This window comes from Anabrus simplex, chromosome 1 (genome assembly GCF_040414725.1).
Source record: "Anabrus simplex isolate iqAnaSimp1 chromosome 1, ASM4041472v1, whole genome shotgun sequence".
Classification (NCBI taxonomy): Eukaryota; Metazoa; Arthropoda; class Insecta; order Orthoptera; family Tettigoniidae; genus Anabrus; species Anabrus simplex.
This window is the reverse complement of record NC_090265.1, coordinates 1,223,206,558-1,223,783,273: the sequence shown is the minus strand read 5'-3', so window position 1 is coordinate 1,223,783,273 and position 576,716 is coordinate 1,223,206,558. Positions and strand designations below refer to the sequence as shown.

Below are 576,716 nucleotides of genomic sequence, written 5' to 3'. Positions count from 1 at the left end.
TGAGCCAATTGAGCTGAAATCTGGCACAGATATACCTCAGATATTCAGTTCAAACACAAGTCTATCCTAATTTTTCAATAGTTAACCTTTACAAATGACAGCGATAATTATATAGGTATTTACTTGATTTGCACATGTTTTTTCCACTTAAAACCAAAATAAGGGGCAAATAGTATTGTTTAATTATAAATCCCAGCATATGAACTTAAAATTCAGTTTTATACAAAAATAGGCATATGAAGTTTCTCTGTAACTGTAATAATTCTCCAGGAAAAAACGCTTTTACGCGGTAATCCCTTATAGGATAGTGGCTAAATGTGTAGCCACCGCTTTTCTCTCAGTACGCTCAATTTCATTTTTCTCCCTATTCTGGAAGATATTGTGTTAATACAGTTTGTATGTGTGTAATTTCGATCAGACCAGTTTGTTTTGACTTCTTATTATCACAGTTGTTCCGGTATTGGGTGGCTAAATATTGAGCTACTATTCATCCAGGTTCATAAAGGGAAAGAGGTCGAATATTTTTAGACTAAGTGTCGACATATGTAGTCACCAACCATCTACGCAAAAAGGGCTTGAAGAACTTTGAGCGTTAAGGAGTTTATAGCACTGGAGTACTCGGCCGATTCTGGGTAGGGCGTACTAATTCATACTGGACACATCTCTTTCTTGGCACAGGCTAGAGCAAAGTGTAGCTTCCAACGTAATACCAGTCTCATCGCTGGCTATGACAATATGGAAGCTGCTGAGGTATGTGTGGTGTGAGTGTTAGGAAAGATGTTACCCATAGGATTGGTCTGCTGCAATAACAATTTCTCCTGACCACTATTACGCCTCCTCCTCTCGTAGCGGATCAGTTCTTGCGGTTTCTCTATAGCCTATTGGCTTTGGGGGGTGCTACTTGTTGATCCAACCAGCACCCGGGCTGATGTCCTTACAAACAAGAGTGTGTGAAGGTTGCTGCATAAAGTTACGCGTCACGTAGGAGTACATACAGAAGTAATTGATATAGTCAAATCTCAGTCAGTGCATGGGGGAACTTTGAATTGAGAAGTCACGTTCCTGTGGCTGGGATTTCACGTGAAATAAAATATTTCGTAGTTATGCGCATGAGATCAACTCTCGCGCGTAAAACTAGAAGATTAATTGCATGAAAACATAATGAACTAGTTAGGCTATAAAACTCTGCTATAAAGATGTAAACATGTGTTTCTATACGACAAATACATAACAGTGCAACAATTAATAGGGATGACCAGTATAATGCAAATAAAAACGTAGTAAACACAATAATAAAACTCAATGTGCTGATGCAAGTTAGATTTGCTTGGAAATAGAGTATCGTTTTGGAAAAGATCATTGCCGTCCCTTCCTCGCATACACTCCGTTTACTTATTGCAGCGACCTTAAGAAATCTTATTTTGGACAAAAATGTTGTTAAAATGGATATTAGAGCACTGTTATGGTATAATCAAATCTCAATTTGTTTAAATTTTCAAATTTGAAAGTAGGCCTAGTCTTGAACTGTCACTTTGATTCTTATAGCTGCTGTCTGAAGAGGTACCTGCCAGTTTTTACATAAAATCAATGTGACGACGGGCAAAGCCGTACCCACGAAGTGTACAACATTTCAGGGAGGGGGATTCCTAAAAGCATATTATAGGAGCAAATACAAATGCTATACTTTTAGCTGTTAAATACGTTTTATCGAATACAGTAGTTTTCAAACATTTTGAGCAGTACCTTTCACAACTAAACGGGTTAAGTGGAAAGGGTGGCGCACGTTATACCGCTTGCTTGGAGTGCGGGACAAGTTCCATAACTTGTTTAAAAATGGAGGTATTGAATTATTTTCACTAAAATTATTAAAAATATTTTAGAGGTTTTACATTTTTTAACATCTTCCAGTGGCTCTATAATATGAAAATATTTCTGTATGCTTATTAACGCTGAATAATTAAATTAAAAAATGCCGTCTGATTGCAATATTTAACCGTTTGTTTGTGTTTATATATTATACATAAATTGCATTACTTTACAGCGAACATTTATAGAATTACGGCTTTTTTAAACACTGCACAAAAGTCCATTTGTTTATAAAATGTGTACAATTTTTAATTTTTTGCCGGACCGAGTGGCTCAAACGGTTGAGGCGCTGGCCTTCTGTCTCCAACTTGGCAGGCTCCATCCTGCCTCAGTCCGGTGGTATTTGAAGGACCTCAGATACGTCAGCCTCGTGTCAGTAGATTTACTGGCACGTAAAAGAACTCCTGCGGGACTAAATTCCAGCACCTCGGCGTCTCCGAAAACCGTAACAGTTGTTAGTGGGATGTAAAAACATACAATATTACTATTATGACATTTTGGAAGTTGCCTATAGCCAAAATATCTTCCATTTAGTACTATTCACGTATAATCTATTTTTTGCAGTTGAGTAATTTCGACTCATCTATATTATAATTTTCGCTTCATTCCTCAAGCCTATCTGTTACGAATTCGTTTTTTTCAAAAATGTTTCGACGAGGAAAATCGGGTGAGGGGGGTGTAATTAATTCAGTGGCTTAGCTGCTGGATTCCCACGCGAGAGGCTGAGGTTAGAATTCCCGTCGATCCTTGTCGAAATGTTCATCTCAAGAATCAAGTGGTGTCAGAAAATGCATCTGGTCTTAAACCCCCGGCGTAACCCAAAATGAGCCTGTGTGGCTCCAGCGACCCCAGAAATAACTGGTAAATTCTGAAGAAATTAAGGAATTTTGACGAGAAAAATCCTTTCTTTCTTTCTCTCTCTCTTTTTTTTGGTCGTAAGTACCAAAAGTAACGTTTTGATATAATTTTGTAAGCAATAATTTGTGCATATCGTTTCTGAGATGACTGTATAAATATATTACAAGTGATAAGCTTTAACAACTTCATTTCAAGTAATACTAATCCCGTATTGACTATAATCAATCAATGAATATTCAAGATAAACTTAAATATTATAATTAATATGAGATGTGCCACTTACCTCGGTAGAAGTGAGTCCTTCTCCGCACATCGGGGCCAATAATAAGGAATAAAATTATATCCATTACCACACAGAACTTTACCATCACGGACCCGATCTGACATTCAATTGTGAAGCATTTACATTTTATTATACCGTCTAAGGAATGCTTATTAAGTTTCAACAAATCTTCTACCAAGAGATACACATCAAGTGTGCTATTTACAAGAAATGATATTTTAAGATTTTATAAGCAAAACTGGCATTTTCCAAAAACATCAACAAGAGAAATATGGACAATTTAACTGTTTTATCCGTCTTATGATTTGCAATTTTAACAAAATTTCGAAGATCTTCTTTTAAATGTCTAAAAATTTTAATGTGTCTTTCCAATTTTAATAATATTTATATCTGATATATTAATGTTAATTTATTATTAGCTGATGATGTCCCTTAGGGGACGAAACATGTACTAGATGTAATAACTTGGAACCTTATCGCCGTTTTTACTTCGTCGTTTGAACACTGACTTGTTGAATTTTTAACCAACATGAATGAACTTTATTTCATCATCATAATTATATGTTTTAATCTTCGTGCCATTTTATCATATCTTTTAGCTTTTGTATCATCATAACATCAATGTGCTTTAATTGTCTTGCCATTTTGTCAAATTTTAGCTGAAGATGTTCCATAATCGGAACGAAACATGTACTAGAGATTATATGGTTTATATTATGTAATTAATAAACCTATTATATAGAAATTGATAAGTATTGGAAGGTGGGAACCTACTCATAACTTAACCTTAGTTGTGTTGAGCCAATACGGAATAAATATGAGATTTATAAGCTGTTATCTTGAATGTTCATTGATTGTATAAATATATTCACTATTAAGTACTTTCTTAAACAATTTAAATAAATTAATACATATTTTTAATCCTACGGAAGAAAACTATGGTAAGAGTGTGTTTAATATAATTCTCCAATCGTAATGTACAAATATTACTAGTGGACCCGCGATGCTCCACAGCATTTGTTATGAAGAGATCAGATAACGCGTCTTGATATACCTATCGTTGTCATCTTGCTTTTACCTGCACTTTTCAGTAGTATTATAAACATTTAATTCCAGCACATAAAAATTGATTCATTCGCAATGTAGTTTATAACACTTCTCTCCATACAATTTGCACTCTGCTTCGGACATTCGGGCGTGTCTGGATCTTAACCCATCTTCGAACGATCTTGCCGAAGATAGTACAACATACAGTTGACTGTGACTGAATACTGGTTTTCAAGAGTTTGTCCTGCGCTTAATTAATGGTCATACAGAAGGCTAGTATACTTGACACTTTCCAGTTGTGAGTACGTCGACTGTTTTCTCAGAAGCATGTAAGTTATTAGGAACGTTCTGCCATCTTCTGAGTATATTTTGAAGCTGAGGAAGGTCAGAGAATCAAAGAGTATCTCGCAGAGAATAGTATTCTTCCATGATCAGAGGAAGTGTATACTCTCTAGTTTGACAGGTAGTAATCAAACATGGCTGCATGCAATCACAGTTCTAAGGATGAAAATCACTTAAATCAGAATATAAATGAAAGTGTTGATCGTTTAACAACCGGTAAGTACAGAATGTATTACGGGCTAGGGTGAGCCTTCGTCAGCAATTATTGGAGTGGTCACTTAGTGATACGTTTTTAGGATTACTTAAAGTTGACTGAACTTAGAGAACTGTCATTGTCTGATGATTCACCGGCAGGTCATTCTGGAGGGAATAAAAATTGAATGAAGCAGATCGGTCCAGTAGAACGGTTTGACGGAATGGACAAAGCTGTTTTTAGTAAACTATGTAATATATAGAGAGGACAACGTCGGAACAGTCAAGAACTGCATGAACTCTACCATTGCCAGTTATCATCAGGGAACGGATTTCTATGTAAATACATATCTACAGTATTTGGAAAAACTAAAATGAATAATATTATAGCATAATTATTATGTAATCTTTACTTCCCTTTCAGGACACCCTGAAGTCGACCCAGGTTAAGAATCCCTACTTTAAATTAACCATTGTATTTGTAAAGGTACTCTGTGAAAAATTAGTTTCAATTAATAACAAGTGCTAGGTATCTCGCCAAGGCGACGGCCAATCGAATTGTAGGCAGTATATGTGGGATTCTCTGAACCGAAACGTCATATTCCTGCCGTTCGCCTTTCACGTGAAACCCATACAAACGTATTAGTAAAAGCTAGCTTGAAGAATCACAAACATCAATACATTGGAAAGGAAATATTTTAGTTTATGTTTCCAAGGAAACTTTTGTAATTATTTGAATTATTATTAATATCGTGTTTATTTTTTTAGATGGAAATATTGAACTAATTTTATTTACGTAGCCTTACGTGGAGCCAAATGAAAGGCAACAACTTGATACAGGGTGATTATATGATAATATTCTGGGAATTATTCTTAAGAAAGAGGATACTTCAAGTGAAAGACAAAAATATGCTGAATAGATCTACACTCAGTTTCAATGAAAATCCGTCATATTCCGTGTTATACATTTATACTGGCATTAATTTGTCTAGGTTTAATCTTTAAAATAAAATTACTGCTAAAATAGTTATTTTGTGGGAACACTCAACATCCAAAGTAAATAATAAACTTTCTATTGCCGTGTGGGGCTGTTCTCTGTACGGTCCGCAAAATGGCTACATAACGAGAGCGATCCCTAACAAGAGCATGCCTTTAACGTCGTACGAACTAACATACCAACAGTGAGTGCTTTAGGTCGTATGCTAACACTTTTCCTACACCCCATGTCGGAAGTTAGTATTCTAAGAAGATTCACGTCAGGGACGTGGTTACTTTCCTATAACAAACCTCTTTCGGTAGTAGGACTGCTGTATCCCTCCGAATGTGTTAGCAAGATAGACATCACGATGACTGAGGAGGGACATCATCAGAAGATTTTGAGTTACCAGCTGAAAATCAGAAGATTTTAGAGTCATCATCTCATGATCAGAAGATTTTGTAATCACCAACTCATCATCAGAAGATGTTGTAGTCACCAACTCATTATTATCATCATGTTTTTTAGCCACCAGCTATCATCGGAAGGTTTTGGAGTAAACAGCTATCATCAAAAGATTGTGTAGTCACCAGGCAGTCATCAGAAGATTTTGGAGTGACCAGCTGATCATCAGAAGATTTCGGAGCCACTAGTTCATTATCAGATAATGCTTGAGTCACTAGCTGATCAACAGAAGATTTTGTACGCAGTAGCTCATCAACGGGATATTTTGGAGTCTCTAGCTTATCAGAGGATTTTGAAGTCACTAGGTCATCACCAGAAGATTGTAAAATTACCAGCTTATCGTCAGAGGATTTTGGAGTTACCTACTCATCATCAGTGGATTTTGAAGTCACCATCTGATCACCAGAAGATTTTGGAGTCACCAGCTGCATCATCAAAGAGAAAAATACTCCTGAAGTTGGGGGGAAACTGTTGAAAGAAAATTCTCTAGTAAGGTAAAATACGTACCTCAGATGACTGGGTCAAAAAGGAAATGTAGAGATGGATAGTATTAATAATTACAATAATTTCGCAGTGGAAGCGAATGGGGAAACGAACGGTGGGAAATAAGTTTAAGGTCAGTGTAGTATTAAATGGCAATTGGGATGTCGTAAGGAATATAGTTGTCAAAACCCATTCAAGTACAATTATCGAGAAATCAGGAAGGGAAACATGACGTTTGTACCTACTACGTTTAATGAAGTTATGCGGGAAGCCTCTCTGGACAGTAATAAACAATCTTAGGAAGGGAGGGATAAAGGAAATGGATAGTGTTCTGGGTAAATCAGGCGAATCCATAATAGATCTTATGGTGTCACTAGACAGATGGAAGGAATATCTTCAAAATCTTCCCAAAGTAAAAGGACATCTTTCTCGTGACGTCGCGAACAACCGAGCGCGTGGGAAGGAGGACAATAACATTGGTGAAGTAAACTCCATTGTCATAAATCAGCAGATATAGATAATATTAGAAATAAAATGGTGAGAGATAGTGGGAAGGCAGAGATCAAATGGCTTCATGGAGTAATAAGATCAGCATGGAATGTTAGTAAGGTACCTTCCGATTGGACGAAAGCTGTAAATTGCTCCTATCTATAAAAACAAGTAACAGGAAGGATTGCAACTATTATCGAGGTATCTCGCGGATCAATATACCAGCTAAGGTTTTTTACTGGGATTTTGGAAGGGAAGGTGCGATCGGTGGTCGAGAGGAAGTTGGATGAAGACCAGTGTGGTTTCAGACCGCAGGGGGGCTGTCAGGATCAGAGTTTCAGTGTGCGTCAGGCAATTGCAAGATGATACGAGAGGAATAGGCAGTTTTGTATTTCGTAGATCTAGACAAAATATATGATAGAATACCGAGGGTAAAAGTGTTCACCGAACTGCGGAACTACCGGTATAGGATTAAGGACAGGTTATTAAAACCAATCAAAGACATTTTATGTGACAATTGGACTGAGGTGAGAACTAATGACAGAATGATTTCTTGGCTCAAAGTACTCACAAGACTGTAATCTTTCACCATTTTAGGTCATAGTTTACACGGATCATCTACGGAAAAGTATAAATTGGCAGGAAGGGATTCAGCTAAGTGAAAATGCAGTAAGCAGTTTGGTTTTAGCTGACGAGTTGGTCTTAACGGCCGATTGTATTGACGGCCTGCAGTACAACGCGAAAATAGGTTCAATGTGTATGGTATGAAAATTAGCCTTTCGAAGACCAAAGCGATATCAATAGGTAAGGAACCTAAGAGAAATGAACGTCAGGTTGGGAATATAAAGCTGGAACAGATAGATAATTTCAAATATTTAGGACGTGTGTTCCCCCAGGATGGTAGTATAGTAGGTAAGACTGAATCAAGGTGCAGTAAAGCTAATGCAGTGAGCTCGCAGTTGTGATCAACAGTATTCTGTACTCTAAGAATGAAGTCCGCTCGCAGACGAAACTATCTTTACATTGGTGTATTTTTGACCAAATTAGCTTTACGGGACTGAAAGCTGCGCGGACTCAGGATATCTTATTAGTAAGTTAGAAGTGGCAGACATGAAAGTAGCGAGGAATGATCTCTGGTGCAAGCAAGTGGGAACAATGGCAGGAGGTTACTCGGAACGAGGAGATAAATAATTTAGGAGTGAACTCTATTAATGAAGCTGTACGCGTAAACCGGCTTCGGTGTTGGGGTCATGTGAGGCAAATTGAGGAGGATAGGTTACCTAGGAGAATAATGAACTCGGTCATGGTGGGTAAGAGAGGTAGAGGGAGATCAAGACGACGATGGTTAGACTCAGCTTATAATTATTAAATGAGAAGAAGTGTAGACCAGAGAGCTAGTTACAAATAGAGAATTGCTGCGGGGTTTAGTAGATTCACAGAGGCTTGCGGACGGAACAATGGAAGGCAAAACTGTCTATAATGAAGTTGTACGTATGAATACGGGTAAGAAATTCGTTGGTTTAAGTACGAACTTCATAGTGCAGGACAGACAGAATTTACACAAATTTTTCGCCAAAAAATCATCGGTTAGAGTATCTGGCTGTTATATCGCAGGTAGTGAGTTCGATTACGAGCCCTTTATAGGGTTCTTCCTCGGCCAAAATCAGTGCCTGCTGAGCAGGACTCACGGTGGTGGGGTTGTGATTATTGTTTTAAGAGGAGGTACAACTGGGCAACCATCCTAAATTAACACTAACAAAGTGGGGAAAATGAAAGAAATGAACAATAATTGAAAAATGTAGTGGAATGGAACACTCCCTAGGCTTCTTAAAACTTATACTGTCGGGGTTAGAAAACAAAAAGAGTTGACCAGGAGAGGTCAGGTAAGAGCCCCGGCAGGACTCACAGTCTTGGAATTAAATATTCGAGGTAGTATAAGTTAGAAACAGTACAGAATTCGAAGGTCGAATAGAGAAGGATGATTTAGCAGTAATGGGGGGCGATTAGACTGAGTTTTAATTGTGAATTGTTTCCAGTTTCCATTATCTTTGAATTTTGTGTTTGGACTTAAAAAGTTTAACAAAATGAACCCCATCCTCTCTCCAAAACTTATTCTTGTAATGTTTCGTCGTATGATATTACGGGCAGGCGGACGTGACATACAATAATACACTGGTTGGTTGCCACGCTTTCTGGGAGAGCGGGGTGGGGCTCCCTCAACCACAGAACACCTCAAAGCTTCTCTCTCTGTCAGTTTGTAGTGGAAAAATACTTGCTGCTACCTTCGACAAAACCTTGAGGAGACACGAAGAAAATCGAGATCTCCAAAAACATAAACCGAATGGATCACTGTGGATAGACCTAATGAAGGTTGTAGATATCTTCAATATTCTGATAGTAAAGTTCACTTTGTAGCCTTAAAAAACTGTCTTTTAATTTTGTGCATCTCATTTTAGTGTATATTGAGCTCTCATGTAGAATATATTTCCAGTTTCAAGAAAACTGGTGCTAACCAATGAATATAAGTACATAATGTGATACGATGAATGAACAAGTTCAACATAATATTACTGAAGTATTAAATCTGAACATTAGGTACTTAGGTACATCTATGAGTGAGTTGATAAATATCCTATTTGGTTGCTTGATAAAAGGTATCGCCGGAGTAAATGTATTAGGTAAAACTGCTTAAAAGGGAACCAAAACATTCTTAGAGAATAGAATCAAGCACCACATACTTCCAAAATGTTTCATTCTACAATATGTTTAATGTAAAGAAAATCAATTACTAGGCTGAATCTGTTGAAATTCAATGGAATACGAAGTCTTCGGTTCGGTAAAGTGTATTTATCTGGCACTTACAAAATTTTGAGTTACAGCATTTACTGCATGTAGTTTGCAGTGGCTAAATACAGACCCCAGGAATTACATTTTCTTTTTTTGCTAGTGGCTTTACGTCGCACCGACTCAGATAGGTCTTATGGCGACTGTTGTAACCAAGGTTGAAGTTTACAGAACACAACTTTATTTGCTTCACTTTATGATATTTACACAAATAACTGAAATTTATTTTGAAGCAAAAAGGAATATTGAATCTTGAGAAAAGTCTGTCTTTATACAATATGTACAGGTTTGCAGTCTTTATATACACTTCTATCTTGAAAAGATAGTCTTTGTGAATTGACACGTTGATAGTCGAGAACTATCTGGCACACTAACATAAATGTTCATGAGAGTCCTTGTTTGTTGAAGTGCCTGAATTCCTAAAAAGCAAGTTCAATTGATTGAAGAAATTCCACCTAGCGAAACTAAGGGAGCTTGCATAAGTTAGGGAATGAAAATGGCTTGTAAAAGAATTACGGAACATAGGCAGCGGAAACAGGTAAGGGAGCGGTGACCAGAGGTGAAACCTCGTACTGCCAGAAATTCAGTCCACCTGGTCGAAGCACATTTTCAAGAGGAGTAGCCTCCGTGCTCGACGTAGGGTGTATTCTGGAGCTGGACACCGGGGCAAGTGGGCCAGTGAGCAGGCAGGGAGCTCCTATTTATAGTACACTCGATGGTCAGGCACGCGCACTGAGGGCTGCGCGTCGAAGCTAGCAGAATGATACACAGGCGCGCGTGCAGCTGGCTGGCGGAGCGAGAAGGGAGCGCCGGACCTACAACACCCTCCCCTCCTAAATGCGCCGGTACGGCGTGAAACGGCGGCGGCGCTGGCGGCGACTGCGATGCTGGGGCGGAGCTGCTGATGTCTCTGTTGTATTGTCCGGAGCTGGAACTGGGCGGAGTGGCGCTGTCTCGTCCTGAAAGGAACCCATTGTTATTAAATGATCTAAAGCGCGTTCAGCAATAGATTTATCTGGTTTAGCAATAGCATCAATAGCTGGACAGGGGCGGTAGCGCAGACGTATCTGATCTTGATGGCGGCAGATACGTTTCTCCGTAGTCTGTATCTCGTAGAGACGATGACCCAAAGATCTGCAGATGACTCCAGGTATCCAGAGTGGGTTGGATTTGAATGTCCTGGTGTAGACCTTGTCGTTGAGGGAGAACTTCGTTGGTGAGGTCTTATGCTGGGCCGGAAGAGGCTGTAACAGAGAAAGTAAAGTTCTGTGAGGCCGTCCATGGAGCTTCTGTGCAGGAGTGATATTATCAGCGCCGGGTAGAGTTCTGTAGTTGTTTAAGAGTTGGAGCAAGGCTTGGTCTTTAGTTAAGCCTGAAGAGACAGCTTTCTTCATACTTCTTTTAAATGTTTGTACGAAGCGTTCAGCTTCACCATTAGATTGAGGGTGAAAAGGTGGTGCTAGGATATGACGAATGCCATTATGTGTACAAAAGTTCTGAAAAGCAGTAGCTGTAAATTGAGGTCCGTTGTCCGAAATGAGTACTTGTGGTAAACCTTCTGTAGTAAAGATTTTCTGGAGAGCACGAATGGTAGCTTCGGTTGTAGTAGTCGAATGCATATCCACGACATATGGAAAGTTTGACAGTGAATCGATGACTATTAACCACATGGAATTGAGGAAAGGACCTGCGAAATCGATGTGAACTCGTTCCCATGGAGTAGTAGCAGGAGGCCATGAAGCAAGATCAGAAGACGGGGCGTTCTGATTCGTTTGACATTGCTCACAATGACGTATTAGCTTTTCGATGGCGGCATCAATACCGGGCCAGTAGCAGTGTTGACGGGCGAGTTGCTTTGTTCTGGAGATACCCCAATGGCTTTGGTGTAATAACTCGAGAACTTGTTTCTGTAGGCTAAGTGGGATAACCACTCGGAAGATGGTGCCTGCTTCTAGTAGTACAACTCCGGCACGAGTCGTGAGACGATGCTGCATACGATGATAAGGTGCCAGGTGGGCAGGAAGTGTGCTCTGAAGAGGCCAACCGTTGCGGATGTAAGTACGTACAGTAGCAAGTGTACTGTCCTTATCCGTAGCTTTAGCTATGCAGGTAGCATCAATAGGAAAACTGGATACAGTATCTTCAAGTTCTATGTCCAACTGAAGACATTCAGATTCTTGAGAATCGAAGGCAGTGTCAGGACCAACGGGTAAGCGGGAGAGGGCATCAGCATTACAATGCTGGGATGTGGCTCGATATACAATCTGATAGGAATAATCAGAAAGGAACATGGACCATCTTTGAAGCTTTCTGAGGGAATTCTCTGGGATCTTATTACCAGGATGGAATAAGTGTACGAGAGGCTTATGATCGGTAATGATCAGGAAATGGTTGCCATAAAGATATTCATTGAAACGGCGAATACCAAAGATGATGGCTAAAGCTTCTTTCTCTATCTGTGAGTATCGACGTTGATGGTCATTAAGTGTTTTCGAAGCGAAGGCGATGGGGCGTTCTTGTCCATGACGATCCTTCTGGGAGAGAACGGCACCGACACCATAGTCTGAAGCGTCAGTAGCTAGCGTGATGATCTTGTCGGGCTGAAAATGAGTGAGTTGTATAGCTTGAATTAAGGCGTTGTTGATTGTTTTCCATGCCTGTTGGCATTGCGGAGTCCACTGAAACTTAACACCTTTTTTACGTAGAGCGTTTAATGGAGCTGCCACTGTAGCGAAGCGTGGAATGAACTTATTATAATAGTTCGCTTTGCCTATGAAGGACTGGAGCTGCTTGAGGTTCTGAGGTGCTGGCATGTTTACTATCGCGGAGACATTCTGCATACTAGGACGAATTCCATTCTTATCAAGTATATGTCCGAGGTAGTGAACTTGAGGCTGAAAGAAGGTACATTTAGCGAGATTCGCTCGTAGTCCATTGTCTTTCAATTTCTGAAGAAGAAGGCGGAGATTGGTTAGATGTTCCTGATGATCTTTTCCAGTAACAATAATATCATCCATGTAGTTAGCACAACCGGGAATTGAGGCGGTGAGTTGAGCCAAATAGCGCTGAAAAATAGCCGCTGAGGATGAAACACCGAATGGGAGCCGCTGGAGCTGGAGCAGTCCGAGAGGAGTGTTGAGTGTGAGAAATTTCTTAGATTCTTCGTCTAAAAGTAGCTGGAGATATGCTTCTTTAAGATCAACTCGAGAGAAGAATTGCCCACCAGAGAGACGACGGAATAAGTCTTCTGGACGTGGAATAGGAAAGATATCGGTTTCGAGTTGTGCGTTGACTGTAGATCGAAAATCGCCACAAAGTCGAACATTACCATCAGGTTTCGTGATTACCACGAGTGGAGTAGCCCATTGACTAGAAGTAACTGGTACTACAATTCCAGTTTGTATCCATCTTTCTAATTCTTTCGTGACCTGGTCTTGAAGTGCTAGGGGTACTGGACGTGCTTTGAGGAAGCGAGGCTTAGCTCCGGATTTCAGCTGTATGTGAGCTGTATAGTCTTTTGCTGTTCCGAGCTGAGAATCGAAGACTTCAGGAAACTGCGCTAGGAGAGCGGTAACGTCAGAAGTAGGATGCAATGTAGATACGACGTTAATGTTGTCATGTATCTGGAAACCAAATAAGTTAAATAGATCCATGCCCATAATGTTTGATGCAGTGTAGTTGTTAACTACGAGAAGAGGAATGGCCTTCTGAATTCCTTTATAACGAGCCTGAAGCTTAATTTGACCTTTGATGTCAATTTTCTTCTTGTTAAATGTCACGAGCTGGATGTCAGCTGGAGAGCATGAAGGTGAACCTAAGTCGTGGTAGGTAGTCAGGTTAATAATAGAGACAGGTGATCCAGTGTCTAATTGAAAATCGACAGATCTATCAGAGAATGAGAGAGGAATGATGATTTTGTGAGAATCCTTTGTGGGAAGAATAAGATTGATCTGATCAACTTCCATGTCTTGGCGGGGCTGTATATGCTTCCGGCGCGCTGCAGTAGTCTTAGCAGGGCGTAGCGAACTTTGACAGACAGTCTGAATGTGTCCAAGTTTATTACATCGTTCACAAGTAGCTTTGAAAAAACGACAGTCACGACGTTCATGATGCTTGAAACAACCTCGGCAGGAAGGCAGGAGTTTCGAGGTGCGTTTAGAAGTGGGCTTCCGTGTAGCATTACGAGAGGGAACCTGGCGAGAATGCTTGGTGGAGAGCGCCTTATCCGTACGGTTCACTGTAGCAGAGGACTTGCGGGCCTGAGGCGAGACTTGTGCAACTTCGTGTGGAGAAGCTATGGCTGCGGCAGTCTTGGTAGTAAGCTCATAAACCGTAGCAATACGCTGGACGTCTTCTAAAGAAGGGTTGCTCTGCTTGACAGCGTCAAAACGTATTTTGTCTTCAGGAGTATGTAAAATTAGCATGTCCCGAATGAGAGAATCAGTGTAGGATGAACCACAACCGTCCTTGGAGCAGATGAACTGGCAGGGTTTAGCTAGACCACGCAATTCAGTTATCCATTCAGTATGTGTCTGATGGGGTTGCTTTCTGCTCTGAAAAAATTTATAGCGAGCAGCCACTATGTGAGGAGCTTTGGCATAGTGTTCCGTGAGACGGGCCAAGAGCTGCGTGAAGGGTACCTCAGATAAGTGTTCTTCTGGACTTAATTTACGTAGTAAGTCACACGTAGCATTGCCAACCGAACTAAGAAATAGTGCGCGGCGGCGTTGATCATCTGTGACAAAATGGCAGATGAAATGCTGTTGCAAGCGGGCTAAATAAACTGACCATTCTTCCTTAGCCGGATCAAAAGCAGAGAACGGAGGAATAGCTGATGGCTGTGTAGAGACAGAAATAGCTTGAATAGCCTGAATTAATGCTGCCTGTTGTTGTTGCATAAACTGTTGTTGTTGCTGCTGTAAGGCTTGGAAGACCGTAGCTAGTTGTTCCGCAGTAGCCATTGCGAGATGCGTGCAAGAAAGAGTAAGGTAAGCTGTGTGTCAGAACTGGTTGGAGTGTCGTTGTTGTTTAGCACGTCGCCGTAGAGTTGACAACTGGGCCCGTTGAATTGTAGTGTTGGTTTCGTGTGTACCTCGTCGCTATAGAGTTGGCAACTGGGACCGAAGAATTGTAGTTTGTTGCTTTTTTACCTCGTCGCCATAGAGTTGGCGACTGGGGCCGATGAATTGTAGTGTCGCTTTTTTACCTCGTCGCCATAGAGTTGTGTTGTAACCAAGGTTGAAGTTTACAGAACACAACTTTATTTGCTTCACTTTATGATATTTACACAAATAACTGAAATTTATTTTGAAGCAAAAAGGAATATTGAATCTTGAGAAAAGTCTGTCTTTATACAATATGTACAGGTTTGCAGTCTTTATATACACTTCTATCTTGAAAAGATAGTCTTTGTGAATTGACACGTTGATAGTCGAGAACTATCTGGCACACTAACATAAATGTTCATGAGAGTCCTTGTTTGTTGAAGTGCCTGAATTCCTAAAAAGCAAGTTCAATTGATTGAAGAAATTCCACCTAGCGAAACTAAGGGAGCTTGCATAAGTTAGGGAATGAAAATGGCTTGTAAAAGAATTACGGAACATAGGCAGCGGAAACAGGTAAGGGAGCGGTGACCAGAGGTGAAACCTCGTACTGCCAGAAATTCAGTCCACCTGGTCGAAGCACATTTTCAAGAGGAGTAGCCTCCGTGCTCGACGTAGGGTGTATTCTGGAGCTGGACACCGGGGCAAGTGGGCCAGTGAGCAGGCAGGGAGCTCCTATTTATAGTACACTCGATGGTCAGGCACGCGCACTGAGGGCTGCGCGTCGAAGCTAGCAGAATGATACACAGGCGCGCGTGCAGCTGGCTGGCGGAGCGAGAAGGGAGCGCCGGACCTACAACAGCGACGATGGTATAGGAAAGGGCGAGGAGTTGGAAGGAAGCGGCTGTGGCCTTAATTAAGATACATCCCCAGCATTTGCCTGGTGTGAAAGTGGGAAACCACGGAAAACAATCTTCAGGGCTGCCGACAGTGGGATTCGAACCCACTATCTCCTGGATGTAAACCGCACGGCCAACTCGCCCGATAGGAATTAAATTATAGACTGAAGTGCGTAGTACTCAATTGCAGAGAATTTTAGGTCCAATGTCGCTGAAATGTAGTACTGTTAGAGCACCTCCTTAAACACTACCTTTATTGTTCTTTGGCTCACTCTTACTACTGTAGTTGTATTTACGAACTGTCAAATGATCGAATTCGACACATTGTTACCTACAGCTGGCCATGAGTAAATACAGGTTGGGATAAATGTAGGCTACACCAACACGTTCTAAAGTCTGTCCTTAGGCTTTGTTAAACGTCATACTGAATCCAAGGCGGTAAACTGGCTTCTTTAAAATTAAATGGAAGAGTAGTCTCGATAGTGTTAAATCAATTCTAGGAATCAAAACTCTCTGTCCAACTCTTGAACTCGTAATGAATTCGAGGTCCAGGCAACTGTCATGCATTTCTCGTACAATAAATATTGTTCCGTTTAGAAGTCCCTGTGAAGCATTTACGTTTCTTAATAACATTACAGTTGCTCCTGGTTTTAATTTAACTTCATGAGGAAGCATGCCACTTAATTCTAAGCGGTTCAGAAACACTATGGGAAATTGAAGGTTTTATTTTCATCTTCAGTAATGAGGTTATTTACACTTATATATGTTCTGGTCGCTCCGGGTAGAAAATCTAAAACTTTAGAATTGATTTGATCACAGTGATCGTTTGTATGAGCAAAAATGGCAATTTTCGAGAACGATATAGCATCTTCTGGTGACTCAAATTTATTCCCCTAAATTTCAGAGACGATGACTTGCTTCGCGATGGTAGAGGGTGGTCAGTCGATAACAGATTACTCTGGCAATTCATTATTCATCATCATCATCATCATCTGTTTACCCTCCAGGGTCGGCTTTTCCCTCGGACACAGCGAGGGATCCCACCTCTACCGCCTCAACGGCAGTGTCCTGGAGCTTCAGACTCTTGGTCGCGTATTCAACTGGGGAGAATGACCAGTACCTCGCCCAGGCGGCCTGACCTGCTATGCTGAACAGGGGCCTTGTGGAGGGATGGGAAGATTGGAAGGGATAGGCAAGGAAGAGGGAAGGAAGCAGCCGTGACCTTATGTTAGGTACCATCCCGGCATTCGCCTGGAGGAGAAGTGGGGAAACCACGGAAAACCACTTCCAGGATGGCTGAGGTGGGAATCGAACCCACCTCTACTCAGTTGACCTCCCGAGGCTGAGTGGACCCCGTTCCAGCCTTCATACCACTTTTCAAATTTCGTGGCAGAGCCGGGAATCGAACCCGGGCCTCCGAGGGTGGCAGCTAATCACCCTAACTACTACACCACAGAGGCGGACCAATTCATTATTCACTGAAGGATAATCTCCATACCAATTTTCAGCAAAAATATAAGTATAATTCTTCTGGTCTTGCTGGCATATTTGTAAACAGATGAAATATTTTAAAATCTGACCAAAAAGGAGAAAATTTAATTCAGTTCTGAGTAACAGTTTGTTTGGAAGCATGCGGAACAGCAGGCAAAACCTGTCTAAAATCTCCATTTACAATAATAACTTTCCCTCCAAAAGTGATGGAAGTGTCTTGAAAAGTCTGCTAACGCACATCAGGGCATGCACATAATGGAGTTTAGCCTACGGAGAGACCTGGTGCAGGTCCTTCGATTTGACTCCTTGTAGGCTACCTGCATGTCTGTGAAGGTGTGGCCCTACTTACGATGAATTCTAATGAGGACGGCACACACACTGGGCCGCCGAGCCATCGGAATTAACCAATGAAGGTTAAAATCCGTTACTCGAACCTGGGACTCGTGGACCGAAGGCCAACACGCGAACCAATTAGCCATGGAGCCGGACAAAACTCATGTTCCCGTCCCGAGGTTGTGCAGCTGCATGAGCTGCGTGAATCATTTTTTTATCACAACAGCCAATCAGAGTTCCGATTTCGTGACCTATTCGTGTGTCACTATATGATGATTCTCTTGATCCCTTTCAAACTACCCCACAATCATCTGATCGTGATGATCTCGCGCCGCAACATGGAAAAGTGGCGCTATTCGCACTCTGCGATTATTAATGCTCTAAGTTTCCGGCTAGCGGTCTTTAATTTTACCCCAGTTGTTTTATGATGTGTATTTTCAAAAATTTTTCGTCATCCAAGCGTATGCCTCCGTGCTTATATGACCAATGAAAATATGGCAGACGTTCATTCAATTAGCTTCAGCCAGGCAGCGCTTCCGGCCCACCTTGCTAGAATATAACTGTGGTAGTGCCATCTGTTGAATTCAGAATGGACTGTGGTATTGCCATCTCTTGTCACTTTTTGGAACTGATTGAAACTGCATTTTGAAGCCGAGAGGTAGATTCGTCCGAATAGTGAAGAATGCGTATTAAGCTGATAACTATCAACAAAACACGCAGTGATGGGGAATGTACAGATATGTATCTTTAATTTAAAGCCAAAAAAAGAAACTTGAAAATCCTCCAAGTTGAAATCGTTGACGGATTGTAGACAGAAAGCATACTTGCCGTATATGGGAGAATAGCATTACGTGTATGTTAATTTCCTAAAATACTAATAAAAATAACGTCGGTGGATGCAGAGTGGGTTTCAGCCCTTGGGTTTCGTCCCTTAAGAGGCCACGGCTTGCCCGTGGTCCAACAGCTCTGTACTCTGACCGACCAAACGAGCAGAGGAAAGTTGGCCACGGCTCTACCGTGGCTCTACGCCTCTGCATTCGGGATACGGGCCTGAGGCACAGTGCCGGACTTCACGCCTGGCCCCACCCCTCGGCTGTCCTGAGAAGGGTTTTCCGTGGTATTCCATTCTCCGCACTAAGGCGAATGCCGGGCAGTTCGTAGTATAGGCCACGGCCGCCCACCCCCTCACCTTCTCCGCACATCTCCCTCACCGTAACAAATCTCCCGGTCTGAGGGACGGCGTCACCGTCTAAGAGGCCCGCCTCCCCCTTCAGGGGAGGAATGAAAACATTTAGTAGTAGTAATAATAACTCGGTGATGTAGACTGAATTGCGGCCCATAAGTGGCCACGGCTTTACCGTGGCTCTACGCCTCTGCATTCAGGAGACGGGACAGGGCTGGGCTCACGGATGGCCCCAACCGTCGGCTGACCTGAGAATGGTTTTCCGTGGTTTTCCATTCTCCTGCACTAAGGCGAATGCCGGGACAGTTCCTAGTATAGGCCACGGTCGCCAAGCCCTCCACCTTCTCCGTGCATCTCCTTCACCCGGACCGAGAGACGGCGTTACTGTCTAAGAGGTCCGCCTACCCCTTCAGGGGAGGAATGAAAACGTTTTAGTATTACTAATAGTTGAAATTAAGACAACAACAGTGTTGGCACATATATGAATCGCATTTAATAAAAATCGGTCCAGTAGAAAGTTGTTAGCAGATATCAAAAATAACGCCGTGCCTTCTAAATATGTAGATTATGCAGCAAATTCAACTATGTGATTACGTCTACTTGACATAAGCACATTACTGAATAAAATCGTTCAAACCGTTCAATAATCATATCATCACATAAATTTAGTACACAAACTGCTCAAATCAAGAATCTTTGTTTTGTCCCATAGCAGTTGGCTAGGGGGCCTACTACAAATACAGTATGTAGTAAAACATTAATCTGGATTACTTGGGGATCATCGTTGATTGGACCAATAAATGACAGGATAAGTTAAAATAAACTACAGTAAGTACTTGGTTCAAAGTACACTGAAGCCACAAATCACGTGTATTACCACTTAAAACAAGATAAATAAACCTAAGGAAAAAGTCATGTATATATATTAGCAAAAGTATTTCGGTCACCTTTAATTTGAAAAACGCTAGAGACTGGTTCGTGTCGTCCCCGCGGTGCAGGGGTAGCGTACCTGCCGCTTAACCGGAGACATTGGAATCGATTCCTGGCCGGGTTACCTGGATCTGAGGACTGTTTCGAGGTCCATTCATTCTAAGTGAATACAATTGAGGAGCTATCTGATGGTGAGATGGCGGCCCGCGTCTAGAAAGCCAAGAATAACGGCAGAGAGGATTCGTCGTGCTGACCAAACGATACCTCGTAAACTGCAGGGCTTAGGGCTGAGCAGCGATCGCTTCGCAGGCCATGGACCTTTGGGTTTGTTGCACCATGGGGTTTGGCTTTCCTAGACTGATTCGCCTGTTTAACATTATTATTATTATTATTATTATTATTATTATTATTATTATTATTATTATTATTATTGTGTTGTTGTTGTTGTTTTGAACGTAAATCACTCACTCGGTTAAATAACAACATTTACTGCACTTACGACACGTATATAACACATTATAAATACAGAATACTGGCTAATGGTGGGCAGATGCCCTCGATAACTGTCAGTCACATCCTCCTATCTCTTGTAGCTCAAGGCACCCAAGCATGACCGTCCTTTATCCTCCTCTTCCATCCTCACCACTTGCGGCTGGGGGCCTTCAAAATAAATACACAATGAATGCCATAGCTAGACCGGACCAATTATTATTATTATTATTATTATTATTATTATTATTATTATTATTATTATTATTATTATTATTATTATTATTGTACCGGTTGGTACACCCCGACCCCGCAAATTTAAATTGTGCGCCTACAAGTAATCCCCTACAGGGGAAACCCTGAACTTTAATAACTGAAGCAACTCTACAGTTGCCCAGAAGATGTCACCACTGTAAATTTTGTAATTTTGAAGTGTTCTGAACGGTGTCTATTTCGATTTGTGTTTGTTTTGCCCTGTATCAGGAAGTGTGGACATTCTCTTCTAGATGTCTCTACAGAGAAAAGACTACGATTGTGCACTCTGGTGCGTAGTGAAGGGACTGTTTTTGAAGAAACTTTGTATCCATAAGTTTGTTCTTTGTTAAATTTCTTTCTTTCATTTTTTGGGTTGGCAATATTGATCTCTGTTTCCGCCAGTTTTGAATTCAGCCAATCCCGAATTTTCTAAATTAATTTTCCTCCAATCCTAGGTTTCTTGTTCATGTTGTGTGTAAATTTGATGTTAGCCAATAAAGGGAGGGGGTGTGGCGCTTTTATTTCATGAAAGGTCTCGAAGCTTCCTTGTGGGTATAAAACTGCTGAGGTTCATGGCTCGTGGCCACTCCATCGACATCTTGCTTAGTGTGTGAATATGTAGCAAGGAGCGGGAAGCGCCTCTTTCTTCGGGCAGCAGTTCATCAACAAGGTAATGGCCGTTTAATAACTTTATTTCTTGCTAGCTCAGCAGTTTAACCCACGGCGCAGGTTCGAAACTTTTCTCATGTAACCTACCTTTAAAATGTAAAGACATTTGGTAAAAATTCCGTCTCTTTAACTACAAATTGGGATAGAGAGTGCCTAACCCTCTCGAGCTCCCACTCATATTGTTTTGAGGTGACTACGTTTTCATAACCGATTTTCTTCTTTCTTAATGTAATAAAGTTTTCTTATACGAGTCACCTCCCTAGTATGGGATTAGCCCTTGTGTAAGCGGCCTAGAGCCGAGTAGGTTTTAATAGTGTAATGTAGGAGTGCAAGTTACGCCTCCAGTCATTTTGTATTTTGGGTCATTTAATTATCCTGTTATTTTTCGGCCGAGGCCCAGTAGATTGGGTACTACTACCCCTGTTTCATTTGGTGCGGTAGCGGCAATTGATTTGTAAGGTCGGGTATGCCTTTAATACGCTTGACAGATAGACAGCTCTTTATAGTGTTGTGGTAAAAGGGCCTTAGAGAGGCTTGAGATGTAAGGTTGGGAGCTAATGCTCCATGTAATTAAGGGTGTTCTGCCCTTTAGTATTTTTGTTGTTGTGAGCTGAGAGCTCAGAAATTATACTTGGGGCTCGAAGCCCAGATCTTGTAATAACCCCCGAAATCTTGTGATTTCTTTGTACCTGATTTTGGCTTGTTGTTGACTTGTTAAGTTTTCAAATTCTATGTCACCACTGTTAAGTTTTGAAATTTTAATTCATTTTTCGAACTTGTAGTTAGACCCATTCCAGCCCGTACCTTCTTTCACCTCTGCTGAACCACCAAAATCCCGTATCAACTATTATTATTATTATTATTATTATTATTATTATTATTATTATTGTATCACACGGTCCATTCCATTGGCAACATACACCTATCGTTAACTCTTATCTTAAAATTCATTGTAATTTGTTCTCCTGGGTACTGCTAGTATCCCGTAAGTAGTCGGTAATCTCTACAAGTTGCTTTACGTCGCACCGACACAGATACGTCTTATGGCGACGATGGGATAGGAACTGGCTAGGAGTGGGAAGGAATCAGCCATGGCCTTAATTATGGTACAACCCCAGCATTTGCCTAGTCTGAAAATAGGAAACAATGGGAAAACATCTTCAGGGCTGTCGACAGTGGGGTTCGAACCCACTATCACCCGAATGCAAGTTCACAACTGCGCGGCCAACTCGCTCGGTAAGTTGAAATCTGTCCGGCTCCATGGCTAAATGGTCAGCATGCTGACGTTTGGTCCAAGGGAACGCGGGTTTGATTCCCGGCCAGATCCGACGTTTTAATCTTAATTGGTAAATTCCTTTGGCTCTGGGCTGGGTATTTGTGCCATCAATAACATCAGAATTCATCTGAGCCTCATCCTTACAGATGCATAGGTCGAAAGGCCACACGTGACTATCATCAGTAATCTTATCTTACAAGAAAGAAAGAAATAAATAAAGAAAGAAAGAAAGATAGAAAGAAACGAAGACTTTCAATGAAATAACAAGTTCATAAGATCTTTTGACCGAGGTTAATCAGGCATTAATTAGTTTTCAATCCACATATATCACATAACGTAAGAATGTTCCTGAGATTTTGAAGTATCAGTAGTGGTGATGTTTACTGTTTTAAGAGGAAGTACAGCTGACCAACCACCCTTTCTTGAAACTAATCAAAGGATGAAAGGGAAAAGGTCCAGTACTTCGATGAATGAGGGTACTGCGAAAGGAAATGTATATGCCATGAAGGACGTGAAAATGAACAACTCCCTAGGCCTCTCAGAACTAATATCGATGGGATCGGAAGGGAACAAGAGTTGGCCAAGGAAGGTCGGATAGGAAAGGTGGATATGAAAAATGTGACATGAGTGGAAGCAGACCAGCTGAGGGCAATGTGGACACCAATCTATGCTCCTAAGATTACAACCCAGGAGGATTCCCTTTCAGTCGTCTCTTACTACAGACAGGGGATGCCATGAATATATTCTACCGCCTTCACACACAGGGATTTCCTGGCGTATCGGAAAGAAACTCTAAGACGCGCACGAAATGGTACTGGAAATAAACATTTCTGGACTACCTTGATTAGCAAACAGGACTTGTACAACCTAGGACAAACAGATTCTGTCATAGGAAAGAAAAGCAACTGGCAGGTTAACCAATGAAGGTCAACACACTTGACCTATACACAACAAGGACCAGTAGTGTGTAAGTAACAATTAGCGGAGACCTCGGACGGCCCATTACACTAGGAATAGGTCGAGTGCTTCTGAGGTGTTACTCACTACTCTTGTCTTACTTCATTCGAGTGTATTTGTCGATTAGTATTTGCACTAATCGAGAATGTCCATCGCAGTAGTATACGCAGTTTCACATCCCAAAATCAAGTGTGTGTTGTTGGCTTAAAGTTATGTGTAACCAATGAGAGAGAGACTGAGAAGTTTAATCCTTGCCGAAAATTGCTCAAAGATCAACCGTACCAGTGTATGTGTTAGGTCATTAGCCCAGAGGCTGGTTGGATCCTCAAATAGCACCACCGAAGGTTATGCGGTTATGAGGAAACCCCAAAATCCAATGGCAGCACCAAAATGAGGCGTACTAGGCAAGATGAGGAGTGAGGTAGTTTGCCATTGCTTTCCTCACTGGGTCAGAAAGTACTATTGCAGCACGACTGACCCTATGAGCAGCACCTGTCATAACACTCAGATGCACTAGTCATGCTCTGAATGTCATTACTCAGCACTACCCATACCCCAGCAACTTCCATATTGTCACAGCCATGGATGTTAACTGGGACTTCGGTGGAAGCTACACTTTACTCTGGCCTGTGCCAAGAGATGGATACAAAAGTACTGTATCCATCAAGAAATGACAGCAGGCAGACCGTACCAGTACTTGGTAATATCTTATGACTCAGCTATACAGAGTGTACGAACATCGGTGCATCAGGACAATGGAGGAGAATCGGTGTATTTAGCAAAAGAACATTACTGAAATTTTGTAAAATAAACAAGATGTCAGAGAATAAAAAACAAAGGAAAGAAAGAATAAATAATGTTATTGGCTTAACTTCCCACTAACTATTTTACGTTTTTCGGAGACGCCGAGGTGCCGGAATTTAGTCCCGTAAGAGTTCTTTTACGTGCCAGTAAATCTACCGACTCGAGGCTGTCGTATTTGAACACCTTCAAATACCACCAGACTGAGCCAGGATTGAACCTGTCAAGTTAGGGTCAGAAAGCCAGTGTCTCAACAGTCTGAGCCATTCAGCCCGGCAAGAAAAGAAGAAGGAAGAATAACTTCTAAATGGGGAGGTAAGAGTTATGGTATGGTGGTTAATCCGTAAGTCCACAAATTTTCCACCGTTCCACCACGAGTTAACTCGGATTTCATATGTCACACTTCTTCCCAGACCGGGCGAGGTGGCTGTGCGGTTACGAACGGGCAGCTGTGAGGTCGCATCCGGGAGATAGTGGGTTCGAACCCCACTGTCGGCAGCCCTGAAGATGGTTTTCCGTGGTTTCCCATTCTCACACCAGGCAAATGCTGGGGCTGTACCTTAATTAAGGCCACGGCCACTTCCTTCCCATTCCTAGGCCTTTCCTGTCCCATCGTCGCCATAAGACCTATCTGTGTCGGTGTGACGTAAAACAATTAGCAAAAAAAGAAAAACCTTCTTCCCAGTCCCGAGTTTAGTCTGATGCTGCGGGTCCATTGCTTAACACGAGGTGATATCATCTGACATTGCCTTGTGAAGACGATAGTCGATTCGATTTATCATTTTATAGTATTCTTACAATAATTGTGTTCAATGACGACAGCTGTATTCTTGTTCCTCCATGCTTGCACTCAGGTGTAATGAAAGCATTATGAAAGATTATATTTTAGATATTGTCAGGAATGGTCATAAGTCTAACTTTTATATAGTGAAGACAAGCTTGCAGTGAATGAATCTGTCGAAACAAATCACTTATTTGTTCAGCTCCGGTGACAGAGGTGAGAGACAACTTTTGTTAATTTTTCATTCCATGACTTTTCAGTGACTTCGTATTTTATTATACGTAGCCTATTCCATCTTGAACGGTGATGTCCGCGGAGCAGAGAGAGAAAGAAGCGTGAGGGATGAATAGCTGGACAAAGCAAAACTTAAAGCTCGAGAAAACCTATAAATTTTCTTACTTTTCACATCAATATAACAAAAGCAATAGGAAGCTCAGGCAGCAGCAAGTAGAGACCAAGGCTCAGAAATATTACAAAATTGGGATATTTAAACACCAAAGGCGTGCGCGTACGCTCTCTCTAATACCGGAAGCCCGAAAACTCAGAGAACACTTACAAGAAAGAGCTCTACAGCTCAGAATAATTACACTACATGACCACAGAAGCTCACACACTTTACAAAATTACATTAAGAGTATTTCATTCTTCCACGTCAATACATTATGCTTTTGCTGGCAGGACCTAGTGTAATAGTGCACTATGTCTTCTGGTATAGGCTAGGGCAATTTTGTTACTTTCATAGATCTGTCTCTGTCTTATCCTTGGCTTTGACAATATGAAAGTGACTGAGGTATGAGCGATGCTAGTAATGCCAATCTTTATGCAGCCAGTCCCTGCTATGAATGGCGTGAAAATGTTGCTCATAGGGTCGATTGGTGTATGCATTTCAGTGGGCTTGGCAGAATGATATGTAATAGCAACTCTGGCTCGGTGAGGAAAGCAACGGGAAACTACCTTACTCCTCATTTCCCTAGTACGCCTCTTCAGTGATGCCTAGGCCATCTATGACAGCTGATGGCAGAGCTGCTGAGGATCCCACCAGCGGCATCGCTGACGGACTGAACATACATACGTCAATACATTAGTGGTTAGGCTAACCTGCACAGTTTATCAAATGTTAAATACCACCCCAAAAAGAAGCCGTAGCTTCTGATACAATTTTGCAAATCGGGTCGCTTGCTACATCAAGGCTGAGTGGAAGACTGACCTTTGCAGAGGTCCTCATTTCCAACACACCATATTCCGACAAAATAGAAGACTGTTGAAATTGCTTGTGTGACAGTTATATAGTATAAGATGCAATCTTTCTGCCATTTATATGGGTAAAAAGGTGCTTCCGTGAAATAAACTACCAACACATGTGAAACATTTCATTTGAGTATGAATAATGTTTTTATGCAGCACATCTGATATTTATGCTTTTGTAGATGTCTTAAATAAAATACAGGTTGATACAAACATAAAAATAAATTCTGTTATGAAGAAAACTGCAATACTTAACTAGAACTATTACGAAAATCAATAAACTTCAGTCCCTCATTAATGGCTTCGATAGAGGCGAAGTATATCAAGGCTGTCGCTTTTTGCAATACACCAAGTACCTACTTTTTCAAAGCTGAATGTTATGGAAACGTATTACATTTTAAGCAAGAGCGACGCAATTTTTAAGCACACCATGTACAAATTGATAATAATAATGTTATTTGCTTTACGTCCCACTAACTACTTTTACGGTCTTCGGAGACGCCGAGGTGCCGGAATTTAGTCCCGCAGGAATTCTTTTACGTGCCAGTAAATCTACCGACACGAGGCTGTCGGATTTGAGCACCTTCAAATACCACCAGACTGAGCCAGGATAGAACCTGCCAAGTTGAGGTTAGAAGGCCAGCGCCTTAACCGTCTGAGCCACTCAGCCCGGCTACAAATTGATACGAACAATATTAATTTGTATTCAAATCAGTTCACAGTCTGTAAGTGGGACGGAATAAAGTATTCCAATTTGCGGAGGTGACCGGACTACCAATTATCAGGTATTGCAGCTCTATAGGGAGGGAACTGGACTAAGAATTTCAAATTTAAGTTTCCCCGTGGAAAGGGACAGGGCTATCCGTTTATGGGGGGGGGGGGGAGAACTGGATTTACTACTGGGTTCACCTGGATGGAATCTCCTGGCTCTTGGCTAGTTACACAAATATGTTGTTCTACTTCAAATATGGGCAAGAGATATGAATTCATTTTCACTGTGTTCTATTGATGATATACAGTATAATGCCACTCGTTACCAAATAGCAGACTATATCATCATCATCATCATCATCATCATCATCATCATATGTTTACCCTCCAGGTTCGGATTTTCCCTCGGACTCAGCGAGGGATCCCACCTCTACCGCCTCAAGGGCAGTGTCCTGGAGCTTCAGACTCTTGGTCGGGGGATACAACTGGGGAGTATGACCAGTACCTCGCCCAGGCGGCCTCACCTGCTATGGTGAACAGGGGCCTTGTAGGGGGATGGGAAGATTGGAAGGGATAGGCAAGGATGAGGGAAGGAAGCGGCCGTGGCCTTAAGTTAGGTACCATCCCGGCATTCGCCTGGAGGTGAAGTGGGAAACCACGGAAAACCACTTCGAGGATGGCTGAGGTGGGAATCGAACCCACCTCTACTCAGTTGACCTCCCGAGGCTGAGTGGACCGCGTTCCAGCCCTCGTACCACTTTTCAAATTTCGTGGCAGAGCCGGGAATCGAACCCGGACCTCCAGGGGTGGCAGCTAATCACGCTAACCACTACACCACAGAGGCGGACAGCAGACTCTATGCGGAGAGAATTATTTTTCCCCCAGACTTACACGAAGTGTTATGTTTCGTCAGCAGTGCGTTCGATAAATCTGTGGCTTGGTTCTAAAAGGGCCAATGTCATTTTTTATCTAAATTGAGATATTAACTGGTACAGACGCGTTTTATCCTGGCTTGCAACATGTTAAAAGGGCCAATGTCTCAGTTAAGTACTAAACGAACAGTTAACGTTTAATTAAATAAGCCCTTGCCAGTAAAGTTAGATTACCAATAAAGATTAGAGACCTGGCAAATTTAAAGAATACGATAGAAAAAATTAGCGTTTAATAACGTGAATTCCACAAAGAAAGTATAAAGTTATTTAAAGTTAGGTGTTAAAAACAATAATTGGAAAACTATAAGCAAAACTTCAAATGCTCATAGCTCAAAAACAGTTTTTTTTTTTTTTTTGACATTGGCCCTTTTAGAACCAAGCCACAGAAATTAGGAGTCATAAACTGATAAAGAAAGGGAAGTGAGTAACTGTTAATATTCTCTGAAGAGACGAAGTTGTACCAAAAATGTCACCCTTATATAAGGCACAGTTCTCTCAGATTGAGGCACTATTAAATGACAGGCGAATGAGCTGGGACACTATGCAGTAATCTTGAGTATAGGAAGCGAGCTTATAACAAACAAAGGTTAGTTTACACCTGAAGAATACTCGGCCGAGACACTCATTGCAGTACTCGATCGAACACTCATCTTAAACGAGTGGATATTTACATGTATAGCACATTTTGAGCGATACAGTTCACTTTCTAGTTCTCTCAGTCAAGAACGATAGCAAAATGAGCTGCCGTCTTAGATCTACGACAATGAAGAAAATTTGAAAACTTTACGTCAAGCATTTAACGTCCTACATTGACTGCGCTACCTGAAGATGAACTGGAGAATGGACGGAAGCAGATGGGGACTAGAGAATGTATATGCAATGTCACGCATTGCGTTGTTTTAACTTTAAGTTTGTAACTGTTCCACCTTGCCATAAACACTTGGGGAGATGAAAGTTATTATCTTGGGTCACATGAATATTAAATAAACTATTTGTGGCTTGCCCGCAAATTGCCACGCAAATAGAAACAATTAACATTCCATGGTTTCCCATTTCTCTATAATGTTTGGGCGCCATGGTTAAACCAAAATTTATATTTACTAGCATAGAGACTTAAACTTAGATCACAGGGGTAGGATTTTAAATAATTAACCATTAAGTATCGCTTAAGAAAGAAAATTAACGCAATATAAAATACAAATGAATTTATTATACAAAAAAAATTAGATGAATCGGAAAAGTTTCCTTAAAGCGTGGAGGAATTTATAATTTAATTTACTGAATTTACTTATTGCTCGCTTTATCTAATTGAAGCTCACCAATTGCAGCTTTTGTTGACGTCATCTGGTTTCCGTGGTTACTCGTTCTCTCCTTTTCGATGTAGACTTTGCTCCATGGACATCCTTCCTTCCTTCTCTGATATGGTAATGGCTATCTGGACTAACACTCCCTACTTACCTAGTCTTTAAATTAGACATTGGCCCTATACTTGTAAAAACTGATCAGCGTTGATCGTATGAGGAGAAAATTCAGAGATATGAATTTTTCCATATTAGTAGAAATCTCAATCCAACTGATCTATTCTATTTATACGGTACAGACTTGTACCAAAATTCCGTAGACTTGAACTAAACATAGTTCTTCGTCCACAATATTTACTGAATATCACACAAGCCATAAGCTTGTTTCGTCTCACGCAGATCCTATAACATTACCGCACGTAAGTACTGTATCGAAGTGATAACACATTGTACAAAAATAACTATGTCGCGGAGCGACCACACACCGTATCAAAAATCAAATCATGTCGTTCAAAGTAGATGTTCACAGTAGAAGTAGTAGTGATGGAGTTTCCCTAAGTATCTCGCTGTAAGCTTGTAAAGTCGTAAGGTCCTAAGGTAAGGTTCCGTTCTCGTGTAAAGAAACAGTATATATCCGGGCTCACCCCCACTCTTGGTAACAGTTCAATCTCAAAACTCATATACAACGAAGTATCTGATTCGATAGATCGAAGCATCAACTCCCCTTCTCTTCCTCGACAAGTCCAGAAGGCGTGGCGATGATATAGCTGACCAGCTTTGCAAGCCTCGCGCACGGGTCGCTGTTTACTAGCCTTGGTCATAAAATAAACCCATGACTAACGCAAAATCCCAAGCTTCAAGAATAACCCTCCGTATACACAAACATGAGATGAAATGAAAACAACTATGTCTCAACATATTGACCGTATTTCCAACATAATGAATTCTTATCCTACATAATATAATAATTTAAATAATAAAACGATGTTATCATATATACAATATGCTTCCAAAAAGTCTTGATTACAAATGATTGACGCTGAATAAATATGTTATTAAAAATAATTGCCGATGGCGGATAAACTTGATATCAAATGATATCGCGTAAAATGACATTATATTAAATTAGTAGGGCTGGAGAAGCCTGGACGGTTACAGGTTGCACGAGCACTCAGTTGCTCTTGTACTTGTTGAGACCATCTTACCTGCACACCTAACCAAGCTTTGCAGGAAACACACAACAACTTTTGTAAACAGACTCGCATTTGTCAACAACCAGTTGTTCATACAGGCCGAATATACTGCTAAGAGTTTCTAAGAAAGTAGAAACTATTGATGTTCATTCGGTCAGTTTACAGGCGAGTCGAATGATGCACTTTGCGTTCACTCAGGTCTAGTTCCTGTCTCGACAAAGTACTCGTCAGGTGAAAACTAGCCTTTACACTACGCTCTCGATCTTTAAATTCTATGGGTTTGTAATAAACATTCGATTAATAGAATTGAATCGATCATATTAGGTCAGTTTTTGACGAAAATGGTGCCTTCGTTGATACACATTTTATGAAAATAGATACATCTGGTCGTATTACAAGGAACAATATCCTTTCTTTAAGGGTAAAAAAAGCTGAATTTAACATTCAGTACTAAGGAAAACTGCGGTATTACCCTGATATTGCCTTCCACGTTATATGCTCATTGCTGAAATGCCCTGCATTTAATGTACAGCAACGCACTCGTGGAAAATATAAATGTCTTAGTTTCTCATAAAAAGTAAAACTTGTGATTCATGTTAAAAAGTGTCAGAAATGTCTTTAATTTTCTTTTCAGATTCAGGAATAATAAATTGTTCCAAATGTATTTTTAGAATAGCATTTACTTACAGAAAACAGCAAAAAATCTTTCAACTGTACGAGAAACATGTTTTTCTCAATTATCTCCATACAGCATAGTTGATTTAGTGTTTTAGCAATAACATATTCAGTTACATGAAGTTTTCTCCGTCGTTCACCTACCAATGTTGATCCCCGGTCATTTTCGTGATAGCATTTCCCCGACTGGTAAATTTCCAGAAATTCAACTTCACTAATACCATATCACGAAAACATTTTTTCACTTTTATATATCACAAAATGAATTAACCCCAAAGGAAATAAATAAAATATGTAATTTAGTTACCAGTGTGTATTTTTATACTTATAAATTGAAATTTGACGTGACGCAACAGACACCCTGAGAAATAAATATTGGGGTTCTAATTGTTTCATGATTCAGAAGACATCTTTCAGAATGAAGTCATAGCTACGCAGTGAAGTTGTGACGGATTGTTTGCATGAATTCTGATAGGCCGTAATCATCCCAATATTCACCGTAATTTTTTACAATAATAGGGGACCCGTGCGAGAAATCTCGCATCTTAATAATGTATGTGGTGGAGTAGTCCCCTGGTGAACCACTGGTGAACTTAGGGATACATAAATCAGTACAATATTAGACAGACTTACTTACCACTTAATTTAATGTTAGATATTTTAACATTTATGGTATTCACTTGAACGAAAGCAAATGCAAGTGCATTATTTTACTGACAAATGTTCCGGAAGTAATGTTTGGTTTTACTATCATTCTTTTCTTAACTGATAATTATATAATATTATAATGGCATAAAAGAGGCGTCCCAGTGGCCAAAATGTGAAGTGGACAGCAATGATGGCGCGTATTTTCCTACAGCATCAGTATTTGCAAATCGCACACTTCGTACAATTCTTTAAAACTATTTTTTAAAGAAATTATTGATATTTATGAAATGAGAGTGCAATTCATCGCTGCTAATGTCTATTCTCTTTCTTTTTAATGCTCATTTGTCACGATCGGTTACTTGTGAGCGCCGCAAACGGAATCTATACTACTGAAATAATATACATGATTCTTTGTTCATGTTTGAACCGTTAGCCACTTTTTCTTGGTATTGGTGAGACAAATCTCCCCATTTGAAATTTTTCCAACATCTTATCTTCGTGTTATTTCTATAATTCTTGTAAGAAGTAATAAAAAATTACGACGATACATACCTACCTGACTGACAATGTGGTTGAGGCGCGGGCTTTCTGACCCCAACGTGGCAAGTTCGAACCTGGCTCAGTCCAGGTGGTATTTTAAGGTGTTCATATACGTCAGCCTCATGTCGGTAGATTTACTGGCACGTGAAAGAACAACTGCGGGACTAAATTCTGGCACTTCGGCGTCTCCAAAAAGCATGAAAGTAGTTTTGTGGGACGTAGAAACCAAATACATTATTTACAAGTGACTATTCTCATTTTGTTTCATACTGAAGATGACGTATATCACAAATATTACAACAATATTTATTAAACCACCTATTCAATACATTCCACTATTTTATGTGGTTAATTTTTTACATAATATTAAAAAGTCTTAAGGTACATGTTTCACCCTTTTTATGGGCATCTTCAGCCTACTAAATCTTAAAGTTACTGTTTGTGGAACCTATCTAATCTTCGTTCAACATTTTTATTTTACATTTCCAATATCTTTAATTTTAAAGAATTTAACCACATAAAATAGTGGAATGTATTGAATATATGATTTAATAAATATTGTTGTAATATTTGTGAAATACATTCTTGTCAAATTATTGTTTCAATTTGTAGGCATGATATTAGCCAGAGAAATAAAATAACTGAAGTATTGATGTGAGTATACCTTCAAATTTAACATATTTGAGAAATTTTCGATTTTGAAATTCAGTTCGGTTAACTAAAAATTTTTGAGAATTGTCATTTGTGAAATTCAATTCCCAAAATTGGTTTCGAGAATATGGGTGGGAACGGCCAATTTTTATCTTCTAAACATCGAACCTCTTTTTGGACCTTCTGGACATTTACCGTTCACTCTGCAGCAGATATAGAGGTCAGGAGCTCATCAAGTGCAGGAATTTTAAAGGCGAACAAGAAACATTATGTGTGTAAGTCAAGGTAGGCCGGAAGTTTGGCCGCTGCCAGAGGAGAGAGTGGATAGGGAAGGTTACAGCCTCTAGGGTAATCCAGTGGTCTCCCCATGTTGTAATTAAACAGCAAAGTGGGAGCTCTATATCACTAACCAAACAGCCCTGTCAGCATAGCTCAAGGTCGAGAAACTGACTTAGAAACTGGGTTCCACCAGTGGTTACCGGTTCTGTTCATCGCACTTTCTTTTTTTAACATGGTTGGATCATTCTATTAATTAATCTCAAATGAAAACATTGTATCAGTGAACCAATGATCATGCCCTTGAACACACAGAAAGACTGCGGACCTCAAATCGTGCCCCGTAATTCGTCGACAGCGCTAACGCAGTGGAAGAATTGACAACTAAGTTAATTCCGAGAGTTCATCCGGCAAGCATTTGAAATGTGAATACTGCTTTGCTGTTGTTAAATCGTCTATTGGGCATTTTATAAATGGATATCAGTTAAAGAGGCACTCATGGCCTTCTAAAATAGATTATATACGACAGAGTTTCCTATGTAAAGGGTCCTTTGATTCAGTTTTCTTTTTTATTATTATTATTATTATTATTGTTCCGAGTAATACAGTATATTGCACTGCATCGAATTAAAAGTTTGGTTCAGTTATTGAATAGCTTATCTTTGAACATACCGTTGTCACTCTATGGGCAATATGTAATTCACCGAGCGAGTTTGCCACGCGGTTAGGTCCTAGTAGCTGAGAGCTTGCATTCGGTGAATGGTACGTTCGAATCTCACCGTCGACAACCGTGAAGATGGATTTCCGTGGTTTCCCATTTCCACACCAGGTAAATGTTGAGTCTGTACCTTACTTTAAGACCACGACCTCCGTCGTCCCAATCCTAGTCCTTTCCCATCCTTAAGTTACCGAAAACCTTCAATATGTTTGTACGACGTTAAACCACTAGTAAATAAATAAATAAATAAATAAATAAATAAATAAATAAATAAATAAATAAATAAATAAATAAATAAATAAATAAATAAATAAATAAATAAATAAATGCTGTGAATTAATAAATTAAGTACGTATAAATAAATAAACATGTCATTCATGCAAAATCTACGAGATTTCTTGGATTAATTACGGCTGAAACACTCTCTTGAGACAGCCATGCTAAAGCCACTCGGTAGCGGCGAGTAAGGGGGGCGAGGGGGCAGTCGCACAACCCCCCCCCCCGCACTTTGTGAATAAAATATTACATTTTGATTCCATTTTAGCCGGCTGAGAATAGGAATTATTGGAAATATTAAAAAAGGTTGTACAGGCCTCGTTATCTTATCAGCTAGCTCTTTAGTTTATTTTCTTTAATTATTAGCGGAAATGCGTACAAAATGTCGTTCGTCGCGGCTAACCGATTTGCATAGCGCCTCATTAAGTAGTGAAGACGTTCCATGTGGTATGAAAAGGGGTAGCAGGAGTGTGTCTTTTTACCGAGATCAAGGACACTGAGGTATGATTCACTGATTGTCGCGCGCATTCGTCAGTCTGGCAGTCTCTTCATTGTATGTTAGTTTCTTTGTATGTAGTCAGATACTAAATGATTTTTAATTATATAATTACCCCGTACTTCTATTTAATTGTAATACATGTGTATACTGTTCCTTTGGTGAAAGTTTTATTCTGTAGACTAGCATTGAATCAACATCTCAAAAACTGTTATTACCGCACTTAAATTGGTAAAACCTTTACCTATCTGTGAAAATTTGCCCAGAGAGCATAAAAAATGTACCACTTTGTAGCTTTTCTTCCAGACTTAAGTAATTGTAGGATATGAGGTCTTGTACGCCAATGACATCTCGAAGTTTAACGGTGTGAAAATGTGACACGACTCGTCGAACTTACACGTCCCTTGAGTGGAGTTTCTTGCATCTCCGTATGACACCAACCACGGCATAGTTTGATTACTTGAACCCTAAATCAGAATTCGTGTAGGGTCACATTAATAATAATAATAATAATAATAATAATAATAATAATAATAATAATAATTTACCGAGCTCGATAGCTGCAGTAGCTTAAGTGCGGCCAGTATCCAGTATTCGGGAGATAGTAGGTTCGAACCCCACTGTCGGCAGCCCTGAAAATGGTTTTCCGTGGTTTCCCATTTTCACACCAGGCAAATGCTGGGGCTGTACCTTAATTAAGGCCACGGCCGCTTCCTTCCAACTCCTAGCCCTTCCCTGTCCCATCGTCGCCATAAGACCTATCTGTGTCGGTGCGACGTAAAGCAACTAGCAAAAAAATAATAATAATAATAATAATATATTGTATTTTTACGCCCCACTAACTGTTTTGACGGTATTCTAAGACGCCGAGTTGCCGGATTCTTTTCACGCAGTTCTTTTACGTGCCAGTAAATCTACAAACACGAGGCTGACCTATTTGAGCACCTTCAAATACTACCGGAATGAACCAGGATCGAACCTGCTACTCAACCTGGCAGGTAAAAATAATAACTATCGGTAATAATTACCCCTCAAAATCACCTAACATGTAAAGTGGTAATTTATTCTGGAAGACGTGTCAAACTCCATTGTCTTTTACGATATGTTGTTCACAGGCAACAATCTCAAAAGTGTTAAGGTCAGTCCAAACCAAACCAAACCCGATGGCACTACAGCCCTTGAAGGGCCTTGGCCTACCAAGCGACCGCTGCTCAGCCCGAAGGCCTGCAGATTACGAGGTGCCGTGTGGTCAGCACAACGAATCCTCTCGGCCGTTATTATTGGCTTTCTAGACCGGGGCCGCCATCTCACCGTCAGATAGCTCCTCAATTCTAATCACGTAGGCTGAGTGGACCTCGAACCAGCCCTCAGGTCCAGGTAAAAATCCCTGACGTGGCCGGGAATCGAACCCGGGGCCTCCGGGTAAGAGGCAGGCACGCTACCCCTGCACCACGGGGCCGGCGTTAAGTTCAGTCACTTCTTCCTATTAGATCATTTTAAGGAGTAAAAATAAAAGTTAACTTAAAAAAGACATAACTTGAAGTTGATGGTCATTATTGGATTAAATAAATCCAAACAATAAAAACGTAAGTTGAGTTATGCAGTTAATTGTTCACACATCTCCAATGAAGAACATCGTAACTTCATCAGATGTTCTTCATTGGATAATTCCAGTTCATCGTATCTACATGTAAATGGGTTATTTAATAAATTAAAACACCCTACTTGAGGCAAAATGGCCCCGTGGTGTAGGGGTAGCGTGTCTGCCTCTTACCCGGAGGCCCCGGGTTCGATTCCCGGCCAGGTCATGGATTTTTACCTGGACCTGAGGGCTAGTTTGAGGTCCACTCAGCCTACGTCATTAGAATTGAGGAGCTATCTGACGGTGAGGTAGCGGCCCCGGTCTAGGAAGCCAAGAATAACGGCCGAGAGGATTCGTGTTGCTGACCACACGACACCTCGTAATCTGCATGTCTTCGGGCTGAGCAGCGGTCGCTCGGTAGGCCAAGGCCCTTCAAGGGCTGTAGTGCCATGGGGTCAGGTTTTTACTTGAGGCAAAATAAACTAGGCAGTACATGCATTCCACAGAACCCATAACCGTAAACATTTAAAAACTCTCTGATTTGTTGGTAATTTTCAAAACTTTAAACTGCTCTCCTCAACAATTTACTTTACGCAGATATGTTGTTCTTAGCTGGAGGGGTCGATATGCAGATCATCATTAATACACCCGAAACGGATTTCTCCAAAATAGTCAATGTACACACACACGGTCGTTACGATTTTATTTATATATAGACTAAAAATTATTTTGAAGAAATATTAGGCCTACATAATTGAACTAGAAGAGTGAAGGACATTAATACCGATTTGTTGATGTCACTTCTATGTCCTACGTGTAAACATTTTTTCGTATAAAATGTACGTTCCTAGAATTACTTATTGTACTAGAAAATATAGTCAGTCATCCGACAATGGATATCATACAATCCGAATTTATTTAAAACAAGAATAGTTATAATGTATTTTATGACTAAATGATGAGGTTAAAAGAACTATTTATGGAAAATAATGAAAGATTCTGTGTGGATGATGGACACGGAATGTGTCAACCAGCGCAGTGTGAATGGCACTCGCTGTACGATAAACTCATCAAAACCGAACACAGAATTCTACAACGTACAGGGTAAGCCGTAAGTCCCTCCGAGTTTCCAGAAATCGGAAGGGCATTAAATAAAGGAAGAGAGTGGATATCAAGCGGGGAATATGTTCAAGTTTCTGTCGCATTAGGCTCCATGATGTAGTTGTGTATTTTCCCGCTAGTAGTGTGCCAAATTGGCGTTTTTCAGGAGAACAGAAAGAGTTTCTGAGTTGCAATTTGATAAAAGTGAGTCTGTTGTAACGGATCAGCGTGCATTTCATACAGAAGATAATCGCGGTCATGACTGGCTGTTTGTGTGACACTAAAAGACCAGGCTGCCCAGGCCCATGCCTGGGACTGTGGAACGCGAGGGTAACTGTTTCTACAGCAATCCTCAAAATCCAAAATCAACATATCGTGCAAGCCGGAAACTGAAAATGTCTCAGAAAATGATCTGGCGTATCTATGCCCCTCATTTGCCACAGAATTTACCAGCGCTTCGACAAGGAATCCTTGAAGCAGTGGCTACTGTCGACCTCGGTATATTACAAGGTGTGTGGCAGGAATTCTATAATGGGACTGACATCTGTCGAAGCACCAGCGGTTTCACATGTCGAGATTGAAATAAGACATCAACATAAACATTTAGATATCATCAAAGGAAGAGTAACAAACTGCCAACAAGAAGGTCTCAGCTCCCAACTGAGCAATCAAGAAATTTACGAAGTCATCCAAAAAAGCTTACCCAACAAATCATCCGACTCTGATGGCCTTGGTAGAGGATTCTATCTCACTTTCTGCTCAGTTATACAAGAACTCGTCCGTGCTCTAAATGATGCGCTTGAATCGGAGTCAGACATAAAACACCTAAATGATGGACTGGTTGTATTGATACCAAAGATAGAAGATTTTAGACCCATCGCCTTGCTAAACTTTGATTACAAAATACTTGCCAGATGCCTGAAAAGAATGTTAACTACCATTATGGAAGGCGCTGTATGACAACACCAATCATGTGGGGTTCCCAGTAGATCAACCATAACACAGTGTGAGCTATTCGAGAAAGAGTGAGCGACTCCTAGATTAAAAGGAAAAGGGAACTTCTAATCACTCTAGACTTTAAACATGTTTTTGATCGAGTCAATCATGCCTACCTGATTGGAGTACAGCCCCAACATTTGTAGAGAAATTCATCACAGTCATAAGGAATGTCCTGTAAGGAGCAACTTCACGAATCTCCTTCAACGGTTATCTTACCAGACCTATAAAGGTATACGACAAGGATGCTTCTGTTTGTTCTGTCTCTTGAGCCACTACTTGTCAGTGCTCTCACTGCTACAGGCAACCCAAGCGCCCTAGAGGATTACGCCTATGCCGATGACGTAACAATTATTGCTGACTGTAGGCAGGATTCCGAGTGGTTACTTAACACAATCAATTAATATAGTAGACATTCTCATGCCAGAATGAACACAAAAATATCACACATGCTAATATTAGATTAACGCAAACGTAGGACATTCACACCACCAAATTGGCCTAACCTTGATAAAGAAGTGAGACTCTTAGGGATCATATTTTTCAGCCGTATTCAGAAAATGATACAATAGAACTGGACACAAAAGCTAAACTCACTCAAAGGTCTATTACAAAGAGAGAAATGTAGATCGTTGTCACTCCATCAGAGAATACAATATCTTAATATGTTCGTCGTGAGCAATGAGCCAAATCCTTCCTATGCCCCGCATGATAAGTAGGCCCTGTACTAAGGTCAAATCAACCGGGGTAGGACGGGCCTATCCCAATCGAAGGAGTAGAGTGACTACAATGCAACAAAGAAAGAAGAAAGGGAGTTTGGCACATGGGGAGCGGGATTTCCGCTTACGTGTGCCTTGCAGAAGTTAGGGAATGGTGAGAAATTAGTGTCTGACAGCCATTAGATCAGGTGGGGGTCTTCGTTTGGGCCTCAAGAGAAAGGGCCGGGGGCGTTATCCCTGGGAAGGTGGCTCCTTTTCTCACCAGGGGTGGATAACACGACCGGACAGTAGTTATGCCTAAACCCATCCATGCATTTATTCAGCGAATCGAAAGCTCTCTCCTCAGTTGGTGGCTATTCGTGACTGGGAGAGAAGTGTTCATTCATTTATTCATGCATGCATAACAATTCAATTCAGTCATGGAATCATTCATTATCAACCCATTCAGACATTTATATACCCATATGTACAGTGTCTGTGAATATGGAGGAGAACTCTGTACAGACTCATGACAAATAAATAAATAAATACTAAGGTCAAATCAGCAATAGGTTGGTTTCTCTGGCAAGGCTCAATTTTAAGATTGGCACATAACTCTTTCACTCTTCCGAAGTCTCTTGGTGGTCTCGGTGTCTCATTAACGTGGATACACATGCAAAATCCCTTTTCCTAAATAGCAACCTAATGGCACTGAAAGGCCTAGGCCATTCCAGCTCTCAAGTGTTCTTACAACAATGGTACAACCTGCAAGAATACTGCAACCCTCCAACATATTAAGACGCACATCATCTACCTTCCCATTTACGCATTCTAAAACTTGAACTTAGCTATCTCCCCTCTGATAAACTAAATAATAGGACATCTTCCAAAGATACAGTATATACACTTAAGGAAATGGAAATTGCAACACCATGAAGGCATTGGTCGTTTGTGTTCATTTTCAAGATATGGAACGATGCCATGTAGGTATGTAAACGATCAAAGTTTCAGACCCATTGGATTGTTGCTACAAGTCTCCCCACGTGATTGGTAGCGGAGGAATCAACTCCAGTATACGGACTCTGGTGTAGCGTAGTTGACTTGCAGTCTGTGCAGTGAAGTGTTCCCCGTCAAACATACCTCGACGACAGAGAAGAGAACGCTATCAACAACTGTCGCTGTTTGAGAGGGCTCGGATAATTGGGCTGTGTGAGGTTGGATTATCGCTAAGGACTGTCGCTGCCCATGTTGGCCGATAGGCATCTACGGTACAACGTATATGGCAGCAGTGGTCAAATGAAGGTACCCACACTCGTAGAACTGGCACAGGCCCAGCGCGACAAACAACTGTGAGAGAGGATCGCCGCATCATTCGGATGGCCCCGATGGAACCCCATGCAACAACAGCGCGAATTCGAGCAGCTTTGGCACCCCACGTTACACAGGTACACAACAAACAGTTGGTAATCGCCTGCGTGCAGCTGGCTTACGAGCCCGTGTCCCTGCAGAAGGTGTTCCATTGATCCCACAACAGCGACGTGTAAGGCTGGTCTGCTGTTGAGAAAGATCGACGTGGGTCGACGAATGGCATAGGTCATCTTTAGTGATGAATCGCGCTTCTGTCTTGCCCGCAGTGATCGCCGGAATCGTGTGCGCCAACGTACCGGGGAGAGGGGCCGCCAAGATCTTATTGTCGAGAGGCACACAGGGCCAACACCAAGCATTATGGTCTGGGGAGCTATTGGCTTTAATGTGAAATCCCAATTAGTGCTTGTTGAGGGCACTATGACTGCTCGACAGTACGTTGATAGGGTACTCAATCCAGTGGTTGTCCGTATGATGGCGAACATTGCTAATGGGATGTTTCAGCAGGACAATGCCCAGGTTCACACTGCACGCATCTCCAGAGAAGCTCTCCAAGACATCACAACCTTAGAATGGCCCACCAGATCCCCGGACCTCAGTCCTATTGAGCATGTGTGGGACATGATGGGTCGACAACTGGCCAACCGTCCTCAGCCACCCACAACTCTGGAACAACTGACCCGTGCAGTGCAGCAAGCATGGGCCACAATTCCTCAGGAACCGATCCAGGTCCTTATTGACTCCATGCCTCGACGATTTCATCAATGTATTGCAGCTCGTGGTGGGCACAACCTGTATTGATTGTTGTCCAAACTTGTGGTCAGAGGGACCTGAAAGTGTAATCATCGAATCACAACCAAACACTCGTCTTGCATATTAAATTGCAGCAATGTAGCACCACTCCTTCTGGGTGTTGCAATTTCCATTTTCTTCAGTGTATATCTTCATACAACGTTAGAATGACATGGCACTAAGAATCATGAAGACTGCTCTTGTGGTGAACTGGAATCGAGTCTGGAGGAACATTAATCATAAAGTTCTTCCAAACATAGTACGCGAACACTGGTTTATGGTAGTGTATGAACTGATTCCAACTAACAAGTAGTTAAATCATATTCGTTTGATAGACAATCCAAGCTGCACTGTATTCAAGAAAGCTATTTGCTTTATGTCTTACGGCGACGATGGGATAGGCCTAGGAATTGGAAGGAAGCGGCCGTGGCCTTAATTAAGGTACAGCCCAGGCATTTGCCTGGTGTGAAAATGGGAAACCACAATATTCAAGAAAGAAGAGGACATCATCATGCACCGTTTAACACGCTGCACACAAGTTCAAGCAGTGTGGAGGATGGCGAAGAACTTAATAAGACAGTTAATAGGCCAACATATTAGTCAAATATTTCCCGAATGGATCATAAGACCCAATTTAAACCTCCAGCCAGCACGACTCCAGGCTGCAGTAGTGTTATTTATTGGTGTACTCTATACGCGTATAGTGTTTCAAGTGTAACCCAATCACATTGTGCCAACATTGTAAGCCTCCAACTAGATGTGTGCGACTATCTGGTTAACTGCACAAAAAATCCAAATAAGAAACGATTTTTAGGTATTCATGGTGACAAAGTATGCCAGCTTGCAAACGAACAGTTGGAACAGTGAAATAAATCAATAGGGATTCGCCAAGTTTTCATTGTAATTATTTGCATCAAACCATCCTTTGTTTTCATCATTGTCAATATTGTCTTTGCTACTATTAATCTTAATATTTTACTTTTGTTATTACTGCAATATAAATTGATAATAATAATAATAATGTTATTTGCTTTACGTCCCACTAACTACTCTTTACGGTTTTCGGAGACGCCGAGGTGCCGTAATTTGGTATCGCAGGAGTTCTTTTACTTGCCAGTAACACATGAATTGATGTACAAAGAGATAATAAAAGAAAATATATACGTTTTTAAAAACGCGCTACACGGACCCACTTCCAAAAGTCCTTGACGGTTCCACAACTAGTTAGTCTGTGAATCCGTGTATCAACTACCAAAAAAACCTCATACGGTGAATACGATATATATGGTAGGTAGATAATGTAACGGAAAATTTATGCCAATCATACTCTGTGGTCTACAATCAACACAAAATAAAAACATTATAGATTTTAGGAAACTTAAAAAAGTATACTGACCAGTGCAGAATGTAAAAGTTAATGCTCCATACATTCGGAACGTACAGTGCAGGAGATAATGCAAAAGTGAATAGCATTGCACCTCGACACACACGCACAGACATACACACAAAATAATGACCCAGGAGATAATTACAACCCAGTACTAGTGTGAACAGCTGGCCGGGTAGACCGGAAATTTTCCGAGAAAAACAGAATAGAATAATGGGCACGTTTTCGGCCTTAGAAGACGAGAGACCGAGCACATAATCTTTAGTTATTCCCCGTTTAGTAGCCTCTTATAACATGCAGAGGGTATAGATCAGATGTCACCACGTAGTTGCTCTAGGGAGCTGGTGTTACTTGCTCCGCTCGGGACGGCTGTCAATCACGTGACAAGAGAGCAGCGGACAGGCGGGTTGCATACCGTGGCCGTACTTTACTTGCCGCTCGAAAATGTTACCATATGAACAACAGCAATGAAATACGTACCGGTACATAAATAAATCATATCTGAGGAATTATAAAACATTATAATATACATATAGTTGAGTAGGGTAATATAAAATGTACATACATCCTCAAATATGTTGTTTTTAAGTTTTTCTAGTAACGCTATCCTTTCCCGACATTCATATTTATCATACTTGTTGGCATGACATAAGGAACAACGGCGCTGATGATTAAATTTTTGAATGTGTTTCAATATTTTATTACATATTAAACGAATACTCTTCTTCCCAAGAAGGTTTGAAACTTCTTGGCGCCGATGACTTACGCTGTGCTGAACTCTCTTCCATAGTAAATGCAGCATTTACCAACTAGGCTTTAAAGTCGTGTGGTGTGAGGAAAAAGGCGGGAACACACTACTGACACCTCACGTGAGTTCAGGCGTATCGTGTCGAAATCTAAGCTGTCCAGAAAGATGTGCTGTACCTTTGCCGCACTGGCCTTCAGTGCGAACTACATCATGCAGTTCCCCTACTTGCTCGCTAAGCTGCTCTCGTTTCTCAAGAGCGGGGAGCAAACTGGCTCTGAAGGCATTTCGCTCTCGATTGACGATGTCTGCATCCTTTCACTCCACCCACAGGGGAGATAAAGAGGTCCGATAAATCAAAAGGAATATGCAGCATAATGATCTATGTCCAACAATCTAGCACACAGCATTCTCATGCCATGTCACAAGTTAACTCCCCCTACCAAGATTCACATCCAACAAAATGGCCACTCATTTAGCCCACAAATATCATGAGAAAAATGTTGCTGCCTTCGGTGCTATGACCTAAACGAAACGCCAGTCAAAGATAGCGGAAACTCGTTTAAAACGCGGCGCCATTTCTACCTACTGGATATTAAAGCCAGAGTTCTGGCACGCAGTAATATCGTATAGATAGAGGACTAACACTGGTTGCTTGGTAATCATGGTGGTGGTGGTAGTGATTACTGTTTTAAGAGAAAGTAGGTACAACTTCGGAACCATTCTCTATTAACACTAATCAGAGGGAAAAAAATAGAAAAGACCCGACACTTCGAGAAATGAAGTTACCGGCCAAGGAAAACAATAGCCACGAAGGGCGTAAAAATGAAAGACTCCCTAGGCCTCCAACGCTCCAATACCTTCGGGTCGGAAAAGAACAAGAGTTGACCAATGGAGGTCGGATAGGATAGATGGAAGTGAGGAGCTTGGCACAAGTAACTGGAAGCAATGCCAGGACTCAGGTGTGTCATTGTCGCCAACCCACGCTCCCAAGTTAAGAGATTTTGGGGGAGTTTTTAGTCGCCTTTTACGACAGGTAGGAGATACCGTGGATGTATTTTACCGGCCCCACCCACAAGTAGAGATAACGACGGTGTCAGGTTTCAGTCCACGCAAAATTATCTACACCAAATTGATGACGCTAATTCCAGATAGATCTCAGCCCCAAAACAATAGGACCATGCTCATTATAAAAACCTTCGACTGAACGAACACCTAACATCATTAGAAGGAACCAGAATTACAGTTTTACGTGACAATTTTACGAGGAATCCGAACCACAGAGTCGTGATATTTCTTTTCAAAGACCCCGCATGATTTGCGGGAATTCGAACCTTCGCCACCTTGATGAATATCTATGACAGTGCCACTCAGCTATCACGCCCTCGCATCATGAATTCTTCCACAGTGAGGTCTACATCTTGTTAGAAGAGAGATAATAATAATAATAATAATAATAATAATAATAATTTCATGTTTCTTTTTATCCTCGTGCAGGACTTGTAAGACAGACCCCCTAATGGGGGTAGACATCGTCTAGAGTTTGATACTGTGTGAAAGTTTGGTAAAGGATAGTGAAATCAGCAGGTGTAAAAGTGACAGCACACACAGGGACTGACCTGCCACGACTTGGAATCTGAAACCAAAAGCAAGCCGCACTAACCTCTCCGCTATTGGGAGGACAGAAGTGCAGTGGTCAAGAGATCTATGATGAAGTTTCTTTCTCTCGTCTTTCCTGTCTGACATCTCTCCTTGACCCGATGAAATTAGGTTGCGAGGTCCAAAGTATTTTAGCCCTTTCTTTCTTTCTTTCTTTCTTTCTTTCTTTCTTTCTTTCTTTCTTTACCCTGCATCCTTGCTATTCGAAGAACGAGACTTTTCGCTCTTACTTTTACAATTAATTCCTAGAAATAGAGGGACGTGATAGTAGAGTGGCATGGTCACCGGCTTCTTACCGTGGCGCCCGTGGTTCCAGTCCCGGCAAATGCATGTGAGGTTTTTTAAGTGACGTCCATCACGTTCGGATTCCACTTTGTAGCTCCTGTGGCTATGATCGTGATCTCAGTAGTCGCTTAAACTTACAAGCTTGCCTGTTGATAACAAAAGACAGGTATTTCCGTAGTTTTGTCTCTTAAAACAACAAACACTACCATCGCAACCTCCGTGTTAGCACTTAGGCAGTAAACTCCTTGTCGGTCACGTCACCGATTCACTTCCATTAATGTGTAGAACTATAAAAATTAATGTTGAAATGTCTAAGAGTTTATTTATCATTCAAATCTTTCAACCCCAAAGTTTCATCGGTGCCTCAAGCATGTGTCCTAGAAGAGGCAGAACGTCCACCACGCCTGGGAAGTGGCTACAACTGTATTTAGCGACCGTAAGTGCCCATTCCAGACAGGATATCCTAAGCGAACCGTAACGAGGAACCTCCACTTTCCCAGGCACTGCAGAAACGTTTACCTTGACCTGTCATTATGAAGCCTGAAAGTCAGAGCTGAGGCAAGCATTGCTTATACTTATTTGTGCCAGCCTCCTAGTTTTCATCTTTTCTATTTGACCGGCTTTGGTCTTGTTCTCTTCTGAATTTTTTCTCTCTCTTTTACGTCGCAATGACTAAGTGAGGTATTATTGGGACGATGGGATAGGACAAGGAAAGGAATAGGAAGCAAGCGACCGTGGCCTTATTTAAGGTAATTTGACTGGTATGAAAATGGGAAACCAAGTAAAACCATTTGCAGGGCTGATGGCAATACGATTCCAACCCATCAAAGCGTACAGCCAACTCGTTCGGTGTTCTCTTATGACTACGATGGTCTGTGAAGACTTTCTTCTATGTAACATTAAAGCTTTCCAGTATGTCGAAAACACTAATTAAAACACAAATTACACTATAAATATTCCTGTAAAAATACACATTATTAAGCATAGAATGACATGTATTTTCTGCAGGAACATTCTCAGATTATATCAAATCACTTTAAATCATGCGCATAAATGTGCAATATTGTTTACATTGCGTAAACTTCTCAATGATTGTGAATTGGTGATGTTATGAACAAGTAAAGACAAATCAATTCCTCCACTGTCACCTTCATAAGGTTTAGAAAGTTCTTTTGTACTTGTGTAACTGTTAACAGTCCGTTACCATCAGTAACCAGGTTTGAACTGAAGCCGGTTTCCTTGCTCTGGTATTGGTAGCTAAGTAGGGGAGCAAGGGGAAATTTTGTAGTAACAACTCTGTTCATTGTAGAGAGGTGAGGGGAATGTTGTGGTCATTCCCTCTATTCAATGGAGAGGGGCGGGAAGTGCTGCTTCTTCATGTTATAATGTATTTTATTATGTATTAGGGGGATAATCTAAGTTGACGGCTTTGATTAATTATAAGCATGGAATTTAATTGAATTAAAGAGTATCTTGTAGGGATTTATTTTACTGATAAACAATAACCTACCAAAACGTTTCGATGGCGAAGGCGCTGCGTCAATTCCGAGAATTTACTACAGATAATAATATCCTTACCCACATTCCAGACATTTAGGTCAGAGTAGCCTCCGGTGACATCCCTTAAGCACTAAGGCAAAAACTGTGAAATTTTTTTCAAACATTAATTAAATAAGGCGAAGAGGGGGTTGGGCAATCCTTTAAATGCATGTGATCATTGAGGTTTTTTGGATAGCTTCTTTTGATATATAAATTTCGATAGCATCTTTAAGGATCAAAGATTTCCTTATGTTTCCCATGTGTAAAATTTTTAGATCTGTGTTGATGTCTGAGAAATGTTGTGTGTTGCCGTATACGTGATCGCCTAAGGCTGAATATTAATTGTATCAAATCCCATTTTTGTGTTCTATGTATCTGGTGCGGAAATTACATTTTGTTTGGCGTATATATTTGTGTGGCTTTGCAGTTTGATTCTTGACATTTGAGCTCATATCAATCAATCACCACTGATCTGCATTTAGGGCAGTCGCTCAGATGGTAGATACTCTATCTACTGCTTGCCTAGTCTTTTCTTAAATAATTGCAAAGAATTTGGAAATTTATCAAACATTTCCCTTGGTAAATTATTCCAATCCCTAACTCCCCTTCCTATAAACGAATATTTGCTCCAATTTGTCCTCTTGAATTCCAAATTTATCTTCATATTGTGATCTTTCCGACACACCACTCAAGCTTATTCGTATACTAATATTATTCCACGCCATCTCTCCACTAACATCTCAGAACATACCACTTAGTCGAGGACCTTGTCACATTTCCTCCAAGTTTTCCACAGCCCAAATTTTGCAATATTTTAAACGCTATTCTTTTGTCCAAAATCACCCAGAACAAATCGGGTTGTTCTCTTTCGAGTTTTTACAGTTCTGGAAACAATTAATCTTGACGAGAGTCCCGTACACTGCAACCATTCTCTAGTTGGGGTCTTACCAGAAGTTTATACGCCCTCTCCTTTACTTCCTTTCTATAACCCCTAAATACCCTCATAACCATGTGCAGAGATCTGTTCCCTATATTTACAATCCCAAGGAAAATCTTTCCTTACAATATCACCTAGGTACTTACAGTGATCTCCGTGAGGAACTTTCAGCCTATCAACCCAGTAATTAAAACTGAGGTTACTTTTCCCATTAGTGAAAATCACAACGTGAGTTTTAACTCCGTTTATCATCATAGTATTGTCTGCTGTCCATCTCAAAATATTATCAAGGTCTCTTTGTAGTTTCTTATTTATTACTCTATACAGAATAATATCATCCTCAGAAAGCCTTATCCCTGATTTCAGTTCTTTAATCATATAATTTATACAAAGGGCACTAGGAAAGTTTTGCAATACGCAAAAACGGTTGGCTGGACACCCCTGTTACGGTGAGGGATGAAAAGAGGGGTGAAAACCGGTCTAGAAGACAGCAAGGTGCGACCTTCACACCAGTTGTTACCAAGCAGTGGGATGGAAAGCAAGTTAAAATGTCAGTGTGGTCTAAAGGTGAATATCGCGCTATTATCCGCTACAATTTTGCTCGTGGATTAACTGTTGATTAGTACCTGGAGGAAATGACTCCTGTGCTAGGGGAAAGACTGTCCATATCGGACAACAATTTTCCGCTGGTACAAAGAGTTCCAGAGGGGAAATTTTGGCGTTGAAGACGATCCCCGTTCTGGGCCACCGTCTGAATCAGTGACTGAGGAAAACATTGAAGCTGTGAGGAAAATGTTGCAGCGAGAGAGACAGTTGACATATCGGCAGGTAGAAGAGACCCTCCACATCCCTGCACCAGCTATTCATTCAATTCTACGCGACCATCTTCATGATAGAAAGGTTTGTTCCCTTTGGATGCCCCATTCACTTTCAGAGGAACAAAGGCGACATCCAGTGAAATGGTGCCGAAAAATGCTAAAACAGTTTGAAAATGGGACTTCGCATAACGTCAATAGCATCGTTACAGGTGGCGAAACTTGGCTTTATTATTACGATGTCCCAACAAAATCCCAGAGCAAGGTGTGGCTGTTTGAAGATGAGGGTACTCCTTTGAGTGTGCGAAAGTAAAGGTCAGTGAAGAAAAGAATTATTACAGTATTTTCACTAAACAGGGCATCCTGACTTGGGTTGTGCAAGAAACACAAAGGACAGTTACTGCGAAGTGATACAGTGAGACTTGTCTGCCCCAGGTCATCCAGGCTCTCAAACAGCTCCGTCCAAAGTCACGGCTCAACACTTGGCTCTTGCATCACGACAATGCTCCAGCACATCGTGCTAATGTAACAGTGGATTTTCTTGCCAGATCAGAGTTGACTGTGCTTGATCACCCTCCATACAGTCCTGATCTTGCCTCATGTGACTTCGCACTCTTCCCAGAAATGAAGATGAAGCTGAAAGGGTGGCGTTTTGCATCCGACGAGGAGCTTCTGGCAGCATGGCATCAAGAGGGTGAAAAATTAACCGAAGAAAAGTGGCAGAGTTGGTTCAGTGACTGGTTTTGGCGTATGGAGAAGTGTATTGAGTGTGGTGGAAATTATTTTGAATAAGTCTATAACGTTCACTCGCATTGCAAAACTTCCCTAGTGCCCTTTGTATAAGAAGAAAATGAAGGTCGGTCAGCTAATGCTTCACCTACTTTCAATATCCTAGTTCTATTTTCTACAAATATAGCCACCCATTCAGTCACTCAATTGTCCAGTCAATAGTCAGTAGCCTCTCATGATCTACCCTATCATATACGCTATATAAGTCAATCGTCATACAGTCATTTTGACCTCCTGAATCCAATACACAGTATCTGCTAGATCTTGCTAGAATTCTACAAGTTGAGCTTCAGTCGAATAACCTTTCCTAAACCCGAACTTCCTTCTATCGATCCAGTTATTGATTTCTCAAACATGTCTAATATAATCAGAAATAATGCTTTCCCAAAGCTCACAAGCAACTTATGTCAAACTCACTGGCCTGTAATTTTCAGCTTTATGTTTATCACCCTTCGCTTGTTTGCCTCCGTAGGGTAACGGTTAGCTCTATTAACTGCCGTCCTCGGTGGCTGGGGTTCGAATCCCGATACTGCCAGAAATTTAAGAATGACAGGAGGGCTGGTATGTGATTGAAATGGTGCATGCACCTCAATCACCATTGGGGGTGTGCCTGAAAAGTGCTACACCACCTCAGGATGAGAGCACGAGTTTATTTTGCTTTACCTTTCCCTTTATATAACGACCGTAGCCGTGTTGAAACACCGAATCCCGTGAGATCTCCGAAGTTAAGCAACAGTGGACGTGGTCAAGACTTGGATGGGTCGCCACGGCTGTTGGGGGGGGGGAGGGTAAGAGAATGGAGGAGCGGAAAGGAACTGGCCACCCTACCGTAAGTAAACTGCGGCTCAGGCACACTTCTGCGGAGGTTCAGATCTGCTTTCGGGCGGAATACACCCCCCCCCCCGTTCTCTTTATACACAGGTGCCACTCTAGCAACTCTCCATTCATTTAGTATAGCTCCTTCAGGCAAGCAGTAATGAAAGAAGTAGCCTACTTCAGATACGGTACTATATCTCAACCAATTGTCTTTAGTATATCCCCAGTAATCTTATCAATTCCAGCTGTTTTTCTAGTTTTCAACTTTGGTATCTCGTTGCAAATGTCTTTGTTATTGTAGGTAAACTTCAATATTTCGTTAGTATTAGTCATCTTCTCTATCTGGACATTATATTTGTAAAGAACAATCTTTATTACAATTTGCTTTAAGTCGTACCGACACAAATAGGTCTTATGGCGACGATGGTATAGGAAAGGCCTAGGAGTGGGAAGGAATCGTCAGTGGCCTTAATTAAGGTTCTGCCCCTTTATTTGCCTGGTGAAAATGGGAAACCACGGATATTCATATTCAGGGCTGTCGACAGTCGAGTTCGAACCCGCTATCTCCCGGATGTAAGCTCACAGCAGCGCGCCCGTAACCGCACGGCGAACTCGCCCGGGAAACAATCTTTGCATACTACCGACTGAATACTTCTGCCTTCCGTAGATCGTCGCATCCACACTGCCCTTGTCCATTACTTCCAAAACCATTTGTAACTCTATTTCTTTCCAACCTTTCTTTCTAAGACTCTTTACTTCTCCTTTCTGTTGTAATATAGGCTAGTGGGTCTTTACCATTCCTTACCATCGAGCTCGTTAGCTGCAGTCGCGTAAGTGTGGCTAGTGTCCAGTTTTCGGGAGACAGTTGGTTCGAAGCCGTGAAGACGGTTTTCCGTGGTTTCCCATTTTCACACTAGACAAATGCTGGGGAGCTTACCTTAATTAAGGCCACGGCCGCTTCCTTACCACTCCTAGCCATTTCCTATCCCATCTTCGCCATAAGACTTATCTGAGTCGGTGCGACGTAAAGCAACTTGTAAAAAAATCCTTACCACCTTCAAAGGTACATACCGGTTTTCACATTCCTCAACAATTGCCTTAAACCCATCCCACAGTTCGTTTATTTTTTTCTATTTACCGTTTTCCACCGAACACAATTACGTTTTCTAAATCTCTCTCATGCCTGTCTTATCAGCCATATGTGCTGCCAAATACTTCTAATTTTACTACCTTTCTTTCTACCACATTTATTTTTAACTACGATTAAAGCAGCTTCGTGATTACTAATACCATCTGTTACTTCAGTTTCTCTATAGAGATCAACTTGTTTTACCAACTTGACAAGAAATCATATTTTGTTCAGAGGATCTTAAAAATGACTAGCAGAGCTAATAATATGTTGTTTAAACTGTCAAAATCAAAATAAGAGAGATGCCATCTCAGTGCGGGCCATGAAGATCCCTGGAAAGTGGATGGGAAAGGTTTCTGCAATTCATGAATGAGATACAGTGATTAATTATATGCCTGGCTCTCTTTCTTTCCAGAGATGGAATTGGTGATAATTTATAACGCACATTGAGTGAACCTCAGGGCCATGCGCCTCTTCAGAAGTCAATCTTCGACAGTGGAAATCTCGTTTCTTGAATGTTTCGATTTTCTGATAGGGATTCACACCTATTACACGTTTACTGATATGAATGGCAATCCCTTATGTTGGCTACGGAGAGAAAATTATATGGATGTATACATTCATGTGCATAATATGCACGAAATTACTTCTCCGGGGTGAAAATGACGTGCTCCGTTCACCTGATAGGATGTAGGACCCTCAGATCCACGAAGAGTGTCAAGTAGTGAGGGGTAGCTCGTGAATGAGTCATTCAAAATGGACGCTTCACTCCTATTAAGTGTGAACTAACCACTCAATTTCAATGAACTGGTAGTTCAAACACTTCATAGTTCTCACACTTTATAACATTCACAACACTCGATTCGTTTGTTGCTCGCTCACTCGCTCTTTTCTTCCCCCCACTATCTGCAACATTCATTACCCATTCACTCCCAGGTCCATCCGACCTGTCAACTGTGTTCTTACATGCATTTCCTCTTTTATATGAGAAAGTCTTCTCTATGTATATTTTCCTTGTACCTATCAACTTACCGAGCTCAATAGCTGCAGTCGCTTAAGTGCGGCCAGTATCCAGTATTCGGGAGATAGTGGGTTCGAACCCCACTGCCGACAGCTCTGAAGATGGTTTTCCATGGTTTCCCATTTTCACCCAGGAAAATGCTGGGGCTGTACCTTAATTAAGGCCACGGCCACTTCCTTCCAACTCCTAGGCCTTTCCTATCCCATCGTCGCGACATAAAGCCACTAGCGGGGACCTATCAACCATCATCTATAAATGCTGCATGCGAGTAAGCCATTAAAAAAGCCTAACCCCATGGCACTATAGCCCTGAAAGACCTTGATCTTCCAAGCGACTGCTACTCAGCCCATAGGCCTGCAGATTACGAGGTGCCGTGTGGTCAGCACGATGAATCCTCTCGGCCGTTATTCTTTAATTTAAGGACCCCGGCCGCTATCTCACCGTCAGATAGCTCCTCTGTTCTAATCACGTAGGCTGAGTGGACCCCGAACCAGCCCTCAGATCCAGGTAAAAATCCCTGACCTGGAAGGGAATCGAATCCGGGGACTCAGGGTAAGGAGCACGCACGCTACCTCTACACCACGGGGCCAGCACGAGTAAGCCATTGGGTGTCCATAATTACAGTGACTCTGTATGTACAGTGTGGCCAAGTCCAATCCAGCCGCCACGTTTTAGCCAAGTACTCAATCAGCTGATAGATGAAAGAGAGTGATATTATTATTGTTTCATTAAATAATATTCATTTTGCTTGTACTCTGTGTATATAGGCCCACCAGTATTTTTTATACGCCGAGCCTGACTATCTGATGTAAGACAACAAAATTTAGATTTATATGTGGTATACAAGTCACAATTATTTAAGAGGTTAGAAATTATGTGTTGTTAGCTAGTCCTATAATAACATTTATGCTCGACGATGTCGAAATATAAATATATATGCCAGACAACTGAAACTTTTTTTTGCTAGTTGCTTTAGGTCGCACCGACACCGATAGGTCTTATGGCGACGATAAACTGAATCTTAATGAGGCCCATTATAGTTCAAGTTTAATTATGTTACAGGTTCTCCACCAATCAGATTTCAGATTTTCACTATGATACAGGTTCTCCACCAATCAGATTTCAGATTTTCATTATGATACAGGTTCTCCACCAATCAGAGTTCAGATTTTCGTTATGATACAGCTGTTTGACGAATTATGTAAGGATAGCACCGCACCTGCGCTCAACGCACTAGCTTCGCACTTGTTTTCAATATCAAACATGTCGGACACGCACGTCAACAACTGTACAATAAACAATTCGTATTTGAAATAAAGCTAGGTTATGATAAATTTCTGTCAAAGCTTTGAAAACATAATTACATTGTCAAGGTCTCTGATCCACTCACGGAAAATCAATAACCCAGCGCGTGCTCTCTGCGCTCTGTTCAGTAAACTCAACTGTAAAGCGACATCTCGACAGAAATTTATGAATATTTAAGAAATAGAGTTATAATTAATCGTCGAGCATAAACAGTCGTATGGAACTCGCTTCGCTCGTTTTATAAAGATGCTCGTATCTTAATTATTGCCATTATAGGCGTGTTACATAATGTACTAATATATTATAATACATGTAACATAGAACAGTATAGTCATTGTCTTGAATAACGTATCTGATGACTACATTAGCCTACATTTACATTAAAAAAATGAACATTACCATATTCCAGGTTACATCGTTTTACATATCAGAATATACAACGCACTATCATCAGACTATATATAGAAATGTACTTTTTATTTATGACTTATCGGTATGCATATAATCTTAACACACGCGGAAGATAGAAAATAATATTAGTTAACCGATGGGTAGACAAAATTGTATTACGTAGCTCCATATGTATGCTAACATTATATTATACTGTACCATTCTATTCGTGGTACTAATATAAATAACAACGAAAACCTGCTACTGTTTAGCGGTATAATAATAATAATAATAATTTCGTGTGTCTATTTCTAGCCGAGTGCAGCCCTTGTAAGACGGACCCTCCGATGAGGGTGGGCGGCATCTGCCATGTGTAGGTAACTGCGTGTTATTGTGGCGGAGGATAGTGTTATGTGTGGTGTATGAGTTGCAGGAATGTTGGGGACAACAAAAACACCCAGCCCCCGGGCCATTGGAATTAACCAATGAAGGTTAAAATCCCCGACCCGGCCGGGAATCAAACCCGGGACCCTCTGAACCGACGGCCAGTACGGTGACCATTCAGCCAACGAGTCGGACAGTTTAGCGGTGAAAACTAGCAACTGTCATGGTCCCGGGGTAGTTGTGTATTGTGCTCTGTCATTGACGGCTACGATTTGATCCCTGCAATGAGCAATTAAATATTGGTTTCAGTATACACTAGACTATAGTTTGAGAAAATACTACTTGTTGCTCGGTGGAAACAAGCAGTTATCCTGGCCCCGGAGTACTTGAATTCAGGACTCGGTTACCGACTACCCGCGGTTCGATCCCCGTGATATGCGACTAATTCTGTGCCCCGGTTCGATTGGTAGGCCTACTGGTAGATATCCGCTGTATTTTATACATTATATTTGCTACTATCGGTTTTGCTAATACGTTGTTATTACTGTTATTATTCTTTTTATATTGCTCTTCTCACAACTGTAGGGTTGGGGATGTGAACTGCGTCACAAATGTGAATTTGCCCCGGTTTAACGGCCGAATGCCCTTCCTGACGCCAGTCCTAAGTTATATGGGGGATATGATCACTATCGCATGTTTCTGCGGTGATTTGTAGTGTGGTTGTTGTCTGAATTTGAAGAGGAGAGTATTGGGACAAGCACATGCACCCAGTCCCCAAGCACGAGCTATTAAAATACCCCTCCTGGCCGCGAATCGAACCCGGGACCCTCTTAGCCGAATGGCAGTACGCTGACCATTCTGCCACGGAGTCGGGCTATTATTGTTATGATGATAATGTATGGGGACACTCAACTTGATGCTACACGGCACTTACAACCAAGTCCTTTGAGATAAATATCCGTAAAAGTTTGAATTCAAGAATATCATTATATCTCATACGGCGTAAATGAGTGAGACATAAATGATTGGGAATGACCTTTCCTGTAACTTTTGTTGCGTATAGGTTTTAAATAAAACACATATTTTCGGGGATCCTTGGGAATTTGTGAAAAATAATATGATCGCAAAAACTGATATTTTTCCTTACACGGTAAAATCACACAAAATGTAAAAAATAGGAAATTATATTCTAAACAACTTTCGTTATGTAGAGGTATTTGATAAGGCGAATCAACGGAGAAATCTGACATTTACTGTCTTGAACTCCATTAGTACTACGAATACAATGGTACCGTACAGTATATTATGTTAGACTAAATATGGAGCTAGGTAATAGCCTACCATTTTCTTATTATTGTTACTGTTATAATGTATGAGACAACTCTACTCGTTGCTGGCAGCGTCTTTTAACGTGCTACTTTCAGAGCTGAAAAAAAAAAAAAAAAAAAAGCAATAATCCAATTTCATTTTAAAACCCTTTCCGGATCCGTTTCTGCATCCATAAGCACAACAGCTTGGCGTAATTTTCTTTAAAACTCAGACCTCAGAAATACGTAAAACTGATAATACTAAATAATCCCTCGTGTTTAATAGAAACATGTTTTCGGTAGTATTAAAGTTAAAAACAGGTAGCCTGTACTTCACTGAAATTGCATAAGGAGGGATCTTATCCTGTGGGGAACACATAGGTTTAAATCAGCTGACGGGGCATTTGCCTAAAACAAGGCGGAGCCAATCAAAATGAAGCACTCGTTGGCCACACTGTACATATAGAGTCACTGTATCCATAATTATATAGCGCTGCCATCTGTTGGTAATATTATTAAGTACAGTACTGAAAATGAAAATGAAAACCTACAACCTGTTTTCTAGTCATTGACCGGGTCAGGGATGTAATGAATGAAGCATATATAGGCTGTTAGTACGATGGGGTCGCCACTCCCAAAGTGATATATTAATGACTGATAGATGCAATGAAATGGGAATGGAGAGCGTTGCTGGAATGAATGATGACAGGGACAACCGGAGTACCCGGAGAAAAACCTGTCCCACCTCAGCTTTGTCCAGCACAAATCTCACATGGAGTGACCGGGATTTGAACCACGGTATCCAGCGGTGAGAGGCTGACGCGCTGCCGTCTGAGCCACGGAGGCTCCTTAAGTACAGTACTATGAAGCTTTATTGAGTGAGAGACACTTTGAACGAAGTCGCTGCTGAATGACATTATAGTGAGCAGCTCCGTAAGGCTTTACAGAACGAACTACTTCATTTGAACGATTCACGGTAAAGAGTGTGAATGAGTGAAGCAGTTCATATGAATGAATTGGTTCGACCCATGGCTAGTGTCAAGGTTACGAAGAGTGGAAGCCTTTATTTTCCGCCTCTTCAGAACCCTTCGTGGCCTGTACTGAGATGACTTCGATCTGCTTGATTATTCTTATGAACTTCTCTTTCTATATAGGAGGTGCTTGGCCGAAGCGTAAAGCTAACCATTCTGCCCCACCAAGTGCCGACGTCAAAGATAGTGGTAGCCCTTACGTTTCACCCCCTCCAAGAGCCTTCATGCACTGTATGGAGATTAATCTTTTTCTATATGTTCTATCATGTGCGCCATGGAGTCTGATAAGTTGCCCGAACCCATATGATCATGGCAGTGATAAACACATTATTCCAATTATCTACGGTGAAGACTCGCCTATGTCTGTGACCTTGCAAGTAAACTAGACGAGCACACGTGCTGCAATGTCGATTGCCCTTTTGTTGTTCTTCCTGAGTAGTTGAAGTTCTCCAGCGTCTCATGTACTCAGATTAACAAAACAGAACGTTAGACTGGCATGTCCAACATGTAGCCTATGACAGGGCCAAAGCAGACAAGGACACATTTATTGTAATTAGGGCAAGTCTATAGCTGCTGATGCTACTAGCCATGCATTAAGCTCTGTCGATGCGCACTTCTTTAATACACAGCACTCTTGTATCGCAATTCTACAGTGAGAACGAAGACTACGTTATACGTTTCGTTTCGGAGGTGGATGTCACCACCGCAGAGGAACAATCATTCGGAAATTAATTCATCTGTACGGTTTCCAGGAGGATAATGTGGAATATCTTTGGACGATCGTTTTTAATCACGTGTTTCGAAATTAACCAGCAACCAAACGCAAAGCTATCTCCAATACGGATATTGGAAACACTTGGAGGAGCCAATGAAACTGCTCTTCACCCTGTTGTACTCGGTTCGATTTCCGACTCTAGCCCGATTTAAATATATATATATATATATATATAGTTTTTTTGCTATTTGTTTTACGTCGCACCGACACAGATATGTCTTACGGCGACGATGGGATAGGAAAGACCTAGAAATTGGAAGAAAGCGACCGTGGCCTTAATTAAGGTACAGCCCCGGTATTTGCCTGGTGTGAAAATGGGAAACCAGAACACCTCACGCACTAATTGGGAGGTCGCATACACGTATACTTCCCAGGATATACGTCTTCTTGGAGTGTGTGATTGTTTTGGGTCATTATCACTGCTGACAGCGACCAATTTTTCATTTTATTTTCACTTCTCTTATGGACTTCAGCATAATTTTGTCGATAATTTTCGAAGCGGTAGGTCCTTTTTATTTCTCTTCCGATCAGTTTGTTTTATATTACGGTTCAGTTTATGTTCTTTTATATTACGATTCATTTTTGACGATGAAACACACCAGCGTGAATTGGTAAAGAATAAAGCTAGTTATTTCATAGTCAAGTGTGGATAAGTTATTTTTTCAGGTAGATAACCTAGGTGCATTTCCTACCCTTCTAGTAATTTTCAGGGGGTTAGATAAGGCCTAAAGCAGATGTAGCAAAACACATATATTCATCATGCTTTATTGCTTATTTAAATTTGAAGAATCCACATTGGTGAACTCTGCCACCCATCTTCGGATGTTTTTATATTATTATTATTATTATTATTATTATTATTATTATTATTATTATTATTATTATTATTATTATTATGTTGAAGAAATAGCATGCGGAATTGCAGCAGAGCTGGATGTTCCTTTGAATAAAACTGAAATAAATGCAGCCCACAGAGTTCCAAACAGGAAAAAGGAGTACCAAAACCCATCATCATAATTCAGCTATCAAGGAAGAAGAGAGACCCGATGCTCGCAAGAAGGAAAACAACACCATCCTTAACTTCAAAATTATTGAACCAAGTGAAGAAGGGAAGATGCTTGTCACGGAGCAACTGTCCCCTTACATGGCTAATCTTCGCTGGGAGGCATGGAGACAGACGGATATCAAAGGATGGAAATACGAGTGGATGAAGCAGGGAAAGCTGTTCGCAAAAAAAGAAGAGAAAACAACTCTAGTAAGATTTCTTTCAAAGAAAAAATTCAGTAACTGACTAAATATATCAACATTTAGTCTTACTCTAGTGAATATTAAATTTAGTTATGGATGTTGGTTACATTGATAGTTGTAGTTTATTACTGGACTCAAAGTTCTACAATAATTGTGACGAATTGCTACAGATGACAAAGAAACAAGAAAGTGAAATGTCTCTACTTCATATGGATATAAGATCAATTAGAAAATATTGGGATCAGATGGGCATAATATTAAGACACAGCTGGTCACTGATAGATGTGCCAATATTCAGTGAAGCAAATGTAAAACATAAAATGGAAATTGAGCAGTATGAGTTAGAAGGATATAGTATGCATTATTCAGTAAGAAATGTTTCTAGGGGTAGAGGAATGGTCATTTTTGTGAAGGAAGGTTTCACATTGAAAGGAAAGAAATTTATAACAAATCTGTTTGAAAATTTATCAGGGGAAGTTTGGATTAATAGAACACTATATGGGATCATTATGGCAGTACACTGACCACCTGACTATAATCGAAAATATTTTGTTGAGGAGTTAGATTTTCATTTACAAAGTATGAAAGCCAGAAACGTAATAATTATTGGAGACATGAATATAGATATTCTGAAAGACAGATCTTTGTACAATAATGTGGAAGCGGATCATTAGTTAGTTCATTGCATTAACAAGTTCAAAAGGGAAGGGTATGTATGGAAGACTAACACAGTCCTTTATCGACCGTGTATTGATTAGGAATGGGAAAAATGTAAGAGATTCTGCTGTAATTCAGACAAAAGTTTCTGATCATTATATAATTACTGTACAGATATCACATGATACTAGGTGTAATAAAGGTATTCCAAGTGGGAAAGTTATACATACCATACAGGAAAGTGTGAGTAAATCCATGTTCAGAACAGAAATTGAAATTATAGGAAAATAAATAAATGAGAATATTATTTCAGATGATATATACGTGAAGATTTACAATGCAGCTAACAAGGCACCTAACAAGACAAAAGATACAAAATTCAAGTAGCAAAGGAAAGACACTCAATCGTGGCTGACGGGTAATATAATAGAAAAAAATAACGAGAGGGACAGACTTTTCAAAAGATGGAAAAATGCTTCAAATTTAAATACAGAAAATAAAGAAAATGTAAGTTCTTATAAAAGGATAAGGAATGATATAATAGCTGATACTAATAAAGAAAAAAAGAAAGGATTACAGATTAAATGATGTGCTAAAGACTAAAAAGAAATTGACAATAGAAGATACGGTCACTGGTAGATGATAAAGAGGGACACCACTAAAAGTCTTCGGAAGTTACTTGACTGACCGAACGTATAGGGTAAAAATTTATAAGATATGTGGTGAAATAACTTCTATTAAAAGAGGTGTTTCCACAAGGAACTATCCTAGGACCCATTTTTATATTATTTTTGTCAGTGATATAAGGTCATGTTTTAAAAACTGTTAATATTTCATGTATGCAGATGATAAACTAATTCAGTGAAGTAAATGTAGATAATGAAATGGAAGGCGAGACTCACTAGAAAATACAGTTGATAACTTTTCAAAAACATTTTCAGAGGAGCTAGAAAAGGTAGCACATGAATGTAGGGTACAACGAAGACCATTACCTAATACAGAGAGACTTTCATCATTTTATCTTCCACTAGCAAGTACAGAAGATATAGCAAACATAATTGAAGGAATGGACAAAAATTAATCACCAGGCATGGATAAATTAACAGTTAAACACCTCAAATACATTATAGGCATAATAACATCAATAATACAGATGTTAATCAATAAGATAATAGAGACAGATATTTTCCCAAAGGATCTGCAAACTGCCATACTGAGACATATTTACAAGCAAGATTCACATCTACAGTATGAAAACAATAGATAGATATCTATTCTTCAAACTATAGGTAAATTAATTGAAAGATATATTGCTAATCACCTAAATCTCGTATCTAGAAAAATTTAAAATTATTGATGAAGAGCAATTTGCTTATCAAAAACACAAGGGTACAAGTAATCTTCTCGAGGAATTCCCACATCTTATCAATGAGGATGTCCGACTCGTTGGCTGAATGATCAGCGTACTGGCCTTCGGTTCAGGGGGTCCCGGGTTCGGTTCCCAGCCGGGTCGGGGATTTTAACCTTAATTGGTTAATTCCAGTGGCACGGGGGCTGGGTGTATGTGTTGTCTTCATCATCATTTCATCCTCATCACGACGCGCAGGTCACCTACGGGTGTCAAATAGAAAGACCTGCACCTGGCGAGCCGAACCCGTCCTGGGATATCCCGGCACTAAAAGCCATACGACATTTCACATTTCATCAATGAGGATCTAAATCAAGGTATGCATATATTAGCTATGTTTATTGATTTCTCAAAGGCATTTGATTCAATTTCCGATGATAAAATAATAGCGGCCTTAAGCAAAAGTTTTTGGAACTTACTTGACTGACCGATCGTATAGGGTAAAAATTGGTTATATATATGGAGAAATAACTTCTATTCAAAGAGGTGTTCCACAAGGAAGTATCCTAGGACCCATTTTTATATTATTTTTGTCATTGATATAAGGCCATGTTTTAAAAACGGTTTATCATATGCTGAAAGGTATAAAATGGCAGGGAGGGATTCAGTTAGGTGGAAATGTAGTAAGCAGCCTGGCCTATGCTGACGACTTGGTCTTAATGGCAGACTGTGCCGAAAGCCTGCAGTCTAACATCTTGGAACTTGAAAATAGGTGCAATGAGTATGGTATGAAAATTAGCCTCTCGAAGACTAAATTGATGTCAGTAGGTAAGAAATCCAATAGAATTGAATGTCAGATTGGTGATACAAAGCTAGAACAGGTCGATAATTTCAAGTATTTAGGTTGTGTGTTTTCCCAGGATGGTAATATAGTAAGTGAGATTGAATCAAGGTGTCGTAAAGCTAATGCAGTGAGCTCGCAGTTGCGATCAGCAGTATTCTGTAAGAAGGAAGTCAGCTCCCAGACGAAACTATCTTTACATCGGTCTGTTTTCAGACCAACTTTGCTTTATGGGAGCGAAAGCTGGGTGGACTCAGGATATCTTATTCATAAGTTAGAAGTAACAGACATGAAAGTAGCAAGAATGATTGCTGGTACAAACAGGTGGGAACAATGGCAGGAGGGAACTCGGAATGAGGAGATAAAGGCTAATTTAGGAATGAACTCGATGGATGAAGCTGTACGCATAAACCGGCTTCGGTGGTGGGGTCATGTGAGGCGAATGGAGGAGGATAGGTTACCTAGGAGAATAATGGACTCTGTTATGGAGGGTAAGAGAAGTAGAGGGAGACCAAGACGACGATGGTTAGACTCTGTTTCTAACGATTTAAAGATAAGAGGTATAGAACTAAATGAGGCCACAACACTAGTTGGAAATCGAGGATTGTGGCGACGTTTAGTAAATTCTCAGAGGCTTGCAGACTGAACGCTGAAAGGCATAACAGTCTATAATGATAATGAATGAATGAATGAATTTAAAAACGGTTAATATTTCATGTATGCAGATGATAAACTAATTGTACATAACAATCAAAACATGGCGGAGAAGCATTTACAAGTGGAGTACAACTATTTTCAAGAATGGTGCCATGATAAGGGTCTAATAATTCTGTGGCTTAGTTCTAAAAGGGTCAATATCAAAAAACCTGTTTTTGAGCTATGAGCATTTGAAGTTTTGCTTATAGTTTTCCAATTATTTTTTTCAACAACTAACTTTAAATAACTTTATACTTAGTTTGTGGAAGTCACCTTATTAAACGCTAATTTTTTCTATCGTATTCTTTAAAAATTGCCAGGTCTCTAATCTTTATTGGTAATCTAACATTATTGGTAAGGGCTTATTTAATTAAACGTTAACTGTTTGTTTAGTAGTTAACAGAGACATTGGCCATTTTAACATGTTTCGAGTCATGATAAAACGCATTTGTATGTTAATATCTCAATTTCGACAAAAAATGACATTAGCCCTTTTAGAACCAAGCCACAGAATTAACACTTCGAAAACAAAATTATTGTACATTACTACCCTAAAAATGCAGAGAGAAAGTAAGGATAACAGGCCATTCAGTTTAGTGTATTCATGATGGTGAACAAAAACCATGCAATTGTGAGTATATAACACAGGAAGTTGATAACATGAAATATCTAGGTATAATAATAGATTGACTTTTTTATGAAAGCAATATATTAGAATTTAAGCTCTTTAAGCCAGGCTTTTTCAATCGTGAAATTACCAGCGTTTCACCCCAGTGTAGCAGTAGGCTCACCAGTAGGAATGCTTCACCTTTCCAGGACGCTGGCGCTATTGCGCCGTTGAGATACCACTGCAAGCCCCTTATGTAGGACAATGCAGTGACAGTGCGCTAGGGGAAGGATGTGCCTCCACTTGAATAAATGCCTGCCTTTAACATATTAGTAAATTGTGTGAAAGACTGAGGTTGAGCTTGTTCAAAATACAAATAATTAAGTATATAATACGTTATGATAGCTTAAAAATGGTTTATCATTCACTTGTTGAGTCATTTATATCATATGGTGTAAGTTTATGGGGATTGAATTCTGTTACAGACATAAACATGGTACAAATGTTACAAAATCGTATTGTCAAGGCATTCTTCTGGTACAAAAACAGAGGAATGCTTAGCTTAAATGCGGATATGTTAACGGGGATGTGCCAAAAGGAAAGGTTCTTGAGAGTTAAACAGCTTTATATGTACAACATAATTAAATAAAATTACTGGAAGCCACAATATAGAATTGTAAGTGAACATACACACGAAAGAAGACTGAGGCATAGACGTTATTTTCAGATCATCAGGTACTACAACGAACATAGATCCAGAACACTTCAGGTTGTAGTTCCTAAATTTTTGAACAAGTTGCTCTCAGAATTGACACATTTGAAAACAAAATATCAACTAAAGAACATGTGAAACTATAGATCATAGAAAATAAAATTACAGTTTAAATATATGCTCATGTATGAAAAATGTACCACAGACTTATATATTTTGAACGATACTTTCAGTGATTGAGAAAAACCCACACCACAGGACAAAATGACCAGGATAATTATGCCAATGTAAAAGTACTGTTGTAAACAGTAAGGATTGCAACAATGTATAAAAATATGTAACAATTTCACCGGCAGATAAGCACATTAAGTGCTCTGCAGGTGTAAATAATTGCAAAGATAAAGTATAATATCCTACTACACATTTGCAAATGTATTTTAGGTAACTTATAAATAAAATAAATTAAAACTTTTTGTACATAATCAGTTGTTGTGGATCTGGTATTACTGTTGACTGTAAGCATTTCCTTTGTATTGGATAAATCATTATTATAATCATTATTATAAGATCGGAACCCGATTCACTCACTGAGAACTTTCAATAGTGGCGGAACTAAAGCTTCTACACTAGAAGTGACAATCTATGTAATCTGGTAGCTGTTTCTGGACGATGCATCCTTATAATTTTAATTTGTGTAATATACCCAGTAGGTGTTCACGGGCAGACCACTTGCTCAACACGAAGCACTTCATTGGCCAATATCGGTTCATATTTTGATGTTTTTCTTCGGAACAGCGCAGGGTGATAGGTTATGTATTATCTGTCGACACATTATCGTACCTCCTCCCGTCACAAACAGTGCTGCATGATATTGCGCCGTTGATGATAATTTAATGCACAGATTACTGCTGTGTTTATTTGTTCACTCTTATAGCTAGCAATAAACAAGCTGCAAGTAAGGTTGTGGTTTTCATACTGTGATCATAGCCAAGAGACCTTGAGTTCTACGTGGACTCCAAACCATAGAGACGTGGATTTTATTTCCAAAATCCTATACGCATCGGGGTTATTTTAATATTTACTGATGCGCACAGTTTGTTACTTTTAAATCGATGTCATATACAACCCAAATGAAATAAGAAATGTTATAAAATTAATTAACTAAACTGTAATTTACTTGTGTACAGAGTGAGTCCTTAAGAACGTCCAACAGCAGCAAGTCGTGGAGGGTAGGTGTAAGTCACGGCACATTCATAAGCATGTAGTGTGTTCTGTCGAGCTGGGGTTTATTTTTTAGTTTTATTTTTTATTTATACTTTTAAACTGAATAACAACAAATGAGTGATTGAACAATAACTAGTAAAAAGCAAAATCATCTCCGTACAGAACATGAAGGCCCTTGGAGGAGGGAAGGTGAAGGCTTCCGCCATTGTTAACCTCGGCACGTGATGGGGTAGAGTGGTTAGCTCTACGCCCGACCGCCTTTGCCCCCAGGAATTAACCTGTACTCATTTTTGGTGTAGGCTGAGTGACCCTCGGGGCCATATGCACCTCCGGAAGTGGAAATACCGTTTCTTAAATTTTTATGATTTCCTGACGGGGATTCGAACCCACGTCCTTCCGGGCGAACCGAGCACGCCTTTATCGCGTCGGTCAGGCAGCCCCCTGAGCAATAACTAGTACAAGCAGAAATAATCAAAACTTTTTAAAAGGTTCAGATAAATTAAGCACATTCAGTAAAGTCACTGTTCCTTTCCTCCATTTCCTATTTACGTTCACACTGTAAGACTGGAGCACTCATTTTGTGAAACCGCACTTGCACATGGTTAACATAGTCCAGCGAGTTTACTGGCATATTTCCCGAGGCAGTTCCTTTTCTTCGGACAAGTAAGAGCTTTCCTTATCCAGACACTTACATCCCAGAAGATATCCTCTGCACTTCCAGGACTTTTAGTGTGTAACACGCTTTGCACATATCACCCTAGTAGCAGCACTCCTGCACTGTTCAATACAAATGGCCTCAAACTGAAAGTCGGATGGATTAACCAGTCAGATGCAATGTAGATGTCTGACTAATTTATAACGGTTTGTAATAGCCCTTTAAATTTTCTCCATATCTGCTGGATGATTTTACACTGAGCAAGTCTGTGAGATTGTGAGATGGACAGCAGGCAATGGTATGTTGATAAATGGGGCTAAAAGGCAGGTTGTGAGTTTTACAAATAGGAAAAGTCCTCTCAGTTTTAATTACTGCGTTGATGGGGTGAAAGTTCCTTTTGGGGATCATTGTAAGTATCTAGGTGTTAATATAAGGAAAGATCTTCACTGGGGTAATCACATAAATGGGATTGTAAATAAAGGGTACCGATCTCTGCACATGGTTATGAGGGTGTTTAGGGGTTGTAGTAAGGATGTAAAGGAGAGTGCATATAAGTCTCTGGTAAGACCCCAACTAGAGTATGGTTCCAGTGTATGGGACCCTCACCAGGATTACCTGATTCAAGAACTGGAAAAAATCCAAAGAAAAGCAGCTCGATTTGTTCTGGGTGATTTCCGACAAAAGAGTAGCGTTACAAAAATGTTGCAATGTTTGGGTTGGGAAGAATTGAGAGAAAGAAGAAGAGCTGCTCGACTAAGTGGTATGTTCCGAGCTGTCAGCGGAGAGATGGCGTGGAATGACATTAGTAGACGAATAGGTTTGAATGGCGTCTATAAAAGTAGGAAAGATCACAATATGAAGATAAAGTTGGAATTCAAGAGGACAAACTGGGGCAAATATTCATTTATAGGAAGGGGAGTTAGGGATTGGAATAACTTACCAAGGGAGATGTTCAATAAATTTCCAATTTCTTTGAAATCATTTCGGAAAAGGCTAGGAAAGCAACAGATAGGGAATCTGCCACCTGGGCGACTGCCCTAAATGCAGATCAGTATTGATTGATTGATTGATTGATGTGATGTATGGTATCACTACGGTTCCGACATAACGTGCACACATCGTTTTCTTTCATATGGATACGGTGTAGATTATTATTTGTGGGTATTTTATCGTGTTTTACCCTATGCAAGGTGTCCCGAAGTGTGTCGGGAAGTGCACGATTCGATGCATTCCTCCAAACACGTAACCAGGTAACAATCAGCGCCGTCTTCACGATATTAGGTGCTTGATATTGTTGTCGAAGCATATTGTTGTACAACATCTTCGTTGTTATTTCTGTAGATGTAAGTAGGTCCCGGGGAAGATACCTCAGTTCACATCTTAAGTATCGAGCATGCGGTGATTGATATCTTGCACCATCGCTTTAGGAATATGTTTGATGTGGGATGTCCAGGTGATTACATCAATTTCAAATTTCGTTAAGGAAGAGCGTTTTGGTTTTTTCATGCGCGTCAACAAGCGCGAGTCCTCCTTCAGATTTAGCTAGTGAAAGTGTAGCTCTACTGATCCGGAATATTGCACCCTACCATATGCACCATCCTATTGCTGAAGCTATCCGAATGCCTATCAGTAGTGACATAGGCAAGATTTGGCGTATATACCATATTTTGCTGAGCGCATATCTACACAGTTCAAAAAAATTAGGGGAACATTTTTTTGAACGTATGCCATGCTCCGCAAAACAATACCTCACACCCAGGTATATTACCAATTAAACATTTATTCTTTAGCGTTGAAGTATACAAAATAACATCGATGGATTTGCGTTCATTTTCAGAACACAAATGGAAATGTCCAAACAGGGGCGAAAACAAAGTGATAACAGCCCTCCAGGGTGGATTTTTATCACAGTTGGAAAGCATCAGTATAGTGTATGTCCTCCGGGAGCATTTATCACAGCTTGGCTCCTACGTGGCATGCTCCGTGTAAGTCGACGAGGTCACGTTGCGGTATCAGGTCCCATTCTTCAATGAGAGCCTGTTCGAGATCTTAGGGAGTCTCTCTGGAACAGGACGCCCACGAACACTTCTGTAAAGTCTATCCCACACATGCTCGATGGGATTGAGGTCGGGACGCACTGCTGGACATTCCATCTCTTGATGTCCAGTTCTCACAAGACAGCTACATGAGCCCAGGAATTGTCGTGCATGAGTACGAATTCAGAGCCAACACCGTATGCAGCAACTAACACATGCTGTAGCATTATCTGCTCGATGTACCCCGCAGCAGTAAGGTTACCACGGACGACGACAAGATCCGTACGGCCATCAATAGTGATGCCACCCCACACCATCGCAGAACCGTGTCCAAATCGGTCGCCTTCCTGGACAATGTTTGGCATGTACTGTTCACCATGGCGTCTCCATACACGTTGACGTCCATCACACTGTGTCAGGTGAAATCTGTACTCGTCTGTGCACAACACAGGCGAAGTTGCCAGTTGACGTGGATGCGGGCAAACAGAAGGCGAGCTGAGCGATTTTTCTGCGTTAAACGGGGCACTCGAACAAAACGTCTGAGTCGTAAGGACACTTCTCTTAACCTGTTCCTTACTGTCTGGTCAGACACCGTGATTCCATTTACCTTCCTGAGATCTTGTTGCAGTTCTCTGGCAGCTGCTGAACGACGCCGCAACGCACAGATGGTCCGATACTGGTCATCCTGTGGGGTTGTCATGCGTCCATGACCTTGTTCAACCCTCCTTGTGAACTGCCTGTCTCATTGTAGCAAATCCACAAAAGGTGAATAACTGACGGAGAGACATTGAGATCCACAACAATACGACGAAAAGTCTATCGTTCCTGGATCAAATTGACGGATCTTGCGACTTGAACTTCATTAAGATGTCTCATGGGATGTGCTTGTTGACGTACTTTACAACGTGCTCAAGTGACCGCAGTAGTCTGCGTACCTTACAACGACACACGGACGCACCTCTATTCACTTTGTTTCGAGGAGTCACTTGACAGTTTAATGCATGGCTACGTCTACAGATGGAGTATAACTTCGATTTGATATATACTGAGTAGCTAAGGTCTCAAGGTATGCTGTACGACCATTGGAACCGCATCTACCAAATTAAGGTTCACATATCAGACGCTACAAAACATGTTCCCCTAATTTTTTTTGAACTGTGTATTTGCATACTGTGTTCTTTGCTGCAGGAGTTGTAATTTATATTTAGCTCGTTGTGGAACGCCTTTCATAGTGGTGAGGGCATGAGGCCAGTTCTTCTGAATCATCTTCTGCACGCTATTGAAAAATGTCACCCCTAATATCTTAATTTCCTCTTTTACACTCACCCATGGGGGTGATTGTAGTGCAGAGGAAGGCAGTTTCAGGTGGAGTGACGTGTCGGAGCAAAGAGCAAGCTTGTCAGTTCGTGGGAAGTCAGGCGAGAGCTGAGTAATGCAATGTTGCCTAGACAAACAACGGAGCTGTGAGTATGGTGGAACTGGAGGGGTCAGTCAGTTGTAGCGCTCTCGATGAGAATAACGTGCGTCTTCCTGATATTAGTCTCTCTCAAGGATATGTGCGCATTCTAAAAAAAAGTCTTAATCATCTGTTTGAGTCCAGGTTTCAAGATGCAGAAATATTTTCTACTATTTTTCCCGCTTTTTGCAAACCCGTATTCATTTAATGTCAACTCCAGTCACTTACGCATTCATTCATTCATTCATTCATTCATTCATTCATTCATTCATTCATTAACGAATGCTCTCCCCCCAGTTTGTGGCTATACGTGACTGAGAGAAAGTGTTCTTCCACTCACGAAACACAATCCAATCAGGCAATTCATTCATTCATAATGTCTATTGTAAGCTAAGGATAACATTGTTCAGACTAGTGACTCAAATAAATACAAGGTATTTCATATAAACTAAGACCGAACGCACGGTGTTTGTACTACGGCAGCTACTTCACTCAAACTTATGTCGAGCGCGGCCGCCCTGCTTTAATCTTATATGAAATCTTACCTTATAAAAGATACTGGAAGTGTCGTCCTTCCTGAGTTATACAGGCATTGTATCTGGTAACCACATTCTGGCTGATGCTTGTGAGTTCTGCCACTGTAATGTTCCTTATCTTATTCCTAATGCTTCTATCCGTTCCTCCAATGTGTTAGGATCAGTTCGACACACTTTTTCTTTCAGTTTACCCCACATGTAAAAATCACACACTGTTAGATCTGGGGAGCGAAGGGGAAACAGATCAGCAGGGATCACTCTGTCTGCAAACACTTCCGACGTTGTGAGAAGGGCATCTTCTGCTGAATGAGCAGGGGCTGAATCTTGTTGAAACTATCCACGCGGTTTTTGTTCTTCCGTTAACAGACGGAAGAACGGCATCAAAATGCCATCTTTGTTCCTCTCTGCATTTACTGACGTCTCGAAAAAAGATAGGCCAAATTATTCGTCTTGCACTAACAGCATTACTAACACCAATCGTCCTACCATAATAAAAAACTTCATATACACCATCAGGATTTTCTCCACACCAATAGCGAGAGTTATGACTGTTCACAAGACCATTAAGATGAAACCAGATCTTTTACATACGAAAATACGGTGTTACAATGAACTGTCTCATCGTGTTAACAGCTGAGATTGATACTGGCGACTGATGCTTACCAGGTCGAACACGTGCAGGCTGCTTTGAAGGTCAAGAACTATACGCGCGCCTCCCATACTGCTGCTTATGTATCGGAAAGTAAAAATGCCGTTTCGACGGTCTTAGTTTAGATGAGAGACCCTGTACTTGCACTAACACGAATTAATACGGGTAAGATACATGTTGTCCTAGACTATATAACAGAGTTAACGTCTAGGACAAAAATAGGTAGGTAAGGGTTATTTTGCCCGAAGGCAGGTCCTAACCTCCGCAGAGGTGTTCCTGAGCCGCAGTTTACGTGCGGTAGGGTGGCCAGTTACTTTCCGCTCCTCCATTCCCTTACCCCCCACTAACAGCGCGTGGCAACCCATCCAACTCCCGACCACGCCCAATGTTGCTTCACTTCGGAGTTCTCACGGGTTACGGTGTTTCAACACGGCTACGACCGTTGGCAGGAGAAAAATACAAAATAAAAATTTTAGAAACTACAATTTTAGAGATCGGGTGTAATTAGCGAAGAGGTGTAATTGTAATATTAAAGGAAGTAGTCGTAACAAAATTATGCATGCTTCAAATGATTTGGATTGCAATAAATGATTACTCTCTCCCCAGTTCCTGACAATTCGGAACTATAAGATAGGAGTATTCTACTCTATTCTGTTATATTCTATTATATTCTATTCACTGGATGTCAACAATGATCCTAACAAGTACCAAATACAGCTGTTAAATCCACAATGTGACGATTTGTTAAAATATAAACACCAGAAGGACCTACAAGAACGTATGTTCGGTTCGATATATGTGCGTGAAATTATTTTCTATTATGAAACTTTGAAGTCCAAATCCCGAAATGCCTTGTCAGATCACAACAAATTACGCAGTAATCGATTTAAAAAGAATACCCAGATATTACCTACTTCTTAACAGTGATAAACTAAAAGAAGAACGAAACAGAAAATTTAGAAAAAATGTCCACGAAATAGTTTTGTATGGCTCTCTTCCACATTTTAGAGAAAATTTTGTTATGTTCTGTTCTCTTTACGTTATAACATGGCTGTCCTTCGCATAAACTAGATTTCTTACATATTGTATCATAACACAGCGCCGAAATTTAATTGTTTATAATATGTAAATTTCAAGCAGTCAGCATTAACATTACAATGTCCAAGACGTCACTTGTGTTATTGACGCCAGATCTGTTTCCTCTTTCTCCTACATCGATGAATCATGTATGTCAGGGCCTCTCAGGGTGCATGCGCGTGGTGCATGCACTGTGCACGGTGCAAGAGACGACTTGACTTGGTCGAACAGAGTGCAGACCCCCCACTCCTCGATTTGGAGCAATAGCGCTTACTCTCTCTTTACTCACGCCTGTCTCGCTCGCTCCACCCGTCTCCCTCTGCCCCACTTGCGCCGTAGCGCTCCAAATCCAGGCTGACTTGAGCCGAGCAGAGGCGAGTTGAGCCGAGCGTAGCCGAGTAGCCCAGAGACGAAGCGTTGATCCGAGCCATGCCGAGCGGCAACGATGCACAGTGCACGGAGCTCTTGCGCCTCTATCTGCACGCGTGAGATTTTGGGCGTTTGAGAGGCCTTGATGTATGTTCAAATTTGTGTCATTGAATTGTAATGGATAACAAATGTATCTTGTAATATCCAGATTACTGTTTGGTCTGTCAAGGATCTAAAGCCAAATAAAAATTCTAACGAAGAGTGATGTACTTATAAAAAGTGTACGATATTAGTTTGCTCAGAACACGAAAACAAACAAGAGCGTAATTAATTTTATTGTTCAATTTTGACGTAAGCAGTGGCGTATACTGACGGCTACAAAGGCTATTAACGAAGCCCAAACCTCAGTTGATAATGATAGAAGTCTAAAGCACATTATAATGTAAGCATATCAAACATTGTTCCATTTACAAAACTTGAACGCAGTGAGAAAAAACGTCGCACGTATTTCTGAGAGCAAGGCATCGGAGACTGATATTGCAGCCCAGTCTCTCGCCCCTCGCCCCCACGCCGCTTGCTGCTGTATATGGGATAGGAGCGGGAACCGGCGGAGAATAGATGTACTAGACTTCGCTCCGTCAGATCGCCACTGCTAACTATCAACCATGCGTTACTCATCGCATATACTTCTGACTTAATGATATAGATAAGAGAGTGCGGGTATTTCACTCCCGTTTACTTCTACATCCCTGTAGGAAGAGACCGTAGGGCTGCTGTGATATGGTAGATCTGCTAAAATGAAATGCCATCTTTCAGGTTTAGTGTTTTCTTTTGTTGGTTGGAATGTAACCCGTTATCATGGGTCGGACACCACCACTGATCTCCCGAGAAAGCTTATTAACCAGTGAACGATGGGTACGACCGCTGTAAAATAATAATAATAATAATAATAATAATAATAATAATAATAATAATAATAATAATAAATAATAATAATAATAATAATAAGGAAGGTAAGGGTTATTCTGCCCACAGGCAGGCCCGAACCTCCGCAGAGGTGTTCCTGAGCCGGAGTTTACGTGCGGTAGGGTGGCCAGTTCCTTTCCGCTCCTCCATTCCCTTACCCCCACCAACAGCGCGTGGCAACCCATCCAACTTCTGACCACGCCCAATGTTGCTTAACTTCGGAGATCTCACGGGATCCGGTGTTTCAACACGGCTACGGCCGTTGGCATAATAATAATAATAATAATAATAATAATAATAATAATAATAATAATAATAATAATAATAATAATAATAATAATAATAATAATAATAATAATAATAATAGGGCATGGCACCTGTATAGGCTTGGTGTTGACCTAACGGGGATAAAATGAATGGCGAAGACGTCATAAACACCCACTCCCCCGGCCAGAGGAATTAACAGTATGTGGGGTTGATTCTGAAAACTGAACCGGGGCCATCGGACCAAAGGCAAACGCTCTAACCACTTAGCCACAGAGCCGGACTTTCATTTACTAAACCTTAGGTTACCATCTCGACTGATCAGGGGTTGAGCATTGTCAGTAGCAGAGGCCAGGGCAGTAGCTTGTGAAGCAGCTTAGCAGCCTTGACAACACAGCAGGCTTCTCCGTTGGCTTACTGGCTACAGCTCAAAACGCTGAAGGCTTGACGTTCACCAAAACCAACCATCGCAAAGAGGTAACCCTATTTGTAGCCCATATCTTAATCCCAGCATACGCCACTGGACGTAAGGGAGAAATGGAGTATGGAAACTGCGTATTTTTTCGACGTTAAAGGGGGCACTGCATGTGAGTAAAATCCGACATGCGTACCAAGTTTGAAAGAATACGTACGATTTGCTCTTACTAAAATGACCTTACATTGAAAGTAAGCACACCGCTAAATTTTCGTAACTGAGCATTAAAACGAATTAATCCACATCTCAGCTTAGTTATGTTAGGCCTACCTGAGACTATGTTAGTAAAACCTGATGTCTACCCTCCTCTAACAATTCAGTCGTAATTTCTCGATAGAGGCAGTCATTCAATTTGGACGAACGTAGATACTAACCTAACCTAAGCTGCATATTTCCACTTAGTAAGTCTTAGTTGGTATCGATATCTCGTTGACTGTGTACCCAGAACAGGATATTCGTTCACGAAACCTTTTATATACTGTACTGGTAATAATTCGAAAACAATGCCTATATCGCTAACGGATGTGAAGATGTGAAGTAAATTATGGTTTAATTGTTTTTCTATAATATTTCCCGTTTTATTTGATTTTTTGATAATGATTAGAAAATTACTAATAGCCTTTTCTTTCTAAATCCTTCCTTTGCGACCATCCCCTTCGGACGGCCGATATTTTCCATCTGGAAGCGTTGTTACCTTTTAATCTTCCGATTGGAGTTAAGATGGAATAGTTGTTTAGCTGTAATTTTCATTAAAATAATAATTACCACCATCATTGGCATTTACCTGCATTTTAAGTAGAAAATACATACATACATACATACATACATACATACATACATACATACATACATTATCATTATAGACTGTTATGCCTTTCAGCGTTCAGTCTGCAAGCCTCTGAGAATTTACTAAACGTCGCCACAATCCTCGATTTGCAACTAGTGTTGTGGCCTGAAGTAGAAAATCAAGGAAAAATTATTTTTGATGGCTAAGAAAGATTTTAACACACTACTCAGTTCAATTATGTTACCTAAGACTTTGTTAGCGACACCTGATGACTACCCTCCTCTAACAATCCAGACTTAATTTCGCTGAAGAGTGAGGAATTCAGCTTGGACGGAGGAGTAGATACTAAACTAACCCACAGACGAATGTGGCGGAATATCGACAGCTGGTGGCTAAATAACCCCTCAGCTATTCTGTCACTGACACGGAGGTTAAACTAAAAATTCTGCAATTACATATGTAGCTATTACAAGCTGGTTTTAAGCTTTGATAACATAAACATCACGTAGTAATGAATTTTGCTCAACAATTTGTTCAATTAGCCCGAGAAAGTTACAAATACGTACTCTAAGATATAATTGGACCACAAAATGCCCTCAAGTCCATCGATACAGTGGGAAATTGCATAAATAATACCATCAGTATCTAGTATGCCCTGCTGGTGATCTCAAGTAAGCGACTTTGATCTCGTACGAGGTAGTTGCTGTAAGCATTTTAATGACCTCTAATGACATAAGTTCCGAATTTTTTCTTCGATTTCATCGTTTGTAGACCTTTGAATACACAATTTATTATTTCTTTCAAATATGACGACTTTTCATTTCAGAATTAATACATATTGTCAGAAATATACTCAAAAAATACTTGTCAAAATAAATATATTTTTATTTCTTTGGATCGGTCAAAATGTTAAGAATTTAATATTTTATGTACCGGTTTATGTAAAGCCGTATGATTACTGTAGCTACTGCCACACTTAAACCTTAGGATGTCTTTGCTCACGAATTCTCTGAGGTAAACAAAATTTTATTTGTTTTACCTTATCTGTTTAAAGTTTACACTTCACTCCAGCTGATTAGTAAGAAAAAATGATAAAATAACGGATTATTTCAATTTTAATATAACAGCGACACCTAGTTAGTTCGTTTGCAAGGTAGAAAGTAGAAGTAAACGCACACTTGTAAAATCGTAAAGCAGACATAACAAGCAAGTAAATTCTCCTGTGCACATATGTAATACTGTGCATATAACGGTTAACATTAAACATTCATTTTAACTTTATTGTACATCGACGAGAGAAGTTATGCGTAGGTTACATGGTTCCATGCAATTAAGTTACTGCCAATTCATCTACATCAGGAAAATCAAGGAAACCTTTGGAGAAAGGAAATCTCGGTGTATGAATATTAAGAGCTCAGACGTAAAGCCACTTCTAAGGAAAGAATGCAAAGCAGAAATATGGCAGGAACATATCCAGCAGTTGTATCAAGGTGAAGATGTAGATAATTTGGTTCTGGAACAAGAAGAGGCTGTTGATGCTGATGAAATGGGAGACCCAATTTTGAGGTCAGAGTTTGACAGAGCTGTGAGCGACCTAAATAGGAACAAGGTACCTGGAATTGATGACATTCCCTCTGAATTACTGACTGCCTTAGAAGAAACCAGCATGGCAAGGTTATTCCATTTAGTGTGAAAGATGTATGAGACAGGAGAAGTGCCATCCGTTTTTCGGCAGAATGTTATTGTACCCCTATTCCAAGAAAGCCGATGCTGACAAGTGTGAAAACTACCGCACCATTAGTTTAGTATCTCATGCCTGCAAAATTGTAAAACGTATTATTTACAGAAAAATGGAAATACAAGTTGAAGCTGAGTTGGGAGAAGATCAATTTGGCTTCAGAAGAAATGTAGGAACACGTGAAGCAATCCTGACTTTACATCTGATTTTAGAGGGTCAAATCAAGGACAAGCCCACGTACATGGCATTCATAGATACAGAAAAGGCATTCGATAATGTTGATTGGACCAAGCTGTTTAAGATTCTGAAGGTGATTGGGATCACATACCGAGAACGAAGAATTATCTACAATCTGTATAAAAATCAGTCTGCAGTGATAAGAATCGAGGGATTTGAAAAAGAAGCAGAAATCCAGAAAGGAGTGAGGCAAGGCCCCCATCCTTTTCAATGTTTTCATAGAATAGGCAATAAAGGAAATCAAACAGGAATTTGGAAAGGGAATCAAAATCCAAGGAGAGGAAAGCAAAACCTTGAGATTTTCCGATGGCATTGTTATTTTATCTGAGACTGCAGAAGATCTCGATAAGCTGCTGAATGGTATGGACGAAGTCTTGGGTAAAGAGTACAAGAGGAAAATAAATAAGCCCAAAACAAAAGTAATTGAGTGCAGTCGAACGAAGGCAGATGATGCAGGAAATATTAGATTAGGAAATGAAGTCTTAAAGGAAGTAGATGAATATTGTTACTTGGGTAGTAAAATAACTAACTATGGCAGAAGTAAGGAGAACATAAAATGCAGACTAGCACAAGCAAGGAAGAGCTTTCTTAAGAAATTTGCTCACTTCAAACATTGATATCGGAATTAGAAAGATGTTTTTGAAGACTTTCGTGTGGAGCGTGGCATTGTATGGAAGTGAAACATGGACGATAACCAGTTCAGAAAGAAAAAGAATAGAAGCTTTTGAAACGTGGTGTTACAGAAGATGCTGAAGGTGAGATGGATAGATCGAATCACGAATGAAGAGATACTGAATCGAATTGGTGAGAGGAGATCGATTCGGCTAAATTTGACGAGAAGAAGAGATAGAATGATAGGTCACATCTTAAGACACCCAGGACTTGTTCAGTTAGTTTTTGAAGGAAGTGTAGGTGGTAAGAATGGTAGGGGTAGACCAAGGTATGAATATGACAAGCAGATTAGAGCAGATGTAGGATGCAATAGTTACGTAGAAATAGTTACGTAGTTACGTGGCATGGAGAGCTGCATCAAACCAGTCTGTGGACTGATGACTCAAACAACAGAATTAATAATATCTAGCCTCTTCATTTACATAATACTAATATTTTACTGTCCTGAAAGGTCCAGAGGTCCGATAAATTCGTAACGTTATTGCCACTATCATCAATATATATTGTCTACAGCATTGAAACATTCACAGAGAAATAAGAAATCAGAAAACCGTAGATTCGGGATTAGGATATTAACGGGAATACCAGTCGAGTACAACATTAATAAAGATGTGAATTTAAAATAAAAGAAGAGGTCTCAGAAGAAGATGGGTTCTGGACTTTTGTAAGCCAAACCTGTTTCAGAAGTAAATAAAAAACTGATTATTGTGCCATGTGCTCCTACCATTACACTATGAATGGTACTTCCTCCTGTAAAATTCGATTGTAAGTGTAGAAATGTTCCTGTTTCCAATGACACCTTCATCAGGCTGGCTGGTGTGATGCCCCATTCTGACTGTGGGATCGAATATATAACATGTTTTACTGTCGTGTTAAGGGCTATCGTGTTGAATCTTCTTGTACTGTCGTTCATTGACACGCCATGAACCTCTTCGGCAATGAAAAATCTTATTTTGTGATGGCGAGCGTTTTCTCATTTTATTACAATAACAGCAGTTTCCCAAGACGTAGTATGTCTGTTTGGTGGTCTAGCGGTTATACTTCTAACCGAAGAATGGCTGTCGTCAGTAGGCTGCTGGTACGCGGAATAACGTGTAGGGTGCCACTAAGTTGTTATGAGCATCCGTCGATACAATCAGCTTGTGATGTAAACGATACTTGTTATTGTTGCCTAATAGATGTCTTCCTAGTCCCGTGACCTGGTTTACTTGTAGCCGGGTGTTGTAACAGAATACTTTCGACGGCTTCTGTGGACATACCGCTCTAGTGATAACAACTCTAGGCCAGGGGATGGCTCACCGACACAGAAAGTGTAACTTCAGTTGGACACCGCCGGTTTAAATAGTGCAATGTGCCATCTGCAGCGAGGAGAGACACGATTAACCAAGCGCTTGTCGTCGCGTGAGCTTCGTTTCTCTTTTGGCATAAATATATATATTATGGCTCGGGGTCACAGGAAAATATGCGTCACGAAATTAGCGATATAACATAGGCGACGCGATGTTACCTAGCAACCGTGCAGGCTGTCCTATGGAGTATTGAGGGATGGCCATGACTGAGAGACATGGTGATGATGTTTGTTGTTTAAAGGGGCCTAACAGCTAGGTCATCGGCCCCTCATAATAGTACTAATCACAAGTAACGTACAATCATGGTGTTCCTCACATGGTGGTAATAATCACACGCAATGTAGACCGATGGTACACCACACATGTTATATGTTATATTTTAACTATTTATTCGGGGGGTCAACCTAAGAAGATCTTTTGCCCCTACTTTGCACCATATGTTATGAAGCTGCGTGTATTTGGAATTTGCGGAAGTGTAAAGTGTTGAATGTGAGGAAAGGAACATTAAGGACGACACAAACATCCAGTCCCCAGACCAGGGATATTAATCATGTACAATTAAAAAATCCTGACCCGATCGGGAATTGAACTCGGGGTCGCCGGGTGTTAGGCGGACGCGTTGCCCCCTACACCGCGCGACCGGACTACATCACACATAACGGTTCTACTCATAGGCATACACAGATCAATGGTGTTCCTCACATAAGGGTACTACTCACAAGCAACGCAAACCCATGGTGTTTCTCACTTAGAGGGACTAATCACAGGCTACCTATATGCATGGTATTGCCCACATAGTGATACTAATCATAGGCAATGTAGAACCACGGCTTATCAAATATTATGGTACCACCCACAGGGAACACAGACCCATGGTGTTCCTCATGTAGCGGTAATAATCAGAAGTATTGTCGACTCACGAACTTCCTCACACAGTGGTACTAATCACAGGTAATGTACTACTCACAGGTAACGCCGACCTATGATGTTCCTCACATAACGGCACCACCTATAGGTGAGGCAGTCCCATGGTGTTCCTCACACAGTGGTACTAATCACAGGTAATGTACTACTCACAGGTAACGCCGACCTATGATGTTCCTCACATAACGGCACCACCTATAGGTAAGGCAGTCCCATGGTGTTCCTCACACAGTGGTACTAATCACAGGTAATGTACTACTCACAGGTAACGCCGACCTATGATGTTCCTCACATAACGGCACCACCTATAGGTAAGGCAGTCCCATGGTGTTCCTCACACAGTGGTACTAATCACAGGTAATGTACTACTCACAGGTAACGCCGACCTATGATGTTCCTCACATAACGGCACCACCTATAGGTAAGGCAGACCCATGGTGTTCCTCACACAGTGGTACTAATCACAGGTAATGTACTACTCACAGGTAACGCCGACCTATGATGTTCCTCACATAACGGCACCACCTGTAGGTAAGGCAGTCCCATGGTGTTCCTCACACAGTGGTACTAATCACAGGTAATGTACTACTCACAGGTAACGCCGACCTATGATGTTCCTCACATAACGGCACCACCTATAGGTAAGGCAGACCCATGGTGTTCCTCACACAGTGGTACTAATCACAGGTAATGTACTACTCACAGGTAACGCCGACCTATGATGTTCCTCACATAACGGCACCACCTATAGGTAAGGCAGTCCCATGGTGTTCCTCACATAGTGGTACTAATCACAGGTAACGCCGACCTATGATGTTCCTCACATAACGGCACCACCTATAGGTAAGGCAGACCCATGGTGTTCCTCACATAGTGGTACTAATCACAGACAACGTAAACGCATGGTGTTCCGTATATAGTGGTACTAATCACGGGTACTATAAATCCATAGTGACCCACCCACGATAATACTTTGTACTAATCACAGACGTACGGTCTTCGTCACATAGCGGTAGCAATCGCAAGTAAAGTCGACCCATGGTGTACCTCGCGTGATGGTACTAATCACAGGTAGTTCTAGGTCCATCAACCCTTGGTCACCCCTTTTAGTCACCTCTTACGACAGGCATCCCCCACCCACACGGGGTTGAGAGACATAGAGAAGGCGCTTTTATCAAAGGTTCCTTATCTCATTAAACTCTAGAGAAGTAATTATTTCATTCATGGTAGTTTCAAAGACCTTGAGTCCTTTCGCCCTTCCGACACACTGAATGCTACACTTGTAGACTCCAAATTCCATAGCGATGTGTCTCGAAAACGATTCCTTAGATACAAATAAACTAATCGTTATCAATTTGAATTAAATTTATTGAAAGACATATTTATGATCATTTCCTTTAGCCAAACGGAAATTTGATACCATTCTTTTTTTTTTTTTTTTTTTTTTTTTTGCTAGTTGTTTTACGTCGCACCGACACAGATAGGTCTTACGGCGACGATGGGACATGAAAGGGCTAAGAGTGGGAAGGAAGCGGCCGTGGTCTTAATTAAGATACAGCCCCAGCATTTGCCTGGTGTGAAAATGGGAAACCACGGAAAACCATTTTCAGGGCTGCCGACAGTGGGGTTCGAACCTATATCTCCCGAATACTGGATACTGGCCGCACTTAAGCGACTGCAGCTATCGAGCTCGGTGATACCATTCTTTAAGACACGTTGTGCAATGACGTGGTGTGATGACTGTCCAAAGAACGATTTTCATTTCAGTTCTTAATTCTTGCAAAGAAGAACAGTTGTTATCATTGCGTATCTCTCTCTCTTCCGCTCCCTCTTCGCTCTTTTTTCCTTTTTTTCTGCAAGTGGTTTAACGTTAAGAATAGGAAAGGAGTTAGGATTGAGAGGCTAGTTATTGTGGTCTTTATAAAGGCACAGCCCCCCTCCCCCAGCATTTTGTCTGGCATGAAAATGGGAAACCACGACAAATCAACTTCAGGGCTGCCGGCGGTGAGATTCGAATCCACCATCTCCCGAATGCAAAGTCACGGCTTTACGACTGTAACCGTGCGGCCAACTCGCTCGATCCGTGAGCTTCACATTCACTTATACTTTTAGATATCTATAGGATGAAAAAAGTTGATGGACTATTGCTAATGTGCAGATGGCCTATTGCACCCTTATTGGCAAGATTCCAAGAAATGGTGTTGAGGCCATCGATCAGCTGTTTCCATCCTTTTCAGTCCTTTGCCTATAGAGGCTTCACATATAAACCTATATTTTTCTGGGTCCAATCCACTCACCAACCACACTGAGAAACGAATTTTCTTCTAATTACTTTCACTGTGTTTTAGTCCCCCTTCGTAGCGTAACGTTTAGTGTTATTAGCTGCCGTCCACGAGAGTGCGGGTTCGATTCCCGTTTACTGCCAGAAATTTAAGAATAGCAAGAGGGCTGGTACATGGTTTATATGGTACATGCAGCTCACCTCCATTGGGGGCGTGCCTGAAAAGAGCTATACCACCTCGGTATGAGGACACGAGTTTACTTACTTTGTTCATATGTGGAACTTCTGTCATCTCGTAAGTGTTTTTGGCAGTTCGTAAACAAGTTGAGAAGATATTTTATACAGCCAGTGAAGAATTCAAAATCTAATGGGGAAAATAGAATATGATTTCTGGATCAAGAGAGACTGGCAAGAAACAAAATTTCCACGGTGAACAAAAGAAAGTATTAATCTGAAAGTAAATAATATGTTAATGAAATATAAACCTCCCCAAATTTGCAGGTACGGTCCTGGTTCAGGTGAGAGGTGTTTGAAAATGTTCCAGCACATCCGCCTAGCGTTAGTAGGTACGCCACACGTAAAAGAATTCCTGCGGATCAACAACATTTCGGCATATCACCGTTTCCGAAAACCGTAAAAAGTGGGACTTAAAACATATTATTTATATTATTATATGGTTCGTGGTGTGGGTTACTGTAGTCACGTACTAATTCGTGAACCATGGTCAACAGCTGAGTGGCCTAGAATTGGTACTGAGCGTCGGGATACAAGTTGCTATGAAGAAGTGGGCATCTTGGACATATTCTGAGCCATGGCCCTTTTTGTGCTTAGTCTTTTAGGACTATATAATCCACCAGTGGTCCCTAACCTGTTAGAGGAGAGATTCTTTTTTATTTTGCTAGTGGCTTTACGTCGCACCGACAGACATAGGTCTTATGGCGACGATGGGATAGGAAAGGCCTAGGAGTTGGAAGGAAGCAGCCGTGGCCTTCATCAAGGTACATCCCAGCATTTGCCTGGTGTGAAAATGGGAAACCACGGAAAACCATCTGCAGGGCTGCCGACAGTGGGATTTGAACCCACTATCTCCCGGATGCAAGATCACAGTCGTTTGCCCCTAACCGCACGGCCAACTCGTCCGGTTGAGGAATTCTCACTGGAACAGTGTGTAAGTAGGATAACATTATACTTCACAGAATTTACCGAGCTCAGACCTATAGGAGTAACAGTGTTCCACTTCCATTAAACAGGCGACGGACTCATTGGAAACAATTTTGCAAACGAAATGAAATTCGATGGGGAGGTACCAATATTAATGGGGACTTATGGAGAAAATAAAGTAGAACTGGCTGAGTCTACAAAGTGGATGCGTCTGGATGTGTCAGGAGGGCAGAGTGAGGGGTAGGACTGTTCGTCAGGAATACTATTACACCCAACATAATTTCTGTTAGGCGCGTAAATGAGAGAATGGTGGGGATAGATTTAGCTGTTGGAGGAATTTGGACGAGAATTGTCTAAACACTACGTGAGGATGCAGATATTATTATTATTATTATTATTATTATTATTATTATTATTATTATTATTATTATTATTATTATTATTATTATTATTATTATTATTATTATTATTATTATTAAGCGATTACACCCCCAACCCTGATGGGGTATGCGGGCCTCCTAGAGGTTGAAACCCTCTCTCAAACCAGGTGTTTGGAGTTGCGTACAAGGGTGAGAGGGCAGTGACCGTGGCCTATAAATGAACTGTCCCGGCATTCGACTTAGTGAGGAGAATGAAACCATGGAAAATCATTCTCGGGACAACCGACGGAGGGACGAGTTCAAGTGGTGGTACACAAGTTCTTGGAAAGTGGTCATTCATACATGGAGGTAGACTCTATGCATAGTGTCATAGAAGATGCTAAGAAATATGTGCTTGTGTCTGCATAGCATGCAGGAGTGGCTTGCAATATTTCAAATTGCTCGATAAAATAGGCTTCGCAATAAGAAAAGTGGTTCTTACAAAGTAAAGGAATTGAAGTATTCTGATTTATTTCACTTTCACCAAACGACAAAACAGCTAATTAAGAATATGTCCAAAGATGATAATGGTGATGTTGTCAACTGGCTGAAATTGAACAAATTAATCAAGTATACAAAGTAGAATCCATGGGTTCTGATATACAAGACTCAAGCGTTCAAAAGTCAAGCTAGAGTTGGGCTGGAGGCCATAACATTTAAGATATTGGCGACACTGAGCTACAACAGCGCCTCAATAGGGTGTCTTGAACTAACAATAATCTGTTCACGCTGGCCTGCACGATTAATTTTGCCGACGGCAAAATTAGTAATACATTATACGGTATTTCAGATCGATTACCCATATGGACTTCATCAGATCTGTTACTAATCTTGAATTTATAATATATATTATTCAGTAACTTTAAAACGGGACAAGCAGGCAGGAATTAAATCGTGGACATGTGCAGTGAGTAAGTAAAGATCGAAACAACTTGTGAGGCTACTGAAATCTTACGTGAAGTGGGCGAACATATACATTTGGAAGTATAAAATGTTGCTTTCCTGCTTTAACTCTAAAATGTAATTTTCACCTCGGACAATCTTGGTTCTTAAAAGTATTTGAAAAATTACTGAAGAAGTGTAAGTTATGTAGATAAATATTCGGTCGTGGGAAAATGGTTGTTAGTTTTTCGGTTTATCATATTAATCTCCAGAATAGGTGTCTAATGAATTTGTAGAATTTCACAACATTGCCCCCGATTCCTTGCCTAGCTAATATATTCTCGTATTAACTGTGAAAGAAAAGCATGTATTGAAATAGCATTCTCTATTTCCTAGCCTTTACCCCGACGTACGGGGTGCGTTGTTTTGTTATATCTTCTCCATTTCGGTCTGTTGCTGAGATCTTCAGGTTTTAATCCAACGTCACGCATGTCGGTCTGGATGTTTTCATGTGCTGAATTAACATTTCCACCCAATAAATTGTCTCTCAATCATTGTCAAATGGTTCTTTTACTAGTATTTCGTCTCAACAAACAGATGACTTTGAGAATATTTCTTTAGCAGTGTACGGAGCTAAACCAATAGCACCGCGATCAACACAAGAGGCGTTAAAACATCGCTAATGCATCGCTACAATTAAATGAATGCGAACAATATTATCACGTACACTTCGATTCAGGTACCTGCCGGTTTAAATGAAAAACTAATTTACAGTGCCTATGTTCAAAGAGTTCAATTGTTTTAGCAAATGGGACGTTCTATACGTATGCGAAACATTGTATGCAACTGTCTGCGATAGTGTGTTCTCCAAGGTGGGTTGTATTCAAGTTGTTTACTGTTTACTTCAGAGCAAAATTATTACGTATTACGAAATCCCGTGGAGACTAGTATGCACATTATGAAATGGACGCTTTAATCCGTCGCTGTATATCGTCGCTGCCGGGACAAAACCTCCCATGTGAAAATATTTTTGGAGATATACTGACCCGCAGCACATACATTATGAAGAGCGGGAATGCCTTGACAGTTCGCACACAATATTGCACCTTAGATGACCGAACCTTACCGGCCAAAGTTCTAAGCTAAAATATTTCACATAGGAGGTTTTGTCCCGGCAGCGACGATGTTTTGAAATTGTAATGCAAATGACTATTAAAAGTTGCTTTCCTCTTTCAACTCTAAAATGCAATTTTCAGCTCGGACAATGATGGTTCCGAAAAGCATGTGAAATATGACTGAAGAAGAGTATGTAGATAAATATTCGGACGTGGGAAAATGGTTGACAGTGTTTCGGGTTATCGCATTTATCTTCAGAATAGGTGTCTGATGTATTTGTAGAATTTCACAACATTGCTCAAGATACTTACCTAATTAGTGTATTTCTATATTACGCCTTGGAGAACTACGTAAGCGATGAGCACAACCTCCAAATGAAAACCGCATCGAATGGCGCAGTCATTTAACCGACATTTCTAAAGGTAATTTTAATTTGCACATCCATCGATTCAAACATACATATCAGTCAGATCGCATCCATCTGAGGAGCAAAGGAAAAATGTCTCATATAAACCAATATTGTGCCATTAAAAACTGGAACGATTATATTTCAGGGAAGATAATTAGCATCCTACAATATAAACGAATTACAGTATGTCATGCTAATGGGATATAGGCATAAACTACACATTTCTTAATTTCCATGCTACCGGGCGAGTTGACCGTGCGGTTAGAGACGCGCGGCTGTGAGCTTGAATCCGGGAGAAGGTGGATTCGAATCCCACGGTCGGCAGCCCTGAAGATGGTTTACCGTGGTTTCCCATCTTCACACCAGGAAAGTGCTGCGGCTGTACCTTAATTAAGGGCACAGCCGCTTCCATCCAACTCCTAGACCTTTCCTATCCCATTGTCGCCATAAGACCTATCTGCGTCGGTGCGACGTAAAGCCACTAGCAAAAAAAATTCCATGCTGTCTTCAGGAAGTGCCCATAAAACTGTAGTGAACATGAGATTTTAAATAAGAAAGAAGCAATTTATGGAAAGTGAAGGATCAAGAACACATCGACCGACACAGTGTTGCCACATCTCGCTTAAAGAAAACGTGTAAGCAGAACCTTTCTACACTTCTTTCATTTGCTCAATTGCTATGGTCATTTGCTCAAATGTTAAGCAACCAGTGAAACCAAATTCAGTTCTTCTCTGTGATTTATGATCTGCTCATCAATATTCTGCCTAAATATTGTTTGTAAAAAAAGACAGGACCTACGAAATACGCGCAACCTCTAGACGTTTATTATTATTATTATTATTATTATTATTATTATTATTATTATTATTATTATTATTATTATTATTATTATTATTATTATTATTATTATTATTAAGCTTGCATCCCGAACCCTGATGGGGTATGGCGGGCCTCCTACAGGTTGAAACCCTCTCTCAAACCAGGAGATGTGTTGTGGTGGTTGGAGTTGCGTACAAGGGTGAGAGGGTAGCGACCGTGGCCTATAAAATGAACTGTCCCGGCATTCACCTTAGTGAGGAGAATGAAACCATGGAAAACTAATCTCGGGACAGCCGACGGAGGGACGAGCCCACCGCCTCCCGAATACAGAGCTGTAGAGTCGAAGCCATCATTATCCGAATCCAGTGTGTTCGTTCCTTTATCATTTTTAACAGTATATGTGCGACGGACTGAAGATGAATGTCCTCACGATGTCCGAGGATCGAAACTGACTGACAGAATTTGTATATGAAGTTGAAATTCGGTGGTATACAATCAACTATCTTCAGAACGTTATAGGGACGTTTCGTTATGCATGGAAGAAATGTGGACACAAAGAAAAAGATGCTCGTTTTTCAAAGAACACAATTGAGACCTTTTATTTTTTTTACAATTTGCTTCGCGTCGCACCGACACAGATATGTCTTATGGCGACGATGGGACAGGAAATGACTAGGAGTGGGAAGGAAGCGGCCGTGGCCTTAATTAAGGAACAGACCAAGCATTTGCCTGGTGTGAAAATGGGAAACCACGGAAAACCATCTTCAGGGCTGCCAACCGTGGGATTCGAACCCACTATCTCCCGGATGCTGTGCGACCCTAACCGCACGGCCAACTCGCCTGGTAATTGAGACTTTACTTTGTCACCTTGTGCTTCAGATGTCAGCTATGATATGGTAATAATTGTTCGGTGTTCTTGGAGTTCTCAATCCCTATGATACGATCACTTCACGGAAATTCCTCATTAACATTTCCATCATCAAGTTTGAAATAGAACTTGTGTTAAAATATTTTAAGTTTTCCTTTTTGTATTTTCAATTATTACAGATTAACAGTCCTTTCTTCATCAATCGTTCAACAAGTGTGTTAGGCTTTGTCGGAACCCGCAAACTTGTAATTACGGGGGGGGGGGGGATAAATAAATAAAAATTATACATTTTATTCAATAAATTTATTTATTTGAATATTTTTTCTGTTCTGTGTTTTAAGTGTTATATGTAAAGATAATATATGTTTATTTACATTCACTGAATTCACGTAAAAGGCTTTATGTCGAAAAAGATTTTCACAACTTAAAAAATTGGCGTAATATGGTTTGTCTGTAAATCCACAATATAAAATGTTGACACCTCGATTAATGATTTGGGCGTACCTTTCAAATATCAACACTCTCCAGATCAAAGGTTAAGGAAAGAAATAGGAGGGAAATTAAGCAAGAGCCATGAATAAGTAAAGACAGCAGGAGGTATAACAGAATGTAGCGGATTATAATAGACTGACATTTACCTAAATACTTCAAGCTGCGACTTTTTCACTGCAAGCAGGCTACAATCAAAGGCACACAGTCAGTGCAGTGTGTCATAACACTGTTAAAGTATCACGTCATGCCAGATGCCCTGAACAAACACAGCTCGGAACGAATAATTAGCACACCCTACTGACCAACTTCAGGACATATCTCTGACTCATGGACTGTCTTACGAAAGTTTATGCAAACAAATAAATTTTGTGTCATAGTTGCCTTCAGGGTGTCTTAATCTTGTCGCAGAAATCTTGCACCGTGCAGAAACTTTATATATTTTAAAACCTCAAGCATGGGTGCTTTAAACTGAGATATACCGAATATGTTGGCTGCGGTGTATCTGTAAGTTTCCATTCGAGAGAGGTGGATTTGAACCTCACCATCGGCAGCTCAGAAGATGGGATTCCAAGGTTTCCTATTTCCACACCGAGAAAATTCTGGGGCTGTACTTTAAATAAGGCTTCGGCCACTTCCTTCCCATTTCTACCCCTTAGTCACCGAAAAGCTCTTTGATTTAGTGCAGCTTTAAACAACGTGCAAAGAAAAAATGCAATACGAGGAGAAGTGATGATTAGGAGGTTTGCTATTTGCTTTACGTCGCACCGACACAGATAGGTCTTATGGCGACGATGGGACAGGGAAGGGCTAGGAATGGTAAGGAAGCGGCTGTGGCCTTAATTAAGGTACAGCCCCATCATTTGCCTAGTGTGAAAATGGGAAACCACGTAAAACCATCTTCAGGGCTGTCGACAGTGGGGTTCGAACCTACTATCTCCCGAATACTGGATACTGGGCGCACTTAAGCGACTGCAGCTATCGAGCTCGGTGATTAGGAGGTTTAAACAATCGATATTTGAAAATCAAGTCAAAGAAATCTGGCGTCTGACACAAGAGAATTTACAAGATTATTTTTAATATATTATATGTTATTCTTCCAGTTGCTGTAGTTACTAAGAGCGCTGAAGTACCAGAATTTTGTCCTAGGATTTCTTTAAATTGTGGCAAGCCAAAGACAGAATTTTCGCGTTGTAACAATCCCATAAGCCACCAACCTATGCCCAGATCAAGCGGCTGATTATACGAGGTAGTAGTGGCGAGCTCGATTCATCCAGAAGTCATGAATTCGATGCCTCTGAGTTTCACTCAAGTCAACACTAAAAGCTGAGTAAAATATCGTTTCCTGGGAGCAAAGTTGGCGAGGCATAGAATTAACTACTTTACTACTATATCTTCAAGTGAAGTATTGTGAAAATGACGAAAATGACGGCCGAAAGTTCAGTGGGGCTGGCAAGGCTACGTTTCCAATGAGAAGCCACAATACCGGCGCAACAGCGACGATGTGTGAGAACCAGCAGCGAGCAAATTATAACAGCGCCGGTTGATTGTTGAGGTTCGCGATAAGTAACCTCCTAGACGAAACTGGAAGCTGATGAACAATGGAGCAGATATCCAGAATGATCTGGTTGTAGAAACTTGGACCTATATAAAGAGCGCAACTACGGAGGAGCGGAGGCAGTCACCCTTGAGTAAGTCTCGGGTGAGTCAATCACGAGAAGGTTGCGAGTCCGTAACGAGTCGTACATCGGAAGTGAGTCCGTCAGACGGCTACCCGAAGTTCAAACAGGTTGTTAGTTGTGAAATGAACTGTTATGGAATTAGGCTGCACTATAAGAAGCCGTATTGGAGAACAGGAATTCGACACGCCACAGGGCTCTGTGTTCGAGTGTTTATGAGTAAAAGAATATAATAACAAAAAGCTGTATCGAGTGAAGAAATCAAACGCGAGTGATCTTGACAATAACTGTAAATAGTAGTTTAATAAATTTGGACCATAGTAACGCAAGCTACCTCCCTATTTAATTTTCGTGACCCTGAAAACCTGCCACAGTATGGTAGAGGCCTTCATGGCCTGTATCGAGATGCCTTTGTTTTGGTTCACTTTGCTGTGCATTGACATATTAACAATTGTAAGGAATTTACATACTTAATCCATACTTCCTTCAATGTCAACAGCCGGAATTTCGGAGAAAATCTCTAGTAACACTGAAACCCAGAATTCGAACCACTTTATATCCCTTCTGAGACTTCTCGTGGTCCGAGAGTCAACAGACAATCTTACGAAATTAGAGCGTAAAGAACCTTAGAAGTGGTATGGGTCAAGAGGGCGTACAGTACATCCGTATCTAAAGCAATATTATGTGAAACTTATGTTCCTTTAAACACTTACATTATTGACTTACCGGATAGTTTAATGGACTGTTAAATCCCGTAATGACCCCCTGTTTCATGCCTTAACTGGAAAATATGTATAATTATATATTCATTCCATGCAATGACGGATTGAAAGGGCAACGCATAAATACTGCATGTACATTTTAATACCTGACATTGCTCTGGAAATATTATTTAGTGTAAATTGCAACAAGTTTGACAAATGTGAAGTGTTAAGACGTAAAGACATGAAGTTAAAAGATAAACAGAATGGCATGATTCGTTCAATAAAGTGGATATTTTTAAATTCATCAAATAACAGCAATCAAAGATAAAATCACTTTGGAAACGAATATAGTATGCGACTGAATAGTTTTTGAGGCATCTAAAGATGTCCACATAATTGGACGAAACATGTTGTTTGATATTAAATTATGTGTCTATTTCATTTTTGTCTTACATTTTTTTTTTTGAATTCGCTTTACGTCGCACCGACACAGATAAGTCTTATGGCGACGATGGTATAGGCAAGGCCTAGGAGTGGAAAGGAAGCGGCCATCACCTTAAATAATTTACAGCCCCAGCATTTGCCTGGTGTGAAAATGGGAAACTACGGAAAGCCATATTCAGGGCTGCCGACAGTGGGGTTCGAACCCACTATTTCCCGGATGCAAGGTCACAGCTGCGTACCCCTAACCGCAAGGCCAACTCGCCCGGTTTATGTCTTATTAAATATATATATATATATATATGTGTGTGTGTGCGTGTGTGTGTGTGTGTGTGTGTGTGTGTGTGTTTGTCTGAATATGAGCCGAGGCCTCTAAAGATGTCCATATGACTGGATGAAGCGTGACGTTTTATGGTAAATCACGCACTTGATTAATTTTTATATCTTAGTAATATAATGCAAATGCAGTGTCTGTACGTGCATTCATTTTACGTGACGAATTTGAGAGGGTTGGTGGTATCCACGACACGGAGACGATATCCATCATGTTCGGAAGTTTTCATGTCTATTGTTGTGTCTGAATTGAATAAACCGGAAGACAGATGAAATGAAATGGCGTATGGCTTTTAGTGCCGGGAGTGTCCGAGGACAAGTTCGGCTCGCCAGGTGTAGGTATTTTTATTTGACTCCTGTAGGTGACCTGCGCGTCGTGATGAGGATGAAATGATGATGAAGACGACACGTACACCCAGCCCCCGTGCCAGCAAAATTAACCAATGATGGTTAAAATTCCCGACCCTGCCGGGAATTGAACCCAGGACCCCTGTGACCAAAGGCCAGCACACTAACCATTTAGCCATGAAGCCGGACAGTGGAAGAAACTAATTTGCTTTAGAAACTTACAAATATTAAATTAGAGGCATCCAGAATTTTCCTGCACTTTTTTTCTATGTGAGACCGTTAATTAGGAGCTCAGAAAATGACAATTTTTACCTCGAAAATACAGCGTTTTAGCCAGAGGGAGGCAAATAATGAGCTTAGTGACTTCCCTCGTGGGCCATTTTTACCACGCCCAGGCCAACAAAAAAAAAAACAAAAAAAACAAACAGGTGTCAAATTTCCCTTTCGGAAAGACAAATATGCCTTTCATTAAATTGAATGTACGAGTCGTTGGCTGAATGGCCAGCGTACTGGCCTTCGGATTAGAGGGTCCCGGGTTCGATTCCCGGCCGGGTCGGAGATTTTAACCTTCATTGGTTAATTCCGGTGGCCCGGGGGCTGGGTGTTTGTGCCGTCTCCAACATCCCTGCAACTCACACACCACACATAACACTATCCTCCACCACAATAACACGCTGTTACTTACACATGGCAGATGTCGCCCACCCTCATCGGAGGGTATGCCTAACAAGGGCTGTACTCGGCTAGAAATAGCCACACGAAATTAAATTTTTAAAAAAATTAATTTAATTCAAATTGATAACGTTTAATATATTTGCATCTAACGAATATTTTTTCGAGAGACATCTGTAGGGAATTTGGAGTGACAATTGTAGGGTTCAGTGCATCGAAAGGGGGAAACTGTTTCAGGGCCTGTGAAACTATCATGAATGAAATAATCAGTTCTCTAGATTATGATGAGATGAGGAACCTTTGATAAAAGAGCCTTTTATACGTCTCTCAGTCATAGCCATCTATCAATACTTCACGTCACAGTCTGCATGGTTGTTAGGTAAGATTGCGTCACACATTTTGTATTGCTAATTTTCATATGACTGAGCTCGATAGCTGCAGTCGCTTAAGTGCGGCCAGTATCCAGTATTCGCGGAGAGTGGGTTCGAACCCCACTGTCGGCAGCCCTGAAGATGGTTTTCCGTGGTTTCCCATTTTCACACCAAGCAAATGCTGGGGCTGTACCTTAATTAAGGCCACGGACGCTTCCTTCCCACTCCTAGCTCTTTCCTCTCCCATCATCGCCGTAAGACCTATCGGTATCGGTGCGACATAAAACAACTTGCAAAAAAAAATATCATATGACCCCCAGCCATGACAAAATCACAGCAATAGAACCAGTTATTTTTCGGCTGTTAAGGCCGTGGTCGCGTGCAGCGTTTCGCCCAGAACGTGCCATTTGAGCTCGTCTGTTGGATGTCATGCAAAGTAAGAACTACTAATCTCCCAAAGGAGAAGTGATTTCTTCGTTACCAAAAAGCGGTTGTATTTAGTACTTACTAGCAAATGTACCCGTGCTTCGCTACGGTATTCTACATTGTATACGGATATCGACGTAAATACTGTGCGTGCAGCAAATGAGATTGTTTTAAAATTGCATGTCTCTTGGCCTTATCCGAGAAATAGCATGGGGAGGTCCACATACGTTGTTTCCAGTGTAAAGTGAGGGTTGCGGAGTTGTGATGATAACGCCAGGCTCACTTGCCTACTGCCATTCACAATCGAGTTGGCAAGTTTACATTATAATTGCAGGCCCCAATGCCTACAGCGCGGTCACAATCGATTTGGGGAGTTTTAGTTACAATGGCAGACCCATTTCCTACTTTCAGACAGGTTACAGTTGAGGAGTTTTTATTATAATACCAGGCAACTTCCCTACCACCAGTCAAAATTGAGTTGTGCAGTTATCATTATAATGACAGTCCCTTTTTACTGCTGCTAGCCAGCTTACTGCCAGTCACACAGAATTAGTGAGTTTCCATAAAAATAGCAGGCCACTATGCCTAATGCTAGTCAAATTTTAGATTGGAACATTTGTTTAAATGGCGGGCACCCTGGCCTAGAGCCAAACATAATAGAGTAGGGGACTTTCGAACAAAACTGCATGATCCCTTGCCTTCTGCAAGACAAATCGAAAAGTGAATTATTCATTAAAATGGTAGGCCCTCCTTACTAATGCCAGTTACACAGGAGTTGGAGAAGGACCCCATTCCTACTGCCAGCAGTCAAAGTCGGTGTAGGGAGTACTGCTTACAATAGCAGACACATCCTTTCTCGATCGCTACAAATCGACATCAATGAATATATACAGATGGACATACGAAAGTATATGAATGTTTACAATATTGCAGACCTTCATTTACAGATTAACTGCTGCTAAACGGTACGTCATATCGACAAAGGATTGTACCGTAAGGCGCAGTATTTAGCGATCTAAATGGCTGGTCCTATGATATTTTCTCGCATCTAATCTATTCATGGGTCAGATTGAATCAGAAACGTTGAATAGGTTGAAATTTGTGTAAGATTATCTTACATTGCATTACTTTTCGGATAATTATGTGACATAGCATTTGGCTCACATATGGGTACTGGGTGGGCCAATGTTCGTGTAGAGTTTGATCACACTATCTTTCCTGTAAGTGATTGAAATGATGCACATGAGAAGAAAAGGTTTAGAAATTAATTTCCATTAAGGCAGGTAGATTTCCATTAAGTTTGGTTGTGTGTATTTTGAGGGAGTGCAAAATCACGGTTTCGGTTTCGTATAAACCCCCAATTAGTTCAGGGATTTAGAAACAATATTTGCCCTAAAACCTCCATAAAGGATAGGTGGATTCTAAATATGAAGTTTGGTGGAAATATATCCAGTAGTTTTCAAGTTAGAGAAAGACAAACAGACCAAACAAACAAACAAACAAAGAAACAAACAAACAAACTAACTAACTAACAGACACCAAGGAAACCTACCCTTGGACAGATGGATACTATATATAAAATTTGGTTCAAATATCTTGTTAGTTTTCAAGTTGTAAGAAGTACGCTTTACACGTACCCGCTCTTGCGTTAAGTCCGCTGGGATTTGTACCGAAAAACGGCCCGTTAATGATATCTCCCTTACTAAATCCTGTTATCGAAATGATGCACATGAGAAAAAAAGGTTTAGAAAATTTTCATTAAGGCAGGTTGATTTCCATTAAGTTCGGTTGTGTATACTTTGAGGGAGTGCAAAATCACGGTTTCGGTTTCGTAAAAATCCCCACTCAGTTCAGGGATTTAGAAACGATATTTGCGCTAAAACCTATCCAAGGAGAGGTGGATTCTAAATACGAAGTTTGGTGGAAATATATATTTAGTAGTTTTCAAGTTATAGAAGGACAGACAAACAGACAAACAGACACCAAAGCTAAAAATGATGCAGATGGTCATTATTACACCTGAAACGGATAACTGTACGGAAATTTCGCCAAAATAATCAATGTACGGACACACAGTCGTTACGATTTTATTTTTTGCGCTAAAACCTACCCAAGGACAGGTGGATTCTAAATATGAAGTTTGGTGGAAATATATCCAGTAGTTTTCAAGTTATAGAAGGACAGACAAACAGACAAACAGACAAACAAACAGACAAACAGACACCAAAGCTAAAAATGATGCAGGTGGTCATTATTACACCTGAAACGGATACCTGTACGGAAATTTCGCCAAAATAATCAATGTACAGACACACGGTCGTTACGATTTTATTTATATAGATGACGGATAAGCATGAGCACGTTGAAAAGTGCAGACTTCCACTTCGAGATTCATATCTCCTAAACGGTTTATGATATTAAGAAACGGTTTGCGCCATCAGACGCCTCATTTATCGCTCTACATGTTTGTTTCTAAACCATATCCTCGTATCTCCCATATTAAGGGGATAAATTGAGTTCAAATTTTGAATAGGGTGAAATTTGGGTGCATTTTTAACATTTTACATTACGTTTTGCCTACTTATGTATAAGCTATAATCATGAAATTTGGTACACATATGTCCCTTAATCGTGCCAATGTGCGCACCTAACGCGATGATCCTATCATTCTTATAAGTGTGTCAAACAATGAAATATCCTTGTAAAAATCACCAAATTTACGAACAATCCAGAAATACGGCCAAATTTAACGTATAAGGGAGAGAGATACGACAAAATGTCACAGGACCAAAGTTGTAGATCACTCCGAATTGAAGGGACGCTGTGCCATCCATTTTGTGATACGACTTACCGTTTAGCCAAAAAATAGCTCAAAAGGAATGTCTGCACAGTCATTAAAATTGCCTTCATATTTCGATATCTTTGGGGGTAAAAAGTGAAAAATTTGAACATCTTGGAATTTTCCCGTCGGTTAGGGACCAAAAGCTATAATTTCACCAAATTTCAATTGTCTACCTCGTCTGGCAGGTTGTGCCGCCATCTTGATTTGGGGGGATAGGGGATAAAAATGAGGAAATTCCCGAAAATTTTTAAGCCCACGAAACCTATAGGTTATCGTTTTGGATATACTATACGACTGTGTTCTTATGCTGAGTCCAAAATTCGAGCCCCCCAGCGTGCCCCCTTCAGGGAATTTTGAGAATTTCCGATTTTTCTAGGGATCCTGGGGTCATCAGTTTCCCTCGTACCAAGTTTCAAATTTCTGAGATTTCTGGAAGTGCCTCATTAATTCACGTCTTTTTTCATTTTTAAATATTTATATATACATCGCTCCAGCCCGACTTGCTTTTATATATATAGATGACGGATAAGCATGAGCACGTTGAAAAGTGCAGACTTCCACTTCGAGATTCATATCTCCTAAACGGTTTATGATATTAAGAAACGGTTTGCGCCATCAGACGCCTCATTTATCGCTCTACATGTTTGTTTCTAAACCATATCCTCGTATCTCCCATATTAAGGGGGTAAATTGAGATCAAATTTTGAATAGGGTGAAATTTGGGTGCATTTTTAACATTTTACATTACGTTTTGCCTACGTATGTATAAGCTAGAATCATGAAATTTGGTACACATATGTCCCTTAATCGTGCCAATGTGCGCACCTAACGCGATGATCCTATCATTCTTATAAGTGTGTCAAACAATGAAATATACTTGTAAAAATCACCAAATTTACGAACAATCCAGAAATACGGCCAAATTTAACGTATAAGGGAGAGAGATACGACAAAATGTCACAGGACCAAAGTTGTAGATCACTCCGAATTGAAGCGACATTGTGCCATCCGTTTTGTGATACGACTTACCGTTTAGCCAAAAAATAGCTCAAAAGGAATGTCTGCACAGTCATTAAAATTGCCTTCATATTTCGATATCTTTGGGGGTAAAAAGTGAAAAATTTGAACATCTTGGAATTTTCCCGTCGGTTAGGGACCAAAAGCTATAATTTCACCAAATTTCAATTGTCTACCTCGTCTGGCAGGTTGTGCCGCCATCTTGATTTGGGGGGATAGGGGATAAAAATGAGGAAATTCCCGAAAATTTTTAAGCCCACGAAACCTATAGGTTATCGTTTTGGATATACTATACGACTGTGTTCTTATGCTGAGCCCAAAATTTGAGCCCCCCCAGCGTGCCCCCTTCAGGGAATTTTGAGAATTTCCGATTTTTCTAGGGATCCTGGGGTCATCAGTTTCCCTCGTACCAAGTTTCAAATTTCTGAGATTTCTGGAAGTGCCTCATTAATTCACGTCTTTTTTTCATTTTTAAATATTTATATATACATCGCTCCAGCCCGACTTGCTTTTATATATATAGATTGCCTTCTACTCACTGCTCAGGATTCAAAGGTATTCAAAATAAACTCGTGAACATCCTTCGCGTGCGTACTGACTGCCTGATTTTCTCTCTTCTGGCTGTTTTTTCATTTCCTTACACTCATTCCTATGATAACTTTAGCGCCACACGCGTTAATGTGAGACCAGTTTTCTCAGCGTGCCACTTGGAGGTGCCATCAGCAGAATTTCACGTTAAAGAACAGGCATTCTCACTTTCATATGTAGCTCTCGGCATGCAATCTAAAATATCAGAAGTGCGTACAACAAACATCACGCATGTTGTGAAACCTTAGTTTTAGTGATGCACTACTTGCAGCATTTCTTTCCGATTATGGTGTTGTGTGTTCAGCCTCTGCGATTTTCTTTGTGTTGATTTTATTTGTTTGTTAGCTACCACTGTGGATCAGTGGTAGAGTGTCGGCCTCCAGATCCCAAGATACTTGCTTCAAATCCGGCAGAGGTAGTTGGATCTTTGAAAGGCAGAAAATGTCCATTCAAGACTCCATATCGTACGATGTCTGCATGTAAAAGATCTCTGGTGACACATTTCGTGTTCACCAGACAAAATTAATTAAATCTCAGTCGTAGACACCCAAGAGTGATTCGATATACTCCGCCATCTAGTAGACTTAGAGTAAAACGAAACGTCGAAATTGACGAACGGGCAGGCAAATGGCGTCAAATTAAAAATATCTGCGCACGGTAGCACAGGTCAGACGATTATTATTATTATTATTATTATTATTATTATTATTATTATTATTATTATTATTATTATTATTATTATTATTATTATTTGTTTGTTTGTTTGTTTGTTTGTTTGTTTTGAATTATGGTAGACAGTCGTATAACCTAACCTCACCCCATGGAACTACAGCCTTGAAAGGTCTTGGCCTACCAAGCGACCGCTGCTCAGTCCGAAGGCCTGCAGATTACGAGGTGTGGTGTGGTCAGCACAATGAATCCTCTCGGTCGTTATTCTAGGCTTTCTGGACCGGGGCCGTTATCTCACCGCCAATAGCTCCTCAATTGTAATCACTTAGGCCGAGTGGACCTCGAACCAGCCCTCAGATCCAGGTAAAAATCCCTGACCTGGCCGGAAATCGAACCCGGGGCCTCCTGGTAAGAGGCAGGCACGCTACCCGTACACCACGGGGCCGGCGTAGTCACTCGTATGGAGTCACCATACCAATTCCTTTACCTTTCAACTTCTAGCCAATGGAGAGCTGTCATATAATTTGCAACATGACAAACTCATTAGCGGAATGCATTGTCAAGTGAATGTTTCTTAAAAGTTCTAAACTAGCCGTGACACATCTTTTTTTGCAATAAAAATAATATTTATTTAATGTTAATGAACTAGACCTACTAGTTTCTGTGGGCTAATTGCCAACGCGTGTGACAAGTCAGTGTTTTTAAATAAGTCATGTTAATTTTGTGGTATTAGCCTCTGTTTCCCTTTTTTTTTAAGATCACCGACATCGCTAGTGCTGAGAATTATATGAACTAAAGATAATTTTAAAACATGGAAATATGCACGGTAAAATACGCAAATATCTACCGTAATATACAACAAGCAGCCTATACAACAGCAAAGAGTTTTGGTACATTTCATGTATCAGTGATGTAGCAGAATCTGTAGATCAAGAATTGGTTTCTTTAGCCTCCTATGCAACCATAATACACAATATTTTTGTACTCCGAAAACAATTGTTATATTCGCTATCGAGTGAAATCTGTTATGATGATGATGATATCCTTTCACATTGCTTTCGTCAAGTGGTAACTACTCCCATTCTTAAGAGTTCCGTAGGTGCACTGAGTGTTTTCAGTAATAACGTAGCATAAGATTGTAAACAAGATCGAGAAGAGAACGACACCCCCAATACGTGAACCACTACATATATCTGTTTCCATCCTGAGTTGAAAATGAGATCCGTGATTGTTACCGTTATGTGGAAATACCACTACGTTCGTCTCGAAAAACCGATAAGATCGCCGTTCAAGTTCCAAGGATGTCCAAAATCTCAATTCATTATATTTTACAAACGGATGTTTAAATTGCACAAAGCAAGATCTAGACTGTCATTAAATTCCTCTCTCTATTTCCAAGCGCTTACCATCATGGATGAGAAGCTGAACACTGTAAAACGCAAGACACACATGAGAATAAAATAGGATAAGTAAGTACATGAGCTAATGTTTACCCTTTCGACATTAAAATACTTGCTACTAAACATATGTATCTCTTTCATCTAAAAGGAAGGCTATATTGCTTGTTTTCATGGTGAAAATAGGAGTGTTATACGTAAGTGCTATCCTCAGTAACATTCACAATGTACGATAATAATGTGCCCATGTGTAACCGAGTTCCAAGGCTACAGAACCTGGTTAAAAACTAGCTCTATTAAATATTTCCATGTAGGTGGTACCTCAAGCAGGCTAGTGGGTGGCTTACGTGTACCGTTCTTCAGGCAACAAACCTTTGCCTCAGAAAAAGATGGATTCCTCAATATCGCCAACTTAAAAATCACAAGGACATTCAATGGAAAAATGGTCTGAAAAGTTAGAGGTAAGTTTTAGATTTTGCTATGCTAATTTCAGTAAAAATAAGTTTAAAATCCCTTAACCACTGTTCATTTAGCAAGCTAATGTATTCCGCAGAATATTATTAACGAAGAAAACAATATTTCCTATTTAAAACGTTTTATGCTAATTGGATATTGTTCTTTATTCATTAATCATACTGTAAGTTAATATATTAATGAAATTGGTGCAGGAGAATTCGGATATATATCTTGATATTTTTTGTAGAATATTTAATTCAATTATGAGGATTTTGCAGGCATATCCTAGAAATTCAATTTATTTTCTCATACAGGTGGCAGCCATATACGTTCTGCCTTCCCAACAACTAAAGAATTGTGACTCAGTATTCTGCATTCTTGCTTTATATCTACAACTTGAATTCCAATATCTTCATATTTTTATATTTTCTACCTTTAAAATCTCCATTCTAGCTTATTCGCTTAATACTGTTATTCCACACCATCTCTCCACTGACAGATTGAAACATATCGCTCAGTCGAGCAGCTCATCTCCTTACTCCCAAATCTTCCCAACCCGAAGTTTGCAACATTTTCGTAACATTACTCTTTTGTCAGAAAATACATCGTGCTGCTTTCCTTTGAATCATTTCCGGTTCTCCAATCAAATAATCCCGGTGTGGGTCTATACACTGGAACCATACTCTAGTTGGTGTCTTACCAGAGACTTATACGCCCTCTCCTTTACATCCGCACTACAACCCCTAAATACCCTCATAACCGTATGAAGATATTCGTAACCTTCTTTTACAACCTCGTTAATTCGATTATCCCAATGAATATCTTTCGTTACATTAACACCTAAGTACTTTACAGTAATCCCCGTTAGGTACTTGCACCCCCATCAACGTAGTAATTAAAATTGAGTGGACTTTGGCTCTTGTTTAAACATAGGCTGCAACTAGTTTTTCATCCCATTTGCCATCATGCCAATGTCTGCTGTCCGTCTCACAACACTTCGCAGTCGCTCATAATAATGTAACTTATTTATTAAAGTATAATATCACCTATAAAAGGCTTGATCTGTGATTCCACTTCTTTATTCATATCATTTATATACATAATAAAACAAAGGCCCAATAATACTGCCCTGCGGGACGCCTCATCCCTCTTAATCGTTACAGTATCAGATAATGCTTCACCTACTCTACAATTTTATTTCTGTTTTCTAGAAATGTAGCCATCCATTCAAACACCATTTTGTCTAGTCCCTGAAACTAAAATATCTGCTTTATCTTGCTGGAATATTAAAATTTGAGTCTCTCTGGAATAACCTTTCCTAAACATGAACTTCTTTATATCAAACCTGTTAGTAATTTCACAAACGCATCTAATATAATCAGAAAGAATGCTGATATTATGATATTTATATTTTTCACCCGTTCCCCTGTAAACTGGGGCTACTGTAGGAACTCTTCGTTTGTTTGGTGTCCCTCCTTCACGAAAATAGTAATAAATATTTCAGATACGCCACTTTAATACAATCCATTGTTTTTCGCATATCCATTCCATTTCCCCTAAGATGTATGCGACTGCCAATTATGTTTGCCATCTCGTTATTCTTATCTGACTTTTTTTCTGTGCTAAATTCAATTTCTTAGTAAGTTCCTTCAATCTCTCCTTCCTTCCACAAACATTCTTAACTCTATGCCCTTCTAACCTGCACGGAAATTCGAGTTTTCAGAACAAAATTCTTTGCCTTCTAGTTAAATAACTATCACTATACATCAAATGGTACTCTTTAAGATGTATTTTAAGGTTTTAAAAATATATGGTAAAAAGACGGTTATAGCTGTATATAATCTGAAAACACATGTACAAAATCTATATATCATATCATTTAAAATGAACACTTGTAAAAGAATTAGGAGCCCGCTTGGTGGCCATGATCGTTATGGCGTTGAAGTCTAAACGGTCTGATACCGTGGTTAGCCGGTTCGAGTTCCGTTGGTCGAGACAATTTCACAATCAGAATGTTGGCCAGCAGAGTAGGGGAGGTGGTGGTATACAATTTCTAATTACTAGATTGCATGCAACAAACCTGGATTAAATTCCAAGCCTCTCTGCAGTGCTCATATAGAATGAGGGCATATGACGATGTTGATGGTGATTCGTCCGTCGGATGGGGACGTTAAGCCTTGAGCAGACACTTTGGTGCTATTCGACAGGAGAAAGTTATACGTTGGCACCGGATGTCACCCTCTCTCTTCTTACTATCATATATCCCGCCATTCATTTCATCTCATTAACTCCTCTGATTGAGGTTGACGTCAGGAAGGGCATCCGTTCATAAAAACCCACCACGACATATTTATCTGACCTCGTACCCGACTCCGTACAGAAACAGCACAGGGATTGGACAAATAAACAAACACACAAACAAACAAATAAACTTGTAAAATAACACTGTACAACAATGAAAATGTTTCGGGCCGAAAAATAGCCCATTCTTACGTATTTCCACCTGGTGAATTCAAAAACCAGATTGAAAATTACCGATTAGCTCTTGCTTCGGAGATACAGTGACATATACTTTTTTTTTTTTTTTTGAGTCTACATTTTCAGTTTCGGGGAAAATTTGTTTTGGAAGTTGGCGCACCTGTCAACTGACAAAAAACAACATTCTAAAGCTGTTTGTAGGTTATAAATGTAAGTACTATTGCTGTGACTGTGAGTTTCTGTTTTAATTAGTGCATAATTTCTGGTTTTGGAGTGCTTTTAACGTGTAAAAACATGCCACGGAAATGTGTAAATTCCGTGAACATTTTTTGTTACATTTGTAGTGAAATAACATTTTCGTCACAGAAACGCAATCTGATGCCTCTTGTGAAGACTGCCTATCATCATTATTTTGGATCAGTCATGAGATTCGCATATATATTGCAACTCGTGTTCACTTCTACTACGAGAATGGATGAAAAATTAAAAAAGATCTATGGGTTTTGCTGTGCCTATGGTTTGGCGGGAGCCTACAAACCATACAGATGACTGCTATTTCTGCTTGACTCCACCAATTAAGTCAAGATTGTCAATGAAGTAAAGAGGAACCATTGAACATCCAAATTTTCGATCTGCTATTCGACCTATTCTACATTCAGATACTTCACCAGTTCCTACTCCACCTCAAAATTATGAAATGGAAATAGAAAATGAAGACAGTGTAAAAGTAGAAGAACCCAACAAGTATTACTCATCCCATGACCCTGATTTTGAGGAAAAATATGATAAACCACACAGACTGAGTCAAGCGGAATTGAGTGATCTCATTCGAGACCTTCACTTAACACAGCATAAGGCAGAACTTCTAGCGTCTAGACTACAGCAATGGAATCTTCTCCAATGTGATGTCAGGGTCTCACAGTACAGATGACGTCAGAGGGAACTGCTTCCTTTTTTTTCAGAAGAAAATCAATCTTGTTTTTGCTGCGACGTTAATGGTTTGATGAAAAGTTTGAATTTGAACCATGATCAACCTGAATGGAGGCTATTCATAGTTGTCTCCCAGCTTAGTTTGAAAGATGTATTACTTCACAACGGCAACCACCTTCCATCTATTTCTGTTTGTCATGCAGTTCACATGAAGTAGATTTATGCAACCATGACAGCCATCCTTGGCGCAATCAAATACACTGAACACAAGTGGAAAATCTGTGACGATCTAAAAGTCATAGCTGTACTCTTAGGAATAAAACTGGGGTACACTAAATACCGCTCCTTTTTTATATATGTGGAACAGTAGCGATAGAAAATCACATTATGTTAAAGCAGACTGACCTACAAGAAATCTTAACTCAAGCGAGAAAAATGTTGTTACTGAGCCTCTTGTGGACCCAAAAGATGTTCTTCTTCCACCCCTACATATAAAGTTCGGTTTGATGAAAAATGTTGTCAAAGGTATGAACCAAGAAAGACAGGCCTTTAAGTACTTTAGAGACAATTTTCCTACATTAAGTGATGCAAAAATTAAGGAAGGTATTTTTGTTGGGCCACAAATTCGTCGACTTATAAAGGATCCTGCATTTGAACGAGTTTTGGAGGGGAGAGAAGAGGAAGCTTGGGAAGCCTTCAAGGGAGTTATTCATGGATTTTTAGGCAACAAAAGAGATGGTAACTACAATCAGTTGGTGATAGTGCTTCTGCAAATATACGACCAACTCGATGCAACATATCTCTTAACATCCATTTTCTCCACTCCCACCTAGACGTTTTTCTTCCTTGTTGTGGAGCTGGCAGTGATGAACAAGAAGAAAGGTTCCATCAGGATATTTCTGTAATGGAACAAAGATATCAAGGCCGCTGGAATGAAGCAATGCTTGCGGATTACTGCTGGTTTCTGTATAGGGAAGTTCCGGAATTCGCTTATAAGAGGCAAGCAAAAAGACAACGATCTCACGAAGCCACCACATGCTTCTCTTCAGACCCAACCACCTGCTAGGTATTCTTCCATCAGTTCACAACTCTTAGAATGTCACTGTCATTTTAAAAGTTTCAAATAGACTTTCAATGTTGTTGGCACGTGTAATTAAAATGTATCGTTTTCTCTCGATCCGTTAAAATAAAATACTTCCAAGCATTAAATATCACATAAACTAGAGCTAATAAAAAGTTTTATTTGTGATATTCGTTTTTATCAACCTTAATTAGTAGGGATTGACTCACAAAGTGAAGGAAACATTCAACCTTTTTTGTTGTTACACAATGTAATTAGTCCAGTCTGTTGTACTGATGATCTCTGCGTGTACTGTCAGAGTAAGCAGCGAACAAGCACTGAACGAGAGAAGTCATATAAGTAAGTAAAATGACAGGAGCCTAGCACCAGTATGTGGAAGAAACGCCATACTCACAAGTATAAGACTTACTGAAGTCATTTCACAAAACAGGGTACTAAATCTCAAGAATATATTTGAAATAATATTAATTTTAATTTGATAATAAAATCTTGAATGGAGGAGGATAGGTTACCTAGGAGAATAAAAGACTCTGTCATGGAAGGTAAGAGAAGTAGAGGGAGACCAAAATACGATGGTTAGACTCAGTCTCTAATGGTTTAAAGATAAGAGGTATAGAACTAAACGAGGCCTGAGAACTAGTTACAAATAGAAAATTGTTGACGTGTTTATTAAATGCACGACTAGACATCGCGGACAAACAGACCTTAGTGACACAGTCCATAATTTCCTGTTTCTCATACAGAGAGTTCTTTCCCGTCTGACAGCCCAGCGGAATCCACGATATTTCCTGCCCGTCCTAAGAGGTACGAGACACCTCAGGGAGAGTTGGTTGGCTACTACGGAACCTCCATTCGAGTCTGGCATTACTTCCACTATCGATGCCAGACACCTTACTTTCCATAATCCTACATGAGAAAATAGTCAGATGCCCGGCTATGTCGAAAAACCACCAAACGTTTCCGTGAAGCAGTGTTTAATACTATAACAGGGTATGAAATGTCGGTCCTTTCTGTCTGTATCAAACCTGTCCCTTCGGGTATTTCATTTGTTTACTGTAGAATGATTCCACTACCAGCAGCACAGTCGTCTGATATATTGTTTTTTAATATTTTTATTGTTGTTATGAGTTAGAATGTTTTCAAATTATGATACATCAGTCACCAATTAATGTAATTATACTTATTAACACAGCGAGAATGCAAGAAGTGCATTTTTAAAAATACTTAGAACAGGAATAGATCTCACGGTTATAACGTTAATTTTGGAGTGATAAGTTAGGAATAGCAATTTCTTAAAGATACTATCTATATCGCCGCTTAACAACCTAAGGACAAAATTCTAATTTTGCATCAGAAGGAAAGAAAAATATAAAATTATCTACGCATTTAAAAGACCAGGCTTATTTATACTACATCGATTTTGAGAGAACGGCTGAATCGATTGACATCGTAAAGCATTCTGACGGAAGCTCTTGGCCTGTAGATTTGCAGAGTATCTTTAAAAGCATAAGCATTTCTTGCCGTATATTTTTAAATTGTTAAAGAAAAATGTAGCATTCTGATTGGCTATTGCGCTCGCCAGTACTTCAAGCTCGCCGAAACCATGAGAGCGCAATGCGGCAGGCACGATAGGGCAGGTGGAAGGGAAGTAGGCAGTGTTTTACTGGCCAGCTGTATTTAGTGCTGGGCAAAGCAGTTGCTATGAAACAACGGTTCTCGGCAAGATAGTTGCGCGCTGACAACCGTATTATAAAACTGTTGCAAAATAACGTACTCCTACCGATATGGATAGAAATGAGGTAGTGCGTCAACCTTGGTGAACCGCGGCAACGTCTCACAACTTTCCCCGTACCGGCCAGTCAGCGATCCATATCATCCTATCCACTACAAACTGACATAAAAGAAGTGAATTAATTTACTTCACAGTCATACAGCATAACCATAGCATATATAAAAATTACCACGTAATCACTAACACAATTTTCCAACCACCCTGAGCCAAATAAATTGTCGTACAAAATTGATAACACCTTTTTCCCGTGGAAAAAAAATAACATTATGAAATTTATAAACGACGTATAAAACATTCCATTGCATATTGTGATAAAATTTGTATTCGATCATATAACGTGTTTTAGGAGAGGCAGAGGTGCCGGAATGGTGTCCGGCAGTAGTTCTTTAATGTGCCAGTAAATCCACCGACACGACGATGACATATTTAAGCGACTTCAAATACCACCAAATTGAGCCCGGATCGAATCTGCTAAGTTGGACTCAGAAGGCCAGCGTTCTAACGTTCAAGTTGTTGTGAGAGTTTTAAAGTCGCATGTTTCAAACGATAAGTATTACAACGTCCTTCTTTCATAAGTGAAGTGTAATCAGAATAACAAACAAGATTAACTCAAAATATAGTCAGCTAACTGCACCTTACAACACTCAAGCCATTGAATCTAGCGTTCTCGCAGGCGCATCGGTCATCAGCAGCGCAGGAAAATGTATCATAAACGACATTCCATTCCTTTTGGTGGGAAAATTATTGTTCTTAGGAGAGATTTAGGAAAGGTTGTGTCTGTTTTGCCACATGCCTATCGCCAAACAAATATTTATCTGTAATTGTATTGAACCGTATCATATCACGGTCCAATTGGAATGATTTAAAACTGTGGAACATTTTGAATTTAGCGCTAAGGAACGAGCTTAGGAACGCTGGGTGACCGTATGTATAAATGTGTCGAACCCGTAGCAGGCAGGGTGCGAAGCTTTTCCTCAAACGAACTAAGACACTGGTGTAAACCCCGTCGATGGCTTGGGTACACGAGGAGAAGAGAGAGTCAGCAAACAGCATGCAAGAGACAGAGCGAGATATTTAGAAGCCGGGACTGCCGAACAACGCCAGGGTGTCCCCTAACACAAAATATCCAGGTCTGGAATAATTTGAATTCGATCCCGTATATAAGTCACATAGCCATATCCTACAGATCCAAGATGATATTTTCGAAGTTGAATCAGCCATTAAAACGATGTAACCGTGCCTGCTGTGTTTATTTCCAACTTGTTTGAAACATCCGTTGCGAGGTAGCTAGTCAAACACAAAGGAAACCTCTTGTATCCCCGGGATGGATGTCTTTTTTGGCACGTCAATCTACTCAGACTATAAAAAAAGAAAGTGTCAGTATAACAGCCCCCAGTAGCTAAGTGACATTCGAGGAGTGCGTACTTTCCGCGAGGACATGATGAACAAAGCCTATTGGATTGATACGATGAGACTGAGTAACTATTTGTTTAAACTCACCCGAGCAACATTTGCTCAGTTAATAGATGTTTTAATACGAGTTCGCGCTGTGTAGTAATTCCGCGTGCGGCTAATGATGGCTAACCACTGTGAAGGACTAGATAGGAACGGGGAAAATATCCCTTAATTTGGTAACTATCGTTTGACCGGATTAATGTCTCGATAGGGGATATTATCAATTGTATCCTTACCAGAGTTACGACAGTGTATTCGTGCACGAACGAAGCGGTGAAGAGAATTGGGATTGACAAATGTTACCAGATTACAGGGACACATCTGCAGTACGTGACCGAAGGCAGCACACCATGGGACCAGAAGGATCCAATCAGCAGATTCCTAAATTCGTCGAGAGGAACGTTGTCATGAGCTAAATTATACCCATGGAGCAGTTCCGAGGGCACCGCTGATGACAGACATGGAGATTAAACTAAGTTGAACCGTTTAAAAGTATGAAATGTAGTGATAAGATTCACATGTGGCCCTTTTGTTAAGTGTCAATAGTAATTGTAATGTAAGCCAGAGTGGCACTGGTTTACTTTAATTTACTTTGCAAATAATGTTTGGGACTGGATGCACGCTATACCCCAGTCTTATTTCGGTGTTATTTGGATACGAGGGCTATGCCAGGAGTTAGTGTAGTGTTTTGTTTTGTTTGTTCTAAAGCATTTTCACTCGTGTCATGGAGACAGTAAGGTATAAGCGATGTCATATTCATCTATGCAGATTGGAAGGCACTGAAGGTCCTGAAGATCGAACGGGAACTTACAGATGAGTAGAACTAATCTATAGGCAGGCTATGCATGAAGTAGTATTATTGCATGTTTTTTAGCTGATGACGTGTGCAGAGGGCTATCCTCTTCGTTGAGTTTAGTGAGGGTCATTTACAGAAAGTGGCAGACAAACCCTAACTGTGTTCCAGAATTGAACTGGGGACTATTGAATACGAGGCCTTGATAAGCCATGATTACTGTGTTGAGGCCTAGAAATGGAGATAATGGAGATCGGAGTGTGGCTGAGGTAATGAGTTGTACCTGGTTTGTGAGAGTGTGTACCCCAGACCTGATGTTATAATGAATTATATATCTCAGGGCTTATAATCTGAGACTTCTTTCCACTCGGCAAATTTGCTTCCCAGTTAAAGAGCAAAATATTTGTGTGTCCCGCTGAAGGCCTTGAGTGAAAGTTTACGCATAGTCCCGTTATTTGGGAGGATTGTAGTGGACCAGAGGCGGTTGCTTGAGCCACACAGGTAAATATTGTAAATTTTCCCTCGCCGGCCAGCTGATCACCTGCTTTGAAAACATGTAGCCAAGAATAGCCCAGTGTATTGTGACACAGACTGTCACGAGAACTACGTAGATCCTCAGAGCGATTCCCGCTCAATCCGATGCTGCAAGAGTACCATTTATCTCTTTTATCAGATGTGGTTTATTGTTTATATGTGTCTTATTTACGTGAGAGTGTTGTCGATTAGTTGTGTTGGTTATTATTTCACAGACCGTTGGCTGTAGTTGGATTGCGAGGTTTTCAAACCTCTGTCTTATGCCCACGATCGATATATCGTGTATTATAATCAGTGCTTTTTGGTGGGATTATTTTAGGGTCAGCCCCAAACGAAGTATTCTTTTTGATATGTTAATATCCGACAATTTCGGAATTACTATAATTAGGCCAATATTGAATCGATCATTATATATTCATGTAAGAGACGGGTTTCATTCGCAGACCACGGGCTAATCACAGTCGAATTATCTCGATCTCCGTTACAAATAGGTAGATTTCATGTTTCCGAAGTTATTGAACGTTTTGTGCTCGGGTTTTCGACCCGTGTGCTTTGAACGCCCTTTAGTATTGAATTTTATATTGTAAATTTATTTGCAATGTATAATTTGGAGTTTTCATTGGGATACAGTTCCTTTTGAATTTGTACTTTATGTTTTTTACGAAATTAATTATGTTTTTACCTGCTTTTTCTTGCTGAGTTCCCATTCACGAATATGCATTCTAGAACCTGTCGCGAACTTGTATGATAATTTTGTTAGACATATTTTTTTCTGGACGCACGACGCAACGTCTCCGCTGAGCTAGGCCATCAGGAACAGGGGAAAGGTGCAGTATTAAATAATCTCCCCCTTGAACCCTTTTCCAAAATACGCCCCTTATCTTACATACAAACATGCGGGCAAAACCATAAAATAAATGGAATTCGATGGTCTGTTTTGCAAAAGAGAGTTACATCGGTTACAGTGACTGTCCCTCTGTAGATGGTGTCGGATCAGCCGGAATTTTATGCTTGTTGTTTAAAGGGGAAGACATTCGCTTCTGCGGAAGATATCATTTTCTCGAATGTTGCCATTCTTAATTAATTAACTTGAAAGTCATTGGGCTTATACCCGGTACTTCAAAACCACATTATCGCCAACAAATAAATACTGAAGATGACAGCTAGCTATTTCATTTACCTACATAATTCTTAAATTCCTTGTAATTGGTCAATGGAACCATGAGATAAATAATCAACATAATGTGTACCACTATCCGCCAAAACTACAGAATACTACAGTTCAAAAAATCTTAAAAACAAAATTACAAAAGTTCACAGAATCAAAATAATAAAATATTTCTCATTGTTTGAATTAGAGAGATTCATATCATATTTGTACTGTTCAAAAATGGCTCCGATTGAAAGAAATAAATTTATTCAAATCTTCAGAATCACTTAATTCATGTAGATAACAGCGAATACACCAGCGATACTAAAGCAGTCACACAAGGTTCCATTTCATATTTTCATGCGAAATATGAGGAGAATTATAACATTAAATAAGTAATGATAATAAAAGTGCATAAATATCAAAGAAAACAAATAATGTCAAAATCAAATTTTGTTAACACAGTGAGAATACAAGTGTGTTTTATTTAAATCATTTAGAACAGGAATAGATCCCCGGTTATAACATTTATCTTAGAGTAACGAGTTCATTTGTTCATTTTGTATCAGTCGTGTGCTTCTCTTATAACACCTCTCCAGGTCTCACGGCAATGGGCCTTCTCTTTTAATTCCAAAAAGTGCGAACTCACACTTCTTTTATCAGTTGGTCAGTGAAAGCGTCCCGTGGCCCTCGTCTTTGTTTCTTGCCCTCCAGTCTTCCTTCAATTATACCTTGTACTAAATCACCGTGTCGCAGCGTGTGCCCAATCCAGGTGAGTCGTCTTTCAAAAATTTGCCCAAGTAGTACTCTTCCTTCACCAGCTCGATTCAGTACCTACCTGGTCTGCATTTTATGGTATTTGTAGAACACTGTTCTTGCCATTCCAAGCCGCGAAATTTCCAGTTTCTTTGAAATCATTTAAGAAAAGGCTAGTAAAACCACAGATAGGGAATCTGCCACCTGGGCAACTGCTCTAAATGCAGATCAGTATTGATTGATATTGATACTGATATTGATATATCGCCACTTAACATCATAACATAAATGAAAAGGAGTAGAAGGAGATCATTTTATTATCATGGATGACAGAAGAAGTTGCTTCTAGCTGCAGAGGTTTCAGAGATACAGGGTCATAAACTTGGCATATTAACATAGATGAGGTAAGACATTTCAACTTCCATTAACAAGTACACGTTGTTGGTTTACAACATGTCATAAAACTCCCGCGGTGCAAAATTCTGATACTCCCATGAAGACTTGGAGCAGTTGGAAACGGCCACCAATAAAAGCATTTACATTCTGGTATTAAAATATGAATGAAGATGTAAATGTACAGAGTGAGTTGGCCGGGCGGTTGGGTCACTCAACTGTGAGTTTGCATCGAGAGATGGTGGGTTTGTATCCCAGCGTCGGCAGCCTTGAAGTTAGTTTTCCGTGGATCTCCTTTTTCACACCAGACAAATGCTGATCGCTGCTACATTTCCAATCCTAGCCCTTCCCCATCCTTGCATCGCCGAAAACATTCGATGTGTGGAATGTTAAGAGTGTCCAGGTCAGATCATTGTAAGAATTTGCCAGTTTTAAAACTACTTCAGATATAACTTAAATAGAATTCAGCACTGTTTTGGACAGTTCATACTGCAAGAAAAGAGCACATACAACCGGATAATGGAAGGTCGCCAAGGAATATGATCTCTTCGACGTGTATGGTAAGACACCTTAAAACAAAAGGGCTCCTTTCGAGGAACCACAGCAAAGGCTTTGGATGGATAATCATGACATGGCAAAACTTAGTCCATCACTATGATCTCTTATGAATCCTCAATCATAATCATGAAGTACAACGGACAGAGTCAATCCAACTGAATATTAACTGAATATAAATTCAAGCTCATTTCACTCGCTACATTTGTTGGTACAAAGGAATGCAAAGTCAAAATTAGCCAACCGAAGATAAACTATATTAATTTAATGAATAAGTCATGCACAGAAACATGAATAGAAACATACAATAGGACAAACCAGTGACACATCAGCATCGGAAGCGAGAGACAAGGGCAAACATTTTCTTTTGAAAGTCGTTTAACGCCACACTAACTCAGAGAAGTCTTATAGCGACCATGGGATATGAAAGGGCTAGGATTGGAAAGAAAACGACCATGACCTTAATTGAGGTACACTGATGGCAGCACTGAAGATAGTTTTCCTTTTTTCCCATTTTCACATTAGGCAAATGCTGGGACTGTTCAGTATTTAAGGCCACGGCCGCTTCCTTCCCACTCCTACCCCTTTCCTGTCCCATCGTCATCACTGTGTCGGTGTGACGTAAAGTTAAAGCAATTTCCTAATGTTCAAAAGGAAAGAAAGCCACCTTCAGAGCTACAGATAACAGGATTCTAATTAGAATTCTGCATGACTGAATATAAAGACTATGGGTTATCTAAAATATTCTGGCGACCGGCCACATCGGCAAACCACCAAACGTTCCTGTGAAGCAGTGTTGTATAACACAACCGAGTATGAAAGATTCGGGGATGTCTGTTCATGATTTACCTTTTCTGTCGGTGTTAAACATGTCCCTTTAGGAAATTCCTCTGTTTGTCATAGAGGGGCTGCCTGGCCGAGGCGGTAAAGGCGTGCTCGGAGAGACGTGGGTTCGGATCCCCGTCAGGAAGTCATAACATTTAAGAAACGAGATTTCCACTTCCGGAGGTGCATATGGCCCTGAGGTTCACTCAGCCTACATCACGGGCCGCGGTTAATAATGGTAGAAGCCTTTACCTTCCACTCCTCCATGGGCCTTCATGGCCTGTACGGAGGTGTCTTGTCTTTGTCTGTTTGTCATAGAATCGTAGACTACCGCCACCACTACCACCGACAAAAACAATAACAACATATTGTATGGGTTTCATTTTTGAATACTTATTGGCCCGCTGTTGTAGGGGTAGCGTGCCTGCCTCTTTCTTAGACTCCTCGGGCTCAATTTCCGGTCAGGCCAGGGATTTTTACCGAGATCTGAGAGCTGATTCCAGGTCCATTCGCCCTACGTGATCACAACTGAGGAGCTGTCTGGCGGTGAGATAGTGACCCCGGTCTAGGAAACCAAGGATAACAGCCGAAAGGATTCGTCGTGTCAACCACACGACATCTCGTAATCTGCAGGCATTTGGACTGAGCAGCGATCGCCTAGTAGGCCAAGGCCCCTCGGGACTGCTGCACCAAAGGTTCTTTAATTCCTATTTTGAGTGAGCAGGTTTTTGCTATATGTTTTGCGTCGCCGATTCCGGAGTTCAGTCACTATAGAGAATTTAGGAACGTGTTTAATCATAAAGAATTGGATAATATATATTTCATAATATAATAACTTAATAGTTCACCATTATATTCAACGAAACTAAAAAATACTGAAAGTTAGGCCTGTCATACGCAGCATGCTACAATAATGTGTACGTAATTACAATTGAGAAATATTATGTGATACAAGGTCACGGACAGTTGAATTCCATCACAATTATATCAGCAGAATATTGCATTGTCAACTCTGAAAATAAAAATGAAGATAATTGGCTATTCATTCTGATACATTTACAGTTTACGTTCCATTTCATCATCATCATCCTTTCTAAGAATTCCCCTCACCAGTATGAGGTTAAGGTTCACAGCATTATATTCCTTAGACAGGTGTTCCTGTGTTTAGTATTGTCTTATTAATAACGCACGTCACAACCATTTGCTTCACTTCGTACAATAAGTCCGGCTCCATGGCGTGCTGGCCTTTGGTCACAAGGGTCCCGGGTTCGATTCCCGGCAGGGTCTGGAAATTTAACCATCATTGGTTAATTCCGCTGGCATGGGTCTGAGTGTATGTGTCGTCTTCATCATCATTTCATCCTCATCACGACGCGCAGGTCGCCTACGGGAATCAAATCAAAAGACCTGAACCTGGCGAGCCGAACATGTCCTCGGACACTCCCGGCATTAAAAGCCATACGCCATATCATTTCATTTCACTTTGTACAATAAAGGATCAAATGTTTCGTGAAGAAATTTAATGTGTTATAATGTTATGTCACCTCGTGGTCCAGTGGTAGGGAGGCTCTCTCTTACTTGGAGACCCCGTAATTAAATTCCGGATAGGCAGGGATTTCCTTTATCAGGCTTAGTCTAGATGAGAAATATCGCCTCTTAACTGAAGTCCAGTAACAAGTACTCACTGCTAACTACCATTTCTCCTTTGCATGACCGTGCACTTACATCTGAGAGATCGAGATATATTACCGGGCGAGTTGGCCGTGAGGTTAGAGGCGCGCGACTGTGAGCTTGCATCCGGGAAATAGTGGGTTCGAATCCCACTGTCGGCAGCCCTAAAGATGGTTTTCCGTGGTTTCCCATTTTCACACTAGGCAAATTCTGGGGCTGTACCTTAAATAAGACCACGGCCGCTTCCTTCCAACTCCTAGGCCTTTCCTATCCCATCGTCGCCATAATACCTATCTGTGTCGGTGCGACGTAAAACCACTAGCAAAAACAAATCTAGATATTTATGAAAATAATTCAAGGAGCTATCTGACGGTGAAATAGCGACCACAGTCTGGAAACAGTGAATAACGTGTCACGTTGCAATCTGCCGGCCATTGGTCTGAGTAGCGGTCACTTGGTGCCATCAGGGGTGTGGTGCCGTTGTGTTTGTTTTGTTTCTTTGTTTGTTATATTTTATTCTATGTATTGAACCCACCTCTACTCAGTTGACCTCCCGAGGCTGAGTGGACCCCTTTCGTGCCCTCATACAGCTTTTTCAAATTTCGTGGCAGAGCCAGAAAACGAACCCGGACCTCCAGGGGTGGCAGCTAATCGTGCTAACCACTACACGACGGAGGCGGTCTATTTATTTATTTATGTATTTATTTATTTATTTATCTTTTTATTTATTTATTTATTTATTTAATTTATTTATTTATTCACTAACGTATTATTTTACTATTTCGTTAATTTCATTAATTATATGTACGTAATCTCAATGAAAAAAGTAATGCGGGTGAGTTGGCTGTGCGGTTAGGGGCGCGCGGCTGTGAGCTTGCATGCGGGGGATAGTGGTTTCGAACCCCACTGTCGGTAGCCCCGAATATGGTTTTCTGCAGTTTCCAATTTTCAGACTTGGTAAATGCTGGGACTGTGCCTTAAGTAAGGCTACGGCCGCTTCCTTCCCATTCCTAGGCCTTTCTTATCCCATCGTCACCATAAGATCTATTTGTGTCGGTGCGACGTAAAGCGAATTGTAAAAAAAAAACAAAAAAAACTGCGAAACAGTTATATGTATTTCTTCTTCTCATGACATTCGTCCCAAAGCTATCGCTGAGGTAATTTAAGAAGGTGTTTCCGAGAATTGGGCTGCTTATTGAGTTCTAAGGCCGGATTCATCTCTCCTCAGACCCTTGCATCAAGTGAGTTGGCTATGTTGTACGATTCGTGTAGCTATAAGCTTGAATTCGGTAGGCAGTGAATATATTGTGTAACGTAATATTGTCATGTCTTGGTGACTTCTCAGACTAGACATCACTATAGTCGACTATCATCCGTACCAGAAAGCCTAGGTACAGCTGGAAAGGCAAAATGATGAATGAGGTTGCTTTCCGTTGCTTTCCTTATTGAGCCATGAGAAAATATAACATAATAATCTATTCATTATGCGAACTGACTGCTTTAGGAATTATGTGACTGGCTTCACTCACACGACAGTGACTTGCACGTTGTTAAAGCCAAAGATGAGACAGAGGTAGATTAATAAACTTGTTCTCGCTCGTACTAGAAGGCATGTTACACTAGGACAGCTGTCCGGCTCGGTGCCTTAGTTGTCGTTGCCTTGGCCATCGAGTCTCATGGCCACGAGTTCAGTTCTCAGGTAGGTTGGTTGTGGGATTTTAATCGTAAATGGTTCACTCCCTTGGTTCTCAAATAGCGTGCCCGTGAAATCCTTAGTATTCTTGTAACTCACACACGACACTATTATCGCCCACAATAACAGGAAGACTGAGCGTGCTGGCTGAGTGATTCGTATCATGTACCTGTTAGCTTGCATTCGGGTGACGATGAGTTCGAACCCTACTATTGGTAACCCTGAAAATGGCTTCCCGTGGTTTTCCATTTTCATAGCTGGTAAATCTACCTCGATTAACGCGACGGTGATTTTCCATTCCTCTCCCATCGTCGCTAGAAAATCTGTTTGTAATGGCGGTACGTTATACCCATACTTTGTGGACACTACTCAAACTGATTCGTTTGTCTGTGTTAATGAATTATACGAGGCTCTAAATGCCTTAGAATTCTGTTCTTATTGAAACAAGATGTCACACGTAATAAAACATGGAGTCCGAATTATCGGTGGGGAATTTATAATAATAATGCTATTTGCTTTTCGTCTCACTAACTACTTTTGCGGTTTTCGGAGAGGCCGGGGTGCTAGAATTTAGTCCCGCAGGAATGCCAGTAAATCTACCGACACGAGGCTGACGTACTTTTGCACCTTCAAATACCACCGGACTGAGCTAGGATGAAACCTGCCAAGTTAGAGTCAGAAGGCCAGCGCCACAATCGTCTGAGCCACTCACCTCGGCTTAATTTCTTTATCAGGTTTAGTGTAGATGAGAAATGTCTGCTATGAACTGAATTAATGTAACAAGTACCCACTGCTAATTATCATTCTCCCTTTTGAGAAACTGTTAACTTACAAGTGACAGATCTAGATATTTATTTCATGCACTTAGTGTTCATATGCCTTTGCTGGCGAGATGAAAAGTCAGTTTTACCAAGAGGAAAATTCCTCTCAGTTTTAATTATTGTCTTTATGGGGTGAAAATACCTCAAGGGTATCACTGTGAGTACCAATGTTTGAGAAAGAAAAAAATTTTCATTGGAGTATTCACATTAACGCGGATGAAAATAAAGGGTACAGATCTCTTGTGTGATTGTGAGGGTATTTATGGATTGTAGTAAGGATATAAAGGAGATGGGGAATAAGTTTCTCGTAAGACTCCAATCAGAGCATGGTTCACGTGTATGGGACCTTCACTAGCACTGCCTGATAAGAGAATTCGAAAAAAAATCGAAGGAAGGCTGCACGATTTCTTCTGGGTGATCTCCAGAAAAAGAGTAGGGCTACGATAATGTTGAAAACTTTGGCGTGGGAAGACTCAAGAGTAAAGGGACGAGCTGCTAGACTTAATGGTATATTTCGAGCTGTCAGTGGAGATGATACGGGATCTCATGGGCAATATATCGCCACGTAGACGACGACCATACTACCTGTCGGCGATGTCATCTGGTATTTCTTGATAATGAACTTTGGAACGTATTAGTAGTAGTAGCAGCAGTAGTAGTAGTCGTACACCGAGCAGTGCGGCTTGGGAGAAAGAGAGTCGAGCTCTGTATTCGGGAAACGAGTGGGCTGGCCCCACAGTCGGCTTTCCTAAGAATGGTTTTCTGTGGTTTCCCCATTCTCACTTTCAGGCACATTCCGGAACAGTTCCCTTTACAAATAACAGACGATCACCTCCCATCCTCCACCGCAGCTTAAATCACCGTCACTCATCTCCTGGCCAGAGAGAGGGCACCGCCCTCCAAGTGGTACCACTTCAGGGTACGGAATGAAAGTTTTAAAAATAAAACATTAGTAGTAGTATAGCCTCAGCTGCTTGGTGCAGACATTCTGAAATGGTGCCGTTTAAAAGGCCTGCATACCGATTTCGACATTCCAGTTGAACTGAATTGAAGTGGACTGAGCTGACTAGATTCAAGTCTGAGTTAGTCTTGTCGGCCGGGTGCAAAGTGCGCCGTCGGAGGTACATGCCAATAAATACGACTTAGAGCACTAAGATTTATATTCCGCCCTTCCGAAACCGATTACCTTTGCCGGTATAAACCATAAACTTAGGATTGTGAATGGAACTTCTGGTCTACCATAGGCATTTTAAAGTATGCTGCCTAAATGTGTTTATTTCATGACGGATAATTAGTATCGAGCTAAGTAATACCTTGAGCAACATAGGAGAATTTCTTCTTGTTGTTCTTTTTCCTTTTCTTCTTAATCAGTTTACCCTCCAGGGTCGGTTGTTCCCTCGGACTCAGCGAGGGATCCCACCTCTACCCCCTCAAGGGCAGTGTCCTGAAGCTTCAGACTTTGGGTCGGGGATACAACTGGGGAGAATGACCAGTACCTCGCCCAGGCAGCCTCACCTGCTTTGCTGAACATGGGCCTTGTGGAGGGATGGGAAGACTGGATGGAACAGACAAGGAAGAGGGAAGGAAGCAGCCGTGGGATTAAGTTTGGTACCATACCAGCATTTACCTGGAGAAGAAGTGCGGAAACCACGGAAAACCACTTCGAGGATTACTGAGGTGGGAATCGAACCCACCTCTAATCAGTCGACCTCCCGAGGCTGAGTGGACCCCGTTCCAGCCCTCGTACCACTTTTCAAATTTCGTGGCAGAGCCGGGAATCGAACCCTGACCTCCGGGGGTGGCAGCTAATCACGCTAACCACTACACCACAGAGGGGTACAGGAGAAATTAGATTGCCTTATGCATAGTTTTTTTACTTCTATCATTAACCTTAGGCCTAATTAATATTAAATAAAAAACCTTAAATGCAGATCTGTTGTCGGCCTTAATTATCAATGTGGCTCTAAGTTGTGTAGGGAGAGAGAAAATAAGGTGGCCTGCAAACAGAATACCACAAGTTTGTGTCGAGCTCTTGTTTCTGGAGATAAATGTCACACTTTTATGACATTACTTATGACATTAATATTATCCAACATGACAGGTTGTAGTCGCTGTTCTTATTTTTCAGGTCATGTGAGGAGCGTAGAAGGCAAAGAATATGTTTAATAGTTAGCTCTGTGTTAATGAACCTGAACGTTTGTCTGTCGACGTATATCATATAGTGATCTGTTGTATCTTAAACTATGAGCATTCTCTATTCTGTGGTTTGGTGGTAGTTTGTCGGCCTTCGAATTCCAACATCACGAGTTCAAATCCGTCGAGGGAAGTCAGACTTCAGACGCGCGGAATAAAGTCAATTCAACACCCCATGTCCGTACGATGTCAGCACGTAAAATATCACTGGTAACACATTTGGTGCTTGCCTTACATAAAATAAGTTAAACTAATTCCTGAGCTAAACTCCTCTGCACTCCGGTGCCCCAGCGTTGCATAATGGATGGGGCCAGGCAATGCCCCATCGGCAGGCGGGTCCAACGATACTGCCGCCCCCAGTAGAGAATACCGTAGGGGTGACGAATATGTTGGGAAATGGGTATCTGGTAGGAACCAGAACACAAGTAAAGCTTGCAAGCGGGATGATGCGCTGGAATAGACGCTAAGGCCTGCGCTAGGCCACGGAGAGAGAATAACGAATGAACGATGTAGGGGGTCCAGGCGCTAAAATTGTAAATGACCCGCGCCGCCCCTGATTCCTTGCGAACGAGGAACGGGGTAAAGGCCGACGAACATTCAGCCCGCCCGTTGACCTGGTGCTGAAAAAGGTCGGGGATGACCTGGTCCATCAGGGCGGAAGGTCTGGTCGGCCGGAAGATCACTGGTGCATCAGGCGACTTCGGCAGTTAACACCCTTGTCCATAATGCGGGTGGCGTAGCGGCCCGGTGCAGTGTCCAGGTAGGGGACGGGGTGCGGGAGATCAACAGCTACGGAGACATAAGCAGTTGGCACCGGGAGGTGACGAGTCTCAGGTAGGCGATGCGGTCGCAGATGTCTTAGTGGTGGCTCAGCTGGCGGGCGAGGCCGTAACTACGGTCCGATAAAGTCATCCTGCTCGTCGTAGTCATGATCATCAGCGGAATGGTGACTGGTGGTGTCCGGAGTGCCGGATCGTGCGAGGTTGCCCGCTTAAGGACCTGTCATAAAGATGTGTTTACGTGAGTAGTAATAGACCTCGCCGGTTCAATAACGTGGCATTTGACACATATTATGGTTCCCCAGCCGATACTGGACCATCCGGTTTGAAAACAGTGATCCGGACCAGTCTACCTTGACTCTACGAGGAAGCAAGCGGTTTACAGAGAGTTTGAGGAATATTGTAATGCTAAATTCCTCCGTCAGTAAGGATCCCGGAAGTTCGAGGTATATGTCATTCCTTTCGGATCGAGCAGAGCATTTTGGAGTTGTCTTTATTTATGTGGAAGAGCAACAATTGGCGACCATTATTTGAGGTGTACTGGTGGATTTCATCAAAATTATCAACCAGTATATTTATGGCAAATGATATATTTATTCAAACAAACATGCTATGTTACCTTTCGAACTAAATTTAATACAACAGGTAAGTTATTGTTATATTTTAAAACTGATCAGTGCACTGTGTACTACTGCACCTGCTGCATGGATCAACTTCACTTAATTTGCTTATATTGTAAAGATAGTTTCTCTCTCTCTACAATAAACATTTTAATTATCCCTGCAGCTCTGCAAGGGTATGAAAAAATGCATATGCTAAAAATTGTTCGTAGAAATTCCTTCACAATGGCTCTTCCATTGTTCTGCTGCGTTCTTATAAGAACATCTGATGATGGTGGTTATTTCTTTCAGGGGAAGTACAACTTAATGACCAACCCATCATGACTCTAATGAGAAGTGTAAAAGGAATAGATCTGACGCTTCAAAGAATGCAGGTATTCGTAAACGAAAGGAAAGGTCTACGAAGGGCGTGAAAATGAAACATACTGTAGACCTCACAAGTCTAATACAGTCAGTGTTGAAAGAAAAGAAGAGTAAATAAGTGCAAGTAATGTTGTACTCAAAGAGAGGTCCCGCGGTCACCCGTCCTCTCTCCTATGTTGAGTACTCCTTTTAGTTGCCTCTCACAACAGACAGGAAATACCATGCACGTATCCCATGCTCTCATCCACACATCAATCTGCATTAAACTGAGACTTAAACTGACCTCTCTCCCAACTATCTGAATTGTAACGAATGTGAATTGATCTAGTTTTACGGCCGGATGCCCTTCCTAACGCCAACCCTATAAGGAGGGATTAAATTATTATGCATTTCTGTAGTACAGTAGTTTGTAGTGTGTTTTGTGTAAATGAAGAGGTGTGCATTAAGACAAACACAAACGTTCAGTCCCCGAACCGAAGATCAACCCAGTTAAATTCCCTGACTCAGCCAGGAATCGAATCCGGGGCCCTCTGAACTGAAGGCAGTGTGCCGACCATTCAGCCAAGGAGCTGGACTAATTAGAACTATATCATTGAGAGTTTTTCGGTTTGTACAATTTTCTTTGAGTCGCACCGACACAGATAGGTTTTATGGTGACGATAGGATAGGAAAGGGCTAGGAGTGGGAATGAAGCGGTCGTGGCCTTATTTAACGCGCAGCCCCAGCATTTGCCTGGTGTGAAAATGGGAAACTATGGAAAAGCATTTTCAGGGCTGCCGACAGTGGAGTTCGAACCCACTATCTCTCGATTGCAAGCTCACAGCTGCGCGTCCCTATCCGCATGGCAAACTCGCTCAGTAAATTCAATTTCAATTTTAAATCATTACTCAAACCCCGCTTACATCTAATTAAAACAGCAGATAAAAGTAATAAGACATTGCTCGTGGCAAATGATTAGGAGGCCGTTATTGCTATTTCTTAATAGGAACGGCTATCAGTTTGATTATCTCTCTTAGTTAAATATAGCTGTGGCGTGTGCACATATTGATGGAGTAGCAGTTTCTCGCTATGCAGTTTCTATCAGGTGTGACGTTACTTGTCATTTCTGCTTACCTTCTTATTTAATATACTCGTACATTGTAAAGCACAGACAAGAGGTCAGGGTGAGGTAGTAAACCGTGTATCCTCCAGATGAAGTCGTATTCTGCAACACTGACAAGTGATCACTATGAGAGCAAGGCCTAGCACTTGGTTGACATAGCAAGTGGGAGTGTGAAGCAAAAGAAACCCCAAGAAGAGAATGAAATCAAGGTGAGCTTATCAAGGTTTCCTTTCGACGTCTTAAGTAGCAAATATTTTTATCTTAAATTCAAAATAAGTAAGATAAAAGAAAAGTGTTAATAATAAAATATCCGTGCAAAGAAGGGGTAATTTATTACATAAACGTCTCATATAATTGTTTAAACTGCTTGAATGACGTCGGAAACGACAATCACGATCGTCATCGACTTGAACAGGTATTTAAAGACAGTCTCTATCAAATTGCCGGCCCCGTGGTGTAGGGGTAGCGTACCTGCCTCTTACCCGGAGGCCCCGGGTTCGATTTCCGTCCAGGTCAGGGATTTTTACCTGGACCTGAGGGCTGGTTCGAGATCCACTCAGCCTACGTGATAATAATTGAGGAGCTATCTGACGGTGAGATAGCGGCCCCGGTCTAGAAAGCCAAGAATAACGGCTGAGAGGATTCGTTGTGCTGACCACACGACACCTCGTAATCTGCAGGCCTTCGGGCTGAGCAGCGGTCGCTTGGTAGGCCAAGGCCCTTCAAGGGTTGTAGTGCCATGGGGTTTGGGTTTGGTTTGGCTCTATCAAATTATTTTCAAAATGTTTGGAAGCCAAGTACATTGAGGAGTTCCCATTAACACACAAAAACATCTCAGTCTCTTTCACTGATATTTCAGGGAATTCTATACAGAGTTAGGCTACTGACAGATGTAGCTGAACATTCTGGTTTATAATTATTCCCATAATAGGGACCGTAAAACGTTTCTTGACATTGACACTCACTTTTCACCAGAGCTGTTGAGGTTCAAAACATGCAATGTAAAATTGAGAAAAAATATTTAACTGTTAAGGCAACGTTATTGTATGTAACAGATATTTCTGGCGTAGAGAACAGAATTGTTGCTTTCCTCAAATAATTTACTAAAATACCGGTATTATAACTTAAGGATTTCAATTCGTGCTACAAGTAGTGAAGTGGGAGTGATTGGAGAGATATACGGGTAGCTATTGTTAAGTGAGTAATTAAGCACTGGTCGGGGTTAAAACGGGAGCCGGAGGTGGAGTGAACTACTAGACGGCATAGCAATGGTGTAATATTGGGAACAATATTTATCCTGACAAACAAAATATATTGTGTAAGTAGGTTGTCCAAAGAGTAAAGGATACCGAAAAGCAAACACTGAAGGAAACTTTTTACAGCGAAGGAACACCAGCAGACCCATTAGGATCGGCGTGTTAAAACTAAAGGGAAAATGAGAAAGATATTTTTGGTGACTGAAGAGGATATTTACGATAACGAAACTGTAACAAAATAAAATCGGGGTAGCCAATGAACTTTTGTGATATGGAAATTACACATCTGTGAGGAGAACCGAAAAATAAGAGGAAAACATATGACTGAGAGAGATTTAAACAGACTTAGAAAAAACTTCAACATTACACTCCTGTTAACTTAATATAGAGAGAAAGGGACAAACGAGAGATAACAGCATAACTGTGTAAAATCATTTTACTAATACATGAAAGTGAAGGAAGATATAATAGGCAGAAACAATATGTATGAAGGAATATCCAAGACCTTATAGCTCAGTTAAATTCTAGGAAATAGTCAATAATATGTACGTATAATTAATGAGTGATTGCACTTTCAGGGATTATTCGTGGGATGTAAATAAAAGAAATATTTTTAATTATTTGATTATTTGAATTGCATGTATGTACAATGGTTGAAATAAATTAATATTCTCCCCCCAGTTGCTGGTTAACTGTAACTGGGACAAAAGAGTTCTACTCATTAATTCATTGATTGATTCATTCATTCATTCATTCATTCATTCATTCGAATCTTTAAAATCTTTCCTATAATTTGGATCCAACGTAAGGCTGTCGGTTTACATTAATGAAACCAAAATTAAGAGTTTCGCTGGCTCTATTCTCTGATGTGCTATTTTTATATTAATATTTAATCGTTACTGGAAACCTTCGGTTAATTAATCGAATTAAAAAATCAATGTTAGTTCTAAAAACGGAGATTGCTTTGAATGTAAAAAATATTGCTATATAATGAGTGAGCATAGACTACATGTATCATTTTACCTTCTTCTCAAATTAGCATTTTAAAATGCAAGAAGAACCATAATTGAGAAGTTGATATCGGTCTTGATACTGGAAATATCCATTCTATGAACTAAACAAACATAACATTGGATGAAAATTCAAGGAAACAAACAGAAACTACGTTTAAGAACAGAACTTCGAACTGGATAAATAAAATTATACTACAATATAGCGCAGTCGTAACTAATTTAACATACTGTATTTTTACGAACATATTCGTTGATGAATTCTGCATAATTTTAACTCAACATACCTTAGTACATTATATAATAGTTCATGAGAAAAAAGATTATGTACGATTCTGTACAAAAACTATTCTGCACTAATGAGAATTAAGGTCTATGAAAATGGAGCAAGAATCCAGAAAGAAGTGAGGCTGGACTGCAGTTTACCCCTCTCTTTTTGAATCGTTCTGCTCCCCTTAGCGAATTTTTGACGTAACTCAAGGGGCACAGTCGCCTGAATTCGCATTTCCTGGTGACAAGGGTGGAGCGGCAGGTAAAAGCTATTACATCCGGGACGCATATAGCAAATAAGCGACTACCGATCGAAACTGTCTTTACGCCGATTTGTTTTCAGATCGCCTTTCTTGACGTGAGTGTACTCAGGTTATTCTATTCGTAAGTTAGAAGAAACGGACATGAAGTTAGCGAGAACGATTGCTAATTCATGGAGGTGGACATAAGGCAGGAGGGTACTCGACATTAGGAGATAATGGCTGAGTTGGAAATAAACTCGATGGATGAAGCTGTACGTAACTATCGGTTTCGGCTGTGGGAAACGACGCTCTGTGGGTGTGGCCAGAAGAATACGTCCGCGGTATCCCGTGCCTGTCGTCTTCTTTTTTTTACAATTGGCTTTACGTCGCACCGACACAGATAGGTCTTATGGCGACGATGGGATAGGAAAGGGCTGACAGTGGTAATGAAGCGGCCCTGGCCTTAATTAAGGTACAGCCCCCAGGATTTCTTGGTGTGAAAATTTGAAACCAGGGAAAACTATCTTCAGGGCTGCCGACAGTGGGGTTCTAACCCACTATCTCCCGGATGCAACCTCACAGCCGCGCGCCCCTATACGCACGGCCAACTCGCCCGGTCCTGTCGTAAAAATCGAATAAAAGGGGACAAAGGGGCTTCCGGCTTTCATCTTGAGAGCGTCGGTTAACGAGCACGGGCCCCTAGCTGAGTCTTGTCAAGCTACTCGCCTTCACCTACCTATCATACCTCCCTTGGTAAACTTTTGTTCTTTTCTGACCCCGATGGTATTACATTTGCGAGGCCTGGGGAGTCTCATTACCATGCCGTTCGTGGTCCTTCTATTTCTTTTTCCGGCACCTTAATTCTTGGAAGTGTCGTACCTCTTTCATTTTCCTTCTGATTAGCGTCAATATAAGATCCTTGTCCAGATGTACTTCCTCTTAAATCAATGATCACCACCACCAACACCTTTGGAATCACGCGACGCGAATGGAAGAGAGTAGGAGTCTTAGAATGTGAGAGAAGTAGAAGAAGAAGATGATGATGATGATGATGCTTGTTGTTTAAAGGGGCCTAACATCGAAGGTCATCGGCCCTAGAAGAAGATCAAGGTGACGATCGTTAGACTCAGTTTTAATGATTTAATGGTAAGAGGGATGGAACTAGACGGCAATATGTGTTTGAAAGTACTGAGCTTAAAATATGATATTTGCAAAATCATTTTAACAAATTGCGTGATAGTTTAGAATGAGATGGTGCCCCTTCAGTTCTTACACAATCACGCCTGAAATACTGCACCAACTTAGCTGATATTCAGTACGGATATCCTTCAGATGTTCAGTTGAAATACAAGTCCATTCTAATTATTCAGTAATTAATCTTTCCGTCCGCCTCTGTGGTGTAGTGGTTAGTGTGATTAGCTGCCACCCCCGGAGGCCCGGGTACGAGGGCTGGAACGGGGTCCGCTCAGCCTCGGGAGGTCAACTGAGTAGAGGTGGGTTCGATTCCCACCTCAGCCATTCTCAAAGTGGTTTTCTGTGGTTTTCCACTTCTCCTCCAGGCAAATGCCGGGATGGTACCTAACTTAAGGTCACGGCCGCTTCCTTCCCTCTTCCTTGTTTAACCCTTCCAATCTTCCCATCCCCCGCCAAGGCCCTTGTTCAGCATAGCAGGTGAGGCCGCCTGGGCGAGGTAATAGTCATCCTCCCCAGTTGTATCCCCCGACCCAGAGTCTGAAGCTCCAGGACACTGCCCTTGAGGCGGTAGAGGTGGGATCCCTCTCTGAGTCCGAGGGAAAATCCGACCCTGGAGGGTAAGCAGATTAGGAAGGTAGGTAAGGGTTATTCTGCCCGAAGGCAGGTCCGAACCTCCGCAGAAGTGTTCCTGAGCCGGAGTTTACGTGCGGTAGGGTGGCCAGTTCCTTTCCGCTCCTCCATTCCCTTACCTCCAACCAACAGCGCGTGACAACCCATCCAACTCCTGACCACGCCCAATGTTGCTTAACTTCGGAGATCTCACGGGATCCGGTGTTTCAACACGGCTACGGCCGTTGGCGATTAAGAAGGAGAAGAAGAATTAACTTTTCCTCAATGGCAATCTTTAATATGTAGGTTTTTACTGAACATATTTCATCCACTAAGAAAACCAACAAAACAATTGGGCGAACGGTTAGGCTATCTCCCAACAAGAGGGCATACAACTGACCCTTCTACAAAAAACCATGTGCATTTTCCTTTTAACTCGCAAGTTCTTTAGCAAATTCGGCTTATATGCGCTAATGCACGCATTCCAAAACATCCAACGGCCGAACCCTGTTCGGCTGGATATTTATCCGGTCTTTGGTAGATTCAGCATATTCAGATTGGACACTAAAGTGTACGAAAGTTGCTGTTTAATACGTATACATCAACGAAGAGCACAAGCAGAAGTCAGTGACATAACCAAAGCGAAATATCGGCCCATCAGTGTCAGGTAGGCTACGTTTTGCTAGTATATATATGAGCTAATAACTGGCATTATACAATGAATGTGTAGATGGAAACTTGGCCGGTACATTCCAGAATCAAGTGTGAGCATAGGCCTATTGGAATAGCATGTCTTCTCTGCATGGCTTCAGTAAAGGGTTGCTGTACATGGTGGAAAACATCAAGGTAAAAACAGTTATAACTTGGAAAGCATTTAGCTGTGACGATGTCGTCAGACCTGTTCTCTATTGTGGTTCCCAGTGATGCAGCCTACTCATCGCCCCGCCTTCACTAACAAAACACGCTAAGCCATGGGAATTCCGCTCAGTCTTAAGGTGAACTTGTTCCCCCCCACCAGGAATTGTTTTCATAAACTTCCTTGCCCTTTTTTTCTTGTTCTTTGTTTGTGTTCTTTTTTTTTTTACAAAAGTCAACCAAGAGAACGTACCGAATATCAGAGACTACTGATCATTTGGAGCCTGGAGTTCAAATCCAGTCACTCCTTACACAGTCCTCCTGTTGACCACGATCGTTACGGCGGTAAGTCTATATGGTTTGGCAGCATGGTTATCCGGTTCGAGTGCCATTAGTGGACAACATTTACCATCAGAATGTTGGCTGGCACGGTAGGAGAGGTGGTGGTACACAACTTCTACGCCGTAGATTTTTTTTTTAATTTTTTTTTTTTTTTTTTTTTTTTTTTTTGCGTCGCACCGACACAGATAGGTCTTATGGCGACGATGGGGTAGGGAAGGCCTAGGAATTGGAAGGAAGCGGCCGTTGCCTTAATTAAGGTACAGCCCCGGCATTTGCCTGGTGTGAAAATGGGAAACCACGGAAAACCATCTTCAGGGCTGCCGACAGTGGGGCTCGAACCCACTATCTCCCGATTACTGGATACTGGCCGCTCTTAAGTGACTGCAGCTATCGAGCTCGGTAACGCCCTAGATTGCGAGCCGATAATATACTCAGACACTCGTGACAGTCAATGTCATACGCTAAATAAATACAAATTCCTAACACAGAGATTATATACCATTTTGGGCACAGTCGTCTAGTTGCAATTCACCTGAGATATAAACACTTGTTTTTGTTTTGTTTCTGGCTTTGGCCATCTGTGAACTGTGTAGACTTTAAGGCTTTCTGGATAATGATTCCTTAAAATTAAAATAAATTAATATTAAACGCTATTGACTAATTAATCTTAATAATTAATTTTAACATTCAATAAAGCTGTCAATCCTAATTATGGCGCATGTTCATTATGTATGCATGTTTCGCCCTGTTTTAAAGGACCTCTTCAGTACGTTGGATTATTTGAATCAACCCTACATAAATAAAATTATAATTATGCCTGTATAATTCATATGTTTGTCTCATACTTCGTATTTTTTGTGTATATAAAAGTCGAAAGTGGCTTCAGTCAAATTTTGCTTGTCTGTCTGTCTGTTTGTTTCTGTGAACGTCACGCGGAAGATGGCTGGAGAGAAGTTCTTCAAACACGGTACTTAAGTTCAGGAACATCTGGATAATGTACTAGGTTTGTATATTACTTGATTATTATCCAGTAACGTAGCCATCTTGAGAGACCATAATAGGAAACGTCAAATCTCGCCCTAATATTTATTTACGCTGGTCGAAACGAGTAAGGTTAACTTACCACTTTCTATGGCTTTGAGCACGAAATTGTATTCCACACTATGAATAATTACCCTTGCTTATTTATGTTATTTATTTTATTTTAATTTTTTTTTTTTTTGCAAGTTGCTTTACGTCGCATCGACACAGATAGGTCTTATGGCGACGATGGGACAGGAAAGAGCTAGAAGTTGGAAGGAAGCGACCGTGGCCTTAATTAAGGTACAGCCCCAGCATTTGCCTGGTGTGAAAATGGGAAACCACAGAATACCATCTTCAGAGCTGCCGACAGTGGGGTTCGAACCCACTATCTCCCGAATACTGGATACTAGCAGCACTTAAGCGACTACAGCTATCGAGCTCGGTATTTTAATAATTAATGTATAATAATTTTGTTAATGCCGTGCCAGGTTAGCTTGTGCGGCGGTTTGGCTCTGAATTGAGTAAATGCTAAATGTAATCCTACATAAGACACTAGGGTGGGGGACCTCAACCCCGACCCCAACACGGCGCGTCCCACAGGGCTGATAGGGGAAGTTTCTGTACATATGCAGGACAGGTGTGAATAATGCAATGCCAAATAAGCACCGATTGATCAAGAGAAATACGGTCAACGGTCTCAAGGGCGGAAGAAGAATATCATTTCTCAACGACTGAGAGGGTGCAAGAACCTATTGGAGTCAACCACGAGAAAAAAAAAGAACATTTCAGACTAACAATCTGATCTTAATTTGGAATGCTATTCCTACCCTTGAAACACACAATTTCCATTGCAGAATGGAAAAGCCGCTGAAGGAAAGCACTACCCCATGTGGCAGTTCGGAAGAGAAATCCACCATTGCGTTACGCAATGTATCGGGATCTATGGTTCTGGGGAGTCCCAGCCTCTGCAATAAGGACGAGTCGGAGCATCCTTGAAATCCATCCAGACCAGTTTAAACTGAAGTTTTTTGAAGGCACTTTGAATGTAAATTCTTTGTTGAAGGTTGGTAAACAGAAGGAATTAGAACTACTTCTATTGTAGACAGAAATTAAATTTAAATTTTTGCAGTACAAGAAACGAGATTTTTGGATGAGAATGTGACAGAAACGAAAGATTATCAAATCTTTAAAGTTAAACCTGCGATTAAAATTATGAAAGGAATACCACTCTTGGGAACAGCCTTGTGTGGCATAAAGAATTATTAGACAACGTAACTGAGTTCAGATCCCGCTCAGAAAATATATTTTAACAATGTGAACTTTCTTCAAGAAATTGCCAAGAAAAGCTAAAACGTAGATTTCTCCAAATCCATTACTAGGTGAATTTCAACTCGATCATGTTGCTATATCCATAAGAAACATGAAAAAAATTATGAATATCAAGGTAGTAAGAAGCAGAGTATTTGACTCCTATCACTACTTGTCTAAAATCAAACTAAAATTCCTACCCAACAGAAATCACAGAAGAGCGGAAAGAGTAAACAAATATAACACAAATAGACTTCGAATTACACAAGAAACATTGGAAGCATTTCAAGAAGAAATAAAAGTATCTCATCATGGGAAGTGGCAAGATTTACCTAAGGAAATAACCAATGCAGCCCGAAAAACATTTGGGCTTGTCAAACCGAAAAATAAACCTTGTGGAATCAAATATGTGAAGATGCGTTACAAGAGGAAATTAAACAATGGAAAAAGTGGAAATCCTCTGGAAAGACTGAGCACTATGACCAATTCAAACAACAAAGGATAGACACTGCTAGAATAATAAGGGGGAAAATCACAACTTATTGACCTGCAAGAGAGCTTTGTTAAAAATAACCCTCGAAACTACTACCAGACTTTTTAAGAGTCAAATAAAAGGGTATCAAGCACCTAGTATATGCTTCAAAGATGAAAATGATAGACTTGGCCTAAGCAAATGCTGAGAATTGTGAAACATTTGCGAAGCACTTTGATAACATTTTAAACTGCCCTAAGCCCGACCATAAGTTGGAATTCTCTCAAACAACTGAAAATCTGGAAGATATACCACCCACCGCTGAATAAATTAAACAATCTGTAAACTAATAAAGCTAGTGGAGAAGACTCTATAACAGCTGAACTTTTGGAGAACAGAGAGGATTCCAGAAGAATGACAAGTGGCTCTAATACACCCAATGCATAAAAAGGGGGTCAAACAAAAGGTTGATAACTATAGAAGCATCTCTCTTCTGCTATTTTCATACAAGGTATTCTCAAAAATATTGCGTGAATAGAGTAGAAACATCACTTGACAAGCAACTGGGTGAGTATCAAGCTGGATTTCGAATAGGTAAATCTTGTTCAGAACAAATATTTAAATTAAATCTATAATTCGCCATTGAATATTGAATTCAAAGGACATTGTTGTGACTTTTGTAGATTTTAAAAAGGCCCTTGACTCGGTTGATAGAGAAACCATAGACAAAACAATTCGTGAAATTGGAGTGAAAACTAAATTGGCAAACCTAATACGTGAAACACTTACTGACACAATTTCAAAGGTGAAATTTATGGGTGAGATATAAAAACCTGTTAAGATAAATACAGAGATACGGCAAGATGTCGGTTTGTCACCCCTTCTATTCAACTGTTTTCTAGAGAAAATTGTAAGAATTTGCAATGTAAAGCTCAATGAACATAACATTTTGCCGGTAACTTTGGGGAGAAAAAGCAAAGGCGTTGAAATAAATTGTCTAGAATTTGCAGACAATTTTGCTATATTGTCCGAAAACCTAACAAGTGCAATAGCACAAATCAATATCTTCAAATAAATAGCCAACAAGATCAAAAACGCTCCAAAATTTTTGGCAACAGATATTGGTTCAGTGGAAAGAGTAACGAAATTCAAATATCTGGGAGAAATAGTTCAAGAAAATGGTTTAGACAAATCTGCAGTAGAAGAAAGTGTATACAAGATGGAAAGAGCATATGGTATCACAAAAAAAATTAACAAAAGTGTCAATCTATAAATCGTAAAATAAGGCACTACACTACAGTGGTGAAACCGGAATGCCTATATGCAAGTTAATGCCTGGTACTAAATTATAGATTAGATAAACTTGAGATACTAAAAAGGAGATTCATGAGAAAAATCGTAGGCCCTGTGAAAACAACAGAAGTATGGAAATTAAGATCTAATGATGAAATATACAGGAACATAGAAAACATAACAGAAACCATAAGAAAAAGAAGATTGCAATTTCTTGGATATGTTAACAGAATGGATGATTCCAGATTAACAAAAAGGATTTTCAAATACCTTTGGGACAAAAAGGCAACAACTAGCTGTATTCTAGAAGTAAAGAAAGATTTAGAAAGAAATAATATAAGAGAAGAAGAAACTATGGACAGAGAGATTTTTAGAAAGAGGGTAGTAAGTATGGAAGGATTCCAAGGAAGATTGAACGAGAAACCTGGTGCGAAGTGGTCCGAGGACAGAAGGAAACAACATTCTTAAAGGATGAAAGAATATTGGAAGGAACGGAAGAGAAAACAACAAATTATGAAGAATTGAATTGAAATTGGCACGTGGTCCATAGCAGGCCTCATCGGGAAGAAGAAGAATTTTGTTAATGATTAATATTCTCTATCTTCATTGCCTACCAACAGCTCTACATTATACTTGTTCTCATTCACTCTAACACTCATGCAAGCTGTTGACGTATTTCAAAGGAAATCTCGACAAGACCACTTAAATGAGGCTACTGAAGTACTATTTCGTATACAGATAGGGAGAGAATTCCATAGCCTTGACGCAGACACCTGGATTATTTCATTTACCGTATACTTTCAAATATCTCAGGATATATTTGTTCCATCTAAAAACCTGTACATAACAAAAGTTATAGAAAAATATAATTTTCCATCATTTACGTTCCATAAATTTTACCACACGGCCTGTGATAAGAGAAATAATTCACGAATTTCGATTTTTAGTGCGAAGTCCATCAACCCGGAACATCGCTGACGTGGAAATATTGCTCAATGGTCATGGTAATGAGTTAAATGGCTGTTGTCACGATCATTTGCCCACATAGACCAGGATTAATATAGCAATAAAATTGAGGAGGAAAACATGAAGAAAAATAAAAGCCAGGTGGAAATGGAAGACTGCCCTCCAATGTCCTGATATCTCCAAGCCTAAATAAAACTATGGGCTACAATGTCCTAAGCCCATAAAACTCATCAAGAATAACACTATACTGACTGTTGTTGAATGAGTAGTGCTCTCTCTCTCTCTCCCATCAGATACCAGTCGTTTCCTCTCCTCTAGACAGCATTAACGCTCCAATTGTATCAAATCTAACACGTCAGCATCGGGTTCAACAGCTTGTTAAAAACTTTATTCATTGATAACTGTTACCGTGTTTTTGCGGTAGGTAGAGGTGAAAGAAGGTGCGGGCTTGAACGGGTCTCAAACTACGAAATCAAAATTAATGTAAAATTTAACAAGGTTATATTTTCTTTTCAAAATTAAGAAATAACAAGTACGGCAGGTACAGAGTAGCAAAGCAACAAAAGGTGCAATTACAGTATTTACAGTATTTGGGCTTCGAGCCCCGAATTCACACTTCTAGGGCAATTAGCCCAACTTTACTCCAAAATAAGTTTTACCAGAGGGGCAGAAAACCCCATTCATGATCAGGAGCACTTGCTCCTAATTACACAGAAAAGCCTCCTCGAGGCATACAACACTCAATTTTCAAGAAAGAGCTACTCGCTCTCAAACTATAAGCCTCTCAAAGGCCACACCAAACTCCACCTTCAAGTTGTCCTCTCAGGACATAGACACAGGGGTAAAATACCCAACCTACTGAGGTCTATTAAGTGAAAAAGGTTAATTACATGACCTCTAAAATAACAATTTGAGAGGAGACGATCTGCACTCCTAATGTATTTGTTTCAAAACCTAATTTGGCTCTAGGCCACTGATGCAAGGGCTAATCCCATACTACAGAGGTGACTTTAGAAAAGAACAATTTACATTACATTAAGGAAGAATCGGTTGTGAGAAACAAGTTCACCTCAAAGCAATATGAGTGGGAGCTCGAGAGGGTTAAGCACTCTCTATCCCGATATGCAGTTTAAAAGATAGAATAGATACTAAGTTTCTTTACATTTTAAGGAAGGTTACATTATGGAAAAACTTCGGACCCGCCCCGAGAGTTAAACTGCTGAGCTAGCAAGGAAAGGAGTTATTAATCGGCCATTACCTTGTTGTTGACCGCTGCCGAAGAAAGAGGCGCTACCCGCCCCCTGCTATGTACTTTACACACAAAAGATGGAACAGAAGTGGCACCGAGACCCTAAAATCAGCAGTTTATATACTCTCGCGGAAAGTTCGAGGCGTTTCAGGGAAGAAAACACCCGCCCACAAACACTTTATTGGTTCGGGATAAGCAGCATATTCAAGTTGGGGGAAGATACATCAGATTGGTCAGAAATTAATTAAAGAAATTCGGGATTGGCTAAATACAAAACAAGGGGAAAGAGAGGGGTATACAGCCAACTTAAACAATAACAGAAAGAAATTTAACAAGAAACAAACTTTTGAAATAAAAATTTCTCCAAAAGGCAGTTCTTTCACATCGCACTAACGTGCACCATTGTAGTTTTTCAGTAGTGTCCTCTAGAAGAGAAAGTTCACACTTCTTACTACCAGCAAAACAAAAATACGTCGAAAATGACACAGTTCAAAAAATCCAAAATTTCCAGGTAGTGACATCTTCTGAGAAAGTAGAAAATTAATACCGTAGATAAAGTTCAGACTTCCTCCAGCAGAGGAGTTAAAACTGGCGCAAATTTTAAATTAGCGGTGGAGGTGTACCGCCCGGTACAGACCTCCCCCCCCCCCAAAAAGTTCCTCCAGGAGTGACACATGAAATTTGTTTAAAAACAAGGTCCAAGTTTTGATGTTGAAATGGAGATTAATTGCAGAAGTATTTGTAAGATTTTCTTAATTTGGTTTGATTCAGTTTCAAAATTTTGTTGTATCTGGTGAAGTAAAGTCATTATGTTTGTAGAAGTTGAATTCAGAAGGAAAACTTTAGTTTTTAAATTTGAGGAAAATTTTTCTAAGTCCACCAGATATTGTTGTTGAATTCTCAGGTATAGTAATTGCTGATAGTAACTGTCCATGTAGTTGATGTTGATTAAGTTGGATGGCCAGACCGGCCGTTGCGGCTTACGTCCAAAGGCGGCCGCTCGGACCCCACAAGTACCCTGAGATACCGCTCGCCCGCACTATGAGGGGAGGAGTGGTGTTGAAGCACGCCGCGCCCGCGGTGAACATATACAGGCTGCGGGCAAGTAGTAGGTCGTGCGCCGCACATCAGCCTTGGCCGGGAGGAGAGCTCCGGCTCGCCGTGCACATGTCGTCCTCGCTGGGGTCAAGGGGGCCCTTCCTCTATCCCAGTCGCGGCACGGTGCCGCGCGGCTGCGGGGGCACTGAAACATTAAAACTAGGCGGCAGAATTTGTTGGACCATCATCCTTTTTGAGGGCACAGGCTTGTGGAGAGGTTGAGGGGCCAGCGGCGTGCAGATATCCATGGCATTAATTAAGCCACTGTGTAGAGTGGAGCAGGAGACGGGAGCGTGGTAATGGCCGTGGCAAGGACAGGATGGCAGTTTAACGGTACGGGGCAGGTTTCACAAAAAGCTTACATATAAAACAAAATACTATAGAAGGGGCAGAAAGCCTTAAAAGTGAAACTCAAAAAATATATATATATATATATATATATAACCTTCATATTCCTTTCAAGATAATATGAGGCAAGTTAGCACAGAAATTATACAGGTTTCACCTGCGACAAGTGAACCCTAAATATCCTCTCGGTGGCTGGATTGCTTAATAACAACGTAACCGGCGTAAGAAAATCGAGAATGACACACGGCCCATGGAATCTGGGGGCAAGCTTGCCCGCGGGAACAAAATTCTTGACCATTACTTGGTCACCTACCTTCAAAGGGGTGGGTCTCCGTCCACGATCATACCTTTCCCTAACCTTTTCATGAGACACTGTAAGATTGGCTTTAGCCTTCTTCCAAAGATCTTTAATGTTGTCCGGATCTATTGTCTCAGGTAGAATGTCACTCAGGGACCAGAGGTTAGAGAGCGGCGTGTTGGGAACAAACTTGAACATCAAAGAGGCTGGAGTAAATTTATGTGATTCTTGAACCGCCGAATTCAAAGCAAAAGCTAACCAATGCAGGGACGTGTCCCACCTGGAATGATCTTCACGATGATAGGCAATAAGCGCGGACCTGAGATTACGGTTAACCCGTTCAGCCAGAGATGGTTGAGGGTAATAAGCAGAAGTAGTTACATGAGAGATGGACAAGTCAAAACAGAATTTACGAAAAAGATTTGATGTGAACGCCTTAGCATTATCAGACACAATATATTGGCACGGACGAAAAGAGGCAAAAATAGAATTTAAGCAAGTAATGGTGGACTGAGCGGTAGCCAGCTTAGTCGGAAATAACCAGGAAAATCTTGTGAAACCATCTACGCATACAAAGATGAACTTGTTGGCATTTCCCTTTGACTGGGGGAAGGGTCCTACATAATCAATATACAGGCGTTCCATGGGGCGCGACGCTTGATGCGAAGACAGAAGGCCTACCTTGGTGGACATGGTTGGTTTACTGAGCAAACAAGATTTACAAGCTTTTACTAGTTCACGGATTTCACCGTCCATACCCTTCCAGATGAACCTTTCACGAATCTTTTCACGAGTTTTAAAGATACCAAGATGCCCTCTGTTGTAACCAAGGTTGAAGTTTACAGAACACAACTTTTATTGCTTCACTTTATAATATTTACACAAATAACTGAAATTTATTTTGAAGCAAAAAGGAATATTGAATCTTGAGAAAAGTCTGTCTTTATACAATATGTACAGGTTTGCAGTCTTTATATACACTTCTATCTTGAAAAGATAGTCTTTGTGAATTGACACTTTGATAGTCGAGAACTATCTGGCACACTAACATAAATGTTCATGAGAGTCCTTGTTTGTTGAAGTGCCTGAATTCCTAAAAAGCAAGTTCAATTGATTGAAGAAATTCCACCTAGCGAAACTAAGGGAGCTTGCATAAGTTAGGGAATGAAAATGGCTTGTAAAAGAATTACAGAACATAGGCAGCGGAAACAGGTAAGGGAGCGGTGACCAGAGGTGAAACCTCGTACTGCCAGAAATTCAGTCCACCTGGTCGAAGCACATTTTCAAGAGGAGTAGCCTCCGTGCTCGACGTAGGGTGTATTCTGGAGCTGGACACCGGGGCAAGTGGGCAAGTGAGCAGGCCGGGAGCTCCTATTTATAGTACACTCGATGGTCAGGCACGCGCACTGAGGGCTGCGCGTCGAAGCTAGCAGAATGATACACAGGCGCGCGTGCAGCTGGCTGGCGGAGTGAGAAGGGAGCGCCGGACATACAACACCCTCCCCTCCTAAATGCGCCGGTACGGCGTGAAACGGCGGCGGCGCTGGCGACGACTGCGATGCTGGGGCGGAGCTGCTGATATCTCTGTTGTATTGTCCGGAGCTGGAACTGGGCGGAGTGGCGCTGTCTCGTCCTGAAAGGAACCCATTGTTATTAAATGATCTAAAGCGCGTTCAGCAATAGATTTATCTGGTTTAGCAATAGCATCAATAGCTGGATAGGGGCGGTAGCGTAGACGTATCTGATCTCGATGGCGGCAGATACGTTTCTCCGTAGTCTGTATCTCGTAGAGACGATGACCCAAAGATCTGCAGATGACTCCAGGTATCCAGAGTGGGTTGGATTTGAATGTCCTGGTGTAGACCTTGGCGTTGAGGGAGAACTTCGTTGGTGAGGTCTTATGCTGGGCCGGAAGAGGCTGTAACAGAGGAAGTAAAGTTCTGTGAGGTCGTCCATGGAGCTTCTGTGCAGGAGTGATATTATCAGCGCCGGGGAGAGTTCTGTAGTTGTTTAAGAGTTGGAGCAAGGCTTGGTCTTTAGTTAAGCCTGAAGAGACAGCTTTCTTCATACTTCTTTTAAATGTTTGTACGAAGCGTTCAGCTTCACCATTAGATTGAGGGTGAAAAGGTGGTGCTAGGATATGACGAATGCCATTATGTGTACAAAAGTTCTGAAAAGCAGTAGCTGTAAATTGAGGTCCGTTGTCCGAAATGAGTACTTGCGGTAAACCTTCTGTAGTAAAGATTTTCTGGAGAGCACGAATGGTAGCTTCGGTTGTAGTAGTCGAATGCATATCCACGACATATGGAAAGTTTGACAGCGAATCGATGACTACTAACCACATGGAATTGAGGAAAGGACCTGCGAAATCGATGTGAACTCGTTCCCATGGAGTAGTAGCAGGAGGCCATGAAGCAAGATCAGAAGACGGGGCGTTCTGATTCGTTTGACATTGCTCACAATGACGTATTATCTTTTCGATGGCGGCATCAATACCGGGCCAGTAGCAGTGTTGACGGGCGAGTTGCTTTGTTCTGGAAATACCCCAATGGCTTTGGTGTAATAATTCGAGAACTTGTTTCTGTAGGCTAAGTGGGATAACCACTCGGAAGATGGTGCCTGCTTCTAGTAGTACAACTCCGGCACGAGTCGTGAGACGATGCTGCATACGACGATAAGGTGCCAGGTGGGCAGGAAGTGTGCTCTGAAGAGGCCAACCGTTGCGGATGTAAGTACGTACAGTAGCAAGTGTACTGTCCTTATCCGTAGCTTTAGCTATGCAGGTAGCATCAATAGGAAAACTGGATACAGTATCTTCAAGTTCTATGTCCAACTGAAGACATTCAGATTCTTGAGAATCGAAGGCAGTATCAGGACCAACGGGTAAGCGGGAGAGGGCATCAGCATTACAATGCTGGGATGTGGCTCGATATATAATCTGATAGGAATAATCAGAAAGGAACATGGACCATCTTTGAAGCTTTCTGAGGGAATTCTCTGGGATCTTATTACCAGGATGGAATAAGTGTACGAGAGGCTTATGATCGGTAATGATCAGGAAATGGTTGCCATAAAGATATTCATTGAAACGGCGAATACCAAAGATGATGGCTAAAGCTTCTTTCTCTATCTGTGAGTATCGACGTTGATGGTCATTAAGTGTTTTCGAAGCGAAGGCGATGGGGCGTTCTTGTCCATGACGATCCTTCTGGGAGAGAACTGCACCGACACCGTAGTCTGAAGCGTCAGTAGCTAGCGTGATGATCTTGTCAGGCTGAAAATGAGTGAGTTGTATAGCTTGAATTAAGGCGTTGTTGATTGTTTTCCATGCCTGTTGGCATTGCGGAGTCCACTGAAACTTAACACCTTTTTTACGTAGAGCGTTTAATGGAGCTGCCACTGTAGCGAAGCGTGGAATGAACTTATTATAATAGTTCGCTTTGCCTATGAAGGACTGAAGCTGCTTGAGGTTCTGAGGTGCTGGCATGTTTACTATCGCGGAGACATTCTGCATACTAGGACGAATTCCATTCTTATCAAGTATATGTCCGAGGTAGTGAACTTGAGGCTGAAAGAAGGTACATTTAGCGAGATTCGCTCGTAGGCCATTGTCTTTCAATTTCTGGAGAAGAAGGCGGAGATTGGTTAGATGTTCCTGATGATCTTTGCCAGTAACAATAATATCATCCAGGTAGTTAGCACAACCTGGAATTGAGGCGGTGAGTTGAGCCAAATAGCGCTGAAAAATAGCCGCTGAGGATGAAATACCGAATGGGAGCCGCTGGAGCTGGAGCAGTCCGAGAGGAGTGTTGAGTGTGAGAAATTTCTTAGATTCTTCGTCTAAAAGTAGCTGGAGATATGCTTCTTTAAGATCAACTCGAGAGAAGAATTGTCCACCAGAGAGACGACGGAATAAGTCTTCTGGACGTGGAATAGGAAAGATATCGGTTTCGAGTTGTGCGTTGACTGTAGATCGAAAATTGCCACAAAGTCGAACATTACCATCAGGTTTCTTGATTACCACGAGTGGAGTAGCCCATTGACTAGAAGTAACTGGTACTACAATTCCAGTTTGTATCCATCTTTCTAATTCTTTCGTGACCTGGTCTTGAAGTGCTAGGGGTACTGGACGTGCTTTGAGGAAGCGAGGCTTAGCTCCGGATTTCAGCTGTATGTGAGCTGTATAGTCTTTTGCTGTTCCGAGCTGAGAGTCGAAGACTTCAGGAAACTGCGCTAGGAGAGCGGTAACGTCAGAAGTAGGATGCAATGTAGATACGACGTTAATGTTGTCATGTATCTGGAAACCAAAGAAGTTAAATAGATCCATGCCCATAATGTTTGATGCAGTGTAGTTGTTAACTACGAGAAGAGGAATGGCCTTCTGAATTCCTTTATAACTAGCCTGAAGCGTAATTTGACCTTTGATGTCAATTTTCTTCTTGTTAAATGTCACGAGCTGGATGTCAGCTGGAGAGCATGAAGGTGAACCTAAGTCGTGGTAGGTAGTCAGGTTAATAATAGAGACAGGTGATCCAGTGTCTAATTGAAAATCGACAGATCGATCAGAGAATGAGAGAGGAATGATGATTTTGTGAGAATCCTTTGTGGGAAGAATAAGATTGATCTGATCAACTTCCATGTCTTGGCGGGGCTGTATATGCTTCCGGCGCGCTGCAGTAGTCTTAGCAGGGCGGAGCGAACTTTGACAGACAGTCTGAATGTGTCCAAGTTTATTACATCGTTCACAAGTAGCTTTGAAAAAACGACAGTCACGACGTTCATGATGCTTGAAACAACCTCGGCAGGAAGGCAGGAGTTTCGAGGTGCTTTTAGAATTGGGCTTCCGTGTAGCATTACGAGAGGGAACCTGGCGAGAATGCTTGGTGGAGAGCGCCTTATCCGTACGGTTCACTGTAGCAGAGGACTTGCGGGCCTGAGGCGAGACGTGTGCAACTTCGTGTGGAGAAGCTATGGCTGCGGCAGTCTTGGTAGTAAGCTCATAAACCGTAGCAATACGCTGGACGTCCTCTAAAGAAGGGTTACTCTGCTTGACAGCGTCAAAACGTATTTTGTCTTCAGGAGTATGTAAAATTATCATGTCCCGAATGAGAGAATCAGTGTAGGATGAACCACAACCGTCCTTGGAGCAGATGAACTGGCAGGGTTTAGCTAGACCACGCAATTCAGTTATCCATTCAGTATGTGTCTGATGGGGTTGCTTTCTGCTCTGAAAAAATTTATAGCGAGCAGCCACTATGTGAGGAGCTTTGGCATAGTGTTCCGTGAGACGGGCTAAGAGCTGCGTGAAGGGTACCTCAGATAAGTGTTCTTCTGGACTTAATTTACGTAGTAATTCACACGTAGCATTGCCAACCGAACTAAGAAATAGTGCGCGGCGGCGTTGATCATCTGTGACAGAATGGCAGATGAAATGCTGTTGCAAGCGGGCTACATAAACTGACCATTCTTCCTTAGCCGGATCAAAAGCAGAGAACGGAGGAATAGCTGATGGCTGTGTAGAGACAGAAATAGCTTGAATAGCCTGAATTAATGCTGCCTGTTGTTGTTGCATAAACTGTTGTTGTTGCTGCTGTAAGGCTTGGAAGATCGTAGCTAGTTGTTCCGCAGTAGCCATTGCGAGATGCGTGCAAGAAATAGTAAGGTAAGCTGTGTGTCAGAACTGGTTGGAGTGTCGTTGTTGTTTAGCACGTCGCCGTAGAGTTGACAACTGGGCCCGTTGAATTGTAGTGTTGGTTTCGTGTGTACCTCGTCGCTATAGAGTTGGCAACTGGGGCCGAAGAATTGTAGTTGGTAGCTTTTTTACCTCGTCGCCATAGAGTTGGCGACTGGGGCCGATGAAGTGTAGTGTCGCTTGTTTACCTCGTCGCCATAGAGTTGGCAACTGAGGCTGAAGACTTGTAGTTGGTGCTGTTTTACCTCGTCGCCATAGAGTTGTGTTGTAACCAAGGTTGAAGTTTACAGAACACAACTTTTATTGCTTCACTTTATAATATTTACACAAATAACTGAAATTTATTTTGAAGCAAAAAGGAATATTGAATCTTGAGAAAAGTCTGTCTTTATACAATATGTACAGGTTTGCAGTCTTTATATACACTTCTATCTTGAAAAGATAGTCTTTGTGAATTGACACTTTGATAGTCGAGAACTATCTGGCACACTAACATAAATGTTCATGAGAGTCCTTGTTTGTTGAAGTGCCTGAATTCCTAAAAAGCAAGTTCAATTGATTGAAGAAATTCCACCTAGCGAAACTAAGGGAGCTTGCATAAGTTAGGGAATGAAAATGGCTTGTAAAAGAATTACAGAACATAGGCAGCGGAAACAGGTAAGGGAGCGGTGACCAGAGGTGAAACCTCGTACTGCCAGAAATTCAGTCCACCTGGTCGAAGCACATTTTCAAGAGGAGTAGCCTCCGTGCTCGACGTAGGGTGTATTCTGGAGCTGGACACCGGGGCAAGTGGGCAAGTGAGCAGGCCGGGAGCTCCTATTTATAGTACACTCGATGGTCAGGCACGCGCACTGAGGGCTGCGCGTCGAAGCTAGCAGAATGATACACAGGCGCGCGTGCAGCTGGCTGGCGGAGTGAGAAGGGAGCGCCGGACATACAACACCCTCCTAATGGGGTCTCATGATAATACTTGAAGATCATAGGTACAAGAACAGCTGGAACGACAACTTTCATCATCTTATCATGCCTCGATGGGCAACATAAAACACCATTCCTCAGAACATAAGGGACAACATGTTCCCCAGAAGAAAGGGTTTCCATTATCGGAGCCAGCCTCGGATCTTCACGTTGGTATTTCTCGATATCCCTAAAGAGCATGGGAGCATCTGTTAAGATGGCATTAACATCAGATAGCATGGACTCGGAAGGAGATGAACTATCGCCCGGTTCATGGTTCTCAACGTCGTTGGAAAACATACGGCTGAGTCCATCAGCAACAACATTTTCGGTACCTCTGATATGCCGGACATCGAATTGGAAGGCAGAAATACGGATGGCCCAACGGGCTATACGACCAGTACGATGCGGCCTACCTAAGACCCAGCTTAAGGCTTGATTATCTGTCTCCAGGTCGAATTTGACATGTTCCAGATAGAGACGGAACTTTTCTAAGGCAAATAAGACTGCCAAACCTTCGAGCTCATAGATGGAATACTTGGCTTCTTGAGCCGACAAGGTCCTAGATGCATAGGCGATGGGTCGCCTCCCTAGTTCAGTCTCTTGAAGAAGGACTGCAGCCACTGCTGACGACGACGCGTCGGTTTGGACGATGAATTTCTTTGAGAAATCAGGCATAGTAAGTACAGGGGCATTACAGAGAGCTAATTTAAGATCTTCAAAAGCGGCTTGTTGAGAAGTTCCCCACTCGAATTTGATGCCTTTCCTACGAAGAAGGTTCAAGGGCGCCGCTCTATTAGCGAAGTTAGGAATAAACTTCCTGAAGAAATTGACCATACCAATGAATCTGGCGATACCTTTAACGTCCTTGGGAGATTTAAAATCACGGATGGCCTGTGTTCTGGAATGATCGACGGCAACACCATCAGGTGACACAATATGCCCTAGGAATGACATAGAGGGCTTAGCAAAGGCCACCTTGGACAACTTGACAGTTAACCCAGCCTTACGAAGGCGATTGAGAACTTCTCGCAGATGATCTAGATGTTCTTCAAAGGTCTCCGAAAATACGACGACATCATCCAAGTAGTGATACAAGTACTCAAATTTGATGTCGGAGAAGACCCTATCTAGCAGCCTAGTGAGTACAGCTGCTCCCGTGGGGAGCCCGAAAGGCACGCGGTTGTATTCGTATAAGTTCCAGTCCGTGGCAAACGCTGTAAGATGTTTAGACTCTTCGGCAAGGGGAATTTGATTATAGGCCTGATTCAAGTCCAAGATAGTAAAGAACTTGGCCTTACGAAACCATGAAAAACAAGAATGAAGGTCAGGAAGGGGCACGGATTGCAACACCACCTTCCGATTGAGAGCCCTATAATCAATGACAGGCCTGAAGCCTCCTTGGGGTTTCGGGACTAGAAAAATAGGCGCAGAATACGCCGACTTAGAGGGCCTAATAATACCATCCTTCAACATTTGATCGATGATTTATTTCAATGCCTTCATTTTAGGTGGAGATAGCCTATATAGTGGAAAACGGACAGGAATCGAATCCGTGACCTCAATTTTGTATTCAATAAGGTCAGTAACACCAAGAGTATCAGAGAACACCTCTGGAAATGACTGACATAATTTACGAATACTATCAGCCTGCTCCTCAGGTAGATGTCTAAGGTCTAACAACATCTCATCCTGGGTAGGCGAAATAGATGAACATGATACAGAATTACACTTTAACAAGGGAATTTTACAATTGGACGCAAATTTGAATGTGCACGACCTACTCTGGAGATCGAGCACAAGACCAGTGTAAGAAATGAAGTCAGCTCCCAATATAATGGGGCAAGACAAGTGCTTAGCCACAAACAATTTGATTTTCCATGTAAATTTAAAAATACGAATTTTGACATTTACAGAACCTAGGATTTCCAATGGAGATGAATTAGCCGAAACATATTGAACAGGAGAAGAGACATAGTCAGGGAGTTTACAAACAGATTGCAATTTTGAATACCATTGGTCCGAAATAATTGAACAAACACTGCCTGAATCTAATAGAGCTGTTATAGGCTCGTTATTTAACTCATTCTTAAGGAAAGGAACAGGTGCGGGGGTATCCGCCGCAATCCGAAGACATTCTTTGGGGCATTCAAAAGATAGGTTTGCAGATTGAACATTCCCTGAATTTACGACCTGTTTACCAGGGGCTGAGCCTCGGGAAGAGGGATTAGTCGACTCAGCCGAAGCCACTAGTCATTTTTTATTATTGGCATTGGTGGAGTTTGCACCAGAAGTTGAGCAGGAGGGGGTGCTATTTGAATTTGGGCAATTTTTGGCGGTATGTGAGAAAGCCCCACATTTAAAACATCCTTGTGAAGAACCGGCCCCATTCCTTGTCCCACTCGGCTTGATCAGTGGACACTTATTGCGCAGATGGTCGGGCGACCCGCAAGCATAACATTTACCGGGTGTGACTGGTCGGCGAGGTGGAGGCCGAAGATTACTAAAAGAGGGAGGGGGTTCTTTCGCGACACGCAAGGTGTCGGCGTATCTAACTCCTTCCGCTGAGACGGCCAATGCTTCAAGTTCAGAGAAGGTTTGCGGGCACGCCGCGAAACACAAATATGACCTATAGGATGGTGAAATTCCTTCCACAATAGCTTGTACAATCTGATCCTCAGGGAAGTGAAGAGCAAACACCCTAGTATAGAACTTAATATCTTGGATGAAATCTGCCAAGTTTTCATCCAAGCGCTGTACCCGATAATAGTACTTCTGAATAAGGGAGGACCTTGCCCTGGCCGGGATGAAGTTAGCTAGCAAGTGGGCGTGGAAGTCTTCAATCGATGATTGCTCGGCAATGGCTCCAACTATTTTGTCTGAGAGAATACATATTGCATAGGGATAGATAATTTGAAAAAATTTGACATGGAGAAAGAGAAAACATAAGAGCATGATCCTGAAATTCAACTAAAAATCTTAAAAATGAAATTACGTCACTGGTGGTATTAACGGAAAACTTAGAGATACCTCTGAGCAACATTGCCAATGGATGAGGCAAGCTGCTAAACCCGGGTGACATAGTAGGTAAAAGTTTCAATGGCAAGGAAGTTAATTCAGAACGTATATTACTCAACGAAGCACGGCGTTCAGACTCGTTGTCCAATGGGGCAGAGATAGTTTGAGCGGCAACGGTTATCCTATTGGCTTCTCCCTTATGAGGCTCTTCCTCGCTACCTACATTCATCGTGGTGGGTTGATCAATTTTGGGAGGAACTTCCCCAGTTAACAATTGAGTGACCTTGCTAGATAATTCAGAAATACTTTCAAGCAACGTACTAGCTTCCTTCCTCTGAACGTCATTCAACTTCAGAGACAACAGATCGTTAACTCTATTTGAAAAATGATATAGCCTGGCTTGCACACGCTTAATTTGATTAGGAGAAGGATCATTTTCGTCAAAAAAACTAACTACCGATGCTAGCCCAGTAGTATTCTCGGTGATCGTGGAAAGAGAGTCGTCAATTTCTTTCTCTCCCATATTGGGGATGGAAATGGGCAAATCAAGGGACTCTCTAAGCTTGTTGGTGTCTATCGCAACCGTGCCTCCAGATTGCACATTTCTGATAGTTAACTCATAGATCAACTCCTCTTTGCGCAAATAGTTAAGATGGAGAACATCGCGAGGGCCGGGCATGATGACAGAACAATTTTGAAAAACTCAAAAAATTCCAGCAACTGTGAAAATGGTTAGAGTTCAGAACAAAACAATGTTTACCCGTCAAAAGGGGCTAAATTGAGACCCACTCAACCACGCTCTGCTACCACTTGTTACCGTGTTTTTGCAGTAGGTAGAGGTGAAAGAAGGTGCGGGCTTGAACGGGTCTCAAACTACGAAATCAAAATTAATGTAAAATTTAACAAGGTTATATTTTCTTTTCAAAATTAAGAAATAACAAGTACGGCAGGTACAGAGTAGCAAAGCAACAAAAGGTGCAATTACAGTATTTACAGTATTTGGGCTTCGAGCCCCGAATTCACACTTCTAGGGCAATTAGCCCAACTTTACTCCAAAATAAGTTTTACCAGAGGGGCAGAAAACCCCATTCATGATCAGGAGCACTTGCTCCTAATTACACAGAAAAGCCTCCTCGAGGCATACAACACTCAATTTTCAAGAAAGAGCTACTCGCTCTCAAACTATAAGCCTCTCAAAGGCCACACCAAACTCCACCTTCAAGTTGTCCTCTCAGGACATAGACACAGGGGTAAAATACCCAACCTACTGAGGTCTATTAAGTGAAAAAGGTTAATTACATGACCTCTAAAATAACAATTTGAGAGGAGACGATCTGCACTCCTAATGTATTTGTTTCAAAACCTAATTTGGCTCTAGGCCACTGATGCAAGGGCTAATCCCATACTACAGAGGTGACTTTAGAAAAGAACAATTTACATTACATTAAGGAAGAATCGGTTGTGAGAAATAAGTTCACCTCAAAGCAATATGAGTGGGAGCTCGAGAGGGTTAAGCACTCTCTATCCCGATATGCAGTTTAAAAGATAGAATAGATACTAAGTTTCTTTACATTTTAAGGAAGGTTACATTATGGAAAAACTTCGGACCCGCCCCGAGAGTTAAACTGCTGAGCTAGCAAGGAAAGAAGTTATTAATCGGCCATTACCTTGTTGTTGACCGCTGCCGAAGAAAGAGGCGCTACCCGCCCCCTGCTATGTACTTTACACACAAAAGATGGAACAGAAGTGGCACCGAGACCCTAAAATCAGCAGTTTATATACTCTCGCGGAAAGTTCGAGGCGTTTCAGGGAAGAAAACACCCGCCCACAAACACTTTATTGGTTCGGGATAAGCAGCATATTCAAGTTGGGGGAAGATACATCAGATTGGTCAGAAATTAATTAAAGAAATTCGGGATTGGCCAAATACAAAACAAGGGGAAAGAGAGGGGTATACAGCCAACTTAAACAATAACAGAAAGAAATTTAACAAGAAACAAACTTTTGAAATAAAAATTTCTCCAAAAGGCAGTTCTTTCACATCGCACTAGCGTGCACCATTGTAGTTTTTCAGTAGTGTCCTCTAGAAGAGAAAGTTCACACTTCTTACTACCAGCAAAACAAAAATACGTCGAAAATGACACAGTTCAAAAACTCCAAAATTTCCAGGTAGTGACATCTTCTGAGAAAGTAGAAAATTAATACCGTAGATAAAGTTCAGACTTCCTCCAGCAGAGGAGTTAAAACTGGCGCAAATTTTAAATTAGCGGCTTGGAGGTGTACCGCCCGGTACAGACCTCCCCCCCCCCCCAAAAGTTCCTCCAGGGGTGACACATGAAATTTGTTTAAAAACAAGGTCCAAGTTTTGATGTTGAAATGGAGATTAATTGCAGAAGTATTTGTAAGATTTTCTTAATTTGGTTTGATTCAGTTTCAAAATTTTGTTGTATCTGGCGAAGTAAAGTCTTTATGTTTGTAGAAGTTGAATTCAGAAGGAAAACTTCAGTTTTTAAAGTTGAGGAAAATTTTTCTAAGTCCACCAGATATTGTTGTTGAATTCTCAGGTATAGTAATTGCTGATAGTAACTGTCCATGTAGTTGATGTTGATTAAGTTGGATGGCCAGACCGGCCGTTGCGGCTTACGTCCAAAGGCGGCCGCTCGGACCCCACAAGTACCCTGAGATACCGCTCGCCCGCACTATGAGGGGAGGAGTGGTGTTGAAGCACGCCGCGCCCGCGGTGAACATATACAGGCTGCGGGCAAGTAGTAGGTCGTGCGCCGCACATCAGCCTTGGCCGGGAGGAGAGCTCCGGCTCGCCGTGCACATGTCGTCCTCGCTGGGGTCAAGGGGGCCCTTCCTCTATCCCAGTCGCGGCACGGTGCCGCGCGGCTGCGGGGGCACTGAAACATTAAAACTAGGCGGCAGAATTTGTTGGACCATCATCCTTTTTGAGGGCACAGGCTTGTGGAGAGGTTGAGGGGCCAGCGGCGTGCAGATATCCATGGCATTAATTAAGCCACTGTGTAGAGTGGAGCAGGAGACGGGAGCGTGGTAATGGCCGTGGCAAGGACAGGATGGCAGTTTAACGGTACGGGGCAGGTTTCACAAAAAGCTTACATATAAAACAAAATACTATAGAAGGGGCAGAAAGCCTTAAAAGTGAAACTCAAAAAATATATATATATATATATATATAACCTTCATATTCCTTTCAAGATAATATGAGGCAAGTTAGCACAGAAATTATACAGGTTTCACCTGCGACAAGTGAACCCTAAATATCCTCTCGGTGGCTGGATTGCTTAATAACAACGTAACCGGCGTAAGAAAATCGAGAATGACACACGGCCCATGGAATCTGGGGGCAAGCTTGCCCGCGGGAACAAAATTCTTGACCATTACTTGGTCACCTACCTTCAAAGGGGTGGGTCTCCGTCCACGATCATACCTTTCCCTAACCTTTTCATGAGACACTGTAAGATTGGCTTTAGCCTTCTTCCAAAGATCTTTAATGTTGTCCGGATCTATTGTCTCAGGTAGAATGTCACTCAGGGACCAGAGGTTAGAGAGCGGCGTGTTGGGAACAAACTTGAACATCAAAGAGGCTGGAGTAAATTTATGTGATTCTTGAACCGCCGAATTCAAAGCAAAAGCTAACCAATGCAGGGACGTGTCCCACCTGGAATGATCTTCATGATGATAGGCAATAAGCGCGGACCTGAGATTACGGTTAACCCGTTCAGCCAGAGATGGTTGAGGGTAATAAGCAGAAGTAGTTACATGAGAGATGGACAAGTCAAAACAGAATTTACGAAAAAGATTTGATGTGAACGCCTTAGCATTATCAGACACAATATATTGGCACGGACGAAAAGAGGCAAAAATAGAATTTAAGCAAGTAATGGTGGACTGAGCGGTAGCCAGCTTAGTCGGAAATAACCAGGAAAATCTTGTGAAACCATCTACGCATACAAAGATGAACTTGTTGGCATTTCCCTTTGACTGGGGGAAGGGTCCTACATAATCAATATACAGGCGTTCCATGGGGCGCGACGCTTGATGCGAAGACAGAAGGCCTACCTTGGTGGACATGGTTGGTTTACTGAGCAAACAAGATTTACAAGCTTTTACTAGTTCACGGATTTCACCGTCCATACCCTTCCAGATGAACCTTTCACGAATCTTTTCACGAGTTTTAAAGATACCAAGATGCCCTCCTAATGGGGTCTCATGATAATACTTGAAGATCATAGGTACAAGAACAGCTGGAACGACAACTTTCATCATCTTATCATGCCTCGATGGGCAACATAAAACACCATTCCTCAGAACATAAGGGACAACATGTTCCCCAGAAGAAAGGGTTTCCATTATCGGAGCCAGCCTCGATCTTCACGTTGGTATTTCTCGATATCCCTAAAGAGCATGGGAGCATCTGTTAAGATGGCATTAACATCAGATAGCATGGACTCGGAAGGAGATGAACTATCGCCCGGTTCATGGTTCTCAACGTCGTTGGAAAACATACGGCTGAGTCCATCAGCAACAACATTTTCGGTACCTCTGATATGCCGGACATCGAATTGGAAGGCAGAAATACGGATGGCCCAACGGGCTATACGACCAGTACGATGCGGCCTACCTAAGACCCAGCTTAAGGCTTGATTATCTGTCTCCAGGTCGAATTTGACATGTTCCAGATAGAGACGGAACTTTTCTAAGGCAAATAAGACTGCCAAACCTTCGAGCTCATAGATGGAATACTTGGCTTCTTGAGCCGACAAGGTCCTAGATGCATAGGCGATGGGTCGCCTCCCTAGTTCAGTCTCTTGAAGAAGGACTGCAGCCACTGCTGACGACGACGCGTCGGTTTGGACGATGAATTTCTTTGAGAAATCAGGCATAGTAAGTACAGGGGCATTACAGAGAGCTAACTTAAGATCTTCAAAAGCGGCTTGTTGAGAAGTTCCCCACTCGAATTTGATGCCTTTCCTACGAAGAAGGTTCAAGGGCGCCGCTCTATTAGCGAAGTTAGGAATAAACTTCCTAAAGAAATTGACCATACCAATGAATCTGGCGATACCTTTAACGTCCTTGGGAGGTTTAAAATCACGGATGGCCTGTGTTCTGGAATGATCGACGGCAACACCATCAGGTGACACAATATGCCCTAGGAATGACATAGAGGGCTTAGCAAAGGCCACCTTGGACAACTTGACAGTTAACCCAGCCTTACGAAGGCGATTGAGAACTTCTCGCAGATGATCTAGATGTTCTTCAAAGGTCTCCGAAAATACGACGACATCATCCAAGTAGTGATACAAGTACTCAAATTTGATGTCGGAGAAGACCCTATCTAGCAGCCTAGTGAGTACAGCTGCTCCCGTGGGGAGCCCGAAAGGCACGCGGTTGTATTCGTATAAGTTCCAGTCCGTGGCAAACGCTGTAAGATGTTTAGACTCTTCGGCAAGGGGAATTTGATTATAGGCCTGATTCAAGTCCAAGATAGTAAAGAACTTGGCCTTACGAAACCATGAAAAACAAGAATGAAGGTCAGGAAGGGGCACGGATTGCAACACCACCTTCCGATTGAGAGCCCTATAATCAATGACAGGCCTGAAGCCTCCTTGGGGTTTCGGGACTAGAAAAATAGGCGCAGAATACGCCGACTTAGAGGGCCTAATAATACCATCCTTCAACATTTGATCGATGATTTCTTTCAATGCCTTCATTTTAGGTGGAGATAGCCTATATAGTGGAAAACGGACAGGAATCGAATCCGTGACCTCAATTTTGTATTCAATAAGGTCAGTAACACCAAGAGTATCAGAGAACACCTCTGGAAATGACTGACATAATTTACGAATACTATCAGCCTGCTCCTCAGGTAGATGTCTAAGGTCTAACAACATCTCATCCTGGGTAGGCGAAATAGATGAACATGATACAGAATTACACTTTAACAAGGGAATTTTACAATTGGACGCAAATTTGAATGTGCACGACCTACTCTGGAGATCGAGCACAAGACCAGTGTAAGAAATGAAGTCAGCTCCCAATATAATGGGGCAAGACAAGTGCTTAGCCACAAACAATTTGATTTTCCATGTAAATTTAAAAATACGAATTTTGACATTTACAGAACCTAGGATTTCCAATGGAGATGAATTAGCCGAAACATATTGAACAGGAGAAGAGACATAGTCAGGTAGTTTACAAACAGATTGCAATTTTGAATACCATTGGTCCGAAATAATTGAACAAACACTGCCTGAATCTAATAGAGCTGTTATAGGCTCGTTATTTAACTCAATCCTAAGGAAAGGAACAGGTGCGGGGGTATCCGCCGCAATCCGAAGACATTCTTTGGGGCATTCAAAAGATAGGTTTGCAGATTGAACATTCCCTGAATTTACGACCTGTTTACCAGGGGCTGAGCCTCGGGAAGAGGGATTAGTCGACTCAGCCGAAGCCACTAGTCATTTTTTATTATTGGCATTGGTGGAGTTTGCACCAGAAGTTGAGCAGGAAGGGGTGCTATTTGAATTTGGGCAATTTTTGGCGATATGTGAGAAAGCCCCACATTTAAAACATCCTTGTGAAGAACCGGCCCCATTCCTTGTCCCACTCGGCTTGATCAGTGGACACTTATTGCGCAGATGGTCGGGCGACCCGCAAGCATAACATTTACGGGGTGTGACTGGTCGGCGAGGTGGAGGCCGAAGATTACTAAAAGAGGGAGGGGGTTCTTTCGCGACACGCAAGGAGTCGGCGTATCTAACTCCTTCCGCTGAGACGGCCAATGCTTCAAGTTCAGAGAAGGTTTGCGGGCACGCCGCGAAACACAAATATGACCTATAGGATGGTGAAATTCCTTCCACAATAGCTTGTACAAACTGATCCTCAGGGAAGTGAAGAGCAAACACCCTAGTATAGAACTTAATATCTTGGATGAAATCTGCCAAGTTTTCATCCAAGCGCTGTACCCGATAATAGTACTTCTGAATAAGGGAGGACCTTGCCCTGGCCGGGATGAAGTTAGCTAGCAAGTGGGCGTGGAAGTCTTCAATCGATGATTGCTCGGCAATGGCTCTAACTATTTTGTCTGAGAGAATACCTATTGCATAGGGATAGATAATTTGAAAAAATTTGACATGGAGAAAGAGAAAACACAAGAGCATGATCCTGAAATTCAACTAAAAATCTTAAAAATGAAATTACGTCACTGGTGGTATTAACGGAAAACTTAGAGATACCTCTGAGCAACATTGCCAATGGATGAGGCAAGCTGCTAAACCCGGGTGACATAGTAGGTAAAAGTTTCAATGGCAAGGAAGTTAATTCAGAACGTATATTACTCAACGAAGCACGGCGTTCAGACTCGTTGTCCAATGGGGCAGAGATAGTTTGAGCGGCAACGGTTATCCTATTGGCTTCTCCCTTATGAGGCTCTTCCTCGCTACCTACATTCATCGTGGTGGGTTGATCAATTTTGGGAGGAACTTCCCCAGTTAACAATTGAGTGACCTTGCTAGATAATTCAGAAATACTTTCAAGCAACGTACTAGCTTCCTTCCTCTGAACGTCATTCAACTTCAGAGACAACAGATCGTTAACTCTATTTGAAAAATGATATAGCCTGGCTTGCACACGCTTAATTTGATTAGGAGAAGGATCATTTTCGTCAAAAAAACTAACTACCGATGCTAGCCCAGTAGTATTCTCGGTGATCGTGGAAAGAGAGTCGTCAATTTCTTTCTCTCCCATATTGGGGATGGAAATGGGCAAATCAAGGGACTCTCTAAGCTTGTTGGTGTCTATCGCAACCGTGCCTCCAGATTGCACATTTCTGATAGTTAACTCATAGATCAACTCCTCTTTGCGCAAATAGTTAAGATGGAGAACATCGCGAGGGCCGGGCATGATGACAGAACAATTTTGAAAAACTCAAAAAATTCCAGCAACTGAGAAAATGGTTAGAGTTCAGAACAAAACAATGTTTAGCCGTCAAAAGGGGCTAAATTGAGACCCATTCAACCACGCTCTGCTACCACTTGTTACCGTGTTTTTGCAGTAGGTAGAGGTGAAAGAAGGTGCGGGCTTGAACGGGTCTCAAACTACGAAATCAAAATTAATGTAAAATTTAACAAGGTTATATTTTCTTTTCAAAATTAAGAAATAACAAGTACGGCAGGTACAGAGTAGCAAAGCAACAAAAGGTGCAATTACAGTATTTACAGTATTTGGGCTTCGAGCCCCGAATTCACACTTCTAGGGCAATTAGCCCAACTTTACTCCAAAATAAGTTTTACCAGAGGGGCAGAAAACCCCATTCATGATCAGGAGCACTTGCTCCTAATTACACAGAAAAGCCTCCTCGAGGCATACAACACTCAATTTTCAAGAAAGAGCTACTCGCTCTCAAACTATAAGCCTCTCAAAGGCCACACCAAACTCCACCTTCAAGTTGTCCTCTCAGGACATAGACACAGGGGTAAAATACCCAACCTACTGAGGTCTATTAAGTGAAAAAGGTTAATTACATGACCTCTAAAATAACAATTTGAGAGGAGACGATCTGCACTCCTAATGTATTTGTTTCAAAACCTAATTTGGCTCTAGGCCACTGATGCAAGGGCTAATCCCATACTACAGAGGTGACTTTAGAAAAGAACAATTTACATTACATTAAGGAAGAATCGGTTGTGAGAAATAAGTTCACCTCAAAGCAATATGAGTGGGAGCTCGAGAGGGTTAAGCACTCTCTATCCCGATATGCAGTTTAAAAGATAGAATAGATACTAAGTTTCTTTACATTTTAAGGAAGGTTACATTATGGAAAAACTTCGGACCCGCCCCGAGAGTTAAACTGCTGAGCTAGCAAGGAAAGAAGTTATTAATCGGCCATTACCTTGTTGTTGACCGCTGCCGAAGAAAGAGGCGCTACCCGCCCCCTGCTATGTACTTTACACACAAAAGATGGAACAGAAGTGGCACCGAGACCCTAAAATCAGCAGTTTATATACTCTCGCGGAAAGTTCGAGGCGTTTCAGGGAAGAAAACACCCGCCCACAAACACTTTATTGGTTCGGGATAAGCAGCATATTCAAGTTGGGGGAAGATACATCAGATTGGTCAGAAATTAATTAAAGAAATTCGGGATTGGCTAAATACAAAACAAGGGGAAAGAGAGGGGTATACAACCAACTTAAACAATAACAGAAAGAAATTTAACAAGAAACAAACTTTTGAAATAAAAATTTCTCCAAAAGGCAGTTCTTTCACATCGCACTAACGTGCACCATTGTAGTTTTTCAGTAGTGTCCTCTAGAAGAGAAAGTTCACACTTCTTACTACCAGCAAAACAAAAATACGTCGAAAATGACACAGTTCAAAAACTCCAAAATTTCCAGGTAGTGACATCTTCTGAGAAAGTAGAAAATTAATACCGTAGATAAAGTTCAGACTTCCTCCAGCAGAGGAGTTTCAACTGGCGCAAATTTTAAATTAGCGGCGTGGAGGTGTACCGCCCGGTACAATAACAAAGTACAATAACGTAATATAAAGGCTATGCATTTATAAACTTCAACCATCATATATAAAACACTGTATAATGAGAAATTATTAAAATTAAAAACTTTAATCTAACAACGAAATGGGAAGTTGAAGGGCTATTACATGTTTTTACGTCCTTTAGTATCTTATAGTTAAACCTAGTTTATATTTGCTTAAAGTTCTAATCCGAAGTCTGATTTACCTACACATGTGTAGAATTTATCAACAACTAAATGTCATAGAGTATGAGGCTGAAATGTTAATCAAATGGATGTCATTTCAGTGACACAAATTTTCCAAACATGATAGAGAATTATTTTATGTGGTTACTACTAAAAATGTATTACTGAAGCCTGTTCACTCCTCCTCCATGACACTACAGCCCTATCGGCACTTGGCCTACCAAGCGACCACTGCTCAGCCCGAAGGCCTGCAGATTATGAGGTTACGCTTGGTCAGTGGGAGAAATCCTTTCGGCCATTATTCTTGGTTTCTAGACCGGGCTCTCCATCTCACTGTCAGATAGCTCCTCAGTTGTTATCACGTAGGCTGAGTGAACCTCGAACCACTCCTCAGGTCCAGGTAAACATCCCTGTCCTGACCGGGAATCGAGCCCGGGGCACGCTGCCCGTAGACCGCGGGGTCAGCACTGAAGACTCAAATCCATTAACTGTTAAGTATACAGGATTAGAGTTTATTATGTGAACTAAATCAGTTGGTAGACGTGGTAGAGATGGTTCTGCGTTACATTCTTGGAGCTTACATCCTCCTCAAAGCTGCGACAGCGGGAAGACTTCCAGACAATGTGACCTATCACCTTCAAGTGCCCACGTAGTGCCTTCATGAGACGGTTGATGACCTTCTGGCGGCATCAGTGGCTGCAACAAGTGGACATTCTAGTTTACTTCATGTCCTCATGTCCCGTTATTGACGGGTTCAAAAGGATCAAGGCACAGCTACTTAATGTTGTATTAACAAACTCGTAACTCACTCAAATGACAGCCGAACACTTCCTGGTAGACAACAATTTTTGTAGTACCCTGTGGTGCGGTAATAAAAACTGCAGATCTGCTGCTGATCCTCAAACAGGTGACATACAGTAGAGCTGTCCATGGGAGAAGCAGCTCGAGCGCACCTCAACCCCTACAACCTAAAGCGTCTGTACGTAAGATTTGTTGATAATCATTGCGAAGCTGACGCTTAATGGAAAGTAGAAAATTCAGGTGTTCAGAACGAAAACTGTGAATGCAGCTGGGCTGATCACTGGTGGACAGTCGGGAAGAGGAATAGACTGGCCGGATTAGTTGAGCGTCTCTCTCCACTACAGTATCGTATTTCTTCAGCTACCTTCGGAATAGAGAACGAAGTCTGAACTCACAGAACACATATAAATATGGACACCGAGCTCGATAGCTGCAGTCGCTTAAGTGCGGCCAGTATCCAGTATTCGGGAGATAGTGGGTTCGAACCCCACTTTCGGCAGCCCTGAAGATGGTTTCGCGTATTTTCCCATCTTCACGCCAGGCAAATGTTGGGGCTGTACCTTAAATTAAGCCCACGGCCACTTCCTTCCAATTCCTAGGCCTTTCCTGTCCCATCGTCGCCATAAGACCTATCTGTGTCAGTGCGACGTAAAGCAACTAGCAAAAACAAAAACAAAACAAAAAAAAAGAAATGATTCGTCTGCATTCTACATGTACCGACGTGGAACGTAAAACAAACACTGAGGACAACTGGAGTTTGTAGTTTTCAGAAATACGTCACCTCCCTGTATGTCTTCGTCTTACTCTCTCCGAATTCTGCAAGAATACATTTTCTTTTTTTGTGGTGAGATAGCGACGTACGGCTGCATTATGCAAAGTGTAAAAGTTGAGTTAGATTGAGCTCGAAGTGAGCTTATGCTAGGTGAGATTAAACGTAGTATTTTTAGAAAAACTTTTTTTTTTCTTCAAACATTTCCACCACTCTGCCTCGCAACTCATACGGTAACTTTACTTGAAATCGCCGTGAGTAGCCTCATACCACCAGAAGCATATCCATGGATGCTAACTATGCTGTTTTGGTTGTTAGCACACGATCTTCTTACTCGTTTTCAATACTCCTCGCTGAAAAATAAAAATAAATATTCACAAAGCCTCCTTCCACGATTTGCGCTACGACGCACTGTTTTCAAGATATTTGAGTTTGATTTTTTTTATTCACACCGTGCCTCATTTTCCAGGTGATGGTCAGATTTACGGTGATGTTAATCTGGCGTGGATTAGGATTTCACCCCGGAGCGTTCTATTTAAACTACAAAGATGCTGATGGCCCTGTAGTTACCTAAGGTTAAGCTCCAGTATATACGTCTGTACTCTAAGAACTGGTAGGAAGATGAAATATCAGTAGGATGATGAACATATTTGAATGGTATTCGAATCATTTGAATGGCATATTTTCTATCTGCTTGGCCCATTATACTCTGTGAATGACAATCAGACTCCGCTCATTACGATCATAGGACCGTGATTGCGTATCGTTGTGTGGTACTTTTCTTGGTAGACGATTTTCGATTTTACTAGCCTGGTGCAATTGCTAGGAAATAGGAAAAGACATATTGTAGTTCTACGACAGAAAGCTTATAACTAAGATTGGCTTGAGAAAATTTACTCATAAACAGCATCGTTAAAAGTGTCGCACGAAACAGATATGAAAATCAAAAATTACATTTTCTACTATTTTTGTTATTTACAAATTTTCGATAGAAATAATATGGCTTATATTGCTGCGTTAACCGATTCGCTGCAAAAGCAACCGTATTGGACCCAACATTCCACTTTGACTGAACCGAGTTCAGTTGTCCGAAGAGAATATTTTAAAAAATCCACGGACATTATTTGCCTAACCTATTTGACAGCAACCTCATACACTTATTTAACAGATTACTCTTTCTTATCGGATTACTGTTGTACCAAAAAAACAAACAAACAGAGAATGCCTAAAGTTCCTTGAAATAGCCTTCAATTGTTGAAATCTGGATGAAAACCTAGAGTTTAGAGTGTTGGTTCATATCCTGTCCCTTTTGCCCTTTGTCACGGCCTGTGATTATTTCGAAATTGCTGAAGTACCGAGGGATTGACTACGCGGTTTGAGTCATATAGCTCTCAACTTGCATTCTAACCCTACTGTCGGCAGCCTGAAGATGGCTTTCCGTGGTTTCCCAATTTCACACCAGGCAAATGCTAGGGCTCTACCTTAATTAAGGCCACGGCCGCTTCCTTTCCACTACTAACACTTTCCTATCCTATCTGTGTCGGAGCGACGTAAAGCAAATTGTAAAAATAAATCATGAAAGCTCTGTCTAACTAAATTTATTATTGAGAATGACACTACAAAGCAGACACTGTCCAAGACTATTGAATGTATCGGCCCTTGGCACTTGTTGGGTTAAGAAGGAATCCAAGAATTAACGTTCGTGGAACCCACAGCGTACCTAAAGTTACCATACAATTTATTATGGTGTATCCACTCTGCCTTCCAATCACGCACACTTTGGTTGGCAAGTTGATATGAAAACTTTGTTATAAACTGGTTCCACAAGTGATGAAACTCGTATCTGACCGCGGAAGACTCTTAAGAATAGGGAATAACGTAACAGCGAAAGAACTCGCTTAGCGGTTGCTCAGAGAACACGTCTCGACGCGTATACTGGTAATCAAGGATGTTCAAGATCACTACACAACATATACGATGGACCGATCTCTTTCATCCGTACAAAATACATACGAATACATCAAGCTCGACCCTGCTAGGTACGCAATAAAATGATCATCCATTGGTAATAAAATATGTATGCAATCACTGTCGAAAATAAGAAGAAAAGAAAGAAGTGGTGGGAATGAAATGACACTACACACGTTGAGAGATCGCGTGACTATGCCGAAATTCTCACAATAACTGATCAGATAACCAATGAAGTTAGCAGAGTGGTCATAAGGTTGGTTACATGTCAGTGGCACCATCTGGGCCCTGGATGCATGCACCGATTCGGTTTGAAAGCGCGTCATACTGCCGTTGCATCCTCTACTGAGGCAAATAATTCAAAATCTGTTGTAACTAGCCCTCGATATCCTTCAGTTCGACACTAGGTCGGAGTTCTCGCCCGAGCTCATCTCCACACGTGCATTATCAGGGACAGATGAAAGGACCTTGCAGACCGCGCAGTTAACTCAGCATGACTTAGGCAGTCCAGAGACACGCGTGCCTTTTATGAACAGCCTGTTCTTGATGAAGGACTCTACAAGGATCTTCACGTTTTCTCAAAGCCGGGCGAAGAGGCTAAGCGTCACATTATAATTTAAATGCCTGTTTTATGTGTATTTAATCATTATTTGTTATAACATTTCATTTGCTGTTAACATAACATAACATAACGGCCGTGATAGCCGAAAAGCATTGTGACTGGCTTCTTTTCAAGGCGGCCGTGTTTCAAAACCCAGCTTGTTTGTTTTCTTTGTGGTTTTTAGAACTTGTGGCTTTTCTAGGTATATTCCGTACAGGCTGTTGGGGTTTCGAATACAATAAAGTATCCTTTATCAAGATAACAGATTTGCCTCTACACAGTGCGACGTAATTAGTCTCTCCAAGCAGACGAGCTGAATGGTTCAGAGGGTAGAGCGTTGGCTTTCTGAATCCAGACTGACCGGTTCAATCCGGTAGTATTTGAAAATGCTCAAGTACCAGCCTTGTGCCGGTAGATTTACAAACTCCTGCGGGGAAATATAACTGACACATGGAAGGCCCCCGAAAACCTTCAAAGTAGATAGTCGGACGTGGAATTATTATTATTATTATTATTATTATTATTATTATTATTATTATTATTATTATTATTATTATATACTCAGAAAAATAAAATTTGCTTCAAAGATTCAAAGATGGTGTTTACTCCTTAAACAACTTGACTCCCACGTTCACGGCAATCCCGAGGACATCTTCGGAGCATTTGGAATATGACTCTTGCCCGGGCATCAGAGCCTGTTCTGCAACTCTGTGTCCTGTACTTTCATATTCTGTTCTGATAATCTATATAAATAAATTTTGGGGGGGTCCGATGTCTGCAATTTTGTTTGATTTGCCAATTTTTCAGATTTCTATCCGTTTTAGGTCAACTCAAGACCGTATCAGTGGTTCTTAGCTTTCGTGTCTCTCTGTCTGTTTGTTTGTCTGTCCATGTGTTCCACCATCACGGCTAGATAGATCTCGACGGAACTTCATGTTTACAGTATACTCATCCAGGAGCAGGTTTAGATGTGCACATAATTTAAAAATCACTGAATAGACTGGGGGTTTATACGAAAACCAGCACAGGAACTTTTTCAATTTTCTCTTATGCTATAGATTTTTTGTGAAATCCGTAGACCGTATGTGAAACTTCTCTTCATTTTAAACAACTTTTGTTATGTACATAATTTCGATTTCTTTTCAAATGACAGAGAAAATTGCTATTTTTTGCGGGTTTCATGCTCTGAATTGAGTAACCGACAACGAACCTACCGATTACCGTGGCAACGTCTCTGGCTGCTTGCCAGCAGGGAAGTAACTTAATGCCATTTTCGTCAGCATTCCTGTAAATTCGTGCTTGTTCGTTGGGAAGAAGGTGAGAGAGGCGTCAAACTGACATTCTGCGAGATATTTGCGGAATACCGTTGGAGATTACAATTGTCTTCGAATAGCACTAAGGGTGGCTGTTAATATTTCAACAGTACCGCGGAGTGTAGCCCATTATTTCGTACCGTAAGTCGTTTTCTGGCATATGCTAATATGTTTACTGTATTTCTCTTCTACTTCCCTTTTCTACTTTAATTTCTTGCCTCTGCCTTGCCTCCTTACGCTTATCTACGAATCCCTGCGCCTAAATGTTTCCTCTGTTACCGCTTCTTTTTAAAATCCGTAACTCATATCATTTCAATTTAGTCAGGGGACATTTCATTCTTCCAACACGTCCACTTGGTATTTACATATTTGTTCTATACGGCGTTCTAAGTTATTGTCCTATTTTCAATTAATGTCGCCATTCTTAACTGCATTATTTTATTCCTCAATTTCTCCGTATGTGCGCGAGTGCTAATACCGAAACCTGGATACTCCTTCTTTTGAGAAAAATTTCCAAGATGTTCAATTACTGTGTAACTGTTTGGCCCCGAAAACTAAGCCTGTCTTTATAATGAAAACTTCCCAATTCTCACCTTATATCTGAAGCAACGTATGCGGTCCTCCCCGTGGTGTTTCTCGGATAACGCTAATAGACATGAAATTTAATATAATCTTTCTCACTGCGTGTACAGTATTTTACGTAGAATTCCGTATACAGTGTAGAAATACCGTAGTAAAGCACGGGTACGTTTGCTAGTATGTGAATAACAGGCATTTGGCAAGTTCCACCTAAATTCATATTGTTCAGGTTTAACTTTATTTTAATATAATTTCGGGCATTTCATTAGAGACTTCGGGGAGCTGCAAAAATCTTCAGATATTTTAAAAATACATTTTGTGATTTGTGTCGAAGAAATGCTTACCAACAGCAGAAATATCCGCGTTATGGTTCTTGGTGTGATTAACTAACCGCTTCAACAATCCTACATACCACTCACAAGATGTTCTGATGTTCTATATTCATTTCATTTCGAGCTTTACTGTTTAAAAATGCACAGTCGCTGGAAGAAAATGGCGTGTTATTGTACAGTTTCCTCGTAAGTACACTTTTCTCAGAAACAGTTGAATGCATAGATGTAATATTTGTTGTGTGTATCAACAGGATTTGTATCTACACGTGAGGTGAATTATACTTTTATAATAATTAAGTTTCATGAAATGTTAGATGGGAGGAACATACAATACTACGCCCAAGTCCTGTTTTTTTATATTATTGACTGCACATGTATACAAAAGATACATGTTTATTCCATTACGTACAAGCTAAACATCACCAAAGAAAACATAACCATTTCAGTGCGTATTGCCTTAGAGGCCCGACAGTTATACAAAGGAACTTATAAGGGAACCACGCGGAACAAAGAAACTGCTACTGATCCCTCTTCAGTAGCTTGTAATGCACCTCTGGCGCGGATCACAGTAGCATAAACTCGTGGAATACATATGATAAGCCTTCGGATGCTGTTTTGTGAGATGGCTGCCTATTCCTGCAATATGTGGGATGGTTACGTCGCTTCTGAGCACGCCTGTTCGATACTATTCAGGTCTGGAATGCCTGGGGGCAATCCATGACCTGTACTTAAGCATCTTGGAAAAAGCGTTTGGTGATCCCAGCGCAGTGTGGGGGGTCTCCATCACGCAGTAACATTAAATCTGGCCTGGTATCACGAGCAATGGGAAGGACGTGGTTCTTCACAGTAACGGTTGGCGGCAAAGCCACCCAGGATAACGACGAGAATAGGTTGTGTAAATAAATTCCACCCCAAAACCATCACTGATCCTTGGCTGTAAGCTACAGTTTCCTACATGATTGGAGGAAGATTTCTCTCTCCTTGTCATCGCCACACCCTGACACGATTGTCTGTCCCAAACAGCTTGAATTTCCATTCATCTGTGAACAGTACGGGAGTCCACTGTCACAGTTACGAACCGACATGCTCTTTTGCAAACCATAAGCGCTCTCGGCGATACTGTGGCCTAAGCTGTGGCACTTGAAGAGATACTGGAATCGTAGCTTAACCTCTCGCAGCCGGTAGCGATTGTCCGCGTACTTCATGTGTTCCATGGGCATTAACACATTCACCTTGAAGGTCATGAGCGCAACGGCGGCGGTTCCGGAGAGTCTGGAGGCGACGAAATCCTCCTCAGCGGATGCTTCTGTTCACTTCCTCCCTGATCATGGTCGACGTTCATTGGTTCCAAGCTCTCAAAATCTGTTCCACAGACGACAGATCACTGACTGTAACACTCCAAGCCGCCTTGCTATGTAACGATGACTGAGGCCATCCTACAGGGCGTTCAAATCCAGAATTACTTGTTCAGGTGGTGGATATCTGCGCATGCATCCTAGTCTAACGCGTCTTGGATACAACACTTAACACGCCAATGACACAACAGGCACATCGTCATTCCCACTTTGGTATTGGCTGTCTCGGCAAGGATCACCACCCGAATTCGACGTTTTTGGTTTTGCGGTGAATGCTCCACCACAGCGCAGTGTCGTTCGAGGACAGTTTACAGTAGCAAGCCTCGTTGAACTCTGCGCAGCCACTTGATGTACCCATTCCTGATAACGACTCGTCGTGGACTCATGTCCATCCCGTAATGCTCACTTTCACTCGTGATTGACGCGCACTAGACAGACCCCAGTCTAAATGGGGGTTACAGGTGCGCTCTTTATAAAGGCTCCAAAGATTCTAGTAGTTTCCAATTTTGGATCATTTGGTGCCTTGTCCACGGCTAATTAGTTCCAGCTTCTTCTAGAAGCTTCCTTATATATGGCCTCAACAGTTCGCCGGCGTTATTGGTTTGCTCTCTGATGGCCTCGTCCACATTGTCGCAGCTCACGGCAATTATCACCTCTCGTTAACATGATTGTCTGTCACCCGGCACTCAGCCTTTTTTGTCACAATATTATAGCAACTGGAATTTAAGAATGGTAATCGTATTATTAATTACATTTGGGCAGATACACCGGATGGATTCCAGGACAATTACGTTAAATTTTACAGATGGTTTTGTACAATTTGGAGAGAATCTTTCAAAATTGCAATTGACGTATGTTGAAAAATATTCATATGGAGACGAACCCATTCGAAAATATTTATGGAGAAATGTATGATTGTTCCATGCGCACCAAACGACAAACCAATAACTTCCTAGATATTACATACTTGTGTCTCAAATCCTGAAAGCAAAACTCATACTGTCTCTTCTTTTCTGCATCAACCTATTGGGGCTGCTTTTCATCTCACTGAAATCTTACTGTTGGACAGGTAGTGAAGCCTTTGTTAGATTTCTTATCGATGACTACAATGCCCGTTCGCTTAATATAACCCTCAGTTGACGAAGAGGTTACTTCTTCCTGCACTTCAAAACGTTTTGTTTTTCTAAAGCAATCAGCTATCCTTCTTCTAAGACTAGATATCTGTTGTTTCCTAAGAGCTTCCCTTCGTGACAGAAAGCAACAACGTGAAGGTTTCAATCTTGTGGCACTCGCGGCAACGGATATCTTGCCTGTGGCAACATTGAAGTTCATATTTATGGCGTTCGTCCATTGGGAAGAAGACAGACCATTCTTTATTGATATCCAGCTGTTAGATTTCTTCCACTCCGAGAAAAAAAGACATACCTTCACCAAGATGGGGTAAGCTTCTCCAAGCTTTCCCATTACAAGCAGTGTAGCACTATACTGTGCATTCACATAGAAATTCCTAGGTAACTAAAATATTTCCAATCACCTTAACACCACAATATTTGAATTATATTGATAGATACGATGGCCCTCTACTAATTAACATATTTACAATGGATTGTACAAGATGGTGGAGTTTTTTTAAGCACCCAACCAAACAGAAAAGTCTGCTGAACGTAAAGTGTTGTAATTACAGCGTCAATTCCCGGAATTACAAAATAATATTTACCATGGCTCTTTTTCTGCAGTCTTCTATTTTTATTTTACGTGAATTACCGATCCATCTTATTTAGCAAGCTTATAATGAACAAATAAGTGGCATAAGTCAAATATTAATCACTTGAAATATTATTAACATGATGTCACGGGGATTGATTTATAAGGTAAAATATTCCAATCCAATCAGGATAGCATTCACAGGAATCTTAAGGGCTTCCAATACCTCAACACTAAAATTAATATACGGGAGAAATGTATTTAAAAAATTACAATAGAGGAGTCTTTTATTGAAGCATGTGACAGTTTCGGGGAAAATATATAGCTGAGACGGGCCACGCGTACCCAGCGGCATTCAAAGAGTTCGGCAAACGTTTGATCTCCCTGGCCACTTACTTGCCTAGTACGGGGTGATTTATGATGGCAGTGGGCTTTAAAACGGAAGTTCGCATTCCCCTTCAGAAATCCTCACAGCTCTGTTGCCAATGAACCTCTTGTTAAATAGATGTCAGTCTCTCTTTTCAGCTCAGACAATTCACACTTGCTTTGTTCGCTGTTTGAAAGTTTTGGATTATTTCTTTGCTTCGATAATTAATATTTGTGAAGTGTGTTGTTTTTCACTTCGCTTCACACAGTAATGTAGAGGCCGTGGGAATCACACCTGGAAATTATCGCATCAGAAAATCCTGAAGTATATCTGCCAGTGCAGGCAAACGATCCTCAAGCGAGCACCGGTAACAGTGATATTCGACCGAGTAGTACTGGTTCCGTGTCTGCAAGTGATACTCAGCCGAGCAGCAGTGGTTCCGCGCCCGCGAGTGATATTCAGCCGAGCAGCAGTGGTTCCGTGTCCGCGAGTGATACTCAGCCGAGCAGCAGTGGTTCCGCGCCCGCGAGTGATACCCAGCCGAGCAGCAGTGGTTCCGCGCCCGCGAGTGATATTCAGCCGAGCAGCAGTGGTTCCGTGTCCGCGAGTGATACTCAGCCGGGTAGTTGTGGTTCCGTGCCCACGATTGATATTCAGCCGAGTCAGTGGTTCCGCGCCCGCGAGTGATACTCAGCCGGGTAGTAGTCGTTCCGCGGAGAAAAGAAAGGCGACTAAAACTTTAAGTAAGCAAAGTCAACGGCTGGTATGTAACGAATACGAATACGTTCTGAAGAACAACGTTCGCAAGGGTTATATTTCTAAGACAGCTAAAATGTTGAAACTTAACAGGAAAACTGTAAGTAAAATAGCAAAGAGGGGACCTACAACTCCGAAAAAGTGTGGTAATAATAGGGTTATCTTTAATAAAATTGATGATTTTTGCTGTGACTTGGTGTGACGCGAGGTATATGCATTCTTTACTAAAGGTAAGTCACCAACCGTACAGGAACTGTTAAAACATTTGAAAAATGTGTGTGGCTCTCCTTATGAAAAAAATACTCTACGACAGCTGTTGAAAAAAAATTGGGTTTTGTTTCCGTATTCTGAAGAAAAAACATATTGTAATGGAATCTGCTAGAATAGTAGCTTGGCGATATAAATTCATAGCCCGTCTCCGGAATTTGCGTTCCGAGGGATGCAGAGTTGTCTATCTAGATGAAACTTGGTACAATACTCATGACATTGTGAAGAAAGTGTGGGATGATGGAACTTGTAATTGCATACTGAAAGCACCAACATCGCGAGAGAAGCGTATTATGGTATTGCATGCTGGAGGCAGTGAAGGCTGGGTTGAGAATTGCCTTTATTTATCGGCTAAAAACATTGGAGACTGCAAAGCTGATAGTCATGATGAAATGACAGCTCAAGTTTTCGAAAACTGGTTTAGGTCTCATCTTCTAGAGAACCTACCACGTGACCGAAAATGTGTAATCGTGATGGACAACGCAAGCTATCATTCGCGGCAGCTGATTAGGTTTCCTTCCATGAACACTAATATTAAGGACATTATTAAGTTTATGGAGTACAATAACATTCCCGTGCCAAAACCTGTACCCATCAAGGCAGTTATGTTGCAGGAAATCAAATCAGCCAATATCAGTAAAAGAAATGATCTGGTTTCAGCTGAAGACGTATGTTAAGAAATATACTGTTACGCCAACTTTGAGTGCTAGTGTGTGTCAACTTCTTCGTGAAGGAGCTGGAACGATCGGTCCTGAGAGGTGGTCTGCTTGTGTTCGAAGCACCATTAAGACAGAAGAGAAGTACATGAAACACGACACGGATAGCAACCAAGATAGATTTGTAATTCACCTAGCAGACAATGACGAGGACGACGAATAGAGGTAAGTTAAATACTGCATTTGCTTTAAAAGTAGCTAAGTTTGCTGGCTATATTTTGTCCGAACTACATACTCCGATATTTATTATTATTATTATTATTATTATTATTATTATTATTATTATTATTATTATTATTATTATTATTATTATTATTATTATTATTATTATTAATCTGCTTACCCTCCAAGGTTGGTTTCTCCCTCTGACTCAGAGGGATCCTACCTTACCGCCTCAAGGGCAGTGTCCTGGAGCGTGAGACATTTGGTCGGGGGATACTACCGGGGAGAATGACCAGTACCTCGCCCAGGCGGTCTCACCTGCTATGCTGAACAGGGGCCTTGGTGGAGGATGGGAAGATTGGCCTTAAGTTAGGTACCATCCCGGCATTTGCCTGGAAGAGAAGAGAACACGGAAAACCACTTCCAGGATGCTGAAGTGGGAATCGAACCCACCTCTACTCAGTTGACCTCCTGAGGCTGAGTGGACCCCGTTTCAGCCTTCGTACCACTTTTCAAATTTCGTGGCAGAGCCGCGAATCGAACCCGGGCCTCCGGGGGTGGCAGCTAATCACACTAACCACTACACCACAGAGGCGGACTATTATTATTATTATTATTATTATTATTATTATTATTATTATTATTATTATTATTATTATTATTATTATTATTATTTTATTTTTATTATTATTATTATCCCAGTCCCTACTTCGTGATTTTACTTTTCCTTTGCCAGGCGAGTTGGCCGTGCAGTTCGGGGCGCGTAGCTGTGAGCTTGTATCGGGGAGATAATGGGTTCAAGCTCCACTGTCGGCAGCTATGAAGATGGTTCACCGTGGTTTCCCATTTTCACACCAGGCAAATGCTGGGGAAGTACCTTAATTAAGGCCACGGGCACTTCCTTCCCACTCCTAGACCTTTCCTAGCCCATAGTCGCCATAACACCTATCTGTGTCGGTGCGACATAAAACAAATTGTAAAAAATTGTTGCACTTTTCATTTCTTTACTGAAAGCGAGACACTGATATTAGCAGCATAAAATTAATATTTTAATGAGCCTACTTTGGTATCAATTTAAGTTTAGCCTTTGTCGAGTTTATTTGCCAATACCTTCTTCCTGTTTTTCTTTCTTTCTTTCTTTCTTTCTTTCTTTCTTTCTTTCAACATCTGCAACCACCGCACGGGTTAAGCACGAAACAAATTATTCTGCGATATTGGTTTGTGCTGTGGTTCATTATCAACTTTTTATACACTGACTGACAGAGCAAATGCAACACCAAGAAGGAGTGGTCAGAACTTTATGCCAATTGCAGGGTAGACTGACGTCACTGAGGTATACTCATGATGTGAAATGCGCCGCTGTGCTGCGCACGTAGCAAACGATAAATGGGACACGGCGTTGGCGAATGGCCCACTTCGTACCGTGATTTCTCAGCCGACAGTCATTGTAGAACGTGTTGTCGTGTGCCACAGGACACGTGTATAGCTAAGAATGCCAGGCCGCCGTCAACGGAGGCATTTCCAGCAGACAGACGACTTTACGAGGGGTATGGTGATCGGGCTGAGAAGGGCAGGTTGGTCGCTTCGTTAAATCGCAGCCGATACCCATAGGAATGTGTCCACGGTGCAGCGCCTGTGGCGAAGATGGTTGGCGCAGGGACATGTGGCACGTGCGAGGGGCCCAGGCGCAGCCCGAGTGACGTCAGCACGCGAGGATCGGCGCATCCGCCGCCAAGCGGTGGCAGCCCCGCACGCCACGTCAACCGCCATTCTTCAGCATGTGCAAGACACCCTGGCTGTTTCAATATCGACCAGAACACTTTCCCGTCGATTGGATGAAGGAGGCCTGCACTCCCGGCGTCCGCTCAGAAGACTACCATTGACTCCACAGCATAGATGTGCACGCCTGGCATGGTGCCGGGCTAGAGCGACTTGGATGAGGGAATGGCGGAACGTCGTGTTCTCCGATGAGTCACGCTTCTGTTCTGTCAGTGATAGTCACCGCAGACGAGTGTGGCGTCGGCGTGGAGAAAGGTCAGATCCGGCAGTAACTGTGGAGCGCCCTACCGCTAGACAACGCGGCATCATGGTTTGGGGCGCTATTGCGTATGATTCCACGTCACCTCTAGTGCGTATTCAAGGCACGTTAAATGCCCACCGCTACGTGCAGCATGTGCTGCGGCCGGTGGCACTCCCGTACCTTCAGGGGCTGCCCAATGCTCTGTTTCAGCAGGATAATGCCCGCCCACACACTGCTCGCATCTCCCAACAGGCTCTACGAGGTGTACAGATGCTTCCGTGGCCAGCGTACTCTCCGGATCTCTCACCAATCGAACACGTGTGGGATCTCATTGGACGCCGTTTGCAAACTCTGCCCCAGCCTCGTACGGACGACCAACTGTGGCAAATGGTTGACAGAGAATGGAGAACCATCCCTCAGGACACCATCCGCACTCTTATTGACTCTGTACCTCGACGTGTTTCTGCGTGCATCGCCGCTCGCGGTGGTCCTACATCCTACTGAGTCGATGCCGTGCGCATTGTGTAACCTGCATATCGGTTTGAAATAAACATCAATTATTCTTCCGTGCCGACTCTGTTTTTTCCCCCAACTTTCATCCCTTTCGAACCACTCCTCCTTGGTGTTGCATTTGCTCTGTCAGTCAGTGTATTTAGATTTTGACTTTAGAATAAATTAAATGTTAACATGTTTAAATAATCGACGCAAAATATGCAACCTTGCTTTTGACAGAGCTCACTTGCCTTTTAAACGACACGCGCCTCTTGTGTCCAGAGGAAAGGAGCCGACTCTCAACCCTCATTATCACTAGGGCGGGCAGACTGACAACCCTCATTATTACCAGGGTGGGCCAAATTTTGAGATCAGAAGATACCGCTTGGGTATGCGTTGAGCGTCAGGACTATGCATGAACAATGGAGTTAATGCTAATACTGCCCAATTATTAATTTCACGATTTATACACTTGTATTTACCATGGATTGTTTTCAAGGGTATACCCCTTACCTTACCTGAATTATCGGCTGCTTATGTAAGAGAATAAACAAATACTTCTTACCTCTCTGACTAATGACTTGGAGGATCATTAATTTGTTTGGCAGGCAACATTTTACAAGGTGAAATACCAGGTACTCCTTTTTATACAGTACTTGCACTTGGCGGTCAAAAGAAATATGTAGCATCATTCTCAGACGTAGTTTAGTGAGAATATGTGAAGTCATTCCTTCATAAATAGTGTAGGTCAAATTCATAGTTCTTGTATAACTATTGACGTCTCAGTCTACCTTTACACTCAGCCAATTAGTCTACACGTGAGGTCTGCAAACGTGATGTGTTCTAAACTTAGTAAAACCTGCCAAGGGAAAAAGAGCAGTGAGAATTCAATGACAGCTTTGTCTGCTTTGTAATGGAGATTTAATGATCGATAGAAGCTGTAGCATCACGTCTGGCTTATATATCAAGTGCCACACAAGACTGAACTCTATAAACCAGGCATAATCTAATCTGAAACATTGTTTCTTTGCAGAAAAATATCATTTTGTTATGATAGTCATCAGACATTGCAGACGGCATTCCTGTTTCCGCAGTGATCGGCTATTCCGATGATAACCCTCCTCTGCAAAACACCTTAGAACCTGACTGCTACCGGATGAGAAAAAACCCAAGCCTAATAATAATAATAATAATAATAATAATAATCTATATAAATAAATTTGTAGGGGTCCGCTGTCTGCAATTTCGTTTATTCTGCCAATCTTTCAGATATTTATCCGCTTTAAATCAACTCAAGAAAGTATTAGTGGTTTTTAACTTTCGTGTCTGTCCGTCTATCCGTTTGCCCCACCATCGGGCCGAAACGGCTGGATAGATCTCGACCAATCTTCATATTTAGAGTATTCTCATCCAGGAGGAGGTTTAAATATGCATATAATTCAAAAATCACTGATTAGATGGGGTGTTATAGGAAGACCAAAATAGTATTTTTAAATTTTCGCTTATACTATTGATTTTCTGTAAAATCCATAGATTATATATGATACGTAACTTCAATTTAAACAAGTATTTTTACGGACACAGTTTCGCTTACTCGTGAAATGTCGGGAAAAAATACTATTTTCTGCGGGTTTCATGCTCTGCATTTAGTGACCGACGACGAACCTACCGGTTACCATGGCAACGTCTCTGGCTGCTTGCCAGCAGGGAAATAATGTATTGCCCTTTTCGTCGTCATTCCTGTAAACTTGTGGTTGTTCTTTGTGTAGAAGGCAAGAGAGACGCCAAAGTGCCATTCTGCGGCGTATTTCTCTCTTTACAATAAAAACTCGCCATCTCCATTGCGAATGGCTTTAGGCAAGTCAGCCTGCAGTTATAGTAGGAATTCCAGAACTGGATTATGAATAGCAGTAGGAAACCTTCCCAACGCGCACCGCACATCGGAAGCAACGTATCCGGTCCTCCCCGTGGTGAATCTCGGATAACGTTAAGACACATGCAATTTAATATAATCTCTCTCACTCTGTGTACAGTAATTTACGTAGAAATCCGTATATAATGTAGAATACCGTAGCGAAGCACGGGTACGTTTACTAGTAAAAAAATAATAATATAAGGACACAAATTCCGAACTAAAATTCATGGGGAAAACCTGAGAACACTTTAAAATCAACACAGAAGTAAGAGGAGACAACTCTTAACAATTCTCTTCAATTTTGTCCTCGAAATAGTAATAGGACAACAAGAATGGCACACATGTCCACTTATTCCTCAACTAATCAATCACATTAGGCAGAGATTAGAGAGAGATTTTTCTAGCATTTGCAGACGATCTAGCAAATTTCACTCATGATATTCCGGTATCTACGAAGGAAAACTAAGAAGCAGATCGAACTCGTGAAAGAAACACCGTAGAATCTTGGTCCCCAGGTATCATTCGAGAAAGCAGACTACATACATTACATGCAATAAGTAAACATAAAAATACACGGAAACAAAATACGACAAAATCAAATGAGTGTGACAATTTAACCACCTTGATAACAAAAGTCCAGGAAAAGCCAACGAAATTACATGTCAGAAAAATTTAAACAGCATACACAAGTGACTCACCCAAAAAATTACATGTACAAAACACTACAATACGGTCAGTAATTGAGAACGTCTCTGTGGATCGGAAACAGTAATTATAAACCGGAAAGTAGATATCGAAAAGATATAGAGAGAATAAAATAGAAGATATAATCACAAGGGAAATTCTAGTTCCAAAACTCATAGGTGAACAGTACAGACCAAGAAACCAATACGAACCCATAAAACACGGAGACATTCACAGTGATATTCGAAATTTTCAGTTTAAAATATTTCGGTAACCTGCAGTTTGTTCCTTCTCCTTCACATTAAACAGGCTGTAAAGGAGTTTGGAAAAGGAATAACAATCCAACGTGAGGAAATCAGAACTGAGATTTTGTAACTGTAAGAAAGGTTTTCGACCACATGAAAGCAAATTATGATACTTATTTGTACAAGGGCTCAGAAACATCATTAAGAAGAATTTTGAAGGCTGTGGGATTTGTCTGGAGTAAAGGGGATTTCTATGCGTATGTTACAGAAAATGAAGACATTTGTTTTAAGAGATCCTGTTTTCTGAGGGAATAAGGAGGGTGAGAAACCAAAACCTGTTATTTTCTTGGATGATACTTGGAGTTTTATGAATCGTGAATATGTTACATATTCTATTTTATATCAAATCATAGAATAATTTATCTTCATCAGGTGTTTTTGGTTTCAAATATGCATTTCTCCTTCAGGGTCACCCACATACTTCTGGACTAAACCACACAAATCTGGACATGATTTTCAAGGAGTAATTCGTCGACCTGTGTCTGAGGGAGGAAGACTGGTTATTGTTCATGCTGGAACGAAGGATGGCTTTGTACCTGGTACGTTCTTACTCTTTGTTATGGTGAACTGAACTCTCTTTACACAGTTATGAGGGTATTTAGGGGTTGTAGTATAGATGATATTATTTTATCTGAGTCTCTAGAAGATCTTGAAAAATTGCTGAATGGTTGTCTCTGAACACAGCCTTGGAGAAGAAGTACAATATGGGAATAAACAAATCCACGATAAAAGTAATGGAGTTCAGTGAGGTGATGCAGGAAATATTAAAGTAGAAAATGAAGTCTTAAAGGAAGTAGATAAATTAATATTGTTACTTGGATAGTAGAGTAATTAATGATGGCAGAATTAAGTAAGAAGTAAGTAGGACTAGCAAAAGCAGGGAAGGCCTTTCTTAAATAAAATACATTTGCTCACTTCAAACATTGACATAGAAGTTGTAAAGGCCTTTTCGAATACTTTAATCTGGTGTGTTCCGTGGTATGGAAGTAAAGCATGGAGGATAAATAGCTCAGAAAGAAAGAGAATATAAGCTGTTGCAATGTGGTGTTACAGAAAAATTCTGAAGATGTGATAGGTAGATCGGATCACGAATTAAGAGATACTGAATGGAATTTAGAGCGCGAATTGGCGAAATTTGAGCAGAAGAAGTGAAAGAACGATAGAACATACACATCTTAAGACACCCAGGACTTGTTCGATTCGATTTTGAGGGAAGTGTAGGCAGTAAAAGTGGCACGGGTAGACCAAGATATGAGTATGACAAGCAGATTAGAGTAGATGTCGGATATAGTACTTATGTAGAAATAATTAGCACAGTATAGGGTGGCTTGTAGAGCTGCTTCGAACCAGTCTATGGACTGGAGACTCAAACAGTAAAAACAACATCAAAACAATGGACCCTGACAGAATCACAAAGCAAATAGTAGAATTCCACGTAAACAGGAGTGTAGCCAAAACAACCACTATGAAATGAATCGGCAGTAATCACACAAAATCCGAAAGTAGGAGATCATTAGATCCAACCGAAGAAAACTACCGAAACAAGTTGGATAATGGAGAGACTATACATAATTGAAGATTCTAAGAAAAGTTAGATAATTACATATCTCTTTACCCAACAAAAGATTATTTAATCCTCCTCCTACAACGGTTGTTGTGTAGTAGATTCTGAACTTCCGTCAAATTCATTCCATACGTTTCAAACGTAGGTTGTAGCATTAGGTGGGTTTTGTACAGAATTTATGTAAAAAGAAAAGTGCTAATGTGAGTGTATATGGTATATTTTATTTTATTTTATTTTATTCGAAATTTTGTTTGAAATATCTACGAAATCTGGGTAGGGGGTCGTATTATCATCCTCTTAGATATATCGATATTAGCGACCAAGCGGTCACTTTAAAAATTATTCGTAATTTCATTTACAACCCACTTTAAAACTACTGTTTATGGTTATTATTTAACACTGTTGATATGGTAGATTTCGTCGTCTTCGGCAATCCATAAAATGGGAAATAAATACATAAATTAAATAAATAAACGGAAAATATTGACTGTTCTTTATATTTTTCGCATTGTCAAATCCATTTAACACCACTGTCTTATCACGAAAACTCAGTGCTAGAGGGTGGTTTAACTCCCAACTATTTTCCCAACAACAGCTTCACGTCCTGGACTTTGGTTTTTAAGAAACAGTCCTTCCAATGAGGGTTTTCTCAAGTGGTTCGACCATAAGTTATATGCTTTTCTTTTACTTCAAAAATGTTTGAGCCACGTTTAATTCCGCATAAATAAATATTTAACTCCTTCAGGGGCCTTCATATCTTGAAGAGAGACACCCTTGCTCTTGTTTTACTATCAAATGAAAGAAACTGGAAATGTTTCATGTACTTCCAGGTAAGAATGTTGAATCCACCCCAAAATATTCTTATTACTATGGTCGATGAATTCGATGTATGGACCCTTAAAACAATAATAATAATAATAATAATAAAATAATAATAATAATAATAATAATAATAATAATAATAATAATAATAATAATAATAACTCGTAATAGACAGGTGCGACATCTCCATACTAGTGAGCCGTGCAGTCAATTACATTTTGTATGTTGTAAGCCAAGTACAAACAGCTTGATTAATGAATATTGTGAATTTCCGATCTGATTTCCTGGAAAGATGAGATGAAGACTTAACATGGAGAGTGGAATGAGTACTACGACCTCGCGAGTGAGGTATGTCGTAAACAGCGACGTTCCTGAGCCAGACAACAAGGTCATCCTATTATTATATAAAAACTAACCTAGGAAAAGTACAGGAAAGGATAAAAACATTGGAACGTCAATTCATAATTTCTTTTGTGACGCATGACACAAAATGATTAAGCCAGTTACAGTAATATGTAATTTCGGGTAGTCTATTATGTTACTTTGCCAGTAAATACGTCATCCGCAAAGAGAAAATTGAACCTATAGCAGCTCCAGGCATTACAGAGTACATTCATAAACATTATTTTCGAATAACAATACTTTCCATAGCGTATACTGCACGTTTCACTAAACACAGTGACAGCGCGTATTACCTATTATTATTATTATTAATCCAGTTTGAACATAAAGGCTGAAAGTACAGTACGTAGCTGTAAAAAGATATATTAAACAAGTTTATTCCGTTTATATTATTATTGACATTGGTTTCTGCAATCGTGTCCTATTTCAAGAGCCATGGTCATTGGGGAACGGCTGTGGAGCCCAGCTCTGCATTCTGGACACGACTCAGTTCGAATTCCACCGTCGACCGTCCTGACAATGTTTTTTCGTGATTTGCCACTTTCGCTTCCAGACAAATGCCAGGACAGTTCCTGCTCATAGGCCACATTCGATTCCTTCCACTTCCTTACCCAATGTCATTCACTGTAACTAATTTTATCTTCATTAGCTCCTCAACCGAGGTTAGCGTTGGGAAGGACATCCAGCCGTAAAAACATGCCATAGAATTTCATCTCACATCATTCCCTTCCAGTTTCAGGAAACTGGACTGTATCTACAAATACTTTCGAAGTGAGTAACAATCGTATTTTAGATATTACTCTGTGGATCAGAGGTTGAGTGCCGGCGTCTGGATTCCAGTAAGATGGGCTTAAAGTCGGCGGAAGTAATTGGGTTACTGAAGGACAGAATGGAATCCATTGAACGATGATAACATGTAAATGATCCTTGGTAACACAATCAGTGTTTACCCGACAAAATTAATTAAAAATCAGCTAATAGATTGCCCAATAGAGTTCCAGCTTCTCTGTTATCTGGTAGAGTAAAACAGAATCCTTAAATCGACAGACATGGAGCTTAAATGGCATCGTATCAAGATGGCTACACGTAAACCATACGTTTATTATTATTATTATTATTATTATTATTATTATTATTATTATTATTATTATTATTATTATTATTATTATTATTATTATTAAGTTCGTTACGACCCCTGAGGATCACGAGTGACTTGTTCGGTACGTCTTCTTTCTTCCCAATACCTCTTCATTCTCTCACTCCTCCTCTTTCTCTCGGCTTCCGTGATCTGAATCTGGATCCTGGTGTCTGTCCATCTGTGACCTTCCACGAGCTTTTTGTATTTGGACCTATCCTGTACTGTCATCAGTGGATATTTTTCCTTTATGCCAATAGTCTCCCAATCTTCTCTGACTTCCTTATTATTATTATTATTATTATTATTATTATTATTATTATTATTATTATTATTATTATTATTATTATTATTATTATTATTATTATTATTGTTGTAGGGAGACGGCTACCTTTTATTTCGTTAATTTCGTCATTTTTTCAGATATTTATCCGGTTTTAGGTCAACTCAAACCGTATCAGTGGTTTTTAGCTTTCGTGTCTGTCTGTCTATCCGTCTGTTTGTCTGTCCGGCTGTTTCACCATCACGGCGAAGCGGCTGGGAAGATCTGGACCAAACTTCATATTTAGAGTACACTCATCCAGGAGGAGGTTTAGATATGCATATAATTTCAAAACCACTGAATAGACTGAGGTTTTATAGGGAGACCAGAACAGATATTTCCAATTTTCTCATATACTACTGATTTTTTGTCAAATCCGTAGACTGTGTGTGAAACGCCCCTTCATTTTAAACAACTTTTGTTGTGTACATAATTTCAGTTACTCTTCAAACGATGGAGAAAATTCGTATTTTCTGCGGGCATTGAGTTGCGGACACACGCGCAGACCGACAACGAACCTACCTGTTACCATGGCAACGTCTCTGGCGGCTTGCCAGCAGGGAGGTAGTGTAATGCCATTTTCGTCATTATTCCTGTAAACTCGTGGTTGTTCGTTGGGTAGAAAGAGAGAGAGACGTCAAGCTGCCATTCTGCGGGATATGGCGGAATAACGTTGGAGGTTACAATCGTCTTCGAATACCTCTAAAGATGGTTGTTAATATTTCAACAGTACTTGGAGTGTAGCACAGTAGTTCACACTGTAAGGTGTTTTATGGGATTATTTATAATTTCTACTGTATTTTTCTTCTACTTCCGTTTTCTGTTTTATTTTATTGCCTCTGCCTTGCCTCTTTAGGCTTAAGTAAAAGCACCGTTAGTCATCTTCTTATCTAAGAATCCCAGAGCCTAAATTTCTCCTCTGTTACCGCTTTCTTAAATCCGTAACTCATATCACCACAATTTAGTGAGGGACATTTCATTTTTTGCAATACATCCACATCGTTTTTAGTTTTAGATTGAGCTGCATTTCTCGATTATAATAAAAAACCCAACTCGATTCTGACTGGCATTAGGAAAAGGGGCTTGTCTTTATAATGAAAATTCCACATCTCCATTGTGAATGGCAGTAGGCAAGTGAACCTGCCGATATAGTGAAATCTCCCCAACTCGTCTGTGAATTGCCGTAGAAAACGTGGGCTGCCATTTTCATCAAAACTTGCCAACACGCACCTTACATCGTAAACAACGCATGGGGTCCTCCAAGTGCTATTTCTAGAATAACGCTAAAAGACGTGTAATTTAATGTAATCGTACTCACTGCGTGTACGGCAATTTACACAGAAATCCGTATACAACGTGGAATGCCGTAGTGAAACACGGGTACATTTGCTAGTCGATATATTAAAAGAGTTTACTAAAAGAGTTTTGGCCAATCCGTCCGTCCCTTCCACTGGACTGATTCGCTTCATGTTTGTTTTATTTTCTTCGGAATTACCTTCCGGTGAATTATGAAATATTGATAGGTCTCTAAGTTCAGTCAAGTTGAGTAAGGCTAAAATGAAGTCAGTAAATGACCACTCCAGTAATTGCAGGCGAAGGCTTACCCTAACCTGCAATACTTTCTGTACTTACCGATTAACACTTTCATTAATATTTTGATATATGTGATTTGCGTCCTTAGTAATGCCATTGTATGAATCCATGTTTGATCATTATCTGTCAATCCAGAGAATATACACTTCCTCTGATCACAGGAGAATACTATTCCGTGCTAGATACTCTTTGATTCTCTGACCTTCCCCAGCTTCTGAATATACTCAACAGATGGCAGAACGTTCCTAATAATTTACATGCTGCTAAGAAAAAACAGTCGACGTTCATATAGGCGGGAAGATATGAAGTCAACTAGCCTTCTGTATGACCATTAATAAAGCGCAGGGTGTCTACTTACCCGAAACAGTATTCGGTCACGGCCAATTTTTTGTTGCGCTATCTCGGGCAAGTTCGTTTGAAAATGTTAAGATCCAGATATGCCCGAATGGTCCAAGGACAATGAATATTGCATGGAAAGAAGAGTTAGAAACTACATTACGAATGAATCAATTATTATGTACCGGTATGAAATGTCGTATGGCTTTTAGTGCCGGGATATCCCAGAACGGGTTCGGTTCGCCAGGTGCAGGTCTTTCTATTTGACTCCCGTAGGCGACCTGCGCGTCAGGATGAGGATGAAATGATGATGAAGACAACACAAACACCCATCCCCCGTGCCATTGGAATTAACCAATTAAGGTTAAAATCCCCGACCCGGCCGGGAATCGAACCCGGGACCTTCTGAACCGAAGGCCAGTACGCTGACTATGTACCGGTATTAAATGTTCATAAAACTATTGAAAAGTGCAGGCAAAACAATATGACTACAACAGACATATCATCCCCAAGACTTACGGAGTGATAACTACCACTTCCAAGGAACAGACCAGAGTGAATCGGTGAATGAAATTAAATGTTGTGAAAATTAATTGGGTTTTTTGAAATAAAGACAGTAGAACTGTCTGATTCAGGTAACTTACCGAGATTCTGATTCTATCTGAATTTCTGTGTCGCATTAAAAATAACTTATTCATTCTTCAAGCATAGTTATTGGTACAAGATGTATAATAATCTCGGATTTTGATGCAGATATGAATGTAAACTTATTTGTCGAGCAGCGACATGTCTTCTAGCTCACTCTTCGGTAATATGTTGGGAAAGTTACATATTAAGTTACAGGAGTTCGTATAGAGCGGACTCCTATTATTTATTCTAATATTACAGCAGAACCATTGAAAGGACTAGAACACATTTGCTACTTGAGAAAGTTATTTTCTATTCTAACATTTAACTGTATCCAAATCAGAGTTTAGCTCATAATAGACTATATCCGCGGCACACATGGCTCAATTTGACCCTTGACTTGCCAAGGTGACTGCTACCCAGCCAGATGGCCTGCAGATATTGGAGTGTTACATGGTCACCATGATGACATCTTCAGTAGTCATTCTTGCCTTCATAACCGAGTGTGCTGTCTTACGTAGCGGACAACTCTTCATTTGGTGTCACGAGCCTGAGCGAACCCCACTCCATCCCTCGGACCGGAATTAAAATCCTGAGTGTGCCAGAACTCGAATCCTAAGCTTCCAGGTAACAAACAGGCACGCTACCTTTACAAGGAAATGCCAAAGATACATATCATAGCTAACGTTGAATTCAGAAAATCTGTTAGGATTGTGTTATGAAGATTTTTCAACGATACGCACCACTTCTTGATCTGCAGTCAACAGTCTTCGAAGGCTGTACACCATACAACATACGAATAAATAACCTTGCTATATCTACTTCGCAATGTCTTGAAGTTTCTCATAGTTTTCTTCTTGAAACTTACAAGATAATATTCACCTACGTCCAACTCACTGCTCTGAGCCATATCACATTCATCTATTTGGTCCATGCCTTAGGCCTGGTTTGACTGTTCGATACTGTCTTTCGAGTAGACACCTTACGAGGATGGGACCTTACCTAAGATAAAATTCTAATGTTCAATACAGCACAAAAACCCAGCCACCGATCGAGAGGATTAAGGTTAAAATTCCTTACCCAACCGGGGATCAAACCCGGGATCCCTTTGGACCAAAGGCCATCATGCTAACCATTTAGCCATAGAACCGGACAAATTCGTGTCCTTGTCCCGAGATGGTGCAGCTCTATTCTGCCATACGAGGTCTCCTGTCATTCTTAAATCTCTGATCCCTGGCAGTATCGGGAATCGAACCCGGGCCTACTACGACAGCAATTAATAGTGTTAACCATTACGCTACGGAGGCGGACAACGCTAGATGATACGTTCAATAGTGTGCTCCTCTACACCATTGTCGCATGGATCCACTTTATCCATCTGCACTCGTAATTGTAGCAGTCGTACTCATTTCTACGTCTATTTGGGCGGCATCACGTCTTCCTTGCGAGGTCAGACCTAGTCACCATCCCTGTAGAATCTAAGGTGTGGGCAGCATGTACCAGATGTTTCCATAAACCATTCCTCCTGCCAGAACTTGTTTTTTTAGTCAAAGCAATCTCCAATGAGTTTGCCTCCAGTAAAGCATGTTGGTGTCCTTGATCTATGATAATATCCAGGAACAACTCTGTGCAAGGATGGGAAATTGGTGTACGTTGTAATAGAACGTTGAAATCTGGAAAGTTTGTACAGTTAATAACAAGAAATGCTGTGAATAGAGAACGATATGTACATATAGGAGTGATATTGACAAAGTATAGGATAAGCATTAATAAACTACAGTAGAAAAGAGAAATCCTTGGGCATATCCTTTCCTTGTCGTATCATTTTCTCAACCCGTTTACCCTCTAAGGTTGGTTTTTCCCTCGCACTCAACGAGGGATCGCACCTCTACCGCCTCAAGGGCAGTGTCCTGAAGCGTGAGACTTCGGGTCGGGGGATACAACTGAGAAGCAGGTCCAGCACCTCGCCCAGGCGGCGTCACCTGCTATGCTGAACAGGGGTCTTGTAGGGGGATGGAAAGGTTGTAAGGGATAGACTAGGAAGAGGGAAGTAAGCGGTCATGGCCTCAAGTTAGGTACCATCCCGGAATTTGCCTGGAGGAGAAGTGGGAAACCACGGAAAACCACTTCGAGGATGGTTGAGGTAGGAATAGAACCACATTCTACTCATTTGAGTAGAGAAGTCGCTCCAGCCCTCGTGCCACTTGTCAAATTTCGTGGCAGAGCTGGGAATCGAACTCAGGCCACCAGCGATGGCAGCTAATCACGCTAACCACTACACACAGAGGCGCACAAGGACTTTTATAAAGGGTGAAAAATGGGAAGCGAAGAACGTTACAGCGTTTTGGATAAACTCATTATATATCCTATGGAATCACCAGACAGATAGAAGGAGTAATTTGGTGAAAGTCGTTTGAATGCATAAGTGAAATTTTCTGATAACATTTCCAAAATTTTAACACATTGGAATGAGGACGATAATGGTAGGAAAATCACACTTTAATATGTCGAAAGAATGTTAAGTATTGAACCCTTTTGGTCCATATTTAAGGATACCTACCTTCTTTACCTATCAGCAAAGTTCATGAGATCTGTCTCTTGGGTCGTATCGGGTTCTTCGTCACTTGCTGAGGTAAAGGTAGGGTTCAGTATTTCTCATCTATCTACTTGAATGAAAGGTCTGTTTAAAAGATTTCTATTTATTCAGGAAAATTTGAAGCATTCTGATATGTCAATGGCATCATTGAAGTCAATTGTGTCCACTGGACACCACAATCATTTTACATAAAGGGTCAGAACACTGGTGTGAGCCTTTGACGTAACTGCCTGATGGGCATTCTTACTAGAAACCATTGTCTCAATGATTAATTATTTAAGAAAGGAAAGTCTGTAAATACTTAAATTCGGCTTCCATGTGAGACCACATGTACCATCATAGTGATTCGTTATGGTCCAGCCCTCGTAACACGAACTCTGGACTCTGGGTATAATTAAGGCCGTCCAATCGGTGTGTGCCAAACAGGGGTTATACAACATGGACCCTTAATTGAATAGATGTGACCTGCGTCTATGTCATGGACCGACATTTAAATTTCTAAGTTACTTTAAAGTCATTGTGGATGATGACCGCAAGGAAAATGATGCTACAGTGGCATATGGCCCTAATCTAAGTCACTGAGGTTGATGACCCCTTGACCATCCAAGCTTCTAAGCTGAAGGCTAAACACAATTAAGTTACATCGGTTGATGACCAAAGTTTCCACTTTACTATCCCCAGCACATTCACTGCTCAATCAATCAAAGTTGAATAATACAACAATAGCAATGCTCACAAACTTTGTGGCAGTAAAATCCATTACCTTCGGATATGTCCCATTAATCGTTACGTTAATATTTACACACCCCCCAGAAAAGAAACTAAGATTTCCAGAATGCATCTCCAAGTTATTCGCTTGATTTAAAGTTATTTCAAAATGCGGTTTCACTGAATTTAATAATTAAATACATTTAAATGATTTAATGAAATCTTAAAAGACAACAAATTCTATCTCCGCGGACTCTGGTTTCTTCACAAATTCCTACGCAGCTGTGATGTAAATTCAATCATGTGATGTTTATCTGGCTGGAAAAGAATTGTTACATAATTCATGTCCAATTATATATCTTGTCTCATGATCTCACGCTTTAAATCTAATCTAATCCTAGCCATTATTAACACTTGGGTATCCTAATAATCTATGTACAAACCAAAGCAACTCGCCATATAATTACGATGTCATATCTCGTCATACCATTTATAAATTTTGCGCACCCCTCACAGACAAACCATAATCTCAACCATCGCTCTATATTTTGGACAACCCTGAATTTGGTTACTCTTGTTCCTTATACTCGAAGTTCGTGATTTCAAATGTTCATTACGTCCCCAATTAAACAAATTTACAGTATTCCACATTACTCAGGTTATTACCGGATATGAATTTCAACTAAATTCAACTTTTAAAGTTCTCCCCGGCCGAGAATACGATCTCAATTCCACGTGTGTCCCGTTATCTTACGGTGAAACCCTCTCAGCTGAGGCCTCTCGTCCCCAAGTTCGCTTGGCAGTAACATGCAACACCTGGTTTGTTCTACTTCACTGGCTTTCAAAATGCTCCCTTTTAAACTCTGCCGACATAATTAAACAAATACGATATTCTAAACAACAAAATGCACAGATTATGCTTCAAGATGCCCACAATAAATATACGCGTCGCAAATTAATACCGCCATGGATTTCTATATATTTCTTTCCATTCCCAACATTATACTGTAAAATATTCCTCGGGCTTCCATGTTCCGGCTTCAATAACAGGACTCTAACCTGATTCGCACATCTCATTTCAACTCATACGACAAAACTAACCTCTGTTTCCCAACTCCACAACTATCACCGACAAAGAACTGGAATAAAATCCTTACTAGAATTTATGACGTCTAATACGCAAATGCATTAATGATGAACAGCTTCGCATAACATGATCTCGTATTTTTAATAACTTGATTTTTACGAAAAAAGACTGAAAATTTCTACTAGATCTTTTTATTGTCAGACAGACACAGTTTAAAATGGGCCTAGAAAAACGTTTCTCTCCGTGACCAAATTCATCATACTAGACTCTCACCCGACAGCGCGCTTCCACTCGATTGAAAACGAGTAACCATGGATTTCTAAATTATTTACGTCAAAATTTCAGACAGAAAAATTTTACGTCGAATGAACATCTTAATTTGACATCACAAAATATAGGCAGCACACACACACACGGGAATGGCGATCTACATTGGACGTGATATCACTTCGAAACCCTATTCAATAACCTTTTACAACATTATACGGCACTCGCAAGACTTCAAAATTTTATCCAAGTGAAAAATAAACAAATAACTCTTTTAGTCGTATTCTCACATTTACAAAACTTTATACGGGTGACCTCTGCGTCGTATATCCCCATTCAAATAAACTTTTAGAGATCATGAAACAAGATATAATAGGTAGTAAGATGGAAAGTCACATTACCTTATGTAGTCACACCATTGTTCGTCATAAGGCTCACCTGCGACCCTGGCATTTTATTTAGCCATTTTTACATTCACGGCTTTACAGATCATTATTATATTTCTTCAGGTTTCCTGGAATAAAGCATAAAAAGCAGAAATGCCCTTCATTTTTTTGATCGCACACGATGGACTGTAATTACTTCCGCACATGAGTTACTTTCTTTACAAATTTTTTCGGTACCTTAACCGTCCTATCTGATACAATTTTTTCACTCAAGAAAACTATCTCTTCATGGAGTCAAGACCCCAGCCACAATGGCTAAAATCTGCAGTTGAACTCAGTCTACTTTTGTTGTTTGATTTCGCAGAGCAGCTCAACAGTTTTTCGTCCGCTTTGTATCACAAATGCCGGAGAAGGAGACTTCGTCATGGCGTCCCTTCATATTTATAGCAGTTACCCGCTCTCTTCGGGTATCTCCCTTTGCCGCCAAGAAAATTTCTATAAATTTTCTGACTTAACTAAACTGTAATTACAAGAGTTTTGAAAGTGACTACATACATGCTACATTTCTGGCGGTGGTGTTCATGGACATTTAAAATGTATACGGGTCCGATTTGTGAGATAATTACCTCCTTTGATAGGCACTATATTTCTTGACTTGGCTTGGGTCACGCCATGTACAAGCGCTTTGAAATAGTTCGCAAAACTGACTTAAGATTCTTCCGCCGTTAACACGTGCGGTTGACGTCACGTATCCCAAAGCGTGGGACCGAAGGTAATCACCCCCTCGTCACGTGTCAAATCCATGCCATCAAGAATCGAACTTCTGAATGATTTGTCAATTTATGCATAATGTTCTTAGGGCACAAAGGTCATGGGTTCATATTTCCCCCAAGACACGAATTTCTTTCGCACAGTGGCAAGGAATTTCCTTTAAAACACTCCAGATGGTGAAATTTCTAATTTCGACGTCTGATGAAACATGACCTTTGACCATAAATTCCTTTCTTCTCTCTTATGCAGTTGCTCATCTCCTGGTGTACGGATGTTGGTTGATGCCTTCAGCTTCCGGGTAGTTCTTGGTTGCTTGGAGAGTTTGGGGTTGCGGAGTAGATCTCCAGTGAATTTTAGTTGACTTATTGGAAGTTAGGTGGTTTGTCCTTCCAACTTCTCGACGAGCTTGCATTCACATCAAAATGCGACACTTCTGGGTTCAAATCCCTGTCCTCATTACTGTCGTTGTCACTGCCTTTCTTCATTTTTGCAGGTGGTTTACCGTTCTTCTTCTTCATCATTCTCCTCATCTTCATTTTAACAGCTGGCTGACCCTTCTTCTTCATCATCCTCCTCATCTTCATTTTAGCAGCTGGCTTACACTTCTTCTTCATCATCCTCATCTTCGTTTTAGCAGCTGGCTTACTCTTCTTCTCCATCATCATCCTCATCTTCTTCATTTTAGCAGCTGGCTTACGCTTCTTCGCATTTGCTTTAGCCTTTCTCGACGGACCTTAATCGTCATCGCTGGCATCCTCGTCTGAATTTTCGTCCCTCTCATCACTGCTGCTTTTCTTAGGCCTCTTCTTCTTATTGGCACCAGATCGTTTAGGTTTTACTTTTTCCTCTTCAGACCCATGCCATAGATCAGAACGTCTGGATTTGTAATTATTCCATCTTCTATCGGCTTCATTTCCACGATAGTGTCTGCGTCTTTGGTAAGAATTTTCCCGACATCGACCCTGGTTCCTCCTACATGGATCACGGCGTCTATTCCACTTTCCGTACAGGTAGCTAGGTTGTTCCCAGTTCTTACTATCCTGGTTTGGTATGGTTTCAAACCGTTGCCCATTATTCTCTTGTATGACTGCCTGCGAAACATCCCTTTCCGGTCTATTCTCTTGGATGTGGTTTACGACATTCACTTGGTTTTACACATGCTTAGTTACTTGTGACGCTGATTTGAGAGACTTCATGTTACCTAGATATTCAAGTATACGAGCCAGTATAACATCCACTGTTTCTAATTTCTTATTCAAGACTTTCGCCTCCGCCTTTATATTTTCACTTGGTTCCTTCAAGTCTGCCTGTACCTCCTCAATATTCCTAGGCGTTTCTTCCTGAGTCGTACCTAATTTTCTTATATCCTCATTCATCTGGATTAATTTCAAGTCAATGGCTTCAATACGCTGGTCTACAGTTACCTTGACGTCTTCGGCTACCTGGTCTACTTTGGCATTTACGACGCTATCTTTTTACACAACATCTCCTTTTGTTCATTCATCGCTGTGAAGACCTTTGACTTATCGTCTTCATGCATGATGTTGAACTTCTCTACCTCTGTCTTCAGATCGGCCCTAAGCTCAGCTTGATCTGACATCAACTGCTCATGTAGTTCCCTACTCTCGTTGACGTGCCTATCGAGGTCCCCTTTAATTATGTCCTGATTTTCACTAAGAACACGATGTAGCTCGCGAGTTTCTACGAACTGCTGATTAATTTCATGTTTAAAGTCACCAATGTCCTTCCTAATATCAACGCTAGCTTCCTTACAACTATCCTGAGTGTCCTGCACGACCTCCTCCATGCTTTTTAATTCTACATCCGCACGATCTAATTTATTGTCCACTGCCTCTAGCTTATTATCCAACCATACACCCATAGATTTAACATTCTCACTTAAGTCCTTGATCATTTGGTACAACTGCCCTTGGGCCAATTCTCCCTCCTGCATAAACATACTGTATTTAACAGAAAGCGATAGGTCATCGGTGAGCCCGAGACTTCCACGGCGTATAATAGGACTACAACTATAAACAACACAACATCCTCCTATCTAACACATCACGCTGTTAATGCAACATTCTCTAAAAATGTATTTAATAAAAATGTGAAATTCAATGTTCACTCGATCAAAGTGATCGGTCAAAACACTCAAACCAGTATTCAAAATTTTGGGAAAATACTCTAACACATACTTAAATTATATCTTTCATTCAGTAGATAAATTATTCTCATATTGGTATCTCCTAGTCTTACTCATCGGGCGTTTGTCTATTTCTTCAAGTTCACTCTCAAATCTTGCGCACGATTTTATCATCCATAATGTGGCATAGCCTCAACATTATTTCTCATTTCCTCTAGTACACGATTTTTCCAAAATATCCTTATCGTTATCGTGACTTAAGTTTCCTCTTCGTTATTGTGACTTAGGCCCTTACGTTTGGCGCCATATTAATGGTCGACCAACGTATAACAATCCTACAATTGGTCATCATTTCACTGATGTCAACCAACCTAACTTGTAGTTCTTCTCTCGATGTACTTAGGCCCTCTCTTAAGTGACTGAAGCCACCACGTTGGGCAACATTTTAATAAACCATTTTGGTCCATATTTAGGGATACCTACCTTCCTTACCTATCAGCAAAGTTCATGAGATCTGTCTCTTGGGTCGTATCGGGTTCTTCGTCACTTGCTGAGGTAAAGGTAGGGTTCAGTATTTCTCATCTATGTACATGAATGAAAGGTCTGTTTAAAAGATTTCTATTTATTCAGGAAAATTTGAAGCATTCTGATATGTCAACGGCATCACTGAAGTCAATTGTGTCCACTGGACACCGCAATCATTTTACATAAAGGGTCAGAACACTGGTGTGAGCCTTTGACGTAACTGCCTGATGGGCATTCTTACTAGAAACCATTGTCTCAATGATTAATTATTTAAGAAAGCAACAAAAGCGAAGTCACCTCCGTAAAGGCCATGAAGGCCCTTGGAGGAGTGGAAGGTAAAGGCTTCCACCATTGTTAACCTCGGCACGTGATGGGGTAGAGTGGTTAGCTCTACGCCCGGTCGCATTTGCCCCCAGGAATTAACCTGGTACTCATTTTTGGTGTAGGCTGAGTGCACCTCAGGGCCATATGCACCTCCGGAAGTGGAAATCTCGTTTCTTAAATTTTACGACTTCCTGACGGGGATTCGAACCCACGTCCTTCCGGGCGAACTGAGCACGCCTTTGCCGCCTCGGCCAGGCAGCCCCTTATTTAAGAAAGGAAAGTCTGGAAATTCTTAAATTCGGCTTCCATGTGAGACCACATGTACCATCATAGTGATTCGTTACGGTCCAGCCCCCGTAACACGAACTCTGGACACTGGGTATAATTAAGGCCGTCCAATCGGTGTGTGCCACACAGTGGTTATGCAACATGGACCCTTAATTGAATCGATGTGACCTGCGTCTATGTCATGGACCGACATCTAAACTTCTAAGTTACTTTAAAGTCATTGTGCATGATGACCGCAAGGAAAATGATGCTAAAGTGGCATATGGCCCTAATCTAAGTCACTGAGGTTGATGACCCCCTGACCATCCAAGTTTCTAGGCTGAAGGCTAAACATAATTAAGTTATATCGGTTGATGACCAAAGTTTCCACTTTACTATCCCCAGCACATTCACTGCTCAATCAATCAAAGTTAAATAATTACAACAATAGCAATGCCCACAAACTCTGTGGCAGTAAAATCCATTACCTTCGGATATGTCCCATTAATCGTTACGTTAATATTTACACACCCCCCAGAAAAGAAACTAAGATTTCCAGAATGCATCTCCAAGTTGTTCGCTTGATTTAAAGTTATTTCAAAATGCGGTTTCACTGAATTTAATAATTAAATAAATTTAAATGATATAATGAAATGTTAAAGAACAACAAATTCTATCTCCGCGGACTCTGGTTTCTTCACAAATTCCTACGCAGCTGTGATGTAAATTGAATCATGTGATGTTTATCTGGCTGGAAAAGAATTGTTACATAATTCATGTCCAGTTATATATCTTGTCTCATGATCTCACACTTTAAACCTAATCTAATCCTAGCCATTATTAACACTTGGGTATCCTAATAATCTATGTACAAACCAAAGCAACTCGCCATATAATTACTATGTCATATCTCGTCAAACCATTTATAAATTTTGCGCACCCCTCACAGACACACCATAATCACAACCATCACTCTATATTTTGGACAACCCTGAATTTGGTTACTCTTGTTCCTTATACTCGAAGTTCGTGATTTCAAATGTTCATTACGTCCCCAATTAAACAAATTTACAGTATTCCACATTACTCAGGTTATTACCGGATATGAATTTCAACTAAATTCAACTTTTAAAGTTCTCCCCGGCCGAGAATACAATCTCATTTCCACGTGTGTCCCGTTATCTTACGGTGAAACCTTCTCAGCTGAGGCCTCTCGTCACCAAGTTCGCTTGGCAGTAACATGAAACACCTGGTTTGTTCTACTTGACTGGCTTCTCAAAATGCTCCCTTTTAAACTCTGCCGACATAACTAAACAAATACGATATTCTAACCAACAAAATGCACAGATTATGCTTCAAGATGCCCACAATAAATATACGCGTCGCAAATTAATACCGCCATGGATTTCTATATATTTCTTTCCATTCCCAACATTAAACTGTAAAATATTCCTCGGGCTTCCATGTTCCGGCTTCAATAACAGGACTCTAACCTGATTCGCACATCTCATCTCAACTCATACGACAAAACTAACCTCTGTTTCCCAACTCCACAACTATCACCGACAAGGAACTGGAATAAAATCCTTACTAGAATTCATGACGTCTAATACGCAAATGCATTAATGATGAACAGCTTCGCATAACATGATCTCGTATTTTTAATAACTTGGTTTTTACGAAATAGACTGAAAATTTCTACTAGATCTTTTTATTGTCAGACAGACACAGTTTCAAATGGGCCTAGAAAAACGTTTCTCTCCGTGACCAAATTCATCATACTAGACTCTCACCCGACAGCGCGCTTCCACTCGATTGAAAATGAGTAACCATGGATTTCTAAATTATTTACGTCAAAATTTCAGACAGAAAAATTTTACGTCGAATGAACATCTTAATTTGACATCACAAAATATAGACAGTACACACACACGGGAATGGCGATCTACATTGGACGTGATATCACTTCGAAACCCTATTCAATAACCTTTTACAACATTATACGGCACTCGCAAGACTTCAAAATTTTATCCAAGTGAAAAATAAACAAATGACTCTTTTAGTCGTATTCTCACATTTACAAAACTTTATACGGGTGACCTCTGCGTCGTATATCCCCATTCAAATAAACTTTTAGAGATCATGAAACAAGATATAATAGGTAGTAAGATGGAAAGTCACATTACCTTATGTAGTCACACCATTGTTCGTCATAAGGCTCACCTGCGACTCTGGCATTTTATTTAGCCATTTTTACATTCACGGCTTTACAGATCATTATTATATTTCTTCAGGTTTCCTGGAATAAAGCATAAAAAGCAGAAATGCCCTTCACTTTTTTTTTGATCGCACAAGATGGACTGTAATTACTTCCGCACATGAGTTACTTTCTTTACAGATTTATTCGGTACCTTAACCGTCCTATCTGATACAATTATTTCACTCAAGAAAACTATCTCCTCATGGAGTCAAGACCCCAGCCACAATGGCTAAAATCTGCAGTTGAACTCAGTCTACTTTTGTTGTTTGATTTCGCAGAGCAGCTCAACAGTTTTTCGTCCGCTTTGTGTCACAAATGCCGGAGAAGGAGACTTCGTCATGGCGTCCCTTCATATTTATAGCAGTTACCCGCTCTCTTCGGATATCTCCCTTTGCCGCCAAGAAAATTTCTATAAATTTTCTGACTTAACTAAACTGTAATTACAAGAATTTTGAAAGTGACTACATACTTGCTACATTTCTGGCGGTAGTGTTCATGGACATTTAAAATTTATACGGGTTCGATTTGTGGGATAATTGACCTCCTTTGATAGGCACTATATTTTTTTGACTTGGCTTGGGTCACGCCATGTACAAGCGCTTTGAAATAGTTCGCAAAACTGACTTAAGATTCTTCCGCCGTTAACACGTGCGGCTGACGTCACGTATCCCAGAGCGTGGGACCGAAGGTAATCACCCCCTCGTCACGTGTCAAATCCATGCCATCAAGAATCGAACTTCTAAATGATTTGTCAATTTATGCATGATGTTCTTAGGGCACAAAGGTCATGGGTTCAGTATGTGTAATGATACAGTATGAATGGCGGATATTCGAAACGAAATAGTGTCATATTGTTCCAAGGTAGAAGAGAATAGCTCCTCTGAGTGGTAGAATTATCATCAGATTCGTGTAACATACTGTCCAACTGGACGGAAGGTAAAACTGTACCATTCTACAAGAAATATACAGGAAGGTTTGCAGTAAATATCTTTGCTTACACCAGGGAAAGGAATCACTGGATTTTTGGAAAAGAGAGTGTTGTAATTAGTGCAGGATACGATGGATGAAGAAGAGTGCGGTTTCAGACATCGCAGTGGGTGGCAAGATCAGATTTTCAATGTACGCCAAATAACTGAAGAATGCTATGAGAATAATTGACAGCTGTGTTTATATTTCTTATATAAATAGAAGATGTATATCAGTGCCAAGAGAAATCGTGGTGTCAGTATGAAGGGATTATGGGATTAAGTTTTGGTTATTACAGACACTTAACATAATTTCTGATGACAATCATGATACGGTAAGAGCTGACCACAGAATGAGTTTTTGGCTCACAGTTGTTAAAAGAGCTAAACTTGTTTGTAATGTAATGATGTAGACTTTCGTGCCCAGCGGTTAATTGGATGTCTTTTCTTCCGGGTTATTAAACCATGATCGCTGTTTTGACGAGTTCCGACGTTTAACCTGGAGTGAAGTTTTGTCCAAACTGTGTAGTGGCCAGACATAACTTATCTCATTTAAGGTGAAGGAGCCACCATTCACTGACCAATCTGGCTCCCAGCACTCAAAAAATAGTAGACTGGCATAGGAAAAATTTCTCCAGAAATATGGACTATGAAGTGTACACTCGCTCTTTCATAAATATGCCCCTCTGTGAGTATGGGTAGTAAAATAACACCCACAGTATCCCTTGTCTGTCGTAAAAGGTGATTAAAAGGTGCCCTAAGTACTCTTAACTTTGTAGCGTGGATTGGCATTGCTTCCACATACTTGTGCCAGGCTCCTCACTTTCATCTATCCTATCCGACCTCCCTTGGTCAACTCTAGTTCTCTTCCGACCCCGACGGCATTATATGTTTGCGAATCGTAGGGGGTCATTAATTTTCATGCCTTCCTTGGCCCTTCTCTTTCTTTGGTCGATCTTCATTTTTAGAAGTTTGACACCTTCCATTTTTTCCCCTCTGGTTAGCGTTAATAGAGGATGGTTGCCCAGTTGTAGTCCCTCTAAAAACAATGATCACCACCACCACCTTTCATATATATCAGACGAGGTCTATTTCTTCTAGTTGAGGAGTGGACGTGGCTGTGTGTGCATTTCTTTATAAGTAGCTTTACGTCGTCCCAACACAGATACGTCTTATGGCGACGATGGGACAGGAAAATGCTAGGATTGGAAAGGAAGCAGCCGTGGCTTTAATTAAGGTATAGCACCAGAGCATTTGCCTGGTGTGAAAATGGGAAACCAAAGAAAACTATATTCAGGGCTGCTGACTGCGGAGTTCGAACCCACTACCTCCCGAATACTGGATACTGGCCGCACTTAAGCGACTGCAGCTATTGAGCTAGGTGTGTATGCGTGTGCTTTGTTTCCGTAATTATGCTTTATTTCATGTTGGACCGTTTTCAGCGTTGTCACAAAATGATCGAAGCCCTCCCTCAATACTTCGGTCATTCCATTCTGCCCATGAATTTCAAAGATTCTGGCATGGTCGTCCCCGACGGAGAACAAGTTAAAGTCTGAGTGGACTCGGGACATTTAAGTTGGAAGCTGGAGGTGAAAGGTATGTAAACTGCGAGAATGATAGTTGATAGAAACAAACGCGGACTATAAGAAGGATACTCGCAATAGAAAGATAAGGACTGTTAGAAATATGGTATAATTTTTAGTTGTTTAATATTTTTCGCTGGTTACATAACTCTACTCGCCTCTATTTTGTCTGACCCTTTAGTTTGAAAATAGAGGACTCTAAACCGAGTATTTTGAGATAGGTAGCTAATGGCCGGAAAATGCATATTCCAGGTGCCGCGAGTTCTTGAATGAATAATAGGTGTGAAGAAACTGATTTAGTTTTCATAACAAACAACTGCCTGTCGTCTCGAAGATTGGTGGTTGCACTTTGATGTTGACGTTCGCGAGCGCTTGGACAAAAGATTCCCTAATCGTTGAAATTGAAGCGAACGTCCTGTCCTGTAGTCAACACTGGACTTCTTCCTACGGGGGTTCAGCAAGTCGTTGGTGTATGTAAACTCAAGTAGAAACTTATGAGGAACTGGTTGGTAGAGTCTTAGCTGGCTCTCTCGTACAACATATACTAGGGATATTTGAGAAAAACTGCAAATTTCCATACGCAGTTTTAATGCATGCACTGGCCGGCGCATGGAACAATTGCTTTGAGCTGTAAATTGTTGCAGTATTATTGCCATGAGCCGTGAGTTGTTGCTATGTTGCTGCTGTGAGCCGTAAGCTGTTACTATCTTATTCCTATGAGCTGTGAGCTGTTGCAGTACTATTGCTATGAGGCGTAAGTTGTCGCTATCTTTTTACTATGAGTTGCAAGTTGTTATCAACTTGTGGTTATGAGCTGCACGTTGTTGCTATCTTATTGCTCTGAGCTGTAAGTCGCTGCTACTTTGTTTCGATGAGCTGTTCGTTGTTGCTGTTTGTTTTCTATGAGCAGTAAGTTGATGTTATACTGTTGCTAAGAGCAGGAAGTCGTAGCTATCTTGTTGTTATGGGGTGTAGCTTGTTTCTTGTTTCTATGACCTGCATGTTGTTGTTGTTATCTTGCTGCTATGAGCTGTAACTTGTAGCTATCATTTTGTTATGAACTGCAATTTGTTGCAATTTTGTTGCTATGAGCTGTGCGTTTTTTCTGTCTCGTTGTTATGAGCTGTAAGTTGTTACCGTATTATTGCTATGAGCTCTAAGTTATTGCTATATTGTTGCTATGAGTCGTAAGTGGTTGCTATCTTCATGCTTTGAGCTGTAAGTTATCACTGTGTTGTTTCTATGAGGTGAAAGTTGATGCTATGAGGTGTAAGTTGTTCTGTAAATAAAATATTAAACATTTATTTCCAACTTTTCGTTCCCTTTCTCAAGATAATCATTTTTGAGTCCTCTACGATCTTTATAATGTTGACCCTTAAGGCTGGAGATGCACATATCTATTCTTAAGGCTATACAAAATTGTATTAATCTCATATTGAAATTAAACACTTTACATGATTACACAAACTGGACATAGGGAACTTTTTAATTATATTTCTGCCATTTACTTTTACTCTCTATGTAGCGCATCCCGAAACAATGTGATGAAGATCTAATTTCACTGGATAGGTATAGGTGAAAGAGATAGTTCTTATTTTTCCTTGTTCTTCCTGTTAATACAGTCACTGCAATCCCTTGTACTCTACTGACTATTCAGCAATATGAATTGTTGCTTTCTGTTCAGTGGCTCCTTGTCTTGACTGAAAAAATCCATTCCAGTGACCATGAAAATCATAAACATTATATTTCCCAAGAGCTGCTAAATGTCTAAATCCTCCCTTCCTAGTGTCGCAGATTGTGAGTCCGCACTCGACATCATGAAAATATATTAAAGCAATGGAAATGTTCTTGTAAACATATTTATTTCATATTTGTGGAAATGATTAAAATCAAAACATCTAACTGAACTGTGTCGGAGTCACGGCCGCAAGTTCTGATATAGAATACAAACCACATGATAGGCATTATCGAAATAAAATATCTAGTCAGTATAGGTTTCAAATTATGTTCTTAACATCTTATTTCTTATATTTAGCTTGATGCTTTCACAGCCCGTAATAATAGACATGAAAATAATCTTTTGGCTTTTGCCGTGTCAAAAAAAGTTGAAATTCTTTACTGTCCGCCTCTGTGTTATAGTGGTTAGTGTGATTAGTTGCCACCCCCGGAGGCCCGGGTTCGATTCCCGGCTCTGCCACGAAATTTGAAAAGTGGTATGAGGGCAGGAACGAGGACTACTCAGCCTCAGGAGGTCAACTGAGTAGAGGTGGGTTCGATTCCCACCTCAGCCATCCTGGAAGTGGTTTTTCGTGGTTTCTCACTTCTCCAGGCAAATGCCGGTATGGTACCTAAATTAAGGCCACGGCCGATTCCTTCCTTCTTCCTTGTCTATCCGTTCCACTCTTCCCAACCCCCACCATGGCCCCTGTTCAGCATAGCAGGTGTGGCCGCTTGGGCGAGGTACTGGTACTGGCCATCCTCTCCAGTTGTATCCCCCGACCCAATGTCTCACGCTCCAGGACATTGCCCTTGAGGCGGTAGAGGTGGGATCCCTCGCTGAGTCCGAGGGAAAAACCAACCCAGGAGGGTAAGCAGATTAAGACATGAAGAAAGAAAGAAATTCTATACGTTTCGCAGAGAACTTCGCTCCGCATCTACGGAAGAAAATATCCTCTCTTCACGAGAAAGACATTTCTAATAATTACGGTTTGAATTCAAGAATACTTCATCGTTGGTTTGTTGTAAGCGGTGCTCTCACTCATCACCAGATGGCTCACTGTGCGCTAGCCTTCCGACTGGGAAGTGATTGCAGCAAAGATGGCGCCGTCACCTCCCACTCAGAAGTCTAGTGCACAGTGAGCCATCTGGTGACGAACGATAGCACCACTTACAACAGACCAACGATGAAGTATTCTTGAATTCAAACCGTCATTATCAGAAAAGTCTTCCTTGTTTACAGACGATATTTTCTTCTGACGAGTGAAGTAACGTAAAGAATTTCACCTTGTTCTCTTGACATGTCAATTGTCATGTCTATTGCATTTCTTAATTCTAAAACAATGTTGGGGCAGCAGATGCACTGGGGATCCAGTCGCGCGGAGCTCGTCTCACGATGTTCGATTGCTTTGAAATTTTCCGATAAGCCTTTTACATCTCAGCATTGGCGGTTTTGAACTTTTTGGAATTCTGATAAGCCGCTCTATCCTCTTAAATATATTGTCGATAATTTTGAAGCCATTTATTTTTTTACTTATTTATTCCATTACGGGCACATTTCAAAGAGAATTAAGATAGACATTTCCGCAGCATCCTAAGAAAATCAATGTTTTACAAGGAAATAAATAATTGCCCATACAGTAGTTTGCTACATTTTGCTAAATACTTTTCTCACTTCCTCGCGCTGCAATTTTCTCAGACGTTCACAATTTAATATTTCATCCCCCCATACACTGTACAGTAGAACTTAATGAGACGAACAAAACGTTACCTTACACCACGTGTTACCACACCAGAGTCCAGAAGTTCACCAATCGTTAGCCGCGCACGGCAGTGATTTTAGTATCCTAAGTTGGTGGCATTATGATTTGATCCGAATACGTCCTGCCGAGATCAGTCTCTTGTTGCTAAATACACATGTATTTCTTCTTTACATCAAATACTGTCATCACACGTCTTCTCTGGAAATGACTTGGATTTTAAAACTCTCACTGACCCAAGCACAGTTCCAAAACTATAGCCTAGACGTATTCCATGTTAATAAAGTAATTACTAGACCCCATATTTTTAGGCAGTAATAGGTTGGAATGCAAATTAATTTGGTTAATAGGAAGTGTTGTCCACCGTCCCACTCCTTGGCTGAATGGTCAGCGTACTGACCTTCGGTTCAGAGGGTCCTGGGTTCGATTCCCGGCTGGGTCGGGGATTTTAATCGCTTCTGATTAATTCTTCAGGCTCGGGGACTGGGTGCTTTTGTCCGTCCCAACACTATTCTCTTCATATTCACACAGCACACTACACTACCAACCACCACAGAAACACGCAATAGTAATTACATCCCTCCATATAGGGTTGGCGTCAGGAAGGGCATCCGGCTGTAAAACAGGGCCAAATCCACATGTGCAACGCAGATGCTTTTAATTTCCTTACATTCTAACATATTACTCCTCAAAAATCCAGGCTCTAGTATACTGTATAAGGTAACCTGACAAAAAGACAAGGGATAAATGACAGGAAATGAAGCTTGCGAACAATTTCAGACTGTCATTTCGCACGCGTGACCAGGTATTCCAATAGAACGGGTGTGATACAGTGTTAACACACGCTATTCTGAGAATAACCTCATGGCGGACAATATCCGACATACCAGCACAAGAATTTAGCTGGTATATGAACTAACTGCAGTGGTAGGGGTCATGGCAGGTGGATGGTGGAGAATGTGTTATTCATGAGAATAATGAGCTCGAATTGTAACATAGGAAAAGCATACTGAAGGAAGTAAATCGAATAAATATTGAGAGTCATGCTACAGGGAATTGAAGATTGAAGAGTAAAAATGGTTTCAGTGTCACTAATCAATTTTTGGAGGATACTATCGGGATGAGTTACATGAACTGTAAATCCAGAACACTGCTGCGGCTTCGGAGGAACAACAGTAGTGAATGTAAGAGGCATAGAAGAAGGGAAATCAATAATTCCCGTTGCATGTCGGGGATTATGGAGGTGATTAGTACTTCATGGTGGGCTTAGTAGTTCGGACGATAGTGCGTACGATTCCTGAGTCCAAGTTGGCGGTTGAAAGTATTAAAATACACCAGCTTCATGTCGGCGGATTTGCCGGCATGTTGAAGAAAACTCCTGTGCAACAAATTTCTGGCTCCGAAGCCTTCTACCTGTACGAGAACCGCAAAAGTGATTAATGTGAAGCGAAACCAGTCACAAAATTATCGCTCTTCTTACACTAAATAAAATATGCCTCAAAAGCACACAGTGAAGGCAACAATAAATTCGATGAGGATGTACCTTCGTAATCAACATTTTATTTTATATTAAGTAGACGAATATAATTTAAGGAGAGCATCAAAATTCCCTGGTGATGAAGCCTGCAGATGAGGCTTGATCATTATGAACGTCTGGCCAGTTCTGGTTACGATCAGTTAATCTCATTAAATTTCATAGCATACTATAATACCGGAGGACAGGAAGGAATCAGAACTAGTCGTCGACCGATCAGTGGAACGTGTCATCTTCCCCTAAAGGCAGAACAATATTGAAACTCTCGGAACACTTTACCTGATACAACGACAAGACAATTCACTACAGAATAACCTTTCAAATTATTATTTCGACAAACGCCCATATTCTTGTTAAATGTTGAAAAATTAAAATGCCTTATGTGTTATGAATTCATTCTGATGAGGCGATCATCTGACGAGGAAAGTCTTACAAACAATTTGGAGGTCAGGAAAGTACAATGTTGTTTTGCAATGTTGTTGATATCGCTCAAAGCGCCGCATGTCTAGTTTGTATGACGATGTTAGCTGCTAATGGAAAATATTGCCCACGGGAAAACTATGAAATGTTTAGCTTTGGTTTACTTTCTTCTGCTTATATCAGTTACTTCTGGGGTCGCTGGAACCATCCAGGCTCATTGTGGCTTTAACAGGTGATTTAAGGCCGGAAGCCCTTCCTGCCGCCCCGTGTTTTTGAGATTAAAATCTCAACCAGGGTCCAGCAGGATTCGAACCTGAGGTTTTCCGGTGGGAAGCCAGCAACAGTGCTAATCACGTACCTGGAAAAGCTGTGCAGAAACAATTTAACCTAGAATAGGAAAGTGAACCACGGTAGATACGAATTACATTTCAGAAAATAGAGATCGAGAGACGGGAGACTTTTAACTTGCAACATGAGTAGCGAACGAGGAAAATGTCATTTCAGTGATCACAAAAGTTCACTTCATCTACAGTAAATGGAAAACAATCTTCACCGGTGGGATATACAATTCAGGATTATCATATTTCGCCGGCCCCGTGGTATAGGAGTAGCGTGCCTGCCTCTCACCCGGAGGCCCCGGGTTCGATTCCCGGCCAGGTCTGGGATTTTTACCTGGACCTGAGGGCTGGTTCGAGGTCCACTCAGCCTACGTGATTATAATTGAGGAGCTATTGACGGTGAGATAGCGGCCCCGGTCTAGAAAGCCAATAATAACGGCCGAGAGGATTCTTCGTGCTGACCACACGACACCTCGTAATCTGCAGGCCTTCGAGCTGAGTAGCGGCCGCTTGGTAGGCCAAGGCCCTTCAATGGCTGTAGTGCCATGGGGTTTGGTTTTTTATTATCATATTTGTAAGAAAGAACTTAGAAGGTTGTGCCTAGGGTCGTTGTTAAGGACCACCACTAGCATTTTTCTGGTTTGAAAATGCGGACACCACATTCAGGGTTGCCGTCATGACGTTGCCATTCGAATCCACCATCTCCCGAATAAAAGCTTGCAGGTGTGTAATAAAACTTCACCGAGAATTAAGACAAGAGTAGAGAAGTGGATTTATATCTCAGTCATTTAACAAATGGTTGTCATGTAGCGAAGGAAGAATAAGTCACTTCCAGGTACCCATGAAATTTTAAATTTGGCATCAATAAACCTTATATTCCCAAGTTCTCTAAACAATCAAAAGAACCAAAAACTTAGTAATTGGCCGAGCTGCTGGTTGGAGATACGAAGTTGAGGCTCAGCAGCGTAACCAATTGGTTCAGAGCACAATGTCTAACAAATAGAAACTCCAGTATAAAATGTATAATCGAATAAGGTCGTAAGTAAAACTATTCGGTACACAGATATGTCATCAAGTCAAAAATACTAAACATATAATTTCATTCTTGTATTTTTGGTTTATGTTTTATGGACGTGACAGGAAATGGAACATAAGTGTGTCGGAGAACTGCATGGCCACAATACCAACCTCTTTTATGACTTCTCTATGAAATAACATTGCACGGTGGTGACAGAAGAATAATGCAGCTGAAAGTTTGTCACTCTAAATTTTAGGAAATGGGTTCTGAACACTATGTGAGTATTTATAGATTTACAGAAAACATAACACAAGAGCAGAATGAGGCACAGAATACCATAATCCAAATTCAAAACGGCTACATAACCGTAAGGCACCCAATAAATATACTAGAGTTACCCGCGGGCTCCGCCCGCATGTATAATGTTGTTCATGTTGTAAAGTTGCAATGTTTCGAGGTAATGGAATAATATGCATGAACTGTTTGATAATAGAGTGTAATACTGTATCAACAAACACTTTAAAATATATCAAGAATGAAAATGGAATTACCTTTGTTTCTCCGCAGTTTGGTAACTTTTTGAACTTATCGCAAATTATTGATATCGATTCGTAGTTTTATACATTTTTCTAACTGTGAAGTCATTAATCATTGTCATAGGATAAAGAACATCACGTATCACTCTATTGGGAGCGTGTATGTATAAATTCCTCGGAGGTGCTTTTAAGTTCCAAGCTATTCGTTATAATCAATTCTATTTTCTTAAATCTTTGACGATATAACTACCTCTACGATTCGTTTGTGTGGTTTATGAGCCTTGGTGGCAGTGGCGTATCCTGGAATCTCCACTGAGGCATGCAACTAGTAACCATGCAGTTAACACAATGTATTAAGTAAATTTCAATTCTACTCACCCTAATTACATGTAGGTGAACTCGAGCCAAACAGTTTCACTGTAAGTTTCTGGATTGAACGTGCGTACACAATTCTTGTTTTCTCTTTTTAAATTTACGAGGGTCCGCCTCTGTGGTGTAGTAGTTAATGTAATTAGCTGCCACCCCCGGAGGCCCGGGTTCGCTTCCCGGCTCTGCCACGAAATTTGAAAAGTGGTACGAGGGCTGGAACGGGGTCCACTCAGCCTCGGGAGGTCAACTAAGTAGAGGAGGGTTCGATTCCCACCTCAGCCATCCTCGAAGTGGTTTTCCGTGGTTTCCCACTTCTCCTCCAGGCAAATGCCGGGATGGTACCTAACTTCAGGCCATGGCCGCTTCCTTCCCTCTTCCTTGTCTATCCCTTCCAATCTTCCCATCCCCCGCAAGGCCCCTGTTCAGCATAGCAGGTGAGGCAGCCTGGGCGAGGTACTGGTCATCCTCCCCAGTTTTATCCCCCGACCCAGAGTCTGAAGCTCCAGGACACTGCCCTTGAGGCGGTAGAGGAGGGATCCCTCGCTGAGTCCGAGGGAAAAGCCAACCCTGGAGGGTAAGCAGATTAAGAAGAAGAAGAAGAAGAAGAAGAAGAAGAAGAAGAAGAAGAAGAAGAACTTTACGAGGGAAGGTAGAGGTCTCGCGGCTTTAACTATTTGCATCTTTTCATCAAACGAACGGCCAGTAAATGGCTTTTCAAACTGATTTACAATTATATCCGTTTTAGACTCATCCATCGTTAATACCACATTGCGCAAAATATAATAAAACTCCGAAAACGACGAATAGCACAGAAACAGCACACACAGAATGAACTCACTAATCAGCAAAACACACAATGAATTAACTCACTAGTTAGCCACAACACAAGCACTGGAGATAAGTCACCCCAGTGGCATTGGTCAGTTTCCTCACGTTGGGTTCTCGCTAGGGGGTAATCTGTGTGTCCCGTTCGCTGTAAACATGTCGACTTTCTCCAAGTTGCTAACAGATGGCAGAGGGTAGCACGGGTATGGGGTGACAAATTCTGACCAAGTTTCAATTGCAGCGACATCGTTCGGAGGGTTTCAGAACTACGTCTGCCACTGAATGCAATTTTAAGATTGAATGCCTTACGTCGTTAACTCCTCCATTTGCTGTCTCTTTCTTCCGAGAGTGGAGTAGACGGCGAGACTACACCAGCACCACACGTAATCAAGCAACGGAACTAGTACAGTTGCGCGGACCTTTTGAACTTCTGAGATATGAAATCGTTAATATTTGACCTGAAAAACCTAAAATCGTAAATCAGACAGTTCTTTGTGTTACCATAACGCATGCAATGAATGCCTTGCATTCAAGGAGAATACGCCCCTGCTTGGTGGAAATGTTGACACTGTTCAGTGGACGCGTGTAGACTTGTATAAGAAACAAACTAACTTTTAATTTTATAGATATAGATTACAAAGCGAAGGTTAATTGAAGAGTTTGCACGCCGAAACAATGAATATAAGGACAAAAATGTCCGGCTGCATGGCTAAATGGTTAGCGTGCTGGCCTTTGGTCACAGGGGTCCCGGGTTCGATTCCCGGCAGGGTCGGGAATTGTAACCTTAATTTGTTAATTTCGCTGGCACGGGGGCTGGGTGTATGTGTCGTCTTCATTATCATTTCATCCTCATCACGACGCGCAGGTTGCCTACGGGAGTCAAATCATAAGACCTGCATCTGGCGAGCCAAACTTGTCCTCGGACACTCCCGGCACTAAAAGCCACACGCCATTTCTTTTTCAGTACAAAAATAATCTGCAGCTATATCGGCGGGTTACCTCTTTATCATATGAAGATGCATGGTGATCCCGGTATATAAGAAAATTAGAAAATAAAATTCAACTTATGTTGCACAATGTTGTAAATGTAGCTTATATTTCATTCTTAAATTTTTATAAGTTCATATTTTATGAACATTTCTGGATATTTACGACCTTCTCATCGGGTAGCCGGCCGCATGGTGTTGCGGTAGCGTGCCTGTCCTTACCCGGACGACCCGGGTTCGATTTCCGGGCAGGTCAGGGATTTTTACCTGGATCTGAAGGATGTTTCGTGGTCCACTCAGCCTACGTGATTACAATCGAGGAGCTGTCTGACGGTGAGATAGCGGGCCTGGTCCAGGAAGCTAAGAATAACGGCCGAGAAGATTCGTCGTGCTGACCATATGACACCTCGTAATCTGCAGGCCTTCCGGCTGAGCTCCACTCGCTTTGTAGGCCATGGCCCTTCTGGGCTCTTGTGCCATGGGGTTTGTGGGAGGGGAGTATCATCGTGTACATAAATATATAGGTTATGCCCTCTCGACGCTCACGAGCACGCCACGTAAAGATGGCCGAGGCTGAAAAACTGGTTCATTATATAATGACGCAAATAAAATTCGATTTATAAATCCACTTATTATTAATCTTAAACCTTAACAATATTAAAAAGATATGAACACGGAGTATACATATAATGCGATGATGATAGTGAAAATGGTTGTGTTTGGGAAAATTTGTATTTATCGACCTTGTAATAACACAAATATTACATTAACCTACAGAGAAGAAATAATAGTGTTACGTCCTCATGCGACTGTCAGCCTTCTGGAAGTTCCTTTGGTATATCCTGGAATGGATGAGGGAGTCAGGCTGAAGACTAGTTCTTGTTGTATTGTGTTTATAGTCTGGTGTTTCCGTGGATTTTCTGCAAGGCGAAACTAGAATGTAGCTATCAGCTTGCATTCGGGACATATTGGGTTCGGACCCCCCTGTCAGCAGCCCTGAAGATGGTTTTCCATGGTTTCCCATCTTCACACCAGTTAAATGCTGGGGCTGTACCGTAATTAAGGTCACGGTCACTTCTTTCCCATTCCTAGCCCTCTCTTATCCCATCGTCGCCCATCTATGTCAAATTGTTAAAAACATTACATTAATAAAACTGTCAGTGTTTTGTCCGTAACAATATTATTATATAGTCTACATATATTAGCCAACGGCCGTAGCCGTGTTGGAACACCGGATCCCGTGAGATCTCCAAAGTTAAGCAACACTGGGCGTGGTCAAGATTTCGTTGGGTTGGCACGCGATGTAGGTGTGGGGTAAGGGAATGGAGGCGCGTAAAGGAACTGGCCACCCTACCGTACGTAAACTCCGGCTCAGGCACACCTCTGAGGAGGTTCGGACCTGCCTTCGGGCAGAATACACCCCCCTTACATATCTTACTGAGTGTTCTTGTCCTTTAATTTTAAAATGCTATGGCCCTGTGTATTAATATTATTATTCAACGTAGTCCATTCGATTGTTAATATACAGTTATCGTCAATTTGTATTCTTAAAACTCTTTGCGATTTGTTCGAGCAGCAAAGCGCACAGGTATCACTGGTTAGTTCGAAATATACAGGCACCTCAACTACAAACATTGCCAAACAAACTTCACACTCAAGTTGTGGATCTTATGGTCTTCCTAGCAATATCCATGAAAGAAAAACAAAATTGTCAGAAAATGTTTATTCATTAATGGTTTGCCTTTTCCTCAACCGAGGAGTGGTGGCCAGGGAAACCCACAGAGTTTGAAAATGCTCTCACTTTTACCAGGATTTCATCTTTCCTTCCTATGGTTGGAATTGCACATAAAACTTATTCTTCTTTATCTGCTTATCCTCCAGGATCGGCTTTTCCCTCGGACTGAGCGAGGGATCACACCTCTATCGCCTCAAGGGCAGTGTACTGGAGCTTCAGACTCTGGGTCGGGGGATACAACTGGGGAGGATGAACAGTACCTCGCCCAGGAGGCCTCACCTGCCATGCTGAACAGGGGCCTTGTGGCGGGATGGTAAGATTGGAAGGGATAGACAAAGAAGAGGGAAGGAAGCGGCCATGACCTTAAGTTAGGTACCATCCCGGCATTCACCTGGAGGAGAAGTGGGAAACCACGGAAAACCACTTCCAGGATTGCTGTGGTGGAATCGAACCCACCTCTACTCAGTTGACCTCCCGAGGCTGAGCGGACCCGGTTCCAGCCCTCGTACTACTTTTCGTTGCAGAGCCGGGAATCGAACACCACAGAGGCGGACACGCATAAAACTAATCATTGAAATTAACCAAGCTGTTTGGCTTCATATGACAATTGATATCATGATCGCGAAACCTCCATGTTAGTGTAGATTCTGAAATTTAAATATCCCACGAGTATTGGACGGAATTCGAACCTCAGTCGCTTGTTTAATGAGCCAGTGACGATATCACCGGACTATCACGTCCACCGCACGTAAATGTCAAACTTCAGTTCTCCTCTTCGACCTCCCAGTACTGGTCTCCCCCTCCATCGACGGTATAACGTTAGCGAGACCTTCCCTTCCTTTAACCAAATTTCGTCTTCCTCTTTCACCCACGAAGAATCTTTAAGAGGGTTGATATTCCCATCTTTTTGCGCATGAAAGCAATAATCACCACTTCCACAATATCCATTCAAGATTGATGATCACGGTCATCATTTATGTATCAGAAAGATTTTGAAACACAATTCTAACCGTGTGCATTTTGAAGGAAACTTCCGAGCTGACTGAAATCCAAAGTGATTATTTGAGGTCTTGTCGCAGTACAGTTCATGTGGTAACTGTAATTGCTTTCTGGAATGCATATTTCACCGTCCATTTTTAATTCTTCGTATGAGTGATACGTAGATACTGGACATGAACTGATAATTATTGGCCTCAACACGTGAGTTGCTGTGGACTTCCCAGGCCGCCTACGGCTAACAGCCCAAGACATGTTCTCACAGTCGTGTGCAAGTACAAGCACGTGAGAATTAAAACTGCGACATAAAATAACATGAACTCGGAACCCATCCCACTTCGAGGTCAGGAAACGTAATGTTGTTGTTATCATTGAAAGCGCGACACAACTCCAAGTTCACATGCACAATACTATATGCTGTTGGAGAACTTGGTCCAGGAAAGATCGATAGGTAATGTACCTTCAGGTAGTACGAAAGCATCAATCTCTCATCAGGAAGAATTATAGAAGATAATAGTTTCGTTTCAGTATGTAGCCTTCATCACAGTTCATGGAATGATCAGAGTAGTCCTTGAACTCCCACCATCAGAAACGAATGAAGAACGAGTTCCTGAACTGTTTCCAAACGTTCATTCCATCTTAACAAACAGCTAACACCTTCGGTATAATAAACCACTTAAGACGATTATAATATTGTATAACGTGGTAATTCGATATATGTTCATATTTTTCTTTTTACAATTTGCCTTACGCCACACCAAAACAAATAGATATTATGCCGACGATGGGATAGGAAAGGTCTACGAGTGGAAAGGAAACTATACCGCTTTTCACGAGAGTTTAATCCTGATGTAAACAAATAGGCGGAGCACTTAACCTTTCCACGTGGACACAGACGTAGTTGATTGGAGAAGCAACCGTCGCACTTACTCGACTGTACGGGAGCTCGAAGAAAAGTAGTACGTCACATTAATTTTATTTTATTTTATTTTATTACATTCAGAGAGTTTGGAAGAGTACGTAGGCCTAATCAAATTAAAATACGGTTATCATATATACCGATATATATGTGCGTTCTTTTTTTTTTTTACCGAGCTCGATACCTGCAGTCACTTAAGTGCGGCCAGTATCCAGTATTCGGGAGATAGTGGGTTCCAACCCCACTGTCGGCAGCCCTGAAGATGGTTTTCCGTGATTTCCCATGTTCATACCAGGCAAATGCTGGAGCTGTACCTTAATTAAGGCCATGGACGCTTCCTTCCCACTCCTAGTCCTTTCCTATCCCATCTTTGCCATTAAGAGCTATCTGTGTCGGTGCGACGTAAAGCAACTTGCAAAATATGTTTTCTTTTTATAAAGTGATTAAATAACGAGAAATGAAAGCACAAGGCGTAGTGTAATACAGAAAGTCTTCTCGTACTGAGGGAAAGTTGCAAGCTGTACAGCGTGGAGATAAGGTGTTGCATCTTGCAGCAGCAGTCAGTGTCAGTATTCATAGTGAGAGAAATGGAGCAAGAGGTAAGACCATCGCGTGTAGCGAAGCACAAAAGAGGAAAAACGCTCAGAAGTGACCATAGGCAGTGCATTGTGAATGTGTGCAATGAACTAAGTGAACAGAATCCAGGTTTAGTCGTTTATTCAGAAGTTCAGATCTTCGCACTGTTGTCGTATGCGATGCTCAGCCCTGTACGTCCGAACACGAGACTTTGACGGGGTGGAGGTCGATACTACACGCTCAGCGAATCGCAACTCTTTCTTTGACGGAGGTGTGGACATACCATGTTTATATCAGGATTAAACTCTCGTAAAAAGACATATAGAGGTCTGCAAACAACCCAGGTCGTTCGCTCGCGCTCATTCGAACCTCATACGGTCAAGCGGGTTGGCTAGCAGCATGTTAGCCAATGCGCTTACGGACAGTATCAACGAAGTTACGTCGAACGAACTCAAAAAGAGCGATGAAAGGAGAGTGGCTGATTATAAAATATTGGATACAATGCAAGTATATTAACGAAATATGCATTGAAGTAATGTAATTACAAACTTACACTGTGAGATAAACTTGTCACGTTAATAGACACGGAACATTAACTTGTACTGCATTTTCCAGCGTCACAAACATTCATCATTATTGTGTTGTATGTTTTAGTACAGAATGAATTAAGAGAGCGTCATTACTATGCCTTGGTTAAGCGAGCTCCTTTTGTCACTAGTTAAGTTACCAGTTGAACTGAAAGCTTTCTCTTGCCTATTGGAGGCTGGAATAGACAATATTTTCTTCGCTAGCAGAGCAAGTTTTGGATATTCTGTGCTGTCATTTCTCCGCTATGCAGTCCGGCTCCATGGCTAAATGGTTAGCGTGCTGGCCTTTGGTCACAGGGGCCTGGGTTTGATTCCCGGCAGGGTCAGGAATTTTAACCTTCATCGGTTAATTTCGCTGGCATGGGGTCTGGGGTGTATGTGTTGTCCTCATCATAATTTCATCCTCATCACGACGCGCAGGTCGCCTACCGGAATCAGATCGAAAGACCTGCACTTGGCGAGCCGAACATGTCCTCGGACACTCCCGGCACTAAAAGCCATACGCCATTTCATTTCTTTCCTCTATGCAAGGGATTGTCATCAGAAAGGAAATCTTTCAAAAAATAAAATATTGTATTAAGAATATCGCCAACGTTTATTCGTCCATTGTCTGCGCCAACATTAACACATTCTTGACATAGATCTAGGAACCTATTCCCAAAACAACCGTAAAGGGGCAGAGATATGTTGCACACATTTTGACACACTTCTGTGTAATGTTTTGTTTGATATCATGTGATACTGTATTCGGCCTCACACGTGTACTTTAATATGTGAGGTAGTAGACTGCTGTGCAAAACTTAAGGACGAGATAGATAAAGCAACATAACATATCAACTTCTCGGTGGAAATGAACGAAATTAAATGACATAGCTTTTAGTGCTGGGAGTGTCCGAGGACATGGTCGGCTCGCCAAGTGCAGGTCTTTCGATCTGATTCCCGTAGGCGACCTGCGCGTCGTGATGAGGATGAAATTATGATGAGGACAACACATACACCCAGACCCCATGCCAGCGAAATTAACCAATGATGGTTAAAATTCCCGACCCTGCCGGGAATCGAAACCCGGACCCCTGTGACCAAAGGCCAGCACGCTAACCATTTAGCCATGGAGCCGGACGGTGGAAATGAACGAAATTGCGCTAACATGTTACCAGAGATCTCCCACACGTGCATAGAAACCTGGCGTGAGGTCAGCGCGACTATAGCGCCAAATGGGTCTGGCCCCACAAAACAAGGCAATTGAATGGACGGGTCAAGACAGTGTGAGTCAATCAGCGAGCTGTTACGGTGCACTTTGGTGGTGTTATTCATTGCAATATGGTCCGGAGACAACATTTGGATGACTTCACACAGGGAAGAATCATCGGGAAACTGGAAGAAGGACGAAGTGTGAGGAGTGTAGCCCAGGAGTATGGTATTGCTCACAGCAGTGTTTCACGTGCATGGAGAGCATTCTGAACCACAGGTACTGCTGCCCGAAGGAAAGGAGGGAGTCGACCACGGTCACCTACACCAGCGGATGAACACTACATTGTGCAACAGGCAAGAAGACAGTCACATCAAACAGCGGTTGCAATTGCAATCATATTTAACAGGACTGCAAGGCACCCAATCTCATACTACACAGTGGCACGGCGACTGGAGACGACCATTGCGTTGTGTTCCGCTGACGTCCGCACATCGTCGGCACCGTTTGCACTCGTGTCAAGAGCATCAGGTCTGGACCGACAAGGAGTGGGGTCGAGTGTTCTTCTCAGATCAGAGCAGATTCAGTCTAAGTAGCGATTCTAGACATACCCTAATCTGGCGAGAGGTGGGAACACGTAATACAGCCAGGAACATTGCCGAACATGATAATTTTGGTGGTCCAAGTGTTATGGTGTGGGGAGGCATAATGTTGTGATGAGCGTGCCGACCTCCAAATATTTGAACGGGGTACAACTCACCGGTCAACGTTATTGTGACAGTGTACTCATTCCCAGTGTACGTCTCTTCAGGGATGCACTCATTTTTATGGATGACAATGCACGACCGCATTGAACAGCACAGGTGGAGGAGCTCTTGAAACGAGAGCGTATTCGGCAAATGGACTGGCCTGCCCGTTCTCCTGACTTAAATTCCATCGAACACGTGCGGGACATGTTGGCAGACGTCTGCAGCACGTCCACATACACAAACAACTATCCACCAGTTGTCAACCGCGCTGGTGGAGGAATGGAACGACCTAACACAAGAACTCTTTACCAATCTTGTGGCCAACATGGGAACATATTTCAGAGCATGCGACGCTGTCCGTGGAGATCACACATCCTTTTAATAACCATGTCCTTTCTTTTGTGATGTCCAGGGGACCATCATGAGTCGCAGCGTTTTACGCGTAATTTATTGTCTCTTTATTAAAGTGTCATTTCTGTTCGTCTCATCGCATATTCCTCTCAGTTGCCTACCGTACTACACTGTAGAAGTTTTTCCAATGTACGGTTCAAGTTCCATCGAACTATGTTGCTTGGCAGTGACACAACATGCGAACGTTACTTTCGTCCTTAAGTTTTGCATCCCCCTGTGGGTGGGGGCGGTGGAATAACACCCACGGTATCCTCTGCCTGTCGTAAGAGGCGACTAAAAGGGGCCTCAGAGGCTCTGAACTTTGGAGCGTGGGTTGGCGACCACGAGGCCCTCAACTGAGTCCTGGCATTGCTTCCACTTACTTGTGCCAGGCTCCCCACTTTCATCTATCCTATCCGACCTCTCTTGGTCAATACTTGTTCTTTTCCGACCCCGACGCTATTAGGTTTGCGAGGGCTAGGGAGTCTTTCATGTTCACGCCCTTCGTGGCCCTTGTCTTTCTTTGACCGATATCTTTATTTTTCGAAGTGTCGGATCCCTTCCATTTTCCCCTCTGATTAGTGTTATACACAGGATGGTTGCCTAGTTGTACTTCCTTTTAAAACAATAATCACCACCACCACCAACTTAAGTTTTGCACAACAGTGTAGATGCAAACGTCAACAATGGAGCACAACATTTACATGGCACATATCTTGCACGTTGACCATTCGCAGTTGTTACTAGCGCGAAGTATTCCCACATTTTGCTTTTCATCCTTTCTGACTTTAGTAATCGATATTGCTTCCTCTCAGGATTTACTTTCGTCCTGTTTTTGGAATCCCGTTCCACGTTCACAACGAATATTATAGTGACTGCGAATGTGAATCAGTCGGACCGCATGTGGTGCGTTCGCTCAGACTGTCGAACTCCAAGCGGTCGGACATGTCACGCTCACTAGCAGAGCAGGACTTCACTACTCGACTACCTACGCTCGACCGACCGTAAACGTGGAATGCAGACTTTTAAAGGAAGCGACCGTAGCCTTAATTAAGGTACAGCCCCGGCATTTGCCTGATGTAAAAATGGGAAACAATAGAAAACCATTTTCAGGGCTGTCGACAGTAGGGTTCGAACCCACTATCTCGCGGATGCAAACTGATACTACGTGAACCAAACCGCGCAGCTACTTGCTCGGCCATTCTTCATGAATAATTACGCACTCTTCGAGCAGGTGGTATAATATGTGTTGGCTTCACATCGACTAACTACTTTTACTGTTTCGGACAGGCCGAGGTGCTGGAATTTTGTCTCACAGGAAACTCTTGCTTGTCAGTAAATCTGCCAAAACGATTCTGGCGAATTTGAGCATCTGATCAAAATAACCAAAATACTCTGAACATTTTCGAAAGATTTCGACTCCCTACTACTGTTCTACAAGAAATGTCAACTTCAAATTTGAGGGATCAATCATTTGTATAATTTAAAAGTAATTTGAATAAATAGAATCCACCGGGTGGGAGGTAGCTGCCCGAAATAATGGATATTACAACATTTAAAAAATCTATGAAAATTAATTAAATGTATTTTAATTTCTTATTGTCCTTACGGCTTAATAAGTAAGCTGAACCATTGTGCTGCCTGGCCGAAGTGGTAAAGGCGTGCTCGGAAGGACGTCTGTTCGAATCCCGATCAAAAAGTCGAAACATTTAAGAAACGAGATTCCCACTTCCAGAGGTGCACATGGTCCGAAGGTTCACTCAGCCTTCGCCAAAAATGCGTACTATGTTAATTCCTGGAGACAAAGGCGGCTGGGCGTGGAGCTAACCACCCTACCCCCAACAAGTGCCAAATTTACGAATAGTGGAAGCCTTTACCTTCCACCCCTCCAAGAGCCTTCGTGGCTTTTCTTTGCATTGTCTTGCTTCGTGGTTTCCCTAGTATTAGGGCAGCTATCCTTAGTGGATTCTCTCTCTCTCTCTCTCTCTCTCTCTCTCTCTCTCTCTCTCTCTCTCTCTCTACGTCAAGTTACTGTCCTGTTACATCCCTTTGGCAGCATCTTCGAGAATCCAAAGGAGCATTCGCTATTATTGCATAAACCTGGTTTATTACAAACTAACCATTTTCATTCTAATAATATTAAATCTCATTATTGAGCTGCAATATTGTCCTAGTAGCTCATTAGTTAATTTCATTCAGTGAGTAGTGTATGTCCGCCTCTGTGGTGTAGTGGTTAGCATGATTAGCTGCCACCCGCGGAGGCCCGGGTTCGATTCCCAGCTCTGCCACGAAATTTGAAAAGTGGTATGAGGGCTGGAACGGGGTCCACTCACCCTGTGGAGGTCAACTGAGTAGAGGTGGGTTCGATTCCCACCTCAGCCATCCTGGAAGTGGTTTTCCGTGGTTTCCCACTTCTCCTCCAGGCGAATGCCGGGATGGTACCTAACATAATGCCACGGCCGCTTCCTTCCCTCTTCTTTGCCTATCCCTTCCAATCTTCCCATTCCTCTACAAGGCCCCTGTTCAGCATAGCAGGTGAGGCCGCCTGGGCGAGGTACTGGACATTCTCCCCACTTGTATCGCCGACCAAGAGTCTGAAGCTCCAGGACACTGCCCTTGAGGCGGTAGAGATGGGATCCCTCGCTAAGTCCGAGGGAAAAGCCGACCCTGGAGGGTAAACAGATGATGATGATGATGATGATGATGATGAGTAGTGCATAATTTTCACATTATATTTTGTATAATTTACGGGCTACACAAGTCATTCATGTCGTTTATATTGTACCCTGGGTTCAAACAATGGAGACAAGATGTGATAATTAATTCGATTTTTCTATCTTCCCAAGTATTTATGCAGACGTAGATGAGATAGGATCTGTCATCGGAATAAGATGTTTGAAGAATCGAACTCCATATTGAGATAATCATCTTTGTGTATTAATTTCACTTTTGAACCTACATCTAATTTGAAGATCCGTCTTCCTGTCGTTTTTCTTCTTTAGCAGATCCCAGCTATTTCTGGGGTCGCTCGAGCCACCCACGTTTATCATAGTTTTGTATGCCCTTCCGGAAACCACGTGACGTTTGAGATGCAAATCTCAATCCAAAATCGAGCGAGATTCGAACTTAAGCCTTCCGGTCGGGAAGCCAGCAGCAAAGCCACCGAGCTAATTACGCTACCATGAAGTTTTGGATGGCCTATAGTTATTGTCCATATTTGTACAGTCACAACAAGAAGCAGTGAGCATATATCTTCTAACAATGAGTAATAAATACGAAATATTTCCAAGTATGCTGAGAATTCAAAGAGTAACATATCAGTCCTACATAGGAGAGTGTGTATAAATAGCTCCCTCTGTGGATAAGTAATACACTGACTGACAGAGCAAATGCAACACCAAGAAGGAGTGGTCAGAACTTTATGCCAATTGCAGGGTAGACTGACGTCACTGAGGTATGCTCATGATGTGAAATGCGCCGCTGTGCTGCGCACGTAGCGAACGATAAATGGGACACGGCGTTGGCGAATGGCCCACTTCGTACCGTGATTTCTCAGCCGACAGTCATTGTAGAACGTGTTGTCGTGTGCCACAGGACACATGTATAGCTAAGAATGCCAGGCCGCCGTCAACGGAGGCATTTCCAGCAGACAGACGACTTTACGAGGGGTATGGTGATCAGGCTGAGAAGGGCAGGTTGGTCGCTTCGTCAAATAGCAGCCGATACCCATAGGGATGTGTCCACGGTGCAGCGCCTGTGGCGAAGATGGTTGGCGCAGGGACATGTGGCACGTGCGAGGGGTCCAGGCGCAGCCCGAGTGACGTCAGCACGCGAGGATCGGCGCATCCGCCGCCAAGCGGTGGCAGCCCCGCACGCCACGTCAACCGCCATTCTTCAGCATGTGCAAGACACCCTGGCTGTTCCAATATCGACTAGAACAATTTCCCGTCGATTGGTTGAAGGAGGCCCGCACTCCCGGCGTCCGCTCAGAAGACTACCATTGACTCCACAGCATAGACGTGCACGCCTGGCATGGTGCCGGCTAGAGCGACTTGGATGAGGGAATGGCGGAACGTCGTGTTCTCCGATGAGTCACGCTTCTGTTCTGTCAGTGATAGTCACCGCAGACGAGTGTGGCGTCGGCGTGGAGAAAGGTCAAATCCGGCAGTAACTGTGGAGCGCCCTACCGCTAGACAACGCGGCATCATGGTTTGGGGCGCTATTGTGTATGATTCCACGTCACCTCTAGTGCGTATTCAAGGCACGTTAAATGCCCACCGCTACGTGCAGCATGTGCTGCGGCCGGTGGCACTCCCGTACCTTCAGGGGCTGCCCAATGCTCTGTTTCAGCAGGATAATGCCCGCCCACACACTGCTCGCATCTCCCAACAGGCTCTACGAGGTGTACAGATGCTTCCGTGGCCAGCGTACTCTCCGGATCTCGCACCAATCGAACACGTGTGGGATCTCATTGGACGTCGTTTGCAAACTCTGCCCCAGCCTCGTACGGACGACCAACTGTGGCAAATGGTTGACAGAGAATGGAGAACCATCCCTCAGGACACCATCCGCACTCTTATTGACTCTGTACCTCGACGTGTTTCTGCGTGCATCGCCGCTCGCGGTGGTCCTACATCCTACTGAGTCGATGCCGTGCGCATTGTGTAACCTGCATATTGGTTTGAAATAAACATCAATTATTCTTCCGTGCCGTCTCTGTTTTTTCCCCAACTTTCATCCCTTTCGAACCACTCCTTCTTGGTGTTGCATTTGCTCTGTCAGTCAGTGTATATCCAATGCAATGTTGTTGATATCCTCGAAAGTGCCACACAACCCCAAGTTCACATGCACAATATTATATGTTGTTGGAGAAATTTGTTCAAAAAAAGAACGATGGGTAATGCACCTTCAGATGGTACGAAAGCATAAGACAGGCTAATTATAGAAATCACGGGTTCAAATCCATCAGACGTAGTTGGGTTTCTGACTTTCTTCCGACACACCGTCTCACATGTAAAAGATTTGCTATGACACATTCGCTGCTCATCCGACAGAATTAATTAAAACTGGGCCATAAATTGCCCGACAGAGATCTCTTCCCCTGCCATCTAGTAGAGTAAATCAGAATATCGAAATTGACAACCGGGCAGCCTATATAGCGTCAAATCAAAATTTCTGCACATGATAACTGGAGCCATATTATTATTATTATTATTATTATTATTATTATTATTAGAGTGATTGTAGTAAATGAGGTACACGTAGTCAGTATGTCAAAAATGTATGAGCGCAATGTTCTTCGTCGCGGATAATTATGATACTGAACGAGTTGGTACGTAGTTTTCGTCACGTAACTGTGAACTTAAATTCGAAGATAGTGAGTTTGAACCCCACTGTCGCCAGCCCTGAAGATGGTTTCCCTTGGTTTTCCATTTTCACACCATACAAATGCTGGAGCGGTACCTTAGGTAAGATCAAGATTGCTTCCTTCCTATCTGTACACTTGTCCTAGCGCATCGTCGCCCAAAGACCTGTCTGCGTCGGTGGGATTTACAGCAAATATTAAAAACAAGCAGATAATGATGACAAACTATCGAAGAGAAAAGTATTATTCACTTATTTAAAGATATCAAACCTCAGAAAACAAGATGCTAAAGTGCAAAGCAGGATGTTCAAAACGATAGGTCAAAATACGCAGATCCCAGTCTGAATACTGCTCAATTGCCAATTACCCTAACTGCGTACTCCAACTGCAGTGGTATTGTTCGGTTTCCTTCTATGGAATTCTTACCGCACGAGACCGTGCTACCCATATTGTCCATCCATTGCAATGTTTTCAGTGTAAGAGAAAATACTATATCTGACAACCAACCCTTCCTTATCGAAATCCCAGATATCGACATGAGACGGTTTACTAGTATGTTCCATGCAAAATTTCACCTGCGTCTGATGAATGGTTTTGAAGCACTGAAGGAAAGTACAACTTGATTACAGTAGGTTAAGGACGTAAACGTACAGCGCAATTTATTGTTTGTGACTTTCGAGCGTGTTGAATAAGTGTGGAGTAACAAAATGTAGCCTGATCTTAATAAAGTAAATTCGTGTCCACATCTCGAGTTAGTGCAGCTTATTTCAGGCACATTTCCAATGGAGGTGAGCTGCATGCTCAGCCCTCATGGCAAACTAAATTTCTGGCAGTACTGGGAAATGAATCCGAGCCTCCGAGGACGTCAGCTAATAACGGAGATGAGCAGTATTTGGATAATAACAATGTTCAGTGTTATGTTACACTACTGTATTTACCCCTTCTTCGAACGACAGTTTGAACTGGACTTTAAGTCTTCTCCACGAATTTATGCGGAGTTCCCTGGCTCAATTCACGCGTTCAAATTAAAATTATATTTTTCTCCAGAAGCATGATGCAGAAATATGAAGTACGATAAAGCTTGAACCAAACTGAGACAATATGAAGACGGCTTCCGATTTTATGGTACGGTATAGTGTACCCTTTTGATGTCGCCTCATAGGTGAAATAATTCTTTGCCCAAAGTTGTACGAAACTGCCCCTGATTTTCAGTTAAATACTGTAGTTGGCGTTGGCGTGGCGCTGATATCCAAGACTCATGACACCCGTTGCTGATGGCATCTCCCTTATTATCTGCTCTATCGGAAACATAAAATGACTCCTGTTTTCTTTTAAACCAACAATGAAGTGACCCTCAATGAAGTGTCTCGCGGGAATTCGACTAAAAGCCGAATTTTCGTAAATATCTCCCTTATTATTCGTCGAGTGATAAAGGTGTATACAGCACAAACGATCGTAAATTGTAATCGCTGCATCTTTTGTAATATATCATTTCTCAATAGATCTCAAATCAACGGATTAAGTTTAAGAATAACCTCAAATACGGAGTTTGGTTCGTGCTATACAGAGTGTAAAAATAATGTAAGGCCAAACTTTCAGGACACATTCCTCACAAGTAGAAGAAGAAAATGTGTTATATGAACTTGGGTACGAAAACGCTTTATTTTCCTGTTAGAACCCATTTTCTAAAACTGTACATAGTACATTTATCATGAGAAATACACAGGAACAGAACGCAATAGCATAACACAAAAAACCTCTTTCTTACATGAAATGTTCAAAATGCCCTCCTTTAGCATTGATACATGTATACGCAATACTCCAGGGATACGTAAGCTCATCCTTGACGGCGGCTTGATGCATGCACTATGTATCAATGTTAAAAGACGGCATCTTGAACATTTCAAGATGTGCAGGTACGTTCCTTCTCTTTGTGTTTCCCACGATCAAAGTACTGTGCATAGTTGTATAAAATTGAAATAAAACGTCTCCGGACCCATGTCCATATAACATATTTTCTTCTTCTACGTGTTAGGAATGCGTCCTGGAAGTTTGCCGTACCTTACCCCAGGATATGTCAAGCCGTTTTCGAGTTTTAGGAACCTAAACAGAAATTAATTTCTAAGTCAATATGATTTAAAGTCTTCCCCATCCAACTGTCTCATCTTACAGGAAATTCTTCAGTTTTCTCAACTCAGTATCATCTCCTTCTGCAGATCAATGGTAGATTGTCGGACTCCAGATCCCTAGAATACAGATTCAACCTCAGAAGTGCTAGTCGGATTTTTGAAGGGCAGAAAAAATTGCATTCGGCACTCCATGGCGTACAATTTTCTGGTGACACATTTGGTGTTTACGCGACAAGATTAATTAAAACTCAGTCATCGATCGCCCAACACAGATCCTGTTTACTCTGCCACCTCATTAAGTAAAACGGAACGTCAAAATTGGAAGGCAGACAGCGTAGATGACATCAAATGTAAATGTCTGCACATGGAAGCTGAGGTTATATGAGTATTAACTCAGTGTTTCTTAATCTCTACACTTATCACTTTAGGCATTGTTCTAAGATTCCTATCAATAACAAGTATTCTGTTCTTTTTTTTTACACCAGTCTACACTTTCCACTTCCACATGCGAAATGCCGCCTAGCTTTATAAAGATTTTATTTCACGTCAAGGGCGCCCATGCCCGGGGGCAAGTGGGGAGGCGCCCACCCCCCTTACCTCTCAGGGAAAGGCAAAAATCTAATGTAGTCAGGTGTTTTTCTTTCAAGATAATGATTTAAAAGTCGGTATTACGTAGAACTGCTAGTACCTCCCACCCCACCCCCACCCCACCCCCAACCAACAGGCAGAGGATACCGTGGGTGTTATTCTACCGCGGACTACAAGTCGCCATTCATCTTTCAAAATATTTAAAATACTACATAACCCCAGGTCTAGCCCCCCCCCCCTTACAAACTGTCATATGGGCGCCCATGTTTCACGTTATCTATGTTGGATGGAGAGTTTAGCTTCTTGGCTTACTTTCTCGTGCTTTAATCCATTATTTTACTACCGAGGAGGAAAAGAATTCAGTTCTTAGATTTCATGCCTCAAATTGTTTTCATTCAGTGGAAGGTACATTGTACGATTTCATACAATTAATATACTGTACTCACATACACCGCCGTTGAGCTCATAGAATGTGGTGCGACTCTAGTACTCACCTGAAAACAAAAACGGGTTTATGATGTTAGTTATTGAACATGAACAGAACAAGACAGATCCAATTATACAAGATAATGAAACTATCTGAAGAACAATGGCATTATTCCCCTTTACTTTTAACAATTTTCTTTTGCGTTGCACAGATACAGATAGATCTTATGGCCACGATGGATAGGAAAGGCTAGGAGTAGGAAGTAAGCGTCCTTGGCTTTGTTTAAGGCACAGGCCCAGCATTTGCCTGTTGTGAAAATGGTAAACGACGAAAACCATCTTCACGGCTACCGACAGTGCAGTTCGAGACCCACTATCTCCCGAATCCAAGCTGACACCTACGTGACCCAAACCGCACTCTATTCGTTTCCCTTCGTATGCCCTTCCTGACGCCTGCCCAATGTGGAGGTTTCTGTGGTGGTTGGTAGTGCAGTGTGCTGTCTGAATATGAAGAGGAGAGTGTTGGGGCAAATACAAACAACCAGTCCCCGAGACAGAAGAATTAATCACACGCGATTAAAGTCCACGACCCGGCTGGGAATCGAACCCGGGACCCTCTGAATCGAAGGCCTCAACGCTGACCATTCAGCCAAGGAATTAAATAATAATAGTAGTCATTATCATCATCATTTGAATAGTTGGTATAACTTGTACTAAAACAAGCTACCAGCCCCCACCTTCGCACGGGAGCAGTTATGAATTTAGGGCGATAGGCTATTTCGAACCGAGGACTTATAAGATTTCCTTGTAAACAAATTTATTCGTTTTTCTTCCTGTAGGGAATACGAAAAAATTTCGTTTTGAAGTAACACGCGGAAGAGACATGAAAAGCTGTCCATGAGCAAAGCATTCTCAACCGAGATCAACTACGCTAAGTGTCTGGCTCTATACTTTGTTTATGCCATACCAAAGCAAACTTTTACCGGGAACTGGACTCGTTTGAAATCGAAAGGCAAGTCTGAAGGAAGCACAGAGATTCTCGGCATTAAGAGCCTTTCTCCTGCGCCCCAGCAAAAAAAATAAAAAAATAGTAGCTTCAATCAAACAATTTTTCAAAGTTTTCGCTACCAATCGCGACCCATTGCAAAACTTTGGCGGGTGTAGATTACGTATTTCGAACGCAATGTACTACGACCTGTATTTGATATAGATAACGAATAATAATTGGAAAACTATTATGCTTGTTGCTCACGGTAAAATTTTCTGTCATATTTGTTGTACAATAATTTAATTTTATAAATTTCTGTTGCTCACGGTCAAATTCAAGTTTTATAAAACATTTGATAAAACTTTTTATAAAATAGGACATGTTCTATTCCGTAAAATTAATTTTACGAAACGAACCAATCAGCGAAGCTGACATCATGATGATGGTGGCGCTACGTCGTGAGAAGATTGTGAAGCTCAGTTGTAAACAAACACTTCTTTCTAAAATGGCAGGATCTGGGTGGATTAAGGAAGCTGTTAGTGTTTTACTGGATGAATATCAGAAATATCCTTGTTTGTACGAAGTTAAAACGCTACTTTACCACAACAGAAATGCAAGAAGAGAGGCAGAAAATACAATCGCCGAATTCCTACATGAATGCTGGCCTTCTAACCTCAACTAATTTTCAACCAAGGACAGCAGTCCTCTACCTTCTTCTCTTCTTTTGATCCAGTCCCAGGTCCAGAATTTCTTGGCATTTCTTTTCTTCCTTTTTACCATTATACAGCATATAATTGCAGCTAAAGCAGCAAGGTTTGCTTTGTTTGTTGGAGCCATACTCTCAAACACACTGTAAGTTGAACAGCTAATCCTTGGTTTAAAAGTTTATCAATAGATGGCAGCACATGCACATCATAGTTCAGAAGTGAGCTCATAGATGGCCATCCTGATGCTTCCACGGATTTTATAAAATAATTTTACCGTGAGCAACACAACTTGTTTTCAACAATTTTTATAAAATTAATTGTACAACAAATTTTACAAAACATTTTACCGTGAGCAATAGGCATTATTGTATCGTAGCATGTGCAACGAAGTGTTTACAGACGGAATTTTTAAAAGCCGAGGTGCATGAAATGAACAGAGAAACTCCAAACACATCTCCCTCACCCATATTTTCAATTCGACTAAGGTTATGTAGCCTGTGCAAGGGAATGTTCATAGGTGGAATTTAAAAAAATACTAAGTGCATCAAGTTATCCCGAAAACTCCCTCTCCCCCCAACCTCAACTCCACCGTATAACCGATGGTACGAAATGTTCAGAGATAGTTTTAAAAGGGCCGAAGTACACCAAATTACCAGGAAAACTCCAAACACATCCCCCCCTTCCCCCAGTCTCAACTCGACTGTGTAGTCTGTGGAACGAAATTTTCACATCTCGAATGAAGAAAAATCGAGGTGCATCAAACAGACTGTGGAATGAAATGTTCACAGACGGAAAAGAGAAAAGGCGCGGATAATCGAATGAACAGCGACACTCGCAACACATCCACTCTTCTCTGCAGTCTTAACTCGACCGTTAGCTGCTGGTCGAAGGCGTTGATAGCTTGGTTCAGAGGCTAACGCGCTGACTCGCAATCTATGTACTCGTAAGTTATTTTCTCGCTCTGAAGCTGGTCATTTACATATTTAGGAATGGAGACTGCGCGATATAATAAAAACTACGATATTTACGAAAGTACAGAATATATGAAAGTTAAATACTGTAAATTTTGCACATATTGATTTGGGCCTGTTTTACGACCGGATGCCCTTCCTGACGCACACCCTATACGGAGGGATGTGATCGCTATTGCGCGATTCTGTGGTGGTTAGTAGTGTAGTGTATCGGAATATGAAGAGGAAAGTGTTGAGACAAACACAAACACCCAGTCCCCGAGCTAGAATAATTAATCAGACATTACTTAGTTACTTAGGGTTTTGATAAGGATTAACTGATTAATTTAGAAAACCATGTTTTGAAATTAGACAGATATACTGGGCTATGTATTAAGGACAAACATATGCTGAACAGTTCCTATCCTCATAGTTTAGATGTGTCTTTAACAGTTTTGCCAGCTAAAAAAACGCATGGACGACATTTTTTTCTTCGACTTGCTTCACTTAAATCGCTCAGTTTCAAATTTCAGAATGGATTTTGCGCGGGAAATGAAAACGACCACATCTCCTAAGGTATAGATAAAAATTGCATACTGTACATGATATTTTCATCTACATTAGATACTTGAGGTGAATAAATAATTTATGTTGATAAGGGTTAAGTGTTTCATTTAAAAAGTTGTTTCTAAATTTGACGTTGTTCCTTTGTGCCTTCGGTTCAGAAGGTCCCAGGTTCGATTCCTGGCTGGGTTAGGGATTTTAATCGCGTCTGATTAAACCCTTATAGTGGATGAGCTATGTCTGAAAAACAAATACATGCTGTCGCGAACTTTTTTTGTAGAACGATTTATGCCGAACAGTTTTTACCCTCATAGTATAGATAGACTATATATGGGCCCGACTCATTGGCTGAATGGTCAATGTTGAGGCCTTATGTTCAGAGGGTCCCGGGTTCGATTTTCGGCCGGGTCGGGGATTTTAATCGCGTCTGATTAATTATTCTAGCTCGGGGACTGGGCGTTTGTGTTTCTCTCAACATTTTCCTTTTCATTTTTCGATACATACACTACTAACCACCAAAGAATCACGCAATAGCGATCTCATACCTCCATATAGGGTTGGTGTCAGGAAGGGCATCCGGTCGTAAAAGAGGGCTAAATCCATATGTGCGACAAAGTTTGCACCGGCGACCCCACATATGTGGGAAAAGCGCTAGTAGTATCAAAAGTATAGATATATGTGAACCTCCGTGGCTCAGGTGGCAGCGCGCCGGCCTCTCACTGCTTGGTTCGGTGGTTCAAATTGCGGTCGCTCCATGTGAGATTTGTGCTGAAAATAGCGGAGGTGAGACAGGCTTTTGTCCGGGTACTCCGAACGTCGTAGCCTGCCGTCAACACAGACTTACTTAGCTCCGTTGGTTGGTTGGTCACCCATCATGGGCTGACGCCCGAACGATAGGCCTACGAACACGGGCTCTACTACCCAGCCGGCGGTCATTCCGGAGGGAATGGGTCCCTTCAACATCCATCATCGTCACATCTCTCGCTGCTGCGGCCGGCAGAACCGTACGAAAGACTGACGACATAACATTCTGACGCCCAAGTAACTGCGAACGGCTACTACCGTCCCTAGTACTGAGCGTTGCAACTGATCATGAACTGGATGTGTGCTGCTTCTCACCGGGAGGCGTATATCTCAGGGTACTAGAGGTGTCCGACCGTTCGCAGAATGGCCTCCGCAAGGCCAGCGTCGGTGGCCGTCTCCAGCGCGCTCCGTAGCCCATGTGCAGGTGGGGGTTATGTAGCGATGTAAAAATCAGGAATTAACAAAAACATTTCAGGAGCACGTAACTCACACGGGTGCACTATACTGAAAACCTGGGAGCATGAATTGGCGAGTCTGGCATTGCTTCCACTTACTCGTATCAGGTTCCTCATTGTCAGTTTTCCTACCTGACCTTCCTTGGTCAAAACAAAGCCTGAGGTGATTGTCGTTTACATGACTTTCATTTACTTGCCCTCCTTTTTGACGGCGCACTTATTCTTCGAAGGGCAGAATATCCTCCACTTTTTCCTTTGTGTAGTGTTAAGAAAGGATGCTTCCCTTGTTGCATTTCCACCGAAATTAATAATCACTACCACTATCTGGCTCGGCACAGCAACGGAGTCTGTGCCAGAGCATTCGGAAACCTGCGCTAAACAGCCCACGTTTTCGTCCTACTTCGTGCCTTGCAATCGCTAATCCCACCAGAGGATTCTCAGCTTACGAGCTCTAAATGATGACCATGAATCTCCTATTTGAATAATGTTATTACAACCATGCAATTGTGCAAGACCTCTCATTTCTATCTTCCATATTCGACCTCATTTGGCCAATGCAATCGATTCATTTTCATACTCTTCGTGGTCCGTCGTTTCCCGTCCTCAGAACTGTTTAATTTTCTCCTCTCTTTAGTTTTACGAAAAAAATGATTGCAACATTGTACTTTCCACTTAAACAATATTCACAGTGACTACAATCGCGAATCCCTTGCGAGACAATGGGCAGTAAACTTTCTTGGATTTCTTCACAATCGGCATTTTAGTCTTGGAAACGTTGGTTTACATCTAGCTCTTATGACGTTCATTATCATCATTATTAACAAATATATGGCACTTGGTAGTTATTCCGCTTGCTTAGAGTAGTATAGCAAAGTAATAAAATTAAAACTTAAATTACATCAAAACCAATTATTCTTCTTTCCAGACTTTTCCCAGCTACATAGGTTCGGCATTAAAGTGGGTTAAGCTCGGTTTTACGGCTGGTTGCCTTGTCTTTCCTCACGAAAACCCTCTTTTTGGAAAGTATTCACTACTGTGTGCTTTTGTGGTGATTTTTAGTGTGATGTGTTGCATACAAACGAAGGTGTTTATTAAGGCGAACAGGTACACCCAGACCCGGAGATGAAAAAATTAACCAAACACGGCTGAAATCCATGCCACGGGCGGGAATTGAATTCCGAGCCCTCTGAACCGAGGGTCAGTGTGCGGACCATTCAACCATGGAGCTGGACTACATTAAAACAAAATATTACCAGCAAATATAATAAACCAGCAGTTTAATTTTAATGGAATAAGGATAAAAGCGGTAATATTAAAACAAGAAAATATACATGATAGTGAAAAGTTACTTACGAATAGTTGAACGTACCGTACTGACCGTATCGGTCATACATATAATTAATTGGCAATTGGTTAAGGGAATAGAGACCTTTGTCGAGCTTCTTGGCCCATGTCGAAATAAAGTTGCATAAGATTGCACAACACTTCCGACTTGGTGGTGCCGACACAAGTCCTTCATAGCTTGAAAAGATCCCCAGAGAGAGAACGCAAGCTAAGAAAAGGACAAGAAAGGAAGACACATTTTGATAACTCCACGCACTAGAAATGGCCGAAACTCGGTAATGATTAAGTGCGAGCTTGATTTGAGACGTGATATTTTTAGAAAAGCGCACTAATTAGTTAGGGAAACCTTGGCATGCCCTATGTTCAAATAGTAGACCTCTGTCAAAATTATAATTGATTATAGAATTTCAACGTTTGTAAATTTACGCCACAAGAAGATTATATAACCATCAGTAGCGTATCCACGCTAGCAGTGAACTCGGACTCCGGACGGGGAATCCCTGATAAGACATCGTATTTGATTGTAAATATCAGATAAATCGTCGATCGATTTGTTTTCCGAGCATAACCAAATCACTTAGAATTCTGAGCTACACGTTTGACTGCATCGCCGATGTCGGAGGACGCATAGAACAGGTGATATACAACATGTGGTGGGGACCACTCGCCATCCGTTCTCCGAGTCGGGGTGAAATTGTATAAGAGGCCGCCATGTTGAGGAAGAGAGGACTTGTCGTGGAGTATTGGAGGCAGACACACGGTCCGGTGGTGTCTCAGCCTTTTCTTTGTGCGGAAGTGCAAGTGTGTATTCGGTCGTTACGCGGTAGTAAAGAATATTTTCGAGTATAAAGGTAATGCAAGATTACTGAAAATATGATAAAGTCGACTAACAGGCGATCGTTTCGATGTAAAGACGACCGCGGGACTGTATCGCCTTCATAAACAGTGTGGGTGAAAGGTGATTTAGATTTCACTACGTGGAGCTTCATAAACTGTGTCGGTGAAATTGTAAGTAGAATCCACCGTAATTGGAGTTTCACAAACTGTATCGGTGAATTTACAAATATAATCCACCGTAATTGGAGTTTCATAAACTGTGTCGCTGAAATTATAAGTAGAATCAACCGTAATTGGAGTTTCATAAACTGTGTCGGTGAATTTGTAAGTATTGTGACGTACCCACTCTTGCCCACAGCTGTGTGACAAATTTGTGACGTGGCGGGTCACCTTCATTTTAATATAAATAAATAATATATCATTGTTTCTCCATAAACAATATCCCCTGGGCGCCAGCCTTCAATCTTATGGCTTGAAAACGATAGTTGGTAATTAATAATGATAAAAATAATAAGTAATGAGACTCTAAAAACTCCCAGGGGTGGGGTGACGGAACACTAACCATTAAGTACACTAACTTGGAAGTTAAGGATCATTAATAAGAATTTCAGAAAATACAAATTAAAACAACTTTTTATTAGGATGAGAAACGTGACGTAACGGCGTATTAACGGAATCTGAACTTACGGAAGCAAAAGAAAAAATGAATAAAATAAACTCTAAGAACATGAATTGTTACGCGTAGACTTGCAGTAATTTATGCCATTAGCTCACCATTTGTAGACTCTCTTATCTGGAAACAATCTATGTAGTAGCTGATATTGATGGATCTCTCGTACAGGCGGCGTCAGCTCTTGTTTTGTATTCCAGTCCTTCTTCTGCTTTGTGCATAGTACACTAGCTGTACTACGACATTTTCTGACTTTAACACTTCCTACTGTACTCCTTACATAAAGTCGTAATGAGTCCCAATTTTAATAGCAAAACCACCATGGGTTACGTTCATGCAGAGAATACACTTGTATTCTTCCGTATTACAGAAATGTAGCGTAACTAAATTCATAACAAAATCTCTCCTGCCCTATACCAGTCAAAACCGGTCTCCCGTTGACATTAACTCTCGTCATTGAGGTAACAGGTCTCAATGAGAATATATTTTGAAGTACACTACTCAGATGCGAAGTGAACTAAGTTAAGATCTTCTCCGATGTTAAAACGTACAGCCCTCCTCCGATGATAGATTAGAATTGTAGAATCGTCCTCTCCAGCTCTTGTCGTCGACTTATATAGGCTCCAAAGTCTCCCTCGATCAACCGTATCACATGGTCCAGTAAGATTTGAGCTCTTGTCCCTTCTCCTATGTATTACTTTGTATCCATCATGTTGCTTCATTACGTCCTTTCACATAGGTTGAACTTTTCCGCGGAAACAAAGCGTCAGGTAGCAAACTTCGAAAAGTAGGCGTTAACAAGGTTTTAACTGTTTCCTCAGAGTATGGAAGGGGTACGGTCTCTCGTAAAGCCTGATGACGTACATTTCCTGGTAATGGGCTGAAATTAGCCTGCTGACTCCGGTCACCTCACTACGGCTATTGGAAAATTTACTGCAAGCTATTAATACGAATGATGTTGAAATACTTTACACAATAAGTCGTTCGTTCAAAATACGTTATAGCTGCGATACAAAGAAATGAAATGATGATGTAAAATGGATGATTAAAACCATATATATAATAATTTAAAAATGGCCTACCAGTGATTAAATATATACGTCATTTCAATTAATTACACGGTTTGATAATTTAGTACATGCTGTAACGTTCCAAACATCACAGTATAATCCACCATAATTGGAGTTTCATAAACTGTGTCGGTGAAATTATAAGTAGAATCCACCGTAACTGGAGTTTCATAAACTGTGTCGGTGGATTTATAAGTAGAATATTTGGACGGACACGTTCCTGAAGGAATATGAAACGTAAATTATTATGTCTTCTGGAAAAGGCAACAGAATTAGGATTTAGTGTCTGCAGAAAATTCCAGATCACTAAGTATGTTTCAGATCAACTGCAATGAAGAGAACGTTGAATGGAAGCAGAGTGTCGAAACTGCAGGATCTAAAAAAACTATTTGTAGTAGGATGAGAAAGGCAAATGCAGATTTCGTCCAACTGTATCGTCTCTGAAATAACAATGACAGAAGCGTGTAAGCAAACTAATGATAATTTACATAAATGAAGAATCAGTATGAGACCTGGAAGGTAACTATGTCAGCAGTAAACTTCAGGCCATCACCACCTGATGCTTACGAAGAATTTTAAAGGGATTTGGCCATATCCTATCAAGTGAAGAATTATGGAATCGCACACATGGGAAGACTGCGGATGTAAAACGGTACCAAAATGGAAATGGATCAGGCACAGGCTCCACAAGACTAAGACAGCGGCAGATTGACAAGCCTTAAATTCAGAGACAGCACAGGAGAGGTACTCTAAAGATAACATGGAGAAAGAGAATGAAGGAGGAGGTAAGAGGAACTGGAAATATGTGGGAGATGGTGTAGACGATGGCTCCAAACGAAGTTCCAAGGCGATGCTTCGTTGGAACCCTGTATTCAAAACCTAAGAACAACAGGACGAACGTCATAAGTCAAGCCGAGCTTGACACTTCAGTGACACCTTCACTAGCTTATCGCTAGGAACATGGTTTGGATCTCGGCCAATGCAAGTACGGTCTCACACATAAGAGTCACAGTTCAGTTTCAAAGTAAAATTGTAGGTCTCGTGGTTTATGATTTAAAATTAAAAGTCAACAAAAACCTTTCAATGTTTCTTCATGTAGAAAATTAGTTAATATTATTTAGTATTATTGGCATATTCTTCAAGTGTATTCGTTGTTTAAATGAGTTTTGTTGAATATTATTATTTCTTATTCCTACTGGAGTCCACTTTTGGTGGATATGTTTGTACCTCCATCATAATATCCTCCACGTGTAAAATTAAACTATAAACTTGTATGACTACATTTTGCGAGTAAATTGCAGTAATGCAAAAATAAGGAGTTTTTCGTCTGATCTTAATTAGTGCATATCCCTGTAATTACGCCAAATTAAAGAGTAAGGAACAAGTTCGAGTGAAAATTTCCACTACATAAACGGGAAGCAAAACTTAACAATTCTGAGAGGGTTTGCTAATTAACCAAATGACGTCATTTTACGTTTGTGTGCGTCATTCAGCATCACATAACTAACGCAGATTCCTTCTCGTTACCTCCAAGGTTAAGTAAACAATAACTGGATACCAGTTACCTCAGGGTCTATTTATGAGTCAAGTTAATATGAACTTCAAGATTTCTTCCCATTTTTTATCGTTCATGTTCGGAAGAGCCGTTTTTAAACATGACGAATATGCATTCTCCCGTATTTATATTAGTCATTTGCTAAACATTACACGTCAATCTCTGGCTCAAAGCAGCTTTGTACTCTTGTTCTGTGTCACAAAATATGCTATAGCCTACAGGGTGAAATATTAATTTGCGAGAGTCCAACCTGAATGACTTATTGAAGCACAAACCTTACATAATGTGAAACAATCCAGCACAAATGACTTACTGATGCACAAACCATTGTCCTTTGGAACAGTTCACTGTGTCATGATCGTTAAGGCGTCTAGTCTATGTGATCTGACACCGTGGTTAGACGGTTCGAGTCCCAATGGTGGAAAAAATTCGCCGTCAGAATGTGTTGTCTGGCAGGGTAGGAGAGGTGGTGGTACACAATTTATAATCACTAGATTGCGTGCCAAAAGCCTGAATTCATTTCCAAACCACTTCGCAGTGTTCATATGTAAAGAAGCCATATGACGCTCTTGAAGGTGATTCGTCCGTCTGGGGGCACTGTTGACGGTGATTCGTCCGTCGGATTGAAACGTTAAACCTTCAGCAGACCCGTTGGTGTTATTCAACAGAGGTAGGCTATGTGCCGACACCGGGTTTCACCCTTTCCCTACCTGATTATCACCATCATCCCACATCCACACTCGTAGGTCGTCCATGGGTGTCAAACAGAAAGACCTGCACCAGTCGAGCTAAACATTGTCCTAGGACACTCCCGGCAGTAAAAGCCATACAATACATAAATAATAATAATAATAATAATAATAATAATAATAATAATAATAATAATAATAATAATAATAATAATATGTACGCGTTCAAAAATCCAGCCACCGACTTCAATACACGTTCAACTCTCTTAGCAATAGTACGTGTAGCTCGACGAAGATCATCTTGGCGTTTTTTTTTTCTTTTTATGTCACACCGACGACGCAGATAGGTTTTATGCCGACGACGGGATGGGAAAGGGCTGTCGACAGTGGGATTCAACCCAACTACCTGCCGAATGCCGAGCGAGTTGGCCTGCGATTAGGAGTGAGCAGCTGTGAGCTTGCATCCCGAAGACAGTGGATTCGAACCCCACTGTCAACAGCCCTGAGGATGATTTTCCGTGGTTTCCCATTTTCACATCATTCAATGCTGGGGCTGAACCTTCTTTCTGCTTCCCTTGCTGTCCTATCGTCACCATATACCTATCTGTGTTGGTGCGACGTAAGGCGAATTGTAAAAATAAGAGTTTTGCCGAATGCGTTCTCTCACGAGGGCAGAACTGTGCATAATGTGAGTGATCCAAAGGAAATTATGTTTCTGTTATGTTTCTTCGTTCTTCATTACGAGGTTAGTAAATAAACGGCAATTGTCACTGATCTATATCCTTCCTCATCTTATGATGCAAATTATTAGATACCTCTGCGTACGGTAGTGGAGTACTGGTCCTTAAATTCGGTCTGTTTCTTCGTCCTAGTCGGGTGGGACTTCAATAATACAACACAATAATATAACTTGTCCGCCTCTATGGTGTAGTGGTTAGCGTGATTAGCTGCCACCCCCGGAGGTCCGGGTTCGATTCCCGGGTCTGCCACGAAAATTTGAAAAGTGGTACGAGGGCTGGAACGGGGTCCACTCAGCCTCGGGAGGTCAACTGAGTAGAGGTGGGTTCGATTCCCACCTCAGCCATCCTCGAAGTGGTTTTCCGTGGTTTCCCACTTCTCCTCCAGGCGAATGCCGGGATGGTACCTAACTTAAGGCCACGGCCGCTTCCTTCCCTCTTCCTTGTCTATCCCATCCAATCTTCCCATCCTTCCACAAGGCCCCTGTTCAGCATAGCAGGTGAGGCCGCCTGGGCGAGGTACTGGTCATTCTCCCCAGTTGTATCCCCCGATCAAGAGTCTGAAGCTCCAGGACACTGCCCTTGAGGAGGTAGAGGTGGGATCCCTCGCTGAGTCCGAGGGAAAAGCCGAACCTGGAGGGTAAACAGATGATGATGATGAATAATATAACTTTCTTGAAATAGCTGTGCGTTTTAGTGTTTTGTCATTATAATTGTGTATCATGAGACCAAGTAGGCGTACTGTTAACACGGATAAAAGTGCAGTTATGTAGTCATTTTAAATAAATTTTCGTATGCACATTTTTCCAAGAAGTACGGAACTCGATTTCTTCAAGTCGAATACTCACGCGCGGAGTGAATAAATCCACCGTACAAGAGGCTCAGAAATCGACCTTGCCAGGTAGTTCCATTGGATGAAATTGTTAAGTTATGTTCATATTGTATGTTGATGACTGTAGTTTCTAATTTTTAATGTGATTGTGGTGCTATATTATCTTAAAGTATAATTAGAAATTGATGACGTGAATTGTATGAATATATAATAACAGTGGGTGAAATTGAAGCAGAACTTCGGTTATTTCGAGGCATAAAATATCGAATATGGTTGCGTACAACAACGCTAACATATGTCTTACCTCAGATGATTATATCTATAAAATCAAAAGTAAGTTTCTTTGTTTCTGATACAAATCCCCACGCCTTCACTGATCAGTACAAAAATTTGTACCAAAGCTCATGTGGCACTCCGACGAGTCGTAGAGGCACTTATATCGTCAAAGATTTCATAAAATAAAATTGGTCATAATATGTGATATACAAGTAGAAGGTTTTGTGTTGACGTCAGGTTTATACCAAAGCTCTTAAGGAATAGAATGGACTTACGAAAAGCATGGAACTTCGAATAGCAAGGAATATCGTCAAACCTCATGAATACGTACAAGAGTAAACTCTTCACTGATACTGCCCTGCTCTATGATGCAATCCAGCGATTTATTCTATGGAAAATTGACCTCAATTCCATAAATATCAAATGATTGGTTACAGGTGGCGGATTTTGCTCTATAATACAACATAGCAATTTATTGTCTAGAATGTGTATTGAATTATTGCTTTCAGACGTATTTTTTAAGTCTGTTTATTCCAACCTATACGGATTTCGTATTAGTCGTAGACTGGATTAGCTTGAATCGTATGTACCATAGTTTTGCATTTCTCTACATTTCCTAACCTCAGTTCCATAAATGAGTATCAAATGATTGCCTACAGGTGGTGGATTTTTCTCTGTGGTACAACACAGCGGGGAGACTCCGTGGCTCAGGCGGCAGCGCGCCGGCCTCTCACCGCTGGATACCGTGGTTCAAATCCCGGTCACTCCATGTGAGATTTGTGTTGAACAAGGCGGAGGCGGACAGGTTTTTCTCCGGGTACTCCGGCTTTCCTTGTCACCTTTCATTCCAGAAACACTCTCCATTAACATTCCATCTGTCAGTCATTTATCATTGCCTCAGAGGAGTGCGACAGGCTTCGGCAGCCGGCACATTTCCTATCCTCGCCGCTAGATGGGGGTTTCATCCATTCCATTCCTGACTTGGTCGAATGACTGGAAACAGGCTGTGGATTTTCATTTCATACAACATAGCAATTTATTACCTGGAACGAATATTGAGTAACTGATTTCAGGTGTGTATTACTTGCTTTACTCGTATGAGCCATAGATCTGCGTACGTCTTCGTTTCTTCCTTCTAAAAACTTTGCCTTTTAATACGTATTTATGGTGCCATCGAGGCTGCGATATTGACTGGTGCTATGATAACAAAAGACATACGCATCCCTCTAACATGCCGATTGAATACAAACGACTGCAATTTCCAATACGTCTAACTTTTGGATGACTGTAAACAAGGCTCAGGGACAATCACGGGAAATAGCAGGGATTAATTTAGAAACTCCATGTTTCTCTCATTGTCAATTATATTTAGCTTGCCCCCAGGGTTAGAATTCCAAGGACCGGGCGAGTTGGCCGTGCGCGTAGAGGCGCGCGGCTGTGAGCTTGCATCCGGGAGATAGTAGGTTCGAATCCCACTATCGGCAGCCCTGAATATCGTTTTTCGTGGTTTCCCATTTTCACACCAGGCAAATGCTGGGGCGGTACCTTAAATAAGGCCACGGCCATTTCCTTATAACTCCTAGGCCTTTCCTGTCCCATCGTCGCCATAAGACCTATCTGTGTCGGTGCGACGTAAGCCCCTAGCAAAAAAAAAAAAAAGAATTCCAAGGATTACACGTAATGTTGTTTATCCTACTTCACTAGATTAATGACTTCACAGTTAGAAAAGCGTATAAAATTACAAATAGATATCAATAATTTGCAGGAGGTTCAAAGGGTTACCAACTGCAGAAAAACAAATGTAATTCCATTTCCATTTGTGATGTACTTTCAACTGTCTTTGATACAATATTACAATATAATACAGTACAATATAATAAAATAGCAAAAGTCATCTTCGTACAGGCCAAGAAGGCCCTGAAGGATTGGTGGAAGATAAAGGCTTCCACTATTCGTAACCGCGGCACGTGATGGGGTAGAGTGGTTAGCTCTACGCCTGACCTCCTTTGCTCCCCGGGAATTGACCTGGTACTCATTTTGGTGCAGGCTGAGTGAACCTCAGGACCATATGCACCTCCGGAAGTGGAAATCTAATTTCTTAAGTGTTACGACTTCCCGACGGGGATTCGAACCCACGTCCTTCCGCGCGGACCGAGTAAGCCTTTACCGCCTCGGCCAGGCAGCCCCTAATATAATGCAATACAATATATTATAACAACAGTTCATGTGCATTTTTCCATTACGTCGAAACTCTGCAGCTTTGCAACATGACCAACGTGATACAATGCGGGCAGGGCTCGTGGATAACTGCAAGTGGTTTAGCAATAAATCGTTCATGAGTCATTACTTTTTAATTTTATTTTTGTATTTATACTGCCCTTGAAGAAGAAAATTTTCACGACCGTACAGATTCAAATCATACGCCATTATACATCACGCTTGACGTTTTATATCTGATTAGAGTACATCGTAAAGTGCTGTGTCCCACAAGTCCACACTTGAATCTCGCACAGTAAGTAGCCGAAAACTTCGTTTGACAACGCAGTACCCTGCTCGAGTACCGTTGCTCAAAATACTTGGGGCTTAACACCAAAAGGAGTTTCTCTTCTCCTTCAAAAAATAAATCAATACCAGCAGCACCTTGGTGGATAAAATGTAGATATCAAATTTTAAATGTCTGGTTCACTCCCGTTTCGCTCTAATATTCTACACCATTCTTTAACGATGCGCAGACCGCATATCACATTACCACTTTAATGCATATCATGCAGTGGCGGCTCGTGGATATCAGCAGTGGGGGGGCACCTTAGTTTCATAATTGCACAATTATCTCAAGTTCTTCAAACCATGTTATCAAGATACACACTTCGAACACTATACGGTGCAATGCATATGCAATTGTTTTGATGATGATGATGATGATGATGGTGATGATGATTATTATTATTATTATTATTATTAAGTTATTATTATTATTATTATTATTATTATTATTATTATTATTATTATTATTATTATTAAGTTATTATTATTATTATTATTATTATTATTATTATTATTATTATTATTATTATTATTATTATTATTATTATTATTATTATTATTATTATTATTATTATTATTATTATATGCCTTTACTGGCAGGACCTAGTGTTTACAGTGCACTATGTCTTCTGGTATGGGCTAGAGCAATTTTATTACTTTCATTGATCTGTCTCTGTCTTATCCTTGGCTTTGACAATATGAAAGTGACTGAGGTATGAGCGATGCTAGTAATGCCATTCCTTCTGCAGCCAGTCCCTGCTATGAATGGTGTGAAAATGTTGCTCATACGGTCGGTTGGTGCGTGCATTTCAGTGGACTTGGCAGACTGATATGTAACAGCAACTTCTGACTCAGTGAGGAAAGCAACGGGAAACTACCTCACTCCTCATTTCCCTAGTATGCCTCTTCAGTGATGCGTAGGCCATCTATGACAGCTGATGGCAGAGCTGTTGAGGATCCAACCAGCCTTAGGGCTGAAGACTGAACATACATCCCCCTGTGGGTGGGGGCGGTAGAATAACACGCACGGTATCCCCTGCCTGTCGTAAGAGGCGACTAAAAGGGGCCCCAAGGGCTCTGAACTTTGGAGCGTGGGTTGGCGACCACGGGGTCCTCAGCTGAGTCCTGGCATTGCTTCCACTTACTTGTGCCAGGCTCCTCACTTTCATCTATCCTGTCTGAACTCTCTTGATCAACTCTTGTTCTTTTCCTACCCCGACGCTATTAGGTTTGCGAGGGCTAGGGAGTCTTTCATTTTCACGCCCTTCGTGGCCCTTGTCTTTCTTTGACCGATATCTTCATTTTTCGAAGTGTCGGATCCCTTCCATTTCTCCCTCTGATTAGTGTTATATAGAGGATGGTTGCCTAGTCGTACTTCCTCTTAAAACAATAATCACCACCACCACTGAACATACATACACATACATTATTATTATTATTATTATTGAATAATAATTATATAATATAATACATAATAATAATTATAATGATAATTATTATTATTATTATTGAATAATAATAATAATAATAATAATAATAATAATAATAATAATAATAATAATAATAATAATAATAATAATATTTGCCTGTTCTTGTCCACGATCGAGTTATGTTTACGAATTAGTTTCACTGTAGTGATCACTTAAACAAGACACGACATTGACTTCACCAAGCATTTCAAAGTCCATGGTACTATTGATACCACCCCTGCGGTGACCCATTTATCTCCTTTCCTAGAACGGGAGAATAGCAGGCAAGGAAAGCAGTAAAAGGTTTCTGAGATATCACTTCCACATATCCGCGAGTTCTTATTATATACGTCAGGAGAATTAATTTGTCTTTGGAAAGCCCTATTTTCATTTTTCTTGGTCTCCGGTTTTTTCAACAAGAAGTCTCGTGTCGGCCTAAAACACTCCTTCAGTTCGACTTTCTTCTCGATAGAAAGAGAAGGAAACGTTAGTACTTTAATATGTTCGACGGTAATCATACCGTACGAAGTGCAAACATAACACTACGCCTACATATAAATCACAACCTTTCTCCTAATTTCACCTTGTCATAGTCACCTCACGAGATCATTCATCAACACGAAGTTAAACATCGCGCTCTCCAAGTGAGTATGGCCAACATGAGTCAAGTGCGAGTAGACAGTAGTTACAGTCGTTACTCGTTTCGTTAGTTAATAATCCTAAAAATTACAAGACTATTTTAAATATATACCGGCACATTTAACACAGGTAAGTGCCTCAGTAAAATAGTCCCTAGTTTTAGGAGAGAAATGGCATAAACTGACCCCTATTAAATAGAAATCAGATCACCAGTGTTTCGGGTAGGTTGGCTGCAACAATTGGCCGCGGCAGAAACGCGCCGGAATCTCCGTAGATCAGCACATCTCTACTGCGCCTCTGATTGGCTCCCTCAAGGCCAGTCAAGCGAGACTCGGAGTATTTGGTCCGCTATGAGAGAGCGCCCTGCTGCGCGGGGCCAGCAGCGCATCGTGCCGCAGTACAGTACCACTCGCGCCCTTGATAATAATCTTATAGTACGTAAAATATTTCCATTGTTAACATTTAAGATTAAAATTCCCGAATTTAATGGAACCCCGTGGGGGGCGCGCGCCTTAGCGCCTCCCAAACGAGCCGCCACTGATATCATGACAAAGTAGAGAGCTCTGATACTAACGGACTGCTAAGTGCTGCCTCTACACAGGACATTAGCTAAACTAGTCGCTCGTTAGGGATATTACTGTACATATTTCATTCCTTTACTTCTAGAACACTGAAAATGGAAAATGTCGACTAATTGTGGTTCTGATATGGTTCTGCTTGGGTTTCATTTTACATATATTTGGATATTCTTAGTAATATTACACATTAAGTGAAGAATGTAACATTTTTTAACATAATGTTAACATTATTTACTAACGCGTATTTATTTCATTTTCAGGGGTTGAGGGTAACAGGGTCCGCCTCTGTGGTGTAGTGGTTAGTGTGATTAGCTGCCACATCCGGAGGCCCGGGTTCGATTTCCGATTCTGCCACGAAATTTGAAAAGTGGTACGAGGGCTGGAACGGCGTCCACTCAGCCTCGGGAGGTCAAGTGAGTAGAGGTGGGTTCGATACCCACCTCAGCCATCGTCGAAGTTGTTTCCCGTGGTTTCCCACTTCTCCTCCAGGCAAATGCCAGGATGGTACCTAACTTAAATCCACGGCCGCTTCCTTCTCTCTTCCTTGTCTATCGCTTCCAATCCCCCCCCTCCCCCTCAAGGCCTGTTCAGCATAACAGGTGAGGCCGCCTGGGCGATGTGCTGGTTCTCCTCCCAGTTGTATTCCCCGATCCAGAGTCTGAAGCTCCAGGACACTGCCCTTGATTCGGTAGAGATGGGATCCCTTGCTGAGTCCGAGGGAAAAACCAACCTTGGAGGGTAAACAGATAAAGAAGAAGACGAAGGTAACAGGAAATTATCTACGACAATACAGTAAATTGTGTAAAATACTTCGCGATTTATAGAGCAGCCCGCCTGGTGGTCATGATCGTTAAGGCGTCAAGTCTATATGGTCTGACACTGTGGTTAGCCGGTTCGAGTCCCGTTGCTCGAGAAACGTTTCACCATCAGAATGTAGGCCGGCAGGATAGGACTGGTCTAGGTATGCTATTTCTATCCACTACATTCCGTGCCAAAAGCCTGGATTAAATTCCAAACCTCTCCACAGTGTTCGCGTGGAGTGAAAAAACTCGATTCGAAGATTCATCTCTCTTCACACCGGCCACGTAGAAAAACGGACAAGGGTTGTGTTCCCCGACCCAGAGTCTGAAGCTCTAGGACACTGCCCTTGGGGCGGTAGAGGAGGGATCCCACGCTGAGCCTGAGGGAAAAACCAATTGTGGATGGTAAGCTGATTAAGAAAGAAAGAAATTACTGGACTGTTACCTAGTTGTATGCATTGATTCCCCTCTTCGTCATACCCGGTCATGAGGCACTACACATTAATATAGTTATATGGTAAAAGGGCGTTGCTGCGTTATTTCAAAGAGTCATGCTTTGCGAATGGATGATATTAGATTTCGTAGGGTTCAGAATCGTGTGCAAAATGTGCTCACTGGACATGAGTACAATAAAGTTCGCCTGCATGGGAACAGCACCCCTATAAGCATGAGCACATTAGTTGGGCCGCAGCAAACGATATTGGAAGGGGCTGCTGAATCACACTTTATTAACCATGTGTCGAAAACAACCTGCATCTGTACTAACTGTGTGTCAAAAACAATCTGCATCTGTAATAACCATGTGTCAGTAACGGTCTGCATCTGCCTTAACCACGTGTCGAGAATAACCTGCATCTGTACTAACCATATGCTGAAAACTGCCTCCAGTAACTATGAAAATCATCGACTGTACTGGTCACGTGCCGGAAACAACCTACAGCTGTTTTAATCATGTGTCGAAAACAACCTGCATCTGTAATAAACAGTGTGTCTTATCCACGTGTCGAGAACAACCTGCAGTAACCGCGAAAATAATCGACTGTACTAATCATGTGCCGGAAACAACCTGCTGCCGGGCTGAGTGGCTCACACGGTTGGGGCGCTGGTCTCCTGACCCCGACTTGGCGCATTCGATCCTGGCTCAGTCCGGTGGTATTCGAAGGTACTCAAATAGGTCAGCCTCGTGTCCGTAGATTTATTGGCACGTAAAAGAACTCCTGAGGAACTAAATTCCGGCATCCCGACATCTCCAAATTATTATTATTATTATTATTATTATTATTATTATTATTATTATTATTATTATTATTATTATTATTATTATTATTATCGTATCGTAAGCTGTTTACCCTCCAGGGTCGGTTTTTCCCTCGGACTCTGCGAGGGATCCCACCTCTACCGCCTCAAGGGCAGTGTCCTGGAGCTTCAGACTCTGGGTCGGGCGATACAACTGGGGAGAATGACCAGTAACTCGCCCAGGCGGCCTCACCTGCTAATCTGAACAGGGGCCTTGGTGGGGGATGGGAAGATGGAAAGGGATAGACAAGGAAGAGGGAAGGAAGCGGCCGTGGCCTTAAGTCAGGTACTATCCCGGCATTTGCCTGGAGGAAAAGTGGGAAACCACGGAAAACCACTTCCAGGATGGCAGAGGTGGGAATCGAACCCACCTCTACTCAGTTGACCTCCCGAGGCTGAGTGGACCCCGTTCCAGCCCTCATACCACTTTTAAAATTTCGTGGCAGAGCTGGGAATCGAACCCGGGCCTCCGGGGATGGCAGCTAATCACACTAACCACTACACCACAGAGGCGGACATTATTATTATTATTATTATTATTATTATTATTATTATTATTATTATTATTATTATTATTATTATTATTATTATTATTATAAACAACCTGCTGTAACAACGAAAACGATCCTCTGTACATGGGCTTCAAGGAAGCCCATGTACGTATTAACACATATGACGCAGAGAGTTTGTTGTTTGAGCCACTAACTACCTGCTCTAGGCGGTGAATATTGCAGTTTCTTGTTGACCACAACCTTCAGACCTGGTTTCCTGCTCGGTAAAAAACACCCTCCGAGTAGCCTAACCTTCCCGACTGGAACCGACTTCAGCGAATTCCCCAGGGTCTCACAACTTAGGAGGGTGAGTGTGGGGTTGTGACCACGGATATCTAGCAGAGTCTGGAATTGTTCCTACTTGTGTCAGGCTCTTCAGTTTAATCCTACTTGTCGGGCCTCCCTTGACCGACACAGATGGCTCTTATAGCGACAATGGGACAGGAAAGAGCTAGGAGTAGAAAGGATGCGGTCATGGCCTTAATTAAGGTACGTCCCAAGCATTTTACTGGTGTGAAAATGGAAAACCACGGAAAAACATCTTCAGGGCTACCGAAGTGGGGTTCGAACACACTATCTACCGAATGCAAGCTGATAGCTACGTGACTTGCTCGATTTGTTCTCTTCCGATCTCGACGATATTAGGTTTACAAGACCTAGGTAGCCTTATCGTTTTCATGTCCTTCGTGGCGTTGCTCCACCCCACCCCCCCCCCACCCCACTCCTCGCCCACTCCCCCTGTGGTGGGAGCAGTAGAATACATAGATTGTATCTCCGGTCTGTTGTAAGAGGCGACTAAAACGGTAATAATCAATAATTGTTAACTTGGGAGTGTGGGTTGGTGACTTTAGATCCCCTAGCTGAGTCTGGCATTGTTTCAACTTAAGTTCCCTGGTTCCTCTTTTGCAACATTCCTATCCGACATCCCATAGTCATTTATTATTCTCTCATTCTTTTCTTTCTTTTTATTTTGCTAGTGGCTTTACGTCGCACCGACACACATAGGTCTTATGGCGACGATGGGATAGGAAAGGTCTAGGAGTTGGAAAGAAGCGGCCGTGGTCTTAATTAAGGTACAACCCCAGCGTTTGCCTGGTGTGCAAATGTGAAACCACGGAAAATCATCTTCAGGGCTGCCGTCAGTGGGATTCGAACCCGCTATCTCCCGGATGCAAGCTCACAGCCGCGCACCCCTAACCGCACGGCCAACTCGCCCGGTTCTTCTCTCTTTGTCCCTCAAGAGTTAATTTAGCTGCAGTAAAACCACCAACACCAGGCTGACGTATTTAAGCACCGGACTGAGCCAGGATCGAACCTGCCAAGTTGGGCTCAGAAGGCCAGCGCTATTCCTCTCGAGATATGTCAGCCCGACAAGAGTGGGAGGTAAAGACGTCCACGAAGAGTAACCACTTAGCGGGATAGAGTGGCTAGCTTTATTGCCAGTTGCCCTCGGAATGAACTTGGAACTTATATTTGTTTCAGGCTTAGTAAACCTCAGAGTTATGTGTGTCTCTAGAAGTAGAAGAAATGTCTCAAACATTTTCGACTTTTTAACAGGGAATCGAACCCACTTTTGAGCCTCGACAATGCAACGCTTTATCTCACTATAAGCCTACTGCACCTTAAAAAAATAACAGTCACAACCATTGCCACTCAAAAACTAGACGGAAGCACCCTCAAGGGAGCGTGCTTGGCGATCACTTTCTATCCGAACTGCCAAGATCAACTCTTGTTCTCTTTTGCTCCGACAGTATCAGTTTTGCGAGTCCTAGGGAGTTCTTAATTTTCGTGCCCTTTACGCTCTTTCCGTCTTACATATATTTTCTTTCTTTGAAGAGAAGAACGCCTTGCGTTTCCTTATCGATTTACTGTTAAGAGATTATTATTATTATTATTATTATTATTATTATTATTATTATTATTATTATTATTATTATTATTATTATTATTATTATTACTATGTTGTGTTTTCTATCCAGATGGTAATAATTGCCATCATCAAGGCCCTACTACATTGTTCACACTTTCGCTTCCAAAAGAGCATGAATATAGATCAAGTCTGCTATTGATCAGTCAATCAATCACTACTGATCTGCATTTAGGGCAGTCGCCCAGGTTGTGACGTACCCACTTGGCCCACAGATGTATGACAAAATTATAACGTGGCGGGTCACTTTAATATTAAAATAAATAAATGATATGTCATTGTTTCTCCGTAAACAGTATCCCAAGGGCGCCAGTCTTCAAGCTTATGGCTTGAAAACAAAAGTAGATAATTAATAATAATAATAATACGTAATGAGACTCAAAAAACTCCCAGGGGTGAGGTGAACGGAACACAAATCATTAAGTACACTAACTTGGAATTTAAGGATCATTAATAATAATTTCATAAAATACAAATTAAAACAGCTATTTATTAAGATGAAAAACGTGACGTAACGGCGTTTTAACGACATCTGAACTTACGGAAGCAAAAGAAAAATTGAATGAAATTAATTTTAAAAATGAACTGTTGCGCGAAGACTTGCAGTAACTTATGTCATAAGCTCACCATATGTAGACTCTGTTGTCTTGAAGCTGATGATGTGTGGATGTCGTACCGGCTGCCTTCTCTGTTGTTGGATTCCAGTCCTACTTCTACATTTCCTGTCCTTAACACTTCCTACTGCACTCCTTACATAAAGTCGTAATGAGTCCTAATTTTAAATGCAAAACCACCATGGGTTATGTTCATGGAGAGAATACACTCGTATTCTTCCGTATTACGGAACAGTAGCGTAGCTAAATTCATAATGAAAGCTCTCCTCCCCTAACTACTCAAAACCGGTCTCCCGTTGACTACCTCTCGTCATTGAGATAACAAGTCCCAATGAGAGTAACTTTTGAGTAGAATATACTCAGATGCGAAGTGAACTAAGTTAAAATCTTCTCCGACGTGCAGACGTAGAATCGTAGTAAGAGTGTCTTCCAAGAGTGAGAATCAGAATCAGAATGTCCGAATACAAGTGGCAATCTGCTCACGAGTAAGAATAAGAGTATGAATGTGAAAACGACTGCTAATGCTAATAAGAATGCCCTCTCCAGCTCTTGTCGGTGGTATATATCGGTTCAAAAGTCTCCTTCCATCAGCCATATCACATGGTCCAGTAAGATTCGAGGTCTCATCCCTTCTCCGATGTATTGCTGTGAATCCATCACGTTGCTTCATTACGTTCATTCACATAGGCTGAACTTTCCCGCTGAAATAAAGCGTTCCTAAGTGGAGTTTGAAAAGTGGGTGTTAATAATGCATCAACTGTCTCTTCATGAGGTAGAGAGGGTAAGGTCTCTCGTAACCTAGATGACGTACTTTTCCTGGAATTGGGCTAAAATTAGCCTGCTGGCTCTGGTCACCTCACAACGGCTATTGGAAAATTTACTGCAAGTTATAAATATCCATGATGTTGAAATACTTTACCCAATAATTTGTTCGTTCAGAATACGTTATAGCCGCGATACAAAGAAATGAAATGATGATTGGAATGGATGATAAAAACCCTATATATATATATATATATTAATTTGAACATGACCTATTAGTGATTAAATATAGACATCTTATCAATTAATTACATAGTTCAATAATTAAAATATGCAGTGATGTCCCAAACATCACAAGGGGGCAGATTCCCTATCTTTTCTTAAATGATTGCAAAGAAATTGGAAATTTATTGAACATCTCCCTTGGTAAGTTATTCCAATCCCTAACTCCCCTTCCAATAAACGAATATTTGCCCCAATTTGTCCTCTTGAATTCCAACGTTATCTTCATATTGTGATCTTGCCTACTTTTAAAGACACCATCCAAACTTATTCGTCTACTGATGTCCTCCCACGCTATCTCTCCACTGACAGCTCGGAACATACCACTTAGTCGAGCATCTCGTCTCCTTTCTACCAAGTCTTCCCAGCCCAAACTTTGCAACATTTTTGTAACGCTACTCTTTTGTCGGAAATCGCCCAGAAAAAATCGAGCTGCTTTTCTTTGGATTTTTTCTAGTTCCTGAATCAAGTAATCCTGGTGAGGGTCCCATACACTGGAACCATACTCAAGTTGAGGTCTCACCAGAGACAAATGCTCTCTCCTTTACATCCTTACTACAACCCCTAAATACTCTCATAACCATGTGCAGAGATATGTACCCTTTATTTACAATCATATTTATGTGATTACCCCAATGATGATCTTTCCTTATATTTATACCTAGGTATTTACAATGATCCCCGAAGGGAACTTTCACCCCATTAACGCAGTAATTAAAACTAAGAGGACTTTTCCTATTTGTGAAACTCACAACCTGACTTTTATCCCCATTTATCATCATACCATTGCCTACTGTCCATCTCACAACATTATCGAGGTCATGTTGCAGTTGCTCACAATCTTGTAACTTATTTATTACTCTGTACAGAATAACATCATCTGCGAAAAGCCTTATCTCTGATTCCACTTCTTTACACATATCATTGATATATATAAGAAAACATAAAGGTCCAATAATACTGCCTTGAGGAATTCCCCTCTTAATTTTTACAGGGACAGATAAAACTTCACCTACTCTAGTTCTCTGAGTTCTATTTTCTAGAAACAGAGCCACCCATTCAGTCACTCTTTTCTCAAGTCCAATTGCACTCATTTTGGCCAGTAGTTTCCTTGAATATCGAATTGAATGAACATTAGACAGGAATTATGGAATATGTGATGTTTAGTCATCATCACCAATATCATTTCTCCTCATTCAGATGTATCTGGGTCGTATAAAATATCACATCTGTCTCTTTCCACCATTCTTCCCTCATCCATGGCTATGTCCCAGTCCAGATTGCATTGTTCTATGTTGTTCTTGGACACCGGGAAGTGTTTACCGATAAAAATGATATGAAAATATGTTGACATTTAAATTCCATTTACTCCTCCCCATTACAAGATATCGAAATGAAATTCCACATTTATAATTGGAATACCTTAGTTAACAATATTATATAAATAATATACCACATACCTCAAACACCTGGCGAGTTGGCCGTGCGGTTAGGGACGCGCAGCTGTGAGCTTGCATCCGAGAGATAGTGGGTTCGAACACCCCTGTCAGCAGCCATGAAGATGGTTTTCCGTGGTTTTCCATTTTCAAACCAGGAAAATGCTGGGGCTGTACCTTAGTGAAGGCCACGGCCGCTTCCTTCCCATTCCTAGGCCTTTCCTATCCCATCGTCGCCATAACCTATCTGTGTCGGTGCGACGTAAAGCAAATAACAAAAAAATAACATACCTCAAACATTTTCACGGAAAAAAATATTTTCACTTGCTTACAAACCATCTAACTAAGCATTTTTCTACCCATTAGGATTACTTTTCTCAGAGACTGGTGATCAGATTCTAACAATATTTTTATGGAATATTCCTAAGATCTAGTTTGACATATTCGGTGAAATATAAGATGACATTCTCCCTTCTTTCATTTTGAAAATGAATGTCATCAAGCAAAAACTTTTGACCAAATTTTTAGTATTTTTTTTCTGGACTTAATTTTGGATATTACTCTCACATCCTTCAGCGGCTGTATTGTACACAATCGTGTTAAAAACCAGAGGAAATCAGACTTGCATCAATAATAGGGTTTAAGAAAAGCGTACCTAAATTAAGAAAAAATCAATTTCTTGGAAACACAAAAACTAAAACCATGTCAATTTTGCACATACTAATGGAGTTAAAACTCCCCAGGACCTTAATCATTATCATTTATAGTCTCCTCATCTTCCTTTTTTCAGCCTCCTTCTCTTCAACGTAGCTTCCTTGGTCATCTCCTGAACAGGTTTCTCTGCTTCCATAACTCGCTGTAAATCTATATTCTGAAGAACCTTCTCCATGTTCTTCCGTGGCGTGATGCCAAGGTTTTCCCATAACCTACAGTCTTTTAACACTGGCGTTGTTGAAACAAACAGCAGCATGAATTCTGCTATTTTTTAAGTTTTAATGCCTACAAAACCAGTTTTAGGTACCCCTTCCCATGTGTAATGATTGAAAATTTCATTCGGATTCTGATTATGGCCATGCAAACATTTAGCCAGCAGCTCTGGATCACAGAGTTCTCTATGCACCGATTTTAATTCTAACAGAACTGCCTCAGATAGAAAATCGTCGTTGCCAGGACAAAACCTCTTATGTGATAATATTTTTGGAGATATACTGACCCGCAGCACATACATTATGAAGAGCCAGAATGCCTTGACAATATTCACACAATATTGCACCTTAGATGACAGAACCTTACCGTCCAAAGTTCTAAGCTAAAATATTTCACATAGGAGTTTTTGTCCCGGCAGCGACGAAATGTTTATGTGTATAAGTATCTCCTGTTGCCTGTGTCTTTTAAAACCACGCCACGAGTCAACACCTTTTGTGCAAAGTCCATATACAAGGACGAGGCTATGCAGACAAGATGCTTAAATGACCAATTAGGGACTTTAAACGGTCAAAATGTGGGGGTAAACCTTATCAGCATATAAAGGACACCAAAATTATAATATTGATTTTTTGACCACAGAACACTTCACAGTGTGCTTAGTTCATGCATTGCACTCTTGATCTTCCTCGCCTTCTCTTTCCTTTGATTTGCAGTTTCACATTGTATTTCTGGGTTCTTCATCTACCCGTTTAATGAATCCAAACTAACGAAATCTTTGTTGTTTTTTAATAATAACTACACTACTTTCCAACTTTTCCATAGACTTCAATTTCTCCCTCTATATCTCCGTGTAGTCAGAAAACTAATTCCCCGAAGTTCCATTGCTGTTATCAGTATTATCGGGCGAGTTGGTCGTGCGGTTAGGGGCGCGCGGCTGGGAGCTTGCATCCTGGAGATAGTGGGTTCGAATCCCACTGTCGGCAGTCCTGAAAATGGTTTTCCATCGTTTCCAATATTCACACCAGGCTAATGCTGGGGCTGTACCTTAATTAAGGCCACGGCCGCTTCCTTCCAACTCATAGCCTTCCCTATCCCATCGTCGCCATAAGACCTATCTGCGTCGGTGCGACGTAAAGACACTAGCAAAAAAAGTAGTTATCAGTATTCGATGTTCCACCCTTATCAATGACCAGGCCTGATAATATAATCTATTTAGCTCTCATCCGTATAGCATAGTAAATTTCGCATACTGTGATAGAAAACAAAAGGGCAAGCTTGTAGTTTTACGCCACTCCTGATATTGTGTCATAGCCAAGGGACATTCAGTTTTATGTAAAATCCGAACGATGATACACGACTCTTCATTTCAAATATCTCACATGCACATTTTTTTGTTTATTTATTTTTGCAAGTGGTTTAACATCGTACTAACAAATCGAAGGTTTTCGATGATGGAAGGAAGGGAAAGATCTAAGAATGGGAAGGTAGCAGCCGTGGCCTGAAATAAGGTATAGCCTCAGCATTTGCCTGGTATGAAAATAGGAAACCACGGAAAACCATCTTTAGGGATGCAAACAGTTCGTTTCGAACCCACCATATCTCGAATGCAATCCCACAGCTACGCGATCCTAATAACTCAGTTAACCCGCTTGATGAACATACATTCATCGTGATTCGAATTACGTACTGCTTGGCTAGAATCTAGCGAACTTATCACTTAGATATCATGCTGCGGTGGTGTTTATTTCATCTGAATTCCATATCTACTCCTGAATTCTACATTAAATCACTTTCTATACATTTGAAGTTCTCCATAACTTCAGAATTACTTCTGACTGATTATTATTGCTCCTTTTTTCTCTTTCCAGCGTGCAGCTGTGAACTCATATTCGGGAGGTAGTGGGTTCGAACCCCACTGTTGGCAGCCTTGAAGATGGTTTACCGTGGTTTCCCACTTTCACACCAGGCAAATGCTGGGATTTCATCTTAATTGGCTTTCCTACTCCTAGCCATTTTCTACCCCATGATCGCCACAAGACCTATCTGTATCGGTGCGACGTAAACCAGATTGCAAAAAAAGAAAAAGAAATCGTCTTCGGCGTGTCATCTCCTTTCTCTTTAACTTCTATGTATTTGCCCCTGAGTTTAATTATCCTTCTCTCCCTCCTCTTGTCAGCTCCCTTCTCCATAACTTCAACATAGTTGTTTTCTAATTTTATTGCTCCTTTTCCTTTTCCTTCTCTATACTCTCATCAGCTCCTGTGCCTTGTTTATCTTATTGATTCTCATTCTCCATGCTTTAAACTTTCCATTAGTTTAGTCTCAATAAATGATATTCTTCCTTCGACACATCCATTCCAGGAAGACGCAGGGACGTTGCTTCTTCCCAACTAGGGCCAAATCAATTAAGAATAAGAGGCCTTGTTTGAATCCCACCGTCGGCAGCCCTGAAGATGGTTTTCTGTATTTTCTCATTTTCACACCAGGCAAATGCTCTGGGGCTGTACTTTTATTAAGGTCATGGCCGCTACCTTCCCATTCTTCCATCGCCAAAAGCCGTCGATGTGTTAGTGCAATGTTAAACAAATAGCAAAAATAAAAGGTAAGAGACCACTACCTTATGACTATCAAAAGTCCGTCTACATGACTTGATGTTATCTGGGTCATGTTAACATGTGGCCAGTACTGTTTGTATAACCGGCTTTTTTTTTTTCGCGGAGAAATCACGGGCCAAGGAAGTATCACTGTATTCATGAGCAGGAGCAGCAGCATAAAACTCACTCTTGTTGAGGTTAATATTTCACTTCACAGCATCGCAGTTAGAACTACTCGTCTTCACTAGTATACTGGAACCATGCCACCGCGCCGACAAATGACCCACATTGGGTTACAGCCATATGGGATCATACGCCAAGTTGCTAGATGGTATGGGACATTTTTTGGTCAAGAGTCAAATAACGCCTCATCCGGAAAAGCAAAAAAAAAAAAAAAAAAGAAGAAGAAGAAAAAGAATCAAACCTGATGGGTGTACAAATGCCCTCCGACCGAGCTCGATAGCTGCAGTCGCTTAAGTGCGGCCAGTATCCGGTATTCGGTAGATAGTAGGTTCGAACCCCACTGTCGGCAGCCCTGAAAATGGTTTTCAGTGGTTTCCCATTTTTTTTGCTAGGGGCTTTACGTCGCACCGACACAGATAGGTCTTATGGCGACGATGGGATAGGAAAGGCTTGGGAGTTGGAAGGAAGCGGCCATGGCCTTAATTAAGGTACAGCCCCAGCATTTGCCTGGTGTGAAAATGGGAAACCACGGAAAACCATTTTCAGGGCTGCCGATAGTGGGATTCGAACCTACTATCTCCCGGATGCAAGCTCACAGCCGCGCGCCTCTACGCGCACGGCCAACTCGCCCGGTGGTTTCCCATTTCCATACCAGGCAAATACTGGGGCTGTGCCTTAATTAAGGCCACGGCCGCTTCCTTCCCACTCCTAGCCCTTCCCTGTCCCATCGTCACCATAAGACCTATCTGTGTCGGTGCGACGTAAAGCAACTAGCAAAAAAAATGCCCTCCGTACCATGCGAGGATCGACAGCACATTCCTCCGTTCTTATAACACAACATCCGGCCTCCCAGGGCCATGCTGCTTTCGCGACATGGTAACAAAATAAAATTCTAAAAACTAACTTATAGGCATAATAGAACGGAGGAAACTAAGATGCATTCAACTACAGCAAATGATAATAGCAGAAATATCATTTTTAACAAATGAGATGTTGTTATGTCAGTTATAACCTACTGTAAAACATACAGTAGTTGGAGAGGTACCTCGTTCTTCTGCCGAAAGTTGGTGAATCGAATCTCGGCAAGAGTTAGCTTTTCTGGGGTGCTTAAATATGAAGGGAACGTCGTTCAGTACACTTCTTAGCATGCCACAAAACAATTTTCAGGGCAAAATTCCGGCATCCTGGTACCGGAATTTTCAGGGCAAAATACCGGCATCCTGGAAGTCTATATGTTACATTGTTGTTGTTGTTGTTGTTGTTGTTGTTGTTTGAGTCATCAGTCCATAGACTGGTTTGATGCAGCCCTCCATGCCACCCTATCCTGTGCTAACCTTTTCATTTCTACGTAACTACTGCATCCTACATCTGCTCTAATCTGCTTGTCATATTCATGCCTTGGTCTACCCCTACCGTTCTTACCACCTACACTTCCTTCAAAAACCAACTGAACAAGTCCTGGGTGTCTTAAGATGTGTCTTATCATTATATCTCTTCTACTCGTCAAATTTAGCCAAATCGAGCTCCTCTCGCCAATTCGATTCAGTATCTCTACATTTGTGATTCGATCTATCCATCTCACCTTCAGCATTCTTCTGTAACACCACATTTCAAAAGCTTCTATTCTCTTTCTTTCTGAGCTAGTTATCGTCCAGGTTTCACTTCCATACAATGCCACGCTCCAGATTAAAGTCTTCAGAAACATCTTTCTATGCCTACCTCAATGTTTGAAGTGAGCAAATTTCTTTTCTTAAGAAAGCTCTTCCTTGCTTGTGCTAGTCTGCATTTTATGTCCTCCTTACTTCTGCCATTGTTAGTTATTTTACTACCCAAGTAACAATATTCATCTACTTCCTTTAAGACTTCAATTCCTAATTTAATATTTCCTGCGTCACCTGCCTTCGTTCGACTGCACTCCATTACTTTTGTTTTGGACTTATTTATTTTCTTCTTGTACTCCTTACCCAAGACTTAGTCCATGCCATTCAGCAGCTTCTCGCGATCTTCTGCAGTATCGGATAAAATAATAATATCATCGGCAAATCTCAAGGTTTTGATTTCCTGTCCTTGGATTGTGATTCCCGTTCCAAATTCCTCTTTGATTTCCTTTACTGTCTGTTCTATGTAAACATTTAGTCCATGCCATTCAGCAGCTTCTCGCGATCTTCTGCAGTCTCGGATAAAATAATAATATCATAGGCAAATCTCAAGGTTTTGATTTCCTGTCCTTGGATTGTGATTCCCTTTCCAAATTCCTCTTTGATTTCCTTTACTGTCTGTTCTATGTAAATATTGAAAAGGAGGGGGACAAACTGCAGCCTTGCCTCACTCCTTTCTGGATTGCTGCTTGTTTTTCAAAGCCCTCGATTCTTATCACTGCAAACTGATTTTTATACAGATTGTAGACAATTCTTCGTTCTCGGTATCTGATCCCAATCACCTTCAGAATCTTAAATAGCTTGGTCCAATCAACATTATCGAATGCCTTTTCTAGGTCTACGAATGCCATGTACGTGGGCTTGTCCTTCTTGATTCGATCCTCTAAGATCAGACGTAGAGTCAGGATTGCTTCACGTGTTCCTAAATTTCTTCTGAAGCCAAATTGATCTTCTCCCAACTCAGCTTTCACTTGTTTTTCCATTCTTCTGTAAACAATACGTGTTAAAATTTTGCAGGCATGAGATACAGAGGGTCCGACTCGTTGGCTGAATGGTCACCGTACTGGCCTTCGGTTCAGACGGTCCCGAGTTCGATTCCCGGCCGGGTCGGGGATTTTAATCGCTTCTGATTAATTCTTCTGGCTCGGGGAATGGATGTTTGTGTCCGTCCCAACACTCTCCTCTTCATATTCACACAAAACACTACACTACCAATCACCACAAGAAACACGCAATAGTGATTACATCCCTCCATATAGGGTTGTGTCAGGAAGGGAATCCGGCCGTAAAACAGGGCCAAATCCACATGTGCAATGCAGTTCGCACCCGCGACCCCACAGGTTGTCGGGAAAAGCGGTAGGAAAAGAAGAATGATAAGGTACACAGGCTGAGCCCAATTACGTTCCTTCACGACTTTAAACTTTAAATGCATCAAACAAAATAATAATAATAATAATAATAATAATAATAATAATAACAATAATAGCAACAAGAAGGAAAAGAAGAAACTAACATGCAGAACACAATTTAAAATTATTACTACAATTGGAAAACATAATAATATAGACTATACATCAGCCATAGAAAATTACTGAACAAATTAGAAAAACCAGCAGAAACAAGAAAAAACTTATGAGTACCTACCATTCCAGCAAAAAGGAATTTAATAATGATTACGATTTAGTATAGCCTCTATTTGTTTATTGAACAACCTAGCGCCAGCAAATGAATCAACTTTTGTACTAATTGAATTATGAACTGATAATGTTTTAACTAGTGGTGAATTAGAGTGATGAACGCTTCTAGATCTTGGGATGTGAAATAATACTTGTTGTCGTGAAGTTACGTGTGATACAAGAAATGGGATGAAGGTAAGTAATTCTTGACAGTCAATTTTTCCATTCAAAATTTTCCTGTTTTAAATCGAGGCCATCGAACTGCCTTCCATTCCGATGTTCACAATTTTGATCACTCATGTTAAAGAATTCTTTTACTGCAAAGTTACTCAGTTCTCTTCTGAAATAGAATAAGTGTAGAAGAAGAATAAGAGGTTGTTTTTTTTTTTTGCATGTTGCTTTACGTCGTACCAACACGGGTATATATTATGGTAACGATGGGAAAGGAAAGGGCTAGGAGTGGTTAGGAGGAAGCCGTGGCCTTAATTAAGGTACGACCTGCATACTTGAATAATAATAATAATAATAATAATAATAATAATAATAATAATAATAATAATCGGGTTCTTTGGCTGAATGAAAACGGGAAACCATCCTCAGGGCTGCCGACAGTGGGGTTCGAACTCACTATCTCCCGAATACCGGATACTGACCGTTATTAAGCGACTGCAGCTATCGAGCTCTGTAAGAATAAGAAAGATGTACGGAACGTATTGTACTAGAGCCTTTAAGAGACGCCGGTGTGTCGCCTCACAGGAGTTATTTAACCTGTTTAAAGCCAACGACACGAAGTTGTTGCATGTACCATCTTAAAAATGACATGACCCCAGCAGGGATTGACCCCCGTACCTCAAGAACAGAATGACAAGAATTAACCGACGGCACAATTGAGGTCGGATGCAAGTTTTCATTCGGGAGGTCGTGGGTTCAAATTCCACTGTCGGCAAATTTGAAGATGACTTCTTATGATTTCCCAGTCTCGCAACAGGTAAGCCACGCGAACTACCTCACTTGTCGTTTCCCTAGCAGTGACTCCAAGGCATTCAATGACAGCTGATGGTCGACATGATGGGGATTCAACCTGCATACTTGAATAATAATAATAATAATAATAATAATAATAATAATAATAATAATAATAATAATAATAATAATAATAATAATAATAATAATAATAATAATAATCCGGTTCTTTGGCTGAATGAACAACGTACTGGTTTCAGATTCTAAGACAGGGCCTCTCAAACGCCCAAAATCCCACGCGTGCAAACTGAGGCGCAGAGTTCCTGTGCACAGTGCATCGGTCCCACTCGGCTCGGCTCGGACCAACGCTTCGTCACTGGGCTACTCGGCTAAGCTCTGCTCAACTCAGCTCGGATTTAGAGCGCTACGGAGCAAGTGAGGAAGATGGAGACAGGCGGAGCGAGCGAGACAGGCGTGAGGAAAGAGAGAGACAGCGCTATTGCTCCAAATCGAGGAGTGGGGTTCTGGCCAACCAAGCGAAGTCGTCTTTTGCACCGTGTACAGTGCAATGCACTGGTGCATGAACTCTGAGAGGCCCTGTTCTAAGAGCTTGGCGTTCGATTCCCAACTGGTCCTGAAATTAGAACTGCGAATGATACAATCCTACAGCTGGGGGGGACTGGATGTTCGTGTTCATCTGAGTATATTTCTCTTAATCTACGTACAATATTATACACCACTCTACAAAGCACCACAGACAGTTGCAATAGTGAATAAATCAGAAAGGGCATCCGGTCGTAAAACTGGGTCAAGCTTACATCATATGCAGATCCCAATGAATTCCTTCAATTGCCATTGATTTCTGAAGACATCAAACTGCCGGAACTTTGGTCTGAAAGGGTGATATGTAACGTGACAGCAAACACTCTTCAATGGGAATCGACTGCACCGGGTCTGGTTCACAGACTCTTGAGCAGAGAAAGCAAGAATAACCAAGAACGCTCCCTTCTTAATCTGCTTACCCTCCAAGGTTGGCTTTTCCCTCGGACTCAGTGAGGGATCCCACCTCTACCGCCTCAAGGGCAGTGTCCTGGAGCGTGAGACATTGGGTCGGGGATACAACTTCGGAGGATGACCAGTACTTCGCCCAGGCGGCCTCACCTGCTATGCTGAACAGGGGCCTTGGTGGGGATGGGATGATTGTAAGGGACAGACAAGGAAGAGGGAAGGAAGCGGCCGTGGCCTTAAGGTAGGTACCAGCCCGGCATTTGCCTGGAGGAGAAGTGGGAAACCATGGAAAACCACTTCCAGGATGGCTGAGGTGGGAATCGAACCCACCTCTACTCAGTTGACTTCCCGAGGCTGAGTGGACCCCGTTCCTGCCCTCATACCACTTTTCAAATTTCGTGGCAGACCCCGGAATCGAAACCAGGCCTCCGGGGGTGGCAGCTAATCACACTAACCACTACACCACAGAGGCGGACTAAGAACGCTCCCACGATTTCAAATTAAATACCACTCACACTTCGTCCAGTAAGAGAACTTTGTAAGTAGTGATGGAAGCCTACCAGCTTACGGGAATCCATGTGATACTCTGTACTGTTGTGGTATGTCTTCCAGGGTTTGCAGTCTACTTGTTCTGAGAGTTACGAATGGGAGATAGGTTGTAGCTTTCAGGACGGTGCCTGCACAGAATCGGTAAAAATGCACCTTAATCTGATTATGAACTAGGCAATTTCCAGATACTCATGACTTCTCTCCTCATTTAATGTCATGTTTCTACCGAAGTAATTGCACTCCTGTAGTCAAAAGTTTGGAGAACGCTTATTCCGACATCCTCAGCACGACTAGAGTAAAAATAAAGACCAATACTGGATTTTCTGCCCCCTGCAGAAGTTTTGCTTGTAAGTTGGATCTCCTCCATTGGAATATGCTTTCATGTTATCTGGTGCGGATGTTGGTGGTGTGGATTCCAACTTGAAGGTGTGATTAATCAGTCCACCTATAATCCATCAGCTTCATTGTCCGTATTGATAATTTAAGCACACAAGTAAGAAGGATGAGTTTTCCACCTAATCAATACTTTATTTTTCTTTCTCAGATTTTTGAATTTACCTGAGCATAAATGCAAGTATGAAGAGGGGAGCTCTATCAACCTACTTTCTTTAATTTCAAAATTTCATACATAGCATGATATGGCTCAACAAGGATCCTGAAAACTAGCATGTAACAGCAACAACATACACTAAGAATGAACACAGTACCTGTTAAACAAGCTACAGAACCGCAATCTACTTAATGCAACGTTCCCCCCAAAATTGCGGCCCAACAATGCACCTTGATTGTATCTATACAACAGTTGGACATAATACTGCATAGATATTTGAACTGGACACCAAAACCTCAGTGATTCTTTATTCTTTCAACCCCAACTATACAATTTTTGGAATATGTGACATTAAAGGGACTCCAGCATGCCAAAGTCCTTCTTTGTACCATATGTATTTATGTATCTTGCATGACGTAATGTTGGCAACAGTATAGATTTTTGAATGGGGCTCCAACAAGTCAAAGCCCTATGATTGTACCATATGTATATATCTTAACAGTAGTATTATATTAGAATAAGGCATTATTGTTTAATTAGTTTTTAGTAATGTTTTATGTACAATCGCCATTAAGCAGGTTCACCAACAGCTGATGATGACCTATTTACAGGTCGAAACCGGTACTGTTTTAATGTAAATAATTCTAAACATTTTGTAAATTGAAGTGATGATTAGGTGGAAAACTCATCCTTCATACTTGTAAGTCCACCAATGTAGTCCTTGGCAATCGTATGACTGCTGTTACTTCATTATAATCAAACTCCATAAATATTGGCACAGAAAATGCTACCTTCTGGTCACGTTCAATATTACGACCTTGTAACCACAAGGAGATAGACATTCTCTTACAAAACTTTGACCACTAACAACCAAAGTCAAGAATGTAAGTTGTTTCTATCACTTTTACTTTCAACTTGCCTGCTCCACTTGACTTAACAGCACATTCAATATACTCTTTAATACAACCTATCCATCTTTCAAATATTTCGCTTTACAAGTCCAAAATTCTTGATGGCTCCTCATAGGAGAGTAATGAGTGACAAATCTCACAACTGTGGTGTCCTTGTTTTATCTACTGCACTCATTTGAGAAACAGTATTACACGCAGAAAGCGGGCATCTCGCTGTGACACCTGACTTCTGCACAAAGTATAAAACATTCCACCGTAATACAGAGGCTCAGCAAAAGTTGAAGAAGTACGGTTTTTGTCTAAAACTTTTTAAGATAATACACGTATATTTAAAACCTCAGGAAAGTGGAGAAATCATGCATCTGAAAAAACTGATGTAATTGAGGAGCTATCTGATGATGAGATAGTTGCCTCGATCTAGAAAGTCAATAATGACGGTGGGAACGATTCATCGCACTGAACACGCGTCACCACGTAATCTGCAGGCCTTCGGGCTGAGCAACAGTCGCTTGTTTGGCCAGAGCCGACCAAGGAAGGGGGGGGGGGGGGGGCAAGAATGAAGATTTCGGAAAAATACAGGGAACAGGAACCGTGAGTTGATTCTACGGAAAATTCCTTCAAACTTATGTGTTGGATGTACGATCTAATTCACCATCCAATTCCAGGAGTGCTCATCCAGCCAGGGAGCCATGTAACGGGTAACCTATCCTGAACTGCGCATTCTCTGTCAACAGTGAATCAAAATAACGATGTACTTGGGAATGCGCCGCGGAAAGCATGAAAATATTCCTTCCCACTTTTAAAAACTGAGGACTGTCTTCTAATAACAACAGGCGAAAGAATGTAAAATTGTGGTTCATAACATTTTAGAATAGGCTATTCAAGGATTTCACTTTCTGCCTTGTTCTGACCTGTTTTCTGCTGAGACCTTGTATTTACAGTATGTTCTAGCTTGAGGTTTTAATAGTACGTCAGTGCCTACGTGGACTGATGAATTAGACGCATAAAATCTGTCACTGAAATGCTTATAGAATTATTTGACTCCGTAGGTAGTGCGAGGAGTTTGTAAACTCTTATCAGCGTAGAGTACAGGAAGGAGAGAACTATCTTCCACGACGTAGTTTTAAATAATTTAGTGGAGAAAAAAAACTGCTAACGTTGTCCATTTGCGGTGACACGCTGATCAGGTCCACAAATGCTTGTTCTTCTATATCTGTCGAAGTCCAAGAAAGCAACCCAGAAAATCCAGAAAAATAAAACAACCGTTTCCATGAACGAACTCACTTCTGACCAACTGACAGCGTCATGTAGCAAGATTATGATGTGTACATTTTGCACGTCTCTCGAGGATGGATTAGCTGAGGTTTTTTGAGCTTCTCTTTGCTATGTTTTGTTGCTCTTTATAAAAGTCGATCTTGGTGAACTTGTTGCGCGTTCAATGTGTTGTCCTTTCCTGGTCGATGAGAATTATTTGCAAGCTCAATTGTGAAGTTCTCTCAGTGAACAACAAGTGAGAGGGATGTAACTCCCGATGGCTCCGAAACTGAGAGAGTGCATTGGCTACAATTGCGGCTGTAGGTGCATTTGGTATTGTTTCCACTTCCTTATGTTAATATCCACATTTTTTATCTTTCCTATCCAATCTCCTATGATCATCTCTTGCTCTCGTTCGATCCTCATAGTATTAGATTTAGGACGCCCAGGACGTCTTTGCACGCTATTCGATGATAAGGTGTTTCGTCTTGCGGAAGCTCTTCACCAGCGCGTGCCGGCCGACCCCCAAGGCCGTGATCAACATGAAGGCAACGCTCTTCTTTGGGCCCTGTCCGCTTGGCCGTCCTCTGACCGCGGACAACGGCAGTTCTTATACACCCGAGCTTCCTTAGTGTATGTAGCTCTTACACGGGGCTGGACCTACGCAGTTCAACTAGATTCGGCTACGGGAGACGACATCCTGAATCTCCCGCCGGGGTTCCAGTTCCAGACTCCCACCAGGGCACCCACGGTCCGTCGCGGCACGTCCCGTCGTGGCAGGGGCCGCGGCACTCGTGGAGCCCAGGTGGCGCCTGCAGGAGGAACAACTTGACGGCTTCGACCGGCGCTTCCCTGCCGCACCGGATTCGGAGCAGCAATCATATTTATCTTTGTGTGTTATAGTGTTTATTACTGTTCTCTTGGTGATTGCTATTTTGTTTATATTCTCTCTGTTGTTTTGATACTTGTGAGCCCCCTTTTCGGGCTGGAAAGAGGGGACAGTTCCTCAATATTTGTATAAATTGAATTAATAAAGAGCATTGAGAGTGGACCTCGCTTCCTTCGGCCCTTGTCCGGGAGGGGGGGAGAGTTCCATTTCCTCGCCGGCTCCCTCGGCCGCTGCGGCTCTCGCCAGTGCTTCCAATACACGCAGCGCCCGGATTCCTATATAAGGAACCCGGGTGCGGGAGCCTGCGGGAGCCTGCGGGAACCAGAGAACGCCATCTCGATGGACTCGGGGTGCGTGGCCCTGCTAGCGATTCTGGCGGGGCATCTTCTTCGTCTTCATCCTCGTCTTGCAGGTCATGGGAATCCTGGTCGGCGGGACGCTGTGGCGGTTGTAGCAGGTGCTGTTCAAGGCGACGCACCGTTTGGAGGAGTGCCTCCCAATCAATGTTAGTTGGAGCTCCCGGGTTGCCGGCGGTGTCGTCGTTGTCAGTATCAGACATACTGTGCTGCTGGGATCGGATCAAGTCTTCTAATTTGAGCTATTTAGACGTATATTGTTGAATACCTCAATATTCAATTATGTGGAGAAATCCGTTTTCTGAAGTAATGCATTCAATTGTTGTCGCGTGCGCTGAGTGGACCTCGAACCAGCCCTCAGATCCACGTAAAATCCCAGACCTGGCTGGGAATCGAGCCTGGTGCCTCCAAATAAGATGCAGGCTTGCTATTCCTAGATTTCAAGGCCAGCCATTCTTCGAAGGGTCCGTGTTATTTATGTTTCCATTCCCATTAGAGCTAAAAGTTAGAATTAGAGTTCAGTTAAAGCAAATATACCAGCAACAATCACCAGGGAATATAGCACTGATGTGCGCATGTTGACTCCAGTTGAACTTCCTGTCATAGCGAGGGAATCAGCGAACCTTGAACAACCGTTCCTAATCTCCCAGGAATGATCCCTGCGAGAGAAGCGGAAGAATAAGAATTGCTAATTAGGAGGTACTCGACAACTTCCGCCTCATGTCCGATCAGTGGCACTGCTGTAACTCTTTCTTTACGCAATATGGTAACCACGTGTATTCTTAACCATAAAAGAACCAAGCAGCCATAGTTGAATGACTTTATCACTGAATAGGAGATTCTTCATTTACTATTCTAGGAGTTATTGAGGTATAATTGCATGGAGTGAAGGATTCCCTAATATTCTTCCCCGTAGAACAATGACCATCACTACCACCACAAGTAAAATAATTTACAAACTGTAATGAACCATGTACTTCACTGCACTACGGTTATATCGATCACAGCTACACCAACCAAACCAAACCCCATGGCGTAACAGCCCCAAAGGGCCATGGCCTACGAAGCGACCGCTGCTCAGCCCGAAGGCCTGCAGATTACGAGGTGTCGTGTGGTCAGTACGACTGATACTCTCGGCCGTTATTTTTGGCTTTCTAGACCGGGGCCACCATCTCACCTTCAGATAGCTCATCAATTGTAATAATGTAGGCTAAGTGGACCTCGAACCAGCCCTCAGATCCAGGTAAAAATTCCTGATCTGGACGGGAATCGAACCCGGGGCCTCCGGGTAAGAGGCAGGCGGGCTACCCCTACACCGAAGGGCCGGCCACAGCTCCACACTGAGACTTATTTTGGAGGATAGCCGGAAAAATTGAGAAATAATGTTCAGGGATATTCTTATAAAGACGTCTGATAGTGTCTCATAAAGATTACTGTTGTGATTACTAAAACCAGCTGGCATAAATTATAATGTGATAGATTTTGAATTCAGTATACTAATAAATGGTTCTCGTCCTTCGATCAAATTATTTTTTAAAAGAAATGCCTTCAAGAATGCTGTTCAAAGTACCGATGTATACCTAAGTATGTATAGGGCCTATCTAAGCTTAAGAACTGGATATAAAGTTCAACATTATGAATCCTCTTAGGAAACATTATTATTTTCACAATTTACATTTTTCAGGGTAGCCTCCATGGCACAGGCAGCAACGCGCCGGCCTCTCATCGCTGGGTTCTGTGGTTCAAATCACGGTCACACCATGTGAGATTTGTGCTGAACAAAGCGGAGGTGGAACAGGATTTCTCGGGGTACTCCGGCATCTCTTGTCATCCCATTCCAGCAACACACTCCAGTATCATTTCATTTCATCTGTAAGTCATTAATCATTGCCCCAGAGGAGTGTGACAGGCTTCGGCAGCCGGCACGATTCCCATTCTCGCCGCTAGATGGTGGCTTGATTCATTCCATTCCTGACTCGGTCGAATAGCTGGGAACAGGCTGTGGAGTTTCATTTTACCGGGCGAGTTGGTCGTAGGGTTAGGGGCGCGCAGCTGCGAGTTTGCATCCGGGATATAGTTGGTTCGAACCCCACTGTCAGCAGACCTGAAGATGGTTTTCCGTGGTTTCCCATTTTCACACCAGACAAATGCTGGGGTTGTACCGTAATTAAGGCCACGACTGCTTCCTTCCCACTCCTAGGCCTTTCCTGCCCCATCGTCGCCATAAGATCTATCTGTGTCGGTGCGACGTTAAGCAAACCGTAAATAAAAACGTTCTTCGTTTATATTTTGTGAACAAATAAATTTTAATGCTCAGCACCCTGATGAATAAAATAATGCCCTTCGCAGAACTATTATCTATTCTGCTTACTATACAGAGATGGTGGTGGTTGGCGGTTAGTGTTGCTTTAAGAGGAAGCGCAACTGGGCAACAATCCTCTATTAACACTAAGCAGATGTCCGACTCGTTGGCTGAATGGTCAGCGTACTGGCCTTCGGTTCAGAGGGTCCCGGGTTCGATTCCCGGCCGGGTCGGGGATTTTAACCTTCATTGGTTAATTCCAATGGCCCGGGGTACGGGTGTTTGTGCTGTCCCCAACATCCCTGCAACTCACACACCACACATAACACTACCCTCCACCACAATAACACGCAGTTCTCTACACATGGCAGATGCCGCCCACCCTCATCGGAGGGTCTGCCTTACAAGGGCTGCACACGGCTAGAAATAGCCACACGAAAAAAAAACTAAACAGATGCAGAATGGAAGTGGTCTAACACTTCGAAGAATGAAGGTATCGAGAAAAGAAAGTGAAGGGCCACGAAGGGCGTGAACATGAAAGATTCCCTAGGCCTCGCGAACCTAATACCGTGGGGGGGGGGGTCGGAAAAGAACAAGAGTTGAAGAACGAAGAAGGTGAGGAGACTGACACAGGTAAGTGGCAGCAATGCCAGACTCAGCGAAGGGACCCATGCTCACCAACCCAATCTCCCATGATGAAAGACCCTCGCCAAGTATACAAATTTGGCTTCACGCGGTAAGCAAACAAAGGAGCCTGTAGTTTTATATTACTGTAGAACCACGGGACACTAGCTTTATGTGGAATCTGATCAACTGCGACAAGACTTTTCATCTCAACAATCCCATAAAGCATTGGTCGGTATTCAAACTTCAGTCTCGAGTAAGTAAAAATGTTATTGGCTTTTACGCCCCCATTAACTACATTTGCGGTTTTCGGAGACGCAGAAGTGTCGGAATTTAGTCCCGCAGGAGTTCTTTTACGTGCCAGTAAATCTATCGACACGAGGCTGACGTATTTGAGCACCTTCAAATACCACCGGACTGAGGCAGGATCGAACCTGCCGTCAGAAGGCCAGCACCTCAACCGTCTGAGCCATTCCGCTCACTTCTCGAGTAAGTGTTCTGGTACGCACAGCTATGAAAGTAGGTTGGTAAATCATTTGGCATGATAAACTTAGATGGAGAATGAGGACCCAGAAGAAGAAGAAGGTGAATTCCCGCTTCAGTAAACAAACACACGCTGAGGAAGAGAAAATCCCCCGGCCGCTGTCAGCTTTCAAGGTCACTGCGTCTCGCATTGCCGAAAGGAAGGTCCGGCGAGCGACTCTCTCCTCCCACTCGCTCCACTTCGCCCCACCACCTGAGCCGCAATTCTCCCACCAGCCACTTCTCGAGTCTATATATATTGGAAGAAACACGCTCACTAGGGTAAAAGTATCTTTTGTGAAAATACTTGGTGGCAATCCGCGTACTGGAAGACAAGGAAGTACAAGACAGCTTCAGAGTCGTCGGATTCCACTATAGTAGTTCACGGAAAAGATATCTAGTGTCATTTTCCAAACAATAATATTTCGTGTTTCTATTTTTGAAATTATTATTGTGCGATCAAAGTTGACCATTCTCTGTGAATTAAACATCTGTGTAGGACGTGCTCTAAAATAAACGATCTTATATCCAGTGAGAAAATAAAGACACGTTTAAAAACTTTCATATACAGAAGACATTATCTTAAAACTATAACTGAAATATTTAAGTGCTTTTTGTGTTTCATCAAGTGTCATTGTGAGAAAAGTTTGGAATAAGGATTCTCCTATTTGGTGTGTTGATAGTTTGCACCAGAAGATCAGCTGCGGTAAGTAGGAAAAGTTCGTACACAAAACAATGGAAATGGACTGAAACATTTGTTCAGCCCAGGCTTCCGAGTTTCATTAAATTAATCCTTGATAGTAATGTTTGGGCGGGTATATAGAAATAATAGTCGAGAGGTATTAGTCAGGAAGTAATAAAGCCTAAATTTCAAATGAAAACGTTGTGTGAATCTGTGCCTTTGTACCGGCCCCGGTGATAGGATCGTGTGAGTTAAACAGAGGTACGTACTGTAGGTTACGTAAGAAACTAAAGGCCCTGGTCATGGAAGGAAAGAGAAGCAGAGGGTAAATAATACTAGTTATTGTTATTAATTATGTTTTGACTGAGTAAATTATAGATATATGTATTCCTCCAGAAAATATAGTCGTGTACCTTTAGCATGTTTTTCGACGTCCACAGGGGGGTTCAAACATACGTCCTTCCGGGATAACAAATAGGCGTTTTTACCACCACAAGGAGGTATTCTCAATAATAATAATAATAATAATAATAATAATAATAATAATAATAATAATAATAATAATAATAATAATAATCTGAATGATAAAGAACCCCTTTACAGGGCAACTTTCCAGAACTATGGCATCTCCCAGAATAGGTATCCACTGAGAGGAATGTTAAAAACATATTATTATTATTATTATTATTATTATTATTATTATTATTATTATTATTATTATTATTATTATTATTATTATTATACCCGATATCTTGGCTGAATGGTCAGCGTACGGGCCTTTGGTTCAGAGGGCCCCGCCTTCGATTTCGGGGCGTGTCAGGGATTTTAATTGGTTAATTCCTCTAGCTCAGGTACTGGGCATGTGTGCCGTCTTCATCATAAGTTTTCTTTCTAGGTGGGGCCCCATCCTCACAGGAGCGAAGGATGCCCACGGGTGTCAGCTCGAATAACCTGCACCAGGTCCCACCGGAGGTCACACGCCACTAAATTTAATTTAATTATTTTAATTTTATTATTATTATTATTATTATTATTATTATTATTATTATTATTATTATTATTATTATTATTATTATTATTATTAATCAGCTAGTTTGCTGAATAGTCATTGTCGTGGTCGTTCATTGGTTCAGTGGTTCATGCTTTCAATTCCAGGACGGATCGTGGAGTTTAGTCGCGTCTGGCTTGGGGATTGGGGATTTGTGTTATCTCAGTGCACACCTCTTCGCACAAACACAAGATACACACACTACAATACTAACCACTACAGGAACGCGAAGTATGAAATGAGTAGCCCATTTGCAAAACCAGCTATGTGCATAAAATTACGAAAATGAGATAATGATATTCCATGTTGCTTTATGACACTGGCTTCTAATTATCTAAGTTTCAGGTTCCAAAACAAGCTATAATAGGTTTAAGTTTGACATCAAAAATGGCAAACGGTTCCAAAACCTACTACATGCATGGCATATACCGATGCAAAGACTGATAAATTTACAGGCCAATATTTACGTTTACAAAACCTGCTATTTTTCTTTCCATAAGAAGAGTATTGCACTCCTCTTTGTCAAAGAAAATTATAAAATGCATATTTCTATAGTAGATAGTTAAGTGAGTTGTACTGCATAGTGTAGAGATTAAGCTGTGAAATTCTGCTTGGAATTGTTTCCCTTGCTCGCCAATTTCTGCGAGTTCATTGTTGTGGCTGCAGCCTACAAGCTGACGGAATCGTAACACGTCTAGGATAAGATGCTCCTGCTGAGGATTGGAAAGCATATTCAGATGACATTCTTTAAAACCATGGACAATGGCATTTCCAATTTCAGGAAGCAAGGAGATTAACAGTTACGAGAAACGAAAGAAATAAATCTCTAATAGTTCGCGGAGAAGCCTTCTACAGTTCTGACATTGGTGCAGTAAAACGTTTGTGCGGGAAAGGGAAGAATTTTAAGATTGCTCACATCCCTGATATCCCAAGGGGTGTTGTTGTGAATTCGGCTAAGATCAGGGATATTAAGAGACCTTGTTCTTCACTTTGGGAAAGCATGAGGCAGTGATCCAGATTTGGAATTCTTAGTCGATGTCTTTGCAGAACAGGATCATGATACTCAAAGTCTGAATGAAGATGCAGATGATGATCAATGTGATGACACTTTGAACTTTGAACTAATGGAAGCTGATGAAACAGACATAGCCTAAACCCCTTATTTGGTTGTACTTTGATAGTATATTAACACACACAGAACTATTCTAAACTGTGAATGTCCTTTACCGTCATATATTTTTCATTCTACTCAATATGTTCTTCCATTACGTGAGTATGCATTGTAACGTACTCAGTACATAATTCCATGCATCAAAAGTGTGAGATTAAACTCCACCACTGCAATAATTGTAGCTGATTTTGCAAACTAAGGCACAATCAATATGGCTGCTACTGGAGTTACAATGCCTGCTATGTGAACAACACAGTTGCAAAACCTAATATACAGTATGCAAACAAAATAGATTAATAAATTGTTTTGTAATCATCAGATATTTCAGAACTTTGGTACACATATTACAATCATATTTACCTATAGTTTATAAAAAACAATCAGCCCTCTATCACATTTCTGCTTCGTTTTATTAGTTTTCCTGATTTCTCACAAATTTCTTATCATACACATAGGTGGTTTTGCAAATGAACTACTCACATAACCCTTCAATATAGGGTTGTCATCAGGAAACCGTAGAATAGGGACCAAGTCCATATATGCGAGACAGTTCTCACCCACGACTCGAATAGGGCGTGAGAAGAAGTGGCAGAAATATTTTTTATTACTATTGTTATAGTTATTGTAATTATTATTATTATTATTAGTAGTAGTAGTAGTAGTAGTAGTAGTATCATATCCGAGGATAAATTGATTATACAAGAGATAAGGATACAATTCTTCTGCTTGCCCTACAAGTACCTTCGCGTAGACTACAGTTACTTAACGATCAACGGGATGGTAAGAACATGAAATGGAAATTCGTAGCTCATAGAAACTCTAAATGACTCATATAATTAATCATATATTCTATTAAAACGTCGATAAATTAATGTCTGGTTTTTGTGATAAATTATCTTATAAATGTCGCAGTTTTTAGTGTATTTTTCAGAAAGAAATTTCGAGTGGCATTTAAACATATAGATCCTTATACTGTAAGTTATCTACAATAAGCCTATACCTGTACTTCAGTGTATTATTGCAACGACAATGCCCGAGAATATAATTAAATATTGGTATCATTACAGAAATGCATAAGGATTAAGTGAATGTTGAGTTTCCTAAAATAATTATTCTTATAAAAGTATTATACATGTACACTTTTCTCTTAAATCGATCATTCAAATAATAGTTCATGGCTAGTTTTTGTTTTCTCCGGGACCTTTCAACGTATTTTCAAACTAACTGAGGTACAAAGTTTAAAAGCTGTTCTCACAAAGGCATACAAGATCTAAAGTTCAGTTACTTCAGAGATACAGGATAAAGATGCACAATGGCTAAGAGGTATTCAATTAGGTGGAAGTTTAGTAAGCAGTTTAATTTATGTATGTATGTATGACCGAGCTCGATAGATGCAGTAGCTTAAATGCGGCCAGTAATCAGGAGATAGTGGTTCGAACCCCACTGTCGGCAGCCCTGAAAATGGTTTTCCGTGATTTCCCATTTTCACACCAGACAAATGCTGGGGCTTTATCTTACTTAAGACTACGGTCGCTTCCTTCCCACTCCTAGCCCTTTCCTATCCCATCGTCACCATAAAACCTATCTGTGTTGGAGCGACGTAAAGCTACTTGTAAAAAATAGTATTTATGTATGAACCTCAAGAACTACACGAACATTTTAAACAAGACGTAAACTGTAGTTTGGAATTTCTGGGATTACTACAGCAAGAACAGAAAACTTGTGATGAACCTGTCAATAGATGAATACGTTAAAAGTTGCAACTTTTCTAGATGAATATTGATTCATTTCACGTATAATTGACTTGTAATATGATCTTTGCAATATCCCACATTAAGTTTGTTAGAACACTGAAGTATTTTATTCATCTCTAAACATGCCAACTACTGAAATATGCAACAATTTTGGTAACATTTATTAGTGTCAAATATATTAGAGAGTTATCTTAGTTTTAATTAAAACAAACAAATGCGTAGTCATACGATTACTGCCCAGCGAGGTGCCCTGTAGATATCGTACCGGGCGAGTTGGCCGTGCGGTCAGGGGCGCGCAGCTGTGAGCTTGCACACGGGAGATAGTGGGTTCGAACCCCACTGTCGGCAGCCCTGAAAATTGTTTTCCGTGGTTTCCCATTTTCACACCAGGCAAATGCCGGGGCTGTACCTTAATTAAGGCCACGGCCGCATCCTTCCCTTGCTAGACCTTTCCTATCCCACCGTCGCCATGAGACCTATCTGTGTCGGTGCGACATAAAGCAAATAGCATCTTTTTAAAAGTAGATATTGTAGTGTACGTGGTGACGAAATTCCTTTGCTATATTCACCGTTGTACTCACGGGTCTTAAACGGTTAAACCCTTCAGGAAACCGTTCCACATAACGTAAGGGAAACGGAACTGCTCCATCAAAGGTGTCGACGAACACTGCTCTACACCACGGCTACTGAAGTCTCTTAAAAGTTGGCATAAGATATCGTAATAAGGTGGCTAAGTGTGCGCTGAGGCTAAGTGACATAGCATGTTAGATCAATCCTCAGATGTGTGTTACGAAGTGTGCTGCACTTATGTTAGGATTATGCCATTATCTCTCAAATGCGACTGTTGTTCTATTCGATACCTCCGAGTATTAAGAACTGCACTTTAGGAGATGACAGAAGTAACACGGCACGTGAAAAGAATGTTTGAAGCATCCGTCTGCAGAATTTCCTAAATAAAAATTTCAAAAACCCTTTCGAAAATATATAACTACTTAGAAATGGCTTTAGAAGATAACTTCACTTCAAACGGTCATCATGTTGAAATCCCGGCTTTTTTTTTTTTTTTTTTTTTTTTACAAGTTGCTTTACGTCGCACCGACACAGATAGGTCTTATGGCGACGATGGCATAGGAAAGGCCTAGGAGTTAGAAAGAAACGGCCGTGGCCTTAATTAAGGTACAGTCCCAGCATTTGCCTGGTGTGAAAATGGGAAACAACGGAAAACCATCTTCAGGGCTGCCGACAGTGGCATTCGAACCCACTATCTCCCGGATGAAAGCTCACAGCCGCGCGCCCCTCACCGCACGGCCAACTCGCCCAGTTATTTAATTGTTAGCTGTTAACTTTTGATTTCTACTGTTTTCAATCTATAACTAAAGCATTGGGCATTTCTGACATTTACCTCCCTCCCCCCAACAAGAAACCGGAAGGATGATGAGAATATTACACAAATTCGAACCAGTCAAAGAGTCTTAGGGGGATAATCTGCTAAGGAACATGATAATTATTTCCTCCGGTAGACGACCTTGTTAAATCAACTTGTAGACTAAGAGACAGCAAACATGAAAACTGCAAACAAATGTCCCACATTGGATGTTGTTACTTCTTAATCACAACTACATTCTGGTTCCTAGCGACTTCATGCCACTTTCGTGAGCTTTCCACGTAACGAGATGACACCGAAACATGACAGGCTATCTCTTTTTAGCTTCCTAACAGTGAAATGAACATTGTCCCCAAGCCGCCTGAAACGACAAATCAATTCGCTCTCTTGAAAGGTAGCAAAAGTTACCAAGTGAATACTGATTTACCTAATAACTCATGCATGCTAAGTTTTCTTCTTATTCTTTTCCTGGCCTTTTCCTCGGTTATTTGAGGTCGGCACTAATGTGAATTAAGCATATTTTCACACCCGGATGCCCTTCCTGGCACAACCCTATGTGGAGAAATGTATTTACTATTGCCTGTTTCTGGTGGTGGTTGGCAGCGTTATGTTTTATTTGCAAATGAAAATCTGCAATAAGACGATCACAAACACGCAGCCTCCGAGCTAGAGGAATTAACCAAACATGATTAAAATCCCGGGGCTCAATGAACCGAAGGCCACTACGCTGAATTTAGCGAAGGAGCCACAGTAACTCAAGGATGCCAGCTAAACAATTTAATTAACCTGGCGTTGGAGCTTGACAGTTGAGTGACATATTAATTTCTGGAGGCAAAGGCTGCCGGACGTAGACTATTCGCCTTGGTCTCAAGGTTACGATAGGCTAGTGGAAGTTGGGCCGTAGTGTAGGGATAGCGTGGCTACCTCTTACCGGAGGCATCCAAATTCAATTCCCTGCGAGTCCAACGATTTTAAATGTGGACTCAGGGCTTACTCGGCTTGCACTTAGCCTCGTGAAACCACCTCTTAGCTCTCTGATATAAGAGGCAGCGAACCCGGTCAAGGAAGCTAAACGATACACCTAGGGATGTTAACACGCTGACCAAGTGCAACTGCAGGCCATCTGACTGGGCAGCAATCTATTGGCAGGCTCAGGCCTCCAATGGGCTATATGTGCCACTGGTCTGTTTTGTTTCGTGGAATCATTTACCTTCCACTCCTCCAGATGTGTTCATGTCTTGCTTTCTTACTCACTTCTATTGTATAGTGAGTGAAATAAGATCATTTGTCTCCCCAGAAGAGAATGATACATTTCTAAATGTATCGAGTGCCAAATGCGTATCCTCTGAGTGAACCGACCTTGCCCTTCTGTCTCAGAAGATTATAACACTTTAATTTCATTTTTATGAAGCTAATAATTGCGTGCGCTGAAACTACACCGTACTCTTTGGTGATAACCATGCATAACTCGAAATATGTATTTCATGTTGCAGTTACAATGCAATGTAGGCTAACAATATTGAGAATTGTCCAGGCAAAACCAAAAATGTTCAAAAAATCAAACTTTGAACTAAGTATCGGTTCTGATAAAATATTATCGCTTGATTCCTTTCCTTAAATGAAATCTGATCAAAACCGATCACATCTTCCATACTGAATATATAAATATTCAGGTTTGAACTATATCAGACATGTTCTAGTGGTAGGCCCAAGAAATTGAGAGCACATCCTGAACCACCAGTTACAGGACGATTGTTTGTCACGTGACTTCCCACCTCCTCACAGCTCTTCCCCTACCCTAAACAGTCTGAGAAAAAAAGAACAGGTCCTGACAGCGTCTGAGCAAAAACATTACAGGTCCTGGTAGCGTCTGAGCAAAAGAAAACAAGCCATACGAGGTTTGAGTAAAACCAAATGTGTCCATTTTAAAACACGGATTTATTTAATTGTTACTGCTTTTTGGTCTGTTCTGGTTTTACAGAGAGCTTTCCTATGTCAATAACAATAATTTGAAAAGTGCCGCATACTAAAGTAGCTAACCAGTTGCTAATTTACGTTTTTCTTATCTGCTGAAAGTCTAGACCTAACGGATATGTTTAGTTTTGCCTGGACGATTCTCAATTAATATTGAATTACCTTATGTGATACTAGTTCCGGTGATCCTGAACTTTGAGAATGGGCCGAAAAACCACTCTAAAAACAGATTCAGATCAGGAATTCCATACTGAGTCCTTGCTGAAGAAATTAATATATCGTGTACATTTGTGATCGCACAGCTACAGTACTCACTCCATTGGCCATCCTTTACTATAGGAATGAGACACTTGAGAGTAGTAAAACACTCGATCACTCAGTTTACAAGGGTAACTAGGAGAATGTAGGGTATCAGACAGGAAAACGGGAAGAAACGGAATCCTAGCACAAATAAGTGGAAACAACACAACATCCAGCTCAGAAATACACGTTTAGAACTCCTTAGTTGTTCTCTCAGAAGTGTATATTCCAAGATATTGTCAGTTGAAGGCTCTAGAGGTTCCCCAAGGTGCTCTTGTCTTGGAGCGTGAGGTAGTGGAGATGAAACGCCTAAATGAGCCTAACATTGTCACCATTACTCGTGGCATGCTCCTCACTTTCATCTTTTCTTCACAGACTTGGTCGTCAAAGCGTCAAGTATGTATGATGTAACACCGTGGTTAGCTAGTTCAAGTCCCATTGGTGGAAAAAAGATTTTACAACCGGAATGTTGGCTGACAGGGTGATGGTGAACAATTTCTAATCTCTAGATTGCGTGTCAAAAGCCTGTACTGAATTCCAAATATCTCCGTAGTGTTCATTCGGAGTGAGAGAATATGACGCTGTTGATGGAGATTCGTCCGTCGGAAGGCGACGTTAAGCCACGAGCAGACCCCTTGGTGTTATTCGACGGGAAGAGGCTATATGCCGTCATCAGAGTCACCCTCTCCCTACCTCATTATCATCACCATTTCGCACCCAGACATGCAGGTCGCCCAGGGACATCAAATAAAAATAGCTGCACCGCGCGAGCCGAACATGTCCACGGACACTTCCGTCACTAAAAGTCATACGCTAAATAAGTATTTATTCCTTGACCAACCTTTTATTTCTAGTTTTTCTTTTCCTACTACACTGATGACGAGGTTGATGAGGCCCAGACAGTCTTCCATTTCCATGCTCTTCCCATCCTTTCCCTTCCATTTCCTTACACAGTCTTACTCCGATGTGCAGAACGTTTTCCGTTTCTTGCTTTTTTTTCTGATCGGAGATAAGAGGGGATTGATATCGACTTTTAGTTTTCCTTAAACAATAATCAACACCGCTTTCTATCCATCGAACACCCATATCACACACCGCACATCTACACCAGCATTTTCACATAGAATCCTTGGTAGTTTTGTCTAGATCATCTAGCTTGGTTGCACTCTGTGACGTACAGTATCTCCAAATTAAAATGTCCACTACTGCCACAGTGGATCCATTGTACTTATTTTTGAAAAGGCTCATTCGCTATAAAATTTGCCCGTCCATCTTACATGCTTCACTTGCTTTACCTACAAGGGATAAATATGTTTCAACTATAAAAGCTACTGAACAAAGTGATAATGCGGTACGAGTTGTGAATTAATAAACTTGCATTCGGGAGACGGTGAGTTCAAGTCCCATCGTCTAAAATCCTGACGATGGCGTCGTGTGGTTTCCTATTTTTACATCGGGGCTGTACCTTTATTATAGCCATTTCAGCTACTTTCCCAGACATAGAACTTTACCACCCCACCATCGCAGGAAACCTGGATGTGTTTTTTACAATTTGCTTCAAGTCGCACCGACACAGATAGGTATTAAGGCGATGATGGGATAGGGAAGGCCTAGGAGTGGGAAGGAAGCGGCCGTGGCTTTAATTAAGAAACATCCCCAACATTTTCTTGGTGTGAAAATAGGAAACTACGGAAAACCACCTTCAGAGCTGCCGACAGTGGGGTTCGAACCCACTATCTCCCGGATGCAACCTCGCAGCTGCGCGCCCCTAGCCGCACGGCCAACTCGTCCAATCCTGGGTGCGTTAATGTGACGTCAAGTAGACTACATAAAACAAAGTAATAGCCGATCGTATTAAGACATAACAGTTAATCCTCTAGTCAGCCTCGTTCATCTGAATGCACGGGCCTCCGTTAGGCTACAAACAAGTCCTTGATCCTGTTTTACAAGTTTGACTTTCAAAATAATGTTGTTCTCCATGAGAATAGTAATTATGCAGACCATACTGAAGGTTCTAATATACTGAGACAACATTCTGCCAGCAATTAAACGATCTTGATATTTTACTACAGAGAGCCCTGGACATGAGACAGAGCGTTGTAGTTGTCTGAGTTGTCAGTGACAACCAAATTTCCCGTATAACCTGAAACGCTGTTATTTCGTTCTCTTAAGAGCAATTCAAGTAAACTCTTGGGTTTGATTCCCGATGGCAATCACCGTTTTCGCGCTTCTGGCTTGGAATCACGAGTGCTTCAAAGAAAGTTATCGGTATTCCTTACAGCCATTGCTTGGTCAATTATTCATTAGTAGCGCCCGGATGTTTATGCTGTAATAGGTTAGAATGCAAACTTACTGAAGCCAGTAACAAGTATAGTCTACTTGCACGACAGTAATGCTATGAGGCTTGCATAAGTATTAGGGGTACGGCCCATTAGAAACCCTAATGTTTCTGACATGACTGAGAGAGCACTTCGGGTATCATTAGTAATGTCTAGTTATGTAAATTCATGTTCTCGTCCCGAGATACTCCGGCTCTTTTCCCGCTCACCCCCAATGAAAGTGAGGCGCATGTACATTTTAAACCATACTGGTGACCTGTCGCAGCACTAGCTGCGAAAAGAGACTAAAAATGAAATTGATGATAAAAGAAGAGTGAGGAAAGTAACGGAAAATATATTGAACTCCGGAAGACCATATATTTGCCTTTAAACTTACACTTTCGTTGTGGCTATATACGAAGGTCGAGTCATAAGTCATGGCAAATTTTTTTCTCGCGTACAGGAGACAACACGGAAAATCTAAGATATGCATTTGGAAATATAGGGCATGAACTTATGCATAGTGTCTGAAGACAAATTCGGGCTTCAGGAGATTCTCGTAGGTAAGTGACAGAACACAGACCATTGGTAAACATTGTTTTATTATGGTATAGACAGCAAATACAGAAGACTAAGTACAAAGGACAGGTCTCCACTGGTTAGGGACCTTCGTAATAATCACCCAAGGTTTCCACTGTGCGTTGCCAGCGGTGGGGCAGGCGCTGAATACCATTCGCTGCATGTGTATCGCTAACGTGGGGATACCTCTCTCCGAAATGCTGTTACGATGTTCTCTTTCTTAGCAGACCGTTGTCCACGTAATGGCTTCTTGACCTTGGGGATTAAATCATAGTCACATGGACTGAGATCAGGCGAATAAGGCAGGTGTGGCGTGCATTTCTGCCGCGGAGAACTGCTATTTTAATATACGATCGTTGCTCCTGCTTGTTGACTTCCATTTTGTGACGCTCTCACTCACACACTGAACTCGGGGGCATGCTTACCTGTAGACCCACACTGTTGTTTACATACACCATCTAGTGGCATCATACGCAAGTACATACCGTAAGTTTCCAAATGTATATCTTAGATTTTCTCTGCTGTCTCCCGTTCGCGAGAAAAACAAATAGTTGCCATGACTTATGACTCGACCTCCGTACATGGAATTGTTGAACCTTGGCAATTTATAGTATTTTCACAACGAATTCTGTTCGCAAGGCTTAGATCTATCACAAAGCTGACAGTAGGCAGTGAATCTGAAATGTATCTGTGAATCATCCACTGAATCGTAAAACATTAAGGGCCTAATTCTGGAATGTGACTACGGTTATCAGAAAAGGATTCAAAGGACATTGCACTACTATTATTTTGCCTTATATGGTTCATGAAATCATTATCATGTAGCATCATACCTTTAAGTATGTCGTTTCCTTTGGAAAACCAAACCATTGCGGCAACGCGAATTAAATGTCCATTTACCATTTCCACAGTTAAATGACGTGCTTGGTAGTGCATACAGATTTCATTTAATAAACCTACACTGAATAATTCAATGTAATATCCTGAGATGGATTTATTTCTGTTTCTCGCTTGTTAGAACCAATATTGAGCAACAACTAACATTCTGTCATTCTATCGATAACTTGTTTTCATAGAGCCATCTATCGGACTAACACAGAAAGATCTGCATAGATAATTTTCACAGAGACTGCTATGAGGCCGACATAGAAAGATCAGCGGAGACAACTTTCATAGACCTAAGCATCGTATTATTCGAATAAATGACTACCTTACTCAAACAGCCAACGCCCGTAGCCATGTTGAAACACCGGATCCCGTGAGATCTCCGAAGTTAAGCAACATTGGGTTTGGTCAAGATTTGGATGGGTTGCCACGCCCTGTTGGTGGGGGTAAGGGAATGGAGGAGCGGAAAGGGACTGGCCACCCTACCGTACGTAAACTCCGGCTCAGGCACACCTCTGCGGAGGTTCGGACCTGCCTTGGGGCAGAATGCACCCTTACCTTACCTTACCTTACACAAATAAAGGACTTAATTTTAAAAAATTATAGTAATCCTGAAATGGAAACCTTTCGTTCGGTGTATAACACATAGCAGTTTTCTCACAATATTGCGTTACACGTTCAAACTTATGTATATATAAAGCAGTCACGATCGAGGAGAGCGTTGGGAACGTGAACTCTGAGTGGCAGGCAATAGACTCAACCCATGCTCTTACTACCAGAGCTACGACTTATGCATATCTCTTCTCAGATTGTCTGATGACACGACCGCAGGCAGCCCAGCTGACTGGGTCTGGTACAGAGCTCTGAGTAATCACGTACTTCTTTTCTTAAAGACGTAGATTTAGAAAATTTCGAACTCTATCTGTGTAAATTCCCAGCAGTCAAATGCTAGTTGGTTTGTGTGACAGTACAATAGTTCCTAACAAAGAAGCCATAAAGCAATTCAAGGAGAAATAATTGCGTATTAGTCGTAACTATATTTATTAACATAATAAACAAAAACCGAGAAGACCGGGCGAGTTGTCTGTGCGGTTAGAGGCTTGCGGCTGTGAGCTTGCATCCGGATGATAGTGGGTTCGAATCCCACTGTCGGCAGCCCTGAAAATGGTTTTCCGTGGTTTCCCATTTTCACACCAGGCAAATGCTGGGGCTGCACCTTAATTAAGGTCATGGCCGCTTCCTTACCACTCCTAGGCCTTTCTATCCCATCGTCGCCATAAGACCTATCTGTGTCGGTGCGACGTAAAGCCACTAGCATAAAAAATAATAAAACCGAGAAGCATTGTAGGAAACAGTAAAATTGTATAACATGAAGTAAGGTCATGAGGATGAGTTATCTTTCATACAGACTGAGACTTATTGTACGCTCAAGGCCAGCTTGTTCTTCCCAAGCCCAAACAGAACACTAAAATATAGCCAAGGAACCAGGCAATAAAAGGAGCATGTCTGCCAAACAGAAACACCTGCATATATGTGGTTCTAAACATATGTGCTGTTAAGAACAGGATTTCTAACATCATGAAGAAATAGTCTTATGGTGTATATCGCAAAAAGCGGTCTGGTTGCTCTTCACACATTGCGCATGCTGTACATTACATTCAACATACAAATACGGATTTAATATACATTGCAAGTTCAGTAAGTTACATAGTCTACTAAAACCTTCCACTCCCGTAAAGATTATATTCCTTTTTTTTTACGTCGCACTGACACAGATAGGTCTGGCGACGATGGGATACGAAAGGCCTAGGAATGGGAAGGAAGCGGCGGTGGCCTTAATTGTTACAACCCCAGCATTTGCCTGGTGTGAAAATGGGAAACTACGGAAAATCATCTTCAGGGCTGCCGATAGTGGGGTTCGAACCCACTATCTTCCGGATGCAAGCTCACAGCTACGCGCTCCTAACAACACGGCCAACTCGCCCGGTGATTCTATTCCTATGGGCCGAATAGCTCAGACGGTATTTTTTTAATTCTGATCCTAACTTGGTGGTTTCGTTCCCTTTTCAGTTCAGTAAAAGCAAAAACAAAAAAAGCAAAGTCATCTCCGTACAGGCCATGAAGGCCCTTGGAAGGGTGGAAGGTAAAGGCTTCCACCATTCGTAACCTCGGCACGTGATGGTGTAAAGTGGTTAGCTCTACGCCCGGCCGCCTTTGCCGCCAAGGAATTAACCTGGTACTCATGTTTTGGTGTAGGCTGAGTGAATCTCAGGGCCATACGCACCTCCGGAAGTAGAAATCTCGTTTCTTAAATTTTATGACATCCTGACGGGGATTCGAGCACGCCTTTTCAGTTCCGAAATACATGAAAATGCTCAAATACATAAACTTGTAGATTTACTGCCACGTAAAAGACCTTGCGGGACAAATATCCTACACGTCGACGTCTTCGGAATCCGTAAAAGTAGTTAGTTATTCGTGAAACTAATTATTATTTATTTATTTATTTATTTATTTATTTATTTATTTATTTAATTTATTTATTTATTTATTTCATCATCATCATCACCATCATCATCTGTTTACCCTCCAGGTTCGGTTCTTCCCTCGGACTGCGCGAGGGATCCCACCTCTACCGCCTCAAGGGCAGTGTCCTGGAGCTTCAGACTCTTGGTCGGGGATACAACTGGGGAGAATGACCAGTACCTCGCCCAGGCGGCCTCACCTGCTATGCTGAACAGGGGCCTTGTGGAGGGATGGGAAGATTGGAAGGGATAGGCAAGGAAGAGGGAAGGAAGCGGCCGTGGCCTTATGTTAGGTACCATCCCGGCATTCGCCTGGAGGAGAAGTGGGAAACCACGGAAAACCACTTCCAGGATGGCTGAGGTGGGAATCGAACCCACCTCTACTCAGTTGACCTCCCGAGGCTGAGTGGACCCCGTTCCAGCCCTCGTACCACTTTTCAAATTTCGTGGCAGTGCTGGGAATCGAGCCCCGGCACTTCCCTGATGTGGAAATGGGGAAACCACGGAAAACCATCTTCAGAACCCACTATCTCCCGGATGCAAGCTCACAGTTGCGTAACCCTAACGGCACGGCCAACTCGCTCTGTATTCATTATTATTATTATTATTATTATTATTATTATTATTATTATTATTATTATTATTATTATTATTTCATCGAGCTGTATGGCTCAGATGCTAGAGCGCTGGCTTGCCGAGTACATGTTGGCATGTTGAGACCCGGCTCAGTCCGGCGGTATTTTAAGGTGCTCAAATACGCAGATTTACTGGCACGTAAAATAATTCTCATCAAGTGAGTTGGCTACAGTGTTATAGTCGTACAGCAGAGAGCTTGCGTTCGGGAGATGGTGAGTTCCAACCACGCCATCGGCAGCACTGAGAGATGGTTTTCCATAGGTTTCCATCTTCACTTAGGGAAACCAGTAACCTTGGCTGAATTGTCAGTGTAGTTGGTTTCAGCTCAGAGGGCTCTGAGTTCGATTCCCGGACAAGTTGGTGATTTTAAGTGAGTATGTTTAATTCCTCTAGCTCGAGAACTTGTTTTTGCGCTCATCTTAATACACATATCTTCGTCCACACAACACACTCTACACTACCGACCAACACAGAAACACGCAATAGTGAATACATCCTTCCACATGGAGCTGGCGTCAGGAAGGGCATCCGCTCGTAAAACTGGGCTAAATTCACATGACGTACCGGCCCCAAGGAATTAGCTTAAAGCCTTGGAGAAAAGGAAATACTGAAGCTGTACTTTAATTAGGGTCTTCCTCAACTCTCTTGTATCACATCGTCGCCGAAAAATCTATCTGAGTTAGTCCGACGTTACATCACTAAAAACATTGAAAATAAATACTAGAGAACAAAATTCCTCACCTCAGCGTCTCAGAAGACTGTAAACGTTAATTAATTCCTTCCTGTTTCCTTCTAATTTTGCACCAGATGTCCTAACATGATATTGTATGAAGATGGAATGGCTAAACAAAGTCAAACATTCAAGTGCGAAGTGCGATCCGATTTCTGAATCCGAGAGCAATATCACCGACCAGAAAACGTGCAAAATAACTTCGGATGATGCGAATAACTGCCGTAGTCCTTTTGTTGCACGTTAATGACAGTCTACTCTAAATCAAGCACACTTGTTAGCTGCTCTACCATTTGGATGTACAAGATCCTTCTTCCTAAAGCCTTGAACGAGTCTGTGGATCATTGATGAAGCACGTTGGAAAACGGTGATTCGCAACCCACGGTGAAGTTCATCAGGTTGTCATGTTCTGGGTTCAGACACTTGGCATTGATTCATTCCATGTCGGGATAAACGCCTTGACCTACAGATGTAATAAATGCTTATTCACGTATGAAGAATTTCAGAAAAATACAAAAAATTAGGAGCTTGGGCTGGTAATCACAAGGCCACTAAAAAAATGTGGCATTGTTTCCATTTACCTGTACCAGAATCCACCCTTTCATCGTCCCATCTAGTCTCCTTTGTCCAGCTTAGTTCTCTTCCGACTCCGCTGGTATCAGGCAGTGAACCCTAAGAAGTACATCTTCACGATCTTCATGACCTGTCTCTTTCTTTTAACAATTCATTATTCGAAGAGTCAACAGTTTGAGTCACGTGGCCAACAGCTTGCATTCGGGAGATAATTGGTTCGAATCCCGCTCTGAAGACGGGTTTTTGAGTGGTTTTTAATGTTCACACCAGGCAAATGCTGGGGCTGTATCTTAATTAAGGCTACGGTCGCTTCCTTCCCATTCCTAGCCCTTTCTTACCCCATCGTTGCCATTGGGCCTATCTGTGTCGGTGTGACGTAAATCAGATTGTAAGAAACCTTCCCCTTCTTCCTTCTTGGTTGGTAAACAATCAGTCCATAGATAGTTCGTTGCTACTCTCTACTTAACCCACTCCTATGCTAAATTTAATTTCTACGTAATTACAGGTCATGTTCACATCTATCCTAATCTGTTAATCATCCCAGCCATTCTCACTCCATTTGACTCAGAAACTAACTAAACATCATTGATGCTTTAAGATGTGTTCTATAAAACTACCTTTTCCTCGAGTCAAACTTAGCCAAATCTTCCTCCTCTCAACAATAGTTAGTATATCTCCATTTACGACCCGCTGTACGCATATCACCTTCAGCACTTTTCTACAACAGCAAAAGCTCCTATTTCTTTCTGAACTAGTTATTGTTCAAGTTTCACTTCCATCAGTGCCACGCTCGCTCCACACAAAATTCTTCAGAAACATATATAAACTATGTATAGTCCGTCAATATTTGAAGTGAGCAAATTTATTTCTTCCTTTTTTGTATTAATATGCATTTTATATCTTCCTTACTTCTGTCATTATCATTATTATTCAACAACACAAATAATACTAACCATCCTCCTTCAAGATTTCCTTTTATAAAGTAACATTCTTTGCATCATCTGACTTTGACTTAATTCCAGTACTTTTGTTTTGGATAATCCTTCTTTCTTGGTATTTGATCCCGCTCCATTAATAATCTGGGATGTATTTGTTCTGCGCTACCCTTTAAAACCCCAGTCTAGAAAGCCAAGAATAAAGGCCGAGAGGATTCGTCGTGCTGACCATACGACACCTCGTTATATGCATCCCTTCGTGTTGAGCAGCCGTCGCTTGGTAGCCCAAGGCCCTTCAAGGGCTGTAGTGCATTGGGTTTGGTTTTGGTTTACCCTTTAAGACATTTTATTTATGTACTTTTATAACTTGTTGTCATTCGCACCGACACAGATAGGTATTATGGCGACAATAGGATAGGAAAGGCCTAGGAGTAGGAAGGAAGCGGCCGTAGCCTTAATTAAGGTACAGCCCCAGCATTTGCCTGGTGTGAAAATGGGAAACCACGGAAAAGCATCTTCAGGGCTGCCGACAGTGGGGTTCAAACCCACTATCTCCCGGATGCAAGCTCACAGCTGCGCGCCCGTAACCACAAGGCCAACTCGCCCGGTATCCTTTAAAACAAAACCATCAGCATTTCCTACTCAAATAGTCCACTTTCGTTTTCTGGTCCGTTCCAGGATTTTCAAGGCAAGCTGTTTATACATCGCACCGACACAGATATGTCTTACGGCGACGATGTGATAGGGAAGGGCTAGAAGTGGGAAGAAAATGGCCGTGGCCTTAATTAAGGGACAGCCTCAGAAATTGCCGGGTTTGAAATTTGGAAACCACCGGAAACCCTCTTCAAGGCCGCCGACAATGGGGTTCGAATCCACTATATCCCGAATACTGGATGCTAGCCGCACTTAGCGACTGCAGCAACCGATCTCGGTTTTTCACGGATTTTAATTTTGGATTGGGGGCTGTAAAGTGGTGCACTTTGACTCATGAAGTCAACTGAGTATCTACCTGTTACAAAATTCAGAAAAACTAATCATCGAAGTAAGCAATACGGCTGACCAGGTGATACTCCCATAACTGCAAGCCATCAGACTGGATAGCAGTCTTCTTAGCATACCAAGTCCTAAATTAGGTGTATGTGAAACGAGTTTATTTGTTGATCCCTAAAAGTTATATGAGCTTCTTCTGTGGATCAGCAGTTGAGTGTTGGCCCCTAGAACCCGAAATCGCGGGTTCAGACTCGACGGAGGTTGTCAGCTTTATGAACGATAGGAAGACGAAGTCCATTCGGTTCACCATATCCTACGGGGTTGGCATATAAACGACCTCTAATGACTGTTTGGAGTTTTCTCTGCCATAGGTTGCCAGATAAAGTTACAGTTCGCTCTTCTCTTAATTTACTTAGATGTCTATGCCAGTAATCATATCTACTACGTCTAAACTATGAGTAAGAAATATTTAATGCTCCCACCTTTCACTCTCATTAAACAAAGCCGGCCTGAAAACAAAATCATGAAATGATAAGGTCTGAAAACTCACTTCTTTCTTTAATACACACCGGCGATCACAATCGCGAGTGTACTGAGTTACCGGGCGAGTTGGCCGGGCGCGGAGAGGCGCGAGAATGTGAGCTTGCATCCGGGAGGTGGTGGGTTCGAATCCCACTGTCGGCAGCCCTGAAGATAGTTTTCCGTGGTTTCCCATTTTCACACCAGGCAAATGCTGGGGTTGTACCTGAATTAAAGCCACGACCGCGTCCTTCCCATTCCTAGGCCTATCCTATCCAATCGTCGCCACAATACCTATCTCTGTCGCTGCGATGTAAAGCCCCCTAGCAAAAAAATTTACTGAGTTAGCTTTGCAACATTTTGACTCGAATTACCTCATTGTACTATCATCCTTCCAACCAGCTCAATTTCTTGTGAGGTATAGTGTTTACCTTGCACTATGCCTTCTGACATGGGCTGGAACAAGTCTGTTACTTTCATTGAATTGTCTTAGTCGTATCCTTGGCTTTGATAGTATGAAAGTAACAGATGTTACCGATGCTAGTAACCCCATTCCTTTTGCTCTCAGTTCCCGTGGCGAATACTGTAAAAGTGTCTTCTGAGGTCGGTTGGTGTGCACATTTTATTTAACATGGTAGACTGATGTGTAATAGAAGAATTCTGGGTCAGTGAGGAAAGCAATGGGAAACTATATCACTTATCCTTTTCTTAGTATACTACTCGTAGTGACGCCTAGGCTATCTGTGGCAACTGATGGCGAATTTATTGAGGATTCAACTAGTCTGCGGAATTAGGACTCACCATACATAACCATAAACTCCTATAGGGCCTATACCTTCGTCGGTGCCATCCATTCCTTTCTCTCACAGAAGCTTGCTTTTTTTTGGTGGGGCGGGGGGGGGGGGAGTGTCCAACGTTCTGGTCAGTCATTATCAGAATCTGCTTCCTTTTGACCCCATGGATTTTCGGTCTTGGTTTCGTGATTCTCTTCACCGCGCTTATTTTCGATGCTAGTTTTGTGTTTTATAAGATCGCAAGTAGATTTGACAATTTCTACTACTTTAGCGTTCCTTATTTTGCTCATTGACATAAAGTAACTACTTGTGCGACTCATTTTGAACAATAATTGCACTTATTTAACTTACAGTAGATTAATTTAAAATTCACGTGTGAACATCTGCATGTTGCAGAGCGGATATAGAACTGATTATCTGGCATTGGAAGTAATCGGAAGTGAACACAACTCATGAAGCCTGTGAAACATGTAAGTATGATACCAACTTGTGAGAATCAAAACTGAAAATTCATGAACACAGTGCTATCTGTTGAAATATTTATGATAAATTTACCTTCCAAAAATCGCAGTTTTCAAAAACTTGAGAAAAGGTGGTGCTGATACTACATACCGTTGCGTACCGTCATAAAGAAGTACTGGTATCATCTATGTCCGCCTCTGTATCGTAACGGTTAGCACTATTTGCTGCCGTCCTCGGGGGTCCGGGTTCGTTTCCCGGTACTGCCAGAAATGTAAGAATGGCAGCAGGGCTGGTATGTGGTAGATGCAGCTCACCTCCATTGAGAATGTGCCTGAAAAGAGGTACACCACCACAGGACGAGGGCACAAGTTTTACCGTTTTACCTATACTAAATTCAGTGTTATGCAATTTTGGTTCTCACAACAGAGGGGAAGGTGTTAATTGTGGAACATTATTTCAGGTCATATGGAGTGGGGCATCAGGTGGGCCGAGTTTGCTTTACGTTAAAGAACAGTATGAGCAGCGATTTAATAAGGAGGCACCAAATAACATAACACTCTTACTATCGTTGTCAGGTTTTGTCATACGGTATCAGTTTTATGTCTACTAAAGGGGACAACAGGGTACCCAAGAACCATCTCCACAAACGAGAATCATGGATGTTCAGGTGTTCGGTCCCCCTTGTGCTACAACACTTTGGTGATCACCTAATTTCTCGTGAAACTCCATTCCCGAACCCTTCCTGCTACCAGAATATCATGGCCCCAAATGCCTACATATTGGGCATTTTCAAAGAATCAGTTTCCAAAACACTTTAAAATATCCCGAATTACGCCAGAATTATGGAGACGCTCAGCTGTTAGAATGATGTCCCGTAAGAGTTCTTTAAGGTGCCATTAAGTCTACTGACACGAGGCTGATGTATTTGAGCACCTTTAAATCCCACCGAACTGAGCCAGGATCGAACCCACCGACTTGAGTTCAGAAGGTCAGCGCTCTACCGGTTGAGCTACCCATACCGGCTATTTTCATATATTCAGATGATATACTCATAGAAAGAAGTGAAATATAAACAAGGAAATTATTTGTTAAATTAGAGAACACTTTCCACTTCATGAACTTCATATGAAATAGACAATCACAAGTTCGAGAGAGATCGGCATTCAAGCCGTTAGAAGAAATTATTTATGAAGAAAATCAGGGACATCGAATACAGAATGTTCGCTAAATATTTTACTCTCTATAGAACTTACGGTCCGCCTCTGTGGTGTAGTGGTTAGCGTGATTAGCTGCCACCCCCGGAGGTCCGGGTTCGATTCCCGGCTCTGCCACGAAATTTTAAAAGTGGTACGAGGGCTGGAACGGGGTCCACTCAGCCTCGGGAGGTCAACTGAGTAGAGGTGGGTTCGATTCCCACCTCAGCCATCCTGGAAGTGGTTTTCTGTGGTTTTCCACTTCTCCTCCAGGCGAATGCCGGGATGGTACCTAACTTAAGGCCACGGCCGCTTCCTTCCCTCTTCCTTGTCTATCCCTTCCAATCTTCCCATCCCTCCACAAGGCCCCTGTTCAGCACAGCAGGTGAGGCCGCCTGGGCGAGGTACTGGACATACTCCCCAGTTGTATCCCCCGACCAAGAGTCTGAAGCTCCAGGACACTGCCCTTGAGGCGGTAGAGGTGGGATCCCTCGCTAAGTCCGAGGGAAAAACCGAACCTGGAGGGTAAACAGATGATGATGATGATGATGGAACTTACGATTCTCTAATTACAACTAACACAAAACTTACGATATGCACGACAATCCATATACTTTCACACAAAACAACAACAAAATCATAAACTTCAGACAATTAAGAATGATGATCCTACAGGCCTATTACGAATCATCAGTGGAAAGAATAACTCCTGTAAGGCCGAGAAATGCCTAGCAGAATGAGGTCACTAAGCTGTGTAGATGTCACATACAGGTCCTATGCAGAAACTCGAGTCGTTGTCAACACTTAAAGTAAGCCATGCCGTAATAACAGATATATTTTCAAGTAAATAGATTCAGTAATGACCGTTTCTTTGGTTTAGTGGTTAGTGCGATTAGCTGCAACCTCGGAGGCCCGGGTTCAATTCGCGGCTCTGCTACGAAATTTGAACAATGGTACGAGGGCTGGAACGGAGTCCACTCAGATGTCCCCAGGGGCTCTCACGGTGGATCTTGTGCGAGAGACCGTGAAAACCTACAACCTGTTTTCCAGTCAGCGATCGGGTCAGGGATGGAATGAATAAAGCCCCCATCTTGCGGCGTGGAATTGTACCGGCTGCCGAGGCCTGTCACACTCCTCTGTGGCAATGCTTAATGAATGACAGACAAAACGAAATGATAGTGGAGAGTGTTGCTGGAATCAAGGATGACAGGGAAAACCGGAGTACCCTGAGAAAAATCTGCCCCACCTACACTTCGACCCGCACAAATCTCACATGGAGTGACCGCGATTTGAACCACGGAACCCAGCGGTGAGAGGCCGACGCGCTGCCGCCTGAGCCACGGAGGCTCCTTAGAGACCATGAGCAACCTACCAAATCTTGACATGCCTATGAATTATGTCAGGACATTAACAGGCATATAAACGAAATTTATTTAACTTTATTTTTAACGAGCATATGATATTGTAACCTCAGCCACTTAAGATGAAGGACTATCCCACATCGCAACCCAGTCGACCATAATATGGAACTGCTTCCATAGGACTCTGATTCGGATATTCGCATTGCTACTGTTGAGTCCCTCAGAAAATCAGGTGGGCAGTATGGGTAAGTCTTGGAGATTGCTCAACCAAAGCAAGCCTAAACGAACAATGTTGGTCTATGATTCAAGCTGTTGTGTAATGGTAAAGTTCAAAGATTTACTTTCTTTGAAGAACTGTACGTGACCCACATACGACGATCTCCAGTAAAGTAAAAGATATATTGAAGAAACCCGCTTCAAAGGAATTATTCACTTCCTGCATAGGACCTGTATGTGACCGTCACATTAATTAACCTCGTAAAGTTTTCCCGTATAAATCTGATAAAATACAGAAACTCAAGTCGTTGTCAACACTTAAAGTAAGCCATGGCGTAATAACAGATATATTTTCAAGTAAATAGATTCAATAATGACCGTTTCTTTGGTTTAGTGGTTAATGTGATCAGCTGCAACCCTCGGAGTCCCGGGTTCAATTCACGGCTCTGCTACGAAATTTGAACAATGGTATGAGGGCTGGAACGGGGTCCACTCAGCATCGGGAGGTTAAGTGAGTAGAGGAGGGTTCCATTCCCACCTCATCCATCTTCGAAGTGGTTTTCAGTGGTTTCCCACTTCTCCTCCAGGCTAATGCCGGGATGGTACCTAGCTTAAAGGCCACGGCCGCTTCCTTCCGCCTCCCTTGTCTATTCCTACACCCCCACATACCCCTGTTCACCATAGCATGTGAGGCCGCCTGGGCGAGGTACTGGTCCTCCTTCCCAGCTGTATCCCCCGACCCAAAGTCTCACGCTCCATTACACTACCCTTGAGGCGGTAGAGATGGGATCCCTTGTAGAGTACGAGGGGTAAACCAACCCTGGAGGGTGAACAGAAAAAGAAAGAAAGAAAGAAAGAAAGATCTAATAATAATAATAATTTTATTTGTTTAAAATAACTCCAGTTGCTAAAGATTTTATGAGACACCTAGCTGTCGGAATTTAGTCCCGCAGGAATTCTTACAGTCAATCCCGCTAACTTGTCACAGAATAACGAGTAACCGACTGTAGGGATTTATATTATTATCATTATTGTTGTTGTTTTACTGTTAGAATGTTTATACTTGTATTTTTTTATTTGCATAGATACAGTAGTTGGCTACTGTGTGTAAATTTCAATGTTACTAACACCCGAGGGAATTGGGCGTGCGGTTAGGTTCGCGTAACTGTGAGCTTGCATTCGGGAGATGGTAGTTTCGAACCCCACCGTTGGCAACCCTGAAGATAGTGTTCTGTGGTTTCCCACTTTCACGGCAGGAAAATGGTGGGGATGTTCCTTAATTAATGCCAGGGCCACTACCATCTCATTCCTAACCCTTTTCCCTCCTTCCGCCGCAGTAACTCCGTCGGTGAGTTACTCCGACGTCAAACGAGTAGCAAAAGAAGGAATTTCTTTAACCGTACACGAACTTGCGATAGTGGAAACAGCAATGGAAGAACACGCCTTGACCTTTATGGCTCACGGGCTGAATGGCTCAGACGGTTGAGGCGCTGGCCTTCTTATCCCCAAGTTGGCAGGTTCGATCCTAGCTCAGTCGGGTGGTATTCTCAAATACGTCAGCCTCGTGTCGGTAGATTTACTGGCACGTAAAGGAACTCCTGTGGGACTAAATTCTGACACCTCGGCGTCTCCGTAAACCATAAAAGTAGTTAGTGGGACGTAAAGTCAGTATTATTATTATTATTATTATTATTTATTATTATTATTTATTATTATTATTAAGTTTTGGCATACAGAAAGGCATGGCATTATTATAAAAATAAGATTTATTTTTATTTTTGTATCATGTTTTATTTGTGTGCTGTTCACAAGTGTAATTAAACTATGTTCAACTCATAAAATATAACAGTCATATACTACGAACCAGCCACATAGTATTTTAAGACATTCCACTTTTCTTCTAATCAGTTATTATTATTATTATTATTATTATTATTATTATTATTATTATTATTATTATTATTATTATTATTGTTATGTCACGTAGCTATCAGCTTGCGTTAGGGAGATAGTGTGTTCGAACCCCACTGTCGGCAGCCGTAAAGATGGTTTTCCGTATTTTCCCATTTTCAAACCAGGCAAATACTGGGGATGTACCTTAACTAAGGCCACGGTCGCTTTCTTCCTACTCCTGGCCTTCTCCTATCCCATCGTCGCCATAAGACCTATATGTGTCCGTGCGATGTAAAGCAGATTGTTAAAAGAGAATATGTAATATTATTATCATCATCAGTCAGTTACAGCTAAGAACACGCACTGTATATTTATTCATCCTTCTCATATGGCCTTCCGTCTCGTGTTTCGCTCTAATAACTTGAAATATACTAAGATAGTTACTATGCACTTTAAAAAATCCTTTACTCAACGATAGCTGTGTCGTAAGAGTAGGCCGAGCCTTGCGTTATGTGGTTGAATCATTCTGCGTAACTTACAATAAACGCATCATTTTCGGTTGGTAATATGGGAAAAGAGATATTGACAGTGCGCCGTGCAGTTAAAGGAGCAAGTAAGTGTATAACAGTTTTACTGGTGACTGAGACTCGCCTTATCCAACTTTCGCTGGGCCGGTTGGTCTTTTAGCGTGTCGCAACCACATGTTGCGTTCAGTCGGTCAGCTACCGGATGGGAGTTACGAGTTAACTTACATCAGGTCTGCTGACCATCCTGAGTTCTAATATTTAGGTTATCCCCTCACCCAGCAGCCATGGCTATCACCAATACCAGTTACGCCAAGTAGACACGTTTCTGGGAAAGCGTGTTTAGAGGGTAGCCGCTCTCACAGGCTCTTCTCCTCTAGAGTGCATTGATGGTTTACCTCACCGCGTCCTACTTTAACAGCAGAGTACGAGCGCGTCTAGTTTATAAATGAAAGTGATTCCGTAGGTCCTAATCTTACAGTATTATGACGTCGATTCAAATTTTATTTAAGAGATGTTGGAGAGTCGGAATTTTGTCCCATGAGAATGCGTGGAGGAAGTCAAAGATATTGAGTTATCACTTCCTTAATACCTGTTACAGGTGATGCAAGCTATCACGTTTAAGCTTCTTTTATCACGATAATCGATACCTCAGAGAAACTACTTTCATAATACGAAGTTATTATGAAGTAATGTTTATATTTATTAACAACTCTGCGGTTTGTGGTAAAATACTAAGCTATATAAATTCTTCCACATTCATCATTAAGTATTGAATTTGCAGTTGAAGTCCATGTCAATAGATCAGCATGAATGATCCCGTTTTCAAAAATTGTTTAGTATTTATTTAAATACAGAGAGAAATTCCTAGCACAAGTCGTATGGCTGTAAGCTAGCATTCTGGAGATTATTGGTTCGAACCCAAGAGCTAGCAGTCCTCAGGATCATTTCGGTGCCTTCTTATTTTCACATCATGAAATTTCGAGATGTGGGTTAATTAAGACCAATTCCATCTTTGAATTTACATTGTAGAGTCATCGAAAGCCGGTCTGAGTACGTGCTACCAAAAACGAAATCATGTAATATTTAATTTCTTCTAATTAATTTTTCGACATTTTTCTCACACCCTGGTGTGGGCACCGGTGCAATGTGTGTCATATATGCGAAAGTGTCCCAGTTTTGCAGCAGGGTGCCTTTCTTGACGCCAACATTATGTGGAAGGATATATTAACTAATGTGTGCTTGTGTTTTGTTTGGTAGAATCATGAAGTTTTTATGTGTGAAAGAAAAGATGTATACTAACGCAAACACCCAGTATCCCATCCAGAAGAATTAACTAGACACGGATAAATCCCCGATCCATTCAGGCCCTCTAAATCAAAGGCCTTAATGTTGACCGTTCAGCCAAAAATCCGGTCAATGTACAGTAATATATGAGTTTATTTTAAAATTACTAACACATAGTGAATTTAGTAAATGGAAAATTTGCATATTAGGTTTTGAGTGACGCCACTTGTTTAGTGCGCATTGTTTCCACTACAACAGTCACTAACATATCAACGGTTTTATATTCAAAACTGGGACACAGTGTTGAAGTAAATGGGAGACTGCAAACGATATAGGCCTACTAGCACGCGTTTGTACATATCCGCATATATCACGAGAGTTTACTCTGAATGTCTGATTCCTTGGTTGAGTGATAAGACTGAAGTCTTCGGCTCAGAGGGCCCTGGCGTGGATTTTCAGTCGGATCGGGGATTTTATCCACGTCAGTTTATTTCCCCTGGCTAGGGGAATGGATATTTGCTACCGTCATAATTCACATCTCATTCATAAACAGCTTGCTAGCTTGCTAGATGCTTTACATCGCACCGACACAGATAGGTCTTATGGCGACGATGGGACAGGGAGGAAGGGCTAGGTGTGGGAAGGAAGCGGCCGTGGCCTAATTAAGGTACAGCCCCAGCATTTACCTGGTGTGAAAATGGGAAACCACGGAAAACCATCTTCAGGACTGCCAACAGTGGGGTTCGAACCTACTATCTCCCGAATACTGGATACTGGCCGCACTTAAGCGACTGCAGCTATCGAGCTCGGTTTCATAAACAGCACATAGCACTACCAACCACCAAAGAAACACGTAACAGTGAACACATCACATTCCTCCACATAGAGCTGACGTCAGAAAGGGCATCCAGCCATAAAACTTGGCCAGTTCCACGTGTGCTACTCCATCGCACTCGCAACGGAAAATAAGTTACGCGGCCACAACTAATGGGGGGGAAGTGTATTGTAACCACTCACTCGATTGAAATTTCCCTTTAATCATGCTGTACTCTGCCACGTGATTACATCACACAACTATAACATTTAATTAATTCAAGAAAGTGATCGGCTGGCATAATGTATGTATAACAACATCTCTTGTCGGAATGAATTACATAATCCTAATTATATATCTCAAGTATCACCATAAACAAACTGTTAGTTAATCTTCCTTTCTTGATCGTGTATTATGCATATAGTGTGGGTTTTTCGTTACTCTGTGTACAAGCTAATAAATATGAAGCCAAGAATTACTGCACTATCACACAAGAAAGTGCTAATGAGGGAAGTTACTATACTACGATGAGGGAAGTATACCGCAGTGTCTAAACCCTCGTCAATAAATTGAAATCGCCAAAGGTAAAATGTAAATTTTATTCAGCCTATTCATGCATTCTTCTATGTTACTTTCAGACTGCAGAAGACGGCACTCAAGTAAGGAGTTATGTCATTGTTCTCTTCGTATTCACCATATTTTCGTATTTTCAATATTGTTACTTTTTTTTTTTAATTCTTCGTTCTTTCTTTCTTAATCTGTTTACACTCCAGGGTTGTTTTTTCCCTCGGAGTCAGCGAGGGACCCCACCTCTACTGCCTCAAAGGCAGTGTCCTTGAGCGAGAGACTCTGGGTCGGGGTGGCGAATGGGGAGGAGGACGAGTACCTCGCCCAGGGGGCCTCACCTGCTATGCTGAACGGGGGCCTTGTGGGAGGGATGTGAAGATTGGAAGGGATAGGCAGGGAAGAGGCCATGGCCTTAATTTAGGTACCATCCCGGCATATGCCTGGAGAAGTGGGAAACCACGGAAAACCACTTCCTGGATGGCTGAGGTGGGATCGGACCCGCGCCTCTGGGGGTGGCAGCTAATCACGCTAACCACTACACCACAGAGGCTGTCTTTTTAATATATCGCATAATATTTTGTCGTCCTCCCAGTAGTTCTGTTATAAAATATTTACACAGATACTTGCAAACATTAACCAGAAAATTCCAGATATTAGCGCCGAATGCCACTCCTTTACAACAAATTTTGTTCTTTGATGTCTCTTTAGAGTGATCTACACAACTCGGGTAAACCGCGTTCGGACCGCCACGCGTCATCCTCTTGCACACCTGCCATTAAAACAGGTGACCTCGTTATTTTCAGAAAATGGACAACGTCGTCATGAATGATGTCTACTAAAATGTCGATCAGTTCCAAGACATCCTTCAGTAGCACGAGAGGAATTGCAGGCAACGTAACAACAGTCTCGTACTTTGTGGTCCATTTCATAGAGAAAGTTTTGACGAAATATATTTTGCTCTTAACGAAAATCAATGCACGTCTGTTAGTTGTGAAGGAAATAAGTATAGCAATGATGTAATCTCACGGCAAAAAAAATTGACAAATTGCCTGTTGGCGTTGACGAAATGTTCTGGAACCATCAGTTCTAGCACTGCTATAATGGTTTCTTACCCTAAATGACACCTCTTCAAACACAAACTCCTCGTTTACTCTCCATTAATTCAGTCAGTGTTAAAACTCTGCAATCCGACTCGTTGGCTGAATGGTCACCGTACTAGCCTTCGGTTCAGAGGGTCGCAGGTTAGATTCCCAGCCGGGTCAGAGATTTTAATCGCTTCTGATTAATTCATCTGGCTCGGGGTCGGGGTGTATGTGTCCGTCCCAAAACTCTCTTCATATTCAGACAACATACCACACTACCAACCTTAACAGAAACACGCTACAGTGAATAAATCCCTCCATAGGGTTGGCGACAGGAAGGGCATCCGGCCTTAAAACAGGGCCAAATCCACATGTGTTGGAAGGACGGTAGGAAAAGAAGAAATTTTAAAACTCTGCAATCCTTAGCTTAACGCATTCTATACAAAACGATGAAAAGAAGAACCTCTACCAGTATCGACATACCCATTTATGCTTACAGACCATGCCGAGGCTAAGAGAGGGCATCAAGTGTCAAAAATCCAACTAGGGAAGGACGACGACAAAAATCTCCGTTTTCACGGTAAGAACATTTACTTCCACACCATTTTCATGGGTGGCTCCGATGTCGGTGCGAATTTCAACGGTGAGGGCCAGTAAGTAATTTCACTACCATACATTCTTGAAATGTTTTTGGTTAAAAGTTAGGCCTCCTTATACGGCCAAAACATGACACATTTACGAGTTAATTGAGCAATTGATCATCTATATAAATAAAGTCGTAACGACCGTGTGTCTGTACATTGACTATTTGGGCGAAATTTCCGTACAGTTATCCGTTTCAGGTGTAATAATGACCATCTGCATAATTTTTAGCTTTGGTGTCTGTTTGTTTCTCTGTTCGTCTGTCCTTCTATAACTTGGAAACTACTGGATATTTTCCACCTGTACTTGGGTAGGTTTTAGGGCAAATATTGTTTCTAAATCCCTGAACTGTCTGGGGGTTTATACGAAACCGAAACCATGTATTTGCACTCCCTCAAAATATACACAACCAAACTTAGTGGAAATCTACCTGCCTTAATGAAAATTAATTGCTAAACCTTTTTTTCTCATATGCATCATTTCGATACCAGGATTAATAAGGGAGATATCATTAACGGACCGTTTTTCGGTACAAGCCCCATCGAACTTGACGCAAGAGCGGGTGCGTGTAAAGCGTATTTCTTACAACTTGAAATCTACTAGAGATATTTGAACCAAATTTTATATTTAGCATCCATCTGTACAAGGGTAGGTTTTTTTGGTGGCTGTCTGTTTGCTTGTCTGTTTGTCTGTCTGTTTGTCTGTTTGTCTTCTTTCTATAACTTTAAAACTACTGGATATACTTCCACCGAACTTCATATTTAGATCCACCTACCCTTGGGTAGGATTTAGGGAAAATATTGTTTCTAAATCCCTGAACTGACTGGCGGTTTATACTAAACCGAAACCGTGACTTTGCATTCCGTCAAAATATACACAACCAAACTTAATGAAAATCTACCTGCCTTAATGGAAATTAATTTCTAAACCTTTTTTCCTCATGTGCATCATTTCGATACCAGGATTAATAAGGGGGACATCATTAACGGACCGTTTTTCGGTACAAGTCCCACCGGAGCTAAAGCAAGAGCGGGTGCGTGTAAAGCGTATTTCTTACAACTTCAAAACTACTGAAGATATTTCAACCAAACTTTATATTTAGCATCCACCTGTCCAAGGGTAGGTTTTAAGGTCAATATCATTTGAAATTCCCGGAATGGACTAGGGTTTTATAGGGAACCGAAAGGGTGATTTTACTCTCCCACAATATATAAAGTACAAGACCAACCTGACTGGAAATCGACCAAACTTGACGGAAATCCAATTCTAATTTTTTTCTCATGTGCATTTTCTGAACAGGAGGATTAATAAGGGAGATACCATGAATGGTCTGTTTCTCAGGCCAATGGCTATATGCGAACCAAATTCCATGATTCTAGCTTCCACATAAGTATGTTCTCCAGGTAGTGGGGGGAGGCTGTAACACGACACCAAACAATCTACTCCACAGTGCGTAGAATATGACCATTTCATCATTCTTGGTGCCTAATTTAGGTTTCACCTTGTATTATTCACCACTTAATCTCACTTCATCTCACTTCACGTTATTTTTTCTGGTTTACTTACTAGATTGTTTAATTGTTTTATTACACACACCCAATAAAAGTTTACATGTCTAAGTATATCAACCTCAAGTTCATTTATCTTGTATTTCTTACTCTTTCATAACGGTATTATTATTATTATTATTATTATTATTATTATTATTATTATTATTATTATTATTATTATTATTATTATTATTATTATTATTATTATTATTATTATTATTATTATTATTATTATTATTATTGGTATGTTTCCTTGACATCATTGTTGCCAATTAAGCAGGCTACATAACAAATGTGGATTTCCTTGAAACACACCTACCGGAAGCAAGCCATTACGGAGGGAATTATATGTGCGGACAGTGGCCATCTTAATGCACTTCTCAGGATGTTTCTCTCACTTATGGATAAATATTACGTCGATGTATTAGCGGAACACACAGACAAAGTACAACCATGGATAAATAGTTCGTACATCCAGACCGTCGGTAATCCACACGTTGAATTAGGGAGCAGGCACTACGTTCCCCGCTCATGACGGCTAGCTGGCGAGTGTGAATGGATGAGCAGATAGGCTTCATGCCACCAGTGACGGTACTTGCAGTAACAGAACAGATATACTATTATACCAATTATTGTTATAAATGAGAATTATAGTCACTGAAAACAGTTAAAATAGGCAAGCATATAGGCTCTTAAAATAGCCAAGGTAGGCATGTAATTAGGCACGAACGTGTAAAATAGGCAACAAAATAGGCATGGAAGGATGCTTATAATTTAATAATGCACTCAATAATTACTAATAAAAGGAATTTACAACAAGCTACTTTTCAATGTTTTCTGCTAACAATCTTGTTCTCCTGTCATGCAGAATGTTTTTTTACTGAGAGAAAGATCTCTCAACATCACATGAAGTGATCGGACAAAACTTAGGAGGTTGGAGGGGTTGAAGACTTCGAGGTATTATTGTTTCTTGTTTCTCCTGATGAAAATTTCCCAAGCACTATTTCTGGTGACTTCCGAGATTTCCCGTTTCTGTTCGTGGTGTAATCTAAACAGATAAGTTTGTTCGCAGAACGAATCCGTGGTAGTTCGACTTATTGTCCATATGCGCACGCGCGAATGGCAACCAGTTTAAAACGTGACGAGCTAATTTCCACTACGCACGGAAGTGGTTGGAGACGTCAGCTGTTTAGAACCGACGTGTTTTGTACTCTGTGAGGTTCAGAAATTAATTAGGATTTTATTCGTAGAAATGGATGAACAAGGTCATATAACAACGTGAATGACTAAATTGAAAGTCTGAAATATATATATAATGCCTACAGTTTCTGACTGCACTACGAACAAAGCTACTAAGAATCGAGACGATAATTCTATATATATATATACTGTACCTAGATTTAAATACAGAAGTGGGGTTATATTTATATTTGGTAAATTTTACTGGTTTTTAGGTTACTTGAGCAACTAATCACAGCCTTGAAGTAATTCTCAGATCAGTTATGAAACGAACATCGATGGCACTAAGTATGCGCGCGCATATTCTGACTAGCTGATTAAAAGAGTTTTCGTCCAGGATCAGAAACTGTTCCAACGGTTTGCTGATGATTTCCAACAGTTTGAAAACCTTGTACGAACAACATAGTCAGCAACTCTGATGATCGCTACTACGAACGCGAATTTGAATTAGCGCATGCGATTGATAGATGCCTACAGTTTCTGACTGCACTACGAACAAAGCTACTAAGAATCGAGACGATAATTCTATCGAGTACACCAACTACAATATAATGCAAGGGAAGAAAACCGGCTTCTTTAAACTGCAGTCAAAATGCATCAAATAGGCAATTATACTCCAAATAGGCACAAACTCCCTGAAATAGGCATTTAGAGGCAGAATAAAACCAGCGAAATCTAGCTAAAAAGACACTAAAACGGATTTGGTATCTTAAAAGCCTACGTCTCTAAGCACAGAAATAAAATAGGCAAATAGGCAAATTCTCATCTCTAATAATTACAGAGCGAACTGGCCGCACGTGTTAAGGCACTACAGCTATGGAGCCAAACTCTGCATTCGGAAGACGAGTGGGTTCGAGCCCCACCGTCGGCTGACCCGAAAATGGTGTTCTGTGGTCTCACAATTTCACCTCCAGGCAAATGCCGGGAAACTGCCTATTCACAGGCCCTTATCCAGTTTCATTCACCGTAATTTATTTCATCTTCATTAGCTCCTCAACTGAGGCTGGCGTCAGGAAGGGCATCCGGACGTAAAATTGTGCCTTATAAATTTATAATTAGAATTAAAGAAGGTTCAACCTTTTCAATACAAAACGTGTTGTATAAGATGTTCACAACATATTATTTATTATATTATTAGAACCGGTTTCGACGCTTATTGCGTCATCATCAGCTACAAAAATCACAAATGGGCAAAGTACATATCATAAAAATTGCATAAATGACTCTTGCATCGCTGAATACAAATGATGGACTGCTTTTCTCCTTAAAGGCTAGAAGAAAATGAGTAAAATATGATGATGTGATGTGACACATAAAAACGTAGTTTTTAACTTATAAATTATAAATTCATCTCATTCCCGACACCTATCAAGAAGAGGGACCAGGGGGTTGGCATACATGATGTTTTAGTAATAGTCGTAGTAGTAGTAGTAGTAGTAGTAGTAGTAGTAGTAGTAGTAGTAGTAGTAGTAGTAGTATTCTTAGTCAGCGAGTCGGTGAGAGATTGGGTCAAGTATCTGTGAGCTTGCATTCGGGAAGTGGTGATTTCGAACCCCATTGCCAGCAGCCCTGGAAATGGTTTTCCTTGGTTCCTCATTTTCACACCAGGCCGCTTCCTTCTCACTCCTACCCCTATCTCGTCGGTGCTACGTAAGCAAACTGTAAAAAAAAAAAGATCTGTTGTCTGTTCGGTATTATCAAACTTCATAATAGCAAAACAATTGAGTAGGATAATATGTACTTTATGTCCAGCACTTCCTCAAACATATTTATCATGCTTTTTAGCATGCCACAGGAGGACTTGTGCTTCGGGTTAAATTCTTTGATATGATTTATTATTTTATTCAAGATCAAGTGTTCTCTGTTCAATTTTCTTGTACGATGATACACTTTTCTTGCCATAAAGAGTTCAAGCTTGTTGACGTCGATCGCCTACGCTGTGCTGAACTATCTTTTATGCAGAATGAAAGCTTATGTACCGGATGGGCTTGAACGTGGCGTGAAATAAGAATAGCGTCAAACTCCATTGAACTTCGGAACGCAAGACGTCACGAACTTTCCCTCCGTTCCTCTTCTAGCTCCTCCCGCCCCTCCAGAGCACCGAACAGGCTGGTTCCGAAGGTACTTCACTCTGAGTTGACGAGACCTGATCCAGACAACCAAAATGATTAGTAACCTTTCAACTCAGCCAACCTCCCAGTATCCCTTGCCTGTCGTAAGAGGTAACTAAAAGGGTTGAATCACCAGAGTCTCTCAATTCGGCAGAACGGGCTAGGAATGATAGGGCTCCGGCTAATTATTGGATTGCATCCATTTGTATCACCACTTCACTTTCATCTTTCATATCCGAGCTACCTTTGGTCCACTCTTATTCCCTTTTTCGATCACTACGGCACAGTCTTTGCGATTCTCAGGCTGTCCCTCATTTTCACGCCCTTCGCGGTCCTTTTACAATATCTTCAGTCCTCCAAGGATGAAACTTCCTCCTTTTCCTTTCATCACTGTAGCTAAGAAGGGATGGCCATCCAGTTGCACTTTCCCTTAAAATAATTACCACCACAACCAAAGCGATCAGTTCCTTGTAATACAGACGCTTTTAGCGCTATTCCAGGCCATGTTTTCCCACGAATTAACCCCTTACTCAGTTCTGATGCATCAGTCTTTCACCTCTTTCTCTTCTGATTCGAGTCCAGGGGTGATGATTATTATGAAATGTATCGTATTAAATAAATAATTACCGGGATAATTTGCTATTCAGTGTGGGTCCTCTAACTGTAAGCTTGCGCTCAACATATAGTGGGTTCGAGCCCTATTGTTGTCAGCCTTGAGGATAGTTTTCCACATAGTTCTATTTTTGCATCAAATAAATCAACGGACTCTAATAAACTGCATGGTCGCCACCTTCTCAATCCTGGTTCTTTCCCATCCTAATGTTATCGTAAACCTGTCTGCATTAGTACTAGCAAGTAAGAAACACTTTTCTAAATTTCTCGAATTTCTAACATGGAATCGAATCCGAATTATTTTGGGTAAACGGAGCTCGTGCTTGCCAGCTCAGCTAGGCAGCCTATTTTTCAGGACAATATCTCTACAAAAATGCTAATATCTTGGAGAAACACACTTCAAGGACACACTTAAAAAGTATCGTCCATTTGTCTCTTGTAGTTTTGTTAACACAATTCCAGCAAGTAATCGGTGGGTGCGGAGGGGCAGCATTTCTTATGCCTGTAGTGGTTATGTCTGAAGCGATGTGAATTTTCAAAACTCACGGAGTTTCAATGTTGACTGAATCTCACGTACAAGACTTCGAATCTATAGATAATGGCTCCGATGGTGCACCGAGTGCAGCAGCCTTCTGACGTTGCCTTAGCTGCTCGCACATGCATTCTGCGTCCGACTTGACCGGTATTCTTAATTCTCAAATAGTCCTTTATTATTTGATGCTTTTGGTGGTATTGAATTTTGTATCTCCTTTAATGGGGGCTATGTTTTCGGTGCAATTTTGATGACGTTTTCAAAAATGTTTATTTTTGTACTTCCTTTTCTAACGGAAGAATAGCCTGAGACCTTCAATTTAAGCCCTCAAAGTTGTCGCGTTTCAAAGTTTGGGCTAACGATTTTGGAAGTTAACTCAGCGATGACGTCACATCTACAAAACAATAATTTGGTCGAATTACTTTTGTTATGAAATTACGACAGTATGGAGAGGTCTATGCTTGGGTTTACCAGAACCGATAGAAAGAGGGCCCATGACATAAGAGCAGTCACAAATGTCGTTGAAATCATAACGAGAATTTCAACCTTGAAATGGCAATGGGCAGGACATGTGGCCCGATGGACCAAGGTTGTTCTCGAATGGAGCCCAAGAGATAAACTGAGACCGCGAGGAAGGCCACCGGATCGCTGGGACAAGGCCATCCGTAAAATCGCCGGAGTTAATTGCCAAACATCGCTCAAGATCGCTGGAAGTGGAGGCAATTCCTAAATACGTACCTAAGTTTCAGACTTCAAGAGGCCACATCAGTTATTGATAGAACTGGCTGATTGTGTGTGTGTCCTTTATTTATTTTTATTATTATTATTATTATTATTTTGCTATTTGCTTTACGTCGCACTGACACAGATAGGTCTTATGGCGACGATGGGATAGGAAAGGCCTAGGAGTTGGAAGGAAGCGGCCGTGGCCTTAATTATGGTACAGCCCCAGCATTTGCCTGGTGCGAAAATGGGAAACCACGGAAAACCATCTTCAAGGCTGCCGACAGTGGGACTCGAACCCACTACCTCCCGATTACTGGATACTGGCCGCACTTAAGCGACTGCAGCTATCGAGCTCGGTTGTTCTTTATTCACTGGGATTGTGTGTAAAGGACGGGAGATAAAAGAGTTTGAAATTACCACTGTTTCCGTGACGCGGTTAGATTCGATGTTGGAGATCCATTGGTTCACGTTTTAAATGGCATTATTACGTCAAAAAAGTAAAGCGACCTCTGTAAGGGCCATGAAGGTCCTTGATGGAACTGAAGGTAAAGGCTTTCACTATCCGTAACCTCCGCACCAAGTGGGACAGAGTGTTTAGCTCTATGCCCGCCGGCCTTTGCCCTCGGGAATTAACCTGGTACACATTTTTGGTGTAGGCTGAGTGAACCTTAAGACCATATGCTTCTCCAGAAAATTTTTGATTTCTTGACAGAAAATTGAATGCACGTCCTTCGAGTGAAATGAGCAGCGTGACTCAAACCACGCAGCCACTCGCTCGTTGTCAGGAAGAAATTACAGGCAAAGTTTATTTGGTATCTTTTAAGTTCATCCCACCCCAGTGTTGCACTGGAGCAAACTCTTTTCATCAGTCAACGTAGTGAAAACAGAAGCAGACTATCTACAAACGCATTATGTCGCGTTGTGACAAAATCCCAGTGTTATTTAAGCGATAAATTCGATACCGAAGTAGGCTGACAGTAATACGTATGACAGCGAAGCTGCTTGGGATCTGCCGTGATTAACATTTTTTAAATATTGAACGAAAACCTATCTATAATTCCTGGTTTATTACCAGTTAAATAATTTGAAATGGGAACGTATCTGTCCGAAATCGTATTTCGTCAATATAGAGAAAATGATAATTTTTATTAGCTGGAAATTCTACTGTTATCTACTGAAATGAAATGGCGTATGGCTTTTCGTGCCGGGAGTGTTCGAGGACAGGTGCAGGTCTTTCTATTTGACTCCCTTAGGCGACCTGCGCGTCATGATGAGGATGAAATGATGATGAAGACGACACATACACCCAGCCCCGTGCCAGAGAAATTAACTAATGATTGTTAAAATTCTCAACCCTGACGGGAGTCGAACCCAGGACCCCTGTGACCAAAGGCCAGCACGCTAACCATTTAGCCATGCATCCGGACACTGTTATCTACTGAATTTTAGTAACGAAATCTCCCCGCTTTCGTGACTGGTTAGGCTGGCAACGCTATCTCAGGGGCGCATCACTGTGTTACTGGGACGTTATAATTTTCGCAATAAAATTAGAATCAATGCCTTTACTGGCGGGACCTAGTGTTTACAGTGTACTTCTGGTATGGAATAGAATAATTTTGTTACTTTCATTGATCTGTCTCGGTCTTATCCTTGGCTTTGACAATATGAAAGTGACTGACGTGAGGTATGAGCGATGCTAGTAATACCATTCCTCATGCAGCCAGTTCGTGTTATGAATGGCGTGAAAATGTTGCTCATAGGGGGAGTTGGTGCATGCATTTCATTGGGCTTAGCAAACTGGTACGTAATAGCAACTTATGGTTCAGTGAGAAAAGCAACGGGAAATTGCCTGACTCCTCATTTCCCTAGTACGCCTCTTCAGTGATGCCTAGGCCATCTATAACAGCTGATGGCAGAGCTGGTGAGGATCCAACCAGCCTTCAGGCTGAGAACTGAACAGAAATACAATTACAACCAAGAAAACCAAACCCCATGGCTCAACAGCCCCGGAGGGCCATGGCCTACCAAGCGACCGCTGCTCAGCCCGAAGGCCTGCAGATTATGAGGTGTCGTGTGGTCAGCACGGCGAATCCTCTCGGCCGTTATTCTTGGTTTAATTAGAACCAAAGAAGATGGAATTCTTAAACACATCTGCTTCTTCATTGTTAACTTTATAGTAATTATATTATGTCACCATGATCTCAGTCCTCTTGATATTTAAGTACAGTCAAACCTTCTCACTTTTATCATTTACCTTCCTATTCCCATTTTCACACCAGGAAAATTTCCTTAATTAATGTCATGGTGAATAACTTTCAATTATACGATCTCCAGAAACCTCTCAGTGTTAGAGCAACGTTAAACAGTTAGTAAAAAGAAGCAAGCATTATCCAGTGATGACCAATAATGGACTCGAATCAGTTGCCTAGAGCGAGCTGAATACGACGCAAACACGCCGCCGTCTAAGCTGCACAGAGCAGCTTGCCAGGTTACTGATAATCGCAGAACGAACGATGTGCAGATATTCAGTCATGAATGGAAAGCAGGTTCTTTTCTTCTTCACCGAACATCTTGTTCTTAATCGTTCCTTTTTGCAGTTCTCAGCGCCATTCCTTGTATTATGTCACTTCACTTTCTCTTTCCCATGTTCGGTTAGAACTATTAGACTGCTGCTCTAAATTGCCTTAATAATGTAAGATCATGGCACCGCGCGCTAGACCTGTCGCTGAATAACTTTACTGGCTATAAATGTGTTTAAGTAATCAAATCACGCGTTTATAATTATTGAATGGTATTAATTTGTTGGCTCTGGTGAGCTGGATATCGTCATTGGATTTTTTTTTTTTTTTTTTTTTTTTTACAATTTGCTTTACGTCGCACCGACACAGATAAGTCGTACGTCGACGATGGGATAGGAAACGGTTAGGAATGGGAAGGAAGCGGCCGTGGCCTTAATTAAGGTACAGCCCCATTTACCCAGTGTGAAAATGGGAAAAATATATTCAGGGCTACCGACAGTAGGGCTCGAACTAACCACGGTGTTGAACCACGGTTTATAGATTTGATGCCTTAATCATTACGGCCACTAGGTAGGGATTCCATTTCGCGTATAACATAATACAGTCAAACCTAGATATCTCAACCTCCATTAATCGAATTTTCAGTATCTCGACGTAACTTGAATTCCCCAGCCGTTTGTGCTATTCTTCATGTGTATTTATTTCTCTTAGTTCTTTCTTCTTTCTTTTTCTACCGCTTTTCCTACACTTATGGGGTCGCGGGTGCGAACTGTGCCGCACATGTGAATTTGGTCTTGTATTACGGACGAATGCCCTTCCTGACGCCAGCCCTATATGGAGGGAAGTAATCACTATTGCGTGTTTCTGTGGTGATTGGTTGTATGAATATGAAGAGGAAATTTTTGAGACAAATACAAACACCCAGTCCCCGAGCCAGAAGAATTAATCAGACGCGATTAAAATCCCCGACCCGGCCGGGAATCGAACCCGGGAGGCTCTGAACCGAAAGCCTCAACGCTGACAATTCAGCCAAGGAGTCGGACATGTATATTTATTTCTCTATTACTCAAAATTCGGTTACACGAATTTCTCGATTTCTCGAAGTAAACATTTCCTCTCTTGAAACAAAAAATGCCGCCTCCGTGGTGTAGTGGTTAGCGTGATTAGCTGCCACCCCCGGAGGTCCGGGTTCGATTCCCGGCTCTGCCACGAAATTTGAAAAGTGGTACGAGGGCTGGAACGGGGTCCACTCAGCCTCGGGAGGTCAACTGAGTAGAGGTGGGTTCGATTCCCACCTCAGCCATCCTCGAAGTGGTTTTCCGTGGTTTCCCACTTCACCTCCAGGCGAATGCCGGGATGGTACCTAACTTAAGGCCACGGCCGCTTCCTTCCCTCATCCTTGCCTATCCCTTCCAATCCTCCCATCCCCCTACAAGGCCCCTGTTCACCATAGCAGGTGAGGCCGCCTGGGCGAGGTACTGGTCATACTCCCCAGTTGTATCCCCCGACCAAGAGTCTGAAGCTCCAGGACACTGCCCTTGAGGCGGTAGAGGTGGGATCCCTCGCTGAGTCCGAGGGAAAAGCCGAACCTGGAGGGTAAACAGATGATGATGATGATGATGATGAAACAAAAAATACTCTGTAACTAGAATTGTGTGCAACATTAAGTGTGCAATGCGGCATTTGTGGCTTGTGAAGAACAGTTAACAAGTAAAGAAAGGTTTACAGTAATGCTGCGAGCTAATATGACGGGAACCGAAAAACAACCCCCGAAGTCGTGGATGACAAGCTCCATTTATGAATCTCGGCTGCGTGGTACTGACGAGAAGTTTCAACGTAAAGGGAGGAAAGTTTAACAGTAACAACCAGAAGAGACTAACGGATTTTTACCAAAGGTGTTAACGGAGGTATGTTTCTTGTTTCACTATTGTATCCTAACTTTTTTTAAATGCTATTGCTATAGATGCTCAGGGGGTAGGTAAGGGTTATTCTGCCCGAAGGCAGGTCCGAACCTCCGCAGAGGTGTTCCTGAGCCAGAGTTTACGTGCGGTAGGGTGGCCAGTTCCTTTCCGCTCCTCCATTCCCTTACCCCCCACCAACAGCGCGTGGCAACCCATCCAACTCCTGACCACGCCCAGTGTTGTTTAACTTCGGAGATCTCACGGGATCCGATGTTTCAACACGGCTACGGCCGTTGGCAGGATATTATCTATATCTCCAAATTTCGATAACTCAAAATAAAATTCAGCTCTCGAGGTCATTCGAGATATCGAGATTCCACTGTAATTGCAACTCACTAACATACACATTCAGTGATGTATTAAATACCTTAACACTGCTATTTACAGCAGACAGCTGTACAGTGACTTACCGCTAGCTTAATATTGTAAATTAATATAACACCATCACATAAAATTTGAAAAATATTGGAGTCGACCCTTGAAGAAACTAACAATAACATTTTGGCGGAGTAAGTAATAGGAAAGAAAATTTTATAACATTATGCAACTTATTTCAAACTATTACGTAAAGTAGGGTACTCTACAGTATTTCTGTTGCGATAAGACAAAGACACCACCGTACAGGCCATGAAGGCCCTTGGAGGAGTGGAAGGTAAAGCCTTCCACCATTGTTAACCGCGGCACGTGATGGGGTAGAGTGGTTAGCTCTACGCCCGGCCGCCTTTGCCCCCAGAAATTAACCTGGTACTCATTGTTGGCGTAGGCTGAGTAAACCTCAGGGCCATATGCACCTCCGGAAGTGGAAATCTCGTTTCTTAAATTTTACGACTTCCTGACGCGGATTCGAACCCACGCCTTTACCGCCTCGGCCAGGCAGCCCCTTTCTGTTGGAATAGTGGCATTAAATATACTCTACAGTGGGTTCCACAGAAATTTCTCTACAAATTTCATTACTATTTCTTTTCTGATTTCGTCTGGTTACATAGACACAATGTTTAATTAATTTTGCTTTAGACATTCCACATATTTCTTACCGTCAGCGAAATATCACCCGACTTCTTACTGTCATTTATATCCTTAATTATCTCACGGTGCTACAGTCCTCATAGGCCATGGCCTTCTAAGAGACCGTTGCTTAGCCCGAAGGCCCGCAGATAACGAGGTGACAAGTGGTCAGCACAACGAATCTTCTCTGTCGTTATTCTTGGCTTTCTAGAACGAGTCCACTATAAATATCTCCTCAATTGTTCTCACGTAGGCTGAGTGGACTTCGAAATAGCCCTCAGATCCAGGTAAAAATCTCTGAAGTAGTCGGAATCGAATCCAGGGCCTCTGGGGAAGGCTTTCTACCGCTAGACCGCGGGGTGGTATCCTTAAATTTAGCAAATACATTTACAATTTCATTTTCAAAAGAAATAATATTACTCCTGCGATCACGTTTCTTATCATTTCCTTCCCCTGTCAATATTGTCTTCTGCGAGATCAATTTCAAACGAAACTTTCTATTCAGCACAAAAATAACGCCGGCAGTAGATGACAAATGAATGTCATTCAGTTTGTCACTGTTCAGGACGTTGAAATACCGCTCACGTTACGCGTACTTGATACTCATACTCATGTAATAATAATAATAATAATAATAATAATAATAATAATAATAATAATAATAATAATAATAATAATAATAATAATCCGTCCGTCCGTTCTATTGGACCGATTTACTTCATTTTTGTTTCATTCTCTCCGGAATTACCTGCCGGTGAATGATGAGACACTGATAGGTGTCTAAGTTCATCCAACTTTGAGTAATCATAAAATCAAATCATTAAATCATCACTCCAATAATTGCAGGCGAAGGCTCACACTAACCCGCAATGCATTCTGTACTTGGCAGGTTGCTAAGCGACCAACACTTTCATTAATATTCTGTGATTTTCATCCTTAGTAATGTGATTGCATGCAGCCATGTTTGATTACTACCTGATTACTACTCTGATCACGGAAGATCCCTGCTAGATACTCTTTGATTCTATTACCTTTACCAGCTTCCAAATAATACCATTGCCTTCTACGGCACAATTTCGAGCTTCTCATCAAGAACTGCAGGATAAAAAAGCTAATATATAAACAGACGGCATGATGATATCAGAATGGATGAATTCTGACTAAGAACAGCGGCCTACCATAACGCGCTTCTTATTAAATGTTCATATAACCATTGAAAAGGGGCAGGCAAAACAACATGACTACGACAGGCATGAAGACGAGTTATCTGACCTATTTATAAAGAATGTTGCGGAGCAGCACGGGTCCTCTAGTAATAATAATAATAATAATAATAATAATAATAATAATAATAATAATAATAGGCTACAATTCCGCTTGATGTCACACCGACACAGATACGTCTTATGGCGACGACTGGAAAGGAACGGGCTAAGAGTGGGAAGTAAGTGAATGTGGCCTTAATGAAGGTACAGTCCCAGCATTTGTCTGGTGTGGACATGTGAAACCACAGAAAACCACCAGGGCTGCCGACGGTGGGCCTCGAGCCCACTATCACCCGAATTCAATCTCACAGCTACGCGACCCTAACCGCACGGCCAACTCGCTCAGTTAATAATAATAATAAGAAGAAGAAGAAGAATACAAGGTAGATGTAAAAAATAAGAGTAGTGTTACAAAAATGTTACAAACTTTGGGCTGGGAAAACAGGAGTAAGGAGACGAGCTGCTCGACTAAGTGGTATGTTTCGAGCTGTGAGTGGAGAGATGGCTGGGAACGACGTCAGTAGTCGAATAAGCTTCAGTGGAGCTTTTAAAAGTAGGAATATCTTCATATGAAAATAAAGCTGGAGTTCAGAGGGACAAATTTGGGCAAATATTCGCTTTTAGGAAGAGATATTTGTGGCTACAATAATTTACCAAGGGAGACGCTTGATAAATTTCCATGTTCTTTGAAATCATTTAAGGAAAAACAAGGTGAATACTTGTCACGGAATTTTCACCTGGGCGACAGTCTAAAATGCAGATCAGCGGTGTCTGATGGATTTACGAGGTGGAATGTTATTGCTGTTAGGAAATTACTGAATGTTTATGATAGGGAAATGACCTGATCTTCCCCTTTAATATTTTATAGTTTTTATAGTGGTTTTAACTTCGCATCAACTCCGACTTTTTTTTTTTTTTTTTTTTTTTTTTTTTTTTTTTTTTTTTTTTTTTTTTGCGTCGATGGGAAATGTAAGATGTGAGGGCTAGGATTAACAAGGAAGCGACTATGGTCTTAATAAACGTACGACGGCACAATTTTCTTGGTGTCTAATTGCGAAATACGGAAAACTATCTGCAAACAAACACCATGCATCCAACTCGATGGGTCTTCTAAGACTAAGAAAGAGTTGGGTGAGAACAATTAGAAAATGAACTCTTATATCTCAAAATGTTGTAACTTCGTTGAAACAAGACGAAATCAAAAGTTGACCAAGATAAATTGTACTAAAGAGGAAGACGAACCCAAGTACTGGTAGTTTCAAATGACCATCGTTATTGTCACCTTCATCTTACCACTGGAGGCTATGACTCCTCGTCGCATAAATCTCGTGTCAGACTACTGGAATCCGTGCTTAGCATACCACAGTTCAACTCGACCACAGCAATATGGCTGACAAGAGCGCATGTTATATTGTAAATTGTTGCGGTAGGTAATAAATAAAGTGTTGAGGAGGTGCAAGTGTCGTTATGTCTTGTTTGCTCTGTTGAAAGTATGTCCGTTGCATAACACTGGCTTGGAAAGCTGATAACATGTTAATGGACATGGTGTAACATGGTAACCTTACTGGCTCTGACAAGTGGATCTCGACAAAACGTCCCGACTCCGTACCTGGTCTTGTTAACATTCGTTGTCATGAGAACAGGAAGCTAAAGTCGATCCTTCAACCCGAGCCTGACTTTGGCTTTTTTTCTTACATTTTATTATCGTTCCGAATAAAATGTGCGATCAGTGTTGGGAAGATCTTGATATTTTTTAAAATCATCTTTTTTTTTTGCATTTTGTTCACTCACGCGGGGTCTACCTTCGAACAATGTTTTCTCCACTTCAGTCAATCCATGGCGTCCAGGGGCTGAATTTAGTGATCCGCATGTCGTATTTTACCCGGCCCAGTCAGCGTGTTTGAGGTCGCTCTCCAATTCGGCGAACTCCACGTTGAGTTGAAGGGCAGTCTTTTGCAACTGAGGTTTCAGTGGACGGAGTACATGCCCATATCATCGCAAACGTGATTCACACATTTTCTCTGTTATTAGGGCAACTTTGAATTCTATATGGCCAGGTTTGTCCTGCTACAGTAGTAGAGTGTACTGTACAGATAACGACTCAATGCTGAGTGTTGAGCGGCTGGAAACAACCAAACATCGTGAAGAAGTGAACCGCTTTGGCTGGAGGAGCTCCTTTGCGAGGGTGGTGGTCCCTCAGTTGGAGGAAAAGCCACTGAAAGCCACCCCGCAGCATCTGTACTCCATGTTAAGGGCGGTCTCAAGAAATCCTGGCAGTAGGCATGAAATGCCCTTGACAGCAGGTGGAGAGACACGTCGGTTGAAGTATTTTTGTTGTATGACCATAGAGTTGATTCCTCTTCATTCGTGATTTTTTTAATATTTCATAAAAAAAGAAATTATCTGGAAACTTTCCGAATTACTTTCCATCCTCCCTTCATACATTCAAGTGTCCAGGAGGAAACATAATCCATGGTTACGCACCAATGCAATATGTGTGTTTAATTCTTATAAGTTTTATAAGAACCTGGAGTTCTAATATACTGCTATGAAAAGGTGAACTCTTAAATTTTTATTATTATTATTATTATTATTATTATTATTATTATTATTATTATTATTATTATTATTATTATTATTAAATAATAATATGTTTGATCATTTTCCCATTCGTCTGGGATCAATACTAGTATGGATTAAGCTTAGTTTTACGGCCGGATGCCCTTCCTGACACCAACCCAATGTGGGTGGATGTATGTATATACCATTGCATGGTCGGTATGTAATATGTTGTGTGTAAATGAATGTATGTATTAAAACGATCACAGTACCTAGCCTTCAAGCTAGAAGAATGAGCCAAACTTAGTTAAAATCCCCCGCCTTTCCAGGAATCGAACCAGAGGTGCTATGAACTGAATGTCACTACGTTGACCATTCAGCCAAGGAGCCGGATAATAATAATAAATTAATCCGTAAGTTTAGAGGTTTACAAGTATTTATATAGGCCAGATAACTACATCGAGATATCACTACTAGACATCACGTAATCATATGGGCTCTCGACGGCGAATAAAAAGTCTACACCGTGCTAGGATTTCGAACTTCTATCTCTTACAAATGTCATCTATAGGAAGAGTGAAGATGAAGCCTGGATTATTTCTAGTCGTATCGTGAGGAGAACATGAAGCCAAAGATGATCTTTCAACCCGAGTCTGACTGCTTCTTTTCTCTGGTTACTCTTTTAGCATCGTTCCTAACAAAATATGCGAGCAGCGATTTAAAGAAAAAATCAGAAAAATAAAATTAATATAATTCTATCTTATTGTTAGTTATGATTATTCAAGTGGCATTATGAAAACTACGATATATGTTTAAAAATCTTGTGGAATTTATGCAAAATCCTAGGAAATTTTGAGTTTGTAACATTCACTTACGTACCTGATGATTGAAATATGAAAATGGAAGGATCAGTCATTTCGCTATCATAAACATTCAATAATTTCCCAATAGCAACAACAGTGGAAGCAAAGCTAGACTTAGCTAGGGGCACCGCAGTGGCCAATCCACTTTTTCAAGATCAAAGGATGTAGAGAGAGAGAGAGAGAGCGATAATCGAAGTACAAAGTATCCGAGCATAGAGAAATGAAGAAGACGGGATCAGATGGCATGGAGGAAAAGGATTAAAGACAGAAATGCCGACCCTACACAAATATGCAGCATTACTAAAGAATATTCTCTGCGTCTCCTCTGAGTCCCCTTCTGCTGTGCTATACCTAACTACTGACCTCCTTTAGTAGAAGTCTGACATCATTATAGGAGTGGTTCCACTTCGGAACTGCTTTTGGTATCCACTTTGAGAAAGTTGCTCCAATCGACTGCCTCGAAGTATTAATGTAGAATTAATTCTTAGTCTGCTCAAGATTCAGGAGAATATTTGCAGTCCTGGTTGGGCAGTGCTAGAATAGCTAATGAGTAGCGGATAGAAGTTGTATATGAGGTGCTCATCCACATAAAAGAGTGTCGGGCTGAGTGGCTCAGACGGTTGAGGCGCTGGCCTTCTGACCCCAACTTGGCAGGTTCGATCCTGGCTCAGTCCGGTGGTATATGAAGGTGCTCAAATACGTCAGCCTCGTGTTGCTGGATTTACTGGCACGTTAAAGAACTCCTGCGTAACTAAATTCCGGCACCTCGGTGTGTGCGAAAACCGTAAAAGTAGTTAGTGGGACGTAAAGACATTATTATTATTATTATTATTATTATTATTATTATTATTATTATTATTATTATTATTATTATTATTATTATTATTACATAAAAGAGTTGCGGTGGAAATAAGGTAGTGCAGGGAGTGTTAAGTACAACGCTATGTCAGTGTCCAACAGGAAATATGACAAATTGTGCTGGGGACCATTCAATATAATTGTTCCGAATTGCAGAAACGAAAAATCAATCTATAGTGTATGCTTGTAATTTTGTACTTTGAGAACAAAGCAGTCATTCTTTCCTTTCCGTAGCTCTACGGCTTTCCAGGCGTGGTTTCAGTTTTATTTCTGACCGATGCTTATTGCTCCGGATTCTGTGCCTTCAACTCCTTCGTTTAACCACGGTTCCCAAAGGTCGTCTTCCATATGATCTATTCACCGTACACTGCGTTCTCCTTCCCTTGTTCAACCTTCTAATTTTCCTTTAAAACTAATTTTTACTATCCTTCCTGTATCCATTCTAACAAAATATTCAGTCAACCTGGGTGCTTTACTTACGTAAATTATATCAGATGGTTTGAATGTATCATTAATTTCCAAATTTGTTTTCATTTTTCACTGACCATTATCATTTTAGCACTCAATCTCAGGGTGAGCAATTCAACTCAGCTCTGCGTCGGTGAAGGTGACTGTTGAAGTTATTATTCTTAATCACTCTTGAATAATGCGAATTACTTTAATCGACAGGATTACATACTTTCTTATAATCTTACTTCTATAAGAGGAGGGATGAAGGAATATAACGCCAGAAAACTTGTCCATTATCACCTGAAATATGGCGACCCTAACAGAAGTTTCACCGGAGCTCATACAACCTCCTTGGTTAACTCCCGTTCTCTATATTTTCCCTTCTGATTAGAGTTAAAAGGGAATGAATATCTAGTAGTGCTTTTCAGACAAATCCGTAATTACAACTTCCTATTGCTCCAGCGTGTGTCTGCTGTGAAAATGGGAAACCTCGGTAAGCCATCTTCAGGGCAGTTGACGGTAATATTCGAACCCACCATCATTTGAGTGCAAACTTATAACAAGACCACCTATACCACGTAGCTAACTTAGTACGTAATGAAAGATGAAGCAGTGTTAATGAAGACGTTGTACTAGAAGAACTGCAGACTAGGCTTAATGGGTCGCGGAAAAAGAAACAAGGTGTTGATGGGTTAGCTTTTCGTACATTTCCGAAAACGCGTTTTCATAATCCCTTCAGCAGTAATACCCTCTAGTGACAACGAGTGGCAACAGAAGAGAAAGAGAGAGAGAGAGAGATTCTTCTTCTTCCTCCTTTTTCTTCTTCTTCTTCTTCGTCGTCTTCTTCTTTATCTGTTTACCCTCCAGGGTCGGTTTTCCCTCGGACTCAGTGAGGGATCCCACCTCTACCGCCTCAAGGGCAGTGTCCTGGAGCTCCAGACTCTGGGTCGGGGTATACAACTGGGGAGGATGACCAGTACCTCGCCTAGGCGGCCTCACATGCTATACTGAACAGGGGCCTTGCGGGAGATGAGAAGATTGGAAGGGATAGACGAGGAAGAGGGAAGGAAGTGACCGTGGCATTAAGTTAGGTAATATCCCGGCATTTTCCCGGAAGAGAAGTGAGAAACCACCGGAAACAACTTCGAGGATGGCTGAAGTGGGAATTGAACGCCTCTCTACTCATTTGGCCTCCCGAGGCTAATTGGACCCCGTTCCAGCCCTCGCACCACTTTTCAAATTTCGTGGCAGAGCCGGAAATCGGACCCAGGCCTCCGGGGGTGGCAGCTAATCGCACTAACCACTACACCACAGAGGCGGACCGAAGAGAGAGATCACACGTTAATAAAGATTAGCCAGTCCGTGTACGCTTCTAATGCTGATTAGTTTTAGGGGCTTAAGCCATTGTAGGCTTTGTGCCATTGTGTGTCGGAACGTGTCTCATAGCCAATCTTACTGTGTTGGCTTTAGTAAAGCAATACTGAAACTAGTTATTAGCTCTAGGACTTGAGTAGCTGCCACTGGTCCAGAAGTAAGGTCCCAGTATATTCTTGAATAGTTGTGGAATACCTCGGGAGGAAACCACGCTGCTTTTTCGCAGAAAAAGAAATCGATAAATGCGCTTACAATATTTTTCTTACAGCTTTTGTTACAAATACGCTTTCTTTTCAATAAAATAAGCATTATAAAAATATGTGCAATGATAAGAGCCCTGAATATTGAATTTTCCCGTCCGCATTGCAATCGAAATCGACTTTCAACATATTAGGTCGTGTTACGTACATTTAGTACGTGTTGAAGAGATGTTAAGTACAGAACAAAAATTGTCAACCGAACACCAGTGGGATCCGAAACCACAACCTCCCGAAATCGGTTGAAAGTCGATTTCGATAAGAGCCCTCTCTGAATACTTCTATTAGTTGGGAATTTTATAACAATATGTATCCTTGTTTTCTTTCCAGTTTTCCCCTGCTAAAATGCCTAGTGTCACGTCACCTTTCATATCCAGCAGATCTAGCGTAATACTTGTATCTACAAAAAATGAAAAAGAAACTGAGGTAGAATTTAGCATTATACACCTCATCCGAGGTTTTCTTATTCTTAATCTTCTTCATCCACTTTTTCTGCACGTTTGTGGGGTCTCAGGTGCGAGCTATGTCGCAAATATGGATGTGTCCCTGTTTTACGTCCGGATGCCCTTCCGACGCCAGCCCTATTTGGAGGGACGTAATCACTATTGCGTGTTTATGTGATTGTTGGTGGTGTAGTGTGTTGTCTAAATATGAAGAGGAAAGTGGTGGGACAAACACAAACACCCAGTCCCATGGTCAGAAGAATTAATCAGACGCGATTAAAATTCCCGAGCCGGCCGACACCTCATCCGAAGTATCAGCCGATATATCGAAATACTTCAACACAAAGACAATGTCAGAGTGTTTCCGCGATTTCCCATTTTCACAGCTGGCAAATGTTGAGGCTGTACCTCAATTAAGGCCACGACCGTTTCCTTCCCACTCCTAGCCCTTTCCTATCCCATCGTCGCCATCAATCCTATCTGTGTCGGTGCGACGTAAAGCAAATTTGTTTAATTTCAGTGTGTGTTTCTAAACCTTGTCTCGTTTCTCTGCGTGGTCGGGTATGAAGCGAGATAAATCTTCATATCGATATTTTACGACCCGATGCCCTGCCTGGCGTCAACCTCATCAGAGGAGGTGTTGAGTTGAGAAGAATGACGTGATATAGGTAGGATAAGAGTTAAACCCGCTGCCAGCAAATAGCCTATTCCTGCAAAATAGCAGCGAGGTGTCTGCTTAATGTCCTCATCTTACAGACGAATCACCTTCAACAGCGTCATACGTCCTCACTCCACTGTGGAGAAGATTAGAATTGAATCAAGTTCTTTGTACGCAATGTGTTGATAAGAAATTGTATAAAACCACCTCTCCTGCCCTGACAGCCTGATGATATTTTTGTTCCACCAACTGGCTAACCACGGCGTCAGACCATAGAGACTAAACGCCTTAACGACCATGACCACCGGGCGGGCAGAAAGAAAGTTTTAGTATTCTTTGACAATTAGACATTATTGCATTTTCAATTGGTTCAGCATACGTACTGAAACTTAAGTACAGAAGGACCTCACTTCTATTTAAAATCTGGAGTGAGGGTTGAAAAGTTACTCGAGCAACTCAGTAGAGGAGCGTTAAGTAAGGGTTATACTGCCCGAAGGCAGGTCCGAACCTCCGCAGAGGTGTTCCTGAGCCGGAGCTTACGTGCGGTAGGGTGGCCAGTTCCTTTCCGCTCCTCCATTCCCTTACCCCCCACCAACAGTGCGTGGCAACCCATCCAACTCCTGACCACGCCCAATGTTGCTTAACTTCGGAGATCTCACTGGATCCGGTGTGTCAACACGGCTACGGCCGTTGGTTAGAGGAGCGTTAACATCTCAATTTTGAAAATGTTTTTACGTTGCTTCTTACTTCGACACCAAGCAAACAGTTGCATAGTACCTAACTTCTCCTTCCAAATAATGGCATATACATAAAATTACCATTTGCCTTGCTTGTTTTCTCTCTAAAGTTCAAGTTTGAATTATGCGCTACTTCATTTTTTTTTTCGTGTAAATTCGAATATGTTATTGCTACCTTATGTTAGTGCTACCTCGTTTTCAGCACCAGAATTTTATTAGCTACTTCATTTTCGTCGTGTAAATCTGGATGTTTTATTAGCCCTTGTCTTCAACATCAGCCAGTGAATACAGGAGACGAGTACCACTTCCTCACGTACTCTGCAGAGTGATGAACGAGTGGTTAAACTACGATAAAATTTCCCTGTACATCCCAGCAGATGAATCACCTCTCCTAACGACGCCACTCCTACTTATATAACTGCTCCTCTGTTATTGTGCGTAGGGAACTTCCAAGGTATTATGTCTTATGTTCGTGCGTGTAGACAGGTTTTGTCGTCATTCTTGAACAAAGAATAGGAAGCAGAGTTGTAATATCACGCGACTAGAATCGGTAACATCCAGTATTGTCTCGGAAATTAGGCACCTCCACTGTTTGGGACCTGATTGCAAGAACGCTCTTATCCACGTACAGCCTCAGTCCTTACTCCATTTCGTTATGCAACCATCATGTGTCCGGCTATACGGCTGAGTGGCCAGCGCCTTGGCCTTCTGTTCTCCGGACAGCGAATCCTATTCCCGACCGGGTGGACGGATTTTAATCCTAAACTAGCAGTTTCCCGCTGGCTCCGCCCGCAATGTACAAAGTATGGTGTTGTTCGTTACTATCCTCATGGATGTATTTGCAAAGTTTCGAGTTAATGAAATAAAGCACATGATCTGCTGTGGTAACAGATTGTAATACTATGTCAGCAAAACACTTGAAAATACATCACGCAAAGGAATTGAATTAAACGTTCCTTGGAACAACACTACGCGCCGAACTGTTAAAAAGTCCTTCAAAGATCTTCGTCATGGAGACAAATGTACTCATAACTTTTCTCAGAATCTACCAATTTAAGTAGTTATTACATCAAAAGAAAGCGCTTGATCCACTGAGTGTTTTTAGACCAAAACGAACTGCGTACCTCAATTATAATGAAAGATACGGTTGCTTAAATCAGAAAAAATGCTGAAGAAATGAGACGTCAAATTGAATGTGCACTCATAACTTTCCTCAGAATCAACCAATTTGTATAGTAAAGAGCTTAAATGAAATAGCTTGATCCACTGAGTGTTCTTAGGCTAAAATGAACTCTGTACCTTAATTAGAACCAAAGATAGGTAATTGCTTCAAAGAGACAAAAATTGAAAAAATCAAATAATTTGAGGAAGGTGAAAGTTAAGTGATTTATAGTACCTGATGACAAATCTGTGCATGAATACCTTTCAATTTTAAAAAAAGGTGAAGGAAATCGACAGGATAGAATGGCCAGGCTGACTGACTTTATTTTTCATACATTTTTTTAATATATAGATGGTTAATTATTTTAGCTCAAGTACTGGGTGCCACACTAACATGAAGTTTATTATACACGACAGTCGAATTCCACCAACGTCGGTGAGTCTGAGTTCCAAGGGCAGCACCATGCTAGCAACAGCCACACTTATTATTATTATTATTATTATTATTATTATTATTATTATTATTATTATTATTATTATTATTATTATTATGCTAGTTGCCTTACGTCGCACCGACACAGATAGGTCTTATGACGATGATGGGATAGGAAAGGTCTAGGAGTGGAAGGAAGCGGCCGTGGCCTTAATTAAGGTACAGCCCCAGCATTTGCCTGGTGTAAAAATGGGAAACCACGGAAAACAATTTTCAGGCCTGCCGACAGTGGGGTTTGAACCCACTACTTCCCGGATGCAAGCTCGCAGCTGCTCGCCCCTACCCGCACGGCCAACTCGTCCGGTATTATTATTATTATTATTATTATTATTATTATTATTATTATTATTATTATTATTATTATTATTATTATTATTATTATTATTATTATTATTATTAATATTATTATTCTTTCGAATGGGCCACCAGAGGACCACGTGCCAATTTCAATTCCTTCTTCTTTGTTCTTTCCTTTTCTTCCAGTACGCTTTCATCTGTTCACTATGTTTCTTCTTTCTGTCTTCAGACCACTTTGAACCAGTCTTTTTTACTTTCCTACCTTGGAATCCTTCTATTTTCAATACTTTTTCCCGAAAGCCTTCTCTATTATTTATTTCTTCTGTTGTTATATTGTTTTTATTATTATTATTATTATTATTATTATTATTATTATTATTATTATTATTATTTCGCTTCTTCCCACACCTGTGGGGTCGCACGTGTTAATTTGGCCCTGTTTTACGGCCGTATGTCCTTCCTGACGCTAACCCTACGTGGAAGAATGTAATCACTATTGCGGTTTCTGTGGTGGTGTGGCGTGCTGTCTGAATATGAAGAGGGCAGTGTTGGTACAAACACAAATACCCATTCCCCGAGACAGAAGAATTAATCGGACTCGATTAAAATCCCCGATCCGGTCGGGAATCGAAACCAGGACCTTCTGAACCGAAGGCCTCAATGCTGACTATTCAGCCAAGGAGTCGGACAACAGCCACACTAAATTAGTAGTGTTATTTTGTTCACCTCTTCGGTGCCAGACACAAAGAATAGGCACTGTATATAATTACACACATATGTACACACAAACTACTTACAAACAACAACTGATTGTTCATAATTATGGTGGAGTCATGCAGTGGATATTCCAGTAACTTCCGGACGATGTAGCAGGTGGCTAATATGACTTATTTTTGAAGATCAATGTAGCTGACGGGGTGCAGAGGCTGTTATGCAATGTACTAGAATTAAGACCATTGCTCGCTATGGTTATTGGTACTATGATAACTTTCTTGGCTCTCCGAATTGCTTTAATTTCCACCGGCAAATCGGTGAGCGTTCCTTTTATGGTGTCTAGATGTTCTGAGGTGGTCATGTTTTCTGAATCTCGGCCTGAATGCGTGTTGGTATTCCTTAACATTTTGTTTACATGCTCTGTACTCTGTTAATCTGTTGACACCTTATCGGAGATCGGCTAATAGTCTTTTTTTGTTTTGTTTTTGTTTTTTGCTATCTGCGTTACGTCGCACCGACACAGATATGTCTTATGGCGACGATGGTATAGGAAAGGCCTAGGAATTGGAAGGAAGCGGCCGTGGCCTTAATTAAGGTACAGCCCCGGTATTTGCCAGGTGTGAAAATGGGAAACCACGGAAAACCATCTTCAGGGCTGCCGACAGTGGGGCTCGAACACACTATCTCCCAATTACTGGATACTGGCCACACTTAAGCGACTACAGCTATCGAGCTCGGTGGCTAATAGTTTCGCCAGGCGGTACTGCTAAGGTGTTCTCTGATCCTGGTTTGACAATTTAGTGGAGAGATCTAATCGTTTGATGAGTAGCTAGAAGACTTGCCAGTGTCTGTTTATTTAATATTTCTATAAACATGCCGAGCTTCTTTGTTTTTTTAAATAATGTTATTTGTTCGGGGCGTCGACCTATAGAAATATTTTGCCCCTACTTGCACCCTGTGATATGAACCTGCGTGTAATTCGAATGGAGGAAGGGTAGAGTGTTGAATGTGAGGAAAGGAACTTAAGGACGACACAAACACCCAGTCTCCAGGCCAGGGATATTAATCATTTACAATTAAAAACTCCCGACCCTGCTGGGAATCGAACCCGGCGCCGCCGGGTGACAGGCGGATGCATTGCCCCCTACATTGCGGGTCCGGACGAGCTTCTTCGTTTGCTTTTGAAGGAATGGCATTGGTATTGGTGTGGAGTCTGTATCCCCATATTCTGTCAGAGCTGTCTGAAATTCTGCGTATATTTTTGTAGCTATTGCATCCTCCAGGGTGTAATTGTCAACAGGTGAAGGTTGTCCGTCTTGAGTTTCTGGTTTTACTGTTGTATTTGTTGATTGTTCTATGGTTTCTTGTATTTCACGAATTTCAACTGTTGCCAAAGCATGCCTAGTTCACTTGCAAATTTTAGCAAAATTGTTTGTTCAGGATTAGTTTTAACAGCAGTAGTAGCAGCAGACACCACGCGCGTGCAGGCATTTTGTTTTGATGCCATCTAGGTTGCCTTCAAGTTAATATCAACGTTCTGTTTTACTCTACCAGATGGCAGAGAAAACTGAACCACTGTTGGGTGTTCTATGGCTGTCTTTTAATTAATTTTGTAGTCCGGCTCTGTTGATAACTGGTTAGCATGCTGACCTGTGGCTCGAGTATCCCTGGGTTCGATTATCCATCGGGTAGGGTATATTATCCTTAATTGGTAAATTCCACTGGCTTGGGGTGTGGGTGCATGTGCCATCTTCAACATTACAATTCATCCTAGACAGAGCCCTATCCTCTTTTTTTTAACAATCGGCTTTGCATCGCATCGACACAGATAGGTCTTACGGCGATGATGGGATATGAAAGGCGTAGGAGTGGAAAGGAAGCGGCTATGGCCTTAATTAAGGTACAGACCCAGAATTTTCCAGGTGTGAAAATGGGAAACCGCGGAAAACCATCTCCAGAGCTGACGCCATTGGGGTTCAAACCCACTATCTCCCGAATGCAAGCTAATAGCTATGTGAGCCAAATCGCAAGTCCTATCCTCACAGACTCGTAGGTCGCCTATGGGCATCTACTCGAAAGATCTGCGCTAGGCCTCTCCGGAGGTCATACACCATTATTATTATTATTATTATTATTATTATTATTATTATTATTATTATTATTATTATTATTATTATTATTATTATTATTGTCGGTTTAACTCTATAGGTTATACACTGATATGTTACACTTATTCTTATTCTTATTCTTCTTCTTCTAACCGAGCTCGATAGCTGTAGTCGCTTAAGTGCGGCCAGTGTCCAGTAATCGGGAGATAGTGGGTTCGAGCCCCACTGTCGGCAGCCCTGAAGATGGTTTTCCGTGGTTTCCCATTTTCAAACCAGGCAAATCCTGGGGCTGTACATTAATTAAGGCCACGACCGCTTCCTTCCCATTCCTAGACCTTTCCTATCCCATCGTCGCCATAAGACCTGTGTCGGTGCGACGTAAAGCAAATAGCAAAAAAGCTTCTTCTTCTTCTTCTTCTTCTTCTTCTTCTTCTTCCTCTTCTACATCTTCTTCTTCTTCTTCTTGGCCTTTTCCTCATTACTAGGGGTTGGCACGTTTTACCAATTTATCCCAGTTTCATGGCTGGGTGCCTTTCCTGACACCAACCCAATGTGGAGGAATGTATTTACTATTGCGTGTTTCAGCGGTGGTTTGAAGTGCAGTATAAAAATAAAGACACCCAACGCTCGCACTAGAGGAATTAATCAGATGCAGTTGAAATGCCTGGCCTGTCCAGGAATCAAACCCAGGGCCCTCTGAACGAAGGGCCAGTAGTCTACCCTATGCAACCAAAGAGTCGGATACCGTTATATTATGATACTTTTAAGGGAATGTTTTAAGTTAGATACTGTAACTTTCTTGTGATTGTTGAGTCATAAGTGATGATGAGGTGAGCCTAACATTGGCCGTTGCTAGTAATTCTGGTAGCCATCGTATTAGGAACTGTAATAAAATCTTGTCTTTATAGTTAAAATTTTTGATTCTATGTGTCATTAGCTCAAAGGTGAGGAAAATTACTATTACACTATGGAACGCTACATTGAAATCTTTTGAAAATTCCAGAACACAGAAGATATCAACCCAAAGCATCAGAAGAATTAAAAATAAAATTACTTTGCGAGAACCAGTCACTCCTCTAAGCATACGAATAGCATTGTTCACAGTAGGTCTAGGGAACAAACATTGCAAGAACGTCCAAAAGAAACTCTAAAACATTACAAGAAAAAATGATGTTCGATGTGAGTTCAGGGAAGGAAATGGCCCACGTTCATTGAGGTGAGAGCAACATTTCCAAACACTGGATGGATGGTAGTGATTATTGATTTAAAAGGAGGTAAAAGTGGGAGACCATCCTCTCCTAGCACTAGGTCTGACCCTTCGAAAAATGAATCAGCGAAAGAAAGAGTCGTGAAAATAAAGGACTACGTATGCCTCGCAAACCTAATACTGTAGGGGTTGACCGACTGAGGTCACAAAAGGAACATGAAAGTGAAAAGCCTGACGCAAGTGAGTGCAAGCATTGCCAGCCTCAGCTTGGGGAACTATGGTCGCCAACCATGCTCCCAAGTTGAGAGCCCTTGGTCCCTCTGTAAGTCGCCTCTTACGACAGGCAGGGGATACGGTGGATGTGTTCTACCACCGTCACCCACAGAGCGTAGTGGTACCTAATTCCCCAACTAAAATTGTGATTTCCCGGTTACATATTATCGAAGAATGTAATAAACCATCTTCAGGAAAATGAAATGTGTGTGTTGACTTGACCCTTTTGTGGACATATGGAAACATTTTCAAGACGAAATAAGTGAATACAAGCGCACAACCAAGTATCAATTAACAGAAAGAACGACTGGTGTGTGGCATCGAGAAAGAGAATAACTCACCACTCAGGAAGTAAAAACAATGCCTCAGCTCATCCGGGGTACACTATAAAGGGTCTACAAAGTACTGAGTAAAGTTTGCTTGCTCTAAAATTGACAATACTTTTACTCGTTATGAAGCTGCAAACTCAAGAACACATCGGTACTTCAAACTCTGCAAATACTTCATTTGATAGCCATGCACTGTACTATGTACGTTGCTTTACCTGGGATCTTCAACATTGTGCGGTATATTACGATATATTCACATTTCATTGACGAAGTCTTTACTGCCCATCCCTCAATACTAATCTTGTAAGTTATTTTTAAATTTTCATTCATCTATAATAGAATTAATGACGTTTAATAACTTAGTGTACCATCAAATTAGTTTGGTAGACAGCATCGCTTGGAGCTCCGAAAGGCAATTTGTTTATGAGAAAGAGACAAAACGATTAAGAACTCCTGAAGAGAACTGAAGTCCTTGACTTTTACCTACACAGTAGTTCCATCGAACAAGCTGTCCACCATCCAACACAACTCGGAGAAAATAACTGGTGTTACGTCCTTCACCTGTCACTAATAAATAAATATTTAATTAAAATTCTGAGAAGAGGATTAAAAACTATATTCTAAGAGTGTTTCTGAAGTCCCGTCAGGCCAACTCAGGTCAACATTCACAATAAGTAATGATGAAAAAGTTTTCCGTATTTCTTAAGGCTAGAATTACCACCTTCCAAGTCTTTCATCACCTTGTTTCAACATTAAAATGCCTTCTGTGATTTGAATCACAAATATCAGTATGACATTTTCAATTTTACAGCATTATGCTTGAAGGGTAGCCTCTCTGACTCTGCCAGGCAGCGAGACATGTGAAGAATTCTGTTAGCCGTATAATAATAATAATAATAATAATAATAATAATAATAATAATAATGAAAATAGTCCACTAATAATTTTGACCATTTATGTATAGTAAATATCTCATACACATCTGTCAAATATATTTGGCAACGATGTAAGTATATACCGATATGTATGAAGCATATGTGCGTATGTACTAAATAGTACTTCTTCCATGTACATTGTACCGAACAAGCTCATAAACCAAATTATAAAATTGTGGATTATAAATAATAATAATAATAATAATAATAATAATAATAATAATAATAATAATAATAATAATAATAATAATAATAATAATAATAATAATAATAGGATATTTACTTCACATTGACTACTCTTTTTAGAGACCGTTAGGTGCCGGAATTTTGCCTCCCAGAACTTGTTTTACGTGCCGCTAAATTTGCAACATGAGCTTTTATGCTAGTGGTTTAGTGCGCACTAATACATCGACGGTTTTTTATGATGCAAGGATGAGAAAGGGTTAGGATTGGTAAGGTAACGATTTACATCATTTGAAAATGGGAAACCACGGAAAACTATCTTCAGAGCTGACAAAAGTGGGGTTCGAACCCACCATCTCCCGAATTCTAGATCACAGCTACGTGATATAGGGTTGGCGTATTTGATCATGCCTTATCACTACGGCTAGGGAACCATATAACCTAAGAAAATGTACGTTTTAAGCTCGTGTAATACAGTACTGATTCGTATAAATAATTTCGTGTGGCTATTTCTAGCCGAGTGCAGCCCTTGTAAGGCAGACCCTCCGGTGAGGGTGGGCGGCATCTGCCATGTGTAGGGAACTGTGTGTTATTGTGGTGGAGGATAGTGTTATGTGTGGTGTGTGAGTTGCAGGGATGTTGGGAACAGCACAAACACCCAGCCCCCGAGCCATTGGAATTAACCAATGAAGGTTAAAATCCCCGACCCGGCCGGGAATCGAACCCGGGACCCTCTGAACCGAAGGCCAGTACGCTGACCGTTCAGCCAGCGAGTCGGACACTGATTCGTATAATGCTCACGTAAATGAACAACAATATCTTTCACTGTGAATAAGGTTTGACGGTTCCGGCTACGTGCCTGAATGGTCAGCGTTGATGACTTCGGTTCACATGGCCCCAGGTTTTCTTTCTCTGACCGGGTCGAGGATTTGAATCGCATATGATCCTTTCCTCAGTCTCTGGGACTCGGTACTTGTGTTTGTCGCAATACACTACTCTTCATTCAGACACAACACCCCACACTGACAGCCACCAAAATAACTTCCAATAATGAATATTTCTCTTAATTTTCATTTCATTTCATTACATTACATTACATTTCAATTTCCACTGATCTGCATACAGGTCTTATATCCCAGGTGGCAGATAACATACCAATTGTTTACCTGGTATGATTATGAGGGTGTTCAGCGGTTGCAATTAAGGATGTACCTATAGTATTGTAAGCCGTAGTGTTACGCACTGGAAATACTTAAGTTGTGTGTGAATTTGTATAGGTTGATGCTGGATTTGAAAATTCATCGAACATCTTAGTTGTTAGTGAATTATTCCAATCCCTAATTCCTCTTTATATAAAATAATGTTTGAACCAAATATTCCTCTTTAATTCCAAATTTAATTTCATATTATGATCTTTTCCTACTTTTTTAAACCAAAAATTGTAACATTTTCGTAACGCTACTCTTTGTCGGAAATCACATGGAACAAATCCTTTGGATCTCGTCCATTTCTCGAATCAATTAATCCTTGTGAGGGATCTCTACACTAGAACCATACCCTTTTTTATTATTTTAATATTAAAAATGCATCGCAATTGGGAAATATCCCAGTGGCAATGATCATTTACAGTAGTGTGATAATAAGGTAAAGTTAAAACAACAACAACAACAACAATAAGAGTAAAAAGGTAATTACCGGGCGAGTTGACCGTGCGGTCAGGGGCACGCGGCTGTGAGCTTGCATCCGGGAGATAGAGGGTTCGAATCCCACTGTCGGCATCCCTGAAGATGGTTTTCCGTGGTTTCCCATTTTCACATCAGTTGAATGCTGGGGCTGTACCTTAATTAAGGCCACGGCCGCTTCCTTCCAACTCCTAGGCCTTTCCTATCCCGTCGTCGCCATAAGACCTATCTGTGTCGGTGCGACGTAAAGCAATTAGCAAAAAAACAAACAAGTAATTACATGGAAAGAAAATATTAAAGAAATACTACTAGTTCAACATTCTAAATCCAGCATCATTGAATACAAATTCGCACAAAACGTAAGTATTTCCAGTCCTTAACACTGCACACATACTATAGGTTGAGCTTTACATCCTTACTGCAATCCCAAGATACCCTCATAATCATATGAACAGATCTGTAACCTTTATTTACAGTCCCATTAATGTGATCACCGTTTCGCATAGCGTTAGCATTACGAAGGGTATCTCACCGTAAAACAGGACCGAGTCCACACGTGTGACACAGTTCGCATCAACGACCCCACCAGAGTGTCGAAAAAGTGGTATAAGAAGAGAATAAAAAGTTATATGACATCCGTGCAAGAATGAGCGATTATGCACGCTCGCAAGGAAATGGCTTTATAGAAAAACATTTTAAAGCTCAAAGCTTGTTACACGATCTAACAGATGACTGGAATCATTTCCTGCATGTTACACAAGATTGTGGCTAACCGACAGAGTGCAATGAGATGCACGACTTTGATTTCCCAAACAGAGATCACCACACTTGAGCAACAATTTTGTGATTGAATAGCAAGCAGTCTAATGATAACAGCCTGCGTGGAACAGAACCACATCAGCACTTCCAACATTCTCAGGTTTTCGCTTGAGCAACTCTTCCAAATTCCTGTTAACTACTGAAGTCACTGTTTACGTCTTATGGAGATCATGCAGGTGTCCGACTCGTTGGCTGAACAGTCAGCGTACTGGCCTTCGGTTCAGAGGGTCCCGGGTTCGATTCCCGGCCGGGTCGGGGATTTTAACCTTAATTGGTTAATTCCTACGGCACGGGGGCTGGGTGTATGTGTTGTCTTCATCATCATTCCATCCTCATATCGACGCGCAAGTCGCCTACGGGAGTCAAATAGAAAGACCTGCACTTGGCGAGCCAAACCCATCCTGGGATTTCCCGGCACTAAAAGCCATACGACAAAAGACGTATTTAGACACTGATGTAAGCTCAGTAATGTGAACATATGAAATGCTTTCTTCTAGGGTCAAGAACAAGCCAGGGCACCTCTTAAATTTACATCCCCTGTCCTAGGAGCAGTTACTTAAAGTCGAGCACAAGAGTTGATTGCTCGGCGGGTCGTATAGCTAAAGGGGATAAAGGAGCTAAGGACTACCTATCTTAAAAAACATTACGTAATAAGTTCAATGTTATCTTATTGCTATTCATTTTAAGTCCCATTACGTAGACGTCGATGTATCAGAATTTTGTGTCGCAGGAGTTCTTTTACATTCCTACAAGCCTACCCACACGAGCCTGGCGTGTTTAGCCACCATTAAATACCACCCGACTGAGTCGAGATCAAACCTGCTGATTGGGGCTCGGAAAGCCAGTACTCAACTGTCTGCGCCACTCATCCTTGCATATTATTTTCTTGGACGAACCGTCTGAGTCAATTTCAAACTCTCAAGTGTTGCATAATGCCTACACATTCCTCAACTGGTTATAAAAATTCCTATTTGTGTTTGCAAAACATTGTACATTGTTTTAATTCTAATTGACAAATGTTTCTTTTCTGATCTCAGGTTTTCTTTTTCTATATATACTGAATATCTCAACATTTGCATAAATCAATATTGAGTAGTGTACATACACCTTCGAACAAACAGAAAAACTGACCCTCGAAATCATGTATGAACAAACCCCAAACATCTTGATAAGCAACCCGAAAAGTCGGGATTCGATCCCACAACATTGAGTACAGAAGAACTAAGTTTTTGGACTTCACTACACAGCAGTTATTTGTTCAGCACATGACTACATTATTCTGAAATCGAACATATTTGAACATTTGAATTACGACTTTTATCGTCCCAGAGTGTTGCCGAGGTGTGAATTTTAGTATAATGTCTTTCGTCATGTCCGGTCAGCCGGTGATCTATTCCTTGGTTTCTTATATAACCGTACTGTGAATAGAAGTGGTTAAAGTGTTATTTATCGCCATCCTAGAAGTGTTTTTCTGTGGTTTTCTTATTCAACTGAAACTGAATGTTGGGATGAATCGAAAGATGCAGGCCATGGCCACATCTTTCCCCATTCTGTCTCTAATTAATAGTAGATACAGAGAACACAGTTACGATGGTTATTAGGCAATATTCACTCATACAGTGAATAACGAGTCTTAGTCTCTAATAAACCAACCATATTTTTTCCAAGAAAACCCGGAACATATTTATAAGAATAGGTCTCGTCCGCCACTCTCTAAAATGTTTAATATATTTCATTTATGGAAAACAAGCCTCTGCAACATGATATTCGGTATAGCTTAAGTTACGTATGTATTGACACTTAGCACAAAAATTTGAATGTAAATCAGGTTTGATAATACATGACAAGAAGGAAAAACACTTCACCTTCATTACGATTGCATATCTGCCTTTGCTGGCGGAACCTAGTGTTTTCAGTGCACTATGTATTCTGGTATAGGCTAGAGCAATTTTGTTACATTCATTGACCTGTCACAGTCTTATCCTTGGCTTTGACAACATGAAAGTGACTGAGGTATGAGTGATGCTAGTAATACCATTTCTTATTCAGCCAGCTCCTGTTATGAATGGTGTGAAAATTTTGCTCATAGGGTTGGTTGATGCATGCATTTCAGTGTGCTTCGCAGACTGATATGTAATAGCAACTTCTGGCTCGGTGAGGAAAGCAACGGGAAACGAACTCACTCCTCATTTCCCTAGTACGCCTCTTCAGTGATGCCAAGGCCATGTATGACAGCTGATGGTGGAGCCCTTGAGGATTCAATCAGCCTTATGGCTGAAGACTGAACATACATACGTGCGTATGTATGTTGAGCAGGAGAAAACTGCATTTTACATACATATTTCTTTAAAAATATTTTTCTTGTAAATGCTTTTTTTTATTTCCCAGTACCGTGCACTGTCTTGTTACTCACTGTCTTGAATTGAAATTTTGAATTTTCTTGGAATTTTGTTCTGACGAGCGCAACATATCCATGAAAATATACCACCTTTCTGACGAAAAATCCCACATTGTTGAAGGAGGTTCCATGCCCTTTATTAATAGTAATAAAACGAATCAGAGTGATAGGGAGCTGTTGTGTTTTAAGTCGAAAAGGAAATCGAGTGTGGCAATCGAAAGGATTTCTTTTTTTACAGGATCGTCATTTTATTCGGGCCCGCTTGCAGCTGCGCCGTGGCCTCGGGTACGCACCGCTCGCTTGCCTTCGGTGGGCCGATGCGCAACACATTCTTATGTACCAACATATAGCTAATGAACGGACAAGGCTAGTATGTAATTTGGTAATTTAGCATCTTAACAAGTCTTCATTAACTCTTCAGCTCTTCTTTGAGATATTCTTTCCTTCCAATCGCAAAACTGAACAGCAGCGCAGGTCCGCTGTTGAGCGACGCAGTCCCACGGGCACAGACAGCTCTCTCGGCTACTAACGAATAGCGACAGGCGATAAACACTAAGAATGCAAGGTCACTCGAATACAAGAAAGTGGAAAAGCGGCCCGCCGAAGGGACTGGAGTGTCGACAGGGGAACGTTGCGTGCTCGTGGCCACGATGTAAGTGCGTCCGAATAATATGGTGACGGTGTAGTTGCAGAACACTTCGGAAAATTTTATTTGTTTACATCCCCGTAGGGAATTTCTGTCACCAAGCATTCTTGCTCCATTACAGATTAGTAGCTATCTGCATGGAAACGTCGAGCTTTCTTGGCCTTCTAGACTTCATTTTCAACATTGTTGGCCTTTCTGACAGATAGCATAAGGTTGGAAAATAAACATTGATATACCTCTTGAAAGGCTGCAACCAGAGTGTGATTACGTTATCAGAATTCATAAATATTATCTTAAAAATTACTGTAGCTGTTTCATTTTGTGTGTGATTACATTATTTCACGAGTATAAATTTTGTTTTTGTTCTGTAACATGTACTAAAATAAAGTATGGATTCAGGGTGTACAGTATGACGTACAATCTGGATGTACTCATTTGTGTCCACTGTTCCAATTTAATAACTTGCTGAGTAATATAGACCGAATTTGTATGCTGGTGAATTGGCACTTCGTTATTAAAATATGAGCTCACTAGACAAAATATTGTTCACCCCCTGAAGGCATCATTCTAAGTAACACCGCCTTCAGCTTTGATAACTTCCTTAATTTGGTGCGGAAGGGAGACAAGTTTCTGCAGGCATGCCTTGTCCAGTTGTAGCCACTCGCTAATGATATGATCCCGTAGAGCCACTAAATTGCGGGGATGATGACTGCGTTTCACTTGCTGTTCCAAATAGTCACATTTTCAATGGGATTAAGATCTGGAGATTTAGCGGGACAGTTGACTACAGTGGAAGTTTTTTAACTTGTATGTGCGTATGAAGTGCTGGACTGGTATTAATTGTATCACAGTTGTGTTGTGGCATCACCCCATGAGAATATTTCTGAATGTGCATTTTGTAACAGCGTAGCATCAGATTTTCCGCTGGGGTAGGAGAGAAGATGTAAAGAAAGGGGGCTCAATAAAGAGCCGACACCACGACTTCTGGTTGAACCTAGCTCATCTTTTATAAACCCTGTTAGCATAACTTGTCAGTTGGCCTGGTGGACTGAGCTCTTCGTTCAGATGAGATGTGAGTGTAGAAGTTCCATTTATTCTCCGATTTTATCTACATTTCAATTCCTCCTTCTGAACACTGACAGCCATTTCCTAATCTAAGTCCGTTGAATACCAACTCTGTTTTAGAATGTGGAAACTAGGTGTAGCATAATGATAACATCTATCTTGGAGCGAAATGTAGAAAGAGAAGTTATTATTCTTGTGAACTATCGAATTCAAACTTTTCCACTGTGAAAAAGCTTGCGCTCTACAACAAAAGCACAGTGAATAGAATTACCGCGTTTAAATCAATGGTGCGTAGAAGAAAGTAAGGTGCCTCGTTCCTAATGAATGCTCTTCACCTATTTTATTGTAGTTACATAATAATTGTACCAATACTCTTGAATGTCTGACTTTCCAGTAACATAAGAAGATCCTCACCCAGCCATTATTAGAAAGTAGATCCGTAAGTCACTCACAGAAAGGAGTGGCTATTAAAATGTTTCTAGTTCTGCTTATATAAATGGTTGTATAACAATCCAGAATGAACAGTGGTCGACAACATCAAAATTAGCTTTAGAAATTCCAATCCAAAAATCTATATCTAGTACCGGTTACTCTTGAGTCAGTGTCGTGCTAATCCCCAAACACTTCCTAGAGTAACGCTTGCTAATTCGTATTGAATAATAGGACTGTGAAGCCACTCAGTACTGAGACACAACTGTCTGGGTAGCTCAATGCCCGACTCCATGGGTAAATGGTTAGTGTGCTGGCCTTTGGCTCAAGGGACCCCGAGTTCGATTCCAGGCCGGGTCGGGGATTTTAATCTTAATTTGTTATTTCCACTGGCTCGAGGACTGGGTGTGTGTGTGTTGTCCTTAAACATAGAAAATAATTAAAAACGAAAACAAGGAATGAATGAGTAAAATAAGTAAATATCGGTAAAAAAGTCTAAAACATGTTTTTTTAAGTTGGTAAGGTGCCCGAATCCTGTGTTCATATTTTGAATCATGACACTGTCCGTTCGCATTTAAGAGTGCTTTTATGTGAAAGAAGCTCGCGAAATAGTTACCTGTTAATCAGACATATTTCTACATGAAACACTAAACATTGCTTCTTCTTCTCCTTCTACTACTACTACTTCTTTTATACCAAGAAAGTGGCCTCGCGGTTTGGATTGCATAGTTGTCAGCTTGCGTTCGGGAGTCAGTGGGTTCGAATCCCCACTATCGGCAGCCCTGAAGATAGTTTTCCGTTGTTTTCCACTTTCACACCAGGCAAATGCTGGGCTATACCTTAAACAAGGCCACGTATGCTTTCTTCCCACCCCTAGTCCTTTCCTATCCCTTCGTCGCCAAAATAACTATCTGTGTACGGTATGACGTAAAGCAAATTGTAATAATAATAATAATAATAATAATAATAATAATCTTCATCATCTTCCTAGCCTTTTTCTCAGTTTACTGGGGTCGGCACTTGATTGAATTTGGCACAATGTTACGACCGGATGCCCTTCCTAACTCCAATCCTATGTGGAAAGATAAGTCATTATTCTTGTGGACTATCGAATTCTAAACTTTTCCACTGTGAAAGTGATTGCGTTCTATGTACGACAAGAACACAGTCAGTAGAATTACCGAGTTTAAAACACTGGTGCGTGAAAGAAATTATTCATTTTGAAACACAAAACAGTACTATTAGAATCATATTCTGATATGGATATAGAAAGATACCTAGAAACTTTATAATAAAAGTTACACTAAGCCCCTTTAGGAATGAAATTCAAATGTAGCCTATCCATTATTAACTAGTTTTCTTAAAAAAAATCCACTTTCATATTTCTCTAAAAACAAATTTTTCTTATTTTCAGGGAGGTTTGACATCCAGTCTTCACAAAGGACAGTTACCTTTCCATCATCTGGTGATAGCTCGTGGGGAATCTACATCTCTGGTAAGTGTATCTGATGGCCGGTCAGCATGTACTGTACACAGAGTGAATGAGAGTTATCTGTACTGAAACGTAATTAGGCGTTTCCTGCTGAGCTACGGCTATACGAAGTAAGAGTGTCGACTTACTTTTAGATCATATCTCAGGTACAGAACAAGTAATATATTGAACCCATGACGTCTGTGCCCGTGGCCCAAGGGTTCAATATCTACTTGCCTGCCTGTCCGGTGCTTAAAGAAAAAAGAGCATGCTCGGTTTAATTTGAAGGATATGGGTTCGATTCCCAGTATATCGAACATTTTTAAATGTTACTCCTACTTCTGGATATACGCATGTTTCTAGGTTTCCCGTCAGCCTAAATTGATGATGATGATGATGATGATGATGATGATGATGATGCTTGTTGTTTAAAGAAGGCTAACATCTAGGTCATCGGCCTCTAATGGTACGAAATGAGACGGAATGTAATGACAATTTAAAAGTTCAAAATCATCTACTGACCAGAATTTAAAACGTGATGAAGAATGAATGGATGAATATGAATTTAAAACAATCAGTGGATCCGACCCGCAATGCCCCACATTCCCAGAAACTAGCATAAAACAATAGTATACATTGACCAAGGGACTGCTTCTAAAGCACAATCCTGAATCGATGATGCTTGTTGTTTAAAGGGGTCCAGAATTCAGGTCACCAGCCCCTCATAATGGTACTTATCGCTAGTAAAGTAGAACCATAGTATTTGACATATTGCGGTACTAATCAGAAGTAGCATAGACTCGCGGTATTCCACACATCATGGTACTACTCACAGGTAATGTAACAGGCACATGTAACGCAGACTTATGGTGTTTCTTGCATTGCGGCACCACTTACAGACAACACAAACCTATGGTGTTCCCCACATAGTGAGTATTAAATCATAGGCAACGCAGACCCACAGTGTCGTTCATATAGGCCTAGTGGTACTAATTACAGGCAATGTAAACCCGTGCTGTTCAGCATGTAGCGGTACCAATCACGGGTACTGTAAAACCCATCCTGATTCACACACTGTTGCTACTAATCACAAACGTATTGTGTACCTGACATAGTGGTACTATTCGCAAGTAAAGGCGACCCATGGAGATCCCCGCGTGATGGTAGTAATTACAAGTAGTCTCATGGTCCTAATTCAATCATCCCTTGCTCGCCCCCTTTAGTCGCCTCTTACGACAGGCAGGGGATACCGTGGGTGTATTCTTCGTCTGCGTCCCCCACCCACAGGAGTCAGCCTACGTCAGAAATACCAGATCCATTTCAGTAGATAGAGAAAGCTGAATTTAGAACTAACCACTGAACCCCACTTTCAAGAGAACAGTTCAGGCTGGATATCATAGATTTCAATTAAATTTACGTGGATTTAAATTTAAATGGTGATGATGATTTGTGTAAAATTAACGGTAGTGTTCGAATTACTTCCTGAAAATTAGCGGGGTGGCTCAGAGTATTAAGCTCATGATGATTGCACTGCATAAATATACCGACAGCTCTTTCATAATCTTACAAAGAGTCTTTCCATCGCTTACGGGGCCTATACTATTCTTCTGCTCCAGGAGGAGGCATATCTAAAAGGCGTCTTTCCATATGGTCACTTCCTCTCCACGAGAAGTAGCCAAATAATCTTAGTTTCGATTCCTAGATCTTGTCTTTAACAATAGTCACCTTTACACAGTCCTGTATGCAGTAGTTTCACCTCTGGTTCTATCCTCCCTTGACACACGGTGCACACATCCCAGTATTTTCATTTCTGCCACCTCCAAATTTTTTCAGAGGCTTTTCTCATTGGCAGACAGGACGATTCATACTCTTGAGGTTTGGTAGTAAGCTCATGTCAAACAGAACTCTCGTAGTTGCTCTCCATTTTTACCAGCCAGATTGCAGATTCCACCACTGAACGCAGATAGCTGAAGTCTTCTGTCAATGACACGGGTTTTCCTTGTAGACGTAAAGTTCAGTTCCTCTACGCGACATGTTATTTAAACACATACAGAAAATGAGGTCTTGACAACACTAACAGAATGTTACGCTCTAGAAACCTATTTTTATAATATTTACAGTATACGAATATATCAAAATATTAGGATTTTTATACTTGTTTTCAACTTGCATTCGAGAGATAGTGGGTTCGCACCCCACTGTCGGCAGCTCTGAAGATGGTTTTCCGTGGTTTTCCATTTTCACACCAGGAAAATGCTGGGGTTGTACTTTAATTAAGGCCACGGTCACTTGCTGCCCTCTTCTAGCCATTTCCTATCCCATCGTCACCAAACAACCTAGCTGTGTCGGTGCGATGTAAAGCGAGTTATATAATTGTGTTTCGTCATAATGGAAGGAAAAACATTATGCAGCATGAAACGTTGCTCATCTACATATCAACGTGAATTTTTAATATAATCATTCATTAGCATAAACGAGGACACTGCCTGATTCCCAATCAGGATCACCCGTTTTGTCACGATGCGGATAATTTGTGCACCATCTTCAGGCATATAACGATGATCTGAAAACTTAGTTGATCATCCTTTCTACCACGTTCCATTATAATCAATGCCTTCGATACATCACATTCTGTTTAAAGAGCACCAACAAATTACTATTTTTAAGTACCGTAACTTCCCACACAATGTTCCAAGTATACACCTTTAGACTGGACATTCTTTCTAATTACTGACTGACAGATTCATCATCGCCGAGCCAAAACTACTGGACATAAAGAAATGAAATTTTTGGGAAATCAACTTATCCGGGGGGAGGGTGTGAAAAAGGATCTGAATTCTTTTTAAGATGATACTTATATCTCAAAAACCGAAGATGTTACAGACGTGGAAATATGCTTTTGGAATCTCCTTTAAAAATAAAGAAACGCGTATTCTTTTGTTTTCGGTAAATCTACTTAAGGGGGTAAAAGAATTGAAAAATTAGTTGAATTTTTGGATGAAGATACTTATTTCTAAAATAACTAGAGATGTTACAGACATGAAAGTTTGTATTTGGAATCTCCTTTAAAAATAAAGGAAGACGTATTCTTTTGTTTTCAGAAAATCCACATAAGTGGGGGTGCGGGTGGGGAAGGACTGATAAAGGGGTCGAATTATATTTTATGAAACGAAACCAAACACCATGGCGCAACAGCCCCGAAGGGCCATGGCCAACCAAGCGACCGCTGCTCAGCCCGAAGGCCTGCAGATTACGAAATGTCGTGTGGCCAGCACGACGGATCCTCTCAGCCATTATTCTTGGCTTTCTAGACCGGGGCCGCCATCGCACCGACAGATACTCCTCAATTGTAATCACGTAGGCTGAGTGGACCTCGAACCAGCCCTCAGATGCAGGTAAAAATCCCTGGCCTGGCCTGGAATCGAACCCGGGGCCTCCAGGTAAGAAGCAAGCTCGCTACCCCTACACCGCGGGGCCGGATGAATTATTTTTATGGATATACTTACAGTATATCTCGAAAATTGAAGATGTTACAAACGTGGAAATACGTATTTGAAATTTCTTTTAAAAATAAACAAACGTACATTTTATTTATTTATTTACTTTCGACTTGAGAGGAGACTGTTTCTCACATGTACAGTTCTACGTCGCATGGTTATCTTAGCAGCAAGAAAGGCAATACCACAAACGTGCATACAAAGAGTTTCTGGGGTAAATGAAACTCAATTCAGCGGTGAGTTTTTATACTTTAGGAATTTTCAGATAATGTCTTAGTACAGTACCGAGGGTCCGGCTCCATGGCTAAATGAGTAGCGTGCTGGCCATAGGGGTCCCTGGTTCGATTCCCGGCAGGGTCGGGAATTTTAACCATCGTTGGTTAATTTCGCCGGCACGGGGACTGGGTATATGTGTCGTCTTCATCGTCATTTCATCCTCATCACGACGCGCAGGTCGCCTACGGCGTCAAATCGAAAAGACCTTCACCTGGCGAGCCGAACGTGTCCTCGGACACTCCCAGCAGTAAAAGCTATACAGCATTTCATTTTTTTTTTACAGTACCGAGGAACGATTACTTTTATCAAATTACGAAATCCACGCAAGCGAAGCCACCGGTAACTGCTAGTTAACAATATTTTACCATGACCGAGTGAGTTTACCGTGCGGCTAGGTGCGCGCAGCTGTGACCTTGCATTCGGGAGATAGTGGGTTCGAACCCCACCGTCGGCAGCCCTATAGATGGTTTCACGTGGTTTCCCATTTTCACACCAGGCAAATGCTGGGAGTGTGCCTTAATTAAGGCCACGGCTGCTTCCTTCCCACTCCTATACCCTTTCAAGTCCCATCGTCGCAATACGACCTATCTGTGTCGGTGCGACGTAAAGCCAATTGTAAAAAAGAAATTACCATGGTCTCTACTGTTTTTGAACTATCTTCTCTTTTATAGTACTCAAAGAAGACAGCAAAATGACTTGTCAACTTTCGAGGCCTTCTACATATACAGAACGCCTGGACCGAAGTTTAGGAAAATTACAGCATGTAAATACTATTTAACGACATAACTACTGTTACCATTAACTTTGTGATATGCTAGTTGATCATCCTACCTAATTTCATTGCAAAAAGCCTAGTCTAATACAAACATTTCCCTTATTTCTACTGACGTCACCGATAGTACGATATGCAGCAAAACATACGACACTGCAGTTATTGCTCACCTGCTGTCCGCGTTTCTCTAGCAAGGAAGTATTTATTTATAGTATATAATAGTTCGAAATATTTTGAATTCAGTGTTGTGTTGATTTCTGCAATTATGATACTCACAACAGAGGTGAAGGTGTTTGTCCTAGAATATAGAAGGGGCGTCACTTTGCATCACGTTAAAGAACAGTACGAGGAGGGATTCAATAAGGAGACACGAAAGAAAAGAACATTATTAGCTATTGTTGATAAGTTATGTCATACTGGATATTTTGGCTACTTGTTTTAACGTCGCACTAACACATCGAATGTTTCCGGAAGGATGAGGAAAGGGATAGGATTGGGGGAGGTAGCGGTCATGGCCTTAAATGGGAAACCACAGAAAACCATCTTCAGGGCTGCCGACGGTAGGATTCGAACCCCCTATCTCCCGAATGCGAACTCACAGCTGCGCGACCCTAACCGCACGGCCAACTCGCTCGGTCATACGGAATAAGTCGTATGTCGACGAAGGAGGATAACAGGGTGCCCAAGAACAGATACCTCAAACGAGAATCATGGATGAATTCTCCAACAGGTGTTATGAATCCGGTCATGGAATACTTTTTTGCTAGTTGCTTTACGTCGCACCGACACAGATAGGTCTTATGGCGACGATTGGACAGGGAAGGGCTAGGAGTTGGAAGGAAGCGGCCTGGCCTTAATTAAGGTACAGCCCCAGCATTTGCCTGGTGTGAAAATGGGAAACCACGGAAAACCATTTTCAGGGCTGCCGACAGTGGGGTTCGAACCTACTATCTCCCGAACACTGGATACTGGCCGCACTTAAGCGACTGCAGCTATCGAGCTCGGTTCATGGAATACTGGGCCATTATTTCGTCGAAGATACTACTGTAAACAAATTCCGAAAACAGTGGATCAGGTAGTGCGCTGTTTCTGTCGCGCTAGAAACTTATCTCTCCAACGACAATGGATGCAGTAAATGAAATGGCGTATGGCTTTTAGTGCCGGGAGTGTCCGAGGACAAGTTCGGCTCGCCAGGTGCAGGTCTTTTGATTTGACTCCCGTAGACGACCTGCGCGTCATGATGAGGATGAAATGATTATGAAGACGACACATAAACCCAGCCCCCGTGCCAGCGAAATTAACCAATTATGGTTAAAATTCCCGACCCTGCCGGGAATAGAACCCGGGATCCCTGTGACCAAAGGCAAGCACGCTAACCATTTAGCCATGGAGCCGGACAATGGTTGCAGTAAGATGGATCAACAGCCTACACCGCGGAGGAGTCACTTACCTTTCTACAACGACATTTTGGTGATTGCCTATTTGTTATGGACTTCCATTCCCGTACTCTCTCCGCTCCCCTGATCTAACGCCCACAGATGTCTGTATATGAGGCATGTTTAAAGAACTGTTTTAAAAACAAATAACTCACCTAAAATATTCCCGAATTACGCGAGAAAGTAACGTCATGTTCTCTGTCCTTATAGCAAGTTCTGTTCATCAACATGTTCAGTGGTGTTACGAACAATGTGTGGCACGTAATGGTACACATGTTGAACACATACTGTACCAACACAGTTAAAAAACACTTCAGTGTTGTTTTTCCGCATACCAGAAAAAAATAGGAATGGCGTATGGCTTTTAGTGCTGGGAGTGTCCGAAAACATGTTCGGCTCGCCAGGTGTAGATCTTTTGATTTGACACCCGTAGGTGACCTGCGCATCATGATGAGGTTGAAATGATGACAACACGTACACCCAGCCCCAGTGCCAACGATATTAACTAATGATGGTTAAAATTCTCGACCCTGCCTGGAATCGAACCGGGTCCGCTGTGATCAAAGGCCAGCACGCTAACCATTCAGCCACGGAACTGGACTCCGCCTACGATAGAAGTTTTATTTAGTTCTATCCATTTGCCCCTGTGGGCTGTATGCAGGCAACTTTGGTTCCTTTCTTGTTATCTTTACTTTACAAATTTATTAAGTCACTAATGTTTATATCCTTCAATATAATTCAAATATGCAGGTCTCATATCAAACTACCACATGATGCCAATAATGCTGGAATTTTGTTCTGAAGAGGGATTCCTTATCAGAGAAGTAATTGCACTGACATAATTCAGCACTTAAATGGGAGCGAGTGTCTATCAAATTACCACGCACAGCGAGCCTCAAGTACTAAATGAGTAGGCCTATGTGGTGCTGATGAGGAAATCAGAAATTTTAAAAAAAAATTCAGCTTCAAGGAATGAGCTGAAGCCGCGTAGTCTAACAGTTATAAAATGGAGAGGAAGGTAGAAGTATTGGCCGTGATTTACGCTGTGCCCGAGGACATTCGTACAGTTGGTTCATCATCATCATCATCATCATCATCATCTGTTTACCCTCCAGGTTCGGTTTTCCCTCGGACTTAGCGAGGGATCCCACCTCTACCGCCTCAAGGGCAGTGTCCTGGAGCTTCAGACTCTTGGTCGGGGAGACAACTGGGGAGTATGACCAGTACCTCGCCCAGGCGGCCTCACCTGCTATGCTGAACAGGGGCCTTGTGGAGGGATGGGAAGATTGGAAGGGATAGGCAAGGAAGAGGGAAGGAAGCGGCCGTGGCCTTAAGATAGGTACCATCCCGGCATTCGCCTGGAGGAGAAGTGGGAAACCACGGAAAACCACTTCCAGGATGGCTGAGGTGGGAATCGAACCCACCTCTACTCAGTTGACCTCCCGAGGCTGAGTGGACCCCGTTCCAGCCCTCGTACCACTTTTCAAATGTCGTGGCAGAGCCGAGAATCGAACCCGGACCTCCGGGGGTGGCAGCTAATCACGCTAACCACTACACCACAGAGGCTCAGTTGGTTCAACGAACTGATTATATCACCTTTGTTTCTGCCGAAGAGGAGCGAAGGGAAAATTAATAGTTTCACTGGAATTAAAGCGAAGATGAAAGGAAGTGTTATTACTAAACCGGTAAATTATATCTCGCAGAAGATGCAGTACTTTCTACAATAAGTCATATGTCACAAAATGAGGTAAATATCACATTCGCTTCAGTATAACGGTGGTTTACCCCATAACTTACGCCTCAATATAATACTTTCTTCCCTCAAGAATATCAGTAAAATTATTAACCTTGTGGGCTCAACTAAAGTGTTCAGGCATTTTGATCTGAGGTCATTTAGATTATCTACCAGTCAATTTTGATTTTGTTTTACTCTACCAAATAGTAGATAAAAAGGAACTCTTGATTATTAATTAATTTTGTCGTGGAAACAACGTTGTTTCACCAGATATGTTTTAAATAACGACGCCCCGCGTGTTGTTTTTTCACCCTTCAAGAATCGGACTGCTGTGATCTTGGAATCCAGAGGCGGATGCTGTCAATCAGTCGTCAATGAATCAATCACCACTGATCTGCGTTCAGGGCAGTGTCCCAGGTGGCAGATTCTCTATCTGCTGTTTACCTACCCTTTTCTTAAATAATTCCAAAGAATTTGGAAATTTATCGAACATCTCCCGTGGTAAATTATTCCAATCCCTAATTCCTCTTCCTATAAAATGAATATATGCCCTACTGTGTCCTTTTGAATTCCAACTTTATCTTCATCTTTCCTACCTTTAAAAACTCAACACAAGCTTATTCGTCTACTAATCTCAATCCACGCCACATCTCCACTCACAGCTAGGAACGTACCACTTAGTCGAGCAGCTCGTCTCCTTTAGTCTCAAGTCTTTTTAGTCCAAAGTTTGCAAAATTTTCGTAACACTACTATGTTGTCGGACATCTCCTAGAACAAAACGTGCTGCTTTTCTTTGGATGTTTTCCAGGTTTCAGATCAAGTAATCCTGTTGAGGGTCCCGTACACTTGGACCATACTTGTGACCTTACCAGTGATTTTTATGTCCCCTCCTTTACATCCTTACAACAATACCCTCATAACCATATGAAGAGATCTATAACCCTCATTTACAATCCCGTTTGTGTGATTTCCCCTTATCGTTTCTTACATTTGCATGTAGGTACTTACCACACCACTATTTCACAGGGGGGCCTCCAATAATCAGAAAAACTAAAAGATGGAACTCATTTTATGTCTTGCTTCCTGGGTAAAATTATTAGTTTCCTAACCTGAAGCATCCACATTCGATTTATGGTAGTGACAGGGATTTGTAATTTAAGTTCCACTATGAGTATGGAGAGAGAACAACTCATCAGAACACCCTGCCTGCCGAAACAGTCCCAAGGGATCTCAGACTGGAGGCATGCGTTTGTGACGACAGCTTTGTCTGACTTTGCTTCAATTTACCTCTGCGAGGCTTCTCGCGTTCATATTTCTGTGGAATCTTTCTGGTTCAAGCTCATTCTTTTTCAAACTCAGCGATATTCGATTTGCGAGGCATAAGGAGTTCTTTATACTCACGCCCTTCGTGGCCCATTCCTTTCTTTTGCTGACATCTACATTCTTAGGTCTGACTTTGTCAGTGTCAAATACTAGTACAGTACAACATTGGTTAACCGAACTAAAAGGGATTTGAGGAGGAAGAAGCCGTTTCTGAAGACTATTTTTTGTCTAATTTTTTCTTTCTTAATCTGCTTACCCTCCAGGGTCGGTTTTTCCCTCGGACTCAGAGAGGATTCCCACCTCTACCGCCTCAAGGGCAGTGTCCTGGAGCGTGAGACACTGGGTTGGGGGATACAACTGGGGAGAATGACCAGTACCTCGCCCAGGCAGCCTCACCTGCTATGCTGAACAGGGGCCTTGGTGGGGATGGAAAGATTGGAAGGGATAGACAAGGAAGAGGGAAGGAAGCGGCCGTGGCCTTAAGTTAGGTACCATCCCGGCATTTGCCTGGAGGAGAAGTGGGAAACCACAAAAAACCACTTCCAGGATGGCAGAGGTGGGAATCGAACCTACCTCTACTCAGTTGACCTCCCGAGGCTGAGTGGACCCCGTTCCAGCCCTCGTAGCACTTTGCAAATTTCGTGGCAGAGCCTGGAATCGAACCCGAGCCTCCGGGGGTGGCAGCTAAATACACTAACTACTACACCACAGAGGCGTTTTTGTCTAATTACGGTATGTAATTCTGAAATGTTGTGAAGGTCGAACGTATTCAAAACTCTCATTGTAGTCTACACGTATGTTCTTTTCATTCCTTTATTAAAATATAGGGGCTGCCTGGCTGAGGCGGTAAAGGCGTGCCCTGTTCGCCCGGAAGGACGTGGGTTCGAATCCCTGTCAGGAAGTCGTAACATTTAAGAAACGAGATTTCCACTTCCGGAGGTGCACATGGCCGTGAGGTTCACCAACCTACACCAAAAATGAGTACCAGGTTAATTCCTAGGGGCAAAGGCGGCCCGGCGTAGAGCTAACCACTTTACCCCATCAAGTGGCGAGGTTACGGATAGTGGAAGCCTTTACCTTCCACCCCTCCAAGGGCCTTCATGGCCTGTATGGAGATGACTGCTTTCTTTTGCATTTTTATAATTTGTTTCACGTCGCACCGATAGATAACTCTTATGGCGACGATGGGACAGGAAAGGTCTAGGAGTGGGAAGGAAGCGGCCGTGGCCTTAATTAAGGTACAGCCCCAGTATTTGTCTAGTGTGAAAATGAGAAACCACGGAAAATCATCTTCAGGGCTGCCGACAGTGGGGTTCGAACCCACTATCTCCCAGATGCAAGCTCACAGTTGCGCGCCCCTAACCACACGGCCAACTCGTCCTGTAATGCTATTACTAACATCGCTCATACCTTAGTCACTTTCATATAATCAAAGCTAAGGATGATAGTAAGACAGGTCAATGAAAGTAACGAATTCGTTCTAGCCCACATTAAAAGACATCATGCGCTGTAAGCACTAAGTCTTGCCAGCAAACGCAGTTATCTTAAATGGTTTAACTGATTTTTTTCCGTGTAATAGTAGAATTCTCCCTTGTATTCTACTCAATCTGTCTCGTTTCCGTCCTCAGATGTAATTCTCTTGGTCGATTTATCAGTATTCATTCTGTGGAAGCAAGCTGGCTATTTAAAAACAGGGACGCATGTTAAACGATCATAAAATCCATTATGAGAAACGAATTGATAGCAAGAGTGGTTATTACTGCTACTGTTGAGTCAGCCTCTATGCAAACCGTCGGAGGAGTGTCCCTTGCCATTATGCATTTATCAGGTCTGGCTTGCGTTTAGTGAGATCGCCGTCTTGAAATTATACTGTAAATGAAGTTATTATTCTTTCTTTCTTTCTTTCTTTCTTTCTTTCTTTCTTTATTTATTTATTTATTTATTTATTTATTCGTTATGTCCAGTTAAAGAGTACGTTTTAACTTGTTACTTTGGTCTGACGGCTTATTATTATTATTATTATTATTATTATTATTATTATTATTATTATTATTATTATTATTCGGCCTCTTCGTCTTCTTCTTCTTCTTCTTCTTCTTCCAAAATATAACCCTTTTTACTAGGTGATTTACGTCGCGCTGATACAGATAGGTCTTATGGCGACGATGGGACAGAAAGGTCTGGGAGTGGGAAGAAAGGAAGCGGCCGTGGCGTTAATTAAGGTACAGACCCAGCATTTGCCTGGTGTGAAAATGGGAAACTACGGAAAACCGTCTTCAGGGCTTCCAACAGTAGGGTTCGAACCCACAATCTCAAAAATACTGGATACTGGCCGCACTTAAGCGACTGCATCTATCGAGTTCGGTATTATTATTATTATTATTATTATTATTATTATTATTATTATTATTATTATTATTATTATTATTATTATTATTATTATTATTATTACAGATGCCTTATGTATTTACAGCACTTACAGGAATGTTTTCTTGGTTATAATACAGTAAGTGGTCACCGACTCGCATAAGCTGTCGCCGAGGAGCTGTGTATCTAGTTCTCAGTTCTGAAAATTGAAGATCAATATTCACAACAATCTGTTTTGTTATTTTGATATTTAGTATGATCGATTGGTGATACTTTGAAACTTAAATGTATTTCATATGACAAGAAATAAATCACTTCCTTTTACGAAGATTTATTTCTTGTCATATGAAATACATTTAAGTTTCTTGAAATGTGCGTGCAGCTTTCAAAGATATTTAATATTTCCATAAATACAAGCACTCTGATTTTATAACATCTCCTCTTTCATCTGTTGTGTGTGTGTAAAGTACATTTTGTACCGAAGAGCCAAACTCTAATGTTATATTTCGTGAGGTTCTTAAGACCCGGTTATTGCAGCACCACATCAATCGGTATAGCACTCCTCTGGAATACGGTCACTTTCACTACCGTCAGATTACTTCACAGCGGAAACTCTTTTATAGCGATCACGATATTTGTGACAGAGTCAGATTAATAGAGCGTTGCGAATTGTGACCGTTCTGTGGACAAGTGAATTACGTCCCTCTCTTGCATCACTAGGTCGACCTCAGATTCTTACTTAATATGAACTATGGAGAAGAGAGCAAGATGACAGATAGTTTATAAACTGACGCAGAAAGTTTTATATAGGGCTTAGGGCTTAATCATTCACTTAGAAAATTTTCTTTGGTAGTGGCTCAACGTCGCACAGACTTATGTTTTGGCGGCAACGGAATAAAAAAGGGCTTGGACTCGTACCAATATCTTCAGAACGTAAGCTTACGGCTACCTGGCCTATACTGCGTACCCAACTCGCTCGGTTTTAATATTATTATTATTATTATTATTATTATTATTAATTTTTATGATTTTACGCTCCACTAAATACTTTACGGTTTTCGGAGAGGCCGAAGTTCCGGAATTTTGTCCTGCAGGAGTTCCGTAACGTGCCAGCAAATATACGGACACGAAGCTGACGTATTTGAGCACTTCAAGCACCACCGGACTGAGCCAGGATCGAACGTGCCAAGTTGGGCTCAGACGGCCAGCGCTCTACCGTCCGAGCTACTAAGCACGGAGTTATTATTATTATTATTAGTATTATTATTATTATTATTATTATTATTATTATTATTATTATTATTATTATTATTATTATATTTTATCATTCTTATTGTCCATGCATTACTATGAAGTTATTTCGGGAATGGATAATCCTTCCTTCTTATGTCTTAATCACAAGGATTTTCCTGCAGATGGCGAGAAATCTCCGACAATTAGGGAAAACGTTATATCTCGCAGGGAACTGTGAGACGGGCATTTGATAAGTACACGATACAGTTGTAGTCCAAGACCATGTCTTGTTAAAGCGTAGCCCCATGAGGTGAGACGGCGTACCTGCCTCTTACATGGAAGTCCTAGGTTCGACTGCCGGCCAATTTAAGGATTTTAATTCTCGACTAAGGACTGGAACGTGAGAACACTGAGGAGCTGCGATGTAAGAGGCAGTGGATTCGGTCTCGAAACCTAAGCAGTATGGGTGAGGATGATGCGACGTTCACCACGTATCTCTCCAATATCTGCCATATAAATATTCGTTTTTTATTTACGACACACGGACACAGATAGACTTAGCGTGATGATGAGACAGACACAGGTCTATGATTGTGAAGGAAGCGACCGTGGCCTTAATTAAGATGCATTTGTTTGGCGTGAAAATATGAACGCAATAATGGGACTGGAATAATTTATCCAGGGAAATATTCGATGAATTCCCAAGTTCTTTGAAATAATTCAAGAATAGGTAAACAATTGATAGAGAATCTGCCACCTGGATGACAGCCCTAAATGCAGACCACTGATGATTGGCTGATTTTATTTACTGAAACCATGTAAAACCATCTTCAGGGCTTCCGACAGAGGAGTTCAAACCTACTATCTCCGGAATGAAAGCTCACAGCTAAGTGACTCAAACCGCGTGGCAAAGTCGTTCGATGAGGCGAATGTATTCAGCAACAGTAAACGAAACATTTTATCATAAGATGAAATTTAAATGTAAACCTTCTCATTAGTTAATGGTAATACTTAAAGCTAAAATTGTATTCCATTGTAGGAATATTCGTCGAAGGAATGGAAAATTTCCATTTAATGTCATCATTCTGAAAGGGAAATTCCTTTAATATAATAACACTGCGTACACTTGGCCTTGAAACTTTCGACAAGTAGGCTAAGCTGTATGCCATTACTGTTCTTACTCCATTACGTAGAGCAACGAGGCATACATATTACAATGTTCATTCTGTACTTACGTGTGTTTTGAATTTATGCTGATGCACCCACTCACAATAACAACATTGGTATGGTGACTTACTCTCAATTACTAACAGTGTGCACCTGTCAATGAGGATCTAGTTCTCCTGCCGAAACCAGTGCTAGTATCGAATAATAATCAGTACAATATAAACAATAATATGCAAACCAAACCCCATGGCACTGCAGCCCTTGAAGAGCCTTGGCCTACCAAGCGATCGCTGCTCAGCCCGAAATCCTGCAGATTGCTAGGTGTCATGTGGTCAGCACGACGAGTCCTCTCAGCCATTATTCTTGGCTTTCTAGACAGGGGCCGCTATCGCACCGTCAGATAGCTCCTCAATTCTAATCACGTAGGCTGAGTGGACCGCGAAGCAGCCCTCAGATCCAAGTAAAAATCTATGATCTGGCCGGGGATCGATCCCAGGGCCTCCGGGTAAGAGGAAGCACGCTATCCGTACACCACGGGGCCGACACAAACAATAGTTTCGCAGAAGGAAACCATAATAATTTAAGTTTATCAATTAATGAGCCTACTGCCACATCGGAGCGAACCACTGGTCATTTCACGATTGAAAACTCCTAAGGAGCTTTAATATTTTAAACTAGAGTAGTTTATAAATTATACTTCGATTCAGTTTTCAGTTGAAACGAATATGTGTCTTCTTTCTCCACTACTTCACGAAAATGGGCTAGTTTTACATCCGGATGTCTTTCTAAAGCTAACCTTATGTAAAATGATATTGAACTATCACATGTTCCTGTGGTGTTTGTCAGTGTGGTGTGCAAATTAAGAAGTACGTATTGAGACAAAAGAAACGCCCGGTCTCCAAGCCAGAGGAATTGACCATATGCGACTAAATCACCGTCCTGATCGAGAATCGAACACAGAACTCTCTTAACGTAGGGCATCAACGCGTGAATAATGCTTGTAATACCACTCTTTACGTAGGCCGACGCGGGCCCCTTGATGTGTGACCCGAATGTGTAGTTTGTAGAGTCAAAGGAAGCTTGTAGTTTTACTGATTATTGATTTCGTGATCATAGCCATGGAGTTTCAAGTTTTAAGCAGAATTCGAACCATAAGGACGTGACTTTTAGTTTCAATAACCCCACATACATTGATCGTGATTCGAACCGCGAAGGCATTAACCAGTAAATCTACCGACATGAGAGTGATGTATTTGAGCACCTTCAACTACCACCCGAATAAGCTGGTATCGAACCCGTGACCGTGGTCTCCAAAGGCCAGGACCAGGGTTCTACCGTCTGAACCACTCATTCCAACGGAGCGGAAAGAAACGGCAACCTACATCACTTTTTATTCTCCTGGCATGCCTCTTTGGTGACACTGGAGATTTCTGTGTTCAACTCCGTGGTACAGGGCTGGTATGGCTTCGACTCATCTGGAGACTTCTGGTTCGATTTCAGGCTAGTCCAGGTATTTCACTTCTGGATTGAAGACTGTAACGGGGCTCACTGTACCTTATGAGGCCATCTGAGGAGCTATTTATTATCAGAGACAGTCAAGAAATAAGCCGAGTATTCCGTTACGTTGACCACGTGCCTACAGATATTGGAGTACCACGTGGTCAACGTAACGGAATACTCGGCTAGGCTAAAATGGGCTATATCGTCATTGTGTCTACGAAACCGCCATGTGAAATATTTCTGCTTAGAAGTCTGGCCTGTAAGTTTATATCATATAAGGTTCCATATTGCCCCAGAGGAGTGCGACAGGCTTCGGCAGCCGGCACAGTTCATATCCTCGCCGCAAGTTGGGGGCTTCATTCATTCCATCCCTGACCCGGTCATTGACTGGAAAACAGGTTGTAGGTTTTCATTTTTTCAAGGTTCAATATTGAACGATTACCTGAAGGAATTTTCGTTCATGGCATACGTGCTGCGGGACAGTATTTCTCCGACAACGTTATCACATAGCAAATTTCGCAGGCGCAAGGATGACACGTGCCACAGTCTTCTTCTAAGATTATTGTGAAAGCTGATGGTATAATTGTTGGGGATCTGACAAGAATCCTGACTGAAGATTCAATATACGAAATATACGTATTATTGATGTGACACCTTTTCAGGAAAAATTAATATGAATCAGTTTTAGGAAATTATGTCACAGTCCCCCGGAGCGAATTGAGGTTAATATCATAAGGCTAATGTATTTCAAGGTCTTACTCTGCCAGTAAACCTCGAAGAGTAAATTGGTACAAATAACTAGCATTAGGTCCACAGAGGTATGCTTAGATTACGAAGGCATAGCGTAAATAATCACCTATAAATGTATGATTTTCACAAGAATGAATTCTGTTTGAAGCCGTGACCGACATACTTCTTGGCTGTTCATTGCATAAGAACTCATTGAGACGGGGCGGAGCTATTGGATAATTGTAACAATAGCCACATACTGCCGTTTGTAACAGCTGAACAACTAAGAAAGAATAATTATAGACTAGAGTGCATATTGTGAAGGAACTGAAAAGCTATTGCAATTCAATACTACTGTATGTTATTTACGGTTATGTGATCTATTTTGCCGTACAGGAAAGGATTTTCATCGGCGTTTAACTGATTGTAATAAAAGAACATGAGTAAAAATAATGGCAGTGCCACTACGCAAATAAATTAATTATTCAGAAAAGAAATTGTTACGTTTAAAACTCAAATCTCTTGCAAGCAGGCGTATCGAATCTATAATCGAGTGATGCACAGCGATTACACCATCAGCTACCATAGAAAATACAGGCATCACACAGGTAATTTGCATTGTAAATGAGAAGTGATATGGTTTTCCATTGTTTTCTGCTTCGGATTAAGTTCATTCCCTACCTAAGATGACAGAGCGCTGATTTTCTGAGTTCAAGTTTCTGGATATGATCCCGGTTCAGGCCGGTTGTACCGGCATGTAAAAGAACTCCTGAGGGAGATAATTACAGCGCCTCAGAGTCTCCAAAAACCAGAAAAGTAGTTCGTGGGGCGTGAAAGAAACATTATTACGTATTTTTCCTGTAGTTGGTCCCTCGAAACATCCGTCTTCGTCTTCCGTACATATTTGAACTCCGTGCTGTATTGAACAGGAGGTTGTGTATGATGCTTTACGCGCTCTGCTAAAACAGCTGGGCGGAATTCTATTAAACTTTGCACAAATATTCTCAGAGTGGCCTGTCGTATTTCCAACTACATTTAATTTCTGACCTAAAATTTGCGAAATTATCTGCGAAAAATCGCGCTTTAGGTCACTCCCAGACTAGGTACCAAGGTTACGTGAGCATAACAATAACATTGATATGAAGTCTATGTTTGATGTGAAGGTGATAGCTGACATAATGATAGTCCTTTTTTGATATGAAAGTGATAGCCGACATATTGATAGTCCCTGTTTAATACGGTGATGATAGCTGACATACTGATAGTCCCTGTCTGATATGAAGGTGATAGCTGACATAATGATAGTCCTTTTTTGATATGAAAGTGATAGCCGACATATTGATAGTCCCTGTTTAATACGAAGGTGATGTCCGACATACTGATAGTCCTTTTTTGATATGAAGGTGATAGCCGACATATTGATAGTCCTTGTTTGATATGAAAGTGATAGCCGACGTAGTGATAGTCCCTGTTTGATACGGTGATGATAGCTGACATACTGATAGTCCCTGTCTGATATGAAGGTGATAGCCGACATATTGATAGTCCTTGTTTGATATGAAAGTGATAGCCGACGTATTGATAGTCCCTGTTTGATATGATGGTGATAGCCGACATATTGATAGTCCCTGTCTGATATGAAGGTGATAGCCGACGTAGTGATAGTCCCTGTTTGATACTGAACCCATGACCTTGGGTTCAATACGATGGTGATAGCCGACGTATTGATAGTCCTTGTTTGATATGAAAGTGATAGCCGACGTATTGATAGTCCCTGTTTGATACGGTGATGATAGCTGACATACTGATAGTCCCTGTCTGATATGAAGGTGATAGCCGACATATTGATAGTCCTTGTTTGATATGAAAGTGATAGCCGACGTATTGATAGTCCCTGTTTGATATGATGGTGATAGCCGACATATTGATAGTCCCTGTCTGATATGAAGGTGATAGCCGACGTAGTGATAGTCCCTGTTTGATACGATGGTGATAGCCGACGTATTGATAGTCCTTGTTTGATATGAAAGTGATAGCCGACGTATGGATAGTCCCTGTTTGATACGATGGTGATAGCCGACGTATTGATAGTCCCTGTTTGATACGGTGGTGATAGCTGACATACTGATAGTCCCTGTCTGATATGAAGGTGATAGCCGACATATGGATAGTCCCTGTTTGATACGATGGTGATAGCCGACGTATTGATAGTCCCTGCTTGATACTGAACCCATGACCTTGGGTTCAATACGTTGGTAATAGCCGACGTATTGATAGTCCTTGTTTGATATGAAAGTGATAGCCGACGTAGTGATAGTCCCTGTTTGATATGATGGTGATAGCCGACATATTGATAGTCCCTGTTTCATATGAAGGTGTTAGCCGACATATTAATACTCCTTGTCTGAAGTGAAGGTGATAGCCGACATATTGATAGCCTGTGTTTGATATGAAGGTGATAACCGACAAATTAATGGCCTGTTTTTTATATGAAGGTGATAGCCAACAAATTGATCAGCGTTATACCACTGTATATACAGTATGTACCACACCTACACGGAGAGAGAAGAAAGAGAGGCATAATTCCAATAGAATTCTAATCTACATGTTATAACTATTTACAGTTGTAAAATTTCGAACGTTAAGCAAGGAATCTGTATATTCGATTTGGAGCCCACGGGATTCATTTCATGATATGTCAGACTAATGGATACCAGCAATTTCCATTTAAATATACTGGCTGCATAGTATAACTGGTTTGCCACCTGCCTTCCATGGAAATGGCTGCGAGATCAAATATCGGCCTTGTTAGCTGGTATTCAGGAGTGCTTAAAATTCGGAGATCCATGTCAGGTGATTCACTGGCACATTCAAGGAAAACCTCTTCTGGGCAAAATTTCAGCCTTTCGGTGACTCTTCAACAGAAATAATTGATGGGTCGTAAAACACACATTATTATTATTACAAAAGTCCTTAGTTCCTATAATTAAAAATGAATAAATAAATTTCTTGTGCTGTTCCTTGGCCTCGATTGCGGACTGACAACAATCTATGGGTACAGGAAGTAACTAAGCTGCTTACATATATTATATTACAATTTGCTTTACGTCGTACCGACACAGATAAGTTTTTTTTTTATTTTGCTTTACGTCGCACCGACGCAGATAGGTCTTATGGCGACGATAGGACAGGGAAGGGCTAGGAGTGGGAAGGAAGCGGCCGTGGCCTTAATTATGGTACAGCCCGAGCATTTGCCTGGTGTGAAAATGGGAAACCACGGAAAACCATTTTCAGGGCTGCCGACAGTGGGGCTCGAACCTACTATCTCTCGAATACTGGATACTGGCCGCACTTAAGCGACTGCAGCTATCGAGCTCGGTCAGATAAGTCTTATGGCGACGATGAGATAGGAAAGGCCTAGGAGTGGGAAGGAAGCGGCCGTGCCCTTAATTGCCAGGTGTGAAAATGGGAAACCATGGAAAACAATATTCAGCGCTGCCAACAGTGGAGGTGGCCGTGGCCTTAATTAAGGTTCAGTCCCTGCATTTGTGTGGTGTGGAAACGGAAAACCACTGAAAACCATATTCTGGGCTGCCGACAGTAGGTATCAAACCCGCTATATCCCGAATGCAAGCTCACAGCTACGCGACCCTAATCGCACGGCAAACTCTCTGGGTGATCGGTAAGAAGTTGTGGTAAAATGAGTACTGTGTAGAGATGAGAAGAATGCAAGAATGAGGAATGTGGCCTACAAGCATGAACTTCCTGTTCTGCCCAGACAGATCGGCTCTTATCTATCAGCTACACGAATACATTGATTCACACTTTGCAGTTTGCTGGATTACAACTGACAAGAGCGAAGAGCTGCCAGTAGAAGATAATATAAAGTCGCCTGGGTAATAGCGGAGTTGCTATGGTAACCATTGCGTCACTGGCTCTGCTGGTGAAAACCCCTTCGCCCCGTGCCCCACCGGGCGTGTACATTCTTCTGATCTCCCAACAATATGTGTTTTTCAGTAAATAATATCTTCAATTCTCTTTCTACTAAAGATATAGGTATCCTTCAATTGTAAGTTTCGAAAGAAATACATTTGCTAAACATCTCCTTTAAAAATATCGTATAACACTTGTGATCTCTAAACAACTAATGTTAGATATTTAGCGATCCCGAAGGCGACCCAAGATTGCGTAGGTGATTATTATTCCAGTGGTCTTGATTGCTATTCCACTTTATACCAAGGAAATTATCCTTCACATCCAAGTATTCAGTACAATCTCAGTTAGAATGTAAGGCCATGAAAACTGTCATGAGCCACGCTACGCTAAGTGCGTGTATTTGTGTAGTGATCTGAAGTCACCTCCTTAAACAAAAATCGTCACGGAAGAAAATATGCCCTTGCACGCTCCAGGACGGGAGTAAAGGTGCGACCACACAGAGTGCTACGTACGCGACGGTCGCTATGCGAGCAGAAAAATAGGTTCCTTCGTTGATATTGTGATTGACCACACAGAGTTCGTTACGCTACGTTCATTCTGTTCCCTAGCAGCGTCGCGGAATGTACTGTATGTTATTTGGCTATATCTGGAAAACGGCGCGCTGGATGGACGTGCGCATTGGACTATATAGCTGCGAGGTGCCATTGCGCGCCTATTCCTCGTCAGTCATTTTCCACTCTAGTTACATCTCGTGTTATTGCCTCCCATTCAGGGCAGTATTCGCTTATTTAAAATGGCTCTTTAAATGATTTTTAACATAATGACGTAACTACTGTATAAATGATGATATTCGCCAAACCTCGTTCTCTGTAAGCAAGTGCATGCGCATTGGACTATTTAGCTGCGAGGTGCCATTGCACGCCTATTCCTCTTCAGTCGTTTTCCACTCTACTTACTTCCACTCTACTTCCATTTCTGCTTACATACGGAAAGTAACAATAGCTGATCGTTGGATTCATCACTGCTCACCCATGGCACATGTCGGCCAAGTCTCGTACAAAACATAGCTTTCTGTGTGGCCACAGCTTTAATGAGCGACTGAGAGAGTAGCTTCAACACCGAACCGTGTAGTAACGTTTAGGAAGAATGTATTACATACAACAGCTGAAAGATGTTGCAACTTTTTCTGAAGATTATACACAAGAGAATGCCTTGAAGACGCGACTCACTTTCACATGCTCTCATCTGAAAACATTCTCAGCGACATAAACACTTATTAAAACTATAGAGGCTGGTAATTGCAAGTGAAAGTTCCTTGCTGTTGTCATCATCATTGGTTCATCTGCACTACACAGGGTAATCTCACACAATACAAGGTCGAGTGATACGTCTCTCTGAGTGTTTGTCCTTTTCAATTAATATATTTCGAAATTGTCCCCAACTTGGTCTTAACAGTAAGCGCTCCACTTCTGGTTGATTGATACCGGGCACCCAGCTCAGGCTTTTACCACTAGCTTGATAGTCCGGAATACAAGTGAGAAGATAAATGGATGAAGGGCCGATAACCTATATGTTAGTCCCATTAAAACTATTTCCGACTCGTTGGCTGAATGGTCAGCGTACTGGCCTTCGGTTCTGAGGTTCCCGGGTTCGATTCCCGGCTGGGTCGAGGATTTTAACCTTCATTGGTTAATTCCAATGGCCCGGGGGCTGGGTGTTTGTGCCGTCCTCAACATCCCTGCAACTCACACACCACACATAACACTATCCTCCATCACAATAGTACGCAGTTATTTACACATGGCAGATGCCACCCACCCTCATCGGAGGGTCTGTCTTACAATGGCTGCACTCGGCTATAAATAGCCACACTAAATTATTATTATTATTATTATTAAAACTATAATAACCGTCATTAAAATAAGATTAAAATATTGCAAGTCCAGCACGCTGTATCTTCTTCCACTGCTTTCTATGAAGTACTTTGAAAGCATTAAGTAATAATGGCGTGTGGTCATCAGAGAAGCCCGGTTCAGGTCTTTCGAGTTGACTCCTATAGGCGGCCTGCGCATCTATGAGAATGGGGCTCTAGCTATGTGATCAATTTTAATGCTAAAGTGAATTCGTGTCTTCTTCTCGAGTTAGTGCAGCTCTTTTCAGGCACACCCCAAATGGAGATGAGCTGAATGTACAACTTTATCCACATACCAGCCCTCCTGCCAGTCTTCAAGTTCTGGCAGTATCGGGAATCGATCCCAGGCCCCCGAGGAGGCAGCTAATAACACTAACCGTGACGCTATGTAAGCGGACAATTCTAGTGATGAAGTCGGCAAACACATGCAGCTCCCGAACCATTGGAATATTAACCAATGAAGGTTAAAATCCCCGTCCCAGCCGGGAATCCAACCCGGGGCCCCTTGGATTGAAGGCCAGCGTGCTAACCATTTAGCCATGGAGCCAGACTTTTTTTAAATTTGCTTTTCGTCGCACCGGCACAGATAGGTCTTATGGCAACGATGGGAAGGAAAGGGCTAGGAGTGAGAAGGAAGCGACCGTGTTGGTGCGACGTAAACTAAATTGAAAATTTTTAAAAAAGTGAACAACTGCAACTTCCGATTTGAAAACAGAAAGCCATTGTAAATGGATGAACTACAGAGAAAAGTTGATAATGAACAAGCCACACAAAACGAATCCATAAATTTCATAACCGTTTTTCGAGATGACACAATTTTGGGGAAATTGGGCGCCATGTCAGGGAGAAGTTATAAATGCTCCCTATCCACATCCAAACATAACATAAAATAACTCGTCGCAACACATTCTGTGCTATTATTGACTTAATTCCTGCTGTTCTCTCGGGATGATTCGTACACTGTTACTTAGTTCCGAAGGAGAAAATCTGAATAAATCATATCCGGTGATCTTGTAGGCCATAAGTTTCTCAATTCTGTGTAATCATCGAAAAACGGCAATGAAATTCATGGATTCCTTTGGTTTGTGGCTTGTTCGTCATCCACGCAATTTTCAGGCATTAAACGCTCATGTTTACCACTCTCGGTGAGGAGTGAGCTAGTTGCTTCCGTCATTCTAACTAAAGAAAAAACAGTAGGATTAAATGGACTCGAAAAGTAGTCAAAGTAGTTAGTGGGACGTAAAGCAAATAAACTTTAAGTGAAATACTGGGCATACCTCGCTTCGAAGTACTCTTTGTGTACCAACCAAGGAATTTATTATCTAATAAGTTTGAACTAGACGGTACGAACGTGAATATTGCACGTTTGCTACCCCATTACTACGTTCACTTGTAACAATTCATTACACACATTAAAAAATGTTTTCATAGCCTCGAACCCAAGAGTTCCTGACTCTTTACAAAAATAGTAAAAGAGACATTCAGAGGTACCATACTAGAGTTACTTATTGACCAACAAATCAACAAAAATGATGACCTGTACAACAATACAGCGACATATTTAATACCGATTAACACGACCCCTTGCTTTAATGTACGCCTGTATTCGTCTTGGCATAATGTCTACTAGTTCATCAAGGTAATGTTGATCCAAATTGTCTCATGTTCCACTCCACAATGGTAACTGGGCGTAGTTCTCGCTGAGTGCTTGGTGGTCATGACGTTCATGAACACCTTTCTCTAATTTATCCCAGGCATGTTTGATAGGATTTATGTCTGACTACTCTAGTCGAGCGATATTCGTGATCACGAAGAAAATCATTAATGAGAACCTCACGACAAATGCGCGCAATATCGTCCATTAAGACAAATTTTCCTCTAAAATACTGATGATACGGTGTCACTATAGGTCGGAGGATGTCGTCCCTGCATCTTATACCCGTGACATTGCCCTGCATGTCTAAGAGTAGTGTACGGTGCCCTCACATAATGCCGCCCCAAAACATCAAGGGACCACCGCCTTGCTGCACGTGCTGGAGACTGTGTCTGAGAAGTGAAGCCTGACCAGATTGCCTGCAAACGCGTCGCCGACGATCGTCAGGAACAAAGCTTATGCCGAACTCTTCGGTGACAATTCTGAAGAGACCATTCAGCATAATTTGGGGCCCTTTCCTAACGCGCCCCATGATGTGTAGGTTTGAGAGCTGGTCCACACCATGGACGTCAAGTGTGAAGTTGTGCCACATGCAACCTGTTTCTCACAGATTGAGTTGAAACTCGGTGACCCATAGCTGCCCGAATTACATTATTCAGCAAGGTGGTACTGCTTTCACGGTTCTTCCGAGCTAAAATTCGAAGAAAACGATCATCGAGTGCAGTCGTAGCCATTGGACGACCTGTGTGGCAAGTTATCAACAGTTCCTTTCTCTCTGTACCACTTACATGTTCAAACCACATCACTTTGTTCACGGTACAAACGTCGAGAAATCGCCCTAGTTGACTATCCTTCTTAAGATAATGTGTGTGCACACACATGCACAGAAATGGTGTCCCGATATAAACAAAGCATGGCGTCCGACCACCTCCTCGCTTAACGCATTGCTGCAGGTAGACAGCCCACTACAGGACTGTTGTGATTGAAATGGGCACAGTGGAGGATGTATAGCTATACACACACTCTGCCTTCAGCACTACCCGTTCACTCCCTTCCTCTCCTTTTGTGTACTGTTTAGCACATAGATACAGAGATAATGAAGATCAATTTCAAATTCATTCTTGTCTTTCAAATAAGGTTGTAAAAAATGTTGAACCCTCTGCTCATGTAAACTACTAAGGCCCCTGGCCTGCGAAGACGACTGCTGCCCATATGATGGACTGCAAGCATTGGAGTTTAATATGATCAGCGAGACATGAAGCTTCCACTAATCGGTCTGTTGCCTCTCGTATCAGACAACCCTTCAATTGGTCTCACGAGACTGAGTAGACCCCGTTGAAACCCTCGGTACAGAGTTGAAATATTCTTGAACTGGTTGGACTGGTCCGAAATTGAACCCAATACCGAAGTATGATAGCCGATAGCCTTGGTCACTGGCTTTTCGTCAGGGTGAGCGTAGTTTGAATTCCGGTCAGTGAATGTGGTATTTTTGAAATAGAATATCACGTCCCTATGTTTCGGGTTCCTCATAACAGCGGAGGTCATGTGGCTATGATCGCGACAGCAACAGAAATGCAAAAGTACACACTTGCTTTTCTCCGAATAATAGGTAGGCACGCTACGCCTACACCTCTCAGAATAGTAAAAGTTTATATGCGATATAACACCCTGTACAGGTTCTTGAATGTGCTTCACGCAGAATTGTATCAGCAAATTCCTGAGGTACAGTTTTGCTGTTCCTGTCAAAAAACATTACAATTCGAAAACAACTGTCGTTGTTCACTCAAAACATGGAACTACCTCCGTGCAACTAAGTCTCACTGCGGAAAAGTATTATTGAGAGTACTTGTACGCACCAGCTGAAGAATCCCCTTAGCAGACAAGGAAATGGTGCATGCTCATCGGAAGAGCTCGAACTTCACGGCACACAACACTCAACTCCAACTTTCCACACGCCACATTCCGTCAGGATAGACCGTGCTTAATCAAGTTTCTTAAACCATTCGCCATGAAATGTCACTTCCATTGTTTGCTGAATTTTTACGAGCCCACAGTTTTCGGTAATTACATCGCAGTACGTGGAAAAATAATAAAACATTGAACAATTACAATAAGAGGTTACAATTACAATTACAATTACAATGAGCTGTTTTTAATAAATATCACGCGCCTTATGTGAGGACCAATAAAGGTATCCTTCTGTTTTTTCGTGAACGAGGCAAGTAATATTCAATAATACCCTTCTTTAAAACCTACGACACATACGGGTATCGAGAACCGTAGCAAGCCAAGGCGCCTAGTGTCCATCCAGATGGCTGCAGTCATTAGAATGGCACACGCTCAGCATGACGAGTTTCTTAACAGATTTCTTGACCGAGTCCACTGCGTCTCAGAGCAGGCAGCTTGTCAGTTGACCTCGAAATTCTGAATTAAATCCGTTCCAACACTTAGTCTATTATTAGCATTCTTTGAAAAGTCAAGGATAACATCCGACGTGTCCGGGTAGGAGGCAGGCAGGTTACCTTTACACCATGGGATTTGCGAATGACATAATTTTTAAGAAACTGTAGAGCGCTCGAATTTGGCCCTGGAGAGTATTCTTTAACGTGTTAGCAAAAGTGCATGCACGGATTATTATTATTATTATTATTATTATTATTATTATTATTATTATTATTATCGTATGGCCTCAGCTACCGTGTGCAGACATTTCAATTTGACGCCATCTGGCTGTCTGCTCGTCAATATCGACGTTCCGTTGTACTCTAGGCCGATCATACAGTATGGCAGACCGGAAACTGAAACTCTCTTGGGCGTCTATAGCTGAGATTTAATTAATTTTGTCGGTCACCAGAGATCTTTTACATGCCGGCATCGTACGACATGGAGCGTCGAATGGACTTTTTTCCGCCCTTCAAAAACGTGACTACCTCTGTCGGGTTTGAACCCGCTGTTTTGGGATCCGGAGGCCGACACTCTACCACTGATCCACAGAGGCGCGATAATAATAATAATAATAATAATAATAATAATAATAATAATAATAATAATAATAATAATAATAATATGTAAAATTATTCGTTTATAAAAATGTATTTGATATAAGTTATTTATTAAAATTGTGCTGTACAAATCGGAGGTGGGACAGGTTTCCGCCTGGATCCCCAACTTCCCCTGTCAGTTTCAAGTTAATTCCAGTACGAGTACACAATCATCACTTCTCTCACTTATTCATCAATCGCTTGTGAGTAGCGTGGCAGACCTCTCCGGCAGGCTGATTTCAAATACTTGGAATGGATTACTTAATAGGATCAGGCCATATATTTAGATAATAATAGTGAATGATAAATGATACAATAATGTTATATATGTATTGATAATAATAATCATTTAATATAATGCTTACTGTGTATGTCAAAAGAATTCGTTCGCAATGCTTTAAGCGTGAAATTGTAGTTAGTACATTAAAAATGTAATTACCGGGCGAGTTGGCCTACGGTTAGAGGCTCGCGGCTGTGAGGGTGTGGGTTCGAATCCTACTCTCGGCAGCCCTGAAGATGGTTTTCCGTGGGTTCCCGTTTTCACACCAGACAAATGCTGGGGCTGTACCTTAATTAAGGCAATGGCCGCTTCCTTCCAACTCCTAGGCCTTGCCTATACCATCGTCGCCATAAGACCTATCTGTGTCGGTGCGACGTAAAGCAACCAGCAAAAAAAGAATATATAATTCAGTAAATTAATTGTTTAAAGATCTAAGCCGTTAAAAGAATGTATGGGATTCTAACACGCATACGTTAATGTATTAATTCTTTTAAATGCACTCGAACCGAGCTCGATAGCTGCAGTCGCTTAAGTGCGGCCAGTATCCAGTATTCGGGAGATAGTAGGTTCGAACCCCACTGTCGGCAGCCCTGAAAATGGTTTTCCGTGGTTTCCCATTTTCACACCAGGCAAATGCTGGGGCTGTACCTTAATTAAGGCCACGGCCGCTTCCTTCCCACTCCTAGCCCTTTCCTGTCCCATCGTCGCCACAAGACCTATCTGTGTCGGTGCGACGTAAAGCAAGTAGCAAAAAAAAAAAAAAATGCACTCGAGGTACAATCCATGAGCTGTGCTGTATTATAGTGCTGGAGTACAACTTTGAATCGCACGCCTGTTCATTTGGCGACAACGGCGAATGTGACGAGGTAATGACGTTACTTCCGCTTTGGTTTGTTCAAAAGGTGGTCCGGAGAATAGTGGTGGTGAAGGTAATTATTGTTTTTAAGGGGAAGTACATCCAGGCAAGGATCTCCTCCAACTGTAATCAGAGGAAATAAATGGAATAGTTCTGGCATTCGAAGAATGAGGATATCGACATAAGAAATAGAAGGGCCAAGAAGAACGAGAACATGGAAAACTCCCAAATCCTCGTAAACTTGATACCATCAGGGTCGGAAGAAAATAAGAGTTGACCGAGTGAGGTCGGACATGAGAGATGAAGTGATAAACCTGATGCAAATAAGTGGAAGCACTATCAGACTCAGATGCGGCCCCGTGGTCGCCAACACACGCTGCCCCCTTTCATTCTCCTCTTACGACAGGCAATAATGGATACTGTATATGCACGTATATTCAACATTCTGACCCACACGGACGGATTGCAGAACATGACGAAGACTTACACACATTTCCATTTGCATGTGCACCAACTTTATACAAATCGTACTTGGCTGGCGCATTCGACAGATATATGTCCAAGCGCTTGGTGTATAATAGTGATCTACGAAAACTTATCGTCGCACTAAATCACGTAAATCTTCACCTACGATCAGATAAGAAAGTGATGGACATGGAAGGTAGTGACAGTCCTAGCTTTGGGCTGGTATGAAAATAAGAGGACACGAAAATCATATTGAAGATTGCAGACGACGTGGTTGGAACCTACCATCACCTCAATGCAAGCATAAAGCGACACACAATCCGTCAACGCAAACGAAAAGTTGCACCACTTTCAAGGTGGCACATGGATTTTTAATAATAATAATAATAATAATAATAATAATAATAATAATAATAATAATAATAATAATAATAATAATAATAATAATAATAATAATAATAATGTTATTTGCTTTATGTCCCACTAACTACATTTTACGGTTTTCGGAGACGCCAAGGTGCCGGAATTTAGTCCTGCAGGAGTTCTTTTACGTGCCAGTAAATCTACTGACACGAGGCTGACGTATTTGAGCACCTTCAAATACCACCGGACTGAGCCAGGATCGAATCTGCCCTTTATAGGTTCAAATTCTTCATGATAATGGTGTTCACAGTTACAATTGAGATCCCCAGTTTCTGTGAAATGTCTTTTCGTTGAAGGTGAGATTGGGGAATTGGTGAGATGAGAACGATTTGGTGAAACTGGACCAGAAAAACAGATGTAATGTTAGGACACATCTTAAGACACCCAGCACTTGTTCAGTTAATTTTTCTTCTATTTTTCTTTTTTGAGGGAAGTGTAGGTGGTGGAAACTGTGGAGATATACCAAGGTATAAATATGACAAACAGATTAGAGCAGATATACTATGTAGTAGCACAGGATAGAGTGGCTTGGAAAGCTGCTTCTAACCATTCTATGGACTGATGGATGACCTAAATAACAAAAATAACAACCTTTCCGTGTTGGATTTAGACAAGAGGCTGATGTTGGTGGTGATTACTGTTTTGAGAGAAAGTACAACTACTGTAGACAATCATCCTCTATTAATACTAAACAGATGGAAAGTGGGAGGGATCCGACACTTCGAAAATGAAGGTATCGGCTAAGAAAGACAAACGCCGCAAAGGACGTAAAATGAAAGACTCCCTAGGCCTTAAATGCTCCAATACCGTCGGAGTCGGAAAATAACAATAGTTGATCAAAGGTAGTTGGATAGGATAGATGAAAGCGAAGAGTCTGATACAAGAAATAGGCAAGAGACAGGACCTTAACCTTTTAAATGATCTCCTAGGAATGACTAGTGGCTGGTCATTAATTTACCTGTTTCTTGCCGTCTGGAAATACCTATTGCGGCTTTACTTTTTTTTTTTTTTTTTGGTTAATCACACCTTCCTTAAATATGGAAAAACTACACGTCTTTCATAGCTTGATAAGAATACTATCCATCGGAATGGACAGCAATGTACCATTCCCAGAATGGTACCGTTTTTGTTTCATTTTACATAGAAGGTATTAGAACACAACACGCTAAGGTACACCAGCTATAAACCGCTCACACTCGTTTGATTCGTTTCCATATTTTTAATTGCGGAGCTACTGTTAACTTTTAGACATGTTACAATTGATGTTAGGTCTTGTTTCTGTAGTCGTTGGCCGTATGGTGTCTTGCGTGTTGCGTGTGTAAGTAAAGAGATGTGTATTGTACAAACCTATAGTCTCTGAGCGAGAGCATTTAACCATACGGAAATTTTACTCAGGGCCCTCTCAACCCAAGGTCACTCCTCTAAAGTTCCAACGAAGGAGCCGAACTCAGAGTAACACATTACAATTTCAGTAAAATTTGGTCACTATCTGTATAAGATGTGTGTTATTACGAGCTCTGAATGTAGACGAATAGTAAACTACAGTGTGGATCTTTCGTATCGCAACTACTCCGACACACACACACTGTAGGTACCCCATTACTCTACAGTAGGGGTCTTCATATTATTGTATCTTGAGTCTTAGTGGGAGATCTGATCAAGACATTTTAGCAGAAATTAAGGCCACAAATAAAATAATAAATGCATTACACAATGCTTTCAGTGTACACTTTAAATACTCGAGTACCTTTTAGTGAGAGGTATAAAATTCCATCTTTTTAAATCCAAAATTTTGTCAAAGTGTGGGTGGCTCTGATTCCATTCCTGAATAAATAAAACTTTCAAATGTGTGTACTCAAGTCACCAATGTATTGCGATTTTGTGAACAACAAAGAAAAGGTTTGCTCGCATCTTCAGATATTCCCAAAAGCAGATCAGAAACTCTGTGGTTCGAGGGACAGCAACACTCCATCGCAAAGCTAGGCAGGCCGTAAAAATTGCGCGCCGCATTTAAAAACAAGTCTATTCCATTCTTATTGATATTGATAAAACGTTCCTTCGCGGGCCGGAGGAAACCTACGGGCTGTATTTTGGAAACCCTTGCTCTACAACATCCAATAATTAGAATGTTTCCTGGATAAAAATTAACCTAATCTGGTGGTGCTCATGATATATTTATGTTTCATTTTATTTATTTATTTATTTATTTATTTATTTATTTATTTATTTATTTATTTATTTATTTATTTATTTTTAATTAAGGGGCAATAGCTCCTCTTGGTACTAATCAGAAGAAGAATGGGAAGTAATATGACCTCTCAAAGAGGGAAAGTGTCAGAGTAGGAAACGGTCATAAAAGGAGATTAAATGATTGACGCCCTGGACCTCGAAAACCAGATAACCTTGGGGTGGCAAAGGACCAACAGACCAAGAGAGAAACCGAAGCATAACTAAATCGAAGCAATACAAGAATCAGCAAGAACCCCGTACTCGCCATGTGATTTTCGCAAGCCATGAGGTCCCGGCGAGGTTCATACACTCTTGAAACCTGCCGGGGAAGTAGGACAAACAGAGCAATGAACTTCCCGGGATAGTATGAACCACAGTTACCTCGATAAGAACGAGGAATGGAGAACTTGCCGGTGTGATGACCTTCGATTGTTTGTAGTCGTGATGGAGAAAGTTCTGTAGTGTGAGGACGACTGGTATGAATGAGGTCAGAACACTAATCTTCTCATTCTGAGAGAGTGGAACCGGCTGGTGCTGGACAGAAACATCTGAGATAACGACCTACTAAATTGCTTATACGCATTTCTAGGTCTCTCAGCGCAAAACAGGATCTTTTTGTCTATTTCTTTAACCTTCCATTGGTTAAATGGAGAGCACGGCGCTAACATCTTATTTGTGTTCTGTGCAAAATGGTATGAAATAGAGCTCAATTGTTGAGTCTTGTTACACCTGTTAGGGTTTCAGGAGTAGCCTTCAGTTGCAGTCAGAACCTGTTTCTGCTGTCAAAGTGAATGCTGCGCTCATCCTCCACCACTGGCATTGCTCTGCCAGTGGAGGTTTCATATGGAACACATTAAGTTTGTATAAGAGCACTGCACCGAATTTACGCAATAGGTGTAAGTTAATGCGACATTACAACAGCAAGTTCTATATTTTCACCAACTTCCATGAAAAAAATTGGGATCCACATTTCACAAATCATTTCACAAATTCGCTAGATCGTCAGCAAATTTGCAAAAAAAAATCGCACCAGCTACAACCTGTTCGGATCTAAGAGCAAATGAAATGAAACCGTATTTTACTATATATATTAACACATATGTGTATGTATGTTTAATCCTCAGTCCGAAGGCTGGTTGGATCCTCAACAGTTCCACCGTCAGCTTTCATAGATGGCCTAGGCATCACTGAAGAGGCGTACTAGGGAAATGAGGAGTGAGGTAGTTTCCCGTTGCTTTCCTCACCGAGCCAGAAGTTGCCATTACATATCAGTCTGCCAAGCCCACTGAAATGCATACACCAACCGACCCTATGAGCAATATTTTCACACCATTCATAGCAGGGACTGGCTGCAGAAGGAATGGCATTACTAGCATCGCTCATACCTCAGTCACTTTCATTTTGTCAAAGCCAAGGATAAAGTTGAGACAGGTCAATGAAAGTAACAAAATTGCTCTAGCCCATACCAGAAGACATAGTGCACCGTAAACACTAGGTCCCGCCAGCAAAGGCATAGGGCTAAATAATTCCTTTTTTTTTGCTAGGGGCTTTACGTCGCACCGACACAGATAGGTCTTATGGCGACGATGGGACAGGAAATTGCTAGGAGTGGGAAGGAAGCGGCCGTGGGCTTAATTAAGGTACAGCCCCAGCATTTGCCTGGTGTGAAAATGGGAAACCACGGAAAACCATTTTCAGGGCTGCCGACAGTGGGGTTCGGACCCACTACCTCCCGAATACTGGATACTGGCCGCACTTAAGCGACTGCAGATATCGAGCTCGGTCGTAGTGTTTGCAGTGTCCGGCTCCATGGCTAAATGGTTAGCGTGCTGGCCTTTGGCCACAGGGGTCCCGGATTCGATTCCCGGCAGGGTCGGGAATTTTAACCATGATTGGTTAATTCCGCTGGCACGGGGACTGAATGTATGTATCGATCATAATTTCATCCTCATCACGACACGCAGGTCGCCTAGACGTCTCCCACAGGCGTCAAATCAAAAGACCTGCATCTGGCGAGCCGAACTTGTCCTCGGACACTCCCGGCACTAAAAGCCATACGCCATTTCATTTTCAGTGTTTGCAGTGCACCCTGTATTGTGAGAAGAAGCATGACCTGTTCCAGTCTCGGCCTGGCTTTGACGATATATAAGTGACTGAGGTTGAATGAAGTTAATAACGCCAGTCCTGATGCAGCCAGTTTCTGTGATCGATAGTGAGAAAGTATCGCTCATACGGTCGACTGGTGCGTGATACGAAAAAAGCACCTTCTGGCTCAGTAAGGGAAGCAACAGCAATTACCTACCTCACTTCTCGTTTCCCTACACCTCTTCAACAACGCCTAGACTATCTGTGACAGCTACTGGGGACCCAACCAGCTTTCTTGATGAAAAATTCAACATCATTAGGAAGTAGAGATTAAGAAGTAGAGATGTACATCTATGTGCCTAGGTCCGAAGATGATAAGGGGCTCCCGAGTCTCTGGTCAAGAGTTCATGGAATACTTTCAATAATTACGGTCGCGATAAAGTAAAATTAAGATGGAATTCAATGACTAATCGTGGTAATGAGGCACGATGTTGACATTTTATGGACCAGCTTCTTAAACTGAAGATAACTCCGCCTATCTGAATTAACAAGTTCCCCAGGTCAATAAATCCAAGATGATTGCCCGTCTTATTATTTACGCTATTAAAATTAATAAACTGGTATTACCCCTTTTTTAATGCTATTTGTTCGGGGCGTCGACCTAGAAAGATCCTTTACCCCTACTTGCACCATATGTGAGAAACCTGCCTGTACTTTTGTAAATGGCGGAAGTGTCAAGTGTTGAATGTGAGGAAAGGAACGTTAAGGACGACACAAACACCCAGTCCCCAGGCCAGGGATATTAATCATCTACAATTAAAAACTCCTAACCCGGCCGGGAATCGAACCCGGGGCCGCCCGGTGAAAGGCGGACACGTTGTCCCCTACATCGCGGGGCCGGACTGGTATCACCCTTAGTGTAGAAAAAATAGGCCTCAGTTTCGTTTTGACAGGTTAAGACTGATAAGAGAAATATGGGATGCAAAAGACAAGTACCTATTCCCATTAAGAAATAAGCATATCTGTCAGCAATGATCGTAAAATCGTGACATAAAGAGATTTGTAGTCACAGCCGCTCGTACTTCTAATGGTCATTTATCACCTGATCACTCTGAGTAATAACCACTTAGAAAGACCAGTGGTAGTCTAATGGAAAGGATCTATTGGCAAAAGTTATTCTGGATAAGAAACACAGTGCCAGTCATCTGTTCTTCGGAAGGTGGCTTTGTTTGAGTGAAGACAATTTCCAGTGTATGGATAAAGACAAAGATAGCTAGGCTAGCTAGTTTTATATGAATCGCGATCATCCGCCCTCTATTTAAAGTATAGCGTTTGTTAAAATATCTGATAGTTTCAGTGTATAATAGTGAAATGAAATGTCGTATGGCTTTTAGTGCCGGGTTATCCCAGGATGGGTTCGGCTCGCCGGGTGCAGGTCTTTATATTTGACGCCCGTAGGCGACGTGCGCGTCGTGATGAGGATGAAATGATGATGAAAACAACACATACACCCAGCCCCCGTGCCGTTGGAATTAACCAATTAAGGTTAAAATCCCCGATCCGGCCGGGAATCGAACTCGGGACCCTCTGAAGAGAAGGCCAGTACGCTGACCGTTCAGCCAACGAGTCGGACTGTATAATAGTAACATCTGGTTATCAAACTAGTCAATTTCAAATCTGTAGAAGAGTACAGAACATACCGTAATTTAAGCAACAGTGCAACAGAATTTGCTATTACCGGGCGAGTTGGCCGTCCGGTTGGGAGCGTGCAGCTGTGAGTTTGCATCCGGGAGATTGTGGGTTCGAACCCCACTGTCGGCAGCCCTGAAGATCGTTTTCCATGGTTTCCTATTTTCACATCAGGCAAATGCTGGGGCTATGCCATAATTTATTTTTACTTTTGTTTGTTGCTATTTGTTTAACGTTGCACTAACACATCGAAGGTTTTTGGCGACGGAAGGGTGGGAGACTGGGAAGGTAGCGACCGTAGCCTTCATTAAGGTACAGCCCCAGCATTTTCCTGGTGGGAAAATGGGAAACCACGGAAGGAGTTCGAACCCACTATCTCCCGAATGCAAGCTCACAGCTGCGCGACCCTAACCGCACGGCCACTTGCTCGGTATACCATAATTAAGGCCACGGCCGCTTCCTTCTCTCCCCTAGGCCGTTCCTATCCCATCGTCGCCATAAAACCTATCTGTGTCGGTGCGACGTAAAGCAAACTGTAAGAAAAAATCATGTATCTGCGATTGCTATATTGAACAGCAGTGGGGTTGAGGGGTCACCCCGTAGCACAACAACTGTCCAGACTTGGATACTTGTCGTCAATCTGTTCGTAGTTACTGGACAAAATGTTGTGAACTATTTGAGAGATGTAAGTTTATTGTCCTATCAGTGATTCTACGTATTCTAATCCCTTCTTTCTGTTCAGGGTGTCAAAATACTTTGTATAGTCAATGAAAATTACATGCATTTTACCTCTGTGTCCCTGAAGTGCCTCCTTGATGTCTTCCTGGAGCAATCTTATTGCTTACGATGTGGATCTTCCTCTCCGGAATCCAAATTGTTCTTCGGAGTTTCTTGCATCTACGAGTTCTGTTAATCTCTTGGTTGTAAGTTTTGTGAGCGCCTTAAATTGGAAATATTACAAAACTATATCTCTTTATGAGTTAGGCTCTCCGGTGTCTCCTCACCTTTGTACAGGATTTTGATTCGGATATTGCTTTGAATCAGACATTGATTGATGAGGTCGGTCCATGCGTTTGCCAGTGTTTTAGATACACGTTACACATGAGATACAGAACGCGGTTTTTCTCTTCCTGTATTGAGTAAGTGCTTCTTCATCTACATCAATAGGTAACAACGTGCTGTCCGCTGTTGCGAAGTTTACATCTGATTTTCTGTGTCTGGTATCTTTGTTTCGTAACACTTTGGAAAACTGATTTTCCCATACTTTCATAGGTGTATTCGTTGGGAACTTAGACTATTCGGGATGTAGAGCTCCGCATGGGTTTTACTCCGCCATTTCGACCAGTTTTATTTCCTCATCAGTTTAATACGCGTAGCTGGCCTCCTTTATAATCAATTTATATAGTTTTATCTGCAGTTTAAGAAGTTTTTAGGCTACTTCTCTTTCTACGTCTTTGGTACATCATCACCTGGACTCTTATTTGTCACTGAATTGTTCCCAATCTCACATCCATCCTTGTGTGACTGCACTTCCGTTCACAATTGTACGTATATTTGAAAGAATCTCATACCATTCAGAGGACATTCGGTTAGGTCATTCCCCTTGTGTGAAACAACTCAAATTATTAACAATGAAAACTCCCATAGTTTTGTGGTTTACTCCTTTTGTACACGTCAAGCGGACGTCACTTCTGAACAATATCAATGACCGCTTGGTGGGTTGACGTTCCCGTATAGGAATTTTTCCGTAATTCTACCTCCTATCTTGTTAGTTCTGCTAATATTTGACGTCAGGGCATATTCCTAGGAACAGTTCACTGACAGTCTGCATGAAACTAGTTTATAAGAAGAAGAAGAACTGTTTTACATCCCACGAATTACTTTAACGATTTTTGGAAACATTGGACAAGTTATTATCACCATGATCCTATGATGGGTATAGTATAGTATGATGGGTATAAATTGCTATCAAGGCATTTTGAGATTTTTTATATTTTTAACTACGGTATCTGTTTAATGATACTCTAACTGATATACATTACTTTCCTTCATCAGTCCTACATCCTCTTTTCTCGTCAATTCAGTTCTACAGGCATTTTCCGTGCCTATTTTATTGGCGTAGCTAGAACATTTCTTTGTATGGGCAGGTGGGAACTATTGCATAGTAAATTAATTGTACCGGGCGGTACACCTCCACGCCGCTAATTTAAAATGTGCGCCTGTTGAAACTCCTCTGCTGGAGGAGGGCTGAACTTTATCTACGCTGTTAATTCTTTACCTTCTCAGAAGATGTCACCACGTGGAAAATTTTGAGTTTTTGAACTGTGTCATTTTTGATGTGTTTTTGTTTCGCCTGAAGTAAGAAGTGTAAACTTTCTCTCCTAGAGGACACTACTGAAGATCAACAATAGTGCACCCTAGTGCGGAGTCAAAGAACTATTTTGTTGGAGAAATTTTTATTTCAAAAGTTTGTTTCTTGTTAAATTTCTTTCTGTTATTGTTTAAGTTGGCTGTATACCCCTCTTTTTCCCCTTGTTTTAGATTTATCCAATCCCGAATTTCTTTTAGTAATTTCCGACCAATCCGATGTATTTCCCCCCAACTTGGATATGTTTCTGTAACCTAGCCAATAAAATAATTGTGGGCGGGTGTTTTCATTCCCCTAACGCCTAGAACCTTCCACGAGAGGATATAAACTGCTGATTTTTGGGTCTCTGCGCCACTTCTGTTCCATCTTTCAGTGTGTTAAGTACATAGCAGGGGGCGGGAAGCGCCTCTTTCTTCGGCAGCGGTCAACAACAAGGTAATGGCCGATTAATAACTTCTTTCTTTGCTAGCTCAGCAGTTTAACTTTCGGGGCGGGTTCTAAGCGTTCAACCATGTAACCTTTTCCTAAAATGTAACTACTCTTTTCATATATTCTCTTTTAAAACGACATATTGGGATAGAGAGTGCTTAACCCTCTCAAGCTCCCACTCACATCGTCTTGAGGTGAACTTATTTTTCTCAACCAATTCTTCCGTAATGTAATGTAAATTGCTATTAAGTCACCTCTGTAGTATGGGATTAGCCCTTGTATTAACGGCCTAGTGCCAAGTAGGTCTTAAGCAAAGTGTATTAGGAGTGCAAGTTCGCCTCCTCTCAAATTGTATTTTAGAGGTCATGTATTAACCTTCTTGTCATTTAACAGACCTCAGTAGGTTGGGTATTTTACCCCTGTGTATATGTCCTTTGAGGACAGCTTAAAGGTGGAGTTCGGAGTGGCCTTTGATAGGCTTGTATTTTAGGGGGAAGTTGCCCTTTCTTGAAAATTGTGTTTCTGCCTCAAGGAGGCTTTTGGGTGTAATTGGAAGCAAATGTTTCTGGCATGTTTGGAGGTTTTCGGCCCCTTTGTTGTATGGTGTTCATTGTAAGGTTGGGCTCATTGCTCAAGAATTATGTTTCTGACTTTTGAAGCCCCAAATGGGATACCTATGTAAATGTATTTTTTTCAATCGTGTTTCGGCTACTAAGTACCTGTTCTATTTGTTGTTACCTAATTTTGAAAAGAAAATATAACCTTGTTAAATTTTAAAATTAATTTCACTTTAGTAGCTTGAGACCTATTCACCACCCAGCACCTTCTTTCATGCATAACTACCACAAAAACACGGTAACAAGTGGTAGCAGAGCGTGGTTGAATGGGTCTCAATTTAGCCCCTTTTGACGGCTAAATATTGTTTGTTCCGAACTCTAACTATTTTCCCAGTTGCTGGAATTTTTTGAGTTTTTCAAAATTGTTCTGTCACCATGCCCGGCCCTCGCGATGTTCTCCATCTTAATTATTTGCGCAAAGAGGAGTTGATCTATGAATTAACTATCAGAAATGTGCAATCTGGAGGCACGGTTGCAGTAGACACTAACAAGCTTAGAGAGTCCCTAGATTTGCCCATTTCCATCCCCAATTTGGGAGAGAAAGAAATTGATGACTCTCTTTCCACGATCGTCGAGAATATTACTGGGCTAGCTTCTGTAGTTAGTTTTTTTGATGAAAATGATCCGTCTCCTAATCAAATTAAGCGTGTGCAAGGCAGGCTATATCATTTTTCGAATAGGGTTAACGATCTGTTGTCTCTAAAACTGAATGACGTTCAGAGGAAGGAAGCTAGTACGCTCCTGGAAAATATTTCCGAATTATCTAGTAAGGTCACTCTATTGTTGACTGGGGAAGTTCCTCCCAAATCTGATCAACCCACCATAGTGAATGCAGGTAGTGAGGAAGCGCCTCCCAAGGGAGAAGTTAATAGGATAACCGTTGCTGCTCAAACTATCCCTGCCCCATTGGACAACGAATCTGAACGTCGTGCATCATTGAGTAACATCCGTTCTGAATTAACTTCCTTGCCATTGAAACCTTTACCTACTATGTCACCTGGGTTTAGCAGCTTGCCTCATCCATTGGCAATGTTGCTCAGAGGTATTTCTAAGTTTTCTGTTAATACCACCAGTGAGGTTATTTCATTTTTAAGATTTCTAGTTGAATTTCAGGATCATGCCCTTGTGTTTTCTCTTTCTCCATGTCAAATTTTGCAAATTATTTATCCGTATGCTATTGGTATTCTCTCAGATAAAATCGTAAGAGCCATTGCCGAGCAATCATCTATTGAGGATTTCCATGCCCATTTGCTAGCTAATTTCATCCCGGCTAGGGCCAGGTCCTCCCTTATTCAGAAGTACTATTATCGTGTACAGCGCTTGGATGAAAACTTGGCTGATTTCATACAGGACATTAAGTTTTACACTAGGGTGTTTGCCCTTCATTTTCCTGAAGATCAGATTGTACAGGCTATTGTAGAAGGCATTTCACCATCTTATAGGTCATACTTGTGTTTCGCGGCGTGCCCGCAAACTTTCTCTGAACTTGAAGCGTTGGCCGTCTCAGCGGAAGGAGTTAGGTACGCCGATTCCTTGCGTGTGGCAAAAGAACCCCCTCCTTCGTTTAGTAATACTCGGCCTCCACCTCGCCGACCAGTCACACCCCGTAAATGTTATGCTTGCGGGTCGCCTGACCATCTTCGCAATAAATGTCCATTGGTCAAAAGTAGTAGGGCAAATAATGGAGCTGGTTCAGCACAAGGCTGTTTTAAATGTGGGGCCTTCTCACATATCGCCAAGAATTGCCCAAACTCGAATAGCACCCCCTCCTGCTCAACTTCTGGTGCAAATTCTACCTATGCCAATAATAAAAAGTGACTAGTGGCTTCGGCTGAGTCGACTAATCCATCTTCCCGAGACTCAGCCCCTGGTAAACAGGTTGTAAATTCAGAGGACGATCAGCCTTCAAATTCATCTTTTGAATGCCCTAAAGAATGTCTTAGGATTGCGGCGGATACCCCCGCACCTGTTCCTTTTCTTAAGATTGAGTTAAATAACGAGCCTATAACAGCTCTCTTAGATTCAGGAAGTGTTTGTTCGATTATTTCGGCTGAATGGTATTCTAAATTGAAAACGGTTTGTAAACTTCCTGACTATGTCTCTTCTCCTGTTCAATACGTATCGGCTAATTCATCTCCATTAGAAATTCTAGGTTCCTTACTGGTCAAAGTTCGTATTTTTAAGTTTACATGGAAAGTTAAATTGTTTGTGGCCAAGCAATTGTCTTGCCCCATTATATTGGGAGCTGACTTTATTTCTCACACTGGTCTTGTGCTCGATCTCCAGTCTAGGTCGTGCACATTCAAATTTGCTTCTAATTGTAAAATCCCACTATTAAAGTGTAATTCTGTGTCATGTTCGTCTATTTCGCCTACCCAGGATGAGATGTTGTTAGACCTTAGACATCTAACTGAGGAGCAGGCTGATAGTATTCGCAAACTGTGTCAGTCATTTCCTGAGGTGTTCTCTGATACTCTTGGTGTTACTGACCTTATTGAATACAAAATTGAGGTCACGGATTCGATTCCTGTCCGTTTTCCACCTTATAGGCTATCTCCACCTAAAATGAAGGCTCTGAAAGAAATCATCGATCAGATGTTGAAGGACGGTATTATTAGGCCCTCTAAGTCAGCGTATTCTTCGCCTATTTTTTTGGTCCCGAAACCCCAAGGAGGCTTCAGGCCTGTCATTGATTACAGGGCTCTCAATCGGAAGGTGGTGTTGCAATCTGTGCCCCTTCCTGACCTTCATTCTTGTTTTTCATGGTTTCGTAAGGCCAAGTTCTTCACCATCTTGGACTTGAATCAGGCCTATAATCAAATTCCCCTTGCCGAAGAGTCTAAACACCTTACAGCGTTTGCCACGGACTGGAATTTATACGAATACAACCGCGTGCCTTTCGGGCTCCCCACCGGAGCAGCTGTACTCACTAGGCTACTAGATAGGGTCTTCTCCGACATCAAATTTGAGTACTTATATCACTACTTGGATGATGTCGTCGTATTTTCAGAGACTTTTGAAGAACATCTAGATCATCTGCGAGAAGTTCTCGACCGCCTTCGTAAGGCTGGGTTAACGGTTAAGTTGTCCAAGGTTGCCTTTGCTAAGCCCTCTATGTCTTTCCTAGGGCATATTGTGTCACCTGATGGTGTAGCAGTCGATCATTCTAGAACACAGGCCATTCGTGATTTTAAACCTCCCAAGGACATTAAAGGTATCGCCAGGTTCATTGGTATGGTGAATTTCTTCAGGAAGTTTATTCCTAACTTCGCTAATAGAGCGGCGCCCTTAAACCTTCTTCGTAGGAAAGGCATCAAATTCGAGTGGGGACCTTCTCAACAAGCCGCTTTTGAAGACCTTAAATTAGCTCTTTGTAATGCCCCTGTACTTGCTATGCCTGATTTCTCGAAGAAATTCATTGTCCAAACCGACGCATCGTCGTCAGCAGTAGCTGCAGTCCTTCTTCAAGAGACTGAACTAGGGAGGCGACCCATCGCCTATGCATCTAGGACTTTGTCGGCTCAAGAAGCCAAGTATTCCATCTATGAGCTCGAAGGTTTGGCAGTCTTATTCGCCTTAGAGAAGTTCCGTCTCTATCTGGAACATGTTAAATTCGACCTGGAGACAGATAATCAAGCCTTAAGCTGGGTCTTAGGTAGGCCGCGTCGTACTGGTCGTATAGCCCGTTGGGCCATCCGTATTTCTGCCTTCCAATTCGATGTCAGGCATATCAGAGGTACTGAAAATGTTGTTGCTGATGGACTCAGCCGTATGTTTTCAAACGACGTTGAGAACCATGAACCGGTCGACCGTTCATCACCTCCCGAGTCCACACTATTTGATGTTATTGCCATTTTAACTGATGACCCCATGCTCTTTAGGGATATCGAGAAATACCAACATGAAGATCCGACGCTGGCTCCGATAATGGAAACCCTTTCTTCTGGGGAACATGTTGTCCCTTATGTTCTGAGGAATGGTGTTTTATGTTGCCCTTCGAGGCATGACAAGATGATGAAGGTTGTCGTTCCAGCTGTTCTTGTGCCTATGATCTTCAAGTACTATCATGAGACCCCATTAGGGGGCATCTTGGAATCTTTAAAACTCGTGAAAAGATTCGTGAAATGTTCATCTGGAAAGGTATGGACGGTGAAATCCGTGAACTAGTAAAGGCTTGTAAATCCTGTTTGATTAGTAAACCAACCATGTCCACCAAGGTAGGCCTCTTGTCTTCTCAGCAAGCGTCGCGCCCCATGGAACGCCTGTATATTGATTACGTAGGACCATTCCCCCAGTCAAAGGGTAATGCCAACAAGTTCATCCTTGTGTGTGTAGATGGTTTTACCAGATTTTCTTGGTTATTTCCGACTAAGCTGGCTACCGCTCAGTCTACCATTACTTGCTTAAATTCTATTTTTGCTTCTTTTGGTCCGTGCCAATATATTGTATCTGATAATGCTAAGGCTTTTACATCTAACTTATTTCGTAAATTCTGTTTTGACTTATCCATCTCTCATGTAACTACTTCTGCTTATTACCCTCAACCATCTCTGGCTGAACGGGTTAATAGTAATCTCAGGTCCACACTTATTGCCTATCATCATGAAGATCATTCCAGGTGGGACACGTCCCTGCATTGGTTAGCGTTTGCTTTGAATTCGGCGGTTCATGAATCTCATAAGTTCACTCCAGCTTCCTTGATGTTCAAGTTTATTCCCAACACGCCGCTCTCTAACCTTTGGTCTCTGAGTGACATTCTACCCGAGACAATAGATCCGGATAATATTAAAGATCTTTGGAAGAAGGCTAAAGCCAATCTTAAGGTATCTCATGAAAAGGTTAGAGAAAAGTATGATCGTGGACGGAGACCCACCACTTTGAAGGTAGGTGACCAGGTGATGGTCAAGAATTTTGTTCCCGCGGGCAAGCTTGCCCCCAGATTTCATGGGCCTTGTATCATTCTCGATTTTCTTACGCCAGTTACGTTGTTAGTAAGCAATCCAGCCACCGAGAGGATATTTAGGGTTCACCTGTCACAGGTGAAACCAGTGTAAATTTTGTGTCAACTTGCTTCATATAATTTGAAAGGAATATGAAGGTTTTTTTTTTTTTTAGTTCAACTTTTAAGGCTTTCTGCCCCTTCTATAATATTTTGGTCTTATATGTAAGCCTCGTGTAAAACCTTCCCCGATCCGTTAAACTGCCATTCTGCCCTTGCCTCGGCCATTACCACGCTCCCGTCTCCTGCTTCAATACACACTGTGGCTTGATTTGAGTAAATGCCATGGATATCTGCACGCCGCTGACCCCTCAACCTCCTCACCAAGCCTGTGCCCTCAAAAAAATGATGATGGTCCAACAATATTCTGCCGCCTAGCTTTAATGTTTCAGTGCCCCCGCAGCCGCGCGGCGCCGTGCAGCAACTGGGTCCGAGGACGGGCCCCCTCGGCCCCAGCGAGGACGACGTGTGCACGGCGAGCCGGAGCTCTCCTCCCGGCCAAGGCTGATGTGCGGCGCACGACCTGCTACTTGCCCGCAGCCTGTATATGTTCACCGCGGGCGCGGCGTGCTTCAACACCTCTGCTCCCCTCATAGTGCGGGCGAGCGGTATCTCAGGGTACTTGAGGGGTCCGAGCGGCCTCCTTTGGACGCAAGCTGCAACGGCCGGTCTGGCCATCCCACTTCATCACCATCAACTACATGAACGGTTACTATAAGTAATGACTACACTTGGGAATTTAACTGCAATATTTGGTGGACTATGCAAAAAATTTCATCACTTTTAAGTATTAAAAGTTTATCTTCAGAACTCAACTTCTACAAACATAAAGACTGTACTTCACCTGCAACAACAAATGTTGAAACTGAATCAAACCAAATTAGGAAATCTTATAAATGCTTCTGCAATCAATCTTCATATCCACAGCATAACTTGGACCTTGTTTCAAACAATTTCATGTGTCACCCCTGGAGGAACTTTTGGGGGGGGAGGTCTGTACCGGGCGGTACACCTCCACGCCGCTAATTTAAAATGTGCGCCTGTTGAAACTCCTCTGCTGGAGGAGGGCTGAACTTTATCTACGCTGTTAATTCTTTACCTTCTCAGAAGATATCACCACGTGGAAAATTTTGAGTTTTTGAACTGTGTCATTTTTGATGTGTTTTTGTTTCGCCTGAAGTAAGAAGTGTAAACTTTCTCTCCTAGAGGACACTACTGAAGATCAACAATAGTGCACCCTAGTGCGGAGTCAAAGAACTATTTTGTTGGAGAAATTTTTATTTCAAAAGTTTGTTTCTTGTTAAATTTCTTTCTGTTATTGTTTAAGTTGGCTGTATACCCCTCTTTTTCCCCTTGTTTTAGATTTATCCAATCCCGAATTTCTTTTAGTAATTTCCGACCAATCCGATGTATTTCCCCCCAACTTGGATATGTTTCTGTAACCTAGCCAATAAAATAATTGTGGGCGGGTGTTTTCATTCCCCTAACGCCTAGAACCTTCCACGAGAGGATATAAACTGCTGATTTTTGGGTCTCTGCGCCACTTCTGTTCCATCTTTCAGTGTGTTAAGTACATAGCAGGGGGCGGGAAGCGCCTCTTTCTTCGGCAGCGGTCAACAACAAGGTAATGGCCGATTAATAACTTCTTTCTTTGCTAGCTCAGCAGTTTAACTTTCGGGGCGGGTTCTAAGCGTTCAACCATGTAACCTTTTCCTAAAATGTAACTACTCTTTTCATATATTCTCTTTTAAAACGACATATTGGGATAGAGAGTGCTTAACCCTCTCAAGCTCCCACTCACATCGTCTTGAGGTGAACTTATTTTTCTCAACCAATTCTTCCGTAATGTAATGTAAATTGCTATTAAGTCACCTCTGTAGTATGGGATTAGCCCTTGTATTAACGGCCTAGTGCCAAGTAGGTCTTAAGCAAAGTGTATTAGGAGTGCAAGTTCGCCTCCTCTCAAATTGTATTTTAGAGGTCATGTATTAACCTTCTTGTCATTTAACAGACCTCAGTAGGTTGGGTATTTTACCCCTGTGTATATGTCCTTTGAGGACAGCTTAAAGGTGGAGTTCGGAGTGGCCTATGATAGGCTTGTATTTTAGGGGGAAGTTGCCCTTTCTTGAAAATTGTGTTTCTGCCTCAAGGAGGCTTTTGGGTGTAATTGGAAGCAAATGTTTCTGGCATGTTTGGAGGTTTTCGGCCCCTTTGTTGTATGGTGTTCATTGTAAGGTTGGGCTCATTGCTCAAGAATTATGTTTCTGACTTTTGAAGCCCCAAATGGGATACCTATGTAAATGTATTTTTTCAATCGTGTTTCGGCTACTAAGTACCTGTTCTATTTGTTGTTACCTAATTTTGAAAAGAAAATATAACCTTGTTAAATTTTAAAATTAATTTCACTTTAGTAGCTTGAGACCTATTCACCACCCAGCACCTTCTTTCATGCATAACTACCACAAAAACACGGTAACATTAATAATTGCATTGTGTTTACGTTCCACTAAATGCTGTTTATTGTCTACAGATATATTTAAGAGTTCCTTTACGTGCCCTTAAATCTACCGACACGAGGCTGGTGTATTTTAGCACATTCTAAAACGCCTGGTATGATCAGGCATCGAACCCGCCAATTTAGAATCAGAAAGCCAGTGAGATACCGTCTGAGCTACTGAGCCCGGCGGTTTTCGGCGAAGTTATTATGGGAAAGGAATAGGACTAGGAAGGTATCAGCCGTATCCTTAATCAATACAGAGTTTCCTGGTGATGAGAAACAAAGGGAGAACATCTTAAGAGTTTCTGACCATATCCAGAATACAAGCTTACAGTAAATAATAACTTCGTGTGGCTATTTCTAGCCGAGTGCAGACCTTGTGAGGCAGACCCTCCGATGAGGGTGGGCAGTATCTGCCATATGTAGTGCACCCGTCCACCTCCCGAGTACCAGACTAGCATTTATCTCAGGGGTGTCGGTTCATTATTTAAGTCATCAAATATAAATATAACGGCATAATAGAACACGGGGATGAACGGAGCAATTAAAATTAAAATAGGGAAGGCTCGATTGTAAACTTGAATTTAAGGACTCCATGATAGGACTAGGAAGTGACTGTTACTTTAAAAAAAGGGCATCATCTAACTACAATAAAAAGATTATGAGAGTGGTTTCCTTTGAAATAATTGCCAGAAGGAGCGGTTTATTACGCCATCTGACGTATGAAACTTTGATACATTTGGCAACGACATTTAAATTTCCACACATGTTACATACACAAATCACTTGCCATACCGCAAGTGGTATCAATATCTTGCTGGGTTGCTTCTGAAATAAAATGACATTTTGGAGGTATAATTTACGGATCGATTCCATTTGAATCGAACCTTTGTTCAAAGATATAGCTTCCTTCTATCGGGAGCCCGAGCATAACCCATGTTACGGTCGGCTTCCCGATTTAACTAAGATGACGTACTCCGGCTATATACATTTTTCCGAGACCGGTGCTCGGACTGGGTAATGTTTCTCGTGAAATGCGAAAACTGGATTCCACGGACAGTTCCTATCTTACGATATCCAGCTGATGCCATACCACTGAATCAGCATTTATATTTTATTTACATGTGATTTGAAATGTTGCAAAGTAGCGTCAACAGACTACTGACACAGATGAGATAACGAGAAGCGGTTGGGAAATACCGTGGCAATGGCCCCCCTCGCATCGCGAGCGAAGTAAACAAACACGCCAAGTATTACTGTAACATCGTCCCATACAGAAACCGTACAATAACGAGGTAAACAAAATGATTCTAATATTATCATTCTCATTATTCAAACATACGAATAGAGGGATGTTGTCACCAAATAATTTAATCCACGATCGTCAGAATATTCATGAAATTATTATTATTATTATTATTATTATTATTATTATTATTATTATTATTATTATTATTATTATTATTATTATTATTATTATTATTATCGACGGTTCCTGGCACTGTCACGTTTGATTAATATCGTCATTATTATGCGGGACGCAAACACAAATGGTTATTACTGTTATTATTAGTATATCCCTCTCGTGGTTATTATTATTATTAATGAATAGGTGACTCAAGATTTTATTATTATTATTCACGTCACTTAAGAGGTTATTATTATTAATGGACCGGTCACTTCCGCCAAAATATATACAGATATCGGTCGCAATTACAAATATTTCACTGATCAACCAACGACATCATACTGTTACTATTATGACAATTATTATTAATCTGACCGCGGTGATTTAACATCGTCCTTACATTATTATTATTATTATCGGTTGCATATTATCATTTAGATTCCCGTTTAACATCTTTATCAACGCTCATTTAATCAAGGCGGTCCAATCCTTTATCTGCAATATTTATTATTATTATTATTACTACGACATCATGATTGTCATCGCTCGTCATTACAATGATTACAACATACGATCATTTATGTGGACTCTGAACTCTCATTATCCTTAGATCCGTAGTATCTCGACGAATGGTTGTGCAGTCTAATTATTTCGTACATGCTGTCACGGGTCCGAATTCTATCCGCTATGTAACTCAGTATTTCTCTGTGACACTGCCCGTACATTTTACACTCATTTCAATATCCTAAGTGTCTCTCGTACGGAATTTATTTTCCTTTCTATCTCAATATTCCTTTATTCATTTATTTCTCACAGAATTATCAACTGACTTATTTATTCACTTCTGACATCGTACGACCTTTTATTATCTGACTGCAGATTCTTTAACATTTCCTATCTCATTTTGATCTACGCCTTAGTTCATTCTCCACAAGTAATCGTAACATCTTGAAATTATATTTACCAAAATTTGACAATCATGGTTTCGTAATATTAGTCCTACGTGTTCCGGCTAATGAATTGCAACTTTAAGACACGACATTTATTCGTAAAGAAAAATATTGGACCGTAATTTAAACCACACGTTCATAACATGTACGGATTATTAGCACCGATCTACATTTCAATATTATTAATTGATCAAATTAAATTACCACACACTTTAATTCCGAATTTAAAAAAACGACATCCCGTCATTAAATGATTCCCGATAAACTCAACACCTGATCACATAAATTTATTATTACGCACTGCTCACTAAATATTACAATATCACATGAATTATTATTATATCCAAATTATATTTAAAAAATATCTTCACAAAAAAAGTAGTTATATTATTTATTTATTTATTATTATTATTAATAAAAAAAATAATTTTCTCCTGTAATACGGTAGTCCACTCGTAATATGTTTAACGCATAACCCCTTTTACAAACTCGATTTATTCTGGCACTAATCAATCCCAGATATGATTTACTTGGAAATTATTATGTTAATCGCATCTCACAAATTTAACAACTTCACTTTGAAAATATGACCATATTAATTACAACAAAACACAACTGCTATGGCGAAGCTGGATTTTCCTTCCATGTCATTACATAGCTCGTTAAAATGACAAAACAGAAAACACATATCGGGTCTTATTTAACTATCATAACCAAAATCAAATGTAAAGAAACTTATTGACTACAAAGAAATATGAATGCATGCATGACTTAACGTACTACACTATATATACAAATTTACATCTCCAACAAACTGAATACATAAAAGACCCGATTATTTACATTATTATGATTTACCACTGTCCGTGCTACAAATTTAGGATAGGGTCGTTAAGCGACTCATCTTGTTACAGAAGGTAACCAAGTATAATCAAATTATTCCCATTTTTCCCATCACGATAACATTTCCCAAATATTATTTACAGTTTAGTACTCATCTTAGTTATCGGTATTCCATTACAGCTTTGCAGATGAGAGGCTCCTCCGGCCCCTCTCTGCGTTTTACTCCTCCATTCTTGATGGCGTAGTTCCACAAAAGATTTCCTGGCACATTACCATTTTACACTAATATCTTGATTACCACAAACCTTCACCATTTACAACGTTAACACTGAATACATTAACTTGGATACAACAAATTACTATCCCAGACCCAAGAATTTAATATTTACACTATTTAATCTTCGTCCAACTACCGCACACTGGACCTGGACACGTACGACGAGGTGTCAACTTTTACGCCCGTCGCGATACGCCCGATTCATACGGCATTCTTGACGTGTTCATGATATCGGTTCGATATAGCAAAGTACAAGCTACTATTCCCTGAAAGTACTGTTCGTCACACAGTCTGTTATGTACGTACTTATGGTGATATACTTTATACTACTCTCTTGCAGTGTAATTACTTTACATCACTGATATTCATAAATGACAAACACTGTCCTACGTTAACTATTTCTAGTTCATTTTGCTTGAGCGCGATCACATTTTACAAACACTGGCGGATGCTCGCGCCATTAAATGACTGTACGTCCGTAGAATTCTAAGTTATCGGCGACCAACAGTTCAGCTCCCGATATTCAATTCAAGTGTACCGCGACCGTCAATTCAGCTCCCGAGATTCACTTCAAGTGTGCTGGCGAGGATCCCTTGCCCCGTATATATGGATGAAGCCTTTTTCCCGCGGATTCGTTGACGTCATACCCCTGAGGGAGGGGGTGGATTTTTAATATCGGTACTTGCACTCCGAATTGGAAGTTAAAATTTACATCAAATCAATCCACTCCGCTAGCATATCTGCTGGATTAAATATGAACTCCTGGTGATCACAGATTTAGGAGATACGGGTGGATTTAGCTCCTCACATTTCGCGCCTTCGGTAGCGTCCCTTACAACGTGGTCTTCTTTCAGCCAATGACATTCAAGCTGTCTGGTTTCCAAGAAATCCAGCCTTCAATTTATTTAATTTGCCAATAATTATTGATTATTTTTCCATGCGTGACATCTAATAAATTCATTACACCCATCCGTGTACTCACAATAATTTATTACTGAATACTTTTGTAGTTACGAAAATATCTCATCCATCATTCCTTAAGATGGTATCCCTGAGCCTTCCATTAAATTTTTACGATTGGCCGGCAAGCGGTCACGTGATTTAACTCTCCACCTGCTCGAACTTAGACCAGCGAACGTACACGCAGCCGCTGTAATTTTCCACGAGCTCCCGGAATTTCCGTCCTGCCAAAAATATCCCAAGGTATTACTCATGTGGTGAGTTTCCTTTGTATGACTCTCCCCCTTCCTCTTTCTGACCAAGACTTATTTGTGGACTCTGTATTTCCTTGTTCGCCAACTAATGAGATTCCCTGCTGTGAAGTAGCTAAAAGTTGTCGTGTTGAGCTAATCCGTCAGGCTCCAGTCTGTCGTCCTTCCTTCGCTCTGATTTCGACATTACATAAACGAAATATTTTCAACTACACTTCTGTATTTCAATAAATGTACCATATATTATTTTACCGATCAAATCATGACTGACTATGGGCCTAAGTCACTCGGGTTCAGTAGGTAACTGCGTGTTATTGTGGTGTTACGTGTGGTGTGTGCGTTGTAGGGATGTTGGGGACAGCACAAACACCCAGCCCCCGGGCCGTTGGAATTAACCAATGAAGGTTAAAATCCCCGACCCAGTCGGGAATCGAACCCGGGACCCTCTGAACCGAAGGCTAGTACGCGGACCATTCAGCCAACGAGTCGGACAGCTTACAGTTACATGACTCCTACCACTCGGACAACTTGCTCAGTCTCTTGGTATGCCGGTTACTGCAGGTTTGAGTCTTGTTCAGGTCGATAACATTTAAATGGTGCGTAAGTTGGAAATCTCGAGTTGTAATTTGACTTAGAAGTAAAATAATTCCTGCTGGCAAAGTTCCAAGACCACTATCAGAAGTTGAACTCAAAATGAAGCTTTCGGTTTCATGTAAATTGATTCCTCCTGACAGTAATTACCAGGCACGACATTTGATGTCCGACTCGTTGGCTGAATGTTCAGCGTACTGGCCTTCGGTTCAGTGGGTCCCGGGTTCGATTCCCGGCCGGGTCGGGGATTTTAACCTTCATTGGTTAATTCCAATGGCCCGGGGGCTAGGTGTTTGTGCTGTTTCCAACATCCTTGCAACTAACACACCACACATAACACTATCCTCCACCACAATAACACGCAGGCTGCACTCGGCTAGAAATAACCACACGAAATTAAAATTAACGACATTTGATCGCGGAAAAAGAGCAGTTAATGTTTATATTGATTCTTTCATGACCCAGATTAGATTTATACCGTGTAAAAGAGACAAACTGTAGGAAGTCGTTACATTTTACGAAGACATTGTCCTGCGTCCTCAGGAGAGAAACTCGATCGATAAAGACTGCGACTGTTCTAATATTACCGAAAAGTTTGAGTTCAGTTTGCCGTCGTTCTATTGATTCGTCATAACATGCCCTCAACTTTTATTTTGCTTTAGCATTTATTTCTCAACGCTTCGAATAAATAGTATATTTTGTTCTCACATTTTCACTCTTAACCTCAGGTCTCTCTGTGGATCAGTAGCATAGTCTCGGCTTCCTGGTTTTCAAGACCAAGAGTTCAAACCCAGCAGAGGCAGTCGTGTTTTTGAAGAGTGGGGAAAAGTCCATTCGGCACTCCATGTCGTACGATATCGGCATGTTATACATGTTATATGAAAGCCGCTTACATGACTCGCCAGGTTCAGGACAAGAACCGTGATGGAGAAGGGGAAGGAGGGGAAGTGCTCACACGTGAAAGGATTTTTCCTCAGTTCTCTAATTGATTACCGGATAACATTAAACGGGCCGCTTAGGACTTGAGTTGACGCCGATTATAGTGACTCATATAGTGTATATATGACAACATTAATTAAAATATTAGCCATGAATCACCCAATAGAGATCCTGTTTACTCTGCCAACTGGGAGAGTAAGACAGAACGTCGAAACTGCACCTAGACGGCGTCAAATGAAAATCCACACTGTAGCTGAGGCCAGACGATTATTATTATTATTATTATTATTATTATTATTATTATTATTATTATTATTATTATTATTATTATTATTATTATTATTATTATAAAGCTGTATAAGACACGTATTAACTAGCCAGCTTCAAATGTTGATCACCGTCTATAATAATAATAATAATTTCGTGTAGCTATTTCTAGCCGAGTGCAGCCCTTGTAAGGTAGACCCTCCGATGAGGGTGGGCGGCATCTGCCATGTGTAGGTAACTGCGTGTTATTGTGGTGGAGGATGGTGTTATGTGTGGTGTGTGAGTTGCAGAGATGTTGGGGACAGCACAAGCACCCAGCCCCCGGGCCATTGGAATTAACCAATGAAGATTAAAATCCCCGACCCGGCCGGGAATCGAACCCGGAACCCTCTGAACGGAAGGCCAGTACGCTGACCATTCAGCCAACGAGTCGGACAACACCGTCTATAATGAGACAAGACCGACTCCAACCCTCAGACCTTAATGCTACCCTCAGTCGTTCAAAGATGGCGAATCGAGTAGCCGGACATGTCAGAAATGTGGGTTTGTTTCGGTTTGTTGTTATCGCATCTAGTCGGTGTAATTTCATGAAAGTTGACAATAAATTTTAGTTTCTAGAATATAAGTGTGCGAGTGTATTTATATGAGTCAGTGGACACGTAGGATCTGTAATTATACGCAGTAATGTGAGAAAGTGTTTGTTTTGATCGTGTTGTCAACCAGGTTTAAATCTAACTATGGCAATGCCTCTCATACAACTATTCTTAAGTTTTCTACGGAATAAAACATTAAGATAGAAATTGATTAGGGATATACGTCGTGATTATTTTGAAGTCGATGACAAAACTGTAGTGTGCATACATCATTTTGAGAATAATTCTGAGGTTAGGTAAAACTTTTCTCTAATTCAAAACGGTGAACCTATTTGTGTTCCTCGAAACATATTAATTTAGATAGAATATATTTGATACTGTGATATTCCGTCAGTGGCTATGTGCTTCAAAGTGTTGAGTGATTTATATGCAAGTGTATTTTGCAATAATCTGTGCTTGCCTGCGGAAATGTTTGGCTGGATCTTGGAGTACAACAAAACTTATAAGTGTGACAGATGCAGCAATACCTAGTGACTTGGAGGGCTTAGCTGGCTTTGTGACGGAGGGTTCTACACTACCAACAACTTCCTGTCGATACTGTGGTTATCTGTTATCAAGCAGAATACACCGAACTGAAGCTCGTCCCTGTGGTTAAATATCAATTTTTAGAGTCAATAGAGTTTTTACACTAATGTTCTTTAATGGATTAAAACTTATTATACCTTTAGTGTCTGAAGTTTCATTACTAAAGTTACCATCATTATGTGGAGCGCTGCTATGCTATAAGTCAACATTATGTTAGCATTACAAGGGCCCTTCATTGGGTTAACATAATCATTTCGGGTGTACTTGAGCTAAGTGGCTCAGACGGTAAAGGCGCTGGCCTTCTGACCCCAAGTTGGCAAGTTCGATCCTGGCTCAGTCCGGTGGCATTTGAAAGTGCTCAAATACGTCAGCCTCGTATCGGTAGATTTACTGGTACCTAAAAGAACTCCTGCAGAACTAAATTCCGGCACTTCGGTGTCTCCGAAAACCGTAAATAATGTATTTAGTGGGACGTAAGCCAATAACATTATTATTTAGGATGTACTTCCCTTTCATTGGGTGTTGAACATAAGAAATTGTTAACCACTTCAAAACTAAAGCAACAAATTATGTTTCATAACTCTCGCGAGAGCGCATTAATTGAGGAATTTCGCACGTTAATTTATTTTGAAACATTCGAAATGATGTTATAAATATCATTTTAACAGTTTTATCAGGTATTTTTATCTATCCAGCGAAGTGAAATATAAGGGAAAACGTTATTTGACTAATTGAAATTTCTAAATAATCAGCTTGTTGTTCTCTTTTGTAGTAGAATATATGTGATTCTAGTTGATTATAATGTGGTGCGTACTTGTTGGCGAAGCGTTTTCTTACCTGAAAAAGTGATTTTCCCTATGATGTTACATATACCATGTTAATTTACCGCCGTTGATATAATATGTACATGATATTTTCTTGTGAGCCAATACCAGCAGTCCGGCTATTTCGGCCGCCATGTTTTCTTATATTACTCTCTGAGAATTTGAGTCGGTCTTGTATGAGGTAAGTATTTTCAAGGTTCGGGAGATAGTAGGTTCGAACCCCACTGTCGGCAGCCCTGAAGATGGTTTTCCGTGGTTTCCAATTTTCACACCAGGCAAATGCCGGGGCTGTACCTTAATTAAGGCCACGGCCGCTTCCTTCCCCCTCCTAGCCCTTCTCTGTCCCATCGTCGCCATAAGATCTATCTGTGTCGGTGCGACGTAAAGCAACTAGCAAAAAAAAAGTATTTTCAAGGAGAGTCGATATGCATTAGTATCAGTGAAGTTGTCCGTTACTGAAGATGTGGCGCGGGTGTGTATATTAATTCCCCTGAAAACAATTACCATGACCATGCAGTACGGTGCCAATACTCGCTGGACATTCTTGTATTGCGGGCATGTATATCTATGGCGTCATCGTGTAATGAAATGGCAAGTTCTCCACGTGCTCTGCGGGATTCTCGCTGTTTGTTCCAGCACCAAATATCATTCTTCCAAAGATCATATTGTGAGCTCATATTGAAAAGAACTGGATTAAATTTATGTGTTGGTCCTTTCTGTCTTTTCTGATACCGTGCATTGTTGTGGTGTCTGTACCAACGACTGTATAAGTAATTTTGAGAAGTGAGTCTACCATTGTAGAATTATGTTCCGTTGTTTGAAATTTTAAAGTGAACAATCTTAAGTATAACCGATGGAGTTCGACTGTCTTCCAATAGAATTGAAATGTCTTATAAGTCTTCAAATAGCAACAGTGTGGGATGACATATAAGTATTCCGAGCTCTCCTTATCACTAGTCTTGTCAGAAAGATGTATGTTAACAGCGTTTGTTATAATAATAATACAATATGATTTTACGTCGCACCGACACAGATAGGTCTTATGGCGACGATGGGGTAGGAAAGGTCTAGGAGTGGGAAGGAAGCGTCCGCGGCCTTAATTAAGGCTCAGCCCCAGCATCTTCCTGGTGTGAAAACGGGAACCCACGGAAAACCATATTCAGGGCTGCCGACACTGGAATTCGAACCCACTATCTCCCGGATACAAGTTCACAGCTGCGCGGCCCTAACCGCAAGCCAACTTGCCCGGTAAGCGTTATTATTATTATTATTATTATTATTATTATTATTATTATTATTATTATTATTATTATTATTATTAATCTGAATTGCTACAAACCATGTTGACAAATGTAACAATGTGACGTATAAATCTGCTAATGATTGAAATAAAACTACCGGGCTGAGTGACTCAGACAGTGGAATGCTAATATTCTGAACCCATGTTGGCGGATTCCATCCCAGCTCAGTTCGATGGTATTTGAAGGTGTTCAAATAGGCCAGCGGGGAAAATTTTCGGCATCTCCGTATCTCCGGAAACAAGTTTTAAGAGAGTTATTTTCAGGACGAAAACCAATAGCATAATCTCTATTACAGAAAAATAACAAGACGCCACAGAGGATGGTTATGTCTAAAAACATAACATTTGCAAAATTATTTGCAAAAGCTCACATAATAGTTTAAAATGAGATGTCTCGCTCATTCACGAATAAACTATTTATTTTTATACATAAGTACAAACGTATGTGTTTAACGTCCCTTGAATAGCTATTTGGCGCTGGAGCATCGGAATTTTGCTCAGAAAAAGTATTCTTTCCCGCAGGCTAACAATGAGTCTACAGTCTTATGTCTCTCGAATTTAAGCACTCTTAAATGTCTATCACCCGCCTCTGATAATGAACCCACAACGTGAAACATAGAAAGTGACTGCCTAACCAACTGCGCTACCCAGCCAATCCTTTAGTTAGCCGAGATGAGTGCAGGTTGAAACGAGACTATGACACCGTGAACGCGAGGGAACGCGAGCGGTTCGCTACAACAGTACGGTGCGGTGTAATATGTCAGTTACTCTGACCGCGGTACCACAGTTCCTGTTTATCGGCCTTGCTAGTCCGGAAGTAAGCACAAGGCGAACAGGTATAAGACAGACGAGTTCAAGGCGTCCATTCGCAACGGAGAAACTGGGGAGATGTGATTTAACTTCATGATTTTTCCTGTGTGTGTGTGGGGGGGGGGGTTACGTCGCACTGACACAGATAAGTCTTATGGAAACAATGGGATAGAGAAGGGGGTAGGAGTGGGAAGGAAGATGCCGTGGCCTTAACTAAATTACAGCCCCAGCATTTGCCTGGTGTCAAAATGGGAAACCATCTTCTGGACTACTATCTCACATATTCATTTGAAATACACATCTACTCGATAATAAAACATTTCAAAAAGGCTGTCATTATTACAAAGGTGTTAACTGAAATTGCACGTGTTTCATCCGCTAAAACAAAAATAGTTCTTCTGAGGTTAGTCCTAATTACAAAATAAAACCCAGCGTGTGGACTTAGAATTCCGGTCTCTTTTCCTAGTGGTTTAAATCAGCACTAACACATCGAAGGTTTTCGGCGACGCAAGGTTGGGAAAGGGATAGATTCGGAAGGTAGTGGCCATGGCCTTAATTAAAATACAGTCCAAGCATTTGCCTGGTGTGAAAATGGGAAACCAAGGCAACCCGACGGTGGAATTCGAACCCACGATCTCCCGAATGCAAGCTCACAAGGAAGTCAATACGCGTTTTCCTTGAAACTCAATTGGTTTTCCGGAAAATCAACCTTTTAAATTTTAAAGCGCGCATTCCAGAGCCACTAAAACTTATCAACAATAAACTGACTGACTGTTGTTCGTTGAAGTATGCTCTGTCTTTAATGCTGCCACTCATTTCTGCTAGGTGGCATCTCTGCTGCAATTGTACAAGACTAATCCATTAACAAGGCATCCATCAGCTTAGAAATAAAACTGCATGATTCACCAAGTTCATTCACGTCTCTAGAGTATATTATCGCATTCGTGAACACAGTAATCTGAACTCAGTCCCCCCGCAGACTGTAATTACAGAGTAAATTTTCACGAAGTTAAATCGCATTTCTCCAATTTCTCCGTTGCGAATGGACGCCTTGAACTCGTCTGCCTTATACCTGCTTGCCTTGTGCTTACTTCCTGACTAGCAAGGCCAATAAACAGGAACTGTGGTGCCGCGGTCAAAGTAACTGACATATTACACCGCACCGTACTGTTGTAGCGAACCGCTCGCGATCCCTCGCGATTCACGGTGTCATGGTTTCGTTTTATCCCGCACGCATCTCGGTTAACTAAAGGATCGGCCGGGTAGCTCAGTTGGTTAGGCAGTCACTTTCTATATTCCACGTTGTGGGTACGTTTTCAGGGGTAAACGATTGGCATTTAAGAGTGCCCATGTCTGTAGAGCTACTGGTAGTATACGGTAAAGGACACCCTTCCAAAGCAAAATTCCGGTACTCCAGTGTCTCTATAGCAATTCAAGGGACGTTAACACATTCGTTTATACATATCTATAAAAATAAATAAAAAGGACCTGTGGCATACATAGTTCACCTACCAAGACGCCGGATGTTCAAACAGATGACCTGATAACAATGAAGTAGCGTGTAGTGATGGCTAGAATCACTGCCTCTCTTATCGCTTCAGGTACCGGTATTAATAATAATAATATTATTAATAATAATATTATTAATAATAATAATAATAATAATAATAATATTTCGTGTGGCTATTTCTAGCCAGGTGCAGCCCTTGTAAGGCAGACCCTCCGATGAGGGTGGGCGGCATCTGCCATGTGTAGGTAACTCCGTGTTATTGTAGTGGAGGATAGTGTTATGTGTGGTGTGTGAGTTGCAGGGATGTTGCGGACAGCACAAACACCCAGCCCCCGGGCCATTGGAATTAGCCAGTGAAGGTTAAAATCCCCGAACCGGCCGGGAATCGAACCCGGGACCCTCTGAACCGAAGGCCAGTACGCTGACCATTCAGCCAACGAGTCGGACATAATGATAATAATAATAATAATAATAATAATAATAATAATAATAATAATAATAATAATAATAATAATGCAGTAAAACCTCCATTAACCAAACTAAGTGCGGATGACACGATTCTGGATAACCGACATTTCTGATAATTAGTAAACTGTTATATTTTGCGTCAAAATGTAGAACGTGACTCACAGTAGTTTACACTGAAATCATGATTTCGGTTGACTGTATTTTAAAATATTAATTTACAGAATCAATATATACTGTACACGAAAAATTATTCTTAAGTACAGCGGTTATTTACTGGAAAAATGTTTGAGAATTGTATCTGAACCTTTTTTCAGAGCGTTTTCTTGCGGCAGTCTCACCAATGTTTGATTGGGAGGACATCTACAGTAATGGCCCCGCTTCATTATTTTACTCAGCAAAATAATCCAAACCAAATCCCATGGCGCAACAGCCCCGAAGGGCCTTGGCCTTCCAAGCGACCGCTGCTCAGCCCGAGGTGTCGTGTGGTCAGCATTATTCTTGGCCATTACTGTTGGCTTTCTAGATTATTGGTCGCTATCTCACCGTCAGATAGCTCCTCAATTGTAATCACGTAGGCTGAGTAGTCCTCGAACCAGCCCTCAGATCCAGGTAAAAATCCCTGACCTGGCCGGGAATCGAACCCGGGGCTTCCGGGTAAGAGGCAGGCGCGCTGCCCCTACACCGCGGGGCCAGCAACAAAAAATAAAGCTATTTAAAAATACAAAAACAGTTTATGTAAAATTCCTCACTTTCAGAGAAAATAATCACACACTAATTAGGCTAATTACAGTAAGAGGAAAACGATTACCTACAGTATTATGCAATTCACCCATCGTTTGCGAAGATAACACAGGACACACTCGCATTTACAGTACATTTAATGATAACGCAAAACACTAACATATTCTTTTGGACGAAACTATAAGCAACCTTCACTAAGAGTCTAACGAACTCCTACTCAGGCCTACGTGATTAGACTCTTGCTAGGTAGTATCTTATGGCTACGTGCCCCAGAGACTGATCATCATTGTTCTTTTCTTTTCTTTGGAAAAGAAAAGAAATTCTTCCAAAAACTGTAAAAATATTATACTTGCAACCAAAACAGCTGGTCATTTCGGTTAAACGGTATTGCTCTTAATGGGGCTTCTCCTGTAATAATAATAATAATAATAATAATAATAATAATAATAATAATAATAATAATAATAATAATAATAATAATAATAATAATAATAATAATTTTCCACCATTTTTCCCGTAACACGATGGGGTCACGGGTGTGAATTGCGTCACACATGTGAACATGGCGCTGTTTTATGGCCGGGTTGCCTTCCTGACGTCAACCTTATGTGGAGGGATGAATTCGCTACTTCGTGTTTCTGGGGTGATAATTTGCGCGCGCGCGCGCGATTCAGCCTAGGTTACCTGACGTAATAATAATATGAAGAAGAAGAATCGCATCGCCTCAGCTAAGGTGTGAAAGTATTTTTATCTGACACCATTTAGGCTGCCTGCATATCAATTTCCACGTGACTTTCTATGACAGAGAAACCTGAATTCTAATGGAGGATCTGCTGCTTATTTTTTTACTTATGTTATTGGGTAAATATCACCAAAGACCTTCTTCATGCCGAGTGGACATCTTCCCATCCTTTTAAAACCCAACAACCTCTCCTGGATTTCAAACCACAAACGTAGGATCCTAAAGTAGCTGTGGTGTACTCACAGTAGAGTCTTGAATATATTATTGAATATTATTGGAAATGGAACTTTGCGATACTGTAGTTACTGACGGCATTCACCTTCTGCAAGCATAAAAGCACATGACATACTGCGTCGTGCGAGCGGGTCGATACATCTACCGACTGACTTGCATAATATCGATTCTTTCATGGGGGACGCCGTCTGTTTGAATGGTGGGCCCTGAACTGAGTATATTGTTTAAATGATGAGCTCTGAACTGAGCATACTGTTTGAATGCTGAGCCCTGAGCTGAACATACTATTTGAAATGTGGGTCCTGAGCTCAGCACACTGTTTGAATGCTGAGCCCTGAGTTAAGCGTGCTGTTTGAATGGTGAGCCCTGAGCTGATCATACTACTAGAATGGTGAGCCCTGAGCTGAACATACTATTTGAATGGTAGGCCCTGAACTGAGTAACTGTTTGGATGGCGAGTCCTGAACTATGCGTACTGTTGTAATGGTGGGCCATGAACTGTGCATACTGTTTGAGTGGCAGGCCCTCGACTGAGCATGTTGTGTTCATCTCAATCTTATCTAAACAAAATAAAATATAAAAATAAAGTGAACATAGTAAAAATAAAAGTACGTTACATGGGCGAAGTGTTTCACGTATTCGTTTCGAATCTATCAGCCCATACGTAAAACTTCACGCCCTTGTAAGTAACTAAATACTAATTGTAATTGTGGCTAAGAGGTAGTATACGTTCCCCGATGCTGGAAGCAAATCTCGCACCTTCCTAGAGTGAATGTGAACAGCTACGCACAAGATAGCAGCCTTGTCAAGATTCGAACCTGCAATTTCCGAATGAATGCAGACAATATAATTTCATGGTAGGTAAAAACAAATTAAACTGGTTTCTGGTACGTTTCTAGAAATGTTAATTATCTGGCCGGTATTCCAAGGTCCTCGGTGGCTGTCTCCGGAGGCTACATTTGTTCTCCTTCCGAATTATTCCACTCCAAGTAACCTCGCTACAATACACATTTCATGCTACACTTGCCGGAAGCAGCAGGTCAATAACAAATGTTTCGCCTTGGACGAGAGACAGTCAAGGTGGCGCTGGACTACCCACCTTAAAGCTTTGTTCACCTAATTGCTAGACAAAGAGAAGTCTACATAAACTTGTATTATTGTGCTTCTCTATAGATTAAGAACCGGCACATCACAGGGTTGCCTAGAAGCGAGTGGAATGGCAACAGGGTTGTCCGTTTAGCCACTATGTCGCTAGATCTGACCATTTCAAGTATTAAGATAGCCACAAAATTTCTAACAAGCCACTAGTGGCATTTTGGCCACTTTCTTTTCCTAACTTAGCCATTTCTAGCCATATTTAGCTTGGACGGTTTTATTGCGATCTTTAGTGTAGTTACTGGTTTTAATATTTATAATTTGGGAATTTTTTAATATAATTATTACAGTAATGCTAATAAAAGTCCGTCTCTGTGGTGTAGTGATTAGTGTGATTAGCTGCCATTCCCGGAGGTCCTATTTCGATTCCCGGCTCTGCCACGAATTTCGAACAGTGGTACGAGGGCACGGAACGGGGTCCACTCAGTCTCGGGAGGTTCGATTCCCACTTCAGCCATCCTCGAAGTTGTTTCTCGTGGTTTCCCACTTCTCCTCCAGGCAAATGCCGGGATGGTACCTAACTTGAGACCACGGCCACTTCCCTCCCTCTGCCTTGTCTATCCCTTCCAATCTCCCCATCGCCCACAAGGCCCCTGTTCTGCATAACAGGTGAGGCATTGTGGGTGAGGTACTGGTCCTCCTTCCCCAGTTGTATTCCCCGACCCAAAGTCTCACGCTCCAGGACACTGCCCTTGAGCCGGTAGAGGTGGGATGTCTCGCTGAGTCTGAGGACAAAAGAACCTGGAGGGTAGACGGATTAAGAAAGAAAGAATGATGATAAAAGTAACTGAACATCCCTGTTTCATAAGTAACCACCAAAAACTCCGATTCAACGTTTGTCATATGTCCGTCTGCCTTGTTGCATAGCATATCATGGATATTCAGTTAAGAATGAAAAATGAATAATTCCATTTATCTTATGACACCAAGGTAAATAGAAAATGTGTCAATTTTACAAATTAGTTAAATAAGTTCAAAATCGGCTGCCTAACACCTTCAAATCCTCCTAAAAAGAGTCACTAGTAAGTGTGCATGCTTAAAAACAGTTAATGAGCCTATCGCAGATTTAGCTCTAGGATTTCAAAAGAGTGTGGACAAAACTAAAAATCAGTTCAGGAATATTTTTCAGAAGCGGGTAAATAGGTCCACGACTGAATTTTGGCTAGAATGTAATCAGTATAAAGATGCTGCAGTGGAAAATCCTTACTTTGAATTGGTATCGTTTGCTCTTTCGGCCCTTACTTTGCTTCGTTCAAATACAGAAGTCGAGTGTGCGTTCAGTCAGGTTAACATGGTTAAAAACAAACTAAGAAACAAGTGCGTAAGGTTTGGACTAACCCGTATGGAAAAATGATTTCCGTAGTACCCAAATCACTTACATCGAACCTGTGAAACACGTTACGACAAGATATCGCAACCCAGCATGTCACTCCAAATGGAGGTGATAAGAAACTGACATTGAATACCGCAGAACTCTTACCAATGAGGTTTGAGTTACAGAATATTTCGCCCTAGTCTACTGAAGGGAGATAGTGAGTTCGAATCCCACTGTCGGCAGCCCTAAAGATGGTTTTCCGTAGTTTCCCATTTTTCACACCAGGCTGTACCTTAATCAAGGCCATGGTCGCTTCCTTCCCAGTCCTAGCCCTTTCCTATCCCATCGTCGCCATAAGACCTATCTGTGTCGGTGCAACGTAAAGCAAATAGCAAAAAAAACTGTCTACTGAAGCTTTCATTGACGCGGCACAAAGCCAGGAACATCAAAACCGCACCGCATGGTAACGTTTGAAGAAGCACAATAACGTGAGCATTCATCTGGAACTGAAGTCGGGACCACGTAGAAGAACACTTCTAAAGTGGATAACCACTATTCTTCTCTCAGTTACCGAACTCAGTGATGCAATCGGTTAATCGTTAACTTTCTGTTCCCTTGATAACGGGTTCGATCCCGATTGATGTCGATGGAAACTTGAAGATGTTCAAATGCGGAAAACATGCGTCATTGGCTTCTGAGATGTTAAAGGACTGGATTGGGACAAAAATCTAACAGCTTATCGTCTACTGAAGGTTATATAAATTGAATTAATGTTAAACAAATATTGTTAACCAGTAATAATAATAATAATAATAATAATGGTTTTACGTTTTACTAAATTGTTTTATAAATTTCGGAGGCGTCGAGCTTGGAATTTTGTCGTGCCGGAGTTCTTTTATGAGCCGGTAAATCCACTGATACGAGGCTGGCGTATTTGAGCACAACCGGACTGAGCTGGGATCGAACCCGCCAAATTGGGCTCAGAAGGCCAGTTCTTCTTGTGAACCACTCATTCCATTATTATTATTATTATTATTATTATTATTATTATTATTATTATTATTATTATTATTATTATTATTATTATTATTATTTCTTTTCGCATATTTGTCACCTAAGGCTCCTCCAGTCACTCAAACCCGTTCTCAAATTCGCACAGGTATTCTATAGAGAATAATGTCAGAATCTTTGGATGAATTGTCAGCGTTGAGGTCTTCGGTTCAGAGGGCTCCGGATTCGATTGCCCGCCGGCTCGGGGATTTTAATCGCATTTGATTAATTCTTCTGGCTTGGGGATGATGTGTTTTTGTTTTGACTCAACACTTTCCTCTTCATATTCAGACGAATCATCACACTACCAACCACCACTGATATACGTAATGGTGATTACATCCCTCCACATATGGTTGGCGTCAAGAAAGGTATACGCCCGTAAAACAGAGTCAAATCGACATGTGGGACGCGGTTCATACCCACAACCCCACAAATGTGGGAAAAGCGGTAGAAGAAGAAGATTCTGTAGAGAGTAACACTGCAGATGACCCACTGGTTTAAGGTTAAAATTTTAATTTTTGTCGTTTTCATTTATTTATTTATTTATTTATTTATTTATTTATTTATTTATTTATTTATTTATTTATTTATTTATTTATTTATTTGCTAGTGGTTTATCATCGCACTAACACATAGGTGGTTTCCGGGGACGCAGGGATGAGAAGGCTAGAATTCGGAAGACAATGGTCATGGCCTTACTTAAGTTACAACCCTAGCATTCGCCTCATTTAAGAATCGGAAACCACGGATAAACATTTTCAGGGTTGCAACGGTGATATTTGAAGCCATCAACCCCCGAATGCACGCTCACTGCTACGTGACTCGAAACTCGAAACCAATTCGTTCGGTGGTCGTTCTCACATTTGCATACTCCATGAAAATGTTAACAGTATATGCTTTCAAAGTTTAGGGGCATATCCATGTTTTATCCCCAAAACGTTACATGCTACCAAAGCAATTCAACTCTATCTTTGTACATGCTATTAAAGTCCATGGAATAGTTAAGGACAAATGATTCGACTCTTCTCAACCTTGACATGAAATTGCATAAAATAAATCAATTCTATGCCCCCAGGAATTGGTCAGCCATATAAAGACTATTTCTTGCCCTTGTTATTATTTTATTCTTCTTCCTTTTCTAGTTCATTTTCTCTTTCTTGTTCTTCATTTTCTTGTTCTTTACTGTCCTCTATTTTTCCTTCTTTATTTGTCTTGTTCTTGTTCAAATAAATATGTATTTCCCTTACCAGAAGAGTATACAGAATTATATACATCACAATGTAAATAATTACACATTCACATTTAAAACTAAATAAATATATTACAAATATTTATTCACTGACTACAGTATTTTATTTTCCAAATATTCTTTCAAAGCTGATTTAAACACGTAGCCTGTCAATAATTTCAATTTAGTAGGAAACTTATTCTAAACTGTAGCTCATGTCTCATCAGGATCATATTCTGTGTATTATTTGTTGACTCTTGTTTGGAATTAATAATTTTAGACCTGTCGTCTCATATCCATGAACATTGTTATTTGTAGCTGTTTTAAAGTGCTTTACTTCTTACTGACAAAAACTTTAAATAATATGCAATAAATAAAATTTTTAAAAAACCTTTTTCCAGAAATATATGCCTCTAAGTTTCCCTTCGATTCAATCCAGATATGCTGTATAAAAGCTTTCTTCTCTGCTTTAAGTAATATTTTCGTATGACGGCTCGTAACCCCATGCTAAATTTCAATGCCTGCGTGTAATTGGAATGGAGGAAGGGTAGAGTGTTGAATATGAGGAAAGGAACGTTAAGGACGACACAAATACCCAGTCCCCAGGCCAGAGATTTTAATCATTTACAATTAAAAACCCCTGACCCAGCCGGGAATCGAACCCGTGGAAATAATTACAGAACAAACAGTATTCCACAGCGCCAAGTTGTAAATATTGAGAACAGACTTATAAGAATAGCACCTTCAGCGAGGTATGTTCAAGAATGAGGCTCAAACATCCATCACGAAAGGGAAAGTGTTACAAATGGACAGGTTATATAAGAAAATGGATCTTGAAGTTCCCAACATTTGTGTGTATTGCGCAAATTTAGATGCGAAAGCATTTCAACTGTCGGAATATGATGTGAAAAGTGTCGTCACCCTACACTTCAAGGATATAGGAAACGCGGGGATTTACCTCAACTCTCAGAGCAGAGTGAGGTGTTTTGTGTAACTGCACTAAGGGAGTAAGAGTCCCGTTAAAGACCACAGGGATTGTACTTAGGATCTTCCACTGTAGTAGTAGTAGTAGTAGTAGTTGCTATTTTTGTTGATATTGTTGTTGCTGATGTTCGTTGTGCCATCAGTCCATAGACTGGTTTGTTGGCTCCTCCCATGCCACCCCGTTCTGTCCTAAAATATTTATTTGTACATGATGTAGCATTCCACATCTACTCTAGTCTGTGATATTCACATCTTGGCTTTCCTCTATCATTATTACAGTTCTAACCGCACTATCGGCAGTCCTGAAGATGATTTTTCGTGGTTTTCCATTTTAACACCATTTAAATGTTTGGGCTGTACCTTAATTAAGGCCACGACCGCTTCCCTCCCACTCTTAGCCTTTTCCTACCCCATCGTCGCCATAAGACCTACCTGTGTCAGTGCGACGTAAAGCAACTTATAAAAAATATAATTCTTACCTTCTACATAATCCTCCAAAACGAGATGAACAAGTCCTTGGTGTAACGGTTAGTAATATTAGCTGCTGCCCTCGGGGTTCCAGGTTCGTCTCTCGGTACTGCCAGAAATTTAAGAATGTGAGGCCGGCTGGTACCAGTATGAGGTTGAAATCGTAAATGCAGCTCATCTTCATTGGGGGTGTGCCTGAAAACAGCTGCATCTATCGATATTGTGGTAAAATTTCACCAGATCGTTCTCCTATCAACCATTCGATTCATCTCTTATCTAATCTGACCATCCCACCATCAGCATTCTTCAGTAACACAGCCTTTCAAAGGTTTCTCTTTCATTCTGCGCCATTTATTGTTTCCCACTTCACTTCCATACATCATGCACCATAGTTTTCACTTTTGTCCTTCCATCTAAATTGCCCTTTCGAACCTTTAAACCATACATGCAATTGTCACTGCTCTGACAGAGTTATTATATACTAGCTTCACCGCTAAGTTCTTTTACATTATAGCTCGGTCACATCACCCATCACTTCCCACCAAGGTAGTCGGTTTCCAATTCCGATCAGAAACTTTTTTTTTGCTAGTTGTTTTACGTCGCACCGATACAGATAGGTCTTACTGCGACGATGGGACAGGAAAGGGCTAGGAGTGGAAAGGAAGCGGCTGTGGCCTTAATTAAGGTACAGTCCCAGCATTTGCCTGGTGTGAAAATGGGGAAACCACGGAAAACCATTTTCAGGGCTGCCGACAGTGGGGTTCGAACTTACTATCTCCCGAATACTGGATACTGGCCGCACTTAAGCGACTGCAGCTATCGAGCTTTTAAAACGGAAAGTCAAAACCAAGTCCGCCTCTGTGGTGTAGTGGTTAGTGTGATTAGCTGCCACCCCCGGTGGACCGGGTTCGATCCCCGGCGGCCCAGGTCCGATCCCCGGCTCTGCCACGAAATTTGAAAAGTGGTACGAGGGCTGGAACGGGGTCCACTCAGCCTCGGGAGGTTAACTGAGTAGAGGTGGGTTCGATTCCCATCTCAGCCATCCTGGAAGTGGTTTTACGTGGTTTCCCACTTCTCTTCCAGGCAAATGCCGGGATGGTATCTAACATCAGGCCACGGCCGCTTCCTTCCCTCTTCCTTGTCTATCCCCTCCAATCTCCCCCCCCCCCCGCAAGGCCCCTGTTCGGCATAGCAGGTGAGGCCGCCTGGGCGAGGTACTGGTCATTTTCTCCAGTTGTACCCCCCGACCCAGACTCTGAAGCTCCAGGACACTGCCCTTGAGGCGGTAGAGGTGGGATCCCTCGCTGAGTCCGAGGGAGAAACCGACCCTGGTGGGTAAAGGGATTAAGAAGAAGTCAAAACCCACTTATTCTGATTTCACAAACAACTACAGATCCTGTGACTTATTATCAAAATATTAACAGTGAAATTCTAAGGTTCCTCTTCCACACTATTGAGTTGTTTTTCAAACGATAATATTGTCTTCTGCGGTCGATTTTAAGTCTTAATAGATTATTTTTAGAAGCAACTGATGGACTCGACGCTATGCCCCTCAAAACAAAAATTATCATAATCACAACATCTACCTCTTCAACAAATGATCAAATGATTACCGAATAATTAAGCCAAAGAATCCCTCTCCTTCAAACGAGTCCACACCCTTGGTTTATTTTATTTCGGCTGATGACCTAGATACAAAGAAAAGTCTTACAATTTCAACTAGAAACAGCATGACTGGATATCAGCATGAGATCGTTTATCAACTTTCTACGCATCGCAAGTGATGTGCTACAAGAGAAGAGAGCGAAGGCTGATGCGAAATGCTTCAGATAAAGAAGGCGAGAGTAATTACTTAAACGCTTTAATTGAGGAGGAATGCAATACAGGTATTGATCACTTTTGTGGGGGAGAGAAACTAGTTAACCTAAAAATTCAATGCAGTTAGTCTACATCAGTTAAACAGTTCCGGGAGAGAAATGGATTGGAACTAATTAACGTCACACAGTGATCAAACTGCTCCGCCTGCTTAGCTCCAAGAAAATAAGTAAGAAGAGACAGGTGACGCCGCTTTCCTCCTTAATAATTTAGTTAAAATCTCGGTCACTCGCCGAAATTCTGCCATCAAATTATTACAAGACCACATATCCACCATTGGAAACACCTCACCAGTCAGTACTGACGCTGGTGTAAGTGTTTGAATATGATGATAAAATTGCGCCAAGTCCTTAAAAGATATTCCAGTGATAATTTTCTTAAATATTCACCTTGAATTTTTTTGTGTTGGAAATAATATTTGACGTGAAAACGCCTTATAAATATGGGAGCCAGTTTGAAAATAGGGTAGGGTCGTGCAGCTCTGAGCTTGCATTCTGGACATAGCGGTTTTGAATTCCACCGTCGGCAGCTTTCAGGATGGTTTTCTGTGGTTTCCCATTTTCACACCAAACAAGGGTTGTACCTTAATTAAGGCCACGTCCACTATGTTCCCAATCCTAACCCTCTCTCATCTCTCCGTCGCCGAAAACCTTCGAAGTGTTAGTGCAGCGATAAAACATAGCTAAGAAGAGCAGGGAAGATTTTAACATGTTATAAAATATGAAACGCGCACATTACAGTCGAGTTGCGTGTACCTAGAGCAAGAATTTATTCGTCCATCAGAAATAACTGACCTCGAAAATCACGACGAGGAACAGACACAATTCTCTTGAGTTCGGTTCCGGGTAGCCAGTCTATTTTTAGAATGCACAGCGAACACACGTTTCAACTGATTTAAGTAAAATAAAAGTCGTTTCGTGCAGTGCGGGGAGGGCAGGATTACCTCAGTAGCTTTCCGCTTCCCACCACAAAAATCACTGGCGTTAGGAAGGGTATCTATACAACTTTCTTTTCCTTCTATTTGTTCGGGGCGTCGACCTATAGAGATCTTTTGCCCCTACTTGCACCACATGTTATGAACCTGCGTGTAATTTGAATTGCGGAAGTATAGAATATTGAATGTGAGGAAAGGAACGGTAAAGACGACACCTACACCCAGTCCCCAGGCCAGGGATATTAATCATTCACAATTAAAAACCCCCGACCCGGCCAGGAATCGAACCCGGGGCCGCCGGGCAACATGCGGACGCGTTTCCCCCTACACCGCAGGGCCGGACTCTATATGACCTTAAACCCCCGGCTAAAACTGAAATGATCCTGTGTGGCTCCAGCGACCCCAGAAATAACTAGGATAAGCTGAAAAAGGTTTTGCGTCCGACCGTAACAATATGCCATACATAATTTCTGCTCGCCTCATCCCGACCCCTTATCAGGAAATGGGACTAAGGAGTAGGCAGACAAAGTAGTTTTGTCCAGAAGATAGTGAACTGTACAAAACCCATATTAAAGAACTATAACACTGTTGCGCTATAATAAATGTGAGGCAAAATTTTAAAAATTAGTGTAAAAATTTGACCGTGTCGAGAAGTATGGCGAATTTATATACACGGATTTCAGGAAAAGGCAATTAGAACAAAGAACAGTTTGTGGTGATAACAAATAAATAAATTATAATTTAAAAACTATGTAAAGAGATATTTTTTAAAAATACGTTTTAAGCATAGAAGGAAACCCGATCCAAAGAATAAAGCAGTGCGCAATGATGAAGGAATAGTGGAAGAGCAAGCAACAGGGAAGGATGAAGTGAAAATGACAGGTGGTCCCTGGCAGGCCTCATCGTGAAGAAGAAGAAGAAGAAGAAGAGAATGCAACAAATATGTATTAAACCTGGAACAAATGTAATATCACTATCACTATCAGCCATATTCAATAGTTTTTACGATGTGGGCTCTTTAAGTCCGAAACAAGGTAGGTTTTCATGAGGTCTCTCCAACTGGGATGGTCTTGAGCGATGTTCTGCCAATTGATCCCAGTAATCTTTTGGATGTCTTTATCCCATCTGTCCGGTGGTCTTCCCTTAGGTCTCAGATGATCTTTTGAACTCCACTCAAGCACAAACTTTGTCCACCTACGATCAGTTCTCCGAGCAGTTGATAGAAACTACTACCCTTATTTGAATTATTTCCATTTACCCGACGTATTTAAGTCCTGTCAAAAAGTATCACATATTTTTTTCTTAAATAATCTTCAACAAGAGTCAACTTATAAATTTTAGAGCGTTGGATCAGTCAAGTTTAGCGACTCAGATGTTAGAGCGCTATTTTGCTTAGCCCAAGTTGGTAGGTTGGATTCTGGCACTTAAGAGAATTGCTGCCGGACAAAACTCCAACATCTCAGGATCTCTAAAAATCGTAACATTAATACAACCAATAACATCATAATTAGAATTTTATCAAACCTCGTCGAATAGACAAAATTGGCGTGGAACACATGTGCGTTAACTAGTTTACTTTTTTTAGATGAATGTCTATAATCTTCCAAACCCCCCCCCCCGCCCCCAACTCATGTTTATTCTCACGTGACTCCATAAAAAATTACGCTTTCTCCCTTATATTTGTGACTGACATTATCAACCATAGCATGCCTATACTGGCCTCTATAAATAAATATACAAGCTAATTCAACAATCCAGTGGCAAATATGAAATTCTGATCAGCCAAATAACAATAAAATAACAGATATATTTTAAAAAACTCCTGGACTCCAGCGTTCCCTGTCCATACCTCACCTTCATCGCCCTTCCATTTTCTCAGATGTTTAACACACGTCACCTCCATTAACTAAATATTATCTTAATAAAGAATACGTTTGCATTCTAGGACCTAGTTGATCAAAGGCGACCCAAGGACTGAATTATCAACAGCCGTATATCGAGTATATGCGTGTACTCTACCATGATCATAGTTACCATAAACCGTTGTCAAGTAAAATTTCAGAGCGTGAAAAATAAACCTGTTTATGTATTACATTCCTCGTTTGTTTACATCTGTATTTTAAAGACCGTTAGGGCAAATATCAATCAATCACCATTGACAAGCCTCCGTGGCTCAGGCGGCAGCACGCCGGCCTCTCACCGCTGGATACCGTGGTTCAAATCCCGGTCGCTCCATGTGAGATTTGTGCTGGACAAAGCGGAGGCGAGACAGGTTTTTCTTCGGGTACTCCGGTTTTCCCTGTCATATTTCATTCCAGCAACACTCTCCATTAACATTTAATTTCATCTATCAGTCATTTATCGTTGCCCCAGAGGAGTGCGACTGACTTCGGCAGCCGGCACAATCTCTACTCTCGCCGCTAGATGGGGGCTTCATTCATTCCATCCCTGACCTGATCGAATGACTGGGAACAGGCTCTGGATTTTCATTTCATTTCATTTCAGTCATCATTAATCTATATTTGGGACTGTCGCCCAGGTGGCAGATTCCCTATCAGTTGTTTACCTGGTCGTTTCTTAAACTTATAATTGTATTGAACATTTGCAAAAGAAGCAAAGTCATCTCCGCACAGGCCGTGAAGGCACTTTGAGGGGTGGAAGGTAAAGGTTTCCACTATTCCTAACTCGGCAGGTGATGGGGTAGAGTGGTTAGCTCTACGCTCTGCCGCCTTTGCCCCCAGAAATTAACCTGGTACACATTTTTGGTGTAGGCTGAATGAACCTCAGGGCCATGTGCACCTCCGGAAGTGGATGGAAATTTAGTTCCTTAAATTTTACAACTTCCTAACGGGGGTTCGAACCCACGTCCGAGCACGCCTTTACCGCCTCGGCCAGGCAGCCCCTATATTGGAGATTTTCCCTGATAAACAATTTCATTCCTTAATTCCTCTTCTTATAATAAATAGTTTGCCCCAATTTGTCCTCTTGAATTCTAACTTCATATTATGATGTTTCATACCTTTAAAAGGTTCATTAAAGATGATTCTTCTACAACTGTCACTGCACGTCATCTCTCCACTGACAACTCGGAACATCCCGCTTAGTCGAGCAATTCGTCTCCTTACTACCAGATCTTCCCAGCCTTCAGTTTGCAACTATTTCATAATACTACTCTTTTGTCGGAAATCACCCATAACAAATCATGCGTCTTTCATTTTGGATGTTTTCCAGTTCTCATATCGAGTATTCCTGGTGTGCGTCCTATATACGAGAGGACTTGAAAAGTAAGTTACACATTATTACGGCAGGCCAAGTAAATTTATTGAATATTGCATCAAACTACAAAGTGACTAATTTTCAACATAGTCACCAAGTCTCTGTAAACAACGGTCCGGACGTTCTACCAATAGTTCATTTCCTCGACGATAGAAATCCGCTCCTTGGTCACAGAAGCATTCGAAAACCGCTGTGTGAACTTCCTCATTGCTGGAAAATCGCTTCATCCCCAGATGTTCTTTCAGCTTGCCGTAAAGATGGAAATCGCATGGTGCAAGATCTGCACTGTATGGCGGAAGGTTTCATAATATCTTCTATTGAAAACGCTGAAGCAAAGCTTGTGTTGTGCATACCGTGTGGGGTGTAGCATTGTCGTGCAGATGAACAATGTCTTTGCTTAAAGGAGTTCAAAGACTTAGTCCTCTAGAGCCCGGGTATGTCTACGAAACATCCAAAGAATGTATTGCTTTAGTTTAGTAGTACACAGATGGCATAACAATGAAGCTAAGGTGGAGTTTGAATGGTAGCAACTGTACGTAGCAACTGACGTTCTTTTAACTTTAGCGTACGGAGTTATTTGTTAGGCGGAGTTATGGAAAATAACATTGTAGTAAGCTACCGCGCCTTACTTATTCCCAAAGGCAAACGTTGTATAATGCCGACCCACATAACTACCAAATGGAAAATATGTTAGAATGGTAGAACCTCACTGCGAACTATAAACCGCAAAGTTAATGGCCAAAGTAATCACCATAATCTTCACAATGTCTCTCGTAAGATCCTAAGATTTTATCGTCTTTATGAGCCGAGACAAATTTTATCTCCTAAATTACAGGAACTGCAGGTGTTTTTGAGTCATCGTCTTTTGTGTTACATTGTTGTATAGCCTTGTGATAATACGAATCTTCTCAAGTGGCATGCAACAGATTGTCTGTCGTAATTACAATTAAAATAGAAAATTGGCTAGGAAGCAGGAAATACGTTCCCGTGTATCTTGTTGTATGCTATCGTGATGTTCACTGAATGTCATACAATTGAAACTTCGGCATATTTTCAAGTGAGCTTATGGTTCACGAAACTGCTATGTAAAAGAAAATATAGGCTTGTCCAGTTTAAAATCAATCAATCAATCAATCAATTAATAAATCAATCAATCAGTCACCATTGATCTTCATTTAGGGTTGTCGCCCAGGTGGAAGATTACCTATCAATTACTTAAAAGGCACAATAATCTGATACAGATCTTTTAGAAGAATGCATTTCTCTGCTTTCTTCATGGCATAGATAATTAAGAGATTCCATTAAATTTCTAAGCCACTGTATTTCCTTTTTTCCCGACATGTAACTAAAGAAGGAAACGTTAACTTCCGCACAAATACAAGGAAGTCGACGAATAGAGGATGATATTGTTGTCGAAAACTCTCTCTCTCCCTCTGCCATACGGTAAACTTTACAAGTTGTATGAAACTTTAGACTAATTGAAGAAATACATAGGTCCAAGGTAAGGTAATGGTGTATTCTGCCCGAAGGCAGGTCCGAGCCTCCGCAGAGGTGTGCCTGAGCCGGAGTTTACTGGTAGGGTGGCCAGTTCCTTTCCGCTCCTCCATTCCCTTACCCCCCACCAACAGCGCGCGGCAACCCATCCATATCTTCACCACGCCCAATGTTGCTTAACTTCGGAGATCTCACGGGATCCGGTGTGTCAACACGGCTACGGCCGTTGGCCATAGGTCCATGTATGCGGGCGTGTTAGAAATCATCGTAGTTATACTGCCAGTTCCGTGCTGAATAAATGCTGTCCCTGTCCCTTCGGAATGCCTTTGGTTCTATTCTCGACTTGTCCACGAATGTAATCGTTGTAGAAGAAGAATGCATTTCTCTGCTTTCTTCATGGCATAGATAATTAAGAGATTCCATTAAACTTCTAAGCCACTGTATTTCCTTTTTTCCCGACATGTAACTAAAGAAGGAAACATTAACTTCCGCACAAATACAACAAGGAAGTCGAAGAATAGAGGATGATATTGTTGTCGAATCTTTTGAATCTTCTCATAGGAAAACAGAGGAGATTGTCGGTCATAAGCTACCTGCTTTAATTACGCTATGTCCAAGAGGGATTTGGAACGGGACGTTGAAATGGGCTTCGCTCAGCTCGTGAGGTCAACTGAAAAGCAGTTTACATGAGAGACATCGAAGCCAGTCAAGAAAATCAGAACAGTACGGCTGAGAATGTCGTCACGTGACATTCCAATCACTGAAGTTCACTTGGATAGCACCGGGCTTATTGACAGGCCCTAGGCCCTTAATAGTTTTACGGGCCATGGGGATAACTGTTTAATCTTATACTACTCAATATATTGTAATTGTATTCAAAATAAGTGGTATGAAGTGAAATAATGCGTAAGCATTGTGAAAAAGTTCATTACAATCTTGTTTCCAAAATTTGCGACAATCGTTGAATTGTAATTATCTCTGGGCTAGGATTAGGAAGGGGGATGTTGGGACTTAAAGTTGATACCATCCTTGTATTCATCTAGAGTAAAAGATATTCAACAGTTCGCGGAATGAGCGCACATTGACAGAAAATTCAAACTTAAGAGAACTTTGGCTCTCTTATCAAGCGACTTCCATGCGTGTATCGATATATGTGGAGGTGGGCCAATTTATTATTTAAAGATTTAGTCGTTTGGTGTCCGGGTATTTCTGCAAACATCCGAAGAAAGTATTGCTTTAGTTTAAGAGTAGACAGATGACATAATAACGAAATAGTGAGAAAGATAAGGTGGAGATTGAATAGCTGCAATCTGTAGAATTAGTTCCACTGTTCATAGCACCTGGCGTTCTTTTAACTTTAGCATACTGAGTAGCTGGTAATGCAAAGTTATGGAAAGTGACACTGTAGTATGCTAATTTATTAATTTATTCTCTGAGCCTCCCCGCATTCGATAAGCTACTTAAAATACTGCAAGTTCGATCTCCGTTGATCACAGTGCATTTCAGCATAAAACAGCGCCTAGTTTAACTGATAATAAATATAACAAATATATGTAGTAATGTTTCTTCCTAAATACAGTAATATGCATTGCGATATAGACAGGATCAAAAATATATATGTTAATACTTTCTACTTCCTAGATAAATCTATCCTATTAACCATAACCTATCGAGGCAAACATTTATAACTTTTATGTATTTCAAAATAAGATCTCATAATACAGTATTATCCTTGCCCGCCTCCGTAGCATAACGGTTAGGTCTATTAGGTGCCATTCTCGGGAGTACAGGTTCGATTCACGGTACTACCAGAAATTTAAGAATGGCAGAATGGCTGGCATGTGGTTAAAATGATACAAGTGGCTGACCTCCATTGGGGGTGTGCCTGAAAAGAGCTACACCATCTCGGGACGACGATACGAGTTTACTTACTTATCCTTGTTTTGAAATCATCTTTAAGTCCGAGAGGTAAGGGATTGTTATCTAGTTGTGCTCCACTCAAAACAATAATTACTACCATGCTATACGTTATTGTTGCTAGACAGATAGTCACAGAATTAATGAATTTTTAAAAAAGAACAATTCCTAAAATTCTTGTAAGATAAGTTACTTTATCACCAATAAACTATCGCATGTTGGGCTATGCGTGACATAACCAAACAATGTCTAACTCCTTTTCTGTAAGATTTTCAACTGTAACGTCGTATTTTACAACAAAGAACGATTTTTTCCTTTATTATTAATCCCTTGTTTTATTCGAGTGGAATTTTATTTTTTTCAATTTGCTTTACGTCACACACAGATAGGGCGACGATGGGATAGAAAAAGGCTAGGAGTGGGAAGGAATCGGCCGTGGCCTTAATTAAGCCTGAATTTGAAAATGGAATCTAAGGAAAACCATCATCAGGGCTGCCGACAGTGGGATTCGAATCCATTATCTCCCAAATGCAAGCTCACAGCTGCGCACCCCTAACCGCATGGCCAACTCGCTCCGTCGAATAGAATTCAACTCAAGTGACACATTCATTCCTGGATAATGATCACCCCAGCTGCTGGTTCAAGACGGCATTCTTCAGTAGAGTTTATGACTGAAAGTAGTCATTTCTTCCTATTTTGCAGAAGTCCCTACGATGGAATAACGTCGGTCCAATACGGAAAGCAAGTAGCGAGGCCACTCGGTTACAAGAAATGAGCTCATTTGTTGAAGGAAATATTGAACAGCTAAACAATAACACAATGGAATATAAGACTTCATGAGAAAAACCACGCCCTTATAGCCTAGGATTATGCTTATTATGCTTTCTGTTGACCATGTATCTGCCGTGGTCTTCAGGTTTGAAGGCCGGCGCTGTCCGTGCAGAGTGTATTCACATAGAAGACTTCATTGAATTGTTTCACAAAAGAAACCAAACTTGAAAAAGGGGGAGTGAGGAAATATATTCCCACCTTACATGCGCCCCACAACGGTTGAGGTAAAGGTCCCATTAGCACCTGCACCTACTTCAAGAATAAACTAGGAATGTTTATATATTTCACATTTCTCGCTGAGTATGAAACTGATAATTGTGTTATTTACAACAAAGAAAGAAAGTTTTCCTTTATTATCAATCCATTGTTTTTCGTACTTTTCTATCATTTGTCAAGAAAAGCTAAAATTAACAGAGCTATAGACTATTTAATTTCCTGTCGTTATCACCGTGTGTTAAGTTTCAGCTTGAAACATTCCTGATTATTATTATTATTATTATTATTATTATTATTATTATTATTATTATTATTATTATTATTATTATTATTATTATTATTATTATTATTGAGTTGGGGCCTACTAGGGACCACGTTTCAATTTCAATTCTACATCCTTAGTTGTTGTTCCTTCCTTTTCTTCCAGTATTCCTTTATTGTTTCACTATGTTTCTTTCTTCTTTCTTCAGACCACTTTGTGCCAGTTTTCTTTGCCTCCCTCCCTTGGAATCCTTCCATCTTTAAAACTTTCTTCCTGAAAATTTCTATTTCCGTTACTTCTTCTTCTCTGATGTTGTTTCTTTCCAAGTCTTTTTTGACCTCTGAATCCAGGTGGCTGTTGACTTTTCCTATCAAAGATACGTGAAGATCTTTTAAGTTAGTCTACTGTCATCCATTCTGTAAATATGTCCAAAAAATAGCAGTCACCTCTTTCGTACTGTTATATATGTATTCTATGTTCGGATAAATTCCGTTATTATTTCTTAATTTCTAAAATTCTCTAGTTTTTTGAGGGCCTAATATTTTTCTTATAATTCTTATTTCTAGTACTTCCAATCTTTCAAGTTTATAATTGAGTACACAGCATTCACTGTCATATAAGCATTCTTGTTTCACAACTGTGTTGTAGTGCATTATTTCAAGATTTTTAGATCAACATTTTTCTTGGATTGTTTCCCCCAAATATTTTAATCGCTTTACCCTTTCGATCGAACCGACATCTGTTCTTAGCAATTTTGGAGCATTTTTTATATTCGTCATGAATTTTGTTTTCTCTTGCGAAATTCTTAATCCTGCCATGTTGGCTGTCACTTCCAGAAGATTTACTTGTATTGCTGCATTAGTCAGGCTTTCAGTGAATATGGCAAAATCATCTGCAAATGCTAGGCAATTTATTGCAACACCTTTGTTCTTTCTCCCCAGCATAAGTGGTATTATATTATGGTGCTTCAGTTTTTCGTTCCAAATTCTCACAACGTTTTCCAAGATACAGTTGAAAAGGAGTGGACGTAAGCCATCACCCTGTCCGACACCTGTTTTTATTGTAAAAGGTCGTGATATCTCACCCATAAATTTCTCTTTTGAGACTGTGTCTGTAAAGGTTTCGCGGATCAGGTTTGCCAATTTGGTTTTAACTCCAAACTCACGTATCGTTTTATCTAATATTTCTCTATCAACAGTCAAACGCTATATTATTATTATTATTATTATTATTATTATTATTATTATTATTATTATTATTATTATTATTATTATTATTATTATTATTATTATTTGGCTACGGTGATGGATTCATGATCATGAGGTACAAGTTGAGTAGGACAGATTATATAGTAAAATAATAGACACGGACATGGAGGATCTCGGAAACAAGTATGGAATTAACAATGGGGAGTAATTGGGCTTATGACCAGCGCTAGGAGGATATTTCTAAGGAGACACTTCCTAAGAATAAAAATATCCCGGACATCATCCAAACCATTGCGGACACTGTGTTGAAGAATTATTATTTTGCGATTGTTAGACACATGTGTACTCCCTCAGCTCAAATAAAATGTATTGGACTGCATTTTCAAATAAAATCAGAAAGGGAAAGTCCGCTTGATGACTGACAATTTCAATTTTTAATCAAAAGTCAAACCCCCCTTGCATCTAAGCAACGGATAAAATTAATTAAATATGAGCTGATTACGAAGCCGGTCATTTCGATTCCCTAATAGGAGCGTTATCAGGTGGATTATCTCTGCATTAATTCCTAAGTAAAATGTCACAGATTGTCCGGAAGATTTCGTAATATTTTAACATCCCAACACACAGACGTTCAAATTTTCAAACATTTAAAAAAAAATCATCATTTCAAGAAAGCAAATATTGATGATGGTAAGTCTACCAAATCATCGTCGTGACATTTAATCTTCGTTCCTGAGCGGCCAAAGAGACTATTATCATCGAGACTGTCAATTGTTCGAAACACTGCAGCAGATACTAAATCTGTATGCTTTATCACGTCCACTGTCTCATTTCAGGCAGCCAAGAACTTCATGTATTTGACAGTGCTACGACACGGAGTTGCGAGAATGTGGGAAACAAAATTTCTACAAATTTTAATACATACGTAAAATGAAATCTTTGTTCAGTAGAGTCTTGCGACCTCCTGTCTTTTTTCACAGCACGAAACCTTGATTATTCCGAACCTACCTATCCATAACCAAATGGAAACTCCTGTCAGAACTAACCTATTTCTCCACTGACGGTCTTCGGTTTGACTATGTCAAACTACACAGCTGAACATGGCTAATGCACGATATGTCCTTAAGACCTATAGAAAGCAACAACAACAACAAAAATAATATAGACATAGTAGGCGTATATGTATCAACAGAATCACCGTTTTACAGCCTGAACGTTGTGATCATTAGCCATGTGTGGTAGCGTTCTGGGAAAAGCTTCTATGATGACCAATATTTCTAGCTACGTTTTAAACGACTAAGTAACAATTGTCGTGAATATTGTAATTGGGACTCATGACAAGTTATGTTCGCAATAAATAAATAAATAAATAAATAAATAAATAAATAAATAAATAAATAAATAAATAAATAAATAAATAAATAAATAAATTCAAGAATTTCTGCGTACAGCCACTTTAACCTTGTACAAGTTCACACTATCCCGTTCAAGTTAACTTCTATAGTTGACATATAATGAGACGTCCGACTCGTTGGCTGAATGGTCAGCGTACTGGCCTTCGGTGAAGAGTGTCTCGGGGTTCGATTTCCGACCGAGTCGGAGATTTTAATCTTCATTGGTTAATTCCAATGGCTCGGCGACTGGGTGTGTGTGCTGTCCCCAACATCCCTGTAACTCACACACCACACATAACACTATCCTCCACCACAATAACACGCAGCTACCTACACATGCCAGATGCCGCCCACCCTTATCGGAGGGTCTGCCTTACAAGGGCTGCACCTGGCTAGAAATAGCCACACGAAATATTATTATTATTATTATTATTATTATTATTATTATTATTATTATTATTATTATTATTATTATTGTATAATGAGACGTAACATGATTGGTGAATCACCCTGTTTTTCAGAGCTTTTCTAACACCCTTAGGTGTATCACTCTTTGCATACCGTACATTTATTCCATTTCTAAATACAAATTTTTGTCTTTCCTTTTACAGGTGGGTGGGCTAACGGTGTCGTCCAACACTGCAGTAACGGTTGCCATCAAACACCGCCACCATGGCGGGCATCGTACGCATGGCGATCGACCGGTATGTCAACCTTGTGGACTCCATCAGTGGTGAGTAGCCAACGCATAACGGTTATATAAAAATTAACCATATTTATTTTGGGATGTCGTCTAGTTTTTATTTAGTAGTCCGTTTAGTTAGAGGACTAAGGTAGGTAAGGGTTATTCTGCCCGAAGGCAGGTCCAAACCTCCGCAGAGGCGTTCCTGAGCCGGAGTTTACGTGCGGTAGGGTGGCCAGTTCATTTCCGCTCCTCCATTCCCTTACCCCCACCAACAGCGCATGGCAACCCATCCAACTCCTGACCACGCCCAATGTTGCTTAACTTCGGAGTTCTCACGGGATCCGGTGTTTCAACACGGCTACGGCCGTTGGCTTAGAGGACTAAATACTAACAGAAATAGATGCACTAAAGAGATCAGAAGAAGAGCAGCAGCAACAACTATGTCACATATTACCAAAACTAGCTGATGTACCCGTGCTTCGCTACGGAATTCTACATTGTATACAGAATTCTAGTCCGCCTCTGTGGTGTAGTGGTTAGCGTGATTAGCTGCCACCCCCGGAGGTCCGGGTTCGATTCCCGGCTCTGCCACGAAATTTGAAAAGTGGTACGAGGGCTGGAACGGGGTCCACTCAGCCTCGGGAGGTCAACTGAGCAGAAGTGGGTTCGATTCCCACCTCAGCCATCCTGGAAGTGGTTTTCCGTGGTTTCCCACTTCTCCTCCAGGCAAATGCCGGGATGGTACCTAACTTAAGGCCACTCCCGCTTCCTTCCCTCTTCCTTGTCTTTCCCTTCCACTCTTCCCCATCCCCCGCAAGGCCCCTGTTCAGCATAGCAGGTGAGGCCGCCTGGGCGAGGTACTGGTCATTCTCCCCAGTTGTATCCCCTGACCAAGAGTCTGCAGCTCCAGGACACTGCAGTGTAGGCGGTAGAGGTGTTATCCCTCGCTGAGTCCGAGGGAAAAACCGAACCTGGAGGGTAAACAGATGATGATGATGATACAGAATTCTAGGTTAGGTAGTGTACACGTTGTGAGCAAGATTATATGAAATTGCATAGCTCTTAACGTTACCCTAGAAACGCGACTGGGAAGTCACCAAACATCTTTTCTCATATAAGACTGTGCAATGGTAGACCCGCTTACATAGCATCAGTCACAATGAGGTTGGAGAGTTTTCGTTATAATGGTAGGCACTCGCTCTCCACCTGCCTTTTTACATCCTCAAAAAGACTGAGTGGTTTTTTCCCAACTGAAATGAACATAGGTCATTACAATGACGTCAGGAGGAATGGGGAGATTAAAAACAATGCTTTCATATTAAATACTCGATCAAATGAAAAACCACACATTTTCTCACTTTTAACGAACAGTAATAAGCTGCCGATCTAACAGTCCAAAGTTCCAGAGCTGGAATGACCAAGCCGCAGACAGCCGTGAGCCGTGAAAGCTCTTCGTCCCTTTTCGGCGGGGAGGGGGTCGAATAGCGGCGAATCCCAGGGCAAAAACTATGTCCTTGTACTAATCGGTTTCCTAAGAGTACCCGATGAGTCGGAAAGTATCAATTCACTACACTGGCGGAGGAAAAATCTATCTGACTTGGAGGCAAATTTTTCCTCCAAGCCAGAGGAGAAACCCCCTCTTTACTGCTAATTTGGAATAAAATGAATGTAGAATCTAATGAAAATGAAGGAGGAAGAAGCTTTTCTTAAGAAACGGCTCTTTTCAGAGTTGGATTTTGAGTTATTTAGTGAATTGTGGTGCTATAATTTGGAATAGGCCTAAATTGTTATTCTAAACCAGGTCATATAACTACTCTACTAAGTGAGCCTCTGCCTTAAGTATGCCCACTGCTCATTCAAAACAGCGCGTCAGAGTAGGGATCGAATAGCCGGAATACTATGATGAACCAGTGTGTCACGTACCAGCTGTATCAGAAAATCTATGAACCAGAGGAATGGCATGCTAAAGAAGAAAGTTTTGTAACTCCCCGGCTATTTGCCGCCAGTATTCAGTCAGGCTATTATACTCTGTACGCAGCGGTAATCCCATCTATCGGAGTTGAGAGGCAGCATAAGAGACAAAGAACATCACAACAAACAATGGTCAGTGTAATGTTATTGTTGATCGATGTTATGCGTTTTCGGTATTGTAGGCTTTCACATTTAGTTTCCTTCCGACTCTGAAATACCACTGAATCAAACATCAATGACTGGAAATTGTATTTTCTATAACTTTTATGTAGTTCTTTTCGATAGGACAAATAATATAGGTATTTTAAAATTACATTTTAGGTGCTTTCCCCTAAACTACAGTTTCATCCAGGGTGAATAGCTTAGACTGTAGTTTCTTATTCCCCGACTTTATACGAGTATACCAATTTTCATTAAATTATGTTAACCCATTTTCTCGTGGCTCGGCGTTGATATGGACTTAGCAACAACAAAAAACCAAATTCACGAATATCTGTGTTATTATAGCCGGTACGGTAAAAAGTATGACATAAGTGGTCGGAGATTTAATTCTATATAACTTTATGTAGTATGTAGTATTTATCGATATGACCATTAATAATATAATTATTTGAGAATTACATGTTAGGCCTTCTATTAAACTACCATTTCACTCAACGTGAATTAAACGATTTATAGTCTAGATTATAGTGGCTTCTTCTCCGACTTTTCATATCAATTTTCAATGAGATAGGGCCACTAACAATGTAAATATTTAAGAATTAAGTTTTAGGCCTTCCCTAAACTATCATTTTACTCAGCGTGAATAAAATTATGTATAGCCTAAATTGTAGCGACTTATTTCCCGATTTTGTACACCAATTTTTATTAAGACAGCACCACTAATAACATAAATATTTGAAAATTAAATTTTAGGCCTTCCCCTAAACTACCATTTCATTCAACGAGAATAAAATTATTTATGGCCTAGATTGTAGCGACTTATTCCTCGACTTTGCATACCGATTTTCATTAAATTCTCTGTAGCCGTTTTCTAGTGATGCGTGTACATACATACATACATACATACATACATACTGCCCCCTTTATGCCGGGCTCAGCTCGCCGGAGAGCGAGGGTCTCAGTGGTGGACCGTTCGCTATCGGCTGCGCAGAAAATTTTAAAGGCAGGGATAGATGAAGGACTAGCGACAAATGAAAGGAGACTAAATTAGGTTTACACATTTATTAAACTAACACTCTTTTAAAGAAAACAATTAAATTAACAAAATCTGGGTTGGATTCTTGAAAAACATCTTCTCCTCGTGCTTTCATTCGTGAGGGATCTCGCTCAAATAAATTTTCAATGATTGTTCTTTTCTGCAATAATAAATATAGAAACCATTAACTTACTGAAAATTGATTGGAAAACAAAATAATATCTAATATCCTTCTCTTATGATGATAACCCAATTATTAAAATTAAAATCTTCCCTCCTGGGTTTCAATTATTTTCCAAGAAAATGACTATTTTCTCCTCCTTATTTAAATTATTGAAAATTATTTAATTCATTAATTTATGATTAGCAAGTATTCCCTAGACTTTCCTTTCAACAATTACTTCGTTTATATAATTATTGATTGAATAAACTTCTTCTAATAACTTTTACTTGAACTTATATCACCTTAACTTTTGCTCAATTTTATGCAGAAAGTGACTGTACAACATCTAACAATTAAATCTCGTGACATCAGTCCACGGACGTTGCCTTCTCTTATTCACTTTGAGTTAGTAAATTAGGCCCTAATCAACCTTAAATTACGATAAAATCTTCTAAAGATTCAAAATTGATCCAATTACGGACACGCGAAATAATACAAGTCGGTCAAAACTTTGACGCACATAATGAAAATCACCTTCACAAAATCGTACATGAAATATTCCAAAAAACACAGAATAGGATCAAATCTCACATCACACATTCACACAGGGGTACACGGCGTTATTATAACATTATTTACACGAACACTAACCCATTATTATTAATTTTAGGATTTTACTGCGAATTAGGGAAATCATTCTCCAGATGACACTATCACACACATCCCAGGTATCAATTCAGAGTGTGATAGAATTAAGGTTATCACTTATACAAAGAAATTAACTATACAACGATGTTCAAGGAGTATTTTAAACAGAAATCATCCTAATTTAGCGAATAGAATAATTGTAACACAGGTCAAAATAATAGAATACGCGCTAACGGTACATGAGTTGCGGCATTTATTTTTATTCATCATAATGTCGTGGCTCTCAATTATTCTGCACTGAAGCTCGAAGAAATCATGTCCAGTGACACATCTCTTCCCAAAATTGACTCTAATGGGTGCATAAATTATTACTCAAAATATAATGCCCATCTGCAAGTCATACTCAAATTCATAGCGCAGAAATATACCTATAATTCGTCGATACTCCGTCCGGAGAATTTGCCATGTTCCAGGCTTACTTTACATAAAGTGAGCACACGATAATACTTTCCAAAAATAACTAACATTAAACTCATGACCTTATTCAATCATTTTAGCCCGTAATTAGCTTTAATTATTTTTACTCATTATTATTATTATTATTATTATATTCCTGACCGTGCATAATCTCATTCGTAAAGTTGTCGTGTGAAGTTATTCGGATGACTCTAAATAAATTCGAACCCATAAACATGTCGTACAATCATAGAATGAAATTCTACACGAAGAAAAACACTAGAACACTGTCCTAATTTGTTTTAAATAACTTTCAAATTATTTCAAAACTAATCAAAATTAACGCGGGGTTCATTTAATTTTTATCTCTCCTGTCTTCTAAATTCTTAGGACAGTTAAGGTCTCTCTCGATGACTCACATTCATTTCTAACTAATAGAGCAAACACACACTCATTCCAAGGGTTCTAACTACCTCTCACCAAAGAAAGAAGAATGAAAAATCAAACTACTGCAAAACTAATAGAAATCCAAAGGAATAAGTAAGGCTACGTTTACAGATATTTACAAAGATAGAAAGCAATTGAATTCTTAAAGAATACTCATGTGACTGGTGTGAACTGGATTGTGGCTGATGACCTAGCACGTGGTCACATCACCTTCCATCGAACGAAGTCTCGCCCATGTCCGATGCCTTACATGTTTAGTGACTCATGGAGGCGTTGACGATGTACAGGAACTTGCAGTATTCTTCGTGGAGCTGGATAACCATCTTGCCGTAAACTCGAACTCAGGACCTTTCTTCTTTCAAGTTCTTGTAGAAAGCTGAAACTAACAAAAAGTCTTAGAAATAGCCCAGGATTCACTCTCGATGCTTTATAATCTGGCTGAAGACACTTATCTTAGAACAACCCTAAATTAATCGTAGTGAAATTTTTCGAGTGTCTGAATTGCTGTTTATATAGTCCTCGATGCCTTCTCCAATGTAAAGTCTTCCGATGAAGCAAACGACGTCCAGTCTCTTCGGTTGCTGCAGTCAGAGTAATGCTCAAATTTAGCGTTCAGAAGTATAAAACCCTCTACCAAATTTTCCTCTGGAATTACCATTAATTTCCTGTCGTAAGACATAGGTGTGTCTCTTAATTACATCTAATTGGTGGATTTGTTGAATTCCAGTGAAGGTTGTCACTTTTATTGGCTGCTCCAGTTTTACGTCACTTGACTTTCCATTTATTGATCGATTGAGATCTGCCTGCTCGCCGTGTCACGTGGTACGCACACATGTGTCTGAAGGCCACATAACAGGAATTCCAGCCTGCTCCCTCGTGCTCTCTGTAGGTCGGGAAAACCGGTTCGCGAAGTGACTAGCTCGTACTGGCACGAAATACGGAATCTCACCCTCTTGCCGATTAAAATAATGTCCCAACACACTGATGAAATAAATCATTTTCTTTCTAATAAAATATTACCACTTTTGAAGGGGACAATACATACATACAGACAGACAGACAGACAGACAGAAATTACGAAAAAGTGAAAAGTGCATTTCCTTGTTACTGATGACATAACCGATACAGAAATGCCATTTTCAAATTCTGAGCAATGTACAGGCAAAACTCTTATTTTATACATATAGATATAGAAGAGCCACAACTTTTTTCTTCCTCAATACGGGGTGTTTGAAACAGGACTCCCTAGTTTTAATGTGTCCTAGAATCCGTACAAAGTGACATACACTATTCTAGTTTGTGGTGTGTGATTTACCAACTCTCCAGTTTGGCTCCGCAGCACTGGCGTCGTCTCAAGGTCAAGCAGACCTGCCAACTGCAGGGGCGCCGAACTTAGAGAGTTGATGAATTACACACCATAAACTAGAATAGTGTCACTTCGTACAGATTCTAGGACACATTAAAACTAAGGAGTTCTTTTTCAAACAGCCTGTACTTTTCCGTTGACAGGGCATGGTGGAGGTTCTTGTTCTTGCTGCCTGATTTACTTTCTGCAAGGGTAGTTTCGTGGGAAGAGTTTTCCACCAGGCCTTGCAACTAGTCCACTCATCTGTCTTCCTCGAAGTCTCTTGACGTGGTGACGTTAATAATTCCCACCATGACAAGTTTCTCCAAAGTGCCTGGTCTGGCAATGTGACGTAAGTATCGCAAACAACCGTGGCTGATCCGCTCCATAAGTCTAGTCTGGATGCTTAGTTCATCCAGCACGGACGTATCAGTACGATGTTCAGTCCAAAAAATGCGGACTGTCACCAAAATCCGTCAAATCAACTTGCCGGTATTTTCCGTCATTCTCCACGCTTAAATAATATAATTTTTACCTAGCTATCAGCTTGCATTTGGGAGATAGTGGGTTCGAACCCGACTGTCGGCAGCCCTGAATATGGTTTTCCTATATTTCCCATTTTCACACCTTAATTAAAGCCACGGTGGCTTTCTTTCAACTCTTATCCCTTTCCTGTCCCATCGCGTCGGAGCGACGTAAAGGAAATTGTAAAATAAATCATCAATTCTACCTGTCACATGTGAACTCCAACTGAAAGTCTGATTAACGTACTAATCAACACCACTAATTTAAGAATTAAAGTTACGACTCCAAATTTAAATTACTTTTTTCAGTTTCTTCTTGAGACTAGAGATATGATTAGGAAAAGGCTGTAAGATTACTCCAGGTACTGTATTCTAAATTTCAACCCCCTCAATTTGTAATAATATTTGCCATGGGTTTCTTTCCAATTTTTATTTATCGTAAATGAGTTACCCTTCTTATGTAACTGGGATTTCCTAGTATGCGACTGTTCAGCTCTCTCCAGATGGTGTGTTTGTGCATAGCATATATTCGTTGCACTACGTTTGCTGACGACAAGGTGTTATTAGCAGAACGAGAGCTGACTATGAAAAGAATGCAAGAAGAACTGAGAAGAGGATGTGGTGAATACGGAATGAGGATGTGAAGAATATACTGGTGATCCACACCACAGCGTAATAAACTAACATCAATATACAGTAGGTCAAGTAGAAAAATAGCAAGTGGTAGCTTTCAGGTATCTTGGCAGCGTTTACTGAAGATTTAAGATGCCATCGAGTGGTATAAACTCGTACAGCTGTTGCTAAGAAAGCAATCAACAGAGGAAGGGGACTCCAGTCTGCAAAGCGAATACTAGATAAATGATTGCGGAAGAGACTTATCATATGCTTTACTTGGAGTACCGTGCTTTGTAGGAGAGCGATACTGGCCAGGAAAGGGGCAGAAACACAGAACCTGTATGCGGGATTTCCTATGGACAAGCCCAATACTACATAGTAAAATGGGTACAAAAGAAACAAATGGAAAACTGGAAAAATAATCCAGGATGCAGGCTTTCAAATGAACTGATAAAAAGACCAAACAAAAAATACACTAAAGAACTGTTGAAACTCAGCAGAGAAAATATAAGATGGGTAGTAGGACTGTTGACAGGACACTCCCATCTGAAAAAAACACCTACATAGAATTGAAGTGATAAGAGACAACATAATATGTAGGAAATGCAATGAAGCAGAGAAATCAGCTGAACACATACTTCTCGAATGTGAGGCGCTGGGTAGAATTAGACTCTCCACTCTAGGACTACCAGGTGAAGAGAGAGAAAAAATCCAAGAAGACCCAATTAGAACAACCTGCAGCCTTGTCAAGGGAGCAGGTATATGTAGGTGAGAATGAAGGAAAAATATGGTATCAAAAGGTCTTAGAGCTCGACGCTGATTAGGAAGTAATATTTAGAGGCCCCATGAATAAAATAAGAAGAAGGAGGAGAAGAGCGATATGAATATTAAAGAAGAACGACGGAAGAAGACTGGAAGCATTTGAGACGTGGATATGGAGGTTAGATGGAAAAGGTTAGCTGTGGAAGAAGTAAGTAATGTTATTCAATGTTGTGTGGCCTCCGAGGCCTGGTGCCAGTCTTTCTTGTTGACGTCCCTGGGCGACCTGCGCACCTGTGTGTGTGTGTGTGTGTGTGTGTGTGTGTGTGTGTGTGTGTGTGTGTGTGTGTGTGGTGATGCTGATAATGAGGTAGGGAGAGGCTGAAACCCGCTGTCGGAACATAGCCTATTTCTGTCAGGTAACACCAAGGGGTCTGCTTAAAGCTAAACTTCACCGTCCGACGGACGAGAATCACCATAGACAGCGACACATGCCCTCGCCCACTATGAACGCTGCACGGTGGTTTGGAACCGAATTCAGGTTTTTGTCACGCAATCTATTGATTAGAAGTTGTGTATCACTCCCTCTCGTATCCTGCTGACCAATATTCTGATGTTGAGATGCTTTTCCACCAAGAGAACTCAAACGAGCTACCCGCGGTGTCAGACCATGACACTTAAAGAACACATGCGCAGTAAATGATGAAGTTGTGAAAAGAGTGGAGGAAAGGATAACGCTCGCACAAGCCATAAGAGGAAGGAAAAATAATAATAATTGAATTAGGCATTGGTTGAGATGAGGATCTCATCGGTCAAGTTAGTTGTGATTGAGAACAAAATGAGGACGGATGATATATAGACAGGTAGCAGCCACGTGAAGCAGGACATAGTAGACCATATTGGTGTGTCATCTGAGGACGTACAAATGAGAAATTCGTCCTTGAGCTGTTCCTTCATGTATTTGATTTTGGTTGTATTATAAGAAACGAACCTAAACCTGTCGAAACGTACCTCTCGGTTTTGCAACCAAAGAAAAATGAGTTTCTCTCATTTGTATGCAGAGTCTAGTGGACGTATATTAATGTATTTTATGTAACTGTAGTGCGTGACAGATTCCTCCCGGTTTAGCACTCTTCTTACGCAATGACCAGAGCTGTCAGACGAGTACCACTGGACTTGCCAAACACAATGTCAGAACCCGAGTTCTCGCCATTCATTGCTCTTCACGACATATTACCATTTGCTCTTGGCTTACGTCTTGTTTACGTTCATCTCAACTGATAGAGGTCATTAGGTCACCAGGCTGGAACTTCGCCGAGCTGAGTGGCACAGAGGGTAGAGCGTCAGCCTTCTGAGCCCAAGTAAGCAAGATCGATTCTGGCTCAGTCCTATGGTATTTGAAGGTCATTTGGTACGCCAGATTCCTCTGAGGTTGAAACGTTTACACGTCAGGCGTTCATAGCTATGTCAAGGATTCAAAGCTCAGAAAATCCGTATGGAATTAGTTCCGGACAGAATTTATCCACAATGTCCAGTTACTTCTCTCAGTTTTATTCTGGTAACGCTCCATAATAATATGTCATTGCCCCAATAGTGAGCGATAGACCTTTCCAGCCGGCACGTCCCTCCAGCTTGGTATTAGTTGGGGCTTCGTCACTTGACCCGGCACTTGGCTAGAATCAGAACAAGTAGATTATTATTATTATTATTATTATTATTATTATTATTATTATTATTATTATTATTATTATTATTATTATTATATGCGAAAAAGACCAGAAAACTGATCACGCAAAGCTCACTTAGAAGTTGTGCATTTCCTTCTTTGCCACGCAGCCTTCAATTTTTCTCTTATCGTGGTTCTTCGTTCTTCTGTCCACTTGGCTCCTGTCTTCTTCTTGTGGTTCCTCTCGGACTCTACTTCCGACTTGCTGATTTAGTTCTGTAACAGCTTCGGTGTGCGATGTCGGCCACTTTGATTCATGATTTTTCCGGGTCTTGGCGGATTTCCGATGTCCACCTACTTGTTTTGATGTTTTCTGTTGCCTCTAGTAATAATCTTGTCAGTCTGCTTTCTGGAAGGCGTTTGATGTGTCCGCATAATTTCAGTTGTATTTTCCTTATGTCGGCTGCAAGGTTTGAGAGTTCCTCGGTTTTTGTACGAGATTGCAGTCGATATCCTTCGTCAGTCAGTTTTCGGCCGAGAATTTTTCTGATGATTTTACGTTCCTCTGTCAGGATGTCTTCGAGTACTGTTTTTCTGTGGAGATCCAGTGTTTCACTCGCGTATAGTATTGCAGGTTTGATGACGGTGTTGTAATATCGAATTTTGGTGAATATTGAGAGGCATTTTTTGTTGTAAATGTTTTGCGTTCGGTCGAGGGCTCTCTTAATTTTCTGGATGCGGACCTCGAGGGCCTTCTGACCCTTTCCTGTTGGTACTACAATTTCTCCGAGATATCGGAACTCAGTTACTTTTTCGATTGTGCCAAATATCGTGGTCAAATTCTGGAGGTTGCAGTGGTTGCACATGACCTCGAAGGAGATTTGTAGGCCGAATTATTATTACTATTATTATTATTATTATCATTATTATTATTATTATTTTCATTTTCTGGATGCGGACCTCGAGGGCCTTCTGTTCTTTTCCCGATAGTACTACAATTTCTCCGAGATATCTTTTTTGATTGTATCAAATTTCAAGGTCAAATTCTGGATGTTGCAGTGGTTGCACATGACCTTAGTTTTTGAGAAGGAGATTTGTAGCCCGATTTTTATTAATATTATTTTTTATTATTTTTATTATTATTATTATTACTATTATTCTTATTATTATCTATTCATTATGGCCAACTAAGAAGTGCCTTTGATTTATTTAACACACTGTTTCATCATTAGTACCAATTTTTTGCAGGTCTTTACTATTTCTTCAAATTCAGTTCTTGTGGTTTTTAAGGGATAGTGCTAGGTTTATTATTCTTTGTTACCCTATTGTTACTCATTCTGTATAGGTGACCGTAAAATTTTAATAGCACTTTCCTGACTGTATTTTGTTTTACTATGATGTGATTGATTTCCTGTGGTTTCTTTTTCACCCGAATTCCATTTTCTCATTTTGCATTTTGGTTCCAGGTATTTTTTTAGGGATTCTTCTCTCTTGTTTCTTGATGACGTTTTTATTTGTGATCTTCCCACCAGAGTTTCGAATCCATAACGTTCTTCTGGTTTGACGACTGTAATTTAGTGTCGTAATTTTGAGTTTTGCGATATAGTGTGTTTGTTGTGTCTGTTCCAGGTGTTTATGAAAACTTCTTGTAATTGTGCAATTCTTTCTTTCTTTTCTTTCTTTCTTTCTTTCTTTCTTTGCTTGCTGATTTATGCTCCCTGGTTGAATAATTTCGCCCAGATACTCGAATGTATCTATTTGAGAGATTTTCCGATTGCTATTACTATTATTATTATTATTATTATTATTATTATTATTATTATTATTATTATTATTATTATTATTATGGTATAGAAGTGTGGCTGATGAGATTATTTGCCTGGTATTCTTCTTTAAAACAATAATCACCACCAACGTAATCACAACTGTCTTCTGAACTACTGAGGTAGGTTCAAACCAGAGAGTCGGCGGATGCAGAGTAGGTTTAGACTTAAAGTTAGCCACGGCTGGTCCATTCCATCCGAACAACCAAGTAAAGGACGGGTGGCCACAGCTTTACCGAGACCCTACACCTCTGCATTCGGGAGATAGGGAAGGGCTGTTCCCCACCGTCAACTGTCCTGAAAATGGTTTTCCGTTGTTTTCTATTATCCTGCACGAACGCAAATGCCGGGACAGCTCCTAGTATCGGCCATGGCCGCTAATCTCTTCACCTTCTCCGAACATCTTTACATACATACATACATACATACATACATACATACATACATACATACATACATACATACATACATACATACATACATACATACATACATACATACATAAATACATACATACATACATACATACATACATACATACATACATACATACATACATCATTACAAATTGTTATGCCTTTCAGCGTTCAGTCTGCAAGCCTCTGTGAATTTACTAAACGTCGCCACAATCCTCAATTTGCAACTAGTGTTGTGGCCTCATTTAGTTCTATACCTCTTATATCTATATCTCCTCATTCCCAGTACCCTCCTACCATTGATCCCACCTGTTTGTACCAGCAACGATTCTTGCTACTTTCATGTCTGTTACTTCTAACTTATGAATAAGATATCCTGAGTCCACCCAGCTTTCGCTCCCGTAAAGCAAAGTTGGTCTGAAAACAATCCGATGTAAAGATAGTTTCGTCTGGGAACTGACTTCCTTCTTACAGAATACTGCTGATCGCAACTGCGAGCTCACTGCATTAGTATTACGACACCTTAATTCAATCTCACTTACTATATTACCATCCTGGGAAGGCACACAACCTAAATATTTGAAATTATTGACCTGTTCTAGCTTTGTATCACCAATCTGACATTCAATTCTGTTGAATTTCTTACCTACTGACATCAATTTAGTCTTCGAGAGGCTAATTTTCATACTATACTCATTGCACCTATTTTCAAGTTCCAAGATATTAGACTGCAGACTTTCGGCACAATCTGCCATTAAGACCAAGTCGTCAGAATAGGCCAGACTGCTTACTACATTTCCACCTAACTGAATCCCTCCCTGCCATTTTATACCTTTCAGCAGATGATCCATGTAAACTAAGACAGCAAAGGTGAAAGATTACAGCCTTGTCTAACCCCTGTAAGTACTCTGAACCAAGAACTCATACTACCATCAATTCTCACTGAAACCCAATTGTCAACATAAATGCCTTTGATTGATTTTAATAATCTACTTTTAATTCCATAGTCCCCCAGTATAGCGAACATCTTTTCCCTCGGTACCCTGTCATATGCTTTCTCTAGATCTACGAAACATAAACACAACCGCCTAATCCTCTCGTAGCATTTTTCAATTACCTGGCGCATACTGAAAATCTGATCCTGACAGCCTCTCTTTGGTCTGAAACCACACTGGTTTTCATCCAACTTCCTCTCAACGACTGATCGCAACCTCCCTTCCAAGATGCCAGTAAATACTTTGCCTGGTATACTAATCAATGAGATATCTTGATAGTTGTTGCAATCCTTCCTGTTCCCTTGCTTATAGATAGGTGCAATTACTGCTTTTGTCCAATCTGAAGGTACCTTACCCACACTCCATGCTAATTTTACTAGTCTATGAAGCCATTTCATCCCTGCCTTCCCACTATACTTCACCATTTCAGGTCTAATTTAATCTATTCCTGCTGCTTTATGACAATGGAGTTTATTTACCATCCTTTCCACTTCCCCAAGCGTAATTTCACCAACATCATTTTCCTCCTCCCCATGAGCTTGGTTGTTCGCAACACCACCAGGAAGATTTCCTTTTACATTGAGAAGATGTTCAAAATATTCCCTCCACCTCTCCAGTGATTCCCTTGGATCTATTATGAGTTCACCTGAATTACTCAAAACACTGTTCATTTCCTTCTTCCCTCCCTTCCTAAGATTCTTTATTACTGTCCAGAAAGGTTTCCCTGCTGCTTGACCTAGCCTTTCCAGGTTATTACCAAAATCTTCCCACGATTTCTTTTTGGATTCAACAACTATTTGTTTCGCTCTGTTTCTTTCATTTACGTAAAAATCCCTGTCTGCCTCGGCCCTTGTTTGGAGCCATTTCTGATAAGCCTTCTTTTTACGTTTACAAGCTGCTCTCACCTCAGCATTCCACCAAGATGTTCGCCTTTTCCCATCTTTACACACAGTTGTTCTTAGGCATTCCCTTGCTGTTTCTACTACAGCATCCCGTATGCCACCCGTTCACTTTCTATACCCTGAACCTGTTTATTGTCTACAGTTCGAAACTTCTCACTAATCATATCCATGTATTTCTGTCTAATTTCCTCGTCCTGGAGATTTTCTACTCTTACTCGTTTGCAAACAGATTTCACTTTCTCTACCCTAGGCCTATAGATATTTAGTTCACTACAGATTAGGTAGTAGTGTGTATCATCAAAAAATCCCCGAAAAACTCGTACATTCCTAACAGATTTCCTGAATTAGAAGTCGGTTAAGATATAGTTTATTATGGATCTGGTACCCCTAGCCTCCCATGTGTAGCGGTGAATAGCTTTATGCTTGAAGAATGTATTCGTAACAGCTAAACACATACTAGCACAGAAGTCCAGCAAACGCTTCCCATTCCCATTAGCTTCCATATCTCCCCACATTTACCAATCATCCTTTCGTATCCTTCAGTTCTATTCCCAAATCTTGCACTATTCTATCCTTGCTATTGACCCTGCTCACGATGTCACTCAATGCTTCATAAAACTTGCCAACTTCGTCCTCATCTGCACCCTCACATGGTGAATACACGGAGACAATTCTAGTCCTAACTCCTCCGACTGACAAATCTACCCACATCATTCGCTCATTTACGTCCCTAACAGAAACTATGTTGCGTGCTATGGTATTCCCGATAAAGAGCCCTACCCCAGACTCTGCACTTCCCTTTTTAACACCCGTCAAGTACACTTTATAATCTCCTATATCTTCCTCGTTATCTCCCCTTACCCGAATATCACTTACTGCTATCACATCCAGATGCTGACTCAGCCAGTTCTACTTTCTTTCTTCCATAAGCCCCACTAATATTGATAGCTCCCCATCGAATTCCATTTCGTTCGCCAAGTTGTTTCCAAGGAGTCCCTCGCCTGTCAAATGGGAGTGGGACTCCGTTACTTCCACAGGTCGAGGCTTGCTTAAAATGTTCTGAGCTCGGTAAATTCATGAAGCAGGATGCTACTCTACTTCCCATAGTCCAAGTGAGGATCTCTCCTCTAACTGGTTATGGACCACCGTTGAATTGTATAGTCCTAGCCGCCTGAGCACAAGGAGGGCCACGACTCAGAATATGTCCGAGATGCCCACTCCCATTCCATAGCAACTGGTATCCCGACTGTCAGGACCACTTACTAGGCCACTCAGCCGTTGCCCATGGTTCACGAACTAGGACGTGACTACAGTAACCCACAAACATGAACCATTCTTCTTTACCGAGATAAATACCCCTGGCCTGAGGGACCGCGGTACCGTCTAGGAGGCCCACCGCTTCCTTCAGACAGGGAATGAAAACTTGTGTAGATAGAACCACAGAGGTCATATTACTCATTCTACTAACAACAGACCTACAGCATATGAGGCAAGTCAAACAGCCACCTCTTATGAAGAACTCGCAAGCAAACAAAAAACAGTCAGGAAGTGTGCAATGACGTCTTCTTTATGTTTTCCATGGGCGATCTGAGAAGCGCCTCAAGAACAAAGTTTGCCAAGAGATAATCGGAGTAACACCACGATAATATTCCTACCGTACTTCAACGCTTAGTATTTAACAAAAGTGCCAGACACCTATTATTTATTTATTTATTTATTTATTTATTTATTTATTTATTTATTTATTTATTTATTTATTTATTTATTTATTTATTTATTTATTTATTTATTCAGAAAGCACATGATCGAGCACTAGCAGTGTCAATAGATGAATTAACAAACGTAAACTTTGATAATAGAATATAACAAGCAAATTAAATGAGGAACAAGATCGGGTATATACTGTACATATAAATAACAACAATCCAAATACAACACATTGAGCATGTCCGATTAACTATTTTTAAGAAATTATTTACCCTGCTCTCAAATATACAGTATATTGACGTGATGATACGTCAAGCTCGTGACGCTTGCTATTGGGTGACGGACTTGAAATGGACATTATATTATTTTCTGATGGGTGTGAGAAATGTGGAAAAGTCTTTGAATCTGACGGAGTGGAAAGAAACATTGAAAGAAGATTGAGAAACTTCACAGGTCAGCTTTCTGTCGTCCAGTGCACGGCGGTGACATATTTATCGCCCGTAATATCGTCTGCGTAGACTTATTTCTATACTTAGGTATTTCGTTCCTTACAACAGCAATACAGGGACGTAGACAGGCCTGTAAAATCACCAGCAACGAGAGCAGAAGACATCTTAAATTGAATTATATTGACCATGTATCGACTTGACGTGTGACGCTAAAGCGTTAAACTCGACTGCCCTGAGAATAGTTTTCAGTGGATTTCCATTTTCACTTCCAGGCAAAATGCCGGGACAGTTCCTATTCATAGGACACAGCCGATTACTTGCACCTCCTTAGCCAATTTCATTCACCATCATTAGCTCCTCAACTGATATTTGCGTCAGGAAGGGCATCCGGCCGTAAAAACATGATATATAATTCCATCTCACATCATCCCCGACCCCGTATCAGGGAACGGAACTAAGGGGTAGACAGATATTGGCTTGACGTGTGACGCTCTAAATATCCTTCACAAAATGCTATAACTATACATTTCACAACTAAGCACCTAAGAATTTTCATTAAGAATCTTCCCTCAGATCATAAATGAACTACTCGCTCCTCCCACACCAACCTCCTAGCCTTACCTACCCACGAATCTATAATATATGGCAACTCCTTCACTGTCTTCACATCCCAGGAGTGGAATCGAACTCCCGATAATATTAGGACTATACAGAATACAAGATACATCTAGATCAGCTGCGTGGGAGTTTTTGTGTGGCAAAACCTGAGTAAACTAAGAATTATTTTTTTACACATCAAACATTTGTTTTATGTGGAAGACTAGTTTAATTTCACAGACGCTTTCAGACTGAACGATGATAGGTATTGGCAGTCTATGATGAAGATGTATTTTCATTCATTCCTTTTTAGAGGAACTTCCACTTATCCCAAATATCAACTACCAAGGGATTAAGCTCGAACATTATTACTTTATTAATATTAGTACGTAACTATTTACAACGTGTTTATAATTATTACTATATCCACAAAAATAATTGTCATTTGCTCTGGCGTAAAAACGTAAAAATAAATAGACTCATTTTTCACACTCTGAACTTACACAGGGTGTTCGGGAGTTAACTACAAATTACCTTACCGAGCGATTGAACGCGTGATTTGGGACACGTAGCTATCAGCTTGCATTCGGGAGATAGTGGGTTCGAATCCCACTGTCGGCTGCCCTGAAGATGGTTTTCCGCGATTTCCCATTTTTACACCAGGCAAATGTTGGGGTTGTACCTTAATTAAGGCCACGGCCGCTTCCTTCCCACTCCTAACCCTTTCGTATCCCATCGTCGCCGTAACACCTATGTTTGTAAATGTGTAAGTAAATTCTAAAAACAAGAAAACAAAACTTCACGAAAGCTAGGTATGAATGTCTGTATTCGAAAAATATGGTTCATTATTTTTAAATTCAGCAAATGGTTTCTTCCAGGGAGGCGCTTGAAGTAAAGTGTGATGTTTGTGAAGTAGGTAGTAGCTTCGTTTGCCCCTCAGCTTATACCGCCCGCCGTATCATGTTACAGGCAGTAAGCATGCTGAATGTGTCAGAAGCAATTCTACAGTATGAACATCACAGCACTGCAGCTGTACACATCACTTCACTGCGGCTTCACGATGTATTCTAGCAATCAGTCAATCAATACAATCAGTCAATACTGATCTGCATTTAGGGCAGTCGCTCAGACGGCAGATTCCCTCTGTTGTTTTCGTAGCATTTTCTTAAATGATTCTGCAAGCGTAATGTGCAAGAAACAATTCTAAGTGCATCACAGCACTGCAGCTTCAGGTAGCATCCGTCTGTAAGTTATATAAAAATATTCTACGTAAAAGATGCGAATGCTTCCACACTGAAAAATCCTAAGTCTTTCATCATTACAAATATCAAATTTTAACTTCATTATATTTGAAGTAGGGCAGATCCTCCGTGGCTCAGGCGGTAGCGCGCCGGCCTATCACCGCTGGGTTCCGTAGTTCAAATCCCGGTCACTCCATGTGAGATTTATGCTGGACGAAGCGGAGGCGGAACAGGTTTTTCTCTTGGTACTCCGGTTTTCCCTGTCATATTTCATTCCAGCAACTCTCTCCAAAATCATTTCATTTTATCTTTTATTCATTAATCATTGACCCAGAGGAGTGCGACAGGCTTCGGCAGCCGGCACAAGTGCTATCCTCGCCGCTAGATGGGATCTTCATTCCATTCCTGACCCGGTCGAGTGATTAGAAACAGGAAGTGAATTTTCATATTTGAAGTAGGGCATTATTTTGACTTCAAATGTATACAAAGCCCTATTAATATTATCAGCAGAAGAAATATTTTTTACTCATCTCCAAACACCCTGTATTTAACAATGGTTTATGGTAACTATAACCACGACAGAGTACGCGCATGTACTGTACGCTATACTGTTGTTGATAACGCTGTCTGTGTAACACTTATCGCCAAGTAAGAACTCCGAAAGAACTTATTGTAGGCTACGTTAATTAAAATAACCGTGGCACATACAGCCCATAAGATGCCTTGGCTTACCAAAACGATTGTTGCTTGGCCATATGACCTGCATACATTACAATGTATCATGGTCATCGTGACGACATGCTCAACCGTATTACTTGGCTTTTGTCACCGGATCCACTACCTCTCATATCAAACGGCTGCTCCGTTGGTCACATAAGCCTGAGAGAATCTCTTTCCGGCCTGCAAGTAAAAGACAGGTACGCTACAAAACTCATGTGTAGAATATCTAACTACGAAGTGTAAGTGGCAACGTGACAACACTACCGACTGATGAGTGAACTATGCCCTACTACTTGCTTTGTGCTGCCAGAGTCGAAGCCATTTTTTTTTATTTTTTTTTTTTTTTGCTAGTTGCTTTACGTCGCACCGACACAGATAGGTCTTATGGCAACGATGGGATAGGAAAGGCCTAGGAGTTGGAAGAAAGCGGCCGTGGCCTTAATTAAGGTACAACCCCAGCATTTGCCTGGTGTGAAAATGAGAAACCACGGAAAACCATCTTCAGGGCTGCCGACAGTGGGGCTCGAACCCACGATCTCCCGGATGCAAGCTCACAGCCGCACGCCTCTACGCGCACGGCCAACTCGCCCGGTCGAAGCCATTTAACACGCGTGGCTGCCATATTGCTTGGGCTGCTGTCTGTATACAGTTACTGTGTAATGTTTGAAGTAAACACGAGAATTTTACATTACGATTTGAGTTTACTGAGGTGTTAAAATGAGTTGAAACAGAAATGAAGTGTAATCACATTAACGAGGTTGTGAAGAAAGGTTACAGATATCTTCGCTTGGTTATAAAGGTATTTAGGGGTTGTAGTAAGGATGTAAATGAGAGTGCGTATAAGTCTCTGGAAAGACCCCTAATGGAGTATGGTTCCGGTGTATGGGACCACACCAGGATTTATTTATTTATTTATTTATTTATTTATTTATTTATTTATTTATTTATTTATTTATTTATTTATTTATTTATTTATTTATTTATTTATTTATTTATTTATTTATTTATTTATTTTGCTAGTTGCTTTACGTCGCACCGACACAGATAGGTCTTATGGCGACGATGGGACACACACACCAGGATTACATGATACTAGAACCGGAAAAGATCCAAAGGACAGCAGCTTGATTTGTTGTTGGTTGTTTCCGACAAAAGAGTAGTGTTACGAAAATGTTACTAACTTTGGGCTGGAAAGACCTGGGAGTAGGGAGATGAGCGACTCGACTAAGTGGTATGTTGTGAGCTGTCAATGGAGAGACGGCGTGGTTTTATATTAGTAGACGGATAAGCTTGAGTAGAGCTTTCAAAAGTAGGAAAGATTGCAACATGAAGATGAAGTTGGAATTCAAGAGGACAAATTGGGGCAAATACTCATTATAGGAGGGAGCCTCCGTGGCTCAGACGGCAGCGCGTCGGCATCTCACCGCTGGATACCGTGGTTCAAATCCCGGTCACTCGATGTGAGATTTGTGCTGGACAAAGCGGAGGCGGGACAGGTTTCTCCCCGGGTACTCCGATTTTCCCTGTTATCTTTCATTCCAGCAACACTCCCCTTTCTCATTTCATAGCATCTATCAATCATTAATAAATCACTTTGGGAGTGGCGACCCCATCCTACTAATAGCCTATATCTGCTTCATTCATTACATCTCTGACCCGGTCAGCGACTGTAAAACAGGTTGTAGGTTTTCATTTTCATTCATTATAGGACGTTGAGTAAGGGATTGGAATAATTTATCAAGAGTAATTAGCAATAAATTTCCAAGTTCAAGTTATTTGAAAACTTTAAGAAAAGGCTAGGTAAACAACTGATAGGGAATCTGTCAGCAACAGAGTGTTCGTAATTCGAATGGAATATGTTTTTTCTCTTGTCTTCTGCAAGCACATAGTTGTGATGCAGTCGTTGCGCATTGAGATGAGGTGTGACCATGGTACGACGTCACATCTTAAGGATGGGATAACTCTGATTTCCTGTCAAGGGTAGATAAATGTTGTACAACAAGGTGGAGTTCCTTTTCGAGACGATGTTGGTAATAGGAATGTCAACATTACAGTTATGTGGTAATGAAGCAGTTCCTAGTAAAAGAATCCTTTAATGTCGCCTCATTTGGTCGTCTTAAAGTGGCCACTAGCAGTGCATTGCTCAACCAGGCTGAGGCATGTACCTGGGCTAATCACTTACATAACTAGATATACAGTACAAGCTGGCTTACTTTCTAAAAAGCACCTTCCTCGCCATTCCCGTGCGCAGTGATTACCTCTAAGTGGCAGCTATCAGGTAGCGGTAAACTCTTCTTCCCGGCAGCCTTTACAGTCCCCCTATCAGCCTGGAAGTCTAGGATTCGTACTCCAGCTCTGACGATCAAGATTCTGAATAGAGTGTTTCACAGACATTTTGCACAATCTATCCTTAGAATGTTGTAGTTGTAGTTGTTGTTATCGTCGCAGAGATTGGTTGGATCCTGAAAGGTACCTCGATCGATGATAGGTAGAGTTTCCGGATCGTGATCGTAAGATAGAGAATCAAATCCTGGCCGAGATAGATCACTTTTGAAAACAAATAATTATATCACAATTGTTGACGTGTTTGGTCACTGGGTGCACACAATGGATACCCCCCCCCCTCAAAAACAAACCTTCTCAGACTTAGAACTATACGTTAGAGTTCTACTTACGCTGCTAGATGGCAATGCAACCGAAACGTTGAAATTGGTGCGCGAACAACCCAAATTACAGCACTGTAACTAAATAATAATGTTGCCGGTTTTACATCCCATTGAAATATTTTACGGTTTTCGGAGACGCCGACATGCCTAAATTTTGCCCCGCAGGTGTTCAACATTATTATTAGTGAAATGTGAAGTTTTACCTATAGTGAAAATACCTCCCGGTCTCATTGCAAGCCCATTAGAAGTAATGTCTCATCGCACGTCACTGAGGATTTCCAAAGAATACGGATAAGAGTTGTTCAAGATTATTTCGTTCCACAGTTTTCGAACTGAGTACTGAACCTTTTGATGTTTGATTATTCTCATTTATTGAAAGCTTGGATAATTATTCAGAGATGTTGATTGCCAAATGTAAATGCATAAAAATTACTAAATAATAATGCAGAATAAAGAAACAAAAAGTAATATAACGAATTGCTTAAAATGATAAAATAATGAGACAAAATTGAAAAAAAAATACCTAAAAGTATAACATTTCAAATATTGACTCAATAAATATGAATTTCTGTAATCAGGGGGCCAAGATCAGCGTCATCAAAATCTTGACCCTGTTTATCACCAATGTCTCCAGGAAACCTGTATGAATAAGAATGTACAGGGCGAACCCGAACTCCACCGACAAACTTTCGGACGTTGTTCAGGGATATATTCTGAGTACATTTGTATAAGGGACCCATGGTATCCGGTGGCTCGCTAGAGAGTAATTGAATTTCGTTTGGTTTCTTGCCCCAATTAGCTTTATATGTGTATTGCATTAAAATTAATAATCACGTTGTTTGTTTTACGTCCGTCTAAATGCCAGTTATTGGCAGACGCCGCGGCGTAGGAATTTTGTCCTGAAGTAGTTCTTCAACGTGCCGGGAGCCAACGACACGGAGTTGTAACTTCGAAACACCCTTTAAAGGCATATTACATGCTTTTTCACTGTTGCGAAGGTATTTTCACAGAAACAAGGATGAATGGGGTAACAAATCGAATACGTAATTACATTATTAGTCTATCATGAGCCATCGGAGATCACGGCTCCCTTTTACCAATATATTCAGAAGGCATTCCTGAACAACCTCCGAAAGTTTGCGGTGGAGTTCGGATTAATGCTGTATATTATTTTCCTCCCAGTTCCATTTATATATTTTTAAGCTCAATCAACTTCTGATGAGTGATTACTATAATGCATTTTCCTTCGGGTTTCCTGTAACTACATTTTGAAATAAGGTTTTTTTAAAGATATATGTGCCTAAAAGTGCCGGTCCCGCAGTGTAGGGGTGGCGTGCCTGCCTCTTACCTGAAGGCTCCCGCTTCGATTCCCGGCCAGGTCAGGAATTTTTACCTGCATCTGAGGGCTGGTTCGAGATCCAGTCAGGATACGTGAGCTCGATAGCTGCAGTCGCTTAAGTGCGGCCAGTACCCAGTATTCAGGAGATAGGTTCGAACCCCACTATCGACAGCCCTGAAGATGGTTTTCCGTGGTTTCTCATTTTCACACCAGGCAAATGCTGGAGCTGTACCTTAATTAAGGCTCCCTTCCCACTCCTAGCCCTTTCCTGTCCCATCGTCGCCATAAGACCTATCTGTGTCAGTGCGACGTAAAGCAACTAGCAGCCTACGTGATTACATTTGAGGAGCTATCTGATGACGAGATGGCGACCCCGGTCTAGAAAGCCAAAAATAACGGCCGAGAGGATCCGTCGTGCTGACCACATGACAACTCGTAATCTGCAGGCCTTCGGGCTGATCAGTCGCTTCGTAGGCCATGGCCCTTCGGGGCTGTTGTGCCATGGGGTTTTTGGGTTTATGTACCTAAAATGCTTCCGTAACCTGAAATCCACTAAATATTTCTTGGCCCAAAAAATTACTGTTTACAATAGCTCAATGGTATTGAACACAAAGATTGTAAACGAATGTAATAAAGCTGCATGAGTTATTAGCATAGCCTTCTTTCTATCTTTCTGATTCTTTGTACGGGGCTCAATAATGTAATTAAAACATTAAGTACCAACACAGTATCGTATAATCTATAATAACACATTGCCTCTGTCCTTTAAAATGATTACTCGAGACATTAGCACAACTATAACCTGTATAATACGTTTAAAGAATTCCTTGGAGATTATTCAGAATTCGCATAACTAATTGTGAAACAAACAGTGGGGTCTTCCAAAGCATTAAAGTACAAAACCGCATGTGGGAAGAACCAACAGCAGACCTTGAAAATAATTACTATTTCTCACAACCGCTTGTGAAATAAATTATCAGTGTGTCTGAAAATTTCTCCCTGGATCCTGGATCCTTAACGGCTTGTTAAACAGACCAATAGTGGGCCATAGAAGGCCTCCTTGATGGATATTTCTTCTTTATTAGATGTTATGTAATATCATATCCTCCAGTAAGTCATCTTCAGTGCCTCTAAATGTCGCGAGTTGAAGCAGTTCCTCCATTTTCTCTCAGGTTTTTACTATAAACATCCGATTGTACTTGCAAAACCTTATTTGCGGTAAAATGTGTTAATGTGATATTACCGCATACCGTAACAAAAATCACGTTGAAGCAAATCTCTTAAGACAGAATAACTTGGGTGTACATAATAACAATTATTATTATTATTATTATTATTATTATTATTATTATTATTATTACGTCCGGCTCCATGGCTAAATGGTTAGCGTGCTGGTCTTTGGTCCCAGGGGTCCCAGGTTCGATTCCCGGCAGGGTCAGGAAATTTAACCATAATTGGTTAATTCAGCTGGCACGGGACTGGGTGTGTGTGTGTCGTCTTCATAATCATTTCATCTTCATCATGACGCTCAGGTCGCCTACGGGAGTCAAATTAGAAGAACTGCAACTGGTGAGCCGAACTTGTCCTCGGACACTCCCGGCACTAAAAGCCATAGGCTACGTCATTTCATTTTTTCATATTATTATTATTATTATTATTATTATTATTATTATTATTATTATTATTATTATTATTATTATATCCAGTCCTGTAGGGTACAGAAAGCATGTCTACACAGAGGCCTTTGCAATTCCCACTCACTTAAAGGATTTCATTCCTGGATGAAATGAGGTTCATTCAGCTTTGTGAGTTCAAGTGAGGTTCAGTCTGACTGAGAAGCAGCCAACCCGGTCCAGAAAGCGAAGCAATACGCTACGCTGACTACGTAATACTCCAGTGTTACACACAATCTAACCGGGCAGCTGTCGTCTTACCAAACCAAGGCCCATAACGGGCTGTATGCATTAAGGTGCCCGCCTCTGTGGTGTAGTGGTTAGTGTGATTAGCTGCCACCCCCGGAGGCCCGGGTTCGATTCCCAGCTCTGTCACGAAATTTGAAAAGTGGTTGAAACGAGTCTAGCCAGCCTCCCGAGGTCAGCTGAATGGAGGGGAGTTCGATTCCCTCCTCAGCCATCCTCGAAGTGGTTTTCCGTGGTTTCCCATTTCATCTCCAGGCAAATGCCGGGATGGTACCTAACTTAAAGCCACGGTCGCTTCCTTCCCTCTTCCTTGTCTATCCCTTCCAATCTTTCCATCCCCCCACAAGGCCCCTGTTCAGCATAGTAGGTGAGGCCACCTGGGTGAGGTACTGGTCCTCCTCCCTAGTTGTGACAACCGACCCAAAGTCTCACGCTCCAGGACACTGCACTTGAGGCGATAAAGGTGGAATCTCTCACTGAGTCCGAGGGAAAAGTCAACCCTTGAGATTTGTTATGTTTTTCTCTTCTGGCTGAATACTTCTTTTCTTCCCCCGGTCATCCACCTTAATTTTGTTACCGTACATATTCAGCTGTAATCAGTGAAATCACCCATACTAATACCGATGTTGAAATAACACAGCATATCCCACAACTACACACACACACACACACACACACACACACACACACACACACACACACGCATCTTCACGTCTAAAACCTAACGCTTCCCTTAACGGACAAATGTATCTCACCTTTTTCAATCGGAAAGTACACATAAGAAAAGTTTGGCCCTTCGGTAAGATTCGTGCTATAATCTAATAACATTTTTAGAAAATTTACTCCAAAGATTCAAAATAATATCTTACTTCGTAAACATTAAGACAATGGCCTTGAGTGCATTCTTCCAGCCAAACGTTCGATCACCTTTTCGAAGTAGGTATATAAATCGACCTTGTTCAAGGTAAATTCAAGCTATTAGATGACCTTCATGAATGGAAAGGGAAGAAGCCACGTGTAGCTAAGTGGGCCATGGACGAACGTGCGTTATATAAAAACTCCTATGATATGTTTCTGAAAAGTTCTCTCACGTAACCTCTACCTTATATAATAACATTTTTCAGGGCCTTGGTAATTATTTTACTGCCCTACAAGTGTATTAATAACAGACATGGAAAGGGAAACTTCAGTTAATTATGCTGCATCTCCATTATACTGCAGTAATCTTCCACACCATAAATTGTAATAGAGAAACTTGGCGGCCTTTCGCAGTAACTATAATACAGTTTAGAATCTTCTGGTTCCCCTGCGATACCGCTCTCCACAGACAATAGGGCAAATCCATTTACAGTACAAGCTATGATGATGTTTGATGACTTTCCTGAAAAGTGCTTTTCCACAAAACTCACTCAAGAAAAACTCCGCAATAGAATCTTACTTCAACTTCTAGTTCTCCCACCTGAATCTAGCCGCAAATAATTACATTTGCACTCATGAACTGATACTCATATCACTCTTTGCCGGGCTGAATGGCTCAGACGGTTGAAGCGCTGGCCTTCTGACCCCAACTTGCTTGCCTCAGCCGGCTGGTATTTGAAGGTGCTCAAATACGTCAGGCTCGTGTCGGTAGATTTACTTGCAAGTAAAAGAACTCCTGTGGGACTTAATTCCGGCACATCGGCATCTTCTAAAAAATGTATTATTATTATTATTATTATTATTATTATTATTATTATTATTATTATTATTATTATTATTATTATTATTATTATTATTATTATGTCACTCTTTTGTCTAGGAGTTCAATATTGCACTGATAGGCTTTCGGTGACACTGGGACAGGAAAAAGCTAAACTGGGAAAGTTGGAAAGTTGGCCTTTATATATAGTGAAAATAGGAAACCAGGGATGCTGGTAGCGGCGTTTGAATCTATCATCACCTCAATGCTGGTATCTCTATTTTGAGACTGTAAGTACATATTATCTGATAATTTGATGATAATGATGATGATGCTGATGGTGGTGGTGATGATATCCCACTAACCGAGATTACAGACACGCACGAACATATTGTTGACGTTACAAACCCGTACAATAACGAGAAATTAGCTTCATTTGTGGATCAATGGTAGAGTGTTGCTGTCCAGATCTCAAGATTGTGAGTTCAACCCGGCAGAAGTAGTCGGATTTTTTGAAGGGTATAAAAATGTTCATTCGATACCTCATGTCGTCCGTTGTCGGCATGTAAGAGATCTTTGGTTATCTGTTTGTTATTTACCCGACACAATTGGGAACATGCATCATTTTCAAAAATATTTTTTTTGAAAAGTACACCAATGAAATAGTATGTAAACGTATTACATTGTGATATGTTGCCTTGTTTTCTACCATTAAAAAAAATATTTAATAGTGCCTTTCCGCAAAGCGAGTGAAACGGCCTCTGACGTAAGCGGCGCGCTGTGACGTCACGATCCAGTACCGCATGGAGCTCAACCAGCCGTTATGCATTAGCCATTGCTAAAAGCCGATTGTTTATTATTCATGATCGCGAATAACTTCAAAATGACAGAAAGAAGGTTCAAAACAGCACAATCAGACAATCTATCATGTGTAGATGTCGTCATTCTTGAAAAATAGTGACTTTTGTGGCCGCAGAATTTCGCGGATAAAAAACAAGTTTGTAAGGGGCATCTTTTATATACGTGCAATGTACTGTAACCCATAGTATTAGGATAACAACTGAACCTGGATAGATATCACATCACTTTCAACATTTCCTTCTAGACTGATTCCCCTATTAAAGAATAACATTACATTTTCGGGCTTTCAGCATTAGTAAAGTAAGAAATCGGATTTCAGCACTAACATAAACATATAAGTAGCATTATAGTACTAGTCCGCTTCTGTGGTGTAGTGGTTAATGTGTGCCACTCCCGGAGGCCCGGTTTCGATTCCCGGCTCTGCCATGAAAGTTGAAAACAAATAGTACGAGGGCTGGAAAGGGGTCTACTCAGCCTCGGGAGGTCAACTGAGTAGAAGGGTTTCAAATCCCACCTCAGCCATCCTCGAAGTGGTTTTTCGTATTTTCCTACTTCTCCTCCAGGCACCTAAGGCCACGGCCGTTTCCTTCCCTCTTCCTTGTCTATCCCTTCCGATCCTCCCATTCTCCAACAAGGCCCCTATTGAGCATAACAGGTGAGGCCTCCTGGGCGAGGTAATGGCCCTCCTCACCAGTTTCATCACCATACTCAAAGTCTCACGTTCCAGGACACTGCCCTTGAAGTGGTAGAGGTGAAATCCCTCGCTGAGTCCGAGAGAAAACCAACCCTGAAGGATAAACTGATTAAGAAAGAAAGAAAGAAAGAAGGAAAGAAAGAAAGATCATAGTACTATAGGGCTATAATCTATCATTCCCCAAAAAATATATATTTATGGTTGGGACAACTGGCCTACCCACTACCGGGGCCCATGAAAGAGAATTAAATATCTTTGTGGAGGGAAAAAGTTAAACATGATAAAAGTAAATATGACTTCATCTAGTTTTCACAAGTCGGGCTGAGTGGTTCAGACTGTTGAGGTGCTGGCCTTCTGACCCCAACTTGGCAGGTTCGATCCTGGTTCAGTCCGGTGGTAGTTGAAGGTGCTCAAATACGTCAGCCTCGTGTCGGTAGATTTACTGGCACGTAAAAATAACTCCTGCAGGACTAAATTCCTGCACATCGGCATCTCCGAAAATCGTAGAAGTAGCTAACGGGGCGTGAAGCCAGTAACATTAATTACATTTGGCTTTTAACAAGCTGAGCATATCAGGAAAGAAAAGTGTCCTGGTGACATTTTAGTCGCTCAATACAGGAATGTCTTTGGGTGCTGTGACTTTATTTTTTTTTTTCTGTTTGCTTTACGTCACACCGTCACATAATGGCCACGATGGGACAGGAAAGGCCTAGGAATGGGAACAAAGCGGCCGTGGCCTTAGGTACAGCCTCAGCATTTGCCTGGTGTGAAAATGGGGAAACCACGGAAAACCATCTTCAGGGCTGCCGGCAGTGGGGTTCAAAACCCACTATCTCCCGGATGCGAGCTCGCAGCTGCGCGCTCCTAACCGCACGGCCAACTCGCGCGGTATTTTTACCCTTTGTTTTTACCAATTAAGCTCTTCAATAAAGACATACATAAATGTCCCATGCCAAGATATATTGGTAGAATTAGAGCTGTCAAAATGGTTCATAACCCCTTTGATTTATTATCTTGACATGGATCACCCAAAACATAGGTTAGGTTTGGAGAATACTTTAATAATCAGCATTATTTAATGCACCATTTATTACTTTCATATTCCAAGATGTAATTGAAGCATTTAAATAAAGCATCATACATTAAAATTTAAAGTTTTACCACTAGAACAGCTGACATGGAAAAGTTATTTGAAAATTCAAACAAATTCATCTTACGTTAAAATCTTCAAAAAAATAAACTGTAGACTTTTCCGACATATCACCAGCATTTCTCCAGCTCACCAAAATCCATTTCTCCCTAGTTTTAGCGTCTTTGGAACGTTTATAAACAATTTGTTTGGGATGGTATGCGATGTGCTATTGCACATCGGAACTCTACACCATTTATAAGTTTTCTGCCTCACTGTCTGCGCAGGATTCATTTTAAGTCTAAAATACACCACTGAGATTATTATCCAATGTATAGACCTCGAATTTAACCATACTAGACACTAACGTAAAGTAGAAATACGCGAAGAGTATCCCGCTTCTCACAGCACACTACGTGTTATTTCGTCTGCTAATTCAGTCAACCTGTACGATGACGTCAGGCCAATGAGATCGCGTACTTGCGTGACATGACATTTTCGTAGATTTTTATCATGTTTGGAGTTATTATTTGTACATTCTGATCACATTTTTGAATTCTGCATGTAATTTTGTATCAGATTAGCATATTTTTAATTAAAACCCCGGATCATGCATGTTCCCTATTAATTCAGAATCAGCCTCAGATCGCCCAAGAGAGATCTGGTTTACTTTGCCATCTAGTAGAGTAAAACCAGGACATCGAAATTGACGCACAAGCAACGTACACGCAAGCCTCCTCACCGCGGCAAGGTCACATGGTTCATAGAGGAGGTTATTATTATTATTATTATTATTATTATTATTATTATTATTATTATTATTATTATTATTATTATTATTATTATTAGCGACAAATCAACAATAATAAGTATTATCTAACGCCACATTCTATACCAGGCGAAAAGGTTGAATTCTTCAGTCTAGTACTTAGATGTTGTTTCAGTGTTTCTGTATGTATGTATGTGATCCCTTAGCCCCGCTTTCTAGATACGGGCTCGGGGATGAGGTGAGATGAAATTATGACGTGTTTTTACGGTTGAATGCCCTTCCCAACTATAGTTGAGCTTTTAATAAAGATGAAATGAATGATGGTGAACGAAGTTGTGTAAGGAGGTTATGTGAACGAATTGGATCCACGAAACGTACTGTAATATTTGTCCCAAATGGAAGATGAATGGAAGGAATCGAATGTGGCCTATGAATATGAACTTTCCCGGCATTTGCCTGGAAGTGAAAATGGGAAACCACAGAAAACCATCCTCAGGACAGGTGATGATATTCAAACCCACTCGTCTCCCGATTTTTCAGTATTTTAAATTTATTTAAGTACCACCAAATCACCTTTAAAGGCAGTTCACTGAAAGGTAGTAGAAGATGAATATAAAGCTCGTGTGACCCACTAATTGCTTCTGCTATGTGTGTGCAGAAAGAAACGAAGCCTTCGGAAATCGAATTCATATCTACCGGCCTCCCAAACGGGTTTTACTACTAGCTTCAAAAGATTTACGGGATTGGTTTATTACACAGAAATAACTTCACACATTTCTTTTGCAGTCATTCCCTCAGACAGTAACACACTCCTGGCAACGTTTGTAAAGTGTTCGAAAACTAGCTTTCAGTACCCCTTGTGTGCTCTCGTTACACTTTGAAGTGACTTCTTCGGTGTTCGTGAATCGTTGCTCTCTCGGAAGAAATTTCAGTTAAGCAACCTGGTAATTATCAGGCGGTGACAGGCTAAGTAATACAGAAGACGATCCGAAGTCATTATCTCAAAAATGGTCGGTGCGCAGAACAAAACCACATACTTAGTGATCATGATTCTGGACGTTTCCTTCTCACTGCATCCCTAAAATAAAAAAGGATCTTGACGAAGATTATTTTTACAACATGTTCTTCTAGAACAAACTCATAGTGAATGAGACCCTAGGACTCAAACAAAACCTCTAACATACAGTAACTTCACCTTAACTCTAGTCGAAAGGACTCATTTTTCTTGTATTAAGTTCATGTGAATTTCTATGCATATCTCTGGCGGCTAGACCGTGGATCGCATCTCATTAGTTCAACTTTCAGTGTTGATGTTAAAAAAAGTCAACACGTTTATCAACCATATCGATTAGGTCTCCAGCATGAGTAATTCGGGGTACTTTCTGTTCATCACTTAGTATTCTTGGGACCAATTCCTTAGAGGTGGTGGTGGTGATTATTGTTTTAAGAGGAAGTACAAGTAGGCAACCATCCTCTATGTAACACTAATCAGAGGGAAAAATGGAAGGGATCCGACACGTCGAAAAATGAAGATATCGGCCAAAGGAAGACAAGGGCCACGAAGGGCGTGAAAGAGAAAGACTCCCTAGCCCTCGCAAACCTAATAGCGTCGAGGTCGGAAAAGAACAAGAGTTGACCAGGAGAGGTCGGATAGGATAGATGAAGGTGAGGAGCCTGGCACAAGTAAGTGGAAGCAATGCCAGGACTCAGCTGAGGGACCCGTGGTCGCCAACCCACGCTCCAAAGTTCAGAGCCCCTGCGGCCCCTTTTAGTCGCCTCTTACGACAGGCAGGGGATACCGTGGGTGTTATTCTACCGCCCCCACTCACAGGGGGGGTAATTCCTTAGAAACGAAACACATGTTTAAATCTTCGTGAAGTACATTTTGAATACATCCAACTGATAATCCTGCTTTTGCTGATCTTCTTTCTTTGCCGCTTTACCCACGTCAGATGCGATCAATATTGCACATGTGGACACTGATAAAGTTTTACGCTGGGATGTCCTTCCTGATGACAAACCCTATGAGGGGGGATTCATTCAACTATCGCGTGTTTCTGTGGTGGTCGGTAGTGTGGTGTCATCATCATATTCTAAAGGCTAAACCTTGTCTTCGCAGCCATAGCCAATATTTATAGCTCAGTGTAGGTCTTGCAGTTCATCCTCAGAAGCAGGTTCTTGAAATAAGACACCTTGGATTGCATTCAGACGAACACAAAAACCCAGTCCCCGAGCCAGGGGAATTGACCAGACGCATCCCTGCCTCTTCCAGAATCAGCGTGCGGCATCCGGAGATGCCATAATGCAGGTGTTTCGAGTTGGCACCCATGGGTGACCTACCCATCCATGAGGATGGAGCCCTACATAGGGTGAAATCCAAGATGTTGAAGACGGTACAAATACCAAGTCCCCCAGCCTAAGGAACTAACCAATGAAGGCTAAAAGTCCACAACACGTCCGGGAATCGAACTCGGGATCCCTTAGGCCTGAGGCTAGTTAGCTACGGAGACGGACGCTGCGTTTGTTGATATCCCCTCAATAGTTTTTCGTCAAGCCTAGATCAATTTCTAATGAGACATAGTACTATGTCTTTTAATATGGGCTAGAACAATATCCATTGAACTATGTCAGCCTCATTCTCTGTTTTGACAGTTTGAATTTGACTGAGATATCAGCAGTGCTAGTAACGTCATTCCTTATGCACCTGCAACAAATCACTACTTTTAATGGCGTGAAAATGTCGCTCATAAGGTCAATTGCTATGTGCGTTTCAGAGAACTCGGCAGACTAATATTTAATAGAGCCTCCATGCTTAGAAAAGAAAGCAACAGGAAACTACCCCATTTCTCGTTTTTAATATGTCTCTTCGGCGACACCAAGGCTTAGGCCTACCTATGACAGGCCTAGGTTCCAACCAGGCTTCGGGCTGAGAACTCATAAATATAAATAATTTAGTCAACAGTCGGTCACTTTGCATAGCATAGCGCACACATTCATTCTCTTCATAATTTCTCACATTTAACGGTCGGCCAATCCGTGGATTATTCATTGTCCCTCACATTGCCATCAAGAAAACATGTGTTTTCTTTATTACTACTTCGAAGTAGACTGTTTCAAACATTCTCAGAGTTTTAACAAGTTCGTTACGCTGTTTGAGTCACATAGCCGAGAGCTTGCATTCGGGAGATGGTGGACTCGGCAGCCCTGAAGATGGTTTTCCATATTTTCCTATTTTCACACCAGGCGAATTCTGGGGCTGTACCTTAATTAAGGCTACGGTCACTTCTTTCCAATCCTGGCCTATCCCATCGACGCCGTAAGACGTGCTTGTGATGGTGCGACATAAACAAACAGCGAAAGAAAACTCTCTGTAAGAGGCGTCTAAAAGGGGTAACGCCCCCTGTGGGTGGGGGACGCAGATGAAGAATACACTCACGGTATCCCCTGCCTGTTGCATCATCGTATGCATCCCACCGAGGCGGGGGAGCGGGCGCTCGGCTGCACAGACTAGTTGGTCTGCGTTACGTGTGCTTAGTACCACTATATGAGCAACACCATGGGTTTACGTTGCCTGTGATTAGTACGAGTATGTGAGGAACACCATGGGTTTGGGCGTTGCCTGTGATTAGTATCACTACGTGAGGAACACTATGGGTCTGCGTTGCCTGTGAGTGGTGCCCTTATGTGAGGAACACCATGGGTTTACGTTGCCTGTGATTAGTACCAGTATGTGAGGAACACCATGGGTTTACGTTGCCTGTGATTAGTACCAGTATGTGAGGAACACCATGGGTTTACGTTGCCTGTGATTAGTACCAGTATGTGAGGAACACCATGAGTTTACGTTGTCTGTGATTAGTACGAGTATGTGAGGAACACCATGGGTTTGGGCGTTGCCCGTGATTAGTACCAGTATGTGAGGAACACCATGGGTTTACGTTGCCTGTGATTAGTACCAGTATGTGAGGAACACCATGGGTTTACGTTGCCTGTGATTAGTACCAGTATGTGAAGAACACCATGGGTTTACCTTGTCTGTGATAAGTACCAGTATGTGAGGAACACCATGGGTTTACGTTGCCTGTGATTAGTACCAGTATGTGAGGAACACCATGGGTTTACGTTGCCTGTGATTAGTACCAGTATGTGAGGAACACCATGGGTTTACGTTGTCTGTGATTAGTACGAGTATGTGAGGAACACCATGGGTTTACCTTGTCTGTGATTAGTACCAGTATGTGAGGAACACCATGGGTTTACGTTGCCTGTGATTAGTACCAGTATGTGAGGAACACCATGGGTTTACCTTGTCTGTGATTAGTACCAGTATGTGAGGAACACCATGGGTTTACGTTGCCTGTGATTAGTACCAGTATGTGAGGAACACCATGGGTTTACGTTGCCTGTGATTAGTACCAGTATGTGAGGAACACCATGGGTTTACGTTGTCTGTGATTAGTACGAGTATGTGAGGAACACCATGGGTTTGGGCGTTGCCTGTGATTAGTATCACTACGTGAGGAACACTATGGGTCTGCGTTGCCTGTGAGTGGTGCCCTTATGTGAGGAACACCATGGGTTTACGTTGCCTGTGATTAGTACCAGTATGTGAGGAACACCATGGGTTTACGTTGCCTGTGATTAGTACCAGTATGTGAGGAACACCATATGTTTACGTTGCCTGTGATTAGTACCAGTATGTGAGGAACACCATGGGTTTACGTTGTCTGTGATTAGTACGAGTATGTGAGGAACACCATGGGTTTGGGCGTTGCCCGTGATTAGTATCACTACGTGAGGAACACTATGGGTCTGCGTTGCCTGTGAGTGGTGCCCTTATGTGAGGAACACCATGGGTTTACGTTGCCTGTGAATGATGCCTTTATGTGTGACATAGCATGGGTCTACATCACCTGTGATTAGTACCGCCATATGTTACCAGTAACGGCGATTGGAAATTACAAGTGCTGGGGAAAAAAAGTATACAGACAATAAACACTACCCGGGTTTGTGGGATATAGTGGATGGGGTATTTATATATGTCAAAACTGAAGCTTTTTGATGCTCTCTGAGCGAATTTCGACAGAGAGGTAAAGGCTGACAGTTTATCAATTTAAGTGCGCTAATAATAGTTTTTTTGAGATTTTGATCCAATACTATACAATAAAACTTTCACTAAAGAAACAGTTTTACACATTTATTACAATTAAGAAGAAGTACGGTGTGATTATACAATTAAAATCATTTAGTATTTGACTACACACTAAGAAACTAACAGACACTAAAGAGACTGCCAGACTCATGAATGCGCGCGGCAAGCGGGTGAACCATACCTCAATGTCCGTGATCTTGGCAAAAAAAAAATATACCCATGCTACCCTTCCTCACAGCATAGGCAAAGTCTCCACTAATTGCTATGGCGCGATAAAAGTCGGTTAGCCGCTACGAACGGTATTTTGTGCGTATTTCCGCTAGTAATTTTTTTAATAATTAAAATAAAGTAAAGAAATAGCTGATAAGACAACAGGGCTTGTACAAATTGCTTTTTTAATAATTCCTATAATTCCTAATTTCAGCCCCCCCCCCTCCCCCCATCGCGGCTACTGTACGTTACATGTGATTAGTACCACTACAGGAGGAACACCATGGTTGTGCTTTATCAGTGATTAATACTATTATGAGGGACTCGTGACCTGGATTTTGAACCGCCCTTGGACAACAAGCATCATCTCAGGAAATAAGGCATTGCGAATTGGATTCATGGTCATTTTTCATCATCATTCGTTTTAGATTTTTTTTCTGCTAGTTGCTTTACGTCGCACCGACACAGATAGGTCTTATGGCGACGAAGGGAGAGGAAAGGCCTGGGAATGGAAAGGAAGCGGCCGTGGCCTTAATTAAAGTACAGCCCCAGCATTTGCCTGGAGTGAAAATGGGGAAACAACGGAAAACCATCTTCAGGGGTTCGAACCCACTATCTCCCGAATGCGAGCTCACAGCTGCGCGCTCCTAACCGCACGGCCTCGTTTTAGATTGTACTCAGCGGATACATTTCGAAGTTTTGAGTTATCGTTTCATTTCGTAGTATTAGGAGATGATGAACTAGCTGTTAGGCCCCTTTAAACATCATCATCATCATCATCATCATCATCATCAAAAGTCTCTGAGGGAAATCTAAGTTGTAAAACTTCATATTAGTGCAACATTCTTAAGCTGGCATAAGAAATGCGAGGAACAACTAATACTTGAGAACAAACAGATATAAATGGCACTTCCAAATAACAATGTTCACGATGATTGTACCTGTGTGGCGTTATGGGCTCGAACCCACTATCTCCCGGATGCCACTTTCTAATCCCGAAATATCCCGTGCCGCTCGAGAAATCCAGTCGTCGTCGTTGTAGTTTAAAGGTGTTCAATATGTGGCGTGTGGAGTGGCAGAAATGTCGGAACAGGACTATACATCCAGTCTCCGAGCTTAGGTAATTAACCGTTTACGACTAAAATCCCACGACTCAACCAGGAGTCGAACCCGAGCTTGGAGGCCTGAAGGACAAACACTGACCACTCAGCCATGGACCTTGACATGATGATTATGAGGAGGAGGACGACGACGACGACGCTTGAATAATAAGAAGAAGAAGATGATTGTACAATTTGTTTTACGTCACACCGACACAGATAGGTCTTATAGTGACGATGGGATTGGAAAACCCTAGGAGTGGGAAGGAAGCAGCCGTGGCCTTAATTAAGGAACAGCTCCAGCATTTGCCTGGTGTAAAAATGGGAAACCACGAAAAACCATCTTCAGGGCTGCCGACAGTGGGGCTCGAACCCACCATCTTCCGGATGCAAGCTCACAGCTGCGCGCCCCTAACCACACGGCCAACTCGCCCGGTAATAATAATAATAATAATAATAATAATACCGACTAGCCACAAATACCCCAGGTGGTAATCAAGCCACCCCCATTCAAGATGGAGCAAGCAGGTCATCGGATTCTGGGGAACCTGCATCTTCATGCATTCCACCATTACAAGCTCCACACAAACAAATGAAGAGCAAGAGAAACTTCACCTACCTAGCTACTGTAAATATCAACTCCCTTCTTAAAGTGGGTAAGCTAAAACAGACACTTGACGTGCTAGACAACTACAACATCAAGATAGCAGTGCTCGAAGAGACCCAATTTCCAGACGAAGATACCATTTTGTCAGAAGCTTATAGGATCTACACAGGCAAACCAGGTGAAAGAGTGCTGAGTACAGTCCCACACCTAGGCATAGGTTTTGGAGTACATCGCAGTATGGTCGATCGCATTTTAGATTTCACTTCACCTAATGGAATAACTTCCTCAATGTCATTCCAATCTCATAACAGAGCATACACCATAATGACCTTCCACAAACCCACAAATGATACCAACCAGAAAGACCTGGAAATAGTTGAACACTTCTGGGACTCCCTGGAATAAATACTAGACAAGATTCCATCTCATCATTCCACCATACTCATGGGTGACTTCAATGCGCAAGTTATCAAGGAACGAAAATACCGAAGGATAGTAGGACTTTATCCAGCGCACAAGAGAACAAATAGGAATGGAGAGCGTCTCATAGAACTCTGTGATACATACAACTTGGTCTTAAAATCAACAGCCTTCAAACGCCTCCGTAGGAAGAATTTCAGTTTGATCATGTGGCTATAGACAGACAATATAACAAGGTATTGCGAGGAGCAAACATAGAATCTGATCATTACCTTTCACTTGTCAAGGCTAATTTTCAACCCTTGAGAAGAACAACAAAACCCCGAAGGAGTTCTAGAATACCCAGGCTCAACACTCTGCAACTACGTGATGAAACCTGCGCCTTTCAGGATACACTCAGGAAGAATACACAGAGAGAAGGTTGACCAACCCTACAGAAAGCTCTTCTGGATGCCGCCCACGAAACTATCCTCACTACATCCAAAAAAAAGGCAAGCACCCTTGGTGGACAACGGGGTGCTACCAGGCCATAGAGGAAAGGCGTAGAGCCTGGATCAGATGGAACCAGCACAAGAATGAAGCCAACCAAGAGGCCTTCATCACTCAAAGAAAGACAACAGCAAACACCGTTGGCAGACCCACGAGGAATTACCTACGAATCCTATTGCAACAATCAGAAGAAGACTTTCAGAAAAATAACTCCAGGTACCTGTACAAGGAACCCAAGAAATAGGTGAACCAGGTAACCCCCTCTGAGGATGTGAGGAAAGCGGCAGAAGGACAAGAAGAAGATTAATATGATCGCTTGCATTAAGTAGGGTAATTATCAGATTAAACTGGGGGAAGAGTCCAGCTGAGAGTAACAGGTCAGAAATGATAGAACTGGTATTACTCTGCGTCTAGCCGGGACTGAGTGGCTCAGACGGCTGAGGCGCTGGCCTTCTTACCCCAACTTGGCAGGTTCGATCCTGGCTCAGTCCGGTGGTATTTGAAGGTGTTCAAATGCGTCAGCCTCATGTCGGTAGATTTACTGGCACGTAAAAGAACTCCTGTAGGACTGAATTCCAGCACAGAAAGTGAATGTGCAGGTCGTAGTGTGAGCATGAAGCTGGTGGCGCGCGAAGGAAGTCGTTCACGCACACTCACCGTTTCACGTTAGGGAATTGGGTCAACGAGATCATCAGTTCTATGGGCTTAATCCTCTTTTTGTCTGAATAGGCATCCAGTCAGACTCTGCTGTACGTAAGATAAGGAAATGTTCTTGATATTTACGACTGAAACTGTACGAAACACGACCCATTCGATTTAATGACACCTTTGTTTAGGGCTGTTACGAGATAGTTCAAAATCTCTAATGAAAATGAATAACTTAAAGCTACTGATCGATAAGACGCAGTAGCGGCTCGTGAGTTTTGAGGCTAGGGATTCAATCGAAGGTAACAAAATCAACTATTCCGGTTTTGGTCCAACTGCTATATTTCCCCTTAGCGAAAATCAAACATGGAGTGCAGTACTGTCTATTCCCTATGCTACAACCCGCAATTCATGCTTTTATCTCATATATACGCATGTACGCATTTACTCTTTATTCTGCTTCTGTATTAGGGACAATGGGGGCTTTGGCCGGCCTAACTGATTTATTTTTCACCAATCCTCCAGTGAAAGCTTAGTAAAGTCTCTTTCCAGAAGAAACTTCATCCTGTTCATTTCTTTTATAAACGTTAGCCATTTACCAGTAACACGAAATGCACAACTACACTATAAAATATGTCAACAGATTCACTCAACTGATAAAAATAACACGACACAGTAGGATGCACTGTCATATGTGACTGTGAATCTTCTCTTAACTTGCGTCGTGAGCGATAGGAAAAGATCGGTCCTTCGCTACTTTCAGTTTCAGAGGCTACTGCCACTACCACTGCCTGACTACCTCAAATTGGGAACATGCATCATTTTCAAAAATATTTTTTTTGAAAAGTACACCAATGAAATAGTACGTAAACGTATTACATTGTGGTATGTTGCCTTGTTTTCTACCACTAAAAAAATATTTAATAGTGCCTTTCCGCAAGGCGAGTGAAACGGCCTCTGACGTAAGCGGCGCGCTGTGACGTCACGATCCAGTACCGCATGGAGCTCTACCAGCCGTTGTGCATCAGCCGTTGCTAAAAGCCGATTGTTTATTATTGATGATCGCGAATAACTTAGAAATGACGGAAGAAAGGTTCAAAACAGCACAGTCAGACAATCTATCATGTGTAAATGTCATCATTCTTGAAAAATAGTGACTTTTATGGCCGCAGAAATTCGCGGATAACAAGCAAGTTTGTAAGTGGTGTCTTTTATATACGTGCAATGTACTGTAACCCATAGTATTAGGATAACAACGAACCTGGATAGATATCACATCACTTTCAACATTTCCTTCTAGACTGACTCCCCTATTAAAGAATAACATTACATTTTCGGGCTTTCAGCATTAGTAAAGCAAGAAATCGGATTTCAGCACTAACATAAACATATAGGTAGAATTATAGTACTAGTCCGCTTCTGTGGTGTAGTGGTTAATGTGTGCCACTCCCGGAGGCCCGGTTTCGATTCCCGGTTCTGCCATGAAAGTTGAAAACAAATAGTACGAGGGCTGGAACGGGGTCTACTCAGCCTCGGGAGGTCAACTGAGTAGAAGGGTTTCGAATCCCACCTCAGCCATCCTCGAAGTGGTTTTTCGTATTTTCCTACTTCTCCTCCAGGCACCTAAGGCCACAGCCGTTTCCTTCCCTCTTCCTTGTCTATCCCTTCCGATCCTCCCATCCTCCAACAAGGCCCCTGTTGAGCATAACAGGTGAGGCCGCCTGGGTGAGGTAATGGCCCTCCTCACCAGTTTCATCACCATACTCAAAGTCTCACGTTCCAGGACACTGCCCTTGAAGTGGTAGAGGTGAAATCCCTCGCTGAGTCCGAGAGAAAACCAACCCTGAAGGTTAAACTGATTAAGAAAGAAAGAAAGAAGGAAAGAAAGAAAGATCATAGTACTATAGGGCTATAATCTATCATTCCCAAAAAATATATATATTTATGGTTGGGACAACTGGCCTACCCACTTACGGGGCCCATGAAAGAGAATTAAATATCTTTGTGGAGGGAAAAAGTTAAACATGATAAAGATAAATATGACTTCATCTAGTTTTCACAAGTCGGGCCGAGTGGTTCAGACTGTTAAGGTGCTGCCCTTCTGACCCCAACTTGGCAGGTTCGATCCTGGTTTAGTCCGATGGTAGTTGAAGGTGCTCAAATACGTCAGCCTCGTGTCGGTAGATTTACTGGCACGTAAAATAACTCCTGCAGGACTAAATTACTGCACATCGGCGTCTCCGAAAATCGTAGAAGTAGTTAGCGGGGCATGAAGCCAATAACATTAATTACATTTGGCTTTTAACAAGCTGAGCATATCAGGAAAGAAAAGTGTCCTGGTGACATTTTAGTCGCTCAATACAGGAATGTCTTTGGGTGCTGTGACTTTTATTTTTTTGCTTTACGTCACACCGTCACATATAGGTCTTATGGCGACGATGGGATAGGAAAGGACTAGGAATGGGAACAAAGCGGCCGTGGCCTTAGGTACAGCCTCAGCATCGAGCTCACAGCTGCGCGCTCCTAACCGCACGGGCAACTCGCGCGGTATTTTTACCCTTCGGTTTATTGACTTGGCTTGTATAACCTAAAACTTAGGATAAGTTGGATAATACTTTAAACACCTACATCACTATTTTCACCTGTGTGCAATTATGTTATTTATTTCATTAATATTATGATAATTATTATAATTGAGCATTATTAACTTATAAGACCCCAACAGACAAGCATTGGTTTTGTGTAGAGTTATACATTTGTTAAATTCACGTTGTTTCCTTTCATGATGTACACGCTATTCTTTGTTACATTATAGAGTATTTAGATATAGCCTAAATTTCTTTACCAATTAAGCTCTTCAATAAAGACATACATAACTGTCCCATGCCAAGATATATTGGTAGAATTAGAGCTGTCACAATGGTTCATAACCCCTTTGATTTATTATCTTGACATGGATCACCCAAAACATAGGTTAGGTTTGGAGAATACTTTAATAATCAGCATTATTTAATGCACTGTTTATTACTTTCATATTCCAAGATGTAATTGAAGCATTTAAATAAAGCATCATACATTAAAATTTAAAGTATTACCACTAGAACAGCTGACATGGAAAAGTGATTTGAAAATTCAAACAAATTCATCTTACGTTAAAATCTTCAAAAAAATAAACTGTAGACTTTTCCGATATATCACCAGCATTTCTCCAGCTCGCCAAAATCCATTTCTCCCTAGTTTTAGCGTCTTTAGAACGTTTATAAACAATTTGTTTGGTATGCTATTGCACATCGGAACTCTACACCATTTATAAGTTTTCTGCCTCACTGTCTGCGCAGGATTCATTTTAAGTCTAAAATATACCACTCAGATTATTATCCAATGTATAGACCTCGAATTTAACCATACTAGACACTAACGTAAAGTAGAAATACGCGAAGTGTATCCTGCTTCTCACAGCACACTGTGTGTTACTTCGTCTGCTAATTCAGTCAACCTGTACGATGACGTCAGGCCAATGAGATCGCGTACTTGCGTGACGTGACATTTTCGTAGATTTTTATCATGTCTCGAGTTATTATTTGTACATTCTGATCACATTTTTGAATTCTGCATGCAATTTTGAATCAGATTAGCATATTTTTAATTAAAACCCCGGATCATGCATGTTCCCTATTGCCCTAAGCTCGCCGCTTGCTCGCGTTCACAGAAGGGGCAGAACCCACCGAAGAAATGAATAGGCGCACAATTAGTGTTTACCACTACTGATGGGAGCTATTATCTCTATGAATACAAACTCTTATTAGTATCGTGAGTTTCCTCGCGAATCCCTGGCAATCGCCGAGTATTTGGTCAATACCAGGCTCCACTGGGCAGTGATCACTGCGTGGACGGCACACTATACCTATTACAATTTGTTTAGTATTTATAACTGTATATTAGATTTGACTTGTTCACTACTAACAACACAGGGTCTAAGCTGAAGGAGAACTCTGTATAGACTCACTGGAAATAAATAAATTAGGGTTTACCACGTGAAATATTTAAATATGTGGTAGAGGGGAGGAGGGGAAATAAAGTTTTCTCAGTCTTGGACAATCATACTGACTTTAAAAATGACATTCCCATAAGTAAACTAAACTAAACTCGTGTGCTCGACTTGAGGTGGCGCAGCTCTTTTCTGTCATATCCACAATAAGGGTGAGCTACATGTACCATCTCAACCAAACACCAGCCCTCCTGCCATTCTTTAATCCCTAGCAGTACCGGCACTCAAACCCGGGCCCCGAGGACGGCAGCTAATAGCACTAAACGTTACGCTACGGAGGCTGACAGTGAACCCATGAACACGTAGCAGGGCGCCTCATACCATGTAGACCCGGCCATTCCAACTCCGTGTTTGAGGGATAGGGACCCTTGCCACAGCCCCGAGTCTACCCAGGGCTGATCTTCGCTACTGTCACTGTATCAGTGGTGATGTACGAACACACGCGCTGGGTTGTTAAGCTTACCATTCCAGTCGACATTACAAATCATTTGAAAGAAGATGTTGATTGATGCTATACAGGACAGAATTCGTGCTTTTAATATGGAACTTCCACTGTTCGAAACACAATTACAGGAGAAAAATGTTGAAGAATTCCCATCTTTAAACCATGTGACTTATCCTATTGTAAATCTGATAGCAACTGTGAAGACGTTAAACAATTCATGAATGGTTTAGAAATATCGAAGACAAGTTGCTTGAATTAAACGTTTTTTATGGCGTCCGTTTTTGTAAATTTTAAGCAGGTTTCGGTCAAATTTCTAAAAGAACTGAATGGGAGCTTTTAGATCGCGTCTGTCTGATGTTGCGTTATGAAGCAGAGATGCGCATACATTCTACTCAAACAATTTTCCCTGATATCACTGAGCTGGTGATGTTGGGTGTTATCCTAAATGCTTAAAGACTGATTTTTTTATTATTGTCTTTTCTAATCCATTTACCCTCCAGGGTTGATTTTTCCCCCGGACTCAGTGAGGGGATCCCACCTCTACCACCTTAATGGTAGTGTCCTGGAGCGTGAGATATTTGGTCTGGAATACAACTGGGAAGGAGGACCTTTCCCAGGAGGCCGTAGCTTTAAGTTAGGTACCATCCCGGTATGTGCCTAGAAAATTAGTGGGAAAATACGGAAAACCACTTCGAGGATGGCTGAGATGGCAATCGAACCCCCTCTACTCAGCTACTCGTTGGCTGAATGGTCAGCGTACTGGCCTTCGGTTCAGAGGGTCCCGGGTTCGATTCCCGGCCGAGTCGGGGATTTTAACCTTAATTGGTTAATTCCAATGGCTCGGGGGCTGGGTGTGTGTGGCGTATTCAACATTAGCAATCTCCTAGGTAGGGGCCTCATCTTCACAGACATGCAGGTCGCCTAATAGAAAAAGACCCGCACCAGGCCTCTCCGGAGCCCATACGCCATTATTATTATTATTATTATTATTATTATTATTATTATTATTATTATTATTATTATTATTATTATTATTATTATTATTATTATTACTCGGCTGACCTTCCGAGGCTGATTCGATCCCGTTCCGGTCCTCGAACCACTTTTCAATTTGGTGCCAGAGCCGGGAATCGAACCCGGGCCTCCGGAAGGTGGTAGCTAAACACAGTAACCACTACACCACAAACAGTTAAAGGTAATTTAATAAAACATACTTGCTCTGGTTTCTTCTATTATCCCTATAATTTTGTTTCACCCGTTAATAACAATTAGTACTAATTAATTGCAGTATTACAATTATTTTAATATGAGGAAATTCAAACATACTTTAGGTGTAAAAACTGCATTTCTGGTGCCTTCTTGGACATATTAGAGCAAAGGCGAGCACAATTAGGTACAATGAACAGCGCTCCAGCTCAGGAGGGTAAAGGAGCAATGTATGCGCTTTGACGAATGGTACAGTCTAGCAGCTGCTTGCACGGCTCTCGGTTACAACTAGTGATGAGGCGCATATCCTAACAGATTTACACCTTCTTTTTCCTTTTTTTATACAATTGGCTTTACGTCGCACCGACAAAGACAGGCCTTATGGCGACGATGGGAAAGGAAGGGGCTAGGAGTGGGAAGGAAGCGGCCGTGGCCTTAATTAATATACAGCCCCAGCATTTGCCTTGTGTGAAAATGGGAAACCACGGAATACCTTCTTCAGGGCTGCCAACAGTGGAGTTCGAACTCACTATCTCCCGAATACTGGGTACTGGTCGCACTTAAGCGGCTGCAGCTACCGAGCTCGGTGATTTCAACTTTTAATAGATTTACTGTGCGAATGCCTCGTTCTGTTCAGTGCATTAGATTACGGTGAGGAAACAAATTAAGTTATTTTGTGTATGCAAACGTCATGTGCTAAGTAAATACGTTAAATTAGATTCATTTCATTAAGTTATGCGTAGGAAACAAAATTTATTATTATTTTGATAGGTGATAACGATAACGAAATACTCCTTTGACTACCACCTGTAGTCATGGAAATACAGTAGGCCTACATAAAAGCTTGTTTAAGAATACAGCATAAACAATGAACGACAAAAGAACTGACGATTGTATTGTGTAAACAGCCAGAAACATTGTTGTTGCTTCGCTTATGCCTTGATTCCACGTGTCGCTATCTGGTCTTTACAGCACAAACTCACGGCGCTTTCCGCGCTCATGCCGTTAACTCAAGGCGTGGGCTCTCTCATTGTCCACGTATGTTTTTAGAGCCTATTTTGATGCCATAAAGTTAATTCTGAAGGTCCTAAAAATCCGAGGTCTACTTCGTGGTTATGTCAAATCAAAACCCATCTAAACTTTCCCTTTCTCCCTAATGATCAATCGAATTCTCCATTTCCATTCAACAGAAATCGTCCAAGGAATTCAGTTGAATTTCACTGCAGTTCTCAAGCTGAATGAGAGATGTACAGATAGATCACGTGGAAATGATAATTATGATAACGCGTTAGAAACGAGGTTGGTCAGCTGTTTCGACACTGCCCCCTAAAGTCAAGTGAAACTAAAACAAGTCATAAAAACTACCGTAGCAATGTCTGAAAGGTAACATTGACCTAGATTCCTCAGCAGACCACAAGTAGATTTCACTTCGCTTCCTACAGCCACGCCCCCAGATATTTGGTCCATCCACTTATGACATCACAGCATCTGTCCATCGTTGCTCTGAAGTGACGATCAGCAGCAAGCTATTTCTTTCCTGAAAACGTGCAAATTGAAACAAGTTACAAAATGTTCGTATTTAATTTTTAGTTGTTTTGTTTTTATTTTTGTTGTTGTTGAGGATGATGATTATGATGATGATCTCAGTCGGCAATACAATTGAGAAGAATATTGTCACTCAAGTCATCTTAGAATGACTTTCTGAGATTTTTCATTTCATTTCGAGAGAGATGCTAGAATGCTCATGAACCTATAACATATGGGCCGTGACTTTTCTTTCTCCGAGCCCCAGTTCTAACTAATCTGTACGCTAGTATACACCAGCCTCGTATGGTCAACCGAAAATAGCAGATCAGGTCAAAAGAGACGGTCATTACGGCTGAGGCAGTAATATTCGTGTTACTCTGAAATTTGAAGGTCAGCTAGCAAGACTAATCGTCCTGAAAGACCAAGGACTTTAATGGGGTCTATATCTCATGAATTTATTCCTTTTCCAGGAATTTCTTTCATGTCACATTCATTATTGTAGTAAAACGTTCAATTTTTCTTGTCTGCTTCAAGTATAATAATAATAATAATAATAATAATAATAATAATAATAATAATAATAATAATAATAATAATAATAATAATAATATAACAGATTTCTAGGTTTGATATCTGCCTGCTTCTTTCTTTATTTCTCTATTTCTTTATTTGTTTTTTCTGTTTTCCTTTATTTATTAACGGCCGTAGCCGTGTTGAAACACCGGATCCCGTGAGATCTCCGAAGTTAAGCAACATTGGGCGTGGTCAGGATTTGGATGGGTTGCCACGCGCTGTTGATGGGGGCTAAGGGAATAGAGGAGCGGAAAGTAACTGGCCACCCTACCGCATGTAAACTCCGGCTCAGGTACACCTCTGCGGAGGTTCGGACCTGCCTTCGGGCAGTATAACCCTTACCCTCTTTATTTATTTATTTATTTATTTATTTAATATTCTGTGCCAATTTCTGTTTGTTTGTTTGTTTGTTTATTTGCTTATTTGTTTGTTTATTTGTCTGTTTGTTCTATACGTTTTATTTTGTTTTTTATTTGTTTCTTGCTTTCTTTCATTCGTTCGTTCTTTACATTCTGGGTCCCTCTCTGTTTATTTTTAGTTTGTTTGTTTTTCTTTGTTTGATAAGCTGTTTGTTTGTTTGTTTGGTTGGTTGTTTGTTTGTTTGTTTGGATGGCTGGACGGAAGGACGGACGTTCGTTTCATTGCTTGTTTGTTCCTTTCTATTCGTCTAGTTATTTGATTGATTGATTGATTGATTGATTGATTGATTGATTGATTGATTGATTGATTGATTGATTGATTGATTGATTGATTGATTGATTGATTGATTGATTGATTGATTGATTGATTGATTGATTGATTGATTGATTGATTGATTGATTGATTGATTGATTGATTGATTGATTGATTGATTGATTGATTGATTGATTGATTGATTGATTGATTGATTGATTGATTGATTGATTGATTGATTGATTGATTGATTGATTGATTGATTGTGTACATAATTAACCTAAGGAAATAATGCGAGTGAACGAAACACTATGAGATTGTCCGAAATAAGTAAAGTGTGCCATAACGGATTTTCAGATTTTGTCTTATGTATTGTAATCTTTATTTCCGTGAATTTCAGATCCCAGGGTGAACGACTGGCCGCTCATGGACAGCCCCATTCCAACCCTCGCCATGGTCACAGTGTACCTCTATTTCGTGGTTATCCTCGGCCCACGACTCATGGCCAACCGCAAACCTTTACAGCTCCGAAGTACGCTCATCGTCTACAACGCCGCTCAAGTAATCTTCAGTCTCATCATGCTGTGGGAGGTTAGTCCATAAATTAATTTCATCTACCGGTCAATAGGGGCTGCTTAGCCTATAGAGTAAAGACGTGCTTGGTTCGCCCTGAAAGATTTAGGTTCTATTTTCCTTCAGGAAGTCGAAAAATTTTAGAAACAAGATTTCCACTGCTGAAGAAGCATATGGCCGTGAGGTTCACTCAGCCAATACCAAAACTGAATAACAGGTTAATTTCTGGGGCAAAGGCCACCTATCACACCTCCAAGGCCTTCATAGCCTGTATTTCCTTATCGTTTAGTGACAGCTGTCCAGTCGAAGTGCTTGATTCAGTGAGGGTTCGATTCCCTATTAGAATATTCCCTTGCCTTCGTTCCGGATCACGAGCAACAGAGGATGAGTTTCTTGTACCGGTAACTCTAATCGTTTAGGTACGTGCATTATACTCTTACAATAATTATTCTTACTCTTATTTGTAGTATCACTACATTATAAAATATAATTAGATCTCGTTAGTGTTGTTATACCCGCATACGTTATCGGAATGTCAAGTTCTAACTCGTAAATAGCATTATAAATATTCTTGTGCCCTAACGATTCACTATTAACAAGTCGGGAAAATTAGAAACGAGATTCTCACACCATCTCAAACGGTTTGCTTGTTAGTGCAAAGGTCACAGGTAGTGGAGACAAACCTTTGTTATAACTGTGGACACCAGGAAGACGCAAAATTGTAAGGTTTTCTATCTACACTGTCATTGCTCTGAAGACGGTCTTGGTTTCAAGACTGAAACGCGTCAGCGGAAGATGATTATAACACGACCTAATATCTAGTGTTTTTCTTTAAGTTTTTGTGATTTTTGAAATGGATTCGGCGTTGGATAGTGATAACTGTCACAAAAAAGAAAGCCATCATTCAAACTCGAGAAGACAAAAGGAAAAAATAAACGCGTATGTGCATATAATGTAAAGTGGAAAACCAACACACCATACTTATCTCCTGGTCGAAGTAACGTCCTCAAGGCGTTCTGTAAACTTTGCAAAAAATACGTTTAGTATTTCTTTCATTATTTCAAAATTTGTTGACTTTTGTATGTTTTCATTTAGATGAAGGGTCTTCAACCCAGAGACAAGAAAATAAATTGTACAATAAATATGAGTGAAACGTAGTTTTCTATGTTATTACTTTGGTAAGAAAAAAGAGGGAACTGGCAACACAACGCTTTTGAAAATGTTAATATTTTTTATCGTTTTAGAATTACAGCTCGAAATGTAGATGTCACCAAGAATTGTAGAATGTTCTCCATTTTTCACTGTGTTGGCCCTCATTCCTTCCTTCCATGGTTGGTCACCCTATAAAGAAATATTTAAACAAGTATACTATAGTGTTTTGTTTCCAGATGAAAAGCAAGGTATCGAGGACGCTCTAGACGGAAGAACGGAATTCAGGAGCGACGTGTTGCTCAATATAATTTACTCATTAAAAGTTAACTTGTCAAGAAGGAGATCCTAACAAATTACTTTGAAATTGTGTCTCTTCTTTTATCACCTGATGTGGCAAAGCAAAATGTGATTTAAGCTGCATAGAAATCAATATATCCGGAAGTCATTATCACTGATTTCTGGAAAGGGTATCCTTATTTCAAAATATACAGTACGTCAAGTTAGAGGAACTGACAACGATACCAGAACTGTATAGGCTACTTATGTCAGAATTAACCACCTCCAAAGGACTTTCCTTAACTTTTAAATTGTATCAAGGACTTTCTTCACTTCACCAGTAACTGACTGCAAATCAGAACTCTCCTAAGTAGAGTGAAATGCTAAAATTTCCGTTCTTAGGTACAGTAACATAAATACACTTGCACTAATGAGTTCTTAGAAAGATGCAGCACAAAAGGCTTATTTCTCCGGAGTCATTGCAAATTTGCTCATTCCAAATCCAGTAAAACACTTTTGATGTAAACAGTATTTGTATCTGCAAGTTACCGTTTAGAAACAAAACAAATGCATATCTGTGACAGAACAGCTTGTTAGGAATGTTGGCTGTCAAGACGACTGGTGCTCAACGAGATGGCCTTCAGGTACTAGAGTGCCATACGACCAGTGTAACACCATCTTCAGCGGTATCGCTTGACTTCGCACCTCTACAGTCCTCTATTTGCATCTAGCTCGGTGGCCTACATCTACATCTAGTATCCTTAAATAATTAGAAACTGAATTTAACCATCATCTCCTTGGTACCTCTGTGCGTTTAACACCATGCCTCTATGGCAGAATCCATTATTCTACAAGATAACCTATTCTCGCTTCACAAAACCTCACTACCGAAGCCAGTTTATGCCTACGGCTTAATCCATCGAGTTCATTCCTAACAGCCCTTAACTCCTCAATCCGGGTTACCTCTTTAATCAATCAATCACCACTGAACTGCATTGAGGGCTGTCACCCACGTGGCAAATTCCCTACCGCTTGTTTACCTGGTCTTTCCTTAGAGGATATCAAAAGGTAAGGTAAGGGTGTATTCTGCCCGAAAGCAGGTCCGAACTTCCGTAGAGGTGTGGATGAGCCGACGTTTACGTACGGTAGGGTGGCTAGTTCCTTTTCGCTCCTCCATTCCCTTACCCTCCACCAACAGCACGTGGCAACCCATCCAAATCTCGATCACGCCCAATGTGGCTTAACTTCGGAGATCTCACGGGATCCGGTGTTTCAACACGGCTACGGTCTTTGGCAGGATATCAAAGAAGTTGGAAATTAAATAAAATTTTGTCAGTTATGCCAATCCTTAATTCCTCTTCCTATAAACGGTTTACCTGGTCTTTCCTCAGAGAATATCAAAGTAGTTCGAAATTAAATTAAATTTGGACAGTTATTCCAATCCTTAAATCCTCTTCCTATAAACGAGTATTTGCGTCAATTTGTCCTCTTGAACTCCAACTTTATCCTCATATTATGATCTTTCCTACTTTGAAAACCTCCACTCTACTACTGACAGCTCGAAACATACCACTTAGTCGAGCAGCTCGTCTCCTTACTCCCAAGTCTTCCCAGCCCAAAGTTTGCAACATTTTCGTAGCACTACTCGTTTGTCGGAAATCACCAAGAACAAATCGTGCTGCTTTTCTTTTGGATCTTTTCCAGTTCTCGAATCATCCTGATGAGGTCCTATACTCTGTTTGGGGTCTTACCAGTGACTTATACGCCCTCCCTTTTACATCCTTACCACAACCCCTAAGTACTGTCATAACCATATGATGAGATATATAACCTTTGTTTACAATCCCGTTTGTGTAACTGACCCAATGAAGACCCTTCCTTATATTAAAACCTAAGTACTGCGGGGACTTCTCCTCTTTGAGAAACTTACAACCGACTTATCACCCCATTTACCAGCATACCATTGTCTGCTTTCCATCTCACAAGGTTGTCAAGATCTGTTTGCAGTCACTCACAATTCTATAACTTATTTATTACTCCATACCGCAAAAGATCCTCCGAAAAAAGCGTTAACTGTATTTCCAGTTCTTTACTCATATCATTTATATGTGTATAAGAAAACATAGAGGTCCAATAACATTGCTCTGCGGGATCTCCCTCTTAATCGTTACTGAACCAGATAATGGTTCCCCTACTCTAATTCTCTGAATTCTTGTCATTGTTCCCGCCTGTTTATACAGCAACCATTCTGACTAATTTCAAGTCTGTTACTTTCAACTTATAAATAAAATATCCTGAATCAACCCAGCTTTCACTCCTGTGCGGCAAAGTCGGTCTGAAAGCAGACCGATGTTAAGATACACTGAAGAAAATAGAAATTGCAACACCCAGAAGGAGTGGTGCTACATTGCTGCAATTGAACATGCAGGACGAGTGTTCGGTTGTGCTTCGATGATTACACTTTCAGGTCCCTCTGACTGCAAGTTTGGACAACAATCAATACAGGATGTGCCCACCACGAGCTGCAATATATTGATGAATTCGTCGAGGCATGGAGTCAATAAGGCCCTGGATCGCTTCCTAAGGAATTGTGACCCATGCTTGCTGCACTGCACGGGTCAGTTTTTCCAGAGTTGTGGGTGGCTGAGGACGATTGGCCAGTTGTCGACCCATCATGTCCCACACATGCTCAATAGGACTGAGGTCCGGGGATCTGGCGGGCCATTCTAAGGTTTTGATGTCGTGGAGAGCTTCTCTGGAGATGCGTGCAGTGTGAACCCGGGCATTGTCCTGCTGAAACATCCCATTAGCAATGTTCGCCATCATAGGGACAACCACTGGATTGAGTACCCTATCAACGTACTGTCGAGCAGGCATAGTGCCCTCAACAAGCACTAATTGTGATTTCACATTAAAGCCAATAGCTCCCCAGACCATAATGCTTGGTGTTGGGCCTGTGTGCCTCTCGACAATAAATTCTGGGCGGCCCCTCTCCCCGGTACGTCGGCGCACACGATTCCGACGATCACTGCGGGCAAGACAGAAGCGCGAGTCATCACTAAAGACGACCCTATGCCATTCGTCGACCCACGTCGATCTTTCTCAACACCAGGCCAGCCTTACACGTCGCTGTTGTGGGGTCGATGGAACACCTTCTGCAAGGACACGGGCTCGTAAGCCAGCTGCACGCAGGCGATTACCAAGTGTTTGTTGTGTAACGTGGAGTGCCACAGCTGCTCGAATTTGCGCTGCTGTTGCATGGGGTTCCATCCGCGCCATCCGAATGATGTGGCGATCTTCTCTCACAGTTGTCTGTCGCGCTGGGCCTGTGCCAGGTCTACGAGTGTGGGTACCTTCATTTGACCACTGCTGCCATACACGTTGTATCGCAGATGCCTGTCGGCCAACACGAGCAGTGACAGTCCTTAGCGATAATCCAGCCTCACAGAGCCCAATTATCCGAGCCCTCTCAAATGGCGACAGTTGTTGATAGCGTGCTCTTCTCTGTCGTCGAGGCATGTTTGACGGGAACACTTCACTGCACAGACTGCAAGTCAACTACGCTACACCAGAGTCCGTATACTGGAGTTGATTCCACCGCGACCAATCACGTGGGGAGACCTGTAGCAACAATCCAATGGGTCTGAAACTTTGATCGTTTACATACCATATCTTGAAAATCAACACAAACAACCAATGCCTTTATGGTGTTGCAATTTCCATTTTCTTAAGTGTAATTTATTCCGATACCGTAACTCACTTCCTTCTTACATAATACGGTTTAATCACAACTAACCGAGCTAGATAGCTGCAGTCGCTTAAGTGCGGCCAGTATCCAGTATTCGAGAGATAGTAGGTTCGAACCCCACTGTCGGCAGCCCTGAAAATGGTTTTCCGTGGTTTCCCATTTTCACACCAGGCAAATGTTGGGGCTGTACCTTAATTAAGGCCACGGCCGCTTCCTTCCCGCTCCTAGCCCTTTCCTATCCCATCGTCGCCGTAAGACCTATCTGTGTCGGTGCGACGTCCTGCTGAAACATCCCATTAGCAATGTTCGCCATCATAGGGACAACCACTGGATTGACGTAAAACAACTAGCAAAAAAGGTCATTAATTTCGTATGTTTCTTTTCGTTTTTATTTTATTTTAATGTTTTTATTGTATACTGATAATTTTAACATGTTTCATTATTTTTGTTGAGTACAACATACAGTTAAACTAAAACATTACATTTATTTCAAATGAAATAGCACCAACTGATAAATTGATCCTATAAACGTATCAGCTTACTTACTAAATCACAAATACGCTCTAAAAGATAGGTTACTTTATCCTATGGTATTATGTTATTTTCAGCATTTTTACACAATCAACACATAATTATTCCCAGGAAATCTCGTGTGATCAATGTAATTTTCATCTAACAACCAGCTAATAATTTGCTGTGTTTGACTTACATTCATATTTCCGCTTATAACAATAAATATTAATCAAATTGTAGAAAATCACACACACGTGATCACTCGCGCTGTTAGGTTTCCCCTAACGCTACTCATTGGTTACACACACACGACCGCTCGCGCTATGAGATAGCAACTAATACAACGCGTGACGCGCTCTTTCCCGCTCTTTCCTCCCCTCCAAAATATCACAGCTGCTACACAAATACATCACGGCGTGCTCAAAGGACCGAATGGGGCATTTTCAAATGGACATCGATTCCAAGCTATGGATAAACGAATTGTAGCAAAATTTGTAAAAAATATTAGATTGAACCTCATAGCGCGAGTGATCGCGGGTTAATTATAATAATATTATTTTCTTTATGTCCCAATAAGGCCCTTGCTGGCGAGATGTAGTGTTTACAGTGCACTATGTCTTCTGGTATGGGCTATATCAAATTTGTTACTTTCATTGACCTGTCTCAGTCTCATCCTTGCCTTTGACAATATGAAAGTGACTGAGGTATGAGCGATGCTAGTACACCATTCCTTATGCAGCCAGTCCCTGTTATGAATGGTGTGAAAATATCGCTCATAGGGTCGGTTGGTGCATGCATTTCAGTGGGCTTGGCAGACTGATATGTAATAGCAACTTCTGGCTCGGTGAGGAAAGCAACAGGAAACTACCTCACTCCTCATTTCCCTAGTACGCCTCTTCTGTGACGTCTAGGCTATTTATGACAGCTGTTGGTGGAGCTGCAGAGGATGAAACCAGCCTTCGGGCTGAATACCCAACATACATACATGTCCCAATAACTACTTTTTCGGTTTTCGAAGACGCTGAGGTGCCGGAATTTTGTCCCGCAGAATTTATTTTGCTTACCAGTAAATCTACCGACACGAGGCTGACGTATTTGAGCACCTTCAAATGTCACCGGACTGAGTCAGAATAGAACCTGCCAAATTGGAGTCAGAAAGCCAGCCCCTCAACCGTCTGAGTCACTCAACCCGGCAATTTTAGTTTCTTTGATGTTACAGTGTATAACGTGACTGACCGTGTGGGGTTACTTTTGTGAAATGGCTGAAGCGTGTGTAATAAAACAGTTACTTGGTAAACCATTCTTGGAACTGAAGTGTGGAAATAAATTGCTGATTTTTAAAAATGGTAAGCCTATCCCACATCTTCATCAGAATCAACCTCCTCATACTCTTAATTCCCGTGCCTTGGCGACTGGGTGCTTATGACGTCTTCGCCATTCATTTCATCCTCATTAGATCACCACCAAGCCTTTTAAGAGGCTACTATACTACCACCACGGCGGTGGCGTTTGCGTTGGTTGTGTTGCCGCCGGCAACATGCAGAGAAATAGAAATTGGGTACATCCCTATCAACAATCTAAATCCACTAGATTCCCGTAACACGTGGCAGAAAATATATGATTGCCATCTAGTGCTGAAGAATTGAACTGTTCTTCGTGCATACACAAAACGTTTTAATGTTTCCGATTTACGCCACAAGTTACCTCAAATTCCCCCAAGCTGGGTGCTAGTGACCATCAGTGCCACAGTGACAGTGTGTCAAGCATTATTTGCTGATTAGACACAAAGGCAAATGGTGGTTTTCGTCCTTCTCCTACACTCCACAAGGATGTCTCCTAAATTGGCTGGTGAAATATTCTCCTATGAGTGTGACTGTGTTATAGAGAGCCTGTTAAACCGTTCCTTAGAATCACGTAGAATAGTAAGGAAAGTAAGATTATTTCGAATAGCAGACCAACACCTGAACCAACTTGGAAACTAAATTACATGGAAATTTCAAAAAATGTTTTAATGTATCATGGAATACAGAGACTGTGCGGTAGTGAAAAATTATCAAGATTCTTTAGGTGCGCTTGTTTATTTGGTTCCTTCAACTGAAAAAAATAAAGCGCCTGAACCAAAGATGATATCAAGAACATGGATAGTTTCGTGTTCTACACGCGCGTCATGAAATTATAAAAATCCTGTTACATTCATCGTTTCTCTAGCGTGGTCATTAAGCTTCATTAAGCGAGGCATTCAAAAATCAACAGAAAAATACAATGAAGCTGTGAAAAGAAACAGATCGACGAACTGAATTAAACTACGAGTAGGCGCAACACAATTTATCTCTGAAAACCGTAAAAAAGTAGCTAGTGGGTCATAAAATTTATAATATTATTATAATAACACAACTTCTGGCGGATCTTCAAATACGGTACTTTCATGTATATTTTCGACATTATTCTTATGATTCTTCTTCGTATAATTCTATACACTAGGTGTCGTATTTGGAAAAATAATTCCCATAAAACGTTATGAAAACGCTCAAAAGAGCTGCATCCTCGCCTCGACTGTATCGCTATCGAACTGGCAATACCCAGGAAACTCCCACGCCATAATACTGACTGAAATCTGGGGAAAATAAATATTTTGAGTGCCGTAAAATGGATGTACTTCTTCTTAATCTCCAGGGTCGGTTTTTCCCTCGGACTCAGCGAGGGATCCCACCTCTACCGCCTCAAGGGCAGTGTCCTGGAGCTTCAGACTATGGGTCGGGGATACAACTGGGGATAATGACCAGTACCTCGCCCAGGCGGTCTCACCTGCTATGCTGAACGGGGGTCTTGTGGGGGGGATTGGAAGATTGGAAGGGATGGACAAGGAAAAGGGAAGGAAGCGGTCGTGGCCTTAAGTTAAGTACCATCCCGGCATTTGCTGGAAGAGAAGTGGGGAACCACGCAAAACCACTTCCAGGATGGCTGAGGTGGGAATCGAACCTACCTCTACTCATTTGATCTCCCGAGGCTGAGTAGACCCTGTTCCAGGCCTCGTACAACTTTTTTCAAATGTCGTGGCAGAGCCGGGAATCGAACCCGGACCTCTGGGGGTGGCAGCTAATCACACTAACCACTACACCACAGAGGCGTCAGATATACTTTACATCACTTTTTTATATTTCGTAAGAAGAAACGCTGTTTCAGAGACGTTACAACGCTGGAAAATACATAAAACTCTTTAAAAGTGGTGTGTGGGTTACTAGAAATGCAAGTGTGTACCATTTAATGAACTAACAATTCTATTATAAGATTTATTTATCTATTTATTTATTTATTTATTTTATTTATTTATTTATTTATTTTGCAAGTTGTTTTACGTCGATCCGACACAGATAGGTCTTACGGCGACGACGGAACAGGAAAGGGCTAGGAGTGGGAAGGAAGCGACCGTGGCCTTTAATCAAGGTATAGCCTGGTATGAAAAAGAGGAAACCACGGAAAACCATCTTCAGGACTGCCGACAGTGGAGTTCAAACCCGCTATATCCCGAATACTGGATATCGGCCGCACTTAAGCGACTGCAGCTATTGAGCTCGGTATTAAAGGTTTAATTGTGATCTAAATACTGATGCAAAGTAACCCATATGAACTAGTATAGAATGCCCAATTGTGTGGCAAGAAATAAAGGTATCACATTATGGATAACAGTATGACGTTTTGCATGAGAAATAACAAATTTTAAATAAAGAATAATTGTAATGGAATTAAACACTGCAAATATAATCCAAATCCTACAACAACCTAAGCAGCAAAATAAATTTGCAATAGCAAACACTGTGTACGAAGTTGCACAAACTGGCCTCCATTTTACTGTTTCTTTTTAAGTTCAGGAATTCGAAAAATTATCCGTTTACCCAATCTCTTCGGAAGGTCTATTTCTCTAATAACATATTTCCATTCGTAGAATAGTTTACCACTTTGATGGATTTTTCAGACGACATTTTGAATAGTTTATGGTCACAAGAATGAACACATGGAAACAGCGTAACCAAAATGGCGGGAATATCTATGAAAGTTGTTCAAGGCATGCTTTGAATTTCCATCTGATGGATTATGAGAAAACTACTTAACTTTAGTTAGTAGATGGAGGTAAATCTCTTTTCACTTTTGATGCAAAGCAACGCCTGAACATGCAAAATATACCCATTTTACGGTATTTGAAATAAACCACCTCTTTCTGTTTTGTATTCCCTGCCCGTCATTCAGTCCTCTAAGGTTTCTTCCCAGCTGACATCACTTCAGTCGATTATGGAAGATAAAATAAATCACTTGTCTACTATGGCTCGAGTGACCAGCTAGTTTTATAGAAGAATAACTCCGAAATGCTTAAGGTATACTTACTTTCGAAACTGTCTGTATTTTTATGCGGCCTTACCTGTAGTGACCTCCCGCGTAACATACTGCCGGGGGTGAGGGGGGAATGTCTCCCATAACAGGATAAAAAACAGGTTTCTCGGCCTGGAGAGTAAGCTTCATAATTTGCAGGCACGGCAATATACCTGCCGACCCATAAGTTTCGTAATGAGGTTATTAAAGTACGCTTGTCCTTATAAGCGAACAGTTGCATCCACTGTTCTCACACCCATCTTGTGCACTGTCATCATTTCTCCACCGCGAGTCACGATGTGCACCCTCAAGTAACCTTGGGCTAGTTCCTGCTGGCGACATTGAAAGAGACAACGAGAAAGTGGGAAAGCAGGAAACGGAAGGAGGCCATCGACCTACACAACTTGCAGAACCAGAGGCACACCTCCCTGGAGTTATATCATCGTTGTTCACCGTGAAGTAAAGGTTACTTTGGTTTGGATACGATATTGTTGATGTCTGCCAACTGTTGGTTCCAGTACTTTCTGCACTTGTCCATTGGTATAGGCTAAAGCAAAATGTAATCTTCACTGATACTTCATTGTCTTATTTAGGCTAGGATAATACGGAACCACCGCCTGTTGCCATTTCTTGATGAATGCAGTATTTTTGTATCCGTCTGCTTGGCACAGGCCAGAGCAAAGTGTAGCTTCCACCGAACTCCCAGTCTCATCCATGGCTGTGACAGTATGGAAGCTGCTGGGGTATGGGTGGTGCTGAGTAGTGACATGTGGAGCATAACTAGTGTCTGAGTGTTATGACAGGTGTTGCTCATAGGATCAGTCGTGCTGCAATAGCACCTTCTGGCCCAGTGAGGAAAGCAATGGCAAACTACCTCACTCCTCATCTTGCCTAGTACGCCTCATTTGGGCTCTGCCATTGGTTTTTGCGGTTTCCCTATAACTGCATAGCCTTTGGTTGTGCTATTTGAGGATCCAATCAGCCTCTGGGCTGATGACCTAACAGACACAGAATACGGAACCTCCCTAATGTTAGGCATGAGTAGTGATGAGAAAGCGCAAGGGCTGGTGATTTAATTTTTATTTTATTAGTGATATTTGTTTTACATCGCTCCGACGCAGAGAGGCCTTATGACGACGATGGGTTAGGAAAGGTCTAGGACTGAGAAGGAAGCGTCCATGGAATTAAGGTACAGTCTCAACATCTGGCTGGTGTGAAAATGGGAAACCACGGAAAACTATCTACAGGACTGCCGACAGTAGTATTCGGACCCGCTGTCTCCCGATTGCAAGCTTGCAGCTACATGAAACTGCTTAACCAACTCTCTCGGCTGACAATTTTTAATTAATTAATCCCAGATTTTACCCAGAAGAAAGTATTATAATTTCACGATAAAATCTTAGTTATAAATTTACTCTGGGTTTGGACAGAAAGTATTTTTTATGATTATAGGTTAAACCCGTGGTTAAAAATGAACCCTGGTTTGGTCAAAGCAGAATTAGGATGTCAGGTTAAAGGCTAGGTTACAAATTAACAACGGGTTTGGTCACGAAGAATATTAACCCGCATTCAGTCAGAAAGTAGCATTACGATCTCAGGTTAAACTCTAAGCTAAAATCCCAAGTATTCTTGCCGTTCCACGCACCTGTCGATATTGTGATGGAATCAAACTACAGCGATGTGAATTTTAGTTTCAAAATTCCTACATCCATTGGCCAGGATTCGAACTTTAACCACTTTGGTGAGAATCCAGTGGCAACGACACTCGGCTATCACGCCCCTCAAACTCGTCGTTAAATATTAACCCTGGGTTTGGTACGGAAGTATTATTACAATCTCGTGTTAAACTCTCGGTTACTTATTAACGCCTGGTTGGGTCAGAAAAGCTGACTCAAACAACGGGTAACATTTACCTGTCGCAACCAATTCGAGAGGCAGACGACCATCAAGACTGAAATGAGTTGGAATTTAAACAAATAACTTTGTAGAATGATTGATATTACGATCAATTGTTGAACTTCACCTTAAAACAAAAGTTCCTGGTTTATATTGTCGCAACAGAATATAGGCTAGGTGGTCCGGCTCCATGGCTAAATGGTTAGCGTGCTGGCGTTTTGTCACAGGGGTTCCGGCTTCGATTCCACGCAGGGTCAGGAATTTTAACCATAATTGGTTAATTCCCCTGGCACTGGGGATGTGTGTATGTGTCGTCGTCTTAATCATTTCACCCTCATCACGACGCGCAGGTCGCCTACGGGAGTCAAATCAAAATACCTGCATCTGGCGAGCCGAACTTGTCCTCGGACACTCCCAGCTCTAAAAGCCATACTGTACGCCATTTCATTTCATAGGCTAGGTAGTGCACAGCTAAATCCCACTGTGCATAAGTCCACACTGGACCATCATTCAAGACCGGATGCATTATATATTAACACTAAAATGCCACAAGCCACAATAAAACTTTGTTTATTTAACTCGTCAATATTAATTATTGAAAATAATATATTAAATCATAACTGACTTAGGACTATTAATAATGTCACTGCCAATGGTCTTTCTCGGTTTGTCCATCATTTTCGGCGTTCAGTTGGTTAAGCAGTTTCATGTAGCTGCAAGCTTGCATTCTGGAGACAGTGGGTCCGAATACTACTGTCGGCAGTCCTGTAGATAGTTTTCCGTGGTTTCCCATGTTCACACCAGCCCCTTCAAATAACAAGCATCATCATCTCCTAGAAGGTAACGCACTCTCGTTCTCTCTGGCCAGGGAGATTTGATATGATGAAGGAGATGTGTGGTGTAGGTGAGGGGGATGGCGGTAGTGGCCTATACTAAGAACTGTCCCGGCATTCGCCTTAATACAGGAGAATAGAAAACCACGGACCACCATTCTCAGGATAGCCGACGGTGGGCCCCTTTCCATTTCCCGAATGCAGAGGTGTTGAACCATGGTAGAGCCGTGTCCACCGGTCCTCTGCTCGGTTGGTCGGTCTGAGTTGTAGATCCACGGACCAGCCATGGCCACACCATCTCTACAACCTCCGACACCATGCGCATCTGCTTGCCCTCCTGAGCATTTTGGGAGTGATCATTGTGAAGATACGGCGAACTTCTCCTTTTAATTCTTCAACAGACGTCATCCGAATGACCACAAGATTTTTCAATAGGTAGGATCATAGGCAGCTACTGCACATCGTGAGGTCGAGGGTTCTTGCAGGCCATGTGAGACATGCACTTCGTCCGATCTACGTAGAAAAGTTCTCTCTCTACCATTCTCGAAATGGAGTCCACTAATGCCCTGAGGCCCAATCTTGTTGATGAACGCCGGTATTAAGAAGGCCAGCTGTCAAGTTCCGTAATCAGCCAGTGAGATAACGCTTGGAGGTACGATTCACCAGGCACAGACGAATCGAAGAAAAATGGCCCGATGGTAACTTCACTGGTAAGTTCGGCCTACATCATAACATGATAGGATGTTTTTGAACGTCTTCACAGATATTAGAGTTATGCTTGGCCCAGATATAAACATTACGAGAAGGGAGATGAAATACAACGCGCATTCATAGGTCATTGTGGCGTTACGACGAGCAGCTAAGATGGGAAAAACATCAAGTAACGTTTCACATGCCTTACGTCGCATATCCATATCCCTGTCGCTAATTCATTTACGCCAGTGGGTCGATATACACAATAGCCCTTTTTTTTTCCTTTTTTCAGCCAACGACACATTGAGGTTCTTGGAATCTACATTCTGCCGATCGCTTCCTGATTGATTAATTTGGTGAACGTACTAATGATTAATTCATATGGTGACAGATATCATTATGGATATATTTTTGAGGTCTTCTAGTGCGTTTTTCATCCGTGCAAAGTCTTGACAAAGTCTTCCCAGCTTCAGTTGAGCTGTTACATTGAAGAGATGAAAGGTGCTTTCTCTAATTTCTTCATAAGTTTCACTAGTTCGGTATTTTCGTGAACCCATACACTAATAATAATACGTCCCTCAGTTGTGTATCTGTTGTATCCGCCATCGCTTACAGAACAAAGACGAAACAGGGTAGCACAACAATCAACTGAGAAACGTGCACCGGGAAAAAAACTGGCTTATAAACACAGCATTAACATTCACTGACCTTACGATACGATACGATCTGCCATTGCTCAAGCGTTCAGGGGTTCAGGCTTTACAGTCTTCGAGGAGGTTCACGGACACTCTATTACAGGCAGCACCCGTCGAATCGACATGATAGCCTTCAGCAACCACCGAAAGGGCTTTATGATAGATCCAACGATCATATTCGAAACATCCGAAATGCAATTCAATGAAGTTCATGAGGAAAAGAGAACACATGTCCCAACCATCCCATTCTATCAACAAGAATACCAGATGGATGATATCTAAGTCATCGGATTCACGGTTGACGTTAGAGGAACCATTCCTCCCTTTTTCGTCTAGCTCTGCAAATCATTTAACCCCGATCAGGCATTAATAACAGACGTTGCAGTGACTGCCTTGAAATATTCGATCCAAAACCTGAAGTACCATATCTCCCAAACTTTGTAGGGCAACAATATATGTCAAATATGCTCACAGTTACTTTTAAAATCAATCTTGCTTTTTATGTCCTCATGGGCAATCTCCAGCTGGGGAAAGTCGAATTAAATTTTAAAAAAACACCCAAACAGTTCTTTACTCGTATCAAGCATCGTATAAGAAAGAATAAAGTCCAATAACACCACCCTAATGAATACCTATGTACCGTATTTGATTTGTTTTACATTTAATAATAATAATGTTATTGGCTTTACGCCCCACTAACTACTCTTACAATTTTCGGAGACGCCGAGGTGCCGGAATTTAGTCCCGCATGAATTATTTTACGTGCCAGTAAATCTACCGATGCGAGGCTGACGTATTTGACGACCTTCAAATACCACCGGACTGAGCCAGTATCGAACCTGTCAAGTTGGGATCAGAAGGCCAGCACCTCAACCATCTGCGCCACTCAGGCCGATGTGTTTTACATTCATGCACTTTAACTATCATTACTTAGTTAATTTTGTATTTATTCAGTAAATAAAGTAAATACAATTCGAGTTCCTGAGCCTCTCTAGATACATTCTGGAGCTCTCGTTACATTGCCATCCACACCCAGCACATATCCTTGCATTATAAACATTCAGCACCATGCTATGTACAGTTTAATTCGTAACATAAATTTGTCAAGCATAGTGGCTCAGAAGACACGCCAGTCTCGTGTCGGTAGAATTATGGACCAGGAAAGAAACCCCTGCGGGACCAAATTGTGACACCTCGGAGTCTCTGAAAATCTTCCAAGTAGTTAGTGGGACGTAAAACCAATAACATTGCCATTGCCTGTCTGGTTATCAGCCCAGAGATTGGTTTGATCCTTAAATGGTTATGTAGTTAAAACGCGACCACAAAATCCGATGGTGACGTTATTACTATTATCTCAATAAAGTATTCGCCAAGCGTAGAGATTCTCTGTAGATTACCTTTTCTCACACCAAAATCACAAAAGATATCATGTCTAATAAACCGGACCATGAAATCAACAATAGTATAATTAAAGTATGAATATAATAAAAATCTTCCGGGCTATTATGCCGTGGTCCACTCCTCTCGCTTTTTCCAGACGTTTCGACTACTGCTGCGGTAGTCATCTTCTGTGGCGTCGTGTAGATACGCTCTCCTGTATAATTATTATTACTATTATTATTGTTGTTATTAGTATTATTATTAACTCAAAATTTCATCTCATTTATGTCTGTTTGGTTCTTGTTTCAGCATTTAATGAGTGGCTGGCTACTCGACTACAGCTATAAGTGCCAACCAGTAGACTACTCGCACAACCCAACAGCACTCAGGGTAAGTAAACACAAGCCCAACAATTTGTCTTAATACTGCGTTAATGAACTCGAAATTAGCCAAAGGAGAATCGCGTGTTGCGATAGTTCTTTTGTTTGCGGTATTGTTACTTCCTGGGCATATTAAAATAAAATGAACTTGTTATTTGTTGTTAAAACGTAGGTAATTATAATCTACTTGGTTTGACTGAGTAGCAAGTCTTTGGCCAACACATTTCCCAATCAGAGTCAGATTTCCAACTGTGAAATCTGCATTCAGTTACGTAAAAATGAGTGTACACTATCGCGAGGGATACATATCTATTACCGTTGAATAACAATACACAGTGTTGCAACATGGAAAATGTAAAAATAAATCATTTTTTGATGTTAAATCAACGCTCGTTTTAACACTCCACTCATCTTTCTAAGGCATTCTATAATCTCGCAATAAATGAGAAAAGGGGACATGATCGAATTAAGCAAAGTTTATCTTTGACAGTGTTCGCAGAAATGACGACGTTAGCAACACAGATGAAAGCAAGTCCTTGCTGGTAGAAGATATCTCTCTCAGAATTCTCCAGGAGGTGGTTATCCCCTGAGTGAGCATTTGTACAGTCAAGGTACATATTACCGTTCAAGGATACAATGATTTACGCATAGAACGAAGCGTAAAATAATACTGTGTTCATCCTCTCGGGAGGCCACTCATCTGTTGCGCCAGACCACTGTTAACGAGTACATGTTACGGAAGCTTTCCAGAAATGTAATAAATTTCGCCTAGAACTCCGAAGTCCTGTGTGTTAGTAGCGTGAATATTGCCTGAAATGAGGCGTCTGTACGAGAGAGTGTGCGCTGTTAACATCCCAACTAAAAAGGACGAAGTTTCATCCACATTAGTAGCAAGAACTAATATTTTAAGCACAGGCCACCAGACAGACGTCACGCGCACAAAGTGTAGCTTTCATCTGAAAAACCATATACTTTTTTTGGCTATTGGCTTCACGTCGCACCGACACAGATAGGTCTTATGGCGACGATGGGACGGGAAAGGGCTAGAAGTGGGAAGGAAGCGGCCGTGGACTTAATTAAGATACAGCCCCAGCATTTTCCTGGTGTGAAAATGGGAAACCACAGAAAACTATCTTCAGGGCTGCCGACAGTGGGGTTCGAACCCATTATCTCCCGAATACTGGATACTGGCCGCACTTAAGCGACTGCAGCTATCGAGCTCGGTAAACCATATACTGAAGAAGAAATCTGGATCCTCACACGTCAAAAACAACACTCAGCTGCAATATTGTAATGGAAATCGCTCCCCTTTCTGTTACACGTTGAGCAATTTGAATGCGGTATGCAAATCCACTCAGCTCATTAACCATCCGCCGAATAGGCCTATCGCTCAAACCGGATTTCAGCTATGTTCGTTGAGGACTTTGAGGACTGTAACACCTGTTGGGGATGTCGTGGGAGATCATCTGCATAAGAAACAGAACAAAATTCCCTTCCGATTTTTTTAATTTGCAGCACAGTTATGAAAAGGCTTTGACAGTCACACCGGCCAAACGGCGAGATGTGCGTGCTTACAAAATCCCTTCAACAGGGAGTACTGCCTTAAACTTTCGCACCGAGCTCGATAGCTGTAGTCGCTTAAGTGCGGCCAGTATCCAGTAATCGGGAGATAGTGGGTTCGAGCCCCACTGTCGGCAGCCCTGAAGATGGTTTTCCGTGGTTTCCCATTTTCACATAAGGCAAATGCCGAGGCTGTACCTTAATTAAGGCCACGGCCGCTTCCTTCCAATTCCTAGGCCTTTCCTATCCCATCGTCGCCATAAGACATATCTGCGTCGGTGCGACGTAAAGCAAATAGCAAAAAAAAAATTAAACTTTCGCCTCCAGTTGATGTCTAGCCTGCCCCAGATGTTGAAAAAAGTTATGAGAGTGGGGAGGATGTAGTCAGTGGGTAATGCAATTTGAAAAAATTGTGATGATGTTGTGAAGGAATGAGTGTCATAATTTCAAAAATGTTCCGGTGTACAAACTAATGATCATTTGATGATCATTCGTTTCGTATAATGTGAGATAGCTGCAAATACTTTTTCTATTGGTTGTTAGTAAGACAGTAAATAATTCTGACGTCAAAATAATGTCACATTTAAAAAATAAAAACTGAAGTAGGAAATTTGATGTTTGTAGCTCAGGTAGTATTTAATGTTGAATGACTTAGGGTTTTGCTGACATATATTTCAATATTTTCCAGTGTGAAAACGTTCGCTTCTTGTACGTAGAACGTTTTCAAACAACTTACGCATGCATACCACCTGAAGCTGCAGTGAAATGGTGTCCTTCGAATTGCTTCTTGCACATTACGCATGCATACGTCCTGAAGTCACAGTGAAGTGGTGTGTACCACTACAGTGCAGTGATGAACTTTGAATTATTTCTTGCACATTATGCATGCATACGTCCTGAAGTCGCAGTAAAGTGGTATGTACCAATGCAGTACAGTGATCAACTTCGAATTGTTTCTTACATATTACGCATGCATACTGCCTGAAGCAAAGTACGTCAAATGGTATAAGGCAAGGGGCAAACGAACCTACTACTTACCTCACTCCACTTCATGCTCCTCCCTCGGATAAACAATTCAAAAGCAGTCATCTCTGTACAGGCCAGTAACCTCGGTACTTGTTGGAGCAGAGTGGTTAGCTCTACGCCTGGGTGCCTTTGATCCCAGGAATCAAACTGGTACTCGTTTCTGGTGTAGGCTGAGTGAACTTCAGGACCATGGCACCCTCGGAAGTAGAAATCTTGTTCCTTAATTTTTCCCACTTCCTGACGGGGAATCGAATTCACGTCCTTCCGGGTGAACCGAGCACACCATTACCACCTCGGCCAGGCTACACCGCGGACAAACCATCCACAATTAACACCTTATCCTCTGTTGTCTCACTTTCTGTTGTGCGAAAGTATAGGTACGTCTTAAGACAAACAAAAGTATTCAGGTCCTGAGTCAGAGAAATAAACTAAACACAGCTAAAACGCCCATCCGGGTTGGGATTCGAACCTGAGGCTTTCTGAACTGAAGGCCACTACACTGTTCATTTAGCCAAGGAACCGTACAAACAATAATTTAACAAAGAGGCATGTAATTATTGCACATGAAGAAGAGCGTGGGATCTAGTTTAGGCTACATTTTTAGATAATGAACGCTAGAGCAGGGGTTTGTGCCACTAAGTTCCTACTATAAAAATGAACATCATCATCATCATCATCATCATCATCTGTGTACCCTCCAGGTTCGGTTTTTCCCTCGGACTTAGCGAGGGATCCCACCTCTACCGCCTCAAGGGCAGTGTCCTGGAGCTTCAGACTCTTGGTCGGGGGATACAACTGGGGAGAATGACCAGTACCTCGCCCAGGCGGCCTCACCTGCTATGCTGAACAGGGGCCTTGATGGGGGATGGGAAGATTGGAAGGGATAGGCAAGGAAGAGGGAAGGAAGCGGCCGTGGCCTTAAGTTAGGTACCATCCCGGCATTCGCCTGGAGGAGAAGTGGGAAACCACGGAAAACCACTTACAGGATGGATGAGGTGGGAATCGAACCCACCTCTACTCAGTTGACCTCCCGAGGCTGAGTGGACCCCGTTCCAGCCCTCGTACCACTTTTCAAATTTCGTGGCAGAGCCGGGAATCGAACCCGGGCCTCCGGGGGTGGCAGCTAATCACGCTAACCACTACACCACAGAGGCGGACTAAAAATGAACATAAGCACATAAACACAGCTTTACAAGTAAAGTTTATTTTATTGGATTGCTTCAGACAGCGAATGACAAACATATATAATGAATAAAGTAAACAGGCTAAACCAAAATTTATATTTTTCAATCTTAATTACGTAACATGTGTCCGACTCCTTAGCTGAATGGTCAGAGTTGAGGCCTTCGGCTCAGAGACTCCCGGGTTCGATTCCCGGCCGGGTCGGGGATTTTAATTGCGTCTAATTTATTTTTCTGGCTCGGAGTTTGGGTTCTTGTGATTGTACCAACACTTTCCTCCTCATATTCAGACAACACATTACACTACCCACCACCATAGAAACACGCAATAGTGATTACATCCCTCCATATATAGATGGTTTCAGAAAGGGCATCCGTCCGTAAAACGGGGCCAAATCCACATGTCCGACAAAGTTTGCACCCGCGACCCTACATGTGTGGGAAAAGAAGAATTATGCGAAAATTAATGACATAAATGAAATACAACCAATTCAAATTGAACCAAACAAAACTTTAATCCAGATTTAAAGTTCATTTATTGTTGTTGTTGTTGTTGTTGTTGCTATTTGGAATGAATAATGGTGGAATTGTCTTTGAAAAGGCAACATTCATATCGTCTTTGACATCCAGTCTACTACGACCTTTTGTTTCCTTTGTTCAGACTGCAGTATAACCCCACCTCACAAAGGTATGTAATGGAAACTGTAATGGAAAATTTAATTTAACTTTTATTCTTTATCATGATTACTGTGCATTGTTAAAAATTAAAATTTCTCGGTTTCCCTTCTGTTGTTCAGGTTAAGACTGTAGTGAATATAAACATTAAATATGTATTTGACTTTAATGGATACCTTGACGACAAATCCAGATTAAGAACCCTCTGCCACAATTTTTCCTTTCAAAGCGTATCGCAAACAGCTTATACCAATTTTAGTTACATTTGAGCTTTCTACTCTTAACTGGAGTATTTTAGTTAATGGTGGACTTGGGGCCGATGACCTTCGATGTTACGCCCCTTTAAACAACAAGCAGCATCATCATCATCAATAATGGACTTACCCACTGTTTATATTGTTTAGACCTAAATAGTTGGTGTCAACAAGAGCATTCGTCCGTAAAACAGGGCCATATCCACATGTCCGACAAAGTTTGCACCCGCGACCATACAGGTGTGGGAAAAGCGGTAGATGTGTTATCAGACACCTCTGAGACCTTTATCACCATCTACTTAAAGCAATGTGTTACGTTTTGTTCCTCATGATGCTAACAAGAAAAATCGCTTACTGGCATCCATTCCATGAACTAGATTACCCGATGTTAGATGCAATACCATACGTGGCCTGTAAGAAGACATATGCACAAACACATTTCCTATTTGAGTATTCTATAACTATTCTAATCGTCAGTGCAGGGGGATGGGTTAAATTACAGTTGTAGTATATCTCAATTTTCTATCTCGCAATGTTAAATACAAATTATAAATAAATATCTATTCGGGTAAAAAGTTGTGTATGAAACACATTTATTTTATTATATAAGTGGTGTTCTTGTGTTTTAGTACACAGTTCAAAAAATTACAGGAACACGTTTTTCAACGTGTGCCACACTCCACAAAACAATACCTCACACCCAGGTATATTACCAACTTTACCGTTGAAGTACACAAAAGAACATCGATGGATTCACGTCCATTTCCAGAAAATAAACGGAAATGTCCAAATAGGGGCGAAAACAAAGTGATAACAGTCCTCCACGGTGGATTTTTATCATTTGGAGAGCTTCAGTATTGTGTATGTACTCCAGGACCAATTATTACAGCTTGGCACCTACGTGGCATGCTCCGTATAAGTCGACGGAGGTCACGTTGCGGTATCAGGTCCCATTCTTCAATAACAGCCTGTTCGAGGTCTTGGAGAGTCTGTGGTGGAACAAGGTGCCCACGAACACTTCTGTCAATCCTATCCCACACATGCTCGATGGGATTAAGGACGGGACTCAATGCTGGCAATTCCATCTCTTGAATGTTCAGTTGTCGCAAAACAGTCCTGGTGATGCGTGCTACATGAGCCCTGGCATTGTCGAGAATGAGTACGAATTCAGGGCCAGCACCGTACGCAGCAACCAACACATGCTGTAGCAGTATCTGCTCGATGTACCTCGCAGCGCTAAGATTACCACGGACGACGACAAGATCCGTACGGCCATCAATGCTGATGCCACCGCACACCACCTAATCCTAATCGGTCGACTTCCTGGACAACATTTGGCATGTACTGCTCACCACGGCGTCTCCATACACGTTGACGACCATCACGCTGTGTCAGGGGAAATCTGGATTCGTCTGTGAACAGCACAGGTTTCGATTGGCGAAGTTGCCAGTTAACGTGAGTACAGGCAAACAGAAGGCGAGCTGCGCGATGTTGCTACGTTAAACAGGGCACTCAGAAAGGACGTCTTGGTCTTATGGACACTTCTCTTATTCTGTTCCTTACTTTCTGGTCAGACACCGTGACTCCAGTGACCCTCCCGAGGTCTTGTTGCAGTTCTCTGGCAGATGCTGAACGACGCCGCAACGCACAGATGGTCAGATATCGGTCATCCAGTGGGGTTGTCATGCGTCCACGACCTTGTCCAACCCTCCTTGTGAACTGGTCTGACTCACTGTAGCGATTCCACAAGTGTTGAATAACTGACGGAAAGACATTGAGATCCACAGCAACACAACGAAAAGTCCATCCTTCATGGATCAAAGTGACGGCCCTTGCGACTTGAACCTCGTTAAGATGTCTCGTGGGATGTGCAGGTTTACGTAGGCTACAACGTGCTCAAGTGACCGCAGTAGTCTGTGCACCTCACAACGACACATGGACGCACCGCTATTCACTTTGTTTTGAGGGGTCACATGACATTTTAATTACCTGTAGATCTCTCTGCCCACATCGAATGGTAAATCTATAGCAGTAATAGACACTCCGACCTGCTGCCAACAGGAGACCTGTTTAGAATTATGTAAAAGGTCAAAATCATGTTTTATCCAAAAATTCTAACTAAACATTTCACTAACTTATCATCCTAAAGCAACCTGAATTAAACAGAATTGGATATACACGCCCCTTCGTGGCACGTACAGGATGACCCACATAAGTTTGTCACCTCAGAAACATTCCGACTAGTTTAAGATAGTGATAGGTGGTTTTGCTCCTTGGTGAATTACTAAAAGGACCTCTAAAAACGTAAAATGTATCCCGTGCTTTAATAAGCACCGAGCAGCGATACCAAGTTGTTCTTTTTATTTTAACAAACCCATTATGTTGCAACACCTCCTCGCAAAATATATTCGAATTTTCCCGCGAAGTGATCTGATTGGCTAACTTCAGTAGCTTATAAGATGACAACGGGCTAAGCTATCGAATTATATATTTTCGAAGTATTTATCAGTATGATCAGCTCTCTAACGCTCACATACCTGGTTTCACATTGTTTCCAACCATCCTGTATAGGACTCAGCTAAAACTGAGTATTGGATTGATTACTAAAATACCCTTACGCTCTTAAACGAAACGACGGCTATAGCCTCTGTTGCAGTTCTATGTCATCAAATCCGGTCAGTAGGAGGAGAAATCAAAGGGGGTCATAGTGTCACAACATAATTAACTAGTTACTCCGGAAAGAATAGTAGAAGCAGTATAAAGACTCTAATTAAGCAGCAACACAAATTGCTCACTATTTCGCCACCAGTATGTAAAAGAAATTTGGTACAAACGAGTACAGATAGTATACAGGAGACATTGCTTCAGGGAGAGTTCGCCAAACCTACGCGGTTTCTCTCGGCGATATCAACGTAATAATAATAATGCTATTGGTTTCACGGTTTTCCGGAGACTAACTACTTTTCGACGGGTTTTGGAGACGCCGAGGTACCGGGATTTTGTCCCGCAGGAGTTCTTTTACGTGCGAGTAAATCTAAAGACACGAGACTGACGTATTTGAGAGCCTTCAAACACCACCGGACTTAGTCTGGATCGAAAACTGCAAAGCTGGGTTCAGAAGGCCAGCGCTCTACCGTCCGAGCTACTCAGAGCGGTGATTTCAACGTAGGGAGAGATAACGATCAAGTTTAGTTTTCACTTTCCTACTTTCACGCCTGTGGCCATTTCTTGATAGATGCAATATTTTTGCTTCTGTTTCCTGGCACAGGCCGGAGATAAATATAGTTTCCACTGAGTGTTTCTCGTTTATAGCTGGTCACAATGGTAGCGGTTAACGGATGATTGGTACTGTGTAATGCCGTTCATAGCGCTACTTGTGCGTTCGGATCCCGCGAAAAGCGTCACTTATAGGATCAGTTGTGCTGTAATAGCACTTTATAGCTCAGTAAGGAAAGCAATGGTAAACTAGCTCATTCCTGGCATTGCCTAGGACGCCTCATTATGGCACCATCACAAGTTTTTGTAACTCCCGGTCGTGTTATTTGAGGATCACCAGCCTCTGGATTGACAACTTGACAGATAGACTGAGCATTCAAGTTTACGAATCTCTAAACGATTCTTCAACTAAACACGGGTCTCACAACGTCTCACAACAACGTGAACTCTCTAAATATATTTCTCTATAATAATCAATTTGTTAGCGTAGTTGGCAGTAAATGGATCTACTGCTGCTATTACTTCGTACAATGACGACGAGTATAGAAATTAGAAAGAATGGTAGTTTTAAGCTGTAGCGCCTGTGAGGATAGCAACCACTTTAGCAACCCTAAACGTCGGGCTGCGAGTAAACGTTTTTGGAAGGCGAAAATGCTCTATTGCAAGAGTGAGAAAACGCCGTGTTTCATATCTGGCTGTAGAAATAATTGTATCACTGAACTTGGCTACCTACCTCCGTAGGATAACACAATTACCTGCCGTCCACAGAGGCCCGAGTTTCAATTACCGGTACTGTCAGAGATTTAGGATTGGACGAACGGCTTGTGAGGGCTGCCTAACCGAGGTGGTAAAGGCGCTTCCAGTTCCTCCTTAGGAAGTCGAAAAATTTAAGAACACGATTTCAATTTCTGGAGTGGTACACAGCCCTGACATTTACACACACGCATACACACAAATGAGTACAAGGTTAATTCCTGATGGCAAAAGTGACCGAGCATAGAACTAACCACCCTATCCCACTTACTGTCACCGAGCAACTGTCCGCGCTCTTGTATTCGGGAGATAGTGGGTTCGAATACCACTGTCGGCAACCCTGAAAATGGTTCCCCGTGTTTTTCCATTTCCGCACCGGGAAAATACTGGGTAGGTAAGGGTGTATTCTGCCCGAAGGCAGGTCCGAACCTCCGTAGAGCTGTGCCTGAGCCGGACTTTACGTACGGTAGGGTGGCCAGTTCTTTTCCGCTCTTCCATTCCCTTTCCCCACAACAACAACAACAACAACAACAGTGCGTGGCAACCCATCCAAATCTTGACCACGCCCAATGTTCCTTAACTTGGGAGATGTTACGGGATCCAGTGTTTCAACACGGCTACGGCCGTTGGCGAAGATGCTGGTGCTGTACCTTAATTAAGGCCACGGTCGCTTCCTTCCCACTCCTAGCTCATTCCTATCCAATCGTCACCATAAGACCTATCTGTCCCGGTGCGACGTAAAGCACATTGTAGAAGAAATAGTTAGTGTCGAGATTATGGCTGGTGGAAGCCTTTAACTTTCACTACTTCAAGGGCCTCCATGGTCTGTATGGAGAATGCTTTGCTTTTTTTAGAAGTTGAAAAGGCACATGTACTGTAGCTCAACCCCAGTGGAAATAGGTCTGGAAAGAAGATTGCGAGGGCATGAATTTAAAACTTTATGGCTTATGAAATTCTAGTATCAATTCGCAAACAATGTACAGAATAAATAGGGATGAAAATACTTCTACGTTGAACATTTTTTTCAAATGTTGTTATAAAAGAATGGTACCAAATTCTGGAACACATTCTGCGTGCAGCCAAGGCCGCTCAGCACCAGGAGCTTTGGAAGGTCAGTTGTCTGGCTGAATTTCTGCTGCATACATGATTTGGCATTTGTGAAATAGAACACAGTTTTTTATCAACTTTCTTGTGTGTGAAGGGCAATCTGTTGTATTCAGGAGCTGCATGACGCAGAACTTTATTGTAACGAAAATATTAAGAGCGATGAATGTGCAGAATACGAAAACTGCATGTCATGCATTTCGATGGCGCTTTCAAAACAATCCTAGACACTTAACAGCACGGTCAGTTTCCTTTCTAATACATCAGGTTTCGTAGTGTTATTCTACTTTACTCGCAAGAATAGGTCATATCCCTTCTCATATTCGAATGATCATCTCAAGAGTCTGTACATCAATCACACACTTTCATTGCATCCTGTCTGAAGGTTAACCTTACCTTACAAAATAATGTAGTTCACTGACACTTCTTCTTATTCTTATTCCTCTTCTTCTCTCAGCCGCATGTCATACAGAGTCGGCATTAGCTTCTTTAAATTTCTTCCTTCAGGCGTTCCTCTCGTTTTCAGCCATTCTCTATCAGTTCCATTATCTTGTCCCTCCGTCTCAGTGTTGTCCTTTCTTGCTTACTTCTATCATATGCCACCAAGTTTTGGACTATTTTCCACACATACTCCTCCTCTCCTCGCTGCACATAACTAGACCATCTCAGTCGCCTTTCGTGAATTTTCTTCCCCACACATCCCACTTTTACTGTTCCTCTAATGCGTGCGCCTGGCTGAGTGGCTCAGACGGTTAAGGCGCGGGCCTTCTGACCCCAACTTGGCAGGTTCAATCCTGGCTCAGTCTTATGCAATTTGAAGGTGCTCAAATACGTCAGCCTCGTGTCGTTAGATTTACTGGCACGTAAAAAACCTCCTGTGGAACAAAATCCCGATACCTCGGCGCCCCCAAAAACCGTCAAAAAGTAGTTAGTGGGACATAAAAGCAATAACGTTCATTTATTATTCTAATTCGTGCATTTTTTATTTTATCCTCTTTGTTGATCCCATACATCCAGCGTAACATCCTCATTTCTGCCAGTTGCAAGTTCTTTTCTTGGGCCTTAGTAATGGGCCACGATTCCGCGCCTTACTGTACCTCATAGCCGGACACACTACTTACTTGTACACCTTCCCTTCAGTCTGTAGTTCATACTCTTATCGGAGAATCAGCTCATTTGTCTCCAGTTGAAGCAGCCACATTGCGTCTTGTGTTGCACTTCATCCTCTAGCTCAACATCCCTTTGTAGGCATGATCCCAGGTACTTGAATTTGGATACCGGTGGCAACTGCACCTCTTGAACGCAACCCAAAGGCCTCTTAAGCAGTTATCATATATTCCATTTTTACCTTACTAATTTTCATACCTTTCCTCTAGGGCTTTTCTCCATCCCCCCTTCTAATTTATCTTTACTTGGTTCACGTAAGCCGGCCCCGTGGTGTAGGAGTAACGTGCCTGCCTCTTACCCGGAGGCCCCGGGTTCGATTTCCGGCCAGGTCAGGGATTTTTACCTAGACCTGAGGGCTAGTTCGAGGTCCACTCTGCTTACGTGATCAGAATTGAGGAGCTATCTGACGGTGAGATGGCGGCCCTGGTCTAGAAAGCCAAGAACAACGGCCGAGAGGATTCGTCGTGCTGACCACACGACACCTCTTAATCTGCAGGCCTTCGGGCTGAGCAGCGGTCGCTTGGTAGGCCAAGGCCCTTCAAGGGCTCTAGTGCCATGGGGTTTAGTTTGGTTTTGGTTCACGTAACACAACATCATCAGCATGTACAGCATGCACCAAGTGCTGCATTCTTCACAGCCTGCATATTCACATGACGTAGTTCACCGACACTAAATGTGAACTACTCCAGAGTAAACCAATAACCAGATTCAGAAGCAATTAATATTCTTCTCCTTCCGTCGAATTATCCACACCCTGGCGGGGTCGCGCATGACAACACTGTCGCCCATGTGGACTAGGCCGTGTTTTACGACGGGATGCCCTTTCTGGTTCAACCTTATGTGAAGGAACGTTTTCATTATTACGAGTTCTTGTGATGGTTGATAGCGTGATTAGTTGCGCGAATATGAGAACTATCTTGAGAAAAACACCCATTCCCCGATTCAGAAGAATTAACATCGCTAGCATCGTCGACCACGGGATGTGCGATACTGAATATTCAACGAAGGAGCTGGACTTTCAGGTAAAATTTGTTCTCCATTTTCAAATTAAATTCTTATCATTCGCTAAAGGCTATGCCTTATCACTGAAATCATAAATCTCTATAAATAACCATCATTTACATCTCTAAATACAAGTTATAAGCCAACTCCTGAAATGTGCTAGGATGTCTAGGATGCCCTCTTCATCCCTTTCATCAAGAAATTTTCCTTCCAAAGTATTGCAGATAAAATTATCATACCGAATTGTACGCCCATTGAATTATCTCTTCTTCTTCCGCTTCGTACTCATTTTGTATTATTATTATTATTTTATTATTATTAAAGAAATTTTCCTTCCAAAATATTGCAGATAAAATGATCATACCGAATTGTACGTCAATTAAATTTTCTCTTCTGCTTCCGCTTCGTACTCATTTTGTATTATTATTATTATTATTATTATTATTATTATTATTATTATTATTATTATTATTATTATTATTATTATATTTTCGGAGAGTGATTAGCTCCATGGCGGCTTTCCACCCAGACGGCCGGGACTTCAATTTCGATCAATCCTAGGGTGAATATTTCACATACGACCAAAATCCACATTGAACCATCTGACTCCAAACCTCAAAAGATACCTGCTGACGGTAAAGAAAGAAATTAAACCCGTCGCAAAGTTATGTTTTCATTTCCCATTAACTATTTTACGACTTTCTGTGACAATGAGGTTCTGGAATATGTGTCCCAGGGAAGTTCTTTTCCGAAGTGGTAAATCAACATACACGGGACTGGCATATTTGAATATCTTCAAATACCACCAGGCAGAGGCAGGATCGAACCTGCTATACTTAGGCTGGGAAATCCAGTTATTTTGATATATGACAATTATTACGTAAAAGAAAAATACAGTAGAATTTACATAGTGTGCTATAAAAGAAAACCGTGGTACAAAAGCCTATTAAGGTTCGTGGCAACTGCTGCCCAGTCATTGTTTGAGTCGTCGCCATAAGACCCATCTGTGTCGGTGCGACGTAAAGCAAAATAGCAACAAAACATTGTTTGAGTGCCACGTGATTAACGTGAAGACATCCTCAACGTTTTGGTCGACTTTCGTGATCGGTTTCGTGATCCGCCATATCAGAGAGCTCTCCGGTTTATCTCAGGACTCCGAGTAAACAGTATCGTAGCCAGGATCAGCCGATGGTGGGAGGTTATAGTTACAAAATGAAGGTAGAACACAATGATCGTGCATGCATGACTTGTCATTATAAGGGCACTGATATAAGTGAATTACAGATCTGTTGGTTTTATAATTATGTTACTGAATGTTTATTTAGTTTATTGTTATTGTCAGTTTATGTTTATTTCCTTTTTGTAAACATTCCATGGTGGGGGTCTAACCCCCAGTCGTCGTCGTTGTCCCCTACCTACGCCCCTGTGAGTAAACCTCGTTCCAGCCCTCTTGAACTGGCCAGCAATTTAACTTGGAGCCTCCAGAAAACAGAGAAGTATGTTACCCTAACACTACGAGGATGGGAGGTGTGGGACTTCTACGTCCCACCCTAAAAGGCAATTCGATCGACAGACTGATCTTTTTCCATAGTTATACCCATGATTAATAATTACAGTGTACGCCAAGACATTGCCAGTTAGATATGTAAAATAATCTATCCCATTCGACATGGAGGAGGACAGGTAAAATTCAAGAAAGATACAAAAATAAAAAGTGAAAAAAAATTTATAATATATTCACTTTCTTCATTCCTTATTATTCATAAGTATATCAGTCAAACCAAATTTTAGATGAGCTATGATTGATTGACTTGCAAAAATCTTTCATCGTGCCTTCCGATGCTAATGGGGGCTAAATGCTATATTCTGCGTTAGAGAATGTGTTTCTAACTGTGGAGAAGCATGTAGAATAACATCCTCAGTCTGAAGAATATGAATAGCTTTGCACTCTGATGATCACAACAGGCTTTCAAATCCAAGGCCACTGGAGATGTTATTCGAATACAGAATACGTCGAGCACAGCTGACAGAGTGGTTGCGGGACTAGCATTCTACTTCCCTTTCTGCCTAAGAAAGTGAAGATAAAATCGCTGCTCATGGTCATTGTTTTAAGTTATTGCGATTGTGCTGGTGATGGATGCTTTCGTTGTATTTGTCTTAAGGGAAAAACAATTAAGATACAGGTAATACAGGGTAGTTCATATAAAGAAGATGGTTTTTAATACTGTCTTCTGTTTGGCGATAGTTGCAAACGTGCGATAAGTTTCTAAATACACAGTATCTGTGGGAGAATTGCTTGCCCTCACGTTAGATTATGAAAATGTTATCCTTCTACCTGTCCTTGCCCGTCGATGCATATTTCTGGCAGTTCGCTGCAGTACCTCTGGGTCAATATTGTTGATTTCGGTAAAAAATATTATTCACTAAATCGTCATTTGTTTTTGGCCGATTACGATAAACTCGATCTTAAAGTAACCCCAACATAACAAATCTGGAGGGATGAGGTTGGGTAATCTTGGAGACCATAATGTCTATGAAATGTAACGTATGGACTATGGTGACATCATTCGGATAATTCAAAGAACTAAACTCCCAATGTCGTTTAAAACAAAATCCGCCAGAGTCCGTAGAGTATGAACGAAGATATGCTATTTTTAAAACCACTCAATTTATATGAATAATTCTGTATTAAGGGGCTTTATACACTAAAAATTTGTTTTTGATTTTATAGATTACCTCATCTTTCGCCTCTGTACCAATTTTCGTACATGAATTCCGAAGTTTTTTTTTTACATTTACATTTAATTAAATAGTTGCGTGCTCAGTTCAGGATAGTGGGAGTAGCAGTATGAACACAACTCTGCGCTGTACCTCGTGTAACGTTTGTTGTTTGAGTTGCATTGCTATTACACGTGACGTCACTTCCTCCGACATCGCCAATGCTGCATTTGAAGATTTCGATATTGATGACTCCGGTAATTAAGCAATTAACTCTTGTTGAAATGTTATTAATTAGTTTTTTACCATCGGCGTTGTAATAATAAGATAATGTGCCCTGCAAAGCATAACATGTAATTGATTCTTTTCATCTTAGTATTATTAAACACTATATTTTCCAATTTTTCGTATTCATACGTGTTAGCAACAAATCTTAGGTTATGGTAAAAATTCTACTTAAGTAAATTTCGACTTGAGCTGAGACCCCTAGAACGACCTATTTACGTAAGTCGAAGACTGTCTGTATTCCGACAAATAAAGCAGTGTAACGCTAAACGAGTATTATTTTATTTCTGTCCCCCTCCGCGCAGTACCCACCGCGTTACAGCACTACCCAACCCGTAAAATATCACAGGCTATTCATTTTTTACACTGACTGTATTATGATGTGTGTACGTTTTCTCTCATATCAAGGTCGTTGATTATAAAGGCGTTCTTTTTCTTTATCCGCAGATGGCCAACCTATGCTGGTGGTACTACATCTCCAAGCTGACGGAGTTCCTGGACACGGTAAGCATTAAAAACTCGTTATATTAGTTTTTCTGACGTGAAGCAATTAGCTTGGGTTGTGTATAATTGGAGGTATAGGTAAATTCTTCGTTACTGCTGTCACAGAATAATTTATGGTTTTGTTTAGCACGTCACTAAACAATTAGGTATGTTTCTCTAAAACTTATTCTTCAGTATGATTAGTCCCACCATGTGGGGTCACTGATGTAAATTGTCTTCTTCCATGAAGTCCTGTCGTTTACTATCTCCTCCAAAAGTTCGCGAAGGTTCATACTGTCTTCGTCGTTTACTGGGACGCCCTCTACTCCCTTTTACCTTTGGCAACATTTCCAGATTTCCAGCACATCTTTCTTGCTACATATCATAGCCATATACACTCCACCATCGCCACCACCACCACCACCACCCCTTTTTTTCATTTTTTAATGTTCCCGTAACATCTGAGCTCGGCTTTCCCAATTTTGAACTTTCGTATCTTTTAGCCATTCTCTCACTACCTCGTTTTTTTATTTTACCGACCTTTGTATGTCCAGCTGCAAACCTCAGCATCCTCATCTTTGTTTTGCTACATCCAGTTCATCAGCCCACTTTCTTGTCATCGGCCAGGTTCTAATCCGCAAGTCACAGATTCATTGACTACTGCAACTTCCCTCTCAATTTTTCTGACACCTTTCTATCACGCAATACACTGCATACCTTCGTCCACTTCAACGATGCGGATTTCAAACGGCTGTTTATTTTTTCCACCATTTTCTTGAATATATGAACCAATGTACTTGAATTTGCTTGTTGTTAGGATCTCTGTTCCATTCATCTTCACTCACGATTTCTTCTCCCTCAGAATCATGAACTCCTTATTTGGTTCTGATCATCCTCCTTCCTCTACTTTCCAATATTTCTCTCCATTCTTCCAACCAGTTTTCAGTTTCTGACCTTGCCTCTGTGCAAAGCACAACGTCATCAGCAAACATCATCGACCATGGTACCCCTTTCCCAACACGTAAGCCTCCCACCTTGTTAAGGTAAAAGACCATCAGGTAGATAGAGATTAATCTAATTCTCATGTATGAGTAAACCCTAAGGCTATGTATCACTCAAAGTGGTAGTGATATTCTTCCTTTCTCGACTGCTTAGCATCCTACTGGGTGAACCAAATGTATCTGTGACGATTCATGACTGTAAAGTGAAGTGTCTTATAAGAACTTGGATGTAAGTGACCAAAGCAGTGCCCTCAGCCAAGCTAAAGTACCACTGATTAGGCATCCTGAACCGGAGTTAGGCTTCAGTAGTGTGATCAAATTCTTTTTGCTCCTCCTGAACGTAGGTTATTATTGAAACAGAGAGCTAAAGAGAAATATCCCCCAATATAAGCCACGCTCTTTTATGGTGATTGCTCTACAGAAATAATCCTGGAAAGCCACGTGAATAAGTTCATAGTATCTCGGAAGATGGTTGAACTAGACGTGTGGATATTATTGCTAGCAGCTCGAAGGAAAATATATTTCTACTGTTGAATTCTATCCGTTATCTTCACTTCAGTGAGAATGACACCGGGCCGACGACCTTAAATGTTAGGCCCCTTTAAATAAAAAGCATCATCATTATCATCATCATGAGACCGGGCGAGTTGGCCGTGCGCGTAGAGGCGCACGGCTGTGAGCTTGCATCCGGGAGATAGTAGGTTCGAATCCCACTATCGGCAGCCCTGAAGATGGTTTTCCGTGGTTTCCCATTTTCACACCAGGCAAATGCTGGGGCTGTACCTTAATTAAGGCCACGGCCGCTTCCTTCCAACTCCTAGGCCTTTCCTATCCCATCGTAGCCATAAGACCTATCTGTGTCGGTGCGACGTAAAGCCCCTAGCAAAAGCATCATCATGAGAATGAGATCCCCTTATTCGTATTATTGGATACTGTCGCAAAGGGGAACTACAGTATTAGTAAATAAAGGGCAGGTTTGAGGAAAAGTCAAGAAAGTTGACTCCAAAAAGGAAAAGACACTGTGAAATCCTCCTCTGTACTTCGAAGAAAAGTATCACACATAGGCACCTGTCAGTACGAATGTTAGGGGCAGGGACAGCCTACTACATATGATAACAAGTTCAAAGTGGAGGTTTACCTCCAGCCATTGTGTGAATTATAGCTTTCATACTCTCCTTCTTTGTTTTTTACAAGCTGCTTTACGTCGCACCGACACTGATAAGTCTTATGGCAACGATGGGATAGGAAAGAGAGTGGGAAGGAAGAAGACGTGGCCTTAGTTAAGGTGGAGTCCCAGCATTTTCCTGGTGTAAAAATGAGAAACCACGGAAAACCATCTTCAGAGCTGCCGACAGTGGGGTTCGAACCCACTATCTCCCTAATACTGGATACTGGTCGCACTTAAGCGACTGCAGTTACCGAGCTCGGTCTTCTTCTTTGTAGCTGAGTATATTGTAGTGGGCCAACTCCCATTCCAAGAAAATGGATACAATTTTGAATGAGACGAGTTATGTGGTTTCTACCTTCCTCAAATCAAGTAACGTCGAAGCTCCATTTTCTGTTTGACGGCATTTAGAAGCTGAAACTAAGAAAAATAAGAGATGGACTACGATCGATACTCTCTTTATCAATAAAGTAATAAGAAAACCTTTCAGATCGCAGAAAAGTTCCATTTGTATCAATGGTTCGCAAACTGCTACTGCTCTGTAATGAGATCAAAAGGATAAAGATATCAAAGTGAGCAGGTCCTAAAATTGAGAACTTTTTGCGACCATGAAGTAATGAATAGAAATTATTGAGCTCCTACAGTGCGCTCTGATATTCTATTGTTACCGCACTCTGATGGCTGATGACAGGTGGCTAGCTTTGTCCATACATGAAATTCGAGGATGTGTAAAACAATAGAAGCCCGACCTAGCTGCCAGAAAATTATGACATGAACTATCGTCCGTCAGACTGAGGCAGTAATAACCATATAGGACTACTCAACGTTCATTGCGCTAGTTTGTCGTCTGTCAGTCGTCTTGTCGGCTCAAAAATTTCAAAGTACATAAAATCTCCCCTCTCCGTCACTTTTTCCCTACGACATCTCCATGAAACCACGCAAGACATCAGGAACGTTGGCCAGAATATAAAGCATACAGATTGAATGCAGCGAAATCAGATACAATGAAATTAATCCCGGTGACTCGTTGACCTCTTCTTGACTCCTAATGAAATAAAGCATGTTTCACATGTCTAAAATCCTAAAATGTAAATGTTTAACTTATATCGTCAAATAGCAGGGCCATATAAGTTCTACATACTTTTCTGGTGCCGTCTCCTCACAAAATGTTGGCGACAAGCTCTTTAGACTTTATGAGTCGTGAAATCACCAGCGTTTCGCTCCAGTGTAGCAGTGGGCTCATCAGTTGGATTGCTACACCGTTCCAAGACACTGCGCCGTTGAGACACCACTGCCAGCCTCCTTTGTAGTACAATGCAGTGATGGAACACTAGGGGAGTTATGGACCTATTCGCAATATAAATTTAATTATGGTTTACTTCGGGGAACTTAATTTTTCATAACAGCCAAAGGCAGACATTTATACAAGTGGAGGTATACTCAACTGCACAAAATTTGGCCGGCAAATTCATTGTATTTATTTAGGTCGTTATCTTGTAATTTATAGGACGTGTATTAATAATGTACAGGTCACCAAAACCTAGTCTTAATTATCCCTAATGTTGACGTGTAGCTGCTGAATTCAATACACGATAATAATCTCTTATCGCAGTTCGCTGTGCCTTCATGGTAGTCTGCGATGATACTTGCAAACTGTGGATGGCCGGTAGCCGAAGAGATGATACTTGGAATTCTACCACCTATTTCAAACAAAAGGATTTAGGAAGAAAGTATCTTCTGCGACAGCCAACATTGTTGCTTTTTTTTAGCGTGCATACCTCCCCTAATGCTTCGTTTCTGCACTGCCCTACAAAGGAGGCGTACGGTGATATCTCAACGGCGTCTTGGAAAGGTGTGGCAATCCAACTGATGAGCCCACTGCCACACTGGAGCGAAACGCTGGTAATTTCACTATTGAGAAAGCCGAAACAGCTTGAATACTGTAATATACGGAATCGCTGAAATGTAATTATGGTTTCCTTCGTCAAACTTTTGATATTTTTCCCATTTTGCTCTTTCCGTATGAGGTACTGTATCACGGACTTCAAACCGCTGTCAGAGTTTCTGCACGCCACTACTCATGTTCCCGATTCCCTCCCATACTGTCTCCTATGATCAGTTATATTAAGTTATGTGTGTCATTTCAGAAAATATGGAAGAAACAGGCTGCTTTACTGCGTAAGATTTATGACATTCCACCACGGTGAGAGTAGCTCCTCATTCGTGATGCCCTGAAAATGGTTTTCCGTGGTTTCCCATTTTCACACCAGGCAAATGCTGGGGCTGTGCCTTAATTAAGCCCACGGCCGCTGCCTTTCAACTCCTAGGCCTTTACTGTCCCATCGTCGCCATAAGACCTATCTGTGTCGGTGCGCCGTAAAGCCCATAGCATTCGTGATGCAATCTATCCACAATTAAATGACAGATAAAAATTAGTGATGAACCCTCCGCTTCAAAAGCACTCCACGATCTAAAATGATTGGAAATCACTGTTTTCCAGCATAGTGTCCTTATAAATCAGTACTGACGGTAAAAATCTACAACACATGACTGGGTTACGCCAACAGAGTGGACTCGGGTTTATGTTCGACAGTATGGACAACGCTAAATAGGATTAATACTGGTGTACCCTTAAAAGATTGAATTATACAAGTATTGGGGAGAAAGTAGCGACAACACTGTCGTAACTCGCAGTAACAATTGAGAACGCTGCTGTTGGCACCACATGTAGTAGGGAAGTAGAGGAATGCAACGCACCTGGGTGCGCTAGTGTTGGTTCTGTAGACAAACGAGTGGGATGCCGTCAATTTATGGTATCAAACTGGACCGCCCTAAATTGACGTTTCCGAAAGTATAAAGGCGAGTATGCATAAAGATCGAGATGGCAAGTGGAAGGTTTCTGGAATATCATCTTCGTCCTGCACTGTACAGGAAACGGACTCATTTCCAAATGCATCCCCTCATTATCCTACACGACAGTGCCCACTGTCATAATGCTGCTACTGTGAGAGAATTGTTGCCACGGTGAAAGTCCAGGAGAATCCATCCTATTCACCGGACATGAACCCTATGACTTCGATCTGTTCCCCAAACTAAAGGAACCAACTCCGACGGAAGCGTATCCATACACGAGGCTCCATGCTTCAAGCGGCAGGGCTCTCCGCCGCGACATCAATAAAGGCGGCACTGCTACTGGTATCCTGCGCCTTCCACACATCTGGCAACGAGTGCAACTTGTTGCACAGGATTACAGTGAAGGCCAGTAGTGTTATGATGGTTCTACGATAAATGGTTTCGTAAATATGCATACTCTATGTTGCCACTACTGCTTTCAAAACTTTTGTACACAAAATACGAATGGTGAATGTGACAGTCCAACATCTACTTAATTTATTTAGAACTATCCTGTGAAAACTCAGCTGGAAGATTTTATCACAGCCAATTACAAAGCTGCCAAAGCTGCTTCATACCGAGACAACTTAAACATTTCAGGATACTTGAATAGATCATCGTCATTATATAATATACGTTTCATAGTAGAAAGCACTGAAGTTACATAAACAGTCTGGCTCTTTGGCTGAATAATCAGCGCAGAAACCTTTGGTTCAGAAATCCAAGCCGGGGATTTTAGCCGAGTCTAGTTGTTTCCTCCTGATACACACCTTCATTTACTAGCGCCATCTGTGTCTACCCTCTAAAAAGGGAATGCTCGCGACCAAAAGGCTCAGTGTGGTGCAAACGTGTAAAGAAAGCAGGCACCCTGCCACGAGGACGCAGTCGTGATTTCTACAGTCAACTGAGCGAACCTGAAAGGGGTCAAATTGTGGCCTTCCCAGTAGTGAGATGATTCTTTCGGAGAATTGCCACACAAATTGGACGTGCCACGTCAGTTGTGCAACAATGATGGTAACAGTGGACACGTGAACATTCTCACATTCGTAAACGAGGACGTCCACGCAGCACAGACGCCCGCCAAGATCGTCGTATTGTAAGGGCAGCAGTGGCAGATCGTAGGCCTACAGCTACCACAGCACAGATAAGAGCGAATGTGAGCCTAGAAGTGTCAACATGAAGTTGCGTTCCGGTTATTAGCAGTGGGGCTACGGGCATGCACACCTCTAGCCCGTCTTTCACTCACGCCACAGCGTTCACAGTCGTCAGAATACCACCTGGAGGATGGAATGACACTCCGTGATATTCAGCGATGAAAGCAGATTCTGCCTGCACGCAAGCGATGGTCGTTCGCGCGTATGACGTAGACCTGATGAACGCTGCCTCGCAGACTGCATTCATCCAACACACATTGGCCCCGCCTCAGGCCTTATGGTCTAGGGTGTGATAAGCTACACCTCTCGTTCACCTTTGGTGTTTGTGGAAGGAACGCACTCTAGCGCTCGGTACGTGCCCGTTCTTTTGCCGTTATTGTAACAGCAAGCTGATGTGTTGTTCCAGGATAATGTTCGCCTACACACTGCCCATGAAACTGAACGTGCTCCGCAAGACGTTCAGCAACGTCCGTGGCCAGCACGATCTCCGGACTTGTCTCCAGTCGAGTACGTGTGGGGCATGATGAGACGACAAGTGAATCCTGCGACTCATCAACCCACAGAACTACGTGAGCAGGTCCATCAGGCGTGGAATAACGTATCCCAAGAGAGTATTCGTCACCTGTATGATCGAATGCATGCCAGAGTAAGCGTCTGCATTGCCGCCAGTGAAGGCTACATAGCGTATTAAAATGGGTGTTTCAGCATGAGCCCATACATGGTACCTCAGAACCGCTTGAGCTACTGATTTGTAAATTTAGTCATTTCATGTACTTCATATGTATTGATATTGTACAGGCTTTTGGGCTTGTGCCGTGTCAAGAAAATAAGGTGAAATTCTTAACGTTTCGCAGAAAACTGTGCTCTGCGTCCTCAGAAGAATTCTCAACTGTTCACGAGAAAGGCTTCTTAAACAATGACACTTTTGAATTTGGAATGTTATAATAGAAGTAGAAGTGGAAATGGTACGTTCATTCACCACCAGATGGTCCCTAGGACGTGGCACAACGCTAGCGTTCGAAGCGGAAGCTGACCGAACCATCACAATCAGACTAAGCGGTTCACAAAACGTGTTTGCGTAACATATCGTCGCTGCCGGGACAAAACCTCCTATGTGATAATATTTCTGAAGATATACTGACCCGCAGCACATACATCATGAAGAGCGAGAATGCCTTGACCATATTCAAACAATATTGCACCTTATATGACAGATCCTTATCGGCCAAAGTTCTAAGCTATTTTTTTTCACATAGGAGGTTTTGTCCCGGCAGCGACGATATGACAGGTGTAAGACATAGACATAAGCTTGGAATATGTATTGTTTCTAGAATAAATGTTGAGTTAATTGGAAACCTCTCAAACGGTGTTCTAGTTTTCTTTCCCCGGCAGTATATGTTACCAGCGCTACTTTTACGCTGTGAAATGACGGACACTAAAATCGCCGACAAGGAACGGACTTCAAGCCTTTGAAATGTGGACGTATCGCAGAATGTTCAAGAACTCACGGGTAGACTACTATACATCACGAACGAGGAGGTGCTCCGTCGAGTACTGGAAGATCATCTGAAGTCTTAACACTCACATACGCAAAATCTGACAGTGGTTCGACATTCACGACAGGGCAACACTGTTACGGGAAACAGAATATAGGAAAAGTTACTCCAGGATGTCGTTCACTAACTTCCTGTGAGGAGACGGCGCAGGAAGAAAGTAGAAGACTACTGTAGCTCGGTGAGACAAGTTTACTGCCACTGCTGTCATCACGCTGTGACACATTGAACTCGCCTCAGTAGTTCCAGTGCCTGAAGGTACTGTGCTCGTTCCAACTGACTAACCGTCTAACCATCGTTCTAATGGGGCCACTTCCTTTCATTAAATGGGACCGATTTCACATTGTATACACAATAACACACCTGTCGCCGACTTCAGTACAAACTTTACGTTGTGCAAGTACTGAACAGCCCCACGTCGTCTGTCACAAGAACGGGAGACAATTCAAATGATATTGAGAAATATGACAACATTCACCACACTGCGCAATCACGGGTCAAATAATGTGCACATATTTCAATCCACTAACAGCAAATAACGATCCGTGAATGTAACAATAATGAATCAAGTGAGTTCGTTACGAGGTACGGATCGTTTACGAGTAAGCTTACAGTCAAGAGATAATGGATTTCAAACCCATATCAGCAGCCTTGAAGTTGATTTTGCGGGATTTCTCATTTTCACGCCGGAAAAGATACGGATTGTACGCAATGGCGACTGGTCGCCATCAGACTGGGTAATACAGAATAGTGCTGATAAGATGTATGTCGGTATATATTACTAAGAGAAGGCTACAGTATGTGCGTCTTCGGTGTTGTGTCGTGAGCCCTCCTGCCACATTTGGACCGGCCACCACAGGATGTATTGCCGCTCATAAACAGAATCAGTACATGGTTTATGCGTTCGTCGCATTTAATGTTTTATCAAACTTAATTATTATCGAAGTACAATTCACCTCGCGTGTGGATAACCACAACAAACATGACCGTATATCTATCGGTTCGCTGCTAGTGGCTTTACGTCGCACCGTAGGTCTTATGGCGACGATGGGATAGGAGAGGCCTAGGAGTTGGAAGGAAGCGGCCGTGGCCTTAATTAAGGTACAGCCCCAGCATTTACCTAGTGTGAAAATGGGAAACCACGGAAAACCATATTCAGGGCTGCCGACAGTGGGATTCGAACCCACTATCTCCCGGATGCAAGCTCACAGCCGCGCGCCCCTAACTGCACGGCCAACTCGCCCGGTATCTATAGGTTCAATTGCTTCTGAAAAGTGTACCTACGAGTAACTTATACAATACCATGCGCGCATTCCTTCTTCTTTGAGCGATTGTACTTTACTTAAGGCCCTAGTCACTACCTTTCTTGTCTAGCCCAACTGTAAACAGTAATTACTAGCAAATAATAATAATAATAAGAAGAAGAAGAATCATCATAATTTCGTGTGTCTATTGCTAGCCTAGTGCAACCATCGTAACGCAGGTCCTCCGACGATGCGTGTTATTGTAGTGGAGGACAGTGTTGAGGGTGGTGTGTGAGATGCAGGGATGTTGGAGATATCAGAGACACCCAGTCCTAGAGCCAAGGGAATAAACTATGTAAGGTTTAAATCTCCAATCCGATAGGAAATCGAGTCCCGCGGCCCTCTGAATCGAAGTCAACTACGCTGAGCATTTAGCCAAGGAGCCGGAAATAATAAGAATAAGAATAAATTCTACAAGTCTTTGTGAATTAGGAATGTAACTCCACAATACTTGAACCCAGTTCTGTGGCCTCGTTTTAGTTTTTCACCTCTTTTAAACATTAAAAAACCCGTCGTCGCTTTGGTCTCTGTCACTGCTTATCTTACCCTCCATGATTAGAGTGCTTTATTCTCCTAGGTAATCTACCACCCTCCATTCGCCTCACATGACTCCACCACCAAAGCCAATTTATACACATACTTATTCCATCGAGTTCAGTGCTAAACCTTGCATCTTCTCATTCTCATTCCGAGTACCCTCCTGCCATTGTTACCACCTGTTTGTACCAACAATCATTCCCGCTACCTTCATGTCTGTTACCGCCAACCTATGAAAAATATATCCTTAATGCACCCTACTTTCATTCCTGTACAAAAAGGTGGGTCTGAGAACAAACCTATGCAAACATTTCTCCTGAACATTCACTTCCCTCTTACAGAATACCATAGATCTCAACTGTGAGCTTTAGTTTTGCTACATCTTGATTTAATTTTACTTAATATTACTACTATCCAGTGCCGACCCCAATAAATAGAGATTAAGGCCAGGAAGAAGAAGATATTACCATCCTGCCATGTGATGCTTTTCCTTGGTGGATGCAATATTTCTGCAATTAATTGCCTCTTAGCACAAACCAATGTCTCAGTCTCATTTATGGCTGTGGCAATATGAAGGCTGCTCAGGTATGAGTAGGGCCCAGATCTCTATACACAAAAACGCTCCAAAATATGCGTGCTATGATGCACTAAGAATGCAGAAAACGTGTACTCAAGGAAGGAAAGAAAGAAAGAAAGAAAGAAAGATTCACTTAAAATCATCTCATTTTATACCTACACAAGGCGTTAGTCATTCATCTATTTACAGAAATTATCATCGCAAAAGGCAACTAGAAAATTTTCAATGTTTTCAGGAAGCAAACTAGTCATATATTCAATCAAAATGAGTATATAGGCTGAGAATTGAATTGAATTGAATTGAATTGAATTGAATTGAATTGAATTGAATTGAATTGAATTTATTGGTTAGAGTTTTTCCACTGAGACTAATGAGCCCCTTTATGTAGCATCTACATTGAAAACAATACACAGAACAATTATTACAGAAAAAAGAGGGAGAAAATTAAACTAAATCTGAAGTTTGAAAATTGAATATCATAGACTTACATACTACAAATATAAACTACACAAAAATAATACACAGTGGTTAACCTTAAGTATTACAAACAATTATATCGGGCAACCTGCTTGCGTCCGCCTCTGTGGTGTTGTGGTTAGCGTGATTAGCTGCCACCCCCCGGAGGCCAGGGTTCGATTCCCGGCTCTGCCACGAAATTTGAAAACTGGTACGAGGGCTGAAACGGGGTCCACTCAGCCTCGGGAGGTTAACTGAGTAGAGGTGGGTTCGATTCCCTCCTCAGGCATCATCGAAGTGGTTTTCCGTGGTTTCCCATTTCTCCTCCAGGCGAATGCCGGGACGGTACCTAGCTTAAGGCCACGGCCGCTTCCTTCCTTCTTCCTTGCCTGTCCCTTCCAATCTTTCCCCCCCCCCACAAAGCCCCTGTTCAGAATACCAGGTGAGACTGCCTGGGCGAGGTACTGGTCCTCCTCCCCAATTGTATCCCCAACCCAAAGTCTCACGCTCCAGGACACTACCCTTGAAGCGGTAGAGATGGGATCCCTCGCGGAGTCCGAGGGAAAAACCAACCCCGGAGGGTAAACAGATTAAGAAGAAGAACTTGCTTGCAATAAAGTTCTATGTTGATTATTAAAAGGAGATAGTGTAATTATGTAAAATGCTGTCAAAAGGAAGGAATCTATTTACTGTGGAATGAAATTACTAGGATTGAAACAATGTAAAATAATAATATCAATGGCTTATGGGAAATGAGATGACGTAGCGAACCTACTGTGCAAAAGAAGGCTTCATAAATTAATGTCTGTTCGTGTAATCATACAGGAAGCCGGTCGTTAAGTACTTTTGAGAGACTGGTGTTGGTAGAATTCATAAATCAGTGAAGATTAAAAGTATTAAAAAGCCGTGATACTGTGCAGAGGAAATGTACGTATGTTACAGTACGATGTATGAGGAACTGAAATGTAGATTTTGTGTATCGGTTATGAAAGTGGCGTTAATGTACTCATACGTGTTCTTTCCATTTATGTCCTCTTAAAAATCTACCGACTGTGGCGGGCTCGATCATACTACCTGGAGCCGGGCTGAGTGGCTCAGACGGTTGAGACGCTGGCCCTCTGACCCCATCTTGGCAAGTTCGATCCTGGCTCAGCCCGGTGGTATTTGAAGGTACTCGTATACGTCAGCCTCGTGTCGGTAGACTTATTGGCACGTAAAAGAAATCCTACGGGACTAAATTCCGGCACCTCGGCGTCTCCGAAAACCGTACAAAGTAGGGGGACGTAAATCATAAATACACATACATACATTATTATTATAGACCGTTATGCCTCCCAGCGTTCAGTCTGCATGCCTCTGTGAATTCACTAAACGTCGCCACAATCCTCTGTTTGCAACTAGTGCTGTGGCCTCACTTTGTTCTATACCTCTTATCCCTAAATCGTTAGAAACCGAGTCTAACCATCATCGTCTTGGTCTCCCTCTACTCCTCTTACCCTCCATAACAGAGTCCATTATTCTCCTAGGTAACCTATCCTCCTCCATTCGTCTCACTTGACCCCATCACCGAAACCGGTTTATGCGCACAGCTTCATCCATTGAGTTAATTCCTAACTTAGCCTTTATCTCCTCATTCTGAGTACCTCCTACCATTGTTCCTACCTGTTTGTACCAGCAATCATTCTCGCTACTTTCATGTCTGTTACTTCTAACTTATGAATAAGATATCCTGAGTCCACCCAGCTTTCGCTCCCGTAAAGCAAAGTTGGTCTGAAAACAGACCGATATAAAGATAGTTTCGTCTGGGAGCTGACTTCCTTCTTACAGAATACTGTTTATCGCAACTGCGAGCTCACTGCATTAGCTTTACTACACCTTGAATCAATCTCACTTACTATATTACCATCCTGGGAGAACACACAACCTAAATACTTAAAATTATCTACCTGTTTCAGCTTTGTATCACCAATCTGACATTGAATTCTGTTGAATTTCTTACCTACTGACATCAATTTAGTCTTCGAGGGGCTAATTTTCATACCATGCTCATTGTACCTATTTTCAAGTTCCAAGGTTCGGCACAATCTGCTATTAAGACCAAGTCGTCAGCATAGGCCAGACTGCTTACTACATTTCCACCTAACTGAATCCCTCCCTGCCACTTTATGCCTTTCAGCAGATGATCCATGTAAGTACCCTGAACCAAGAACTCATTCTATCATCAATTCTCACTGCAGCCCAATTTTCAGCATAAATGCCTTTGATTGATTTTAATAATCTACCCTTAATTCCATAGTCCCTTAGTATAGCGAACATCTTTTCCCTCGGTACCCTGTCATATGCTTTCTCTAGATCTACGAAACACAAACACAACTGTCTATTCCTCTTGTAAAATTTTTCAACTACCTGGCGCATACTGAATATCTGATCCTGACAGCCCCTCTGTGGTCTGAAACCACGCTGTTTTCATCCAACTTCCTCTCAACGACTGATCGCCCCTCCCTTCCAAGATGCCAGTGAATACTTTGCCTGGTATACTAATCAATGAGATACCTCGATAGTTGTTGCAATCCTTCCCATTCCCTGCGTATAGTTAGGTGTAATTACTGCTTTTGTCCAATCTGAAGGTACATTACCAACACTCCATGCTAATCTTACTACTCTATGAAGCCATTTCATCCCTGCCTCCCCACTATACTTCAACATTTCAGGTCTAATTTCATCTATTCCCGCTGTTTTATGACAATGGAGTTTATTTACCATCCTTTCTACTTCCTCAAGCGTAATTTCACCAACATCATTTTCTTCCTCCTCATGAGCTTGGTTGTTCGCGGCACCACCAGGAAGATTTCCTTTTACGTTGAGAAGATTTCCAAGTATTCCCTCCACCTGTCCAGTGATTCCCTGGGATCTATTATGAGTTCACCTGAATTACCCAAAACACTGTTCATTTCCTTTTTCCCTTCCTTCCTAAGATTCTTTATTACTGTCCAGAAAGGTTTTCCTGCTGCGTGATCTATCCTTTCCAGGTTATTAGCAAAATCTTACCACGGCTTCTTTTTGGATTCAACAACTATTTGTTTCGCCCTGTTTCTTCCTCTTCTGATAAGCCTTCGTTTTACGTTTACATGCTGCTCTCACTTCATCATTCCACCAAGATGTTCGCTTTTTCCCAACATTATTATTATTTACACTGCCTTGAGCATGGGAGGGGAGCACCTACACTATGCAGCTGGTCCTGTTAACATATACAGTATATTATTATTATTACAACACTGTTAGTTTTTATCCTTCCTTCCTTTCTCCCTCCCTCCCTCCCTCCCTCCCTACCTTCCTTCCTTCCTTGTAGCCTAGCTGTATTTAATGTTTTATCACTAGGTTCCTTGTTCTTACATTGGTCAGCAAGACTTGTTGGACAAAAATTATTATTATTATTATTATTATTATTATTATTATTATTATTATTATTGCTGTTGCTGCTGCTGCTGTTGTTGTTGTTGTTGCTGTTATTATTATTATTATTATTATTATTATTATTATTATTATTATTATTATTATTATTATTGCTGTTGCTGCTGTTGTTGTTGTTGTTGTTGTTATTATTATTATTATTATTATTATTATTATTATTATTATTATTATTATTATTATTAAGTAACCGAAGTCTTACTTCCATTTCGATTGTGTATAGCATCAAACGTCATTGGAAAAAATAGGCCTTCTCTAGATAGCATAAATATTAATTATTCATCCCAACTTCAGATCGAACATTCCATGTAGAGTAATTTATTGAATTTCATATCATCGCAGGTCTTCTTTGTGCTACGGAAAAAGGACAACCAAGTGTCTATCCTCCATCTGTATCATCACACGCTGACGCCCATCGAGACATGGATCTGCGTCAAGTTCCTGGCAGGTATGTACTGAAAAATGTTTATTTTCAACTTTAAAACATGTCATGTAAAAATATGGTGCAACTTAGTCTTATTTTTAACATTTTTTCTGTGTATCAAATTCAGTAGAGTGAATAATTACTGCAAATACTTTCTCCAAAGTATCAACGGTGTCGCATCCGTACGACGATAAAGAAACTAAAATATTAATTGCAAGCCGAATGAGGGTATTATGTCTTTGGAAAACAAGTGTCGAATAGTATTAAACAAATTCTAGGAATACATCCTCTCGGACTCACAATTTACAGATCCAAACGTGCGTACATGGGCCATAAAACGTATCTTATCTTGTTTTGTTCCCTAGCGAACTTCAAAGTTTGTTGCTATACGTGGAATCAGATAGGGAACCTCACAACCTGGGAGAGAGTGATGGCGACAGTAGGTGAGTCTGGAATTGCTTCTACTTCTTCGTGCAGGCCTCATGTTCTCTTTCGATGCTGATTGAGGCCAAGAGAGTATTTAATTTTCGTGTTCTTCGTGACTCTTCCCATTCTCTTTCAGATACCCTCATTCTTCGACTCATCCATTCTTTCAACTGATAACTGCAAGAGCGGGTGGTTACACATTTGTCCTTCCCCTTAAAACACCACCAATACCACCATCACTACCAGACAGGGAACTTCAAAGTGAAGATATAGGCGCAAGTAAGCAGAAGCACCGCCAGGTTTGGCTGAGAGCCCCGTTGTCACCATCCCTGAGAAGTTTGACCCTCTTAGTCTCCTCATACAACAGACAGTGGATACCGACAACATACATATCCCACTTTCAGGGAAGGTTCTCCAGTTCTAGTAGAGGACATGATGAAAGTTTCTGTCCCTTTGCTTCTTGTTGTGAATGTAGCTTATTGCTAACTACTACTTGCAACGACTGTGGCATAAAACACAATGAACACATCTCAATTCGAATGGAGAGTGCATTTTCCTCCTATGTTTGTAATTGTGCCGTCCCAAATTCCACAGTAGCCACATACGGTGAGAAAGTTCACAAAGAAACCTGCTAACTGCAACCGGTCTTCTATTTTACAATAACATCATAACTCAGTAAGAGAAAATCAATTGGTCTAAGATCACTGCAAACTGCAGGACTAGAATAATCGCTTCACAAGTCAGAAACTGTTCATTTATGCTTGCCCTAAAATCTTGTTCTTCTGGAAGTGAAATACGCTCAATGGACGTTGGCGGTCAATCTGGTCCAGGCCTGCCTGAAGAGCTGCTCGGTATTTGCTGCCTTCAGCACGTCGCAGGCCTTTTCCTACTCCCATCTTGTTCAGCCAGGATCTTCGGAGTGAATGTGTCAGAAGAGATAGTGCAAGGACGAAGAGTGCACGATGGAGGCCTATGTCAAAATCTCCTCTTAAATCGCACCATAGAGTAGCTCGTGAGAAGTGAGCAGGAACACTGGAAGCGTGCGCTCTTTTCTGATGAGGTCACCCCTACAACAGTACACTAGAGTCTGTAGACGATCCGGTGAGACAACGATCCCTTCATCCTGGAGCACCGTCAGCAGCAAGAGGATTCCACTTGTTAAGCGGTGGGACAGCAGCCTGAACGGTGGAGGTGATTAACTACAGGCTCTCTTGAACTGTTGTCGTTGTGATAAAGTTTATGCTGACCAATACACAAAATTTAAATTTCTAGACAACCGACTATGATTCTAGTGAACAACCCTTTGCGGTGGGCAAAGAAAATTGCTGAATATTTTTTTATCTCTTGTAGGTGGACATGGAACCTTTTCGAACCTGATCAATAACATAGTCCACGTCATCATGTACTTCTACTATATGGTGTCAGCCATGGGTCCTCAGTATCAGAAGTTCCTGTGGTGGAAGAAATACCTCACTACACTGCAGCTGGTAAGTAGTTAAGACTAAGATTATGTTCCCCTGATGGTATAATATTTAATCATTCATTTATTTGTATATACTGAACCCTTGAACTTACCATTCCATCGTTGGTCGGCCACGGCTGCTACATTAGAACAATTTAGAACTCTTAAATCTTGGGTCGTTGCGGGAATAAATTCGGTCACGATCTTAACCAAACGATGGGGTTCAGAAGAGAGCCTAACTACTTGAAATGAGGAGCAAGAATGTGCTTACTAACTTTTATTAAACTGAAAGAGCACGATAACATCATTAATTTAATATGCATTCTTGCCACAAAAATAAAAAAAATTTAATTATTGATTTTTGAAAAGTTCCAAACACAGTCACATTACATCGTCCCTTCGTTTCTTCCAATGTCGAAGAGTTGCTTCGGAGAAGCTAATATGTTAGTGGACAGCGAAACTGAAAAACTGAAAAAGGGAAGACCTGAAAACCGGGCACCTATTATTCCAAACGAGAACTGAGAGTTAATCCACACGATCCGTGGAAAATCCGACTTTCAACAAGTAGAACGCCTGATTTTCTCTTAATTAAGGTTATCCACCAGTCAAATACCCTTCACGGATACGGAACATCCGCCGAATGGACCCTTAATCGAACCAAACTGACTATCAGTTGCTTTGGATAGGTTGCGAAATATTATGGGAAAGCATGGTGTTCACTACAAGTTAATGGCATCATTCACAATTGAAATAAAATTCCACCATGTATTTGTCATTCATGACACCCTTAAGTGATAAGGTAATCCCGATGCTAAACGTGCATCACCCCAAACAGCTGTTCGGAAGGAACCAACAACAACATGATCCGGGAGGATCTTACGTTAAGTCGTTCTAAAGGAACAAAACTGCGAAATGCAGGAAACACTTACTAATCATGCATTTAGAAGAAATGCCAAACACTGAAGTTAATCAAAAAGTGAAAAGTCACTTGAAAATATTATTATTGAACCGATTTTCAGGTTAGAAATGGGTTTATTATGCTTAATAAATTTACCAGTCCACGCTAAAATTTACTACAATTTTAAGGAATTCTTTCTCTTGACAACAATGCTACCAGTACAGATCTCTCTATTTACTGTCTGTCCCAACACACTACCTGTAAAGTGATTACTTACTTACTCTAACTATGAATACGAATGAAAATACGACAAGATTAAAAATGAAATAAAATACTGGCTGACGAATCGAAACCGCATTCGCAACTCAAGTCTCATTCTAAAACACTGAGTGTCAATAATGCACACTATCAACGAAAACGGACGTTAAAACGAGGAAACAATAAAGTCCGTAAAAATAAATTAACATCTCGAAGTCATACAGCTTAACACGCACGGAGAATCACAGTAAAATATTTAATCTAGATCGGGTCGATGTCCCACACTTGGACAGCCCTCAACTCGTCTGATAGCAGTCCCGTTATCTCAATGAGAGCTTCGCATAGACCCTCTACAATAAATCATATCATACTGTAACGGCTACCTTCCTCCAGGCCACTTCACAAAAAGAACAAACAAAAGAAAAGCGAACATCTTAACCGAGACTTGAGTGTGTACAGCTACCATCCCAGACCTATCGTCGGGCTCACTTGAAATCTGCACACCCTAAACCTAATCATTATGTACATGATGCCTTCCAAATCCTATCGTCGGGCTCACTTGAAATCTGCACACCCTAAACCTAATCATTATGTACATGATGCCTTCCAAATCCTATCGTCGGGCGTGACCTAGGACGTCTCATCATCAATGACTCCAAGAATAACATCTGACGTCCTAAATCTATCGTCGGGCGTCAAAGTGGATCGTACTACGTCTCCCTTAACATATCAGGCGAAATGCAATTCTCAAACAACTCTGATATTTAACACTAGATTTCGTCAAACAAATACGCACGACGGAACCCACGTCTCTATTATCAAATGAATGCAAGTCGAAATACAGCAAGTGTCTACCTCTCGAAAAATACAGTAAGTGTCTACCTCCTTATAATATGTGAACTCAAAAATAAATAGACGTGACGAACGGTTCTCCACCTCGAACACAATCTCAGCCTGTGCACTGACGTGTTAGGGAAGCAAATGAAAATTCCCAACACACGTGTACCCTTTTAGTGGATGCCTTCAAAATAATAATCATCACCATCGCATTCAAAATTCTCAGATCGCCTATCATCAATTCCAACCATCTTATCCATGACCTCTCCAATGAACAAATTAAATATAACCCAACCGTGTGTCCAAAGTACTCTTTGATCCTGGAGATCGTTCATTCTCTTATCATCCATGTTGGCTTTACGTAACATAGATCACTGGATGTGTACTACCCAGCCTTTAACATTTTACAAGAGTCGTTTTCACTTGGAATCTTTCTATAAATTTCACAATGCTTCACATCATAGTCATCTCAAATTCGGATTGATTGCGGAAAACAATACAGCCTGCCTCACACAGCCTGTTCCTAAATACTTCCTCTACAAAAATACAGCTTGTCTCAACACTCTTTCTCCTCGCTTTCCAGCGGTATTACTTCCATCTATCTCGTCTCCACATACATATCAATTCATCGCTCTCAATTCCTTTTCCTTCAAGATCCTTTTTCATACATCGATCCCCTGGTGAAAACGACAACCATTATTAAACACATCTCTTACCTTACTATTATTAAGACTTTCGGACCTCAAGAATCCAAGAGCACACATCGACCTTTCGCAATTCAAGTATACACGATGTCTCAAAATTTCCTTCCCATTAATGACTGTGACTCTAACAAATTTTATTGACATTATCTAAATATGCCTACGATCCTTGTAAAAATAACTGGTTAAATGTAATTTAACAGAGAGGAATTTCCTTATCCCGCGGTAAACATTATTATTATTATTATTATTATTATTATTATTATTGACCAACATTTCTGAATGCAACTGACACCTGAAATTACAATATTCGCCACGACAAATTTACACTTATAACGTTCACAAATCCGCACTTGAATGATATCTCATCTCAACACAAAAATTTAAGCGTCGCATTTTACCGTTCTTGACATGAACTTTACACACTGAAATTTTCACACGCTGACCAAAATTTACAACGCCTTTCGCCTGATAATTACGCATATCACCCGACAATCATCTGGAAAAATTTGGTTAGAAGAGACAGTAACTAACTAACTAACTACATAATATAAAATAGACAGACCTGCACATTGGTGACATTCTCAGCATTCTGATTACATCATCTCCAGCAACCTCGTACTTAGCCACTCATTTTCACAGATAACATTTTCATTTTCAAAAACTCACTCATCCAAACACTACCCTTCACACACACGAGATTAAAATTACCATATAAATAATGCACTTTCTCTGTAACTCGCACCACGAACTTCCCTCGTTCTGCAGTCGACTCTAACTGTCTGATGCGTTTCCCAGAGTGGTTTCTCTCCCCGTTGTTTCAATAAGAACAGGTGTTCGGCCGATAAGGGAGTCGAACTATTTTGAATCGCTTCCCCCAGACCCTCTTCACTTACAAGAGTACACGAAATGATAAAAATACAATCTGCTGTGTATTTTTCAACCAGCCTACACCTTCCCAGTTCGTCTGCAAACGTTCACAGCTTCTCCAATCACTTTTCTTCTTAACTAAATATATGGACCTTAGCCACGAACATGTATTGAATTATTGTCGGTCAATCTGGCGCGAATTTCTAATGACGACGGGCACAAGCTCCCGCGGCTTCAAGTTCCAGATCGACACTGAAAAATCTACGGTTGAGGGTTTCTTTTATAATTTCCGGAAGGACGCTATCCCCTCTATGAGGCTTGGTGGTGTAATCTGCCAAATTTGCTTCTAATAGACCAATTTTGATAAGACTTGTCCCAGAACTCCGGACAGACTTGCACTTATGTTCGATGTTAACTTTATAATTTTCCTACACTCACAACAGGAGAAATAAATTGTTTCTGCCCGTGCGTTTCGCGCGTTTTCTTCCTTCCATGACCTTGGCACGTGTAGCTAGTTCGCTGATCTCACGCTACCATGTACTTGGGCTTAACTGCACTTAAAATTTTCCCTGATGGCCCTGTCTTCACAGAGGGTGTATGAATAATTTTGCTTATTTATTTCATTATTTACTACATTGTCAAAATCCCTCGTTGTGCAGAATTCCATTAATTTAAAGAATTGTCGGGCACTCGAGCCCCGCCGAGGTGTCCCGGCAATCCACGAGCTCGCCGTAAGGAAGAACTTCCCCACGCAACATCGGGCTCTTGGGAGCGCAAAATGGCTGCCCTCAAACATACAGTAGTTCCTGAATACCAAATAAATATTTGAGAAAAAAATTTTCTCACCGTAGAATTATGGGTTCATAATCCACCTACAACGACGAAATGTTTACCCAGAAAGGGGAAATATTTAAACAGATATATTCCTTCAAAATTCTAAATTGTACATGGGAATTTTGATACAAATGAACCATGATTCTACGTAAAATTTCCCAGCCGATCTCACTCTTGACGTAGGGCTCTGTTACTTTCACGTATTTCCCTGTTTTCTTCTTCCAACAATAGGATTGCGTTACAGATGTCATCAACAAAGTCTTCTCTTAAGAATGAACATTGTAAACATTCAGCGTCTTCCTCTTCTTTACTCCCACTGCTTGCCTGTCCTTGGAGTGGTGCCTCGACCTGTCTTCCTCTCGACGTGACGATCATATTTACGGGTTGTACTTCTTCTTCTTCTCCTTCGGTGACCATTTCCCCAGCTGGTAAGGCTGCGTCATCCTGTAGTGGAATTCTTTCTTCGGCTCTATGATAAACCTTTAAGTTGGCGGCATTGAATATAGCTTCGCTGCTGCCATCTAGACTCTGAATTCTGTAGGAATTATTCCTGAAACTTTTGACCACCTTGAAAGGCCCAACATATAAGGGAGCAAATTTAGCATAGATGTTTTCCTGCGGTTTTGACATCATGGGTCTCCTAACAAGCACCAATTCGCCTTCCTCTAAGGGACGGTGGAATCTCCGGTTCCTCACCCTGCGCAACCGGCGGTCTGCCTGCCGACGTAAATGTTCTGCCGTACTTTGAATGCATAATTCCTGTGACGGGCGGGGATCGATGGGACACTGGATGACACCATGCCAGGATCTCACAGGATACCTATTGAAGTGCACGATAGAGGGAATCCTCCCAATAGATTCGTGTATGGTGTTATTTACACAAGTTACTATCAGGGGTAGCACATCGACCCACTTGAAATGCTCTTGGGCGCAATAAATTCTACAGAATTTTGCAATTACTTGCATTACCCTTTCGCTAGGATTTCCCTCAGGATGTCTCACGCTGCTCAGGATGTGGTGAATTTCCATATTCTGAAGGGCAGTTTTGAACTGTGCAGAGGTGAACTGGGGACCATGATCTGTTAGAAGGAATTTCGGTGTGCCCATTTCCGGAATGATATTTCGGGAAATACACCTCAAGACTAGCTTGGTGTTAGCTTTTTGCATGGGAAATAGAGTTGTATACTTGGAGAAAACATCGATGGTTACCAGCACGAACTTGTTCCCACGCTTTCCTTTCACGAGCGGCCCATAGATATCCATCGCGAACAGCTCTTTAGGTTGTGAAGGTAAGAGAGGAATAGGCGCCTGCCTGATCAGATAAGGGTTTGCCTTAACCCGTTGACATGTATCGCATGTGATGATGATGTCTCTGACATTTTCCCTCAGATTTACCCAGGTGAACGTCTCTTGGATGGTTGATACAACCTTATCAATCCCTCCATGACCAATAACCCTGTGTACGTGCCAGATTAATCCTTTCCGCAACTGCGGTGGTAACAAAATTCGGGATTTCACGTGATCGCTGTCCACGAATTTTACCAACATGTTATTCACGTACAAGTAGTTATTTGACAATTTCTGGATGGCAAAGTACCGTGGATCGTCAGCCGGAAGTGTCCCTCGGAGGAAAGAAATCATTTTTCCGCAGAAAGGATCTCTCAATTGCAAGTCTCCCAGTTGTCTCAACTCTGATAGGAAATCGTGGTCTTCCTGAACTAAGTCCAAATGATTCACGGCGTGTTCTTCCTCATTAGGGTTTCGGCTTAACAGGTCTGCCAAGATGTTCGATTTTCCGGAACAGTGCTCAATTTCGAAGTCAAATTGTTGTATGAACAGGGCCCACCTAGCCACTCGTTCACTAGCGACAGCTGTTTTCATTATAAAGGTCAGCGCCTTGTGGTCGGTTTTAATGATTATGTGAAAACCATAAATCATTTTCCTCCAATGTTGCAATGCCTGAACAATAGCCAACATTTCCAATTCGGTCACGCTGTATTTGACACGTGTGATCTCAACTTTCGGCTATAGAAGGATAAGTAATTCCTATTATGAGGCTGGTCCAAACATTCCTGATATAGGAGTGCCCCGATTCCCACGGTCGATGCATCAGTCTGTACAATGAAGGGTTTCTCGAAATCCGGATACCCTAGCTTAACGCTGTTTAGCAAGAGCTCTTTGGTCTTCCTGAAGGCCTCTTCGTGCTCGGGACTCCATTTCCACCTGTTATTCTTGTGAAGCAAGCTCTGCAGTGGGGCTACAACCTCCGTGTAATTCATGCAGTGGTCCGAAAAAAAGTTGCACATTCCAAGGAATTGCTTGACATTCTTAATTTTGAGCGGTCTTGGGAACTTGTCTATGGCTTGGAGCTTCACCGGGTTCGGGCGAACTCCTTCACCATCAATGACATGGCCGAGAAACAGGACCTCCTTTTGACAAAAATGTGATTTCTTCAAGTTGATTTTGAAACCTGATGCCCTTAAATTCTCCAGTAGTTTCCTCAAATCCCTGATATTTTCCTCAAAACTGGATGAAGCTAACAAGATATCATCGACGTACCGAGTTGTAGCGGCTTTAACTTCATCAGTTAGACATCGATCTAGGGCGCGTATGAGAGCTGCACCGGCATTTTTCAACCCGAATGGGAGACGATTGAAGACATACGTCTGTTGGTCAAAAAGGAAGCCAGTAAACAATTTAGACTTGAGTTCCAAACCAATGTGATGATACGAGGATGTCAAATCTACGCTAATAAAACGTGATTTTCCTCTAAAACGTTTAATAACCTCTTTAATAGGAGGGGCATGGTCATGCTCGGGGACTAGGCGTTCGTTGAGGGCACGAGCGTCCAAACACACGCGCAGAGACCCGTCCGGTTTTTGAACCCCGACCAACGGATTCAAATATGGAGTGGGCTGCTTGGAAATTAGCCCGTTCTCCTCCATTTCCTTAATAATTTTTGCAGCTTGCGCATAATACTTGTCCGGTATAGGGTACGGTCTCCTCTTAAACGGTGTCCAATCCGTAACAGCTAGTGCATATGTGAAATTAGGGATTAGACCCGGTTTGGAATCGAACACAGATATATATTCCATTAAGAGAGCTCTAAGTTTTTCCTTCTCTTCTACAGTACCAGGGCATTCCGCGACCTTTAACCCAATTAAGGCCTCGTAATCAGTGTCAACCTCAGCTTCCAAGACGTCATGTAACTCTTCATGATGAATCCCTTCGTCATCTACACTGTCAATTTCACCAGCGACTCCCTCTAATGAATTTACAAAGTCTACACATTGGGCCTCCTCTTCGCCATATTCTAATGTTCTATCTTCTCCCAATTCCTCGTTTAGTGTAATGACTTCTGCTCCCTCTTCTTTCCTGAACTTTATCTGGTTCCTGCTCAAATCAATGACTGCGTTGGTCTCACGGATAAAATCAGCCCCTAAAATTACATTGTAGTGCATTTTAGACATGACTACAAATGCATGAGCGAAAGTTGAATTTCCAATTTGTACGTCCAAATAAGTTTGTACCTTACAAACAGCGATTTTGTCAGGAATGACCCCTCGAATTTTTACATTTGACACCGGAATAATTGGCAATTTATTTCGTTGTCTCAAATCGTCGAAAAGAGCTTGGGAGATGATGCTGATACTGGCCCCGGTATCTACCAAACTTTTGACATGAAAATTACAGATGCGGACATTTATTAAAGGCAGTTTCTTTACTTGATTGCTCTCCTGTTTTAAGTGGTCTTCCACCAAGTCATCAGAGGTAATGATCCACGAATCTATCTGTGCGACCACCCACTCATCTGACGTCTCTCCTTCAGAATCTGGGGTGAGAGACTCTGAAAAATCTCCTACTGGGAATTTGAAGTTTTTTTTTTCTATCAAGAGTCGACATTGACTCTTGCTCGAAATTCGGCGCAAACGGGTTCAGACCGGAGTTTCGTTGGTCTTGCCTATGTGCCTTCTGGAATTCCAAACTTTCAGCCCCGAAACAATCGGTGTTGACGTCCTGGCGCTGTATAGCCCCCTGCCATTTTTTCCTTTCGTGGTCCTTCCTTAACCCGTCGGTGTACTGAACACGTTCACGGTACCGTTCATCCTCATCACGGCGGAAGTTCTGGGTTCGATTATTTCCCCAGTCCCTGCGGTTATTAAGTCCATTCCTGAAATTCCTCTGGTTTTCTCTGTCCCCATCGTATCGCCTCCAGTAAGGGTTCCTCCTTTGTGGATAATTCCAATTACCCCTACGCCTTTTCCAATCCTCATTTCGTGGATGCGAGGGTTCCCAGTTATTGCGAAACTCACGCCTCCGCTCAGTCGGCTGTGGTTTCCCCTGCTCAGGTGCCTCTGGACTTCCCTCTGGAACCTGGCTAACAGTGTTTACATGTTGCTCGTGCGATCGTCCCCCTCTGGGTGCTATTTGATTATGGGTATGATCCAATTGCCTAAGGATCATTTCTGCCTGCATGGGGGTCTCTACCTTTGATGCAATGAGCATCCTTTGTACTTCGGGAGGTAACTGCTTCTGGATGGCCTGTACCAACTCTTGCTCCGAGGGCGGCGCCTCAAGTTCTCTGAACTTTACCATTTGTGCAATAAAGTATTCACTGAACTTTGTAGGGCCTATTGCAGTATAACGACGTGAGTACAGCTCTAATCTAAGACTCTGCTGAATTTCCGTACTCCAAAATTTATTGAGAAACGCCCTCTGGAATTCATCAAAGGTATCAAAGTGGTATCGGAAGCCTTTAAACCATAAAAGTGGTGCCCCCTCTAAATATCTTTCAGCTACCCTCAACTGACGTTCCTCAGGAATCTTGGCGTCCCGGATGTACTCCCTGAGATCCTTAAGAAATCCCTTCGGCGTGGTATGTGGACCTCCATTAAATTTCTTAGGCTGGTCCTCATGTAACTTGATCATGTTAATAACGTTGGTGACCCCTGAGCTTTGAGATCGACTGGTATCTACATTCGAGCTCTGACCGTTATTATTCACATGACTGATATTTGGCAATTGACCACTGAGGTCAGAATTAACAGCTGTCGAGGTTTGACTTAATACTTTGTCCACCTTGGACTGCATATCTACCACGCTGCTAATCCAACTGCTCACTTCGCTCTTAATGAACCCAACTTTCTTGTCTGTCTCTTCCTGGGCTGACGTGATTTCCCTTAAGTCCTGTTCTATACTAATTTGCCTATCGTTGAATTCCCGGGTGTGTTCATTTTTCATTTCAACTAACTCCTCTTGAATTTCTTTAATTAAAACTTCGGAGTCCTCATTAGCCACTTGGAGTTTACTAATTGCTTCCTCATTAACTTGCAACAGTTTCTTCTCCATGGTTTCGGTTTTTGACAATACCTGACTCTCCAATTCCACACTAATTTTATCTACCTTGTTGTTCAGTGACTGAATGTCCGCAGATAATATTTGACGTTGTTCCTCTATTATGGTTAGCGTTTTCCCCTTTTCCTTATCACTGGAGATCCGCATCTCTACGACCTGTTGTGTAATGTCGTCCTTAAATTCAACCTGGCTGTCGATCAGCTGCTTATGCGCCGCCTGGCTTTCCAGTAAATGCTTGTCAAGTTCCTTTCTCATCTCATCCTGACTATCACATAACCTACTGTACATGTCGTGGCTTTCGTCAAAACGCTTGTCCATATCGGTTTTTAAACTGTCATGGATTTTAGAAAACTGTTTGTCGAAATCGTTCTTTAAACTGACCTGCACTTCCGCAAATTGTTTGTCAATTTCATTCCTAATTTCCACTCGGCTATCATCAAAACGCTGGTTGAGTTTACCTATCTCACCCCTAACTTCCTCTTTAAGTTCGGTGCAAATAGTGTATGTCTCCTGAACTACGTTCTTCAATCCAGCCTTCAACTCATCACTAGACTCTTTACACCTAGCCTGGGTATCCTCGATACTACTCTGTAACTCCTCAATTTTACTATCCAAACTTTCATTATGAGCCTTCATGTCCTCTCTCAAATTCTCACTCTGGACTTTCGCGTCCTCCATCTTACTATCAAAACTCTCTAACATTTGCCCTTTCGTATCCTCCATCTTACTATCCAAACTGTCTATCTTACTATCCAACTTCTCATTTGTCTTAATATTTAACATCTCCATCTTACCATCCAAATTCTCATTCTGGACTTTAATGTCATTAATGTCCTCTCTCAATTTACTACTCATTTCTTCCATCACCTGCCTTAGCAGATCCACGGTCACCTGACCTTCCATCTCACAATACCACAAAGAATACAATAATGAGTACGCTGGCTGTTGATGCAACCAGAATACTCCAAACTACTAGGGAAAGAATTCACTATTTACTGCGTTTTCACATACAAACGCTATTATACTTTAATACCGAAACTGACAACATTCCAACAGTTGTCTTATAAAATTTTGTTTACATGACTGGTATCACAAAATTGTTTAATAAAAAAGTAAATTCTGAAGTTAATAAGTTACTCTGGATAAATATCCCAAATGGTTTCGCTTCCGTAAATTAATTAAACAAAGAACATGTTAACGCATAAGCTTTGAATGTAATTCAGCATTACCACTTCCAAATTTTATATTGGCAACATGACATAAGCTTCAATAACGCTTTAAGTATTGATTTCCTAAAATGCATTGTGACTGTTATTATTATTATTATTTACCAAGTAGTTACGCTCCTCATTAAACGTGATAATATCTAGCACTCTCATTGGGCATAATTCGTTTAACTGTGGCTCAGCCATAATTTTCACCCGCTTGTATTATTTATAATGTGGCTTAAGCCTCAACATTATTTTATATTTTTCTAACATTTATTTTCAATGGATAATTTCATTATCGTTATCGTGGCATCGTATCGTTATCGTGACTTTGGGCTCCTCATCGTTATCGTGACATTAAGGCCCCAAAGTTGATGGCGCCACTTCTACTGAACCCTTGAACTTACCATTCCATCGTTGGTCGGCCACGGCTGCTACATTAGAACAATTTAGAACTCTTAAATCTTGGGTCGTTGCGGGAATAAATTCGGTCACGATCTTAACCAAACGATGGGGTTCAGAAGAGAGCCTAACTACTTGAAATGAGGAGCAAGAATGTGCTTACTAACTTTTATTAAACTGAAAGAGCACGATAACATCATTAATTTAATATGCATTCTTGCCACAAAAATAAAAAAATTTAATTATTGATTTTTGAAAAGTTCCAAACACAGTCACATTACATCGTCCCTTCGTTTCTTCCAATGTCGAAGAGTTGCTTCGGAGAAGCTAATATGTTAGTGGACAGCGAAACTGAAAAACTGAAAAAGGGAAGACCTGAAAACCGGGCACCTATTATTCCAAACGAGAACTGAGAGTTAATCCACACGATCCGTGGAAAATCCGACTTTCAACAAGTAGAACGCCTGATTTTCTCTTAATTAAGGTTATCCACCAGTCAAATACCCTTCACGGATACGGAACATCCGCCGAATGGACCCTTAATCGAACCAAACTGACTATCAGTTGCTTTGGATAGGTTGCGAAATATTATGGGAAAGCATGGTGTTCACTACAAGTTAATGGCATCATTCACAATTGAAATAAAATTCCACCATGTATTTGTCATTCATGACACCCTTAAGTGATAAGGTAATCCCGATGCTAAACGTGCATCACCCCAAACAGCTGTTCGGAAGGAACCAACAACAACATGATCCGGGAGGATCTTACGTTAAGTCGTTCTAAAGGAACAAAACTGCGAAATGCAGGAAACACTTACTAATCATGCATTTAGAAGAAATGCCAAACACTGAAGTTAATCAAAAAGTGAAAAGTCACTTGAAAATATTATTATTGAACCGATTTTCAGGTTAGAAATGGGTTTATTATGCTTAATAAATTTACCAGTCCACGCTAAAATTTACTACAATTTTAAGGAATTCTTTCTCTTGACAACAATGCTACCAGTACAGATCTCTCTATTTACTGTCTGTCCCAACACACTACCTGTAAAGTGATTACTTACTTACTCTAACTATGAATACGAATGAAAATACGACAAGATTAAAAATGAAATAAAATACTGGCTGACGAATCGAAACCGCATTCGCAACTCAAGTCTCATTCTAAAACACTGAGTGTCAATAATGCACACTATCAACGAAAACGGACGTTAAAACGAGGAAACAATAAAGTCCGTAAAAATAAATTAACATCTCGAAGTCATACAGCTTAACACGCACGGAGAATCACAGTAAAATATTTAATCTAGATCGGGTCGATGTCCCACACTTGGACAGCCCTCAACTCGTCTGATAGCAGTCCCGTTATCTCAATGAGAGCTTCGCATAGACCCTCTACAATAAATCATATCATACTGTAACGGCTACCTTCCTCCAGGCCACTTCACAAAAAGAACAAACAAAAGAAAAGCGAACATCTTAACCGAGACTTGAGTGTGTACAGCTACCATCCCAGACCTATCGTCGGGCTCACTTGAAATCTGCACACCCTAAACCTAATCATTATGTACATGATGCCTTCCAAATCCTATCGTCGGGCTCACTTGAAATCTGCACACCCTAAACCTAATCATTATGTACATGATGCCTTCCAAATCCTATCGTCGGGCGTGACCTAGGACGTCTCATCATCAATGACTCCAAGAATAACATCTGACGTCCTAAATCTATCGTCGGGCGTCAAAGTGGGTCGTACTACGTCTCCCTTAACATATCAGGCGAAATGCAATTCTCAAACAACTCTGATATTTAACACTAGATTTCGTCAAACAAATACGCACGACGCACGTCTCTATTATCAAATGAATGCAAGTCGAAATACAGCAAGTGTCTACCTCTCGAAAAATACAGTAAGTGTCTACCTCCTTATAATATGTGAACTCAAAAATAAATAGACGTGACGAACGGTTCTCCACCTCGAACACAATCTCAGCCTGTGCACTGACGTGTTAGGGAAGCAAATGAAAATTCTCAACACACGTGTACCCTTTTAGTGGATGCCTTCAAAATAATAATCATCACCATCGCATTCAAAATTCTCAGATCGCCTATCATCAATTCCAACCATCTTATCCATGACCTCTCCAATGAACAAATTAAATATAACCCAACCGTGTGTCCAAAGTACTCTTTGATCCTGGAGATCGTTCGTTCTCTTATCATCCATGCGGGCTTTACGTAACATAGATCACTGGATGTGTACTACCCAGCCTTTAACATTTTACAAGAGTCGTTTTCACTTGGAATCTTTCTATAAATTTCACAATGCTTCACATCATAGTCATCTCAAATTCGGATTGATTGCGGAAAACAATACAGCCTGCCTCACACAGCCTGTTCCTAAATACTTCCTCTACAAAAATACAGCTTGTCTCAACACTCTTTCTCCTCGCTTTCCAGCGGTATTACTTCCATCTATCTCGTCTCCACATACATATCAATTCATCGCTCTCAATTCCTTTTCCTTCAAGATCCTTTTTCATACATCGATCCCCTGGTGAAAACGACAACCATTATTAAACACATCTCTTACCTTACTATTATTAAGACTTTCGGACCTCAAGAATCCAAGAGCACACATCGACCTTTCGCAATTCAAGTATACATGATGTCTCAAAATTTCCTTCCCATTAATGACTGTGACTCTAACAAATTTTATTGACATTATCTAAATATGCCTACGATCCTTGTAAAAATAACTGGTTAAATGTAATTTAACAGAGAGGAATTTCCTTATCCCGCGGTAAACATTATTATTATTATTATTATTATTATTATTATTATTATTATTATTATTATTATTATTATTATTATTATTGACCAACATTTCTGAATGCAACTGACACCTGAAATTACAATATTCGCCACGACAAATTTACACTTATAACGTTCACAAATCCGCACTTGAATGATATCTCATCTCAACACAAAAATTTAAGCGTCGCATTTTACCGTTCTTGACATGAACTTTACACACTGAAATTTTCACACGCTGACCAAAATTTACAACGCCTTTCGCCTGATAATTACGCATATCACCCGACAATCATCTGGAAAAATTTGGTTAGGACAGACAGTAACTAACTAACTAACTACATAATATAAAATAGACAGACCTGCACATTGGTGACATTCTCAGCATTCTGATTACATCATCTCCAGCAACCTCGTACTTAGCCACTCATTTTCACAGATAACATTTTCATTTTCAAAAACTCACTCATCCAAACACTACCCTTCACACACACGAGATTAAAATTACCATATAAATAATGCACTTTCTCTGTAACTCGCACCACGAACTTCCCTCGTTCTGCAGTCGACTCTAACTGTCTGATGCGTTTCCCAGAGTGGTTTCTCTCCCCGTTGTTTCAATAAGAACAGGTGTTCGGCCGATAAGGGAGTCGAACTATTTTGAATCGCTTCCCCCAGACCCTCTTCACTTACAAGAGTACACGAAATGATAAAAATACAATCTGCTGTGTATTTTTCAACCAGCCTACACCTTCCCAGTTCGTCTGCAAACGTTCACAGCTTCTCCAATCACTTTTCTTCTTAACTAAATATATGGACCTTAGCCACGAACATGTATTGAATTATTGTCGGTCAATCTGGCGCGAATTTCTAATGACGACGGGCACAAGCTCCCGCGGCTTCAAGTTCCAGATCGACACTGAAAAATCTACGGTTGAGGGTTTCTTTTATAATTTCCGGAAGGACGCTATCCCCTCTATGAGGCTTGGTGGTGTAATCTGCCAAATTTGCTTCTAATAGACCAATTTTGATAAGACTTGTCCCAGAACTCCGGACAGACTTGCACTTATGTTCGATGTTAACTTTATAATTTTCCTACACTCACAACAGGAGAAATAAATTGTTTCTGCCCGTGCGTTTCGCGCGTTTTCTTCCTTCCATGACCTTGGCACGTGTAGCTAGTTCGCTGGTCTCACGCTACCATGTACTTGGGCTTAACTGCACTTAAAATTTTCCCTGATGGCCCTGTCTTCACAGAGGGTGTATGAATAATTTTGCTTATTTATTTCATTATTTACTACATTGTCAAAATCCCTCGTTGTGCAGAATTCCATTAATTTAAAGAATTGTCGGGCACTCGAGCCCCGCCGAGGTGTCCCGGCAATCCACGAGCTCGCCGTAAGGAAGAACTTCCCCACGCAACATCGGGCTCTTGGGAGCGCAAAATGGCTGCCCTCAAACATACAGTAGTTCCTGAATACCAAATAAATATTTGAGAAAAAAAATTTTCTCACCGTAGAATTATGGGTTCAATACAGGGTGTTCTCAAAAATGTGAGAAGTAATCAGTGGTAAATAGAACAAACCAAAATAACACAAAAAGTTCATGTGAGCATATGTCCTACGGTCGATCGTTTACGAGCTACGCCTGTTTTAGTTATTAGCCGGACAGTTCGTATTTAGGATAAGTTTGAAGTCAGGCATGCCCTTACGGACATTGCAGTACTTCTCCAGGATGTAGAACAAGGTTCATCGAATACGTATAATACCTGGAATGTTCGAACGCATCCCACAATCATTGACATGGCATGTTCAGGTGTGCATTAGGTACATGGTGGATATTTTAAGAACTTGTGTATTAGAATGCAGTATCCCTGCTGGCACACCAACATGGCCACAGCTACTCGACATACCAATACTTCCAGTACGAAGTTGGAAAGAATGTAACTTGGAAATGATCGTCCGTAGGCCAAATATCCATCGACACCTTTTGTGTTGATTTGGGGTGTACTGTCCACCCCACGGTTATTTCACATATGTTTTAGAATGCCCAGTATATACATTACTAAATGGAAATCGAAGTGTAGTAATGTATAAATGTAGGTATAAAAATGAAAATAGACATGAAGTAATGAGATGCTTCTTGACACCCTAAAGACTTAAAACTTGGTACCACAGAACTGATACCCCCACGATTGCTAGAAAAATTGAAAATTCCCAAAATTCCCCTCGAGGGGCCGAGCTAGGTAGGGGGCACAAAATTGGGGTTTAGAAGCTAAAGTCGCCCAAAAGAAGGATAAGCTCATGTCTTTGTATATGTTCCTCGCGGGTATATTTTCTCGGAAAATATGGATGTTTGTTTGGGTATCCTCAGGGTTTGTTCCTACATGGAAAGTGAGTTATATTTTGATAACAGGCCCTACTTAAAATTGAGTATGATAAAATATAAAATGCCAGGAACATATAATATCATACGCTCATTCTTTATTAGGTGACTATGTATAAACTGGGCCGGTTCCGCGGTATAGGGGTAGCGTGCCTGCATCTTACCCGAAGACCCCGGATTCGATTCCCAGCCAAGTCAGAGATTTTTACCTGGATCTGAGGGCTGATTACAATTGAGGAGCTATCTGACGGTGAGATGGCGGCCCCAGTCTAGAAAGCCAAAAATAACGGCCGAGACGATTCGTCGTGACGACCACACGACACCTCGTAATCTGCAGGCCTTCAGCCTGAGCAGCGGTCGCTTGGTAGGCCATGGCCCTTCGGCGCTGTTACGCCATGGGGTTTGTTTTGTTTTTATGTATAAACTGGGAAACAGTTTTATTTTTGTTTTCGTTTGTAATGGCCCCTAGCGTTTGTGAGTTTAAAAGTTTCTGAAATGTCAAACCAATGTTTAATATCAAACCCAATAAATAAAATCCGCAGTCTGTTTCCAGTCATTCGACTGGGTCAGGAATGGAATGAAAGAAGCCCCCATCTAGCGGCGAGAATAGGAAATGTGCCGGCTGCCGAAGCCTGTCGCACCCTTCTGGGGCAATGATAAATGACTGACAAATGAAATGAAATGTTAATGGCGAGTGTTGCTGGAATGAAGATGACAGGGAAAACCGGAGTACCCGAAGAAAAACCTGTCCTGCCTCCGCTTTGTCCAGCACAAATCTCACATGGAGTCAGGCCCTCCCAAGAAATAATTGAAGGGAATTTTCAAAGTATTAAGAAGGTAATCTATACTAATACAGTAATTGGAATTCCGTGTATAAAGGTAAGTATAAAAATGAAAATAGATACATCTTCCATAATTGTTGTGTCCTTTATATTGAGCAGATTACATAACTTACCGCGCATTCGATTCGATACGAACAAAACTAGACTGACTCGGCGTGGACGAATAAACTGGGGGTCTTTTCCTTCTTTTTACTTCGGTTACTAGAGCAGAATGATGTGCAGCTATATCTCAGTGTTTTATTACTTAATTGTGAAGAAGAATAATCCACCTCACCACTGATTTCTAGAACTGGTTCTTAACTATGGAGATTTTCGATCCATTGTTAAAGAAATCTAAGCCAAGCTCTAATCTCTCACATTCCTGTGTCCGCCACAACGCACCGAGAGAGTTGAACCGTCGTCATTTTTAAGAGAATTTGGCATATTACCTCACCGTTGTAAATGAACTGAAGTAACAGACCGGTTTACTGCGAACTGTATACGCATGGAGTAACCACAAGAAACCGGTCCGTAGTATAGTGTATCCATTAAAAGTAAACACGTCTTACATAAGAAACATACAGTTGTACTGCAAAATTTCTCGCGTGAATGATTGTTAGCTATCAACTAGATTCACATATCCGCCTCTGGGGTGTTGTGGTTAGTGTGATTAGCTGCCACCTCCGGAGGTCCGGGTTCGATTCCCGACTCTGCCACGAAATTCGAAAAATAGTTCAAGAGTTGTAACGGGGTCCACTCAACCTCGGGAAGTCAACTGAGTAGAGGATAAGGGGGTTCTATTCCCACCTCAACCATCCTCGAAGTGGTTTCCCGCGGTTTTCCACTTCTCCTCCAGCCAAGTGCCGGGATGGTACCTAAGGTCACGGCCGCTTTCTTCCCTCTTCCATGCCTATCCCTTTCAATCTTCCCATCCCCCATAAGGCCCCTGTTCAGCATAGTAGCATAGGTACTGGTCTTCCTTCCTAGTTGTATCCCCGATCCAAAGTCCCTTGAAGCGATAGAGGTGGGATCCTTCACTGAGTCCGAGTGAAAAACCAACCCTGGAGCGTTGTGCTCTGGGAATGCGCAAGTGGTAGTTCACAGCTCGAAACTTGCATCTAGAAACAAATATATCTTCGTTGTGTCTGCAAAAACCACTGCGTGAAATATTTTAGATTAGAACTTTGGCCGGAAAGGTTCTGTCATCTGGAGCTTCAGTACTGTGCGAATATTGTCAAGAAATTCTCACTCTTCATAATAAATGCGCTGCGGGTCAGTGAAAATCCACAGCCCGTTTCCAATCATCCGACTGGGTCAGGAATGGAATGAATGAAGCCCCCATCTAGTGACGAGGATAGGAATTGTACCGGCTGCCGAAGCCTGTCGCACTTCTCTACGCAATGATTAATGAATGACAGGTGAAATGAAATGATACTGGAGAGGGTTGCTGGAATGAAATGTGACAGGGAAAACCGGAGTACCCGGAGAAAAATCTGCCCCGCCTCCGCATTGTCCAGCACAAATCTCACATGGAGTGACCGGGATTTGAACCACGGAACCCAGTGTAGAGAGGCCGGCGCGCTGCCGCCTAAAAAGTATTATCACACAGCGGTTTTCGCAGGCGCAACGGCGATATTCTTCTTGCTTTAAAATAGGGCCGTAGGGATCCAGAATACTATAAAAATCGACCAAATAATAGCCTACATCACTTAAGAACAAAATAAATTAAATAAAAAACATTTTGCCGGGCTGAGTGGCTCAGGCGGTTAATGCACTAGCCTTCTGACCCCAACTTCGCAGGTTTGATCCCGGCTCAGCCCGGTGGTATTCGAAGGTGCTCAAATACGCCAGCCTCGTGTCGGTAGATTTATTCACACGTAAAAGAACTCCTGCGTCTGACTGTCGGTGTAGTTCTGCCTAGTGTCTGTTCCTTTCTTAGTGTGTAGTCAAATAGTAACTGACTGTACATTATATAACCACGCCGTACCTCTATTTAATTGTAATACATGTGTAATTATTGTCAACCTTTACTTCTCTATCGAAATTCGCTCAGACAGCATTAACAAATCTTTCCATTTGTAGCTTTTTTTCAATTAATATGCCCCCCTCACTACTATAGCCCTTAAACACGAGTATTTTTTGTTGTCTATACATTTTGCCCCCCCCCCCCTTCTAACTCCCAATCGCCGCTACTGAATTTAAGAATCGAGGGGCACATGGCCCTGAGGTTCACACAGCCTACAAAAAAATGAGTACCAGGTTAATTCCTGGGGGCACAGGTGGCCGGGCGTACAGCTAACCACTCTACCCCATCAAGTGCCGAGGTTACGGATAGTGGAAGCCTTCCACTCCTCCAAGGTCCTTCATGGCCTGTACGGAGAACTTAGCTCTCTTCTTAGCTTGATACAGCTGGTCATGGAAGGAAAGAGAGAAGCGAAACGAGAGCGGAAAAAATTATCTTGAACGCGGAACTTCCAGCACTGGTTCGACGAAGGCCTGGCTCGTCTTATGTGTTCATGAGTTCAGTGAACCCCTTATAAAGTCAACATTGGAATTTTATTTTTAAGGGCGTCAGAGGGAACTGAGTGGCCGAAGCCGATTTTTCCGCTAAATTACAACTAGCGAAGAGCCGATCCTTTACAACGTTAGTCAGCTGTGTCCATCTCGCACCCGGACCGTCAGCAGATCAGTGAAAGTTAAGGGAAGATTTAGTCACGTTTCATGGGCGATAGTGCATCCTACCGTGTCGTGTTAGTTATTCTTATCAGTTGAGTGGTCCGCCTCTGTGGTGTAGTGGATAGTGTGATTAGCTGCCACCCCCGGAGGGCTGGGTTCGATTCCCGGCTCTGCCACGAAATTTGAAAGGTGGTACGAGGGCTGGAACGGGGTCCACTTAGCCTCGGAAGGTCAACTGAGTAGAGGTGGGCTCGATTTCCACCTCAGCCATCCTCGAAATGGCAAATGCCGGGATGGTACCTAAACTTAAGGCCACGGCCGTTTCCTTCCCTCTTCCTCGTCTATCCCTTCCAATCTTCCCATCCCCCCGCAAGACCCCTGTTCAGCATAGCAGGTGAGGCCGCCTGGGCGACTTACTGCTCATCCTCCCCAGTTGTATCCCCCGACCCAGAGTCTGAAGCTCCAGGGCACTGCCGTTGAGACGGTAGAGGTGGGATCCCTCGCTGAGTCCGAAGGAAAAACCGACCCTGGAGGGTAAACAGATAAATAAGAAGAAGAGTTAATATAATTGAATTGTAATATTGTATAGGGTAATTTTGGCAAATACGGGCACCAGAATATGTATCTTAAAAATGGAGCACTAAAACAACTTCCATTTTCCTGGTAAAGAATCCTTGAAAACTTACAACCATTCCCATTCGAATAAAGCTTGAACCAGCCTCCAATCCATAGTGGTTTACGTACTGTGCAGCTTCGCAGCAAACCCTACAACTGCCCACATTTGCCAAACTCTTAAGGTAATATGGGCATATTTGTAGGGAATATGGGCACAAGTTATTAAATGATAATTAGAGTAACATGCATGTTTACATTCATTTTGTATTATAACAAGGTGGTTGTATTGAACATGCATATGTGAAAAAAGGGGTAAATATATATTATAATTAAGCACTTATCATGAACAAATGCTACCAAGGGAGTAGAACTAATACCATTATTAAGTTATCAGCTAGGAATCACTTGTACTGTATTAGAAAATGTAATTAACATAAAACTGGCCCAAATTGTGGATAATATAAAAAGAAATAGTATTAATCTAACAAACTAATCACACGAGAGCATTCTGAGTCATAAATATTGACAAAGTCTTATCAACTACACTCGTCCATCTCTATGCAGTCCTCATGGAACCACTTAGCACATGAACCACAACACTCAGCCCACTTCTGGCCTTCATTTTCATTATAATGATTCCCCTTATACACAGGACAAATACAGTAAAGGGAACTGTGTTGCTCCTTATGGCTTTACGCTTTGCCGCTATACTTCCTTTACTGGCTCTCGCGATAGGCCTGCGCTGAAGCCAGACTTTCTTCACTATAGTAAGTTATCTTGCAGAACACTTACGTCTTCCCCAGTTGCTAGTCGTCATCTTCAGTTCTGGAACTGGACTAATTTCCTTAAAAAGGGCTAGGTACTGCTCTCACTGACGAAGAGAAAGGGTCAGATGAAGGAAGTTAGGATGGTCCATGAACGGACATCTATTACAGCACGCGACATATCCTCTTTATCCCATTTCTGACGGATATCCGCTCGTTCATTCCTATTTTGCATCATCACCTGGAAAATGTATATATAGTTTTTGTGAAACAGCTACGTGCTATAGGTTATATTAATCGATTAGCATTAAAAACGTAAAGATTGATGTAAAAATAAAGAATAATAAGTCTCACTCAGAGCGCGTCACGTAAATACAATGAAATTTTATGATGCCCATATTACCTACAATGTCACTGCCCATTTTTGCCCTAGTGGCGCTTTTTAGAAGTTGGCATTACTGAGAAGCGCGTGTCCACTCGCTACAACATATGCTACACTAACCTTGAAAGAAGCCCGTAATAACATTTCTTGAAAAAGAAATTTTGCGCGTAGTGCCTTAACTTATTTAACTGACTTATTATAACAGCTCAATTTTGGAAGAGTAGACTGGTATACTTACCTCAAAATATGTTCTTTTTAGCTTATTTTAACACATTAGAAGACAATCTTCAACACGCTGAGCAGCTATGACATTTCAGGATCACCAACCTAGCAGAGCGCATGCTTCTACTCACTACCATTGCGTGAAATATGACCAATTTCTTAAATATGCCCGTATTACCTTAGTGGGCCCTATTTGCCAAGTTTACCCTAGTGCAGTTTTAGGTGAGTGACTTAGTTATCTTTAAAAACAAAATGAACAGCGTGAAGATTCTTCTGGAGACTGACTTTACTAAACTTTCGCTGGAAGATCAGCGCATCTCATCGAACTCCTAGTCTCAAAACTCATGAGCCGCCATTGGTTCGACGTCCAAGATGCAGCAAAAAGATAAAATAGGGAAAAAAAAATTAAAAAAAAAAAACACTCGATGATGCTCGCCAACTTTCCGTGAAGAGACGGCTTCTTCTTCTTCTTCTTCTTCTTCTTCTTCTTCTTCTTCTTCTTCTTCTTCTTCTTCTTCTTCTTCTTCTTCTTCTCACCTATGGGATCGCTTGGCCTTGTTTTACTGCCGGATGTCTTCCCTGACGCCAGCCCCGTGTGGAGGGATGTATTCACTCTAGCGTCTTTCTCTGGTGATTGGCAGTGTGGTGTGCTGTCTGGATATGAAAAGGAGAGTTTGGGACAAACACAAACATCCAGTCCCAGAGCCAGAACAATTAATCAGAAGCCATTAAAATCCACGACCCTGGCGGAAATCGGACCCGGGACCCTCTGAACCGAAGACATCAACGCCGACCATTCAGCCAAGGAGTCGGACAAGAAAAATAATTGCCAGGTTGAGTGGCTCAGACGGTTGAGGCGCTGCCTTTCTGCCTCCAACTTGACAGATTCGATCCTGGCTTAGTCCGGTGGTATTTGAAGGTTCTCAAATACGTCAGTCTCGTGTCGATAGATTTACTGGCACATAAAAGAACTCCTGTGGGACTAAATTCCGGCACCTCGGCGTTTCTTAAAACCGTCATAGGTTGTTAGTGGGATGTAAATAATAACATTATCATTAATTCTTTATAATAATAATAATAATAATAATAATAATAACGTTATAGTTTTTACGTCCCACTAAGTAACTACTTTTACGGTTTTCAGAGACGCCAAGAAGAAGATCAAAAACAATATGCGTGTTAATGGTGTCACTCTCATGCGCGATAGCCTGGCCGCGTCTTAAGAGCGTTTTTGTTACTTGTGATTCGGGATGTGATTTCTGTCTTGTCTGAGAATATGGATTCAGGTCACAGAGACAGGCTTCACATACTCTTCTGAAGGAAATAAGGAAAGATACGGAAATTTTCGATGACACTGAAGTAGGAAAGAACTAAGAAGGTAACAGCCGCGGCATTTGCGTGGTATAAAAACGGGAAACCATGGAAAGACATCGTCAGTGCTGGCGACGGTGGGATTCAGATCTGACATTTTCTGAAAGTGAGTTTGCAACTAGCTCCGTTTCTGAAACAAGAATTCTTCTAAAACCTTCGAGACTGCCAGTTCACGAGTTTATTACCCAAAAAGCATATTCACTAAGAACCACGTAGATTCCAATTTCACCCACGAGAATCAGAAAAGTATTTGTGTTATTCCTAAAGCGTACTCGATATTGAAAAAGGTGATGGACGAAGTTCATGACATTATAAAGGTGGAATCATATCGAAACATAGCAAGAATTAAACTGTTAAGGGGATCAAAACAGGTTTATCGACTTTCAGCTGTTATGCGGAAGACTTTCGCTTTCTGTTCTTTACTGTTACAAAAGTCTCGCTTTTTACTATGGAATGTAGGTAGACAGACAGAGAATGGGAGTACATAACCGCTCGTTAAGAATGATTATACTCCCTCGGGCTGCTCTAAGGGCATTGTAATGTGTGTTTACAGTTGTTGTCATTTTGCGTTATAGAGGATTTTGTTGAGAATATTATGACTTCTTTGTAGTTGAGTATATAGGAGAGTGGAAAGAATTTAACGGCTATGATATGAGAATTAGCAATTCCGGGACTAAAGTGATGTCATATGGTAAAAGAAATGGGAAATGCTAGGTTGGGAATACAAAACTGGAAGAGGTAGACAATTTCTAGTACTCAGATGTATTCGTTCGAGATGAAAATATAAGATTATAGCATGGTGAAGCCCTTGTAAGACAGACCATCTGAAGTGAAATGGCGTGTGGCTTTTAGTGCCGGGAGTGTCCGAGGACAAGTTCGGCTCGCCCGATGCAGGTATTTTTCAATTTGAATCCCGTAGGCGACCTGCGTGTCGTGATGAGGATGAAATGATGATGAAGACGACACATACACCCAGTCCCCGTGTCAGCGAAATTAACCAATTTTGGTTAAAATTCCCTGCCCTGCCGGGAATCGAACCCGGGACCCCTGTGACCAAAGGCCAGCATGCTAACCATTTAGCCATGGAGCTGGACGACAGACCCTCTGACGGGGGGTGGAAGGCGTCTGCCGTGTATGGGAAACTGCGTACTCGTGTGGAGGAGGATATTGTGTGTGGTGAACGAGTGACAAGGGCCATCATAAACACTCCGTCCCCAAGCCAAGCGAATGAACCGTTCACGAATAAAATATCATGACATGGCCGAGAATCAAACCCGGGACCCCGAGGCTCAAAGGCCAAGACGGCTGACCAGTCATCCACAGAGTCGGGCAGTATAAAAGTGAAGTCGAAACAAAGTGTAGCAAAGTCAATTAATTGGCTTCACAGATGTTATTAACTATATTTGCTAAGCCCGAAATGAATTTGCATGCAAAAATATTCTTTCTTCACTCTGTTTTGAAAAAAAAAATCGGCGTACTGACACTGCCGTTAACTTTAAGGGGAGACGTGGCTGAAATGTTGCGATTTTTGAAAAAATCTAATTTTCAGTTTTAATCTTAAAAAGCTCCCGAATTATTCCTCTTACAAGTCCCGTCATTAGTTTTTCGCTAAGGCCATTTTTAAAGCTGTAAATGCCGGATTTAAAGGGTAGTGGCACGGCGTGTACAGAGCAAGCCCACACACCATTCTCTCACTAGCCTCAAAGTTTTTTCGAATAACCATTTCAATAATGCCGTTGGTATACATTTACTTTGTAGTAGGCCTTCACTGTTCGAAAGATGAGAGAGACATCTTACGGAGTAATTTCCAGTCTAGGGCAGTTTTAAAATATGTTTCTTAAAACTTTCAATTGCTTTTTTTTTTCTTTTTTTTTTCTACCTTAAAACTTGTTTAGCTCTTTGCCATGCATGAAATGCCCCTTACGAAAGAGTTCTAAGCAGATTCACCTGAATTTTTCAGAGAATGAATATCTCTCGGACACTCGCGCTAGGAATAGACGCAGAGCATTACTCGTGCGGAGTACACTGTATGTAACCCTAACTGAAGTTTAATCTGAAAGACTCGTACGCGCTATATTTAAGTGTCTTTGCTTAATAATATCTTAAATAGTAGTATATATAAATAGTCTAAGCCAAATTTGAAGACCATATGTAGCTTTTTCTTTTGTTGAGGAGAGGAAATAAAAACTCCTGAAGGAATATTTGATTGCATCTTACACTAAGGGAAATCTACCATGGAAACAGAAATAAAATAAATACAGATTTTAAATTTATTTATATGTGTACCCAAATATCTACATTAGAACATATTTGCATGGTAAATAAAAAACAATATCAGGTTAAAAACTAAGAGTTTCTCTGAGCATTTTAAGGTATTTTAGCACGCTATCAAAGCACGTATTTCTGTAGTATCGGTAAATTTTGCATCACGATCACGGTCAAACTTCTTCCTTAATTCACTTATATAAATATTTGTCGCTGTGATTATCATTTGTATTATATTGCTATCTATAAAAAGCTCTGAATATTCACGTATAATTTTCACAGAACGAGCTATTCCCTTAGGGCCAGGGAAGTGGACGATAATATTATGGGCTCTTGTACGCAGATTAGTACGTAGATGATTCCTTAGCCACTTGAAATTGTCCTTGGCCATCTGGAATTATTGCTCCCGGTACCCCTGCATCGTCATTTGTCGCCCCAAGGCCAGTGTCCTAGAGTGTGAGACTTTGGGTCTAGGGGGATACAACTGGAGAGGAGGATCAATACCTCGCCCAGGTGGGCTCACGTGCTATACTGATCAGGGGCCTTGTGGGGGCATGGGAAGATTGGAAGGGATAAAGGAAGTGGAAAGGAAGTGGTCGTGGCCTTAAGTTAGGTAGTTAGTAATGTTTTATTTTACCTGGCAAGATTAAGGCCTTCAGGTACCATCCCGGCATTCACCTGGAGGAGTAGTGGGAAGCCACGGAAAACCACTTCGAGGAAGGCTGAGGAGGGAATCGAACCCCCTCCCCCTCTACTCAGCTGACCTCCCGAGGCTGAATGGACCCCGTTCCAACTCTCGTACCACTTCTCAAATTTCGTGGTAGAGCCGGGAATCGAACGCGAGCCTCCGGGGCTGGCAGCTAATCACGCTAACGACTACACTACAGAGGCGGACCATTCAACATATGAAAATAAAAGTAATTGTCAATAAATTTGCAATCAGTTAACTAATGAATGCCAAATGTTGCGTGGGGCTATACCTTATTAACATGTGTTTGAAATTTGATTTTGATAAGTGTAATTATTATTAACAAATACATCGCAATTGGGAAATATCCCGGTGGCAATAATCATTTACAGTAGTGTGATAATAAAGTGAAATTAGAACAATCACTCAACAACAACTACTGCAACAACAAGAGTACATTCAACATGGAAAGAAAATATTACAAGAAATAGTACTACTTAAACATTATAAATCCAGCATCATCATATACAAATTCACACGCAACTTAAGCATTTCCAGTGCTTAACACTACGGCTCACAGTACTATAGGTTGAGCTTACTACTAGCTTCACATTACTACACAGTCATATACAAATTCACACCTATCTCAAGAATTTCAAAATTTTACACTATGACTTACAATACATTGAGCGGTCTAATTATTAACTATTATCTTAGCATTGTAAATACAGCGCGTTCATATACAAATTCACACATACCTCAAATAATTCAGACACCTTAATACTACAAAATACAGTGGCTGAGCGTTGCATTGTCCGGCCCCGTGGTGTAGGGGTAGTGTGCGTGCCTCTTACCCGGAGGCCCCGAGTTCGATTCCCGGCCAGATCAGGGATTTTTACCTGGATCTGAGGGCTAGTTCGAGGTCCACTCAGCCTACGTGATTAGAATTGAGGAGCTATCTGACGGTGAGATGGCGGCCCCGGTCTATAAAGTCAAGAATAACGGCCGACAGGATTCGTCGTGTTGACCACATGACACCTCGTAATCTGCAGGCCTTAGAGCTGAGCAGCGGTCGCTTGGTGGTCCAAGGCCCTTCAGAGCTGTAGCGCCCTGGGGTTAGTTTGAGCGTTGCATTAAAATATGACACCATCACATAGAAATTTACACACAATTTGCAGATTGCTGGAGCATCTTACGTTGTTAATTGTAGAAGTTCAAAATTTCCGTTATGACTCCCCTTAAAGCCGTGAAGATGTCTGGTCTTGTGGTGCTGGTGTTAATAGCCTCCCCGACAGAACGACCGACCGAACAGTAGTATCGATGCTATCGTTTGCTTCCACGAGCGCACTCGACGCGCGCTCTCGCAGCTTCATTAAAGGGTGTGATAGTACATATATCACACCCCCGAATTATACGTAGAAGTTAGAGATATTATTGTCAGTATTCGATTTATTAATATTATTATTATTATCATTATTATTATCAGTATTTCATTTGTATATTTTGCCATTTATATTGGTAAGCTGGAAGATATCCACATATGTAGGTATGAGTAATTTGTTTCGCACGAGTGGGAAAACATTGCTTTAATAACTCTGGTAATTTGGTTGAGTCATGTGGATACCCCAGTGTTTGTTGTGATGTACTTGTGTCGGGATATTCAATGAGTCATGTATATATCCCAGCCTGATGAGATGAGCTTGTTGTTGTATTAGGGAAGTTCATATGACTCATATGATATACCCGAGCGTTTGTTATTGTCTTGAGACCAAGTATGAGTTCAGGGCTGGGTCTTGACTAGAGATCACTCATGATTGGTGGGTAAGGACCAATCCAGACGTATCATCTGAGAGGAGGGGGATGTTGATGTCTATAAAGGTTGATCATACGGCGGCAACCGGAGTGATTGTAAAGGAACGAGAAGGAAGATAACTACAACCAGTGACACTGTATAAGAGAACTACAACTGACGCACTGTACGGGAAGGAAGTAGTGCTGATACACGGTACTGGAGTGACACGGCTGCAATGGACTGGACTTCAAACGTTCGTGGAGCGTAGTCTTGTTATGTTCGTGGAAAGTGGCTGATTGTGGAGAGTGCTTGCGCATTAAGTATTGTAGCACTTGTGGCGGCCTAGCATTATATGTTGGTGAAAGCTATCTCAGACTTTCCATAATTTATGTTGAGGATCGACAGACGTGTGTATATATCTTTACAACAAGTGTTAAAATATGTGAACACAGTAGTACAAGGTACAGTATCTGTGTGATGTGATAACTGCCGATTATGAGAATCGGTAAGTCGAATTGATATAGAGACAGTGAAGGGTATTTATCTTCATACATGTACATTGTTCATCGGACTATCTACAAATGGTAGCTTAGTTCTAGCTTTCGTTTTCCCACGATTTTCATTATTGTTGTTGTTGTAAATATGGAGTCTTCCAGCAATATTTTATGTGTGTATTATATGTATAATGTTGTATGTTGATGAGGTGCTCATGCACGGAATTTGTTCAGAATATAGTTAGCTATTTTACAATCAGTGTTATTGATGAACCTAGGTGCAGTTCCTACCTAATTAGTCGTTTTCAGGAGGTTAGGTAAGGCCTGCAGCAGATGTACCAGTACGCAGCATTATGTACACGCCCTGGGATATAAAGTTTATCATGCTCTTATCTAAATTCGAGGGATCCATTCTGGTGAACTCTGGCGCCCATACTACGGACATTTCGGTCAATTATGCTTATTAATTTTATTAAGTTTTTGAGTAATTTTATTTATATATTTTTATTCATGATTTTATTTATTACTATCATCAAAAAGTTACAAGGGGTCGTGTGAGGCGAATGAAGGAGGATGGGGTTACCAACGAGAATAATGGACTCGACCATGGAGGAAAAGATTAGTAGAGGAAGACCTAGCAGACGATGGTTAGATTCATTTCTTAATAATACGGCCTTGTGATAAGGTAATGAAGGACATATCCAGGCCGAGCCTAAACAACCTCCAAATTCTCTAACATTTTTATATTGAGTGAAACGGAATCAAGGTGCAGCAAAGCTAATGCACTGAACTAGCAGTTGCGATCAGCGGTATTCTATTTTTACACCGGTCTGTTTTCAGACCGACTTTGCTGTACGAAAGTGAAGGCTTAGAAGTAAGACATGATAGTAGATAATGATTGCTGATACAAATAGGTGGGAACAATGGAAGAAGGGTTCTCGGAACAAGGCGATAAAGGTTAAGTTAGGAATGAACTCGATGGATGAAGCTGTACACATAAACCGGCTTCGGTGATGCGGTCCTGACCGAGCTCGATAGCTGCAGTCGCTTAAGTGCGGCCAGTATCCAGTATTCGGGAGATAGTGGGTTCGAACCCCACTGTCGGCAGCCCTGAAGATAGTTTTCCGTGGTTTCCCATTTTCACACTAGGCTGTACCTTAATTAAGGCCACGGACACTTCCTTCCCACTCCTAGCCCTTTCCTATCCCATCGTCGCCATAAAACTTATCTTTGTCGGTGCGACGTAAAGCAGCTTGCAAAAAATACAATTCTCTTTTTTAACTACAAGATCCTGCTCACTGAATGTTGACAACACAGTTACGAATTCAAATATTTCAAATTGATCTTCATTTTTTTATTATAGGCTGAGGTGCGAGGCGGTTTTCAGTTATTAGTTTGAGCATTTTGTAACACTAGTAGTTACCCGCGGCTTCACTCGCGTGGATTTCGTAATTTGATAAAAGTAATCGTTTCTCGGTACTGCACTAAGACATTATCTGAAAAATTTCTAATGTACAAAAACTCACCGAAAAAATGAGTTTCATTTACCCTAGAAACTCTTTGTAAACCACGTTTGTGGTATTGCCTTTTGGGGCTAAGACGACCATGTGACATAGAACTGTACATGTGAGAAACAGTCTTCTCTCAAGTCGAAATAAGAAATTTCTTTATCTTTAAAGGAGATTCTAAATAACTATTTAAACATCTGTAACATTTCAGTTTCTGAGATATAAGTATCCCCACAAAAAGAATTCATCCCCTTTATCAGTACTTCCCCCACTCCTAGCCCCACCTAAGTGAATTTTCAGAAAACAAAAAATACATGGTTTTTTTTATTTTTAAAGGCCCAAATTGGCAGGTTCGATCCGAGCTCAATCCGGTGGTATTTGAAGGTGCCCAAATACGTCAGCCTCGTGTCGGTGGATTTAGTGGCACGTAAAAGAACTCCTGCGGGACTAAACTCCGGCACTTAGGCGTCTCCGAAAACCGTAAAAAATAATTAGTGGGAGGTAAAGCAAATAGCATTGTTATTATTACTATAGTTTTAAAGGAGATTCCAAATAACAATGTTCACGTCTGTAACATCTTCTGTTTTTTGGGATATAAGCATCCTCATAAACAATTATTCAACTCTTTTTTCAATTCTCTTCACCCCCCTTAAGCGCCTTTTCAGAAAACAAAAAAAATACGTGTTGCGGTATTTTTAAAGGACTTTCCAAATACCAAGTTTCAAGTCTGTAAAATGTTAAGATTTTGACATTTAGTCTAGATATGCCGTACTCATTTAAAAACCCGCTTTTTCAATTCTTTTCAGTCTCTTAAGTGGATTTTTCGAAAAAAGAAGACGTGTTACTTTATTTTTTAAAGGAGATTCCAAATACCAATGTCCATGTCTGTGACATCTTTAGTTTTTGAGATGTATCCTCATACAAAATGCCTCCGTGGCTCATGCGGCAGCGCGCCGGCCTCTCATCGCTGGGTTCCGTGGTTCAAATCCCGGTCACGCCATGTGAGATTTGTGCTGGACAAAGCGGAGGCGGGACAGGTTTTTCTCCGGGTACTCCGGCTTCCCCTGTCAACTGTTATTCCAGCAACACACTCCAATATCATTCCGTTTCATCTGTCAGTCATTAATTATTACCCCAGAGATGTACGACAGGCTTCGGCAGCCGGCACAATTCCTATCCTCGCCGCTAGATGGGGACTTCATTCCATTCGTGACCCGGTCAAATGAATGGGTACAGGCTGTGGATTTTCAAGTATCCTCAACAAAGAATTCAACTTATTTTTCAATTCATTCACCCACCCCCACCCCCGCCCCAAGTGGATTTTCCGAAAACAAAATAATAAGTATTTATTTACTTTGAAAGAAGATTCAAACTACAAATGTTCAAGTCTGTAACGTCTTCCGTTTTTGAGATGTAAGTATCCTCATAAAAATAATTCAACTTCTCTATCACCCAACCCCCGTTAAGTTGATTCAACCTCACCTATCACACCCCCACCAATATGCGTGTTTCTTTATTTTTAAAGAGGATTCCAAATATCAATTTTCACGTCTGTAACCTTCAGTTTTTGATATATAAGTATCCCCATAAAAATAATTCATTTTTTCACTTACTTTCACCCTCCCCCTTTAGTGAATGTTCCGAAAAAAAGAAGCACCTGTTTCTTTATTTATAAATGTGCTTCCAAATACCAGTTATCACGGCTGTAACATTTTCAGTTGTTGTGATGTGTGTCCTCATAAAAGGAATTCAACTCTTTTTCACCCCCCACCCCAAGTTCACTTTCCTCCAAAATGCGTGTTTCTTTATTTATAGAGGAGATTACAAATGCCGATTTTCACGTCTGTAACAACTTTAGTTTTTATTAGATATAACTATCCTCATAAAAATAATTCAAATTTTTTTCATTGGAATTTCCGAAATCAGAGGAATACGTGTTTCTTTACTTGTAACGCAGATTCCAAATACCAATTTTCGCGTCTGCAACATCTTTAGTTTTTGAATTGTATAAGGATCCTCATACAAAGAATTCAACTAATTCTTCAGTTCTTTCACCCGCCGAGCAAAAACTACTGGACATAAAGAAATTAAATTTTGGGGATACATTTATATTAGAGTGTAGGTGCTCACTACGGGAGGATTTTTGGATATCTCGTCACTACAGGGGTGAAAAGTCAGTCATTCAGTCAGTCAGTCAGTCAGTCAGTCAGTCAGTCAGGACATGTTATTTTATATACAGTATAGATAGATAGATAGATAGATAGATAGATAGATAGATAGATAGATAGATAGATAGATAGATAGATAGATAGATAGATAGATAGATAGCACTTCTAGGTCTGCCAGTGTGAGCTATGTTTTTTTGAAGCCGTTCTTTAAGAACAGTGAATAGCCGGAAACGTGTGCGAATATTGACAGCCCAGACACAAACAGTAGTGCTAAAAGAGTCAAAAATACGTACAGAATCTGAAGAACAAAAAGGTAATGACTGTATTAGCAAAGAGAAAGTTCGTGAATTTTTAGCGAACGCAGTTAACCCACTAAATCCACCCTTACCCCCGCACTCTTTTAAAACCCAAAATCGCACACCGCAATTCTCTAAAGAAAGTTGTTGGATACCTCACGATAAACAACAGGTGTGTAATAAGTAGGGACGGGATTTATAGGCACTAAAAACAGTTAAAGTAGGCACCAATGGGCAAAACAGACACGAAAATGTTACTTATAATTTAATGTAGACTTAAAGACTATGGAAGGAATTTACAACAAACTACCTTTCAAAATGTTCAGGTAACAATTGTATTCTAATATCATGAAGAATGTTTATATAAATCTGATATCTCAACATCACATGAAGTGATGGGACAAAACTTCAATGAAGTCGGTTCATCTGGCTTCATTGGTTTCATCTTGCTCCACCTACATCATCGGCTACATTTGCTCTCTCTTTCCACCCTGAATTTCGTTGCAGGACCCTATTTCCCTCACTGCGACTACCTTCCCAGATGTTTGCTCAAGACTTCCCCTAACTTCTTCTACAATCCTAATAGACTACAAAAGAGGCATTCCACTCTTCTCCAACTCTGTCCCACTAGCTACTTTCATGGTTTTCGGAGACGCCGAAGTGCCGAAATTTTGTCCTGCGGGAGTTCCCCAGCAGCTTGTTAAAGTTTGCCTTCAGGAACACCAAATCTGATTGAATCAACGGGCATGACATGGCTTTCTGCAGCATTGATGCATGTGGTATGATTTGGTTTGTGTACACTATTTTCTTTAAAAATCTTTAAATGCTGAATGCTCCAGTGTTTGCAGGGGGATACTGTCCCCCACAATTGCAGTGGGATATTGTCTCCCACCTGGCAATACACCGATCTGAAATAAAATTGTTGCTGGTCATCGTTCAGAGGGTGTGGTAGAAACGCTGCGTTGATACAGTCTCCCGCACTCAGTTCAGAGCAATCACTGTAGTTTTGCGCTGATCTTCATTATGTGGGTTTTTTTCACATTTTTCTGAAAAACAATAACATGGATTTGAGTGACAATGCTCCTATATCTGAACTTTATATTCTATTGTTAGGCTAATTGTCATTAATGCTTAGCATACATCACGCAACTGTCTCATATACCGGGCTGAGTGGCTCAGACGGTTTAAGTGCTGGCTTTCTGAGCCCAAGTTGGCAGGTTCGATCCTGGTTCAGTCCAGTTCCGGTGGTATTTGAATGTGCTCACATACATGAGCTCCATGTCGGTAAATTTACTGGCACGGAAAGGAATTCCCGCGGGACAAAATTCCGGCACCTCGGCGTCTCCAAAAACCTTTTAAAGTAGTTAGTAGAACGTAAACCCAACAACATTATTGTCTCATATAAAACTGCATTTTATGTCTTCGGTGTACTGGTTCTCTTCCTCCTCAAAAATTACCTCTCGAAATGTCCCTTCATCAAGGGGAAACTTGTAGAAAAGAATGCCCAATGCATCTGTCTTGTAATGTAGCCGCTTCACTTCCCTCCAGTTCCAGCATGCAGACGACTACGATATGACTGTTTTGTTTTGTTTTGTTTGGAAAACAAGGTTACATGCTTGACTTCTGCCTTGAGGTGAATCATTAAGAAATTATACAGACAGGAGCTCCTATGGAGAGGGTGATAACCCTCTATAAGCACACAGAAAATACCCTTTAGTGTGGTGAAAATCGTTTCAATCACAACCTGCTGGGCATAACGCTCGTTACAGACCCAAAACCTTAATTTTAGCGAATCAACACAAAAACCACTCCATATCTTCGACTATATTTGAAAGTGGAGTTAACGTGGACTCGCACTCCTCCACAAGACGTACTTGAGAACTCAATTTCAGCCATACGTGGAGTTAACGCACGTGACCCACCCACCCGGCCACACTAGCCAGAATACAATGCATTGGAAAAAAGTCTTCTTTAAAAGACTGTCAAAAGGTATTAAATAGGCAATTATACTCCAAATAGGCACGAAACCCTTAAAAGGCATTTATAGGCACAATAAAACCAATGGATTATTGCTAAAAAGAGAGAGCCTAAAACGGATTTAGGAACAAAATAAGCAAATAGGCAAATTCTCATCCCTAGTTATAAATACACACTCTGGTAAAATCACAAATCGCACACCGCTATTCTGTAGAGAAAGTTGTTGGATATCTCACGATAAACAATGTAGGTGTGTTATAACTGCACACTCTGGTAAAATCACTAATCGCACACTGCAATTCTCTAAAAAAATGTGTTAGATACCTGAATGATAAACAAGTGGTTTGTTATAACTACACACTGTGGTAAAATCACAAATCGCACACTACAGTTCTCTACAGAAAAGTTGTTGGATATCTCATGATAAACGCCAGGTTATAACCAGAGATAATAATGTTTCAGGAGTACAACATCTTTCATCGCCTATGAAGTATACTCATAACACAAAGCTATATAATTTCTTCCCTATATTGGTTTCGTGCTCTCTATTGAGGTTATGTATATGTAAGCATTATGAAGAAGAAGACCATGTCTTATTAGGCAAAAGTTAGTATTCATTATTTGTAGGTGCAATCTTCGTCTATTTGCAGTGGGTTAACAGGGGTTTTCATGTATATGAACATGGTCGACTGGATCTCCACTATCCCCCTCCTTCAAAGATGTTTTCTGTGGCTGAAAAATTCAGATTGTTTATGCTTACTGTTCTACCGTCCGGCTCCGTGGCTAACGGGTCAGCATGCTGCCCTTTGGTCCAAACGATCTCGGGTACGATTCCCGGCCGGATCTGGAATTTTAGCCTTCATTCATTATTTCCTTTGGCTCGCGGAATGGGTATTTTTCCGTCTTCACCATTAGATTTAATCCTAGGTAGGATCCCATCTTCACAGAGCTCAGGTCTCCCATGGGATTCAACTCGAAAGACCTGCAGCACCAGGCCTCTACACGCCGTTAAATTATGAACTGTTCCAGTAAAAGTGCCGAAAGTTTTACTCGCACTCCTCGGCTCGGATTGATCTTCGTACTGTTAGCTAGCGAAAAAGAGAAAAGGAACCGACCAGTTAAACTCTTGCTCAAAATCCACGTTCAGTTCGTCGTTTAGTAGGGAAGAACTGATCAGCTCGTAAACATTCAGGAACTGTTGTTTTATTGTTATTATTATTATTATTATTATTATTATTATTATTATTATTATTATTATTATTATTATTATTATTATTATTATGTGAAGAGACGGAGTTCTGGATTTTAGAAGTTATTTTGCATCCAGATTAAAGCTACCCCCCTTCGGAAGTACACTCAGACACCGCTGGTCATACCCAGAATCGTAAATGAGATGCCGGATTTTGAAAAGCTTAACCAAGAGCTTACGACCTCGATATTTGGTCCATTCAGTCATCGAATCGAATCCACGTCCTGTTAGGTGAACTGAGCGCGCTTTTGATCGTCTTTGTCAATCCAGGATGACTAGCTAACTCTGATGACGCTTGATAAAGAAAATAATAATAATAATAATAATAATAATAATAATAATAATAATAATAATAATAATAATAATAATAATGGCTTTACGCTCCACTAACTACTTTTACGGTTTTCGGAGACGCCGAGGTGCCGACATGTTGTCCCGCTGGAGTTCTTTTACGTGCCGGTAAATCTACCGACACGGTGCTGACGTATTTGAGCACCTTCAAATACCACCGGACTGAGCCAGGATCGAACCTGTCAACTTAGGCTCAGAAAGCTAGCGCCTTAATCGTCTGAGCCACTCAGCCCGGCGATAAAGCAAATAAGTTCACGTTAACATCTGATGTAAGATTCCTCAAAGATATCTCTTTAACGCTTAAATCTTTCTCTCACGTTCAAAAGTGTGCCAAGCCACTGTCTGCTACCATTATTGCAATGCCTTATGACACATGTTTATATTATGTGCATATTTCTAAACAAACCAACACTGAATACGCCTGAGTACGAAGAGTTGATGAGAGAATCAAAATTAATTCCTCTTTCTATTTTATCAAAGTTCTCAACGCCTAACTCGGGCTATTCTTCGGCAGGTTCTAGAAAGTTGCAGCATACCTTAGGAAACGGTAGGTCTCAGAACTGAGTCTGAATATTTCCCCTTCACTTCAGTCACTTCTGTTCTTAGTTTCATATTTGAACTTGCACTATGAACACTTGGCTTTTCCCGACATCGATAAAGCTGGTTCAGAGAAGAGTCCATTTTTGTCCGCTTTGCGCAAAGACGATATAGTACAGTAGTTTCTTCTGATTTCACAAGGAGCACTGTCCAGAATTGAATTTCTTCTCTGAATACTTACTCTACCAGCAGCAGTAGTAGTAATAGTATCTCTACCTAGCCGAGAGAGTAAATGCGTGCCCAGTTCACCCGGAAGGATGTGGATTCGATTCGGCCTGTAACAAAAATGAATTTCAGGTTAATTCCAGCGGCCAAATAAGGTCGGACACAACGCTAACCACTCTAATTTACTTAGTGCCGAGGACATCATGATCTGTACAGAGATGACTTTACTGTTTTGCTTTACTTTCTATACTAAGCCAACCACGAAGACCCCGGGTTTGACGAGTTGTCCAAGTAATTAATCCTAGTTTAGTTCAAAGTTTTGAACGAGAATACTCGGATCCGCGATGCCATCTGAGGAGCTGACTAATTTGTAAGGCAGTGGACCAGGTCGAGAAAGCAAAGTAAGGGTACGTTTATGCTGCAGCCTGGCTGCTGGCACATCGCTAAGCCTCGCTGCTCGATGTTAGGCGATGATGAAACAAACCAATGAATCTCAATCAGTGCATTTACCCTGGAGCCCGGCTCATAGCTGCGCTGCTAGCTGCTATCCCTGCCACATCCATGGTCTCAAACACGTTTGATTTTCGAGCCTGGCCCATCGCTGGCAATCTTGTAACTTGGACTGTGATTGGTTCTTTCAAGGTCACCCGCTCTCCCACTCCTTCCTCTCTTCGCACTCTATACACACGTTCAGTGATCACTTGCTCACTTGCTATCTGAACCTGTCTTCGAACGCAATGCGATTTGGAGCCAGCGGCATGCGGATCATCACACGAGTTTCATATGAGATAAAAGGAGTGACGAGATGACGAGCCGCCAGTAAACCTTTTCCTACGATTTATGAGAGAGAGTGGCTTGTTTTATCGTGTTTAAAAGTAAAGTAACTATTTGTGTTATAATTGGTTTATTGTTAACTACTATTTTACCCTAGCGGGCGAGTTGGCCGTGCGATTAGGGGCGTGCAGCTGTGAGCTTGCATCCTGGAGACAGTGGGTTCGAACCCCACTGTCGGCGGCCCTGAAGATGGTTTTCCGTGGTTTCCCATTTTCATACCAGGAAAATGCTGGGGTTGTACCTTAATTAAGACCACGACTGCTTCCTTCCTATTCAGAGGCCTCTTCTATCCCATCGCTGCCATAAGACCTATCTGTGTCGGCGCGACGTAAAACAAATAGCAAAAAAAAAAAAAACTATGTGTTTACCTTTGTGTATTTTTAATTGGAATTAAATATATTATTTTACTTCAATATCAGTGCATTGCGAATTAGATCCACTGCTTATTTTAAATTAATAATTTTCCTCATCATTATCATTTTTCTAATCTACCGAGTTCAATAGCTGCAGTCGCTTAAGTGCGGCCAGTATCCAGTAATCGGGAGATAGTGGGTTCGAGCCCCACTGTCGGCAGCCCTGAAGATGGTTTTTCGTGGTTTCCCATTTTCACACCAAGGCAAATGCCGGGGCTGTACCTTAATTAAGGCCACGGCCGCTTCCTTCCAATTCCTAGGCCTTTCCTCTCCCATCGTCGCCGTAAGACATATCTGTGTCGGTGCGACGTAAAGCAAATAGCATTTTCCTAATCCTAGTCAGTGGATTAATTATAACTTTTAATCCATTTCGTCCCATCTCGTACCATCATGGGCCGATGACCTACATGTTAGCCCACTTTAAACAACAAGCATCATCATCATCATCATCATCAAACTATCGAATGACGTGGCAAAAGAATGCGGAACGATTACATCAACTTTGTTCTTTTAATCTTGCCATTTTGGGGACCTCTATTTTTACAAGCAGGTGATTTATATGAAGTACCTCGTTTTTCATGGAAAGTTCGACAGTTATTTTTTCAAACTGTAAACACATTTTGTTAAGGAGACCTAACTAAAGTCAAAATGACATACTCCATAACCCCCTATTTTACATTATTTAAAAGTACACTATTAAATTACGAAATGAAGCATTTGTAGCTTCATTCTTCAATCAACTCCCGCAGTAGAAATGCACTGAAAAATCCAGGCGAAGCATTTTACACTTTTTATTTCACATTCAGTACACCAAATTATTGTAAGATACACTCGTCAACAGAACTGCGACTCACTCGTTAAAAAAATCTCTGAATTTATTCCGCACTTCAGAAGCTTCAGCTGGAGCTGTGTTGTTTCTCCTCGACGGGGTAGCTCTTGGAAGTACGTCTTCGTAGTCTAAGAGGTGTTTTTTTTTTTGCTTTACGTCGCACCGACACAGATATGGCTTACGGCGACGGTGGGATAGGAAAGGCCTAGGAATTGGAAGGAAGCGGCCGTGGCCTTAATTAAGATACAGCCCCGGCATTTGCCTGGTGTGAAAATGGGAAACCACGAAAAACCATCTTCAAGGTTGCCGACAGTGGGGCTTGAACCCACTATCTCCCGATTACTGGATACTGGCCGCACTTAAGCGACTGCGCTATCGATATCGGTAGTCTAAGTGTTCATGCCCTCTATATCTATAATCAAATTATGCAAAATACAAACCGCCTTAACTATCAGTTCCTCTGTTTTGAATTTTCGACTACAGCTGAGAGCTGCCAGCAGCGTGCGCGCGGGGCTGCTGCAGGGTAAAAGCTCCATGGCGAGCAGCCAGGCTATAGCCAGCAGCGAAGTGCTAGGGCGAGCATCCATGAGCCAGCAGCGAAGCTGCAGCATAAACGTACCCTAATGTATAGTCCATCTTCGTAGTAAGCGTCTTTCTGGACGACCGGAGGTGTGGCCTGGCCTCGTGTGCGAGGAACTATGGGAGCGTTCGCGCTGGTGGTGGGGGAAGAACTTGAACCTTTCCTCCAGCTGACACAGTCGAGTTCAGGCAGCGGACGTAGCCCTGGGAACTGACTGAAATAGTGTGGAAAGCTTAGGCGCGATACGTTCCCGGGTCGGGGTGGTCATTATGCAATGGCTCATTGGTGTACATACATCACACTAACTCAAAGGTGTAGGAATTACTTAATATGATAAACTAGTGAAAATAAAATAGTACCGTACATTGTACAAATCGAGTCTTATATTTCGATTGTCTGCCTTAAAACCTTGTCAATTAACTACACAGGCCTTTGAGCATAACATTCTAAAATTTCAGTTCTATTCCAGTACGGAAATACTTCGTAACTTTCGTCGTAAATGTTGGTGACGTCAAGAAATCAGAGGGTCATGCCTAAAAGAATTCATATCGGATGATGCTTTCGACACAACGTGAAATAAATCTCAGTGTATAGTAAAAGTGGAGGTCAATATTTTGGCACTCTGTAGCCTTTAATTTATTCTTATACATTCTTATTATACATTCTTACGAATATGAAATCTGTTATATAAAATTGAAAGGTTTGAACCATTTGGTAGAAAATCAATTGAACATAAGACAGTAACTTGCAACTGGTAATACTGCGAATAAAGGAAGTTCGTTTGAAACTGTACTGTACTGTATACCAAGGAAAGGCGCATCGGTACGCGCTATCAGTTCATCAATCGCCTAACGAACAGGAGGAAGTTGTTTCCACTGACAGCCTGGAGATATGATCTACTTAACATGATTTCTAGTGAAATACGTATAAAAGAGATTAATTAATGCAAATTTGTCGGGAAAATGCAGAGAAGAAGCTACTTTCATAATAACATTAACAATGTCTACTTTTCTTGTCCATCAGAAGAAATATAATAATATATAATACTCTTGAATAACCTGCTATTGTTATGACAGAGAACAGGTCTCCTACAGCAACAGCAGCAACAAAAACAACGAAAACAGCAATAAAATGCTCCGGAACAATAGACAATATAAATCTGTCTCATAAAATCAGAGCAAAAATATTATCGGACTTCTTACGTGTTCTATGATCACTTTTGTTTAATATTCGGAGTTCGGGGATCTTATTTACAAATTATTCAGAATAATCTTCACTCTCGTCTGAATCAGTGTCATCTGAAGTTTCACCGAGGTTGATGTCGGACTGGTCTAATTCTAATTCCTTATGCATGGTGTTGTCACGCTCCCAGTATTCCTGCTCAGTGTCTTTTACGTGGTCGCAACATTTTTTCCGTTTGTCTTGCGAATACTGTGCAAGCAATATCCGCAAAGAGCTTCCTTTTTGTCGAGTGTGTCTGCTGTCAAGTCACGAGTGATCTATAAGACAGAGAAATATTTCGTACAGAATAAGCATTTTTATTTATATTGGGAATAGGAGCGCGTCATTTATGAACAGTGAAGGCATTAGAGATGCTATGGCACACATTTTATGCTAAAAAACTAATTATGCTGTATTACTATTAATTGAGATATATTATATTTTTGCTAGGGGCTTTACGTCGCACCGACACAGATAGGTCTTATGGCGACGATGGGATAGGAAAGGCCTAGGAGTTGGAAGGAAGCGGACGTGGCCTTAATTAAGGTACAGCCCCAGCATTTGCCTGGTGTGAAAATGGGAAACCACGGAAAACCATCTTCAGGGCTGCCAATAGTGGGATTCGAACCTACTATCTCCCGGATGGAAGCTCACAGCCGCGCGCCTCTACGCGCACGGCCAACTCGCCCGGTGAGATATATTCTTATCACGGACCTCTCCTTTGATATCTTCCCAAACCGACTCAGTGTGCTTCAGATCTGGATGATTATGTTTCATATGTTCACTCATGGTATAAACACTTTCACGTGCCTAGCCTCGCAGTGGTCTCCCAGATTTAGAAGAGGACCTAGAAGCCATGCTCGTCACTTCAGTAATTTCAACTTAGCCCGCACGTAACAACACGCGCCGCTTGAGAGACGTTTTCACTTCAGCGCTAGCCTGGCGACTGGACCTGCTGTAGGAGTGGGGGGACGATAGCTCCCACCACTGCATGCGCAACCATTTCTCGCGCAGGACGCTTTCAACCAAAACGCACTATAGCTGATGATTTCGTCACGCTCACTACGTGACACCTCAAATACTGCGGGGCATATGCCTCTTAATACGCTGTGTTGGTCATTGCATTGTTGGATGGTCAACTGTTGAAGGTGCTCTGTCTTTTTGTAAGGATAAAACAATTGTTTCGTAGCAAAAAATATATTAAATTAGTGTGTGTGAGTGATCTAATTAGTGCTACAAATATTGTATGTTTGGTAATTGTAGAAGTAACCAAGATTAGAGTGTCGTTGTTTTTTACTTTACATTGAGTAGTTTTGTTGGTGTTGGTTCGTTACGTGCTGTAGGTTACGTAAGCTAGGTTTACTTCGTCTCGATTTTGAATTGGTGGAAACAGAACATGATATTCCCTTTTTTGTTTATATATATGCAGTTTTGTTGGTAAAATACTTGTACGAAGTTGTGCCTTCCACAGTTTTTACATTCGTATAAGCCTAGATACTAGGCACGGTGTTTTAACCCGTTAACAACGGAGCCGGACGGACGAACAGTAAGCATCAACAATCTGAAATTTTCAGCCACAGAAAACGTCTTTGAAGGAGGGGGATGGTGGAGATCCAGTCGATCATATTCATATACATGAAAACCTCTGTTAACCCATTGTAGTTTTAATTTCTGTCGCGCCCGTAGTAGGAAAAAATATCTGCCTACGTATTTAAGTATTTAGTTTTAACTACACTTCCATTGTTTCAGTCAACATGTTAGGATGCGTTTAAGTGCAATTCAGAATTGTAGTGTAGTTATTACATAGTATCTTGCTTGCTTTATTGCTGAATAATTCTCGTGTAATTCTTTCGATATTTCGGCATTTTACGGCAGTTTTCATTTCTGTTAGCTCGTAATAATAATAATAATAATAATAATAATAATAATAATAATAATAATCTGTCTACTTATTTATGTACGGTTATTGTCGTGTAATATTTGTGTAGTATACAGGGTTAGTTGCAAAAGACAGGTGGTCTAATGTTTTAAACTGAGGGATAAGGGATCTAGTCACGGGCAGATTTCAAGAAAGGAACCGGTGAAGAATTTGTACGACAATAGTATTCATATTTCATACTCGAGCTATTGTAGTTCTGCGGCGGTTGTTTCTATTTCAAATTAATATTATATACTGAAATTTGCTCTCGTAAATTGGAACCTTTATGTTAGAAACGTTAAACTGATCAGTTCCTTTTCTCTTCTTCATTAGCTAAGGGAAGAGGCATGCATCAGTATCGCACTTCTGTGACCTTCGAATGAATTGTCCTTGTAAAGCAGCTGGTAAGGTACTGGTAGCAAAAGTAGCACGTGCAAATATTTATTAGCAATGCCTCAGCTATGTAAAGTGTGCTGAACTTGGAAAAGACTATTGGATAGTTACGTTTACTCACACTACTGGTGGTTGGTATCACTGACACACCGATTGGGATGAGCAGTGTGCACATTTAATGGAATAATGGCGGACGAGTATTCACGGCTGTCTGCGGCCTGGTCATTCCAGCTCTGGAACTTTGGACTGTTAGATCGGCACCATAGAATTATTCGTTAACGGTGAGAGAATGTGCTGTTTTTCATTTGATCGAGTATTTTATACGATAACATTGCTTTTAATCGCTACATTCCTACTGACGTCATTGCAATAACCTGTGTTGACTTGAGATGGGAAAACCACAAAGACAGTCTTTCTAAGAATTCCGTAGCGAAGCACAGGTACATCAGCTAGTAAATACATATAATAGGAACTCGCTAAATTCTTTGAAGAATTGTCCTTCATATTATTCATGAATGAAAATGTTCAATCGAATGCTCAGTGCAGTTTTAATAGAATGAGAACTCTGAAAGTTACCAAGCACTGATTTTGAATGAACAACCTCTGGTATTTTACATACACTGCTTCGGCTCTAGGTACGGTACGCTAAAAACTACAAGTACAATGGGAGAGAGCCGGCTTAATGGCTTTGCATTCGCAAACATTCATACGGAAGGGGCAATAAATGTTGAAGAATTACAGTACTTCAGTAAGTCGAAGCCACGAAGGCTCGATATTTCTAATCAGTCAAATGTTGATTGACGTGAACTGCTAATATTTAACTGTGCATAGTTCGTAAACCTGAAATAAAAGTTGATGTAGTACTTTAAAACGCATTTAATGGAATTTTGTGGTGAAATGCATAGCTATAAATTACCCCAAGTGTTTACTATACCATAACAATTTCCTTAAAATAAATTTGGGAAATGTCATCACCACGGAGGTAATATGTCCCAATTACTCGTTGTTTTTTGTTTTATGGTATGTTGGTTTTAAGGTTAGCGCCTCCCTTTAGGAAATTCGGGATCTGCCTCTGCTTCAAAGTATACAGGAATTATAAAGATATGGATTATAATATCGATATTTTTTTACTACAGGAATTACAACGCAAATAAGCTGGAAAGAGTCTTACTCTTATAAAAATAAAGTAGAATTTAGCTCTTAGGGAAATAGCAAGCAAATGATATTAAACCAAGGTACAATTTTAAGATGGTTTCCTTTTGTTTGGCACGCGAGATTGGTCATCGTTCACGATAATAGTTAAATACTAACGCAAGGTCGGTCGACAATGGCGACCACAGGGTAACAATGAAGTCCAGAAGAAGAAAAAGAAGACGTCCAGGTTACGATTCCCAGTCAAAGTATGCCGTTAATCATGAATAATCATGTCCATCAGAAATCAAAAACAAGAAAAGCATAAGATAGAACTACAAGTATCATGTTTAAAATGTGTACGTCATGATGGAATCGGTTATTAGGATCGTGCTTACGCTTGTACTTAGAAGAGTGGCGTGACAAACCTTTATTCTTCTTTGGCATTATATTCCTCATAAAATAAAGACAATGGCGTAAAATTCGTCCAAACCTACTAAAAAATTACAAATAACTGTATGTGACTTAAAAGGCGTGAAAGGAGAAAGCAACCACAAATAAAATACAACGTTGGAAATCCTGTGAAACGACAAACAAGAAAACAATCAATCACAACATGAAACATGACCATTGCTTCAACGCTGTACTGCTCCACCTAACTAATCAAATGGTGCATTCCCAAAAATAAATAAATAGCATAATATTTTTTAACAACACATGTGACAAATCAAGAGAAAATAACAAATTCATAAATGACATGTGACAACAAGATATGATAATGCTGTGCTTATGGCTCCTTATGACATTCCATGGTGATGCTCCCTGGATCAGCTCACAGCATGGGATCGCGCTATAAGGATAAATTCTACTTTTCCTCAGTGGTAACTCAGTAAAGATGACTATCTCACACACAGTGTTCCTCTGCTAACATGGCAATGTTATGGATAAGTATTCAGAATGCAGGCGATTTCTTAGGATGTTGGTCACAGATAAATGAAACTCAGCTGGAATAAACTAGCTCTCAGTGAATGATTATACAGACGATTTTCACCCCGCAATTGCTCTAAACGCAACAACATATTCTCACGCAGATAGCCTACAGTATATGTTATCAACAATGAATTCTAGTAGTAAATGATCGAAGATTCACAAATATTCCTTATCATTCATTGTATACTCCGAGCATCCTACCAAGACCATTGGCACATATGACGTCGCAGTCAACAGTCCATCCCTCTATTACACTAGGATTCGAATAAATATTCAACCTTTGCCCACAAACATGTGCTTATTCCCAGGGCTGTAATCGAGGGTATACGCGGATATACGCCGTATGCCCTCTGGTTAACTCTGCTTGTTAGAGTATGTCTTCTGATTTCTTGCGTACCTTATATCTACTACTTTGGTTCCTTTTCTCCTTAATTTCCCCATCCGTCGGTTAATTAACTCTCCGCCTACGCTCGTAATCGCAAACATCGAAGGTTCAGCTTGATGAATAATTACATCATCAGTCATCACTCTTCGTTGCTTACGTCTTCAGCTTGATGTTCATTGATTCAAATACCCCACCGGTTGACCGATTTACGCCTATGAAATATGCGAAGACCAGGCTGAAAAACCACCGTACTGCAACATACACAAATTCAAGAGGTTGTTCTATTGAGAAGAGTGATCACAAATCAAAAGAGGCACTTAAAAATCTGGAAGTAGATCCAGTAGAAGACTACTACACAAGCTAAGTTCATTAAAATATAGATTTCATCATATTGCTTCTATATGTCTTCTTTGTCCCAAATTGAGGAAAGTTTATTGTAACTGTAACCCACTAATTTCAGGCGCCACTACTGCCTGGCATCCGGGATTTATCATGCCCTGACTAAGAGTCTCTTACACCGCTTTTTCCACATCCGTGGGGTCGCGTGTGCGAACTTTGTCACACATGTGGATTTGGCCAAATGACCTTCCTGAGGCCAACACTATGTGATCACTTCTTTGTGTTTCTGTAGTGGTTAGTAGTGTGGTGTGTTGTCTTAATATGAAGAGGAAAGTGTTGGGACAAACACCCATTCTCCGAGTGAGAAGAAATAATTAGACCCGGGAATCGAACCATGGATCCTCCGAACTGAAGGCCTTGATGCTGACCATTCAACCAAGGAGTCAGACATCTTAAATTACAGTATACCTTGTAAACATTTTGGGACTACAGCGCTGCATATTCCCATATTACTGTATATCGTAGATATTGCCTATTACTACATTAACACTAATTACATTCGAAGATCTACGTCTGAGCTCTCAAGCATTCCATTCAATCTGGCATTTTCATGCCTATGAACTATACCAAAGAAGTGAGAATAGGGCAAGCCCCTGTCTGAATAACAGAGAAATTGCTGGCCTGGTTTTCGCAGACATCCTTCTGCTGTCTTTGACATCAGTAGGTAGGGTACGCAAACCAGTATAAGGAAAACTTCTGAATATTGCAGAAAATGGAATTTGAAAATTAACATTAAAAATCATTTAAAAAAAGGAAATATATTTAAAAAAAGTTAAAGATGGTGGTTAGGAGATGTAGTACTTGAAGTGGTCAATAAAATAGAATTATTAGGAATTATAATAACATCAAATGGGATGTGGAATCAACAAATAAGACAAGCTAAAATGAAAGGGTCGGTCGCTCTATCTGGAAAGGAAGATGCCAAATACTGAATATAAGCAACATAAAAATATTTTAAATGCTCTTGTGATAAATATTGAAGTATATTTAAAAGAAGAACTAGATGTACTTAGTAATAAATACTGCAAAAAATAATAATGGGTCTACCAGAATGTTAAGTAAATAGTGGAGTTAGAATACTATGTGAAGTTATAAGGGGTGATCAAAAGGTTTCCATTTGACAGCCATACAGTCCTAAATCGGGATGCCAATCAGGCAAAACTGCCGTGAACACTGAAGCACTCATTCCACCGACACACCAAGTTGAAGATCCATGTGGGGTAAAACACTGTGTCCTCCTGCGTGAAGAAGTCATAACCGTCTGCTTCACATCCTCGTCCAACAGGAAGTGTTGACCCTTCAAGGTCTTTTTGAGGAGACTGAAGGCGAGATAATCACATGGGGAGAGATCAGGACTATAGGGCAAGGTGCTCGAATGTCTCCCACTTGCTCGTAATGGATGAGGCTGGCCTCCCAGATCAACCAACGCCTTGTGTCGTAACATGACCCGCACGGATCTTGGTACACCAGTCCTCAATGGTGGTTTTCGACAGACATGCAGCCCCATACAAAGTCTTCATTCTCCAATGGATGTCCACCAGTGTTTGTCCTTCGGCAGCCAAAAACAGAATAACAGCATGATGGTCCTGCATGGACCCATTTGGTAATAGGCCTAACGTCGCCATAGTTCACGTGGCCACATTTAATACACACATCTCAGCACAACACAACTGCCACACTAATCGCTTCGCTTTTCTCTTTTGGGGGGAGGGGGTGGTGGCCGAAACCCACAACCTCCTCATGGCAATCAGCTCAAATCTACATCGTCTCCAACATGCCGTTAGTTCAAAGAAGAAAGAAACAGCAGGGAGGATTGGGAAGTTTGATACTATGGGAGTATCAGCCTGCTATGCATGTTACCAGGCCAGGTATGGTGATAAGGTATCATTGCAGTATAATCAGGTAGTAAGGGCCAAGACAAAACCACGTATGATATAGATGTTGATTCCCATAGGGAACATGAAATATTTGTCCTGAATGAGTAAATTTATAATACCAATATAATTTTATATCATATATATCATCCGATGGCCAGGCAGGCATCAAATTTTGGAAGTGAGACATAGTCTCTCATAGTGCATTGGCACTGCTGGTGGCTTCAAATAGCCTATGCAGTGGCCTCCACGGTATGCACTAGCCTTGCGTCTTGGTAGGTGTGCTAAGGACCAACTGATGAGCCCAACTTAACACATGAGGGCGAAACGCAGGAAACAAAGAATGAGTTAGCTGGAAAATTTATAATATCCAATAACGGACCATTATATTGGTATTATAAAACCACGTAGGTGGAAAAAAAAAAAAAGATGCCTACATGTAAAACCTGACAAATTAATAACACATGGAAGGATGTGGGCTGAAGGTTTCCAGGTTATGAATGTCCACTGCAGCAACCCCTCAAATGGAAACTTTATGATCATGCCTTATATAAGTATACAAGCAGATATAGCTAGAAATGTATTAAAAAACTGCTTGAGATTAAGAAGGGGAGATGGGAGGGAAAATCTGAATTTACTATACCAACTCCAGATGAAACATTTAAATGATGAAAACTGGCTAATTAAAATTAAAAGGACAGTAGACAGAATACGAATGGGAGAATACTGGAATAAAGAGATTCAGAACAAAAATAAGAAATTGTGCAAGAAAGTAACAATTAGAGTGAAAGATATTGAGAAGCAGATGATTATGACAAAATATAAGACTAAAAGAACATTATTGGAATTCTGTGAAATTATCCACAAAATGCCAATAAAAAAAATTAAAAAAGGTTTACAAACAAGAAGTAAGAGGTATAGTATGGTGGCTAATGGGATTATATAAGAATAAGGGTCAGAGAGAGAAACATGACATAAATCGTTGTTTATTTTGTGGAGAAATAATGGAAGAGGTGCTTCCATTGAGAGTTTGTAGGGACATGGATGCAATCAGAGTAAAATATTTAGGTAGGAAAAATAAAACAAAATTGGAAAGAGAGAAAGAATTCTATACAATTATCGTTAAACTATTAAACAAAGAATGAATTACACCAGGAAGAACATCAACTTTTTTTTGTATTTCAAGAAGTCTGAAGCAAAAGGAAATAAGAACAAAATAAAACAAGCACTAATTTAAAAAAATGAAGGGTAAGACACTATATTTCAAAAAGAAAACGGGGAGTGATAACATGTGGAACAGATATAATTACATTATGTTTAAATATAATATTTAATTTAGTAATAGGTGGACAGTTGTAACAAAGATAATAATCTCTAGATAATAATCTCTCTAATCAACCATCTGATATTACCTAATAGTCCTATTTTTACAGCCTTCCTTTCTATTGCATTTATTTTTAACTGCAAAATAAAACTCTGTGATGCCATATGCCACCTATCACTTCAGTTTCTAGAGCTCATCTGGTTTTATTCCCATCTTCTCAAGTATATTTTACCCCCGAGTTGATTCTGCAACTTACTGATTTGTCTGTCCACGCCAGAATAATTTATTTACCATTTGTTGATCATACTTTCTGTCATTGGCATTACCTTCCCAGTTATCATTTGGTAAATGATTACTCTCTACAATAAAATTCCTTACTGTGTCATTCCCCCACATAACTGATTATCTCAAATAATTCTGACACCTTTTCCAGGTCTTTACACCACAAAAACATCAAGTTGCCTATTATCTTTACAGACGCGTTGGCATCGGGAAGGATACCCGGCCGTAAAAATAGGCTTCATCCACATTAGTTCCAACCTCAGATAATTGGGAAGAGACCAGGAAAGAAAGGCAATATTATCAGGTTATCATACTTTGAATCAGTAAAATTTCAAACAGGTAGGTCTGTGGAGCATTTAATATACGTGGGGCTTGCCCTTTTCCATTAGACCATCCATAAATTCTATATGATTTGTACTAAATAAATAATAATGGAACACAGTGACAACAAATTTCTGTTAATTAAAATGGGCATCATTAGATTGCCCAATGAGTTACAAGTACGTTCATGCCTGCTTCGTAGAAGTCCAACTGTTTGGATGTAAGAAATTCTCTACAGGTATTGGTGAGGCAGCTGTTTAATTGTTGAACTGTTTCTCCTGCAAAAATATCCAACTGTTTCAATCATAGTAGTTGGCAACATGTCTTATATGTATTATGGATGAGGAAAAGTTTTATAGTGCCAGTTGTGTAGTTTTTGGACTGTTGTTCTCAATGTATGTGGTTGTGCTTTGTCACGAAACAAAAGAAATCCACCTGTGCTGATCAGTCTAAACATATAATTTCTGATTATCTCATCCAGGATTGTGCTTCTCACAAGTCAGCATTAACGGTTTCACCATATTTCAAAAAGGAATAGTGAGGAATACCAACAGTACTCCATCAAACAGTCACCATTAACCTCCTTGGATGATGGTTTGTTTTGACATCTGTTTTAGGGTTTCATCATCGTCTAGCCATTGTGGAGATCAATGACGATTATAGTATATTAACCATTCTTTGCATATGATACCATAACAATAAAAAATGGAACATAAGCAGGTGGTATGAGGAATCCAAGTATCAAATTTCACCTTTCCAGTTGTTTGCAGGTGATGAATAACTCTGGCATAAGATTAAACCCAATTTCATTGTCGTACCTTGATAGCAGAGTGGCAAAGTTTAAACTCATCAAAGAAAATGTAGCTGCATTTCCCACTCTTGTGTTGTGTTTAATCACTCTCAACTAGATCTACACTGGTACCATATAACAATGTTGTTTAATATGGCAGTCACTTTCCCAAAAACCGGGCGAGTTGGCCATGCGGTCAGGGGCACGCGGCTATGAGCTTGCATCTGGGAGATAGTGGGTTCAAATCCCACTGTCGGCAGCCCTGAAGATGGTTTACCATGGTTTCCCATTTTCACACCAGGCAAATGCTGGGGCTGGGGCTGTACCTTAATTCAGGCCATGGCTGCTTCCTTCCAACTCCTAGGCCTTTCCTATCCTATCATCGCCATAAGACCTATCTGTGTCGGTGCAACGTAAAGCCATTAGCAAAAAAAAAAAAAAAAATCCCAAAAACCGACATTCCATTTGCAATAACCCAATAGTTACAAAACTCATCAAATTCCCTAGTTCTGAAGATGATTGCTTGAATATGTTGGAAATGAAGCCCTTCTCTCTCTTTTTGTAAGATTGTAGTGTTCTGTATATCCCCTAATGTACATCTTTCTTTTTTAAGGTGTTTGCCATTTCTTGCATGAATTTATGTTCTCTTTCTGAATATTTTGTATTTTCATTTTAATGTGTTGCTTGTGTGAAGTGTTTACCCTCAACAGGTTAATCCCGATATGCCAACCTCAATCCTAAACTCTCCAAATTGGCAGGGACAGCATTTAAACACTGCTTGTGAAATCATTCAAATGGCAATTGTCATATTTTATCATCAGTCATCCTCAGAATAAACTTTCAGTCTTGTATTTTAACATCGAGTATGATTAAATTATGTTCTCATTCTCAATTGCATTTACCTTTCCTTCTCCATGTATTAACCCTTCCAAATACTCCCAAAGGTCCTGTTTCACTGTTTCCTTGCCTATAGATTTCACTTCCCTAACTGTGTCCTGTATTGGGTTTGCCAACTACTGTACAACATAATAGAGGTAGGATCTCTCATTGATACTGAATGTAAACAGGCTAACCCTTCCACTTGAAAACGAAGTGGAAACACAGTTTCATTGATGCTGAAACAGTAAGATTCATGTTCGATAAGTTTTTAGTCAACGTGTACACTTTAAACATTCTCCACATGGTGTGTTACAGTTGCAGTTTGGCCTGGTGTTCATCCACTCGGCGCAGGTACTCATCTTCGACTGCGGTTACCCCAAGGTGGTGGCAGCACTTCTTCTCGTACACTCAGTCATTTTCTTTGCACTCTTCTTTGACTTCTACCAGCAAGCGTATAAGAAGAGTCAAAAACTCAAGAAGCTTGAATGAACAAGTAACTTATTTACGGTAAGTAATATATACATTTATTCAGAGTGAATAAACACTTCGCCCATAAGGAGGTTGCCCATGAGGCCCATGAAGATAAAGTTGGAATTCAAGAGGATAAATTGGGGCAAATATTCGTTTATAGGAAGAGGAGTTAGGGTTTGGAATAACTTACTAAGGGAGATGTTCAATAAATACCGGTATCCAATTTCTTTGAAATCATTCAAGAAAAGGCTAGGAAAACAACAGATAGGGAAACTGCCACCTGGGCGACTGCCCTAAATGCAGATCAGTAGTGACTGTTTGTAGTGATTGATGGCAGTCTTTTGTATCAGTGCCCTTTACTTAAAAAAATAATAAAGTAAACTTTGAGTGAGCAGTTGAGTACTATGACCTTCCATGCCCAAAAACTTCAAAAATCTTTAAACTGGCCCAGAAAGCAGAACATACTGCAGTCTAAGTCAGCTGGTCCATGTCAGATATATCTGGAGTAGAATCCAATGAAACAGAATAATACTTTATTCACATTTCTTCACTTCACCGATAATGTGTTTCAGTATGCCAGATCCAATCAGAGTGATGAATTCTTCACATGCAGTTTTAGATACATATGATTTATGACCCTTTCCTTTGTTTGCATGAATGGTTATATGCTCTGCTAAACATAAATGATCAAACTTGGCCAGTAATAATTCTAATAATCTCCAAGTAATTTCCATTATGAGAAGAGATAACAGTTTCATCACCACCATGAAATGAAAGGCCTCGTTCAGCTAAAAACTTCATTACTTCAATTATTTGCTCTAGAAGTGTGAATCAGTTTTCAGTTTCATATTCTTTCACAAGTTGGGAATCTACATATTCCGCTTCCTTTTTGTGCAGGGAGAGAGAGACAGAGAGGAGGGAGGGGGAAGTAGTTGTTCCAAAGTCCAACACCAAGTCTTACAGCCTGTACCCTTGTAAATAATTATTATATATAATAACCAGTACCTTATCCAGATATGGACATTGCCCTCAGCTACACCAAGTGACACATGTGAGTGGGAGTTTACTTGCAGTAGAGTGGCCAGTTCCTTTCTGCTCTTGCAGCCAACAGCACATGGGCTATCGTACCCTCCAAATGGTGACCACACACGATTACTTCGAATACCTCGTTGGATCAAGTGTTTCAACATGGCTAATACACCATTGGTCCTGTCTCTTATAAATAAAATTATATAAGTTGTCTTTGTTTCTGGAAAATGCTAATATAAAATTTACTGTAGGATACATGTTGTTATAAATATCTGAGGGCTTAAACAGTATAAAATCATCATCATCATCATCATCATCATCATCATTGGTGACTATCTCCAGTTGTCCAGATGTACAAGCCCCCTCCATCTTTGTCTGTCCATAAACCACTGTTCTCTCGTGATCTTCTTCCAATCTTGTCCTCTCTCCTTGACATCTTTCCTCACCAGATCGATCCATTTTCCTCTGGGTCTGCCCACTGGTCTTTTTCCTTTTACTTCTCTTTCATATCCTCTTCTTGCAGTCCTGTTTGCACTCATCCTTCTTACATGGCTAAATCACTTTGTTCTTGCTTTCTAGATCCTCTGTAGTAAGGAGTCTCCTATTCCCACCTCCTCTCAAACTTTTTCATTCCTGAACTTGTCCTTCCTGGTCTTCTGTATCATGGTGGGTAGGAACTTCACTTCTGCAGCCTGGAGTTTTGAGTTGTCTTGTCTCGTTAACATGGTAGTTCCCAAGCTATACGTGAGGATGGGTGTATAACATGATTTAAATAATGTCATCTTAGCTTCCAATGGTAGCCTACTTGTTTATCCTGCAGCAGTTATCTTACTTGGTGGTAAAATTGAGTTGCCTTGCTAATTCGACTGTCCACCTCATAATTTTCAAGGTTGTCTTTTGATACCATACTACCCATGTACTTAAACTAATATATAATTTATTTGATTGTGCTTTACTATATCTCATATTAACTTCATAAGTAACAACAACTGTTAACAACAGAGAGCAAACAGAGCAGACTATATTTGACCAAGTAAAGCTGGTAAGATTTCTTCCAGGTTGTTCTCTAACCTGTTCTTTTCTTCTGTTTCAGGAATTTTGCTCAACATTCCAATGTTTTTCGTATTCCATACAAGTGTTGATGTAGAGACATCAGAAATCTTGTGCGCCAATTGCTCATCGTTAATGTTGTGTCCTATTAAATATCTTATAAAGGAATGAATCCACGTAAAAGTGATACCAACCCACAGTGCAATAGTGGACTGAGTGTCTGATATGGGTGGTTTTTCCAAGTTGTTGTGAAACTGGGTGTGACAGTAAAATCTCAGACCATCGTAAGTTACAAAATTAACTGGCAGATACAGAAAACGGTAAACAAAATCATTCAATGACATTAGGAACATAGTATATTATTCAATACAATATACCCACTTTGAACTGATGAAAAAGAATGATGAAATCAATATCGGTGAGGCCGTTATCATTCACTGTTAACAGTATACTTTTAAATGAAAAAAGAACTTTAAAACAGGTAGAGACTCTTCAGTATTTTATCAACAAGTTGATCAGTAATAACTGATCATAATTTACTCTTTTGTAAAAATAATATAGAATGATATAAAATCACAAATAAAGAGATAAGAACATGAATACAACAAACACAATGACAGGTCAGTTTGGGGAAAGGTAGTAGTAATGGAAATTAGAGATAAGAACAAACATGAAAACACAAAAGAACAAGATCATTACTATCTTCGCATAGATGGGATCTCCCCTCACCAATCCCAGTTCTTCTTCATTCATTTCCTTTTAACCTCCTGCAAGCCTGTTTCTGATTCTCAGCTTCATCAGAAGGGCAAGCATCAACATTCATTAACCTCTTAACATAGCCATTACAAAAGTGCGATTCTTTCTTACCTAATATTTTTATTGTTAAAATGGACTCTTTATTGAAAAACAGTGATAGTGGTAACAATGAAAGTAAGTTTTGTGAACTTAACAATGAAATATAAGCTGATGAAAAGTTCCTGTTTTAAAATCCTGAGTATACTCGTGATATTTTTTATGGGTTCTTCTTTTAACTTACATGTAAAATAAATAACACAGCACTAAACAGATGGCAATTAAGATAACATGCCACTCAATACTGTACAAGAAAGACATTGTTCATATGTTTGTGGCTGTGTGAAATGCCCTAAAACAAGGATCAACACACAATGCTACATAGCACTCCTTACAAATGTACCTGGATTCCCTTCATGCCTTCTTCCCTCTAGCATTGTGCACACAGAACTATATGACTCATTAAACTCAATGTCAAACTCTTCTTCACTCTCCCATTTTCACCTAACAGGCGAAATACACTTAGATAGCAATAAATACGGAAAGGCCACAAAAACGAGCTGCCTGAGTCACCGACATCCACTACGGTTGAGTCAGAGACATCTTTTGGCAAAAATAGGAACCTAAAGTAATAATTTTAAAAATATCTGGTGGAAATTCTGAAAACAACAAGAAACAAGTATATTCAGGCCTTTAAATTAGGTACCGATCAGTGAGCGACATTCCCGAGTATACTTAGGTTTTAATTTTATATAAATATATAAAATCCCAAGTATACTCGGGCTTTTATGCTAAGAGGTTAAGGGGCCTACTGGACAAATCTTCAAGACAGAAGAGTCTGGAGAGTGAAAATGAGCTCATAAGGGGCTGAGAAGAAATGGATGTAAAACAACTGGATTTTATTATGAGATAGCCTGTCTATGTGATGATGCAGAGATTGTTCTCATCCATATGTGTTTCCATGTTTGCCTTTGTCTACTCTTTCTGTTGCTCCCTCTTCCAATATTTAGTCTACTTTGTGGTTCTAATCACATTTCTATCTTTTGATATATGACTTGATTTGTCACTTGTTTGTTCCTATCCATTACTTAGAATGGTATAAATTCCACAAAAATCACTGGTTATTGAATAACATGGAAATTAATCTTAAAACTTCATGAAATCTATTTAAATTCCAGATAATCCTGTTAAAACAAACATGTGCATGAACAAATATTGTTTACAGTTTATAACCAACAGTTAATTTTGGAGAATGGATTTGGGACTTACTGTTACAGTTTTATGAATAGGTAATTTTTCTTAGTGAATATAAGATGTGAACTTGGAAGGATGCATATAGCAACAATTTTTGTATGAACTCTTCTTATGTAGAGCTACAAAGTCAGTGCAAAACCAATTTAAATGTGAAATAAGGCAACATCATTTCCTATGATAGCATGGAGATCATCCTGAAAAAGCAACAACTCCCAATTTCTCAGCGTCCATTATCAGTCCAGTGACAAACATCGGGACTTCGGCTACAAAGGAAGGTTGCCTGAATATACCCTTGACTTTCTGATGAATGTAATCATGGACCAGCGGCAACCAGTAATTAATAGAAAGAAGAAAGTTTAAGAAATATTTTACACCAAGCTTTGCCCTGCAAATAAATGAAGATCACATCTTACGCTTATATTTTTTTAGTGTAAGTGAATTTTATATTCAAATTATATTTTATTTGATCAAGAGGAATTGTCATATTTTAGGGGCATTTGCATATAAGGATGTAATCAAATTAAGACAATATCAAGAAAATGACTGCAGTGTAACATAAGCAGGATTAAGTACATCAAGGACCCCTGATGATTTTACATAACCTTCCCTCAAAAATGTTCAGTCACACTAAGGTACTCATTACTGAACAAATTGGTCACATCCTTAACTAATCATATCATATACGGTAATTGCAAGTATTTATGCAATGTTCACAATCAGTCTCCCTGAACAGGTATCAGCGAATCACTATTTCCTGGTACTACTGTACTCCTTACATACGGTAGTTCACATTCAGTGTTTCAGGGTATTTCCCCAACAAACCTAATCTACAACCAGATTTATGCATAACTACTGCAAGACCTTAAATCCTGGAAATGTTCTTAAGGGCTGGTTCTACCATATACTAGTAAAGGAGCAAGTAAATTATGCATTGTGTAAAAGGTTACGGTACTTCCAACTAATAATTTCCACGTAACGCTATCTGCAAATTAATTCTCAGTTACCTGATGAGTAAACTGTTAGGCATTTTGAGGGTCAGATGAAAGCTTACCTACCAGGTCTTTCTCAGAAACAGAAACATGTTTTCCATTCTCTATATTGCACAGAACCTAGGTCAGCAACAAGGAACAGCAACACATTTTGGTGATCATACAGCTGCAAATTAATTTGTCTCCTCTATAAGTATACTATGCCTTTGCTGGCGGACCTAGTGTTTACAGTGCACTACGTCTTCTGGTATGGGCTAAAGCAATTTTGTTACTTTCATTGATCTTGGCTTTGACAAAATGAAAGTGACTGAGGTATGAGTGATGCTAGTAATGCCATTCCTTCTGCAGCCAGTCCCTGCTATGAATGGCGTGAAAATATTGCTCATAGGGTTGGTTGGTGCTTGCATTTCAGTGGGCTTGGCAGACTGATATGTAATAGCAACTTCTGGCTCGGTGAGGAAAGCAACGGGAAACTACCTCACTCCTCATTTCCCTAGTACGCCTCTTCAGTGATGCCTAGGCCATCTATGACAGCTGATGGCAGAGCTGTTGAGGATCCAACCAGCCTTGGGGCTGAGGACTAAACAAACAAACATAAGTATACTATTAACAGTGAATGGTAAAGGCATCACTGATGGGGAGCAAATTTAATTTGTTAAATTTTGTATGCAAGTTGTGGTTGAGCAATTTTTGTTATTACCTTGTGCCTAGATATCTCGAATTTGCCAAATATATATATATATATATATATATAGACCTTGCAGGTTTCCTTTGATACTGAGAAAGTATCTTAAACTATTTATTCACTTACGGTATTCTCTTGAATTCCCAATTATTATTCTCTGGTCATCATATTACAGAACCCATTCTTTCATCTTTGATTACATCCTTGTGATTTAACTTCAGACTTGCAAATAAATTTGCTTCCTGGATTACCAGTAACACCATACTTAGCCATCTTGGTGATACTCAGCTGATGGAAACAAAGGAAAATAAGGACAGTCACAATGAGACTCCTACTTCTGATGATAGATAGCACCACAACTGAAAGTGAGAATTTGTTGAAAATCAATCTAGCCAACCCCCTATATCGATATCTAGCTCCTGGTAGCTACCCAACACTTTCATGTAAGTGATAGGGCCTACTATGCAAAGCATAGTGCCAAGAGATTTACACCTCCGGGTAGTTTATCTTCAGTGCAGCTACTGTCTATTTTACCAGAAGGTGGCAGAATCCATCCCAAGAATACTATATTTATACACATGAATTGTATGTTTTATATTGTCGCATTAAGTATCCTTATCTATTAAAATATTAATCTCAGGTGAACCACTACATATTATATTCCACATCATCACACACAGATCTGATAGTAAATTTATCCTACGTGACAAAATATCACATTTTACATCTTTTCAAATGAATTAGAAATGTGCATTTTGTTATCTGAGCAGACCAGTGTGTAAAATGAGATCTTCACTGCAGACTCACATAATTTCCTTTGTCAAGGTCAGTCACTCAATGATTAGTGGCTAATTATGATTAGCTTGGTAGGTCAATATTATCAGATGTAACATACCATCAACTCTGTTTACATTTGTCATTTTGTGTCAATTTCACTCAAGTTGATGACTGTCACGTTATAAAGGATAATTTTGCAATATTATTTGTTAAATTAATGGTGGCAACATAAATTATTACGTAAGGATCATTTCCTTTATCTGTGTGATTTCTAGTGTATTATGATATAATATGGCAGTGTATAATTATCTTTATTTATAATAAACTATATTGTCTTCTGTATATATATATATACATACCTGAGTTGTTTGGTAATTATGATCCTTAACCTTTTGCCTACCTTCAACATATGAGAGAGGATTTGAAGCAGATAATCCTGTTGTTTAACCCCCTAAAACAGCAACCACCATCCCCAACAGAAAATATTTGTATGTGAATTTGGTATTGCTTTCATTCACTTGTATTTGATATCTCTTACCATCTGCCCTCTTAAAACTTCCTTCCTTCTCATGTGATTCTTGTCGACAGCCAATAACACAGAATAAGATAAATAATAATGAGGAGAACATCCGTTTATGAATAATGTTGAAAGAAGAGAAGCCAGCTTTAGGGAAAATGCTTACACCCTCCAATTGTGTTCAATTATACTTAATGTATAAATGAAATAAAGTGAACAATTACAAGAGGGAGAGAAAGAGAATTAATACTTCGTAATTACTTTTCCTGATGTTTGCATCCTCTATAGCTATATCTAAACTTGCCCTTATTATTTAGTATGCTAAAATTGTATGTACACACTAAGATTCATTCATGAACACCTTATGGAATATAAACAGTCAAATATATATATATATATATATATATATAAAAATGAAAATGAATACATAATAGGATAAACACAATGACAAGTTACTGGGATTTATAAGGACAGACCCAATCTAATTGAACACAGCAGTGTATGAGATGTAGAAACTGTCCTTGTCCTTGAGTGTTTTCATGTTTGTCCTGTCTCCCATTTCTGTTGCCCTATCTTCCCATGCTTTCTACATGTCACTGAATTTGACACTTGTATGCTACTTTCCATTACTTATGTTGACCTCTTGGACTCCTTTTCTCCTATTTCTCCTTCTGTATTTGTCCTGTATTCTTAGTTTTTTGCCATCTGTATTCAACAGAGTGGCAGTTTTGAAACAGGTTTCGGAAGACACCTGTTAAACCTTTCAGGAGAAGATGATCAGTGATGGGAATGGTACAAGAAAAAAATAATTGGGCTGAATTAGTTATCTGAGAAATATTTTACTTACAGTAATTACAATTACACATTACTTTTCAACAAGTAATAAGTAATATTATATACACGTGTATATATTTTTTCACAAGAACATCAGTACACATACTGTGTGTGACCGCAAGGATCCTGATTTTGCAGAAAACGCTAGTAGATGTAATGTTACAACTTTGAAAAAAATATAAAAACTTTGTATGCACAAATAAAAAACTGCTTAGACTTTATGGGATGCAACACATTCATAGGGGATTATCACAAAAACTGACCTAGATTAAAAATTACGAAACATAAAGGAGGTGGTGCAGAACACTTAACGAGTCTTTGATAATGCCTATTATGATGATTTTAAGTATATTTCTGGGGATACCTAACCCTTTCAAGATATGCCAGGCGTATTTTGTAATACACCCCCCTGCTACCAAAAAAAAGCAGTCCTTTAACTGACCAATGCTCAAGTCGAATGGTTCATAAATATCTTTCTTTTCTCTGTTAACCTCAATCACCTGCTCAATGTCTCTTTCAAAATGAATGGTGGGATCAAACACTAAAGCAGTGTGCTCTTCTGGATGAATGGCAATGACATCAGCTCTTCTATTCGACCCTGTAGAAGAGACACAGTGAACTTCTTCATAAACTTGCCACTTTATTTCCCTTAATGCTGATCTAACTCTGTGATGGCGATTATTTCTTTGCAGTGCTCCCTTGGGACAGATACCAAGCAAGTGTCCTAAAGTTTTAGTCTCGCCACAGTCAGGATAATAGCAGTAGGTTGTACTTGTGCACCTTCCAGGGACTGCTCAAACTGCCGAGATGTTGGACGACATTTTAAGGGCGTTTGTTCACTTTGAAGACGATAAACCATTACAATTATTCACCCAAAAGTTGGCTTTGGATAGGTCAGCCTATAAGGAGATGCCCTTTCCTCTCTTCAAGGAGTGAGAAACCCATGTTTGAAAGGCTTTCTTCTTTAAGACTTTTCTTATTCACCTGCCAGTTCAGTTGCTGTTATCAGCTTTATTGATATTTAAAATACCAAAGGCAGATTTCCTCTCACTATGAAAGTCTTTACAGAACACTAGTCTTACAGAAATCACTAACTTGTTTTTCACATAAAACAAATTTTACTTCATTTTGTGAGTATTTTTTAGAACAGAGACATTATGTGGCTATGAACTCTAGGCAATACTAAACATGATAACTTGGGACTTTCAAAATGATAGCTTTCCATCATTTTTATTTTGGTTAATGGATTTTTTAGCATTCCAAAGATTATGTCACTTACTTTGCAAATAAATTAATTGGTTCTTTTCCCATAGCTAAGCCTTACGTCTTTGCAGGAAATTTTTTGCTATTTTGCTTTATGTCACACCGACACAGATAGATCTTACGGCAACGATGGGACAGGGAAGGCCTAGGAGTGGGAAGGAAGTGGCCGTGGCCTTAATTAAGGTACAGCCCCAGCATTTGCCTGGTGTGAAAACAGGGAACCATGGAAACCCATCTTCAGGACTGCTGACAGTGGGGTTCGAATCCACTATCTCCCAGATGCAAGCTCACAGCTGCGCGACCCTAACCACACGGCTCTTTGCAGGAATGATTATGAAACTCGAAATAAGAATAATAGTTAACCCATTAAGCGGGGAGCTCGGTACACACTAGCTCACTCTCAGGTGGGGAGCGATTTCCCTGATTGAAGAAAATATTTAATACTTGATTAAAAACAATCTTAGACTAAAATGAACTATTGAAGGGCCAAAAGAGAAATATTTACTTGAATATAATGTATTTAATTCTTGAAAAATTCTATTATTTTAATTTTTCAATACTTTGTGCAAAAACGTACTAAGTGCTTTCACACTGTGATATCGAGATTGCTTCTTCCTAACAGTAAAGCTCTGGTTTTTGTTTATACAATAACTTTCACCTGAATATTTTAGGCAGTTTACTATCAATCTCTGCCTGAAGATAAATGTTTCTGTATATGTAAATTGTAGATTTACAAAGTTTACATATACTTAAAAGATGTGCAATGGAATAAATTATAATACTCACGAAATTTTCTGTTATGTTGGTTTGCGCTTTCGAGGGATCAAGTTTATATCGCCTCTCTACAATTACTAAGTGACATAAACGGACTACATTACACTACAATACAGGTAATATTTACAGTATTTACAGTCTTCACAGTGTTATGTCTTTTACAGCTGTTCATTAGGATACACACGGAAGCAGGTCCTGTTATATAACCTGTCTCGCCTTCGCATAATTTATATAATTCCATTCCGAAACGCAATCGTTTTCCTGTTATGTAAACTTTACTCCCTAGCCATCCTTTCCATAGCAAGAGGTTCTCATCAATTGACATTTTGCCATCAGGGTATAAGCTTCCGAAAATTTTGCTAACAGGTGGTCAAATACTGGATTTATCTCGTATATTTTTGGAAGAAGTTTTGCATTATTCACCTCATTGTCAGAGATATGCATAAAACTGTGGAGGAAAATCTAATAATAATAATAATAATAATAATAATAATAATAATAATAATAATAATAATAATAATAATAATAATAATAATAATAATAATAATAATAATGTTATTGGGTTCACGTCCCACTAACTACTTTTACGGTTTTCGGAGACACTGAGGTGCCGGAATTTAGTCCCGCAGGAGTTCTTTTGCATCCCAGTAAATCTGCTTACAAGAGGCCGATGTATTTGAGCACCTTCAAATACCACCGGTCTGAGCCAGAATCGAACCTGCCAAGTTGGTGTCAGGAGGCCGGCCAGGCCACTCAATCTGGCGAGAAAAAATCTCTTCTGTGTCATCAGCTCATAGAAAATAGGTGTAGTGAACAAGCGATTGCGAGAAATAATGTCCTGATTTAGGTTTCTGTACAATCCCCTGCGGCAACAGTATGGCCATGAGAAGCCTTATTTTGTCCTTATTTGTTCGGACACGGTCTTGATCTTGATTCCTACCTTTCGTCTTACTAAACTGGGTTTTATGTGCGATTTCCTGCTCGGCATCTTTTGTCTGTTCAGCTATGTCCTGGCATATCTCATCATAAAAAAGTAATTAAAATATTTCGCTCAGTTTTGTTTTCCCTAAAAACACTCTCATTACATCACGATGGAAATTTGGATCAAAGCGGGAATTTCTTTGTCCATTTTCAGTATAAGTTGATGAAGAACTTGCAATGGTTGGATTGTAATCAGTATTATCGTCACAACTGTCACTGTCATGATCGCTACTTGAACTGGAATCGAACATGTGTCGTCTCTTTTGCGACTGCTGAACATTTGCATCAGCTACAAGCCTGCGGTACTTATTCCAGGTAATTACGAATTCCCCTTCGGCAGAACTTACTTCACTAATACCACAATTCTCCCCACTAAATTCCAACATTTCGTTTATCATGACCCATAAATCATCTTCCTCTAACAGTGGGGGCCGGTAATTCGTTACAGATATTTTAGCGGGAAAAAAATGTAAGAAAAAGGTTTGAATAGAACCCTGGTCTAAGCAGTTTGGACGGAAATCATAAAATATTACGGATGCATACGATAATAAAATGTCGTGTAACTCGCGATAAACACACACTTCAGTCGAGAAGGAAGGAAATAATAAATCAGGTCACAGTTCTAAAATGTCATCAGAGATGTCTTTTCAGTGTCATGATCACTAGAAAGCCCTTCAACAGCAATATTATTACATCCAAGGGACGCTTAGGCAGTGAGCTAAAGCTTCAGCGCGGAGCTATTAGGCCTTAGGTCGTTCTTGCCCGGACGTCAGTTGTGTTCTTTATGTTGCAACTCATGGATGACACATAGGTATTGGAAGAACATAGTTGAAAAAATTCACATCGGAGGGCAGACTCATCCGGAATATGCTGCTGAAAAGAAAATAAACCTCTGCAGCCAGGCAACTGAGACAAAAAATATAATTTGAATCAGCGGATATATCCGCGTTCCCCACCGAGCAAGTGACTTGTAGCCGCGGATCTCGCCGCATCGCCCACCCAACGGGTTAACACCACCTTTCCAATACTTATACAGTTGAACCTGACTTATACGTATATCAAGGGGAAGGGAAAAAAACTACTTGTAACTCAGAATTACTTAGAAATCAGACTTACACAATAATCACATATTTACTGAAAAACCAATGGAATAGACCTACAAGTGTTAATCCTTGCAAATAATAAACACATTAAGACAGAAGATATTATTTTGAACTTGGTCCAGCCTTAGAGAAATCAGATAGGTTGGCTTGTTTCACTTTGCTTGCATTAAGAGTATAGGCCTAAACCTCCTTTTGCAAACTTAGTAATGAATTCAAAGCATTTTCACTACAACTTTTCACACTGATGTAACGCCTACACCTATCGATTCCACTTAACACTTCACTCAGTTCAGATGTTTCAAGATTCAAGTCGTTATCTCTATCCCCATCATTGTCACTATCACTTGTAGCTGGTCCATCATCACTGCGTTGTTGGCATACATCAGTAATAATCTCTTCATCTGGTAGTTCTCCACATACAGCCCAATTATCATAGAAATGCACAAAAGTATCGAATTTGTACACCCTCCGGTAGCGTTAGCTCATTGCCAGACAAAACTTCGTCCCCATAATCATCATTAGAGGCAGTCTCTTCTAGTAAGCCACCAGCTTTGCAGAAACAGTTGCTGATTGTGGAGAATGACACCAGCTACCAGGGAGCCGAAATAAAGTCCATGGCTTGTAGCAAGTTAATGGAGGGAGGTTCATTTCCTGTATCACTCAGTGTTATTAAATGTTGAACCAGCATTTTTCTATAATGCACTTTGAAATTTGCAATGATGCACAAATCAAGCGGTTGTAGAACACTGGTATAGTTAGGAGGGAAAAATTCCACTCGGACATTCTCCAGAACTCTTTGAGATGGATGTGCTGCACATCGATCCATAAGAAGAAGGACCTTCTTCTGTTTCTTTTTCATTTTAATGTCCATTTTTTTCAACCACTGTTCCATTAGAAACATAGCTATTTCTATTGGATTCATATTCCATAGGTTTTGTTTTCGCACCCTTAAAACACCTCGGATTCTTCAATTTTCCTATCACAAGTGAAGGAAGTTTGTCAGATCCATCTGCATTGGTGGGGAGAAGTACTGTTACACGAATTTTACTTTTCTTCCCTCGATGGCATGAGTCACCTTTTTCAGCTAATGTTTTATTAGGAAGGAGATTGTAGAATAGGCCGGTCTCAACACAACTGTAGATGTTTGGAGGTTGATCATCGCCTACGATACCCAGCAGAACCTCTTCCTTCCAGTGTTGCACTGTGACATCGTCCACAGCTTTTGAGTCACCGCAAATTGTTCTCCCTGTGATTTCATGACGAAATCCTTCCAACCATCCTGATGAAACCTTGAAATCAGCAGTGATACTTATCATTTTATCTAAATCCGTCGCCTTTGCCTTCAGCATGTCGCCACTAATTGGTAGAGCTGCAGCCTGCTTTTGCTGGAACCATGTGAAAAATGCTTTTTCCAAATCTACATACATTCCTTCTTGCTGACGGCTGCGATTTGCTGATTTTGAAGCCAGTTTTAAGAACTCAGTTTTTGTTTTGTGTGGATTAGTGTCCACTTCTCGTATAAATTTTACTTTTTCATCTAGGGTATAACTTTTCCTTTTTCTGTTCTCCATGGCGAATCAAAAGCAATGACAAAACTACTGTTCAACAGTAAACACCAGATACCGGCACCGTGGACATTTTACTTCTCCGTTGTTCCCACGAAAAAAATTCTCATATTCAAACAAATTTACTGTATTTTCTTTTGTTTCCGCACCGAAACCGCTCATTTTGGTTGTAATGTACCTTAATCTTAGGCGGCATTGTGAAGGTCAAAAATGACTAAGGTAGAGGAGGAGCGAGATAGAGAGTGAAGGGAACTCGCTCCGTAAGCCTTTGTTCAGCCGCCAGTAAGGGTCAACAATGTCACTCGGCAAAACTCTCTGTCTTCTGTTTCAGCACCGAAACCCGACCGCACTACTTACGCCGACGCCGACGAAGAGGAAACTTCGTAAATACAGTAGTTTCTTTTAAGAAAAGCACGTGCTCATTACAGTTACGCAAAACTCAGTTAAATTTCACTGACAATTAAAACGTATAACAGCGAATTATGTATAAACGGATTACGTATAAATAAGGTTTAATTAACACGCTTTTAAATTACATTTTGCCGGGAACTAAAGGAAATTACGTACAAATACAAATTACGCAGAACAGAGTTACGTATAAAGCAGGTTCAACTGTATTTCCTTACATAATAATAATAATAATAATCGTATGGCCTCAGCTACCGTGTGCAGACATTTCAATTTGACGCCATCTGGCTGTCTGCTCGTCAATTTCGACGTTCCGTTTTACTCTAGGCTCCCACTAGATGGCAGGCAGAGTAAACCGAAACTCTCTTGGGCGTCTATGGCTGAGATTTAATGAATTTTGTCGGGTAAACACCAAATGTGTCACCAGAGATCTTTTACATGCCGACATCGTACGACATGGAGTGTCGAATGGACTTTTTTTCCGCCCTTCAAAAATCCGACTATCTCTGCCGGGTTTGAACCCGCTATCTTGGGATCCGGAGGCCGACACTCTACCGCTGATCCACAGAGGCAGCTATTTCCTTATATTTAGGATATAAACATTACAACAGACATTGTAAAATGGGACATGTTTTGCTTAACTGTCGTAAGCATCATCAGCTGAAATAAATCTTAGCCTAAAGTTAGGTCAGGGCCCCAAACCTAGTGTCCTTAAAATATATGGCACCCTAAGAATCAACATTTACATTTAGAAAATCAGAAAGACTTAAAACTAGTGTGAAAAAAAAAACATAGAATGTTACAACATGGCTAACAGAAAAACATATCAGTCGTGTTGAAACAGAGTTTAAAAACAGGAAGTACAATACAGAGCTGGTAGTGAAATAATTAAAATCATTAGTATATCATCGCTACCAGGCAGTCAATCAGAATGTTCAAACATAAAACAAGAGTGAAAATATATAAGAATGTTCATCATGGCTAAGTGAAAAAAAAACATGTAATCGTGTTGGTAGGGGTTAAAAACATAAGGTACAACACAGAGCTGGCAGTGTAATAATCAAACTCATTGCTACCAGTCAGTTAATAAGAATGTTCATATGTAACAAAAAAAGATGAAACATAACACTATAAGGAAATGTGAAATAGATGAACTGATCAACTTGCTAAAATTTGTAGTAAACAATAACTTCTTTACATTCAATAACAAAATTTACCAACAGAAGGGACTAGTGATGGGCGACTCGATATCTGGAATCCTTGCTAACATTTTTATGGATCACCTTGAGACTAACAAGATAATCAATAAAATCAATGACCTACAGCTTTGGCTAAGATATGTCGATAACACATTTGCCATCATCGACACACATCGCAATAATAGTGATAACATTTTAAAGACCCTTAATGACCTTGATCACAATATCAGTTTCAGTAAGGAAGACAAAAACAACAAGTCTTTAAACTTCCTTGACTTAACCTTGACCAGAGCCAGTGATAATTTTATTTTCCAAATTTACAGAAAGCCCTCTGCGGCTCCTTTGAAAATAAAGAATGGCTTACACCCTCAATCTCATAAAAAGCAACTTTCTACAGTTTAGTTCATCGAGCATGAAATGTTCCACTATCCCCTTCTAACTGGAAAAAAGAGTTCGAATATATAAATGAACTTGCAAAACTTAACAGCTATAAACCTAACCTGATCAATAAGATTATTGGTAAAATCAAATCAAAAAATACTACAAATTTAATTCCAGATAAGCCCAAAAGAATAAATGCTGCCACCTTCACCTTCACTAACCCTGCCATATACAGCATTACTAACCCATTTAAGAAGCATAACATCAGAATCGCCTACTGAACTTGCAACACTAATTGGAATATATTTTTTAATCCAACTTGGTAAATACTTCTCAGGACAAATTTTCAAACTCTGGTATTTACAGACTCAAATGCCCCCAGTGTGAATTATCTTATATCGGACAAACTGGCCTCAGTTTTAGAACTAGATACATGAAGCATTATAATGCCTTAAAGCATAAAAAGTACTCTGCCATGAGCAACCACATGAGGGATTCCGGCCACAATTATTCTACAACTGATCAGGACCTCCACATTATAAAATATGTAAATAAAAGCAGCTTAATCACTGGATTGGAAAATACGTATATTTTCTTGGATCGACATTTTAATAATAATAATAATAATAATAATTTAAACAATGTCCCTGAGAACAACAGCCCATTAATTGAACAAGTCCCCAAGTTACTCACTAATTTTAATATAAATCATAACAATTTCACAAAAATCTTCAATTATAAACCTTTAAATATCCCTCCAGTTGCCATAACAGATTCCACCTTAATCCCTCCCCATAATATAACTCCGCCGCCAGCTTCCAGCACTCTCATTGTTGCACGTACCCCTCCCGTCCCAACTTACTCTCCGCCTAAGCAAGCACACAGATACAACACACGCAGCAGCGGGCATACGTTTAACAGAACCCCTAGAGCGGCTAATGCCTCCAGTCAACGCTCATCCAACATAAGAGGTAAGCGATCTTAGACTCTCATTTTGAACTCCCTGTTTTCAAGGCCCGAGTACATCTTTTTCCTTTTTTCATTATTCAGACTTCAGTTCATGCACTTTACTTATTTTTTCTGTTTTGGTCTTCAACTCCCAGTAAAATGAAGACACCTGTTAGTCGGCTTTAACCACTGTTTTGGATGAAGTGGATATTGGCCTCTACCTTATAAGTGGTTTCAGGCGTGATCAATCCTGTTTGAAATGTTACTACTCCATGTCTGCAACAATATGTGATTTCTCTTGCCCGACTCACGTATCTATACAAGAGCGAGATTTAATTATTTCTTCATTCAAAAGAATATAATCATCATTTTTGTTATGTATTAACATTCTTATTAACTGACTGGTAGTAATGAGTTTGATTATTACACTGCCAGCTCTGTGTTGTACCTTATGTTTTTAACCTCTGGCAACACGATTACGTGTTTTTTCACTTAGCCATGATGAACACTCTTATATATTTTCACTCTTGTTTTATGTTTGAACATTCTGATTGACTGACTGGTAGCAATGATATCCTAATGATTTTAATCATTTCACTACCAGCTCTGTATTGTACCTTCTGTTTTTAACCTCTGTTTCAACACGATTGTTATGTTTTTTTCTGTCAGCCATGTTGTAACATTCTATGGGTTTTTTTCACACTAGTTTTAAGCCTTTTTGATTTTCTAAATGTAAATGTTGATTCTTAGGGTGCCATATATTTTAAGGACACTAGGTTCGGGGCCCTGACCTAATTTTAGGCTAAGATTTATTTCGGCTGATGATGCTTACGACAGTCCCATTTTACAATGCCTGTTGTAATGTTTATATCCTAAATGTAAAGAAAGATAAGTATTGGAAAGGTGGTGTTAACTATTATTCGTATTTTAAGTTTCATAATCTGATGTCCAATACGGACTACAATGAGATTTATTATTCTTTGCAGGAAGTTACATCTTTGCATTTACTGAAAGGATGCAATACAAGGGCACATGTAAGATTACCTGTGCTTAATTTTAAGAACTTTGTTGGTAGAAGAATGATGTCTTTAGAAGTACTGGATAGATAAGAAAGTACCTTATCCAGAATTGGTGATGCTACCTATTCTACCGAGCTCGATAGCTGCAGTCGCTTAAGTGTGGCCAGTATCCAGTATTCGGGAGATAGTAGGTTCGAACCCCACTGTCGGCAGCCCTGAAGATGGTTTTCCGTGGTTTCCGATTTTCACACCAGGCAAATGCTGGGGCTGTACCTTAATTAAGGCCATGACCACTTCCTTCCCATTCCTAGGCCTTTCCTGTCCCATCGTCGCCATAAGACCTATCTGTGTCAGCGCGACATAAAGCAACTAGCAAAACAAAGTAGCTACTTGTTCTGCAGTAAAAGAACTGAAAAAATTATGTTCATCATGACTTATTTTTTCCCCATTTCTGTTTCCATGCAATCTATATCAACTATTAAAAAGTAATGATTACAATTTTATTTCAAAAAGTAAATTAAAGTAAATATTATATTTCAAAAACAATAAAAATTATTAAGAATGTAATCATTACAAGTAATTCAATTACTTTTACTCATTTACTTCCCAACTTACCGGGTGAGTTGGCTGTGCAGTTAGAGGCGTGAAGCTGTGAGCTCGCATCTGGGAGATAGTGAGTTCGAACCCCACTACCGGTAGCCCTGAAGATGGTGTTCTGTGGTTTCCCATTTTCATACCAGGTAAATGCTGTGGCTGTACCTTAACTAAGACCATGGCCGCTTCCTACTCGTTCCTAGCCCTTTCCGATCCCATCGTCACCATAAGACCTATCCGTGTCGATGCAACGTAAAGCCATTTGTAAAAAAAAAAGAAAAAACCTTCCTAACTTGAAGATGTTTAACAGAATGATAAGTTACTGAGAGGTCTATGATCACTGTTCCTGCGATATGCCTCCCTTTGAAGCCGTTTTCCATTTGCTGAGTTAGTTTTAGTAAGTACTTGTGAAGTGCAGTTCTTCCCTTTTGTGAACTTGACTTGCTGTGAAACGAGAAGTCAGTCAGTCTGTGCAAGATAAGTCTACAACCTTGTAAAGATAGCACAAGAGGGAGACTGGTGTGGAACATTTACAATCCTTATGATTTTATTCTGTTTTAGGATTTTACACAGTCATTCATCAACTCCAAAAGCCAAAGCTTTGTGGTAGTATCAAAGTTCTTAATTTAATTCACTCATAGATCATCCAGACAAGCTGCTTTACTACTGATGGCCAACTCTAGTACAGATAGCATGAAGGGTTCAGATAGGTCATTACTCTCATTGGTTGATAGATGGTAGTCTGACTACTGATTTCTTCCCTACCTTGGTGCCAGGTTTAGGTACTCAATTCATTATAACTTGATTGGTTATTTTACCTGCCTTTATATAGGTCTGAGTACTGATTTGGGAAGGGTCATTGTTCAGGCATCTTAAAAGCCTCCAGGCTGCCTGGCTGCTTCTGCCTATATCAACTTCCATCATCAATGTCATTCACTGCTCCTTTACCCAAGAAGAGGAAGAGAAAACACTTCACGATGTCACAGAGCTTGCAGTAATCTTCCAATAGGACTGCTGTTCTGGGAGTAATACCTTGAAGATAGTATGTCCTACAGCCACTTGGAATAGATGCACAAGAACAGGTTTTCACAAAACAGAAAAAGTGCTTGAATTCCTCAGGGACTGTAGCAAGTGTCTTAATCTTCTCATCCACATACCAGAGAATTTCAATCAATCAGCCTTCCTGAAGTTGAATCTCTGCTTGAACTGACCTTCTAATGACCTTACACTTGGAGAGAAGTGACATTATCAGCCTGTGTTATGTATTTCATGTGCATGACCCCACTGATTTGGAGCACTGCTGAACAATATTACTGCTCAAAAACAGGATATCTGGGTTATACGAGGCTCGAGTTATAAGTCATCGCAACTATTATTTTTCCCCGCGAACAGGAGACAACACAGAAAATCTAAGATATGCATTTGGAAATATAGGGCATGTACTTATGCACAGTGCCTGAAGACAAATTCTGACTTCAGGAGATTCTCGTAGGAAAGTGACAGAACAAAGGCCATTGGTAAACATTGTTTTATTATGGTATAGACAGCAAATACACAAGACTACGTACAAAGGACAGGTCTCCACTGGTTACAGACTGATCGATCACCATTATCCGTACATCTTTGTCCATGGACACTGGACGGCCTGGGCAAGGCAAATCGGCAGTTGATACTCTACCCCGTTTGAACGTCACCACCCACCTCGCCACTGTTCTGTAGGGCATGGCATGCACACCTAATGCTTCCCGCAGCTCTGCATGGCATTGGCATGCATTTCTGCTGCGAAGAACTGCTATTTTAATATACGATCGTTGCTCCTGCTTGTTGACTTCCATTTTGTGACGCTCTCACTCACAGACTGAAGTTGGGGGCATGCTTAGACCTACACTGTTGTTTACATACACCATCTAGTGGCATCATACGCAAGTACATACCGTACCGTACGTCTCCAAATGCATATCTTAGATTTTCCAGGTTGTCTCCTGTTCACAAGAGAAAAAAATGGTTGCCATGATTTATGACTCGACCTATGTATCTTGTGCCATCTTCCACTGTTGTAGAGAGTGGGGAGCTTACTTTCATGAATGGGATACAGTTCATTAATTTCTGTCAAGGATGGATAGCTGGGTAGATGGCAAAATTAGGGCTCAAGGCCCTGTCTTACATTTAACCACTAGAAAACATAAATCTATAAATACACTGACTGACAGTGACAATGCAACACCAAGGAGGAGTGGTTCGAAAGGGATGAAAGTTGGGCAAAAAACAGAGTCGGCACGGAAGAATAATTGATGTTTATTTCAAACCGATATGCAGGTTACACAATGCGCACGGCATCGACTCAGTAGGATGTAGGACCACCGCGAGCGGCGATGCACGCAGAAACATGTCGAGGTACAGAGTCAATAAGAGTGCGGATGGTGTCCTGACGGATGGTTCTCCATTCTCTGTCAACCATTTGCCACAGTTGGTCGTCCGTACGAGGCTAGGGCAGAGTTTGCAAACGGCGTCCAATGAGATCCCACATGTGTTCGATTGGTGAGAGATCCGGAGAGTACGCTGGCCACGGAAGCATCTGTACACCTCATAGAGCCTGTTGGGAGATGCGAGCAGTGTGTGGGCGGGCATTATCTTGCTGAAACAGAGCATTGGGCAGCCCCTGAAGGTACGGGAGTGCCACCGGCCGCAGCACATGCTGCACGTAGCGGTGGGCATTTAACGTGCCTTGAATACACACTAGAGGTGACGTGGAATCATACGCAATAGCGCCCCAAACCATGATGCCGCGTTGTCTAGCGGTAGGGCGCTGGATTTGACCTTTCTCCACGCCGACGCCACACTCGTCTGCGGTGACTATCACTGACAGAACAGAAGCGTGACTCATCGGAGAACATGACGTTCCGCCATTCCCTCATCCAAGTCGCTCTAGCCCGGCACCATGCCAGGCGTGCACGTCTATGCTGTGGAGTCAATGGTAGTCTTCTGAGCGGACGCCGGGAGTGCAGGCCTCCTTCAACCAATCGACGGGAAATTGTTCTGGTTGATATTGGAACAGCCAGGGTGTCTTGCACAAGCTGAAGAATGGCGGTTGACGTGGCGTGCGGGGCTGCCACCGCTTGGCGGCGGATGCGCCGATCCTCGCGTGCTGACGTCACTCGGGCTGCGCCTGGACCCCTCGCACGTGCCACATGTCCCTGCGCCAACCATCTTCGCCACAGGCGCTGCACCGTGGACACATCCCTATGGGTATCAGCTGCGATTTGACAAAGCGACCAACCTGCCCTTCTCAGCCCGATCACCATACCCCTCGTAAAGTCGTCTGTCTGCTGGAAATGCCTCCGTTGACGGCGGCCTGGCATTCTTAGCTATACACGTGTCCTGTGGCACACGACAACACGTTCTACAATGACTGTCGGCTGAGAAATCACGGTACGAAGTGGGCCATTCGCCAACGCCGTGTCCCATTTATCGTTCGCTACGTGCGCAGCACAGCGGCGCATTTCACATCATGAGCATACCTCAGTGACGTCAGTCTACCCTGCAATTGGCATAAAGTTCTGACCACTCCTTCTTGGTGTTGCATTTGCTCTGTCAGTCAGTGTAAATACAAATAACACAAAATAATAATAATAATAATAATAATAATAATAATAATAATAATAATAAT

The 576,716-nt window shown here is 41.2% G+C and overlaps 1 protein-coding gene across 2 annotated transcripts; it reads left to right on the top strand.

Moving 5' to 3' along the window:
• The first annotated feature begins 260,178 nt into the window (after positions 1–260,178).
• On the top strand, positions 260,179–561,809 carry LOC136858211 (very long chain fatty acid elongase AAEL008004). 2 transcript variants are annotated; one of them, XM_067137591.2, is made up of 10 exons: positions 260,179–260,586; positions 327,591–327,671; positions 407,677–407,798; positions 454,942–455,132; positions 470,975–471,055; positions 486,434–486,490; positions 500,919–501,024; positions 502,777–502,913; positions 554,732–554,923; positions 557,010–561,809. In XM_067137591.2, the coding sequence occupies exons 3-9, from the start codon at positions 407,738–407,740 to the stop codon at positions 554,903–554,905; spliced, it is 807 nt and encodes a 268-aa protein (XP_066993692.1). In that variant the 5' UTR covers positions 260,179–260,586; positions 327,591–327,671; positions 407,677–407,737; the 3' UTR covers positions 554,906–554,923; positions 557,010–561,809. The 2 variants fall into 2 exon arrangements, with proteins under 2 accessions (XP_066993692.1, XP_066993693.1); XM_067137592.2 differs by lacking the exon at positions 327,591–327,671.
• The last annotated feature ends 14,907 nt before the right edge of the window (positions 561,810–576,716 follow it).

What these genes read in the sequence shown, in the direction of transcription:
- LOC136858211 (XM_067137592.2), top strand. Translation starts at nt 407,738, where the DNA reads ATGGCGGGCATCGTACGCATGGCGATCGACCGGTATGTCAACCTTGTG. An exon ending in ACAACCCAACAGCACTCAGG is followed by an intron (nt 471,056 to 486,433) that starts GTAAGTAAACAC and finishes CTTTATCCGCAG; the next exon opens with ATGGCCAACCTATGCTGGTG. An exon ending in ACCTCACTACACTGCAGCTG is followed by an intron (nt 502,914 to 554,731) that starts GTAAGTAGTTAA and finishes GGTGTGTTACAG; the next exon opens with TTGCAGTTTGGCCTGGTGTT.